This window comes from Panthera pardus, unplaced genomic scaffold (assembly GCF_024362965.1).
Source record: "Panthera pardus isolate Hobbes unplaced genomic scaffold, ASM2436296v1 HiC_scaffold_18, whole genome shotgun sequence".
In the NCBI taxonomy this organism is placed as follows: domain Eukaryota; kingdom Metazoa; phylum Chordata; class Mammalia; order Carnivora; family Felidae; genus Panthera; species Panthera pardus.
Window position 1 is genome coordinate 26,280,571 of NW_026526743.1, and position 576,716 is coordinate 26,857,286.

General features: G+C 41.7%; 4 protein-coding genes and 3 long non-coding RNA genes across 14 annotated transcripts; 4 read left to right on the forward strand and 3 right to left on the reverse strand.

Annotated features, from left to right (window-relative positions):
* Positions 1-17,587: 17,587 nt before the first annotated feature.
* LOC109270976 (ATP-binding cassette sub-family C member 12) lies at positions 17,588-198,561 on the reverse strand. 4 transcript variants are annotated; one of them, XM_019456023.2, is made up of 30 exons: positions 119,077-119,241; positions 99,957-100,125; positions 89,974-90,129; positions 85,880-86,027; positions 85,357-85,590; positions 83,923-84,096; positions 83,320-83,467; positions 79,970-80,118; positions 77,442-77,549; positions 75,144-75,419; positions 64,943-65,014; positions 62,432-62,556; positions 50,463-50,535; positions 48,546-48,749; positions 44,984-45,118; positions 44,800-44,875; positions 44,645-44,716; positions 41,724-41,813; positions 40,918-41,021; positions 38,770-38,967; positions 37,768-37,994; positions 33,813-33,950; positions 29,469-29,655; positions 25,083-25,172; positions 23,028-23,217; positions 22,434-22,593; positions 21,330-21,408; positions 20,147-20,332; positions 18,467-18,631; positions 17,588-18,366 (listed from the first exon to the last, which is right to left on the reverse strand). In XM_019456023.2, the coding sequence occupies exons 2-30, from the start codon at positions 100,073-100,075 to the stop codon at positions 18,274-18,276; spliced, it is 4,176 nt and encodes a 1,391-aa protein (XP_019311568.2). In that variant the 5' UTR covers positions 100,076-100,125; positions 119,077-119,241; the 3' UTR covers positions 17,588-18,273. The 4 variants fall into 4 exon arrangements, with proteins under 4 accessions (XP_019311568.2, XP_053762046.1, XP_053762045.1 ...); XM_053906071.1 differs by lacking the exons at positions 17,588-18,366; positions 18,467-18,631; positions 20,147-20,332; ... (25 more) ...; positions 99,957-100,125; positions 119,077-119,241 and adding exons at positions 127,863-128,311; positions 128,439-128,603; positions 131,518-131,631; ... (25 more) ...; positions 189,277-189,419; positions 198,395-198,561; XM_053906070.1 differs by lacking the exons at positions 17,588-18,366; positions 18,467-18,631; positions 20,147-20,332; ... (25 more) ...; positions 99,957-100,125; positions 119,077-119,241 and adding exons at positions 127,863-128,311; positions 128,439-128,603; positions 131,518-131,631; ... (25 more) ...; positions 189,277-189,419; positions 198,395-198,561.
* Positions 195,737-298,390, forward strand: LONP2 (lon peptidase 2, peroxisomal). The gene is made up of 15 exons (XM_019456016.2): positions 195,737-196,078; positions 202,565-202,799; positions 206,635-206,766; positions 208,119-208,241; positions 213,434-213,597; positions 214,909-215,003; positions 220,201-220,459; positions 229,319-229,460; positions 250,599-250,749; positions 252,844-252,970; positions 262,228-262,361; positions 283,983-284,125; positions 294,048-294,255; positions 294,687-294,877; positions 297,978-298,390. Exons 1-15 carry the CDS (start codon positions 195,846-195,848, stop codon positions 298,197-298,199), a joined length of 2,559 nt encoding a protein of 852 aa, XP_019311561.1. The 5' UTR covers positions 195,737-195,845; the 3' UTR covers positions 298,200-298,390.
* On the forward strand, positions 294,884-296,807 carry LOC128778040 (uncharacterized). Its single transcript, XR_008423366.1, has 2 exons — positions 294,884-295,310; positions 295,531-296,807. It is a non-coding gene; the product is annotated as an uncharacterized LOC128778040 (long non-coding RNA).
* Positions 298,391-303,412: 5,022 nt separating the features above from the next.
* On the reverse strand, positions 303,413-334,699 carry SIAH1 (siah E3 ubiquitin protein ligase 1). 4 transcript variants are annotated; one of them, XM_019456018.2, is made up of 3 exons: positions 334,587-334,699; positions 305,909-305,986; positions 303,413-305,359 (listed from the first exon to the last, which is right to left on the reverse strand). In XM_019456018.2, exons 2-3 carry the CDS (start codon positions 305,919-305,921, stop codon positions 304,509-304,511), a joined length of 864 nt encoding a protein of 287 aa, XP_019311563.1. In that variant the 5' UTR covers positions 305,922-305,986; positions 334,587-334,699; the 3' UTR covers positions 303,413-304,508. The 4 variants fall into 4 exon arrangements, with proteins under 4 accessions (XP_019311563.1, XP_019311564.1, XP_019311565.1 ...); XM_019456019.2 differs by lacking the exon at positions 305,909-305,986 and having other exon boundaries at positions 334,587-334,695; XM_019456020.2 differs by lacking the exons at positions 305,909-305,986; positions 334,587-334,699 and adding an exon at positions 309,890-309,912.
* A 40,904-nt stretch (positions 334,700-375,603) lies between these two features.
* LOC109270970 (uncharacterized) lies at positions 375,604-386,249 on the forward strand. Its single transcript, XR_002081771.2, has 2 exons — positions 375,604-375,994; positions 384,902-386,249. It is a non-coding gene; the product is annotated as an uncharacterized LOC109270970 (long non-coding RNA).
* Positions 386,250-460,096: 73,847 nt separating this feature from the next.
* On the reverse strand, positions 460,097-509,793 carry N4BP1 (NEDD4 binding protein 1). 2 transcript variants are annotated; one of them, XM_019456014.2, is made up of 7 exons: positions 509,531-509,793; positions 480,624-482,314; positions 473,292-473,422; positions 471,666-471,762; positions 468,604-468,711; positions 466,502-466,609; positions 460,097-464,847 (listed from the first exon to the last, which is right to left on the reverse strand). In XM_019456014.2, the coding sequence occupies exons 1-7, from the start codon at positions 509,726-509,728 to the stop codon at positions 464,490-464,492; spliced, it is 2,691 nt and encodes an 896-aa protein (XP_019311559.2). In that variant the 5' UTR covers positions 509,729-509,793; the 3' UTR covers positions 460,097-464,489. The 2 variants fall into 2 exon arrangements, with proteins under 2 accessions (XP_019311559.2, XP_019311560.2); XM_019456015.2 differs by lacking the exon at positions 468,604-468,711.
* A 184-nt stretch (positions 509,794-509,977) lies between these two features.
* LOC109270969 (uncharacterized) lies at positions 509,978-512,440 on the forward strand. The gene is made up of 2 exons (XR_008423367.1): positions 509,978-510,971; positions 512,261-512,440. It is a non-coding gene; the product is annotated as an uncharacterized LOC109270969 (long non-coding RNA).
* The last annotated feature ends 64,276 nt before the right edge of the window (positions 512,441-576,716 follow it).

Consider the following 576,716-nt stretch of genomic DNA (forward strand, 5'->3'; position numbering starts at 1 on the left):
ATATAAAAAATGCATATATATAATGTGTACAATTTGATGAGTTTGAACATATGCATACACACAAGAAATCATCACCACAATCAAGGTAATAGATGTACCCATCACTTCTAATTGTTTCCTTGTGTTCTTTTTGTGTGTGTGGTAAAAATGTTTAGCATGAGATCTATCTTCTTAACATTTTTAAGTGCACAAACAGTATTGTTAACTGTAGGTACTATGTTCAATTCATACAAAATGTCAGTTATGCATGATGAAGAAGTTCTAGAAATCTGCTGTGCAGCTTAGTCAAGGCTGACTTCAATCCAGCTGGTGACCTACCTTTTTAATCTTCTCTCGTAGTAACCCACCATTTAATGTATTCTTGATCTAGCCACTGCTTCCAGAATATAACACATTTAATCTCCTTTTCTAGGACTATTGGGCCACTTCAGCTTGGAATAACCCAACCGCTATCTGACTGTCCTTAAGTCCCTTCTCAATTTCCAATTCTTCCACAAAGCTCTCACAAATTCTCAAAACCACTCTTCCCTCCACATCTTCCTAACTTGTTTGTCCCTTTGAGTTGTTGTCTTATTTCATTAGTTAACACATACATTGTTATTTAGCTGCACACATTTCCCTAACTGGGCAGTAAGTGCCCAGAGGTCAGGTGTTTTGTTTTGTTTCTTTGTTTTGTTTTATCTTTTCATAGTTCCTAGCACAATTCTTCTCAACTTTAGTTGCACGTTAGAGTCTCCAGGGGCACTTTTTAAAAAATCCAGGGGTGCCTGGGTGGCTCAGTTGGTTAAGCGTCCAACTCAATTTTGGCTCAGGTCATGATCTCATGGTTCATGAGTTCAAGCTCCACGTCAGGCTCTGCACTTTTAGTTTGGGATTCTCTCTTTCTCTCCCTCTCTCTCTCTCAAAATAAATAAGTAAATGTTAAAAAAAATACAAATGCTAGGTCCCACAACCAGAGATTTAGATTTTATTGGTCTATTGGGAGGGCCAGGCTCAGGTGATTCTAATGTGCAGACAGGCTGGGGAACTAGTGGTCCAGCACAACACAAATAGTAGGAAAATGGTTGACAGATATTTGACTGAGTGGCTTGAGACTAGATGTGGACCCAAATTTCATAATTATCCCAAGTTTATTTGGCTGCAGTAATAACTGACTCAATAAGTAATGTTTGGGGTTGAGGATGATAATGTCATTGATGGGGACAATGACGATAGTGATGATGACACAAACCTGAAACATATTCCCTCTTGCATTCTACTTGCAGCACCAGGCAAACAGCTCCCCAACAAGAAACCAGGTCAGCCCCAGTTCAGTCTCTGAAAATTATTTTCTCCCCTAATAGGTGCCTTGTTCCTTCACAGTCACTCCATTCAAGGGCTCTTTGCAAGACAACAGGCTTCCTGCATCAGTGGAGCAGACTCTCTGGGAATAACCCAGTTCCTCCTCATCCCCAAGGCCACAGTTTATAAAAAGCTTAGTTAATTTGTCTTTCTGAAGAACTTTTGGACACAACTAAGTTCGTTTCTTAATGAGGCCTGGCTCCCAGGGAATGGGTAGGTGCACAGCCTTTTAGTGTATGGCCTGAAACACTCTTGGAAGAAAAAGAAGTTTACATCAATGGTTGTCACCAGTTTAGAGAAATTTGCTAATGAGGCTGGTGTCATGGTTCTGCCCCCTCATAGAGTAATGAGCTTTGTCCATTCTGTGAGTGGAGCCTACCCCTAACTTCACTCAGCATCTTGAAAATGCCCTCAGATGTTCCTATAGATGGTAAGAGAGTGTGGAGGATGGTTTGTTACTGCTGTATTGGAAAGAGTGTGGGTATCTATGAAGTGGTTCCCATAGTTACAGCCTTAGCATCAGGACCTAGGGGCTGTTTCTACCATTTTATAGCAGAGTTGATTAAAGACTTATCTTGGTTAGAAGTCAAATGAGAGCTAAGGTGCAAAAATCAGACATGTTTTTATTTCTTCTTCAGCCCAACTTCTATTTAAAGCCAAAAGAAACCAAGACAGGTCTGAGAAGATCAGAAACAGAGGGCCTTGGGCAGTGCTTATTTTGGGGACCATGTGGAGAATACATCAGGGCATCAGAGTAGGGATCAGGAGTACAAGCTCCGGAGTCACACTTCCTGTGTTCAAACCCCATGCTGACCTTTCATGTTACCCTTCAATTTACATACTTGTAAAATAGGATAATAATAATAAGTAATAGTAACAATCCTAGAATGTTCTGGGTCAGGGCAGAGGGAACTAATTGTGGGAAATACAGCATTGAGAGGCCTCTATGACTATTATGTGATAGTAATGTTGACCCACATCCTTGTTCTCTGTAGCCTAGCTTCTGTTTAGCACACTCCTCAATTAGGAGAATCATCTTCTCATATCATTGGCCAATGGAGGGTAATAGGGAATTTTTGTCCCCCACCCACAGCACAGACCACTATAATAATGACGGTCTAATCAGAAAAGCAAAAGTCAATCCAGGTCTTCCAAACCAGAGGCAATTTGATTTGGGGAAACTGTGGCACAGATAATGCCAGAACCAAGATGCCAAGCAGAGGACAGTATGGTGAGCCAGAAATTAGCAACAGTGGCAAGTCACCATCACCTAAGGGCTGGAAGGACAATGGGAAGAGATAGGTCTACAGAGTCCAGAAGCCAGGCCTCCTGGCAGGAATTAAAACCTTGACAGGGGCTGCTGGGAAGTATCTGGGAGGGACTGCCTGGTGGAAGCTGAAACAGTGGAGGTGACACAGCCACTACCAGAGACACCAAAATAAGCAAAGGGAGATGGGAAGAAATACCCTGGCTTTTCTTTTTCTCTCACCCCACACAGGGAGCAAGGGAGTCTGGGAAATGTAGTTTCCAATGACAGCAAATGGGATAGAGAATGCAGGAAGTGGATCTGGGAGCAAACAGATAGTTGACAAGCATAGCCTCCTTCCCCAGTTCCTAATGCACATGTTTCCCCTGGGGCCAGCACAGAACTTTGTTTTATTGGGTAAATTAAAATACAAAAGGGCATCTCTTACCTGGGAGGTATCAGAAGGCACTGGGTAAACTGAATTAGAAGGGTCCTGGAAACACACTGTATACCCAGGACTGCTCTGTTAGAATACAGAATACTACAGAGAGCAGAAAGGCAATCGCTCCTGGGATTTGGGGAATTAGATTTTCTTGTTTTCTTTAATTTTTTTTTTTCTGACAAGTGCCTCAGCTCTTTTTTATTATTAATCTGGGATTTTTCTTTCATGTTCTCCATACATCTTTGGAAGATTAATTTAAACCAAATCTGTATATTCCCAAGGGGCTAATCCATTTTTCTGACTCTTTGAACAAAAGACAACTATTATTTCTTATCAATAGACAAGCACAACTTTCTGAATTAAAAATGCAAAAAGTTCCCCACCTCCTCAGCAATCTGGAAGCTTGAGATGTGGTTAAGAATCTCAGCACAGGCTGAGTTTCTTGTGGTACTTCTAACATGGTGGTAAGGGAAGAGAGATAATGGCCTTTGCCACAGCAGGCCATGACTTTAGGACTTCAGGTCATTACCCTCCCTGACCCACCTTCTACCCTAGTTCTGTAAAAAGCAAAGATTTCCCCACAGACAATGTGTAATGGGGAGCAGGTAAATGTGTAATGGGGAGCAGAATTGAGTCTTCCATCTTTTGTCTGAAGTTCAGAAGTTAGAGCCTTCCAGTAAAAACCAAATAATGGCTGAGGCTGCCTAAGGGACACTGAGAGACACAGCTAATGCTAGAGATTCCAAGTAAGCAAAGATATAGGGGGTAAATGTCCTGGTTTCTCTCTCTCTCTCTCTCTCTCTCTCTCTCTCTCTCCCTGCCCTTCAATCCTGGAGGAAGAATCAAAATGAAGACTTTAAAACAACACAAACTCAAGAGTCTGAATGTCTGGCCTTCTAACAAACATCCCCACACTTAATATCCCCTCCTCCCCATCACACACACAGAGAATCCTTAAACTGTTAGACTATGTCCAGGATTAGGAAGTTCACTGTTCATCCATCCTTTGGGTGGCTGGTCCAACCGCTACACTTCTTCCTTTCACTGAGCCAAATCTGTCCACTGGCTTCCAGAAAAGAAGGGCTTCCAAAGATGTGTGGAGAACATGTAAGAAAAATCCAAGATTAATAATAAAAAAGAGCTGAGGCACTTGTCAGGAAAAAAAATAGACCTACCCCCACCTCTCCAGTATCTTCTTTCCCCCTGGTTGAAAAGCCTGCTATTCTCATAACAGAAGCACCACATTCAGCTCCAGTTTTATATGTCTACCTAAGTGTTTGAGCTAGGTTTATCAAAAATTTGTCACAGTGTATGGATTGACAATCTTCGGCAGACGCCATCAGCATCCGCCCATATCCTTCCCTCTCCCTCCTTCAGTGCTTACCAGCCCTACTTCCATGGTCAGTGCACACATTTCTGTTCCTGAAGCCCTTGTTTAATCCTTGGAGCCCACTTTCCTCAGCCAAAGCAAGTAAGAAATGCCAAGGAACGAACACTCCTGAGGAAGAGCCCTCAAATAAAGAGGGATGGAGGTGGTGTGGAGCCACCGCAGCTCTCCCGCACCACCCTCAGGTGAGATGACAGATCCGGGTTCTGTCTGGCTGCAAAGGTCCCCAGTGGATTTAACTTCAGTTCACAGTGGTAGCTGACTCTCTAACTCACCCTTACTGCTTTTCCTATTCTGTTCTGCATCTTCCAGGAATCGGGAATCTTTACCTTAGTAAATGCTCTTGGCAAGCTCAAACTAAGACACAGTCAATCTGCACTGTAAATCTCCATAGCCTGAGGTCTTTCCCAAATGTATTGAATTGAGGAACCTTTCTGCACAGTTCATCTTAGAGACCAGGGTTCCAGAGAATACTCTTTGGAAAGCCCTGTTCTAATTCCTGGGCAGCACACACAACTGTCACAGTGTTGTTGCAAGGAGAGAAGTTGATATGCAAGCATGAGGCAGGAAAGATGCTGGCTAAGAAATAGTATTTGGCTACCTAGAAATATCTGAGATTAGGACTCCTCAGGGACAGAGCCCTCTCAAAGGCCCAGTCTGCTGGAAAGTGGCTGATGTGGTCGTTAAACAGGTTCATCTGTTGTTACAGGACCTGCTTTGAATTCCTGTTCTCATACTTTAAGTGCATTTTGTGGATTAGGCTAATTCCTAGAAAATTCACTATTCATGAAAAAATTATATTTTCACTGTCTGTGAGGGAACTAACCCTCCTGCTCTGCTTCTATCTGCAAGGAAATGGTACCAATCTCCTCCAGCTGTGAGACGAAGAGGCAGAGACACTCCAGGATTGGGCAATTATGTCAGGAAATTCAACGTTTGAGATGAATGGAAAATGGCTGGGGAGTTTTTTTTTCAACAACTTGGCTTGAGCAGGATTGATTCCAGGACTGAGAAGCATTCAAGCAATGCAGTGCCTGCAGTGTTATAAAATAGGATCATTTTATAGTTGGAAAATCTAAGGTGTGCCCTACCATCAAAGCACAGGCATTTAATAATGTTTGTTGAGAATGTGGAAGCAATGAGGGGGGAAATCAAGCATGAAATGCTGGGTCAAACCTACATCTAGAATCTGGACCATCACAGAGGCACAAGGAGACTTCCTCTAAATTTTAGCATGAACTGGGAGATCTAATTTTTCCCTAGAAGGACTGGAATGTTCTCCCTGGGACACTTCACAGTGCTCTCCCAGGAAATCTCCACGATGTTCCACAGAAGACTTAGGAATGCTATCTGAGCCTGCACATAGATCCTTAGGCCTCCACCAAGCATTGCTTCACATTTGGTATTTGGCGGTCTGTTACATATATGATGGGATATAACTTTTAAAAGATGAATGTTCCCAGTCTTCCCTGACCCTCTACCTACTAATGAGCATTCTGGCTGAGCCCACTCTCTATCATCTGAGAAGGGCACCTCTCAGCAGGCCAGGTCTTTAGACTCAGTAGTGCAGAATTTGTAGAAAGGGAGAAGAAGGGAAATACAAGAGGTCTTGGGGAGCCAGGACTGAGGCTGAAAATTTTCAGGGTGGTTTGGAAAATAATAACTTTGGAGTGCTATAGCACATGAGCAAAGTGGATGAGAGAAAAAAACCAGAAAAGTGTTAAAGGTCAATAATGCCCTCCTTTGCATCTGAAAAATATAAATCAAAGATGGGAGTACTTGCTTTGAAATTGCTCTTTTTTATTTTAATTTTAATTTTGGGGGGAGAAAGAAAGAGTGAGAAAGAGAGAGAGAGGGAGAGAGAGAGACTGAACAGGAGGTGAAGGACAGAGAGAGAGAGAAAAAATCTTAAGCAGGCTCCAAGCTCAGAGCAGAGCCTGATGCGGGGCTCAATCCTATGACCCTGCAACCATGACCTGAGCTGAAATCAAGACTCAGATGCCCAACCAACTGAGCCATGCATGTGTCCCTGAAAGTTACTCTTAATTGTGGTTTCTCTTGACCTCTAACTCACCCTGGGACTGGGTTTTGTGGATCCTGGCTTAAAACACTACATAGATGTACATCCAGACACTGAGTCTACAAATAAATCCATCCACCCACAAAAGTTATGGCTAAAGACCAATAAAAATGGACATTGGGATCTTCAGCCTAGTTCACAGCTAAGTGTCTTGGATCTTCTTTCTCCTCTCATCCTGTTCCTCTAGTCTTTTACTGTTTAATCTTTTCTTGACTTCTGACTTTCAATAATTCTTCCATTTTTGGCCCTGCCTTTCTTTCTTGAACTTGAGCACAGAAGTTGACTTCCCTGGTATTGATTATTGCTATCCATAGGAAACAGCTTTTTCCCCCTTCTGGTCTCTCCTATCCTAAGCCTCCAGCATGAGCACCAGCCCAGCCTGGCTCTAATCCCTGGACCACTATGATACCTGATGTTAGCTGGGGGTGTTCTGCACCCCACCCTCACCCTGAGGAGTCAATTGACAGGGTAGAACATGTCTCTTTCCCCAGAAGACTGTAACTACTCCAGAACTCAGGTCCAGTGTGTCATGGTGTCTTCCCCACTCCTATCCCTGCACCTCATCCAGAGCAAGGGCTTATCAAATATCTGTTGATTCCCAGATGCAGGATTATCTTTAGACCTCAGCCTGCCAATAACATCTGTGACACTTGGAATTTACCATTGAGATGCTTACATGTGCTAACAGAAACTCCAGAAAGCCAAAGAGGCTCCTGTAGAAATTGTAGGAAACAGAGATGCTATTGTTTGGTCAACAGTCAATGCACACTAATGACTGAACAAAGTCAATAGCTCATGACACCTCCATGACCTCACCTCACTGAAGTGCTGCCCCCACCTTTTGCTTTTAAAGGTTGGCCCTTTCCTGGCCCAGATGATTTTTCCCAGCTGGACCATACTTTCTCTGGGTCCCTAGACTCCTGTCTTGTGCAGCCTCTCCCTTCCAATCTCCTTCTCCTCATTATACCTAGAGCTTGTAGCCAGAGAGAAGCCAGATTTCCTTAGGCCTGTGATGAAACCTTGAGTTGTTTCTAATTGGATTGTTCACTTTTCCTGTTTTTATTTACTTTTCAAAAAAAAAGCCCTTTTTTGAGTATGATGAGTAAGCTCTCTGTTGGGCTCTGGGAATACAGTGACAGAACCTGACATCAAGGTTCCAACACACTGGAGAAGAATACAAGATGGTGGTGTATTACAAAATGCTGTTTTGTAATTCCAGGAGCTGGAATGTTAGTGAAACAGAGAGAAGGGCTATGCAACCTAGCCTAGGGTTGAGGTTCTGTGTGTGGTGGTGGGTGATGAGGGAGGGGGAGCAGAGGTGAGAAAGGCTGTCAAGAAGGAGAAATGCCTGAGAAGATTTTAAAGGTAAGTTGGTCCAAAAGAGAAGCAAAAGGAAAGTGTTCTAATCTTCCTAAATTCTCTGACTTGAGTGTTCTTTGAGCCTTCTTTACCTGATACATCCGGATATATGCTTCCTCCAAAGCTCAGCTCAGACACTACCTCTGTAGGATATTCCTGATACCCTGACCCCACCTCAGCTTCTGGGACTTCACTTGCTGGTTTCCTCATGGTACTTTTGAACACAATGCAGTAAAACTTCACCCACTACATCATAATTATGTGCCCATGAGTTTGTCTCCCCAGGCAAATGGAAAAACCCTGGGTCTTCCACATCTCAGTAGTCACAGGGCCTACCACAATGCCTGGAACTTAGTAGGTACTCAATGAATGCTTGTCGAATTGAAATAATAGAATCCTATGACAGCTTACTAATGTCACAGTGCTTTGGCAAGTATCAATTTGGATAGCGATTGGTGCCCAGTAGGCAGTGTATTAGTCAGAGTATGCTAGGCCATAATACTCTAACAGAATCTCAAGCCAACAAAGGTTTATCTTTTGCTTAACATTGCAGAAATTTATTTCTCACTCATACCACCTGATCTATTCAGGTCTATGGTAGGAAAGGAAGAGAAAGGGGAAATTCTTCACATACTTACCCGAGGATCCAAGATAGTGGAGGCTTCACCATCTGGAATACCATCTTAAATGTGGCAAAAACAGTGAAAGAGATATCTAGAGGGTTTCTGCACTTGCTCTTCCATGTATTAGTTTATGTTGACATGTGTCACTTCCATTTAACCTGTTAACCAAAATTGTAAGAGAATTGCAAAAATCTCTCCCAGATAGCAAGGGGGCCAGGAATGGGGGGGGGGGGTGGCACGATGGAATGTTGGTGAGCCCACTGACTCTGCTACAGGTAGAAACTAAAATCCCCACCATCGTTTTTTCTTCACCAGATGAAGAAAATAGGCATCTTCGAGGGAAAGTCACAAACCCACACTCCCCAGCCTGAGATTCCATCGTCTTGGCTACAATAAATTCACAGGAAATTACGAGGCCTGAAGTCTTAGGAAATGCTCATGTTATATCCATCTTTCCTTGGAAATGTTAACCACTGCTCAGATCTGACAGATCCCTGACCTTCTCCAGTACAGTCACCATCCCTATTAGAAGAGCTCCATCCTAATGCAGGTGGCAGAGGCTCAATGAACAGTGCTTCTTTGTCACTTCATCCATCAATGTCCGGTGGAACTCTGCCCCCATGGACTCCACTTTGCATACAATTGCAGATGTACTTTTGGGGAGTCATGCTCATTACTTTCTTGATTTTCAAATTTTCCTCTGCTCATCCTCATTCTCCTCTTTGGTGTCAATACCTTGAATACTGCCATGTTTTCATGTTGTAGCTTAATCAAACGGTTCATCTCTTGAGTTGCTGCCACCAAGGGCTTCCAATAAATAAATTCTGGTAATCATTTTCAAAGTCTTCCCACCCCTTCTTGAGACCCATCCCCTACCTTCTATTGTCCTCTGCATCTTCTTTCTGTTCCTAGCTTGGATTCATTTATGAAAGTCATTTGAATCTGTTTTCTGCTTGGGTATATTAATACAATGCATTTCCATGCCATTGCCTTCATTAATTCTACTTGTGCTGCTGACTTTGACTTAGGAGATATCCATCAACCCGCACATGTCAGCTTTTTGGAAGGGAAAGGGAAGAGGCTAGGCTAGCAGTGGGAATTTGCTTTGCCTCTGCTGATCTGCTTTCTTCATTATTGCTCAAGTGCAGTTGATAGTTTTCATTTGTGTGGGTTTTTCTTTCTGACTATGGACTCCCCTTGACTGTTTCCTTCATGTCTTCTCTGTGCTGTGATAGCACACAGGGCCTGCTGGCTGTGGCTGCTCCACTTCCATCCTCCTCTTGTTTGGCTCTCCAAGACCAGATTCTCAGTCTGCGGGGGCAGAAGAAGACCAGAATCTTCTTAGCAGCCATGTCGCATGGGAGCCCCTACCATCACTAAACAATGCTGGTCCCTTCATTATGTACTTACCTCCCCCCTCAACTTATTTTCCCCTAAAAATTGAGGGAAACTTGGAAGTCCCTTGGACACTGAGGACACATACTGAGGGAAATAATGCCATTTGGGTTTGAGCTGAAATACTGTCTAGCTTATCAGAGGGACCAGGACTAGCACAGACCCTCTGCTCCTTCTGAATTTAGAGAGAAGACATCCTGGGTAGGGCGTGCGGGGTGAGGGTAGAAGGGAGTATTTTCTGAGAGGGGGAGTTGGTACGGTGTGTGTGTGTATGTGTGAGAGAAACATACAGGCAGAGAAACAGAGATATAGAGAGATACAGAGACAAAGGCAGAGAGAAAGAGAGAGAGAGAGAGAGAGAGAGAGAGAGAGAGAGAGAGAGAGTCACACACTCTCCAAGGAACAGAGTATAATACAAGAACTGGGAGATTAAGAGTCCAGACCCCAATTTGGGTTTAGGCAAACCTCTCTCTCCTTTGAGCCTCTTCCCCCCTCCATTAGATGAGCAGTCAGAATTGGATGTCCTTAGTAGTCTTTGCCAACTCTGAGCTTCTGGGATTTTGTGAATAAACTCTGACTTAAGACTCATAGTTTGACCATCAGCAATTTATTGCAATTTTTTGTGCTTTGTAAAAAAATTCTGGGGGTGTTTGGGTGGCTCAGTCAGTTGAATGTCTGGCTCTTGATTTTGGCTCAGATCATGACCCCAGGGTCATGAGATTGAGCCCCACATCTAAAATAATAATAATAATAATTCTAAATGAGGGATAATAATTCTAATTCAGGAAACTGTTGTGGTAATAAAAATAGATTAAAGATGTAAAATCATTTTAAAGACTTAAATGGCACTTAAAAAATGCAAGATCCTTGGGCAAGTAACTAAGCCTTCCTGTGACTCAGTAAAATGTGGATAATAAGCACATGTGCTCATCGAGCTCTTATGAGAAGTAAATGAGGTCATCAGGCAAAACTCGTGAAACAGTGGCACATGGCAAGTACTAAATAAGTGCCTTATTATTTATGTGCTTCAGGATGCTTGTAGGATAGGGTAGCAGAAGGACTTCCCTCTGTGAGACCATGATTCAGGGACTGATCTGCAGGAGGAGGTGTGTCCAGGAGAGGCCTGGGTCTGGAAGAGCATCTAGTTCCCAGCCTTCCCCCATAGGCTTGGTGGGGCCATCTGGTGAGGGCCTTCTTCCCATTTAGGGCACAACACAGCATGGTCCTGACACAGCGAGGACATTTGGGTACTCTGGGGGTTAAGAAGCTCTGGGGTCAGCACCCCAGGCAGACCATCAGCAGCAAGTCCACCAAGAGGGACTGTGCTACCTCACAGGAGATGAGAAATGCCCAGAACACACGGTAACATCTTCTCCATGTGTCAGCTATGCTTTCTTCTATGTTGGCTTCATTCTCAGGCAGGCCCTCTCCTTGTGATATCAAAAATGGCACCTGGAAGCTTGAAGCTAAAGAGATCTGTTGTCCAAGAAAGAGAACTCCTCATTTTCCAGGGTTTGATCTTGACTGGCCCAGCTTGGGTTATGTGCCCACCCCAAAGCTCTCAGAGCACCATGGAGATGTGACTCGTATCAGCCTGGCCTGGGTCCCAGCCTCACTCTAGAGGTAATTTGTGGTGTCAGCCTCATCTGAACTGCCTAGGTCCTGGGCTAAGAATAGAGTGGGTGATGGTCTCCCAAGAGATTTGGGAGTCCTGGAAACTTGAAATGATGGGTTCGCTTCTAGGCTTTTCTGGTTTTGCTCATGAATGGCTCCAGTAGCCCAAGGCAGTCTTGAGAAGAAGAGTTAAAGGTATAAACCAAAAGCATGCTCAAACAAGTGAGAGGAGGGACCTGGGCAGAGTACCGACAGCATTTCCTAGAACCCTAGAGCCCAGCCTTGTTTCTCTGTACCATGAGCCCCTGTCCTCAGTTTGTCATTTTAGATATTAACATGTTGCCTTTGCTTGAAGACACTTGGCTCTAAAATCCCCACATCAGAGGAAACTGAGGAATTTGATTAGTGTTGTAGCACCATTATGACCATTTCCCAAAGAATCCTTTTGGTTGCCAAGACAAATGTGCTCTCTGCACAGAGTGGCCTCATCATTTCCTAAATGATCCTGCTATGCAGATGATCTCTGATTTACCAATTGCAGAAGCAAAGAGGCATGCCGTTGAAATGGAGGCAGCAGAAAGAACTTGGCTTTCCTGTCTCTTTCCCTGCGTACCTGGAAGAGAGCGTCCTACTAATGGGGGCAGGGTACATGTGACCAACTGGCAAATTTCTTCTACTGGCTATTTCTTCTTGAGATGCCTATCCTGCCATGGGAAAGGGAGTGATGTGTCAGAACCAACCCATTTCTGTCCCCCATAGCTTATTGGCTCTGCTGCATTGGGATTGTGGAAGCCCTGCTTTTCCTTGGCCAGACTCCCATGATTGCTAATGGCCTCTTCCCAGTGCTGCCCTAATTGTTTCTACAACAAACTGTTCTCCCATCACCAATTGTATCCAAGCCGTTGGTGGTCTCCAACTGTGTTTGGAGATTCAGACAGTGAAGTACCTGACAATTTTCCAAACAGTTGTCAGCCCTAGTTAGACAGTTGCCTGCTGTCTCCCTCAATGAGGCTAATCCTTATCTCCAGGTCTCTGGATGATTTCCCCAACCAGGAACACCATCCCCAGTCCCCATCACCTTCATGGCCCATACTTGTCCTACAAGGGCCGTTGGTGGTTTCCAGAATCATCTTCATTTCTGCCAACCTTCATTCACCTCTTTTTTTTTTTTTTTGATGGAAGGATGGATCAAAGGAGTGAAGAATCAGGTAAATGAATGAGTGAATGAAAGAAAGAATGAATGAGCTCACATCTAACCTTACACTCCATGCTGCTGCATTTTATGGTATTCTCTTTGGCACTTTTAAGTCATATCCCCAGTAATATTATAAGCTTCCTGGAGAAAAGAGCTGTCGTTTTCTATTTTTTTATGACTCAGGTCACAGAACTGGGCCACTGTTGGCCTTTTTGAGAACAGTCTGTGCATTAATCAATGTGGTGCCATAGACATGGCACTAAGTTGGAATTTAGGATACTAATCCTTCCTCGCCACTCTCTGGATGGTGTTAGACCAGTTTTAGGCTTTGTGGGCCTCAGTTTTTCCTAATCTGTGAAGTGAAGGGATTGGACTGAGAGAGTCGGCTCTGGGCTTTCCTCTACCTACCATCTGGGTAACCTGGGGCAGGTGGCATGATTTCCCTGAGCAAACAGGAAGAACCATTTCTACCTCATGAGCTGTTTTAAAGATGTAATGATATGATATACATAAGGTGCTTAGCCCAAAGTTAATAATTACATTCTCAAAGTTCCTGTCCAGATTCTGACACAGTTTGAATATCCATTCAAGATGCTGTATTAGAGAAGGAACTTTGCAAGGTGGTAGAATACTATGTCTTCTGTTAAGGGTTTTACATGCTACTATAATAGATAATAAGCACATGAAAAGATGTTTTGTGTCACTAAACATTAGGGACAAATCAAAACCACAAAGAGATAAAAGAGATACAACTAGGCACTTACTAGGATGGCCTTAAAAAGGAATGAACATCCGACATATGCCTTTGAGGACATTATGATAAAAGAAATCATCCAGTGACAAAGACGACAAATACTATAGGATTACACTTATATTACATGCCTAGAGTAGTCAAATTCACAGAGACAGTAAAATGGTGGTTACCAGAGGCTTGGGGGAGGGTGGAATAGGAGGTTATTGTTCAATGGGCAGAGTTTCAGTTTGGGGAGATGAAAAAGTCCTGGAGATGGGTGGTGTTGAAGTCCGCACAACAATGTGAGTGTGCTGGGGTGCCTAGATGGCTCAGTCAGTTAGGCGACTGACTTCAGCTCAGGTCATAATCTCACAGTTCCTGGGTTTGGGCCCCACATCTTGCTCTGTGCTGACAGCTCAAAGCCTGGAGCCTGCTTCAGATTCTGTGTCTCCCTCTCTTTCTCTGCCCCTCACCCGGTAGCTCGCGTGCTCCCTCTCTCTCAAAAAGAAACATTAAAAGAACCAAACAATGTGAGTGTGCTTAACGCCACAGAGTCTTACACTTGAAAATAGTTAGAATGGTAAACTTTATATGTATTTTGACATCATTTAAAAATGTTTTAAAGAAATGTAAAACCAAATTCAGGTTTCTTTGGGTGTAATTTTTGCTAGGTGAAGGGAGCCTAGAGTTCCACGGGCTCCTGGGGGTAAAGATCAGCCTGTTTACCACCATGCTTCATGCAAAAACCCTGGAAACAGACTCAGCCTGGCCCTTTAATGCTGGTCCCACCAGAGGGAAAGCTTTTCAGCAGGAACCATGAACTTGCACATTGTAAAGCCAGGCAGACCTTCTCTATGGAAATCAGTATTTATTTGAAGGCTTTAGTGCCCGATTTAGCCTCACCCAGAGGTGACCTTCTACACAGGGCCAAAAGAAAAGTGATTTCTTTGATCGTCCATTTCACCCTAAACTGACCTCCTGAGCTTTTCAATTCATTTTAAATCATGCTGTTCTTGCTAAAGAGATTCCAATTCTTACCAGAGAATATTTCACATTTTTACCGACAATTCTGGGCCATTTTCAGATCTGTTCACTCGAATAGCAAGAACAAAATCTGTGAGTTCTGAGTCCTTCTGATCTTAAGCAGCAGGGAGGAAAGTTGAGGGAAATATTCATATACGGCATGAATCTTCAGGGAGAGATGCGAATTGCAAACTCCTCCTTGCTTGGATGTGACCTAATGCTCCTTTGGGCCACATCTTAAAGTAGGAGAAGACAGGTGAGAATCAGGGATCCAGATTCTCTTTCTGGTCAGAATCAACAATGTCCTAGGAAAAAAGACATCTCTGTCTCCTGCATTGTTTATGTTTTTGGTTGCAACTAACAGCAAGCCAACTCAAGTTGGCTTGAACAATAAGTAAAATGCATTCTCTGGCATGACAAGAGGTAGAGTGAGGTTGGGGTTGGTAAATCAGCAGATTAATGTTGTAAGCAAGGATATGTCTATGCTTTGTCCATCTCTCCTCTTCCTCCATGGTCATAACACAGCTGCCACAGCTTCAGACACCACATACACACCAGGCAATGGGAAAGAATGCTTTCCAGAACCTGCTCCCCCAACCTCCAGCTGACTTCCTCTCACATCTCATTAACCTGAATTGTATCACACACAAATGCCTAAACAAGAAAGATCAAAATTTTTCTGTAAAGGGCCAAGTTTAGTAAATATTTCTGGCTTGGGAGACATGCGTTTGGTTGCAAATACTCAGCTCTACCACTGGAATGTGAAAGCAGTCTTGGTAATGCATTAACAAATGAGAATGTCCATGTTCCAATAAAACTTTATTTATAAAGACAGGTGGCAGGCTGGGATTGGCCTATGGGCTATTGTTTGTCCACCACTGTTCCAGATCAGCCATTTCACAATTGGCTTCAGGACACAACTGACTGTGAAACATGTCACAGGCAATTTGTTATTAATTTATAATAATGTTTGTAAGTGATTTTATTCTCTGCTGGCATCTAATAAAAAATATTCAAGGGCTTCTAATTCATAGAAGATCACTAAATAGGCAGGCAGATAGAATTGGGCCACCAAAATAATACAAGAATGACATTTCAAAGAAGTTCTTATGTCCAAAGAGCATCAAAGGAGGCACTAAGGAAGACTCAGAACTTGGTTAAACTTTGTTCAACTTACAAATATAACCTTTCCCAAAAATATTTACAGCTAGGGTTCACTATAATTCCCCTGAAAGTCTAAATTCTACTCTTTAGGAAGTGTTTTCATATCCACCTTTTTTTCCCCTCCTGTAGTTAAAGTCAAGACTGAAAAGAACCTTAACACCCAGTCTAAACCCCAAATTTAACAGATGAGAGAATGGAGTCTCAGAGAGGGCAAGCTACTTTCTCCAGATCACATAGCCACTTAGGAGCAAAACCAAGACCCATACTCAGGCTGTGGTAGGTTGTAGTGTTATTCAGAATATCTGCTACCTCTCCCAAGAGATAGATTATATAACTTCCTGCAGGGACAAGTTCCCCATGTGCTTATCGTGCCCCTCCTTGCAGGCAGACTATATACCCTCCTTACCACTGAACTCAGAAGTGGCCATGTGATTTGTTTATGGAACATGGGTGAAGTGGCATGTGTCACTTCTGATTGTCATGTCTCTCTGCCCTCTACCAGCAGAAGTAGGTGCTAGGCAGAGACTGCTCTACCAGCCTGGGCCACAGAGTAAAGAGGATAAAAAGCAAAGACACAGCTGACACATGATGGGTATGTAAATGAATAGGAAATAAACCACTGAGATCTGGGGCTCTTTGTTACACAACATAACTGAGTCTATGCTGACCAATGCTGAGGTTTTACAACACTAAATACTGGGTTCCTTCTCACCTGGAGAACCTCAGGTTTCCAACAGTATTATGTAGAACTGAAGAACCCACATTTTAGAGTCAGCCTGCCTGGGTTGAGTTGGTCATTCTACTCTCTCAGAGCCTCAGTTTCCTCATCAGTAATATGACACTAGTATGTACCCCACAGGGATACAGCAAGGATTCAGTAACTAAGCCTGTGTTTTGAGGACTACTGGCTAAATGTTGGTAACTATTATTCAACATAGTCTTTCCCTGGTGACAGTTCGGTAACAGTAAGGTGTGGGTGGTGGTGGTGGGGGTGCTCACTAAGACTATTCCATGTCATTACACATGCAAACAACAGCCATCTTTCCAAGAGTCAGTCTCCCCTGTGTGTAATGCTGAAAATCATCACTGTCCCTGTTATAGGTCCCTCTTGCAGGGGGGTTAGGAACAGTGCCCCTGGGGTCAGCCTGGCTAGGGTTCAAATACAATCTCTGTTCCTCCTTTTTGTAGCTAAGTAATTAACTTCATGTACTCATGCCACTCATTCTTTTTTTTTAAATTTTTTTTTAACGTTTATTTATTTTTGAGACAGAGAGAGACAGAGCATGAACGGGGGAGGGGCAGAGAGAGAGAGAGGGAGACACAGAATCGGAAGCAGGCTCCAGGCTCTGAGCCATCAGCCCAGAGCCCGACGTGGGGCTTGAACTCACGGACCGTGAGATCGTGACCTGAGCTGAAGTCGGACGCTTAACCGACTGAGCCACCCAGGCGCCCCAGTCATGCCACTCATTCTTGAGTGCTCATATATGCCAGGCACTGCCTTCTTCCATGTTTGTAAAGATGGGGAAAGGTATGTGACCAAGACTAAGAAGGGGAGGCAATTGGGAGATGTCAAATAGGAGCTTTGCTGGCCACTGCTGCCCTGTGCCACATTTAGAGTTCAGCCTAGGAGTTGGGAGGTGAGTCCAGAAAACCTCACTAAAACATCATTGGGGCCTTCAGTCCTAAGGGAAGAGAAACAGACTGTGAGTGTGCCCTTGGCAAAGAAGAGCCCTTTGGAATTTCTTTTTTTTTTTTCCTTTCAGTCTTGCTGTGAATTAACAGTACTCAGTCTCCTGGGCTACTGGGAACATATCTTTCCTGCCTCTGACATAGCAAACCTGAGGTTGGAAAGCAAGCCTTTTATTTGGGAGATGCCATGAGGCTTTATCACTGAGTCAATGGAGAAAGCAAAGAGGGTCTGTGAGAGGAAACAGTACAGAAAATGGAAGATCTTCAGTATAATAATTGCAAGGCAACATTTCAGGGTAGTTTAATCTCCTATTGCATTTTAATGACCAATATAGAAGATATAAAAATGTCATTTACAGAGAAACTCCAACCTTTTGTTTCCCTTGTTATTCTAATAGAGCAAATAGAACATATAATATGATTTAAAAAAATTTTTTTTCACCAAACAATGTAATCAATCTTGCATGCTACAGACCTTGTAGTTACTGCTTATCACACACACAAAATAGATGCAAAGAGGAGTTCAATGGGGAGAAAACTCTGCACTTTTCCTTTTTGATGAGAAGGCAGGAAACCTTTTACAAATTCCATCTTTAGGCATTTTCCCATTCTGTTTGATTAGATTTAACTGAAAGTTACACTTACACTGAAAGTTTCCATTCTCCGGCACTGAGGTGGTATTGATGGGGACACATTCATTGATGGGCACCTTGGAGTTTTAGGAGGTGGGGGCAGTTTTTTAATCCATTAGCTTCTTCTGCCTCTGTTTACCACCCAGAACCAGCTCCAAGCCAACCAGTGAGGTTGGGAGGCATGGGTTGGGTAAGGCAGGAAACCACCCTCCGCCCCAGCTCAGCCTGTGTGTCAGGGGTGGGACGGATTATGATGCCTGCAGAGATAGCTGGCCCTCCTCTTGCAGGCTCATCCAACTCAACTGAAGCATCCTCCTCCTCCTCCTCTAAAATCAGCTGATGTGAGACCTTTACAATCGGACTTTGTTTTCTGCTGCTAGTAACATTGCAAATGCAGAATCTGGCTTCTCGGCAAGGACTTCAGGCTTGTCAAACTCGACCACCTGAAAGAGAAAAAGAGCTGAAATTGGCAGAAAATAGCCACTCACCTAGAGCCCAAACCGTTGAAGCCTCTGTGGAGGGGATGCCAACAACTTCCTGCACCTTCCCATTTTCCATGACCAGGACGAGGTCACAGTTGAGAACTGTGTTGAGGCGGTGGGCGATGGTCAATACCGTACAGCCTTTGAAGGCATCTTTGATGGTGCTCTGAACAAGGCTGTCAGTCTTGGAGTCCATGGAGGCGGTGGCTTCATCAAGGAGAATGATCTGTTGAGGAAGGCACATGGTAAAAGCCATACTAGACCAAAGCTGCACCTGAGGGAAACTCACAATCTTAGCTCTATTTATTACAAAAGAAGAAGGAGAAGAAGAAGAAGAAGAGGAAGAAGAAGGAGGAGGAGAAGGGCTAAAAAGTCATGAGCTAAGGGCCCGTCTCAAAAGATCAGAACAACAACAGCAAAATAAAAGTTCACACCACCTCCATCTCCTTCTGAGGGACGGGCTGGAAGAATAAGGTGGTATGTTCTTTATTTCTGTTTTCTAAGTGGTTTATTCTAATCTTGCAAAGTGGTAGGAGGCTTTCTCTACTGTGCTAACCAGAGTCAGTGTGAGCTATAATAACAGTGATCGTATTAGTTTGCCATCACTGCTATTAACAAATCAGCACAAACTCAGAGGCTTAAAACAACAAAAATTTATTGCCTTTGCTGTTCTGGAAGCCAGAAGTCCTAAAGTCAAGGTATTGCCAGGGCTGTATCCCTTTTGCCAGCTCGAGGGAGAAACTGTTCCCTTGCCTGTTGCAGCTGTTTGGGGCTGCCTGTGTTCCTTGGCTTGTGCCTCCTTCCTGGTATTGCTCTAATACCTACTCCCATTGTCACATTGCTTCTCCTATTTCTGACTCTCCTGCCTCCCTCTTATACAGACTTGCATGATTACACTAGGCCCACACAGGTAATCCAGGATAATCTCCCCATCTCAAAATCCTTGACATAATCACATCTGCAAAGCCCCTTTTCCGTAGGTATGGTGGTATATTCTCCTGTTCCAGCTATCAGGACTCAGACATCTTTGGAGGGGGAGAGCATTATTCTGCCTACCACCATACTGATTTGGAAATAAGAGGGCTTAAGCTCACCTCTGCTTCACCTTGACTAAATTACTTGACCCCTGCCCTCAAAGGTTCTGTGCCCTCCTCTATAAAGGGAGGTTATACTTTCTTATGAGCATGAAATGCAAAAATAACCCACAAAGTACTTAGCAGCGTATAGTGCCTCAGTCAGCACAGAATGCATCATGGTGTCAGCTCCCTCTCCTACCATTAGCATGTCTACACAACACACAGGCTAGGTTACACTTTGGTCAGGGTTCAGAGAATGGGATTTCTAAAGCAACAGCAATCCCTTCCTTGAAATCAGTAACCAAGGATGACTAAGTCACTAAGAAAAATGAATATAAACATTACAATTCTCATATCTTAGCATTCTGAAGGCCTTCTTTAGCATCCTGGGCATTGTTTATCAGGCTTCAGAATTGTTCAGGGACAAGGCAAAAAAAAAAAAAAAGTCAAGAGAAAGATTTCTCATACTCAGAGCACTTAGGAGACAAAGAGAATACCTAAGCAAGTCTTCCCAGGGGGAGGCCCAGAGGAGGCAGGTGCTCTTGCTGTAAATGACTGTTATTTTTCAATTTTTACCCCTTACAACTTTGTCTTAAAAGAAACTGATCGGTTTTTAAATGGCTCAATTGTTCTCTCTTTGCTGAAAGACAAACGCATAGCTCTACCTCCTGGATTGAGTGGCGCTGCGGGAAATATCCAAAATTTGACCAATCCATTTTTCCGTGCTGTTTCCTTACTTTTGAATTACGGAGAAGTGCTCGGGCCATACAAAGCAGCTGACGTTCCCCTACTGAGAAGTTTTCTCCATTTTCTGTGACTTCTGCCTGTAATTTTTCTGGGAGTTTCATTATCTATAAAACACAGAAAATGCCATCATTTATGCTGATGATCTATAAAATTGTCCTGCATCATCTCTATTGATTGCCCCACTCATGCATTCATCAGCTGGCTTTATTTTACTGAGGAAGAGAAAGTACAAAACAACAATCATTTCAACATTGCAAACAGGCACCAGGGAAGGACCAGGGAGTAGGCGGACATTAATAATTTAAAATCACAGTATGATTCATAGAACCCTGTAGACACCTCATGAAAATAGGACAAATGGTACACATGTGGGTCCAGAGAAACACAAATGAAGTGTAAATGGCTTCCAGGGTTCCTATTTCTGTGGACAAAATACACATGGGATGGGAGTTTTCTAGTCAAGGAAAGGTACAACAGCATCTGATTTATCCAGTCACAGTGATATTGGGACATGCTCACCTTGGTACCAAGTCTTGGGGGAGAAAATCCCCTCCATGCTGCCGAGGTGGCCATACTCACCCACAGCTCTTCTAGGACAGGACCCTGTCTCACAGAAACTGGCCATACTGGCCATTCCTCGAGCCTGCCATACCCCCTCTCACCTTCCTGTGCCTTATATGTACCCATAAGCAAAGGAGGCTATTGGCAGAGCAACAGGATGCCCCATCTGCTCTAGAGTCAGATGCATTTGGGTTCAAGTCTCCATTCTGCCACTTACTAGCTTCACATGTTTCTTCCCTGAGTCTTAATTGCTACACCTCTAAAAATCAGGATAGGAGTTCCAAACTCAGAAGGCTGCAGTCAAGACAGGACCAGGTGAGGTGAGATCATACATGCAGAGCTCTTGTCCAGATCATTTCAGAGGCCTAAAAATATTATCTATTGTTGCTTTTAACAAAGGGGAAAAAAAGATCACATTCTCCTGACACATGTGACATCAGCAAATAAGCCGGACCAAATGATGGCCCGGGTCTTGTCAAATCCAAATCTGGGCCCTGGTGCTGGGAAACGGACTCATCCTGGTCAACCCCAGAGACCTACTGTGTCTCTCATGAATGTCCTCTCCAGAACCTGCCAGAGCATCTCATCTGAGTGACTCTCAAATGGATCCAAGTTGTACCTGCAATAAAGGAAAGAGCAGGGAGCCAGATTTCTGAGGAGGACAGGATGGGGGAGTATGTTTTCTGCAGCATGTGGGAGAGAGCAAGGGGTGGTGTGTGTGATGACTTTCATGGCCCCAAAAGCAGTGCTTAGCCCAGGACAATGGCCCATAAAATTACCAATCTCAGGCCAAGTGAGCAAAGCCCCACAGCTCTGTGATGGGGCAGAGACTACCAAGGCAGGAGAGACAGCACTGAACAAGGCACCCAGGAAGACACATTTGGTCCTTACAGTGGCCATGGACAGCAGAAGACCTTTGACCCTATGCAAATTATAGGCAGAGAGGGTGTGGTGGGGGGATTCACTTTGCCTTCAGAAGCAAGAGGTACAGCTGTGGCTCCCAGGACTTCACCCAGGGTGCCCCATGTAGGTCTGGTATCTCAAGACATGGAATGCATTTTTCTTATAATTCTAAATGGCACTTAATATGAGAAATGTCCTTCTCATTGGAGGAGGAACCATTGCCCTGGACTAAATGAGAAAATGGTTTTCTCCTTATCCCTTGACATCAGATCTTGAGCCCCATGGAAGTTGCAACCCTACTGTTCTTGTACTTGAACAACTTCTGTTCATTCTTCAATGGGAATAAATTGGTGCACTTCCCTATGGAATGCTACATACATAGGGTAACCACTTATTTTATTTCACTAACTGGGTACTTTTGAGGGTGGCCAGTGTTAAACCTTATAGGATGCTGAGACACAGGCATAAACCAGGGCTCTCCAGGGCCAACTGGGCTATATGCTCACCCTATGTGTAAGCATCTTGCTTATTTGTGATGTGGCACATAAAATACAGACAATGTTCAGGGCTCTAGTCCTTGGTTCTTCCTAAGGCTTCAGCAGGAACAGGTACTAAAAGTGCTTCTGAGCACCTCAGGATGGCTGCTTCCTTTAGGCCCACTGTGGGCACTTCACAAAGTTCCTGGCTGGTCTGATTTTACTACCTAAAAAATAGGAATGGACGATGATCAAAAACAGCTACCTTACTGTACCTACAAACAGGACAGGATCCTGGGGGATCACAGTCAGCTTGGTTCTGAGGTCTTCCAAACCTATAGTGCAGATATCCACCTCATCAATGAAAATCGTACCGCCAGCTGGCTCCACCAGACGAAACAAGGCCATTCCCAAGGATGACTTTCCTGGGAATAATAAAAGCAAGAACAGCAAATCAAACATCAGTTTGTACTTCTATCATATCCAAGTATCTAATCAGGGGAATTTGTAATGCAGTTAAATGGCTCAGTGCAGATGACTGTGCAGACAGAAAGGCCTCACTCTGTGGAGGCAATCAGCTGCCCTGACATGGTTAACCTGCCCGTTCCTGCAGGGGCTGTTAACACACGACTCATCCTCTGGGCCTCGTTTCACCAGAATGATTCTCATTTAATTAATTCAAAAACTGGTGTGTGTTTGTTTCCAACTCCACACACCCATTCAACCTGAAATCCCAATTTACAGTAAAGAGATTAGAGGGAGAAAAAAACAGCCAACCCACCACACATACACACAGCCCTCTGGTGTGGCTCAACCAGCATCCCCGGTGGAAATGCAAAGAAGACAACCCTGTCCTCACCAGAACCTGTTCTTCCAACAATCCCAACTGTCTGCCCGCTTTGAATGCTCAAGTTCAGCCCATCAAGAACAAGGGGAGTGTTGTCTCTGTATCTCATCTGATAGTCTCTGAATGTTATCTCCCCATGCCTGGGCCAGTCACGGGGACAAGTCTCCACTTTGAGGGGGTGAGTGCATTCAGGAACACAGGTCTGGAAAACAGAATAACCAATGACAGGTTAACAATCATTCACTTTTCCATTCATTTAATTAATTCACGCATTCCCACAATTCTAGGTACTAGTGTTCGTGGTGGTGTGCTAGATCAAGAAACCCACTAAAGAAGTCACATTCCAATGGGGAAGTCAGATAATAAATAAGAAACAAAATCAGAAATAAAGACAATAAATCATAAAATAACATAAACATAAAACATAAAAAAAAATAAAAATGAAGACAATGTGTGTAGTGAAAGGGGTAGGCAGAGTAAAAGTAACTTAAGGGTTTAAGAAGGCATCTATGAGGATGTGCGATTCAAGCTGAGACGTAGAATGCTGATATAAGAAAGTTTGAGTTCAGAACCTTCCAGGCAGAGTAGACAGCTAGTGCAAAGGCCCTGGGGCCAGAACAAGCTTGGGCACTTTGAGGAATAGAAAGAAAAGTTAGGTGTCTGGAGCTTAGTGAATAGAGAGATGGACAACTATAAGGGACAGCTCATACGGGGCCATGTGGGCCTGGGCGTCAGCATTGTGACCTTGAAGCTGTGTGGCAAATCCAGACCAAATCTTGAGATTTGCAGAGTTCAGTCAGATACAATTTCAATATCTGCAAGTGTCTAAGAAATGCAAAGTCTAAACCAAGTTGCTCTATTCAACTTGGCTGTGTTAGAACACCACCTCCTCTAAAGTTTTGAAGTCCCTGTGAGCCATGAGAAGTAAGGCCCCCATGTGCCCTGGGGGTGGCTGGCGAGTCCAAATCTGTGATAAGCAACTACAATTAACTGATAAAATATCTGTATTCCTACACAGTGAATATTTGTAACCCCCGGGAGATCTAGAATTAATAACGAGAATATTTAAGAGAAGCAAAATTGTAACAGTATTTTCAGTTGAAGGAATCTGCATATTTTGTGTTTCAAGTATAATATTAGTAACATAAGGGCCTGTGATTCTAATTTAAAATGTATAATTGAATAATTTATTTAGACATGATTTTAAGTTAAAAGCTTACTGTTCATCCACAGCATTGGGATGGTTATGCAAATTTAAAGCTTACTATATTTATAAGTGCAATTTATTAGATTTATATAACCTCTGGAAGGTTTGTTTGTTAAATCAGATAATCGAGATACTTAAGAAGGAAATGGAATGTGCTAAATTTTAAAATGCAGTTTAATGTTTTAAAGAGTTTAATTAAGTTTGTAAATGAGGCCAAATGCTATTCAAAGGCCCTTAAAAGTGATTGCTTGACTTGTCTAGACTTTTCAAAGAATAGCAGGATTTGTAAGTTGAACATAAAAGCTTTTAAAGAAGAGTTCGGCCATTGTTTTTTTTCAATTTACAATTTTAGTCAATCAAATAGTAATCTTTAGAAACTAAAGTTAGCCACTGATTTCTATTTTTGTATGCAGAAACTGCCTTTGAGAAAATTTTTTTTTAAAAAAAGAATCTCTTCCTCAACTTAAAGTACTTTAGACTGTATGGTAAATATGGGCTTTAAGAAGAGGGTTGTGGTTCATTTTCAGTTTTTATTTTATTTGTTTGTCTGTTTGCTTGTTTGTTTTTATTAGAGAAAGCATGTGTGTGCATGACACAACGAGGGGCACAGGGAGGGAGAGAGAGAACCCCAAGCATGCTCCACATTCAGCTTGAAGCCCAATGCAAGTCTCAGTCTCACAACTGTGAGTTCATGACTTGAGCCAAAATCAACAGTCTACCACCTAACCGACTGAACCACCCAGGCACCCCAACAAATTTCAGTTTTTAAAAAGACCCCTTTCACATGTCAAAAAATCAATGCCTGCATAAATTCCGCCAGAGTTAACTAGCCCTTCCTCTGGCATGCACTAATTTCTTACCAAAATATACTCCCTGAGCAGCTCCACGGGGGTGAATTTGGCCTGGGTCTCTGTCCCTGTTCGCACACATACTTGGAGTAGTCCGCTTAGCTATTGTAGAGAGGCAAAAGCTGAGTTAGATCCATTTCCTCCCTTGGGTTCTGCTGCCCCACCCTCAGGGGCAGCCCTTGTGAATTACCCTTCACCAGCCTCACTCAGAGCCACACAAAAATATGCCTGCATTCCCAGCCAAGTGCCCAGAAGTAAAGACACTGCAGTGTTTTGCCTTTAAATATTCCTCTGCATTCGGAACCAAATGGGTAATGACATTTTCCCTGACACTCCAGATGGCATGAACCATCCCACCACAGTACCACTTGATCACTCTTGTTCTAAGCTGGAATCTCCCAGGGCCACAGAGCTGCTGGGTATCCACCCCTTGCTGCCATCTGGCATGGTCCTGCACTTCCATGCCCTCCCTGATTTACCCAACAGGCAGCCAAGCAGCCACTGAAATCCCATTGTCACAGACCATCATGGGTAGAAGGAAATCATTTAGCCCATCTGTTTGCTTCAGACATGAGAATATCTAGGCTCAGAGTGGGGAATGTGGCTTGCTAAGGTCACCTATCTTAAGCCAGAATCCCCCAGAAGCCAACCCTGAAATTTGAGTGTAAGCAGGTTGAATGGAGCTCCCCCAAAAAGATAATGTATGCATCCAAATCCCTGAGACCTGTGAATGTTACCTCATTTGAAAGAAAAAGACCTTTAGGTGTAAGTAAGGATCTTGAGATCATCCTGTATTACCTGGATGGACCTTAAATCCAATGACAAGTATCCTTATAAGAGACAGAGGAAGAGAAGACACAAAAGAGAAGAAGATGTGAAGACAGAGGCAAAAGTTGGAGTGATGCTGCTACAATACAAGAAATGCCAAAGAATGCCAGCAGCCACCAGAAGCTGGAAGAGACAAGGAATGGTGTGTCCCCTAGAGCATGCAGAGGGAACAAGGTCCTGCCTACACCTTGATTTGGGACTTCTGACCTCCAAAACTGTAAGAGAATAAATTTCTCTGATTTTAAGCCACTAGCTTATGGTGACTGGTTACAGCAGCCCTAGGAAATTAATCCAGGAGGTGGACCGCAAAAGTACCAGTGGGAGCTGGGAGAAGTGACATACAGAACAGAAAGTAAGTCATGAGAGGTTCACTTGTAAATACCCAAAATTTGATCCTACTGGAAGCTCTGGGACACTGCATGGAACACACTTGAGTTGTCCTGAGGAAGCTGGGCTACATCCCCACTGATGCCCTTCAACAATTTTTGGGGCCACTTCTGGCTTAGGGAATTCCCCACACTTGCAGGCTGCCCTGGGCTTGGACTGGGCACCTTCCCGTAGCAGCAGGAGGCCAAGGCTGCCCTGGAGGGTTGGTGCACCAACAGCACCTGCTTCAGTCACAAGGTGGGCTTGTGGGCTCAAGGCAGGACCAGGTCTTCTTTCACTGGGTGAGCAGTGACTGTGGGCCAGGCCCTGTCACAGAAGGGCTGGTTTTCCAGGGCTGAATGTGATGGACAAAACCCCTACAGTCACATGGCTTATGTTCTAGCAGGCTGGCAGGATAAGACACATGTCATTTCAAGAAAAGGTAAGATGCCAATAAAACAGGATGTGAAAGAATGGTCAGAATGGAGGTGGGGGGGAGAGGTTTGCCTCTGTTAGGGCAGTTAAGGAACTGTGTGAGCAGAGGCATTTATAAAAAGAAGTCCGCCAGGCTAACTCAGGATTTGGATAGTTCTGAGTAGCAGCAAGTGACCTTAACAAGGAGGCAGTGTGGCCCAAGCAGGTAAATGGCAGGGGGCAGTGGTGTAGGTCCACACCCTTTGCATGGCTCCCTTGTTGCCTGCCTGCTTAACACACACCACTGGCTTTCTATTTCTCTTAGAGCAGTGGCTCTTGACCTGGGTGATTATGCCCTTCAGGAGACATTTAGCAATGTCTAAAGAAACTTGTGGTTGTCACAACCTTAGAGGTGGGAGGTTCTACTGGGATTTCCTAGTTAGAGATCATGGAGGCTAACATCCTATAACATATAGCACAGCCTCTCACAAAGAGGATCATCCAGCCCTTATATAAAAGCAACCTTATATTCCATGGCTGACAAAGCCTTACATAGTCTCTCCCCGCCAACACCTCAGACCTTATTTTCTACTCTGCTCAAGCTACATGACCTTCTGAATGCCTCAAATGCACCCAGCTCCTACCTACCCCAAGCCTTGCTCTGGCCTCTCAGCCTGAAGCATCCTCCCTTCCATCTTATTTGGCTGGTTCTTTGTCATTCATGGACCAGCTTGGAAGTCACCTCCTAGCAGAGTTCTCCTCTGACTATAGAATCTCATGTTGCTTCCCCATTGACAGTCACATTACCCTGTTTTATTATCTTCATAACAAACAATTTCTGAAACCTTCTCACTTATTTGCTTGTGCACTTATTTATTCCATCCCATGTTATATCTCTTTTTATCCCATAAACTCTATGAGAACAAGACCTGTCCAGATTGTTTGCTGCTGAATCCACAGCACCTAGCAGAATTCCTGGCTCACAGTAGATTCTCAGTGGCTATCTGGTGAATGAATGAATGAACCTTGCCCTTAAAAAGGGCTTATGTGCGTTTTATTAAATTCAAGGGTATCATCCCTTTAAGTCCCTGGGAAGTCCTCCAGAAGTTAAGAACTCCCCCGCAGCACAGTGCTGGCCCAGTAAGTGCTCATTCTCCTCCATGATGTTATGTGATGTCAATTTACATTCACTTTCTGCTCTGTGGGACTTTACACCAATTTCTCATCCATCTAGGGAGTCTCCTCTGTTCTCAATGGAAGCTCTGTCATTCGGATTCTGTGTTCTCCAAAGGGGGCTAATGTTCAGCAAAACCCCAAAGTCAGCTAGAGAAGTGTACCCTTAGATCTAGTGTGCGCAAATTCTCCAGTCTTACAGGAATATTTGAAAACAATCTCACGGAAAGCTGATGATATCCCCCAAAAGCATGCCCTCAGTTGAGGAAAGCTGTTTCACTTGGACCAAGTAAGGGAATCTATTCAATATCATCTGCTTTATATCTTACTAGACAACAACAAATAAAAACATCCATCAATGAGGGAAACTGGCTACCCAAGAAAAATTCATTTTTTCCCACTTAAGATAAAGATCTGAGAATATATTTTTGTTCTTCCCCCTTCCTAAAATGCCATTAAAATGATATCAGAGAGATTTTAAAAAAGGAATAGAACTTTAAGGGCAAGAGGGTTGGGAAGAGATAGCACTGAACGAAGAAGTCACAGATTTATGGAAGATGGAAAGGGGAAGAAGAGCCTTTTAATAGAAAGGAGGCAGAATGTGTTGTCAGGGCTTACAGAGATTTCTATCTAGCAGAACTCAGACAGGCTCCAGGTGTGAGAAGGAGCCACAGAAATACTGATCAGTAGTCTGTCTATAGACCCATCTGTTTACCAGTCCTCATCTTTCTCCCAACCAGATGTAGCTGGACACTTTATCCTTAGGCCAACACATACACACACATACACTCAAGATTCACACTCAGATAGGTATCAGACCCAGATGACCTAGGTTCAAACCCTAGCTCTAACACATGACAAGTGTGTGATGTTGGACAAATCTCTCTAAGCCTAAGTTTTATCATGTATAAGGTGAGGACTATGGCAGAAACTATCTCATCAATTGTTGTGGGAATAAATGAATTAATTCACATACATGACTTACAATAGTACCCCAAATGGCATGTATTTCCTGATAATTATTATTATTATTATTATTCTGTATTACTATTATTTTCCTATTACTGTTATTTTCTTCAAAAGAAAAATACCAAAGCAAACAAAAAGAGAAGTCAGTATTATTTGTCATAGACATCATGGCTGCCTCTCCAGCATCCTTTTCCTGATCTCTTTTATGGGACAGTTCTGTGACTTGGGGATAGGATGGTGTGTGACTCCATCCCTTGACCTAAGCCAATCATCCCAATTCTATCCAGGCACTAATTTGTTCCGGGATGCCTAAACTAATCCAGTAAGAATAAAGCTCAGGGCTTTTGCTCCGTGACTAGGGTACAAAAAGCTTTCTTCCTCCTTCCTTCCTGTTGCAGCTCTCAGAGAATGCCAGTCACCATTGTACAACCATGAAGGAAGTCATCACAGAACAAGGACAAAGCCAGGGGCTATGATCCAACTATTCCTGAAGCCCACACAACTGTCATGCCTTTTAGTGATGTGAACCAGTAAGCTCTCTCTGTTTGTTGCATCCATTTGAGTTGGATCTTCTCTTACATCCATCCTCCCTAGTAATACCCTATGCCAGAGCCTCCAGGCCAAACCTAACTTTATACGAGGTGTTACCTGGATGATGTAAGACAAAGACAAGCCTTTGGATGAAGCACTAATTGAGGAGAAGCTCAGAGTCACCAACAAGGCCACGATGAAGGTGACAATGTTCATGAAGACATCCATTCTTAGAGCAAACCACCTGAGAGCACAGTTAAAGTACAGGAGGTGGCTGGAATTTTCATCATTTAGCATCTTAAACCTAAAATTAAAAAATCATACAAAACAGGAGTCAGTTGTACTTCCACAGAGCTAGGGTTAGGGTTACCAGAAAATTAAGACAAGGGGATTTTTTTTCTTTTTCTTTTTCTTTATTTTAGAAAGAGTGAGAGAGAGTGTGCATATGCAAGTGGGGGAGAAGGGCAGAGGGAGAGAGAGGGAGAATCTTAAGTGGGATACATGCTGAGCACAGAGACTGACATGGGGCTCAATCCCATAACACTGGGATCATGATCTGAGCCAGAATCAAGAGTCAAATGCTCAACTGACTGAGCCACCCAGGCTCCACAAAGAGGAATTTTTAATCAAGAGCTAATGCACTCTTACATAAGACTCTTACAAAGACACGCATATATCCATCAATACTCTTTAAAATCTGCCACCATAGGCATCTTTGATATGCACATTTTTTGAGAAATCCTATGTAGCAGCATTGTGCTGAGTGGGCTTTTTCTCTCTTTCCCAGAACTGACAACTAGAACCCACAGCTGAGAAAAAAAGGCGCTCAGTATCTCATACTCTACCTTCAAAAGACTTCTATTTTGGATTCAGCCACTCCCTTAAAGGCCATGTGGAATTGACAGTTAGCCCCTTGATCTATAAAAGGGTAAGGGCTGATTTTGGCAGAGGATGCCTTTAGGGAGAATCAGTGTGTGTGATGGTTGAGAAGGGAAAGAAGGATGCTTGGTTCCCCTCATCAAATCAGAGAGAGAAGATTCAAGGCCGTTGCTGGGGGTCTCCTCCAGAAGAAAAAAACTGACAACTTGTAACCCCTGTTGTGTATCCACTGAGCCAAAAAGAAAAAGGACACTGGGCAGAGGGATGGAGAAATGACACTGCTAAGGATGAGGGCAAGACCCCCCTGGAGTTGCTCATTCCCTAGATGCATGGAAGGCAGATCCTGCCCAATCCTGCAGTTCCTAGAGTTGAGGGTACAGAGAGAAGATGACTTTCGGTGCTGTAGTCTTAATGCAGTATCCATCAGCATGAGGCAGAGAGGCCCCAGATCAGGGGAATGCAGTGGAAGGCTTCACAGGAAGAGCTCTCTGGAAGACCCACGCAGATCTTGCCCATGAGCAATGCCTAGCAGAACTGCCATGGACTTGGTCCTGTTGGAGCCTCCACCTTGCCACACCACATCTGCACAATTTGCTGGAATGGCAGAAATGAGCATCAGGAAGGAGAGAATAACCTGATAATGTGTCCTCCCTCACTTCATTCCTCTGCACCAGCCTCAGGGAACCAGGCTCAGAGAAAAAGGAGAAAATGTTTAAAAGAATAGACCAAAGGCTTCCCAGTAGCACACCTGCCCTCCCCCTCCACCTGACACATACACACAGCACAGTATTACTACTCCAAGCCTCTGGGTGTGTAGGGAGGGAATACAGTTGGCCCTTGAATAACGTGGGTTTGAACTACACAGGTCTACTTACACATGGATGTTTTTCAATAAATACAATGCAATATTGTAAATGTATTTTCTCTTCCTTATGATTTTATTAATAACATTTTCTTTCTCTAGTGTTCTTTATTGTAAAGATATAGTATATAATACATATGACATACAAAATATGTGTTAACCAACTGTTTATATCATTGGTATAGTAAGCTATTAGTAGTTAAGTATGAGGGGAGTCAAAAGTTATATGTATATTTTCAACTGTGTGGGGGGGTTGATGCCACTAAACCTGCATGGCTCAAGGGTCAACTTGACCCAGACTGAAATTTTGAGTGGGCTGAACTAACAACTAACCATGAGAGATATCAGATTCAACTGCCACTGAAGGTTCCCTTGACCTATTGGGAAAGGGGTTTCAATGTTTAAACCCCTCACTGGCACAGTCATGAACATCTCTGGTCATTGCTGCTTCATCCTGTTCCAATGATCCTCCAAAGACTCTGTCTAGAAGCACCTCTGACCAACCATGCTGGGCCTGTAGCACCCTCCCCCTTCTGTTTCTCTCAAAGTTATTTTCCCCAGAGCTTAGTTAAAATATTCTTCCAAATACCATGGTGTTTCTATCCTACAGCTATAAAGCTTACAAATTCAGATGATGGTTTAAGTGACTTAGAAGTCATCTGAGGTCTTATCTGTGTGGTTGGTCAGATTGCACAGGAACAAAAGAAACAGAAGGCTGGGATCAAATTGGAATTTGACCCCAAGGCTTTGTTTAAAAAGCAATACATGTCAGGGGTGCCTGGGTGGCTCAGTTGGTTAAGCGTCCGACTTTGGCTTAGGTCATGATCTCGCAGTTCATGGGTTTGAGCCCTGCATTGGGCTCTGTGCTGACAGCTCAGAGCCTGGAGCCTGCTTTGGATTCTGTGTCTCCCTCTCTCTCTGCCCCTCCCCAACTCGTACCCTGTCTCTCTGTCTCTCAAAAATAAATAAAACATTTAAAAAAAAAATTTTTAAGCAATACATGTCAGAAGCCCAAGCCCTCTGGAAAGTCCATGACAGGAAAGAAAGTATTAAAAAGAAGCGGACCCCATCAATCATGTAGGACTCAGCTGCCCTGTAGGATTCCCTTGGAAACCTTGGACAAAAATCTGCAAGAAGACAAACCTTGTATCTGTTTTGTTTGTCATGAGTAAGTTGATGAGTAATTCTATGGACAGGAGCCTTTCCTCATGATCAGGACACTGGAAGTGTCAATGTGTGATGCAGGACTCTCTACAGATGACACATAGGTTAAACTAGGAAGAGCACAGCCACTGATTGAACTAAAGGCAAGTTGAGATGCCAAGTTTACACTGAGACCCTGGGTGGCAAAGTGTGGGAAAAGAGAGAAAAAGAATTAGACCCAAACTTGAAGTTTGTGTTAGGTTTTTAAGGCAGAAAAATATGGAAAAAAATAAAACAAAACAAAGTGGAACACCTATGTGTCATACACTGCTATAGCTTCACCAAACTCCATTTTTTTCCCTCCCATGGACACAACTGGACTACATTTCTCAGCCTCCCTTGCAGTTTGGTGAGTACATGTGAATGAAATCTGGTCAATGAATGTGCAGAAATGATAAGTATCTTCATTGGAATTAACCCATAAAAATTTCCCATGGGATCCTGCACCCACCTCTCCTACCTTATCCTCCAGTTAGACACAGAGGATCATAGAGAAGACCCCCCCCCCCCCACAGCCCTCAGGATGGAAAAGCCCTAGGTGGAACAAAATCCCTTTCCCCTACCCTATGGATGCTCTTTAAATTGTGACTTGAAGAAGAATAAATATGTATTGTGTTAAGTCCCTAAAACTTGGAAGTCTTTGCTACTACAGTGAGCCTACATGGTCGATACAATTTATACTGTGTTTTAGAACTTTGGAGCTGGAAGACTCCAGAGAAATTTACTCATCTAGTCCCCACACTTTAAAAAGAAGAAAAGAGGTGTGTATCCATTAAGTGAAATATAATATGGCCTTTAAATTTTATTTTTACTGGGTGCTTGGATGCCTCAGTTGGTTGAGTGTCCACCTCTTGATTTCAGCTCAGGTCATGATCCCAGAGTCATGGAATCCCAGAGTCAAGCCCCACGTCAGCCTCCACACTGAGTGTGAAGTCTGCTTAGGATTCTCTCTCTCTCCTTCTGCCTTTCTCCCCTGCTCTCTGTCTCTCTCTCTCTGTGTCTCAAAAATAGAAAAAAAAATAAAAATAAAAAAATTTTATAAGATATATAATGTTTAAAATGTTATTTAAAAATAAAATGAAACGAACATGATTATAAATACTTAAGAAATTTAAAAAAAAGACTGGAAGGAAATATATAAAAATATTAATAGGATGTAGTTAGGGACCTTTGAGTGATTTTTTTCTTTTTTTTTTTTTTTTTTTTTTTCTGCTTTCTCCTACTTTCCTGAATTGTGCACATTTTACTTCTACTGCATAAAGTAAAACATGTAAAATCACACATTGAGGTTGTCATTGAATGAACTCACCACTTTTGGGGCCCCAGATACTAGGAAGAAAGGCTTAGTACCCTAAAGTACTCCTTCTGGATTCTGACAGCAATTCACTTATGGTGAGTCCCCAACAGCCCAGACTTCCCTTCTCAGAGTCAAAGAGGCCATCTGTTCCTAGGACCTCCCATTCAGGGTTAGATGTGAAGTGGGGAGACCTGGAGCAGGGGCCCAGTGCAGTACTTACTTGCTAATGCAGTCCTCTTTCTTGTCATAGGCATGGATGATGCCCAGGCCCTGCATGGATGAAGTGATATGGGAGAACCAGGGAGTCCGGCTGATATTCTCCAGCTTCTTGAGCTCCTGGGCTCCTCCATGGAAAATGCTGTAGGGAAATCAAGAAGACTACAAAGTGGGGTCTCTGAGGGCTTGCCCTTAGCACTTGCAGGTCCGACTATGCACTCAAGACAAAGTTTAAGTCAGACGGTGCCATCTAACTAAGATGAAGGGGTTGGCCTGCCACTGTCCCCTAGGAGAAACCATCCTAGGGACAGATGGGGTCTCAGAAATGTGTCTCAGACATGAATAGAAATTTTCCCCACAAAGACATACAGATGGCCAACAGACGCATGAAAAGATGCTCATCAGTCATCATCAGGGAAATACAAATCAAAACTACAATGAGATATCACCTCACACCTGTCATAATGGCTAAAATTAACAACACAGGAAACAGATGTTGGCAAGGTTTTGGAGAAAGGGGAACCCTCTTACACTGCAAACTGGTGCAGCCACTCTGGAAAACAGTATGGAGGTTCCTCAAAAAGTTAAAAGTAGAACTACCCTATGATCCATCAATCGAACTACTAGGTATTTACCCAAAGAATACAAAAATACTAAATCAAAGGGATATATGCACCTCAATGTTTATAGTAGCATTATCTACAATAGCCAAACTGTGGAAACAGCTCAAGTGTCCATCAACTGATGAATGGATAAAGATGTGGTATATATATATATATATATATATATATATATATATATATACACAATGGATAATTACTCAGCCATAAAAAAGAATGAGATTTTGCCATTTGCAATGACATGGATGGAGCTAGACAGTATAATGCTAAGCAAAATGAGTCAGTCAGAGAAAGACAAATACCATATGATTTCACTCATATGTGGAATTTAGGAAGCAAGGCAGATGAATATAGAGGGGTAAAAAAAAAGGAGTCAAACCATAAAGCTGACTGTTAACTATGGAGAACAAACTGAGGGTTGTCGGAGGGGAGGTAGATGGGGGATTGGTTAAATGGGTGATGGGTACTAAGAAGTGCACTTGTTGTAATGAGCACTGGGCATTGTATGTAAGTGATGAATCACTTACATATTTCACACTTACATAGTAGTTTCACTACTACTGAAACTAATATTACACTATACATTAACTAAATACATAAAATAATTTAAATAAAAACTTGAAATAAAAACTTAAAAAATTAAATAAAAACTTGAAACTACAAAAAAAAGTAAGAAAAAGAAAAATGTCTCTCAGAAATGTAAGCCATTCCTTGCTATGGTCTCAGTTTTGAGTGCATCTTGTAGCATGGTCTTGCTGCAGGAGATGTGGGTCCAGTCTTTGAAGACAAGGAATTTTCATACAGTGTAGCTTCTAATACAAGCCAACCACTTTCTGGGACCCAACCAAAGAAAAAATGATCTGTTCCAATTCTGGTGGAAAATCTGGTGTGTCAACTCCAGTGCATGGTCTTCTGAAGGCATTTTCAAAGGTAATTTTGAATCATAGCCTCAGGAGCTGACTTTAGAACCAAACTCTTCCACAGGGTGATCCTCTCCTGGGTGTTGAAGCTCCAGGACCCTGCAGAGTTCCAGACTACTGCCCACAGGCATGCACATTGGCAGGCTGGCCCATGACAGTGAGTCTAATCTGCCCTCCAGACTCTCATCTAAAACCCAGGGAAGAGGAAAGAAAACTTCATTAGCTCAGAGTTCAAGTGAGTTAGTTGGAAATATTTGGGTGATTCAGTCACAGCCAGCCCTGGTCTGGCCTATCTTTGTAGCAAGAAGTAGGGGTGCAAAGCAGAGAAAAACCTTTTGCTAAGTAAATCAACAGTATAAAACAGGAGAACAGACAGGAACAACGGTCAGACAAACACAGGGATTACAAAAATGAACGCCAAATCAAGGAGTCCATTTTAAGAAGCGGTGTCCAAGACATGCTTTATCTTTGCAAAGGACTTGCAGAAAGTATTTTACTTGGTCACCACAATAAATCCTTGAGGCTGGACAGTGAGGCCATGTGACCTTTCCTGGAGTCACCAAGGGGACAGTGGGAGAACAAAGAGAGAGCCCAGGGCTCCAGTTCCCAAGGTCACACCAGCTCCTGCACAGAAGCCAAGGATGCGGAATCCACCTCTCCAGCCCCGATGCACCCCTGTACCCTCCTTTCCCACTATCTGTTGGCACCATCTATGGACTTGACCCACGAACTTGAAATATCCAACAGTGAGCCCACAATCTTGATTACCCAAATCACTCCCTTCCCAGATCACCTTCACATCGCTCTTCACATCGCTCCCCATCTTGGACCCATCCTTGGCATTTCCCATTCCCCAACCCCAAAGACCATCTCAGAAATGATTCATAAATCTTTTCTGTCCCCACTGCTGCCACTTGTCTCAACTCTCATTCAGACCCTACATTTCAAGAGTCTCTCATCCCATAGCTCTGTCCTGATCTTTCCATAGCTCCATCCATCCTCCACACTGGCCAAAATGATATTTCTAAAAACTCAGCTCTGAGCATGGTGTCCCTGGATGAAAACAACCTTGCTTATGGGTAGAGGCAGGTCTAGGATTTGGGAGCTGAATCCCTTACAACTAGGGACCCTCTTTAAGACCCTCAGCATCCAACCCAAGACTTTGTGCATCTAGGAGTGGAATAAACATATTGCTGAATTTTATGGAAACATTTCTATAACACTGTGTAGTTGACTCTTGAACAATGCAAGGGATGGGGCATCAACCCCCACCCCACCCCATGCAATTGAAAATCTGCTTATAACAATTTTGATTCCCCCAAAACTTAACTACTAATAGTCTACTGTTGACTAGATGCCTTACTGATAACATAAACAGTTGATTAACACATATTTTATATGTATTATATACTATATTCTTACTATAAAGTAAGATAAAGAAGAGAAAGGGTTATTTAAAAAATCATTAGGAAGAGAAAATACATTTATAATAAGGTACTGTATATATATATATATATATATATATATATATATATATATGTATATATAAGAATCCACATATAAGTGGACCTGTGTGGTTCAAACCCATGTTGTTCAAGGGTCAACTGTATTCCCTTTATAATTTGTAAGCCACTTATAGCTCTACAGTCTCATTTGATCCTCACAAGACTCCCCTGGCACAGGTGAGATGTATATTTTAATGGTTACCTTTAGGGATGAAGACACAAGCTTGCAGTATTTCTCTGGCTTCCCCAGGGTCTTCCAGCTAGTTTTGCAGGAGGGCTGGGGCTCTGGTGCAAATTTCTCTGATTTCCAAGCCTTTGGCCCTACACAATACCCACCACACTGCCTGCTGAGAACTCCAACTCTCTCCAGGAACAGGGAGGAGCTGGGTTCCTTGAAGGCTGGGGTCAATCCACCCTCCTGCTTCCCTCCAACGTGGGTGAGGAAGTGGAAATGAAGCACAGCCTCAGTAGGACTCCCCAGTGCCTAGCTGCCTGAGGCCTTCCTCTATCCATATCAGTGATTAGGGTGGGGGCTAGTTCCCAAAGCTCAGAGTGACTAAGGACTGGTCTTACCTCTCTTCTCCAGCAGCAGGATGCCAGAGAGAGCCCCATGGTCAAGAGCATAACAGCAGACAACAAGCATGGTTACTAGTTTCCTCGCCTAGGACCACAGACTTAACCTCCCCATTCATGCCCACCTCTCAGAGTTGCTCTGAGACTAAAATGTCAGATGTATGCAAGACCACTGAGCATAGCACCTGGCATTTCATCACCACTAAAAATCAATATGATCCTCCCCATTCAGAGAAGATAGCAGGGACTCAGCATCACCTGACACTACCCAGTCATTGTGCAGAGTTAACCAAATATGTCAAGATTTCATGTGCTCCTTTTTAAATAGTGCATTGACCTACCATAAAAGAATGAAGAAGCCAACAGCAAGGCCAGCCAGGACTAAAAGGACAGCAGGAAACACAGCAGCCAATATCACAAGAATAAACAGCACCATAAAAAATTGCTGCAGAAAGTTCTCCGCGTGAAATGGAAGTCTGACATCCAGCTCATCCATATCCTTGGAAAAACGGTTCATTAGCCTGCCAGTGGGAGTCGTGTCAAAGAAGCTCATTGGGCTCTTTAAGATCTGTGGATAAAGTCAGAGAGTCCACGTTGAGGTGTGAGTTTAGTAAAGCCTGGCCACTCTGCTGGGGCTGGGATATTTTGAGCAGCCTGAGCATTTTTCCAGGGCCCAACCTAGTGTACCAGGCCATCCTGGGAAGGTGAGGATGCTCCCCATTCTTGTGGCCCCCATGAATGAGAGGGATTGTGGGAAAGATTCAGCCTCAGTGTGGAACCCCAGGGAAAGCCCCTGAAGATTGGGCCTCCCTCCAAGCCTGGGATGCAGCCTGGGGTACCTCTGGAGGAGGGTGGGATTTTGTGCTCTGGAGCAATAAAAAGTCAAGTGCCCCTGTGTCTGTCTGCCCTCAAATTATGAGCCACACCTCTGGGCTCTGTCCAGGGCCCTGGCAATAGTGGCTGATGCCTACTGCTGCAGTGGAATGAGAAGGCAGCCAGAAGGACTTCTTAAGGCCCTCAGTGTACTCAGGGGTCTTTGGAGCTAGAGATGTCCTGTTGGCCTGTACATGTCTGTTCCAATGCAGTGCTCTCAGGAAAACCTTCCTGACCACATTTGCCTCCACCCCTAGTTTAGCCTGAGGGCTCATGACACATTCCCTCAGTCCCTGGAGTTGCCTTCACCATTGATAGTACATATTAGGAAGCTTCCCAGACATCACTGTAAGCATCTTGAGCATCATGTCTGTCCCCAGAGCCCAGCTCAGTACCTGATGTATCATAGGTGCTCAATAAAAGCTATTGACTGAAAAACTGGATTCGTTTGCAGGCCCTGAGAGCAGTACCTTGTCAAACACTTGGTCGTGTAATGAACAGGATGCCATCAGTGTGGTCTTGGTGAAGGTGAAGCCTTTGATGATACTAAACATCAGTACAGACACCATACTCCCTGCGTATACCCACTGGTACACATGCTGCCCAGTGTCTGCCAGGACTGCGCCAATCTCACATGCACTCTTGTTGCCCTGGGGTCCACAGGTCATCTTTGGAGAAAAACAGAAGAAGCACCAAGAATTGGTAAACTGTCAGGAAAATGGGAATTTCCCAGAGGATCCTTCCAGAGAGAAGAAATTAAAAAGGGGTACATAATTGCTAAGAAATCAGGTCACTTCCCTCTGAGGGCCTCGGAACTTTGCATGGGTCCTCCTGTTGGGTGGTCAGCCCCCAAGGGGTACCTGATTTATAAGTCTCAGCACAGTCAGTGGGAAAAGCAAAACAGACAAACCAGGCAGGCACAGCAGACAGATAGTTTCTGTCCCAGAAGCTAGCTACACCTCAGGAGACAAGAGGTGATATTGGGCCAGGAAGATTACAGAAGCACAGGAACTCTGGATGCCAAGAGGCTAGCTGAACAGCCCTCAGGCAGCCCATACAAGACAGGGTATCAGGAACCTGCCTGGCAGAAGCCACCAGACCTTTAGGGATTTGTGGGGGGTCTCTCTGTAGGGTGGACCAGCTCCACAACCCCCTCCCTTTCCTTTCCTTAAGGGGCACCTTGGAAGGCATTGGTCCACTGCCCTGAAGTCTCTGGTGGGGAGGAGGGAGACTGGTGAACCACAGGACTCTAGGAAAATTCAAGAAGACCACATGCAGCTCCATCCTGCTGGGGGTGGGGGGCGTAGAACACACATTTTTGCTAACATTTCTGGGGAGAAGCCATCTCTTCCTCCCTAGAAACTGGCAGTTCCATTTTTCTCTGAGCCATGTGCTGAAAGTCAAGACTGTCTTTGGGGAGCAAACAAGCATCTTTCTTCTAAATGCCATTTTGCTGATTACAGCAATAGCGGAAATGTAAACCAGAGGTGACAGCTGATGGATGAACACCCATAAAAGCAAAAGCATCCCTAGGGAGCTAATTGATGAAAGGCCCAGCTTGAACTGAGGAGTCTTCACTATGCATCAGGTTGTGCCCACAGTGTCTGGGGGGGCCAGGCAAACACCTGGGTCTGCCATCACTGCTGCATGCTCAATTAGCCAATGGTGCTGGCTCACTGAGGAAGCACCACACCTAGGAGGAGGTTCCATCCAGACCAGAAACCTTGAGCTCTTCATGAGCCAGTGAGGATCTGGGGGAATATTCCAGAGATGGCTCTCTTCCTGCACAGTGCAGGGCACCCACTGGCTTCTCCCCTTGGGAATGACCCCAGGAAGCTGTGCCAACCTCCAGGAGAGCTGTAGTGACTTCTCCCCTGCCTATGTCTCCCCAAAGCCTTCTCACTTTGGTTGTCATAGCAACAGCACTATACCAAAATGTAAACTTGGAGGATGCACCCACAGCATTCCCAGGGGCTCCAGGAAAGCTTAGAAGCCATCGGCCAAAAGCTAGGAGAGTTTTTAGCAAGCTCCAGCAAGAGCAGACTTATCAGTCCTTCCCAGGTGGGGCTGCAGTCTAGAGAAGAGTCTTGGGTGGCAGATACCCAGTGTCTCAGAAAGATACACGGTGCTTCTGCAGCACAACCAGGGACTAAATCTGGCTTTTGCATATCCCATTCCTGTAGAGGGACTTTGGAGAGCAGAAAGAGAAGGAACACTCAGACACCCACAGTGTCAACAATAAGATGCCAGTATATGTTCAGAGGCAGGAAGGTTAAAGTCCATGTTAGGTTTCCCTGGGCCCCTCCAGGGCCTCCTGAGAGGTGCCTCACAGTGGAGGCTGCAAGACTGACTCTGTCCTACACAGGCATGACTCCACAGACATGCTGAGTTTGCCTGGCACAACCACAATCTTCTTAGCTAATCCTTTAAAATCTGAAGGTGGCACAGAGAAATCCAGATGCCCTGCTTGTCTTGAAAAATCAAAGGGGATTTCAGGACTTGAATTGTGTAGGCAGCTGATCTCAACTTCATGGAAAGGGGCAGTGGCAGGCTCATTGTGTGTGTTCCTACTATCCATCAACTGACTCAACATTCCCCAAGGCCAAAGGGAAACTCACCTGTGAGCCCTTGTCTAGCCAGAGACCCAGCCACCAATTGCTGAAGACAGAGCTACCGATCATCAGGAGGAAGAGGGACACCACAAAGAGAGAGAGAAGGTACCCTACAAGAGGAGGGGAGAGGTCCAGAGAGTTACAGAGGAGGAGTCTGCTGTGGGTCCAACCCTGATGGGAAATTCAAAGCTTGCAGGAACAGGGTCCCCGCCCCTGGGAACCACCTTCCAGGCTACTACCACAAGTCTGGGTGTTGAGACCCTGAACCCCAATGGGGACATGTGTTCTACCTGGTTGGAAAATGGGTCCAAATTGCCAATATATTGACAAAAACCACCAAATGCACCTTAATAGAAGCAACTTGATATTCTTCAAACAAACAAACAAATAAAAAAACCGTCTTGCTGGGGAGAGACAAGAAATAAAAGTTTAAGGTATTTGCACACTGAGATGGGAATCTTTCACCGAAGGCAGGCTATGAGCGGATGGCTGCTGTACTCGGTCATGAGGCAGCGAGGTGCGGAAGAACCATGGCTGGTTCATGCTGCTGTTCATTCAGTTTCAATAAATAGCATCTGGCAGCTTTAATGGAGATAAAGGGTGATTCCATTTAAAAGGCTGTATTATCAGACTTCAGATTTTTAGGCCCGGGGAGGAGGAGATGGGGGGAAGTGGGGAATAAAAGCATTGACAAATGGGTCCAGCATAAAAGGAGTAATTGTCAAGGAAATTATAAAATGTGAACCCAACAGTTTGAGGACGGATTTTTTTAATGCAAATTAAATCAAGAAACCCGTTGTTTTATATCAAACCTCCAGAAGCCTTAATGTACGTGTGATACGTTTTCCAGGTCACGGTTCCTTCCTGAGGGGATTCAGTCTGGACGAGCTGGTGCAGAGGAACTACAGAGACAGACACAAGTCCTGTGTCATCTGCTGGTAGGGCAGGAGCCCAGAGGAGCAGGCACACCTCTCCTGCATACCCCACACCACCATCAGAAGGGGCGGCAGTTCCACCCCCTCCTTCCATTTATCCTATGCTTTGAAATTCCCAACACACTTTTTCTCGTGTTATTTTCTCATCACAGCCCTGTAAGACAAGTGGCTTTCAATCTTTCAAGAAATGTTTATTAAGCACCTACTATGTGCTCAGCCTTGGGATATGGATTGCTGTGGTCTAGTTCTCCAGAAGCTGTTTCTAAGAAGAGGGTATGAGTGCATGCAGCTTATTCAGGAGCTTGAGGGAGTAGGAAAGGGAAGGAAAGGCAGCAACAAAAAGGCATCTCACCAAGGGATCACCAAGCCAGAGATCCCTGTGGACAACTGGAGCTTAATCTCATGTAGAGAAATGTCAGAGCCAGTGTGGAGCAGGCTTTTCACCTGACCAGAGGGATCTGGGATATTTCTACACTCCCATTGGCCACTGGATGAGGGCTCCTCCCTGCAGGGGAGTTAATTTGCCAGCACTTCTAGCTTGACCTGAGGCTGGCAGTTTCCAGAGAGAGCCCCTGGGCAAAGGAATACAGCTGGGAGTCAGGCTACATGCGCTGAAGTGCTAAAGGCACCCACAGCAGTTACTGCAGGGTGACCAGGAACCAGGTGGCTCTTGTCTTCTCAAAGCTCACGCCTCAAAGAAGAAACCCAGGGCATCTCCTTGGTCAGCCACTGCATGGGCTCCTGATTCCATCCAAGTGGCTGCCCCAAGTCCTCTCCACTTTCCAAAGGGAAAGGAAAATGACCATCAAATTCTCATGGAAACCACATCCAGAGGTATAGGGATGTTTGGCTAAACATCCAGCAGTCAGAACCGAGTACTCATCCCATTCTTCTTCTTCATAGAGAAGCATGAAAATGCCAGCTCCAAAGCAGAATCCTACACCATACGTAGCTTTTATAAACAGAGATAAATAGAGCTAGACCCGAGGCTGCCCCTGCACACAGACCCACTGCATCTTGTTCTGAGAGGGATAGCTGTCACACCTCAAATGTGCCTCCATGAATAAAGCTACTATTGTACCCTCTGCCTGGGAACCTTTGTGCTTCTTTGAAATGTTCAGCCTGACTTTCGTTGTGTTTCTCCCCGGGCCTGTAAAATGAGATGCCCAGGTGGGTTGGCAGAGCATAACGAACAGCATCCTGGAGCACAAAAGGAACTGGTCAAATCCCCTTGCAGCCTGCCAGCCCAGCCTGGAATGTTGCTGATTCTCTGTTCACCTTGCTGTGCTTTAAAAAATGCCCTGATGCCAGGCATGCTGGGCACTGCCACCTTTAACTGGCTCCTTTCCTATAACTTTCAGAGCATTTCACATGTTCGATTTCCCCTCCAGAGAAGGGGGATGAGAAAGAAAAGAGGAACAGGATTTACTCTGGTCACAGGAGCTCACATCCTGGGCAGCCTGGAGCTTTCCTGAGAAGGCACGAAAGAGATGGCAAGTACCTCACGAAAGAGATGGCAAGTACCTCACTTCAGCCTTGGCAGCCTCCAGAGCGATAAAAATATGCTGTCTTTCCAAACATGCATGCATTTGTCACAAGCACCATTAATGGTGCCAAATTTCAATTCAAAGACTCACATTTTTTTTCACATTTTAACATCTCTGAAATCAGGATGTGCCTTCCATTCTGTAGTATGCCATATCGTCTAATTGGCAAAGATTTTTCTTTCTAAGTGGTACATAAAATGATGGTGATCTTAAAATGGATGGTATCTTAAACTTGATTAAATACACTGAGGGGTTTTTTTCCAGCTACACATTATTGAGGAACAGAGCTCTAACTTGGAAAGCCACCTCATTATGGGCACTTTGAGGAAAGAAGTGGTGGATCTAGACCCCTGTCTGCTTGGTGCCCAGCCCTGGGCAGCGCACCCGGTAGATGCTCAACAAGTGTTGAATGGATGCAGGGTGGGGATGAGAAGAGGCAGCCTGACGATACCCTCACCATGCTTATCTCCCACATCTCTCCTCTCTTCCTTCCCAGAATTCCATCCTGCCCTCAACTCCAAATCCCCCCAGCCCCCACCTTCTTATGACAGTGACCCCGGAAAACTCTGGGGACCAGTCCCCAGGTTTTCCCCTCTGTAAGGCCCTCCCTGACTTGTTATGTCCACCCCAAATCCCCATTACCCTGAGTCCAGTTCCTCTGATTATCCCCTTTCCTGTGACCCCCACCAGACCATAAGGTCTTGAGACAAGGGGCATATTTTTGTCCACACAGACTAACATGGTGCCCAGCACAGAGAAGAATACTTAGTCCTAATCTTTTCACGGCTGCAAAATCCTTTCTCAACGCTTCCCATAAAGAGTGTGAAACAGCTCCTATGTGTGTTTTGCCTTTAATCAATCTATGTGCTGTGCTTTGACCTTTCTAACTAATAACAGTAATAACTACTCTTGAGGGTTACTGTATGTCAGGCACTGGGCTAATCATTTTATCTGCAGTTTCTCATGTAATCTTTGTAAGAACCAGGAGTTGGTAGTATTATTTTCCCATTCTATGGATTAAGAAACTAAGGTTCAGAGTGGCCAAGTGTCTTGCACAAACTCATAAAACTAGTAATTGGTTGAGTCAGAGTTTGGACTCAGGCAGTTGAACCCCTAGGCTCACATGATGGTAAACTGTATAATCCTAGCTGCCCAAAAGGACATACACTGTGCCCACATTTCTCTATCAAGAATGGTGGATGCTCACCCAATATTTACGACTATGTAACTGAGGGAACGAATAGCAAATACCTTTTATGTCTACAAATTCTGAGTCCGTTTCAGGTTCTTTTTCTTCATCTTTCCCATCTCCTGGATCCAAAACTAGGGTGAGAAATAAAGAGAGATCTGTGTCTGCTCATGAGCCACGGGCAATAAGAGAAGAGCGTTTCGAACTCAGATTGTACCAGCATCTCCATCTCTCTCAGTGGGGCTCTCCTTAAGGGCTTCCACCATGGCTGTATTGTAAATGTGCTCAGGATCCTGGAGACAAAATGACATACCTTCTGAAAGCTAAATGACAGGACTTCTCCCAGGCTGGAGACTGCAAAGGAGGGACCCCATCTCTTGCACCCCAGTACAAAGAGTTACCTTGAATTGCAACCCTCGGAGGTTGTGAATCAGCTTTGCATAGCACCCTCTCTCCTCCATTAACTCCTTGTGGGTTCCCTTTTCACAAATCTCTCCATCTTCTAACAAAATGACTTCATCACAAGACTCCAAGAACTGCAGAGATATTAAAGTGACCTATAGTGAACTTCTGCCTGGTAAGAGAAGAGTGTGGTGCCAAACTCCCATCCAGTGGTGTTCCAAGTTCCTCTAGTGCAGAGGTTATCAACCTTGGCACTATTGGCACTGAGGGCCAGATGATTCTTTGTTGTTGGGGCAAAACGGGGGGGCTGTCTTGTGCATAGTAAGATATTTAGCAGCCTCCCTGCTCTCTAACCCACTAGATGCCAATAGCACCCCCATCCCAGTTGTGACAAGCAAAAATGTTTCCAGATATTGACAAATGCCCTCTAAATGGCAAAATGACCCCCAGTTGAGAAGCACTGATCTAGTGAACACTGGTGTCACAAGTACAAAGGGAGCCTCTGGTTGTCACTATGATGCACATTGACTCTTCCTTTCCTACTGTTCCCTAAATGAGCTGCCTTGCTAAGAAATCAGATCAGGAGCAGGGGAAATTGGAATATAAAATTGACAAGTTACTGCAAGACGAAGTTTGGTGGAAAGGGGAAATGTGACCCCAGCAACAGCCTTACTCTGCTGCTATAAAGTTACAAGCCCACCTCATCATCCTCATCTAGCCCACGAGAAGCAGAACATGGAGCAGTTCCCGGCCACCAAGCCATACCCCCTGGCCTCAGGAATTTACACCAGATTTATCTGTACAATAAAAATATAAATACATTTAATATGGCATCCCACATTTTTTGCCCAAAGCACTTCTATTTTCCTGGTTTGAGTTCCCTTCATTTGCATATCACTCTTGAAATCAAAGAGTTCTGCTAAAAGGGGTTTCCTCCCATTTGGAGTGAGGGTCAGGTCAATCCATCTAAGATCAGAAAGTCCCTCATACAGGGGCAAGATGCTATGAGATTTAAGACAGTTTTGCCCAAAGAAGCCTTTGCAATACAGGCCAGAAGTCTTTCCCTGTACCCAGGGTCTACCCATGGTCAAATCAGCTTTTCATGTACTTGATTAGAAGCTTGAGAGAAGTGGCTACATTTGGTCATTGCTCTCCCCATTGGGTGTTGGGGAAATGGGGAAGGTGCTCAAAAGGCCAAATGACAGCCATTCTGACAGCTTGCACAGCTCCAGCCTTTCTGCCTCCCTTGGACTAATGACTCAGCTTCTTGTCCACTTTCCCAGACAGCCAAAGCAGGAACAGACAGGCTTTTAATGTCCAGTTGAGACTCTCTCTGAGAGGTTCTTTTTCCTGAAAATAACATCTAGCCTTTATACAGCATCTTCTTACCTTTCAAAGCCTGATCTTGTTTTGTCTCTTATCTCTCAATCTCCCACAAGCCAGTAAGGAAGTGGCAGCTTTGTTACCAGTCCATTCTCCAGATATGGAAATTGAGACATTGGTATGGGGCCTGCAACAGCCCCAAAGCCTTTTCTACCTGTGAGGGCCCACATTGCAGCCAAGGGAGCTCCTGGTGAAGGTCCTCTGGCTAGTGAGCACCCTCCCTCCCCAGTTCACACCAGTGAGATCCTGCATGATTTGAGCAGCTTTGTTCTGCAAACTCACAAAATCTGACCCTGGGTTAGATTTCAGTGGCAACCGCAGCTCTTATTTCATTTGTTTCCTCAAGTAGAAGAACAATTGTCCAGCCCAAGCCCTGGGAAGCGTCCAGATTGGCTATGGGCCCAAAAGTAAAAGCAGCAGAGAAATGTTCTAGAAAACCCAGGGGCTCTGGTTCAGGGGCTCTGAGCCCCCTCTTCCCTAACAATGGACAGCTGGACTGAGACTCCAGTGCCATCTTGTGGATGCTTGCATTTTTCAACACTCAAAAAGTGAGGGACAATGACCTTGGAGAAAGGTAGACTCTTTGAGGAGACTAAGGCCTGGGGAAAAGATATTTCTTGCCTGGGGTCATGCTATTAGTCATCAAGGTTCAAAGACTCCAACAGTCTGATGTGATGACTCCCCAGTCAGAACTCCTACAAGGACAGCCATGGCCCACATTTGTCAGGGGCCACAAGTCCCCCTCCAGATACCCAGAACCCCTCAGGAAGACAGCCCTCCCCACTACAGGTGGTCTCCAAGAATTGGACCTTCACAGTGCAGAGCTGTGGTTACAACATTTAGTGCCCTGGCTGGGTGAGACCCCATTTCCACTGGCCTCATGGGGGTCCAGAAGAAATCCAACCTTCTCCTCCACTCTGATGACTGGCCAGCTGAGGAACTTGTCTGTACCAGCTCCACTGGATGCTTCCCAGAGGTGATCGAGCCCACTCAGAGGGAACCCAAAATTCAGATGCTTGGAGTTTATTCTGAGAACTCCAATCCTCAGCAAAGAGGCTGGAAGCAGAGCTACAGCAATGGGAAGAAACAGTTTTCCTAGGTCTTTAAAAAATTTCCCTCTTCTCAAGCTGGCCCTTCTAGACACTGATAGAAGATCTTAGAAAATTTGGCCAGAACATCCTGTAGCCATGGAAACCTCATTTGCCTCCCCCTTCCCTAGGTTGACTTACCCATGCAAAGGCCATGAGGTCTGCTTCTTACCCCCAGACCAGGCCCCTGTTGAACATTTTCCCCATAGGTGGTAGGAGAGGAAAGAACAGGATTTCTGCTCCAACAGTCCTCTCAATGTAGGTCACTCCTGTGGGATCTCTCCTCCAGCAGGAGATGTACACATGTATATACACACAGATATACACGAACATACCACACACCTCTAGGGGCTCACTGTGGAGAGGAAGAGTCAGGGGGAAATCTGGTTTGTCTCAGAGTGGAGGGGAGTTTTGGATTCCTTTGATTCATCAAGACATTCATAACCCTCGATGAAGTTGACATTGTGAGAACTTTCCCCAACCTGCCAAGCCATTCAAGGCAAGCTCAGTAACCCCTCAGCAAGATTCATGTTCCTAAGCCTGAGAGAGTGGCTCTGAGCAAGGAGAAGAGTCTTGCCTTAGCCCGAAAGTCCTGGTCTCCAGCCTTTCCCCCTGGTTAGTGATACCAGGGACATCTGGGCCCCCTATCCCACTCCCAGGACCTCCTGGCCTCTGGCCCACCCAGCCCTTGCTGGAGGAAGGGTGAGTCTGAATTGTTTCCACCTGGCTTTCCATCTCCCTACCATCAGTAGTCCAGAGCTGGAAGAGGTGCCCTATGTCCACCCCATATATAGGGGTCCACTGCTCCTGGAGAATCTACCTTCTAGTAAAGAAAGGTCTCAGCCCCACTGAATCCAAAGTTAGGACCAATAGGAGCCATGCACAGAGAGGATCAGGCAGGGCTATATGAAAGATGGGATGGCTTGGGAGAATCATGAATGTAACCTACACACCTTGCTCCCTCCCTGACCCTGTCCAGGTGAAGACAACCTCGGATGGGAGAGGCAGGTTTAGGTAGAAGAGAAGACTCTGTGAGCATTAGGTGCCACACCCATCCTATGGCCTCATGGATCCTGCCAGTCCCAGTCACCTGCAGCTGGTGGGTCACCAGAACGATGGTCTTCCCGCTGAGCGTCTTCTTGATGCACTTCTCAAAGACATACTTCCCCACGTGGGCATCCACTGCTGACAGGGGGTCATCCAGCAAGTAGATTTCATGGTTCGAGTAGACAGCACGGGCCAGACTGATCCTCTGCCTCTGTCCCCCAGAGAGGTTGAGGCCCCGCTCCCCAATCTGTAGACAGGAGCAATACTACTGCCCATCTCTAGGCTCCAACCCCACCCTGCAGTCCTCAGGGAGCAAGAACTTCTTGAAGCTTCGCAAGACTCTTCTGATCATTACTATGTCCCAGCTCATCCACCCCTTATAAGGACCCTGGACTGCATCATATGCCTTGGGAAGTAGAATATTTGCTTCTGCAGAAAGCCTGGTGGACGGTGGCAACTAGGGGAAAAACTCATTCCAATGTTGAGTGGGGGGGACCTAGCTTACAACAGCCCCATTCCGGTGCATATACCATAGGGAGGGGCTATGTCTTGACCACTAACACCAAAGGGAACTGTTGAGCAGAAAGATCTGGAAGAGTGGACAGGTGAACAGGAGGGAGAAGAGGTTGGGAGCAGATGGACAAGGGGGGTCTCTATTTGCTTGCTTGTGGATCAACTCCCAACCCCCACTAGGATTTCTAAGCTCTACAAAGGCAGAAGGCATGTCTACCTTGTTCATCACTATATCTGTAAGGCCTGGCACCACACCTGACCCAGAGCAGGCACTCATTGAGTATTTGTAGAAGAGATGAAAAGGTAGATAGCCTACTATAGGTTATTCTGTCCAACTGACCCCAAAGTGAACCCCCATTATATTCAGCCAGGCATTGGGTTGGGCACTGGGGAAAGACATATGAAGCTGGACCAAAAAAGTCTCCCATCTACTGTGAGCTCACATATTAGCAGAAAGTGGAGGCCTGGTCAGTTACACACATAATAATGGTGCAAAGCAGGATTTAACAAATGCCAACTGAGAAGCATAAGCCAAGTATTCTGGGGCAAATTACATCAGTCCACAAGATTCAAGAAAGGGAAGTCTCCCCCTCCAGGGGGTGGATTTGGGGTTAGAACTCAAAGGGTGGTAACAATAGCAAAAACAGAGGTCTGAAAGCTGGAAGGCAAGTGCACACTTAGGTGGGCAGGTAGGGATGAGTAGAAGCAAACCCTGGGAAGGTGGGCCAGGACTGCAGCAAGAGAGGTCCTGAATGCCAGGCCAGGATGGCTGTGGTGACCATTTCCTTGACACAGGCACATTAAGGGCACCAGCAGAGAAAGGCAATGTGTTCCAAACTGGTCTTTCTTCAAGATGCTTTAGCTCTCTGGTATCCTTTAGGGGGTTGGCAAAGTGTGGAGACTAAGCAGAGGACACACTGGGATCGGGAGACAGGAAGATGGCACAGTGACTTCTCCCCACCCAAGTCACCCGAGTTGGCAGACTCCACCAAGGACCCAGGCAGCTCTTGGGACAAGCAGCTTGGAGTAATGTTTGGAGGGCAGAGAAAATGAGGCAAGAAGGGGCCCTTGAGACTCCAGCCACAATGCAGCACCCCTGGACCTCTGTCTTTAGAGGACAGAGCCAGCCCATGAGATAAGGAAGCAGCTTCCAACAGAAACATTTTCTAAGATAATAGGCAGACTGGGAATGGCCCCAGGAGTTACAATGCTGAACCCAACACAGGTGGAGTTGGTACCACATCCATTGTAATAATCCCCCAAGAATAAAACAAGATGGAGAATTCAGGATGGTAGAACCTGGCTGGTCCCACATTTCTTGGGACCTTTCTGTCCTCCAGGGCATCTAAATGTGGATGGAACTGGGGCCTGTCAGCCTCCCCCTTTCCACCTGGGCAGCCGTGCTGCCATGCCACTGCAGTGGAGCTGAGCTCCCAGCTCTGCTCACCTCAGTCAGGTCTCCATAAGGAAGGTTGCTCAGGTCCTTCTGGAGGGCACAGACACGAACCGTGTGCTGATACCTGTGGACAGAAATTTCAGTGTGATAACAAAAGACACAATTTCTTCCCTGGGTTGCCTGGAAAGGCATTGCTGGTGTCAATGGGGTAAGGCAGGGAGGTGGCCAGTTGCTTCATCTTTGATGTCCCAAGGACAGTTTCCCCTTGACTCATAGGCATCCCCACACTCTTTATGTGGAGTTGAGTCAGGGATGGCCCTTCCCCTCACAGGCTTCCTGCCTTGAGGGGAAGATGACATCAATGCACATGGAACCTCTGAAAAACAAAACTGGGGGCACCAACTGCTAGCACTGCTCTTGGGAGTCAGAGAAGGGAGTGACAAGTGTGGGCGAAGGTCACTGTGGGAGGCTTCCCAAAGGATACAAGACCGTGAATGGAAGAGATGTGTGTTGGTGGAGGGTATAATAGCAGGATGTTGGGGTGATTACTAATGATGATTCTGACATCTGCGCCAAGATGGTCCTCTATCCACCAGTAACTCCTACAAGGTTGGAGAAAGCAACCTTTCTCCACCTGAGACACTTTTGGACACTGGGCACAGAGAATGCTGCCTGAGGAGCAGAGAGGCCAAGCAGGAATAAGATCTCAGTTCCTTAGACCTCCCAGCCCTTTGGAATATCCTTCAGCATTGTGCACTTTCTAGCCCTGGTCCAGCCTGTAGGGACTCTAATGGGCAAGACCCTAGCCAACTCTCAGTAGCCATGATGCTCAGATCAGCCACTCATCCTGCAAAGGACAGGATCCCCCATCATGCTGGGGATCCCATGACCTACTGGGCATGACCCCAGTCCCTCTCCTTGGGGGACTGAGAGCAAGGGATCCAGGAAAGTCAATAAGTTAGTAGGCAGGAACTCAGAGATGTCCAGATCCCAAGCTATGAGAAAATTTCACACCCTCCTCCCTGGGTTTTCTCTGTACCTCATTCCCACTCAGACTGCCCCCACTCTAGATAGAATCTCTCCCAGGGAACCAGAGTACACCACATAGCTTCTTCAGGAACTGGTTCCTGCTCTGAATTCCCTGGAGTTCAAGCTCATGCCCTATCCAAGGAGCAGCCAGTTCCAGCCACTGGACCCTAGGTTTCTGTACCACTTGAAAGGCCTCCTGCCTCCACAAAGGTTAATTAGTTGACTAATTGATTTATTGGTTAATTGATATCATTACCATCATCACCATCATTGGGATCCTCTTTCTCAATGCATGACAATGGGAAAGTCTCACAACTCAGACTTTGCAAGACACACCTTCCCAATAAAGGTTACCAGCAAGAGAGTGAGCAGGCAGATCATGAGTAGTTACCCTTCAGCTGGCACACTGGCCCCTGGCAGCACTCAATACCCTGGAGCAGAAGCTGGGCATAGCCCTGAGCATCATGCCCACATGCCACCTTTAGGAGTGGTATACATGGTGGTTAATATCAGGGGCTTTGGCAAGGTAGTAATATTTACATTAGACAAAATAGACTTTAAAGCAAATACTGTAGTAAGAGACAAAGTATTACATAATGATAAATTATGTCAGAATTATAATGGCAAAATATTACATAATGATAAAGGGATCAATCTAACTAGAGGATATAACAATTGTAAATATCTATGTATCCAACATTGGAGCACCTAAATACATAAAGCAAATATTAATGAATATAAAGAGACAAATTGATGGTAATACAATAATAGTAGAAGACTTTAACATCCCATGTACATCAGTGGATAGACCATTCAGGCTGAAAATGAGTAAGAAAACAGTGTCTTTGAATGACACATTAAACCAGATGACCCTCAGAGATATATAAAGAACATTCTATCCAAAAACAACAGAATATACATTCTTTTTGAGTGCACATGAAACATTCTCCAGAATAGATCACATATTAGGCCACAAAACAAGCCTCAATAAATTTTAGAAGACTGAAATCATAGCACACATCTTTTCTAATTACAGCAGGTATAAAACTACCAATCACAAGAAAAAATTCTGGAAAAACACAAATCCGTGGAGTCTAAACAACATGATACTTAACAATCAATGGGTCAATGAAGCAATCAAAGAAGAAATAAAAAAAGCCATGGAGACGAATGAAAATGAAAACACAATGGTTCAAAATCCTTGGGACACAGCAAAAGCAGTTCTAACAGAGAAGTATATAGTGATACAGGCCTTCCTAAAAAGCAATAAAAAACTCAAATGATCTAAACTTATACTTAAAGGAATTAGAAAAAGAAGAACAAAGCCCAAGATGAGTAGAAGGAAGAAAATAATAAAGCTCAGAGGAGAAATAAATGATGTAAAGACTAAAACAAACCAGGAAAAAATATCAATTAAACCAAAAGCTGATTCTTTGAAGAGATAAACAAAATTGATAAACACTCATCAAGAAAAAGAAATGACCCAAATAATTAAAATCAGAAATGAAAGACGAGAAGTAAAAATGGACACCACAGAAATACAAAAGATTCTAAGAGAATACTATAAAAAATTATATGACAACAAATTGGGCAACCTAGAAGAAATGGATAAATTCCTAGAATTAATTACACAATCTTCCAAACCTGAATCAGGGAGAAATAGAAATTTTTGACAGACCAATTACTAGTAATAAAATTAAATCAGCAATAATATATTTTTTAAAAACTACCAAAACTTAAAGTCCAGGGCCACATGGATTCACAGGTGAATTCTACCAAATATTTAAAGAAGAGTTGATACCTATTCTCCTCAAATTATTCCAAAAAATAGAAGATGAAGGAAAGCTTCCAAATACATTCTATGAAGCTAGCATTACCCTGATACCAAGACCATACAAAGAACACAAAAAAGAGAGGGAGGGAAGGAAGGAGGGAGGTATGGAGGGGGAGAGACGGGGGAAGGAAGGAAGGAAGGAAGGAAGGAAGGAAGGAAGGAAGGAAGGAAGGAAGGAGAAAGAAAGAAAGAAAGAAAGAAGAAAGGCCAATATCCCTGATGAACATAGATGCAAAAATCCTCAAAATATTAGCAAACCCCATTTAACAATACATTAAAACGATCATTCACCACAATCAAGTGGGTTTTATTCTGGGGACAAAAGAATGGTTCATTATTTGCAAATCAATAAACATAATACACCACCTCAACAAAATGAAGGCTGAAAATCATATGATCATCTCAATAGATGCAGAAAAAGCATTTGACAAAATCCAGCATCCTTCAGATAAAAACTCCCAAAAAAAGTGGGTTTAGAGGAAATATATATCAACATAATAAAGGCCATATATGAAAAAGTCACACACCAAATATCATACTCAATGGTGAAAAACTGAGAGCTTTTGCTCTAAAATCAGGAACAAGACCAGGATATTTACTTTTGCCACTTTTATTTTACATGGTACTGGAAGTTCTAGCCATAGCAATCAAACAAGGAAAAGAAATAAGAGGCATTCATATTGGCAAAGAAGTTAAACTGTCACTATTTGCAGATGACATGAAACTATACCTGAGAAACTTAACAGGAGACCATGGGGGAGGGGAAGGAAACAAAAAAGTTAGAGAGGGAGGGAGACAAACCATAAGAGACTCTTAAAAACTGAGGGTTGATGGGGGCTGGGAGGGAAGGGAGGGTGGGTGATGGGTATTGAGGAGGGCACCTGTTGGGATGAGCACTGGGTGTTGTATGGAAACCAGTCTGACAATAAATTTTATATTTAAAAAAGAAACTATACATAGAAAATCCTAAAGACCCCACCAAAAAACTACAAGTAACAAATGAATTCCATAAAGTTACAGGATACAAAATTAATACCCAGAAATCAGTAGCATTTCTATAAGCTAATAATGAAGTAGCAGAAAGAGAAATTAAGAAAATAATTCCATTTACAATTGTATGAAAAAATAATAAACTACCTAAGAATAAACTTAACCAAGGAAATGAAAGTTCTGTACTCTGAAAATTATAAAATTCTGATGAAAGAAATTGAAGATGACACAAATAAATGGAAATATACACTGTGCTCATGGATTGGAAGAATTTGAAATGTCCACACTATCCAAACCAATCTAGAGATTCAATGCAATCCCTATCAAAATACCAATAGCATTTTTCACAGAACTAGAACAAATAATACTAAAATTTATATGGGACCACAAAAGACCCCAAGTAGCCAAAGCAACCTTGAGAAAGAAAAAAAAAAAGCTGGAGGTATCACAATTCCAGATTTTAAGACATAATACAAAGCTGTAGTAATCAAAACAGTATGGTATTGGCATAACAGTAGACACATAGATAGATCAAAGGAAGAAAATAGAGAGCCCAGAAATAAACACTTGCTTACATGGTCATTAATCAATGACAAAGGAGACAAGAATATTCAACAGGTAAAAGACTGTCTCTTCAATAAATGGTGCTGAATAAACTGGACAGCAACATGTAAAAGAATGAAACTGGACTTTATAACACCATACACAAAAATAAACTCCAAAAGGATTAAAGACCTAAACCTGAGACCTGAAACCATAAAAATCCTAGAAAAGAACACAGGCCATAATTTCTCTGACATTGGCTGTAGCAATATTTTTCTAGGTATGTCTCCTAAGGCAAGGGAAACAAAAGAAAAAATAAATTATTGGGACTCCATCAAAATAAAAGCCTTTTGCACAGTAAAGGAAACCATCAACAAAACAAAAAATGCAGCCTTCTGAATGGGAGAAAGTACTTGCAAATGATATACCCAATAAGGCATTGATATCCAAAATATATAAAAGAACTTCTACAACTCAACACCAAAAAGACCAATCTGATTTTAAAAAAGAGGCAAAGGACCTGAGTAGACATTTTTCCAGAAAAGACATACAGATGACCAAAAGACACATGAAAAGATGCTCAACATCATTATTCATCAGGCAAATCAAAACCACTGAGATATCACCTTAAACCTGTCAGAATGGCTAAAATCAAAAAGGCAAGAAGTAACAAGTGTTGGAAAGGATGTGAAGAAAAAGGAACCCTCATACACTGTTGTTCGGAATTTAAATTGGTACAGTCACTGTGAAAAATAATGTGGAGGCCTCTCAAACATTAAAGATAGAATTACCATGTGATCCAGGGATTCCACTACTGGGTATTTACCCATAGAAAACAAGTACACTAATTTGAAAGATATATGCACACCTATTTTTATTGCATCATTATTTAAAGTAGCCAAAATATCAAAGCAACATACGTATCCATTGATAGATGAATGGAAAAGGAAGATGTGATGGGTGTGATGGGTGTGTGTGTGTGTGTGATGAAATATTACACAGTCTTTAAAAAGGATGACATCATGCCATTTGCAACAACATGGATGGACCTAGAGGTCCATCCTCTAGGTTGGACCTCTAGGTCCATTAAATAAGTCAGACTGAGAAAGACAAACACCATATGATTTCACTCACATGTGCAATTAAAAAAAAAACACAAATGATTAGGTTTATTCCTAGGTATTTTATGGTTCTTGGTGCAATTGTAAATGGTGCAGTTTCTTTATTTCTCTTTCTGTTGCTTCATTACTGGTGTATAAAACTGCAACCGATTTATGTACATTGATTTTGTACCCTGTGACTTTGATGAATTAATGTATCAGTTCTAGCAGTCTTTTGGTGGAGTCTTTCGGATTTTCCATGTAGAGTATCATGTCGTCTGCGAAAAGTGAAAGTTTGACTTCTTTGCCAATTCTGACGCCTTTTATTTCATTGTGTTGTCTGATTGCTGATACTAGGACTTCCAACACTATGTTAAACAACAGTGCTGAGAGTGGACATCCCTGTCATGTTCCTGATCTCAGGAGAGAAGCTCTCAGTTTTTCCCCATTGAGGATTGTATTAGCTGTGAGCTTTTCATATATGGCTTTTATGATGTTTAAGTATGTTCTTTCTATCCCAACTTTCTTTAAGGTTTTTATTAAGAAAGGATGCTGTGTTTTGTCAAATGCTTTTTTTTAATTTAATTTTTTTTTAATTTACATCCAAATTAGTTAGCATATAGTGCAACAATGATTTCAGGAGTAGATTCCTTAGTGCCCCTTACCCATTTAGCGCATACCCCCTCCCACAACCCCTCCAGTAACCCTTGTTTTGTTCTCCATATTTATGAGTCTCTTCTGTTTTGCCCTCCTCCTTGTTTTTATATTATTTTTGTTTCCCTTCCCTTATGTTCATCTGTTATGTCAAATACTTTTTCTGCATCTATTGACAAGATCATATGGATCTTATCCTTTCTTTTATTAATGTGATGTATCACATTGATTGATTTGTGAATATTGAACAGCCCTGCAGCCCAGGAATGAATCCTACTTGATCATAGTGAATAATTCTTTTAATACACTGTTGAATTCGATTTGCTAGTATCTTGTTGAGAATTTTTGCATCCATGTTCATCAGTGATATTGGCCTGTAATTCTCCTTTTTTGTGGGCTCTCTGTCTGGTTTGGGATTCAAGGTAATGCTGGCTTCATAGAATAAGTCCAGAAGTTTTCCTTCCATTTCTATTTTTTTGGAACAGCTAGAGAAGGATAGGTATTAACTCTGCTTTAAATGTCTGGTAGAATTCCCCAGGGAAGCCATCTGGCCCAGGACTCTTATTTGTTGGGAGATTTTTAATAACTGATTCAATTTCTTCACTTCTTATGGGTCTGTTCAAATTTTCTATTTCTTCCCATTTGAGTTTTAAGTGTGTAGGTGTCTACGAATTTGTCCATTTCTTCCAGGTTGTCCAGTTTGTTAGCATATAATTTTTCATAGTATTATCTGAAAATTGCTTATATTTCTGAGGGATTGGTTGTGATAAATCCATTTTCATTCGTGATTTTATCTATTTGGGTCCTCTCTCTTTTCTTTTTGAGAAGTCTGGCTATGGGTTTACCAATTTTGTTTATTTTTTCACAAAACCAACTCTTAGTTTCATTGATTTGTTCTACTGGGGTTTTTTTATTCTATATTATTTATTTCCACTCTGATCTTTATGATTTCACTTCTTATTCTGGCTTTGGGATTTCTTTATTGTTTTGCTTCTAGTTCCTTTTTTTTCAATATATGAAGTTTATTGTCAAATTGGTTTCCATACAACACCCAGTGCTCATCCCAAAAGATGCCCTCCTCAATACCCATCACCCACCCTCCCTTGCCTCTCACCCCCCATCAACCCTCAGCTTGTTCTCAGTTTTTAAGAGTCTCTTATGCTTTGGCTCTCTTCCACTCTAACCTCTTTTTTTTTTTCCTTCCCCTCCCCCATGGGTTTCTGTTAAGTTTCTCAGGATCCACATATGAGTGAAACCATATGGTATCTGTCTTTCTCTGTATGGCTTATCTCACTTAGCATCACACTCTCCAGTTCCATCCATGTTGCTACAAAGGGCCATATTTCATTCTTTCTCATTGCCACGTAGTACTCCATTGTGTATATAAACCACAATTTCTTTATCCATTCATCAGTTGATGGACATTTAGGCTCTTTCCATCATTTGGCTATTGTTGAGAGTGCTGCTATAAACATTGGGGTACAAGTGACCCTATGCATCAGTACTCCTGTATCCCTTGGGTAAATTCCTAGCAGTGCTATTGCTGGATCATAGAGTAGGTCTATTTTTAATTTTTTGAGGAACCTCCACACTGTTTTCCAGAGCGGCTGCACCAATTTGCATTCCCACCAACAGTGCAAGAGGGTTCCCGTTTCTCCACATCCTCTCCAGCATCTATAGTCTCCTGATTTGTTCATTTTGGCCACTCTGACTGGCGTGAGGTGATATCTGAGTGTGGTTTTGATTTGTATTTCCCTGATGAGGAGCGATGTTGAGCATCTTTTCATGTGCCTGTTGGCCATCCGGATGTCATCTTCAGAGAAGTGTCTATTCATGTTTTCTGCCCATTTCTTCACTGGGTTATTTGTTTTTCGGGTGTGGAGTTTGGTGAGCTCTTTATAGATTTTGGATACTAGCCCTTTGTCCGATATGCCATTTGCAAATATCTTTTCCCATCCGTTGGTTGCCTTTTAGTTTTGTTGGTTGTTTCCCTTACTGTGCAGAAGCTTTTTGTCTTCATAAGGTCCCAGTAGTTCATTTTTGCTTTTAATTCCCTTGCCTTTGGGGATGTGTCAAGTAAGAAATTGCTACAGCTGAGGTCAGAGAGGTCTTTTCCTGCTTTCTCCTCTAGGGTTTTGATGGTTTCCTGTCTCACATTCAGGTCCTTTATCCATTTTGAGTTTATTTTTGTGAATGGTGTGAGAAAGTGGTCTAGTTTCAATCTTCTGCATGGTGCTGCCCAGTTCTACTAGCACCCTTTGTTAAAGAGACTGTCTTTTTTCCATTGGATATTCTTTCCTGCTTTGTCAAAGATTAGTTGGCCATACGTTTGTGAGTCTAGTTCTGGGATGGAACTGGAGAGTGTTATGCTAAGTGAAATAAGCCATACAGAGAAAGACAGATACCATATGGTTTCACTCTTATGTGGATCCTGAGAAACTTAACAGAAACCCATGGGGGAGGGGAAGGAAAAAAAAGAGGTTAGAGTGGAAGAGAGCCAAAGCATAAGAGACTCTTAAAAACTGAGAACAAGCTGAGGGTTGATGGGGGGTGAGAGGCAAGGGAGGGTGGGTGATGGGTATTGAGGAGGGCACCTTTTGGGATGAGCACTGGGTGTTGTATGGAAACCAATTTGACAATAAACTTCATATATTGAAAAAAAAACAAAAAAAACAAAAACAAAAAAAATAGAACTACCCTATGACCCAGCAATAGCACTGGTAGGAATTACAAGTAGATACTAATTACAAGTAGATACTACAAGGAATACAGGAGTGCTGATTTATGGGAGCACATGTACCCCAATGTTTATATCAGCACCTTCAATAGCGAATTTATGGAAAAAGCCTAAATGCTCATTAGGTGATGAATGGATACAGAAGATGTGGTTTATATATACAATGGAATAGTTCTTGGCAATGAGAAAGAATGAAATCGTGCCACTTGCAACAGTGTGGATGGAACTGGAAAGTATTACGCTGAGTGAAATAAGTCAATCAGAAATCATATGTTTTCACTCATATGTGGATCTTGAGAAACTTAACAGAAGACCATGTGGGAAGGGAAGGGGGAAAAAATAGTTACAAACAGAGGGAGGGAGGCAAACCATAAGACACTCCTAGAACAGAGAACAAACTGAGGGTGGATGGGGGGGTGGGTAGGGAAGAGGGGAAAATGAGTGATCAGCTTTGAGTAGGGCACTTGTTGGGATGAGCACTGGGTGTTGTATGTAAGTGATGAACCATGGGAATCTACCCCAAAAACCAAGAGCACACTTTACACACTGTATGTTAGCCAATTTGACAATAATTTATATTTAAAAAGAAAGAAGAAAGAAAAAGAAAGAAAGAAAGAAAGAAAGAAAGAAAGAAAGAAAGAAAGAAACAGACTGGTGTTGGTGCATGAATAGACAAAGACAATAATAAATAAATAAATAAATAAATAAATAAATAAATAAATAAAACAACTGAATAAACAAACAAAAAGCAGAATCTGACACATAACTACAGAGAACAAATTAATGGTTGCTGGAGGGGGAGGGAATGGGCAAAATGGCTGAAGGGAGAGTGGGAGATACAGCCTTCCAGTTACAGAATAAATAAGCCATGGGGATGAAAGGTGCAGCACAGGGTATCTACTCAATGATATTGTAATAGAGTTACATGGTATCTGATGGTAGCTACACCTCAGGTGAGCATAGCATAACATACAGAGAAGTTGAATCACTATGTTGTACACCTGAAATGAATGTAACATTGTGTGTCAACTATACTCACAAAATTTTTTTTTTAAAAACCAGGGGCTTTAAAATCAGAACAATCTGCATTTGGTGGGTTTTTTGTTTTTTGTTTGTTGTTTAATGTTTTATTTATTTTTGAAGGAAAGAGAGAGAGACAGAAAGTAAGCAGGGGGAGGGGCAGAGAGAGAGGGAGACACAGAATCCGAAGTGGGCTTCAGGCTCTGAGCTGTCAGCACAGAGCCCAATGCAGAGCTCGAACTCACAAGCCATGAGATCATTACCTGAGCCAAAGTCCGACACTTAACAGACTGAGCCACCCAGGCACCCCCAGAACAATCTGCATTTGAATCCAGCTGGGTAACCTTGGAGAAGTGACTGTACCTCCCTGATCTTCACTCTCCACTCTATAAAATTGTGCTAATAATTCTGATTGTGTTGTAAGAAGGAAACAAGAACACATATGTAAATCCATTAACACAATTTCTGGTGCATAGCAAATTCTCCATCATTGATGGTTACTATTAATATTATTACCCTTGCCAATCTTTAACTATGAGATTCAGAGTGCTCAGCACATCTTCATCCCTTTGACACCCCCACCCCCATCTTAAGCTTCCCTTAACCTTCCTTCCTTCCTGGGGCCTGAGAGCCACTATGTTTGCCCTAGGAGCAAAGCCTCTGCTAGAGATGCCACATACAAAGGATGCTTAATCCACCCTACCAGGCCCAATTCAAGCACTACCCTCTCTTCCCTCTCATGATTTCTGCTGTCACTGAACAATCCAGCACAGCCTCCTGCCACTTGGCACATTCCTTCTTGGTGCACTGTTATTTCTATACATCTCTTACAGCCCCTTCCCGGACTTGAACATCTGAGGGGTAATGACGCATCTGAGCCACCCTTCTGTCCCCCATAATCCTTCATGGCCCTGCATATTGCAGGTATTTTGTAAATATTTGCCCTGACATTCTAAGTGATAAGGATAGGAATACCTCCTACTAGCCTGCTACTGAAGAAAGAAAAGCAATTCCAGGTGGAGCAGGGAAGAGGCACAGGTAAAGTCAGGCCAGGAAATGCTGAGCAGAGCAGTGCAACTGGTGCCAAGGACTCCTGCACTGATCAGAACTTCCTGCCACTCTTGAGCCTCCTGGCAGCAGGATGCCATGGCCAGGGAAGATGAGAGGAAGTAATAGACCTCTTGCTGGGAACTCACACATGCTGGCCAATGTCAGTCAGCAAGGACAGTTTGTGCATTCAAAAAATAAGATATGAAAGTCCAGACCATAACTGGAAAGCTGACAGCAGATTTTGAAAGCCAACTCCACTAGTCTTTACTTCAGCATCATGGAGCTTAGGGAGGTTTCAGGGGGACCCAGATGTCAGGAAACACCAGTGAGAATAAATGATGTTACCCTGGCATTCAGGACTCAATCACTGCCATTTAATAGCCTTGACCTTGGGCAGGTCAACTCTCCTTCTAAGCTTCAGCTTCGTCATCTGTAAAATGGGGATATGATGCCAGGATCTCCCTAAATGGGTGTTTGTAGAATTCTCATTAGAGAGAGAATGTACACAGCAGCATACCAAACCCAGCAGAGAACCATAGAAAGCTATTATTTTCCAGAGCTTAAAGATAATGGCACAAAGTGTATACAAAAATTATGACATGAACTTTGTTTTTATTCCATTAGATAATTTTGAGGACATTAACAGCAATATATTCTTGTGGTTGACTGATGTCAATTAATAATTTCAGAGCTGATTAATTGTGTACTTGCTGCTCACAATTTTGAGCAGTTTTGGTTACTTGGCCTAAAGCAAATTTCCAGATATATCTTTCTCCAGTCAGACAACATATGCACTCTCACAGAGAACCTCAGAACATATGCTACTGTGTGCTGGGAATGAAGTGCCGATTCCATCCATTTCTTAGAGTGTGATCACAAGTCTGCAGAAGGCACCTCTCCTGAACTCTTGGGTTAAGAAGAGAAAAACCAACACCCACTTGGCTCTGATGAGTGTTTAATCAGAATTCATTAAAGGAATTAGCAATCATTACCAATGGCATAGGCATCTGTAGCAGAAGGAATCAAATACTGAAGGGCCTCATGCTTTCAAAGTTAATATTACCTTTGGTGATCATACTTTTCTCCAAATAGTATGTTTTCTCTCACATTTCCATGAAAGATCCATGCTTGCTGGGAAACATAGGCCACAGTCCCATTGAGTGCCACGATCCCTTGTTGTAACTGCATCTGGAGTAACAAGACCAGAATGCCTTCAGAAGCCAAACCTCACAGACTTCTCTTCAGGGACCCACTGCACACTTGCCACCCACTTATTCTATGAACATTAATTATGATGGCGCAAGAGGGTCAACAAGATGTCTTGTCCACATACTGCAAAGCCCAGATGTGTAGAATGATGGTCTCAAAGTCAAAAACCTACAAGGGGCCAGGGAGGAATGTCACAGAAGAGGCAGTGGTGAGTCCTGCTGTAGGCCAGAGAGGCCACATGGCACCTTGGTGCAGCCAGAATAAGATGCCTTCTGAAAGGACTCAACATCACAAAGGCTTCCTTTTGCAGGTACACTGGCTATATCCCACCCCCCTCAGCCAGGCCCCAGGGGCAGGGCATAGCCTACATGGCTATGGATGGTGGTCCTGGTGTGTTCTGTCTCAAGGAAGCAGCCTCAATTCAGCCTGCACATTTGGTGCAGGGCCTGGTACCAAGGATGCAGGCCTGGTGCAGCCAGAATTTCTCATTCTTCAAGAGGAGTGGAAATCCAATTTCATGTAGCAGATTGAACAATCCAATTAAAAACTTGCATGTGCTCTAGTTTGTGACCCCAAGTACATAAGTGCACTTAAGATGATACCACACTGTGGGCATCTGACAGCTGGTGGTGAAGCCATGTTCAAAGCTGTCAGGAGAGGACATATGCAAGAGAGGACATATGCAAGAGATGGCTCTAAAAGGTGCTCAGGGCTGATGCAGCAGCAGCTGTGTATTGTGGACAGGAAAGGAAGATAGCCAAGGTCAAGGGATGGGGCACAATTTCACCTCAGGAATGTCCCAAGAGACAGAGAACATTAGACTTGGAGAAGAGAAAAAGATAATGACAATAATGGTAATAATAATAGGCAAAATAAGGTTAAGTGCATACAAAATGCTGGTCACCATGATTGGCCCTGGGAATTATCCTATAACTATTATATACATTATCTTATTTAATCCTCACCACAACCCTCCTAAGCCCCATTTTACGGACAAGGAAACTGAGGTTCAGAGAGCCTCAGTTACTTACCCAAGATTAAATAATGAGCATGAGGCTGAGGCAGGTGTTGAACATAGGCAGTCTAGAGTCCACTCATCAGCCACCCTGCCACCCCCTATCCCAGTGACTATGGTGAGGCATCTAATCTCACCACTGTTACATGGGAGATAGATTCTCTTTTCTCTGAGAGATTCCAAAGGAGCGGAACAAAGGGTAGAAGTTAAAAGGAGGCAAACTCCACTTCCATATATCAAAACTCTCCAAAGAGGGAACTGGCTGTGAAATAATTAGTTCTCCATTGCTGGAGATATCTGAGCAGAAGTTGGCTCATCTTTTATGGGATTCTGTGGAGAGCCTCATGTTATTCAATAGACAATTGGGATGGGTCACCTGTAACACACCTGCTGACTCTAGGGCTATTTATGACAGGCACACACAACAGAATCCCAGGGCATAAGTAACCTTAGGAGCTCATGGGATTCTGCCCCAACTTCCTCCTTCGGACAGGGAAGGAGTTGTCACTCTTTCTGGAAATGAGTCAGCTGAGGCCAAAAGAAGTCACCCTATTCTAGCAGATTCTTCTGAGCCTGGTGTCCTCATTTCTTCAGAGGTTCCTCCTCTCCCAACTACAGGCACCCAAGCTTCTCTCTAGGAACAGCAGGGTGGGAAGAAAGAGGACTTAATATTCATTCATTTGGGATGAGAAACTATATCAATTTAGAGCCTTGTGAATACAATAAATGGCCTGGCATTTTGCTGGGGTCACACAGCTAGAAGTAGCAGACAAAGGACAAGACCCCTGGGCTCCTCCCTGTTCCTACCATGAGGTCTGCAGAGAAGTTGAGGGCACATTGCTGTGTTAGTTGATGCATGCATTCAGCCACTCCATCAAAGAAGGCTTGACTGAGCTGCTGCTGTGGGCAGACACTGGGGATATGGATATGGACAAAGGGAAAAACAGACCTAGAGTCATGGTGAGTCTTAGGTTTCTTGGTCCTTCCCTACCAAGTTGACTTACTGGCCTTTCTAATCAGGATGGCCCAAGTCATGGGAAAAAACATGGATTTAATGACTTTCCTCTTCCTTTGACAAAGGTGGTGTTCTAGGCAAGGAAGCAGTCAGTGTTTAACACAGGTCCTTAGGAGACAAACCCAAGAGTGTATGAAAAGCTCAGCCATACATGGACAAGAGGCATGGAGCCAATGAGAACATTAACCCCCTGAAAATCACTATCAACTGTCTTCACAGTGTCCAGTGCAGCTGAGCCCAGCCACTGGGTCCACTGTTCTCAGAGGATCCCAAACACGGCAGGTAGGGAACCTGACATTTCAGTGTCATGTCAATGTTCTGTCTTCACAGTTTACCTGTCCTAGGAGAGCTGCAATGAGGGAGCTCTTTCCACTTCCAACATTCCCACATATTCCCAAGATCTTCCCCTATCAGAGAAACAGAAAAAAAAAGACACAGTCATTTCCCCAGTTTTTAGAGGGTCTTGGTATGAAAGTGTTGCCCCCAAACTCTGCTGGCCAAAGGGTCACTGTTGGCTCTAAAAGGTGGCAGTTACAGTCTCACACCCCAAACCCAATATACAGCCTGGACAATACAGGAACCTACGTCTTAAGTGTTCTCCTTGGCACAGCACAGCAGAGTGCCCAGAGGACTTCTAGAAATCACATACAAGCACTGATGCAAAACAGCCTTGTGCTGGTCTGGGACACACAGGACTTTACAGGAGTATTGTCCCATGCTTACACTCCAGGAAAGCAAATCTAATAGAACTTAAAGGCTGCACAACCCGGAGGGACATTGGTAGCCTTTGAAGTACAGAGAGTTGAATGCTTTTCAAAAGTAATTTTTTTTTTATTTATTTTTTTTATTTATTTATTTATTTATTTTTTTAATATATGAAATTTACTGTCAAATTGGCTTCCATACAACACCCAGTGCTCATCCCAAAAGGTGCCCTCCTCAATACCCATCACCCACCCTGCCCTCCCTCCCACCCTGCCCTCCCTCCCACCCCCCATCAACCCTCAGTTTGTTCTCAGTTTTTAACAGTCTCTAATGCTTTGGCTCTCTCCCACTCTAACCTCTTTTTTTTTTTTTTTTTTTCTTTTTCCTTCCCCTCCCCCATGGGTTTCTGTTATGTTTCTCAGGATCCACATAAGAGTGAAACCATATGGTATCTGTCTTTCTCTGTATGGCTTATCTCACTTAGCATCACACTCTCCAGTTCCATCCATGTTGCTACAAAAGGCCATATTTCATTTTTTCTCATTGCCACGTAGTATTCCATTGTGTATATAAACCACAATTTCTTTATCCATTCATCAGTTGATGGACATTTAGGCTCTTTCCATAATTTGGCTATTGTTGAGAGTGCCGCTATAAACATTGGGGTACAGGTGCCCCTATGCATCAGTACTCCTGTATCCCTTGGATAAATTCCTAGCAGTGCTATTGCTGGGTCATAAGGTAGGTCTATTTTTAATTTTCTGAGGAACCTCCACACTGCTTTCCAGAGCGGCTGCACCAATTTGCATTCCCACCAACAGTGCAAGAGGGTTCCTGTTTCTCCACATCCTCTCCAGCATCTATAGTCTCCTGATTTCTTCATTTTGGCCACTCTGACTGGCGTGAGGTTATATCTGAGTGTGGTTTTGATTTGTATTTCCCTGATAAGGAGCGACGTTGAACATCTTTTCATGTGCCTGTTGGCCATCCGGATGTCTTCTTTAGAGAAGTGTCTATTCATGTTTTCTGCCCATTTCTTCACTGGGTTATTTGTTTTTCGGGTGTGGAGTTTGATGAGCTCTTTATAGATTTTGGATACTAGCCCTTTGTCCGATGTGTCCTTTGCAAATATCTTTTCCCATTCCGTTGGTTGCCTTTTAGTTTTGTTGGTTGTTTCCTTTGCTGTGCAGAAGCTTTTTATCTTCATAAGGTCCCAGTAATTCACTTTTGCTTTTAATTCCCTTGCCTTTGGGGATGTGCCGAGTAAGAGATTGCTACGGCTGAGGTCAGAGAGGTCTTTTCCTGCTTTCTCCTCTAAGGTTTTGATGGTTTCCTGTCTCACATTCAGGTCCTTTATCCATTTTGAGTTTATTTTTGTGAATGGTGTGAGAAAGTGGTCTAGTTTCAACCTTCTGCATGTTGCTGTCCAGTTCTCCCAGCACCATTTGTTAAAGAGACTGTCTTTTTTCCATTGGATGTTCTTTCCTGCTTTGTCAAAGATGAGTTGGCCATACGTTTGTGGGTCTAGTTCTGGGGTTTCTATTCTATTCCATTGGTCTATGTGTCTGTTTTTATGCCAATACCATGCTGTCTTGATGATGACAGCTTTGTAGTAGAGGCTAAAGTCTGGGATTGTGATGCCTCCTGCTTTGGTCTTCTTCTTCAAAATTACTTTGGCTATTCGGGGCCTTTTGTGGTTCCATATGAATTTTAGGATTGCTTGTTCTAGTTTCGAGAAGAATGCTGGTGCAATTTTGATTGGGATTGCATTGAATGTGTAGATAGCTTTGGGTAGTATTGACATTTTGACAATATTTATTCTTCCAATCCATGAGCAGGGAATGTCTTTCCATCTCTTTATATCTTCTTCAATTACCTGCATAAGCTTTCTATAGTTTTCAGCATACAGATCTTTTACATCTTTGGTTAGATTTATTCCTAGGTATTTTATGCTTCTTGGTGCAATTGTGAATGGGATCAGTTTCTTCATTTGTCTTTCTGTTGCTTCATTGTTAGTGTATAAGAATGCAACTGATTTCTGCACATTGATTTTGTATCCTGCAACTTTGCTGAATTCATGTATCAGTTCTAGCAGACTTTTGGTGGAGTCTATCGGATTTTCCATGTATAATATCATGTCATCTGCAAAAAGCGAAAGCTTGACTTCATCTTTGCCAATTTGGATGCCTTTGATTTCCTTCTGTTGTCTGATTGCTGATGCTAGAACTTCCAGCACTATATTAAACAGCAGCGGTGACAGTGGGCATCCCTGTCGTGTTCCTGATCTCAGGGAAAAAGCTCTCAGTTTTTCCCCGTTGAGGATGATGTTAGCTGTGGGCTTTTCATAAATGGCCTTTATGATCTTTAAGTATGTTCCTTCTATCCCGACTTTCTCAAGGGTTTTTATTAAGAAAGGGTGCTGGATTTTGTCAAAGGCCTTTTCTGCATCGATTGACAGGATCATATGGTTCTTCTCTTTTTTTTTTGTTAATGTGATGTATCACGTTGATCGATTTGCGAATGTTGAACCAGCCCTGCATCCCAGGAATGAATCCCACTTGATCATGGTGAATAATTCTTTTTATATGCTGTTGAATTCGATTTGCTAGCATCTTATTAAGAATTTTTGCATCCATATTCATCAGGGATATTGGCCTGTAGTTCTCTTTTTTTACTGGGTCTCTGTCTGGTTTAGGAATCAAAGTAATACTGGCTTCATAGAATGAGTCTGGAAGTTTTCCTTCCCTTTCTATTTCTTGGAATAGCTTGAGAAGGATAGGTATTATCTCTGCTTTAAATGTCTGGTAGAACTCCCCTGGGAAGCCATCTGGTCCTGGACTCTTATTTGTTGGGAGATTCTTGATAACCGATTCAATTTCTTCGCTGGTTATGGGTCTGTTCAAGCTTTCTATTTCCTCCTGATTGAGTTTTGGAAGAGTGTGGGTGTTTAGAAATTTGTCCATTTCTTCCAGGTTGTCCAATTTGCTGGCATATAATTTTTCATAGTATTCCCTGATAATTGTTTGTATCTCTGAGGGATTGGTTGTAATCATTCCATTTTCATTCATGATTTTATCTATTTGGGTCATCTCCCTTTTCTTTTTGAGAAGCCTGGCTAGAGGTTTGTCAATTTTGTTTATTTTTTCAAAAAACCAACTCTTGGTTTCGTTGATCTGCTCTACAGTTTTTTTAGATTCTATATTGTTTATTTCTGCTCTGATCTTTATGATTTCTCTTCTTCTGCTGGGTTTAGGCTGCCTTTGCTGTTCTGCTTCTATTTCCTTTAGGTGTGCTGTTAGATTTTGTATTTGGGATTTTTCTTGTTTCTTGAGATAGGCCTGGATTGCAATGTATTTTCCTCTCACGACTGCCTTCGCTGCATCCCAAAGCGTTTGGATTGTTGTATTTTCATTTTCGTTTGTTTCCATATATGTTTTAATTTCTTCTCTAATTGCCTGGTTGACCCACTCATTCGTTAGTAGGGTGTTCTTTAACCTCCATGCTTTTGGAGGTTTTCCAGACTTTTTCCTGTGGTTGATTTCAAGCTTCATAGCATTGTGGTCTGAAAGTATGCATGGTATAATTTCAATTCTTGTAAACTTATGAAGGGCTGTTTTGTGACCCAGTATATGATCTATCTTGGAGAATGTTCCATGTGCACTCGAGAAGAAAGTATATTCTGTTGCTTTGGGATGCAGAGTTCTAAATATATCTGTCAAGTCCATCTGATCCAATGTATCATTCAGGGCCCTTGTTTCTTTATTGACTGTGTGTCTAGATGATCTATCCATTTCTGTAAGTGGGGTGTTAAAGTCCCCTGCAATGACCACATTCTTATCAATAAGGTTGCTTATGTTTATGAGTAATTGTTTTATATATCTGGGGGCTCGGGTATTTGGCGCATAGACATTTATAATAGTTAGCTCTTCCTGGTGGATAGACCCTGTGATTATTATATAATGCCCTTCTTCATCTCTTGTTACAGCCTTTAATTTAAAGTCTAGTTTGTCTGATAGAAGTATGGCTACTCCAGCTTTCTTTTGGCTTCCAGGAGCATGATAAATAGTTCTCCATCCCCTCACTCTCAATCTAAAGGTGTCCTCAGATCTAAAATGAGTCTCTTGTAGACAGCAAATAGATGGGTCTTGTTTTTTTATCCATTCTGATACCCTATGTCTTTTGGTTGGCGCATTTAATCCATTTACATTCAGTGTTATTATAGAAAGATATGGGTTTAGAGTCATTGTGATGTCTGTATGTTTTATGCTTGTAGTGATGTCTCTGGTACTTTGTCTCACAGGATCCCCCTTAGGATCTCTTGTAGGGCTGGTTTCGTGGTGACAAATTCCTTCAGTTTTTGTTTGTTTGGGAAGACCTTTATCTCTCCTTCTATTCTAAATGACAGACTTGCTGGATAAAGGATTCTCGGCTGCATATTTTTTCTGTTTAGCACACTGTAGATATCGTGCCAAGCCTTTCTGGCCTGCCAAGTTTCAAAGGAGAGATCAGTCACGAGTCTTATAGGTCTCCCTTTATATGTGAGGGCACGTTTATCCCTTGCTGCTTTCAGAATTTTCTCTTTATCCTTGTATTTTGCCAGTTTCACTATGATATGTCGTGCAGAAGATCGATTCAAGTTACGTCTGAAGGGAGTTCTCTGTGCCTCTTGGATTTCAATGCCTTTTTCCTTCCCCAGTTCAGGGAAGTTCTCAGCTATAATTTGTTCAAGTACCCCTTCAGCACCCTTCCTCCTCTGGGATACCAATTATGCGTATATTATTTTTTTTTAGTGTATCACTTAGTTCTCTAATTTTCCCCTCATACTCCTGGATTTTTTTATCTCTCTTTCTTTCAGCTTCCTCTTTCTCCATAACTTTATCTTCTAGTTCACCTATTCTCTCCTCTGCCTCTTCAAGCCGAGCCATCGTGGATTCCATTTTGTTTTGCAATTCGTTTAAAGCGTTTTTCAACTCCTCGTGACTGTTCCTTAGTCCCTCGATCTTTGTGGCAAGAGATTCTCTGCTGTCCTGTATACTGTTTTCAAGCCCAGCGATTAATTTTATGACTATTATTCTAAATTCACTTTCTGTTATATTATTTAAATCCTTTTTGATCAGTTCATTAGCTGTTGTTATTTCCTGGAGATTCTTCTGAGGGGAATTCTTCCGTTTGGTCATTTTGGAGAGTCCCTGGCGTGGTGAGGACCTGCAGTGCACTTCCCCTGTGCTGTGGTGTATAACTGGAGTTAGTGGGCGGGGCCGCAGTCCGACCCGATGTCTGCCCCCAGCCCACTGCTGGGGCCACAGTCAGACTGGTGTGTGCCTTCTCTTCCCCTCTCCTAGGGGCGGGATTCACTGTGGGGTGGCGTGTCCCATCTGGGCTACTTGCACACTGCCAGGCTTGTGTTGCTGGGGATCTGGCGTATTAGCTGGGGTGGGTGGGCAAGGTGCACGGGGGCTGGAGGGGCAGGCTTAGCTCGCTTCTCCTTAGGTGATCCACTTCAGGAGGAGCCCTGTGGCAGCGGGAGGGAGTCAGATCCACTGCCGGAGGTTTGGCTCCGCAGAAGCACAGAGTTGGGTGTTTGCGCGGAGCGAGCAAGTTCCCTGGCAGGAACTGGTTCCCTTTGGGATTTTGGCTGGGGGATGGGCGGGGGAGATGGCGCTGGCGCCTTTGTTCCCCGCCAAGCTGTGCTCTGCCGTCCGGGGGCTCAGCAGCTCTCCCTCCCTTTGTCCTCCAGCCTTCCCGCTTTCCGAGCAGAGCTGTTAACTTATGACCTCCCAGACGCTAAGTCGCGCTTGCTGTCGGAACACAGTCCGTCCGGCCCCTCCACTTTTGCCAGCCAGACTCGGGGGCTCTGCTTGGCCGGCGAGCCGCCCCTCCGCCCCGGCTCCCTCCCGCCAGTCCGTGGAGCGCGCACCGCCTCACCGCCCTTCCTACCCTCTTCCGTGGGCCTCTAGTCTGCGCTTGACTCCGGAGACTCCCTTCTGCTAATCCTCTGGCGGTTTTCTGGTTTCTTTAGGCAGGTGTAGGTGGAATCTAAGTGATCGGCAGGACGCGCTGTGAGCCCCGCGTCCTCCTACGCCGCCATCTTGTGATGATCCCCAAAAGTAATTTTTAAAGTATCCTCCACTTGGGTGGCTCAGTAGGTTGAGCATCCAACTTCAGCTAAGGTCATGATCTTGTGGTTTGTGAGTTCGAGCCCTGCGTCAGGCTCTGTGCTGACAGCTTAGAGCCTGGAGCCTACTTTGGATTCTGTGTCTCCCTTTCTCTCTCTGCTCCTCCCCCAGCCTACTCTCTGTGTCTCTGTCTCTGTCTCTCAAGAATAAACATTAAAAAATAATTTAAAGTATCCTTCCACCACACTGAAGCATAACCTGAAATTGCTAAGCAGTTATTCTATTCCAACACTTTGGGTTCATGGATTATTCTACAGCTGCAGATTTATTAATTCTGCCACAAATCATTGTAAGTGCCAGGTGCTGTTCTGGACAGTAGCAACAGCACAACAGAGTAATGAATATGACAGACAACCATTTCGGTCTGCCCTCATGAAGCTTATGTTTTAGTTGAGGGGACCAGTAGTCAACCAAATAAGTAAGTAAAATATGGAGTATGTCAGGTACCTGCCATGGAAACTCATAAAGTAGGGAGGAGGTAGGGAGGAGATGAGGATGGGGGGAACGTTACTAGAAAGGTAAATGTCTTGGCTTGAGTTCTCCCAGAAACAGACCCTGAATCAAAGATTTGAATTAAGGTAGTTCGTTTGCTAGGTGTCATGGGAGGGGGAAGGTGACCCATCAAGGGTGTACAATTATGTTAGCTCCCATGGGAGGCAAATGAAGTTCAATCCTGCTAACAAATTCTGGGAAACTTAGAGTGGTTCTATCCCTCCCACTCCAACGGCTGAGGGAGTAAAGTATAAATAGCCAACAGTGTTTGAGAGCTGCTCCCCTGGCTGTCAATGTCCTGGTGCTTTTTGGATGATGGGGAGGGCTCTCTGGCATAGATACAGATTTGGCAGTTGGAAGGTGGCCAGGACACACAGATGGGTCACTTACAGTATTTGCTACAGGTGACATTTTAGTAGACCTGAAGGAGGTGAAGTAGTAAACCATGTAGATCTCTGGAGGGAAACCAGGGCAGGCAGAGCAAGAATCCATGTGGAGACTTTTGGCGGACATGTGCCCACTCTTGTGTTCAAGCAAATACTGCAGTGCTGCAGATGGAACAACTAAGAACATTCTCATTAAGACCTGCTCTCCGTGATCTCTTAGAGCAAAGATGCCCATGATGGAGCCAGATACAGCTCCTTTCCCATCGCCTGTCTGCCACCTTCAGCACATGAGATAGCTTCCTGTCATCATGAATTTCTTTGACAAGACTTTATGGAACAGCAGGCATCATGCTAGGCACTGAGGATAAAGTAGTGATCAAGACAGATGTGATCCCTGCCTTATGCAGTCCACATTATCATTGATGCTGCAGATAAGTGAAGCTGATCCATTTATATTTATCTTTGGGAGAGCACAAGCAAGGAAAGGGCAGAGAGAGGGGGACAGAGGATCCCAAGTGGGCTTTCCGCTGACAGGCTGACAGCAGCAAGCCCGATGTGGGGCTTGGGGCTTGAACTCACAAACCGCAAGATCATGACCTGAGCCAAAGTTGGATGCTCAGCTGACTGAGCCAACCAAGTGTCCCAAGTGTCCCAAAGCTGATCCATTTTAATTCCACTAAAAGGTCTTTAAGGAATTGGTGCATTACAAAGAGTTTGGGACAAAGAGATCATGGGTCTGGATCCAGATTCTAGGCATTTGACTCTCTTTTGAATTCTATCCACCACCTGGGGCCAGGTCTCTAGCCTTCTAGATTCAACCTTGTCTTCAGGAGAAAACCCATGAGACTTGCAGCCCCTGGGTTTCTGATTATTCATCTGTCCATTCACAAAACACCTTTGGGTGCCTAATGCATGCCAGGCATTTGCCTTGGTATAAGGTCACAACCTGTGAACAAGACAGATACACACCCTGACCTCAAGGAGGCTATAGTCCAATGGAATCCTAGAACTAAATTTGGAAAAAACATGGGTGCTCTGAATTTAGAATATTTAAGGGCAACACTTAAGCTGGATTTTTGGCTGTGAGAGGAAAAAGGCAACAATAGCTAACATAAGTTGAGACTTACTATGGGCTTAGCATTTTTGTACAGTATCTCTTTCAGTCCTCACACTGACCTTGTGAAGTGGTGCTATTTTTAAAATATCCATTGAGCCCATAAAGGAAGAGAGGCTCCAAGAGGTTAGGCAATATACTCAAGGTCACACAGCTGGCAAGTGGCTGGGACTGGACACCAGGTACATCAGGTTCTGGAGGCATAACCTTAATCCACACAACACTGTGTTGCTCCCACTGTCTTCAACTTGTTTCAGAAAACATTGACCATGTCCTTGATGCACAAGCCCAAGCAAGAGTCATTGACATAATGAGAAGGAATGCCACTAGGGGGCTAAAAGGCAGCTTCTTTAAAACACAAGAGTAGTTCACTGAAGCCACTCTGGAGCAATTCCAAAGGCCTGGTTGGAACAATCCAGGTGCTGCACATCATAAGCAGGGGGAAGGGCATGAGAAAGCAAAGTGGGCTGCACCCAGTAGGACTTAACAGAGAACCTAGATCAATTACACCTAGCCAACTGAATACTACTCTACACCAGCTATTGAGCTTAGCGTTGCATAATAAGTAGGAACCTCTCCTTCCATAGTGCTCACACCAGAAAGGGTGAGTCAACAAGATGGGAAATTAAAATACTAGGCACAGAATTAATGTTGAGCCCTCGGCAGCAAAATCGGCAAACACTGCCATCCCAGGAGCACTGCTGCTGAGTTCCCAGTGCAAGAGAATCACATGCAGGAGAAGCCAAACATTCCCTAAATGTAGAGCCTTGTCTAAAGACTCTATTCCCCATTCTTGAGGGGAGCAGCCAACGGACTCTGGCTGGCTTCCTTTGCTGGGTTGCTTGTTGATCTTATTTGCTTTTAACAAGCATGGTGCTTAAGAGCACAGACTCTGGGGCCAGGTGCCCTGAATGTGAAGCTGTCTTCTGCCACTTGCTAGCAGTATGAACTTGGGTGATTTATTTAACCTCCCTTTGTGTCAGTTTTCTCAATCATAAAGTGGGAATAGATATAGTACCTACCTCTTAGGGTTATTGGGGTGGTTAAATGAGTTAGTTGTATACCTGGTAAATAATAAGTATTCATAATTGTCAGTTATTATCTATCATAGTACTCCAATGTGAAATTAAGAACAAATCCAAAAAGATTTACAAAAGATAGTCAATTTGAGCCTAGCCACCTGAAATAGATTGTCCATTCAAAATTGCAACTGGCTCCTTTGGAGTTTAAATATCAGTACCGTTACAACTACCATGTTTTGTCAGCTTGAAGAGAATGTCTCCATTACCCATGTACATAGTTTTAAAATTGGGAGGGGTGCCTGGGAGGCTCAGTTGGTTACGCATCCAACTTTGGCTCAGGTCATGATCTCACAGCTTATGAATTTGAGCTCTGCACTGGGCTATGTGCTGACAGCTCAGAGACTGAAGCCTGCTTCAGATTCTGTCTCCATCTCTCTCTGCCCCTCCCCTGCTCTCTCTCTCTCTCAAATATAAATAAACATTTTAAAAAATTTTTAAGTTTAAAATTGGGGAAAGAAAACAGTCTAGAGACATCCCCACACCACCTCCAGCTCAAACAAATCATGTTAGGTCTTGATAAAGTATAGTTGTGTGATACAAGGAGGAAAGATAGAAGGCATACCTATAGAACACATACCCACCTTTCTCACCACAAAGCTTATATTGTGCAGAACCGATGTGGGGCTACCACTTTGCTCCTCTGGGCCAGCAACTTCCTGGGCTGATGATCTCACACTGTATGTCTCTAGCCTCTGTTTCTTAAGAAAACACTTTTTCTGGTTCTGCACTTTCTTTGGATCACTTTTTCTGCTGGTTTCTTGATCCCATGTCAAGGTGGCATTTGCTAAAAGCAAGACAGTATCTGGGTCTTCTGGTTGGGTGATGTAAGATGGGGGGTTTTTATCTATGAGAATTTTCTAAGATTAAAGAGACAAAATTAACTGGGCAGACATTATGCATTTACAAGAATCATCCCAATATATCTTCTAATGACCCAAAACCATAATCTTGGCAATTCTACTTAGGATATTTAGGGAAGATATTCCCCTAGGAGAAGCTGCAGCAGAAATAGTGTACTAGCTCATGCTATCTAGGACAGATGCCTCTTTATCCACAAAGTCTATGTGGGTCACCCACATTGGAGAATGCTGATCTCAGCTACATTTTTTCCTCATTCCCAAGGTAATCAGCTTTTTCTAGTCTTTGGGTGGTGGCTTCATTGCCTGGCATTAATGCTTATTAAACCAAGGTCACATGCTCAGCCTCTGCCATGCCTTCTTCTTAGTAACCACTCAGCTCAGTTCAACAAAACATTTGCCAAGTGTCTACCCTGTGCCAAATTCTGTGGTAAACATAAGAAATGAAATTATGAATAAGGCATGATTCTTGTCCTTAAATACATTACAGCCTAGGGGAAGATGGGAACATACACAATAATTTCAGTGAAATGTGACAAGAACAAAACACTGTAACTGCCAAAGAAGGGACACTTGGCTCCCCATCCTGAAGTCTATGTATTGGTGCCTGAGCTGAGTCTGTACAGGTGCTGACAGGAAAAAATGAGGAAAAGAAGAGGAGATGAGAGCCTTATAACAAAAGGTATGGCATTAGCAAAGGCAAGGAAACATTCAACAGCATGGTTTATTAGGGTGAGGACATGAAACAAGCAATTCAGGATTACCATAGAGCTCAAGGTAGGAAGGGGATAGGAAATCAGGTGGAGACATAACTGAGGACCTGCTGATGGAAGGCTCAGGTTCAGTCCTGGAGGGAACAAGGACTCAAGGGTTTCAAGCAGGTGAATATCAGTGGTCAGGCCAAAATTTCAACAGCTCTCTGGGGGCTGAGTGCAATGAGGATTTAAGAAGAACAACAACAGAAAAGGGAAATTGGTTCATAAGTCACCGTGATAATTCAGTGATGGCAGCAGGGACAAAGAAGTTGAGGAGTCAAGAAATAGCATTGTTTCTCTAGTCTAAGTTTTCTGATATCATAATATATACAGCTAATATGATGATGTTCATTCTTGGGTTTTGTTCAGAAAGTGATGACTTGATAATACCACTTTACAACTCAATCTTACAAACAGTGCCTCTTAAAATTGAGGAAACACAGTGAGCAGGAGGTGACTCAAAAGGGCCCTTGATTAGTTGAATGTGAATAGTAAGGGATACAAGCATCTCTGATGCCTAAGGTGACTTCCAGAATGCTGGCCTGAGTGAATAAAATCATTCAATTAATTCACACATGTCTAAACATGCTGTTCTCTGAAACACCCTCCTCCTTTTCCTTCCCTTGCCTGAACTTCAAAACCACTTTATGCCTTCTTGCATGTTACATTTCCTTACTGTGTATAGCAATGACTGGGATACCTGGTTCTACACGAGACTGGAGGCTCTTGAGAGTAAAAACTCTCTCTTCCTTTTATTTGCATTTCCTACAATACCTTAAATATAGGAAGCACACAGTACATCTCTGATGAATGAATGAGTGAATGAATGGATGAATGAATGAATAAAGCAACTGAGTGCATAACTGTGGTGTCCCACTACCCTCTTCATCATTACCATCACCACATGCATCATAGGGCAAACCAGGTAGGTAAAGGGGTGGGGAATAGCTCATTGCAAACTCAACCCTACTCCTGGAACAACTTAAGATTTATGACTTGGAAAAAGAGTAGGGGATCAGGAACATCATCTCCATGCATGGAGACTCTGTTTCATTTTTAATAAAAGGGCAGACCACCTTATAAAGTTTTGCTTGTACCTCCTTGATGCACATTTATTGATCCAACTCTGAATGCAGGGCCTTATCCCAATGTTCTCCAAACCAATGACCCAGCCCTCCAATGGGTTGACACAGCTTTCCCATATCTGAGAATTTTCCCACCCCAAAAACAAGATCTCTCTTCCCTACTCACCCAGCATTAGTTATACCTTCATTCTCCTCAGAGAGACATTGGCTTCGGCCATTGCTTTGACCGAGAAAGGCAAGATTGCAATTGAAAACTTCATTACATTAAACATGGCAATCACACTAAATGCCTAAAGAACAAAAGAGAGGTAGAAGGTTTAGGATGAGGTGTTGGCTCTGAACCATTCTATCCATGGGAATTATAATTGCTGAGATGAGAAACGGTGGCATAATTGGAATTCTGACTGGAACATTTTTTTCATTTCATGACTCCCAAATCATGGTCTAGAAAAGTAGGGATAGCAACATCTTAATCTATTTTGCTTTGGAATTTCATCAAAACGGTGGGAGATTTATACCCTTGCCTCTGTAAGTCCAGAGAATATAACGTGATAATGTCTGAGTAAGGTCTCTAACTGAATGTCTAGAATTTTCCATCCACGTCCTTACTTGGCCTAGACTTTTCACTCAAAACCCCATGGATTGTCCTAAATTATCCTCTTTCCCCAGTTGCTTCAGGGTCCTCTGACCCTTCAGAGCTAGAGCCTCCTTTTCCATACCATATTTAGCCCCAGGAATGAAGGAAGAAATTTCTTGGAAGGACCTGCTTGGTCCATGCTAGCTACTGGAGAGTGACCTCTGACTCTCCCACCCCCGAGGTCTGGCCTCAACACCCTGCCTCCCCACACACTTGGGACAAGTGTAAAAATCTCTGTTCAACTGGTATTCCCAAAAACCATCTTCCCTCTTCACTGGGGCCTTTCTCACTGAGTCCTGCCTGGTAGGTGGTTAACATCATACAGCCTCAATGAAGACAAGTTTCCTCGCTCCATTGGTGCCCCAGGGGTGCATGATCTCATCTCCAAGATTTCATCTTCTCATCTGCCTGACTTGTAATTAGCAGCTTCTCCCTAACCACCCATTTAAGAAATTAATAACACAACTTCCATCAACAAATACAGAGTGATCCTGCCTGCTGCTGAATGGGCCCCATGGACAGAGCCCTGGGCTTCAACTAATCCTCATTAGTTCTGTAAGGGGACAATGAATAATGCTCCCTTCATCACATCTGGTCCCAAACCCATCCCCAAAGAGAACTCAGCTCCCCCAAGTCCCAGAGTACTATCTTGGCTCAGAAAACCCAGGCCTTGGTCGACAGAACACTCAGGTTGCCTGATGTGAGCCAGCACCTGGGGGGCTGACCTCCTACTGATGTGGCCCTGACAGAGGAGGTGAGGCCTCAAATTCTTCTGAATTTGAAGAAGTATGAGCCTTGCATTCAGGGGAATCTTGTTCCTCCTCTAGATTTCTTCTAAATCATAATTTTTGAAAATATTAACCATGTGCAATCAGTTTGGTTTTAAATTTTCTTCAGTGCATTCCTGAGGAAAGAATTGTTTCTGTTTGGGATCATAGAACATAGTCACAATAATTGAGAAGCATTCTGTTGAGACTTTGTTATGTCATTGCCATTTATTCTAGCTTTGGGTTCGTGACTGAATTCAAGCCCCGGAGTGTGTGACTAAACTCTGTGTAAAGAACCTGAAAAAATAAAAGCACCTCACAAAGAAAAACAGGGCAGTAACAGGACTGACAGCCTCACAACAGATGCCCTAGCAAAAGCATTTGCCTTCTCAAACATCCCCCTTCCCCTCAAGATCCATGATTTTTGGTGCAACTATTGCTCTGTGAGCACACTTGCTTATTTCATTCTCTCTGGGTTTTGTTCTTTTTTTGTCTTGTTTTTATTGACTTTCATCCATTCACTTACCCTTCAGACACTGGATTTAATATCTCAGCTGTTTGTTTATTTCAGCCAGGGGCTGTTTCCCATCTAGCCCAGTTTCTTTACCTTTGAATGCACAGACCCCCTTATAAAAAACCTGAGTATCTCACATTTATCCTAACTCTCCCTCTGAGGCTTTCAGCCCAAATTATCCTGGGCTGGGTGAGCATCAGGCTAATAAGAACAACAAACACTTACATGGCATTTACAATGTACCAGGCGCTGTTCCACGTGCCTTACATAAAAGAGCTCCTTCAGTCCTCACAACCACAGGGACTATTATAACCCCATTTACAGATAATAAAACCAAGCAAGAGAGGTTGAATGAATTGCCCTCTGTCATAGTAGCAGAGTTGGGATTTAAACAAGGGGAATTCTGACCCTAACACCACACTATGTCTCCCAGTACCTATGACTGCTCCCACCCAGAAAATTCCCACAAAGTTTCCTTATTGTAATATGTATGAATAATTATGAATAAAATAGCCCAGTGATCATTTGATTTCAGTTTTGTTTTCCAAATGTAAAATTGTGTTCCAATATTAACTACTGCCCCTGCACTTAGACTGGATGAGAGTCACTGTTAGGCTCTCCTGGGCTCCTTGTCAGTCCAAGCACTTGTTTTTAAAAGTCATGGTAGAATTCTGGCCCTTCTGTGATTGAGTATTCTGATGCCAGTGCTGGGCAAAGGCAAGGAGGAGCTTCCCAGCTGGCACTGTCCAGTGTTGGAATGTGAAGGAGGCCAGCTCTAGAAATGGTTCTTACCACTGGGGCGGTGAGCCTGCGTCTCAAGAGGATGTGGCAGGTGAATGTCAATACAATGGCTATGGTAGATTCAATGGAGGCCAGGGCTGAGTTTCCACTTTGAACAAATCCAGCTTTTTCCAGTAATTTCCTTTCCCTCTTCCTTATATCTGTAAATAGAAAATGGTCCATGATGGACTTATTTTGCGGCACTAAGAAATGCATCTATCCTTGGGGCACCTGGGTGGCTCAGTCAGTTAAGCATCCGACTCTTGATTTGGGCTCAAAACATGATCTCACGGTTTGTGGGCTTGAGTCCTATGTCAAACTCTGCTGACAGCGTGGAGCCTGCTTGGGATTCTCTCTCTCCTTCTCTCTTTGCCCCTCCCCACTAGTGCTATCTCTTTCTCTTCTCCTTCTCTCTTCTCTCTCTCTCTCTCTCTCTCTCTCTCTCTCTCAAATAAATAAATAAACTTTAAAAAAAAGAAGGAGAAGAAATGTATTTACCTTTGCCTGATCCTCCTGCAAGTGAGTGTTAAGGACTCTGGTAGTGAAGTTTAAATTAGAGTAAGCACAGAAAGCTCTGGGAACAAACTGGAAGCTTAGTGTCTGTCAGCTGCCATATTGGATGGTTTCTGAGGTCTCTTGCAGTCCTGAATCTGTGTCAGGATTCATACACTTGGATGCCTACAGACGCCAGGCAAGTAATGTAAATGAAGGGAGTGGACAGAGAGTAAGACCAGAAGGAGGGTGTGGAATGTGGCAAAATGGGGACCACATGCCTCAGTGAAAGGGGCAGCCACCTCTCAGTGCAGAGCATCCAGGGTCACCAGATCTTCAACTGTTCTCAAGTCTGGGATCTGGAATTTTGTGGGACACGTTTCCACCTATAAATGTTGGGAACTAATTGAAAGTTTTAAATAAAAAGCACATGTGCCAGCCTGAAGGCTGCCAGATTGGGGCTCCTGTCCTGTATCCCAGGAACATCTACAAAAGCCCAAGAGCATTTCTCCCTTTCATAAGTCCAGTTGGGGTCCATGCCTCTGCACTGCTCACAAATTAAATTCGAGCCTCCTTCTCCTGGTGTTTAAAGTTCTTTACTCTAATTCCAGACTCTTCTGCAAAAACCCTTTCACACTAGCAACATGGCACCATTGCCATTCTTGCTGAGTGCTCTTCTGAACACTGCACAGTGTTCTCATAGATCACGCTCATCACCATGTGAAAAAAAGAGGCTATTATTATGCTCTCTGGCAGGACAGGAAAGTCATAGCAGGTTAAGTAACTTGCCTTTTAAGTAGTCAAGGCAGAGTTGGAAACCAGTTCTACTGCAATCCAAAACTCTGGTGTCCATATGCCCTTTGCCTCTAGAATACACAGCCACCTCCTTTTCCCCAAGCACACCCTTGCATATCCTTCTCTAGGCCTTTGCTCCTACTGGGGGTCTTCCCCACCTCTGTTTGTGTCTGAATCCTTGCTATTCTTCAAGGCCTTTCTAAAATGCCACTTCCACCATGACACTTTTCCTGATCTCTCCAACCTGATATGGTCACCCCTTCACCCCCTGGAGCTTCTCTCCATTTCCCTTATGGCATTTTCCCGATTTTAACCTATAGTTAATCCATGCTAATTCAACAAATTTTAACCTGATGTCTACTGTAGGACAGGTGCTGTGCTTGGTGTTGGAAAGTATAGGAGTAAACAGGGTTTTAGCTCTCTTTCAGTAGGGAGACAGACAATAAAGAAATAAACAAATTCTATCATTACAAATTTGTTGGGTGATATGAAATAAATGAACAGGGTAAAGTGAATTAAAGGAACTGGTAGGGAATGGACTTGCTTAGGACTGTGGTCAAGAAGGTATCTTTGATCAGTGACATCGAGAGAAGGGACAAAGTCAACATGAACATCCATCAAGAGAGCATTTCAGGCAGAGGAAACAGTAACTGCAAAGATCATGAGGCATGAATGAAGATAGACAGGAGGTTCACAGGGCTCACACGAGTTATCAAGGGTTAGGATAAGATGTGATGAGCTCATAGAGGTCATCAGGGGCCAGATCACATTGGATCTAATAGGCCATTTAAAGGAATTTGATTTAAATCAAAAGTCCTAAATTGGAATAATCTAAGTGTAATAAGAAGCCACTAAATATTTTTAGCAGGGAAGGGCAGGATCTGATTGACATTTTTAAAAGGTCACACTGGCTTCTGAGAACATAATGGATTTCAGGGGGAAGGAGAAAAGAAAGTGTTGCATCTAAAACTTCTTTCCATAGTCCAGAAGGGAGAGAATATTGGTTTGCACTAGAGTGACAGTGGAATGAAGAGAAGCAGACAGATTCCAGATATAGTCTAAAGGTAGAGCCAACAAACTTATAGCTATTATTGAGCGTAGTTAGCTCAAACTCCCATAATCTTAAAAGCAGGGACTCTTTCTAATCCTTTTGTGCATCTCCCATGACCTTGTACATAGTAGGAAGTTCGTGAATATTTATTGAATTAAACGGACTCAGGTTAAATTGAGTCAAATTAAATTGAACGAAGTCAAATGGAATCAAATGGAATCAAATCATTGTACTAAAGTGAGTTTAATGTGTGAGGAAGTGTGTCTGGGTCTTCAAGGAAGGTCGCATAGGGCTGCAAGCATCCCAACCTGCGACACTTCCTTTGGCAAGCTCAGAAGCAAGTTTTCTAAAGCCACTCCTTAAAACACGGATATACAGCTTCAGGCCCAATTACATGCTGGTCTAAAAGTGTAATTGTAGATCCAGAGAGTCAATTGTAACAGTGGTTCAGATCATTAACCGGCCAACCACCTGAGTCTATGTCAGCAATTATGTAAATGTCCCTGCAATTAGATTTGCATTTATATTTGATTGAAATGGTTTTAATATCATCTTTTTAAAAAAAGCTATATATGTATCCTCTTATCTGTGCAAAGAATATCGAGTCAGGAGGTCATTCAATCATGATGAAGTTGCTGCAAGCAAGGAGCTATATATGTAAGTGTGAGTATATGTGTGTGTGTGTGTAGACATCTTCTAAGTTGAGGAAATAGCTTGAGGTAGCTCTTCCTCTCTTCATAATGTTTTAGTGTATTATTTTTGTAAAAGGTAACTGGTCAGTATCAGCATCCACATGCCTTTTTAAAGGCTAAACCATATGTCATTCACCTGCTACGTCCTTGGGCTCACCAGAACAGATGCCTGGGTCTATTAAAATCTTTGTAATCCCTTAAAAAGCCTGAAAAGGAGCTTAGAGGGGCCCCACATCCCCCCTTCTGGAATTCCTGGCCCCCAGAACCTTAAGAACCCCTTAGAAGAGTACATTCTACAGGGTAAGTGGTTCTTCAAGACCTGTGCATCCTACCTTGAATGGTATTGGTAAAAGATTTCTCCCAGGCATACATTTTAATCAGCTTGATGCAAGTCAGAAACTCATTCATTGTCTGAACTCGCTTGTCTGTCACTGAAATTGCTGATCTTCGAAAAGCTGAATTGAGCTTAGCCATAAACATCTGAAATCAAGGTACAAAGTGTTCAGAGAGAATTGCTGAGTTGCAGTTGGCCTAAAAATCCAGAGATTGGAGTATAAGTGCCAGGGAAAGTTCTAAGGGAAACTGGACTGAGATTCTCAGTCATCCTTGCCTTGAGTTGTGGTAGCTGATGTGGACCAGGGGACACCACTGGGGATCAGGAAAGTGATATAAACACAGGAATTGCTAGTATGCAAAGAGAGTGCTGGAGACTATGACAAACTGAAAGCCATGCCTCCTTCCCCCAGCACATTCAAATTCAAGTTCTTAAAAAAAATACAATATGCCAACAAAAGAAAGCACATCTGTAGGCACAAAGTGGGGACACAGGCTTCAGGTCCACACCCTGGAAATAAAGCCTTCTATCCAATTGAGTGAGAACATGTGTGCACAATACAAGCATACAACAGTTTATAGTTGCAAAGACCTGCCATTACCTGGATGGGGATGAATATGATGTACACAGATATCCCGATGAGAGCTGTGGGCCCCAGAATGAAAAAGGCATACACTGCACAAACAGCCATTAGGATCGGGATGGTGGCTGGCAAGGGACAAAAGAAGGCAGCTTCAAACAAGGAATAACTATCACTTGATAGTATATTGAGCACCTGGAAAGAAAGCACAAAGGTTCAGCTTTGGAAGTGTCACCCAAACATTTCCTCAACTGAAGGCTTTCAGAATGGTTGAGGGGTCTGAGTAGAGAAGAAAAACTGCCTTAAATGGAGAGGGGTGCTGCCAGGGGACCAACATGATAAGTTTTGTGGTTCCATTCTGATCTGATCTTGGAGAGGCTGATCTTTAGGACAGAGAGTCCCAGTGAAGAGTAATATTGCCCTCTAAAAGCATACTGGAGAGATGGCTACCTGCCTAACCTTTATCTATCTCTCCTTCTTCCTGCTTTATTCAGAGCTGTAGCATGCCCAGCTAAAAGACTACATTTTTCAGCTTCTTTTGTGGAAAGAATGTGGCCATGTGACTGTGTAACACATGTCAAACGGGAGTTTGGGAATTAATTCTTAAAGGGAAGCAATTCAACTTAGAGGACATATATCTTTGCTCTTCTCTCCCTCCTCTTACCAGCTATCTGAAACATGGTTGGGATGACTGGACCTCCAAAATCCATCCTGAACCATTATGAGAGCCATGTGCTAGGATAGTGACAAAGAAAGATAGGAAGATACAGAAGTCCCCATACCAGCCCTGAATTGGTCTGGTCCAGACTCCTTTTGAGAGTGAAATAAATTCATCTTGCTTAATCTACTGTTATTTTGGAATTTCTTTTTCTATGCAGCTGAGTTCATCATAAGATGCTTTAGGCATACTGAAAGAGCAACTGTAAGAAAGAAGCAAGTCCCTTACCTCATGCCACCTGGGATTCCCTTGACTAAGAAAATTTTATTGTGTAAATGCTAAGAATCTTATTACTAAGATTCAAGGGCTTAAGAATATATAAGTTCTGAAATCCAGTAAGTGTAGTCTTTATTATGGCTTTGGCACCCTAAATACTATAAAATCAGAATTATTGGATCCATTGTTCATTCATTTTCTTTAAATGCCTGTGATGTGTTCCTTACTGCCTCAGTGTCCTCACTAACAATCAAAGGGATTGGATAAGGTCATCCCAAAACCCTACCTCAACTCGAACAGGGAAAAATTTCCAAATTCTCCAGCTTGAATAGAGCCCTCCCTTCATTGAATTCCTCTCATGTTTTGAGTCTTCCTCACTTCACTTAGCAGGGAGATGGGATATAATGGGCAGGACATTGGAAAAATAGAAGGAAGTCATATGCATTATCCAGGAAGTACATCTCACTCAGAGTCAGGATTTAGGATTTCGTTTTCTAAAATTAAACTCTGGACCAGCTTACCTCTCCAACAGAGATGTGTGCCAGCGTCTTGAAGGACACCAGGTTTTCAAAAACCAGGGTGGAGACGGCCACCTTCAACCGGATTGCTGTGCGGTAATTTATGGCCCAGGCAAGGGCCCAAAAGAGCACTTTGGTAAACTCAGTAGCAAAAAGGGCTATGCACAGGCCAATGCCAACCCAGACATTCCTAGAAATGCTCTCAGTCTGTTGGAGGATTTGGTGAATGAGAACCGTCTGTAAAATAGCACAATGGAGAGAGGAGAGGGCCGCTGGAGGTTGAGGTTGGTATAGGAAGCCTCAGATAATGTCAGCAAACTGATTTTATGAGGCAAACTTTTTAATTAATTTCAGTGGTTGCTGCTGTGCTTGACAAGGATTAGCTTTATGAAAATTTGCCCCCAAGGAGCTCAAAGATAATGACAATGTGCTAAACCCACCAGCTCGTAGAGAAAGTAGCTAATGACATTCTTTGTCAGTCTGGGGACCTGTTTGACAAGGCAGAAGAAGGGCCACCCTCACTCACCGGCCCTATGGCTGCCATGATAATGCACAGGATGTTGGCCACAATATCCATCAAAACACGCGTCCTCTGGAATTTCCAGACCACTCGGCCCAGAGAGGCTTTCTCAGGACCCACCCTTTCCACCTCTTCATCCCAAAGGATTCGAAATCTGTGATGAAAGAACAGGAAGAAGGAAAGGGACTTACATTTCCACTTGCTGTTTGAAGCTACTTCAATGGACAAACCTCGCAAAGGTGCTCAGCACAACCCTCATCCCTGGCAGTGGTGGCTCCACACAAGCAACAGTGACTCTCCTTTCTTCTTTTCCAGGGCAGATGGGATACAGGAGGGGCAGGGGGCAAAGCCTTGGCACAAGCACAGGCTGGTATCTAACACTTGGGCACTTTCCAGACCTTCATTTCCTGCTCCTAGTGCCCATCTCTGGCACAACACCAGTTCCAATAAAAGAAAGAAAGAAAGAAAGAAAGAGACACAGAGGAAGGACCAGAATAATCTTCCCTAGGACAGGGAGGAGTTTGTCCATCGCAGAGATCTGAAAGAAGGGTAATGAGACAGGAGTGTGCTGAAGGAGAAGGACTGACATGATACTGGGAGGTGAGCCAGAACAAAACCCCATGGGACCCATAGTTCTGAGGAAGGAGTTTAGGTTTCTTTTCAAGAGCAAAGGAAGGCTTTGCAGGTTTTTAAGCCCTAGTGATAAGATATTTTACATATCTAAAAGAGCATTCTGGTAGCTGTGAGACTAGTGGATTATTATAGGGAGGAACAAAGGCTAAAGCAGGGGACCACAGCAGGAGACTGTGACATCTGGGAGAAGTGGCCTGGATTTAAGAAAGTGAATTTTGGGAAAGATGAACAGAGACAACATAATGCACTGATGAACCAGATGTGGAAGAAAAGGGAAGGAGGATTAAGGATCCCAACTTTCTGACTTGATCAACTGTGTGAATGGAGTTTGTTGAGAAGAGGAAAAGAGGAAGAAGAGAAGAGCATCATCAGGTTGGGGCCCTGGATCAAGAACACAGCTTTAGACTGTAATCATCAAGACAGTATGGTACTGGCACAAGAACAGACACTCAGATCAATAGAACAGAATAGAGAACCCAGAAATGGACCCACAAACATATGGCCAACTAATCTTTGACAAAGCAGGAAATATCCAATGGAATAAACACAATCTCTTCAGCAAGTGGTGCTGGGAAAACTGAACAGCGACATGCAGAAGAACAAACCTGGACCACTTTCTTACACCATACACAGAAATAAACTCAAGTGGACGAAAGACCTCAATGTAAGACAGGAAGCCATCAAAATTCTCGAGGAGAAAGCAGGCTAAAACCTCTTCGATCTTGGCCGCAGCAACTTCTTACTCAACACATCTCTGGGAGCAAGGGAAACAAAAGCAAAAATGAACTATTGGGACCTCATCAAAATAAAAAGCTTCCACAGGGAAGGAAACAATCAGCAAAACTAAAAGGCAACTGATGGAATGGGAGAAGATATTTGCAAATGACATATCAGATAAAGGGTTAGTATCCAAAATCTATAAAGAACTTGCCAAACTCAACACCCCCCCCCAAAAAAATAATCCAGTGAAGCAATGGGCAAAAGACATGAATAGACACTTCTCCAAAGAAGACATCCAGATGACCAACCGACACATGAAAAAATGCTCCACATCACTCATCATCAGGGAAATACAAATCCAAACCACAATGAGATACCACCTTACACCTATCAGAATGGCTAACATTAACAACTCAGGCAACAACAGATGTTGGCGAGGATGCAGAGAAAGAGGATCTCTTTTGCATTGCTGGTGGGAATGCAAGCTGGTGTAGCCATTCTGGAAAACAGTATGGAGTGTTCCTCAAAAAGTTAAAAATAGAACTACCCTATGACCCAGCAATTGGATAAATACTAGGTATTTATCCAAGGGATACAGGTGTGCTGTTTCGAAGGGGCCCATGCACCCCAATGTTTATAGCAGCACTATCAACAATAGCCAAAGTATGGAAAGAGTCCAAATGTCCATCGATGGATTAATGGATAAAGAAGATGTGGTACATATATACAATGGAGTATTACTCAGCAATCAAAAAGAATGAAACCTTGCCATTTACAACTACGTAAATGGAACTACAGGGTATTATGCTAAGCAAAATTAGTCAGACAAGAGAAAGACTTCACTCACATGATGACTTTAAGACACAGAACAGATGAACATAAGGGAAGGGAAGCAAAAATAATATAAAAACAGGGAGGGGGACAAAACATAAGAGACCCTTAAATATGGAGAACAAGCTGAGGGTTATTGGGGGGGGAGATGGGAGGGGCGATGGGCTAAATGGGTAAGAGCATTAAGAAATCTACTCCTGAAATCATTGTTGCACTATATGCTAACGAATTTGGATGTAAATTAAAAAACAAAATTAAAAAAAATAAAAATAAATTTTAAAAAAGAACACAGCTTTAGATATAAGATGCTTGTGAGTCATCCAAGTGCAGCTGTCCAATTGGATGCAGGGCATATGAATTCAGAGTCTGGAAGCGATGCATGGATTGAAGTAGCCTGTTGTTAAGGTTGCATATGGTGTTGTCTTTGAAGTGGGTAAGTTCACCAAGGAACAGGCATAGAATGGAAGAGAAGAGGATCCAAACTGATGCTGGGTAGATGGAAGGAAACATTAAAAACAGACAGGAAGTACTGGCCAGAGAAATAGAAGGAAAATCCAATACTACACAGGCACTGGTCCAGTCCAGCCCCTTCTCTCTGAGCTCACTAGCAACTTGCTCTGGACTGTAGATTTTGGGAAACTTCCATTGAATTAAATGTATACAGCACACAGATGAGGGAAAGCACAATTGTAGAAACAATTGCAAGACCATGATTAAAGCTCCTATCCCTTTGAGCACACACTTCAGGCAATGCCTTGCACTTCACCCCATGTGGCCAAAGATAAGAAGACTCCCAGAAGAAACAAGTGCAGAAGAAGGCTTTGAGAATTTTTCCACTAAGACATTATGATTCATAGCAACATTAAAGGTCAATGCAGATGGTAGAAAGAATTAATGTCTTTATACTTATGCTGACATAGAAAAGTGTTTGTAAATGCTTACTAAAAACAGCAAAACTGTTAAATATTATATAGTGTGCTTCACTGTGTTTAAAGAAAAAACCCATGACATGTAAGTAGGGGGAATAAGAAGAGGTACTGATCAGCAGATCAGCGCACAGAGTGTGTTTAATCAGAGTAGAAAAAATTCTGGATACATCAACACCAACATTTAACAATGCTGACCTCTGGGGAGCAGAGTTGGAATATGGTGAGGATACTCCCACTTCTTAAATGTTTGTTGCTTTAACATTTTTAGAATGAATATTAATTAGGTAGAATCAGTGAAAGTTACATTTTTTGCAAGTCAATACTGTCAAATATTGGTGGCTTCATTTGGTTCAACCTAAACATATTTTGCAATATAAAAGCTCAATAATGATTTTTTAATGTTTATTTATTTTTGAGATAGAGAGAGACAGAGCATGAGCAGGGGAGGAGCAAAGAGTGAGGGAGACAGACTCCAAAGCAGGCTCCAGGCTACAATGTCAGCACAGAGCCTGATGTAGGGCTTGAACTCACAAACTGTGAGATCATGACCTGAGCTGAAATTGGACGCTCAACTGACTGAGACACCCAAGTGCCCCAAAATCCCAAAAATGATTTTTAAAGCAAAATGCAATGCCTAGAGCTGCCTGCAGCAGCAGCCCAGGTGGGTCTGGCCAGCCTAGTGTGAAGTGAAATTCTGGTTACCCTCATCCTGATGTAGTGCTCCTACAATTCATCAACAACCCAGCCAGCATGGTCCTGAGCCTCAGGCTGTAACTCTCAATCAATCCTTTTTACACACCAAATCTCCCCAATTCTTGCCTCCCCAAATAAGTTGAGTCAGCCCAATCCTGCTTTACAGAGCAGCCACTAAGGAGGGCCACCAGTGACCTGGAGGTGTCCATTTCCACACCCAGGAAATGGGTGCACACAAAGGGCTCTTCATAGGGTGAGCTCCTCTCCTGAGGTGACCCAAGTGAATCCTCGTACCTTTTGGCATTGGTGTCCGATGAGTCATATGGTGACATCGGGGGCAGGGTGTCCACAGTCAGTGTATGCTTATAGCCCCTAACCATCACTGGTGTAAGCCAGGAAAATGTAGCAAAGGAGAGCAGTCCTGCATCATCCACAGGGTTGGGTGCCAGCCTAAGACAAATGAGACACTCTGCATTCAAGGACATAGTTACCATTTTCCTGAGTCCCTGACTTGAGTTCTTAACTATAGTAATAACCACAGCCACACTTAGAATCCATGATTACCACCCATTATCCCTTTGAGCAGTGGTATATACTGGAACCAGCTCATAGCACCTGTGAGAGTTGATTGTAAGACTTCCAGGAGTTTTGCAAGTTAGTTGCTAAACACAGCCAATATTAAAAATCACATAATTTTAAATAAATTATCTTAAGGACAAAGGTAATAACTATTTGAAACTCATAATTTCCTAATTATTTTATTAGATTTTACTAGTATCTATGCTGTTTAGATCATGTAAATCTATTTTATCTGTATGGTAGAAACACCATATAACAGGGTGATACTGCACATCCCTTCCCAACTTTGCATTCAGTGGCATCACATTGGCTTGAAATTGCCAATGGTAGGAGTATTCACACCATAAAAATCAATAAATGCTACAAACCCAGGGAATTTTTTTAGTGAGCCAGTGTTGAACATTTACCAATTTTCAAGAGCCTCATGACCATGGGAAAGAGGGTACCTGATCCATTTGTCATGAGGAAATTAAGGCCTATAAGCTGATTATTAGAAGTCAGGTGCATGTCTTGTGCTCTCAGGAAGATGGGGAAGGTGCAGAGCAGGACATGCCACCATGTCGGGGGGAGGCTACCTAAACAGGCAAATGCTGGATGCAAACTCATGATTTATTGTGATGATGGAATGAATTAATACATTTAAAATGTTATGGCTACATAAATATTAGCTAGTAGGTAAAAAAGGATGAGAGAGAGGAAAGAGAGGAGGAGAAAAAAGAAATGGAAACGAACAGGAGGAAAAGGAGAGCAAAGAAAAAGAAAGAGAAGGAGGAGAAAGAGCAAACATTAGAGGAAAAGAAAAGAAAAGAAAGAAGAGGAAGAGGAAATAAAGGAGGAAAAAACTCGTGTTTGCCCTTGAGAAGTTAGCCATCTAAGACAGAACAAAGTCAGAGACATAGAGTAATATCTACTGGTTACTGAATGTTTAGTATATTCTGGACCTTGCAACAGCTTTATATTTGTAGCAGATGCTGTCAGGATGCCCTGGGTCACAGCCTCTTGTCACATGTACCCCTGATCTCAGCTATAGGGGACAATGTCATGCAAGCTAAGGCTCAAGCTGACAGTGTCCCATCTCAAATGCAAGCTGTGTCTCTTTTCACCACCTGTTTCAGTGCCTTCTCAGAAGCATACGTGCAGCTCAAAATTGCAGGGGTTGATGCCCCCAGGGACAAATCTTAACTAATGGAGTATAGGAAACCCTGGATAAATGCACTCCCTCATCCTTCGGGTGGAAAATTGTGCACTTTCTCAGGAGGACGTAGTAGAATCCAGTCTCCATTCCTACAGCAGTGATACTGATGACACCTGTTGTCATTCCCTGCCTCACTTCCCCTAAATATTCCCTCCTGTTCCCAGGATCACCTCCTAAATGAGCTACCTGCATCCAAATTCTTGACTCAGGCTCTGCTTTTGGAGAACCCAAGCTAAGATATTATTAACAAGGTAATATGTACCCAGCATGTAGTTAAATTTCCTAAAATATGGCTTTTATGATACAGTCTTGCATTACCTTGTATAATTTTACAACAAATAAGTGGGAGTGCAGAAGGTTAGTATAACTATCCCATTTCATAGACAAGAACATCATGGCATAAAGAAGTTAAAGTGCTTGGAGGAGAGGAGTCAAGATGGCAGAACAACTGAAAGTTTTTTGTGCATCTTGCATCCATGAAATACAGCCAAACCAACACTAAACCTCCTGCACACCTAGAAAACTGATCTGAAGATTAACACAACAATCTGTGCAACCTGAACCACAGAACTCAGTAGGTACTCATGCAGAGAGGTAAACTAGGGGAGAGAGAAGCTGTGGAGGGCAGGGAGCCACTTCTGCATGCAGAGAGAGGATGGAGATGGGGGAGAGTATAGGAAAAGCAACCCCCCCCCAAAGCAGCTGGAGAGAAAGTGAAAAAGTGTAAACATCCGCAGGGACTGAACCAAAAAGGGAGAAAGGAGAAAGGAGAGGGTTTAAATTCCATTAAGACTCTATAAACAGGGGGAGCACAGAGTCTGAAACTCCACAGCTCAATATCTGGCAGTGCTCTGGTGGGAAGGGTGAATCTCCAGGAACAGAGTGGAGTCCAGAGGTCTTAGGGCCACACGGGGATAGTTGGTTCCCCTGCTGAGAGGACACCTGGTAGAGGCTGTGTTGGTCCCCCAAAGGCAAGGTCCCAGTGAACCTGGGAGAACAACCACATTTGCTGGTGCTGGAACAAGGTCGTTAAGGGTGAAGGCTGGTGCCAGATGTGTGTTGTGATTTTCCATAATCCCTGAAACGCTGCTGCTAAACTATCTCGTGATTTTCTGGGGCAGTCTGGCAACCGGCCACAGTCTCTGGGCATCAGCAGCAGCACGGTCCCACAAACATTCCTGGGTGTGGCCAGCACCTGGCCATTGCTCGGTGAGACCCTTCCACAGAGGGGCAGAACGGGTCAAATCTGCAGTCCCTCAGAAGTAAGGGGTCTGGAAAAACAGCCACATCTGAGACAAAACTCAGGAGGGAGGTGCTGCCTGGGGCTTGGTCACAGACTGTGTAAAAGCAGGGAGTGGATGGAAGCCAAAGACAAAGGACAGGTGCATGATTGCTGATCGGGGAGAACAGAGTTCTGATACGAGAGACTGGGTAGCTGGGTGATGCCATTTTCACCACTTCCGTGCATGTGCTTACACACCTACAAGCGCCACAACAATCCACCCCAGTAAGCTAAACAGCACTGTCTGGTGGAGAATGGAGCCGTTACACCAAGCCCCGCCCAACTGGGCCAACCTTGCTCTTCAGGAACACAAGTCTCTCCACATGCTTAGTTTATGGATTATAAAGCGCTTCATAGTTTGACTTCCAGGGGAAAATGAAGTAATTTCAGTCACATTTCAGTTTGTTCACTGGTACATCTATTCAGTATTCTTTCTTTTTTTTTCCTTTTTTCTCTTTTTTTGTCTCGTTTCTTTTTCTTGAATACAGAGAGAGAAAAACTCATTTTTATTTTCAATTTTTATTAAAAATGCTTTTCAACTTTTTTACTATTTTTTTACTTTTGTGTGATTTTTTTCAAATTCTATTTTACTTCCATCATTTCATTTTAGTCTACTTCCGTGTATTCATTTTTTTCAGATTTTCAAATGATTTCCTTTTTGTTCTTTCTTTCCCCTTTTTTTCTCTAATCTATCAAGCCACTTTGAACACTCAGACCAAAACACACCTAGTATCTAGCATCATTTATTCGATTTGTGTGTGTGTGAGTTTGTTTATTTGTTTTTAATTTAATTTTAATATTTTTTAAATTTTAATTTTTTTACCTCATTAATTCCTTTTCTCCCTTCAAAATGATGAAACGAAGGTATTCACCCCAAAAGAAAGAGCACAAAGAAATGACACCTAGGGACTTAACCAACACAGATACAAGCAAGATGTCTGAACCAGAATTTAGAATCATGATAATAAGAATACTAGCTGGAGTCAAAAGTGGATTAGAATCCCTTTCTGCAGAGATAAAAGAAGTAAAAAATAGCCAGAATTAAATTAAAAATGCTATAACTGAGCTACAATCTCAAATGGATGCCACGATGGCAAGGATGGATGAGGCAGAACAGAGAATCAGCGATATAGAAGACAAACTTATGAAGAATAATAAAGCAGGAAAAAAGAGAGATTAAGGCAAGAGCATGATTTAAGAGTTAGAGAAATCAGTGACTCATTAAAAAGGAACATCAGAATCATAGAGGCCCCAGAAGAAGAAGAGAGAGAAACAGGGGTAGAAGGGTTGTGTGAGAAAAATCATGGCAGAAAATTTTCCTAACCTGGGAAAAGACACAGACATCAAAATCCAGGAAGCACAGAGGACTTCCATTAGATTCAACAAAAGCCGACCATGAACAAGCCATATCATAGTCAAATTCACAAAATACTCAGGCAAGGAGAGAATCATGAAAGCATCAAGGGACAAAAAGTCCTTAACCTACAAGGGAAGACAGATCAGGTTTGCAGCAGACCTATCCACAGAAACCTGGCGGGCCAGAAAGGAGTGGCAGGATATATTCAATGTGCTGACTCAGAAAAATATGCAGCCAAGAATTCTTTATCCAGAAAGGCTGTCATTCAAAATAGAAGGAGAGATAAAATTTCCCAAACAAAAATTAAAGGAGTTTGTGACCACTTAACCAGCCCTGCAAGAAATTTTAAGGGGGACTCTCTGAAAGGAGAAAAGTAGGAAAAAAATACAACAAATAAATAAAGACCAAAAGCAACAAAGACTAGCAAGGACCAGAGAACACCACCAGAAACTCCAACTCTACAAGCAACATAATGGCAATAAATTCATATCTTTCAGTACTCACTCTAAATGTCAATGGACTAAATGCTCCAAGCAAAAGACATAGGGTAACAGAATGGATAAGAAAACAAGATCCATCTATATGCTGTTTGCAAGAGACCCACTTTAGACCTAAAGTCACCTTCAGATTGAAAGTAAGGAGATGGAGAACCATCTATCATGCTAATGGTCAACAAAAGAAAGCTGGAGTAGCCATACTTATATCAGACAATCTAGACATTAAAATAAAGTCTGCATCAAGAGATGAAGAAGGGCATTATATCATAATTAAGGGGTCTATCCACCAAGAAGACCTAACAGCTGTAAACATTTATGCACCAAATGTGAAAGCACCCAAATATATAAATCAATTAATCACAAACATAAAGAAACTCATTGATAGTAACACCATAATAGTAGAGGACTTCAACACCCCACTCACAGCAATGGACAGATCATCTAATCAAAAAATCAACAAGGAAACAATGGCTTTGAATGACACACTGGACCAAATGGACTTAACAGATACATTCAGAACATTTCATCCTAAAGCAGCAGAATATACATTCTTCTCCAGTGCACATGGAACATTCTTCAGAATAGACCACATACTGGGACATAAATCAGCCCTCAAGTACAAAAAGATCGAGATCATACCATGCATATTTTCAGACCACAATGCTATAAAACGCAAAATCAACCACAAGAAAAAGTTTAGAAAGATAACAAATACTTGGGAGACTAAAGAACATCCTACTCAAGAATGAATGGGCTAACCAAGAAGTTAAAGAGGAAATTATAAAGTACATGGAAGCCAATGAAAATGATAACACCACAAGCCACAACCTCTGGGATGCAGCAAAGGCAGTCGTAAGAGGAAAGTATATAGCAATCCAGGCCTTCCTAAAAAAGGAAGAAAGGTCTCAGATAAACAACCTAACCTTATGCCTTAAGGAGCTGGAAACAGCAGCAAATAAAACCCAAAACCAGAAAAAGACAGGAAATAATAAAGATTAGAGAAGAAATTTATGCTATCAAAACCAAAAAAAACGGTAAAACAGATCAATGAAACCAGAAGCTTGTTCTTTGAAAGAATTAACAAAATTGATAAACTACTAGCCAGTTTTATCAAAAAGAAAAAGAAAAGGACCCAAATAAATAAAATCAAGAATGAAACAGGAGAGATCACAACCAACACAGCAGAAATAAAAACAATAATAAGAGAATATTATGAGCAATTATACACCAATAAAATGGGCAATCTGGAAGAAATGGACAAATTCCTAGAAACATATACACTACTAAAACTGAAACAGGAAGAAATAGAAATTTTGAACAGTCCCATAACCAGTAAAGAAATCGAATTAGTAATAAACAATCTCCCCCAAAACAAGAGTCCAGGGCCAGATGGCTTTCCAGGGGAATTCTACCAAACATTTAAGGAAGAGTTAACACCTATTCTCTTGAAGCTGTTCCTAAAATAGAAATGGAAGGAAACTTCCAAACTTTCTATGAAGCCAGCATTACCTTGATTCCAAAACCAGACACAGACCCCACTAAAAGGGAGAACTATAGACCAATTTCCCTGATGAACATGGATGCAAAAATCCTCAACAAGATATTAGCCAACCAGATCTAACATTACATTAAAAAAATTATTCACCACGACCAAGTAGGATTTATACCTGGGATGCAGGGCTTGTTCAATATCCACAAAACAACCAATGTGATTCATCACATCAATAAAAGAAAGGACAAGAACCATATGATCCTCTCAATAGATGCAGAGAAAGCATTTGACAAAATATAACATCCTTCCTTGATAAAAACCCTCAAGAATGTAGGGATAGAAGGAGCATACTTCAAGATCATAAAAGCCATATATGAAAGACCCACTGCTAATATCATCCTCAAAGGGGAAAAACTGACAGCTTTCCCCTTAAGGTCAGGAAAAGACAGAGATGTCCACTCTCACCACTGTTATTCAACATAGTATTGGAAGTCTTAGCCTCTGCAATCAGTCAACACAAAGAAATAAAAGGGATCCAGATCGGCCAGGAGGAGGTCAAACTTTCACTCTTCATAGATGACATGATAATCTACATAGAAAACCCAAAAGATTCCACCAAAAAACTGCAAGAACTGATTCATGAATTCAGCAAGGTGGCAGGATATAAAATCAATGCACAGAAATCGGTTGCATTTCTATACACCAACAAAGAAGCAACAGAAAGAAAAATAAAGGAATCAATCCCATTTACAATGGCACCAAAAACCATGAAATACCTAGGGATAAATCTAACCAAAGAGGTGAAAAATCTGTACACTGAAAACTATACAAGGTTATGAAAGAAATTGAAGAAGACACACAAAAATGGAAAAAGATTCCATGTTCCTGGATAGGAAGAGCAAATATTGTTAAAATGTTGACACTACCCAAAGCAATCTACATATTCAATGCAATCCCTATCAAAATAACACCAGCCTTCTTCATGGAGCTAGAACAAATAATCCTAAAATTTGTATGGAACCAGAAAAGACCCTGAAGAGCCAAAGCAATCTTGAAAAAGAAAACCAAAGCAGGAGGCATCACAATCCTGGACTTCAGGCTATACTACAAAGCTGTAATCATCAAGACAGTATGGTACTGGCACAAGAACAGACACTCAGATCAATAGAACAGAATAGAGAACCCAGAAATGGACCCACAAACATATGGCCAACTAATCTTTGACAAAGCAGGAAATATCCAATGGAATAAACACAATCTCTTCAGCAAGTGGTGCTGGGAAAACTGAACAGCGACATGCAGAAGAACAAACCTGGACCACTTTCTTACACCATACACAGAAATAAACTCAAGTGGACGAAAGACCTCAATGTAAGACAGGAAGCCATCAAAATTCTCGAGGAGAAAGCAGGCTAAAACCTCTTCGATCTTGGCCGCAGCAACTTCTTACTCAACACATCTCTGGGAGCAAGGGAAACAAAAGCAAAAATGAACTATTGGGACCTCATCAAAATAAAAAGCTTCCACAGGGAAGGAAACAATCAGCAAAACTAAAAGGCAACTGATGGAATGGGAGAAGATATTTGCAAATGACATATCAGATAAAGGGTTAGTATCCAAAATCTATAAAGAACTTGCCAAACTCAACACCCCCCCCCAAAAAAATAATCCAGTGAAGCAATGGGCAAAAGACATGAATAGACACTTCTCCAAAGAAGACATCCAGATGACCAACCGACACATGAAAAAATGCTCCACATCACTCATCATCAGGGAAATACAAATCCAAACCACAATGAGATACCACCTTACACCTATCAGAATGGCTAACATTAACAACTCAGGCAACAACAGATGTTGGCGAGGATGCAGAGAAAGAGGATCTCTTTTGCATTGCTGGTGGGAATGCAAGCTGGTGTAGCCATTCTGGAAAACAGTATGGAGTGTTCCTCAAAAAGTTAAAAATAGAACTACCCTATGACCCAGCAATTGGATAAATACTAGGTATTTATCCAAGGGATACAGGTGTGCTGTTTCGAAGGGGCCCATGCACCCCAATGTTTATAGCAGCACTATCAACAATAGCCAAAGTATGGAAAGAGTCCAAATGTCCATCGATGGATTAATGGATAAAGAAGATGTGGTACATATATACAATGGAGTATTACTCAGCAATCAAAAAGAATGAAACCTTGCCATTTACAACTACGTAAATGGAACTACAGGGTATTATGCTAAGCAAAATTAGTCAGACAAGAGAAAGACTTCACTCACATGATGACTTTAAGACACAGAACAGATGAACATAAGGGAAGGGAAGCAAAAATAATATAAAAACAGGGAGGGGGACAAAACATAAGAGACCCTTAAATATGGAGAACAAACAGAGGGTTGCTGGAGGAGATGTGGGAGGGGGGATGGGCTAAATGGGTAGGGGACATTAGGGAATCTACTCCTGAAATCATTGTTGCACTATATTAACTAATTTGGATGCAAATTAAAAAAAATAAAATTAAAAAAAAGCTAAAGTGCTCATCCAAACTTTTACAATGGTACAGCATGAATTCAAACCCACTGCTTGCTAACTCCAAGGTCCTATCACTCTCTTAAGCAGCAGCCCACATTGCCTGTTCACAAAGCAATTATAAACTTAACCAGAACAGTGGGTAGTTAGCACTTTCCTGCCTGGGACTAATTATGGTAACCTATTCCCTCAGCTTTCAACATTTACCTCTCCTTTTAGATGGCTCTAGGTGATTCCTTGGTCCAGAGATTCTAGGAGAGAGCAGTGCTGTGTCACCTCACTATAGAGATGCCACTTGGCCTTCTACTGTTCAGAGAACAGGACACAGGGCCCTTTCTATGTAGAAGAGGCAGCATTTAAAATATTATGATTAATATAATAATAGCATATCATATCATATAATGTTATAGTTATGAGTGTGAGCTTAAAAGTCAGCCTGCATATGTTACTATCCTGCAGTTCAAAATGGACCCAATTCTCTCTCCCCATCTGTATAACAGCCCCTTGTAATGTGAACTTGCAGCTGCTTCCACCAGTAAGTTTAGTCTATTTATCCACACCTTGAATCTGAGCGACTTGTGACTTAATTTGGCCAATAGAATGCTATGAAAAAAATGGTATGCCAATTCTGAGCCTGAGTCCCAAGAAATCCTATACTTTTCAACTCATCCTTTTGGCAGGCTACTGTACTATTAAGTGATCAAGCCCAGGTTACCCTGCTGGAGGTTGATAGCCCATGTGACCCACTTGCCCCAATTGCCCCATTGTCAGCCAACTGACCCTGTGAAGCACACCCACCTTGCAGTTCAGGATATTTATAAGTAAGTTTAATCAAAACAAGATGAATCACCCAGCCAAGCTCAGCCTAGGTTGCTGGCCCACCCATAAAATTGTAAGCTAATTAAATGGCAATTGTTTTAGACTTCTAAGTGTTAGCAGTCAGAAAGTTTGTGTGTTACAAAGAAAAAGCTAACTGATGAACTTTCTGCAAATTACTTAACTTCTCTGTGCCTCACTTTTTCACCAATCAGATAAAATAATACGTCCATGGTGGTTTTGAAGAGTGAAAGAGGCCATGTTTATAAAGTACTTGAACATGTCCCAGCACATTGAAAGCTCTCCTTAAACATTGGCTATTGTCTCCCTCTCATCAAAGGACAAAAGGAGTAAAGAAGTAGTGGATGGATGGATGGATGCATGGATGCATGGATGCATGGATGCGTGGATGCATGGATGGATAACAAAAGGACAAGCATATAGAGCAGCAGCATGGGGGAACAGGACCAGTGCCTACTTTCCTGATGGGCTAGAAAATACCCTGGCCCTCCCTCCAAACCTTCTCCTGGCTTACCTTGCATAGGGTCTCACTGGGATCATGGTCTTTAGGCTGGGATCATATCTTTCTATAAAGGATCTTCGCTGGCCTCGCCGATCCAGATCTGAGATAAAGTAGGGGCCTTCACCCACCATCCTGATGGAAGCCTGGAGCCCTGAGATGTTGGCCTAGGGACACTTTCACTCTGCAACAAAGAGATGAGGAAAGTCACTGAGAAATGAGAACACTTTGGAATGGGACTAGGCAGTCCCTGTGCCACTCATACTCTACCCAGAAAAGCTTCTTTTCTCTAAACCCTCAGACTTATTTTCACCAGTTAGATTTCTATATTTATGGGGTAGATGAGGGTGGGGGGTATTAACGTGTGGCCAGAAACCCTGCCACATCCCTCAACTCCACTCTGAGATTTCCTTATTAGCAAGGACATTCATTGCCTCTTCTTTCCCATTTTAGATTGACTGGGAGCAGAAAGCCTATTGTGGATTGTCTGTTGGGAGCCAGTCTGTGGCCAACCTTGAATCCCAGACCAGCAAAAAAGCTCCAGGAAGGTGGTTTTGCTGTCACACAAATTTTGTTTCACACAAACTAAAGTTTGTCACACACACCTCTTTTTCTTTCTGCTTCTCTCCGATACCTAGGAGCTTATGTATCCACATTGCCGCATACCCAAGGGCTAGAGACTTTCAATGAGATCACCCCTCAGGACCAGGCACATCTGGATAAGCCCACATTCCCCCCACTTCTGGAAACACTGCCTCTAAAAAACCCAACAATGTAGGTGGAGAGAACACCTTTTGGAGTGTCTGCCCAGGCCATAAACCAACCACCCTATTTACCAATCACCTAAACCTAATGGGTAGAGAACAATCCCTGAAGGTTTTCCTATTCCTAGTTTCAGTTCTTTCCTGAGACCCAGCTCTATTCTTTCCCTAGGGTTCCATAACTTCTCCCTCCCTATATGTTGGGGATGAATTCTCCCTTTTTACCCAAACTATCTTGAGTTGGTTTCTGTCACTTGCAACCAGAGGCCTCACTATTATATATACATGGGGGTCCTAGTCCCATGAATTTTCTCGGGAAGTTTTCATCGCTAGAAACATCAAATAAACCAATTCCCATCAAGGTTTTAATGGCTGATAAACCAATGACAAAGTTGGAAGTGTTCTTGGATTCAATCTTTTACAAACTTTTCATTGTACAGAAGAAGAAACAGAGGCCCAAAGAAGGGAAGGGACTTCCTCAGGAGTATATGTAGTAGTGACACTAGTATCATGGCTGAATAAGATATCCTTTGTTCGTGTCTCCCCTGCTCCTAACAACAATTTGGTGTCTATCTACAAGCAAAAGTGCCCTTCTGGGAGCTGTGGGATCCAGCACCATATGCCAAGAAACACAGGAGTATTGCCCTGCCATGTATCAGATAATGGAAGTACAGACCTTGGTCCTGGCTGTGTGCTCTGAAGTGTCCCCTGACCTGGCTCCAAACCCTCTTGGCCATGGTCCAGGAGTCCCTGGAAGATATCACTTGAGACAATCACTATTGACAAGAGAACCTTTGGGGAAGTTCAGGTTCCCAGTGGAGAATTTCCAACATACTATCGGAGCAAATAGTTTGGATGAATTGGAGAGGGGAAGAGGAATAGTTTGACTTTATTCACATCACCCATCCCCAAGGCAGCACAGCTTAGGGCCAAAAGACATCTTTTCAGCCCATGATTTCTCTCGCATGGTAAAGTGAGAGCTGGCTTCCAAAGCTGGCATCCAGCTGTGCAGGATACTGACAAAGAACCCCATTTCTCTCTGACCGCATTCAGAGGACTAAATTTTGATCTACATGATAAGGGCAAGAAAAGGCTAAGAGAGAGGCAAGTAGGACTCTTGGAGGGAATTAAAGGAACATGAATCCTATTAACTGCATTAGAGACTAAATTAAGAAGCCTGTCATGAGTTGCTGGGGATACGTCACTCACACATGCCTCCAACTGGTTCACAGGCACCCTCAGCATTCTACATGCCTCACCTACACACACACCCATCCTGTGGCCAGGTCCCTGTGCATGCTGCCAATGGCAGCAGTGAAAGGAAGCTTTGACAGACAACTAGTGAGCATGCACAGAAAACCACACCAAATGTATGGGCTAGGGAGAGACCACAAACTTGCGCTTTTGGGAAAACAAAAGGGGAGGCTGTCAGCACCCAACCTGATGCTTTGCAAGATTGAAAGAAAGCATATAGGCTTAAGAATTCTGCCACAAGAAAGAGCAAGAAGATGGATCAGGTGTACCCACAGAAGGTCTGAGAAAGCCCTAGATTCCCTAGCAAGGATCATGGAAGGTATTTATCTCCCAACAGCAGTAAGTAAAGATTGGAGGAGGTAATTGATATTTCAAATGTGAAAACAGCAATGCAAAACTTCAAGGAACATAAAAAATCACGGAAACATGACACCACTAAAGGACAACAATAATCTTTCAGTAACTGATCCCAAAGAGATGTATATCTGCAATTAACCCAATAAAGAATTGACAACAGCTGTTTTAAGGAATTTCAATGAGTTATAAGAAAACACAGAAAAACAATTGAGATGAATCAGGAAAACAATACATGAACAAAATGGGAAGTTTAAAAAAAAGAGGGAAATTATTTTTTTCATGTTTATTTTTGAAAGAGAGACAGACGGAGTGCAAGCTGGGGAGGGACAGAGAGAGAGAGGGAGACACAGAATCTGAAGCAGGCTCCAGGCTCCAAGCTGTCAGCACAGAGTCTGACATGGGACTCAAACTCACAAACCCTGAGATCATGACCTGAGCCAAAGTCAGATGCTTAACTGACTGAGCCACAAAGGCACCCCAAAAGGAGACAGAAATTATTAAAAGAACCAAACAGAAATTATGAAAGTGAATACAGTAAATAAAATGAAAAGTGTAATAGAGAGTATCAACAACAGAAAGAATCTATAAGTTAGAAGACAAGAACTTTGAAATTTTCCAGTCAGAGGAGAACAAAGAAAGAAGAATTTAAAAAGAGTGAAGAAAGCTTATGTGATCTATGGAATACCATCGAAAGAAATAATTTCAAGTTGTTGGAGTTTCAGGAAAAAAAGAGGGAGAATGAGGCAGAAGACTTATTTAAAGAAATAATGGCTTAGAACTTCCCAAATCTAGGTAGAGATTTGAATAGCCAAGTTCATGAAGCTCATAGGTCACCAAAGAAACTCAAACTCAAAAAGATAATTTCTAACACACATTAGAATAAAATTTTCACAGATCAAACAGCAGCAAGAGAAAAGAAACTTCTAACTTACGAGGGAATCCCATGAAGGCTATTAGTGATTTCTCAGCAGAAACCTTACAGGCCAAGAGAGTGGGATGATGTATTCAAAGTTCCGGGGGAAAAAAAACAAAAACAAAAACATAAAACTACCAACTAAGAATATTCTAACCAGCAAACTATCATTCAGAAATGAAAGTGAGATAAAGACTTTCCCAGGCAAACAAAAGCTGAGGGAGTTTATCACCACTAGACCTGCCTTAACAAGAAATACTGAAAGAAATTCTTCAAGCTGAAGTTAAAGGACACTAATTAGTAACATTAAAATATGTAACACACTGACACTAATTAGTAACATGAAAATATGCAACAATGTAAGTATACAGTCAAATTCAGAATACTCTAATACTGTATTATGGTAGTGTGTTAACAATTCTAATATAAAGGTTAAAAATATAAATAATTTTTAATAAGTAAACAATATAAAAAGACAAGTTGTAACACCAGAAGCATAAAAGGGGGAGAGTAAAAGGGTAGAGTTTTTGTATGCAATCAAAATTAAGTTGTTGTTAACCTAAAATAGACCATCATATCTATAAATTTCTTTATGTAAGCCTTAAGGTAACCACAAAACCTACAGCAGATTCAATAAAGAGAAGGGAATCAAAGCATACCACTATGAAAATCGTCAATTCACAATGGAAAGCAGCAAAAGAAGAAGAAAGGAATGGGGGACCTACAAAACAGCCAGAAAACAATAAGATGGCATTAATAAATCCTTACGTATCAATAAACATGTGAAATGCAAAGGGATTAAATCCTTCAATAAAAAGGCATAGAGTGGCTGGCTGAATGAAAAAAATAAGACCCAACTACATGCTGCCTACAACAGACTCACTTCAGCTTTAAAGATACACATAGGCTCAAAGTGAAGGGATGAAAACATGCAAGTGGAAACCAAAAGACAGCAGGGGTAGCTATACTTATATCAAACAAAATGGATTCTAAGAAAAAGAAACCATAACAAGAGACAAAATCACTACACAATGATAAAAGGATCAAGTAATCAAGAATATATAACAATCATAGATGATAGATAAATAGATTGATAAATTATAGACATCTTTTAATGGTGGAGAACCTAAATATATTAAATAAACACTAATAATAAAATATTAGTAGGTGACTTTAATACTCCATTTTCAACATTAGCTATATCATCCAGGCATAAAATCAATAAGGAAACACTAGAGTTGAGCTACACTTTAGACCAAGTGGGCCTAACAAAAATATACAGAAAATTCTATCCAGCAACAGTAGAACATGTGTTCTTCTTCTCAAGAACACGTGCAACATTCCCCAGGATAGACCGTGATAAGTTACAAAACAAATCTTAGCAAATTTAAGAATATTGAAATCATACCAAGTATTTTTTCTGACCACAATGGTATGAAACTAGAAATCAATAACAAAAAAAGATGGAAAGTTCACAAATATGTGTGTATTACACAACATATTTCTGACCAGACAATGAGTCAAAGAAGAAATCAAAAGGAAAATTTTAAAAATATCTTGAAATAAATAAAAGTGGAAACATGACATACCAAATTTGTGGGATGCAGTAAAAATAGTCCTCAAATGGAAGTTTATAATGATAAATGCCTACATTAAGAAAAATAAAAGGTTTCAAATAAATAACCTAAATTTACACTTCAGTGAACCAAAAAATGAAGAACAAACTAAGCCCAAAGTTAGCAGAGGGAAATAAAACAAAGAACAGAAATAAATGAACTAGAGACTAGAAAAACAGTAGAAAAGATCAATGAAACTACAACTGGTTTTTTTTGAAAAAATAAACAACTGGCAAATCTTTAGCTAGACTAAGAGAAAAAAGAGAAGACTCATAAAATTAGAAAGAGTAGACATTGCAACGGATACCACAGAGATATAAATGATCATAAGAGACTATTAGAACAAATGTACATCGACAAATTGGATAACCTAGAAGAAATTGATAAATTCCTAGAAACACACAACTTACCAAGACTTAATAATGAAGAAATAGAAAATCTGAACAGACCAATACAATAAGAAGATTGAACTAGTAATCAAAACTATCCCCCAAAAAGAAAATCCCAGACCAAATTGTTTCCCCAGCGAATTCTACAAAACATTTACAGAAGAATTAATGCCAAAGCTTCTCAAACTCTTCTAAAAAAATTGAAGAGGAGGAAACATCCCCAAACTCATTTTATGAGACAAGCATAATCCTGATAGAAAAGCCAGATAAAGACATAACAAGAAAACTACAGGCCAATACCCTAATGAATATAGATGCAAGTATTGTCAACAAAATATTAGCAAACTAAATCCAACAACACATTAAGAAATCATATACCATGATCAAGTAGAATTTATCCCTGAGATGCAAGGATGCTTCAACATATGCAAATCAACAAATATGATACACTTCATTAATAGAATAAAAGATAAAAATCATATGATCATCTCAATAAATACAGAGAAATAATGCATCTAATACATTAAGGTACATCTTAAGAGATACAGAAAAATCAGTTGATAAAATACAACATGTGTTCATGATTAAAAAACACTCTCAACCAATTGGATATAGAAAGAATATACTGTCACATAATAAAAGGCATATATGACAAGCCTACACCTAACATTATACTCAATGATGAAAGTTTGAAAAGTTTTCATCTAGAATCAGGACCAAAACAAAGATGTTCACTCTTACCACTTTTATTCAACATAGTACTGCAAGTCCTAGCCGTAGCAATTAGGTAAGAAAAGGAAATAAAGGATATACAAATTGGAAAGAAAGGTGTAAAACTGTCTTTGCTTGCAGATGGTATTATCTTATATATAGAAAATCCTAAAGACTAAATGAAAAACTTAGAACTAAACAAATTCAGTAAAGTTTCAGGATACAAAATCAATATATAGAAATCAGTTGTGTTTCTATATACTAAAATAAAATATCTGAAAAGAAATAAAGAAAACAATCTCATTCACAACAGCTTCAAAAAAAATAAAATACTCATGGCTAAACTTAACAAAGGAAGTGAAAGAACTGTACACTGAAAACTACAACACTTTGAGGAAAGAAATTGAAGAGAAAAACAAATGGAAAGATACCCTGTGTTCATGGATCAGAAAAATTAATATCATTAAAATGTCCATACTACTTAAAGCTATCTATAGATTTGGCACAATTCCCATCAAAATTCTAATGATATTTTTTTACAGAAATAGAAAAAACAATTCTAAAATTTGTATGAAATCACAAAACACCTTGAATAGTCAAAGCAATCCTAAGAAAGAAGAACAGAGCTGGTGGCATGACAGTTCCTGATTTCAAACTATACTACAAAGCTACAGTAATCAATGGTGCTGGCATAAAAATAGACACATAAACCAATAGAACAAAATTGAGAGATTACAAATAAACCCTTGAAAATACAGTCAACTAATATTTGACAATGGATCCAAGAATACTCAACGGGAAAAGGATATTCTCTTTAATAAATGGTGTTGGGAAAACTGGATAATCACATGCAAAAGAATAAAATTGGACTCCTGTTTTAATGCCACTCACAAAAATTAACCTGAAATGGATTAAAGACTTTAACATAAGAACTAAAAATATAAAGTCCCTATAAGTAAACAGGGGGATAATTTCCTTCTCTTGGCAATTATCTTTTGGATGTGACACCAGAAGCACAAGCAAAATAAAAAGCAAAAATAAGTGGAACTACATAAAACTAAAAATATTCTATACAGCAAAATAAACAATCAACAAAATGAAAATACAACCTACAGAATGGGAAAAATATTTGCAAATCATATCTGATAAAGGGTTAACTTCAGTCCCTTTTTTTTAAGTTTATTTTTTTTTTCAGTAATCTCTACATCTAATGTGAGGCTTGAACTCACAACCCCAAGATCAAGACTCTCATTCTCTTCTGACTGAGCCAGCCAGGCACCCCTTGATAAAGAGTTAATATACAAAACATATAAGGAAGTCATACAACTCAAAATCAAAATAACCCAAACAGAAAAATCTGATTAAAAATGAGAAAAGGAACTGAATAGAAACTTCTGCAAAGAAGATATACAAATGGCCTAAAAGTACATGAAAAGGTGCTCAATATCACTAATCATTAGGGAAATGCAGGTCAAAACCACAAAAAGATATTACTTCATACCTGTTAGAACAGCTATTATCAAAAAGATGACTGGGTGGCTCAGTCGGTTAAGCGGCTGCCTTTGGCTCAGGTCATGATCTCACGGTCTGTGAGTTCGAGCCCCGCATCTGGCTCTGTACTGATAGCCTGGAGCCTGCTTGTGTTTCTGTGTCTCCCTCTCTCTGGGCCCCTTTCCCATACACACTCTGTCTCTCTCTGCTTTTCAAAAATGAATAAATGTCAAAAAAAATTTTTTTAAAAACAAAAAGATGAGGATTTTAGCACTCCACTTGCAGAAATGGATAGATCATCTAGACACATGGTCAATAAAGAAACAAGGGCTCTGAATGATACATTGGATCAGATGGACTTGACAGATATATTTAGAACTCTGCATCCCAAAGCAACAGAATATACTTTCTTCTCGAGTGCACATGGAATATTCTCCAAGATAGATCACATACTGGGTCACAAAACAGCCCTTCATAAGTATACAAGAATTGAAATCATACCATGCATACTTTCAGACCACAATGCTATGAAGCTTGAAATCAACCACAGGAAAAAGTCTGGAAAGCCTCCAAAAGCATGGCGGTTAAAGAACACCCTACTAAAGAATGAATGGGTCAACCAGACAATTAGAGAAGAAATTGAAAAATATATGGAAACAAATGAAAATGAAAATACAACAATCCAAATGCTTTGGGATGCAGCGAAGGCAGTCCTGAGAGGAAAACACATTGCAATCCAGGCCTATCTCAAGAAACAAGAAAAATCCCAAATACAAAATCTAACAGCACACCTAAAGGAAATAGAAGCAGAACAGCAAACACAGCCTAAACCCAGCAGAAGAAGAGAAATAATAAAGATCAGAGCAGAAATAAATAATACAGAATCTAAAAAAACTGTAGAGCAGATCAACGAAACCAAGAGTTGGTATCTTGAAAAAATAAACAAAATTGATAAACCTCTAGCCAGCCTTCTCAAAAATAAAAGGGAGATGACCCAAATAGATAAAATTATGAATGACAATGGAATTATTACAACCAATCCCTCAGAGATACAAGCAATTATCAGGGAATACTATGAAAAATTATATGCCAACAAACGGGACAACCTGGAAGAAATGGACAAATTCCTAAACACCCACAAGCTTCCAAAACTCAATCAGGAGGAAATAGAAAGCTTGAACAGACCCATAACCAGCGAAGAAATTGAATCAGTCATCAAAAATCTCCCGACAAATAAGAGTCCAGGACCACATGGCTTCCCAGGGGAGTTCTACCAGATGTTTAAAGCAGAGATAATACCTATCCTTCTCAAGCTATTCCAAAAAATAGAAAGGGAAGGAAAAGTTCCAGACTCATTCTATGAAGCCAGTATTACTTTGATTCCTAATCCAAACAGAGGCCCATTAAAAAAAGAGAAGTACAGGCCAATATCCCTGATGAATATGGATGCAAAAATTCTCAATAAGATACTAGCAAATCGAATTCAACAGTTTTTCATATAAAAAGAATTATTCACCATGATCAAGTGGGATTCATTCCTGGGATGCAGGGCTGGTTCAACATTCGCAAATCTATCAACGTGATACATCACATTAATAAAAGAAAAGATAAGAACCATATGACCCTGTCAATCGATGCAGAAAATGTCTTTGACAAAATTCAGCATCGTTTCTTAATAAACACCCTCGAGAAAGTTGGGATAGAAGGAACATACTTAAACATCATAAAAGCCATTTATTAAAAGCCCACAGCTAACATCATCCTCAATGGGGAAAAACTGAGAGCTTTCTCCCTGAGATCAGGAACATGACAGGGATGTCCACTCTCACAGCTGTTGTTTAACATAGTGTTGGAAGTTCTAGCATCAGCAATCAGACAACAAAAGGAAATCAAAGGCATCAAAATTGGCAAAGATGAAGTTAAGCTTTCGCTTTTTGCAAATGACATGATATTATACATGGAAAATCCGATAGACTCCACCAGAAGTCTGCTAGAACTGATACATGTATTTAGCAAAGTTGCAGGATACAAAATCAATGTACAGAAATCAGTTGCATTCTTATACACTAACAATGAAGCAACAGAAAGACAAATAAAGAAACTGATCCCATTCACAATTGCACCAAGAAGCATAAAATACCTAGGGATAAATCTAACCAAAGATGTAAAAGATCTGTATGCTGAAAACTGTAGAAAGCTTATGAAGGTAATTGAAGAAGATATAAAGAAATGGAAAGACATTCCCTGCTCATGGATTGGACGAATAAATATTGTCAAAATGTCAATACTACCCAAAGCTATCTACCCAATCCAATCTACCCAATGCAATCCCAATCAAAATTGCACCAGCATTCTTCTCGAAACTAGAACAAGCAGTCTTAAAATTCATATGGAACCACAAAAGGCCCGAATAGCCAAAGTAATTTTGAAGAAGAAGACCAAAGCAGGAGGCATCACAATCCCAGACTTTAGCCTCTACTACAAAGCTGTCATCATCAAGACAGCATGGTATTGGCACAAAAACAGACACATAGACCAATGGAATAGAATAGAAACCCCAGAACTAGACCCACAAACGTATGGCCAACTCATCTTTGACAAAGCAGGAAAGAACATCCAATGGAAAAAAGACAGTCTCTTTAACAAATGGTGCTGGGAGAACTGGACAACAACATGCAGAAGATTGAAACTAGACCACTTTCTCACACCATTCACAAAAATAAACTCAAAATGGATAAAGGACCTGAAGGTGAGACAGGAAACCATCAAAATCCTAGAGGAGAAAGCAGGAAAAGACCTCTCTGACCTCAGCCGTAGCAATTTCTTACTTGACACATCCCCAAAGGCAAGGGAATTAAAAGCAAAAATGAACTACTGGGACTTTATGAAGATAAAAAGCTTCTGCACAGCAAAGGAAACCACCAACAAAACTAAAAGGCAACCAACGGAATGGGAAAAGATATTTGCAAATGACATATCGGACAAAGGGCTAGTATCCAAAATCTATAAAGAGCTCACCAAACTCCACACCCAAAAAACAAATAACCCAGTGAAGAAATGGGCAGAAAACATGAATAGACACTTCTCTAAAGAAGACATCCGGATGGCCAACAGACACATGAAAAGATGTTCAACGTCGCTCCTCATCAGGGAAATACAAATCAAAACCACACTCAGATATCACCTCACGCCAGTCAGAGTGGCCAAAATGAACAAATCAGGAGACTATAGATGCTGGAGAGGATGTGGAGAAACGGGAACCCTCTTGCACTGTTGATGGGAATGCAAATTGGTGCAGCCACTCTGGAAAACAGTGTGGAGGTTCATCAAAAAATTAAAAATAGACCTACCCTATGATCCAGCAATAGCACTGCTAGGAATTTACCCAAGGGATACAGGAGTACTGATGCATAGGAGCACTTGTACTCCAATGTTTATAGCAGCACTCTCAACAATAGCCAAATTATGGAAAGAGCCTAAATGTCCATCAACTGATGAATGGATAAAGAAATTGTGGTTTATATTCACAATGGAATACTACGTGGCAATGAGAAAGAATGAAATATGGCCCTTTGTAGCAACATGGATGGAACTGGAGAGTGTGATGCTAAGTGAAATAAGCCATACAGAAAAAGACAGATACCATATGGTTTCACTCTTATGTGGATCCTGAGAAACTTAACAGAAACCCATGGGGGAGGGGAAGGAAAAAAAAAAGAGGTTAGAGTGGAAGAGAGCCAAAGCATAAGAGACTCTTAAAAACTGAGAACAAACTGAGGGTTGATGGGGGGTGAGAGGGAGGGGAGGGTGGGTGATGGGTATTGAGAAGGGCACCTTTTGGGATGAGCACTGGGTGTTGTATGGAAACCAATTTGACAATAAACTTCATATACTGAAAAAAAATAAAAATAAAGTAAAAATAAAAATAAAAAAACAAAAAGACTAGAGACAACAAGTGTTGGCAAAAACATAGAGAAAAGAAAAAGACGAGACATAACAAGTATTGGCAAAAACATAGAGAAAAGAAAATTCTTCCACACTGTTGGTGAGAATGTAAATTGGTATAGCCACTGTGGAATACAGTATGGAGGCTCCTCAAAAAAAAAATGTACAATAAAATTGACATATGATTCAGCAATCCCACTTCTGAGTAGATATCCAAAGGAAATGAAATCAAGATCCTGAAAAGATATCTGTACCTTCACATCCATTGCAACATCATTCTCAATAGTCAAGATATGGAAACAACCCAAGTGTCCATTTATGGATGAATGGATTAAGAAGATGTAGTGTACATATACAGTGGAACATTATTCAGCTTTGAGGAAGAAGGACATCCTGCCAACTGGGACAACAAAGATGGACCTAGAAGGAATTACGCTAAGTGAAGGAAGTCAGACAGAGAAAGAAAAATACTGTATGATATCCACTTATATGAAGAATCTAGAAAAGATGAACTCATAGTAATAGAGAGTAGAATGGTGGTTGCTAGGGGTTGGGTGGTAGAGGAAATAGAGACATGTCATTCAAAGGGTTAAAATTTCTAGTTATGAGTAAATTCTGGGGATATAATGTACAGCATGGTGATTATAGTTAACAATACTGTATTATATACTTGAAAATTGCTAAGAGAGTACATTTTAAACATTTTCACTTCAAAAGAGAAATGGTAAGCATGTGATGTGATGGAGGTGTTAACTAATGCTACTGTGGTGGTCATTTCACAATAAAGTCTATCAAATCCACGTGTTGTACACATCTACATGTATAATACAGCAAGTAGTATTATATGTCAGTTATATCTCAACAAAGCCATGGGGAAAGTAAGGTTAAAATGAGTGGCACTGTCTCATCTGGGGCACTCTGGATATAGAGAAACTAACACGCCTTTTTTTTTCCAATAAGCCTAGAAAACCCTTGCTTATATTACAAAAATCCCTCCTCTGGAATAATATATTCTTTCTTACAATAGAATTTGAAAATTAAAGTGCCTTCACCTCAAGAAGACAATCTTCCAAAGTGGAAACTGGAATTATAAACAACCGGAGGGGGTAGATGTCTTGGAGCCAGTAATTCTGCTCAAAATCTCTTCTATCATTCAATTAATGAATATTGATGACATGAAAACAATGTATCCAACTCTAAATTCCTAATTCAAATAGGAACTCCCTGAATGTTTGTCAATCTGCACTGTACTCCACAGTCCACCTTCCATTTGCACCACCTAACACTACGTTCCAGCAATGTTGCATGTCTTACTGCTGTCTGAACAAATTGCCAATTACTTTTGCCTCTGGGTCTTTGCATACACCACTGCCACAACCTGGAACAATCTAATATCCCTTCCTTAACTTGACCAATTCCTGCTCAGCCTTCAAGGCTCAATTCAGATATTTTCTCCTCTGGGAAAACTCCCCTACTTACTTATCTATTTCCCCAAATAGACTGTGGGCTTCACATTTGTCTTGTTTACAGCTGCATTTCTAACACTTAGACAGTCCCTGGTATATAGTAGGTGTTTAACACAAATTTATGGAATGAAAAATGAAATGAATAAATGCATGAATAATGATAAGAATGAAAGAAGCCTGAGGTACAACTCCTCTCCCCAGAAAGGGAGAAATAAGCACACAATAACACACATAAAATGTAAACCACAGCATAGTGTCAGCCATAGGGAAAAACATACACACACAAAAAGAAAACCAAGACTTAAAGCTAAGAATTCAATCAAAGAAATAAAATGGAGCATTGAATAGTAGATTAACCCAAAAAGATAGGCAAAGAGAAACGGAAGAATATAAAACAGAGGGATAAGTGGAAGACAAATAGCAAGCTGATAGACTTAAATCCAATCACATCAATATTTACATTAAATATAAATGGAGTAAACACTTCAGTTAAAAACTAGAGATTGTCAAACTGGAGGTAAAAGCAAGACCCAATGATATGCTCCCTACAAGAGATGGTTTTTAAGTATAAAGACATAAATAAGCAATTCACAAATGAGCCAAATAAACAGGCACAGAAATGCTCAATCTCTGAGTATCAGGGAGGTATGTATTGAAGCCACAATCACAATAAAAGCTACTTCTCATTCTTCAGATAAGTAATATTTAAAAGTCTGAAAATTTTAACTCTTGGCATATATATGGATCACAGTAGCTCTTAAACCCTGCTGACAGGAGTATAAACTGTATAATTAATTTGCAGAGCAATTTGGCATTATCTGATCAAGTTCAAGATTATTTTACTAACACAGCCAGCAATTCTCCTCCTTAGGTATATAAATGGTCAGAACCAATTCTGTCTATTCAAGGAATCCCATACAGAGTAGCCACAAACTTTGTATGCTTCTTTTTATTGTACTTACAAATTCTCCTACCTCTGCTAGCCTCTTTTCAGTCATATTCACTAATGTCAACATTGAATTTCAATCTAGAAAAACACAAGCAAACAATCCACAGAAGACAGAACCTCATGCAAAAATATCTCAGTGGCCCCTCTATAGAAATATTTGTAGCATCTCTGTAATATTTTGAATATTCATCAATAGGAAAATGGGTGTGTTGTTTAATATGAATACTGTATATTACTATTAAAAAATAAAAATGAATGTCAATCCACACATCAGTCCATGTGAATATTCCATGTGATAAATTGAAAGGGGAAAAAGCATTGCAATAAAATACATACTTCTGATAACCATTTGTGAAAAGTTCACATACTTGCAAAACAATATATTCATTTACTGATAATTATATTTGTAGGAAAATTCCACTCTTCCAAGTAACTCTGATTGCATTTATTGGAGAATAGTATTAGAAACTAAGATACAGGTACTAGGTGTATTCTTTGCTACTGGGATGTTGATATGATGGGATGAGGAGGGCACTTTACCTCTGTTGTCTTCCTCCCCAAAACCCATAATTCCAGTCTAATCATAGGAAAAATATTAGACAAATCCTAACTGAGGGACATTTTACAAAATACCTGACCAGTACTACTTAAAACGGTCAAGCTCATCAAAAAACAAGGAAAAGCTGAGACAATGTCATAGCCAAGAGCCTAAGAAAATGTGATAACTAGGATCATGGGGGGGGGGGAAGGAACGTTAGGAAAAAACTAAGGAAAGCTACATAAAGTATGGATATTAGTCAATAATGGTATGTCAATATTTGTTCATTAATCTTAACACATATGTAAGGTATTAACATTAATGTAAGATGCAAAAACAGGGGAATGCTCCATATTATTTTCACAACTTTTCTGTAACCTAAAGTTGTCCTTAAAAAATAGTTTACTTTTTTAAAATTAGTGAGAAAATATACACCAATTTCAAGATGTTGGCTACATCTGGTGGCAATGAGATCTGGAAGTTATACAGGGATTGCCCTATGACATTGTAATATTTAATTGTATATTTAAGAGTGTAAACCCTGGAGGGTCACCTGGGTGACTCAGTTGATTAAGAGGCCCAACTCTTGATTTTGTTTCAGGTCATGATCTCACAGTCATGAGATTGATCCCCACATCAAGCTCTACACTCAGCTTGGGATTCTCTCTCTCTCTCTCTCTCTCTCTCTCTCCCCCAGCCCCTCCCCCATGCTCTCTTTCTCTGTCTCTCAAAATAAATAAATAAACATTATTAAAAAAAGAATGTAAACCCTGGAATCAGGCTGTCTGTGTTCAGTGTCACTGAGTAATGCAGACCACCTGTGCTACCCAAGTTCTGAGGAAGGAGAGATCAGTACAGTGTGGGAGGAGGCTGAAGTTAGGGAGAACCTCTTACAGGAGGTGACACTGGAGCTTGGTGGCTAGACAAGAGAGGAGAGGCAAGGAAGAGAGTTTGAGAGAAAGCCCAGGTGAGGCATCCAGCTGATATGGGGTGTGTGGCACCTGCACAGTAGGGCTCTTAAGGGCACCATTGGGCAAGGGCTCTGGCAAGAGTCAAGAGAGACAAGGGTGGGAACAGCAGTGAAGTGCTCTAGATCTCTTCCTAGACATCAGTCTCCTGGCCCCTGCATAGACCCAACCCAGGGCAAAGTCCCCCCTCCCACCCTAAGGGCCTTCCCTTTGTCAGTGTACTGGAAAGTCTTTCACAGCTTCCACTACCCAAAGCATCATGCCCCGCCCCCACCCCTCAGCTTTTCCAGATTTGCTTCAGGAAGACAATGGAAGGGGATGCTCAGGGATGATCAAACTGAGAAAAGTAAAGAAAACTGGCCTCTCATCCTTGGATAGGCCCTTGGCTCCTTGAATAAATGTAATCCAGCTCTGGCCAGAGAGACAGGAGGAGGGAAATCTGGTCATGGGCATAGTCTTGCATGCAGAGTCTTTCTAGCGCCTTCCTATCCTTCCTGTTGCTGTCACAATATGGGCATGACAGCTAAGCTGGGTCACTGACCAGTTGTATGTGGCTTCCCACTGCCTCTGGGCCACTTCCCCTGCCTGCAGTCCCCTGAGGGCTGCACAGAAGGTTAGTCTGAGCAAAGCAGAGGTAGAAAGCAGAGTAGCTGATAGAGAAGAAAGAGCCCACTACAAGTTCTGAAACCCAATTGAAATTATTTGGGGGAGAGAGAATCATAGAATCCAAGAATTAAAAGAATCCAAGAAGACATTAGCTGTAGAAAACTCAGTGTCTTGAGTGAGAATTTCCTTCCAGCCAACCAGACCATGACTCAGCAAGCTTTGGCAACAGACCCTAGTCACTTCTCAAGAAGGCCCTCGTGTGTAGTTCAGCAAACAGCCTGAATCTAGTCATGAGGAAATTATCAGACAAACCCAAAGGAACATTCTACAAAACCCCTGGCCTGCACTCTTTAAAACTGTTCATATTATCAAAGACAAAGACAGGCGAGGAAACATTCCAGACTAATGGCAACTGAAGAGACATGACAGCTAAAAGCAATACACAACCCTGCATTGGATCCTGGACCAAAAAGAAAAAATTAAGGACACTATTTTGGGACAATTTGGGAAAGTAGAATATGGACTGTAGGGTACATAGCAGTATTATATCAAAGTAAAATTTTCTGATGTTGATAATTGTACAATTTGACAATTAATAATTGTGATAATTATGGTTATGCAAGAGAACATCCTTATTCTTAGGAAGTATATACTAAAGCACTTAGAGATAATGGAGCAAAATGTCTGCAATTTACTCTCAAATGTGTCAGAAAAATAATAATTATGCACAGAGAATGTTAAAGCAAATGTGGCAAAATGTTAATTTGCAATTCGGAGTGAAGGGTATTTAGAATTTCTTAGTGTTATTATTGTTATTTTTATGTAGTTTAAAATCATTTCAAACCAAAAGTTAAACCTTTTTTAAAGAAATAGCCCTAAAGGGAATGAATTGTTTTCTTTCTGTGGAACTGAAAGTGATTTTCCTGCCAACAGTCGCTCTGCACTCAGGTGCCGCACAGGCTACATTTATGTCTCTTTATGCGCCCTCAGATGCGTGAGGACAATCACTGTTTCTCTCTGCTCACCCCCAGAAACCCATCTGCAATTTCTCTCTTGTCCAAACTAAATGGCCCCAGTCCCTATGATCAGGATCCTCTCCCTAAGAGTGTGGGCTTCACCATCCATGGAGAATGCTTACTATGACCTTTATAATTTTTCTCACTTTCCTAAAGGCAAAGAATCCTGACAGCAAGCTGTCATCAGCTTGTCTTAAGGGTTCCGGACTCCAAGATGCCGAACACAGGAGACCAGGCCTCCCTGGCCTTGTTCAAGTAATCAGAGTGCGTAGGAAACTGGTGCTGGGAGGTAATTTCCTTGAGCACTCCACAGGGAATGTGGAGTTATGATTACCTAAGACGGCTTGGAAGCATTGCAGCAAGAATGGCACCTTGCTAAATTTGGCAGCCCCAGAGGGAAAATGAGACTTTTTAAATCAGGAAGTCTGCTTTGGCTAACGTCTCTATCCCCGTCTGTCATGCTATCCTCTGCCAGGAGCGAGGAGCTGCCTGGAGTGGCAAATCTGCTTGCTGGCAGCCAGAAGGTGGGGGTGGGCCCTGATAGGAGCTGACAGGAGCAGAGACCGGGCCGAGCCAGGGCCCCTGCAGCCACCATGACTCTGTTCCTGGCAGCTTTTCTCCACTCAGAGCATCTGAGGGTTGGCAGGGGATGGGAAAAGGTCCCTGGTGCATCCCTCTGCTTTCTGGCAGGACATCCCCAACCTGACCTCAATGGGCCTGACAAGGCAGAAGCAGGAAGGTCTCCATTTAGAGCAGGGGACACAAACTGGTGGGTTATGGACCACATACAACTTCAGGTCCGCTTTATTTGGTCTGCACAGTTTAATTTTTCTGAATTTGAATTAGCAGGTACCATTATAAAAAAAAAAAAAAAAGGCCCTGGCTTTTGACAAAATATCAGAGAGCTCTGTATGCTTGTGTGGCCACAATCACCTCACACTGAGCAGCAGCAACCATTTTCTGGCAGGGCAGACATGCTCTAGTTTGCTGCAATCCCTACCTCTCCTTATTGCCTCCCTGACTCCAGGGATCTGGGGAACTTTGCCTTTATCCTCACATTGGCACTGCAATTTCCTTATAGTGGATTCATTTTTCCTTATCCTTGCTCTCCAAAGGGGGAGAGCGAAAGATAGCTACAGGGCATTTCAAGTAGCAATATTTTCCACACCTACTCACTTTGCTCAATTAAATTCCATTTCTGCCTCTCTAACCCAGAAAATTAACAAGTAATTATTCTTGTTTGAGAACTGGATTCTGTTTTCCTTGGTGCCCATAATGGAAGTCTTTCCTTAGGACTCCCTGCATCAATCAAATGCAGATACCCTGTTAATCATAAAATCCTTCCAAGATAAGAGATTGTGCCCCCTGTGGCTTTCTTGATAAATCCATTCTTAATTTCAAGCCACCAAAATTACCAAGATCCAATGGTCCCATGCCCTCTCCCCAGCTCCCATAGCCCCTTCCTCCAGGCCCTGACCAGCCTCCAGCTCAGAGGAGAAACTCTGTCCAGTTGTCCCAGCACCCAAGTGGGTAGCCAAACCCCCGAGAAGGGACTGCTATTGGGAGAAGGAGGAAGGAAATTGAGAGGGAGCAGAAGAGAGCACACAAGGGTGAGAGGATACAAAGCCTGGGGTGCAGAAATGAGGGCAGGGGCTTTGCCCAAGGCTTCTCATTTCCAGAAAGCCCCATACAGTGGCCTGTGATAATGTTTCCAAGTGAGGTCTCCCATTCAGTCACAGAGATATTCTGACAACATGGAAGGACAATGATAACTCCCATTTTGGATCTGTTTGAACCACACAGGAATGCACCATGAATTTAAGTTTCTTTAAAACAATAAATTCTGTAATAAAATTGTGAATACTACACACTATATAGTGTGTATATGGGTGCGTTAAAAGACTTCATTTATTCAGTGTAGGCTCTTGTGTATCACAGATTTGGATACCCTGGCTTGGCATTTCTTTTTCTTTTACATACCAGGGGGGTCCAAAAATGGAAGAGCCCTAAGCCTCCCCTCTGCTCTGGGATGCCCTCGGTCCCTGCTTATTCTTGCGTGGGCAGCCACAGTTTGATGTGGTGTCACTCACCACAGCCAGTCCTGGGGATGGAGACAAGGGCACCCAGGGCTGATTGCTAGAGAGAGAAGTTTTACCTGGGCAGGAAACACTAGCGTCCTGAGGAGGAATGGATGAGGAGGAAGGGTCCAAAGTCATGAGGCTCAGCAGGTACTGCCTGCTGCCTGTTGTCTGAGTCTTCTTCTTTCCACAGACTTTAGATTTGGCTTCCCTGTCCCACCTGTCTGGAGCCCTCCTCTCCAACTGCCCCATTCAACTGTCGCTCCCACCATGCCTATGGAGGGAACTCTGAGGGGCCAACATTCCCTCTGTCACGTTAAAGGGCACTGCCCCCTCCCCAGATGGACTTGTAGCCCCATCTTACTCTTTCACTGATGGCCAAGTTCATGCAGTGTGCTTGCAAGGCCACCCTTCCAAGCCTGTCATATCACAGCTTTGTATCAATAAAAGAAAAAATGCCCCCCACCAGCCCCATTCTACAAGTGAGGAGAATAAGGAATAGAGGCCTTCCATGACTGGCCTAGAGCAAGGATGAGACCAGAGGCCAAGTCTCCTGACTCCTAGTCAGGACCTCTCTCCCAAAAGGCATGCATTTCCCTCTCTGAGCTCCTGCAAAGGTGAAGCAACTCTGAGGTCAAGAGATGGGGGGGTGCGGGGGGCGTGGATCTGACCTTCAAAACAAAGAAAATCTCATTCATGTATTCTCCATTCAGTTAACCAAACATAAAAGGTGTTTTGACCTCTTTTTTTTTTTCTTGAATTACAAGAAAAGTAAGTCAGAAACTGACACTGACTGCTGATTCTTACATATGAAATTTCCTGTTTATCTCACTCGTGGCTTTGCAAACTCTGGAGTGCAGGTCTTTTCCAGCATCTTGAGATCCTTCAAGTGCCTGGCCATGGGGCCTTGCTCAGAGCTGGCTGAAGGATTCCATGGTGGCCAGGGAATGGCTGGGAGCAGGCAAATCTCTGAATTCAGAAATAACAAATCTTGATTCATTTTTAAGAATCATTTAGACACCTTAGAAGACTTCCTCCACCTAACTCCCACGGATTTTATGTCACATTCTACTATAGTATTCCAACCCTGCCAGAAGCCTCTTCCTACTCTTATCCTGGTCAATCCCTCCCCCTGCTGGCTGTTTCTGGCTCCTCCACCTCCTGGGATATAGTTCTCAGAGGAGGCTGCCGCCCCCCAACAGGGTACTTCACTTCATGCCCAAAAGGGAGGTGGGAAGTGGGGAGGGTCTGTACACAGGTTGCCCTGTAGAAAAATAGATCCCCAAGGAAGGTTCCCTGGCCTCGGGGTTGGGCTGCCTTGCAGAGGCTCCCTTTGTGCAGGTCTATGTTCCCTTTTGTTTGTCTCCATTCCTTCCTCCATAAATGCAAATCACTGCTAATAATATCACTTGACATTTGTAGAGCCCTTTGTGTGTCATGAAGTTCTTCTTCCTTTTTATCACTTGATCTTCACAACCACCCCGGGAGGTCTCCGAAACACAGCCTAGACTTACTTTCACAATTTCCAAACAGATTTGAATGCTGTCAAGTTCATTGCAGATTGATGAGTGGTTTTTCTCCAAGTTCGTAGAAGGTCTGGCAGAGATGGATCTCTACTGGGACACAGCATTTTGGTACTACATAAAGACGATTGTTTGGCCTGTCAGGCAACAGAGTGAAATGATGGAGGGGGGTGTGCAGTCTCTGCCCAAGGGGGCCTGAAGAAACGAGCAGACAAGCCCCTGTGCCAGGCAGTGCATACACCCTAGAAGGCCAGCCACTGAGCAGGGCATAGACACCCCCGCCCAGGGATGAGGGGGGCAGGAGAACCCTTTGAAGTACAGGAAGGAAATATTAGAAATCCTTTCTATATTTTTCTGCATCATTATACATTTTTATTTTTAGTGTTTATTCATCTTAGAGAGAGAGAGCAGGGGAGGGGAGGGGCAGAGAAAGAGGGAGACACAGAATCTGAAGCAGTTTCCAGGCTCTGTGCTGACAGCTCAGTGGGGCTTGAACCCATAAGCCGTGAAATCATGACCTGAGCTGAAGTCAGATGCTTAACCTACTGAGCTACCCAGGTGGCTCCCTGCGTCATTATTAAAATGGTACTTTTGTGTATGAATATAGTGGGACAGTGATATACACGCATATGCTGCACATCATTTATAAATAAATATATATGCATGTATCAGGAGTCTGTGTGCCCAAATACCAATGGTGGTGCTGGATGGAAAACTTCAGAAACACTCCTCTTGAGAATTTCCCCAGCTCTTTATTCCAAAGCAAATCTCTGTCTGAAATTCTCCCTATTCTACCTTTATCAACATGTCTTCAATAAACAATAAAAGACATAAGCTCAATCAACCTCAAAAACATTTTTGTAAATAATTTTTTACAATATATACATACATATAGGTGTATATACAGATATAGGTAGATAATAGATAGATGATAGATGATTGATAGATTGATAGATATACACACAGAAATCAATGCATGGTGTTACAGAGTCAGTATAGTGTTATAGTGTTATATAGTCAGTAGAGTGGTTAAGAATAGAAACTCTGGAATCAGATCTGAGTTCAAACCTCTAAATTTCAATTTCTCCAACTACAAAATGAGAACACTAACTTCAAAGCATTGTAAGTTAATTGAAGATTAGGTAATGTAAGGAAAGTGCTGAATACAGTGTCTTACCCATTGTAAACACTCAATACATGGTAACTATTATTTGTGAATAATAATTTTTTTTAGTTAGCAGGATCTCAGGAGAAATAAGCATCCTATCTTCTGGGTCACTGTTGGAATCTGTCCAGTGGAAGTACACAACAAAGGAAGGGGTTTGGGTTTTTTATTTTTGTTTGTTTGCCTTATGAACTAAGGAAAGAGTTATAGGAGGAAGACCAGACAAGGTTGATGTCAAATGAATCTGGGAAGTAATTTAGAATTTGAATGGACATTTCAAACAAACATAGGTTAGTGAAGCAGAAACGCATGAACACGCTCCCCAAGAAAGGATGAAACATGCTCTTGGGCAGAAAACGGGAGTTCTGGCCTCCGCTTCATCACTTAGATCTTAAAGCCCTGAGCAAGCCCCTTGGCTCAGAGCTGAGCCTGTGAACACAAAAGCCCACACACGGGAAAGGTGGCCCTTCCTTCTCCGGACCAGGAAAACTTGGCTTTATTGTGAACAACTTAATTTTTTTTCTTTAAATGATTGAATTGTGAAGATCTTGTACTACATCTTTCCTTCCTCTCACTAACCATTAAGGAGATCAGAGTGAAAACTTTCAGCTATCTCTAATGGTATACAGCTTTATGGCATGCATTAGTGGGAAATGATGTCCGTGGAATGCTCTGTAATGCTCTGTAACCTCTAAATCATGAACCAGGCACAACCCCAGGATCATGAGGTGAAGAGGTGGGGAGCATTTCAATGAGTGCCAAATGGGACTGGGGCCCTCATATTGGAACAGAAGCTTCTGGATCGGTACAATCATTGCTAGAATTCAGCTCAGATTACAAAGCTCTCAGGAACCAAGGATCTGGCAAGAAATATCATTATTAAGACAGAAAATTGGGGCGCCTGGGTGGCTCAGTCAGTTGAGCATCTGACTTCCGCTCAGGTTATGATCTCACAGTCTGTGAGTTCAAGCCCCGTGTCAGGCTCTGTGCTGACAGCTCAGAGCCTGGAGCCTGCTTCAGATTCCGTGTCTCCCTCACTCTCTGCCCCTCCCCTACTCATGCTCTGTCTCTCTCTCAAAAATAAATAAACATTTGAAACAGAAAATTGTACTTTTCTTCTCTGTAATGAGAAATGGTTTTGCCATGATACTGCACACACTTGCTGCAATGGTGGCCAGAACTCGGTAAGGGTAGACCAGCTATCAGAACTAGGACTTCTGCAAAGGGACCAGTGCATCCATCCTCTGCCCACGCTATTATCTCTTAACTACAGAGAACAAACTGATGGTTACCAAAGGGGAGGTGGGTGAGGGTACGGGGGAAATAGGTGATGGGGATCAAGGAGTACACTTGTCATGATGAACATGGGGTAATGTATGAGAGTGTTGCATCACTATATTATACACCTAAAACTAATATTACACTGTATGCTAACTGGAATTAAAATAAAAACTTAAAACAACAACAATCAATTAATTTAATTAGGGACTCAAATTTAAAGAAAAAAAAACCTGGGCACCAAAAATACTCTGGTCTCCTCTCCACCGGGATGTAATTGAAAATACATATAACAGCAAACCATTAAATAAATATAAGGAAGTGGAACCAAGTTCTACATTCTCTCATGACAATTATTTTTGCATTGTTTCTGAAATATCAAATAGCAATTTGTAAAATTTTATTAAATTTATATATATATATATAAATAAATATATATTTATAAAATTTATTAAAATTTTATTACAAAATAGCTCAGATGCCCAAAAATATGTATTTAAGAATTAAAGAAAACAAAGTCATATACTTTTTTAAATATAATTTATTATCAAATTGGCTTACCCAGTGCTCATCCCAACAAGTGCCCTCCTCAATGCCCATCACCTATTTTCCCTCTCCCCCACCCCCATCCACCTTCAGTTTGTTCTCTGTTTTTAAGAATCTCTTGTGGTTTGCTTCCCTCCCTCTCTGTTTGTATCTATTTTTCCCCCTCCCTTCCCCCATGGACTTCTGCTAAGTTTCTCAAGATCCACGTATGAGTGAAAACAGATGATATCTGTCTTTCTCTGGTTGACTTATTTCACTGAGCATAATACCTTCCAGTTCCATCTATGTTGTTGCAAATGGCAGGATTTCATTCTTTCTCATTGCCAAGTACTATTCCACTGTATATATAAGCCGCATCTTCTTTACCCATTCATGAGTCGATGGGCATTTAGGCTCTCTCCATGATTTGGCTGCTATAAACATTGGGGTACATGTGCCCCTATGCATCAGCACTCCTGTATCCCTTGGGTAAATTCCTAGTAGCGCTATTGCTGGGTTGTAAGATAGTTCTATTTTTAATTTTTTGGGGAGCTCCACACTGTTTTCCACAGCAGCTGCACCAGTTTGCATTCCCACCAACAGTGGAGGAGGGTTCCCGTTTCTCCACATCCTTGCCAGCATCTGTAGTTTCCTGAGTTGTTCATTTTAGCCACTCTGACCAGTGTGAGGTGGTATCTCAGTGTGGCTTTGATTTGTATTTCCCTGATGATGAGTGACGTTGAGCATCTTTTCATGTGTCTTTTAGCTGTCTGGATGTCTTCTTTGGAAAAGGGTCTATTCATGTATTTTGCCTATTTCTTCACTGGATTATTTGTGTTTTGGGTGTTGAGGTTAGTAAGTTCTTTATAAATGTTGGATACTAACACTTTATCCAATATGTCATTTGCAAATATCTGTCCCCATTCTGTTGGTTGCCTTTCAGTCTTGTTGATTGTTTCCTTTGCAGTACAGAAGTTTTTATCTTGATGAGGTCCCAATAGTTCATTTTTGCTTTTAATTACCTTGCCTTTGGAGATGTGTTGAGCAAGAAATTGCTGCAGCTGAGGTCAAACAGGTTGTTGCCCAATTTCTCCTCTAGGGTTTTGATGGTTTCCCATCTCACATTTAGGTCTTTCAACCATTTTGAGTTTATTGTTGTGTATGGTGTAAGGAAGTGGTCTAGTTTCATTCTTCTGCATATTGCTGTCCAGTTCTCCCAGCACTATTTGCTAAAGAGACTTTTTTCCATTGGATACTCTTTCCTGTTTTGTCAAAGATTAGTTAGCCATACATTTGTGGGTCCAATTCTGAGTTCTCTATACTATTCCATTGGTCTATGTGTCTGTTTTGTGCCAGTACCATACTACCATACTGTCTTAATGATTACGGCTTTGCAGTAGAGGCTAATGTCTGGGATTATGATGCCTCCTGCTTTGGTTTTCTTCTTCAATATTTCTTTGGCTTTTTGGGGTCTTTATGGTTCCATACAAATTTTAGGATTGTTTTTTCTAGTTTTGAGAAGAATGCCAGTACAATTTTGATTGGGATTGCATTGAATGTGTAGATTGCTTTGGGTAGTATTGACATTTTGACAATATTTATTCTTCCAATCCATAAGCATGGAATGTTTTTCCATTTCTTTGTGTCTTCTTCAATTTCCTTCATAAGTTTTCTATAATTTTCAGCATACAGATCTTTTACATCTTTGGTTAGGTTTGTTCTTAGGTATTTTATGGTTCTTGGTGCAATTGTAAATGGGATCAGTTTCTTCATTTCTCTTTCTGTTGCATCATTATTGGTGTATAAAAATGCAACAAATTTCTGTACATTGATTTTGTACCCTGACTTTGCTGAATTCATGTATCAGTTCTAGCAGTAACAAAGTCATATACTTAACCACTCAGCTTAGAAAATAAAATATTACCAATATTGTTAAAATACACATATAATTTTTCAAAAAGCTCTGTTTTATTGCTGCTTTGAGCCAGTGGTTCTCAAGTTTTGTGGCACGTTAAATTCCTAAAGCTTTACAAATCCCCAGTCTCAGTCTCCATTCTAAATCAATGAATCAAAACCTCAAGTGGACATCAGTGTTTTAAAATTTTTTTTAATGTTTATTTATTTTTGAGACAGAGAGAAACAGGGCATGAACGGGGGGAGGGGCAGAGAGAGAGGGAGACACAGAATCGGAAGCAGGCTCCAGGCTCTAAGCCATCAGCCCAGAGCCCGACGCCGGGCTTGAACTCACGGACCGCGAGATCGTGACCTGAGCTGAAGTCGGACGCTTAACCAACTGAGCCACCCAGGCGCCCCATGTGTTTTAAAGATTCCTTAGGTCATTCCAATGTTCAGCCAAGGTTGAGAACCATTCCAGGAAGAGAGGCTGTTTCAGGGGAAGGTAAGATGGGGCCCTGAAGACAGAGTGGAAATGGGCTCTTGCTTCTGTGCTCTACCTCAGGGGTCCACACTTCCCCTGGTGGACTTCAGTAGATCTAGATCTGAAACCTGCAGTCTCTCCTCTCATTTTTGGGAAGAGTCTGCCATCTGCTGGCCAACTTGAGGAAAATATGGTTGCTAAATCTGGCGTTAGGGAAGTAGCATGGCAGAGTGGCACTCAGGTTATGGAGTTCCCTCTCACAAGTGGTGCATGCAGTTGTCCCATAGCAGTTCTGGGAGGGGGCAGAGCAGGGTGAATAGAGTCACTTTCAACTTGCAGATGAGCAGCTCTGTGACCCCAGCACTGCAATGGAGGGGAGCAGGAGGGGCTCCCAGGCACTCTTCAGAGCCTAAGAAGATAAAGGCAAGGGCAGAGACGAAAGGGATAAACTGGGCAAAGGGATTTTTAAGAGAGAAAAGACACTCACCTGGGAATGGCCTTAAAAAGAGAAGCAGGGGCTACCTAAAAACCCCAGGAAGGGAATAGAAGGTGATGCGTATGTGTCACTAACTCTGGGACTCAAGCTTTGTCCTCTGGTCCAAAGATTGCATCACCTTGTCACAGTTCTTTCTCATGGGGATTTGTTTGCTGTCCTCTCCGCCTAGAACACTGTTTCTTGCCCCAGCAAATGTTTGTTCAGTTTTCAGGTCTCAGCAAACCACAATCTTGCTTCTACCCGAAAGCCTGCTCTAATTCTGCACATCTCCTGAACCTTGTCCTCGCCTCCTGCCACTCAGTTCTGGAACCATCTGTTTACTGTTCACTCTCATAAGATTCCAAATTCCATGAGCAAAGGGACATCATTACACCCGCACTACCTACCCCAGGGCAAGAAACAGAGCAGGATATAATTGCTTACTGAGTCAACCTTTCTTTTTCTTTTTTAATGTTTATTTATTTTTGATAGAGAGACAGAGTGTGAGCAGGGGAGGGGCAGAGAGAGAGAGGTAGACACAGAATCTGAAGCAGGCTCCAGGCTCTAAGTTGTCAACACAGAGCCCAATGCGGTGCTCAAACCCACGAACTGCAAGATGATGACCTGAGCCAAAGTTGGACATTTAACCTACTGAGCCACCCAGGTGCCCCTACTGAGTCAATTTTTCTTTTGACAAAATCAAACACTATAATCTGAAAACAAAAAGGAAATACTTTGAAACATTTTGCTCCCACCAATGAGCTCCTCTTAGAGGTAAGTTGAAAATAATTACCTTTGCTATTGGAGGAGTGGGGAGATAAGTAATCTTTTTTCCAGTTGGCACATATTATAAACTAACCCTTTTTCCACCCATTTATGCTCTAATCAGTAAATAAACATGGTAGACAAATACTATTTGGGGCCTGCCCAGCTTCTATATCCATTTCTCCTTCATGTAGTAAGAACACCCCAAATTTATTTTGGAGAAATAACCCCCTCCATTCTCAGTCCATATGATTCAGGGCAGCTGACCCCATCCCCAGGTCCAGGTGTGGACATGTGACTTGGGCCTGAGGAGTCACTGTATCTAGCAGCCTAGCATGTGACTTGTTCAGGATGAGCACATGGCCCAAGTCGGCCCAATGAAATTTAGCCGTGAAACTTTTCCTGGTATCATCTGGGGAAACTTCTTTCCAGGGTGCTAAGCTGGTAGGACGTGAGGCTAGCGCTGTTGGCAGCCTTGCTACCACCGTGAGGAGAGAGAAGGTCAAAGAGTAAGGCCATAAAAGGAGAGTATCGCTGAGAGAAGAAGAGGCAGAGTTCACAGGGCAGATGTCTTTTAGGTACTGGCTCCCAACCTAGAACTTTCTCTGGACCTTTCCATTACATTAACCAATGAAGTCCCTTTTCCAGAAGTCAGTTTGAGGGAATCTCTCTTCCCTGCAGCTGAATGGAGTACTAGCTTAACAAAAAAGCAGAATAGACAATGTAACTTTTTCTTTTTTTTTTTCTTTTTTTTTTTTTACAAAATCAATACAGCATTTGCAATACTTTTCACACAGATCCAGAAACCATAATAAAGTTTCACATTACTATGAAATTACTCAACATATCAGTTAAAAAGAGGCACATGATGATTTGTCCACATGGTCTCAAATGGTGTATGGGGGTTCTCAGGTCTGGGGAGCCACAGAGTGGCCTATTCCAGGTTTTGCTCCCCTCAATCTTCTTTTCTGTCCCATTACCAGCACCCCTGAGCATGTTTCAGCCCTGCTTTCAAGAGAAGTAGCCATCTCTACACAAGAAGGTCATAGACAGCAGGCCTCACAGCTGCACTTGGCTGTGCCATCAGCCTCCACGCAGTCACCGGTCCCCTTTAGCTCAGTGAAGAATTGGCTGTTGCCAACAGGGAAGCAAACACAGACCCAGGCTTCTGCTGCAGGACCTCAGGCCTGTCAAACTCTACAACCTGGGAGAGTGAGAAAGGAGGAGAGGGGAGGGACACCACTGAGCTCAGCCTTGAAGGATCCAAAGGCCTCCTTGGGGTGCTAGCCTGAGCACCCATCCTCCCACTGCCCCAGGGACTCAAGTCTCACCTTCCCATTGCTCATGACCAGGATGCGGTCACAATTGAGCACAGTGGTGATGCGGTGTGCAATGACCAGCACTGTGCAGCCCTGGAAGGCTTCCCGGATTGTGTGCTGGATCAGGGTATCGGTTTCCACATCAATGGAGGCTGTGGCTTCATCAATAAGGATGATCTGGTAGACACAAAACAGGGGTGAAGGCAGCTTCCTCTGGCCCTGAGCCCTGGATCTAGACTTGGGTCTACCACTAATCCACTGAGTCCCTTAGCTGAAAGATGGAGAGATTTGGATTGAGTTTAAAACCTACTCTGAGCTCTAATTGTCCATTATGTTGAAGAGAATGTTAGGTCTTGACCAAGAGCTTTTTTTTTTGTAACCAGAGAATTAAGTTCTTGAAAATGAAAATGTCCCAGTCACAACTTCTTGTTTTATGAACTGCCTTCCTATTTGCCTGAATTAACACAGACCAGCATTTCCCAATGTGAGCCATATGCACATCCTTGGATGGCACATGAGAAGGTGTGGCTAGTATATGGATAAACATTCTCTTTACTGTAACATTTTTATTTTATTTTATTAACCATATGCATTAGAAAAATATAACTAGCACAGAAATATGATTTAACAACTGTTACTGTATAGAATGAGGCTTTTTTGGTTTTATTATTTTTTTTAGAGAGAGAGCACATGCAAGTGGGCAAGAGAGGCAGAGAGAGAGACAGAAAGAGAGAATCCTAAGCAGGCTCCCACTCATCACAGAGCTGGACACAGGGCTTGATCTCACAACCCTCAGATCATGACCTGAGTTTAAATCAAGAGTTGGGACACAACTGATTGAGCCACCCAGGAGCCCCTAGAATAAGGCTGTTTAAAAAAAAAATGGGGGGGGGGGGAGCATCGCAGATAAGTCAAAGGAGAGACTGTATGTAGATATGACAAAAGTCATAAAGTGATGACTCAAATTTGGGAAACAATATAGAGAAAGCAACTTTGGCACCAGTAGCCTAGTAACCATAAAATTAGAAACTAAGTGGTTAAGAAATTGCTACATGCATATTGCAAATTCTGTCTTTCATCTCTGCTAGAAAGAGGGGAATAGTTCTTCCTGTGAAACCTTCCCCCAAGCTTCCAACCCCACTGAGCTCTGCCTGCTTTTCTTCTTAATTGTTATTTAAGTTCTAGTTAGTTAACATACAGTGCAATATTGATTTCAGGAGTAGAATTTAGTGATTCATCACTTACATACAACACTCAATGCTCATCACAAGTGCCCTCCTTAATACCTTATGCCCCATCTAGCCCATCCCCCATCCACATCCCTCCATCAGCCCTCAGTTTGTTCTCCATCATTAAGAGTCTCTTATTGTTTGTTTCCCTCTCTCTTTACCCCTCCCCTTCCCATGTGTTCATCTGTTTTGTTTCTTAAATTCCACATGAGTGAGGTCATGTGGTATTTGTATTTCTCTGACTGACTTACTTCGCTTAGCGTAATACACTCTAGCTCCATCTACATCATTATAAATAGCAAGATTTCATTCTTTTCGATTGCTGAGTAATACTCCAATGTGTGTGTGTATGTATGTATATATATATATATATATATATATATATATATATATATATATATATCAAATCTTTATCCATTCATCAGTTGATGGATGTCTGGGCTCTTTTCATAGTGTGGCTAGTGTTGATAAAGCTGCTATAAACATGGGATACATTTACGCTTTCAAATCTATATTTTTGTATCCTTTGGATATATGTGTACATATGAGTACCTGTGTGTGACATAATTTGAGAAAATTTGCTCCTGACTAGCACAGGTAGGTTCCTCAAAAAGTTAAAAATAGAACTACCTTATGATCCAGCATTTGCACTACTAGGTATTTATCCAAAGGATACAGAAGTGCTGATTTGAAGGGGCACATGTACCCCAATGTTTATAGCAGTGCTATCAACAATAGCCAAACTATGGAAAGAGCTCAGATATCCATCAACCAATGAATGGATAAAAAAAGATTTGGCATATATATATATATATATATATATATATATATATATATATATTATTATATTATATATTTATATATATTTATATTTACATAAATATTAGTCATCAAAAAGAATGAAATCTTGCATTTATAGTGATATGGATGGAGCTACAGAGTATTATGCGAAGTGAAATAAATCAATCAGAAAAAGACAAATACCATATAATTTCATTCATATGTGGAATTTAAGAAACAAACAGGTGAACATAGGGAGAAAAAAAGAAAGAGAGGCAAACCAGAAAATAGAATCTCAACTATAGAGAGCAAACTTGAGGGTTGCTGGAGGGGAGGTTGGTAAGAGGATGGGTTAAATGGGTGATGGGTATTAAGGAGGGCACTTGTCACTTGTGGTGAGAACTGGGTGTTGTATGTAAGTGACGAATCACTAAATTCTACATCTGAAACTTTAATTAATTAATTAACTCTGGAACAGCTATCATCTGATTTCCAGCTCTAATAAAGACAAGGGAGGGCGTCTGGGTGGCTCTGTTGGTTAAGCATCTTTGACTCAGGTCATGATCTCACGGTTCATGAGTTCAAGTCTGCATCAAGTGAGCTCAAGCCCCACTTTAGGTGAGTGTGGGCCCCACTTCTCTCTCTCTCTCTCTCTCTCTCTCTCTCTCTCTCTCTCTCTCTCTCTCTGCCCCTTGCTTACTTGTGCCCTCTCTCTCTCTCAAAAAAAAAAAAAAAAAAAAAAAAGACAAGGGAATGTCTTATACGCCAGTTTTAAAAAGAATATATGATAGAAAACTGTTAAATTAATAAGCTTCTCAACTTTAACTTTTTTAAGGGAAATGCATCATGATTTAGTTCCAGTGGTGGATCATTCAGCTTAGCTGCAGGGTATCAGAGTTTTGAGAGAGCCCAGCGTGAGTGCCCCCCACACTCAAGATATGGGCAGATTAGCAATCGGTGACATGAAGAAGCCTGTTGTGTATTTGTGGGAAAATGTATAGCATAGCATCCACTGTCCCGTGGAGATGGAGGGAGAAATAGCCAGTGTGGTTACCCAAACTGGGCGCCATCTGTGGTCTCACCTTGGAGTTGCGAAGGAGTGCTCTTGCAATGCAGAGCAGCTGCCTCTCCCCCACAGAGAAGTTTCTGCCACTTTCCACAACTTCTGCTTGCAGTCCTTGGGGTAACTTTGAGATCTGTAATATCAGGGAAAATGAGATATAGACTACATAGGCATGTGGGCATGCAGGCCACTGTGGGGTGAGACCTAACTTGACCCCATCAGACCTCCCCTATCACACTTTGTAACACTCCTCATCTCTCTATACTCCAATCACTGATATTTCTCTTCCTTATCTGTGCTTCTCTCACTCCCATCTCAGGATCTTTGTATATGCTAGTTCCTGTGCTGGAATGTTCTCTTGAAGATCTGCACCCTACTGCCCCCTCAACATTTGATCTCAGGTCAAATGCCCCATCTTTAAAGGGGCCTAGCTTGGCCATTCCACATAAAAGAGCTGCTCCCTGACTGAAGTAACTATTGTTACTACCTGAAAGTATCTCATGTGTCCATTTATTTGTTGCATTTATCTCCCATTGAATGTAAGCACCAGGAGGGCAAACACCTTACCTACCTTCCCTTTGCTGTGTCCCCTGAGCCTAGAACATGCCTGGTTCACTGTTAGTGTCTGAGTGCCATCAGACTTTATTTAGGAATCCAAAATCATCTCATCTCCATGAGATTATTTTATCTATGCCCCAAAATGGCAGCATCTGGAATATCATGCGAGATGAGCCCCAAAGGACCAACAGGCACCGCTGTTGAAGAGGCAGGCTAAAACTAAAAATCGGGTCTTGGAGCTACTTACTGTCATGCTCAGGAATGTCTTCTCCAAGACATCCCAGATCTGCTCATCTGTGTAGCAGTCAAAGGGGTCTAGGTTGAATCTGCCATATAAGAAGAGAAGTGTTCCATAACCACATGCAACCATTGAACAGTCTGTATAACACTGATATACAAATATTTGCTCAAGTCCCACTTTTACCTCTTTTAAGTATCTACCTAGAAGAAGAATTGCTGGATCATATGGTAATTTTATTTTTAACTTTTGAGGAAATGTCAAATTGTTTTCCACAGAGGCTATACCATTTTATATTCCCACCAGCAGTGAACGTGAGTTCCAGTTTCTCAACATCCTTGCCAACACTCATTATGTTCCTTTTTCTTTTTTCATTATAGCCATCCCAGTAGGAGTGAAGTGGTATCTCACTGTGGTGGGGTTGATTTTTCTGTCGTTTGCAGTGAAAAAAATCCTAATCGATCATCCAAGCAACATCAGGTTGGGATCTATCTGGACTTTATACCCATTAAGGTTCTCACTTTCATTTGGCATAGGCAACATTATTAATTCTCCTGCGTTATGCAACCACTCAGTCCTGATTAAAACCTATTCTTTTTCTCCAAAATATTTTTTAATGTTTTATTTATTTTTGAGAGAGAGAGAGAGCACAAGTAGGTGAGGGGTAGAGAGAGGGAGAGAGAGAGAGACAGAGAGAGAATCTGAAGCAGGCTCCAGGCTCTGAACTGTCAGCCTGATGCAGGGTTCAAACTCATAAACTCTCAAACTGCAAGATCATGACATGAGCTGAAGTCAGATGCTTACCAACTGAGCCAGCCAGGCACCTCTGATTAAAACCTATTCTTAATCTCTGCTTTATCTGTCCCCAGTTTTGGCAGACACACACATTTTATGTGTAGGGCTAGATTGTATTAAAGCAGGAGGTAGAATGTCTTATCTGCATGATATTTGATAGTCTCCAAAACATTTTCATAGACAGACTCATTGACACCCTTTCCCCTCAAGGGATGGGTATACCCCTTTGGTTGATGGGGAAATTATGGCTTATCAGTGTTAAATGCTTGTTCAAGGTCACACCACAAGTCAGTCTGAGAGATAGGCTAGAATCAGAGACACTCAGAGATAGATGAAACTGCAATGGATAGAGAACCCAGGTCTCCTCTATTCTAGTTCACACTTCTCCCTGCTGCAAGGGGGGAATAGCACTGGCTAAGGCATGAGACTACCTGGAGTTATACCTCATCTTTACCATTTACTTGTGTGTTTCCTGAAACAAGTCACTTTTCCTGTCTAAGTTCAGTGTCTTCCCCTATAAAGTAAGGTAACAGTAGTGCCTACCTCATAGGGTTGGGGTGACAGTTAAATGAGACAGAACATTAAAGCATGGGCTAGCACATATAAATGCTCAAAAAATGTTAATTCATATTTTTATTACGCCTATACCAAGGCATTTGTCCTTGGTTCTAGCTTAACACAGAGATCTATCACTAAATATTACCTCATTCCCCTAACACAACCATTTTAAAGTCCCCTGTTTGTGCACATACTATGCACTCTTCCTAAAAAGTCTTTCTCCCCTTTTTCTTCCAGACAAGCTCCTACTTATCCTTCAAGGCTCTGCTCAAATATCTTTTCCTCTATGGAGCCTTTCTGGATTCACCCAAGTATGGCTATTTGACCTACTTCTGGGCTCCTTTCACACTTTGTTCATATCTCTGATCTGGTAAATATCCCCTTGTATTATAATCTGTTGGTTCTTATGTCTCTATACCCACCCACCCACCCCATGACTACATTCTGAACTTCTCAGGAGGAGTACAGGCAGTGATCATTCATCCAAGTGTCCTCAGGCCTTAGTACAATGTCTGGACCTAGGAAAGCCTCAGAAAAGGTAAATTAAATGAATGAAAGAAGGGAGGGGGGAGAGAGGGAGAGAGGAAGGAAGGAAGCAGGAAAGGGAGGGAGGAAAGGAATGAGAGGGAAGAAAGAAAGGAATGGGAGGGAGGAAGGAAGGAAGGAAGGAAGGAAGGAAGGAAGGAAGGAAGGGGACAGAGGAAGGAAGGGGAGGGAGGGAGAGAAGGAAGAAATGAAAGGGAGGGAGAGAAGGAAGGAGGCAGAAGGGAGGAAGAAAGCAAGCAGGGGAAGTAAGGGAGGAAGTAATAATGAGTAAATGAATAAATGATTGAACGGAGCTCTAGGGGTCAGTTTATCCTCTTGCCTCCGATAATGCCCCTTAAACATCCCTAAAACATGAGGAATCTAGCTTCATTTTTAATGCATTAGACTTCCTCAATCTCCATGCCTTAATGTTCCAACATAGCTTTAATGTGCACTGTTAAGTAGGAGTATGAATCTGGATAAAGTTTAGTCCCAGAGTCGACATCTGAGGAAATAGAAAGGTGAAGAGGCTGAAAGATCCAGTTCCATCTGCTTTGCTGACTGAACTGCCTGGATTCTTGTTCACTTCTCCTCTGCCTGGAATGTGCATCCTGTGAAGAAATGTTCCCTAACATCTAGCCTAAATGCCTCCTTCAGCTTTATCCAGTGGGAGGAGAGAAGAGAATAAACCACATCTAGACATAAAAGAATAAAGTGGCAGCCAAAATGCAAATGCTTAAGGGTGAACTAAAATCTGACCAATACCATCAGGTTTTAAAAAACTAAAAATTATGCCTTTCTTTTGTTTACCACATTATAGTTTACAAAGTGCTCTTGTGTATATCAGGGCTTCATTCAATCTTCAGGGACATTTCAGTGAGTCCCAGTGAGTGGCCCAGCTTGCCAAGAGATCAGAGGCCCCAAAACTGGAGCACTGGGCACCAGCTAACCAAAGACAGCCCAGCCCTGGCATCCTGGTCCTGCCACCCCTCCCAGGACCCCATCCTCTGCTTTACCTGATGGTTCCTGAAAGCAGGACAGGATCTTGAGGGATAACTGAGAACCTGGACCGCAGGTCCTCCAGGGCAATACTGCTGATGTCCACACCATCTATGAGAATCCGGCCTGCTGCAGGCTCCACCAGGCGGAAGAGAGCCACTCCCAAGGAGGACTTCCCTGTTGGGCAAGAAATATGCAGGGGTACTAAAGGCAGTTTCCTGATCTGCACTAGAAGCAGCACAGGCCACACCTGGAGTTCACACCTGACCTGCTTCCCTCCATGGTCCATCCTTTGTCATCCTGAGCCCTGAGAGAGCAGAAGAGGAGTGGAGTCTCTGCTCCAACTAGTGCCCCAAACCATGAGCAGATTTCTTACAGCCTAGATCAGAGGGCACAACTGGAGCCCCTGGGTATATCCGGCCATTCATATATTTCTGTTTCACATATATTTCACACACACAGTGCTACTGTTATTTTCTAAATTTTTGCCAGCATTTAAAAAATCCAAAGATCCTATGTACAAAATTTCTTTTTTTTTTTCCTATATACAAAATTTCAAATAGCATGCTTTTCTTGAATCCTAGAACTGGCAACACTAGTCCCACATCCTCCCACATAACAAGCAGCAGGAGCTGAGTGCGGCTGCTTCCTTGAGAGAGAACAGTGCTCTCCAGTTCAACATTCTGCCCTCCTCACCTTTCTTCATCACATCCTAGACCCATAGTAGCTTCTCTACGTCAGACTGTAGCCCTCTCAGGCCAATTGCAGGCAAGAAGTAGAAAGGGAAGGACACACTAAAGAACACAGGTAGAAACTCTTCACCTAGCAGGAGTGCAAGGCCTGCAGGGGGCCTGAGGAAGTGGAGACCCATGAAGGTTCTTGTCTTCCTAGAGGTCTACCTGGAGGAAGCAGCTCCTAGGCACACAAGAGTGGGGCAAGAATCAAGTCTGAGGATCGTCTTTGAACAATGTAAAAAAGGAGGGAGCTACACTTAGACCAGACCTCCCAAAAGTAATAAGAGAGGAAGGGAGGGAAAGAAGTCATAACGGAGAGGACAAAGAAGGAGGCTGATAAGAGAGGTCTAGGAATGGTAAGAAGGAAGGAGAAGCAGGACCCAGACTTCACTCCTGGACCTGCTCTTCACCCTAGCAGAGCCCTGTAATGCCCCTTGCTTGAAACACTCCTCCCCTGCACCCTATCCATCCTTCCTGGCTCAGCTCAAATGCTGGCCTCAGAGCCCAGGCCACTGTAGCTCGCCAGAGCTCAGCCCCATTACTCTGTTAATGGCACCCTTTTACTTCCTCCATGACATTCGTCACAATCTGTAATTACCTTATTTATTTCCTAATTTGATGACTTAACACCTATCTTTTCCAGTGGAAAAGCAGGACTTTTTCCATGATAGCAGGACCTTGGGTTCTGTTTACTAGTGCACAGTATAAAGTGAGGGCCCAATAAACATCTGTGGGGTCACTGAGTAAACACATGCCTGGAAATAGGTCCAACACCCACAGGTCAAAGTTGAGGACAGGGGGTGCCCCAGGACATGCCACTCACCAGAGCCTGTCCTTCCCACGATGCCCACCACTTCTTGGCCATGAATTGTCAGGTTGATGCCATTAAGGATAATGGGTGTGTTGTCTCTGTATTTCATCTGATAATCCTGGAATGTGATTTCTCCATGCTGTGGCCACCCAGGGGGACAGCTCATGCCTTCTATGTGCAAAGGAGCCTCAGGGACACACATCTCATTTTTGAAGAAAGAAAAAGAAATAAATAGTTATCATTAATCTCTGCCTATCTCCTGCTGACCCACTGGCTTCCAGCTGTTGGGTGTGTAACCCACCCCAGCCTGTCTCACACTGGGCTCAAGCCACCAGCTGTGTAATTGCAGGAGCACCCCAAGAGGAACATCCTGCTCCACTTACCTGATGTGCACATAATTTTATCCCCAAAGAGTGAGAGACTATTTGGCTAGCCCCCCTGTTATTAACATAGAGAACTTCTTCTAATTTATTATGTGAGGCTCTAAAGAAATAGAATCCAGAACAGTGACAATAAAGGCAGCAGAGCTAACTGACCCCTTTGGGGCATGTTTTATAGCACAGCGGCCTTGTGCAGACTTATGCTCCCTCTATCCTTATCAATGAGGTAGGTAATTTTAAATGCATTTCACACACAAGGAAATAGAGGCTCAAATGGGTTAAATGACTTATTTAAGATCATAGAGCTTATGAACTCAGACCAGGACTGCCTGACTTCAAGCTCATAACTGAATCAAGCACAGCTGGGTATGTCCTGAGGCCTGAATGATGGAAAAGAAGCACAATCCACAATTCACAGCCCTTCACCACAGGTGCTATGTACAATAGCATCTCTTCATGTTAAATCAAAGTTCTATGATTCACAAATTATGCTCCTATTAACAGGGGCTGGAAAACTGGTTTTAAAGGCTCTGCCAGTCCCCGGCTGTGCAATCTTAAGCAAGATGCTGAGCCTGGCCAAGCCTCAGTTTCCTCTTCCAGGGGGATGATAATTCAATCAACCTTATAAAAGTGTTTTGTGGTTCCATGAGATAATCTATATATAAAAATATTGAGCCTTTACTGTGAGCCAGGCACTGTACTAAGTGCTTTACATATTGTGTTATTTAATCTTTGTAATAACCCAATGAAGTAGATACAGTGACCTGTCCCAGTTTACACGGCTGACTCAAGTGGCAAAGCTTGGACTTGAACCCAGGTGATCTGGCTCTAAAACCTGTGTTCTTTTTTTTTTTTATGTAACATTTTAGGTTTTATTATTTTTTTTCAATATATGAAATTTATTGTCAAATTGGTTTCCATACAACACCCAGTGCTCATCCTAAAAGGTGTCCTCCTCAATACCCATCACCCACCCTACCCTCCCTCCCACCCCCCATCAACCCTCAGTTTGTTCTCAGTTTTTAACAGTCTCTTGTGCTTTGGTTCTCTCCCACTCTAACCTCTTTTTTTTTTTTTTCCTTCCCCTCCTCCATGGGTTTCTGTTAAGTTTCTCAGGATCCACATAAGAGTGAAAACATATGGTATCTGTCTTTCTCTGTATGGCTTATTTCACTTAGCATCACACTCTCCAGTTCCATCCACATTGCTACAAAGGGCCATATTTCATTCTTTCTCATTGCCATGTAGTACTCCATTGTGTATATAAACCACACTGTCTTTATCCATTCATCAGTTGATGGACATTTAGGCTCTTTCCATAATTTGGCTATTGTTGAGAGTGCTGCTATAAACATTGGGGTACAAGTGCCCCTATGCATCAGTACTCCTGCATCCCTTGGGTAAATTCCTAGCAGTGCTATTGCTGGGTCATAGAGTAGGTCTATTTTTAATTTTCTGAGGAACCTCCACACTGCTTTCCAGAGCGGCTGCACCAATTTGCATTCCCACCAACAGTGCAAGAGGGTTCCCGTTTCTCCACATCCTCTCCAGCATCTATAGTTTCCTGATTTGTTCATTTTGGCCACTCTGACTGGCGTGAGGTGATATCTGAGTGTGGTTTTGATTTGTATTTCCCTGATGAGGAGCGACGTTGAGCATCTTATCATGTGCCTGTTGGCCATCCGGATGTCTTCTTTAGAGAAGTGTCTATTCATGTTTTCTGCCCATTTCTTCACTGGGTTATTTGTTTTTTGGGTGTGGAGTTTGGTGAGCTCTTTATAGATTTTGGATACTAGCCCTTTGTCCGATATGTCATTTGCAAATATCTTTTCCCATTCCGTTGGTTGCCTTTTAGTTTTGTTGGTGGTTTCCTTTGCTGTGCAGAAGCTTTTTATCTTCATAAGGTCCCAGTAATTCATTTTTGCTTTTAATTCCCTTGCCTTTGGGGATGTGTCGAGTAAGAGATTGCTACGGCTGAGGTCAGAGAGGTCTTTTCCTGCTTTCTCCTCTAGGGTTTTGATGGTTTCCTGTCTCACATTCAGGTCCTTTATCCATTTTGAGTTTATTTTTGTGAATAGTGTGAGAAAGTGGTCTAGTTTCAATCTTCTGCATGTTGTTGTCCAGTTCTCCCAGCACCATTTGTTAAAGAGACTGTCTTTTTTCCATTGGATGTTCTTTCCTGCTTTGTCAAAGATGAGTTGGCCATACGTTTGCGGGTCTAGTTCTGGGGTTTCTATTCTATTCCATTGGTCTATGTGTCTGTTTTTGTGCCAATACCATGCTGTCTTGATGATGACAGCTTTGTAGTAGAGGCTAAAGTCTGGGATTGTGATGCCTCCTGCTTTGGTCTTCTTCTTCAAAATTACTTTGGCTATTCGGGCCTTTTGTGGTTCCATATGAATTTTAAGACTGCTTGTTCTAGTTTCGAGAAGAATGCTGGTGCAATTTTGATTGGGATTGCATTGAATGGGTAGATAGCTTTGGGTAGTATTGACATTTTGACAATATTTATTCGTCCAATCCATGAGCAGGGAATGTCTTTCCATTTCTTTATATCTTCTTCAATTACCTTCATAAGCTTTCTATAGTTTTCAGCATACAGATCTTTTACATCTTTGGTTAGATTTATCCCTAGGTATTTTATGCTTCTTGGTGCAATTGTGAATGGGATCAGTTTCTTTATTTGTCTTTCTGTTGCTTCATTGTTAGTGTATAAGAATGCAACTGATTTCTGTACATTGATTTTGTATCCTGCAACTTTGCTGAATTCATGTATCAGTTCTAGCAGACTTTTGGTGGAGTCTATCGGATTTTCCATTTATAATATCATGTCATCTGCAAAAAGCGAAAGCTTGACTTCATCTTTGCCAATTTGGATGCCTTTTATTTCCTTTTGTTGTCTGATTGCTGATGCTAGAACTTCTAAAACCTGTGTTCTTAACTACTCTAACACAAATAGAAGCAATAATATTAATAATACCTACTATTATTGACATTATTATTGTTTTTATACTTGGGCAAAACTCTCATTTCTAAAAAGGGCAGATTATTCTCTCTACATCCAGGAAAGCTGTGGGGGATGTGATGAAAATGGGCCATAGAGTATGGAAGGGTTTCTAAGAAATGACATCCACAGGTCCAGGGAAGATGGGGAGGCGCTGCAATTGCCTCTTGAAAAAATCTTAGGACCCCTGGGGTGCTGGAGCTTGCAGAGGCCATGGAAGCTGAGCCCCAGACATGGGTGTGAAAACTTCCTGAGCTCCCCACACCGAACCCAGACCTGCATCCCACCTTCATGTACTGCAGCATCCTCTCTGCGGAAGTGAAGTACGCCTCTGTCTCTGAACCAACCCGGGCAGTGGCCTGGAAGTTGGATGCCAGCTGGAGTGAAGGAGAAGCATCAGATCAAGAGACTGACAGGGTTGTGCTTAGGATTTCAATGCCCCTAAAAAACACTCATCACCACCCCTCCTGAGTGACTTCTCAAACTAAGACAATTTCCTTACAAGAGTGGAGCAGATACCTTTGGTGCCCCCCAAGCCCACTTCTGAGGTTAGCTGCGTGATGGCATGCAGTTCTGGGCAAGACACCACTGACACTATCCCACCTCAAGTACCCTTTGTGTGTATTTCTGCTTTCTGCTCAAAACGTTCACTCACACCACAGGAGCCCCTTCTGTCCATGCACAGTTGCAGCCCCAAAACACAGGGGAGTGAAAGTGCTGTGGGCAAACCCTCAACTAATGGGGAAAGGAGCCAGTAAATGAAGGCTCCTGTCCCTCAGTCTCTGGGGGACAATCCAGGGAGCATCCTATATGCTTCTCAGAAGGTGCCAGTAGAGTTGAGAGGTGGTGACCCAGAAACAGCAATCTCAATGACACTTGCCCATAACAGAGTTTCTCCTTCCCTGCCTCTCTCTCTCCTGCTCCCTCAGTCATGTTTCTTAGGAGCACATCTCAAATAATCTGCCTACACCCAAGTCCTTGTTTCTGGCCTTGCCTTTAAGGAGTCTCAGGGATGCTCAGGAATTGGAGGCACCAGAGATGAGGACAACTGAGGCCCAAAAGGGGAAATAACATACACAGAATCACCTGGAACCTGGAGGTAGAGCTGAGATGGGGAACCCAATCTTCATACTCCCCATCCCCCTGGTCCAAGATGTGGGCTAACAGGCCATGAAGAAAGTTCTGGACAATAAGTTCACTATGAATTCATTCAGCACACTCCTTGAGGGCTCTATGCCATGTGCCAAGCCAGGATCTGTGCCCTAAACTGCAACAGACCCAGGCCTTGCCCTCAAGGAGCTCCCAGTCAGGTGGGGAGACAGATAGGTCAACAGAGAATGCCAGCACAAGGGGATGTACTTCACCCTGGGAGGCACTATGGAGAGCCATTAAGGACCCCCCAGACAAGGTCCCCCCAGACAAGGGCCACAGGGAAGTCTTCCTGCAGCAGTTGGCACAGGAGTTTCATTTTAAGGAGAGGTGGGATTTAGCAGGTTAAAAATGGGTGGAGAAGGGCACTCCATAGAGAGGGGACAAAGCCCTGAAAATAGTAAGTAGCAGGATATATTCAAGGCCTTGCATGCCATTCGGCTATGACTGGAACAAAGAGTATGGGAAGGGGAAGGAAAGCCCTTTAGAAGTCAGAGAAGGTGGATGCCATAATGAAATGACACTGACAGTTGGAAAGGAGCCCAAGGAGACTGCCTTTCCTCCAGTCAGTGTATCAGACATGGCTGGTTGCCTTGGTAGTAGCCGGTCGCTTTTTTCTTTCTTGCTAGCACAACCTCCATTATGCTCAGGCATCTGGCACCCTGGTGCTCCAGGGAGACTTGGTTAACTCCATTCCTCTTGTCATTGATAGGTTTAAGGTGTGAGCCATGCTACAATTCTGGCCAATGAAGCATGAGGAAGAGTCAGATGGGAGTATTCTGGGAAGCTGCTCCTTGTTCTTAAAACAGAGCACATGAAAAAAGTTCTCTCCTTTCTAACTTTTGGTGGTTATTTGGTGAGGATATGTTGCTTGGGGCTGCAGCAGCCATTTTGTGACCTTGAATAGACAATCCTGAGGATGAAGCCAGGATGTGGATGCCAGGGCAAAAAGATAGAATGCTCATGGATTCATGCTAGGTCACTAAATTAACAAAGAAGAGCTTACCCCAGCCTTCTGGATACATCACATAATAAGCCTCCAAACTGCCAAGGCCATTTTGAACTGGTTCTAGCATTTGCTGGCTGGAGGCCAGGAGCATCTCAATTATTTACAGTTCTTAAGGTTGCAAAGCAACATGGTGTGCGATTCCTGCTACCCAAAGCTTGAACATAATTTCATCGAGAGTGCATGCAGATGTCAGCAAGGCACCAGTGTGGCCAGAGGAAAGATGTATGCTGGGGTCACAGGGCCAGATTTGAGGGGCCTGAGGGCACGGCCCATAGCTTAGGGTTAGCATAAGGAGACGGGGAATCTCTGAGGGCTCTAAACAAGACAGTGACATCAGGAAAACTGTAACTAAAGGTCACTCCGGTGAGATGTAGGAGGTAGACAGGAGGGGCTTCAAGGGGAGGAGAGGAGGCTTCGAGGTTGCTACCTAGGATAGAGATGAGACACTTGAACAGGACAGCAGACATGGAGAAGAAAAAATAAATCCAGGGCCATTTTGAAGCAGTCAGGCCTCCAGCAGAACTCCTAACTAGTTTCCTGTGATGGAACAAGCTGGGGAGACCTTTGAGAGGTGCCTCATGTGCACAGTGCACCCTGGGAGAGATGAGACCCTGCCCCTCTTGCCTGGGCCAGCACACGATAACATTGCCCCAAGCTTTGCCCCCCTGGCCCATGTCATATAGGAACCAGGAGGGATATCTGGCCTTGGTGACTCCAGATCCCCTTTGACACCAGTGTGGTACCTCTCCCCAAGTTTTGGAAGGTTTGGGGGCAACTCTGCACTGGCACATGCATGTGTGTGTGTGTGTGTGTGTGTGTGTGTGTGTGCACATGCGCATATGTATGTTTGTCAGAGAGAGGAAGACAGAGAGGAGAGGAGTGTGACCCACTAGGGACAAACCTATCTCTCACCAGCTGTGGGAACCAGGGCAAGTTACAGAACTCTGAAGTTCTGACTTCCTACCTGTAAGTGAGGAACAATAACAGCTAACATTTACTGAGCATTTATTCTGGGCCAAGCACTGTTCTAGGTGTTCAACATGCATTAATCCTCATGTTTATACATGTCTCACAAATCTGTAATTTTGGAACTTGTATTATCTCCTTTTTACAAAATGAAGAACCCCAGGTACAAGGAGGGTAAGAGGCTTCCCCAAAGTCACACAGCTAATAATGGGCAGAGCCTGGCTTGAACCCACATTCCAAAGCACACAATCTTAACCATTTTGCTATAGCTCGTGGAATGTAGTAAGAATTCAATGCAAGAAAGTACAACAAGCACCTAGCAAAGTGCTAGCTCAGTGCAAGTGTCCAGTACATTCCATGTTGTTGCACTGGTAAGCTGTCTGCAAGTGTGAGCACAGCACAGCCACCTGCATGGCCTGGGTGCCTGCAGAAGGCTCCACACACACAGGCATGGCTGTGCATGTACAGGACTGCATATTTATGCAAATATATACCTGCTGCAGGGGCTCAACAAGGAGCAAGATGGAGCCCCTTGGCATACTCAAAAGATGCCTCACCATTGGGACACATGAGACCCAAAGCCAGTTAGAAAGAAAGCCACATGACCATAGAGAAGGCAGTTAATGAGCACCCCCTCAGGGAGCTGGAACTGTGTAACCAGTGTTCCCCCAGGCGGCTGCAAAGCCAGCCTCTGGCCTCACAGCCCTTGTGGCTAGCCCTTCCACTGGACTGACCCTGCAGACATGAACTTGGCCAGCTAGACCCTCTCATGCCCCAGTGTAGTGGACGTGGAGGAACTCAGGCCAGGAGCTTTGCAGGATGCTACATCAGAATCCCTTAGAGAATCTGCTTTTAAAATTAGATTCCGAGACCCCACCCACCCAGGACCTGACTCTGAAAACCCAAGGCTGTGCTCTAGAGCATGGTCCTCCTGTCAGTTGTACCAGTGCCCAGGCCGAACATTCCTGCAAGGCTGGGACAAAGTGTTCTGCTTCAAGTCCTGTGCACTTTAAAGTCTGAGAAGATCTGTTTCAGGGGAGGGACTGGATGACTCCTTAGATAACTCAAGGAAGCCTGATAGCTGACTCAACAAATGACAGTAAAGTGAAAACATACCAGACAGCAAATAACAGGTCTTGGTTCTTACCCTGGCTCTACTTCTTTATTTTTTAATGTTTATTTATTTTTGAGAGAGAGAAAGAGAAACAGAGAGACAGAGAGACAGAGACAGAACACAAGCAGGGGAGGGGCAGAAAGAGAGAGAGGGAGACACAGAATCTGAAGCAGGCTCCAGGCTTTGAGCTGTCAGCACAGAGCCCGACGCAGGGCTTGAACACAGGAACCATGAGATCATGAACTGAGCCAAAGTCAGATGTTCAACTCCCTGAGCCATCCAGGTGCCCCATTCTGGCTCTACTTCTAGTGCTCTATACATTCAGACAAATATTTCCCTTTCTGGGCTTCAATGTCCCCATCTGCACAATAAGAGGGTTGGACTGGACTGCCTGCGGGCTCCATTCAATCCCAATACTCTAAGATTCTATTAAATAGCTTTAAATATAGACTTCCCAGTTCAGAGGTGACAGGAAAACAGGAAAGCAGACGATTCAGAAGGCCAAGCACACAACTCATAAAGCCACAAATGGCCAAAACCCAAGGTGTTATCAAAGTCCCATGAACCCCTAAGTCTGTCCACAGGCCACAAGCCAAAACCCCACTGTCTGAGAGTCCCTCCCTCACCTGCAGGATGAGGCTGATAGCCATAGCTTTATAGGAATATGGGGCAGAGGAAATGCCAAAAGCCACAAACAAGGCCACAGTCAAGGTCAGCAGGTTGGTCATGATCTCCAGCCTCAGTGCTATCCATCTCGAGGAAGACAGGAACATCAGCATGTAGTTATTCTGTATATCACTCAGCCTCTTAAACCTGAGAAAGAAAGGACAACCTGAAAACAACATGTGTTTGTCTAACCCAGAGTTTCCTGGGAGTGGACACTGGTTGCTTCCTCCAGCATCCGGCTCCCCACTCCACCCAAGGAACCTGAATTATCTTTGGGGGCCTTCTCCCTGCCCCTTTCTTGGTCATGGAGTTGACCTGACCCCAGATCTAGGAGTAAGCTCTGACTGACTTATTAGCCCAGGCTCTTCCCTAGGCCTTGATCATCAGTTAGGGGAAGTTCCCTACCCAGGCCAATAAGAGTGAATAAATGTCAGGATCTACTCATGAGTGAGGGGAAGTATCTATCCTTCCAAGTATCTATCCTTCCAAGTATCTATCCACCTTGGAGAAGGGGCTGTGTCTGTCTTATTCACTGCCATCTTCCCTGTGGCTCTGAGCACCCAGTAGGTGAATGAATGCATCATTAGAAGATGCCCTCAATCCCAGCACCTGCACAGTCCTTGAGTGCTCTCTAGTCCCACTGAGAGACTTGGTTCCATGGTTCATCCATTATTCCAATTAACCAGATATACACTGTCTCCCACACTCAAATCTTACCAGGCTTCAAACCCATTTCAGATGGCTCAATGCCACCTCTTTCCCCCTTGAACTCTTTTTTTTTTCCTAAGTTTATTTATTTATTTTGAGAGAGAGAGGCAGAGAGAGAGAGGGAGAGAGAGAATCCCAAGCAGGCTCCACACTGTCAGTGCAGAGACTGACGTGGGGCTCAGTCCCACAGACATGAGATCATGACCTGAATTGAGATCAAGAGTCAGAAGCTTAACCAACTGAACCACCCAGACATTCCCCCTTTTTTTAAAGTTCCCCCTGAACACTTATGGCCTTTTATCTGCTTTTCTCCTATGTTATTAGTCATTTTTAACCCTGTATTATTACAAAAATGTGTGTATGTGTCTCCTGTCTTCCACCAGACCGTGAGCCTCTTATAGTTCAAGGCAGATCATGTGTGATTGATCTTTACAAATGGGTAAGTTCATATGATACAATTAAGGCTCAACATCAATCATGGGGTGTTTTTGTTTGTATCAACAAGCATTTAGAATACAAACCTATAGTTATGAATAGTGAAGGAAATTCTGTTATTTAGAAAGCTATTGCTTCGTGTATTTAATTAAAATTAGATACCTGTTTGGAAGTCAAAGAAAAAGAACAATGCAAGAAGTGCTGACCCAGCAACACTTCTTACTATTAATTATATTAATATGTGTATGCAATATCTACAGGTCTTTAAGGTTTACAAATATTTCCTGCATCACTTATATTTCTTATTCCTATATGCATCATCTTATAGATGAGGTCCTGGAAGCTCAGAAATAAATGAATAAAATAATGTGAAGAGAACACTATTTCCAGATCCTCTGTTCGCCACCTTCCTGCTTCCCACAGTCCCCACTGCCCCATCATCCTCAGATGACAGCACAGGACTCACTTGCTGATGAAGTCTTCAGTTTTTCCATAGACATGGATGGAGCTCAGGCCCTGCAGAGCAGTGAGGATATGGGAGAGCAGAGGGGAACGGCTATAGTTCTCCAGTCTCTTGAACACGTTGATGGCCATCTTAAACTTCCTGCATCAAGAATGAGAGTGAGTGACCTGGGCAGTCCTCCTCAGGGACCAACCAGTTCTACATACCAGCCTGGTATCCCAAGTCACAGACCCAGCTCACAAGCACAAAGAACCCACTTACATATAATAAATAAGGCAAACAGTAACTAATATGATTCCCATCAGCAGGATATATGGAGACAGCACACTGACAACCAACAAGATGGCGACCACCATCAAAAACAGGACTAAGAATTCTTCAGCAACAATGGGCAATAACTGGTCCAGCTGATCCAAGTCCCCTGCAAAGCAGTTCAGGAGTCGGCCTGTTGGGGTTGTGTCAAAGAAGCTCATGGGGCAGCAGAAAACCTGTAGTGACAAAAACAACCCAGATCAAGAGATAGTTCTGGAACTTGATGAAGATGTCAGTTACACTCAGCCCTGAAGAGATGCAGGATACAGCCTAAAGGGTGTGCAAGGGAGGCAGTTTAGAGCAATGGCTAAAAGCATAAGCTCCATAGTCAATCTTCCTGGGTTCCAGTGTTAGCAAACTCCTCCACCTACTGCTGTGTGACTTTGGGCAAGTTACTTAACCCCTCTGAGTCTCAATGTCCTCATTTGTAAAATGGGGATGATAACAACACTTTACTGAGTTATGGTGAAGATTGCACAAGTCTGCAAATAGACTAAAAACCTCTGAGATATGCAGCTTAAAAGGGTGAGCTTTATGATTACATGAATTATATATTAATAAACCTGTTATGAAAGGAAGGATAGGATTGAAGGAAGGGAGGAGGGGGGGAGAGGGAGGAAGAAGTAACACACTGAAAGTCTCAGAACAGTTCCTGCATCCTAATTAGAATTCCATTAATACCAGCACTTATTATTTTCTACAAATGGGACCATTTTCATCAGGATTACCGGAGATTAGTAGCAGCAATACTACTGCGATTGCACATGACTTGGTGTCTTGGGTAGAATTTAAGCGTGACTGCCCTTTCTTGAAGATGGTGTCCTAACTTGGTCTCTAAAAGCAGTGGACATGAGGGCCTTTGGAGATCAAAGAACATTTCGTACTGGAAGGGCTCTAGCAAAAGCATCTAGTTCATGTCCTCATTTTATGGATGAGAAAACTGAAGCCCAGAGAAGGGAAGGTTGCTCAGCAATTTGCTCAAGGTCACCCAAGTAGTTAATGGCAAAACCATGACCAGACCTCCCAAGGCTCCCCAACCACCCTGCCCCAGCACAGCCACACTCTTTACAGAAGGCATTTCTTAAAGGTTTGTGGCACTGAGCAACTGACCAACTGACCACTTCATTTCCCCATGTATTTCTCAAGCTGTAACACAAGAACAAAACATAAATAGAAGTTAATCCTATCTATTAAGGCCAAAAGTTAAGGAAGGAATAAAAGGAGGAGGGAGGGAGAAGGAAAGTGCATTTTGACTATTAATAAATAATAATTATTTGCATCATAAAATTTCCCAGAAATGCTCTGCTTCTCTTCAACCCCTAATTTAAGCTGGCTGAATGTGACTCACCCTTCAGGTCACAGCAGAGAGGTCCCTTCCTCCAAGAAGGCTGCTTGGACTCCATCCTTCCCTCCATCACCTACATGCTGAGGTTAGGTTCTTATGATTCCATGGGCTCCCATCCAGTAGGTAATTTTACATACTATGTTACAACAAGCCTATTTTCTCATCAGTCTCCCTCAGTAGACTATAAGGCCATGATGGTCTGAACCATACCTGAATTGTTCATTCACCACTGTAAGCCCAATGCCCACCATAGAACCTGCACATAGTAACATCTGGTGAGGGGGAGAGCAATGATATTTCCAAGAGGCAGTTTGGTATTTTAACCATAATACATTCTCATCAGGACACACAAGGATATCAGACTTCTTGTATGTAAAATAAGGATAATAGTACCACTTGAAAAGGAACTTGGGACAATTATAAGCAACACTATATGTGACAGTATTCAGCCAACAGAGGCCCACGTTGGTGTGCCCGGCCCTCCAGCAAGGGACACTAAGCTTTTAGAATCACACTGCTGACAGCAGGATAGTTTCCAGGCACCCAGCTCATTCTGTGGCTTGCTCCCACCCACCCAGTGGCCCAGCGTGCACTTGCAACTATATTCTGCAAAGGGAAAAACTATGGAGACAGTAAAAAAGATCAGTGGTTGTTAGGATTTGAGGGGAAAGGAGGGATGAGTGGTACAGCACAGAAGATTTTTACAGCATGAAACTGTTCTGTATGATACTTCATGGCAGATATATGTCAGTATATATTTGTCCAAGTCCATAGAATGTACAGAATAAAGAAGACTTTAGATAAACCATGGACTGATGATGATGACCATGATGATGATAATGTATTGATAGTAGCTCATCAATTGTAACAAACATCCCGCTCTAATGCAAGATGTTAATAACAGAAGAAACTGGGAGATTAGTAAGGAGCATATGAGAACTCTGTACTTTCCACTTAATTTTTCTTAAACCAAAAGCTGCTCCAAAAAATGAAGTCTAGTAATTAAAAAAAGAAAGAAAAGCAGGAAAGGCTAGGGCTCAGCCTGCAACAGCAGCCAATACCCAAGCCCATACCTTGCTAAGGAGTTTGCTGTGCAGGGCGGTGGATGCTTTCCTCGTGAGTTTGGTGAAGGCCTTCGAGAAGCAGAGGCCCATGCAGATTAGCAACAGCACACTGAGGCCATACACCAGTTGGTAAATTGGCAGCTGAGGGTTGTCCAGTATGTCACCTGGGTCTGCTGTTGTTCCATTGCTCTCTTGGCTGCTATTGGTCTTCAAGAGAGAACAGAGTGTGGTTTGATAAGACATATAGTTGGTCTTGTGCCCAGTTCCTGGCACAGAGCTCCTAAAATCCCTGTAATTCCCTAAGTGATAGGGGTGCTGGGAGCATCCTTTGTTCTAATATTTGGACGTTGACTCTGATTCCTGACATAAAATCTTCTAAGACCCTTGGAGTCTCTGGAGCAATCTCTAATTGCTTTTTGTAGCTAGTGTGTCTTTTCGTAGTCAGTGAGATGTCTGGTGTGAGGAGGGGGCTAGATAGCGTCAGGATGGAGAACTGGTCACCAGAAAGACCAAGCCATTACTAGAAGTTTAGAACTTTCAACCCCACCCCACCCCACCCTCTGTCTGGCTGGGGAGAGGAGCTGGAGGTTGAATTAATAATTGATCATGCCTATAAGATGAAGCCACCATAAAAATCCCTAAAGTACAGGGTCTAGAGAGCTTCTGGGTTGGTGAATACATTCACATGACATGAGGGTTGTGCACCCCTACTCCACAGGAACAGAAGCTCCTGTACCTGGTGCCTTTCTAGATCTCACCCTATGTACTGCTTCATCTGGCCAATCATCTCTATCCTTTATTATGTCCCTTATAATAAACTGGTAAAGTATTCCCTGAGTTCTGTCAGCCATTCTAGCAGATGATCAAATCCAAAAAGGAGGTCATGAGAACCCCCAGTTGACACCTGGTCTGCCAGAACTATAGGAGGTCTAGACTCGTGATTGGCATCTGAAGTAGGGACAAACTTGTGGGACTGAGTGCTTAACCTGGGGAGTCTGCACTAACTCCAGGTGGTGTCAGACTGACTTGAATTGTAGGACACACAGATGTTGTCCAGAGCATTAGAGAGTTGGTTGCTTTCAGAAAAAAACTGCACAATAGACATCAGAAGCATTGTGTGGGAATAGAGCAAAATAGTGAGTTTTCTTTCTTTGGGGAGGCAGATCATCTGAATCAGGCACCCGCAAGGCTGCCAGGGTAGAAAAGGCTTGATAAATTCACTCTATGGTGATTAGGAATTTGTGCTATATTGGGGCGCCTGGGTGGCTCAGTCGGTTGAGCAGCAGACTCTTGATTTCAGCTCAGGTCATGATCTCCTGGCTCATGAGTTCTAGCCCCACATTGGCTCACTGCTGTCAGCCTGTCAACGCAGAGCCTACTTCTGATCCTCTGCCCCCCACCTCTCTCTCTGCCCCTCTACTGCTCCCACTCAAATATAAATAAATCTCCTTCTCAAAAATAAACATTTCAAAAAGAATATTTTTAAAAAGTTAACCAAGTACTCCTTTGGGTAAACATGGCTTGGAATTAGAGAACCAAGTTCAAGTACCAGCAGGGGACTTCACATCCCAGGGAAGGTTCTTTTTCACACTATCCTCTATAAAATGGAGACAGAACCCACCTCCGAATGTGGTTGGGAAGATGAATGAATTAAGCAGGCACATAATGGCTGAGAACTGCAGGTCTCTCAACACAAAATAATTCCAACCAAACCCCTGTGCTAAGAGACTTGACCAAACTTCAGCATGGCTTCTAGCAGCTTAAAGCATGTCCCTAGGAGGACCCCAGCCCCCGCCCCCCATCAAAATGCCTGCCTGCGGAATCTCAACCACCACCAGGAAAAGTTACCATTTGTTCTAGCCCACACCTGACAGCATGCCCCTGACCTCCCTTTCTCGGAGCCCTCACTAAAAAGTGCTTACAGCTGTGAATACATAGCTCTTACAACTCAGAGCATCTCTCCCAAGGACCTGGAAACCATGTCTTTAAAATGTAATCACCATGAAGGATAGGGCCTCTGTCTCCCAGTCCCTGTGGAAGATTAGTCCTAACTTTGATAACTGCCAGCTAATGGACACAGCTGACCTCATCACATTCACACTCACCAACCCTGGATAAATTTCACTCCTCTGCCTCTATTCAGTCCCCACATTCATTCTCCCTTTAAAACACCCAAATCACCTGTGCACAAATCATATGACTTTCAGCTCTTTCCCCTGCCATCAGTAGTGACTGAGTAAAATGTGTTTTCCCTGCTTTCACTAACATCAGCTGTGTTTAACTGTGATGTGTCCTCCCAGCCCCCAACAAGGAGTCCAGAGGCACATTTTAAATAAAGCAGAATGAGAAGACAAAAGGGCTACCAAAGGAAAGATCACTACATGGAATGTAAAGCATTCTTGAGGACCTGTCTGGGGACATAAACCTCTTGGTTTTGTCCTGACGAGACTGCACTGGTGACCACTCATTCTATGAACACTGGGGGTCAGAGCTGGGAGGGAAGCCCCATGTCTGGCTCTCAGAGGTCCTCTCTAGAGCTTTTTCATTTGTCAACTTGGAAATGGCAGGCTTCAGGCTTGCCATGGGGTTCCCTAACCCATGCTCTGACCCTCATGGGGCCCAAGGAGTGGTGCCCCACTCCATATCAGCCCACAGAAACACACCCCACTCCCACCATGACACTTACCCCTGAGCCCTGCTGCAACCAATAGCTCAGCCACCAGAAGTTGAAGACTGTGAAGAAGACAATCCCCATCATGAGAAAGACAACAATGGCAGAGGCCATGTAACCTGGAAAGACAGGAAAGGGGTAACACACAGGTGCCATAAAAAGGTGAAGGATAATGGTTGACAAAGTTGCTCAGCCATTCCAATCCCTTGGATCTCCTTGACCCCCATCCACCTTGGACACCTTGGAGGACTTCCAAGGTTAGGAAGCCCAGTAGTCAAGTCCTGACTCTACTACTTACAGGCTATGTTAGCCTGAGCAAAGTACCAAAAGTCATTCCACTGTTTTACCTATGAAATTGTGATGGTAGTCATACTAGCCACATGGGATCACTCTGAAGAGGATATGTGATAATGTGTGCCAAACACCTAACCCAGTGCCTGGCACAAAAGCAATATTCTAGAGTAGTCTCCCTTATGCAGGTCCTGAGGATTCAGTCTTAAAAATGACATCAGCTATCTTTTATGTGGTATGTACTACTATGGACTATGTGCCAGGCATAGTACTAAACACAGACATTATCTCTGAATTTGGAATTCATGCACCCATTTACTGAGTATCCAAGAAGGGAAGAAACTTGCCCAAGGTCATAGAGCTGGCAAGTGGTAGAGCTTGGATTCAAAAAAGCCAAGGATGCGGGGCACCCAGGTGACTCTGTCGGTTAAGCGTCTAACTTCAGCTGAGGTCATGATCTCAGGGTTTGTGAGTTCAAGTCCTGCATCAAGCTCTGTGCAGATCGTCAGAGCCTGGAGGATGCTTCAGATTCTGTGTCTCCCCCTCTCCCTCTCTGTTCCTCCCCCACTCATGCTCTGTCTCTTAAAAATACATAAATGTTAAAAAAAAAAAATTTTTAAGCCAAGGATGGGAAAACCCAGGGTGCATCCCTTCCTTCTGTAGATGTCCCTGCCCCCAGCACTCTCCCCACCTGTTCAGTCTGTGCCCCGTTCCCATATTTGTGGGTGTTGTTAAGGTTTTAATTTTTAAGTAATCTCTACACCCAACATGGGGCTCGACCTTACAACCCTGAGATCAAGAGTCTCATGCTCCACCGAATGAGCCAGCCACGGAACCCCTTGCCCATATTTCTTCTTTTGAATTCAACCCTTCCTTAAGCTCCACTCAAGGGTCACCCCTTCTTTGATGACATCTGAGACTGTGCCTAGCCACAGAGATCTTTCTTACTACCTGGGTAATGCAGATGTCATAATTCTCCAGCTAGATTCCATGACTGGCCCTTGGAGGCCTTTATGCCCCCTCTCCTCTGGAGCTTGGCACAGTGCCTGGCCCATAATAAGTACTTTGTAAATACAGATCAATTGGTTGCTGGATTCATTCATGCATTTACAGGCATCTGCTGCTCCCCTCTCTGGATAGGCACTATGTTATGCCCTGCAGGGCTACCCATGGTAGAAGGAATAGGGATGGTGATCTATGCACAGCCTACCTCTTCCTCCTTTAGACAAGTAGAAAGAAGATACACCTTACATGGGGTTAGGTTCCAAATTCAATCAAAAGTAAAAAGTTGGCATGGAGTCCCAGTTACTCTCACAAATATCTTAAATTACTTAAAAAGGACAGTATTATATACTTGGTTTTGTGTTTATAAAATTGTACAGTTATATTTATATGAATTTGGTAATGTATACCCTTTAATAAAGCAGTAGCTTTGAAACTTCTAGCTGCCTGCCACCCACCATCAGAAATGTATTTTGAATGCACACCAGGATAAAGGCTTCACCAATGTCACTGTATGAAATGGAAGCAGAAAATTTCTATTCTCTTCTATCGGATTTCTTTCAGTGCTGCTTAAAATCCACTCAACTGGGGGCGCCTGGGTGGCTCGGTCGGTTAAGCGTCCGACTTCGGCTCAGGTCATGATCTCACGGTCCGTGAGTTCGAGCCCCGCGTCGGGCTCTGTGCTGACAGCTCAGAGCCTGGAGCCTGCTTCCGATTCTGTGTCTCCCTCTCTCTCTGACCCTACCCCCTTCATGCTCTGTCTCTCTCTGTCTCAAAAATAAATAAACGTTAAAAAAAAATTTAAAAAAAAAAAAAAAAAAAAAAAATCCACTCAACTGATTTCAGAACCCAATGTGGGTCAGGACATAAAGTTTGAAAAACACTCAAAGAGTACTGTATGAACTACATTTTCTTATTTTCTCTGTTCTTGGTGCTATGGCAGCTGGGGCCTTGATCTTGAGGAGACTGCTCTTCCCAGGGCTAATTCCTAGAAACAGCAAATGACCCCCTGTGAGCACACTTGGGATGTACAAATCAACCAACCCACAGCCACACTCCCAACCTCATCCTGCATCAAACTCACACACCAAACCAACATTCCTGCCCTAAATCACCCCAGGCCCAGGTTCCAAATAACTAGGGACCAGTCCTATAGCCCAGAGCCCCCCCACCCCCAATTATTCATTATAATCCTAAACTTACTCAGCATACCCACCCTGTCACACCCACTCCTTCCCACAAAAACCCCAATAAGGCCTTGGGGCCTTCCCTCTGCCTCCTGACCAATGTGGCCCTGCATGGCATGCCCTGTCTCCTGTTCCTAGGGTCCTGTGAACATAAACTTCTCCCTTTGTGTCAATAATTTCCATGCATGCCTGCATGTCTTACCATACCTGATTAAAATAAATCTCAGGTACATTTTAACACAATACGAAACCTAACTTCCAGCACTGACTATGGTGGTAGTTGAGTGTGGCTGAGATTGGAATTTTGCAGGTCAAACCAGTGAATGGCATGACTCCTCTGTGCCTCTCTACTTTGCATGACTGCACACATTCCGGTCTGACCCAGTTTCAGTGGCAGGTCCAGTCAGAGAGAGCGTCCCAGGCCTGGCATGGCAGCTGACATACTGTACCTCCAGTTGCCTGGATATAGTGGTGGTAGACACTCCATCTCAGGGACCCTTCTTTCATCTTCTCCTTCCTTGTGAGCTGATTTTCCAGCACTGGGTCAGAGTAAGAAAACAAGGAAATGATGTGTCTTTCAATCACTTGCATGGCCTTCCAACGTCAAGACTTTTTATGAAGCCTTCCACCCCTGACTTCCACCCTTTTCCAGAGACCTCATCTTCCAACTGCAGTGCCCCATCCAAGTCTGATTCTAACCAGCATGTTTTCCTTGGAAAACTCTGCCAAAGGTAACTTTGACCTGAATTCCACAGCCTGCAAAGGGGTTTCAACCCCAGCCATTCAATAATCCTTGGGGTCCGGGGGTTCCCAAGATCTTGATGGGTTGGGAGAGGCAGCAGGAGAGAATGAAGAAAGCAATGATATGGAACCAGAAAACTGGGTTCCAGAATGGTCATTACAATACTTTGCAAGCTTAGGCAAATCATTTAACTTCTCTGTTTCCTCGTCTGACAACTGGCAAGCCTATAGATAGTTGCTAAGATGCTTTGCAGGAATATTCTTCTAAGAAGTCCTCAAAAAAAAAAAAAAAGCTGTCTAGACTCTTGTCCTAGAGCAGGGAAGAGAGACGAGTTCCTGAAGTCTCAGTAGATGCTACTGATGACAGTAGCAACAAAAGGAAGCAGCACTGTGGGGGTATCTGTCATTTCTGCCTAAGGCTCTCCTTTCTTCTAATAATGCCCTAATTTCCCCTGGGGAAAGGGCTCTCTTCCTGGAATTTGAATTTTGAGGGAAATCACACTATTATGGAAAATATTTAGAGTAGATTTTCTTCAAAAAGATCCTGCACCTGTTCCTGCCACTTATGGCTCAAAATTGCTGAAGAGTGATTCTTCAACTTTTCATTTTGTGATCTTCCAATTATTCTTCTGCCCAAATCGAGCTGCTTCATTGCTAAAGATGATTTTGGTGACAAGAGCCTCTAATAGGCCAAGCACTATCCTGGGGCTTCCCTACACATGACCTCATCTTATTTCCACTACAACACTACAAAGTAAGCACTAGTTACCTTCAATTTTGCAAATGAGGGTTCAGAGAGGTTATGTTGCTTTGCCAAGGTCACCCAGCTTTGTAAGCAGCAGAGTTGGAATTCAAATTGAGAACTGTCTTACTTTAAAAATGAAGGTCTTGGGGCGCCTGGGTGGCTCAGTCGGTTAAGCGTCCGACTTCGGCTCAGGTCATGATCTCACGGTCTGTGAGTTCGAGCCCCGCGTCAGGCTCTGTGCTGACAGCTCAGAGCCTGGAGCCTGTTTCAGATTCTGTGTCTCCCTCTCTCTCTGCCCCTCCCCTGTTCACTCTCTGTCTCTCTGTCTCAAAAATAAATAAACGTTAAAATTAAAAAAAAAAAAAAAAAATGAAGGTCTTTCTGCCCTGCTGCCCTGTTTCAGAAAAGAGCTAGACTGTGAGCTTCTGGATATCCAAGACTGGGCCAAATTCATATCTGTTTTTTTTTTTTAAGTTTATTTACTCTGAGAGCATGCACAGGCAATGAATGGGCAGAAAGAGAGGAGAGAGAGAGAATTCCAAGCAGGCTCCGCACTGTCATCATGGAGCCTGACATGGAGCTTGAACTCACCAACGTGAGATCATTGACCTGAGCCGAAATCAAGAGCTGGACACTTCACTGACTGAGCCACCTAGGTGTCCCTCATTTCTGATTTCTAATACCTTTGTTTTCAACATTTGCTTTCAACAAATATGTAATGATTGAAAGTCTAAATGCCTTACAGTTAAATTTATGCCACTCCAGGCCAAAGCTACCCACACTCTGTGTCTGCCTCTGCACACTCTCAACTCTGCCCCCCACAACACTTACTTCCTAGATCTTCAGGCCTCCTGACCAGCACAGTCCGAACCCCACCACCCTCAACTACTTGGATCATGTGGTCTAGGATCCTGGCCAGTGAAAGACATGGCCCTGTCTGGGGTCCAGGAGGAAATGCTAGGTCATCTAGAGGACCCAGGTAGACGCACAGGTGTTCTTGCCCTGTTGCCCAGCACCATTACCAGCATTTTCATAGACAGACTCTTCCTGGAAGGTGGTCTGGGCTTGCCCTTGCACCTGAGAGTCTTCTGCTGTCTTTGCTGTGTCCTGCAGTGGGTCCTGGGAAGAAAGAACATGTCATGAATGCAGGGGTCAGGGGGTGCTCCTCTACATGGGCAGTGTGGGGCGGGTTGGAAATCACCTGTGTGGCTTCTCCCTGCATGTTCTGGATGAGTTGGGCGTATTGTCCCTTTTTCTGTATTAATTCACTATGAATTCCTTTTTCACAGATTTTCCCATCTTCTAGCAAAATGATCTGGTCACAAAACGCTAAATACTAAAGAGTCAGAAGAAATAGAGCCTTCAGTAAGCATACAAAAAGATATCCCACTTCACCACTCATAAGGAAAATATAAATTTAAATCATAATAAAATATTATTTTATTCCCTCAGGTTGGCAAAAATCTTAAAGCATTGCATAAGTGCAAGCATTGGTGATGACTGCAGGTATAGGGAATCTCGTACAAGGTAGGGGGTTGCAAATTAGTCCAAATACTGTGGAAGACAACATGATAATATCTAGTGAAATTAAATATTTAAGCATTATGACCCAACAATTGGATGCCTAAAACTCTAATCCCAATAAATTCTCAAACATACATAAAGACACATATGAAATGACGTACGCCAAAGCATTTTTTTTGTGAAAATGAAAAATGAGAAACAACCTAGATGTCGATCCCAGAGAAATAAATTCTGCTGTACCCAGATATTGGACTGCTACACCAGTGAGAATTTTAAAAAGCTGCATGTATCAACATGGGACATCTCAAAAATACAATATTGGGTGAAACATGCAAATTACCAAATGACGCAGGAAGTAAAATATCAATTACATAAAGCTTTAAAATATTCAAAAGGGCACTTTACCATGTCTAGAGGTGCTTACATGTGTTGTAAGAGTGTGGAGGCCTGCACAGGAATGACAAACAGGAAAGAGAGGAGAACAAGAGGCAGGAGACAGAATGCAATCAGAGAGGGGATCTATGTTCAATTGTGTCTTCTGGGTGGTAGAAACATGGGTTTTCATTAGACTATTTAATAAACTGTTCTTATGTCTTAAATATTTTGTACCAAAAAAAATAGGCCAAAACAGAAGTAGAGGGAGAAATAATAATAATGACTTGAGGCCAGAACCAAGTATGGGAGTATCTAGGGCAAAGGCATTATGAGAGGCAGCACCTAGCATGGTCACTGTACTTCATCCAAGAACATGAGACTTGGGGAATTCTTCTCTGAAAGATTTCTTTGTAACTTCAAAAGCAGAAGTCAATCCATCAAATCTGAAGGAGAACTTAAAATTTGGTTTCAATTTTTACCAGCCACAGAAACCATTTACCAGCCTACCCTCTCCATGGGGAAAGCAGAAGACATCCAAGTTTTTTACAATGCTCCTCAAGTTTTGAGGTCTAGTCTGAGAGGAAGAGGTAGCTGCTGTGAGGTTGTTACTGAATCAATGGCAGAATCAATGGCAGAAACGTGAGCATCGGGCACCTGGGTGGCTCAGTGGGTTAAGCGTCTGACTTCAACTCAGGTCATGATCTCATGATTGGTGAGTTCAAGCCCCCCCCGCCGTGTCAGGCTCTCTGGTGTCAGCACAGAGCTCACTTTGGATCCTTTGTCTCCCCCTCTCTCTGCCCCTCCCCTGCTTGCTTCCTGGCTCTCTCGAAAGAAAGAAAGAAAGAAAAGAAAAGAAAGAAAGAAAATGTGCAGATCTACATTAGTCATCAATCATGGCCAGAGCCCTGAAAGGGTGATCACCTGCAGCTGGTGGGTCACCAGAATGACAGTCTTCCCCCTAAGCATCTTTTTAATGCACTCCTCAAAGATGTGCTTCCCCACGTGGGTGTCCACAGCAGATAGAGGGTCGTCCAGCAGATAAAGCTCGTGGTCAGAGTAGACAGCGCGGGCCAGGCTGATCCTCTGCTTCTGCCCCCCAGAGAGGTTGAGGCCATGCTCCCCAATCTGCAAATAGACAGCCAAAGGCACTGTGTCCAGAGAACAAGCCCAGCCAGGTATGCTCAAAGTTAGCCAGGTAGGCACATATGACACAATGAACCTCTTTGGTGCACGCTCCTGGACACCTAGTGATTTGGCACCCCTGGTATTTTTTTTAATATTTTTCAAAATTTGCTTAATAGGGAATGAAGAAACTGATTTTTCAGTTAATTAAAATTTTATTACTCATAACTAGATACAATGTTTCTAAACCTGTCAACTTCTAAGGTGGCATTTTAAAACTCTATTTAATAAAACAAATTATTCCTAAGGAAGAGCACCTCCTTATGTCTTATTTGGCTTTTAAATTTCTGTTGACAGCGACTGTCGACTTGCAGCATCATCAGCCCTCTCTAAGATTGTTTGCATGGTGTACAGCTGCTCAACAGGACAGAGCTGCAATGGCTAGAAGGAGGCTCTGTTGTTGCTGTCAAGAGAAGGAGTACCTTATACACCTTATGTCAGGAGTTGCTAACAGTAACAGGCAACCAGAGTTACTGGACAGCATGTTTTGGGTCCCCTTGCAGACTAGCATGCCAGCACCTGCTGGCTGGCCAGTCCCTCAGTCATCTCTGCAGACAAGGGTGCCAGGGCCTAAGTCCCCATCCCTGCTCTACCATGAACTCTTATGGTCTCTGTAGAAAAGAAGCAGAGTTTAAAGAGCAGCAGGGCAACCTCCTGTCATTGCTCTGCCTCTAGTTCACCACTGTGTGCCCTGGGACAGGCTGCTTCACCCAGTCAAAGGCTTAGTTTTGCATTGAGTCATCACTCAACAAATGCTTACTAAGTGCCTACTGTGCTGTGATGATAAACCAACGCCTGCTCTAGCTGGGCACTGTTCACGGCATTTCGTACATATCAGCTCATCTAGACCTCAAGCTGGACCAGGTCCATACTCTTATTGACGCCATTCTACAAACCAGAACTTGTTCTTTCTACTGAAGAGATAGCCCTGAATAAGACAACTGAGCTCTATGCTCTCAAGGGTTTACAGGGTAAAGGGTATCCATCTCTAAAAGAAGGATAATAAAAGCACTGACCTCCTAGAGCTACCTGAGGTTCACTTAAGACAATTCATTCAGGTTGCTACAATTTTGCATCTGGTGATCAGCAGACTGAGCTATTAATATATCATAAGATCAAGACAATAATAGTCCTTTTATCTTATAAAGGTTTTATGCAGATTAAAAGTGGCTACAGATGTGAAAGACGTCAATTATCACAAAAATGTGAATCATATCGCCATTGGGAAGCCATGGCTGCTATTTCCACTGGCAAAGGAAGAGCTGGCCAGAGGGGGCAGAGAGGGAGGGAGCGGAGGGAAAGGAAAGAGGAATGGATGGGAGGTTTCTTATCTTCACAGAGTCTCCACTGTTCTTGCTCCAAAGGTGGAGTTTGAGGTCAGCTCCCCATCCTTGTGGGGTAAGGTAGACTTGTTGCCAGCTCTCACTATAGGATGAGCCGCAATTCCCTCCCTGGGTGGGGAAGGCTTTGAGGCAGCAGCTACAGGGCCGTGAGCTGCTTTGGGAAGGAAGGGCTGGAATCCCTCCTCTACATACCCAGGGAGGCAGCACGAGGACCCCAGAAAAACCATTACAAAGGCACCATCACAGCAGAGGCAGGGGGTGCTCACCTCCCACTCACCTCTGTCATGTCTCCAAAGGGCAGAATTTCCAGGTCCCGGTTGAGGGAGCAGCAATGGAGCACCTGGAGGTACCTGCGAAGGACAGAGAACTGAAGGGACAGGTGGCCCAGCCACAGGCCCTGCAGCCTTTCCAAGTCAGGAAGGGAAAGGTCTCTCACTCCATGTTAAGAAATTTGGACTTGATCCAGCATTTAACAGTAAAGCATGGGAGGCCTTTTGCATTTCCTTCCTCCCTTCATTTCTTTTAATCTGATATGTGCATTTAGTAAATATTTGAACAGAACAACATCAACAACAAAAGATATCATGAAAAGCAAGCCTCTCCCATCTTTGACTCTCAGTTGTTTACCTCGGAAACAGCCACTATTATAGTTTTTTACATATTCATTCAGAAATAATGTGGTCAAATATGTTCGTGTGCAGCATATATAGGTTTGTGTTGTTTTAATGGCACCATAATATTTCATTATATGGCTGCACCATAAATTATTTAACCACTGTCCCTGTGATGGACATTGGGGTTCTTTATAGTCTTTTGGTACTATTAACAATGTGTAATATGAACATTCTGGTATATGGGCCTTTGTGTTCATGGGTGATACTACCTATACATTAAACACCTAGCAGTGCTGAGTCTAAGAATTGGTGCATTTCTTTTGGACCAGATACTTGAAAACTGCCCTGTGAGGGGGGGGGTGATGGGTATTGAAGAGGGCATCTTTTAGGATGAGCGCTGGGTGTTGTATGGAAACCAATTTGACAATAAATTTCATATATTTAAAAAAAACTGCCCTGTGAGCTATATCAGTCTGAAAGCAGAGCAATGACAAGATGAGAGTTGTGTTTGGGGATGGCTGCCCTGCAGGCAGGACACAAGGTGGAAAGAGCAGAAGACTGGAGACAAGGAGCCAAGGGCAGGGGCAGCGGGAACAATCCAAGCAAGAGATAGCAGGCAAGAACTGGCAGTGAGATGAAGAAGAAGAGAGAAATACAAGAGATATATAGGAGACAGAATTGTCCAATGTGAGTGACAAATTAGATGTGCAGCATCAAAAGACGAGGCGTCAGTCTTGCTGGGGTACACAGTTCACTGATGTCATTAAACCAAATTGGACAACTTGGGAAGAGAAGCAGGCAGGATGAGGGTTGGGCAAGCAGGGCGCTCATGAGCTGGTGTTGGACTCGACACTGAGGAGCCCACAGGACAGCCAGCTGGAGGTGACCAGTTCGTACACCTGTACGTCCATCCCCCTCAACATTGCTACTGTGGGCAGATTATAAAATCAAGCAAATGGTCAAAGGAGGCCAAGGTCCACCAGAGTTGGAAGCACAGCTATAGCATTCAGGGCTGTTTTGGTGAATAGACTTCACTCCTAACTTCCAAGTGCATGTCTGAAGCAGGTAAACCCCAGACCGGGAGATAGAGACCACAAAGGGCAAGGATGGTGGTGGTGGCTCACCAGTACTGGTTTCTTCTACATCCCACAACGTCATCACCCTATTTGCTTTACCTTTTGACTTAGAGGTGGGGAATTCATTAATACAAATGAAGTTTTAAAGTACCGTTGTTGGAGGGAGAGGGTTATTTTGACTCCTATAATATAATAGGTAAGCATGGAATTTCTGATAGCAACTGGGTTCAGATCCTGATTCTATCATATCCTCCACGGTCTGTGATTTTAGGCAAATCATTTAACCTCTTGAGGCCTCAACTGACTCATCTAGAAAATGATATGATAATAATCTTTCTTTCACAGCGAGGAGGAAATATGTTGACGCATAGAAGTGAGCACATAGCAAGTGTTGGCAGTTGTCAAATTACTATTCACAGCTGGGGATCCCTCCCCCAACCAGCCCCACGCACCTGTGTCCCTCCTGGGCCCTCCCAGAAGCTTACCGGGCCTTGTCGTACTGGCCTCCCATGAGGATGTTCTCCCTGACGCTAGCCCTGATGATCCAGGCCTGCTGGGGGACATAAGCCAGGCTTCCATGCACCCCTACTGAGCCCTCCAGCAAGTGCATCTGCAGCAAAGGGAGTCAGCCTCAGGACCGGGTGGAACAGGGGAGGACCCTGTCTGGCTCAGCAGCCACAGTGTCCAGTGACCCACCACCCCCTGGGACCCTCGGGGCTCTCCAATGTAAAGGGAATTTTAACATGGTCCTGCCAGGCCCACCAGTGAGTCTGAGGGAAGGTCCTGGGAATGTGGGACAGGAGCCAGAGCTAAACCAGGCCAGTTCCTGCTGTGACTAAATCCAAGGTCTGCCTTGAAGCCGCCCCATACTTTTTCTTATTTCTCCAGTCCCATTCTCTAGCAAGTGGTGCTTCCATGGTCTTCATGGTGAGATGGAATGTTCTAGGTCATCTCTGACCATCCCTGGATATCAACAGAATTATTTCTGATGTCATTAGATGGGATAATGTCATCCTGTGTAGATGGGAAAAAGTCCTTTTTGGGGGGACATCACGATGAAGTATTAAGTGGGAAAAGTCTCACAATCTCTGTAATTTAAAATAGTTCCACAAAATGTGTTTCTACATAAATGTGGCAAAAATGCAAATGCTATCAACTGTTGAATCTAGATGGTAGTTATATGGGTGTTTAGTGTCTTTCTGTTTTTCTGTTTGGTAAATTTAAAAGCCCTTTTAAAAAAGAGCTGGGGGGAGGGGTGTCTGGGTGGCTCAGTCAGTTAAATGTCTGACTCTTGATCTCAGCTCAAGTCATGATCTCACAGTTCGTGGGATCAAGACCTGAGTCAGGCTTGTGCTGGCAGCATGGAGCCTGCTTAGGATTCACTCGCTCCCTCTCTCTCTCTGCTCCTCCACCACTTGTGAATGCATTTTCTCTCTCAAAATAAATAAACTTAAAAAAAAGACTGTAACCCCCATCCCTACCACCCCAGCATAAGATATCATCATCCTGTGTTCCTTTCTCTTTATTAACCTGTGCTTCCTACTTCTGATTTGGAGCCAGGCTTTAATTAATTAGAACAAAACTTTAAAATGACATCTTTTGTCTCCCTTTATTAGATGGGAAGTGACTGGTTCATTTCAAGAGGAAACTGACAAACCACTGGCCACACAGAAAGGTGGCCTTGGATGGAGGCTGCAAGGAAATGTTGCCATTGTGAAAAGCGAAGCTCTGACATCAAGTGGACCTGGGTTTCAACCCTGGCTCCTCCCTCACCTGTGGTGTGACCTTGGGCCAGTCACCTCTCTGAACCTCATCTGCTCACCTATAAACTGGCCATAATGGCTGCCTTCCTCATGAGGTTATTTCCAAGTTAAAGGAGAAAATAGGAAGCTCTTAGCACAGGGCCTGGCATGAAAGTACTATTCAAACTATTTTTACTATTTTTTATTTAAGTACAATCTTATTTCCAAGAAGTTGGGGCAAGGCCATCACATGTGGAGCATGAACAGATGAGCTGTCAGGAGAGAGTTCCATGGACAATATGACCACATTCCAAGGAAGTGATGAGGTCGACTATAACATTTGGGAAAAGCTGAGGGAAGAGCTAGATAAAGGAAGAAACTGCGAGTCCTCCCAACAACCTGGAAGGAGGGCAAAGAAAGGAGGGGAGAGAGAGAGCAGCCCAGGGCTGGGTGCGGCTGGGGCTGAGCGGGGAAGTACTGAAGAGAACCCCCTTGGGGAGATGGCCATAAATTCACACCAGATGCCATGGCTGTTTTAAAGTGTTGTTCAGTGAAAAGTGTGCAATGTGATCTCAATTGTTTTAGGGCAACAGGTTAGGGCTTTTTGGAAACTGGAAGAAGGGTAGGCTGAGGCACATGTCTGCCTGGCTGCAGACTAAGCAGACTTCAAGAATATCTGCAGACTGGACTTGGAGGGTTTGGATCTCAGGGGCAGGGGCACCCATCAGGCATGTAAATTCCACTGCTGGAGTGTAAGTGTAAGACTGTCCTGTCCCATCCCATGAAGGAGGGCCTCCTCTCCCTTGCCCCTCCTTCCTTCTTCCTCCTCCTCCCTCCCTCCACATTGCTCTCCTGATGTCCTCTCACAAAGGACACCTGTCTCACTCTGAGTTTGGCTTCATGAGATGATTTTTATTATCATATTAAATTTTGGGACACCCTGTATCATCACCCTGAGAGCTGATTGATTACAAACAGGGTGGGGAAAGCACAGAGAACTGGTGAGGGCAGATCTCTGGGTGACCTAAGAGGCAGCACTCCTGGAGGGTGAGAAGGAGGCACATTTATAACACACCTCCCCCTCGGTGCATGCCCAACTGCTCTCAATTTATAAAAATTGCATTGGCTCAGATCCCATCAAGCAAGAAAGTGATGGTGAGGTGGACTGGGGGAACTCAAGCTTGGGAGTCCCTGGGCTGCCTGTGGATGGGCATGCATGCAGTCACAAGTCACTTACCTCCCCCAGGATGGCTGACAAAAGGCTGCTCTTGCCACTTCCAGTGTTGCCACAGACCCCCAACAAGGTCCCCTGCAAAGCCAAGGAGGAACATTGGGACAGCACACCCCTCCTACTCACCCAGGGTGGGTCTGTTGTTTGAACACAAAATGACAAATAGAAAACAAAATAACCACATCCACCCCAAGGCCTCTCAGACTAGCAAAGCTCAAAAGGGTAGGATGTCACAATCTCAAAGGAAGGAAGTCACATGCAAGTGACAGAGAGGAATTCATGGATAGGTGGTCCTATCAGGCAAGAAACCCAAATTCCAGATCTGTACCTTTCTGCTCTATTATCTTGGGCAAGTCATTTATCCTCTCTGTGCCTCAGTTTCTTCATGTATAAAATGGGCACAGAGAAGTCAGCCTCACAGAATTCATGCATACATACACTTATTCATTCATCCATCCATTAAATGGTATTTAAGTTTCTCCTAGGTACCAAGTAATGAATAAAAGAACTCTCATTCCATATTCTGATGGGGGAGGGGGAGATAAACCATGAAATAAATAAGCAAACAAACAAATAATATCAGATGAAGATAAGTGATTTAAGTAAAATGAAATTTGCTGCTGTGACCGAAGCAAATTATAGATGGGTTGGCCAGCAAAGGCTTCTTAAGGCAGTTGTCATTGCAGCTGAGACCTGAATGACAAGAAAGAGCCAGACACAGGAAGATCTGGTGGTTCCAAACCATGGAACATCAGGGGCAAAGGTCGTGAGACAGGAAAAAGGTCTGCTGCCAAAGTGCTATGAGAGGGCTAGTGTAGCTGGTGTGGAAGGAATGAGTGGGAGAAGAGGTCAGAGATGTGGGTGGGGCCTCACCTAGTTTCACTTCCAGGAGGAAGGTACAGAGGCGAAATTTGGACAAGAAGGGAAGCTAGCCCTTGCAAATATTAGTCAGAGAAGAAACCAGATAAGGTGAGTTCACAGAGCAACCAAATGGAAAAGTGTAGGGTAGTTCCCAGCTCATACTAGCAACTTAATAAATGTTGGTCTCTTTCCCCTTCTCTCCCAGCATATAGCATAGTATTCTGGATCTTGTTATCAGAAAACAAATTGTAGATGATCAATTGGTTCCCACTAAAGCATGAAAGACTTCCTGTGCTTGCCCTCCAGGAATAATTGGTATTTAAAAGAGGGGTTTAGAGAGGGCAGTTTTTAGCCAAGGAAATGGTGGCAGGAAGCTCGGGCCTTAGGCCCCAAAAGTCTGGCAGCCGGCCTGCCTGCGTGGCCTCGATAAGGCTACCTTTGACACCACGAGGTTTAACTTGTGCAACTCTGGGGCTAGGCTGCCCTTTGTGTCCTCTGGCCTGAGGGCTCCTAGAGGTGGCTGAGCCCTGGTCACCCCCTCGGGAATGTGCCCCTTCTTCTCCAGCTCCAAGGCTCCATTGACAATCCCAGGGCAGGTGTCTCGCCATGACAAGGTGGCCTCCTCCAAAACCAGTGCATTGCTGGGGTCTTTCAATGGCTGGACATATAAAACAGGGCTCTCCAGGAGGAAAAATTTCTGTAGAGACAAAAGAAAAAAGGAAGGATGAATTCAGTTCTTTAGTCTAATAGGAATGTGTGCCCATTTTGCCGGCCTGCCTGTTGGTCTGGTTTATAAACTTCTAGTAAACGGTAAAAGTTTAAAGAACCACCACCAGTTAAGAGGAAGCTGGGCCCTACCTGTGAGAGTTCTAGATCAGGGTTTTCCAAATTTCAGACCACTGAGCCACTCTTTCATACCTGCAAACTGCCAGCACTCTTAGTTCTTTTCTGTTTCATTTTGGACGGGTGAGAACAGCTGTTGAATCATCATACAGATGTGCCATTTTTCTAATTAAATTTCATTTATAACTATTAAAAGTAAGAAGGTCTGCCCACATAGCACACTGTGGGAAACTGTTCAGGGCCATCCATTTCAAAGTGTGGCCATGAGCAGGTCACTTCTCCCTGTGTCTCCAGCTCCCTGACTGTGAAATATGAGTCGAACTACATGAATTCTAGCATTAAAAGAGGTGGGTGGGAAGTATAATCTTATTGCAGTCAAATTATATTCACACGTCTCTCCCTGGATATTTGCTTAGAAAGAGATGGAGAGAGATTTCTTGACATTTTGGACAATGGTTTTATCTCTAGGTAGTGGAGATTGAGCGGTTTTTATTCTCTGCAACTTTTGCATTGTCTGAATCTTTTACAATGAGTATTTTACAAAGACAAACAAAAAGCTATTTTCACAAGAAAAAAAGGTGGTCTCTTTTTATAATTGAACCTTAGGTATATTGAATTGGATTAATTATAACATTTGGGTTAAGACATACAGTCATCATTGGGAATTGCATGCACCTCTTTGTTAGTCAGCTGGGCACTTACTTGTTTAGGTATTTTTAATAACTTAATGAATATTCATAAGCAAATCCATAACTTTTACCTATCCATGGGGTTCTTCTTCATCTTATTCTCCTGCTTGGTGTGGACAAACCCTCTATGCCCTCCCCACCGGATAACCACTGTCCCAAATTTAGTGGTTTTCATTCCCTTGCTTACAAAAAAAATTGTTATTACATATATTGTAATTTTGTTAAATAAATTTTGAGTGATATACTGGCTTAATGAGTCAATATGACAACAACACATCTAGATATGAACAAATGCGAACAGAAACATGGGATCCTCTTACCCCCAAATGTTCTAAGTGTATTCTCAGTCTCTAATTTTGTTTATGCCATTCAGTGCTTTTCAGTTCTCAGTTTTTGTTGTTGTTGTTTTGTTTTGTTTTTTGTTTGTTTGTTTGTTTGTTTGTTTGTTTTTCACAAACAGCACAGAGAAAAAATGGTCTGGAGACCCCTACCACAGTGCCCACTGGGGCACCCTCTCTAGAGCCTCAGGATACAGGTCTCCACAGCTGCAGCAGCTGGCTCACCTCCTACCTGTGTCCACCTGCAAGGAGGGGTCCTCCCTGAGGGCTCACCGCTGTCTTCTCCCTGCCCTGGAAAGCTGGCATCCCGTATTTCAAAAGCCAAAGGGCATAGCAGGCTGGGAGGTGGGTTATAGCACCAGGGGGCACAAAGGAAGAAGGGATCATTCCTCCCCCTTCCAGCTTAGGGGTCTCAAAGTCAAATGCCTACATGGCCAGATAGAAAACTTCAGTGACTGAAGAAGGAATTGAAGATGCCCTGATGAGTGAAGGGACCTGGAGAGCTAGTGCCCATCCAAGGGGCAGCCCTATGCAACTCCAGCCCCTAAATGTCTCCAGGAGGAGCAGCCCAGGGTTCAAGAGCTTTGCCCTGACCCTCACCCTTTCTGCACCCTTCTCCCACCATAACTACACCCATCCTTGGCCAAAAACTCTGACCTCCAAGCTGTCTCTCCTGGCATTCTTTCCTCAAACATTCCTGCCCACCCTTCAGAGTCCAGACTGTAGCTTCTTCATTTCTGCCCACCCTACAAGTGAAAATGGGCATAAAGAGGAAGATGGGAGAGCCTAGCATGCCAGTAGGGAGAAGGCAGCAGGGGGCCCTGATCAGCAGCAGAGAAGTCAGGGTGTTGGGGTGGGGGTGGAGCTCCTGGGGCAGTAAAGGACTGTCTTGTCCTTACTCAGACAAGCCAAGTTCATTCCAACCTCAGGGCTTTTGTACTTGCTGTTCCTGAAGCTGAGTCATCATTACTGAGAGCAAAAGTCACCTTAGCAGAGGGGCATTCCGGGGCCCAGCCCACCCAAAGTTGCCCCAGCCCTCCCTCACGTACTCTCTAGAACATCACACTGTTTTACTGGCATCATAGCTCTTCTGATGTTATCTCCTTTGACCATTAATTCACGTGCTAGTTGTCTTGTTTTAATACCAGATTGTAACTCCCTGAGAGCAGGGACCCTGTCAGTCACGCTAACCATAGTATTCTTAGTCTTAGTACTTGGCAGGTAGTAGGGGTTCAATAACTACTTTTTTGAATAAATGAATAAATGTGTGAGTCAATGATATAGGCTTGGAACTACATGCATTTAAATGAGATGACTAGGGGTGCCTGGGTGGTTCAACCAGCTGAGCGTCAGACTCTTGATTTCAACTCAGGTCATGATTTCGCGGTTCATGGGTTTGGGCCCCATGTGGGGCTCTGGGCTGACAGTGTGGAGCCTGCTTGGGATTCTCTCTCTCTCTCTCTCTCTCTCTCTCTCTCTCTCTCTCTCTCCCTGTCTCTCCCTCCCTCTCTCAAAATTAAAAATAAAATAAAATAAATGAGATGACTACAAAAAAGCTTTTTAAAATTAGTTTGGATGAGGGTTTTTAAACTAAGATGCTGTAGGTGCAAGACCAACTATGTAAAGAAGTCACATAGACCATTGCTAAGATGATAAATAGTAGGAAAAACAGCCCCAGTGTTGGAGATACAATAGGACACAGTGGAGGCTGTGGCAAACTGTATCTGAGGGCCTCATCTCAATAGGGCAGCTATCACTTCAGCTCCAGCCATTTGTGGCCACAGGAGAGTGTGGGTCTGGTGTTCCCAGATCTTCTGATTGTTCAGGGGAATCCAGAAATCTGATTTTTACATAAAATTTCCAGTTTTTAAATGCAAACAACAAATATGATTTTTTTTAACCAAAACCATCAGGGTAACCCTATACAAAACTGTACAGGGTCTGCAGACCTCCTGTCTGAGACCTGGTTTATGTATACTATCCTAAGATCTCCCCGGAGCCTGATTCATCAGTCTCCCCAGCCCCCACACCAGCCTCCGTACGGGAGGTCACTGAGTTAGCCAATCCCTCTCCACTGACACTGGACTCTGCCTTGGCTTCGGGTCATGCTCAGGAGGAACATCGTGGTGACTGAAGGCAAATGAGCACCCAAGCAGAGAGCCGTGCAAACAGTCCTCTGACAACTCACCTTGAATCTCTCTGCTGCAGACTTGGAATTTGTGAGACCTTTTATTGCAAAGGACACAAAGAACACTGAGAGCCGCATGGGATTCATGGTGGCTATCACTGTGAAGGCCTGTATGAAGAGGGGAGTAGGCGGTGAGCGTCACATCCCTGTTCTGCTCTCTCTGCTCCCTAAAGCCTCATCCCTGAGCCAGAAACCACAGAGCCAGACACTACAGCTTCTGACAGGCAGATCCTTCACTTGGCAGGGGCCAAGCCAGTATTTTGGGGATACTGGAAAAAGTGGAGAAGGAGCACTCATCTTAAGATCTCCATGTCTGTAGGCCTGGATCCTGTGTAGCTTGGTACTGGGTGATTCTGCAAACTTTGGTCAGGTCCCCTCCCCCAACAAGCTCAGTGTTCTGATTGGCATAGTACCAAAATCATGAAGTGAGCACAGGAACAAAGTTGAGGAAACACTAAGAAAGTATATGTGAGTTTGTCTACTGTCAATGAGGTTTGATACTATTATTGCTATTACAATCATATTTATTCTTCCTTGCCTTAGATATTGTATTCTTCTCTAATATTCAAAATCTCCCTGCACTTCAAGCCTAATCCATGTCTCACTCTGTCCTGGAGACTTTTCCTGACTACAGCAGACCATCTTCAGCTCTCAGGATCCCAGAATGTGACCTCTAGTACCTTGGGGACCTTCCAATCTGTGCCCCACCTCTACTCCTTTCTTCATCCTTCACTGTGTGAGTGCAGTGTGGCCCTAAACTCCTGCTGAGAGTTTTCCTTATAAAAGCCCCTGCATCCACCCTCAGACCTTCAGGGGTGCTTCTCTGGTGTGCCTGGGCCAAGTAGGGGTGCCTGCTGTCTGGAGCACAAATAAGTCCTTGGCTGCAGACTCTCAAATGCTCCCTATCTTGTTTTGGATGCAGTGTCCTGCCCCAAGCCCCATCTGGATTCCCACTCTCCCAAAGCAGCACCCTGACTTTTCTCCTCAGAGAACTGGGATTCCACCCCTAAAAGGCAACTGCTACTTTTCTGGGCCAGGGTCAGACCACAAAGACAAGGCAGAATAAGCTCTAGCTTTCCTTTTAAAGCATATTTTCAGGGCTCCATTTTGGATTTGAAGAAACTCCTTAATTTAGGATTCTCAAGGTATGTAAGCAGAATCATTGGGGCTTTTACAGCACCTTCCACCTCCCTTGCATCCCCGGATGACTTTATCATCCCTCCCTCCCACAGTTGCTACTGAAGGTATGTCAGTTTCTCAGACAGGTTGAGATGGAAGAAAGTTTGAGCATCCTAAAAGTCTAAAAAGTCAAAATCAACACCAATTATCTATTTGCAAAACCTTCAGATCTTTGAAGGGCATGGTCTATGAAACAACACCCAAGAAAATTCCCTATCAGTGTGGGAGGAAAACAAAGCATCCCAAGCACTTACTAGTGAAATTGTGAGTTTCCTTTGTAAACACGTGTGAATGAGGAACATCACTGTTGTGGCCGCTGTAGGGGCTATATACAAGGCTGCAGTGGTCAAGCTCTGGATGACCCCAGACTTCTCCAATAGTTTCCTTTCCTTCCTTCTGAGGTCTGAGAGATTAAAAACCCAAATGCACTGGAATTAACCATAACAACATTCTCTAGAGCTTTGAACAGCCCCCAGAGCATGAAAGAACTCCCCAAAAGGTGAGACGCTTGGCCCACCATGACATCCCAAGGCTCAGAATAGAAAACCAGATTTTCTGTACCTTTAATTATTTTTTCAAATGGTTTCTCCCATGCATACATTTTAATCAGCTTGATACAGGTGAGAACTTCACTGGTCACACAGATGCGCTGGTCACTGACCTCAGATGTGTGATTGTGTATCTTGACAATCTTTCTGTTCAGGAACACCTGCAGTCAGAACGCAGCAAGAGCTTCTTTCGACAAGGGCAGGAGAGTTCAGCCCAGCAGAAGTATGGCAACCAGGAGTATGCCCAAAGGTAAAATCCAGATGTGGATTGAATACCTGAGTTTGATTCTGCACTGTTTGAATCCATTGTGACTCTACAGATTCCAGGGCCCTGCTGAAGATTTTCCAATGGAAACCTCTCCATCGTGCCTGAGAGCACCTGCCTCCCACATCCTAGGGGTGTTTCTCTCCTGTGTCCCAAGCCAGACTGTGGCTAACTAAACAAATCCTTTGCCTTTGGAAACCCTAAACCTGCCAACAGTTACAATCACCTTTTGGTCAGAATATCTACACTGAGGGAGGAAAACACTTGATTTCAATAATTCAGAGCACACATAACACGAGTCACTTCCTGTTTTGCCCAATTTTATTTCAGCTCAATCTTTGTCAGCAAATTTGCTTCCCTTCCCCCATTATACTGTGCTCAGACAAATGTTCAATGCTATCCAGGCTAGTCCATTACCACATTCTAGGTAGAAGAGAAGGAACAAAAACCTTACATGGAGGATATCTACTAAGGAAAGTCTGTGAGGCAGATAAACCCTCCCAGAAGCCTACAAGATGGACTTGGCATGTCGTATTCACCTCTTATTTCTTTGGCCAACCTTGTGGTCAGAGAATGGTTTGAGGCAGAAATTGAAGCTGAAACTTAACCACAATGGAATGAATAGTCAGTAAGAGTCAATACTTCCCCTCAGGAGTACCCCAGCTTCCAGAGCCCTGGGAGTTCTGCGGGGATATCCAACATCAAATGGATGTCAAAGAAAGACATTACCTCCACTAGGCAAATCAGGAGGTAGAAAACAGTGGCGAAGAGCGTAGTGGGTCCAAGAATGAGGTAGGAGGTGACAGTGCAGGCAATCAGCAACGAGCAGACGAGACAGATCAGGGGGCCATAGTACACCCCTTCAAACAGGTAGTTTACATCGCTGGCGAAGAAGCCGATGGCCTGTAAGACAGCAAGCCCGTGAGCATAGGTATCACCATGCCAGGTGCTACACTGCCCATGCAAGGGGCTACACTGCCCGTGACAGCAAGGCTTGAGAGGCAAGGTGGTAAAGGCAGAAACACCAATCTCCCCTGTTACTTTCTGTGTAACCCTGGACCAGTAACTATACCACTCTGAGCCTTAGCCTCTTCACCTGTGAAGCTGGAATAATTATACCCACTTCATATGGTTGTTGTGAGAACGTCAATGAAATATAAAGGATCTGCACACATAGACTGTGCTCAATAAAAGTTATATTTTACCATACTATTGCTACTATTTCTAATATCCAGATTCCCCAGAGATTTGCTTCTAGTCTCCTAGCCTATTTTATTCATTCTAATAAACGAATTATTACTAATTCATTATGAATTATTATGAATCATTACTAATAATAATAATGGCTGAATTTTTTTTAACGTTTATTTATTTTTGAGACAGAGAGAGGCAGAGCATGAATGGGGGAGGGTCAGAGAGAGGGAGTCACAGAATCCGAAACAGGCTCCAGGCTCCGAGCTGTCAGCACAGAGCCCGACGCGGGGCTCGAACTCACGGACCGCGAGATCATGACCTGAGACGAAGTCGGCCCCTCAATCGACTGAGCCACCCAGGTGCCCCAATGGCTGAATTTTTTAAGGCAGGAACTAATTCTTTTTATCTTCTTTTTTTATTTTTTGCTATAGAATCTTCTGTCCACTTCCCTGCTCCCCAATATATACTGCCCAGTCCAGCTGTAACATAAAAGCTGACATTCCAAATCAAGAAATATCTAAGGACCCAAATCATGAATCACTTTCAGAATGAGCAATCTGAATGTCTTAAAATGTGATTTCCTTTTAACTTTAAACTGATCTCCTTCCAGTTCCCAGGATGTGCCCCAGGCTGAATCTTTAAAAAAAGATGAAAGTATATGAGAAGCATAGCCCCTAGTATAGCCACTTTAGAAAGGAGTTTCACAGTATCTTTTAAAGTTAATAATTGCACAAACCCCATGACTTGGCTATTTTATTTCTCTGTTGAGAAACACTTGCATGTGCTAGAGGAAACGCACACAAGAATATCCAATACAGCTGTGCTTATAGCAGCAAAACCCTGGACACACCTTAAATGTCCATTGGTGGGGAAAAGCTAAAGCATCCACTCAAGGTGTATCAGATAATATTGGGTCTTGGAGCAAACTGGTCAGAGTTTATGTCCCAGATCTGTCATTTACTAGCTGTGGAGCCAAAGACACATTACCCAGTCTCTCTAAGCCTTGTTGCCTATCAGTAAAATGGGGATAATAATACAACCTACTCCATAGCATTGATGTGACAACTGATGAGATAGTGCATATAAAACACTTAATTTTGGCATATTGAAAATGCTATATTAATGCTATATTAAATCATTACCTTGTATACCTTGGACTAATACAATGTTATGTGTCAGTTGTATCTCAATAAAAATGGGGAAAAAAGAAAGTGCCACAATTCTAAGTAAGCATCACTGAAAGAGAATGAGGACGATCTATATGTGTGAACATGGAAAGCTAAGACATAATGAGGAGGGAAGAAAAGCTACAAAACAGCACAATGTAGTGTCCCTGACATAAAAGCTCACCCAAGGGGCACCTGGGTGCCTCAGTCCGTTAAGCATCTGACTCTTGATCTTGGCTCAGGTCATGATCTCACAGTTCGTGAGTTGGAGCCCTGCCTTGGGCTCTTCACTGACCGTATGGAACATGCTTGGGACTCTCTCTCCCTCTCTCTCTGCCCCTCCCCCACTCATGCACTCATTCTCTCTCTCTCTCTCTCTCTCTCTCTCTCTCTCAAAATAAATAAATGAACTTAAAAAAAAACTCACCCAAAAAAATGTATCATACATTTTCTATTGGTAAAACCAAGTGGCAGAACCCTGTGTAAAATATAGTATCCTTTATATAAAAAGGACACACACACACAGGGGCGCCTACATGGCTCAGTCAGTTGAACACCCAACTCTTGATCTGGGCTCAGGTTTGTGAATTCAAGTCCCACATCAGGCTCTGTGCTGATGGTGCAGAGCCTGCTTGGAATTCTCCCCCTCTCTCTGCCCCTCCCCTGCTTGTGTAATCACGCTCTCTCTCACTCTCTCTCGCTCTCTCAAAATACATAAATAAATAAACTTAAAACACACACACCCAAGATACAGTATGTTTTCCATAGGTAACTTGCATGTGTACCTAAATGTACTTTAAAAAGTCTAGAAGGACACAAGCCAAATTGATAATGGTGGTCACCTCCAGGCATAAGGGAAGTGACGGGGCCCAGGGAGTCATCTATTCTATTTTGTGCCCAAGGAGAACATATGCAGGTGTTTTTAAAGTTATTTTTAAAGTAAAATTTATGGAAACAACTCTAGGATTCCTCAGGTGAGCAGCTACATCCATCTCCACTTCTGAGTGGGCTGTCTTATGTTCTGTGAGGCTGTTTGGGGAAATCGGCCTTGCACACAGCAGGTGCTCGGAACAGAGGCACATGGAAAAGGAAAGAGAGCTGGCCTCAGTGTGGAAGGTCTCCTTGGCAAGGCAGGTAGGTGCCCTGGTTCAGAGCCTGGACCCTGCAGCCAGGCTCTGCTGCTTACCAATCACGTGACCTTGCACAAGTTTCCTACTCCCTCCTTGCCTCAGTTTCTACCTCTGTGACAATGGGAACAATAACAGAAACTACCACATAAGAGTGTTGTCAGAGGACTGACTGAGCTAATGAGGTAAAGCCCTGGGGTCAACGTCTGGCTTAGTAGAAGTTAGCAATTACTATGATGAGTCTCCCAAGATCAGTAGGGAGAAGGGCTGCCATGGATTTCAACTCCAGTCAAATGCAGGACAACAAGGAGCCCCCATGCTCAAGGCCTAATAGAAATCAGTAATACAATCTAACACTTCTAAAACACTGTCCCCTTCCTACATGTACTAACTCATTTAATCCTATGAGACAACAATCCTGTAAGGCTGGTCTTATTATTATTCTACAGCTTCAGAGAGATGGCATGGAAACTTGCCTAAGGTTCCAAGACTAAAAAAATGGTGAAGAATAATGGTAACAATGATAACAAATACCTTATGTTTGCTATTGAGTTTAGAAAAAGATCCACCTGGCAGTGGTCAATTTAGCAGACATTGTTTTGGACATCTGTCCTGTGTAATTCAAACATTGGCATTTTGAGGGATAGAGCAGTGAATCTGAAAGGGTTTATGTCTTTGAAGGAGGCTCATATGGGGCAGCCAGATTTGTGCTTGGTGGGAGTAGACAGTGGGGTTTAGCAATTTTGTCGTGAAGGAGAGGACACCTTAATGGGGCTTTGAAGGATGAATGGGATTATAGAATGGCAGGGGTGATGTGAAAAACGTTGCCTGGAGGTAGAAATGCCTGGTGTGTTTGAGAACTGGAGGTTAAGCCAGGCCTGGCCAAAGGGAAGAAACCAACCTGGGGATGGAGGAGTGGAGACAAAAGTAGGTGAGGTTAGACAGTTGCTGATGCCAGATGGCAAAAGGAAGAAGTCAAAGAAGCACTGCCTGTTCCAAAAATTCAAATGTTTGTTCATTTTCCTTTTTTTTTTTTTTTTTAAAGTTGGCTTCACACCCAGTGCGGAGCCCAACGTGGGGCTTGAACTCACGACCCTGAAATCAAGACCCGAGATCAAGAGTCAAACGCTTAACTGACGGAGCCACCCAGGTGTCCCATCAAATGTCTGTTTGAATATAAAAGCAATCCATGCTCCTCGAGGCAACCGGTAAGCAACTGAAAAATAGGGAACATGAAATTAATATGTAAAGTTCCAATACTCCCATGACTGAAGGTCATAAGTTGGAGCATCTTTTTCTAATTTCTGTCATTTGTTTGTTTGTTTGTTTGTTTGTAAGGAGAGCAAGAGCAGGGAACTGGTAACCAGGCAGCTCTAAGTACTCCTCTTTCACAGACAAGAATTAACACGCTGAGAGATAATCTACAATCGCTCCTCCCTTGGTTTCCCTGAGCATGTCCCTCCCTTACCCTCCTCCCCAGGCTGGGTGAGGGGGTACACTTTCCAATGTGCTTAAACTGAGGATTGGTGTCTTTCTGTTCACTGCTGTATCCTCAGGGCCTAGAACAGAGTAGACCTCAGTAACTATGGGTTCAATAAATCTCTTTCAAGTCCTCTAAATGGAAGTGGCATCCCCCTGGGTTACCGTTGACCTGTTCTTGTCTCCAGAGGTAGTTCTTGGTGATTATCGACACTCATCCTAGGAATTATTTCTTTTCTCTTTATTCCTCATTTTCTAACTCCTTTTCCTCCCTCTCCCCGCCCCCAGAGCAGGGATGTCTGGAGGAAGGCTAGGCAAGCATGGCCTCCAGTATCCAGTCCCAGACACTCACCTCTCCTGTGGTGACGTGTGTTAGAGACTTAAATTGCATTAGTTTCTGAAAGGCAAAGGAGAAAACAGCAGAACGAAACCTGATGCCTGTGCGCTGGTTGAAGACCCAGCAGGAACACAGACACAGGGACTTCATGCACTCAATGAGAAAGAGGGCAAAGCAGAGGCCTACTCCATAGGCAATACTCCCCGACTGCTTTTCAGAATATTCCAGGATCTTTGGTATAACCAGCATCTAGAAGGAAACAGGAGTTTGAATTACTCAGACTTCTCCATCCTTTCAGGCATAATAAACATGGGCTGTGTGTGAGGTCCTCAGGTCAAGACTGGGAGCTTATTAAATGACCCAAACTGTGGCACCTGGGTAGCTCAGTCAGTTAAGCATCTGACTTCGGTTCAGGCCATGATCTTGCAGTTCGTGAGTTTGAATCCTGCATTGGGCTCCTGTGCTGACAACTCAGAGCCTAGAGCCTGTTTCAGATTCTGGGTCTCCCTCTTTCTCTCTCTCTGCTCCTCTCCTGCTGTGCTCTCTTGGTATCTCTCTCTTTCTCTCTCAAAAATAAAATAAAATAAAAACATTTTTAAAATGATCAAAACTAACTGAAACATAACCTTGCTCTCAAGCTCACAGTCCCCTTGGAGGAGACAGGAGTTGAACAGACCCAGATCTGAATCCTGGCTCTGCCACCTCATAGCTTGGCCTGACAGGAAACAGAACACACACCCAAAAGGGGTAACTCAGGAGCTGATGAACTGACTATTTATGAAGGTGTGGGCAGAATTTGGGAAATCCAACAAGGAATGGCAGAACACATGAAGCTAGTGACAGCAGGGAACTGTTACCTTCCAGACCTGGAGGGACAGGGTAGAGTTAGGTCACTGGAATCCAGAAGGAGAAAGTCATACAGAAAGGGCTCCTCCCAGAAGTCTGGTCCCCAACCTCCAGTGTCAGGGAAGGAGGCAGTCAGAGAAATAAATATCCTGCCTTCACTTTCTCCTTCCCTGCAGTCTCCTATTGTAGTCTTCCATTGGTCCAACCCAACCAGAAGCCAGAGGGCAGGGGGACCCCATTAATGTGCTCCATACAGGCCATGCATTAGGGGCACAGGGCAGCATGGGGAATGGTGGAAGATGGAACTAGAGGGACAAATGGAGAATATCCAGCACACTGTCACCTAGTCACATATCTCTGTGTGTCATCAGCTGTTGTTCCTTCCTGACCTACATCCGTTCTCCTCTTAGCTGGTAATAGCACTCCCATTTTCATCTGGAAAGACTTGCACCTGTCCCATGGCATGCAGTCTAGGCCAGATTGTCAAAGAGCCCTATGCTCTGCTGGCTAACTGGTGAGCATGTGACCCCAGCTGGGACAATGGGACTTACTCTCTGCACTTAGAATCTTGGCCTGAAGACCTGGAGGACAGGAAATAAAGCTAGTTCATCCCAACCATGGTACATTGGTCCTCCATTAGTTCCTGCCACCTACATTCCCAGAGCTGCTCAGCCATTTCTCAAAGCAGCTAGCTCATACTGAGTCAGGCTGTGTTCTATCTCATTTAAATTTACCCTGAGAGGCAGGTAATGTTATCCCATCCAATTTATACATGGAGGTTTCCATGAGGTCAACCACTAAGAGTGTCTTGGGGTTCCTTGAAGAAACTAAGACACAGAGAAGATAAACACATTGCCTAAAGTCACCCAGCAATTAAGTGGCAGGGCCAAGGTTCGAACCCAAGCGATGGCTGCAGAACTCACACTGCTGAGTGCCTGGGTGGCTCAGTCAGTTAAACTTTGGCTCAAGTCAAGATCTCATGGTATTCATGAGTTCTAGCCCCACATCAGGCTCTCTGCTGTCAATGCAGAGCCCATTTCAGATCCTCTGTCTCCCTCTCTCTCTGCCCCTCCCCAGCTTGCATGCATGTGCACTCTCTCCCTCTCTCAAAAATAAACTTTAAAACAAACAAACAAACAAACAAAAAGAATTCACATTCCTAACTACTAGCTCTACTGCCTCCAAAAGTTCTTTATCTTCTGAGTAGCAGTTGAGAGGCAAACAGTCCCCAACTCCCGGTGTGCACTTGAAATTGCCAATTTCTTTTTTTTCCCTTTTATGTTTATTTATTTTGGAGAGAGACAGAGACAAAGTGTGAGTAGGGGAAGGACAGAGAGAGAGGGGAACACAGAATCGAAGTAGGCTCCTGGCTCTGAGCTGTCAGCACAGAGCCAGACACGGGGCTCAAACTCACAAACCGTGAGATCATGACCCGAGCTGAAGTCAGACGCTTAACCAACTGAGCCACCCAGGCACCCCTAATGTGCTAATTTCTAAAGCCTGGAGTCCCCAAACCTCATGAAGTCAGCCACTTACCGGCCCTAGCACGCTCATGGCAGAGAAGCAGCAACACAGAAATACATCCAAAATAGCCCTTGTTCTTTGAAACCTCATCATCACTCGGAGCACTGAAGCTTTTTCAATCCCATGCTTTGAGACTTCTTCTTCCCAAAGGAGGCAGAGCCTTGACAAGAGGAAAAGTGAACCAAGTGAAGTCTCTTTGCATATGTCACCCACATGTCATATGTCTTGCAAGCCTGCGAGCTTTGTTACAGAAGTTTTCAAACCTCACAAAAGTAGAAAGGACGTAGGGAATCTCCCTAAATACCCATTCCCATTTCAAGAATGATTGATATATGACTTTAGTGTTTCCTCTCTCTTCCTGTTTGTCTTTTTTTTTTTTTTTTGGCTGGAGAATTTCAAGCAAATCCCAGACATATCATTTCATCTACAAATGCTTCAGGATGTATCTGTTCCAGATAAGGCCTTTAAAAAACCCTACAGCGACCTTATAATAGTTATTAATTAAAGATTATTAATTATTATAGCAATTGATTATTATATATGAATATAATATATTAATTACATATATTAATAAAATCCTTAATGGCATTTAATACACAGTCTTTTTCAAATTTCTCTAATTACATCAAAAACACATTTTTATAGTCAGTCTGCCTAAGATCCAAACAAGGTCCACACATTGCATTTAATTATTTTTTTAAAAGCAGGCTCCACACCCAGCATGGAGCAAAACATGGAGCTTGAACTCACAACCTTGAAATCAAGACCTGAGGGGAGATCAAGAGTTAGATGCCTAGCTGACTGAGCCACCCAGGCATTCCACACACATTGCATTTAAAAGACAAATCTGATAGATTTCTTGCATCTCATTTTAACCTGTAGCAGTTTCCCCTTCTCTGCACGTTCTGCCATTTGTTTGTTGAAGAAATTGCGTCATTTATCCCATAGAATTTCCCACATTCTGGGTTTGACTGATTACATCCCTGTCTTGTCTAATATAACCTTCTATGCTCTGTATCTATTAAATTCTTAGTTAGATCTAGAGGCTTAATGAAATTCAGAATTCAGGTCAGCTGGCAAAAATATTTAATAGGTGATGTAGTGTACCTCTTTTGCATAACATTAGAAGACACAAGGTCAGCTGTCCCATTATTAGTAATGTTCAGGGTATCGGTGGATTAAGGTGTATCAGCCTGACTCATTCACCGCCATTCATTCCTCATCATTGATGACCATTGCCTAGATCCACTTCCATTAGTGCTGGCAAAATTATGATTTCTAATTCTGGCATTCCTTCTGTATGTAGTAGTTTGAATTTTTCTATAAAAAATAACTTTATCTCATCAACTATTTTGTTATCCTAGAATACATTTAGTTGAGGAAATAGCCTAAGACTTCGAATAATATCACTCTTTTTTTTATACACAGATTAAGATTCATAAAACCCAAAACTATGACCTCCAAAAAGTCCCTCCACTTATTTCAAAGCCCCCTAAAGGGCGACCCAATGTTGGACCACCTAATTGAAAGTGCCCTTAGGGGCACCTAGGTGGCTCACTCAGTTAAGTGTCTGACTTCTGCTTAGGTCATAATCTCATGATTCGTAATTTCGAGCCCTGCATCGGGCTGTCTGTTGTCAGCATGGAGCCTGCTTCAGATCCTCAGTCCCCCTCTCTGTTTGCCTCTCCCCCCACAAAACTAAATAAACATTTTAATTAATTAATTAACTCAAGTTTAAGAGAAACTTAAAAAAATAGATAAATAAATATAAAAATGTGCCCTTATTTTGCCAATCTGAGTGAATGATGTCTAGGCTGTTTGTGTGACACCAGCAACACAAGAACACCAAAAACATTTCTTTGGAGGAAAAAATTGAAAAGCAATATTTCAAGAAAGCATCAAAGAAGTTATCATGACAGAAATTAAGAATTTTGTTGACTCTCTCATACTTCTCTTTTATTTTGTATTATATTTGATACAGGAGCTGGTGACTGGAAAATAGCCATTGTGGTGCTTACAGCTTCCAGAGTTTTAATGTGGCCCAGGATGCCTCCCACACATCCACAATCCAGCCTCTCAGCTGCAATCATCATGTTGGCACGTGCCCTTTTACTTCCTGGCTCCTGCTCCACCATGTTCCACTCTCTGGAAGGCAATGACCACTGCCCATAGTGAGAACATCAAGGACGATGCCCAGGGGCTCCAGGACTACTTACAGAGCAGGAGCATAGAGAGCCAACTTTTGTGCTCAGGGCCTGAGAGCAGCACTGCTTATGCATGTTATGTCACTAAGGCTCTCATGGCAGGCATTTCTAGTACTTTCTACCCTTCACTCCTATAGCCAGGGACACTTGTGCCCAGCCTAAAGCCAGAAGGAAACAAACATCATGAGAATTTTCCTGTCCTACCTTCCCTCACCTGCTATCAAAACTCCAGGCTGCTTTTTCCTCCCTGAATTTATAAAACAACTGTCCTATCCCATGCCCATCTGTGTGGGCCAGATAACTTGGGGGGTCTGGGCCCTAGGTAAGTAAAGCAAAAATGACACCCATATGTGTTAGAGGATTTCATTATTCATGGGCCAAACTTTGGGGCCACCTCCCTTCATTCCAGCTCTATCCCCACATGTAACCCAATCCACAGAGATAAAAAGCTCTGGAGTTTGTTCCACTTTGACTAAACAAATCCAAGTTTCCCCATAGCCTGCTCTCAACTCTCTTAGCAACTGTATCAATTTCTCACCATGATTACCAGATTCAAAAGACTTGGTTTCAGGGGCATCTGGGTGGCTCAGTCGGTTAAGCGTCCGACTTTGACTCAGGTAATGATCTCATGGTTCATGGGTTCAATCCCCGTGTCGGGCTCTATGCTGACAGCTCGGAGCCTGGAGTCTGCTTCCAGTTCTGTGTCTCCCTCTCTCTCTCTGCCTCTCCCCCCCCCTCAAAAATAAACAAACATTAAGATAAATTAAGAAAAAATTCTTCAAAAGACATGGTTTCAAACTTCACCTCCTCCATTCATTAACTATGATTCAAGGAACATAATTTTGCTTCTCTGAGTTTTCAGTTTCTTCAAGTGTAAATGGGGGAAATCGCATCTTTCCTATTTACTTCATAACCCTTTTGTAATGGTCATGGGAGGTGCTGGATGGGCAAATGAGAAATACGAATTGTGATAGTAATAATGAAGGTGATGGTGGTGACAATGGTGGCTCTGCTGCTGTGGCTGATGTGAGTGGTAGTGACGATTGATGGCTGGCAGTTTGTCAGCAAATCCTCACAGAAGTCAAAGTAGTTCTCCTGAAGGACTAGGGAAGATGCACCCCAGAACCCTGCTGGTTCAGTGGTGAACACAGAGAAAGAAGCCTCTGTAAAGGTGTGAATGCATGGATAATTATTTAAAAAAAAAAAAAAAACATCCCAAAGTGGAGTGATTTGTAAAAAAGTATTGGTGGACACTTTCATGTGAGTTATAGAACAAAAACGGCAGAATCAGTGAGCCCTAAGTGAATAGACGTAGATCAGGAGATCCTGTGCTCATAATGGTCACAGAAGGACAAACAAACACTTTGGTTGTCTATTATGCACTAGGCATTTTTCCAGGGTCTTCATATTGAATTTACCATCTCTTTTGATTCTTACATCAATTCTGTGAAGGACCATGAGATAAATTTTATAATCCTTTATTTTATACATAAAGACACAGGGTCTTGGAAAGGGTAAATGACTTGCCTGACATCATAGCGGGTAGCCAGTGAGATTCTGATCAACATCTGGCATTATGCAAGAGGTTGGTGTTCCTTGAAAACTTTTTTTTTTCTTTACTGAATAATTCCAAGAAGCAATGGGTCAAAGTTAAACCAGTTTCTGTTTTCCCAGTGACTTAAGTACATTAATTTGCTTTGTAAACAAATCTCTGAGACCTGGCAAATAAGTATGCCACATTTCACAGACTCTCTTGACCGCAGAATGCTCTCTTCTGGGAAGCTCTCCAGAGACTACCATTTCCTGGAGCATATTTGGATAATGTGATTCTCTACCTGGTGTCTCTCATGAAGTAGCTAGAGGTAAGAACATGAGTATAGAACATTTGAAGTCGTTTATTCATCCCCCCCCCCCTTTAATCCTCATATTACCTTGTGAAGTAGGTTGTGTAGGAACCTTAACCACACACCTAGTTAGTGATGACTTAAGGATTCGGAGACTAGTCACTAACCCAGAATTTAATGATGAGTGACATAGGTAAACATCTGATCCAGAAGAAAAAGCAAAAGGGACAATAGGCAGTAATTTCTAACTTTCTTGGGGTCTTGGGCCCTTAGGCAAATCAGGTAAAAGATGTGAATCCTTGCTCCAGACAAAGGTCTCTAGCCGATACATATAAAGTGAGTACCATTTCAGGGGGTTCATGAAGTATAGTGAGGCCTCTTGCTAGAGTCAATATTCTTTGGTTGTCTGAAGACAGACCCTACCTGCTACTCTTAAGCATCCTTGGTCACCAATCCCACAAGACATGGTCTTTAACCAACCCAGTGGTTTGTCCAATAAGACTTTACCTTTTAGCATTTTTGTCTGAGGCATCATGGACCGACAGCTGGGGGATGGTGTTCTCATCTAAGCGTCTCTGCAAACCTCGGACCATGAGTGGGGTGAGCCATGACAACGTGAAGTAGGAGAAGAGGCCAGCATCATCCATGGGCTGAGGGGCAGGAAACCTAGCAGAGAGGTCACAGGTCATATAGTTGCCCTTATGATAAGGGCTGTAAAGACATAAAATTAAGCCAAGGGCAAGATTTTGCAGGAATGAATTATATACTATGTAAAAAGCACAGTGTGGTCATCTGGATGTACAAAAAAAAAAAAAAGCGTGTTTTTTTTTTCTTTTATTACTCTATTATGTGTGATAGTTAAAAACCAGAAATAACAAGGGTGCCTGGGTGGTGCAGTTGGTTGAGCATCCAACTCCTGATCTCGGTTCAAGTCATGATCTCACAGTTTTTGAGTTTGAGCCCTGGCATAGAGCCTGCTTGGGATTCTGTCTCTCTTTTTCTCTGCCCACCCCTGCTGTGTGCACTCTCTCTCTCTCAAAATAAATAAATAAACTTAAAATAATTAAAAAAAAACAGAAACAACAAAAACACCTATTATTAGGGGAATGACTTAAAAGAAAGAAAACAAATAGGGTATACCCATATGTGGAAAACAATGCACAAGCGTCCACAAACGGAGTTGACCTATATGTAGAACATGAAATGAGCTCTGAGCATAGTAAGAAAGGAAAAAAAGGCCACTTGTGGGTCAAGAAATTTATCATATTTTTACGTACATAATAAAAGTAAAAAGTATTTTTACTTACATAAAAAAACCAACTGGGTGGCTCAGTCAGTTAAGTGTCTGACTTCAGTTTAGGTCATGATCTCACGGTTTGTGAGTCTGAGCCCTGCATCAGGCTCTGTGCTGCTAGCACAGAGCCTGCTCTGGATCCTCTGTCCCCCTCTCTGTCTCTGCTCCTGCCCCACTTACACGCACATGCTCACTGTCTCAAAAATAAATAAACATTAAAAAAGAAGAGGAAGGGGTAGCCTGGGTGTCTCAGTCACTTAAATATTTGAATCTTGATTTTGGCTCAGGTCATGATCTCAGGGTTTGTGGGATCAAGCCCCACATCAGGCTCTGCACTGACAGCACAGAGCCTGTTTGGGATTCTCTCTCTCCCTCTCTCTCTGCCCCTACCCAACACGCATGTGCTCTCTCTCTCTCTCTCAAAATAAATAAATAAACTTTTAAAAAAGGAAGAAATGAGAGAAAGCAGACAAAACTATATATATAAAGTCAACCACTATTAACAATTGTATATACACATTTATATATTTATGTACATGCACATTTATATATTTATGTATATGCACATTTACATATTTATGTATTATACGTACATGTGCATTTGCATTTTTATATATACACATTTATACATGTATACATACATTTATTTCAAATTATTAATAGTGGTTGACTTTGACAAAGGGATTAGAATTGGTAAAGATAAAAGAAAAGAGATTCTTACTGTTTCATGTTTTCTATATTTTGCTTATGTAATTTTCACAAAAATAAAAAATGGAATAAAAAGTAAATAAACTAGAATGACAAGGTCATATTCCTGGAAATGATTCACAAATACAGAAATAATGATTGGACTAGGGTGTTGGGATTGTATATAATTTCTACTTCTTTTTTTCCAAAGTTGACTTTAATGCTGTATGTTTCAATATGAAGAAAATTCAGTTAAAAAAAAAGACTTGGGGTGAGAGATGAGAATACAAAATGCCAAATGCATGGGATGCTTTTGTTTTGTTTTGGGCTACACCCTCTTCTCCACTCACTGGCCCTTCCCAGCCTCACCGCCCACCAGCCCCGGACTGTGCATTCTGGGCAAGGCTAGCCACACCTTTGTCTACATGCTGGAGAGAGAAGGGACTAAGGAAGGTGGGAGTCTGTACCAGGTATCACTAGATATGTGGGGCCATGTATGATTGCAGAGAAAGGGCAAGAATCTGTGAGCTGGTGCCACTATGCCCAAGGTCTGGTAGAAGCAGAATGTTTCTCTCAATGAGGCTGCCTGGGCGCACTTAAGCACCCACATTCTTTATTCTTGGTGGAGATAAGAGCAATTCAGTGGGAGTGATGTGGTGATGGGAGCTCAGGTTTTCAAAAAAATAGGAAAACAACTCCAGTTCGTTGATAAAATCTTAGCAAACGTGAGAGAGAAGATGGGATTGTTAATACAAAACAGAGTCCTTGTGGCAATTCTAGGATGATTCTAGAATCATTCTAGAAGAATGTTAAGGTCCTGTCCATAGACGATAAATAAATGAATATGTACCTGATTCTGTGCAGGACCCTGAAAGCAAGATTGTAGAAGTCAGAAAGACATTTGGGAATGGTTATTTTAAACTTTGATTTACTGGAGAAGGATACATTGAATTTCTTTAACTCATAAGTTTAAGGGTACCATCATAGGGCATTTAATAGCTCCTCATTTCTCTTAGAATGAAGACTAACATATTTAATGTGCCCTGTGGAGACTTATGTCCCTCTGCAATCTCATCTCATGCCATGCCCATCATCACACATGATTCCAGTGATGCTGACCTCCTTCTCAGTTCCTGGACACATCATGTTGTATTCCTTTCACCTCAAGGCCAGGCCTTTGCACATGCTGTTCCCTCTGCTCAGATCATCCTTCTTTTACTTTGGCCTGGTAAAATCATGTTTATCCTCCAGAGCACAGCTTAAGTACCAAGCACCTACCAAGTTGTCACTGTTTCAATGTCCCTCAGCACCGCCCACCTCCCCCCTCCCCCAAACTTCATAGCACTGTCTTCAAGCAGCTTGTAACCACATGTTTATTTATGAGTTTACTTGCTATTGTCTTTTTCCCCAGTGCGTGGTCCATGATGGGCAAGAATCATGTCTGCCTTGCTTAGTACTTTTCCTCTGAGGTCTAGCACAGTGTCTGGTAGGTTCTCAGTGAATCTTTGTTGGATGAATAAATAGATGAATGAAAGAATAAATGAATGAATGATCTGACTCTGCCTTCTGATGTGCCTCAGGCTGCTCTAGACTTATTTGGCTGTGCTGGTGACATGAATGTTCAGACATCTTTGGGAGGGATGTATGTGTTTGTGTCTGAGGAACATTGTCATAATGGGTACTGCCCCTCACTCCCCCTCAGAACTCACTGTGGCTTGGGACGGAAGGGAATCATGGTTCTCCAGGCAGCATCATACTTCCCCCAATGGAGCTCTGTTGCTGTCCCTCGTGTCTCAGGCTTCCTCACCTGCTGGCTCCAGGGGCTGTCTTCTAGGGTGTAAGTTTTCTTGGGAAAGAAAAACCAAAAGAGCATCAGTTTCCTGACCTCATACTGTCCTGGAGTGTTGGCCACCCAAGGATGATGGATCTTTCCACATCCAGCTGCTAGAGTCAGAGAAAGACAAACACTGTATGATCTCACTTACATGTGGAACTTAAAAACAACACCAACAAAGAGCTCAGAGAACAGATCAGTGGTTGCCAGATGCAGGGGTGGGGTGTGGGCAGAATGGGTGATGGGGATGAAAAGACACAAACTTTCAGTTATAAAATAAATAAGTCATGGGGTTATAATGTATGGCATGGTTGATACAGTTAATAATACTGCCTTGTATGTTTTAAAGCTGGTAAGGAGTAGATCTTAAAATTTCCCATCACAAGAAAAAAGTTTGTAATTATATGTGATGATGGAAGTAATATTGTAGTGACCTTTTTGCACTATATGTAAATATTGAATAAATGTTGTACACTTGAAACTAGTAAGTTTCACATCAATTATACCTCAATTTAAAGAAAAAAATAAAAGAGGGGTGCCTGGGTGGCTCAGTCATTAAGCATCCAACTTTGGCTCATGTCATGATCTCACAGTTCATGAGTTCGAGCCCTGCGTCAGGCTCTGTGCTAACAGCTCAGAGCCTGAAGCCTGCTTCAGATTCTGTGTCTCCCTCTCTCTCTTCCCTCCCCTGCTCACACTCTATCTGTCTCTCTCAAAAATAAATAAAGATTTAAAAAATTTTTTAAATAAAAAAAAAGGTTGCTGGGTAGGGAATAAGCAGTGGGCCAGGAGTTAGGACAACTGAGTCCCAGGCTTGGGTATGCCCTACATTCACTGGGTGCCTCTGGACAGGTCACTCTACCTCCCCATTTTTTTTTTATCTGTGGTACACAGTGTAGACAAGAATAAAGGGAGCTATAGTTAGTTACCCACACAATGTGAGACCAAGTTGCCCTCTGAGAGTAAACCTACCAAAAAGAAATCAATAAGTAAGAAAGTAAGCCCCAAACATTACATGTGACCCTTTTGATAAAGTGGGAAACAGGGGCATCTGGGTAGCTCAGTCAGTTAAGTGGCTGACTTCGGCTTAGGTCATGATCTCCAAGTTCTTGGATTCGAGCCCCACATCGTGCTCTGTGCTGACAGCTCAGAACCTGGAGCCTGCTTCGGACTCCGTATCTCTCGCTCTCTGCCCCTCTCCCGCCTGTGCTCAGTCTCTCTCTCTCTCTCTCTCTCTCTCTCCCTCTCAAAAATAAAGATTTTTAGAAATTGATAAAGTGGGAAACAACTAAAATAAAAAAGAATATTGTCTTTAGGGCTTCATATAGGATAAATAATAGTATCTTAGAAGCATAGTAAGGGATTGATGAGAAAAGATCTGGGACAGTGTTTACTTCAGGTAGGGAAAGCTGGGGAATGAAGTCGGGGAGAAGATCAATAGCTGGATGTGATTGTTAAGGTCCAAGGTGGTGAGTTGTTGATGGGTTTACCGGTGCTTATTGTATTATTATAAGTAAATATATAGATAAATAGGCAATAGATAGATAGATAGATAGATAGATAGATAGATAGATTATAGGTAGATAGACAGACCAAGAGGGTGTGTCATGACCAGAGAGTACAATTCATCTAATTGTGAAGCCTGAGATCCATTAAAAGAAGTCAAGGTGGTTGAATAAATATGGGACAAAATTTTCTAACCTAATTCGTGACCATTGAGAATACCCTGTCAATTCAGTTTCCTGGTATTTTGATGCAAAGGAGACCTACTTACATAGCTGAGTCCTGAAACCATGTCATCGCTCATGTCCATGCCAAGATTCACGAGGCCACCAGAAGACCTGGGGACCCAGTATATCCTCTTCCTGGTCATTTTCAGCTCTTCTGCCAATCCTTCTTTTCCAAGAATCAGAGAATCTGAAAAGGCAGCAGGTAAGAGCAGCTTAGATTCAGCCCTGAGCAGTCAGGAGAGGGGGACATCCCCCTGCAGGGAGTGTGCCAGGGTCATGCAGAAGGTTGGGCCACTGACACAGCACCTGCTCTTCCCTCTTCCTGGAATGGCTCCCTCTTTTTAAACATCTACTGAGGCTTAAGATCACTTAGGGAAACCTTTTCTAACCACCCACTCCCAACCCTACAACCTAGGGCCAAGCTTGCTCATAGAACCATGCTTCTTCTCTTACCCCAGTTTGTAATTAAATATTTGTGTGAATCGTTATTTGTTCAGAGTTCATTTCCCGCTCTAAATAGAGAGCCTCACAAGGACAGGGACATGTCTGTTTAGCTCACTATTGAACCCTTGGAGCCTGGGAGAGTGCTAAAAGGATCACAGGTACTCAGTAAATAAAGGATAAATGGATGAGTAAATAAATTTAAAAAATGCAATTTTGCCATTTTCTGACTCTCAGTTTTCACAGAATCAGGGGATTGGAGCTGGACATAATTTAGGAATCTTAAATTACCCAAGGTATTTTAAAAATATATTAAAATGCAGGGGCACCTGGGTGGCTCGGTGGGTTAAGCATCCGACTTCAGCTCAGGTCATGATCTCGCGGTTCGTGAGTTTGAGCCCTGCGTCAGGCTCTGTGCTGACAGCTTGGAGCCTGCTTCGGATTCTGTCTCCTCTCTCTGCCCCTCCCCCGCTCATGCTCTGTCTCTCTTTCTCTCCCAAAAATAAACATTAAAAAGCAAAAAAAATTATAAAATATATTAAAATGCTTTCCATTTTACCTTTCTGAGTATGTGACTCACTTCCAGAACACCCATGTGCCTGGGTTGGGGGAGGGGATGGCAATTAAGAATATTTTTGAAGGAATGGAAAAAGAGAGTATATAACAGGGTATGACCAGGGTATGACCAACAGGGCCAGCATCATGGGGTATGACCAGTGCCTTACAGAGCCTTATATTCAGAAAGGCCCAGGCTTAGCTAAGGCTCTACTGTCACTATCTTGAAATCCTTAATAATTTGGAACAAGGAGCCCCACATTTTCATTTGGCACTGGATCCTGCAAATTATGGAGCCTGTCTTAGGGTTCAGATACAGCTCTTGACATTGAAATATTGGATTGTGCTTCGAGTAAGTAGACTTGCACACTACCCAGTCTTGGGAGAAGAATTTTCCAAATGCCTTTATTCCATTCCCTCCCATCCCACTTCCTTTCAGCAAATCACAACCAGAACTGGTGGATTCCATTTCTGGAATTCTGCTATAGACCATGCAAGACAGGGTCCCCAGACGGGGGGCATCAGGGTATGAGATATACTTGCCATGTGACGCTATAAGTGAATCTCTCAGGGATGATGGAAATGAACAAAGAGAGAGAAGGACATGTTTTGGGTAAGAGAGAGTGTCACACAATTTGTTTAAGACTCTGGGAAGAAACAAGATTTCTGGCTGCCGTGAACCAGCCTGGAACACAGACACATTACAGTAAAATTGGTATAATTCAATAGAAGTCCCTGGGGATCGGACCACAGTGTATTGCAGTACAGTTCATTCACTACCTAAAGATTTCCAGGGGAGGGAATGGCAGGAGGCAGGGAGTGGAGGCAACAAATTCTAGATTGCAAGTCATGAGCTGGCAAGGGGCTGCATCATTGGCGTGCCAATAAATGTTTGTGTCTGTACCAAGCTACCATTGCAATTGGTGAATGAGTGTAGTTCCAACATGAATGCACCTCGACATTTTGCTTTATGTTAATAAGTAAGAGGAAAATGAAATATCAAGATGTATGAAAAGGGTCACACCTAATTTCTTTGTTTGGTCTCTAAGAACCATGTTCTCAAATAAATAAATCAGATTTTCTGTCACCTTTCTGCTTAGTATGATCTGTCAATCTGTTTTATTTTTAAACACCTGCAGAGAGATACACTGAGGATTTCAAAGGTGTGACCCTTTTCTATACAGCATTTGTCCAGGAAACTAAAAACAGGGAAAAGTAAACCAAATGGAAATTAATGAAATGCAAACGTGTACAATGAATATATGTTTGCAGAACACAAATTGTTCATCTTAACGTACCTGGACCTCTGCCACACATTAGCATGGGCCACCCTCCAATGTGATGAGGGCCACCTCTGCTTCCTTGACTGGCCAGGGGGAATTCCCTCCAGAACTTTCTTTGGCAGTCCTTGAGAAGTCATTGGCCTCCCAATTTCCTCTTGGAAAGAACCAGAGTGGAAGCATATTCAATCTGATTAGTGGCGAGACCACCACTGTGGTCAGGGTAAGGACCAGGATGTGATGGGAATAAAAACAGAGAGGAAACAGATGTTTCCATCCCTGTATTCTCCCCATTTTTGGGGGGGATGGGAGAGTCATGATTATGAACTTGGTTTAGACATGGGCCATTTGTATATGATGAAACAGTTTGGGAACAAGGCAGTGGGGGGGGGGGGTGGTGCACAGCAGCAAGGTAACCTGTGGCAAGAGCTTTCTGGAGGAACTGACTTACTTCCTCATTGTGCTTCCCACGTACCCAGCAGGATGTAGTGTCTAAGGCCAGAGGATACACCAGTGGGTAAGGAAAGTGCCCAAGGCAAGGAGCAGAGGCACCTGCAAGCCAGGCCCCAAAGAGGTGTAGATGATTAGACCTTCCTCCTATACCTCTCTTTTCCAGTCCATTCACACCCTGTGCTAGTCAACTTTCTCTGCCCCAAGGTTTATTCCCTTTTGCTAGTTCCAATAGCTTCCGGAGGAAATCTTCCCAGCTGCTGAGTCCCCACATCCCAGTACCTGGCCTTCTCCTCTGTTCCAGCAACTAGGAAGCTCTTCCCCACCTTGATGTTTGCACTAGTCCTAATCTCTACCATGAACATTCTCCTTCCAGCTCCTCGCAGAGCTGGTCCATTCTCACCATTCCAGTCTCAGGTCAAACACCACCTCCTGGGAGTAACCTTGCCAGACCTCCCTACTGAACACTGAAGTCCTCCTCCTATCACCTTCTACATAGTTTCCTATTACATTTCCCTTACTTATCAATTTCTGAAATGGCCATTTCTTTCTTTGTTGGCTTATTTATTTTCTGCCTACCTCACTAGAATGTAAGCTCTTTGAAACCAGGGACCGTGTTTGTCTGTTCATTGATGTATCTGTGAATCTAGTGTACAGTGCTCAGCATACAGTGGATGCTTAATAAATATTTGATGGAGGAGTGCCTGGGTGGCTCAGTAGGTTAAGCATCCAACTTCAGCTCAGGTCATGATCTCATGGTTCATGGGTTTGAGACCTGTGTCATGCTCTGTGCTGACAGCTCAGAGAGTGGAGCCTGCTTCAGATTCTGTGTCTCCCTCTCTCTCTGCCCCTTTCCCCACTCATGCTCTTCTGTCTCACTCAAAAATAAATAAACATTAAAACATTTAAAAATAATAAATAAATGTTTTGATAGATAAATAAACGATGTAGATGTAGAGTCTTTCAAAGAAGGAGCCAGGAAAGCCACAAAGTCACTAAAGACCTCACATTTAGAGTCCTGATGCTTTCCCAGGTGGGGTGACACATCCATCACAGGAATATAATCATAGGATTAAAAGAAAGTATTCATCAAACAAGCAATTTAAACATGGACCTATTCCCACTGCAGTTTCTATAGTGCAGTGTGAATTTGTTTAAAAAGAAAAATCCGTGGGGCACCTGGATGGCTCAGTCGGTTAAGTGTCCAATTCTTGATTTTGGCTCAGGGCCATGATCTCTTGGTTTGTGAGTTCAAGCCCCAAGATGGGCTCTGCAACAACAGCGCAGAGCCTGCTTGGGATTCTCTTTCCCTCTCCCTCTGCCCCTACCCTGCTCACACATGCTCTCTCTCTTTCTCAGAATAAATAAACTTTTTTTAAAAAGATAAATTCAGTGATTATGTGAATAGAATACCAATTTTGTGTGTTATTCTTGTTATGGGGGCAGGAGTATATGTGTGCAAGTTAAAAGCATTAAACATAAGTGTCTGAGATATTTATCACAAAGTTTATCAGAAGGTTTTTAAATTTCTTTGTTAAAACACTAAGAGCCTCAAAAAATCTAACCCAGCCATTCAGGGTCTCTGCAAACTGCCTAATTTCAGTTTAAAACTGCCAGGGTTCTCTGTCCGATGATTCAAAAAAATCCTGAGCATATTCTAATAGAGTGGGATAAACCTCACAACCATCTTCATAGGATTCTGTATAATTAGGAGTATAACTTGATGGGTAAAATTCGGAGCGTTCACAGACAGCATACAGCAGCCAAATGGTCTCTCGAAAACATAAACTGGAAAAGTTATTCTGCAACTTGGAACTGCCAGTGGCTTATGTCAGGCTTAGAGTAAGACCTTGACTTCTTTCTAGACTCCCTAATGAATCTTTTTCCTCTTACATTGCCCTCCTGACCCTGCCCACTTCTGTTATCCATACCACAAACCCTCACTCTCAATGAATTTCAGGAGAAGGTTCTGCAAATATCCAAAATTCATTCCAGCCACAAAGTCTTTGTGTTGCTTCTTTGGCCTTGAAACAGCACCCCCTGGACCCTCACCCCCTGAGGTTTGCATTGCTACGTCTCCAAGCATGGGGCCCAGTTGAAATGTCATCTGTCCAGAAAGCCCTTCTCTAACCATCTAAAGGATTTATCACCATCCGAAATTATTCTCCTTGCTTATTGTTTGTTTCCCTCACTAGAAGTTCAACTCCATGAAAACAGTAACCTTGTCTGTCTTATTCACTGATGTATCCCCAGCACCTAAAGTAGCATCTAGTACCTGGTAGGTATTCTAATATTGCTTAGTGAGTGTATGAAAGAAGGTAGGATAATGTCAAAGAAAGAGCTGTGGGCAGGAGTGTTCAAGTTCCTGCATTTCTGTCTCCACCATAGCAGCCTGTACACCTGCCTTCTCCTTTCCCTTATCTGCGGCATACACAGAAACATACAGTTCCACCTGCCCTGTATCACACTCAGCCTTCTATGGGGCTGTCCCCTGGCCAAGAGATGCGTGAGGGTATAAACTTGTCTTATGTCATACTCTCCACAGTTAGCCCAGGGCCTTGCACTTAGCAGTTCCTCTGTGAATGTTTGTTGATTTGAATGAAATTTCAATTCTCTCTTGGATTCTAAGAGCAGTGCTGGACTTCATAGTCAGGGAAAATTTTCCATCTGCAACCTACAGCCAAACCCAAGTAAAATCCCAACATGAAGAGGCTCCTAATGGCCAAATTTGAAACAATTCAAGCAATGAAACACATGATACTACTGGGTTATAACCCATTAAAAAAATCCATGAACTCCTACTAACATAAAAAAATTGAATAGGTAAATAATGAGGGAGATGTGCAGCTTTTTCTTACAGAATTCCAATTAATACACATAATATTAACTCCCCACAACATATTTATTACTTATAAAGAGAAAAATGCTAACTTACAACAGGGAAACCTGGCAGATATCACCATTACCAGGTAATCAAAGTTAAAATCACCATTAATAATACATTTCAATCATCATGTATCACCAAGAAGGCCACATCTCTTCTGTAGTCTTTCTGCAAAAACAAGTATAATGTTGATCCCAAGAAAACATCAGATAAACCCCAATTGAGGGACATTCTATAAAATAATGGACCAATGCTGTTTAAAAGTATCACGGTTTTAAAAGAAAAAAGAAATATATATAGATAGATAGATATAGATATCTATCTATCTATCTATATATATATGTGTATATATATACATATATATATGTGTATATATATATGTGTATATATATAGATAGATAGATAGATGGATATATCTATCTATATATACACACACATTTAAGGAGACATCACAACTAAATGAAAAGTGATTTTTCTGGGATCCTGGACCAGAAAAAGGACATAAGTGATAAAACTAGCAAAATTTGGATAAGCTTTACTCATTAGATAACAGTGATGTTAATTTTCTGATTATTATAATTGAACGGTGGGAACTTTTTATTGCAACGTTTAAAAAAATCTAATATCAATTCGAATGAAACATTAAAAACATTTCAAGTAGGTACAATTTAAACACGATCTTCTCTCTAGCTTCAACACCGGGGACAGCCCTGTGGCTGAGCCTCAGGAGAGACTGTTAGAGCAAGCCTGGAGAACGAGGGTCTCACGCGGCTGGAGTGCGCCTCTCTTTGTACACTTACAGCGCGCACCCGCCGAGCGACTCCGGGAGGGGGCGGTGCGATGCTGCGGGGTTTGAGCCCGGGGGCGGGCCGTAGGGCGGAGCCGGAAGCAGCGGCGCGCAGGCGCGCCGACGGCTGGGAGCTTTGGTTGGGGTGGTGGGGCTAGTGCCGGTTGCCGTGTCCTGCTCCCTTTGACGCCCCCCCTAGCGCGAATAGCCGTCGCCATGTCGTCGGTGAGCCCTATCCAGATCCCCAGCCGCCTCCCGCTGCTGCTCACCCACGAGGGCGTGCTGCTGCCCGGCTCCACCATGCGCACCAGCGTGGACTCGGCCCGCAACCTGCAGCTGGTGCGGAGCCGCCTGCTCAAGGGCACGTCCTTGCAGAGTACTATCCTGGGGGTCATCCCCAACACGCCCGACCCGGCCAGCGACGCGCAGGACCTGCCGCCGCTGCACAGGTAGGCCCGGCTGCCTCCCGCGGTGGCGGCAGCGGGCGGCGTGGCCTCCTCTCTGGACTCCGGCTCAGGCCCGGTCCGGCCTCGGGGCGCAGGGGCAGCCTTCGCGGTTTAGTCTATCTCTTCAGTCACCTCCCATGTGAAATGGGGATGACAGATGTCTGACCCATGAAGTAGTGAAAACTATGCAATTAGCTGCCACTGTTAATTTAGGTTCTCCCCTTCGCCCCCCAGATCCTCAGACTCCTAAGCCTCTTAAAGACTCTTAACTCCTAAGACTCTTAACTTTCCGGGCCCCCTCCTCTTATCCTTCCCTCCCTTACTCCCCGTCGTTTTTGTTGGTGGTGGTGGTGGGTTTTTTGTTTTTTTGTTGTTGTTTTTTTGCCCTCTTAAGTGAGACACTTGGTACTCCACACGCTTTCTCTTTTTCCTGTGCTATCGTAAATTGCACTACCCTTTTCATTGATTTTGGGGTACCTCTCTTCCACACTATTTGTCTGCCTCTTGTCTTTTCCCCTCAATTCCTACCCACGTTTTCCCTTGTCTGCCTTTCTGAAACTTTCTCATATTCTCATAGCTTCTCATTTCGGACACCCCAGCCTTGCCACTAGATTGCCCTACACCATGGCCTTAGTTGTGTGACTTTGTGTTTTTGTTTTTTTAATTGTGTGACTATGACACACAACCTGTGCCTATTTCTTCCTCTGTATTTTGGAAACTAACAGCATTCATTTCTTGGGTGTGTTATGAATACTAAATGAAATAACCTTTGTGCCATGCTTGATAGTAGTCCAGTACTATAGCCACTAAACACATGTGACTAGAGAGCACTTGAAATGTGGCTCGTCCAAATTGAGATACTAGAGTGACCAATTGTCCCGGTTTGTTGAGGACTGAACTAGTTCCAGCAGTGAAAGTCCTGTCTCCCAGGAAACACCTTGAGTCCCAGATAAACCAGTATGATTGTGTGATTAGTCACCACAGATGTGCTTTAAATATACAGTACACACTAGAGTTTGAAAACTTAGTATGGAAAATGTTTCGCTGACTAATACATTTTACATCAATTAAATGTTAGAATGGTAGCATTTTAGCTGTTTGGGGTTAAATAAAATTTAGTATTTCACCCATTTCTTTTTACTTTTTAATGTGGCTACTAAAATTACATATGTGGCTCATACTATATTTCTATTGGATAATGCTGGGATATAGTATATGCTCAACAAATGCTATTCTCTTTAAACATACCTCCCCAGCCCCTGCCTCCTATCCTTAACTCTGCTTGAGATGTTTTTAATTTAGAGCCCTTGTTTACCTACTTGCAGTTACTCCTTTTTAAAGTTAGGGATTGCAGACTGAACGATTTTGAGAGTGTTAGGAATGCCTTATTTTTATCTAAAACCTTTTGACTATATATATTTTTAAAAGGAGAGTCCATAACTGTCTGCATCTCTGAAAGGAGACTGCTATCTCTCCCCTCCCAAAACAAAGCAAAACAAATGAACAAAAAACCTGTAAACAGTCTCTTATTAGCCCATATTGTAAAAACCTTGCATTTCTCAAGCACCAAAAACATTTTGGCTTCCATCTGATCTGCTGCTTTGGTTATTGCTTGCACGGAGTTGGATACTTTTCAAGTTTCATTAAACTCTGATAAATTGTGTTGGATTCTATTTTCCCTACATATGACCCCATCCTTAAACCTGTGGTTATACCACAATTTTTGCTTTCTCTGCCCAGGCAATTTGATTGCTTGTTGAGGCAAGTGTGCTCATGATTAGATTTTTTTGTTTTATTTCTGTACATATGTATGGTGATTACCCATGGGTACACTGAATTTCAAAAGTAGATTTAGTCATATTTTAGGTTGTTGGTATATTCTGGGAAGATTTTGGATGTTTTTAAATTTCTTTTATGTAAATCCCTCCAAAACATCAATAACTAAATTTTCCTGCTTGGAAGTAATCATTAACATATTCAGATGATATGTAATATGATCCTTGATGTTCAAATTGCTGCCTTTGTTTTAAATTAATAGCAGTATTGTTTTATTTACATTATAAAACATACACTGAAGATTCTTCCTAGAATTCTAGCATTATAAGGACCATCTTGTTATCCTAAAAATACTGTTTGCTACTTGAAAAATCTATCTAGAAAGATTGTACTGCATTCCTTAGCATTAGCCTCCAAGGTCTTTTTTCTCTAATATGACTTTTCAACACTCTTTAAAAATTTTTAAAAGCCTCACTAGTGCAAATAATTGAGTTACCCATAACATTACTGTTTCAATACATAAATCTGTCCTTCCTCAGTTACCTGCTTTTCCAGATGTTAGTAGTACTCAAAGGGGAGGCCAGGTGCTCTACTCCTGTCTCTTGTTTCCTTGAGACCATCCAGGTGACATTGCCTCAGTCTTCAAGGAGCAGCAGAAATAATTTGTTCCCCTGTGTTCCTTGTCACACAAAGTAGCAGAGCCAGATGTTGACTTACCTGAACAACTTCCTTTACTGTTTTGAACAGGACAGTCCCTTTCTATATGTTAGTATGTGGGCATGTTACCTGACACAGGAGCCTTTTTAAAGGAGGAGCTTTGGATTATCCATACAGCTTAGAATTTGGCTCTTACGCCACCTCAGGGCACCCTGCTTGACTGAACTTGAGTGAGCCATTGTTTCCTTAGTGAAGATGGATTATAACTTAGCACTACCTATACGCTGTCCTTTCATGCATTTCAAGATGGTCATCCAGTTTTCTTCCAGCCTTACATTCTTCAGGATATGTGACTTCACTTCCTCAGAGTGCTGATTTCTCAGTCCCTCTTCATTTTTTGGCTTCTTCCTCTGAGACTGCAAATTAGTTTCACTGGCATTTGTCTCACAAGAAATAAATTCTTTTATATATAGCAGATGTACATTTTCTTATTTTGGGTCAACTCTTTGTCCAGGCATTACTCCTATTTTTATCTGTTAGCATTCTTAGGTATTTAGGAAATATTACCTGATGATCCTAACATTTTAAAATTTAATCTTTTATGTTAGCAAGTATGTAATGGATAGCTCCACTTAGATTTTCCTAATCTGCAGTTATTCTTTTTAAGGAAAGTGTCTATAAGTGGCGTTTCTTAAATTCAGAAATGAAGTTCTTAATTTACCTTTTTTAAGTAATCTCTGTGCCCAGTGTGGGGACTTGAACTCACAACCCTGAGATCAAGAGTCACATGCTCTGTTGACTAAGCCAGCCAGGCACCCCCCAGAAACGAAGTTTTAATAAAGGAGTGAAAACCAAAAGTCCTGTAGCAACAGAAGTCTCATCTGTTGTAGAACTTGGAGCTATCCTAATAGACTTCTTGTTTTTAAATTATTAATCATGATGATGAGTTTTGCCCAAAATTAACAAATATTCAAGATTATAAGTAGGGTGAAGACAAGCGAAAACTAGAAAGATGTCCCAGTTGTTCTTTCCCAAAGAAGTATAACTTTTGATTCCAGAGTTTTGGTAGAAATGCTTACCTTGATGAATCAAGGGTAATTAAGATGTAAACAGGAGATATTAAATAATAGCTGTGCTTTCCAGTATCTTACCTACTTAGAAGCTATGTTAATAAATATTTATTTGTGCTTATAATTGGTACAAATTTACATTGTCCATTGTGGTGCTTAAAGTAAAATTTGTCTTAAAACCTAATTCAGGCCCCCTATGCAGTGTTGCCTATGCAGTATCTTTGTAATCATGGATAATTAATCTGTTTACCCTTTTGAATCTCCGTTACTAATTTATAATAAGGAAATAATGCTACCTTCTTCACAATAGTGAAAGGCAGTATATAATGAGATAATACTTATGAAAGGCTACAGAGCAATAAAGCTGTATGTTGGAGGTATTATTTTTCCCCAAATAGGTGTAGTTTTATATGTAAATTTCACAAATGGAGATTGGGGGAGAAGGGAGAGGAGGCCCCATATTCTTTCAACATGGCCAGAACTAAACAAGTGTCATTACAGAAAAAGATTTGGAAGATTGAAGATTCCAATAAAGATGGAGAGCTTTAAAGTAAAAAAAAAAAAGAAAAAAGAAAAGAAAGTGGTTGGCATATAAACCAGAGTTTGGGTATTTACACAGTATACTCATCTTAGAAAACTGTAGTGCTGCTTTTAGGTTTTCCCACCACTACAGTTGATAGTTCTCAAATATTTTTGGAACTCTTAAATTATCTAAGTCCGTTTTCAAAGTACATAAATCATACCCATCCTAATCAGACTTTGTTTGGATGAAAACAATATTTTACAACTCTGAAAGGAGGTCCCAGTTAGGACTTTCAAAAATTCTTTGAACTATAAAATATCACAGTAATTAAAGTGTGGATTTACAGAGCTACTACCTAAAGGGAAGGAACACTACTCATTTGAATGTATGAAAATCAGAATGTTGCCTTTTGGTCAAGCCTAATAAAGCAAATATTAATAGAAGAACTAGAATATTTAGAAAGATGACTGACTTAATTCAAAGCCTGTTATCATAGTAGGAAAATATTAGATTAAATATTTTATTTACTTATTACCTATATATGATTAAACTATTGCCCGAATACAATAAAACTTGTCTAAAATAACATTAAACATGGTCCTTTTTCACAAGAGCTTTCCACCCAAAATGTCTTTCACCAGGTACTCTTTCTAGCCACCTATCATTTCACAGATCATGTTTTTTCTTTAAAAAGGGTACATTCTAGTCAGCTATAAGTGATTTAAAGTAAAACCCAATTAACGAATGTAAAACCTTTATATATTTTATCTCATTAGGAGGAGAGGCATTGTATAAATCCAACTCGATCTCTTTTCAGTTTGAAACATCTTCCTTTCACAGTTAATAAAAGTATTCTGCTTGCTTTGTAAGAAAACTCATTTTTAGTCTCACTTTAACCAAGGACATGGCTCAAATAATGAAAATTTATCTCCTAATCTGAACGTTTGGACTTGTCTCATATCACTTTGGGTTCTCCTTGGTTTCCAGTTTGCAAAGTCCTTAGGCCAGGGATCCAGTTTGTTTGTTGTCTGTTAATGTTGCTGGCAGACAGAACTGTGACCTCTCTGCATTGCGCAAGCATTGATGGTCGACATCCGAAGGGAATTGTAGTTTTGGTCTCTGATCAGTTCAGGTATTGCTAACTTTCTCAGGCAATCTGAGTTGGTTTTCAGGAAGTGGGAGGTATAGCCTACTACCATTAATGACTGAAGAAAAGCAGCCACAACACAAATAAAACAATAGGGACTTGCCAGATTATCTCAGGTTTTTTTAAAGTATATCATATTTTTTCTTCCCACCAAATTATCTTCCTGATTTTTTGGCTTTGGATACCATTTGAATCAGTTTTTATCCATGTACACATGATATGACTGAAAGGGTGAAGGAAAGTTGGACATCACTCAAAATAAACTGAATGGCAGAGGGAAGCCAAAAGTTCCACATAGTCTATGGAATGAATAATTTATAAGGAAGTAGTCAAGAATAAATAGTGTATAGAAGTAAGCAAATTCACTGAAATATTCACACTGTATTTGTGTGTGATTCAGTGTGTTTGAGATGGGCAGTTGCGATATTCCAGGATTACCATTTCCCCAGGGTGTTGGGAGTTCTAGTCACCTTACTTCGTTTCTTTTCTGAAATTGCAACCCTTCCTGTGGCTGAGGGGAGAAGATATAATTTTAGTTTGGGATTTAGATGTGTCTTCTGAATGTGGAGCTTTGTATTTTGTATAATTTTGGCTTAGTTTGGGTGAGACTTCCTTCCATGAATTAAGGTTATATGTGACTTGGTCAGAATTCTATGTTCTGATAAGGAGCTAAGACTTAAATAGAACTTTTTTAGTTAGTATTAGATGGGGTGTTTACCACTTAGGTTTAGGTTTATAACTTTAATCATTCATGACAGTGTGTGCCCTCTAATATTTAGTCCCCACGTTTAGAAATTTCATATTCATGGGCATAGATGTGAATTCTCAGATTTGGTGACAGTTTGTGATAAGGTAGATAAGTGGAAGTTTCAGTAATTGATTCTGTAAAAAAACCTGGCTTGATGTTGTTAGCAAAACTGGTTATTAGAACAGATTTCTTAGGTTGGTTTAACATCATGCTGTTTACATTTCAGTCTGTTTAAAATGCTAGTATTCTGGTATAATATTGCCTCATTCCTAGCAAAATGAATTTAAGCTATGTAATTGTCAACTACTTTTACATTTTTATTTTTAGGAATTTCTACCTAATCTTAAAGGAGGTAGTAATTAGAATGAGATGGCCTGCTTTGCCCCCCCTGCTCATGGTAATGACTTCATAGACCATGTACTGGATGCTAAATTAGAGAAATAATTCATTTCCACTTCAGATGTTCTTTGTTCTTTAAAGGATTTCTCAACAAAGGCAACCTTTTGAGGCAAGTGTCAGTTTTACCACACTGAACATTTGTAATGCTGCTGTTTTGTGTGTTTTTCAGGATTGGGACGGCTGCCCTGGTGGTTCAGGTTGTAGGCAGCAACTGGCCCAAGCCCCACTATACTTTGCTGATTACAGGCCTGTGCCGTTTCCAGATTGTGCAGGTCTTGAAGGAGAAGCCATATCCTGTTGCTGAAGTGGAACAGTTGGACCGGCTTGAGGAATTTCCCAACACCTGTAAAACTAGGGAGGAGCTAGGAGAACTATCAGAACAGTTTTACAAATATGCAGTACAGGTGAGTTGCTTTTAGTTTTTTCCTTAAAACTCCATTTTCTTCAATTCCTTTGCTGCCCTAAGACATGATGAATCTGTTGAGTGGTTGCAGTTTTAGGGCAGCATATGTTTAAATGCTTTAGTAATATAATATATTGATTTCAATTTGCTTGTGTCTGTGATTGTACCTAAATCATTCTAGGAAATACTAGCCAACCCTGTCTATTTTTTCAAAGAGTATTTCTAGAGCTTTCCTTATAACTTGAAGTATCTCCAAACCAGATGGTTCTTAAATCTAAATAATGCTAAAAATTAAAATATTGCACAAAAGCTATTTGTCACAAGAACATCTAGGTAGCAAATTATATAAGTGTTGGCTCAGAAGTCAAGGCCACACTGAGATTGGCAGTAACTATGGAAGATGAAGTCTATGGTAGACTGATTTCTAAAATGGTTCAAGCCTTGATTAACTAGAATGCTGGAAGGCAAGCACATATTAGGGGTGCATTAAATATTTGACTTTTTAATTCTAGGTTTGAGTGTTTTGGTTAACTTTCAGTTGAACAGAAAGCTCCTCCCCTCACCCCATTTTATTTGGAACCTTACTGAAATATATCATAAAATGTAGTCTTCTACTTTCTGTTGATGTCATCTAGTGGCTGTTACTGGCTCTGTGAGGATCAGGCAGAGTCTAAAGGTCTTAGTCATTGAAAAGACTGTGCTCACAGTGTCTGGCATTTGTACCTGAAGTGGCATTTGAAGCAACACACTTTTAGTATGGTGCACAATAGGAAGATAAAAAACTTGAAGCTATAATTTCTATGAGGACTGAAAGGTAGAACCTACTCTGAACAAAGAAACTTCATTTTGAAGACTGGAATAAGTGATTATGCCAGCTAAGAAGGAGATGGAGGGAGAAAAGAGTGTGGAAATTCCTCAAAAAATTAAAAATAGAACTACCCTGTGACCCAGCAATTATACTACTAGGAATTTATCCAAAGGATACAAAAATGCTGATTCAAAGGGGCACATGCACCCCAATGTTTATAGCAGCGCTATCAACAATAGGCAAATTATGGAAAGAGCCCAAATGTCCATCAACTGATGAATGGATTAAGATGTGGTATACATACACAATGGAATACTACTTGGCAATGAAAAACAATGAAATCTTGCCATTTGTAACAAAGTGGATGGAACTGGAGGGTATTATACTAAGCAAAATAAGTCAGAGAAAGACGTATGATTTCAGTCCTGTGTGGAATCTGAGAAACTTAACAGATGAACATTGGGAAGGGAAAGAAAAATAAGATAAAAACAAAGAGGGAGGCAAACCATAAGAGACTCTTAAATACAGAAATAAACTGAGGGTTGATGGAAGGAGGTGGGTTAAATGGGTGATGGGCATTAAGGAGGGCACTTTTTGGGATGAGCACTGGGTGTCATATATAAGAGATGAGTCACTGGGTTCTATTCCTGAAAGACTATACTGAATGTTAACTAACCTGATAATGAAAAAAAAGGAAGGAGGTAGAGGGAGAAACAATTTTTTTTTTTTTTCTGGGTTATACTCCCTGAGTCTTCGTTCTTCTGTTAGACACAGCTTCATAGAGATTGTATTTTGCTTTTTACTTCTCCTCACTTTGAATCAACAGAAAAAATTTAGACAGGTTAAGATTTATAATGACATTAAAGGAATTTTTAGAGAGAAACATCATAATTTTACTGCTATCCTGCATCTAGTTTAATTTTTGGCTTGTCTTCTGATCTCAGTCCAAATTAAGTCATGTTGTGTTTTCCTGTCCATGTCTAATTTTCATATTAAGTATGTTTATAAATTTCATTGAGTTAGGGTATCATAATTTTATCCTTCCTCTTTTTAGACATTGAGGTTGCTTCCAATTAATACTTTTCTTTCATCTCCTACATTTCCTTTTATAGCCGTCCTTGGTAGACTTCTTCAATAACTTCCTGACCAGTCTCGTTCTGGTTTTTTTTTTTTTTTCTCTGACCCATCAGTTCTACGAAGTTTTGGACCTACCTTTCCCCTGAAAAAAAAAGACTTTAATGAGTATGGGATAAAGTTTAAATTTCTTAGGATAACATTAAAGGTCTTCCTAATTCTATTTAATCCCATTTTAACCATCTTCTAGTCACACTGTTCATCAGAGAGCTTCACAGTTTTTTGTTTCATGTCCCTTCTGTTCTCTCTGCTGGGAGTGCTCTTCCTTTACTGAATTTTCAGATTTTATGCTTTCCCAACTCCTGTGGGCTCTTAGTGTTCCTTTGCCTGTGCTTCCACAGTCCTTTATATGATGCTTATCACATTGTATTGAAATTTATCTTCTAGGTCTGTTTCCCCTACCAAACTCGAATTCATCCCTGCTGTAGCCATCCCATACTGAGCAGTACATTGTGTCTAACAAGTAGTTTGTGCTCAGTAAGTGCTTGCAAAATAAGTTTTAACTTTTATTTTCTTAAGATGAATTCTTAGGAGAAAGGGTCTTTAAATTTTATTATCTACTTCTCCCACCTGAATAACTTCATCATAACTGTGCTTTCATTCCCTTGATTCTAGGCAGGTTCTTAAATTACGGTGCCTTTAGAAAGATTTGATTCTACTGGCCTAAGAAATCTTACCAGAGTTATTACTAAATGAGGATTTGGCATGTCATCTGTGAATTAGCCACTATGGGCTAAGTTTTGCTGCATAAAGTACTCGAAAATCTCAGCATACAATATTACAAAGGTATATTTCTCACTCATGCTTTATGCCTAAAACTAGAGCATGTGGTGATCTACCTGTTAGAGTCACTGAGGGACTCAAGAGGGGTAGACATTCATCTCAAAACATGCTGAGGCTGGAAAAGGAAATGTGGCAGATCTCTCAATGGTTTTAAATGCTTCTGCCCAGAAGGAGCTGTCACTCCCTCCCCCCCCCCCCCCCCATTTCATGGATCAAGGCAAGACTCATAGCCTCATTTGTATTCAGAGGAGGTGAGAGAGTAGTCCTGCCACGTACCCAGAAGAAAAGTGGAATTTTTGTCAGTAACCTAATGATTTCTTTCAAGGATATACCCTGGAAGTTGTTTTTATAAAAACCATTCACAGTCAGTGCTCAGATTCTGCTTAATCCAAGTGTTCTACTAAAAAACAGTATTTCAGCTGGTTAGCATAATAGCATCAGCTATGTTAAATTTCCGGAATTTGATAATTACACTGTGATTATGTAAGAGAATGCCCTTGTTCTTAAGAACAAGGGTCATGATGTCTGCCACTTACTTTAAAATGTTCAGTGGAGCGCCTGTGTGGCTCAATTGGTTGGATGTCTGGCTTTGGCTCAGGTCATGATCTCAGTTCAAGCTGGGCTCTGTGCTGACAGCTCAGAACCTGGAACCTGTTTCGGATTCTGTGTCTCTCTCTCTATCCCTCCTTTGCTTGTGCATACATACCCTCTCAAAAACAAATAAATGTTTAAAACAAGTAAATAAAATGTTCAGCAAAAATGTGTGTGTGTGCATACGCTTAGAGAGAAAAAGGATAGTTTATTGTACTATTGTAAATTTTCTGTAGATTTTTATTTTTTTCAAAATAAAAATAAAATCACAAATTTGCAAAACCTTTTAAACATTTGTATTATACACATTTGAGGGCCATTTTTGCTTTTCAGTTCTGATTGATATTTTGAATGTACTTCTCTCTTTTCCTCTGAGGCCAGTAAAATGCCTAGATTTCTAGTAATCAGTTTTCAAAAACAAAGACTCTGAGGCCTGAACATTAAACCTATATAGCAACTTGACATTTTAAATTCACAAATAATACCAAATTTCATTAAAAAGACTTCTTTTTCCTTGTAGTTGGTGGAAATGTTGGATATGTCTGTCCCTGCAGTTGCTAAATTGAGACGCCTTTTAGATAGTCTTCCAAGGGAAGCATTACCAGACATTCTGACCTCAATTATTCGAACAAGCAACAAAGAGAAGCTCCAGGTACAGTATTCCCTTCTTTAATACTAAGTTGTTTTGTCCCTTTTTATTCAAGACAATAAAATTTGACCTTCAGTAAGAGATACTGGAGATTCACAGTAGTTGAAATGTTCTTATCCTAAAATTGACTTTTACTGATTGCTTTATATTTTTATATACTCAAGCAAGTCTTTTATTCACATTGTCAGTACTAGTAGTTTGTTAATTTATGGAAGAAGTTAAAGTGAAGAATAATTTTTAAAAATGGTAAATATATATTTTGTCTGTTTTTAAACATGTGGAGCTGTGACCTTTTCTTTGTGAATTGCCTGCTTTATTAGAATTCTTCATGATGTTTCTTACACAAAGCATCCCTGTGATGCAGTATCTATGATTTTCAGTTTCTATTTCTTTAGAGTGAAATAAGTTGTAAAGACACTCATTCTGCACTCACTAGATTCTGCATTTCCCCCCAAAATTGTAAGTTTTCTTGCATACTTACTTTTATAGTATTTTTAAGCAGTCTGTTTTATTGAATCTTCCTAGAACATTTAAGTTAGTTTTATTGAAACGTCCTTTATTTTATCAATTTATGCATTTATGTCTTAACAGTTATATAGCAAATCTAGCAAATTATAATAGTGAGTGCACCAAACAAAAGTGTATACACACCTACTCTAAACACAAAAATTCAGTTCAACTGATAGGAGCAGAAGAGTGCTGGGGTACCAGAGAGTAAGCTGGCTGTGGACATCAGCAAGGATGTTTGGGGGAATGGAGAGTGTTAGTTACTCAGAGCATTAGCAGAGGTTGATTAAGAGTACTCGTGTTCTTTCATGAATGTAAAAATTTAATATTTTCAACCTAGAATCTGTTTAAACCTAATATGTAGACAACTATCTGGGTTTTAAGAGAATAATGCCAGAAAGAGTTCACATTAAATGTGTGTTTTGGGGTGCCCGGTGCCTTAGTTGGTTAAGTGTCTGAATCTTGATTTCAGCTCAGGTCATGATCTTAAAGTTTGTGAGTTTGAGCCACACATCAAACTCTGTGCTGATAGTGCGGAGTCTGCTTGGGATTCTCTCTCTCCCTTTTTGCCCCTCCCCACCTCAAAACAAATGAATAAACTTAAAAAATGTATGTCCTTGCTGTTGGAACAATACACATGGCCTCATTTTTAAATGAAAAGTCAAGATTCCTTTTTTTTTAGGATTCTAGTGATTTAATAGAATTAATCTTGGTGTGTTGGCCCTAACTTAGCTGTGAGTATTGATATTTGTCTTTCTTACTTAATAATTTAAGTCATGACTCTGACTGCCTTGTTTTGGGAGCTTGTGTTTCTGAGAGATTCTGCTAATCGACTCATGTCCCCTTAGATTTTAGATGCTGTGAGTCTAGAGGAGCGGTTCAAGATGACCATACCGCTGCTTGTCAGACAAATTGAAGGCCTGAAATTGCTTCAGAAAACCAGAAAACACAAGCAAGATGATGATAAGAGGGTAAATATGTCCTTTAATTGTTTCTTTGTGTTTCCGGTTGTTTTTATGTGATGTGAGATTCAGTTTTTTTGAAGTAAAAAAAAAAAAAATGGAATAAAGAAAGGAACAAAGAAAAAATTTCATTGTTTCTTAGCATCCAAGTTACGGATAGCATTTTGAATTTGGTGTGTGTTTCTAGTCCTCTTCCATGTCTGGATTTTGTTTTTAACATATTTTCTCATTTTCTGTTCTTGGTAAATTTGGGTAATCATTGAAAGGTATACTTTACTAAGCCATTTCTCTTTGCCAAACATTGTGTGTTGTTTCCAATGTTTTCTATATTTTAAAAGCTAAATAACTGATGAGTGTCTTTGAAAATAATTGGAGGGGGGAGTTGTACATCTTACATTTCTTTTTTTTTTTTTTAAAGTTTTTGTTTTAACTCCAGTTAATGTACAGTGTAATGGTAGCTTCAGGTGTACAATACAGTGATTCGCCGCCACTCCCATACAGTCCCCTGGGGCTCGTCACAACAAGTGCCCTCCTTAATCCCCATCACCTATTTCCCTCATCCCTCCCACCACCTCCCCCTTTTAACCATCATTTCAGAGTCTGTTTCTTGGTTTGCCTCTCTTTTTTCCCCTCCCTTTGTTTGTTTGTTTTGTTTCTTAAAGTCCACATATGAGTGAAATCGTATGGTATTTGTCTTTCTACGACTGATGTATTTCACTAAGCGTTGTACTCCCTAGGTCCATCCATGTCATTGCCAATGGCAAGATTTCATTCTTTGTTATGGCTGAGTAATACTCCATTGTGTGTGCGCGCATGTGTGTGTATACATATATATGTGTATACATGTATGTGCCTATGTATATATGTGTATGCATACACAAATTCTTGATCCATTCATTTGTGGATGGATACTTGGGCTGCTTCCATAATTTGGCTATTTTAAATAGTGATGCTTTAAACATCAGGGTGCATGTATCCCTTTGAATTATCCCTTTGAGTTAGTATTTTTGTATTCTTTGGGTAGATGCCTAGTAATATAGTTGCTGGATCTCAGGGTAGTTCTATGTTTAACTTTTTGCAGTACCTCCATACTGTTTCCACAGTGGCTGCACTGCACCAGTTTGCATTCCCACCAACAGTGCCTGAGGGTTCCTTTCTCTCCACATTCTCACCAATGGCTTGTTGTTTTTTGAGTTTTTGATTTTAGCTATTCTGATAGGTGTAGGGTGTTATCTCATTGGAGGTTTTTTGTTTTTGTTTTTGTTTTTGATTTTGTTTTTTTGTGTTCTCACACTTCACCTCCCTGGTGCGGCAGGCGAGATGGGCTGGTGGTATGCCCTCAGTGGACTGCAGAGTCCTCGGGATCCTACCTCAGCCAGGGAGCAGCACCGGCCATCACCTTCATTGCACTCTCATATAGTTTTGACTTGCGTTTACCTGTTGATCAGTGATGTTGAGCATCTTTCCATGTGTCTGTTGACCATCTGTATGTGTTTGTAGAAATGTCTATTCATGTTTCTGCCCATGTTTTAAGTGGATTATGTGTTTTGGGGGTTTTATAAGTTATTTTGGATAATAACCCTTTTTATTTATTTTTTATTACTATTTTTTTTAATGTTTATTTATTTTCAAGAGAGGGAGAGACAGAGAGTGAGCAGGGGATGGGCAGAGAGAGGAGTCACAGAATCCAAAGCAAGCTTCAGGCTCTGAGCTGTCAACAGAGCCTGATGCAGGGCTTGAACTCACGAGCTGTGAGGTTATGACCTGAGCTTAAGTTGGACACTTAACCAGCTGAGCCACCTATATGCCCCTGGGTAATAACCCTTTATCAGATATGTCATTTGCAAATACCTTCTCCCATTCCATAGGTTGCCTTTTAGTTTTGTTGATTGTTTCTTTCACTGTGCAGATTTTTATTTTGATGTAGTCCTAGTAGTTTATTTTTGCTTTTGTTTCTCTTGACTCAGGAAACATATCTAGAAAGAAGTTGCTACAGCAGATGTCAAAGAAGTTACTGCTGATTTTTATGATTTCAGGGTTCACATTTAGCTCTTTAATCCATTTTTAATTAATTTTTATATATGGTATAAGAAAGTGATCCAGTTTCATTCTTTCATATGTTGCTGTCCAGTTTTCTCAGTACCATTTTTTGAAGAGACTGTGTTTTTTTTCTATTATATAGCTTTTTCTGCTTTTTTGAAGATTAATTGACCATATGGTTATGGGTTCATGTCTGGTTTTGTGTTCTGTTCTATTGATCTATGTGTCTGTTTTTGTTCCAGTACCATAGTGTTTTGATTACTACTGCTTTGTAATATAACTTGAAGTCTGGAATTGTGATGCCTCCAGCTTCACTTTTCTTTTTCAAGATTGCTCTGGCTACTTAGAGTCTTTTGTGGTTCCATACAAATTTAAAATTGTTCTAGCTATGTGAAAACATGCTGTTGGTATTTTGATAGGGATTGTGTTAAATGTGTAGGTTGCTTTAGGTGGTATAGACATTTTAGCAATATTTGTTCTTCCAGTCCATGAGAATGGAATGTCTTTACATTTCTTTGTGTCATCTTCAATTTCTTTCATCAGTGTTTTATAGTTTTCAGAGTATAGGTCTTTTTACCTTTTTGGTTAGGTCTGTTTCTAGGTGTCTTACGGTTTTTGGTACAATTGTAAATGGAATTAATTCCTTAATTTCTCTTTCTGCTGCTTTATTTTTGGTGTATAGAAATGCAGCAGGTTTCTGTACATTGATTTTGTATCCTATGACTTCACCAAATTCATTCATGGTTCTAGTGGCTTTTTGGTAGAGTCTTTCAGTTTTTCTATGTATAATATCATGTCATCTGCAGATAGTGCAAGTTTTACTTCCTCCTTGCCAATTTAGATTCCTTTTATTTCTTTTTGTTGTCTGATTGCTGTGGCTAGGACTTCCAGTACTATATTGAATAAAAGTGGTGAGAGTGGACATCCCTGTCTTGTTCCTGACTGTAGAGGAAGAGCTCTCAGTTTTTCCCCATTGAGGATGATACTAGCTATTGGTTTTTCATGTATGGACTTAATTATGTTGAGGTATGTTCACTCCAGACCTACTTTGTTAAAAGATTTTATCACTAGTGGATGTTGTACTTTGACAAATGCCTTTTCTGCATCCACTGAAATGATCTATAACTTAAAAAAAATAGTATTAAGAATACTACAAAATTGTTTCCTAGGAGGACTGTATCACTATGTTTTACCATAATTTAGCTGACTTTTTTGCTTTTAACTTATAAAAATTTTTGTTTTCATTTAGTCCAACTATGTAAGTCTTTTTCTGTCTTCTAAGCTTAGAGTCCTCTATCCTCCAGTGATTTGACAAATACCCACTTTTAGTTTACCTTTTACTGATTTTTAACTCAACAGTATTATAAATAATTCTTCACTTCTCCATTGATTTGTGATACATTCATTATCATACATTACATTTATATGAGGTCTGTCTGAAGTCTACCTTGAGCTATCAGTTTTACTTTTGTTATGTGTGGGCAGAGTTAAGATCAAGAAAATATATTTGATGTGGACAAGAGTGGAAATGATGGTTCTCTGAAGGCTGTTGGAAAGTAAGTGAAAGGTTGAGAATAATGTTAGATTTGATGGTCATCAGCGCAGAAGTGTTCCTTCATCAGAAAGAATACATTATTGAGAAAGAAGGATTCCTCACCAATGGGACTAAGGAAAGGAGCAGAAAATAGGCTGGAGGAGAACGATGACAGAAACAGGAGTAGCCTGTCTGGTGTTTGTGTTTCAGGACATAATGGCATAATGCCGTTTAAAACAAAAAGCAGAAATGTGAATTATTTCTGGTTTGAGATCAGATCATTAATTTAGTTATCCATTTTGTGTAGAAAGACAAACCAGTGCACACTCTGTCTTGGCAGACACAGAGAACTGCAGCTTCTTATCAATTAAGTGTTACCGTTGCTTAAGGAGACAAGTGTTCAGAATTGCTCCAGAAAATGATCACACAGGTGACAGTTACTTGAAAATGTAGGAATCAGAGGGTGATATTTGGAGTTAAGCCTAAAACTTTCTCTGCCTATTCCCTTAAGAGTTGAAAGGCACTTTCTTGTAGCTGGGAAAAAAAACTGCACAAAAAAGTACTTTTGTTTCAATGATGAAAAAATTAATGTGCTTTTTAAAACTCTCATTTAAAATTTTTTTTATTTTCATTTAAAATTTCATTAAAAATATTTTGTCTATTATGTAGGCTAAAAGTATATATTTAATATTTTTGTTTTTATAAAGTTGTATTTTTATTTGTGTTTTTAATGTTTTATATTTGAATGTATTAAATAAGTAATAGTTTAAAAAATAAATTCCCAGGCTTTTAAATTAAATACCAGTGTATCATTTTGCTCCAGTGATGGCTGGTGTTTATTCATGATATTATTGAGTTGAGAATTTCAAAAGAGCATTTTAGAAGTTTTAAAATATGATATAGATCATGGAGAAAGAGAACACAAAATAAAACCATTTGACTTGGCACAGAAGATGGTTGTTGGATTTCAAAGCACAATTTCTCAACATAGTGGAGATAAAGGCCAAAGTACAAAATAGAGATTATGGAAGTAATTCATGAGGATGGGGAAGTAGTGGTCAAAGCCACTTGTTGGAAAAGCAGAACTTCTCAAGAAGGGATGTAAATAGTGTGTAGTTAACTGAAAGGGATATAGGTAAGATAAAGTATTTGAAAGGAGGAAGACTTTTCTGTGTATTGGAGACAAAGAGAACAGAGCCAATGGTGGAAACATTAAAGATGTTAGAAAGAAATTTTGTAATCTAGGAGGAAAAATGGAATTTATTCTGTTGCTGATTGGTAAGTAGTAATATAATCAAGAAAGTAGTGGCTATAATAGTAGCTCAAAGAAAAATAATTCCTAGATGTTTTCATTATTTCTAGTAGCCAGCTCTTGAATTTTTTCTTATATTGTAATATAAGCATATACTAAAGAATCACGTCCATTTTATGTTGATCCACTTTTTAAATTCTGCTGCTTCCATATGTGCTTGTGTCTCTTAGTTATCATTCTGAACTTAGTTCCTAAAGATGTAGACCCTAACCATAAAAATGTTATTCGGCACCAGTTATAATCTTGTGTGTAACTAGGTACCTCGTTTCCAATTTATTTTAACACACAGTTTTACTCTTCTACTTTCTACTTTAGGTTATAGCAATACGTCCTATTAGAAGGATTACACACATTCCAGGTGCCTTAGAAGATGAGGATGAGGATGAAGATCATGATGACATTGTCATGCTAGAGAAAAAAATACGAACATCCAGTATGCCAGAGCAGGCCCACAAAGTCTGTGTCAAAGAGATAAAAAGGTAAATTGAAGCTAAAAAGAAGCTATTCATTCATTGGCACTTTCATTTTGCTTATTAATAAATATTAAAAATTATTGGTCATGGAAACTTGAAACTGCTTCTTTGGATCACAAACTGAAAGCTGAGTTATTTGTTTTATATTCTTTGATCTTTCTCCTTTTCTTATATTTAGTATAGTCATAAACCACCACTCATTTTATCTTTCCTTTGTCAATTCTTATCTTTCATGGTTTTCCAAATTGTCAGATTAGAGCTGTGATCTGTAAAATCTTCAGGTTATCTCTCTTCATTCCTCAACTGGAAACTGTTTTTAAAGGATTCTTAATACTCCTGAATTAACATCAACTTCCCTAATCTTTTTCTCAGTGGCTGAGTGTTAAGTGGTACATCGCTTCCACCTCATATGCTGTCAATATGATCACTATTGTTAACCGCTTTTTCATTGTCTTAATATGGGCTGTGCTTTGTTCAGACACAGTGTTCAGTTGGCACTGTGCTCTTCACATGTCACTTTTTTCTTCTTTAGAAAGAAGATTGTAAACCCTAGAGGGCAGGGACTGTCAGTTTCTCTTTGCATAAGAAAGTACACAGAAACCTTGAGGACAGTATAGGGTACATGAATAATCTCAGGGGTAAATAGAAAACCAACTTTTTCCTTATGTACTTGAAACATAATTGTGTTGCATTTTCTTTTATTAGTGAATTATAATGAACCTAATTGAATGCTCAGTAACAAAAGATTGGACTCTGGGTTCACAGATAAGGAGATTAGTTGTAGTTGAAGGATATTTTATATTCACTGGCATTGGTTAATAAATGAGGAACATCTTTTGTGGGCAAAATACTTTGTTAAATACTGCATATATTATGGAAGTTGTATTTTTAGTTAAATATCTGATGTTAGCTTGTTTTTACAAGATAATTTTATCTCTGATTCCAAAAAAAGTAAATAATTATTGTGTTATGCATGATTAGGCACTTAACTCTTACTGTGAGAAGTAAATCAGGTAAGTGTGACTTGAGACTCCCCCTGCGAGATACTGATACTGATAAGGTTGAATTTCCAGGATAGAATCAGCTACAGTGTTCCCTCCCCCACTTCCCCAGTTTGCAGGGATCTGTTTAATTTGTTCCATAAGTACTTCACAAAACAAAATAACTAGTTTTTTTTTTTAATGTTGCCAGATTTCTTAAATCAATTATTCATGATATATCTGACCCAGAAACGGAGATATATATGCTGGATTTTTGTGTTTTTTATGGAATTCTTCTATGTTGTGTAACATTTTGCTATGTATTCTTTCCCCACAGACTCAAAAAAATGCCTCAGTCGATGCCAGAATATGCTCTGACTAGAAATTATTTAGAACTTATGGTGGAACTTCCTTGGAACAAAAGTACAACTGGTAAGCCAACAAAGTAACAGCCTTTTGCAGTCTGATTGTCATTCAGAAAGCTCATGTAGATTCTATTGAAATATCATTGATTATCTTACTGTTACTGTAGTTCTAGATGTATTTAGGCAGTGAACTTGTGTCATCTAGGTCTTGGGATCAAACAGGAAAAGAAGGTGCTACATGAAAGTGCCTTTTGCCTGATTTTAGAGAAAATAGGATTTTCTGTAAGAGTGATATAAGTGTTTCTCAATACCAATAGCCAATCAGAAGATAAACTTTTACATCTAAAGAAATAGTTACATATAGTTACGTACTAGAACAGTTGTACCATTTGGAATCTTATTTTTCTCATATAAAAACCTATTAAATTTAAACTCTTTTTATCCTTCTGTCCTTCGTTAGAACTGTTCTCTTTCCTGTGTATTCGCTATTTTATCTTGGGATGAGAAATACACTGTATTTAGATGCTCTATTGTTAAGTTTACATACAAGGTCTGCTGAATTCAACAGTGGATTGATTACCTGAACTGCTGTTGGCATAGGAGTAGCTGTATGATTGACTTGTGAAAATTTAAAGATTTATTATCCTAGTTAGTAAAATTCTTACATTTAAAAAAGACGCTAGAGATTTTTTTAAATGTTAGCTCTAAAACACACATTTGTGCCCCCACATAAGATATGCTATACATGCCAGATTACAGGATGTTGAATTTTTAATATTAAAAAATACTTGCTTATTAACCTACAGAGGACCATACTTTCTGGTATTGATAACTTAAAAAAAAATTTTCCCCTCAAAGAGGGCCCAGAATAAAGCACCTTTGTGTTAGATTAACTATGCCGGGACAATGTTAAGGTTAAAGTAGTTCCTTTCTTAATCATTTTTTTGGAAAGGATCATCTAACACATTTTTAATGTGTATGGCTAGGTACTAAGATGAAATTGACCTAATCATCTTCCTTTTATTTTGACTACCCTTAGATTTCAATCATATTACAGTTCTTAGGTTCTTGTTGTAGAAAGCAGTTACATTCTGGGTTATGCTAATTATTCCTTCATGAATACTCCGTAACTTTGTGTTTATCCCATTCTCTAGATTTTGGGTTTTTTCCTAAGTTTTTCTCTCTGTTTGAATGTTTGTCTATAAAATTAAAAAGCTAATTCATATTTGTTCTCTCTTAAATTCTGAGAATCTGTAAATTTTCACTAGATTAAATCAGGTTGCACTAGTGAACTATAGAAGAAATTTTTTAGAAGCAATTTTGCTTTACTTTCCAGTTTTATTGTGGTATAATTGATAAACAGTAAACTGTACATCTATAATATGTGCATTCTGATAAGTTTTCACATATGTATGTATCTGTAATACCATCACTGTAATTAAGATAGTGAACGTACCCATCGCCTCCTAAATTTTCTCATGCTTCCCTAATTCCTCCCTCCCTCCCTCCCTCCTTTTCGTCCTCATCCCCAAACAACCACTATAGATCAGTTCATATTTCAAAACTGTTACACACATGGAATGATATAGCATGTACTCGCTTTTTCTGATTCTTTCAGCATAGAGGTTCATCCATGTTGCTGCATAGATTAATAATTTGTGTATGCGTTTACCTGTCAGGAACATTGAGGTTGTTTCCAGTTTTTTGGCTCCTATATATAGAGCTGTTATGTTACCATACTAGTAAATTTATTTCTTATATCATATTTGCATAACAACATTGCCTTCTAGTTGAAAGTGCTTTACCAAACTGCAGCTGAATTTCTTGGTTTAATTCTTAATTCAAAAATATTTTTTGTAATTTTTGGAAACTCCATAGTGAGATGAATGCCGGAGAGCATGGGGTCCCATTGAATCAGCCTCTCTTTGTGCCACATGATCAATTTGAGATCAGCTGTTGGTCTGGATCTAGCTGGGCTGTGGGGAGGTCCATTTTATTTCTGGTAGGCTTCTGTTCACTCGGTGCCTATTTTTTAAGTGAAGTGGTCCTATTCTGTGAGATTTGGAGAGGGCTCTGCTGCCTGTTAGTTTAGACCTGGGAAAGAAAGTCACATTTCAACTTTGTGTTTTTTAACTGCTGCCGTTTTGTTTCACCTGCCAAGCTTCCATGTTGATATATATTTGATAGGTATTTGTCATTGATGCAGTCGTGACAATTTTCAAACCCTGCTATTTTTTCTTGACAGTAGGACGAATGCACAGTGTGAAGAGCATCTAGATAACTTGGTAATCCTAGGGGCCTTATTTTGAAATTTTGGTATTCTCTCAGTAACATTTTTCTATGCTTCAGGATTTATTTTAACTAATGACTTAGGAGAAATGCAGGGTGCATATAGTAGATATAGTATAATGGCCTGAATATTAAAATTGCAGATTTGATTATTTGCCATTAGTAGCTTAGTGAGTTGCTTTCAGCTTCCTCCCCTCTCCACTTGTCCTATTTAAAAACTGAACTTAATTAATAATCAGGAATTTTTACCAAGCTTATACAGTATAATTGTATAGGTTTCGGAGCAAAATGTTTATTTGAATACAAGAGTGCTGACTCCTTTACTGAAATAAACAAAATATAAAAATGGGACAAAGCTGTTATTATTTTCACAACTAGGGATGGAGGCCACCCACATGCCAGAAACTCAAGAGAGTTTCTGCTGGATGTGTATTAGCATTAGAGATGCATAGCACTCATGTACCCCCACGTGAAAATACTTTTCATTGTTTAGTATTCCAGCAGAGAACTGAAGATGCATAAATTGTGGTATAAAAGGAAGTGTGTTGAACTTTTAAACCATTTCTGTATGGAATTAGATTTAAATAATTATTATGAGTGTGGTTATAAAACCGTGAAAATGTCTTTCATAATTTTTGAAAGAGAAGCTTACCTAAGTAGCAATCCTCAAAAGCAGAAAGGAAAGATTTGAAGGAAAGAAGTTTCCTAATTTTCCCATCTTTATAAATAGAAAGAGCCAGTAGATACTATTTAAGTCTTTCAGTTGTAAATAGAGAAATATATGTTCAGGTAAGTTTTAAATTTTTTACATGTATTATTACAAGTATTATTTTACATGTATTATTCAAAATAGGAAGCATGTATTCTGAGCCATTAAAAAGAATAATCAGAAAAAAACGTATCCTATATAGAAAAGACACAATAATTTATATAGCATAGAAATTGTCTTCCTTAAAAGTTTGAGGAACTTTTAAAAATTGTCTTCACTTGGCATGTTTCTTAGAAAAACTTCCTTCAGAGTATCATCATTTTTTTCTAAATTGCATGGAATTCTGTTCTTAAACTAGTAAATGTTAATTAGGGGTGAGTGTTACATTATAACAAGTGACAAAATGGTACAAAATGACATTTTGATGGAAAGTTTTTCTTATGCATGGTGATGTAATAAATATATTGATAACATAATGTTAAACTTTTTTGCATAACTAAAATAAATCCCACTGGGACTTAGTAGATTATTCTTAATAGATCTGATTTATTAGCATTTTAATATTTAGAACTATACAAAATGGAATTGGTCTGAAGTTTTCTTTTGTGTTTGCTGTGGTAGGTTTTTAGAGTCTGGGTTAGCAGTGCCTAACAGTTGGAAAACTTCCTGTCATTTATTCATGTGTTCGTTAGTTGGGAGTCTGAAGCTAGGAAAGGGGGAAGAAATTTTGTCTTTCCCTTTCCAAATCACTCAGCCTGAAGTAAAAGCAACAGTACTGTAATTAAAATACATATATTACTGCTTAGCTAGGTTTTTTCAGACTAACTTGGGAACCAAACCACCATTAAAGGCTTTTTTTTTTTTTTTTTTCTCTCTGCAGGAAAAATGCAGAGCAAGTTCCAAATAATGGATTGAAAGAGTGGCTTGTGTGTATTTTCTCTTTCCCAGCCTCTCCTCTCACCATCAGTATGATTATGCAGCCATGTATTACCCCTGGGTGTCATGCAGATGATGAATTCATGCTGGCATCCATGAGTATTTAATGATTCAATCTATAAGTATTTTAAGTAGTAAAGCACATCAATAAACCTGATGAAAGCTTGGCTATAGAAACAAACCTAATTCATACCTTCCTAGTGAGACCGTGACAGTTCTTTACATCTCAGTGTTTTTTTTTGATCCAGCATTTCTGTCTATAGAAGGTTAGTTGAAGGAAATAATTAGGGATATATGTGGGGATTGAATTACAAGGATGCACTGCAAAGCCTGTTTTATAACTGTAAACATTTGTAGATAACCTAAATGCTTAGCAATAGGGAATTATTTAAATGAGTATGGATAATTAAATAATAGAATATTATGTAACCACTAAAGTATTACTCAAAAATACATTTGACACTGAAAGGTGTCTGTAATATATATTAAGTGAAAAAACAAAACTTGAAGGCATCATATACTCTCAGTTTGAAAAATCGGTCTGAAAGCACATATATACACATACACACACATACACATACAACCTGCAAGAATACATACCAAAGTGAAGGTAGAGATGCTCTCTTGAAGACATGAGATTATGGGTAACTGTATTCATTTTTTTTTTTTTTTAATTCGTGTCATTGGGTTTTCTAGAATGAGCATACATTACTTCTCTAATAAAAAAAAAAAAACAAAACTTTAAAAAAGAAGGAACAAATGCCGGCACAAATAGAATATGTAGTAATTATGTCTCCATATAAATAATGTGTATCTAGAAAATTAAATGAGTATTAATTCCTTGAATTTTTAATTATGTAGTGCTTACTAGTTCTGTTGATACTAAATTCTCTTGAGCAAAAAAGCCAGGTCTCCCTGCAGACTCATGTAGAAAGATCCACTTCTGTTCTTGTCATGTTTATTTTCTAAAACATATTTTGACTCTTGTCAGCCTTGAAAGGAGTTCTTGCATTTAAAAATTCTATGTGCTGGGTGCCTGGGTGGCTCGTTTGGTTAAACCTCTGACTCTTGATTTCGTCTCAGGTCATGACCTCCTGGTTTGTGAGATTGAGCTCCTGGTTTGTGAGATTGAGCTCCGTGTCAGGTTCTGTGCTGACAGCGTGGAGGCTGCTTGGGATTCTCTCTCTCTGTCTCTCTGCTCCTCCCCTACTAGTGCATGTGTGCGTGCTCTCTTTCTCTCAAAATTAATAAATAAATATTGTAAAAATAAATAAAAATTTTTAAGTATCTCAAGCATCTCAAAAAGTGCTTCTGTTGGGTTATTTGACAGACCGTCTGGACATTCGAGCAGCCCGGATTCTTCTGGATAATGATCACTATGCTATGGAAAAATTGAAGAAAAGAGTGCTGGAATACCTGGCTGTCAGACAGCTGAAAAACAACCTGAAGGGCCCCATTCTTTGCTTTGTTGGCCCTCCTGGAGTTGGTAAAACAAGTGTGGGAAGATCAGTGGCCAAGACTCTTGGTCGAGAGTTCCACAGGATTGCACTTGGAGGAGTGTGTGATCAGTCCGACATTCGAGGACACAGGTAAGATATTTCTCTCAGTTCAATCTCTGGTTCTCTGTTTTAATTGACTAGAGCCCCTCAAAAGCCAAGGCATAATATATGTATGTATATTTTTTTTCTCAAAGGGATATTTGTAATACCGTGGATCGAAAGGATATTTACAGTACTTACTTATGGTACATCTGTAGGACATTTATAGCTAACCTAGAGCCTCTACCATAATAGTATACCCAAACTAACCTTGGTAATGGTATGACAATGGATAGTGAGTCTCTGCCTCGGCTTTTCTGGAATCTCATTTGAGTGCAATTATAAATTAGTTATGGTTAGATAATACAGTGTTTTTACATGCACTTTGGCCCAGTAGCATTTCATAATGACCCTTAACTCTTAGAGTTTAAAAAATAAGTACAACAGCTGGGGGAGGTAGGAGAAGGTACGAAATCTTTGGTAACAAATTTATGTTTGCGGTTTAAACTCTTTAAGGAGGCTGGTTTTCAGTATACATATGAATAATGAGAAAGTTCAGGGTAATTATTAAGATGTGTCCTTGCATTTTTGGCCCTCTTTCTATAAAAATACATTAAACTGTGAGAACTGTGTCTGTGTTTATCTGACATTACTAGAATCAGATTTGCATGTTACGTTAATTGTTTTATGTTCTCTGTGGTCTCTGTTGCTCAGATTAGAAGATGCTTTGGGAAAGCGTGAACTTCTGTTTCAAGGTTTAAGGGTTTCCTAAGAGTTGCAAGTTGTGAGAAAACATACATACCGATAGTGTATGCAATTTAAAATGTAGAATATTTAAAAATGTAGAAATCACGAATGCTTATAAAAGAATATAAGGTTGTATGCCTGAAACTAACATCAGTGATACCTCAATTTAAAAAAAAAGTTTTTTAAATTTTTTATTTATTTTTGAGAGACAGAGTGCAAGCAGGGGAGGGGCAGAGAGAGAGGGAGATACAGAATCTGAAGCAGGCTCCAGGCTCCGAGCTCTTGGTACAGAGCCCATTGTGGGGCTCAAACTCACAAACTGCAAGATCATGATCTGAGCCAAAGTTGGACGCTTAACCGACTGAGCCACCCAGGTGCCCCCCTCCCCAAATTTTTTTTGAAGAATCTGCTCAACTTCCAATAGAAAGTTATTAAACTGAAGATAAAACTTCTCTCCTCAAGGTCATACCATCAGTCTTGAAGTTGTTAAAGCAATCTAAATTATAAATGAAGGCTTTGAAAAGCATGCCAGTGCAGGCAGTGAACAACTGCCAATGGCCAAGGGTAATTTAAATGCATATTTACAGTTTGGTGAATATGGATTAAACTTGGATTGTAGGGGAAAAAGAATATGATGCTTTTTATAATGTCTTGTTTTCCATTTGTCTTATTTACGAGATCATTGGCATTAGGCGAGGGTGGAAAACACTTTTAGAAACTTTTCCATGAAAAGTGATTCTTTTTCTCTGACTTACAATTTTTATGCATTAAAGAAAAATCATTCCAAGATTTTAATAAATAAGCAATGAGGGCTGCAGATTAGATCAGGGAATTGATCTGGGTCATTCTTTCTGGCAATTTCAAACAATACTTTTGTCACCTAGACTTGCTTATTCTCACATGTGCCACTAGAGGCTGTAGTTTGCTTTTGTAAAGACATTGGTGGCACCTTCTACCAATCTTGGAGAAACTGAATCTAGGACTTGAATTTTTTTATTTTAACTAGAGAGGTTTGGGGAGATATTTCCCACTCAAGTGACTTGATTCATGCATTCAAAGTTTTTTTAGTTTCTTTCCTTTTTTTTAGTATCTGTAGCACTGTATTGTGTAAGCATTTGATGGAATTTAGAGAGGAATTTATGGAATTAATGTCATGAGCACATGACCTGTGGGCAATTTGTCCTGTTTCTTGCCACATTAGTATTGCTTATTCAGTAAGGCTTAGAAAGCACTTACTCAGTGCCTGACACACAGTGAGCATTCAATAAAAAATAGCTTTAATTATTATTTACTTTTAAATTCTCAGGAGGACAAGTTTACATTTAATAGCTTCAATGAGTTTTTATAAAATTCAATCTGATTTTTTAAAAGTTTATTTATTTTTGAGAGAGAGAGAGCATAAGTAGGGGAGGAGGAGAAAGAGAAAGAGAGAGAGAGAGAGAGAGAGAGAGAGAGAGAATTCCAAGCAGGCTCCACGCTGTCAGCTCCATGCTGAGCCCAATGTGGAGCTCTATACCACGAATTAGCCGAAATCAAGAGTCGGACACTTAACCAACTGAGCCACCCAGGTACCCCAATTTGATTTTTAAATAGTACTTAAAATATCCTATTCTTAGCATTATTATTTAATTTTTTTTTTTAATTTTTTTTTTTTAACGTTTATTTATTTTTGAGACAGAGAGAGGCAGAGCATGAACGGGGGAGGGGCAGAGAGAGAGGGAGACACAGAACCGGAAGCAGGCTCCAGGCCATCAGCCCAGAGCCTGACGCGGGGCTCGAACTCACTGACCGCGAGATCGTGACCTGAGCTGAAGTCGGACGCTTAACCGACTGAGCCACCCAGGCGCCCCTATTATTTAATTTATGTAGCAGAATTGTGGGAAAATGTATTTCTGTGATGTGTGTTAGTGGGCAGTATATAAAGTCACAGTTCTCACCATTTTGTGTGAACATTGTTGGTTTTAAGCAGAACTCTGTTTTCAGTCTTTACTGATATTGATAGATACAAAATTTGTTCAATGAGTATACTTTCACATGTGTAGCTATCATTAAGAAAACTGAACTTACTGTGAGTCTTTTGTAAAATGAGGTTATGTATTTGCCTAAAAAAAATATGTGTAAATAAAGCTTTCTAGAAATGTATCGTATGCACAGAGGCTGTGATCATTGCCAAATAAAAGGGATGTGGTTTAGTCTATGAATCATTCTACTATGGCTGCTACTAAGTACTCCCTAGCCATCACTGTACCAGATGTTTCATTAAACACTACAGCAACCTGTCCTTGTGCTACTGGGGCCTTATTACCCATTTACCTTCCCAAATTATCAAAGCCTGGAGAAAATATTTATTTGAAAACCCATTTGGAAGTAGGTGGAGAGTGGGGTTAAGGTGAGCAGAGATTGAGAGCAGAGTATGGGCTTAGTTCAGAGCTATGAATTGGAGGTGAATAGGAGAGGAGGAAGAACAGTAGCTAATAGCACAACCATGGGGTGGAGTTCGTGGGAACAAGTGGTTCCATGTAACAGTTGAAGCATTTTGGAAACACCCAGGTCTTGCCATTTAAGTATTGGTCACATGCTCACAATTAGAGTTCATGCAAAGTTTTGTTTTTCCTCAGCCTCTGAGTAGGCACCACTGTTCTGCAGTCTTAAAATAGCCAAGGAAAAACAGAGCTGCTTTATATTATCTTCCTTGCTGTGCTCTTGATTTTGTCACTCACTTTTTCTATTTTCCCATGCTTGGAACTCCATCCTTTTACTAGAAATACCTGTTTATGTGAAGGAAGGTGCTAGTAAGTTAGGAATTGATCTTAAAAAACAAAGATGTGTTTTTTAGAGTTCAATGGTAATGAAGTGAGAGATGGGAAGAAAGACTTGATTCACATTTAAATCTTAAACTTGAAAAATAGTGATCTGATTTTACATTGACGCATTGTTTTTGTTCCTGTTAATTTTGAGTGCCTTAAAGAAAGAAGAGTCAGGTTTATTAATGCAGCTTTTCAGTCTTCTCTACATTTCTCATTTGGGTCTGTCTCTATTGGGACTTTTCTGTCCACTTTTAGGAAGCTCTGTTCCTATCAGTTTTTACAACTTAATATTTTTAAATATTACATTTTTAAAGAATTTAAATCAGTTCATAGAAATTAAATAAAACAACTTCTTTTAGGATGAAGTTTTATGAAATCATGTTTCCATAATCATTTTTCATAAGTTGTTTCTTGGTGAAATATGCTTATTGCTGTGTCACAAGTTATTGTTGATAGTAACTCTTTGGAAGTAGTATGCCAGCTGTTTGTTCAGATAATAAAATTATATCACTGCAAGGAATCTTTGGCTCAAACAGGATGAGAACAAAATAATCTTTTGCTTTCCACATCGATACATTTTTGTATGTATAAACATTTTTTTTAAGTTTATTTAGAGAGAGAGAAAGAGAAAAAGAGAGAGCGGGGGAGGGGCAAAGAGACAGGGAGAGAGAATCCCAAGCAGGCTCCACTCTGTCAGCATGGAGCCCAGTGTGGGCTCCAACTCACAAATCCATGAGATAATGACCTGAGCCAAAATCAAGAGTCAGATGCTTAACTGACTGAACCACCCAGGCGCCTCAGAAATGGTGATGTTTTAAATAAATTAGCTATTTCATTGTTAGTCTCCACAAGGGGAAAATAACCAAAGCAGCAAGCCTTTAATGTATTTTTAGCATAGTATGCCAGACATGTATGGTTTGCTCACCATACTCTTTATAACCTGTATTTGCATGTAGCTCTTCTTTGCCTCTTTAAAATTTAGTTTCATTTTCAGGCCCCAATTCAAGGATTTCTCCATTAATATAGGTGCAGTCAGTTATGATCTTACTCTTCTCTAAACTGACCACTTACTGTCTATTGTTTTCTTTTATGATTAAATAATATAGGCCTCTGGCATATGCAGTATGTTGCTGTAGAGATAAGACATAAATATGGAACAAGTATAAGCTCTTTACAGTAGGGTTTTTAGCATATCTTATTCTCCTTTTTATCACTCTATGCTGTATAGCACAGTGCCAAACATGGCTCTCTAAATGCTTTGTGAATTCAGGTAAGATTAAAACATAATTATATTTTGTAAGTCTTGTGGTCCTTTAAGTGAGTGCATCCATACAAATGAGTGCACGAAAAGATTTAGGAACGACTGCTGGAAGAATAACAATTTGATTTGTTTAGATATGCTATATTAAAGACTGTTCTTCTTTTGAAATCATTAGGATCTCTTTTAAGGCTTATTACTCCCAGTTGGAGAGATATATATATATACACCCTTGGTAGAAAATTTAGAAATAGTTTTTAAAAAGGAAAAAAATTCTCATGTATTTTTGTTTTTTTGTTTTTTTACCATACAAAGATTATCACTGTTAACATTTTATTTCCTGCCAGACTTTTCAATGGGCAGCTTTTGCCATGTTTCTAAAAAGCAATTCTAATCCTACTCTTTTGACTTAAAATTACAATATACAATTTTTATATTACAGATTCTTTGTAAATGTCACTTCAGTAGTTTGCATCGTAACCCATTAGAACTCTTTAATTGAGTAGGTGTGAAAAGGTGATGGTAAAATGACTGTTTTCCCCCCCTTCTTTAAGTATCAGGAAAGAGGTGAGTAATGTTTTAATGTTTATTTATTTTTGAGAGAGACAGAGACACAGAATCCAAAGCAGGCTCATAGAGCCCGACGCAGGGCTCGAACTCACGAGCTTTGACATCATGACCTGAGCTGAAGTTGGATGCTCAACCAAGCCATCCAGGCACTCCTATTCCTGATGTTTAGAAACTGTTACTGGCAGTGACAGGCTGACCAGCCTTTTGGCTTAAGATTTGAAGATGTCCAGGCACAGAGTAGTAAAGTAATTGATTTACCATGGAGCTCCTATAAATAGAGGATATTGTCTGTAGTTTTTTGAAGCATTAACCAGACTATATTTTGGAACATGACAAATGCTGATCTTGCAACTTAAATTTTTGAACCATGTAGATACTTGGTTTTGTGTATTTCATATGCTAATCCTTATAAACCTGTGAACTGCCTATACCAATCACAAGAAAAATATAATTCATGTATTTTTAAAATTAACTCATGTACTTCAATTAAAAAAAAAAAAACAACTTCTACATAATCATGTATTTAGGCTGAATAGTAAGTAATTGAAGAGATACATTCTTTGCAAACTTACCTGTATTGTGCTATGTTGCTTCCTAGATGTTGTTTCATGAGGAAGGACATGGCAAAGTATGTATTTTGCCCTCAAAAAAGTTAATAGTTTGTAAAAGAGTATTAATTTCATTAATCTCCTACTTATGTGGTTTCTCAGGAGGATATTTTGGTATGCTAATTTGTTTTTTAAAAGTGGTTATAGGGGCACCTGGGTGGTTCAGTCGGTTAGGCATCCAACTTCAGCTTAGGTTATAATCTTACAGTTCGTGAACTTGAGCCCCGTTTCAGGTGAGCTTGAGCCCTGCTTCAGGCTCTGCACTAATAATGTGGAGCCTGCTTGGGATTCTCTCTCCCTCTCTCTGTGTCCCTTGCTCACTCATGTCTCTCTCTCTCTCTCTCTCTCTCTCTCTCTCTCTCTCTCAAAAATAAATAAATAACAAAAAATTGTAAAAAAAAAAAAAAAAAAGTAGTGATTTATATTGGGTGATGTTGAAAGAGAACATTTTTGTTTTGTGTATTGCTGCACTTTCCACCATCTGATTCATACTCCAGAGGTTTATTCAAAGTATATTCTGTATCTTTAGTCAGTGAATTGCATGCTATCATACCTTCTGGTAAAGGATGTAGCACATTATAGATATTTTCCACAGCTGATCGGCCCTCTGTAATGGTTCTCTTCTTTGTTTGACCTGTAGACTAGTGTTACATATTCGGGGGATGTCGTCACCTGTGATTGAGGAACACTAAGGGGATTGAGTATGCTTGGTGCTATGAAAGATGTGAACAACAATGAACATCTTTTGAAAGCTTACTGTGTGCCAGGCACTACACTGTGTGCTTTACCTGTTATGCTTTCATAATCATATAATCTATGAGGTTGGCAGTTACTATGTCCATTTTCCAGATGAGGAAACTGAGACTTAGATCAAGTTATTTGTTCAAAGCAGTATTCAAAGACTTGTATGGCCTTCGCAGTGGTGATACTTCGGGTGCTGGCATGGTTGACCTGATGTCATCAAATAAATAGGAAAAACAAGCTTCTGTTTAGGGAACAGTCTGATAGCTCTATATCCAGGGGATCTACTCTGTAGTAAGACCCACTCTCTGTATCAGAGTGCTCACTGGCTCTCTAGAGGAGGTACCCAGAAACTAAGTTGTAACTGCATCAGATGAATTGTAGGGCCAGTAAATGCTGTAGATGTTGCATTATTGGAAAGATCACTTTGTGAGAGGTGGTCAGGAAAAGTTTTTTTAGAATTCCTGGATTTACATAGGAAGAAAGAGTATTCAGGGCAGGAAGGTACCATATTAACAAAAGTTAAAAAACGTAAGGAGTATAATAGGATTGTAATTGTGGATAATGCAAGAGCATTATGGCAGCAAGTTAGGAAGGCTGGTGGGGACTGCGTTGTGAAGAGCCTTGAATTCCAGACAGAGGAGTTTGGCTTTATGCTGTAGGCTCTGGAAAGCAATGGAAGGTTTAGGAGAAGTTGTTTATGGACTAGTGTCCATATTTCCGCTTCTTTAGAAAGGTCCCTGCTTAGAATATTATTTTTCTCTCCATGACTTTAGGTCATTAGTACCTGTTTTTGAAATCTACCTGTCAAAAACATTACGGGAAAGAAAGACATTGATGCAGTAAAATTGACCCTTAGAGGCTTTGTGTTTTGTTTTGTTTTAATTTTCCTTACCTACTTATTCACAGGATACTGGCAAATTCATAAGTTCTCTAAAGAAATAATTTGAGAGGCTTTTATTAATTTTGAGTCTTGTCCTTCCTGTATCCCATTCTGAAATCTTGAATGTGCCAACTCCTTATTGTAACAGGACAGTGTTTATTGTATTTGGTTCCAGGGCCTTGGTCACCCTCCCTCCATGTAAGGCATTCCCACGATATGTTTAAGGCTTTCTTGTCTTTTCAAAGGTCACTGTATTTATTCTGTCCTGCTTTATACCAGTCATGTGGTAAAACTTAGGCCTGCTCCAGGAATCGGCTTTGTGCAGATCATAAGATAACTGTTGCTGTTACACTTACCGTTGATTAGTTTCTTGTAGGCAGTCACCCTTTTATGCCTTTTCACAAACAGCATCTGCTTTGCACATGGCCTAGGCAACAGGGTTATAATTAAAATTGGTAAATTGCTACTTAAAGTTTTGCTGGCTTTGTAAACAAGGCACATTTTTCAGTTTGACAAACATATTTGTTTTTATTCATGCCACCCTCTACATCTGTCACAATTATGTAGATGATTCTTGTTCAAATATAATAAAGGAGCCTCTAATACTTTAATGGATAACAAAATATCTGGCTGAACTTGGGCATAACAGTGTATATAGGATGAACACAGTTTTATTCAAAAGGCCAGAATTAATGGAATTTTGATATACATACTATTGACCCCATATCTTACTATAATTACAGACTATTGCTTCTGAAAATAAAAGAATTGGGAATTTTTCTTTCTTCTTTTTGGTCTACGTTTTGAGTGGCCATTTGAACCAATTCTGATTTCCTTCATGAAGATGATGATGTTTTCACTAGCCCTGGGGCAACCATTTCAATGTGTAAAAAGATGCTTGTGTTGAGGGAGTGTGGGAGGCTCCTTTGGACATTTTGAAATCCTGAAAAGTAAGAATCACAATCATATGCTTAAGTATAATGTTTTTCAGTTTCACTAAATGGCAGAAACAAGCTACAATTCTTCCAGTATTATGGGTAACTTACAGCCAGCATTGGCTGTATCTTGAATTCAATTCAAGAATTGAATGAACCTAGCTGTCTTGTTCAGATCACCCTTCACTTCCCGCCATGTTGAATTTCCTGGTTGTATCAAAGAACTTTTTAAATATATAGTACCTCTTTGCTGTGTTACTGTGATAACTAAATGACTTTTTCCCAGGCCTGAGTTTTGATTTCTAAATGATACTCCTCTTGCCTCCTGATGTCTTGTTAACTTGCTGTCTGCTTTCTATAGGCGTACCTACGTTGGCAGTATGCCTGGTCGTATAATCAATGGCTTGAAGACTGTTGGGGTTAACAATCCAGTGTTCCTATTAGATGAGGTGGACAAACTAGGAAAAAGTCTGCAGGGTGATCCTGCAGCAGCTCTGCTTGAGGTAAGATACAGAAACTTCCTGGTCTGTGATCACCACAGTTATCTGAGAGCAGATAATTGTATTCAGTAGCATATACATTGATATGAGTGTAGTCATGGGAAAAAATGTTATATGGACTAAAATCTGAAAGCAAATTAATATCTAAATTGAAGTGTCTTAGAGATTTCTTCTTTTTCTAATAATTGTCATTTCTTTTTTCTCTTTTCTTTTTACCAAATATTTTAAATTTTATACATGCTTTTTGTTTAGAGACCAGTAATTCTATAAGATTATTACATAACACAGCAAGCAAGTTGTCTTCTCCCTGGGGATCCCCCATTTCCGCTTCTACACTTTGACCTCTTTAACTTTTAGTTAATTAGACCATATACAGTTTCTGACATCATTTGTTGATTACCCTCTATAGGAGATGAGGGTTTTTCTTGCTTTCTTCCCTCCACCCCTACTATATCATTTTTATACTCCCAGTCTCCCAATCTAAATTGTATCCTGATTTTGTTATGTCACTGTCAAATACTTAACATTATTACAAGTATGTAAGTGCTTTTCACAGCTGAGCCATGTGATAAATGGTAAACTGATCACTTTTCTTCTCCTGCCCCTCCTTTTTGTTTTCCTGTACATTTTTTAAAAAATCTTTGTAGGTTAATAATTGTCTTGTTTATTCTGTTTACTTCCAGCAGTTGTGTTAAGTCTCCTTTCAAGACTTGGAGACACTTTCCAAGTGTTATGTCTGTTTTATCTTCTTCACTCCTCCAGTCTGAGCTAGTCGTTGTCCACATCTGGAACCTAGCTGTCTTGTTCAGATCGCCCTTCACTTCCCACCATGTTGAATTTCTTGTTTCCTATATTCCATGCCTTCTGCTTTCTTGCTTTATTCTCTCACTTTCTTGGTGTTAATCTCCCAGAAGTTTCCTGAGAAAGCTTGCATGGGTGGGAGATGTTTTTAGACTTTGTATATCTGAAAATATGTTTCCCTCATCCTTGATTGGTAGTTTGCATTCTAGTTAGACATAATTTTCCTGCAATATTTTGAAGACATTTCTCCATTGTATTCCAGTTTCCTGTGTTGCAGTTGATAAGACCAAAGCCTTCTGGTCTTGTCTTTTGTGACTTGTTTTACTCTGAAAATTTTTAAGATCTACTTTTTATCCCATTTTTCTGAAATTTTACAGTAATCTGCCTTGGCATCAGTCTCTTTTTCTCCATTTTTGCTGATGCTTTGAAGATTCTTTGAATTGGAAAATCCTGTCCTTTATTTCTGTAAAATTTTCTTGAATTCTCTTGATGATTTTTTTCTTCATTTTTTGGGGGGAACGCCTATCAATTGGGTTTGAGATCTTTAATCTTCTTATCTTTTCTGTTAGTCATCTTTTTTGTTTTTTGCTGTATTTTTTTATGAAGACTTTCTTAGCTTTATCTAGTAATCCTTCTATGAGGTTATTATTTCAAAGATCTTTTTCTTAACTTCTCTGCTTGTTCTTTTTATAGTATCTTGCTCTCATTACATGGATGTAATATGTCCTCTTATCTCTGTGAGAAATACCCTACTAGATTTTTTTCTTTTTCTTTTTCTATAAGCCGCTTTTATCTATTTGTTATATATGTTGTTTTGTTTTGTTTTGTTTTGTTTTGTTTTTTGGTCTCTGTCTTTTATATTAGAGTCTTCTGTTAGATGTCTGGCAATTTGTGTTTGTTTGTATTTAGTAGTGAGGAACAGAATGCTGATTGGAATCTGAGGACGGTTTATTGACTCAGTTTCACAATAGGGTCGGCTGGGCCATTTGGTTGAAGAATCTCTTATGTCAGTAACTTTAGGTCGAATTTCTCAGAGAGGGCTCCCTAAGTCTCTTGCCTTTAGAATTAAGGCTTGGCTGCCAGCTTCCTGGGAAATAAGCAGTGGGGAGAAAGTGGGGACTGTCACTGCATTCAGCATCCTGGATGTATGCATTCACCTAAACTGTTATTTTCAGTAGAGTACATACTCCGCTCAGCTGTGCCCAGGGTCACCTGGGCAGGGAACAGCTGTTTTATGTTCTTAAGAAAATAAACTTCCAGGTTTTCCTGGGATGGGGGAAGGGATCTGGGACCTGACTGCTTCATAAATGTAATTTAACCAGTCCTCCTTAGTTTACTACCTCTGCTCCCCCAGTCCTTACCCTGGTTTAAGTAAAATATTACTATTCGAACTGATTTGTAGAATTGAGGAAAAACTTGCTTTGTGAGTTTGGTTTTTTTGTTTATTTCCTTGCTTTGAATTCCTTCTGGCTTCCTGTTTCCTTTTTTGGTTTTTGTTTTTGTAATCTTCTTAGAACAGGATGACCCTGGGAGATGTTTCTTGTAAGCAGGGAGACCATACATTCTGGTTTGCCTGGGACAATCCCATTTTATGCCTAGTTATCAATTGCACTCTCTTCTGGTCTCAGAAGTGGGTCCTGTTTGGACCATAAAAAGTACAGTTGCCATATTTAAAAGCCACAGAACTTGGAGATAAGAGTTTCACTTGGTTTGGTTTTGCCTATTTTTATTGTAGAACAGTTCTGACTCAATGACTGGTTTACCCCTTAGTACTACAAACAATAAAATAGTGAACATTATTGGGGCGCCTGGGTGGCTCAGTCAGTTAAGCGGCCAACTTCAGCTCAGGTCACGATCTCGCGGTCCGTGAGTTCGAGCCCCGCGTCGGGCTCTGGGCTGATGGCTCAGAGCCTGGAGCCTGCTTCCGATTCTGTGTCTCCCTCTCTCTCTGCCCCTCCCCCGTTCATGCTCTGTCTCTCTCTGTCTCAAAAATAAATAAAACGTTAAAAAAAATTAAAAAAAAAAATAGTGAACATTATTGAAGGTTTTAGTGGCTTCTTAGATGATTACTTTAGACTTTCAGTTTAATTTATATTGGCACGTTTTTCAGGTAATCTGACCGACTCTCTCATTAGACAGTTATAGTTACCCTTTTGAAAAGAATTTGAGAGTATTTCTCTGATACTTGGGTTTCTCAGTATACTGTTTGTGGGAGTCCTAAAACAAATCCACCAAAAGACAGCTTCACAAGTAGTAGGAGATAATTAATCCCTGTCTATTTATTACACAGCGTGTTTTAGTTCTTCACCGTAGTGCTTTGTAATGATTTAGTAACATTTGTTGGATTGAGATGACCTTTGATAAGAAGCTGGCATAGTGATATTTCTTTGTCTGATATAGAAGTTGGTATTCACTTTTTTGGCAATTGCTTTATTAATATTCCAAATAAAAATGTTAAAGCCTCAAATGATACCTCAAAGTAAATGATACCTGGGATCACATACTTATACTGTAGTTTAGTTATGAGTAACATCAGTTCCTTACAGACTGGGGTTCTTTTTTGTTGTTTTTTTTTTATTTATTTTGAGAGAGACCGAATACAAGCAGAGGAGGGGCAGAGAGAGGAAGAGAGAGAAAATCCCAAGCAGGCTTCATGCTGAGCATGGAGCCCAACTGGGGGCTTGATATCACATGACCACGAGATCATGACCTGAGCTGAGATCAAGAATGGGACATTTAGACGACTGAGCCACCCAGGCACCCCGAGACTAGGATTCCATAGGGTGAAGCAAGATACATATACAGAAGAAATGAGTATATTGGTACCTGATGTCCTTCTCCCTCCCACGTGCCCCAGTCCTTGGTGGAAACATCTTCTATCACAGAGGTGGTTGAAACAATTAAATGAGTTATATGTAAAAGTGCTCTGGAAACCGTAAAGTACTCTATACATGTTATTTTAATTTGATGTCCACTCAGTTTCATCTATGTCCAGTTTGAAAACGACTTTCTGTTTCCATCACCTTTAGACCCACCTAAATGAAAAAAAGAAACACCTTGTATTTAAAGTAGAATGTTACTGAGAAACCGGAAATACCAGGAGTATGATTTATCTTCCCACATAGAAAGCCTACTCTTTAATGAAATGATTTCTAGATATTATTTATAAGATATAGTCATATGAGATTATTTTATAGCTAATTTATGTTCTGCCTGTATATATTAGATATAAAGAACATAAGTATAGAGTGGTTACTCTAAATAAATTAAAGAATATACTTTTTCTATCTATAGATTCTTCTCAGCTTCATATTTATTCATGGTGGAGATGCCTATTTCCAGTTACTGTTGTCAACAAAGGAATATTTACTCAAAATTTAGATAGCCTCTTGAAAATTTATTGGAAGAATAAAAAACAGATGTAACTAATTGTTGATAAGCAAATGTTGGTAGACAGAATTTGGACAGGTCTGTTGTTGAATAGTATTAAAATGTCAGATACAAGGAAAGTCCTTTTATGTAATTACTAGACTCAAAAGAAAATTATAGAATTCTTATCAGGTAGGTACAATCATATTTATAATTGATGCAAGATCCAGACTTTGTTATAAAATATATGTGTATTTCCGAAATACACTTTTAATGTGAATGGGCTAACAAAATGCATGGATACTTTACCAGTTTTCTATATAAACAGTATTTACAGTTCTGAATAGATAGATAGATAGATTGATAGATAGATAGATAGAATCCCCAAAGTGGAAAAGTCCCTAATCTAGACATAATAAACTTTTTTTTAAAACTGACATTCTTAATTAGAATTAGATCCATTTAGTAATTAGAGTGAGTTTAGTAGATTTACTACTTGGATACAGCAGACCTAGGGTCTTCTAATCTAAGCTCTACAACTATTGTCAAAGAATTTCAAGGAGAGGGACTTTCCTTTTATTAAGGAAAATTTTGAGGTTCTGGATGTTACCTTAATTTTTTATCTCATCACATGCTGTATTTACAATGTAAATTCTAAGACCCACCAGAGTAAAAGATGTCTTAAATACTGATGTTATCAGAGAGGTGTGGCTGAAGACACCTTTTTCAGCTTTCATTTCCTCTTTACTGTCTCTGATTAAGAGGGATACTGCCATTTAATGATTAAACTAAGCTACATTAGGGAAACCTACTAATCATTTCTTTTTAGTGCTGGCAAACCCTGTCACCAGCGCCCAAGGCATACTTGCAAGTTACACAAAAATGTCTTGATGTCTATGTTAGCATTTTTCTTTTTATACCCTGCTCCCATTTTTTGTCTTGTTACCCACCCACTCTCCCCCAAGCACATACACATGTACAAGCTGCCACCTGACTGTCCACAGCCCTCCAGCCCTTAGCTATATTTGCAACCAAAATTACTGTTTCTCATTTCTACCCTATTTAACACTCTTGTTAGTAGAGTTTGGTGGTGATTAGATTGTGTAGTCAAGTTTACCTGAAAATTAATTTTGGAGTGGGTTGAGGGAATTATTGTTATGAATTTGTGACTTGATAATCACCAAGACTTTCTTTTCCTCTCTTGGCCATCCTCAGGGATGCTCTATGAGGGGATCATTAGACAAACCTGTGGCCCAAATCCTGGCTATGTGTCTTGGCAAGGACCCTACTACTGGATTCAGTAGTAAACTAAGAAAAGGAAAAAACCACCTGAGAGAAGTATAGGCAGCAAATTGTTGAGAAATAGTAATTTGACTAATAAATTAAGAAATAATGATGAGTTGGGTTTAGTTTTTATATACCAGGTTTTCAGGAGCAAGTACTTTTCAAAATATCCTGTTCATTTGGGGAAACATTTTACCAGTATTAAATCGATTATATATTCTTATTTTTTATATGAATAGGCAATATTTACAAATTTAGAGATCTCTCTTTTATATTAATGATCCTCTTTTGCCAAAAAAGAAATAAATGAAATTTGAATGTTCTAAAAATGTTTGATCAGCTTTGGGCAATTTTAAGACAGAAGTAGAAATAGGCATTCATAGTGAGATGTAAGCTGTTTGCCTCTGATTAAACTAAAGCAGCTGACCCTATTTAAAAATTATTATTTAAATATATTTTATTAATTTTTTACAGTGTCAATGAGGTATAATTACATACAGTAAAGTGGGTGTATTTAAAATGTATAGCTTAATTTTGATATGTGTATTAATCATGAAACCATAATTATAATCAAGGTATTAGACATAGAAGTTCTACTTCTGAAACAAAAAATTCACTAGAGGGCATCAACAGTAGATTAGAACTCGTAGATCTTTGAATTTGAAGATCAGTTGCTAGAAATTATGCAGTCTGAAGAACAGGAAAACAAAGTGACTAAAATGAACAGGGAAATGTGGGATACTGTTAAGCACAACAATGTACGCCTAATTGAACAGGACAGGGAAGATAGGAGCAGAAAAAGTTTTTGAGGGAATAATGGATGAAAACTTCCCAAATGTGATGAAAAACATAAATCTACACATTTGTGAAGCTTGATAAATTTCCATGTAAAATAAGCACAAAGAAATCCATAGATAGATATCATAATAACAATCCTGAAAGACAAAATAGAAAACTTTGAAAACACCAAGAGAAAAACAGTTGGTATACCCATAAACCTTTTTGATCAGCATTTGGATTTTTCAAGTTTTCTCTATTACAAATAAAGCTATTGTGAATACTTATGTACAAGTCTTTCTATGGATGTATACTTATGTTTTTCTTTGATAAATACCTATTGAGTGGATAGCTTGGTCAAATGGTAGGTGTCTGCTTAACTTTTTAAGAAACTGCCAAATTGTTTTCCAAAATGATGGTTGTACCATTTTACATTTCTCCTACTAGTGTATAAGAGTTCCAGTTCCACATTTTTGTCAGTATTTGACATGCAGTAAGTTTTTTAATTTTAATCATTCTGGTAGGTGTATTGTATTATCTCATTGTGGTTTTAATCTGCATTTCCTTAATGATTAATAATATGTTGAGCAACTTTGTATGTGATATTTGCCTGTATCCTGTATTTTTTTGTAAAATGTCTAGCTTTTTTTTTTTCTTTTGAGTTGTCTTTTTATTATTGAGTTGTAAGAATTCCTTATATGTTCTAGACAGATTTCGTTTGTCAGTTACATATTTTTCAGATATTTTCTCCAAATATTTTATTTTATTAATGTTTATTTATTTTTGAGAGAGAGAGAGAGGGAGGGGCAGAGAGAGAAGGAGACATAGAATCCAAAGCAGGCTCCAGTCTCTGAGCTGTCAGCACAGAGCCTGATGCAAGGCTCAAACTCACAAACCACAAGATCGTGACCTGAGCCAAAGGTCATGCTTAACTGACTGAGCCACCCAGGGGCCCCTCTTCAAATATTTTAGTAACAATGTCTTTGGAAGAGAGCCCAAAAAGCTTTTTGTTTGTTTTTCAAAGTTCAGTTCATTGATTCTTGTGTGTGTGTTTTCTTTTGCATTGTAATTAATAAATCTTTACTAAACCAAGGTCACACAGATTTTCTTGTGTTTTCTTCTAGAAGTTTTATATTTTTGGCTCTAACATTTGGGTCTGTGGCCCATGCTCAGTGAGTTTTTGTATTCAGTGTGTGGTGTAAAGGTCAAATTTCCATTTCTTTTCTTAGGTTTGTTTTTTGTTTTTTGTTTTTTTGTCCCATTTCACATATGGGTACTTAATTGTTCCAGTATTATTTGTTGAAAGAAGTATCTTTTTCTCATTTGAATTGCCCTAGATACCTTTGTCAAATATTAGTTGATAGATTGTCTGGCTGTGTTTTATATTTCTGAGTTCTCTATGCTGTCCCATCAATGTATGCTTATGCTAGTACCCTCCATACCAAGTTGATTACTGTTGCTTTATAATAGGTCTTGAAATTCTATAGTGTTAGTTCTCCAACTTTGCTTTTCTTTTCCAGAAAAACTTTGGCTATTCTAGATGCTTTGCATTTCCATATAAATTTTAGAATCTTTGCTATAAACAGTGCTCATATTTTACTGGGATTTTAATTGACATTTCATTTCAATTTGTACTTCATTTGGGGAGAATTGTCATCTTAAAAATATCATGCCTTCTCGTCCATTGCATATCTCTCCATTTTTTTTAGGTCTCCCTTACTTTCCAGCAGCGTTTTAGCACTTTCAGCACATGCATATTGTACTTTGTCATATTTATCCCAAATTATTTCATAATTCTTGCTTATTTTTTTATTTCAATTTCTGATTATTGCTAGTATTAATAAAAAGTACAATTTATATTTTGTGTGTTGACATCATATCCTACATTCATTTATTCTAGTCCCTTTCTCTTTCAGCCTTTAATTTTGTTTGTTTGGTCCCTGTATTTTATGTTAGGGCTTTCCTCCAATCTTTGATGATTCTTGGTTGTCCTTTTGTATATATAATGTATAACATTAAGATTATTAAAAGTTTTGTGTGCACATGCAAGGTGACACCTTGTAAGCTTTACCACATGGTGAGAAGTTTGGAATGGGTTCCTCAAATTTCAGGACCTATAGATCATATTTCTTCGAACAGTTGGTATTTTCAGAGAAAGGTCCATTATTATTTCTGCTGGAGGGAGTCAGGCTCTCTGTATTGTAAAACCTACTATTCTAAACAGCCTGTAGTTAGAATGTTGACTTTCACTTTGACTCAAGAGTTTAAAAGATTTGGGGCACCTGGGTGGCTCAGTCAGTTAAGTGTCCAATTTCAACTCAGGGCAATGATTTCATGGCTTGTGAGTTCAAGCCCCGCGTTGGGCTCTTTGCTGACAGCCCAGAGCCTGGAGCCTCTCCCACTCATGCTGTCTCTCTCTCTGTCTCAAACATAAATAAAAACATTAAAAAAATTTTTTTAAGAGTTTAAAAGATTATTGTTTTAACATTTCTAAATTTTTATGTTTTTATTATAATTTTGATGTATAATATATTGCCCAAGTATGCAACTTCATTTTTTCAAATTTTAGAGTTTATTGAGGATCCATTTTCATAAATATTCTGTAGATTTTAGGAAAGACAGTTTATTTGTAACATACTGACCTTTGAAATGTATATATGTATATCCATGATGAAGTGTATATTTGTATAAGCATGCATATGTGTTTGCACATACTATACATACACCTAAAGAACAGCAATGTTAAAACAGTTATATGTGTGTAAGTGTTATAAGATTGCTATTCTCTAGGTTTAGGTCTTTTTTCTGCACATTAAGATATACATTAAACTTACCCACTATAGTTTTTGTCGGTTTCATTTTGTAATTTCTAATGAATTTTTTAAATTACATTTTAAGAGTATTCATTTGTTTATATCATCATTATGGATATTTTCTGCTATCTAGGCACAGCCCTTTGTTCCATTCATGGTTCCTAACTTCAGTTTCTACTTGGGTTACTAATATTTGTACAGTTCTTCCTTCCTTTTTTGTTAATATATATCAGGCATAGCTTTTTCTGTCTTTTAACTTTTAACCTTGTAGTATTATGTTTTATTAGTATTTCATATAATCAAATTTTAGATTACCTTTTGATACTATCTGGAAGTCTCTAATATTCAGTAGGCTTTTTTTGTATTATTATCTAACTCAGGTTTGGAGCCTTTTGTCATCTCATTGTTTAGTTGTTTTCTGTACCCTTTTTAAGGAGTCCTAGTTACTTTCTTTGAATTATGTTATTAACTATATGGACACTTTGTTCAGAAGGCATTTATTCTGTTTTTTATACTACGTGTGATACTTTTAAGTTAAAAAAAATCACACATCTCGGGTTCTCTATCAGTATCATACATGAAATAGGATATATTGTTCCTCCCTTTAGTAAATCAAAATGAAATAATACACAGTAATCCACCACATCCTTATCTCACTCCCTGGTTACTTTAAGTGATTTCATTTTTTACATTATTTTGATCAGAAACCATTTTTGACTTTTATATTATTTCTTTTTTTTAAATTAATAGCCTTCCCCTCTTCTTTTCTTTTTCTTTCTTTCTTTTTTTTATAACAGTTTTAGGTTTATAGCACAATTGAGTGAAAAGTTTCGAGAGTCTCATATAACCTTTTACCCTCCCTACCCCAGTTTTCTCTTTTTTAACATCTTGCCTTAGCATGGTACATTTTACATATTCAGCAGTCAATAGACATTTGGGTTGTTCCTACCTTTGGTTGTTATGTATAATGCTGCTGTAATCATTTATGTGCAAGTTTGTGTGTATAATAGGTTTTCAGTTCTCTTGTTATCTGGGAGTGGAGTTGCTGGGTCATATGGAAATTCTGTATTTAACACTTTGAGAAACTTACCAACTATTTTCCAAAGTGACCATACCATGTTAGTTTTTCACTGTGTTTGAAAGTTCTAATTTCTCTGCATCTACATCAATACTTGTTATTATCCATTGTTTTTATTTTAGCCATCCATTTGTTTAGTAGGTGTGAAGCTATAGTTAATTGTGATTTTTATTATTTCCCTAATTACTAATAAAGTTGAGCATCTTTTCATGTATTTATTGGCCATTTGTATATCTTCTTTATAGAAATATCTATTCAAATCCTTTGCCCATTTTTAACTGGGTTATTTGTCTTTTTCTGTTAAATTCTTTACATATTCTAGATACAAGTTCCTTCTCAGGTACAGGATTTGCAGATATTTTCACCAGTTTTGGGGGCTTTCTTACCACTTTTTTGATGGTGTTCATTGAAGCACAAAATTTTTTAATTTTGATAATGTCTAAATTATCTATATTTTTCTTTCATTGTTTGTGGTTTTGATGGTATATCTAAGAAGCCATTTAATCCAAGGTCATAAGAATTTTTTTTTATGAGAATTTATTCTTAACATTTTCTCTTAAGAGTTTCACAGTTTTAGTTCTTGCATTTAGATCTACAGTTGATTTTGACCTAATGTTTATATATGGTGTAAAACACAGAGATTCAGCTTCCTTCTTTTGCATGTGGATATCCAGTTGTCCCAAGCACCACTTATTGAACACTTTTCTTTTTCCATAGAATGGTATTCTCACCCTTACTGAAAATCAATTGATTGTAAATGCAGGTGTTTATTTCTGGTCTTCCAAATCTATTCCATTGATCTATATTTCTGTCCTTATGCCAGTATCACATAATCTTGCTTACTTTAATTTTGTAGAAGCTGTTAAAATCAGGAAGTGTGAATCTTCCAGATTTGTTGTTTTTCAAGATTGCTTAGCCATAGTGGGTCCTTTGTATTTCCATATGAGTTTTCAAATCAGGTTATCACTTTCTACAAAAAAGGCAACTAGAATTTTGATAGGGATTGCATTGGATGTATAGATCCCTTTAGGGAGTATTGCCATATTAATAGTAATTCTTCTAATCCACAAACATAGGAGTCTTCCTATTTACTTAGGTCTTCTTTAATTTATTTTAACAATGTTTTGGGGTTTTGAGTATATAAGTCTTACAGTTCTTTTGTTAAACTTATTCTTAAATGTTTTATTCTTTTTGATACTATTGGAAATTGAACTTTTTTTCATTTCTTTTTCAAATTGTTCATTGCTTATATAAAGAAATACAGTTGATTTTTGTATATTAGTCTTTTATCCTGTAACCTTTCAGAACTTCTTTATTAGTTCTAATATTTTTTTCTGTGGATTCCTTAGGTTTTTCCATATACAGATCATATAATGTGCAAGTAGAGATATTTTTACTTCTTTCCAGTTTGAATGCCTAGAGATACATTTTTCCCCCGAATTGCCCTGGCTAGAACCTCTAGTATAATATTTAATAGAAATGTCAAGATCTGTTCAGATTTTCTATTAATTCTTGATACAAATTACTTTCAATAGTTTGTATCTTCCTAGGAATTTTTCCATTTCACTTATGTTACCAAATTTGTTGGTGTACTGTTGTTCATAGTATACACATATATTTTTCATTTCTGTAAGGGTGATAGCAGTGTGAACTGAGTCATTCCTGATTTTAGTAATTTGAGTGTTCTCCCTGTAGTCAATATGGTTTCCATAGTCACTATGGCTACATGTTTGTCAATTCTGTTGAACTATTCAAAGAACAAAGTTTTGATGTTTTGATTTTCTTGTTTTTGTCTTTACTGTTTAGTTTATTTGCTTTAATTTTATTATATTCTTCCTTCTGCTTGCTTTGGGTTCAGTTTGCAATTCTTTTTCTACTTTCTTAAGGTGGAATGTTAGGTTATTGATTTGAATTTTTTAAACATAGCTTTACAGCTGTGAATATTTTTATAAGCAACACTTTATCTGCATCTCAAGTTTTAGTAGTAAGTTACATTTTTGTTTTTATTTATCCCAAAATATTTTCCAACTCTTCTTGTGATTTCTTTTTGACCTTTTGGTTATTTAGGGTTTAATTTCATATTTTTGTGAATTTCCAAATTTTTTTCTTACTCATTTCTGATTTCATCACATTGTGGTCAGAGATTATACTTTGTATGATTTCAATCCTTGAAATTTAGATGTTTATTTAATAGCCTTGCTTATGGTCTGTCCTGGAGAATGTTCCATGTGCACTTGAGAAGAATATGTATACTGCTGCTGCTGTTGGATGGATTGTTCTCTAGATGTTTATTATGTCTAATTGATTATAGTATTGTCAAGTCTTCTATGTTTTTGTTGATCTTTTCCTAGTTTTACCTGCTATTGGATATATAGAGATAAGACTTAGATATAGATTGTCTATATCTGTGTGTATGTGTATATATAGATATCTAGATATATCCATGTAAAGAGATTTACTATAAAGAATCAGCCTATGTAGTTATGGAGTCTGGGAATTCCAAAATCTGTGGTATGGACTGGCAGGCCCAAGACCCAGGAGAAATGATGGGCAGATGAAGTTCAAAAGCAGTTTGCTGGAGAATTTTCTCTTGCTTAAGGATGCCAGTCTTTTTGTTCTATTCAGACCTTCAAATGATTGGATGAAGCCCATCCACAAGGTGGAGGGCAGTCTAGCCAAAGTTCACTGATGTATGGGGCACCTGGGTGGCTCAGTCGGTTAAGCACCTGACTTTGGCTCAGGTCATGATCTCATGGTTTGTGAGTTTGAGCCCTCTATTGGGCTCTGTGCTCATAGCGCAGATTCTGTGTTTCCCTCTCTCTTGCCCCTTCCCCTGTCACTCTCTGTCTCTCTGTCTCTCTCTCTCAAAAATAAATAAACAAAAAAAATTTTTTAAAAAGTTCACTGATTTAAATGTTCATCCAAAAACACTCCCCAAGTTGACATATAAATAACATATAAAAACTTAGCTTTAGTAGGTCCCCCTTCCTTCTGCCCTCCTTTGGGAAGTTATTGTCATATAAAATATATCTATATATACTGTAAGCCTATCCCATAGAGTTGATTCTCATTCTTGCCATAGTTATGTTGTGTAAAATTGTAGCAAACACTGAATTAGTGAATACTGAATTATTGCTCCTGGGAGAAATAGGCTTCTTTGAGAGTCAGTTTGTCAGTTAATCAATACATAACTTTGTTTTAGCTGTGTTTCTATTTAAAGTTGCCTTATATAATATATATTGTTCATTAATTAACATTGAACTCATGACCATCAACACTATAACTCATGCCTAAATGAAGCTTATCTAACACATGTATTTTGTCCATAAGGCTTGTCACAGCCTTTCACTTACTAAACAGTACTTCAATACTTCCTTTTGGGAGTCTTTTAAACAGCAAAATCACTAACAAAAAACATAGAGGTGCAAAAAACATGGCACTAAATAGACTGCAAGAATGATACTTATTTAGAGTATGAGAACTGAAACAAGAAGGCAGGGCATCACTTTGTTTGACCTCAGTTGGAAACATATGCCTTGGACCATGAGTTGTCGTATGTCTGCAAATGACTACAGAAGTACCACAAAGTATTAATTTTGGAGTTATAAGTAAATTCTAGGTATTAGGTGAATTTGCAAATGCAGAAACCATGAATAATGAGAAACAACTGTAATTATTGTTTGGAAGTCCTTTGAATCAAATAAGAGGTCAGAAATACAAAGAAAAAATATGTTTATACCGTCTCTTATATTTACCAATGTAATTATTTTCACTGGTGTTCTTTGTTTCTGTGGTTACAGCTTAGTGTCCTTTTACTTTATTTAGCCTTTAGCATTTCTTATAGTCTGGTCTGCTGGCTATAAATTCTCTCAGTGTTTTTTATCTGGGAATGCCTTAATTTCTCCATTTTTTTTTTTTTTTTTAAGTTTATTCTGAGAGAGAGAAAGTGAGCAGGGGAGGGGGAGAGAGAGAGTGCCAAGCAGACTCTGTGCTGACTGATGCCAGGACTCAATCTCACAAGTTGTGAGATCATAGCCTGAGCTGAAACCAAGATTTGGGAGCTTAACTGACTGAGCCACTCAAACACCCCTTCTACTTCATTTTTGGAGGGTAGTTTTAATGCTTTCCTTCCTTCATGGTTTCTAATGCAAAGTCAGCTGTTAATCTTATGGAGGATCCCTTATACTTCATGAAAGAAGTATTTTCTTTTATTGCTTTAAATGATTAACCTTTGGCTTTGGCTTTTGACAGTTTGTGATGGATGTAGGATCTGAGTCTACTTAGTATCTGTTTTATATATATATACGTATACATATGTATATATATATGTATATATGTACACATACATATATATACATACATATACATTATATATATATATATATATACACACACACATATATAGTGTGTGTATATATATACACACACACTATAAGCCTATCTAGATGTGGTAGATTAACGGTTTTCATCAGATTTGGTAAAGTGGTGGCTTTTATTTTTTCAGATATGCTTTATGCCCCTTTCCCTTTCTTCTCTTTGTCTCAGACTACCATTATGAGTATGTTGGTAGTCTGTATAGCATCCAATACATCTTTGAGGCAATGTTCATTTCTTTGCATTCCTTTTTCTTTCCGTACCTCAGACTGGATAAACTCAGTTGACCTATCTTCATTGATTCTAATTTCTGCAGTTGAAATTGCTATTTACATTTAACCCCCATAGTGAATTTTTTGTTTGTTACTATGTTTTTCAACTCCCATATTTCTATTTGCTCCTTTTTTTAATATAATTCCTGTCTTTTTATTGATATTTTCTCTTTATTAAGGCATCATCCTCATAGTTTCCTATAATTCTTTTGGCATGATTTCCTTTAGCTTTTTAGTTTTGGTAAAATTTGCCATCTTCACCATTTTTAAGTGTACATTTCAGTAGTGTTAGGTATATTCACATTATTGTGCAACCAATATCTAGAGCTTTATCATCTTGAGAAACTGAAACTCTGTGCTTATTAAATAGCTATTCTGCATTTCTCCCTTAGCCGCTGGCAACTACCATTCTCCTCTCTGTTTCTGTAACTTTGTCTAATCTATATACCTTATAAGGAGAATCCTTTAGTATTTATCTTTTCATAATTGGTCTTTTGCATTGCATATGGTCTTCAGTGTTCATCCATGCTGTGGGGGCGCCTGGGTGGCTCAGTCGGTTAAGCGTCCGACTTCAACTCAGGTCATGATCTCATGGTTTGTGAGTTTGAGCCCTGCGTCGGGCTCTGTGCTGACAGCTCAGAGCCTGGAGCCTGCTTCAGATTCTGTGTCTTGCTCTCTCTCTGCCCGTCCCCTGCTCATGCTCTGTCTCTCTCTGTCTCAAAAATAAATAAAATATTAAAAATTTTTTAAAAAATATTCATCCATGCTGTTGCATTAGTTTTTGTTAACATATTTACAATAGCTGATTTATAATCTTTGCCTAAGAAGTCCAACATCTGGGCTTGTTGAGGGACAGTTTTATTCACTGTTCTTTTTTTCTTTTTCTTTTTTTAAGTCATACTTTAGTGTTTCTTTATGTGTCTCATAATTTCTTTGTTGAAATTGAACATATAAAGTGTTGCAATTATATTTAAATAATATAAGACCCTGCCCCCCTCCCACACACACATACCAAAGAATTGTTGTTACTGTTGCTATTTGTTTAGTGATTTTCCTGATCTCATTCTTTTAAAGTCTATTCTTTCTTGTATGTGGCCGCTGAAGTTGTGCAGTTTCTTTAGTGGTCAGCTAATGATTTTGGGCAGAGATATCCTTAAGTGCTTAAACCCAAAGGTCTTCCACTCTTTGTCAAAGGCTCTGTGTGTGTTTGTTGAGGCATGCCTTTAACTTTGGGCAGATACTTTATAACTCTGTCTTAGCTAGCACTTCCTGCTTGTACACAGCCTCAGTGTCTGCCATAGGTGAACTTTTAGAACCATTTCTCTTGTCATACTTACAGTCCTGTATATTTGCATGACCTTCAGGATTCCCTGGAAAACTTCAGAGCTTTTCAAAGGCCCCCATGGTATCTCATTCCCAAGTTTTTCCTTTTAAATTTTTGATCAGCCTCTTGTTAGCCCCAACTGGTATTGCTGCCTGAGGCAGCTGCAGTGTTGAACAATTGCTACTGGTTGTTTTTGACAGATGCCCGAGGGATAGGGCAGTTCACACATTGTGTTTTCTGAGTCAGATCAAATAAAGATAAATCCTGAGAATAGAGCTCTTCCAAGGAACTGCCCAACATGCCAAATATTGACAATTCTTTTGGGAAAGGGCTTTTGGGAAGTTCTAATCCTAGTCTGCCCCCTACAGCGGTTGCTAGGTTACTGTATTTCACAGCTATTGTGGTTGTGAGGCTGTTGGTTTTCAAGGCTACCATTAATTTGGGAGAAGAGGATGAGAGTAAAAGCAAGTTAAAATACCACAGAGCTGGCCTTATTTGCTGAGATTCATCAGTTTTTCGTGAATAAACACTCCACAGATTGTTGCAAATTAATTTCTAGAGTTCAAAAACCTGTTTTGACAATTGTTACTACTGTTTTCATTGCTTTTAAGGAGGAGCAGATCTTCATAATTCCTTACACTGCCATTCTAGAAGTGCTTCTTCAGACATTTAGTTTTAACTCTGTGCTTAAATGATTTCATCACTTCTGATCCTTTTATTATGATTAATCTATTGTTTAGTTGGAATACTTTTTTCAAGGATTTGTTTGTAGGTAATGTTTTGAGGCCTTTTATATTTACTAATGTGTCTTTGTTGTCTGCACCAATAATCTCCATATGCTTTGTTCTCAAAATTTTGAAAATATATCCCACTATATACAAATATATGTGACAAGCAAATGTTTATGATAATAAAATACCATAGACTGGGTGGTTTTTAAAAAAAACAGTAACAAAAACAAAAACCCACATATTTATTTTCTTAGCAGCTCTGGACGCTGGAAGTCCAGGATCAAAGTGTTGGCAGTTTTGATTTCTCCTCAGGTCTCTTTCTCTTTGGTTTACAGACTATTGCCGTCTCACTGTTCCTTACATGGTCTTTTCTCTGTGCCTCTGCTTCCCTGGTCTTTTTGTCTCTCTCTTTTCTTATAAAGGATTCCAGTCATAATGGATTAGGGCCCCACCCTTATGACCTCATTTAATCCTAATTACCTCCTTTAAGACCCTACTTCCAAATATAGTCACATTAAGGGACACAATTCAATGCATAACAAAGAATATACATATAATATAACATGTAAGTACCACTGTACTAATATTATGTACATACATATGTAACAGAATAAATTTTAAAAGATAATTACATTTTCATTGAAAACAACATATTCTAGTTATATAATTGTTTTTATTTCATGATGTGACTATCAAAGCTTATTCAGGAAATAAAAGTGTCTCTGTCATTTTCTTGTTCACATCTTTGCCTCTATTTAATGATACTTTGCAAAAATCTTTTAAAACTACTCCTTTTACTCCTCATTTTTAATCTGTAAAAACACTTAATCAGGCTTACATGGACTACAGTCCTCTGTAACTACAGTGCAAGCAGGTAGTGAGTGCAACACAACCAGCCCTTGCACACTGTGGAGTTTCCACTCTTCTGGAATATCCCAAAATGTGATATTTGTGCCATGTGAGGGCATTACTTCCATTCTGTACATTAAGTATTTTAAAAAGTTATTTCCTGGGTAGCTCAGTCGGTTAAGCATACCATTATCTTTGGCCCATATCATTATTTTACGGTCCGTGAGTTTGGGTCCGTGAGTTCGAGCCCTGCATCAGGCTCTGTGCTGACAGCTCAGAGCCTGGAGCCTGCTTCGAGTTCTGTGTCTCTCTCTCTCAGCCCCTACTCTGCTTGTGCGCTCCCTTTCTCTCTCTCTCTCAGAAATAAACATTAAAAAAATAATTTCTTTCTGGTGTTTATGGATAAAGATGTATAGTGCATAAAGATTATATAGGCTAATATTTTCTACTTGCACTTTAGTAGGTCATTATAAACCATCCACTTTTGTGGACATTAGTCTAAACATAAAATGTCATCAATAGTTGGGTAGTGAGTTCATTCATGGGTGTTCATTTGCTATGCTTCATATCTTATATGTGTTACATATATTCTGTATTTTAAAGATTTTAAAAAGATTTTAAGCTAGTCATAATTTTGCTTGAAAATTCTGTAGGTGGTATTTCAATAATAATAGCCTGTCATTTATTATTGTACAAGAGGAGTCTATGGCTTTTTGATGTGTAGTGTTGCGTCTTCCAGAATATTTTCATGATTATTTCTTTAATTATTCTGTATTTTACATTTGTTGAGACCTTTTCTTTAGCTATGCCAATTAGCTATGAATTAGATGTCTTTATTTTTTACATACCTGTCCCCTATATAGTTTTAGTGCCTTTTTCTCCAATATTCTGGACATTTTTTTCAAGTTTGTCCTTACCACTTAATTTCTATAGTATTAATTACGTATAGCTTCCAGGGTTGATTTTAGCTATTTTATTTTACTTTATTTATTTTTACTTTTTGTTGTGGAAAATTTCAACCATAAGAAAATTAAAGTAGTATAATGAATTATGTAAACTCATCATTCATCTTTAACAATTATCTCATGGCCAATCTTGTTTTATCTATTCCTACCCATTCTCCTCCACCGTTTCTATTTGTTTTAAATCAAATTTCAGACGTCATGTCTTTTCATAAGTATTTAGTCTTTATCTCTAAAACATACAGATTTTTTAAAAATATAATTATACTGAAGGTGACAGTTACCTTGTCATCTCTAATGAGTGGAGTGTATTCCTGGATTGCCTGCAAACATCTGTAGTTCTTCTCTTGCCAGAAATTATGGCTGAAGAACAATTCTTAGCATACACCCCTCCCCATAGTTTATTCCACCTCTGATTTCATGATCCTAAGAATAAGGTGTCATATCATGGCTATTTCCATTACCAGTCATACTGTGTAGGTAGGAATTGTAGTCCTAGGATGGATGTAGAAGAACCTTTTAAAGAGAGAAAAAACAGCTCTAGCTGTTCTTGAAAGCAGCTCCTGTGTGTGGATGAGTTGGTCCATGGAAGCCCTGGCTCTAAAGTTGAGGAAAACAAGAGATTTGATGCTAAAAAGTTCTTTTGTTTTGTTTTTTTTTTTTTAATTTATTTATGTTTGAGAGAGAGAGAGAGACAGCATTGAGTGGGGGAGGGGCAGAGAGAGGGTGAGAGAGAATCCCAAGCAGGCTCCACACTGTCTTCACAGAGCCCGTTGCAGGGCCTGAACTCATGAAACTGTGAGATCATGACCTGAGCCAAAACCAAGAGTCAGACTCTGAACTGACTGAGCCACCTGGGCGCCCCTAGTGGCTAAAAAGTTCTGACTGTGATTTTTATCTCTCCATGGACTCACCAATTTACCTGAAGATTTCATCTAAATAGTGATTACTAGAAATTCTTTTTAGCTGGCTGTTCATCAGTATTTCTGACACTATTTAAACTCGACATTCTTTTGTGTTTTCCTAAATAAAAGATGGAGGCAAGCAAATTGGGCATTACTGGTTTTCTCTTCTCATAACTATTGCTTTACTAATTTTCCTACTTTCTTTAAACCCCATTGTCTTTAAATTTTAAGTGAAAAAAATCACTTGGTCAGGTCCCACAGCCATTTCTAAAATTTATCCAGCATGTATGTATTAGATTTAATTAGAGGCATTAAAGAAGAGATTTTATTTATCTATATATAATGGATTTAACTAAGACTACCTTATTTTCCATACCTTGATTAACAGTTTTCAGATAATTGATAGTAAGATTACTCTGAACCAATTTTATACTGATCACAATTAGTATGATCTTGGAAAAAAGACCTTTTTTAAATAATGTTAAACATTATTAAATCTTGTGAAAACATGAAGAGTAGAACTTTCTGAAAATTGTATTCTAGGTAAACAGTGAGTTTCCAATAATGAGTGTTTACCAAATTCACGATTCTCTGTAAAGGGCTTTGAATTACGACTAACTTATAGATATGTTTAAAAATAAGTAAAGCCTACAAAGGGAATCAGAACCAAGAAAAAGCAGCTTCTGTGGTAAAATTGTGATTGGTAAACATTTTAGTCCATTTACTTCCTTTTTGAATATGTTGTATGTCAACCCTGTTTATATTTATACTAGTCTAGTGTAAATGAAACTAATAACATACTAAAGGTTTACAACAGGTAGAAGGCACAAAGTCCTATGTAGACCTCTCCACAGTGAGTGCCTGTGACTGGGAGCATTTGAACAGTAACCTAAAGAAGATGTTCTCTCATACCCAGTAGTTCAATGTTTTAAGAATCTAATTGATAAATTACATAATTTTCCAATTAAAATATTCTAAGAGATACTGATATTTTGCTCATTTAAAACAAGTTTTGCTTTAAGGCATTTTTAAAAAGTGAATTTTTCCTTGTGCTGTATCAGAATATAGTAGCATGGTAATTTTTACTAGTTTTCTCTTCTTTAGAATTCTCCTTTCAGTTAGAGACTTTATAACCAGATTTTCTGATAATGTTTGAGAAGTATACTAATTATTTTACCTATTCCTGAGAATTTCAAAATACTCTACACATTTTCTTCATATGCCCAAAGCAGTTAAGAGGGGATGTGTTACCAAATGAAACTGGTTCTGTAGGATTGGTAACTTATTTATGGCCACAGAGTCACTCATTAATAAGTAGATTTAAGAACAGAGCTTGAAAGGGTAATTTTTGCTTCCTTGTACATTTATATATATTCAAAAATTTTGACATTGAACACATTTCTTTTTTCTTTCTTTTTTTTTTTAAACTATTTAGAATGTGGGGAATGTAAGAATGGTGCTCAGGTTTTAGTGCTATACCCATGTTTTTCAAACTAACTATATTGAGCAGAAATATTGAACTTGCTAATACATCATATGTGTTTTAATTTATACAGCTTTCTGTTGGAACTTTGTATTTAAATGTTTATTGTTCTCTCACAGGTGTTGGATCCTGAACAAAACCATAACTTCACAGATCATTATCTAAATGTGGCCTTTGACCTTTCCCAAGTTCTTTTTATAGCTACTGCCAACACAACTGCTACTATTCCACCTGCCTTGTTGGACAGAATGGAGATCATTCAGGTCCCAGGTACTTGATTCATAAATAAAATCATTATTTGATATTTTTTGCCTTTCTGAACATAACCCTTGAAGTTGTGCTGTGGAGTTTTGAACAAAAAGTTGATTTGCCAGTGGATGATCTTCAGAGTTGTAAGTCTGATATAAACCAGCTTTTATACAGAGGCTCCTGGCTGGCTCAGCTTGTAGAGCACGTGACACATAATCTCAGGGTCGTGAGTTCAAGCCCCACATTGGGCGTGGAGCCTAGTTAAAAATAAGAAAATGAAAAAATAAAAATTAAACCAGCTTTTATGTAGATTCAAAGTCTGGAACAGCAAAACTTTGTTTTAATCATGACATAAGATTACATGTATGTTCTGTAAGATGTCAAGAATAAATTTTGTGTAACAGTTTTAGACTTAGCATTAAAGAACGTTTTCCAGTGTCTTGGAAAACAAGACATTCTTCTTTAAAAGTATTTCTAAACTCATACATAAAAATAATTTTAAATATGGTGGAGTAAAAAATTGTGTGCATATTTATAAGACTAAAATAAATAAGTAATGAGATCCAATTGCCTGGAAACTCCCAATTAAGGCAGAGAATCCATAAGATACATGATCTGAAGTGAAATCATCAGGACAGCTGCTGCACAGGTAGACACATACGATGCCATTCTTTTCCTGTAGGTTCAGTTATCCTATCTCTTACTTTTTTGGCATTTTTTACTACCTTTTTCTACTCAAAAACTGTCTTATCAGTTCTTTTTTATTTTGCTTATTAAATGGAAAGGGGGCAATTAGTTCAGGGAGAATTTTGTCTTACAGGATTTAAAGGCAAAGTCTATGCTCATAAGGCCTTTAAATAAATAAGAACATAAAGTCTTTTAACTATATCAATTATATGTATAATTCCAAATGTACAGAGAAAAAAATTTTAGGGAAATGTCTTACTTTTTGTTTTGTTGTTAATATTTATAGCCAGGGTTCTGAAAATAGCTCCTTTGCATCTCTTCCCTTGGAACCTATCACTTACTTAATTGAAGTCTTTGTTGTTGTTGCTGTGGTAAATTTTTCCATTTACGTATCAAATTATGCTAAAGAAAAGAGACGTATTATTTGCCTTTTAAATAATAAAAATTTGCATTTGAGTTAAGGAGATAATTACCTCATAAGATTTGACTGAGATTTTTCCTCTTCTTTGAGAGATGTATTATTTTTTTTTAATTTTATTTTTTATTTTTTAAAACTTACATCCAAATTAGTTAGCATATAGTGAAACAATAATTTCAGGAGTAGATTCCTTAGTGCCCCTTACCCATTTATCCCATCCCACCTCCCATAACCCCTCCCATAACCCTCAGTTTGTTCTCCGTATTTATGAGTCTCTTCTGTTTTGTGCCCCTCCCTGTTTTTATATTATTTTTGTTTCCCTTTCCTTATGTTCATCTGTTTTGTCTCTTAAAGTCCTCATATGAGTGAAGTCATATGATATTTGTCTTTCTCTGACTAATTCTGCTTAGCATAATACCCTCTAGTTCCATCCACGTAGTTGCAAATGGCAAGATTTCATTCCTTTTGATTGCCGAGTAATACTCCATTGTATATATATACCACATCTTCTTTATCCATTCATCCATCGATGGACATTTGGGCACTTTCCATACTTTGGCTATTGTTGATAGTGCTGCTATAAACATGGGGGTGCATGTGTCCCTTCGAAACAGCACACCTGTATCCTGTGGATAAATGCCTAGTAGTGGAACTGCTGAATCATAGGGTAGTTCTATTTTTAGTTTTTTGAGGAACCTCCATACAGTTTTCCAGAGTGGCCGCACCAGCTTGCATTCCCACAGAGAGGTATTATTAATCAAGAGACTTTCAAACCGTGCTCAGTAAATGTTTTTTTTTATTTGTTTGTGGACAGAGTTGGAAATATTAACAGTTATTAGCTGGAGATTAAATTTCTTTATTCTGATTATAATTTTAGTTGAAGTAACACTTAAATTCAGTCTGAATTGAAGATCCATTGAGTCTGCATTTGATTCATTAAAAAAAAATGTGGCACCGTGGAAGCTGTGTGAATAATTACATTTTGTAATCAAAGGTCACTTTTTTCCCAGGGTATACACAAGAAGAGAAGGTCGAGATTGCCCACAGGCACTTGATCCCAAAGCAGCTGGAACAGCATGGGCTGACTCCTCAGCAGATTCAGATCCCACAGGTTACTACTCTTGACATCATCACCAGGTTAGTCAGCCATCCTGAGGCCTCTGTAATGTTGGAGTCTCAAAAGAAGATTATTTTACTGGCAACTCATAGCATCCATTTCTCTCTCCCCATCAGATTCCCAGCAAGCATTACCACAACTTGATTTACATAGAGCTCTGTATTAGGCAGAAATTCATAGGGAAAGCATTTAGAGTATCTTCATAGCTGAGGACTTTAGTTGAGCCAGAATTTCAACTTGTTCACAATAGCAGTGTAAGGGATTAATTTGATAAATTAAGAACCAAAAACAAGGAAAATATTGAGACACCTTATATGCCCAGGACCTTAAAAGTTAAATTCTCTTAAGAGGTGGGATGCTACTTTTAGATACCTATTTTAAGTTATTCAGATTTTCTTTTCTTCTCTTTGAGAGATTTTAAACATCCTTAGAATTTTCATCTTGGGAATTAACACCAGAACAATAGAGAGGGTGCTTTCCCAAGTTAGCTACCAAGTGCTTAAGCCTGTAGCCAGCACTACGTAAATTATCTGAATAGAGTATTGCTTCATCTGATTTATAGATTGCATGTTTGAATGGAAAATATACCCTGTTGAGAATTTATATCTGCAACAGCCTCTTACAGCTTTCCTGGCTCAGTGTTACAGATCCATTGCATCATCTGGCAAATTGTGTTGAGCTGCCAAACACTCCTCACGCGGCCCTCTCGCAGTAACTGCTTTTTTTTAGGAGAAGCAAAGTTATCTCTCCATTTTAAACTTTGACTTAGAGTTTGGCCAGTCAGACTGTTTTTTTTTTGATCTAAGCCAGCCTTCTTATGGAAGTCTGTTTGGAAGTCTGTTTAAATTTATACACAAAACAGTAAGACTAGATATGACCTGGGAGTTCCTTTTCATAACTTGTGATTCATGGTGTGGATAATGCCAGGGGAAATAAAATAGGTGATTTATATGCCGAAGTCTTCCAACAGTATTATTCCAGATAACACCCCTGATGCCTTTGCGTAACTTTCAACAAGTCACTTAAACTTTTTCCTAGCTTCCCCATCTGTAAAATATGAGTGAAAGAAAAAAAAAATCTGGATCAAAATAATAATGACTTTGAAGAGTAATCATTATTTGTATTTCCCAATTGTTGCTTCGAGAACTATTTCTTTTTTATAAACTTGTTTGCCCAAAACATCAAATATTAAAAGCTATGGACATTAGGAAATGTCTCTGAGCAGTTTTAATATATTTAAAAACAGCATAGGTATTTGCCACTCCAAGCAAGTTTTGGCTATTTTTTAGTGACCTACCAAGCTTAGGATATAGTTTTTCATCTTTTGATGTATTTTTCATCTTTGTGTGTGTCCTAGTCTGAGACCCATAATGTTCAGGAGGAGGGGAGGGGATCTCAGGTCTCATCTAGTCCTACCTCCCTCATGGTATAACTAGCCTACTTTAGCTCCTCCAGTGCTAGAGGGCTCACTGCTGTCTACTCTTTGGTAAGTAAATAAATGGTTATAAAATAATCTTTATGTTCTCCTCCCTATATTTTTCTAGTTCTGCCTTAAACAAGCACCTGGAATCTAAGGATAAATTCCTCCCTTGTACAGCCCCTCTGGCATTAAAAAAAAAAAAAAAAAAAAAAAAAAAAAGTCAGGTCCACTTCCCATAAATGTTCTCTTTTTCAAGTTAAACATTCCTATTCTCTTTACGCTTCCTCTTGACCCACTTTCAAGACTTTTCACCTTTCTGATTAGTCATCTTCTGGATGATGTCTGTGAAATCAATGTCCCTTTTAAAATTAAACACCCAGAGTGGAACTCAGTATTTCAGATGTAGCCCAAACAATTTGTGGTATAAGACTACTGGTTTTCTTATTTTGATTATATTATTTTATGACTGTATCTGAAGATACAGCTTTCTTAGGTTATTCTCTTGCATATTGCACTTACAGTTACCAAACATCTTCACTTGTTTTTCATACGAATTTCTGAGTTCAGTCTGTCTCATTCTGTATTCATAGGGTTGAATTTTTTAAAGCCCAAAGGGAGAGGAGTTTGTAGTTATGTATATTTTGTTGTCGGTCCCAGCTACCATTGCAGCAAATTGATTTTTTTTTATCTTGATTATCTTTAGTTTTATGTCTTCTGGAAATTGGCATAGGTAGCATCTTCATACTCATATCATAGATAAGAAACATCAGCTACTTCTCATTTGATAATGGCCATTCTTCCCTTTTTGGTTTAAAAATAGTAAATAGAGATGGTGTGTCTAGTTTCTTTCAATCAGTTGTTAATGTTATATTGTCTCCATTAGCTCCTAGCCCGTTATTATTCTGACCACCTTAAAAAAAAAAAAAAAAGGCAGTATTTCATTTGTATTGCTATGGTTGTCATTATTTCTGGCAGTTTATTCTGAACTTCCTGGTACCAATTCTACGTGTTCGTGCCATTCCCCGGTAAGCTTCCGCAATCCCTGTTCTTTCATCTTTTGTCCAGACCCTTTAATCTGAGCTCATCAGCTAGTTGTCTAGGAAGCTACATTGGGTTTTTGTTTTTGTTTTTGTTTTTACATGTTGGTTTGTTTAGTTTTAACATGCCTCTCTTTTTTCTTCCTTACTGAAATTATATGCAGTTGTATAATAATGGACTTTATGCTTACCTCTTCCTATCCCTTTGATTCAAATGAGTTTTATTTTAGAGTGTTTGGCCAAGAGTTTTTGTCTTTTCTCAGAACTTTTGAATTTAAAAAAATTTTTAGTGTTTATTTTATTTATTTATTTTTTAATTTTTTAAAAAAATTTTTTATGTTTATTTTTGAGAGAAAGAGACCAAGTGCAAGCAGGGGAAGGGCAGAGAGAGAGACGGAGACACAGAATCTGAAGCAAGCTCCAGGCTCTGTGCTCTCAGCACAGAGCCAGATGCAGGGCTTGAATGCACGAAACCGTGAGATCATGACCTGAGCCAAAGTCAGACACTTAACCGACTGAGCCACCCAGGTGCCCCTATTGTTTTTTATCTTTAATTTTTTTTTTTTTAATATTTATTTATTTTTCAGAGACAGATAGAGTCAGAGTGCAAGTAGAGGAAGGACAGAGAGAGAAGGAGACACAGAATTCAAAGTAAGCTCCAGGCTCTGAGCAAGCTGTCAGCACAGAGCTCAACACAGGGCTCAAACCCACAAACCATGAGATCCTGACCTGAGCTGAAGTCGGATGCTCAACGACTGAGCCACCCAGGCACCCCAATGTTTATTTATTTTTGAGAGAGGGAGAGAGAGAGAGAGCAAGCGCGTGAGCAGTGGAAGGGCAGAGAGAGAGGGAGGAGACACAGAATCTGAAGCAGGCTCCAGGCGCTGAGCTGTCAGCGCAGAGCCCAACACTGAGCTCAAACATGAACCGTGAGATCATGACCTGAGCCAAAGTTGGATGCTCAACCAGCTGAGCCACCCAGGTGCCCCTAAACTTTTGAAATTTGCTTCCCTAAAGTTTAGAATATATGTGTGACTGCCTAATCAAATCCAGTTTTTCAGATAAATCTATATTCTCTACCTGATGCTATTCAAATCTATCCAGAGTTGGGAGGCCAAAAATGGTTGTGCCAAATAATGTTTTATGCAGTAGCTTATAGAATTTAAATCTAACATAAGTTTTTTAAGACGGCTCTGCTTAACCACATTTAGAATCTTCTTCGCAAATTCACGGTGCTTGTATCAGCATACTTTCTTTCTTTAGAAGTCTCTGAAAATACACTGAATAGAGGTGACTAGTTCAGTTCCTAGTAAACTCTAGATTTCTGTTGGGGCACCTGGATGACTCAGTCGGTTAAGCGTCTGACTCTTGATTTCGGCTCAGGTCATGATCTCCCAGTTCATGAGATCGAGCCCCCCAGTAGGGCTCTGCACTGACAGGGCAGAGCCTGCTTAGGATTCTCTCTCCCTTTCTCTCTGCCCTTCCACTACACGCGTGCTCTGTCTCTCTCTCTCTCTCTCTCTGTCTCTGTCTCTGTCTCTCCCTCTCTAAAAATAAATAAATAAACATTAAAAAAAAAAACAGATTTTTATTTATGATTATTTTTTGCTTTAGTTGGAAAAAAGTTTTATTTTTCTGATTCTTCCAGCAATTTTTCAAGTATGATAAATTCATCTTAAATTTTCTTAAATTGACAAATTTTGGTTTAGAAAGCTCTTAACATATCATCAAGGAGTAAATGATGTCTTATCTGCTGCCAGATTTACTTTGGCAATATAAATTGAAGAACCAAGGATTCATTTTTAAGTATAGGATAATTATTCAAGATAAAATCCATATAAAGGGGAAAGTTATAGCTGAAAATACATCTGAATATTTAAGAAATAACAATAATGAGGAATTTTTAAATGTGAGGAAGTTTAGCACTTAAGAAAATGTGATGAACATTTGGGGCACCTGAGTGGCTCAGTGAAACATCTCCAACTCTTGAATTCAGCTCAGGTTATGATCCCAGGTTGTGGGATTGAGTCCTTTGTTGGACTCCATGCTGAGTGTGGAGCTTGCTGGGGGTTCTCTCTCTTCCTCCTTCATTCCCTCCCTCCCTCTGTCTATTCCCTCCCACCCCCCTCCCCTGCTCACCTACACGCTCTCTCTCTAAAATAAAACAAGTAGTTCTCTCTCTTTTTTTTTTTTTTTTTTTTGCTGAGTCTCTGTCTGGTTTGGGAATCAAAGTAATGCTGGCTTCATAGAATGAGTCTGGAAATTTTCCTTCCCTTTCTATTTTTTGGAAAAGCTTGAGAAGGATAGGTATTATCTCTGCTTTAAATGTCTGGTAGAGTTCCCCTGGGAAGCCATCTGGTCCTGGACTGTTCTTTGTTGGGAGATTTTTGGTAACTGATTTCAATTTCTTCACTGGTTATGGGTCTGTTCAAGTTTTCTATTTCTTCCTGTTTGAGTTTTGGAAATGTGTGGGTGCTTAGGAATTTGTCCATTTCTTCCAGGTTGTCCAGTTTGGTGGCATATAATTTTTCATAGTATTCCCTGATAATTGCTTGTATCTCTGAGGGATTGGTTGTAATAATTCCATTTTCATTCATGATTTTATCTATTTGAGTGTTCCCCTTTTCTTTTTGAGAAGCCTGGCCAGAGGTTTATCAATTTTGTTTATTTTTTCAAAAAACCAACTCTTGGTTTCGTTGATCTGCTCTACAGTTTTTTTAGATCCTATATTGTTTATTTCTGCTCTGATCTTTATTATTTCTGTTCTTCTGCTGGGTTTGGGGTGTCTTTGCTGTTTTGCTGTTAGATTTTGTATTTGGGATTTTTCTTGTTTCTTGAGATAGGCCTGGACTGCAATGTATTTTCCTCTCAGGACTGCCTTCGCTGCATTCCAAAGCATTTGGATTGCTGTATTTTCATTTTCATTTGTTTCCATATATTTCTTAATTTCTTCTCTAATTGCCTGGTTGACCCATTCATTCTTTAGTAGGTGTTCTTTAACCTCCATGCTTTTGAAGGTTTTCCAGACTTTTTCCTGTGGTTGATTTCAAGTTTCATAGCATTGTGGTCTGAAAGTGTGCATGGTATGATCTCAATTCTTGTATACTTATGAAGGGCTGTTTTGTGACCCAGTATGTGATCTATCTTGGAGAATGTTCCGTGTGCACTTGAGAAGAAAGTATATTCTGTTGCTGTGGGTTGCAGAGTTCTAAATATATCTGTCAAGTCCATCTAATACAATGTATCATTCAGGGCCCTTGTTTCTTTATTGATCCTGTGTCTAGATGATCTATCCATTGCTGTAAGTAGAGTATTAAAGTCCCCTGCAGTTACCACATTCTTATCAATAAGGTTGCTTATGTTTGTGATTGTTTTATATATTTGGGGGCTCCCGTATATGGCACATAGACATTTATAATTGTTAGCTCTTCCTGATGGATAGACCCTGTAATTATTATATAATGCCCTTCTTCATCTCTTGTTACAGCCTTTAATTTAAAGTCTGGTTTGTCTGATATAAGTATGGCTTTCTTTTGACTTCCATTAGCATGATAAATAGTCCTCCATCCCCTCACTTTCAATCTGAAGGTGTCCTCAGGTCTAAAATGAGTCTCTTGTCGACAGCAAATAGATGGGTCTTGTTGGTTTTTTTTATCCATTCTGATACCCTATGTCTTTTGGTTGGAGCAATTAGTCCATTTATATTCAGTGTTATTATTGAAAGATATGGGTTTAGAGTCATTGTGGTGTCTTTAGGTTTTATGCCTGTAGTGATGTCTCTAGTCCTTTGTGGTCCTTGCAACATTTCACTCGCAGAATCCCCCTTAGGATCTCTTGTAGGGCTGGTTTAGTGGTGATGAATTCCTTCAATTTTTGTTTGTTTGGGAAGACCTTTATCTCTCCTTCTATTCTGAATGACAGACTTGCTGGATAAGGATTCTCAGGTGCATATTTTTTCTGTTCGTCGCATTGAATATTTCCCGCCATTCCTTTCTGGCCTGCCAAGTTATAGATGCAAAAATTCTGAATAAGATATTAGCAAATCGAATTCAACAGCATATAAAAAGAATTATTTGCCATGATCAAGTGGGATTCATTCCTGGGCTGCAGGGCTGGTTCAACATTCGCAAATCAATCAATGTGATACATCACATTAATAAAAGAAAAGATAAGAACCATATGATCATATCAATCGATGCAGAAAAAGCATTTGACAAAATTCAGCATCCTTTCTTAATAAAAACCCTCGAGAAAGTTGGGATAGAAGGAACATACTTAAACATCATAAAAGCCATTTATGAAAAGCCCACAGCTAATATCATCCTCAGTGGGGAAAAACTGAGAGCTTTCCCCGAGATCAGGAACACAACAGGGATGTCCACTCTTTTTTTTTTTTAATTTTTTTTTTTTTTTTCAACGTGTTTTATTTATTTTTGGGACAGAGAGAGACAGAGCATGAACGGGGGAGGGGCAGAGAGAGAGGGAGACACAGAATCAGAAACAGGCTCCAGGCTCTGAGCCATCAGCCCAGAGCCTGACGCGGGGCTCGAACTCACGGACCGCGAGATCGTGACCTGGCTGAAGTCGGACGCTTAACCGACTGCGCCACCCAGGCGCCCCAGGGATGTCCACTCTTACCGCTGTTGTTTAACATAGTGTTGGAAGTGCTAGCATCAGCAATCAGACAACAAAAGGAAATCAAAGGCATCAAAATTGGCAAAGATGAAGTCGAGCTTTCACTTTTTGCAGATGACATGATATTATACATGGAAAATCTGATAGACTCCACCAAAAGTCTATTAGAACTGATATGTGAATTCAGCAAAGTCACAGGATACAAAATCAATGTACAGAAATCAGTTGCATTTTTATACACTAATAATGAAGCAAAAGAAAGAAATAAACTGATCCCATTCACAGTTGCACCAAGAAGCATAAAATACCTAGGAATAAAGCTAACCAAAGATGTAAAACATCTGTATGCTGAGAACTATAGAAAGCTTATGAAGGAAATTGAAGAAGATATAAAAAAATGGAAAAACATTCCATGTTCATGGATTGGAAGAATAAATATTGTTAAAATGTCAATACTACCCAAAGCTATCTACACATTCAATGCAATTCCAATCAAAATTGCACCAGCATTCTTCTCGAAGCTAGAACAAGCAATCCTAAAATTTGTAAGGAACCACAAAAGACCCCCAATAGCCAAAGTAATATTGAAGAAGACAACCAAAGCGGGAGGCATCACAATCCCAGACTTTAGCCTCTACTACAAAGCTGTCATCATCAAGACAGCATGGTATTGGCACAAACACAGACACATAGACCAATGGAATAGAACAGAGACTCCAGAATTGGACCCACAAAAGTATGGCCAACTAATCTTTAACAAAGCAGGAAAGAATATCCAGTGGAAAAAAGACAGTCTCTTTAACAAATGGTGCTGGGAGAACTGGACAGCAACATGCAGAAGAATGAAACTGGGCCACTTTATTACACCATTCACAAAAATAAACTTAAAATGGATGAAGGACCTGAATGTGAGACAGGAAACCATCAAAACCTTAGGGGAGAAAGCAGGAAAAAACCTCTGTGACCTCAGCCACAGCAATTTCTTACTTGACATATCTCCAAAGGAAAGGGAATTAAAAGCAAAAACGAACTATTGGGACCTCATGAAGATAAAAAGCTTCTGCACTGCAAAGGAAACAATCAACAAAACTAAAAGGCAACTGACAGAATGGGAAAAGATATTTGCAAATGACATATCAGACAAAGGGCTAGTATCCAAAATCTATAAAGAACTCACCAAACTCCACACCCGAAAAACAAATAATCCAGTGAAGAAATGCACAGAAAACATGAATAGACACTTCTCTAAAGACATCCAGATGGCCAACACGCACATGAAAAGATGCTCAACTTCTCTCCTCATCAGAGAAATACAAATCAAAGCCACACTCAGATACCACCCCACGCCAGTCAGAGTGGCTAAAATGAACAAATCAGGAGACTATAGATGCTGGAGAGGAGGTGGAGAAACGGAACCCTCTTGCACTGTTGGTGGGAATGCAAACTGGTGCAGCCGCTCTGGAAAACAGTGTGGAGTTTCCTCAAAAAATTAAAAATAGATCTACCCTATGACCCAGCAATAGCACTGCTAGGAATTGACCCAAGGGATACAGGAGTGCTGATGCATAGGGGCACTTGTACCCCAATGTTTATAGCAGCACTTTCAACAATAGCCAAATTATGGAAAGAGCCTAAATGCCTATCAGCTGGTGAACGGATAAAGAAATTGTGGTTTACATACACAATGGAATACTACATGGCATTGAGAAAGAATGAAATCTGGCCTTTTGTAGCAACGTGGATGGAACTGGAGAGTGTTATGCTAAGTGAAATAAGTCATACAGAGAAAGACAAATACCCTATGTTTTCACTCTTATGTGGATCCTTAGAAACTTAACGAAAGACAATGGGGGAAGGGAAGGGGAAAAAAAAAAGTTAGGGAGGGAGCCAAACCATAAGATAAGAGCCTCTTAAAAACTGAGAACAAACTGAGGGTTGATGGGGGTGGAAGGGAGGGTAGGGTGGGTGATGGATATTGAGGAGGGCACCTGTTGGGATGAGCACTGGGTGTTGTATGGAAACCAACTTGACAATAAATTTCATATTAAAAATAAATTAAATAAAAAGACTTAAAAAAATGTAATGAACTTTTAAATGTACACTCTTTCGTATAAATGTTAATCATATTATTTCTATTTTTACAGGTGGTGCTTAGCCAAAATAAAATATTTTTCTTTGATGACAGGTATACCAGAGAGGCAGGCGTTCGCTCTCTGGATAGGAAGTTTGGAGCCATTTGCCGAGCTGTTGCTGTGAAGGTGGCAGAAGGACAACATAAAGAAGCCAAGTTGGACCATTCTGATGTGGCTGAGGGAGAAGGTCTGTGACTTTGATTTGGTACTCTCAGGCTTGGTGGGAGGAGGCCATGGCAAAAAAGAGTTGGATGTGGAGGGGTGGTGTAGGATAGTCCTTGGAGCAGTGGCACATAATACTCCACCGGTAAAGACGTCCAGTGAATAAGTAATAACTTAACATTGATGTATTTTATTAAGAGGATTCTCTTTTACAAATAGTACAGAGTTTAGGCTGGAATAATACTCAGTATTAATGCTTTAAGGATATCATAAATTTCTCCAGATTTATGATGGTAAGCTTACGTATGGGTTCTGGTGTTTTCTTTTTTTCCCTCTGATCCACACCGTTGTTGAGTCTTTCAGTATTTATACCATAGAAAATTATTACAGCAGTTAAAAAAATCCAAGCTGTCCAAATACCTCACGGGTAGATCTTTGTACTCTGGAAGAGCTTTATATATAATAATTTGTTTGTCTTACACATTTTCTTTGATAGGCATACAATTAAAATGTAATTTAAATTATTTTTTTCTTAAATAATTGTGGAGGTGGTGATGGGAAAAAAAAAGAAGCGTTCTATTACTAAATCAAATGTGGACATTTCCATTGGTACCCGGTTTGCAAGTTTTAATTTGTTGCCCCAGACCTGTACAGGGTCTCAGTTCATCATCCCATGCTGCTTGCCAAAACTTGCTTTAACAAAACATGACTTGGGCAGAAGGGAATTGGAATTTTCTTTTATAGTAAAAAGATTTGTTAGATGTCCTACCATTTCCATAGCTCTTCCTAGAAAGGAGTTTGATGAATGTTGTTGGAGAACTGTAATTTGTGAGACACACAGTGGAACAGATGTAAAAATCTTCCCTGTTTTTCCTTGTGTTGCTAAGCACAGTACGTTTTACATGTTATCATCAAAAGAGTAGACTTTCATATAATAATCCTCTTTCCAGTATGATGCTTCCACCCCTGCTCCTACTGTGCCAGAACCTTCCTGGTTTGCTTTCTCCAGGGCGTCAACTTCCCATTTCTGTTCAACTAGAGAGGATAGTGCCCTGGTTCTGTGGAGTAGGGGTAGGGATCTTGAGCTCTAATTGTTTCTTACACAGACTTTAACATTTTTATGTTTAGTACTGTACATTACCCATCAGTATTTTCAGGGGTACTTCGAATTCCCTAGCTTTTGTAGGATTGTATGGACAACTCCCCTTCCCCCACAGACGTTAAGGCTTCTCATTTCTCTAGGTTAAATGTTTGTTACTTCCTGTTCACCTGCTGTTTTCCATAATACTGTCAGCATCTCTTATTAGCTGTTGTCTTCTGTCTTAATTCTTTTTGTCCTTAAGGGTTTATACTTTCTTAATTTCTTAATTGTCATTTTAGTAGGACTTGGAGAGGAAGTTTAAAGATAAACACTTGTTCAGACCATTATTTTCAAAAATCTGAATTTTCTTTTAAAATTTTTTAACGTTTATTTATTTTTGAGAGAGACAGAGTGCAAGCAGGGGAGGGACAGAGAGACGGGAGACACATAATCTGAAGCAGGCTCCAGGCTCTGAGCTGTCAGCACAGAGCCGGATGCGGGGCTCGAACCTACGAACTGTGAGATCATGACCTGAGCCAAAGTCAGATCTTAACTGACTGAGCCACCCAGGTGCCCCTCAAAAATCTGAATTTTTAAATAATGCCCTAAATGAGTGGTAACCTATCAAGAATGGAATGAATGAATCACTGGTGTAGCTGACAGTGACAGTGGAGAACTGAGGTGTTTTTCCCCTTTTTCTCTTTCTAAATGTAAGACCTACATCCTCCTGCATTTCCTCCTTTTTATTCTTGGAATACTCCCTTTGTGCTGTGGCCTGCAGGCCAAAGGAAGCTTAACGTAGTCATGCAGTGCTTAACGTTTATACATATGTCCATTAGCATATTTCTAACAATGTCTGTGATCATATTAGCTATTTAAAGATGGCCCTGAAATATTCAAGAACTTGTTCAAACAGCTTGTGAACTGTATGGGAAAATGCATTTTTTCATGGCAACATTTATTTGGTTACTTTTTCTTAATCCATGATTCACAGAACAAACCCTAAATGATAACATAACTAAGCAGATTTGAGTAGTTAAGATACTACCTAGGTCATCTAGATAAATAATTAGGATAAATACTTGTCTCTTGATGGTGATTTTGGTTGTGGTTCTCATTAGATGCCTGTGGACTCTACAGTGATTCAAATATTGTAAGATACCCTTGAGTTTACAATAAATGACTCTCCTCCAGATTTTAGTAAGATAATTATAAGGTGTCTTGAAATTAGTGTTTATCAACTCAACCAATCCAAAAGGAACATTTCTACAAAAGAGTTAATACTAGGTTTTTATGCCAGAAAGTTCAAATGGTGCAAGCTTAATAACTGAAAGTTCCTCATTAAGAAATGAATTATTTAACATCAGAGTATAAAATAGAACAGTTGTTTTAGAAACTTCAAGGAATGCAGTGAGGGAGTTATTTTTAATGTTAAAATACTGCTGGACTTGGAGTTACTGCCAGGAAGAAAAGTAATTTCAGGCCACAAGCTTCAAAACAGGCAGAAACCTCCAGTGTATCGAACACACTTTCTGGAGTAGGCCCAGAAACACTGGTCTGTGAACAGTTGTCTTTGTATTTGTGGGGTCTGAACTGGCAGTTAAACGGAACAAATAATAACGGAATTTAAAAGCCTGGTAAGATTTATAGTTGATCCGCGTTAGAGGAGGAATATTTATGGTTTCGGTCACTTACCCATGAAGTATGGGAATTATTTCATAAAAGCAGTACTGCCTGTGTTTTTCGCATGTTACTGTAGTATTCTGAATTGTACTTTTTTCCTTCTGGGATGTTGGTTGGGTTGGGAGATTAAAAAAAAATAGGTGGCTAAAGTTTTATTCTCCTTTTTGCCTGCCTTTAGCTATGGACACACATGTCTGATTTACTCAATTTTGCATACTTGGATGTTTCTCTGTAAAGAGTTAGGCAAACGTCCATTTGTTCCAGTACTTATGTATCATATGTGTCCATTTAATATCTAGTAAGATTTTCCCTTCAAAAATGATCCTCAGGAAATGATTGGTGTTCTAATCAATCCTTATAGTTTTTCAGAATATGGAACGTTCTCAATTATTTTTGAAAAATAATAGTATTTATTGGTGAAGCTACATTAAACTTAACCTCAAGATGCTAGTTTCTTACTTTCATAGAAAGAATTGAAAAATTAGCTAGAAAAAAAAGAAATAACACAGATTTAATGGTTATTCATGAGGTATATAAGACGCCATTATAAATAAGCTTTTAAAATATCACTTAAAGGAATACTGTGTTTATGTTATAGAACTCACAGATAAACACTTCTAGGAACGTGTAAGGAGTGAATGGGTACTTTGGGCCTGGGATGAAATTTCCAGTGGCGGCATCATACACAGGTTCAAGAACGACTGTGTCCTAGACAGTCTTGATAGCTAGTTTAGGGTAAGTCCTCCAGCTTTGTTCTTCAGGATTGCCTGGGCTATTGTAGGTCCTTTATTATTTTTTTAATGATTATTTATTTTTGAGAGAGAGAGACAGCAAGCAGTGGAAGGGCAGAGAGAGAGGGAGACAAAGAATCCCAAGCTGCCTCTGTGCTGTCAGCAAAGCAGGGGAAGGGCAGAGAGAGGCTGACAGAATCCCAAGCTGGCTCCAAGCCATCAGTGCAGAGTCTAGTGCAGGGCTCGAACCCAGACACTACAGGATCATGACCTGAGCCAAAATCAAGATTCAGGTGCTCAACTGACTGAGCCATCCAGGTGTCACTGTAGGTCCTTTAGCCATATAAATTTTAGAATCAGCTTGTCAATTTCCACAAATAAGTAAATAAAACCTCCTGATACTTTGATTGCATTGAATCTGTAAATCAGTTTGGGGAGAATTGACAATTTGATATTATCATGTCTCCTAATTTATGACTAGCTTGATTTAAGTCTTAATAAATGTTTTAAGTGTTTTAACAGTTTTCAGTGATGAGGTTTTGCATATTCTTTCTTTAGATATATTCCTAGTTGCTGGATCTTTGTGTATGTATATAATTGTAAATGGTATTTTTAATTTTTTATTTTCTAACTTTTTTCTGCTACTACCATGTGGGCATACTACATTGACCTCTATTCAGCAAACTTGCCAAACTGACTTACTAATTCTAACTATAGATTCTTCTGGATTTTCTGTGTACACCATCAGTTATCAAAATTGGAAATAATGTCAGTTTCTACTTCTTCCTTTGCTGTTATTACACCTTTTATTTCATGTCTTCCCTGATGTACTAGCTGAGACCTTCAGGAGGATGTTGAATAGATATAGTGGTAATACCCAAAGTAGGCAGGAAAAAAAAAACGTGAAGAAATTACCAGCCTTATATAACCTTTGTTTTGTGCCCTCAGGCGACCACTCTTCACCTAATTGATGATAAAATCTCATTTGTACAGGATTCTCAGTAGCTGTCTAGTTTGATTCAATTCATATCCCTTCACAACATTCCCCGATAAACACTGTGCCTTGCCTATTTGATTCTGTTAGCTGATGCATCTTTATGAACTTGGCTATTTCCCAGTCCCCAAGAAAATAGAAGCTATAAGTTGGGGGAGAAAAAGCTGAGTGGTTGGGTGGTATGAGTCATAAGCAGTAGGATTTGATGTCCGTGAAAACATGCCTGTCCTCCCATTATAGATTCCCTGAGGACCCTGCTGACCACAGGTCAGACTCTGACAATTTCTGTAGTTCGGTTTGGATCTCTGTTTGACTGGGTTGTATTTTGACACATATTGTTTCTCTGGTACCTTTGCCTTGGGTACGATAGTAAAATCGACCTAATATTAAGTGGAAGAAGGTAGACATAATATGCTTAATTTTTTGGTATGTCCCTTCCAGACAACTTCACAGTTAAAAATGCGTCAAGATAAAATATTTGAATTTCACGGCACCAGTTCTCCTCATCCGTTAACTTTAATTCTCCCAGTGCACCCACGACTGACTGGGGGAGGACAGGTACCCTGCTGCATTAGCACATCTGCTTAGTATTGCCAGGAGCCAGTGGGTCAGAGGCCGTGGGAAGAACCATGTGCTGAGGGAGTTTGGATGCCTGCTCCTTGCTTATTGTGCTTTTGCCACTGTACATGCCATTCATTCTCTAGGCTAGCTCTTCTCCTAGCCTTTCTCGGGTCCATTTCCGGGAGGAATCCTCTTCTGTTGGGCCACCTTCAGTGTTCTTTGTTGTGGCTTCCTGCCATTGACTTCTCAGGCCCTGAGTATCCTTTATGATAGTTATTTTAAGTGTGGCTCCTTTGTAACCAAAACAGGAAGCTGTTCCTGCAAGAGAATCAAGTGTTTTGATTCTTTCAGCTGTTTTTTTTTTTTTTTAATCAGTCCTCTGTAAATCTGAATCCTACCAATTCTCTCGTCACTCGTCTGCTGTCATGAATGTCATGAATACATTTCTTGTATCAGTGGAGAATACTGTAATTGAAGTAGTACAATGGAGAAAACATTGTAATGTTTTTAGGAAGTGACCTCTGAGCTTTATGTAACTTTTTGGTAAGTTCTTTTGTCTTTGACTTCTTGGAGCAGTCTTGTACTTGTTGCAAGAACTGTCCCTATCTTTTGGATTTTACATTAGTTATCTAGTCCTGTGTAACAAATTACACCAAAATTTAGTAGATTAAAACATTTAACAAACATTTATCATCTCACAGTATCTGTGGGTCAGGAATCCAGGAACAGCTTAAACTTTGCTGGGGGAGTTATGGCTCAAGACCTCCCATGAGGTTAGACTCAAGCTGTCAGCCAACTTGAAGGCTTAACTCAGGGAAGATGTGCTTCCACCGTCACCTCCATGGTGGTTAGCAGATTTCAGTTCCTTGCTGACTATTGGCCAGATCTTCAGTCTGTCACCATATAAGGCTCTCCCTACTCTCACGACATGGCCACTGGCTTTCCCCCATAAGAGTGATATGTGAAAGGGAAAGACAGAGAGAGTCTAGAACAGAAGCTATAATCTGATGTAGTCATCACTTCTCCCACATTCTGTTGGTCACACAGACCAACTCTGGTACAATGAGAGACGGCACCACACAGGCATGTGAAACCTAGGAAGTGGGGATTGCTGGGGGTCATCTTGAAGACTAGCTCTCACAGATTCTTTTTTTTCTTTATTTTAAAGAAGGCTTTTATACATCTCATGTCTGTTAATACAGCCCCCATTTCTGAGAGTTGAGATAGTTTGTTCAGAGTTCTAAAGAAAACCTGTGGTTTGGTTGTTAATAGAGAGTGGGAATTTCTGTGCTGCAGAAACAGTTAAGAGTAGCTGTGTTACTCTGCTAGGTGGGCCTTTGGGGGGAGAAGAGCTTAATAAGACTCGCAGGCAAATGAGTGGTTCTTTAGCAACAATTGAAACAGCCTGTTTTGTCAGCTTTCAGTGTGGATTTTGTTGATGTTCTTATTTGTTTTCTTTGGGGACATAAAAACATTGTTAGCTGTTTTTAGTGAAGCAAGGATAATTGAGTAGTTTGCTGTCACTTGGTTCCAGTCACATGTAAACGTCCTCAAATGTCTGAACCTGAATCCCGTATCTTCTTTTCTGGCTGGTGTTAGAACAAAAAAGAGAGAATAGTTTGGGTGTGTGCCTCTGAACCTGAAAACTGTGCACCAGACGCTTTGGCTGTTTATTTTAGATTGTTGTAATACTGAGAAGTCAGATTTTTCATTTCTGAGGAGATGCCTGTGTCTGATGGGTAAGAGGTCTTTGAGCACCTTGTAACAGGTCCCAGTTTTAGTATTTATGGACACTGGATTTAAATTGGCCCTACCTTTTCCTAATCCTGAAGTTACACAACTTTGAATATTTCTTCTTATTACAGAATTTACCAATTTAAACAGCTATAGCAATTTAGCAGCCATCACAGTCTAAGAAACTTCTCTGTCAGAAGGATTTTTCCAAGCCAACAGTGAAGTCTGTGCCATTGAATCATGGCACATGCCATGCCGTTGATCATGATCCATGCATCATACTTGAGCTGATTTCTTATCTGAGATCCAGGTCGCATAAACAGGGCTTAGAAGTTTTAATTCAGCTTTGCATTTCAGTATGTAAAGCCTTTCTTCACCTGTTCTTGCTTATCTTTCCTTTGATTGTGTTAGGGCTCAGGACAAATAAAATTTTTTAATAGTCAAAGGAACTAAGGTTAACTGTGGAGGAAGATGGACTAAAGAGAGAGTATTAGTCCCAAGGCACCTGGCTTGCTGGTTCTAAAGCTTTGGAGATTTGTAGGGTTCTGTTACAGCTAACTGGGTTTTACAAACCAAGATTACAAAAAAAAAAAAAAAGAAAAAGAAAAATGAAATCTAGAGAATAAGAGTTTGTATGCTTAATACTTTGCATTTGTAGGGATATTAGGCAGCACGTTGTGTCCCAACATGTAAAATCAAGTGATATTTTAATGCTGAAATGAAAATATCATGTTGGCATGTAGTGCCAGTGTCATGATGATATATTAATATTTTTTTGACATTTACGCTAATTTATTCATTGTTCCCTCATCAATATTGGCCTGGTTTAAGAAAGATTTGTTTGCCTATGTAGACTGGAAGGAAGTGGCAATGAAGGAAAAACCCTACTTACGTATGATAGGAGACAAAATATTTGTTATTTAAACTCTATTTTGGGACAGGAAAATCAAATATTGTCAACAAATTAAAAAGCCATTGTTTCATTTAATGAATCATATAGGAAGATGTCATGGCCTTTAAGTGTCATTGTCTCATGTGATCAAAACCACCCTTTTAAGTTGCAAGATATTAATAACAATAGCATTTTTTTTTTAATATTACACATGGCCTCTGCATTTTAACTGATAATCTAAAGTTTCCCAAGACTATTTTTTGAATCTCTAATACAGGAAATGAGATTTATTCATGCACAAAACCTTCTTGGAGACAGTGGTCTGTGCTTCTTTGTCTGGTACAAAGTTAAGACCCTGTGTCTTGGACCCTTGTATAGTATCTCATTCAGTCAGTGATTCAGCTAGCATTTACTGTATGCCAGGTTCTAGATTGGTTCCTGGGAAGCAGATGAAGGAAAACTCCTCTAATGAATATATTTAATCCATTGGAGGAAGTAGATATATAAAAAATAATTTTTAGATGTGAGATGTTTCAAGCATTGTGCCAGTGTTTAAAGTGCTAATAGGGGCGGTGCCTGGGCGGCTCAGTCGATTAAGCATCTGACACTGGCTCAGGTCATGATATCGCAGTTCATGAGTTTGATACCCACGTTGGGCTCTGTGCTGATAGCTCAGAGCCTAGAGTCTGCTTCAGAATCTGACTCCCTCTCTCTCTGCCCCTCACCCACTCATGCTCTGTCTCTCAAAAATAAATAAGTGTTAAAAAAAAGTTTTTAAAAAAGTGCTATGAGGCACTGAATTGATCATTGAAAGCTTTGTTATAGATATTGTAGCTTTTTGAAATTGCTTTTAGTAAGTTGAGACAAAATGGTCGTTTGCTCACATCTCAGAATTAATTGGAATGGATAAATAGATGGGAAAATATGTTTTCCAGATATTCTATTTTAATATTCTTTGTTTTCATGAACAGATAACTACTTCTAAAATTGAGAAATGGTTCACAATCATAATTTCCATCAATATCTCAGTATTTACTATGTAGAAATGTTTAGTAGGTGAATTTGAAAGAAAATGTATTTGGTCATGTTAAGGTTGTGATCATCATCCCCAAAGTAATGAATTAAATACTGGCAGAAAGGATGTTAAAGATTTTGTTGCTAGCATAAGGGTTTTTCTGGGCATTTGAACCACGGATTTCTCCATTAGAACTAATTCCTTTAAAAAAAAAAAAAAAAAAAAAAAAAAGATTGAAAATATGCAGGCACAAATGCCTTGGCAGCCCCAGTCAGTAACTTGAATCTCAGTTGCATTTAGCACACTTCCTCTGGCTGGGAGCATGGTTTTCTGGAAAAGATTAACCTGAAACTGACAGCACAAATTATACAGTTGGAAATATTCAGGTTTTTCTGATTTGTTTTTAAGATACTTTGTTTTCCCCTTTCTGCCTTCCCAAGAGAAAGCTCTCAGAAGCATTGTGTCCATGGTCAGTTTAGCTATGAGGCACATACTTGTACTGTCTTGTAAGAAATGACAAAGCCGGTTATAATCTCAGCATCTCATCTCACTTTTTAAAGCAGACTCAGTTAAAAAAACAAAACAAAACTTAGTTGTTTTTATAACTGCAACCATACAAATCTTTCTCTTTAGGCCTAAATGCAGTCTGGATCCATATATACATACCCATACTAAAGAGTTGAGATATAAACAGTATTCCCCTTCATTGGTTCGTGGGCAACCTGTCTGCTAACTAGCTGTTGACACACCTAGTAACACACCTCCTGCACCCATGCACACAAATAACAGTTCAAATGAATTTCATTTTGCTCCTGCTTCAGAATTCAGGAGCCCAGCATGATTGTAATAATATTATTTATTACATAATTAATCTTCACTAATTAAAAATGTTTATGTTTACCCCAGAAAGTCAGCATTAAGAACAGTAATCTTTTGGCAGATCAAAGTAATCATTGTTTTGGTGATTTGTCATTCGTCCAGAGATTTTACAAAGATTTATTTCAACAGGCATAACTAAAGAGCTGTATTGTGTAAGGCTCTGTGATGAGTTGGTATGGCAAGATTAGAGCTCATCTAGGCTGACTCTCCTTCTGCAGATAAAGAACATAGGGCCCAGTTTCTTAGACAAGGTTTTGCTCCATAACTGTCAAATTATGGTCTGGGTGCTGTTCACTCCCTTCAGCCTAAAAGGTGTTCCAGAATAGTGGGAACTACAATGAGAAAGGTGATTTGGGGGGTACCTGGGTGGCTTAGTCGGTTGAGCGTCCAACTTCAGCTCAGGTCATGATCTCACAGTTTGTTAGTTTGAGCCCTACGTCAGGCTCTGTGCTGACAGCTCAGAGCCTGGAGTCGGCTTCAAATTCTGTGTCTCACTCTCTCTCTGCCCCTCCCCCACTTGTGCTCTGCCTCTCTCTCTCAAAAAATAAATACATGTAAAAAAAAAATTTTTTTTAAGTGGTTTGGCATCTATTGTGGTTGATCTTGAACACAACTTCTAGAAGTTAGGAATTTGCTTAATTTGTGATGTAGGCCAGTAAAGATGAGGAAACGTGGAAGTGATGTAATCACAGCAATGATTTAGAAAGATTCATTTGCAAGTAGTGAAGAACATGAATACAGGCATACATTGGAGATATTGAGGGCTTAGGTCCAGAACACCACATAAAGTGAATCAAGTGAATTTTTTTGGTTTCCCAGTACTTATAAAAGTTATATTTACACTATCCTGTAGTCTGTTAAGTATGCATTATGTCAAAAAAAATAATATACATACCTTAATTTAAAAATATTTTATTACTAAAAATGTTAATCATCATCCGAGCTTTCAGTGAATCTTAATCATAATTTTTGCTGGTGAAAGATCTTACCTCGATGATGATGGCTGCTGACTGTTCAGGGTGGTGGCTGCTGAAGGTTTAGGGTAGCTGTGGCAATTTCTTAAGACAGCAATGAAATTTGCCACATCGACTGTTCCTTTCACTAATGATTTCTCTGCAGCATGTGGTGCTGTTTGGTAGCATTTACCCACAGTAGAACTTCTTTCAAAATTGGGAGCCTGTCCTCTCAAACCCTGCTGCTGCTTTATCAACTAAATTCATGTAATATTCTGAATCCTCTGTTGTCATTCAAGAATCTTCACCACATCTTCATCAGGAGTAGATTCCATTTGAAGAAACTCCTTTCTTTGCTCATCCTTAAGAAGCAACTTCTCATCCCTTAAAGTTTTATCATGAGATTGCACCAATTCAGTCCCATTTCTAGGCTCCACTTCTAATTCTAGTTCTCTTACCCTTTACACATCTGCAGATACTTCCACTAATGAAATCTTGAACCCCTCAAAGTCACTTGTGAGGATTGGAATCAACTTCTTCCAAACTCCTATACATGTTGATATTTTGACCTCTTCCCATGAATCACAAATGTTCTTAATACCATCCATAATGGATTTTCAGTTTTTCCAGATTTTCAGTTTACTTTTCTCAGATCCATCAGAGGAATCTCTATCTATGGCAGCTATAATCTCACAAAAATGTATTTCTTAAATAAGACTCAGAAATCAAAATTATTCCTTGATCCATGAGCTGCAGAATGAATATTGTTTTAGCATACATGAGAACAACATTAATCTCCTACATCTTCATCAGAGGTCTTGTGTGACCAGGTGCATTGTCAATGAGCAGCAGTATTTGGAGAGGAATCTTTTTTTTCTGAGCAGTGGATCTTAACAGGGGCCTTAATATGTTCAGTAAGCCATGTTGTAAATAGATGTGCTGTCATCCAGGCTTTGTGGTTCTATTTGTAGAACACAGTCAAAGTAGATTTAGCATAATTCTTAAGGGCCCTAGGATTTTTGGAGTGGTAGCTGAGCATTGACTTCAACTTAAAGTTACCAGCTGCAGAGAGTCATCTGTCCTTTGAAGCTCTGAAGGTATGGACTTTTCCTCTCTAGCAGTAAAAGTCCTAGATGGCATCTTCTTCCAATAGAAAGCTGTTTCATCTGCATTGAAAATCTGTTTTTACTGTAGCCATCTTCATTAATTATCTTAGTTAGATCTTCTGGATAACCTGCTATAGCTTCTCCATCAGCACTGCTGCTTCTCCTTTTACTGTTATGTTATAAAGATGGCTTTGTTCCTTAAACCTCATGAACCAACTTCTCCCTGCTTCAGACTTTTCTTCTGAAGCTTCCTCCCCTCTCTCAGCCTGCACAGAATTAAAGAGACTTAGAGCCTTGGCTCTGGGGGAATGTGCGCTTCAGGGAATTGGGTGCCTGGTTTGATCTTCTCTCCAGACCACTCAAACATTCTCCATATCAGCAGTAAGGCTGTTTAACTTTCTTATCATTCATGTGTTCCCTGGAGTATCACTTTAAATTTCCTTCAGGAACTGTTCCTTGGCATTTACAACTTGGCTGTTTGGCCAAGAGGGCCGACTTTCAGCCTTTCTTGGCTTTAGACATGCCTCCCTCACTAAGCCTAATCATTGTTACCTTTTGACTTAAAGTGTATGTGTGTCTCTTCCTTTCACTTGAACACTTAGAGGCCATTGTAAGGTTATTGATTAGCTTAATTTCAGTATTGCTGTGTCTCAGGGAACAGGAAGGTCCAAGGAGAGGGAGAAAGATGGGAATGGCTGTCAGTAGAGCAGTCGGAACACACATAACATTTACCGATTAAATTTGCCCTCTTATATGGATGTGATTTGTGGTGCCTCAAAACAATTACAATAGTAACAGCAAAGATCACTGATCACAGACCACCATATAATAATGATGAAAAAGTTTAAAATGCTGTGAGAATTGCTGAAAGGTGGCACAGAGACAAAGTGCTCAAATGCTTTAGGGAAAATGGTGCTAACAGACTTGCTCTAGGCAGGGTTTACAGGCCAGTAAGTGTCAGAGTCAAGATTCTAACCTAGGCTAAACTTAGTGGCTACACTGTGCTTTCATTATTCCTATATATTCTATGTCCATTGTCCCTATAACAACTATTTGAAGTGTAGATACGATTTCTCTCATTTCAGATGGGGAAGTGGAAGCTTAAGATGATAAGGGAAATGAACAATCTGAACAGGAAATTAAGAAAGCAGTTCTGTTTACGGTAGCAAATGGAAATGAAAACTACGATGAAATATCACCTCACACCTGTCAGAATGACTGAAATCAAAAACACAGAAGCAACAGTGTTGGCAAGGATGTGGATGGAGAAAAAGGAACCCTCTTGCACTGTTGGTGGGAATGCAAGCTGCTATAGAGGAAAATAGTATGAAAGTTCCTCAAAAAGTTAAAAATAGAACTACCCTACAATCCAGTAATTGCACTATTGGGTATTTACCCAGAAAATACAAAAACAGTAATTCAAAGGGGTACATGTACCCCTTTGTTTATTGCAGCATTATTTACAGTAGCCAAACTATGAAAGCAGCCCAAATGTCCATTGATTCATGATTGGATACAGATGTTGCGGTGTATACGCGCGTGCGCACGCACACACACACACACACACACAATGGAGTATTATTCGGCCATAAAAAGAATGAGATTTTGTGATTTACAACAACATGTTTGCTAGGTGAAATAAGAGAAAGATAAATACCATATGATTTCACTCATAGGCAGAATTTAAGAAATAAAACAAGCAAAGGAAGAAAACAAAAGACAAACCAAGAAACAGACTTTTAACTATAGAGAACAAACTGTTGGTTGTACTAGAGGGGAGGTATGGGCAGAGATGGGAGAAATAGGGGATGGGTATTAAAGATTATACTTACCTGATGAGAAAAAACAAAATGAAAAAGCAAATTCCATTTACAATGGCATCTAATAGAATTAAACGCTTAAGAATAAATCTCATCAAGGAGGTAAAAGATACCAAACATTGCTGGAAAGAAATTTTAAAAGGCCTAAGTAAATGGAAGTATGGATAGAAAGACTTAACATTGTTAAGATCTACCGTTTCAATGCCGTCTACAGATTCAGTACAGTCTCTTCTGGAACTTCAAGTCTTTTTCAGAGAAATGGGAAAATCGATCTTCAGTTCATTAGGAATTGCCGTGGGCCCCAGCTACCCAAAGCAATCTTGAAAAAGATCAAAATGGAGGACTCACACCTCCTGACTTTGAATCTTCTATTAAGCCACATTAATTAAGACAGTATGGTACTGGCATAAGGACAGACATATAGATCAGTAGAATAGAATAGAGAGCACAGAAATAAAGGCTCACATATATGGTCAATTGATTTTTATCAGGGATACCGAGACCATTCAATAAGGAAAGTCTTTTTAACAAATAGTGCTGGGAAAATGATATCCACAAGCAAAAGAATGAAGTTGGGCCCTTACAAAACAAATACATAAATACAAAATTAATACAAAATTAAAATAAATATGGAAATTAACTAAAATTTGATCGATGACCTAAATTTAAGAGCTTAAGTTATAAAACTCTTAAATGAAACATTGGGGAAAATCTTCATGACATTAGATTTTGCAGTGATATGGATAGGACACTAAAAGACACAATAAAATAAAAAAAGAAAACGGAAGAAAATATTTGCAAATCATATATCTGATTACGGATTGATATCCAGAAATGTATAAAGAACTCCTACAACTTTAACCAACAAAAGCAACCCAATTCAAAAATGACCAAAGGACTTGAATAGACATTTCAAAGAAGATAGGCAGATGGCCAATAAGCACATGGAAAGATGTTCAACATCACTAGTCAGTAGATCAGTGCAGATGAAAACCATAATGAAATACTGCTTCCTGCCTATAAGAAAAAAAAGGAAAATAAAAAGCATTGGTAAAGATGTGGAGAAATTAGAACCTTCATGCATTGTTGGAAGGAGCATAAAATGGTGTAGTTGCTGTGGAAAACCGTTCATCAGTCCCTCAAAAAGTTAAACATGGAACCACCATATATCCCAGAAATTCCACTTCTAGGTGTATATCCAAAAGGGTGTGGTACACAGGGACTCAGACAGATACCAGTGTTCTTGGCAGCATTATTCACAATAGCCAAAAGACGCAAACAACTCAGTTGTCCATCAGCAGATGACTGGATAAGCAAAATGTGGTGGATACATACAGTGGGAAAAAAGGATGAAAATTTGATGCTACAACATAACTAGGCCTGGAAAACCTTGTGCTAAATGAAATAAGCCAGACACAGAATGGCAGATATTCTATGATTCCATGTAATGAGCTACCTACGATAGGCACATTCATAGAGACAGAAAAGTAGAATAGAAGGGAGGGAGAATGGGGAGATATTATTTAATGGCCACAGAGTTTATACAGAGATGATGAAGTAGTTTTGGGTATACATGGTGGTGACGGTTATATCAGCATTGCAAATGTATTTAGTTCCACTGAATTGTATACTTGTGGATGGTTAAAATCCATATTATGTGATACACATTTTACCATAATAAAAAGTTTTGAAAAGGTTAAGGGAATTTCCCAAAGTCCTAGAGCTTACCAGGTGGAAAGACCTGGACCACAAACCCAGGCTTTCTTGACTCCAAGGCGTCTTGGAGGTAAGGAAAGTGGGTTGTACCTCTACTGTATATTTCCAAGGATCTACCCAAAGGGAAGAATACTGAAAATGGGATGTTTCATGTTTTTGTACCTAAAGCGATTTGGTGTATCTGTATATCTGTCTGAGGCCCTAAGATCTTTTTAATCGAAAAATATTAGCTACTCAAAATGGGTAAGAGTTGTCTGCTGGGAAGATCTGTTACTCTTTTCTTAATAACAAAATCATCACTATCATATAAATATAAAATGATGCATCAAAAGATTTTCATTAACTTATTAATTAGACATGTTACAGTTGGTTCAGTGGAGATCCAGAAAGTACACACGTATGTACATAGGCAGTCAGGAATGCTGAAATGTGCAAAACTAGCGCCTTGAGAAAGGGCGAGGATCCACTGTACCTGTACATGACAAAGTTCACTTCCGTTTCTATGGACGAGCATCATTTGCATTACTTTCTGGTTACTATAGCATACAGAATTGAAAAATAGCTTAAAAGCAGTAAAACACAGACCAGCTGGAAGAATACACTGGACAGGATACACAGCAATCTCTTTCCACTAATTTCCAAGTCTTTCATAGGTTGTTGTTTTTTTTTTCTTTTATGAAACTCATAAAAGAGAATCCTTGTCTGTAATACCACTTAGGTTGATTATTTCCAGTTAGGAAAAAAATAATCTAATCTCTAAATTTACCACCAGGTTGCCTTGTTTTGTCAAGGAGCTCTTGAACTTTAGGTGGTTTTTCTAGACTGGACCAAAAAGGTGACCTTGGCCAGGAGCCAGGAATCCTGGTACTGTCTGTGATTTGCTATGCACTTAAGGTCTCAGTTTCCTTGAGTATAAAATGGAGAGCTGAGCCAGATCTTTGACTTTCTGCCTGGCCTTTGAAATTTTATATATCATGGTTTTATCCTATGCTTCTTGAATTCCTGATTCTTCCTGAATTCTGCTAATCTTCAGAGTGAGACCCACACATTTTCAGGAAACTATTTCCCATGGACATTGTATTAATATGACAGAAACAGGTAATATTCATTTCTTTGAAGAAGTAACCCTGTGTTTTGGGTCCTGGGGATTCTGCTACATGCCATTCTTCCCTCCTCCAACCCTACCCCACCAGCATTAAAAACCCACTCTTTGTGAAAATGAACACTTCTTCCATAATCGAGATGAAACGGTTCCTACTATCACTGTGCCAGAAAATGTAGCTTTTGAACTCATGAGCTGGCACTTGAGATTGTAGTACATACTTGAAGTTAAGCAGGATATAGAGAATAAGTGATAACTAAAATGTTCTGTCTGCAATAGAGATGATTGTAGAAAACCTACGGCTGTCTGTGGTTTGTTCGATTTTCATTTCCCCCACATTCTGGGGAACTGTTGATGTTAGTAGCCTGTTTTGTGTTCCTGGTCTCTGCTACTTTCCATTGGTTGGATCACCTTTCAAGAGACACTATTTGCCACAAGATTTATTCAGAAAATAAGAAACTTTTTTTTTTTAACACAAAGCTACTGGTGTTTCCAGAGGTATGATAGCCCTCTACTCTTCCTCCTTACCTCCCCTCTTAATGTCTTCCTCTCTCCTTCCTTCCCACAGTGATTCTTGGGCTCTTGGGCCTGCTTTCATTGAAGTCATGCTCCTCTGAGAGAGGAAAAGTGGGTGGAAAGAAACACTCAATCGTGTCCCAGGGACAGCTGCTCAGGAAAGCCTAATCCTTTCTCATGAGACATTTGTAGCTATAGAATATCCTTTCCTAATAACCGTGTGACATCAACTCCAGAGCCCGGCTTAGCCCCCACTGCACTCTTGCTTTGCCAGCAGCCATCACCACAGCACATGTCTGTTTGTTGTACTGCACGGGGGCCGCTGTTGAGCAGAGCGAGTGCATTTCCCGCCATGCCCCAGAGTGCTCCTCCCTTATCTCTTGCCTTCATGCTGTGAAACTCTTGGTTATTCCCTGACCATCCTGGCTGTGTCCTAAATTAGACTGTTAAAACAGGCTGATAACATGGATGAAAGAAGAGCTTGGAGACATCTCTGAGCAGAGTAGATCAACAAGAAGAACTTCAGGTCCCTCCCACTTTTAGAACAACTTTATTTAGTAATAGTCATATATGTTATAGCACAGAGAAGAATCTTGAGTTTTGATATCTTTTTCTTTTTTCTTACATATGTTAAATTTATGTGATTCCCAGCTGTCCTGTGACTGTGGTCAAAGCCCTATCTCTGGGGCCCTGGGTGGAATTAGGTTGCATTTTGTCTTCTGCTAACAAAAGTGGCTGGAGTAAGACCTGCGAGTCTTAGCAGAGTCTGTGTAAAATATTTCTCCCAACTATATAATTCACTTCCTCCCATTTATACATATTTGGCTTTAAACATTGCTATATTCTCCCAGCGACTCTGTGAGGGTTACTATAATTATTAGGGTTTTACAGATTAGAGAAACCAGATACAAAGAGGTAAAGTAACGTTTTTCAAGGCCAACTAGGAAGTCAGAGCCAGGATTGGAGATTTTTATTGACCATTTCATCATGTAATCTTAATCTCATAACTCAGGGAATAAATTTAACATTTTGGACTGAATCATGTCATTTGTTCTCATGTATATTATTTTATTTTATTTTTTAGTGTTTATTTTTGAGAGAGAGAGACAGAGACAGCGTGAGCAGGGGGAAGGCAGAGAGAGAGGTAGACACAGAATCCAAAGCAGGCTCCAGGCTCTGAGCTGTCAGGACATAGCCTGACATGGGGCTCAAACCCACGAACCATGAGATCATGACCTGAGCCGAAGTCAGATGCTTAACTTACTGAGCCACGCTGGTGCCCCAATTTTTTTATTTTAATGTTTATTTTTGAGAGAGTGAGTGAGTGAGCAGGGGACGGCAGAGAGAGAGATACAGAATCTGAAGTAGGCTCCAGGCTCTGAACTGTCAGCACAGAGCCTGACAGGTATATTTATATTATGTTACATTGGTAAAAAATTGTGCCTTGTGAAAGTGGATACCCTCCTCTTTCCTCAAATTGACATTGTTTCAAAACAATTTTCTCATGTTACTTAAAAACACTTGGGATACAATTTTAATGACTGTATAGTATTTTATTGGATAGATGTTCCACAGTTTACTTAACCATGTTCCCAATTTGAGTATTTATATTGGATCTAATTATAGCCAGTGCTGCCACAGGTAGGTTTGTTGTCTAAACTGTTGCCTACACAACACTTGTCTGCACCTCTGATTATGACCTTAAGGATAGGTTTCTGCAAAATTGGACCACTAGGTCTGAGAGTAGGGATGTCTGGGAGGCTTTCAGTGTATTGATAAATGGCTTTTCTGAAAGATTGAATCACTTTTTATATTTCCATAAGCTCGGTGTTTGGGAAGACCTCTTCACTTTCTTTAACACTGATCTTTGTCATTTTTTAAACTTCTGTGCTCATTAGTTTAATTTGGTAGCCAGCAAATGGTATCTTGCTTTTATAATTTACATTTCTTTGCTGCTTGGCGAAACCGTCCTCTTTCATGTGACTGTTGGCCATTTGTTAGGAAGCGCTCATGGGACAGGGCACGCAACAGAGGTTAAACTTTTTTTTATTGTTGCTGTTTGCCTTGCCTTAAAAAGCCCACCTTGCTTGGGGCAAGGCTGGTAGTGAACTGTTGGGACCCTGCCACAGTCTTCTCTTGGTACTAATCCCCCTGGCGGGAGCAGGGAAGGGGACATGACACTAGAGCTGAGTGCTTGAAAGCTCATGCATAGGACACAGGGCTTTCATCTATAACCCAGGCTTCATGCCTTCAATGGCGTCTTTGTTGAGATGATGTTTTGCCTGTTTGTTTTAATGAGGAATAGAAGTGTGAGTTCTCTGAATTTTCAGTAGTTCCTTACTCTCACTTTGCAGTACATGTAGATCCTAGTGGATGACTCTTAAAATCCAGTGCTGGCCTATCATTCCTGATTAGCCAGTACCATCTTTTTGGTTTGAGTTTTAGTTCTCTAGGCTTGCGTTCTAATGGTGGAGCATTTTCAAGCACAGATTAGTTCTAAGTGTATTGAATGCTTCATAACACAGTTGCTGTTCCTAAAGCCTGAAATAAATTGTCATCTTTTATCTTACGAGGCCTAGTTGTGTTAGAAATATCTCTCCCCATCGCCACTCCCTCCATGCTCCAAGCCCTGAGTTCACTACCCCACTTGGAAAGGGATTGGATGTCCTGAAGCATTGGTTACGTAATTGTGGATTGGCTTTCACCCATCCAGTATGACTTCCTCTTGTGATCGTGAATTCCAGGCTGGCAGCAGTAATTAGATCTCAGGAAAGCCCATCCAGCGGCACACCAGGCAAGAGGGCCTCGCAGCCTCTTTCTGTGTGTCGGCTGAAGTTTCAGAACCCTTCATTTTTAGGGTACAGCAGTAACCTTACACAGGTGATGCTTTTCTTTCTGTGCATTAATTTTAAGCAGCAACACCTGCTTTCTGTGCTGCTTTGAGATCTAATGGAGCTCATCTGGCCATTGGAGTACCTTCCCGCCCTCGTCACTGATACTGCTCAGACAGGCTGCACACGGAGCAGCAGGCAGAAAACCTCCCATTTCCACAAGCTGCTGAGTAACCCAGTGATCACTGCAGTTAGTGAGACAGAAAAGTGCTGTGAGAAGTTGTGAAGACCAGGGAAGACTTCCTAGAATCCAAACTTTGAAAGATGAAATGACATTATGAAGAAATGACTATAAGAATAGATGTAACTCCAGACTTGGTGTAAGGTACAACACGTGCACTTCACTTTGTGATCTACAGAGGATTTTCTCCTAAATTCTGTAGAGATAGGTAGCTCAAGGTTTAATGCTGGGCCTACGGTCTGACAGCCAGCAAGTGGCAGAAAAGCTGAGCTCTTGTCTGCTTTCTGTCCTGTATCTCTCGTGACTCAGTCTTGAAGAGGAGCCCTCGTAGGGCCCTGCAGAAGAGCAGACCGAGAGAGCCATTCACCGTGAAGGTCATAGCAAGGTTGTTCTGCACGGGACTCATTTAGGAACATCCTAGGATGTCTCCAGTTATCATTAGAGTCTAAAATTAGGGTCTAATATTGTTAAACATACTCAGGAATCACTTTTGGAAGGAAAGGAGACAGTTCTTTTAACTTCATGAGATATGAGAGTGGAAGAATCATAACAAAAATAAAATAGACAGTGGTGACTTTATAATGACTGTTTGTTGTGTGTTACTACATACAGTAATCATTTCCAGAAAGATGCCTTAAAACATTTCATGAGATAGTACAAGAACTGGAAGAATTATGTATGGCAAAGCTAAAAGAAAAGCAAAACTAGAAATGAGGATGAATACAGTCAAATATTATATACACTTTTTTAATGTTTTATTTATTTTTGAGAGAGAGGGAGAGAGTGCCGGCTGGGAGGGGCAGAGAGGCGAGTGGACAGAGGATCCAAAGCCGGCTCCACACTGACAGCAGCAAGCCCAATGCGGGGTTCAAACTCCAGAGCTGTGAGATCATGACCTGAGCCGAAGTTGGACACTTAACCAACTGATCTACCCAGGCGCCCCTCATACATTTTTTAAACATCTATTCATTTTAGGTTTCTGGCTACAGACTTAAGTAACATTTTTCTTCCCTCAAACTGGAATTACAGAGACCAGTAGAAAGTGGTCTGATAGGTCAGTTGGCTCTTGCTCCTTGTTTGTCTAGGCTCACACCAAAATGAGTCTGTACTCTGACAAGTTGTTAGCAACCAAGGCTCTTAGGCAGGTAAAGGAAATAGTCCTTCATTATAGGGATTTCAGACCAGACTTCATATTTTCTTACCCTAGCACTGCCATGATGTTTGTTTTATTGGAAAATGATAATCTTGGAGTTGAACTATGTGTTTACAAAAAGAAGCATTGCTTATACTGGGATCTGTCATTTCCAAGTTCATGCTGCCTATCAGGAAATGGGACACCTGATGGAACTCCTCTGAAGAGGGAATTGGAAACTTTGTGTCCCATTGATCTAACGAAATTATACAAAATAATCTATTGCATTTGGCCTTTCAGTGTTTGTTTTCTAAAGTTGAACAGAGCCAGGCATTGTTCCTGGCTTAAGAATATAATGGTTAAAAAGAAGACAGGCGGGGTTGTGCCCTCCTGGAGCTTACATGGAGTGCGAGGGGTAGAGGACAAACAGGTTTGAATAAATGAACAAGACAGCACATTACATCACCTTCAAGGGGCTCTTGAAAGACTGATTCTCTGCCTGAGTTCTACAGATCACAAGGTGAATTTTTGTGCCTGAATAAATACATAAAGGTGACTGATCTGTTAAAGTCTACTTTGCTTCTGTTTGATACATACTGCTAATGAATTTGCAAAGCTGCCAATCTCTGAGAATTTCTAAATACATTTTTCTCTCTTAGGTTGTAAAGAACACATCTTAGAAGATGCAAAACCTGAATCTATCAATGACACTACGGACTTAGCCCTACCACCCGAAATGCCGATTTTGATTGATTTCCATGCTCTGAAAGACATCCTTGGGCCCCCAATGTATGAAATGGAGGTGATCATTCTCATTTCCTTTGTTGATACCCACCAATTTATTCTGATAGTTGCTTCATGGATTGGGAGAGAGGTAGAACCGGGTGGTTTGGGAGGCTGAATTTTGTCCACAGATTGGAAACTTATTTTCTCTATGGTAGTGAATTTTAGTGCTTTATGTGATAATAAGGCTTTTTTAGAGAGCCAGGGACCTTGTCCATATGCTCTTCTGGAAACTCGATCTGAGCTCATTCTCTGCCCTCTAGTTCCATTTTATGAACAGTGTCTGACTTTCCTCCTTAGAAATTCTATATTCCTATTAATTCCTAATTAAGGATTTTTTTGTGTGTGCTATCAAAGGCTTGGGAGACAAAGGTAGGCAAACAGACTAGTACAGAATATCTGAAAACATGAGCCTAACGTTAGCTTCAGACCCAGATGGTATCTTTGTCCAGACCCAGATGGTATCTTTCAAATATCTGTCATTTCATTGTTAATAAGTTTTAAGTTTCTTTTAGGTCAGAGCCACGAGCCCTATTTCCATCTTTCTTCCTAACTGTCCCTCACAGCGGAGTGTCCAGTCAGAAAGGCCTGAGCCCTAAGACTGAGTTGAGGCAGCTGGATGGAGAGGTATTGAATCTATGCCTACTGAGGGATTTTAATACATTTCAGAGGATTCTTATGTGAGCTTAATTTATGGGTCAGTTACTAGAAAAGAATTTTATTATACTACTGAACATAGCATCTTTCTTCAGAAGCTTTACCATCACCTCCTCCTTTCAGTTTAAGGAAAAACAAGATTTTCAGGAGAATAAATCTGATAAATTATGCAGAAGATAATCTCTTCATCTGATTTTTAAAATCACGAGTAGATAAGGTTTTCCTCAAGTCTTAAAACTGAGGAAAGGAAAAATAGTCCCCAAACCCATCTTGTTTATCTGTTTAAACTCTGAGCTGCATTAAAGCTAATGAGCCTCTCTGTAAAACTCTGTTACAAGAATAGAAATTTGTACTCTCAACAGTAAATCTGGTCTTGAACAGTTGAATCAGAGGCAAATTGGGTATTTGAATTCTTCAGTTATCATGGATTTAAATTTTGAAATGTTTTAAGAAATGGAGCAAAACTTTCTTTGGTGGAGAAAGTGAACAAAACCTGCTTTTCTGTTCTGAGAGAATGCAGTTGCCTTGAGAGTAAAGATGCAAACAGGTTCTGACTCCTGCATTTCCAGTGGGCTTTTTTCTCTAAGCTTTCTGGAACAGTACGTTCCAGCAGTCCTTTGGGAATTTAAACTAGAGCAACAGATAAAAACAAAATATCAATATGTGTTTCTGTTGCATATACCCTTCTCTCCTGGCCATTTCTGCTATTAGGTTTGGAAGCATTGTTGACATTCTTGGAGCTTTGACCAAAAAAAAGAGGAAAAGAACAGAAATGAGAAATGTCACAAATACTGTTCAGCAGCTCTAGAGAAACTCATTTTATTTCCCCTTGGGCATCTGAGCACTTTCACCACATGAATCTGAAAGGTAGAGTCCAGTGGCCATTTTGCCTTTATAAATAGCATCTTAGAATGGTAGGTCTGGTACTTGGGAGTTTGGGACATTTCGTTCATCTTTTCCACACTTGAGAGACTTCACCCTGTAGCCTGGGGTTTCTGTCTGCTTCTAGTGGTCTGATGACCTTCAGCTCCAAACTTCTTAATCAGCCTTGCCTGAGCTTTTGCATCTCCAAGATTAAGATTTATGAAACATCTCTTTGTTGTCCCTGAGGGCCATGACTGTGCTGGGAGTCTTCCATTTTACACCAGGGAAGAAGTCTGAAGAGATCAAATGAGATTAAATCCATAAGGTACAAATGGCAAAGTCAGTATTCAGACTCCGACCAGCTGATGGCAAGTCTAGTATTCTTTCTGCTCTTCTTCAATACTGTGTCAGACCAAGCTAATTCCTGCCCTTCTCTGCTAAAAGAGAATGGCTTGAAGTATGGCAGTTCCAAAAAAAAACGCCATCTGCTCTACGTCAGATTTTTGTTTATATTCTTACCAAATGTAGTGCTGTGTTTTGGAATGGGAGAGGTTGGGATGGGTTTCTTGGCTACTTTTTGTGTATATCTGTTAGGTATCAGGCACCACAGAAGACCCTCTCACAAGTAAGACATCTTTGAATCCTCAGTTATGGCCTCTTTCCAAGAACAGATGAGGAAACAGGCTTAGAGTGTTTAAATAACTTGCAAGAAGACACATCTTTTGCCAGAACTGAGATTTGGTTCAGGCCTGACTCCAGAGGTGTGATCTGTCTCTCACGTGAGAGAGATGGAGCACCAGCACCTGGGCAGGCCTTGGTTCTCACAGGGGATTCACAGTGGCCAGTCTTTGTCGCTCTTCATGCACTCCCAGGTAAAAAGTCTGCAGAGACATTACACTAAGAATGTTGGAGTATGTGTAGAGGTGATCCCACAGTGTTATAAGGCACCTTTTTTGGTTTAAATGCCTATGTTTTCCATAAAGATAAAAGTCTAGGGTCTGTCATTTTCTTCTAGAGTTTCATTCGTTCAGTGAATAGTCATTAAGGCGCTGCTGGCAAATACGGTAGTGAACAGGCAGGATTCAGTCTCTCCTTTCATGATACTTTCATAGCAAAAATGAACAGGTTAACACATAATTCCAGGGTGAGGGTGGTGCTGTAAGGAAGGCACACAGGCAGGACTGACGTCAGGGCCACTGCTCCAGCACCATTGGAGGCTCATTTTATAGGTAGACTCGGGCTTGCTGGTGGATGATGGACAGGGAACAAAGGAAACAGTCATCAGGTGGGAGCAACAGGATCTTCGGATGGTGGTGCCATCTACTGAGGCGGGAAAGACAGGCATGGAGGGCAAGGGCTGGTGCTCCGTTGTGAACATGTTAAGTGTGAAATGTCCGAGGCACAGGAAAGGCGACGTGTGGACATGCAGGCCTGTCCCTCAGAGGAGAGGTCTAAGGTGGAGGTATAAATTAAAGAACTGTCAGAAAAGAGAGGATATTTAAAGTCCCAGAAATGTTGAGGTCACCAGAGGGAAAAGTGTACCTAGAAAAAAGCAAGTAGCCTCGGGGCAGGCCCTAAAGATGCCAACAGTTAGGGTCATGGAGAAGAAGAGGAGCCCTGGGGGGAAAGAAAAGTTTGGAAGTAACAGGCAGGTAAGAGGGAAATAGGTTTTATGCTGCCATGAAAACAAAGGAGCATGGCAAACAAACAAACCCTCATGAAGGAGGGGACATCCAAATGTGTTTGCTGTTTGTGTATTAGCTTTGACATGGAAGTCCATGACCTCGAAAGAGGCGGTCCACAGGGAGTGGTGGGCATGGTCGATTTGGGAGTGTGTTGGACAAAGAGTGGGAGGTGACAGGAAAGTGGATTAGTGTGTGGGCAACTCTTTTCAGAAGCTGTGAATGATTGCAGAGAAATGAGGTGGCTCAAAGGGAGTGTGGAGGCCACAAGAAGAATGTTTCCAAATGGAGCCCTGTTTGCTGATAACAGCGATCCCGTAGAGAGAGTAGGATGGATGTTGCTAGAGGGTTAGCAGGTACAGAGTCTTTGGGAAGGTGAGCTGGGGGTGGGACCGAGAGTGAAGGGCAGGAAATGGCATGTGTGTGATGAGGATCCCTTTGTGGGGGTAATGAGGAAAGGGGCACAAATAGTGAGTCCCTCACAAGAAAATGGTTATAATGTTGGAACACAGGTTCATTTGTCACACAAGGAGAGAACTGAAGCTAGGACAGAGCAAGTGTATGATGTGAAGGTGGCAGAAGCAATGGTCTCGAGGACAAGCGAACTAGAAGGAGAAGAAAACGATCAGGGATGGCAGGGTTAAAATTCAGATTTCAGAGGTGGTGTGGTATCTGTTAGTGATAAGGGCCCAGAGGAGAGTGGCTGAGTTACAGTGAGGAAACCGTTGTTGGAACTGGGGAGGTGTTCAGAGAACACAGAATCCAGGAAGCAGAAGAGCATCAGCTGTTTTCTGAGGACACCGTAGGTGATAGCCAGAGGTGGATGCTAGCACGACATAGATGATGGCAGGATGCGGGGTGGTGAGGAAGGAGAATAGTGTTTGAAAGCAGAAAATGGGGAGAAGGGAATGAATGTGGGAAAGCCAGCTGCAGTAAACAGGGGTTTAGGAGAAGGAAGGAGGAAGAAGGTCTGAGAGGAGCAGGGAGGCCTGTCCCTCACCTGGTGATGAGCCCAGCCTCCCCGAGTGTGATGTGTTCATCTGACACAGGGGGTAATTGTATGTATGTGTTTGGGTGGATTTTAGAATTTGGTGAGGTAATGTATATAAAACACCCACATAGTGCCTGGTACATGCTAAAAAAAACAATGCTAGTTCCTGCAACCACTGCACTCTGTAAAAACTAACAGGACCATCCCCAATCACCAAAAAAACACATATATTTTAAAAAGAAGGTTGTTTTTACTGTTTTTGTAGTCCTGATTTTATACCTGCAATTAATAGTCTTATACCGCCCCTAACTACTTACTCTCATCAAAGAGAATCTGCAAAAATATGTTACTACCAAAGGTGTGACCAACCTAAGAAACGAACAGTGAGGGAGAAAGTAAGATGGCACATTTTAACTAACAGTTAACATTCCTTTAGAATTCCCTACACAGGTGGGAAAATGAGTTCTGGGAACTTAGTCTAGATTTCAAACTTAGGGACAGTATCATAGTCACCTTTTCCAATACAAGGAAATTTCCTAGAGAAACAAGTTCAATTAAACGCACTTTTAAAAAGGAAAGGAAAGATCTCCCTGCACTGGAAGAAAAGGTGCGAAGGAGCAGGCATGGGTGCAGGTGTCGGCAGCAGCCTAGGCGGCCTGCATGCCATTGTGCTGACACGGGGCACGCTACTTTAGAGTCCTTCCTCAGAAGCACGGGCTGGGCCACATCGAGGTACAGAATCAAATCACAGCTATTTAATCTTATTTAATCTGGTCAGTTAGGAGATTGCCATTAATAACAGCTCAGTTGTAATTACTCTTACTGGTTACATGAATACCCTAGGGACGGGACAGGGAATGAGAATCCTACAATTTTCATTTGCACCCCAGTGAAAGCAGGAGAGGCCTCCACATCACTGGGTACATATCCTACCTGGCCAGTCTTGCAGTTGACTAAATATCTCTGGGGGGTGACAGTCTTAAACTCTCAGATTGTAAATGTAGTGACACAGAAGAACAGGTAAGCTCTAGTCTTTATGGTAAATTTAATTTTCAGCCTCAGAAAACTAGTCATCTGTGCCTTAAGTGTCTACGTTCTGTCCATCCTGCTAGTCCTGAGATTGTGTTAGATATCTGAATATTACTGACTCTGTTCATATTTTGTATTAAAGCCTCAGTATTGGCTTCCTGCAGTGGTGTACAAAAAGTCCGTATCTGAAGGTCATTTAAAAAATAATATTAAAGGAAAGAAGATAGACATGCAGATTTTTTAAAACATCTTGAATAGAATGCATCCAAAGGTGAATTCCAGGAGATTCCATCAGCTTATCTTTCAAACAGACAAAATCAGGTGCTAGAAATGGGCAGAGTGTAAACACTAATGAAATGCCCAAAAGAATCGCGGTGGTAAATTACTTCTCGGTTCCACAACATTTAAACATGCTGTTTACTACAGCACCAATGCTGCACACGCGGCCTGGCCCAGCGCCCACCACGGATGGGTTATGCCGAGAAAAGGCTATACTGACGGGCTCTGAAAGCAGCCAGCTCTCTGCAGTGTGGCATCAGGCCAGACGGGGGCTATTTAACATGGCTTTGAGAGCGGACAGTCATGGACCCCAGCCACTCTCCAAAGCAAACGGGATCTGACCTTCCCTTTTGTAAACGCAACGGAAACCAATTTACAAGGAGAAAAATCAAATATTCATGAACTGCAGGCTTAGGATCTCAATACAAAGACTTTAAAGAAGTTGGCAGATGGGTAGCTGCTGCGGTGACGGCCCTGCGGGAGCAGAAACGCTCTCTGAGTTCTGAGAGAAACCAGTCGACAGTGTGTCACTGCTTAACCATCCTGCACGTGGACCACCACCCTCTGGGGGCTCGGGTTGTGCATTCAGTGTGGTACTGAGTTTGCCCCTGGAAAGGAGGCCCCTGGAATTATCCAGTCGTTGACACCTGTTGGCCTCTCTGTTATGATAGCTTCCTGGCCCTTCTCTGCCCAGCAAACTCTTACTCATATTTTAAGACTCTGCTCAGCCTCTTCCATAACCTTGTCCCAGCTCCCAGACAGGGATTCCTGCCTCTTCAAGGCTCTGTAGATGAAAGCACTCGCTAGGTCTTCTGTCATCCTCTCTCGGTGCTGGAGTAGAATTGTGCCTTCATCTAATGTCCTCAAGTAGTCTGTCAGTTCTAAGAGGTATTCACTTTGATATCCTGCCCCTTCAGTCTGTAATGGAGCCTAGCTCAGGATGCTCTGTAAAGCACTGTTGAATGAATGTAAAACTCTTGATCCCTCTCATGAGGCTGCAGTAGTAAATAAGGTAATAAAGCTGTGAGCGTTTATCTGGGCTTGGAACAGTCACAAAGAATTGTACATATTTACTGTTTCAATCAATTATCACTCTTTCTGGTTAATCAAGGGGGATTAACAGTGGGAAATTGGCCATGATTAGTACTCAAGTGCTCCTTAAACACTCCTGTCCATTGAGCTGTTAAGACTGCAACCATTCATTAGGTTTTTCATTAAATATTTTCAATACTTCTTCAATCTGCATATTTAGATGATTGATTTACATGATTGCACAATTATTACAGAAGAAATTGATCATTTTTGTTGAACAAGATGTAGTTAACAGATCAGGATAATGGAAGCACAAAAATATACAGGTGGGAAATTGAATGACAGAAGTGAACTTGAGATGCTCGTGTTCCACTTTGACATCTGGGGGGGGGGGAAGCATTCTCCACTTCAAGCAGAGGCTCGTCTTGGCTAATATAACTGATGATTCCACAGACTACTAATGGAGTTAGAAAGTAATAGAAAAGTACTGATAAACATAGTTTTGAAATTATTGTGTCAAATCACTTTTTTTTTTTAATGTTTGTTTTTGAGGGAGAGAGAGAGAGAGCGTGAATGGGGGAGAGGCAGAGGGAGAGGGAGACACAGAACTCGAAGCAGGCTCCAGGCTCCAAGCTGCCAGCACAGAGCCCAGTGCGGGGCCCAAACTCAAGCCAGATTGTTAACCTGAGCCTAAGTTGGATGCTTAACCGACTGAGCCACCCAGGCGCCCCCATATCAATTCACTTTTTAAGGAGTGCTGTGAAATACAAATTATTGGGGTGCCTGGGTGGCTCAGTTGGTTAAGCGTCTGACTTCGGTTCAGGTCATGACTTCACGGTTGGAGCCCCATGTAGGGTTCTTTGCTGACAGCTCAGAGCCTGGGGCCTGCTTTGGATTCTGTGTCTCCTTCTCCCTCTGCTTCTCCCCTGCTCTCGCGCATGTGCTCTCTCGCTCTCTCTCTGTCTCAAAAATAAACATTTAAAAAATGTTCTTAATTAAAAAAATGAAAACAAATTGTTGTGTAAGAAGGGGTTAATAAAAGGAGCAGAAAAGGAGCACGTGTCTTACATTCACATTTACTTGCACTCCCATCATCTCTGAGGGAAAAATAGAAACCTGATGCTTGATTGTTACAGTTTCAGAACACATGCCCTCAAAAAGTGTGACTCCAGGTGCTCCTGCCTGGTTCAGTTGGTAGAGCATGCAATTTTTGATCTCGGGGTTGTTCGAGCCCAGTGTTGGGTGTAAAGAGTACTTAAAAAATAAAATCTTTAAAAAAAAAAAAAAAAGTATGATTCCAAGTCTAAGAATTAAAGATTCTTTACCTCTTCGATAACTGCTATTAGCTTTAAATCACAGAGGTGCTAGGTTTGCTGGTAATCAAGCCCGTCAGTTCTCCCGCCTGTGTTTTGTTAAGTCACAGATTTGTCATTTTCCCATCTTCAGGTTAACATGAGAACACTTACCATCAAGTCAGAATACAGTGCTTGTGGGCCTGTGTGATTCTGGTTTGGCCTTCTGTACTTACCTGCCCCCCATGCTTTCAATTAGCAATGCATCAGTTCCTCAACCCCAAGTACCAGGCCTCCCAGCAGATGGAGGGTATTGGAAAACTGGCTTGGTTTCTCAAAGTGACATAGTAATCAACAAGCACCTTACTCCTGACCCTTTGGGGACATTTTTGGTATTATTCTGACAAATGAGTTTTGAGGATTGAACTGTAAGAAAGGGATGGTTCTTGTTATGGCTAACAGAATTCTGCCAGATGGCTTTTTCTGTTAAATTAACACATGATTCAGTGCACTGAGGATAATTCTCTAGGATAAGTTCACTCTGCTCTAGAAAAGAGCCATGTGGTAAGACAGGAACCATGGGCAAATTCCCACCCAAGGTAGATTTCATGAAGGTATAGAGAAGTGGTTTGTATTAGAAAGAAAGCAAGCCTTGTGAACACTTTTCTAAATAGTTGCTTCTACATTTTTCTTAAATAGCACTGATCTTGGGGCGCGTGGGTGGCTCAGTCAGTTAAGCGTCCACCTTCAGCTCAGGTCATGATCTCCTGGTTTGTGGGTTTGAGTCCCACATCGGGCTCTGTGCTGACAGCTCGGAGCCTGGAGCCTGCTTCAGATTCTGTGTCTCCCTCTCTCTCTTCCCCTCCCCTGCTCGTGCTCTGTCTCAGTCTCTCAAAAATAAACAAACGTTAAACTTTTTTTAAATAACACTGATCTTTTGCATATTGATCTTTTTGTCTTTCTCCTCAAGTAAATCTAGAACAGGTTTACACAAATGCAAAGCGGAGAGAAGTGAAACCCAGTACACAGTATCGGCTCAACTAATACTATAGTTTGGACTTCCAAATCTCTCTAACTTATCAAATATGAAGTTAATTAGAATTAAATTTGTAAATATGAAACAAACTTTTAAAATAATGCTATACGGCTTACCACTAAATATAAGTGCCCAATAGCTTTCGTGAATGCCTCACATGATTTTGAAGTATTCTAAAGTCAAGATTTTCACCATCTAAGCCCCTTGGAAAAGGAATAAGATCATCAACCCAGCCCTTTAACCAGAAACTCAGATCATTGATCCTGCTGCTCTCAGTGAGGATGTTCCCTCTGGTGGAAGAATTTCATATCTGCATTAGCAGTGGGTTGACATGTGCCCCGTTCCTGATACGGATAACTTCTGTAGTATAAGAAATGTGGAGGCTCAGAGGGTGATTGTGTTTCAGCTGTACTGTTAGGTTTTATGTGCTTTCATAACTTGGATGAACTGTTTGGCTTCATCACCTGGCTCGTGGTTTCGGGCAAGTGGACACGTTCAGTTTACAGTGGCAGTGAGGGCACACAGTAGGCCTCTAAGCGCATGCAAAAGGATCTGGGGCATCATGAAGTAATATTTTATAGTGTTTCTGCAGCAGTAACAGAGAAAGGAAAGTGGCAGAGAAGATCTAAGGGTTTTAATATCTACCTTCACACTCGTCTTCTGGAGCTAATGGTTCTTAAACGTATATTTGAGAAAGGGCTTCTGCTTTCTGAAACAAATGAAGGTAGGTTCTGGAGTATTTATAAATATGTAGCCTAATAAAAATATTCATAGATAAAACAGTTGGGTTTGTTCCTTCAAAATTAGGGCAGGAACTAGATGTGGCTCTTAAAGTTATTCAACATATTCTAAGGTAAAATTGTTTCTGATAAATGCCAAACAGGAAGTTTAGTTTTTCTTCTGGCGGAAAGCCACACATCCTAAGTGGTGACTTCAAATCATGTGAAGTAATAAGTACTTTGAGTTGAAGCTTTGAGTTCAGTTTAAACTGAAGAAGTAGGCTCTGGTAACGTGATTAGCCAGCCGGGAAGTAATGGCTGTTGTTGACTGAACTGATCATTTTTCTCCTTTCTCTCAAGGTGTCTGAGCGGTTGAGTCAACCAGGAGTGGCAATAGGTTTGGCCTGGACCCCCTTAGGTGGGGAAATCATGTTTGTGGAGGCAAGCCGAATGGATGGCGAAGGTCAGCTGACTCTGACTGGCCAGCTAGGGGATGTCATGAAGGAGTCTGCCCATCTCGCGATTAGCTGGCTCCGCAGCAATGCGAAGAAATACCATCTGACCAATGGTGAGTGGCCTAGCCCCGGCAGAGGTACAGCCGTAGCAAGGAAGAGCCGTTGGATCGTGATTCGGGAGGCATCTCACAGTTCTGTGGCAAGGATTAAGATGAGCTTTAAATTAACAGTTACACCTCCAGTAAAGTATAAACCTTTGCTTAAACACCCTTAGAAAATTCTAGTTCCCATTTTAGGACTATCTGGCTAGTGCCTAAACTAGGAACTAATTCCAAGGGTTTGTTTTCAGCTCCACTCAGAGTAGAATGAAATTCTTCTTCCAGACCCCCACTCTGATTATATGCCCATATATGCCCAGTATGCCCATTAATATTTTGAGGGATTCATTTAACCACAACAGTCGTTTTTATCTTTTTTATTTTTTAAGAGGGAAAAAAAACAGGTTTAATTTTTCTACATTAAAATCCTTATTTCCTTTTTTAAGCTTCTGGAAGTTTTGATCTTCTTGACAACACAGACATCCATCTGCACTTCCCAGCTGGTGCTGTCACAAAAGATGGACCATCTGCTGGAGTTACCATAGTAACTTGTCTCGCCTCACTTTTTAGTGGGCGGCTGGTGCGTTCGGATGTAGCCATGACTGGAGAAATCACATTGCGGGGTCTCGTTCTTCCAGTAAGTCTTAAGAAAGTGATTTATATGGTTTTCAATTTTTTTAATTTTAAGTTTAAATTCATAGTAGTTTGCCTTCTTCCTAAAAATACCTTCGTTTAAGAAAACACGAAGTTTTTATACTTTGTAACTAGCTCCTATTTTTCAATATTGATGAAATAAAAGAAAAACTGACAATTTTCCCCATATTTTCCCTTCTAAGAAAGAAGACTCGTGAGGGGAAAAAAAGTATCAGTCTGGTCATCGGTGATGTCAGCCACTGAGGTGAAGAATTGAGACTGTTGTAGTTAGCAAATTGTTAACTAGATAGCTTTTGTGTAAAACAGGATAGCAGCTATTTTTAAACTTTAAGCGAATTTTTCAACCTTTTAAGTTCCTGTGAGACCTCCTGTAGATAATTTAGATTACTGTAGTTGATAGATTTATAGAAAAATAAGTATAAAATGGAAACTATAACAAAGACTAGCCCTGTCTAATGGCTAAATTCTCAAAATATCTTTATATATATGGAGCTTTGGGGCTCCCCGCCATACCCTAAACTACTTCTAAAAAAACACATAAAATGCAGAGAACTTGAGTGAACATTTAGGGTTCTAAGTCATTAATTACCAGTGCCAGTCTATAACAGAATTTGGGCAGGTTCATAGCACAATGAGGAAAGAAACTTATGTTCTTTATTCTGAGAGCACCTTTATTTTATAAAGTAATGGTGAAAGTAGATCATAATCACCAATTAAGATCACCAAAACTGGGGCACCCGGGTGGCTCAGTCAGTTAAGCATCTGATTTGATTTCAGCTTAGGTCATGATCTCTTGAGCCCCACATCAGGTTCTGCAATGACAACTCCGAGCCTGCTTGGGATTCTCCCTCTCCCTTTCCCTGCCCCTCCCCTTCTTACATGCACCCTCTGTCTCTCACACTCTCTCAAAATAAACTTAAATCAGTTTTTAAAATTCAACCAGGAATTCAACCATATTCTAAACCCTATTCTTATGATACATTAGTAGGTCTACTCAAAAAGAATGTCTGATCCCTTACCCAGGAATTAACTGCATTCCAAGAGACAGTAACGGTGGTTAATAGTGGTTAATACTAGCTGTGCTAGTAATAGGAAATGTAAATACTTTACAGACCATGAACTCTTCAACCTCCTAGTTCAAGATGGTAGACTAAGCAGAGTGAAGGCAATACAAGCACTCAGAAATGAGCGGGGAGTCAGCAGCTGAGTTCAGCCACCTTCTGGAAGAAAGTATCCTGGCTGATGAAACAATTGGAGATAGAGACAGTCTTCCCAGCAGGAATCTGGGAAAAGCAAAGGCTCATAACCAGAAAGCACAGACCAGGAGAGCAGGAAAGAAATGGGAAACAAAATGAGGGGATTCATAGAAATCTCCATAGAATAAGTGGTTCTTCCACTTGCACTCAACCAGGTCCAGGCTTTCCCAAGCCCCACAGGGAAAGTTTGAGTAAGCCTCCAGTTTTAAACCTGTCCCATGAGACAGAAGAAAAGCAGCAGCATTTAAGAGAAAGACTTGCTAACGCTGGCAAAGACGATTCAAGAACAGAGAATAAGACAGAACTTGGATTTAAAACTGTTTTAGAAATAGTTAAAGAACTGTTCAGAAAAAAATAATAGAAAAAGCAGGCAGATCCAACATTGAGCTATCAGGCATTCTAGTAGACAGAAAATGGAATTGAATGTTTCCTAGAATTGAAGGTTATCTTCAGATTGAAAGGGTCCACACCAGCTGGGAGAAGGAGGTCGTCCCCAAAGCCTTTCAGGTAACCAAGGAGAAAGTTCTGTCATCATTCTCCTCAGTGACACCAGATGTATGGTCCCTTCAAAATTCTGATGGAAAATGACTTGAAGTCCAGTCTCATATACACCTTCAATAAAATGTGAAAGTAAAATGGTTATTTTCATACATGCAAGGAGCCTGTTTGTCTTAGATTCTTTGTGAAGAAGGTACTTGGAAAGTGTACGTCAGCAGCATACCGAAGAGCCTAGAAAGAGGAGGATAGCTGTGCAGGAGGGCCTGGAGCAGCCAGTGTCAGTGCAGGTGGTTGGAGGGCTCTGAGAGCTGTCTCCAGGGCTTATGTGTTCTGGGTGGTATGACTGAGAGCTGCATTTGGAGTCTATTGCTGTATAACACACCACCCAAAACAATGGTGTTTGTTATTCTTACGGTTTCTGTGGGTCAGGAATTCAGGAGAGGCTTAGCTGAGCTCTTCTGCTTCCGGATCCCATCATACAGTCAAGACAGCAACCCAGTCACAGTCATCTTAAGGTTGACTGGGGCTGGGGATCTGCTGCTTCCAACATGGTTCACTCACATGACTAGCAGATTGGTCCTGGTTGGCAGGAAGCCCCAGTTCCTCACCTTAGGGCTTCTCTGGGGGGCTATTGGGTGGTCTCAAACATGGCAGCTGGCTACCTCCAGGGCAAGAGATCCAAGAGAGACAGATCTAGCAGCAGCAGCAGCAACTCTCATTTTCTATGGGTTAACTTTGAAAGTCATACAGCATCACTTCCCCCACATTCCATTTATGAGTCACTCAGCCTGACCTACATTCAGGGGGAGGGGAATTAGACTCCACCTTTTATGAAGGGACCATTGTGGACATACTTTAAAACCACCTAAGTGCCTAGATCATTTGGGATAGATTTTCTTCATCAAGTGGCACAAAGGTTATGGCTTTAAACCTGTACAGAAGGAGAGATCCTGGCACCCAACTAAGCTCTATAGAAATGGTATTTGTGGTCAAGATAATGTAATGCTTTTTCAGAATGAACCTATAGATAAGATTTTGATTACAGAATGGAATATAAATATTAACCTTGACAGTGCAAAAAGGGATCATGGACATAAAAGGTGCTCATTACTGAAAATTTGGAATTTTCCCCCATTAAAAGGACTGAACACGAAATGTAAAACAATTTACTGTTTATTAACCTTTTTAATGGCTTTCCTAGCTCATGCTGTAACAAAATGGAAGATGATTTAGACGTTTTAAAATAGCTGTGAAAAAAAGTTGGGTCAGGGATCTTTTCACAGCCGGAGGATGTCCAGAAATCTGAGTAACTTTCTTCTCTCCTCCTAGGTGGGTGGGATTAAAGACAAAGTGCTGGCGGCACACAGAGCAGGATTGAAGCAAGTCATTATTCCTCAGAGGAACGAAAAAGACCTTGAAGAAATCCCGGGCAATGTACGACAGGATTTAAGTTTTGTTACAGCAAGCTGCCTGGATGAAGTTCTTAATGCAGCTTTTGATGGTGGCTTTATTGTCAAGACCAGACCTGGTCTCTTAAATAGCAAACTGTAGGCCCAAATCCCGACTTTTCAGAATTGCAAGTTATGAAGTGCCAAAGGGCACAGAAAAGGTTTTTGTTCATACCAGTAGAGGTAGGCTAAGTGTCCCTAATCTTTGAACATGATCACGACAGTAACCTCACTCAAATGGCTGGTGTTGATTATAGAAATGTTAATTGAATAAACGGATTGATAAAAATTGAATTCTTGTCTTCAGTGGAATCATTACTGCCCCTGGAGAGGTACAGAGCATCAGTTCTCGGTGTGATGCCTGAACGGGAGCATCTGTACTGAGAACTTGATAGCAATGTAAGTTCTCAAGGCCCACCAGCAGACCTGAATCAAACTCTGGGTGGTGAAGGCCCAGAAATCTGCTTTGGGAAGCCCTGCAGGGGATTCTGATGCACAGTCAACATCGGGAACCATTGGTATAGACCTTAGCAGAGTCACCGGGAGACATTATCAAATCCCAAAAACAACATAGAAGGGGTACTGGGCAAAGATGAAAATATCACCATTAGTCTTTGTGGAAACTATTCAAGGAGGTGAAGCTGTGGTGAGGTCTACACACCCTGGTACTGGTGCCACTAATGCTGAAGGAAGGGGCAGTCAGAAAGTGATCGTTTACACCAGGCTGGTGGCTCATGTTAGTACACATCATGTTAAAAAGAAGTCTGGTTCCCAGAGAGAGGCAGCCATCCACCCTGGGAGGGTCCCCAAACTTGGTATCCTGACTCTTGTCACTTCCCGTCTGTTCCCGGTCTGCTGTGCCAGTTCCCAGATCCAGTACTTTCCATGGTCCCTTCTCCTGTGACTTAATCCGGGCTCTGGGGAAGGAAGTCGGGCTCTTCCAATTACTTAGCTTTTCCTTACCTGTAAAATGCAAGCAATAGTACTGAAGTCCGTGTTCCCGTGAAGATTGAGGAGAATGCAAGGTTCAAACAATGCTGACGTTCACAGTCCTGTGTTAACAGAATGCTGGAACACATGTAGATACTGGGGAATGCCTCAGAAGAGCATGGGGTCTGCAAATTACCTAAATACCTGCCAGTAATGTGTTCTGGAATCCCACATCCAGATCTAGGGTTCTTTATGGCTGGTGCGAGAGCAAGCATCAGGGCATTTAAAAACATTTCACGGACTATCCTCTCACTGTTAGGACTTCACACTTCTCAGCCATCTTTACGGGGGAGGAAAATACAATGTTCATTGTCAGCAACCAGAGGGAGCTGATCCATACCCAGATCGCTCTGACTCATTACACCCAGAAGTAGCAAAAGAACACAAAGTGGGACTTAACCCATGTTCTTCAAGAGTCCTGAACACGCAGCTTTGTACGCATCTGAGCAGCAGTAGGGCATCCCCACGCCCCCTGCTTCGGTGGGACTTAACCCATGTTCTTCAAGAGTCCTGAACACGCAGCTTTGTACGCATCTGAGCAGCAGTAGGGCATCCCCACGCCCCCTGCTTCGGCACGCACCTTTCTAAAGAGCCAATGGCAAAAACCCAGGTGTGTAGGACATTATTCAACAGTATGACCTTTGTTTCTCTGGGATTGGTTTTGGTTTCTCATTTCATTCACTTGTTTTTATGGTGACAAATGAATATACCATTTTAGCCAGTTTTAAGTGTGTAATTCAGGGAAATTATATTCACAATGGTGTGTAACCATCACCACTATCTATATCCAGAGCTTTTTCAGTATATGTGCTGCCGAAGCGAGCACTATCCAGAGCTTTTTCATGATCCTAAACTCTACCCTCTGAACCATGACTCCCGTCTTCCAGCCACCCCCTTTTCTCCATGAATTTGCCAATTATGTAACCTTTCGTATGTGACCTACTTCACTTAGTGTGTTGTCAGGGTTCATCCATGCTGACCACATGCATCAGAGTTTCATTTCTTCAAATAACATGACACTGTGTGCACGAGCCCCATCTTACCCATTCATCTGTTGAAACTTTGGGTTGTTTCCACCTCTTGGCTATTGTGAAGAGTTCTGCTAATAATGAGTGTACGACTAGCCATGTCCTCTGCTGGCCAATTCTTTGGGGTATATGCCCAGTAGTAGACTTGCTGTTCTTAGGAGGAGTCCATGCTTAACTGTGAAGAGCCACCAAACTGTTCTCCTCCGTAGCTGCACCATCTGCCGTTCCTGCCAGCAATACACACAGATCCCAGTCTCTCCACTCCTGGCCACCACTTTTCCACCTTGGGAATAGCCATCCCCATGGTGTGAGGTAGCATCTCTTGGTTTTGATTTGCATTTCCCTAATGACTAATGATGTTGAGTATTTTTTCCTAGCATTATGTTTAAAGTGTTATCTAAACACCCTTTTTATCACAACCAGCTGGGGAATTTTATTGGAAATGTTGACTCAGAAATTCTAATTCAGTAGGACTAGAGAGGCCTTGGGATGTATTTAACCAGTACTCTGCATGCCTTTTACGTATGAGCTTTTAAAACTCTTCAAGTATGAAAACTAAATAAAGCTTTAGGTGTCTTGGTAATCAAGAAATTCTATATGGTCTACTTAAGGAATACACATTTTTTACTTGATTCTGCCTCTTTTGTTTGAACCTGACCACTAACCATATTATCAGGGGCAGAGGTTTTTAGTGCTTTAGATTACAGTGAAAAATGGCATCTGATCATAAAGTATTTAACAGCAGTTTATAAATCTGTGATTACAAATAAGATCTCCTGGTTATATGAGTGGTATTTAAAGGCTACTAAACCTACCTGAATTTTTTTAGTGTAAGAGAAAGGGCAAAAATGTGTGTGCGTTGAGTGAAACACAAAGATTTCCTTCTTTCCTTCTCTTCCTTGACATCAGTCAAGACTTGCTTTCTGCTCATAGCACAAATTCTCTTCGTAAGAGTGGGATGCAAATGGGTTTCATTTCCAGTGCCATCTCTGGTAGTGGCTGCTTGAAATGCACAGGATTTGGACACCCATCTTTGGACACCGTGCCTAGTGATGTCTACGCCACCAGGAGCTCACTGGACTAGATGCCATCCATGTTGTGGGGTAATCAAGTGCTGAGGGTATAATAGGCAGACTTCGTATTTTCCAGTTAGGAACCACTAAAATGAAGTCAACTTTCCCATAATTAAGTGCAGGAGGACACGATGATTTTTCTATAGCCACTCCCATACATGTAGTTTGCAGAAAGAAATGTGGGCCTTAAAAAACTAATCATTATAATAAAAATCAGCAAAACAAAAAACTGTTCTCCAACAATCAACATATAAAACTGGCCCATGATTCAACCCAACAGAACAAATTCAAGTTTAAGAATGTAAGCGCAAAAGAGGAGCACCTGGGTGGCTCGGTAGGTTGAGTGTCAGACTTCAGCTCAGGTCATGATGTCAGGTTCATGGAGTTCGAGCCCCACATTGGACTCACTGTCAGTGCAGAGCCCACTTTGGAATCCTCTGTCCCCCGGTCTCTCCCAAAAATAAACATTAAAAAATACATGTATGTATAAACGCAAAAGAACAAAGTTTAAGAAGATCACCTATCCCACCCTATACAATTCCCTGAAAGAAAACACCAAGACACCAAATGACAGGGCAGGGCATTAATAGGAGAAAGAACACTCATTATAACAAAGATGATTAAAATCTCAAGTGGACCAAGAAATGGCTATAGATCTCATCATCCCTCTAGACCAAGAATATGAAGATGACTTAAAATATAGTTAAGATTAAGATGTCAACCTTATAGCTGTCAAATTACATTTTGTTTACTATAGTAGACAAAATTTACTATCTTAATTTGCATTAAATAGCAAAACATGAGGTTACAATGAAAGAGAAAATCCTACACACTGCTACTGTGTCCACTGAAACCTCTCCAGAAAGTGATAAAAAAAGTAACAAGACCTTAAAAAAAAGGATCCCAAGGATAGAATCAGGAAACATATAGAAATGTTCACAGGTTATTTATAAATAGCCAGAAAAGATTTACATGGATAAATTGGACAAAGCAGTATCTAACATCAGGAAACTGGATAAAATTATAATTAATCCTCACAAACATTTCCCAAAATGGTGTCTAAAATTATGCACTGGCTGTGTTATGTGTGAGGGCATGAAGGGGTTATAAACGATCAAAACACACGTAAATACACAAAGGACTAGAAAAATAAAAATGTTCCCAGTCATCTCTGAATGGATGCCTACATCTCTCTCTTGAATGTGCCATTTTCTAACCCCTAAACCCTACACTGAGGACACACTACTTTCATAATCCGAGAAACACTTCAAAATATTTTAAAAACAAAATGATACACTTCCACCAAAGTATTCAATACATCAAATGAGGAGGGAAAACTGCTTTTCTAAAAACACATGCTAACAGGAATAGACCAAGATACACCTTTGTGGTTGACCTTTTACCACAAAAATGGCTATACAAGCAGATGTTACAACCAATTCAAAAAATAATGCTTATGTCAGGGAAGACTACACAAATCTCATTTCCTGGAAATGGTTACCAGAAGTAAATTCTGGTATCCAGAATTGGTGGTGGGATAAGAGGGTAGTCCAAATTAATTTTAACTGACTTTCTAAGTTCAGTGCACCTGTAAAAGCCACACAAAATAAAATGATCTTTGGCCATTCAGAAGGCAATTTCAGAATCCTGTCAGGTGCCTCAGGGTAATTAGCAAGTTAAAAATACAGTTCTGGTTAAAGGCATAATAACAGCAGCTAACATTTGCTGGGTACTTATTGTGTGCAAAGCACTGTTCTAGGTTAACTTACAGGTATCACATCTCGCCCTCTGGGGTAGCTACCATAATTAACCCTATCATACACATTAGGAAACTGGGGCCCAAGGTCCCATGGCTGATAAGTACAGTAGAACTAGAACGGCATGTAGGTCCTTGGAAGTCAGCTGTAGAGCCCAGGCTCATAACCATTTTGCTATGAAACACTAACTCATCTTTATTGTGTTTCTTTTTCTTAAGGGGGAAAAAGTGATCAGCATTTTAACTAATTACAATTAGTCTCCTAACAGAATTGTGAGAATACAAATGTAAGCGAGAGGGAAGAAAAACAAGACTGTGTAACGGAGGCCATATACTTATTCTTTTGCTTAGAATAATTCTATCACACTTCAAAATGCAGCACACTGTTTTCAGTTATGAAGTACAGAATTGAATGGGAAAACTATTTGGATTTTAATCAAACTTAGAGCTAAAGCAGACACGTTAAGAGTTTTTAATTTGCCAGATATTCTTTTAATGAGAATTATAAAAGACCAAAAACATTTTTTGCAAACTGCCTTTTTTTAAACAAATGATTTGCTTTTGATTACAAATACTGTCTAAGACGATGCCTTCTTTTGCAAAACCAATAAATACAAGAACAAATTTTAAACAAGTGATTTGTCCAAGATACTTGGAAGAAAAAAGCCTGATTTTTTTTCCAGAATTAAAAAAAAAAAAAAAAAAAATCAGTATTCCCTAACCTTTTAAAGAATAAGTTCAAAGATATGACTCAAGTGGAGAAAAAGAGACAGAGACAGAGACCATCTTATAACTGCTTTAAATACCTCCTGATAATTCTGATGTTACCTTTCCTTTCTGGAATTCATATCTTCACAAAAGAGTTGAATTGAAAATATTTCTAATGAACTGATTAATGAGGGAAAGGAAAATACGTACTGAACACATATGTATAAACTTTACCATAAACAATTATGCATATCAAAAAGACACTAACTTTAAAAAGGTACAAAATAAAGTGAGGAAAAACCTGAATTACAGAAAAGAAAGTCAAATTTATTTAATGAAAAACTAGAATTAATAAAAATTAGCAAATACACACAAAAAAATATACACACACAGCAGCACTATGTATTGACTCACAAAGGGAAAAGCAGTGGTCCAAGACCACTCAACATGGCTTGTCGGTTAAAGAAAAACACACACACACACACGCACACGCGCACACACGCACACAAACTTGCAGGCACACAAACAAAAACCCGATATTTTTCAACAGTACACTCAATCTACAACACAAATTGAGAATTATTTTACAATGCTTCCTTTCTTAATACAAAAGATGCCCATCTTGGGTGTATATATATATTTTTTTCAGTGGTTTACTGTTGACTTATTTTTAAATATATTAGTGTTACTACATGCAACTGTTTCCTGTATTTAACAGCCTTTCCTCTTATTTACCTTCATGTGTCTAGCTTCCACCTACCAAAAGTTTCAGGTTGGCAGGCAGATGGGTGCCTTATTCTCTGTGAAACTGAATGCAATGGTTTTAAACACTGGCCAGAAAATGTTTGATTGCCATTTCAACACATGGAAATAGTTACATTGATGCCTAAATTGCCATTTTCTGCAAAAAGCTGTGCAATGCTGGTGTCAAAGACTAGGCAGTCGCTATTCATAATGGCTGTTGCAATTCCCTCATGAATAGATCGCGGAGTCGCTTCCCAAGTCAATCGCCGCCTATGACCATTTAGCTCAAGTCGATAAGCAAAATTTTCAGCTTGCTTGCGTGTTCCTATCAGCTGTACAATTGCAAAGAACTGCTGGTGACCGTCGTACTTTTCCTGTTTCTCCAGGACTAACATGAAGTGAAAGCCAAAACAGGACTGCATCATCACCCAGTCAACAGCACCTGGAAGATTAATGTCTGTAGCAAGGAAAACTATATCCTCTCCCTGTAGGGTTGTAATGGACTTATGCTGATGCATCAGATGGGGCATTACAGCATCCAAAGAGCCTTGCCATTTACAGGAAGCACCGGGGCACGGACACGAATAAGGCCTAAACTCACAGAGCTCTTCATGGTCTGCTTTTTCTGTGTGTGGCAGAGTTATTTCACATCCAGAAGAGGCATATTTACAAGGGAAAAGTACGGAATTGGCCACTTTCTCCATAGCCAAGTTGCGAATGGATCCCAACGGGCCCCGGCAGGTTGGACAACATGTGAGCTTTGGGCGACAGTTGCTACAAACAAGATGGCCACTCTGACACTGAAGAATGGGTGGTAACACATAGTCAAAGCAGACCGGACACTCAAAAAGACTCGCCAAGTCATTATTGGATGCGGTTGTGCCAGTCAGGGCAGGCACCCTCTGGGACGGCGTACACTTTGAGGTTCCAGTGGGTAATGCTGTTGCAGTCTGGCGGCTCATTTCTGTAACAAAAACCATAAATAAAAATAAAAAGAGGCAGGAGAAAAATAACTACAACTATCATTTGTTTCATAAATAATGTTTACATGCCAGAAATACTTAAGTTTCATGCAAAACGTACTGTGAGCAAAAGGATAAAAGGAACACAGACACCGGATTTAAAAACCATAAATTACACTAATTACACATTTTGATTATCAGGAGTTGTATACCAGACAAAGCTCTTTATCGAAACGTTCCAGAACACATGCAGAATTCCTTTTTTAAGAACTATTAAAAATCTCCTTGGATGGACTAGACGACATGGAATAAATGCTGAAACAGAAACTGGGCCATAAACTACTAAGAAACACCATTTAGGTAGCTTAAGCCCAATCAGATCAGTTTTGACTGGACTTTCTCCTCCCTCTGTCTCTGTGTTCAATTCCCCTGCTCAGTCTATTTCTTTCCCATTCTGAGTCAGCCACCAGCAGCTACAGGGAACTACAAGTGATCCAAAGGGTCACCAGGGCACTAGCTTTGGTTAACACCGCCTAATGGTAAACAGTTACCTGCTTTAGACATAGATTTGGGGAATGGAGGGGGTCTGCTGCCATCCCATTATCCATCTTCCTCTAGTAAGTCTTCCCCTAGAACATTAACATCAGCTAGGTATTAACCTTATTTCCCACTGATCAGTGCCCCACACCTCAAAAAGTGGGGGGAAGAGAAGAGAAATGGAGGGCCATCTTCAAAAGTTCTAAGTCTGGTACTTAGAGAAAGTACATCTTTCCAGTCTAATTCCATTCCCCAATATGAATCAGATATAGTATGCAAAGGGGAAGAAGAGTCAAAAAAGAAAAAGAAGGTAAATAAAGATAAAAGCACCAGAGAGAGACACAACATTGGGGACAGTATAGTCAACAGATTAAGAATTCCTTGTACCCTACCAGTGTTGTGGAAGCATTTATCAGCACAGCAGTAATTATTCAAGATATAAACGTCGGGGAGCCTGGGTGGCTCAGTCGGTTGAGCTTCCAACTTCGGCTCAGGCCATGATCTCATGGTTCGTGGGTTCGAGTCCTGCATTGGGCTCTGTGCTGACAGCCCAGAGCCTGGAGCCTGCTTTGGATTCTGTCTCTCTCTCTCTCTCTTTGCCCTTCCTTTGCTAGTTCTCTGTCTCTCTCTCTGTCACTCAAAAATAAACATTAAAAAATTTTTTTAAAAAAGAGATAAATGTCATCTTGAAGAAATGACAACAATATAACTAACTTGTCAGACTAAATGAAAGATAAAGCAAACACCTTTTCCATGAATCTACCTTTGCTGGGATACCAGGTCTTATTTATCTCAGGGGTAACAAAAGATGTCTACTGATGTCCTAAGAGTATATTCCTAGTAACTGTATAAGCCTTACTTCTACAAAATGAAAACTGTCTAAAATTTAATGTTTTCCCAATTATAATCATTATTCTGTTGCAAAGAATTAAACTTTGAAAACCAATGCTGGTTACCAATGTGACCATATAAATGCAATTGGGGTTCCAGATTACTCAAGGATAGACACCTCAATGGAGGGCTCAGAGTGGCAAAAAAAAAAAAAAAAAAAAAAAAAAAAAAGATTAATCCCACAGTCACTAAAGTTAATATTCTAAAATTCAAGAGTTTATAAAACTGCAGAATTCCATCATAATGTGTCTTATCACATGCACTTAGGGACAACAGAAATCAATTCTCATCTGAAACACTGTATAACCCAGGTGTAAGATTCTTTGTGCATATGATGATCTGTGTGCATTTTCCATCACTTGTGAAACAATGGGCTTAGCATTGCCAAAACACCCCGTATATATGCTGTATGCTTGTTTTCATGGCCTATTTTATACTGCTCACTTAAGTGAGCAACATTGTAATTGGAAAGTGGTTCCCTGAGCACAAAACAGTCTAATCTACCAATGCCTTTTCAAATCCCTAAACCAAAACAGCTAATTACATCAAGGGACTATAAACTCAATTTGTATTCAACATTAATACAACTAGGAAAATATAAGCAAGAAAAATATTTGCTTGATTTCTTGACCTAGCAAAATAGCTATACACTGACCATCAATCATTCAGGCTTATGTTACAATGTATCTTTATTATTCTCCCAAACACCATAGAAAGCTGGATTTAAATCCATATCTAAAGCATGAAAACAAGTGAAGTGAGGCCAGTATTTCTCGTGAATGGAGATATTACAGGACAGCAGCTGCTAAAACCTCCCCAAACTCCAAAGGTAGAACCCAATTCCAACAAAAAGAATCCTGACCCTACAGCAGCCCTGCAGTTGGAATCAAGGACTAAAGGGACTTTGGACAACCCTGCAGGAGTGATGACGTAACCTGAAGCTTGGTTTAAACAGAGAAAAGTACAGCAGATCAAAAGAAACATCACTGCAAACTCCAGCTCAATTATGCTGCAGCCACTCCCTGATCCAGATTCCACTGGCTTACAACTTTCCCATTTCATAGTTTAAGCAAACCCAGTCAGTCTCTTAATGTCAATACCTTTTCTTTTCCTTATCCCAGCTGCAGGTAAACATGTGAGCAAGATGCCTCTCCAGGAGTACAGAAAAGGTGAGGTAGACTTCCCGGTCATGAGAACCCAGGCAGCTCAGAGCCTTTCCCCCAGAAGCAAATACGATTTGTAACAGAGGCTCCTCCTGGACACCTTCTGTTCCTAACCATGTCCGATGTCAAGTTTTCAAGAAGCGAAGGTAAGTGCCCTGCTCTGTAACACTCCATTCACTCTTCAGAAGCACAGGCTACCGCAGCAGCCGAGAAATGAAGCCTCTCCCGTCCCAACAGGAATCGACCACACCTCCATGCGAGCTCAAATTCGCCTGTGTTTCCAAAAATGGGCGCCATCACCGAGCCGTCTTCTACTGGGCCCTAAACTGTCGGTCCTGGAAGTCTGTCTTCCCCTGATTCATTAGCTAACCAGCTCTGGGGAAGGACAGGGCCTTAGGATGCGAGGAGGCTGGAGCAAGCGTGCTCTTGGAGCCAGCTCTGGAGTCACTGCAGGGTCCGGCCCGCGGGGAGATCCACGCGGAGCCTGGGGCTGGGGCCTGCCCACTGCTGGGAAAGCCTGCTCCAGTCCACAGTGCCAACGGGCCTTAGGCTCGCAGCGCCCAGCCGCAGCTAGCATGGGGCGGGGCTGGTGGGGCGGGGCGGACGCGGTGGGTACGCCCACAAGCTCCGCCCTCCCAGCTCAGGACTTCTCCGGGACTGCTCCAGGGCACTGCGCTGTGCAACTCAGACCCAGCCCTGGACCCCCAAAAACAATGTGCACACCTCAGCATATTTCCACCAGCTTACATTTAGGCGGAAACATGCCTTTTTGTAGAACAAAACAGATACTAACAATTTGGTATGATTTCAAACTAAGACCTACAGAGAGTATATGGGAAATATATGGCCACCACGGTGGCTGGTTAACCGTGAACACTTAAGTGTTTATAGAATGAAAGCACTCTCCTCTCTTCATTAACTATTTACCAGATGTCAACTACCATATTTCCTCAATTTCTAACTCACTTCACTTCTACCCCTGTGGGCACCATACTTTAAAACACCCTCTCTCCCTTTGAAAAAACTACAGTGAGAGTAGTAAACACACATAACCATATTAAATTCCTTCTTCAACCTCCAAACGGAGATTATCTTCTCTTCCCACTCTGGGAAAAGCATCTTAAATGGCCTCATTAAACAGAGAAGCTTGTTTTGTTTTTAAAGAAGCATTACCCGTGCCCCAATAAAGTCCTGGGCCTCAGATTTGCACTGCGTCAGGTAGTACACTCAGGGGTTTAACCTGTCATTACATCATGCTTATAGAGCAGCCTTTAAACACGGCCGGAGCTGGTAGTGGGAAGAGAACCCTGTGCAGTAAATTGTAGCTTACCCACTTTCCACATCAAATTTTAATTCTAATCACTTCCCCACCCTATTAAGAGTACATTCGATCACTTCAAACTTATTTTAACATTAAGCTACACAAAACATCATTAGGAATAGAAAGATCACTGAAAACAGATACAGTCTGTGTGCTAACAAATATAAATTACTATTACTTACATTTTTATTTTCTGATACATATTCATTCTAGATAGGTCTCAGGTTTCTAGGGAAGGAAGCTTCAAATGTTTTAGGCAGAGCAACTCTTTCCAAACCCAAATATAAAAAACAAGTCAAAGGGAAGGATTGATTCAAGAAAAAAAAAAAAAAAAATCATTTTTTCCCAAACTTCCAAGGATCTGTACAGAGCCTTATGGCACCATCTGAAAACCATTAATCTACAGACAAACCACTCAACAAGTGAGTCAGGACAATAAAAGAGGAAGCATTCTGGAGTCATCTACACACACTTGGGATTCAAACCTAGTCTTCACCACCTGCTCAGCTGTAAAACTGGGACAGTATTTCCAGCCTCACATAGCTTTTGTCTGGACCAAGGGAGATGGGTATTTATGTATATCATAGATGGTACATAGTCCAAAATACGTAAGTATTCACCTGACACCTCCCAAAGTTGCTTGCCTCGCCTGAGTTCATCAACAAGAAACCTAGAAAGTGTGGGTTCCAAAAGATACGTTTACTTTGTAAAGATGATCAACCATGTCTGCCAAAGATCAACTGCAATTTAATTTTTAGCACAATAAACCTTAATAGAATTGCTCGACCAGGTAGAATATTTACACTGGTTTTACAGAGCTGAAAATTTCACAAAAACTACATTACACTAAGACAAACCCACAGAATACAAAGTTAAAAAGTCACAAAATTTAGCAAGAGTGACCTATTACCTACACCTTCTTTTGTTTTTAATTTTTAATTTACATCCAAGTTAGTTAGCATATAGTGCAATAATGATTTCAGGAGTAGATTCCAGTGATTCACCCCCTGTATTACCTATACTTTCTAAAGCCTACATCTCAAGCCCAGTTTGGTATAAAGTTTAAATAAATTTTAATCCACATTGAAATATTTTATAATCAGCCTTTAATGCTATCTCAGTAATTTCAGAGCATTTAACCATTACTTTGTCACATTAACATACTATAAAAAGTAGATGGATGTAAACTTTTTTTTAAGTTTACTTATTTCAGAGAGAGAGAGAGAGAGAGAGAGAGAGAGAGAGAGAGAGAGAACGTGCGCACACAAGTGGGGGAGGGGCAGAGAGAAAATCCCAAGCAGGCTCTGCATCATCAGTGCAGAGCCCAATCCATGTGGGGCTCAAACTCAGGAACTGCAAAATCATGACCTGAGCCCAAGTGGGGCACTTTACTGACTGAGCTACCCAGGCTCCCCTGGACTTAAACTTTTATCATCAATTTCATGCGGGAACCTTGGTTTCCTTTTATCAAGGGCTGATGAACAATTTCTCTGATTAGTCATACCTCATGCTTAGTAATTAATATATAACAACCTTTTGCAGTTTACAAAATGTTACTACAGCAGGCAAATAATGCCCCTCTCAACTATGTCTGCATCCTAACACTTGTGGAAATGTTGTTACAGCAGTAACAGGAAGCTAATACAGTTACTTTTTTCAAAGGAAACATTTAAAATGGAGAAATGTAGTCACACAGGGAAAAACGACTAGTGTATTATTGTAAAGCAAGTTTCAAACACAACATGCATGGGAGGTACTGGCTGGGTCATGATATGGATGTGTGATTTTTGGCATTTTTTTCTTCAGAGGGGGCAATAAATAAACCGCTTTATCAAGATTAGCCTGATTGAGAGTGGTGAAGTGAAAACAATTGTCAAAATAAGAAGTAAAATTTGCATTCTTAATTTAGTAAAAAAGACAGGATGCAAATATCACCAGACCTCCTTTACTTCTCCAAAAACTATTCCTAGAACTGATATAATTAATAATAAATATAATAATACTCACTGTAAAAATAAAGTACAGGTTCAGATTATGTATTTGCTCTGTTAGGAATCAATGAGTTAAATAAAACTCTTCCATTGAAACATTAGAGTGTTTTCCTTTCTTTATAATTACAACTCCTTTTTGAAAAAGAGGTACTTTCTGTATTTTGACATTGTAAAGGGTATATGCAGAAAATGTTATGTTAAAAATCATTTTTTAAGATTTACTTCTCACATATTGACAAAATTAAACCTAACACAAGTCTCCTTAAAAATTTAACAGCTTAAAATGCCAAAAATTAAAAAAAAAATCAAACACTGTTATAAAACAATGATGCTAAGAAAAAAATTAAACAACCTATTTTAATTTCCAAAACTGTAGCAAAGTAATAACAGGAACTTAAATTGTATGTATTTTCCTAAAAGCTCTATTTTCCTGAAGATAACTCTGAAAACTCTGTTGCTACAAAAGAAGAGTTATTTATATGTCTAGTAAGACTGGTGATTTGAAATGGGGAAAGCCCAGGACAAAGACCTGGTAAAAGGCTGCTGGAAAAACAAAGTCTGAACAAAGGTGATACAGCCCAATAAATGGAGAGGAAAGTGCAAACCCTAATTCAAATGTGTAAAGCAAAGTACACATTTGTCTTTTTACACATCTGTCTTTTCACTGTTGAAATCACTCTATTTTGAGACTTCCACCCCAGTAAAAAGCATCACATACTGAATCAGAACCCATTAGGCACTGTGCTAGATACTGAAATGCAGTAACAGAAGACATGCAAAGTGGGAGTGAGATGTTTAAGCAGAAAAGCAGTTGACAGAAGAGCTCAAGGTGCAGATGAGGAGGATTAACATACAATGTCATCTAAAGTCACAGAATGAGGAGCCTGCCTAAAACAAGACAAATGCCAAGATTTAAAGATTGAAGGGTTCCTTAAAGAGAGGCAGTGGCCCTTAGCCTGCAGCAGTTCTCAAACTTTATCGTGCCCACTAATCATCTAGGGATCTTATTAAAATGCAGGTTCTGATTCAGAATCAGAATTATGCCAAGGCTGGGCCTGAGACTCTAAATTTTTAACCGTAGGTGTGGCCAATTGCTGGCTGAGGCTAACATGAGTAGCAAAAGCCTAAAAGAACTGAGGAGGAAAGGGCAGTAACTCAGAAGTCAAGGGAAGGTACAGACTTAAGAAGAAGATCTATTGATACATGTACAAATATTAGAATAAATTATGCTTTATTATATACTTATAGGGAGCTTGTACTATTTCTGTAATCAGAAAAAAAAATAAAGGTAGCAAGCACACATGCTTAAACATTCAAGAACTCATGGAATATAGCACCCATGAACCTTTGTTACTTTATTTAAAATAAGCAATGAATCAAAATAAGCAATTTAGAAATGGTGATCTTTTAAAAGGATTAAAGTTAGTTAATGACTCCATTTAAACATGGAAATAAGCCCACCAACCATAGGCATTAGAATTACAAATTAGAATGCAAACAGTATAAACTTTGGCAAAGTGCAATTACATAAACAATAAAAAATCTACAGTGAGAAGTAGTAAAAATAATGGCACAGTCAACCATGTGGAATCTGCTGAGAGGTCAAATATGATCAGACCAAACAGGTGTTCGTGGATTGGCGATATGGAAGTTACTGGTGACCTCTGCAAAAGCAACCTTGGAAATAAGGTCGGTGTGTAAATCAGACCAAAAGAGACTGAACAGGATGCTGTGTAAATTTAAAAAGCATGGCTATAGAAAGAGGCAAGTTAAGAAGTAGCTGAAAGGTCCAGGGTAGTTGTCGGCTTGGGTTTTGTTTTTGTTTTGTTTTTCTTTTTTCTTTTTTTTGAAATGGGAGGGACCAGAATATAGTGAATGCTGATATAGTGAATGATGAGTCCAGAAAAGAGGATAATCCCAAGAAATGGAACAATAAAGTTTTTGGTGACGAGGGATTCAAAACTCAAGACAAGACAGAGTGACTAGACTTCGTTAGAAGAAATACTTTCTCCATGGTAAGAACAGAGAAGATAGAAGATGTCTAGTTCAGGAAGTTGAAAGTTAAGAAAGTTTCAATCTGAGAGTTTCCATTTTCTCAACAAGGTCTCTGCATCCTCTTTTAGTGGGAGCGTCGGGGAGGTCACAGTACAACCATGTCTTCACTGCAGAAAGTTGTCGGACACCTGGTTCTACATCCTAATTCTATTTTACTAGCAATTATCATATTTTCATTTTATATCAAACCTACAATTTATGAACATCAAGAATGAAAGTACTAACATCTTGCAAAACAAGGGAAGCCCGCTTTTAACAGGCTTAATAGTAAAACTTCCCCTTTCCCACCTGCCAAGGTAAAGATTGTATGAAACTTCAAAACTGTGTCAAAACAATCATTTAAACCTAACTGCAACAATTCTGGTTTCATTTCTCACAATTATATCACAAAACAAACGCCCATCCTTGGGAATTAAGGACTGTGCTTGTGATGTGCACCAGGGGACACATGGAAGTTTTGAATCACTATCCTGTACATCTGAAATATAACACTGCATGTTAACTAACTGGAATTAAAATAAAAACTTAAAAAAAAAAAAGGCAAATGCCTATCTTTTTTTCCCCCTGAATCCTTAATTATGGTTCATTTTTTGATACAGCCAACACACCTCAAGAAAGTTTGCAGAAACCGCCTCAGGGCCTGGCAATCTGAAGCTCTTATAGAAACTGCACAAGTTTACCATTCTTGTCACACACCCGTTTCCCCTAAGAACTATAAAAATTCTTAAATTCTGTTCACAGTCTTATGACATATAATGATGTAGAAGAAAAATTTATGCCATTTTTCTTATTCCTTTGCAGGTAACATGTCCCCCGACAGGTGGCTCTGGTCTCTGAAAGAAATTATCACCAAAACATCTAAATATGTGCCATCAGCACTTGCTGAACAAAACGCTAGGTGAGTCTTCAATCCAAATGCTCAAATCTTTCACCTTTGTGGATTTCTAATTATTCTTTAATCCTTTCCATCTACTCGGTTCTTTTCTGCACATAATTCTGATATTGACTCTCTCTGCTGGATCTATCTTCCAATCACATATTTTTCCCCTCATAATTCCAATCTTTGTTTTTGCACTGCGTTCCAAAAGAACTCATTAAGTTCTAATTCATGAATTTGATTTTGCTAAAATTACCTTATGTCTTGGGTGCCTGGGTGGTTCAGTCAGTTAAGCATCTGACTTCATTCAGCTCAGGTCATGATTTCACAGTTAGTAGTTCGAGCCCCATATCGGGCTCTGTGCTGACAGCTGGGAACCTGGAGCCTGCTTTAGATTCTGTGTCTCCCTTTCTCTCTCTGTTCCTCCCCTGCTCACACTCTGTCTCTCTCAGAAAATAAACATTAATTTTTTAAATAAATAAATAAATAAATAAATAAATAAAATTACTTATGTCTTGATATGGTAAAGCATTTTTCAACAAGGGAACAGAGATTTTGATGGCAGGAATAGCTGTTTCCATGTCCTTTCCCTAAAGTTGGAATGGATACATAAATCTGGATTATACTGCTCTTGTACTTCCTTAACCCCTCTACAGGAGTTTTCATTTTTAATTTTCATGCCTCTCACTGGAGCTTGCCAGTCTCAGTGGAGCCCTAGGGTCAGCAAGCTAAATAAGGAAAAGTAGAGACTTTCCTCCATTTTCTTTCAAACAGCTGCCCCAAACATTTATTAAACACCTAGTATGTTCCAGGTATTGTTCTCAAAGGTTTACATACAACCGTGACTTAACCATTTCAATGAACTTCCAAATTCAGCATCTATCCCCTACCTCAAGAATAAGAAAATAAATTTACAAATTAAAGGTTTCAGATCATAGAATTAATTAGTAAATGATGGAAGCTGGAGCTTATCTGATCAGGGAAGATTTAGAAGGGATGGGGGAGGGAGACAAATGGCAATGTAGGGCAAGGCAAACAAACAAACCAGAAAATTTTAAACTTGGAAGAAATTTAACCAACTCTCAATTTCAGAAAAGAAGAATTATAAAGAAAGAACGTGCTTAATGTCACATAACTTAGGTCAATTTTCTAAGTTAGGCTGTATAATTTCCTCAATCCTTTTAAAGCAAATATGCTTTAGATATTTTATAATTCAACTTGAAAAATTAATCTTTAAGTCTAATAACATTCAATATAAAAATATATATACTTAAACTATCTTTTCCTTTGCCTCCCAATGCAAAAGGGATCCCTAATTAGCAAGGAGAGATCAAAAAAGAGAGATGAGGGGCACCCAGGTGGCTCAGGTCAGCTAAGCATCAAACTCTTGATTTGAGCCCAACATTGAGCTCTGCGCTGACAGTCCAGACAGAGCCTGATTGGGATTCTCTCTCCCCCCTCTCTCTGTTCATCCCTTGCTTGTGCTCTCTCTCAAAATAAATTAAACTTAGAGGAGAAGGAGGAGGCAGGAGGTGGAGGAAAAGGAGAAGAGATGATACCTAGTCAAGTCCTGAACAAGTAACCAGTTAACTAAAGTCAGCTCCTTAAGGCACCTTTCCTGATCGATTTATCTAAAGGCCAAATGACCCTTCTCATTGTCTTCACAATATCTATTTCCATTTGAAATTCCAACTACTGGGTGCCTGGGTGGCTCAGTCAATTAAGCATCTGACTCTTGATTTCGACAGTTTGTGGGTTGGAGCCATGCTGAAAGCATGGAGCCAACTTGGGGTTCTCTCTCCCCCTTTCTCTGCCCCTCCTCTGCCCACATGCACACATGTGTTCTCTCAAAATAAACTTTAAAACAGTGAGGAAAAAAATGAAATTCTAACTACTTATTGTCTATTCTCTCCCCTATTCCCTCCCAACTACACCACCAACTTTTTACTCACAACTGTAATTCTCAAGGTTTTTGGTATCAGGAACACTTTATACCAATGGTTGGCAAACTACAACTGCAAGCCAGTTGCCAGTTTTTGTAAGCAGTTTTACTGGACCATAGTCACACCCTTCATTTACATATTGCCAATAATTGCTTTAGAATGGAAAGCAATTAGCTGACCCTGTGACTTCTAAGCCCTTTAAGCCTACCTGGCCATTTAAAAAAAAACTTAGTCTTCACTGCTTTTAAAAAATTATTACTTAGTACTTTCAGTACTTTTTAAAAATTATTAAGGCCCCCAAAAGAGCTTTTCGTCTATGTGGTTTATACGTATGATATTTACATATTTCTAATATATTATTATATTAGAATATATTATTCTGCTATATTAGAAATTCAATCCAATAAATTTTTAAGTAGTTCTTTATTTTAATATCATTATAAAGTACATGTAAAAATCCATTACACGTTAAGTGTTTATGAAAAATATTTTCATAGGGAGAATGTCTATGTTTCACATTTTTGCACTTCTTAATGTCTGATGCAATAAAATGCAATTGGATATTCATTATCTGCTTCTGCATTTAATCTGTTAAGATGCCACATGCCATGTACCCTCTGGGAAACTCCACTGTACTCTCATGTCTCATTATTGTGAAAAAAAAGTTTTGACCCTGAAAGGACCTTGAGAACTCCCAGGATCCCTGAACCATTCATTTTTGGTTCAGAACTTCTGCACTGAGAAACTTCATGAGAATAGACCTTGTTTGTTTTGTTCACTCTCATGTCTCCAGCACCTAGGACAGTACCAAGCCCAGACTAGGTAATTTAAATATTTCTTGAAGGAATGACTAAATCAAGTAAAACAGCAAGAAGGATTCCAAGGAGAAGGAATGGCATATGTATACAACCAGAATTCACTTATCCCTGGTGTCCCTACAAGTAGAATGCATTTACTTAAATGAATTCACAAAGAGAATTCACACCTGAGATTAAAAATTCACTTTAAAATAAGTGTGCTGATCTGTGCTGATCTTTGACAAAGGAGCAAAGGCAATGGAGAAAAGACAGATTTTTCAACAAATGATGCTAGAACAATTCAATATCCACACACCAAAATATGAATCTAGACACAGATCCCACACCCTTCACAAAAATTAGCTCAAAATGGATCACTGACCTAAATGTAAACTCCTAGAAAGGGAGAAAATCTAGATGACCTTGGGTTTAGCAAAGACTTTTCAAGAACAACACCAAACACATTAACTTGATTAAAATTAAAAATTTCTGCTCTGTAAAAGGCACTGTCAAGAGAATGAGAAATATTTGTAAAAGATTTCTCTGATAAAGGACTGTTACCCAAAATACACAAAGAACTCTTGAAACTCAACAATAAAACTAACAACCCCAACTAAAAACGGGCCAAATACCTTAAGAGACACCTAACCAAAGATATACAGATGGCAAATGGGCATATGAAAAGGTGCTCCACATCACTGGTCATCAGGAAAATGCAAATCAGAACAAGATGATACCACTACACATCTAGGAGAATAGCCAAATTGCAGAACACCAACACCGCCAAATGCTGGTGGGCATGTGGAGCAACAGGAACTCTCATTCACTGCTGGTGGAAATGCAACTATAAAAGGCACTTTGGAGGTTTCTTACAAAACTAAACATACTCTTACCATAAGATTCAGCAATCCTGTGGCTTACTATTTACCCAAAGGAGTTGACAGGGTGTTTATAGCAGCTTTATTCATAAATGCCAAAATCTGCAATCAACCAAGATGTTGTCCTCTGGTAGGTGAATGGATAAAGTGGTACAACCAGACGGTGAATATTATTTAGTGCTAAAAAGAACTGAGCTATCAAGCCATGAAAAGACATGGAAGAACCTTCAATGCATCCTACCAAGTGAAAGAAGCCAATCTGAAAAGGCTACATGCTGTATGATTCCAATTATACAACATTCTGGAAAAGGCAAAACTATGGAGACAGTAAAAAGATCAGCCTGGGGGAGGGATGAATGAGTGGGTGGAGCAGAGAGGATTTTTAGGGCAAAGAAACTGTTCTTCTGTACACTACAGTGGTGAATACACAGCACTCAGTATACATCTGTCAAAACTCCTAATACAGAACACCAAGACTGAACCATGGACTTTGGGTGATAATGATGTGCCAATGTAGGTAGATCATATTGTAACAAATATACCATTCTGGTGGTGGATGTTGATAATGGGGAAGGATATCACTGGGGCTGGGTGAATATGGGAAATCTCTGTACCTTCTATTCAGTTTTGCTACTGAATCTAAAACTGCCCTAAAGAAATAAAGCCTACTTTAAAAAAGAAACACTGTATGAAATAATTTTATTTATAAACAGAATCTAAAAAAGAAAAAAGAAATGGATGTACTTCCATACCACTTCTCTAACTTTTCAAAATGTTTATGTTCATAACATCAGAGTTCCATAAACCCATCAATTCCTAGACAGTAACCTCAATTCTTAGTAATGCCCTAATGATAACATACCTCAAGAAGGTTGCCTATGTATAGTGAAAAGAACCATAACTTTGATTGGAATCAGAAGCTCAAACCTGAACTCCTACTTTAGCTTTTACTAATTATTTTGACATTGAGCAAAATTACAATATTCTGAGTCTCATACTTCTCATTTGTACAATGATAAAACCAACAACAACAGATTTTTGGACATTAACAGATTAAATACACGGTAATGTTTGATATATTGTTAACAATACAACCACTGGTAATGTTTATAGAGTCATACCATGAACCCTGCAATTAATCACTAAATAAAAAACACCTGGATTATACAGGATTTTGCTGGAAACTGTTGTTTCAAACTACTGTGTTCATTTTCATAACCTCAATTTGGGATGGTATCTGAAATCTGATAAAGATTACAGAGTTTGCTGTGAACAAAGCTGCATAAACTGGGCACCTATCAACTTTTCAGGCACTGTGTCAGCTTCATACACACCATTTATTTAAGCTTCATAATGTAGGTTATAACTTCATATTGTAGATGAGGAAACTGAAGATCAAAAAAAAATAAGAATAAGCACAGAACCACATTGTCTGCTTTGTCCCTAAGTCTCATTTCTTTCAAATAACCCTCAAAACTCGACAACCTCATACTGGGACAGAATATTTAATTTAGCATCCAACACACCTTTTCAATATTTACAAAATTGGCCAAAAAATTAAAATTTCCCTAAGTTATTTAAACCTTTAGCCCTAACAAGTAGTTGCTTTTGTAATTTTTTTGTATCAAAGTGGTAGAATCTGATAATCTGAGTTTGTCATTAACAATTAGACATTAAATCCAAGTATCGAGAAGTGAGGCAAGAGCACAAAAATATGAGTAAGCAGAAAGAGGGTCAAAAGAGGGTCAAACAGGCTTTCTCAACATTTTTATTTCATACCACATATTGCTAACAAAATTTTTCGTAACACACCTGAACTTATCAAAACTGTATCAGTCATGATTACAACACAATCACTACTGTAATACAACCAAACCTTACAGCATCCAGAAAAAACTGTCCAATATTCACTTAGTTGTGTCCAAGTTTGACTACAACTGTTGTTTACTACCATGATTATGTTTTATATTCTTTCAGGATGTAAAACTATCACACATTCCAATAGATGTTTCCTCTTTTGCTCTGTCTTGGCATTAAGCTATGTTAGCCAGTTCTACACTAGAACATACAACCCATTCAACTCCACATTCCACCTGAAAAATATGGTAGGGTAACCGCCCCCCCCCCCCCCCCACGCACACACACACTGGCCAAAAATTTTAAAGCAGATCAAAATTAGCAGTAATCTATAAAGAGTTGGTGATATTGAGCTAAACACAAAACTATACACTGCTTGGGAGACAGAAGATATTAAAGAAATGAGGCAAAATCATAATTACAGAGTCTTTTTTTTTCAATATATGAAATTTATTGTCAAATTGGTTTCCATACAACACTCAGTGCTCATCCCAAAAGGTGCCCTCCTCAATACCCATCACCCACCCTCCCCTCCCTCCCACCCTCCATCAACCCTCAGTTTGTTCTTAGTTTTTAAGAGTCTCTTATGCTTTGGCTCTCTCCCACTCTAACCTCTTTTTTTTTTTTTTTTTTCCTTCCCCTCCTCCATGGGTTTCTGTTAAGTTTCTCAGGATCCACGTAAGAGTGAAAACATATGGTATCTGTCTTTCTCTGTATGGCTTATTTCACTTAGCATCACACTCTCCAGTTCCATCCACGTTGCTACAAAGGGCCATATTTCGTTCTTTCTCATTGCCATGTAGTACTCCATTGTGTATATAAACCACAATTTCTTTATCCATTCATCAGTTGATGGACATTTAGGCTCTTTCCATCATTTGGCTATTGTTGAGAGTGCTGCTATAAACATTGGGGTACAAGTGCCCCTATGCATCAGTACTCCTGTATCCCTGTAATTACAGAGTCTTAACATGAGATATGATAGGTAGCGCTTTACTAGTAAAAGAGTAGAAAAACAATGGAATTTATGGGAAAGAAATGCCATATCAAAAAATTCATGGAGCCTTTTCAAATTAAATCATATTTCACTGAAATCGTTATAATTTGTTATCTTCATAAGCATTGTACTTGAAACTCCAACCAAATAATTTGTTATTTCAAATAAGGATAGAATACATGAATTAACATACTCAAATTTTCCTCAAACTTAAAATAAAAAATAAAATAAATTTCCTCAAGGGGCGCCGGGTGGCTCAGTCAGTTAAGCGTCTGACTCTTGGTTCCGGCTCAGGACATATCACAGTTTGTGAGTTCAAGCCCCATATGGGGCTGGGCATTGACAGCAGGGAGCCTGCTTATGATCCTCTCCCTCTCTCTCTGCCCCTCCCCTGCTTGCTCTTTCTCTCAAAATAAACAAACTTAGAAAAAATTTCCTCAACCTAAGATTCTATTCTTGGAAGAGGGGGAGATCTACATTTCTCTACAAAAATTGAATGTTTTATTTTCCTGTTTTTAATAATCTAAAAAGCAGTAGTAGCACATTCCGAATCATCTGACTCCATATGGTAGCCAAATAATTGAATGCTCCCATTCACATTTATGGTCGCTGGCTCCAAGTCAGTACTACGGTACTCTAATAATGACAGGCTAAAGACAAAAGCAGAAGGGGACCTCAAATGCAATGGATGCATTTGTGTGAAGCAAAGCCCAGTGGCATCATGGTTTTTCCCTGAAGCATTTATATGCTGGTAAGAAAATGCAAAACATGGTGACCACACCATGCAGGTCAATCTTGGTATGTTTAACTCAAAAAGAACCTACAGCATAACCATAGTCAATTCTATAAGCCATTTTGTTTCAAGATCTCAATTTAGCAGACAGGATCCAATGCTTTAGTAAAATGAGTATAATTTGAATTTCACTGGTTTTGCAGTTTTGTTTGTATTTAATTTGCAAGTTTTGATCTGTCACCAGCATCTGACAGAACTGATCAATCACTGGTTCCTGCCTGATAAACTCTGTTCACTGACCCTGCACACATAGTTTTCCTAGCTCACCAGCAGCTCAGCTGCCTTTACTGATTCCTGCTCTTCTCCCCACTCTTCAAATTGGGAGTTGTCCATGGTCCACTGTTCCTGGCTTTGTTGATCTCATTCAGTCTTGCAGTTTTCAAATTCCACCAACATTCCTAGGACTTAAAAATGTGTATGCCCAGCCCAGACTAAAAAAGCAAACAAAAAACCCCTCCAGATTTCTCTTAAACCCAAGATTTGTACATCCAACTGCTTCCTAGATATCCCTGGGGGCAGGGGTGGGGAAAGTGCTGAACAGAACTGAACTCCCTATCTTCCAAACTATTCCACCCACCACCTTCCCCTCCCTTGATGACAATTCCATCCTTCCAGTTACCAGGTTCAAAAGCCTTGAAGTCATCCTTGATTCTTTTTTTCATGCTATATACCTAAAACCACCAGGGGGCACCTGGGTGGCTCAGTTAAGCATCTGACTTCAGCTGGTGTCATGATCTTGTGGTTTGTGAGTTTGAGCCCTGCATCAGGCTCCCTGCTGTCAGCAGAGTCTGCTTCAGATCCTCTGTCTCCCTCTCTCTCTGCCCCTCCCCCACTCAACTTCTTTCCCTCTCTTTTTCTCTCAAAATAAACTTAAAAAATAAAAAAAAAATAATAAAACCACCAGGAAATCTTAGTGTATCTTCTTTAAAAATATATCCAGAACCCAGCCACTCCTCACCACCTCTACCACTACCATATCATATATTCCAAGTGACCATTATCACTCATCTGAATTACCACAGTATCCTTCTAAACAGTCTCCCCACTCCCATCCTTGTCTCCCACATCCATCCCAGTATGTTCTAAGCATAGCAACCAGAAAAATCCTGTTAAAATTTATATCAGGTTATGTCACTCCTCTGCTCACTACCTTCCCCATTGGCAACCCTTATCCAAGTAACAGAAAAATCTTGAACAGCCTGTAAGGCCCTAAATAATATGATGATCACTCTTTGACTCCTTCTCCCACTTCTTTCGCCCTCACTCACTGCATTAGCCTCCTGGTTCCATAAAACTAAGCTGTTCCTTGGGGCCTCTGCTTTAACATACTTTCCTCCTAGATGTACATAATAACGGATTCTTTCACCTCCTTATTTTTGCTTGTTTGCTATCTTGTCAATGAGGCCTACCTTGTCCCCTCTATTGCAAACAGTGATCAGCACTCTGCCCACTGACCCTCCACTATGCACTCCTAATCCTCACCCATTCCACCAGCCTCTTCCTCTTCTCTCCTTTTCCCTCCTCCCTTTCTACTCTATTTTTTTCCACAGAATGTATTACCCTCTATCAGGCTATACAATTGAATTATTATGCTCGTTGTAGTAGCCCCCCCCCCCCCCCAACTCTGGAAGGTAGGAAGGTAGGGTCAGTGATGTATCTCAAAACACTTAAAACAGTGCCTAGCACACAGACTCAAAAAATTATTTGTTGACTGAACAAATAAATCAGAAAGCAAAAGAACTCTGGACTTTGAGTAGTAACATCCAAAGCTGGATGCAATAGAACCATGTTTTTTAAAATCCTCAAAGAGAATGATTACTGTTCTAGAATTCTATGCACAACCAAATTATCCTAAAAGTGTTGAGGGCAGAATAATGATGCAAAGTTTCAAAACTGAACTTCCCCTGGAAATGTTCTCAGGAGGCTCCTGGAGGACAAGCCCTTCATAGATAAGGAATGAACCAAGAAAAAGGACAACATGGCTACAGTTAAGTAAGACTTAACCCAGAAGAAAGGTACAGGGAACACAGACAAAGACAACTTTACGTTAGCGGAAGAAGGCAACATGAGGCAGCAAGCAACCTGAACACTTAAGACAAGTAGTAAGGAATGTGGGGCGGTATTAGCAGTAAGCACAGAGAAAACAAAGAAAAAAGGACAAATATTAGTGACATATACAAATTCCAATTAAACGGTACAAGGAAAAAAGTCACAACAGCTTACTATATAGCTCAATTTGCGAATAACTTTCATAATAATAATGCAAGTACAAAATTATGATGTCACTAAATTAAAGGAGTATGTAAATGGGAAGGTCTGTACATGTGACAGAGGCAGGAAGCCAAGTTAAATCTACAACAAGAACTGAATAGATAACGCCTAAAATTGAAATCTGGATTTAACAATAGAAGCATGTTAGGGGTACCTGGGTGGCTCTGTCAGTTAAGCAGCCGCCTTTAGCTCAGGTCATGATCTCACGGTTGGGGAGTTTGAGCCCCACGTCGGGCTCTGTTCTGACAGCTTGGAGCCTGGAGCCTGCTTCAGATTCTGTGTCTCCCTCTCTCTCTGCCCCTCCCCCGCTCGCACTCTCTGTCTCTCTCAAAAATAAATTTTAAAAAAACTTAACAATAGAAGCATGTTAGAGACAAAGATGGTAAATACAAAAATAATCAGCTCATTAAAATAGTTGCCTCTGGCAAAGGACACCTGGAGAGAAGTACGGCCAGGGAATTTTTCTTCAAAAAAAAAAAAAAAAAAAACACACAAACCTAGAGGCGCCTGGGTGGCTCAGTGGTTAAGCCTCTGGCATCAGCTTAGGTCATGATTCGCTCTCTGTGAGTTCAAGTCCCACTCAGGCTCTGTGCTGACAGCTCAGAGCCTGGAGCCTGCTTCAGATTCTGTGTCTCCCTGTCTCTCTGCCCCTTCCCTCCTCATGTCTCTCTCAAAAATAAACATTAAAAAAATAAATTTTAAAAAAACCACAAAGCTAATGGAATATTTTATTTTGAATTATAGGTGCATGTAAAAGTCTAGAAAAAAGGAAAAAGAAGTTCAAAGACTTGATATAAGAAATGTCACAAATTGCATGTGTTACTTAAGAAAGGACAGAAATTTATTTTCAAAGATTTGACTCCAAGTATTGGCAAAGATGTCGGGAAAGAGACTTAACTACACTGTTGGAAATGTCCACCGTGGAAGCTTCTAATAAGATCTGACAGCTTGTTTCAAAATGTAAGTGTATACTCTTCATCCAGAAATTTCTTCCAAGTCCCTCTTCTAATTTACATGTTGGCAAAGGTGTATGTATCTGGATGCCTATAGCAATCCTGTTTGTAACAGCAAATAAACTGAAAATTCAAGCCCTATCTTAAGAGAGTGACTAAAATATAGTCCACACAACAGAACACTATGCTGTCTTTTTTTTAAGAAGATGGACTCATCTAGTAATATAAGAATCAACCTGTTTAAATGAGTGGGTTAAAAAAAAAAAAAAGCCACATAGCATAATCCTATTTATGTTACAAGAAGTAAATATATACACTTATAAGGCTGTTGTCTCTATGCATGTATTTCCATGTAATGAGACAGAAAAGAAACTGGAGGGGCATCCAAACTGCAGAATGTGGTTTAAAGACTTAAAGTGAGGGAGGAGAGAAGACAGGCAAGTCAAGTTTAGAACCAGAAACCAGAGATCAGACATGGGACCACTGAACTCTAGGTACACAAAATATCAAAAACTGCAGGGTACAGACTATAAGCACAAACATCATCATTTGGAATTACACAGTTCAAACATGTAGTTACTGACAAGTGGTAATCATTCAAAAAAATATCTACAAGGATTTACATCAGATCAAAGAAATTAACTTTAAAATATCTCCTGCTGACTTAAAAAAAGTGTAGCACACACAGAGACTAGAAACTATGCCAAAACGTCTAATACGTGATTATGAATGATCATAGGGAAGATTAGGGTTACATTTCTGTATATATTCCTCAAATTAAAGCACATACATTATTTTGGTAATAAAAAGGGAAATTTTAGTGCATATTTTGTGTCCCCACACTTAACCTGCTAAAGAAATTGCTGGTGACTTCATATATAAATTGAAACAATGAGAGGGGCACCTGGGTGGCTCAGTCAGTTAAGCACCCAACTCTTGATTTCAGCTCAGGTCACAATCTCACAGTTTCATGAGTTTGAGCCCTGGCTGGGCTCTGCCCTGGCAGCAAGGAGCCTGCTTGAGATTCTCTCTCTGCCTCTCTCTCTGCCCCTCGCCCACTCGCACTCCCTCTGTCTCTCTCAAAACAAATAAACTTAAATAAAAAAAGTTTAAAAAAAAATTGAAACACTGAGAAACCAAGAGCTAATTTTGTCTACTTGCCTTGATGGCTTTTTTTCTTTGATTTCTTTCTTTCTTAAAATGACTCAAATATATGGGTACTAACAGGGAACAAATTTTTGAAACAGCCCATTCACATAAAAATCCACATATTTCAGGGGTGCCAGGTAAAGCATCCGACTTTGGATTTCGGCTCAGGTCATGATCTCACAGTTTGTGAGATCAAGCCACGGAGCTGGGCTCTGTGCTGACAGCTCAGACTCTCTCTCTCTCTCTCTCTCTCTCTCTCTCTCTCTCTCTGTCCCTCCCCTGCATGAGCACACACGTGCACACACTCTCTCTCAAAGTAAGTATTTTTTTTTAAAATCCACATATTTCATATACATATATACATATTTTAGTTTATAGTTATAAAAATTTACCATTTTAAAATTATAAGACAAAATAACATGTTCGATCATCTCTCCTAACAAAGCCAAAAGAATACAGTCTGCAGAAATTAATTCACAACTATATAAACATCTGAAGCTGTCCCTGACAAAGGGTCCTTGACACACACACACACACACACACACAAAGCCTGAGCTTTAACCAAACTCAAAAGAGCAAAAGGTAAAACGCAAAGAAGAAAAAAGCAAGTTTTGAACAATGAGATTATTCAATTTATTTAAACCAACTACTAAAGCAATCTTTCCAAGGCAGATTGTTTGCAAAGAAGCCAATGTACATTAAATTTCACTGTATCAACCATCACTAGCTACGCTTGTCAACATGACAATAATAAATAACTATAACAAGGACAGTATAATGCTTCCTATAAAATTCAAGACTGGCATTAAATTCCTCTAACTTTTTAAGAAAATACTTCTCACTGCCAATATCTACTTCAAAAATACAGATTAGTTGTCCAAAGGTTTTCCCTCCAACCTTCTCTTTCTAGTTCCTCCCATGTGCTCCCCACAACCTCTGTAATTAAAAACAAAACCCACAAATAAGTTCAATGCCACTGGGCAAGCTCAGACCTAATGAAAGGTCTTTGTCAATATCGTTCTGCTCATTGTGGCTCAAGCTTAAAGAATAAATTGAACCAAAACAGACTATTTTATCTGTATTATTCAGCCTAGAGTCCCTGAAGATTTTAAAAAGTACTTTTTGGGGGGCACCTGGGTTATGCATCTGACTTCAGCTCACGTCATGATGTCACGCTTTGTGAGTTCAAGCCCCGCATCAGGCTTCTGTGCTGACAGCTCAAAGCCTGGAGCCTGCTTTGGATTCTGTGTCTCCCTCTCTCTCTGCCCCTCCTCTCCTCATACTCTATCAAAAACAAATAAACATTAAGAAAAAAAAAAGGTACTTAAAAAAAGTAAAAGTAATTGGGACACATGAGAGCTGGTCCCAACAGGGTGCTCTCTTTGTGAAAATGCATCAAACTATAGGTATAGTTTGAGCACTTTGCTTTATCTATTTATGCTATACTTCAACAAAAAAGTTTACATTTAGAAACCAAAATACTGGGGCGCCTGGGTGGCTCAGTTGGTTAAGCACTGACTTCAGCTCAGGTCATGATCTCACAGTTCATGAGCGCAAGCCTCATGTCAGGCTCTGTGCTGACAGCTCGGAGCCTGGAACCTGATTTGGATTCTGTGTCACCCTCTCTCTCTGCCCCTCCTCCGCTCATGCTGTCTGTCTCTCTCTCTCAAAAAAATAAACATTTAAAAAAATTAAAAAAGAAACAAAAATACTATTGCTCTAGATAGTCTCCTAGAATCTACTGAAACAGCATCAGGCATTCTCACTAGCTAATAGATCACAGCATCTCTCCTCTCTTTCCCTCTGCTCAGTTTCTCAATATGTCTTTCTCTATTACACCTTTAACCTACCACCATCTGGTATTCACTAACTACAAATACTCTCAACTGATGGCTTCACCCATGTTTCCTTCAGAAAATACCAGAGAAGCCATCAAATAATGATTTACCACCTCCTTCTCTCACATTAGAATAAAGTGACCCTGCACTTGGGTCTGTCCTCTCACGTACTCAAGACTTCACACCCTATTATCCCTTCACCTACTCAGACTTCACACCCCTTCTATTATCCCTTCCTCTTACATCAATTCCTCCCTCTTTTGCTACCAGACCATCCCCCTAACACCTAAACATGCTCTAATATTTCCCATCTGGCTTCTGTAAGACCACATCCCCCTGATATCCCTTCCACCGCACCGAATCATTCTAGATGTCTCATAGAGAACCTCAAATCCAACGTATCACAACTTTGAATTTTATTGCTATCCTTCTGTCCCATCCCCTCCTTTAGTCTTTCCCATATTGGTAAACAGCACCATGTTCCACACAGCAGCTCAAGCCAGAAACCACCTAATTCCTTCCTTCCCTCACCTCTCACATCTAATCCATCAACAAATCCTGTTAATTCTGTCTCCCAAATAGATCTCAAATCCATCCACTTCTCTTCATCTTCACTGCCATCACCTTAATCCAGGTCATAAAGAAAGGGTCTGTCTGACCAATCAATTCTCCAAACAACAGCTAAAGCTATCTTAAAAGTTAGAAGTGAATTATACTACTCCTTTACTTAAATCCTTCTGATGGCTTCCCAGTACCCCTAAAATAAAACTCACATTCCTTGCTTTGACTCTGCAGGATCTGATCCCTGGCCATCTCTCCCCATCATCTGTTTGCTCCGTGAACACTCTTTTCCCTCAACTTCTAGAACAGTAAGTACATGCTCATTCCAGCATCTGGGCCTTTACCTCTGCTTCTCCTTCATTCTGAGAGGTTCTCCCTTCCCTCCTTCAAAGAGCTAGCTTGTATCATAGCTTAAATGTCACCACTTTTGACAGCAGGTGTCCCTCCTACCGCCATTATTTTTTACTTCAGCACTTTTAACTCCTTTATAGTACAGATGGACCCCAACTTACAATGGTTTTCCTTATGATTTTTCACTTTATGATGGTGGAAAAGCGATATGCTATACTTTGAATTTTGAATTGTGATCTTTTCCCAGGCTATCAATGTGCAGTATGATACCCTCTCATGATGCTAAGCAGCAGCAGCAAGCCATAGCACCCAGTCAGCAGGCAATTGGGAGGATAAACAATCAATACACCTATAACTACTGTTTTTCACTTTCAGTACAGTATTCAATAAACTACATGAAATATTCAACACCTTATTATAAAATAAGCTTTGTGTTAGATGATTTTGCCCAACAGCAGGCTAATGTAAGTGTTCTCAGCATGTTCAAGGTAGGCTAGGCTAAACTATGATGTTCAGTAGATTAGCTGTATTAAATGTGTTTTCAACTTAACAACAATTTCAATTTGCAAAGAGTTTATCAGGACATAACCCCATAGTAAGTGGAGGAAGATCTTTACATATCACAATCTGTAATTCTGTTTATTCCCTCACTAGAATGTAAATGGTAATATTTAGAGAAATTAAGTAACTTACTCAAAAACTTTTTTTCTTTTTTTTAATTATTTAAGCACTTTCTATGGATAGGCAATGTGCTTTTAAGGTACAAAAGTAGGCAGTGTCCCTGCTCTCATGGAGGTTAGAGTCACAAACACAACTAGTAAGTGACAGAGTCTAGAGACATATCCAGGTCTGATTCTTCAGAGCCCTATCTCCTTAACCCTTCAACTATACTGCCACTCTAGTACTAGGATATCTGGGATGGGGGAAGCAGCAATGTGCTTAATTGGCTGTTCACATGCTAATGAAAACTAAGGCTTGGAGAGTTTAAATCATCTGTCCAAAGCTGCACAGGTAGACATTCGAGAGATTAAGTACAATCATCAGCTAAGGCACAGAGCTTTAAAGTACAGAAAGCGTTCAAGAAACAAAAAGAATCCAGCTTGACCAGGTAGGGCAAGAGGAAATGTTGGAGGATATGGCTCTAGCACATTTTAAGAACAGTGTGAGGTATTAGTTTATCAGTCATTCGATAAATATTTACTGAGCACCAACTACATGTCAGAGACAATGCTAAACTCTAGACAAACAAGGGTGATGAAGACCAAGTCCTCACAGAGATTACAGTCTATTGGGGAGCAAAGTAGTACAGAACACTTACAGTTCAGAGGGATACTTGTTAGAGTGGAGCAAAGCAGAGAGTGCTATGGGAACACAAAGAAAGGACACCCAACTCAGGGGGGGAAGTCCAGGAACAGTGTCTCAGCTAAGGGATGTCTAGGCTGAGATTACACACTTTAGCAGGGAGAGAGTATATAATTGCAAATGGCAGGAAAGTACCCAGAGCAAACTCAGGAAAGGCTGTGTACTGACTATCATCCATCAAGGAATTTTGGACTTTATACTGAAGTTCTTGTAAGTCACCTACATTAGAAAGCTCTCTTAAACTACAATAGGAAGAACTGAAGGGAAGAGGCAAAGACCAAATGCAGACAGAACACGTGGAAGGTAGAAGACTTGAATGCAAATGTGAAAATGAGTGAGAGAAGCAATGCCATATTTGAGATAACCAGATGGCAGAAAAGTCAGGACCTTAAGACTAACTGAATATATGGGGTAAGAGCCTTGGACAGTTGGAAATAATAAAGGTTTTACTTTTCGACATGTAAATTTTAAGTATACCTTGGTACATAAAAGTGGAAAATGACCTGAAGGGAAAGACACTGTCAAGAGAATAGGAAGAAAAACCGCAGATTAGGAGAAAATATTTGTAAAAGATTTCTCTGATAAAGGACTGTTACCCAAAATACACAAAGAACTCTTGAAACTCAACAATAAAACTAACAACCCCAACTAAAAACGGGCCAAATACCTTAAGAGACACCTAACCAAAGATATACAGATGGCAAATGGGCATATGAAAAGGTGCTCCACATCACTGGTCATCAGGAAAATGCAAATCAGAACAAGATGATACCACTACACATCTAGGAGAATAGCCAAAATGCAGAACACCAACACCGCCAAATGCTGGTGGGCATGTGGAGCAACAGGAACTCTCATTCACTGCTGGTGGAAATGCAACTATAAAAGGCACTTTGGAGGTTTCTTACAAAACTAAACATACTCTTACCATAAGATTCAGCAATCCTGTGGCTTACTATTTACCCAAAGGAGTTGACAGGGTGTTTATAGCAGCTTTATTCATAAATGCCAAAATCTGCAATCAACCAAGATGTTGTCCTCTGGTAGGTGAATGGATAAAGTGGTACAACCAGACGGTGAATATTATTTAGTGCTAAAAAGAACTGAGCTATCAAGCCATGAAAAGACATGGAAGAACCTTCAATGCATCCTACCAAGTGAAAGAAGCCAATCTGAAAAGGCTACATGCTGTATGATTCCAATTATACAACATTCTGGAAAAGGCAAAACTATGGAGACAGTAAAAAGATCAGCCTGGGGGAGGGATGAATGAGTGGGTGGAGCAGAGAGGATTTTTAGGGCAAAGAAACTGTTCTTCTGTACACTACAGTGGTGAATACACAGCACTCAGTATACATCTGTCAAAACTCCTAATACAGAACACCAAGACTGAACCATGGACTTTGGGTGATAATGATGTGCCAATGTAGGTAGATCATATTGTAACAAATATACCATTCTGGTGGTGGATGTTGATAATGGGGAAGGATATCACTGGGGCTGGGTGAATATGGGAAATCTCTGTACCTTCTATTCAATTTTGCTCTGAAAGCAAAACTGCTCTAAAAAAAATTCATTAAAAAAAATTACCTGCAGGCAAGAGGATAATACATGGGTTATCAGCATTATAGATAGGAGTAAGTCAGGAAACAAATAAGTATTGAGTGTTAGGCACTGAGGAGATAGGAATACAAAACACAATTTTGCCCTTATGCATCAGGTGCTCTAATAACTATAGCCACAGCCATGGAAAACCAAATAATTTAAAGGGCATTAGAAAAAACACTATTTAAAAGAAATGGTTAAGGATCATACTATTATAAAGTGAAAAAATTAACTCCAGTTGGTTTTGGGGGGAAGAAGGGAGGCAGGGTGGGATGGGAAGTCTTAGGCTTTCATATATTGATTTTATTTGTAAGGTGGTGTATATCAAAAATATTCAGAATTTACACATTTACAACATGTGTACAGAAATTCCATAATCATAACCAAAAGTCCGTAACATCTCTTTAAGCAAAAAAAGAAAAACCTCCAATCTTTTGGAAACTGAATAAATCAAAGCTTTAAAACACAATTTAAGGGGTCACTTTGCAGGGTTATGGAAGACTTGTTTTCAGAACACCGTATATACTGAAAATAAAATCCTAGTCTTCACATTATGTCACTGCTGTCTTGGCTAAATATTTCCTTTGTAATACCAATTAACTTTAGCCTAATTATAATATAATTACAGAAATTAAAGAATATTGCTCTACATCAGGTTTGTAAGAGCTTCCCAAAGCTCAGAAAGAACAAAGTGAATTAAGTTTGTTTCTGAATTTGTAGTCTGTGTACTACTTATCCTGAAAAGTTCAACATCTATTAATTAGACTGTACTTCAGTTTGAAATATTAATAAATGTTACTAAATTATGCTGAAAAGATCCCAACAGGGAGCACCTGAACCAATTCTATAATATATCTAAGAAAAGATTTTGGCAAAACTAACTTTAGGGTTGACACTTAACCATTCCAAATCACAAGTTTCTGTAATTTCCAGAATGAAAAATTACACAATTTGTATAATCCACTTTAAGTCTCAAAATGTACTTATCATAAAGTTCTCCCAACAGCTACCAATATCCTCTCCTCCACAATTTGAACCAATATTTCCCTGATAAAATTACCAGACCATTACATTTTTTAAAAAAATTTTTTTAAATTTTATTTATTTTTGAGAGAGACAGAGTGAGTAGGGGAGGGGCAGAGAGAGAGGGAGACACTGAATCTGAAGCAGGCTGAGCTGTCGGCACAGAGCCCGACACGGGGCTGGAACTCATGAACCTTGAGATCATGACCTGAGCCAAAGTCGGACACTTAACTGACTGAGCCACCCAGGCGCCCCCAGACCATTACATTTATAACTATACTACCCTTTGCTCTTCCCTTATGTCTAAAAGGGGTGGTAACACCACAGACACCTAACATTGAAAAGGATTCGTTATTCCACTCTTCCAAGTTAGTTAACACAAGTCCCTGGAAGTGAACTGATCCATAAATGTGAAAGTGCTAAAAGGAAACCTCACTTAAGCACTTTGTTTTTTTTTATAATTCCAGACCACACAAGACCTATCCAAATTCCTTACTATATAAATTTCCAAATGCCACTATCTCAGAGTGCCTGTCAACTTACTATCTAAACCTCTTTTCATTTTCTGCAACTAAAAAAATGCAGTAAAATAAAAACCAAAGCACTAACAACATACAATGTGAGCTCACATACTTTGGTCTGTGTACTTCCAACATATCCATCATGCCAAAATGAACTCATTAATTATTAAAGAACAAGAACCCAAGCAGCAAACATTTATTAACCACTAACCCCACTGCTCTAAGCCCTTCACCTATTATCATCTCATCAACTCTCCCAACAATCCTACTGGACGTAAGTACTGTCATTACACCCATTTTGCAGATAAGGAAAATCAAGCACAGAGAGGTTAAGCATCTTGCCCAAGGTCACAAACGGGTGGGACAGGATGGAACCAAAGCTGGCAGTACGACTTCCGAGTCTGTGCTCCCAACATTCAACTGCTTTAAAGAGTTAACAATTTACCCTTGACAGCCGCTTATCTGGAAATGGTAAATGTTCAACTGCTAGAACAGGCAGTCTGATCGCTGCCCTATATCCAGACTCACAGCTTCTGTGACTTTGACAAATCAGCTACACAATCTGATTTTCTGAACACACAAACTGGGACTTCTCTGGATGTCAGAGCAAACAAATTCTGAATCTTTCCAGGAATGGAGAAAAGAAAAACCTACGCAACACTGTGGCCCAGGTTTCCCACATTCCTAAGTTATAATCTCAGAGACTCAAGAAAGGCCCCCAAACTACCCGAAAAATGAAGCCTAGGAAAACCAAGGTTTACAATAAAAACTAGGGCTTCCCTGGCAAGCCGTTCACGCGATCTCCTCTCTAAAGACATAAACAAGGGAGGAGGCTGCATTCTTCCCACCGCACAATGAAGGCTCAGGCCGGGAGCGGGAGCAAGAACGCAGCGCCATTGGGGACGACCGCTCCCGGGGTCGCGGGCAGGCAGAGGAGGCCAAGGACGGCCAAGTCGCCCCGGCCGGCCCCCGGGCCCAGAGAGGCACGGGGAGGGGCCGGAGCGAAGGACCGGCCACTGCCCGCACTCAGCTGACCTCCGCCATGTTGGCCGCACACCCCGGGACCCTTGACAACAAAGGCCGGCACCGGGGCGCGGGGAGCGCCCGGCGCCTCCCCCCGCAGGCCCGCCTCCCGGGAGCAGGGGGGCCGGGCCGGGCGGCCAGGAGGCCCTTCCCCGCCCTCGCCCGACCGCGCGGGGCCGACCCCCACCGCGGGCCTGCCGGGCCCGGGGCGCCGGGGGCGGGGGCGAGCCGGCTCGCGACGGCGGGCTGGGCCGAGCAGGGGAGGGGAGGGGCGGGGGGCGGCGCTCGGCCGAGCGACCGGGCTCTGGCCGAGACAAAGGCGCCCGGCGCCAGGGGCTACCCGCGCCCCCGCCCGAGTGGCGCGACCCGGCCCCGCCGCCCTTCCCGCCCGCCGCCATTACCGGGCCTGGGCGTCCTCCTCCCGGAGAGCCCCTCGCGGCCGGCTCCTCCCTCCAGGCCGGGCCCCACTTACCTGTGGGCGGAGAGCGCGCCTCGGACCCCGGTCCTGGCTCAAACGCGCTCCGTCGCCGCCGCGAACTCCCGCCACCGCGGGCAGTGCCACCGCCTCTTCCCCGTGCCGGCACCGACGGGACACCCTGGGCCGCCGCCGCCGCTCGAGAGCGCGCCCCGCAACGGCTGTCCCGGCTCCCCCCTGGCCGCCGCCGCCGCCGCCGTCGTTTCGCGCGTCCTCGAGCCCGCCGCGCGCCCCCGCTAAATACCACACACTGCGGCGGCCGCCATGAGGAGGCGCGGCCCCGCGCGCCGGCAGCCCGGAGGGGGCGGGGCTTCCCGCGGGCGCGCAGGCGCAGAGGCACTCGTCCGGCCGGCGGCGAGCTGCGTGGGCATCGTGGTGCGGGTCTCCGAGCGTGGCGGTTGGCGCTCTGGCTGCTCGGTTACCGTTGCTGCTACTAACAGCTCGCGCCCGACAAACGCGGGCACGTCACGCTCTCGCCCGCAACCGTCTCCGCCCGGAGGAAGCTAGCGCTTGCCTGCCGCGTGGTCGAGCGTCCCCCGCGGGGCTTTGTTTCGCGCGCGGCCCAAGGGGTAGTCCCGCACCCTCGCCCCTATTTACCGCCCCTCCTGTCGGGTTTGCTGGTTTCACGCAGTGCCTCCACCGACCCTTCCCAACTCCACTCTTTGCCAAAGGAAAAGAAGCCGGCTGCGGCGCCCACCGACCGGGACCCCACCCCTAAACACGAAGTCCAAGCCCCTCCCTTTGGTTTGAGCAGCTCTTCAGCAAAACCCGGATGAGTTTCAAAGGCTTATTTTAGCTGAAAAGTGGGTAGTGTGGAAAGCACGCCTTTCCCCATGTGTCTGCTCATCTGGAAGTCCCACTCATGGGACTGCATTTCTTTTTAAATAAAAAATGAAAAGTCATTAACAGTTCTTTGATGGGTACAATGCATATATCTGAGCAAACACTAGTGTCTGAGACATTTACAAACTGGGTTTCCATGTAAGATGCTCCATAAAAATACTGTTCTATACGAAAACTAAGAAGGTACTTTTTACATGGGGTATTAGAAAATATCCAGGGAGTAGTCTCCCCATTATCTCCAAACTCCTCACCAATAGGAAAGCTTTGGGAATGGTAAGTTTTTATGCAATCACTTTACTGAGAACAAACAAAGTTTCAGATCGAAAGCCAAAGACACAGTTATTTTAGGTACTGATGCAAGCTGCTAATTTCTGGCATCCCTCAACAAATTTGTAGACTGTTGTGTGTTGATACCTCTACTTCTGTTTTCAACCTAATACTTATGGCTGCTCTCTTTCTATGGAACCATTATCACATCCAGTGTTTCTTGAGGTTGGGAAAGTAAAAGACCGCATGTTCTTAGCTGCAAGCTATAATACTAATATACTTCTGTTATGCTTGTCCCCAAAGCCCAAAAGTCAGATGAAGAACTCTGGTTGAGTTATGTGCAGTTATTGATATGTTATATCATTCATTTATTCAACAATAAGTATTTACATAGTGATTCTAATATGTTCTGTCATACACTGTGCTTGGACATGCATGGAGCTTACCTAGTCAGGAAGACATTAACTCATTTATTCTTCAATCATTCATTCCATCAATGACATGCAGTGGAATAGTTCTGAGAATAGAGACACTAGCCCTGCATTCATGGAGTGCATACAATCTAATGAGGTACACAAATATTAATCTCACAAATATATCACTAGGACTGTGGAAAATGTTACAAAAGAAATAAAAAGGTATCTGATGCCAAGAAGATACATAACAGGCCAGATAGATAATATAGGATAGGTGATTGAGTTAGAACAGAAGTTTTAGAAGGAATTAACCACATTGTGGGGTAACTGGAAGACTTGAAAAGGAGAAAAGCATTTCAGCAGAAAGCCTTGCATGCTAAGAAGCCTGCCCAGTTGCAGGAACTGAAAAACAATCTCCACTGTGGGGTTTTTTTTCCTTGGAGGGATGGAGAAGGGACTGAGAGGGCACAAGTCATGGGTATGTGGTATAGACAATGCTGAAGTCAATGAGATCAGGACAGATCTTGGCTTTGTGGGCCAAGGTATCCAAATTATGTAATAGACAATACTTCTCAGACTGGTGAGGCCAAGAAAGGATTTACTGAGGGATAAAGTTGGAACTGGGCTTTGGCTAAAGGGTAAGAGTTGTCCAGAGGAAGATGGAAAAGGCCTTCCAATCTAGGGTAACATATGGGAAGCCATAATCACAAAAAAGAATGGTATGTCCAGAACTGAACATGATAGGGATGTAGGGCTCAACTAAGGAGATTGGCCAAAATGAGTGAAGGCTGACCAGGGAGAACACATCTGTCTAAGAAAGAAATGAAGGCCTGAACCAAAAGATGGCAAAGAACATGTTCAGGAGGGTGTTCAAGAGACAGTTGGATCTGGAGTGAAATCAGTTGGATTTAGGGGAGGATAGGATGTGAGGAAGAGCCAAGAGCCAAGGTGTCATTTCTTATTGGGATTAGGTTCTAAATTCCACCCATAAAGAAGAATATATGTAATCAAAATAACCCTTAAAAATCCTTTCAATTGCCCATAAATTAGCCTACATTGTCTGTTAATACAATCCCATACCAGATATGTACGTATAGAAGCCCAACATTACTTCTACAAAATATAATTTTACATTATTTAAACTGCAGTTTCCTCTCACATTTTTTTGGAGGTGGGGAGTTATTATAAGGTCAACAGAGTTCAGTTTCACTGCAGCTTGGAGGCAAGTTTTTCATTTTCACAGGTGATGTGTTGGGAATAGTCACGTGGCTTCATACTGGTTTGTAAAGGATGCAAGCAGTCACTTTCTGGCCCTAAGGGGGAGGAGCAACACTGGGGAATTGCTCCTCAGGACCTCTTGGCCTGTGCTAACAGTGCAATGGGCATTAACCAAAGAAAACTTGCCAATATGAAACTTGCCAAAGTTCCAAACACCCGGCTTTGCCAAAATCAAATTTTGGCCCCCTTATGTCCCTGACCAGTCTCCTATCCAACAGCATTTTGTCCATCTGAAAATAGCAGTCTCACCTGGCCCACTGCTGACAGGAGGGAAGTCACCTTATTAGCTGGTGGACTCTTTTAAGCCACAGGGGTTCCCAGGACAAAGCGTTCCCTGGAGACACCACACAGCAATCTCAAAGTGTTGGAACTTTTACCTCAGCTACTCAGAAGCAACTCTGCCCCTGGAATTCTAGCACTTGCTTTCCTTGGCTTTGATCGTGTCTGCTCTCAGCTAGAAGAGCCAAAATTACTTCTTCCTTCTCCAGCTTCCTGGTTATGCAAAACTAATCTCATTTGATTAATTTCATCTGTACTAATCTTAACCAGATCTAGGAGGGGCTCCATCTGATTTAGTTCATTCCTATTGGAGGTATGAATAGCTGATAGGTGAGACACAAACATCTCTACTATCAATGTTAAACATTTGAAGGAAAATAGCTCAATTGTGAAGTAATTAGGCATCCTTTTCTGAATAAAAAGACAACTGTAGGGGTGCCTGGATGCCTCAGTTGGTCAAGCTTCCAACTCTTGATCTCAGCTCAGGTCTTGATCTTGGGTCATGCGTTCAAATCCCGTGTTGGGCCCCCGCAATGGACGTGAAGTCTACTTACAGTATCAAAATTTTTAAAAAATAAATAAAAAATAAAAAAAAGACAACTCTCCTTCCAGGACATCTAATCTGTAGAAAATCATTTTGTAAACTGTAAAGCCAACCCCACTAGTGCTCTACTTGATGGTATTTCAGGATGAGTACTAAATATTTTCAGGCCATGCAGGGAAAATATTTCAAGGCAGGGAGACATCCTGTTCCCCTCAAATCACATCAAATGGTAATTCCATCTACTCCAATGAAACATACAGTGCTAGGCCTGTAGCTGACCCCTAGTAACTGCTCTGGTGATACTAAGCAACTTGACTTTCCTCTTTCCTACTTATGGATAAAGAAGACACTGATGACACATCTACACTTTGGGATCTTAAATGAACTCATAATAACCTGATATTTAATATGGGTCAGATACCAACTCACTGGCATCTTCTCAAAGACAATTGTTCTTTTCATGATGCCTGGTGAGATTCTACCCAAGAGATGAAGTAGGAGCAAGTAGAATAGGTAGAAAGTGTTTTACTACATTGGTCCATGATTTTTAACAACTGAATCGTGTTCACCATTAGCTATCATTATTTCTTTCACGTGGGAATTCTCCAAAAATACACACATACACACACATTCTTCCTCACCCCACATTCCCTTACATGACTATTTTTAAACGGTTCTATTAATTAAAAGCACTTGCACACATCTGTCTAGCCAGATCTTTGGGCATACCAGTGTACTTAATTTAAGAAACATGAGTTCAAATTATATATAGTCAAATTACAAATATTTTGTGTTATATTATATGTTATATATTTATCAGATATACTCCATATCGTCCCTCCAATACAATACAATGCTATAGTAGCTTTCCAAATGCTCCCAAAAGCTCAAAGCCTTAGTCTCTCTTAGCATAGCTCTCCCTCCCCCCAGTCACCACTGCCCTTTTCCCAAAGCACAAATCCTGCTTTTGTTTAGTCCTTGCGTGGTGCTGCTCTAATTAGTGGATTTCTGAATAGGTCTCTGCAATCCCTGAATTTTTAGAAGGCCCATATTTCAAATTTCTCTTCCATCAAGCCTCTACTAGTTCACTGACTAATTTGGTGAATGCATTAATATCAAGGCATACAGACTGTCCTGTAGTCAAAGCAAATTGTCCTTTGCATGGATTATACACAATCTCAGATAATGTCAAAGTTGTCAATACAGTTGTTTTACTATGGACCAGTTCACACGACCAAACCCATCACTCCGTAATCACTGATGGCCTGTTTGCTTCCAGGCAGTCATAGAGAACTCCTGCCCAGGAAATGACTGCTAACTCCTCTTATGTTAGACCATCAATACCCATTTATCATTCAGCTTAGCTCCTTCAGGATAGCTCTGAAGACATGTTAGCATTTCCTTCCAAGCTTAACTCTGCTGCTAGCCAAACGGAGAGGCTTTCTGGCCTGAAACTGGGAGGCACTCCTCCCTCCCAAATAGATTCCTATCAGCGTTGCAAAGGAAAGCAGGTCCCCAACATGTCAGACATGCCTGAAGCAGAGCAGAAACAATGTTTTCTTTATCAGACACACCTGTTGCAAGTCATTCTCTGTCTGGGGTTAGTGACTGTATTAAAACAGCATCCAAAACGAATTCTGCCAAACATGGTAGAGAAGAAATTGGAGATACACCATGAATGTCTAAAAAGGTGACTGGGACTAACTGTAGAAACTTCGAGAAAGCCCAAATGATCAGAAAACGCATTAGCCCACAACTTCTTTCTCCTTGCATTTAATCTATTTCTTCAGGAAAAAGATTACAAGCTAGTCAATAAATTTTGCAAGAAGCTAGAAAATCTTGCGGGCCTGTATGCACCTGGTGGTCTGTGGGAGAACATGATATTAACAATTATTTTCCAAAGGTCAGTCTTTAAATCATTGAAATGCAACTAGTATACGTCCTGAGGCTTTTGCTATAAATCCTGCCCACCCTCACTGCTCCCCCCACCCCCAGTACACACATAGTCATTTCCAACGATCCAAATCTTTTCTTTATAATCAGGATTTAGCCCTTTTAAAAAATTATATGTTGATTTCCTGTTATGTGCTAAGGAGTAAAGGCAGGGACAGGACACATTCACCACTGTGTCCCCATTAAGAACGCAGTGCCTAGCACAGGGCCCTCAAAGTTTTCGTTAAGCAAATGAAGACTATTAGACAAGAACCATGTGATTAAAAACTGGTTGTAGATGGAATCTATTTACTGTTTTTCTTGTCCATGCTTTCACTCATTATTAGCAGATATCTTTTCCTTCTTTCTTAGAAGAACTAGCATTTGTTGAACTCGTAACATGCTTAAATTTACACACTACTTAATTTAAAATTAGGAATATGTAGGAATATTTCCTCATCATTTCAGGATGAGGAAACTGAAACTCAAGAAAGGGTGATTTTTCCAAGGACACATACTAGTAAGTGGTGGAGTGAAAGTTAACATTCAAGTCCACTGGACTCCAAAGGCTTTGCTCTTTGCTCCGTGCCTGTGTGTTCCAACTAAGTTGTGCTGATCTGTAAGGGTTTACACATGAATTATTTTCAAGTTCAGGATTTGCCATTTTAATAATTTTAGAATTAATAAAAGTTTATGGTATATTATCTGGACAACTGCCTACAACTATCTATATTAATTAAAAAATTAAGGTGTAAAGAGAGAATTGGGTGGCTCAGTCGGTTAAGGATCCGATTTTGGCTCAGGTCATGATCTCAAGGTTTGTGAGTTCAAGTCCTGCGTTGGGCTTTCTGCTCTCATTGTGGAGCCTGCTTCAGATCCTCAATCTCTCTCTCTCTCTCTCTCTCTCTCTGCCCCTTCCCCACATGCTCGCTCTCTCTCTCTCTCTCTCAAAAATAAACTTAAAAAAATTAAGGAATGTGTGTAACTGGAAGGAATGACTGTGTAAGGAATGTGTGAAACACTGAAGTTGCAGATGGCCACTAGGAAAGGGGGTTCCAGATAAAGACCCAGTGAAGGAGAGGGACAATGACTTTCAATTGAATTATTTTTAATCACCTGTATTGTGTTGCTTTTATAATTAAAGACAATAAAGACAACAACAAGCCTTTAAAGACAAAGTCTGTGAGTTTAGTTTTTTGTTTGTTTTTGAGAGAGAGCATGAGCCTGAGCAGGGGAGGGGCAAAAGGGGTGGGGGTAAGAGAGAAAGAGAGAGAGGGAGGGACAGAGAGAGAGAGAGAGAGAGAGAGAGAGAGAGAGAGAATCCCAAGCGGGCTTCATGCCCAGCATGGAGCCCAATGTGGGTCCAAAGTCTGTGAGTTCTAGACTTGAGTACTAAATTAGTGACCCTAGACAAGTAATTTAACCTTGTTGCCTTCGTTTCCTCATCTATAGTTAGAGACCTCTGTTCCAGGGTAGTTGTGAATATTAGATGAGTTAATCCATGTAAAACATTTAAGGCAAGGCCTGGCTGGGGTAGAGAGAACACAACAGAAGGGGGCAAGGGGATGGGCATTGTGGCAGACAGAATAATGGCCCCCCAAACACCCACAAGTAATCTCCAGCACTGTGACTATGTCCCCTTACAGGGCAAAAAGGACTCTGCAGATGGGGTTAAGGATCTTGAGATGAGGAAATCATCCTGGACTGTCCCATGTAATCACAAGGGTCTTTAATCAGGAAAGATGGGAGGAAGAGAGTCAGAGAGAAGGACATGTGAGGACAGAAGCAGAGATCAGAGTGGTGGCAGGAAAGAGCCTTGAGCAGGAAAAGCAGGTGGAGTCCAGAAAGCTGAAAAGGCAAGGAAACAGACTCTCCCCAGGAGTCTCCAGAAGAAACCAGCCCTGCAGACACCTTGGCATTAGCCCAGTGAGACTGATTTTAGACTTCTTGACCTCCAGAACCGTAAGAAGATACATTTGTGTTGTTTTAAGCCACTGAGTTTATAGTAATTTGCTCCAGCAGCACTAGGAAGCTAGCACAGACACAAAAGGAAGTATAAGCCCTCAGTCAACAAAGATGGAAACAGAAGTGACAGCCCACTAGGATGGCACCCTTTCAAATATCACAGAACATCTGGATACAAAGCAAAAACCGTCCCTGGGCAAATCAGCCAACAAAGTGAAGGCAGAAGGATGTCTTCCTGGTTTAGTCAGGACGTTAGGACTGAAGAGGCCATCAAAGCTCATTGAGCTGCATGTTTACATGCATGGAATCTCATAGCCTTTTAGTCCCTCAAGAGAAAGCAAATGCCTGCCTGCTAATATTTTAGTGCGACTGTCCCTACACATTTGAATAATTGATTCTTCATAACTGTCTCTTTGGTAGTCAGTAAGAAACAGCGTCTTGCTGTTCACCCCTTAATCAACAGAAACATTGATAAACCCGGCTGACTTTCCAGGTGTATATGTGTATTCATAGACATTTCTTTTCTTCTTTATTTCTTTTAATAAAAATGTAGCTCTCAAAGATATCCTGAGAAAAGCACTCAGGCTTACAACATTACAGCTTTAATGAGCCAAGAATTCTATTTTTTCCCTATTACACAGAACAATAATTCTTAACAGCTTAAACTTTCAAAGCACTTCACAAGCATTTAATTAATCCTCTCCACTGCCAAAGAGAAGGAAACTGATATTCATAGTATCTCATCCTGACATCCTTTAATTTGGCAAGACTTCCGCTGGCTTTGAAAAAGTGTCTGTACCCCTAAGGTTATTTGGGCCACTGTTGCTTAATCGGTCCTTCTTACCTAATGAAACCTGGTAATCGGAGCGGTTTAAATTGCCATCTCATCAGGCCTAGATGGGGCAGGGAGAACTGCTCTGAGCCTGGAAGAGAAATGGCAGTGATTCCCTCAGAGAAATGACAAAGCTCGTCTGTACCGAACCTGCGAGATGTGGCTCGTGATTAAGGCTGATTGCCAATTGCTTCAGAGACTGATTCACTCCGCGGAACTGGGGCACGATGTGTATCATGAGGCCTTCTCAGACCTCAGCTCTCTTGAGGCCCAGAGGGAGCCAGCCCCTGAATTTCACTGTGCTCTTTGCTTAGCCTCTCAGATGCGTGGGAAGCTCTAGGAAGCCCTACTTTTCTCTCTGTTCAGACCCGTTTCCTGCCTAAGGTCTCAATAACATAGACCAGCCATGCCATCTTGCAGAGCGAGCCAGACTCTCTGTTAGCCCCATGTTCCAAAGGCCTTTCCCCTCCTCAGCCTCCCACCAGGCCTGCTCTATTTACTATATTTTTGACTAGCTAATCTCTTTCACTCCATTATGTCAGTTACACAGGGGCCACAATAACGTCAAAGCCCATTTTCAATTCAAGGAAACAAAACTCAAGAAATGCTTTCTGAGTGCGTGTTGTGTGCCAGGCACTGTGGGATCCTAGCTAGACAAGGTCCCAGACTGCAAGAACCTTGATTTTAAGTAAGATAAATAGCCAAATAACTATAATACAATAATGGAGGTGCCAACAAGCTGTTGCTGAGAGAAAAGGGCGTGAAGAGAAGGGAACATAGCATTTGTAGGGGGTAGGAAGGAATCACTGGCAGGTTTTTGACAGAGGTGGCATTTAATATAGCCTTTAAAGGATGTGATTTTAGTGAGCATAATGGGAAGGTGTGACATCATGATATACAAATAAATATATAAAAAGAAATATGAAAGATTTGTATTTGGTCCTTGTCCCTGACAGAAGCACCTGTGTTCCAGACCCTTCCATCCCTCACTCTGTGTACCTCTCCATCTGTCTGTTCTTTTGTATCCTTTATAATATCCTTTATAGTAAACTGGGAATGGTGAGCACAACACTTCCCTGACTTTTGTGAACCATCTGAGCAGATTACTGAACCTGAAAGGAGGGGTTGTGGGAAGCCATGACTTCTCAGCCGAGTCAGACAGAAGTGTGGGTACCTTGGTACCCATTCCTTGCAACTGGTATCTGAATTGGGGGCATCCTTGTGGAACTGAGCCCTTAAACCTATGAAATCTGATGCTGGCTCCAGGGAGTTAGTGTCAGAATTGAATTGAGTTGTGGGACATCCATTTGGTATCAGACAAGCTCAGCATCACTGGTCTCACAGTATGTGAGGTTATGGTGCTTTGATGTTTAACCTGCAAGGGGCTTGAAATCCCAAGATCTGAGGTGAAATCCTACATGTGTCACTTACTCCTGATGTGACCCTGGGCAAGTTGCTTCACTTGAATAAGCCTGTGTTTTCTTGTCTCCTAAAGCCAGGAATGGTTTTTCCAGTGGAAAAATCCCACACATTTGGTGTCAGAAGTATTGTGAGTAAAACCAACTCAGAGAGGGTATTCCACCAAGAGACTGGGACGTGTGCAACGTGTGCTTGGGCAAATAGAAGCCCAGTTTGGCTGGGCCCTCAAAGAAGTACAGATGGACGGCTTTGAACCAGATTGTTCAGCTTTATGGGCTGAACACTTGTTGATGTGTTGCCACAACTTAGATTATTCCTGTACCACTGTCTGAATATTCTCCAGATCCACATATCATCTGTACTCCACTTCACATCATTCCTTATCAGCTCACTGCGTTATGTAAATTTTTTTAAGATTTTATCTTTAAGTAATGTTTACACCCAATGTGGGGCTCGAACCGACAACCCCAAGGTCAAGAGTCACATGCTTTACCAACTGAGCCAGCCAGGCACCCCTATGTAAATATAATGAACACTGTATCAGGGGTCAAAAATGGCCCCACAGACCAACTACCCCACCGTCTGTTTTTGTATAGCCCACCAGCTAAGAATAGTTTTTATATTTCTAAATGGTTGAGAAAAAAATCAAAAGAAGAATAATATTACATGACCTGTGAAAACTGTATGAAATCCGGATTTTAGTGCCCAATGATAAAGGGTTTTTTTGGGACACAGCCGTGCCCATTTATTTACACATGGTCTATGGCTGCTTTTGTGCTGTGACAGTGGAGTTGAATAGTTGTGACATAGACCATACATGACCTAGTCTAAAATGTTTACTCTCTGGCCCTATACAGAAATAAAAAGTTTGCCAATCTCGGATATAAAGTAAATGCATTAACATATACATCTGGAAGTCCTGTCACTTGTTATAAATGAAAAGAAACTGGAACAAATCATTTTAAAATAAAAGTAACACCAGCAGGACACACTCAAGTAACGCCTTGGGAAAGCACTGATTTGTTGAGCACTTACTTTGTGCCACGCACTTTTTGCTAAGCGCCTTTATATGGGATAATAATGATAGCAGCTACAGTGTAGCTTATGATTTAATGTGAACAAATACTTCATATATATTATTTAATTTAATAATCAAGATACTTGATTGGAAATAATGCTGTTTTGCTTTAGGAGACAAGAAAACACAGGCTTATTCAAGTGAAGCAACTTGCTCAGGGTCACATCAGGAGTAAGTGACACATGTAGGATTTCACCTCAGATCTTGGGATTTCAAGCCCCTTGCAGGTTAAACATCAAAGCACCATAACCTCACATACTGTGAGACTAGTGATGCTGAGCTGAAAAGTCCATTCCTATGTCTGAAACCAAGGGGAGCTCTTAAAAGTTTCTGAGCAGGGAGAGTAACATACTCAGAGCCCTGGTGTACTAGCATGGGTCTGGGCATGCTGAGCAGGAAAGATGGGACTGGGTACCCTGGAAACAGGTCAATTTAAAACAAAAGGGTATCAGGGAATGCCCATGTTCAGAGAGGAAGGCAGGAGGAGCAAGACCAAAAGAGCAGGGGGCTGGGGCACCTGGGTGGCTCAGTTGGTTAAGCATCTGACTCTTGGTTTCAGCTTGGGTTATGATCTCAAGGTTTGTGGGTTTGAGCCCCATGCCAGGCTCCAGGCTGACAGTGTGGAGCCTGCTTGGGATTTTTTTTCTCTCTCTCTCTGTGTCCCTCCTCCACTCATGCATGTGTGCTCTCTTTCAAAACAAATAGATATACTTTAAAAAAAAAGAGGGGGGATGCCTGGGTGGATCAATTGGTTGAGCGTCCAACCCTTGATGTGGGCTCAGGTCATGATCTCGCATTTCATGGGTTGAAGCCCCGCGTCAGGCTCTGAAGCTGACAGCGCAAATCCTGCTTGGGATTCTCTCTCTCCCTCTGCCCCATCCTCACTTACGAGCTCTCTCTCCTTCTCTCTCAAAAACAAATAAACTTTAAAAGAAAGAGAGAGAGAGAGAGCAGGAGGAGGAGGGACCCTCTTGGGAGATGCATCCTAGAACGTAGGGATAACAACTAGGAATGAAAGGGACTTCTGAGAATGCCAGCAATCTGTGTACTTCTGTGGCCAGAGAAAATAGGAGAAGCAACGTAAAGAGAAAATAGGGAAAGATTCAAAGGCCCAAGACAAACAAGAGGTGATGATGAAAAGAGCAGAGAGGAAGGTTAGACCTGGAAGTAAGACATACCTGTCTCGGCCAGTACGATGGTTTAAAACATATTGGCTCAGGGGTGCCTGGGTGGCTCAGTCGGTTGGGCAGCCGACTTCGGCTCAGGTCATGATCTCGCGGTCCGTGAGTTCGAGCCCCGCGTCGGGCTCTGTGCTGACAGCTCAGAGCCTGGAGCCTGTTTCAGATTCTGTGTCTCCCTCTCGCTGACCCTCCCCTGTTCATGCTCTGTCTCTCTCTGTCTCAAAAAAAAAAAAAAAAATTAAAAAAAAATAAAACATATCGGCTCAATGAGGACTTTAAGAGACAAAACAGATGAACATAAGGGAAGGGAAACAAAAGTAAGATAAAATCTGGGAGGGGGACAAAACAGAAGAGACTCATAACTATGGAGAACAAACTGAGGGTTACGGGAGGGGTTGTGGGATGGGGGATGGGCTAAATGAGTAAGGGGCACTAAGGAATCTACTCCTGAAATCATTGTTGCACTATATGCTAACTAATTTGGATGTAAATTTTAAAAAATAAAAAATAAAATTAAAAAAAACCATATTGGCTCAGTTGTTTAAGCGTCTGACCCTCGATTTTGGCTCAGGTCATGATCTCACAGTTTGTGGGTTAGAGCCCCATATCAGGCCCCAGGCTGACAGATCAGAGTCTGCTTGGGATTCTCTCTCTCCCTCTCTCTTCCTCTTCCCTGCTCATGCTCACGCACATTCTCTCAAAAAATAAACTTTTTTTTAAAGTAAAAAAATTAAAAATAAAAACATATCTACAAATACACCTTCTTTCAAAAAGTAGAGCTTAATCCCCCAGTCCTTCAGCATGGGTTGTACTTGGTGATTCATTTCCCGCAAATAAGACAAAAGCGATGGTGTGTCACTTCCAACACAGGGGGAAAAAAAAAGTGTTTGTTTTCCTCTTGTTCTCCCTTTTTTGGATCACTTGCTCTAGGGGGTCCAGTCACTTTGTCATGAAAACACTAAAGTGACCTTCTGGAGAAGTCCACATGGTCAGCAACCAAGGCCTGTTACCAAGAGCCAGCAAGGAACCCACGCCTCCAGCAATGGCCTTGTGGGTGAGCCCTCGGGTAATGGCAGCCCAGGCCCATGAAACCACAACTTCATGAAAGATCCTGAATCAGAATCACCCAGCTAAGCCACTCCCAGATTCCTGACCCACAAAAGCTGTTTAATAATCTATGCATGTTGTTCGAAGCTGCTAAGTTTGGGGTAATTTGATAGACATCAATAGATAATTAATAAAGTTAGCAATAGGAGCCTCTTGGCCAGGAACCACTAGGGTTTCCCCCTTTCCTGGAATATCTTAGAAACATAAAACCTAAAGAGGCCACAGGGACTCTTATTCCAATTCTCCAGAGTGGGGAAGGGTTGGTGGCAGAGCTTACACAAAGACCCACATTTCCAAATTCCCCACACACAGTGAAACACCTCTGCCCCCCTGCAAGTCTCCTTCTCCTCAGTGCATTTGCCCATCCACTCATCCCACAAATATTAAGCACCTACTTCATCTGAGTACTGGCTAAACAGCATTGAGTAAGACAGACCTGTTCTCTGGAGTTTACATTTTAATGGGGAAAGGCAGTGGTGATGACACAAGTAGGCACATAAATAATTTCAGACAGCATTAGGTGTTCTGGAGAAAATAAAACAAGGTAATGGGGAGATTCCTGAGATGGGAGGCAGGGTATGGGTATGGGGTAGACAATAGGCCTGCCGCTATCATTACAGGGACAGACCAAGGGCACAGATGGAGGCCCCAGACATATGTCTAAGTATTTAGAAGTATAAATCAAGCTAACAGACTATGAAGATATGTTCTACTATCCTATGTGGGAAATATGTCCCCATAAAGACCTGGAATACATGATCTGAATTTAAAATCTGCAGCCTTCCCAGAGTCCCACACCAGAACACAGCAGCATAGAGAGAGCCAGCTCAACCTTTAGCCCTCTTCCTGACCCCTTTTTCTCCCCACATGTCCCCCACCCTCACTCTGCCTCACATCAAGGGGACTCACCTGTGCTTGAGTGGACATTGTAGCCCAGTATCCCAGCTCTGGCCTCACCCCACTCCCAAACACAGGCCTAAGCAGGTGTTCTCTTAAGGTTCTGTCCATCCCCTGGAGGAGAGAAAGTAGGGGGAGGTGCCCAAAGCCTAAGGAGTTGAACAGGGCTGTTGAACAGAGATTCCAAGACCCCACTCACTGAAGCATGGTCCAGAAGGGAGCTTCAGGTGGGCACCTCTCTCTGGTCTCTTAGACTCCTCACACCTGAGGGGCATGGCCAGAGGAGGACCAAAACTAGTCTGTTACAGGTAGTGCATCATTTTCCTGCTGCTGTTGCAATAACCACAAACTTTAGTGGCTGAAAACAACACAAATTCATTGTCTTGCAGTTCTGTAGGTCAGAAGTCAGGTAGGATCTCAGGATTAAAACCAAGATGTTGGCAGCCTGTGTACCTTTCTGGAGGTTCTAGGGGAAAATCCATTTCCTTGCTCATTCAGGTTGTTGGCAGAATTCACTCCCTTGCAATTACAGGACTGAGATCCCTGTTTGTTTGCTGGCTGACAGCTGAGGTTCATTCCTACCTTCTTGTATTCCTGACCCATCACAGAATCATAGCCTAATCAGAGATTGTTAGCATTGGAAAATGGTGTTGAGGACACTGAGCCACCCCACCCCCTCCAATAGATCCCACATCAAGAGACCTTGGACAAACCCCAAGTTCTCCTAACTCCCAATTGATTATTCCTTCCCTTACATTTCATTGCATTCCCTATCAGGAAGGCCACCTCTCTGACAATCCACCTCCTCATGTCTTGCAAGAGCCAATCCAAAGGGTGCCCTTTCTGGAAAATCTTCCCTGCTGTGTTGTGACTAACCTTATGCTCTATCCCCTTTTGGTAGGCAGACAAAATTTGGCCAGCATCTCCTCATTTTTGTTCTCTGTTAGCTGTTTGTATGTGTTGTCTCCGTCACTAAATCACACATGCATTGTGACTTCTCTAGTTTTCCCATAACAGACAGCAAAGTGATAGAAATGTTTTCAGTGGAGAAAGCAGGGAAGTAAGTATGATGCAAAATGGAAGGAGACAGGACTTAACTCTAGAGTCCTGATGGCAGTTTCAGGCTGGTGATGTGTACAACTTCTCTGAGTGGTCTGTGTTGTTGTTGGAATCAAAGCAGGGATGTTAAAGAGGTCATCTATGCAATCAAGGCTATGCCGGAACACAGACTCTCTGGTACCCTCACCCACACCTTTAACAAACATTTCCTTCCTCATTCTGTCTTGGGCACCTTCCTTAGAATATGTGTCCATTTTTTGTTCCCTTGGAGTTCACGCTTTCTTAGACTCCCTGAAGGGAAGTTACAGGATGAAAACAGACTAGAAATATAAAAACAGAGACCACTGTGTCAGGGTTATCTTTAAGAGATTCCAGAATTTAAAAGCCTCCAATTTGCAGATAATTCCCGGAGCGCCTCTTGCTGGCTAAACATGCCAACCAAAATGATTTTGTAAACATAAAAAGAACAAAAAAATTGGGTTCCACTACCCAGTTTGGTTTCCTCCTGTAAGTAATGATGCAACTTTTCCTGCCCACGCCCACCTGATAGAATCAGAGTTAGTGGAAAGGCACTGAATATTTATGTGAAAATGCATTTAGGGTGTTGAATCCCCAGTAAGTTGTTAAATTTTGGGCCCAGGAAAGTGAAGTTATTCGTATAATGAAGAATTGAGCTCTTGCCATTGAACTTGGACCCTTGGTACAGGGATGACAGGGAGAATTGTCAGATTTCCAGGCGTCCTTTGCCAGCTTGATAAGTATTACAAGACCTGAAGGCCATGGTAGAGAGCAGCCAAGGATGAGACATGAAGCAAACGGCCAGGGTAGATAAGTACCTTGCTCAGCAGCTTCCAAATAATTTGGTCGGGGGGGTGGGGGGTGGATTTTTTAAATGATTTTATTTTTTTTTAAGTAATCTCTATAGTCAGTGTGGGGCTCAAACTTAAAACCCCGAGATCAAGAGTTACACATTCCACTGACTGAGCCAGCCAAGTGCCCCAATTTTTTTTTTTTTTTGATATTTTAAAACTATGTTAACAACAGAGGGGGCTTTTTCTCCCCCTTGGAAAAAGTATAAGATCTGAGAGTGGTCACATTTTTTTTTCCTGGGTATTAAAGAACAAGGTAGGACATTATGCATCTGGCACCATTAGGGGCCTCGTTGTTACGGTAACAGGGATGGGTAAGCATAGATTTCCAAATGCTGAAGGCCTCTAAGTCAATATAAGGATGAGCATTGGTGAAGCCCAGGTAGTGAAAGGAAAAAGCAAATAAATACTGTCCCCTCTTGCCCCCTGGCCAGGGCTGCACAAAAGAGTCCATTAAACTAATTGACGCAGGCCCTGCTGGAGAGCTGACAAAAGTCCCAGCTGGGTTAGGTTTCCCCACCTCGTTTCCTAGTTGGGGATCTCAGATAGCCTCCCTTCACTCGGGGAAGCTGGGTCACACGGGCAAAGCAATGGCCAGGAAGCTGAACAAGAACCCTAAGACCAGCCTACTGAGACCTTGTTCTTCCCCATCTGTGAAGTGAAGGTGTTGTTCTAGAAACTTTTCAGCTTTAATTCTGTGTGGAGAGGCAAATCTTTATTTAAAAAAAAAAAAAAAGCTCTCAGAAGACTTACTATTTACTGGATAGCTACCATGTGTCAGCTGCTTCTTATTAACACTTAATCCTCAAAACTCAAGTAGGATTTGTCCGTTTTGTCAATTGTTTCTCCCATTTTATAAATGAGGAAATTAGGTTTGGGAAATATAATAACTGAGGTCATTAAAGTCAGGCAGGCATACACCAGCCTGCACCCTGAAGTCTGTCTGGGTCCAAAGTCCATTTCTTTATACCACTCTGCTCCCTATCACCTTATATGTCTTTACCACTTTCTATTATAAGTCACCAGCCCTGGAAAACCTGATAGAAATCACAGATGAAGCCATTCTGTAATCCTGGGAGACCTTCAGAGTCTGGCTTTGTGTTTACATCTTGCAGACTTTGTTCTCCGGCAACCTTGATCTTTGGGCCACTGCATTCTCTTGACTTGACTGAAAATATGAGTTGAACCCTACTTTGTGCCAGGCACTGTGCTGAGCTGTTCACATTACTCCTCTGACACTCATTACAACCCTCTGATATAGGTTCTGTCGTTATCTCACGTCTCAGAGGACAGAACAGGCTCAGAGAGGTTAAGTAACTGGTCAGGAACGGCACAGCTAGGTTGAGATAGGAGTCCAGAGGGTCTGATCTGTTAGGCTATAGAACTTCCCTTTGATGAGACAAAAGGGTCATTCCCCTAGCACTGTGCATGGTCCATAACCCAGACAAGATCAACTATTAAAAAGCCAATGGTTCAGGACTTGCAAATTGGATGTCAGTTCAATTCCTTCTGTCCCACAGTTATTCTCTGGGTGCCCATTCTGCAAATACAGGGGCACCACCTGCTTCCAGGCAGAGGCCACATCTTTCTGCCTTTCCATGAGGACTCACTGGAAACTGTTGAGCAGAGGAGGGGCAGAGAGAGAGGGAGACACAGAATCCGAAGCAGGCTCCAGGCTCCGAGCTGTCAGCACAGAGCCTGATGTGGGGCTAGAACCCATGAACTGTGAGATCATGACCTGAGCCAAAGTCTGATGCTTAACCGACTAAGCCACCCAGCACCCCTGGAAACTGGGTTTTTAACTGACTTTGGCTGAATGTTCCCATTATTCACATGGATGAACCAAAGCCTTGGATGCCAGCATAAGGAGATGCCCCTTTGAACAGCTATACTTCCAAATGGCTTCTCACCACACTGGAATAAAATCCAAACTCCTGCTCTACATGATCTGACCCTCGCCTACCTCTCTTACCCTTGGTCACATGACTGAATAAATCTGACTTCAGCCTTTGTCATGTCTTTAAAGAGCCCTTTTAATTTGTTTCTTAATTTGTTTTATGACCACCCTAGCCTCCCCTACTAAGGAGCACACGGTAAATACTTGATTTGTTTGAATTTTCTGCCATTTGTTGTTTCTGATCCTTGTTGATTAACCCAAAGCATCATCAGGAATGGAAGCCTACTTTTTGGAGGCAATTTTCCATGGATCTCTTAAACAGAACAGAGGCACAACTGCCTTTGTTCTCACTCGTTTTCAAGGGTGTTTGTGTAGTGAATAGCCTTTGGAGATAGAGATAGTACCCTCCCTCCAGAGCAAGGAGCGGATTTGCTGGAAGATAATGGCTTGATCTGGAGATGGAGGAAATGGGCTCGCTGCCCATTATAAAAGATGTGAATGTCCAAATACATGCAGCAATGCAACCCACTGTGAGTTGCAAGTGCCACCTGGTCCTCTCCACATCACCCCTGGGAACAGGACTTGGGGAACTGACACAAGACATTGCTGACACAAGAGCTACTGCTGTTGCTATGAGTAATAAAGTCCTTTGCCTCTGACCCAGGAGTCTCATGTTTTCTTCCAACATCCATGAAATTGTGGAAGGCTAACCAGTTGACTTGCAAGTAAGGTAAAGGCCCACACCTTTCATATTCTTGACGCCCACAGCCAAACTTTGCTCCAGGTGACACACTTTTGCTTCACTCATGCTCCAGCCGTCAGTGACAGCACAGAGTTACAGCAACCCTGAAGTCTGTGCTCTTCCCGGGGTAGAAAATTGCCAGGGAGTTTATTTAGAAACTTATTTATAATACTGTAAGGGAATCTCATTAGTACTGAGATATTTATAAGTATCAAGATGTTACCAGTTTGCAACATCACCAAACACAAGAGGAGAAAGCATGAAGCTCATTGTACACCTTGCTTGATCCTTTTGTGACTTTGTGTCAGCTGACTGCTCTCTGTTCAAGGCACTGGATGGCACCATGGGGTTTCCCTTCCATGATTCTGAATAACATGGTTTGGGAGAGGGGTAACTCTGTGTACTTGCATATTGTTATACTGTTTTACAATTAGCTATATGACTTTACAATTAAAAAAGATTTGAAATACTAAAAAATACAATTCATTATAATGACAAAAGTAAGTTCCAATATCAAATAAAAGGAAAGAAAATTTCAGAGCCTGTTAAACATTTGGAGTCTTAGTCCTCTCTCCTCCTTTATTTTATAAAGAGATTAGTTTCTTTGTTCTGTTGGGGGAGAGCAATGACTGGACCTAAATAGAGCAAAGAGAAGTTCTTCAAACCTTAATTCACTCATTTAAATATATATATATATATATATATATATATATATATATAGTTTTCCTATCTGTAGTAAGTTCAGTGGGAAATAGAAAAATGTACCAGCTCCCATTCCCTATACTAAAGGCATTTACCGTGTTATGAGGGAGCTACCTTGTGCACAAATAATTTAAATAAAAGCAAAGGTGAGGCATGCCCCGGAAGTTGCAGGAATGCAGGGTAGGGGGCACATCTTGATGGAAACAGCAGCATTTAACCTGGATCATGTGGCTGGAAGCAGCTGGGCGTGGAGACAAGCCCCCTCCCCCCCCCCCCCCCCCCCCCACCTCCAGGGGCCATGCATGCTGGAGGGGCACAGAGGTCTGAGTGCTGGGCAAGAGTCCCAGCTGGTGAGGAGGGGAGCTGCCTCTTGACACATACATTTGAGTCAGACTGGGCTTGAATACCTAAGAAATGTGGACTGCATTAGTTTATTGGCGTGCTTTTGTGAATGTGTGGACTCAAGCTGCCAAACAGAAGGCCATCCAAGGGTGACAAATGGAAGAATGGGGACTTGCTGGAAGGTTGAAAGTCACGGTGAAGGAAAAGGCAAATATAGAAGAAAGGGAACAGGGCAGATCGGACGCCAGGGCATCTACGAAATGCCTCCACCTCAGGAAACCTGCTCTTCTTTCCCTAGTCACAGACAGCTGGTTTACTGAAGGCAGGATTAACAGAAGTCCTTCACCTGGATTCTTACTTCAGGGCATCAGTTCAATTAAGTTACAGATTCTTTTAATTTGAGTGAATTCTTAAGTCCTACATTTTGGTATGTCAACTTCATTCAAGTTTGCTGAACAGGTTTGAGTGGCACAAATCTCTGGGATTCATGGCATTTTAAAAAGTTAGAGTTGGAGAAACTTCTATGGCTATCGGATCTCATTTCCACAGACCCTTATTTATTATATAGTTTTTGTTTTTTAAGCCCAATGTGGGGCTTGTACTCATGACCCTGAGGTCAAGACCTGAGCTGAAATTAAGAGTCAGATGCTTAGCCAGCCGAGCTACCCAGGCGCCCTATTATGTAATTTTTAAAAATTGAATTTGTGGTCCTTTAAGGTTGGGCAATGATTCTTACAATGCTAGAAGGTAAAAATAAGACCTTTTTTTCCCCATTTTTTTTTTAACAAAACAAAATAGACAAATGTGTTTATTAGGTGGAACGTAGGAGGATCTTCTCAGAAGAGACATTCCACATGGCCTGAAATACTCTAAACTGACTTCACATACCTTTCTTCCCAAAGTAGATTCAAATCTTCACCTTACTGCAAAGAGAGAGGGTTTATCAGTCACTTTGGTGAGTCAACTGGGCTGCTCCACATACTAATTACCTAACGTGTAACAACAGATCAGAAATAGGCCAGGGGTCATGGTGCAAACATTAACTTGAAAAAAGGCCGCAAAGTAGCTGAGTGCATTCCCCTCTCCTGAACCCCCCTTCCGTCTTGTCTGGGAGCTCCTGTTTTGTGGAGACTGAAGAGTCAGCGAGGTGGTTTCCATGAGGCCCTTCAGAGCTTGAGGATGGACAACACGGGTGAGCCATTGGAGCTCCCAGGTCAGCCCAGAAGTCTCCTCTATCTGACCTGCCCCCTCCTGGCACTCATACAAGAAGTTCGTGACATGGCTCTGCTCCTCTAAACACCCATTATGGGCGTATGTCTGCACACAACTGCTCAGCAAGGTCCATGGCAGCCTCTGCTGATGGAAATGAACTTACTAAAAATGTAGGCAGTCAGGGCGAGGACACAATTGCACAAGCCTCACCTCGCCCAATTTTGCCACTAAAAACAAATTGTTATTTAGCGATCAAAGCAATTTGGCCTCCTTCAGAAAATTACCTACCTCAAGCTGTATACCAAAACCATCTGTGACCCCAGTCTTGTCAAGGGGTCTTCAAATGTGGAGTCATTAGAATGTAGCAATGTGTGTCTTTGTTGGAAACAAGTATGTAAGCGTTGGGTTAGAGAATAAACAGCTGAAAAATATATTTGTGGTCGAAGAAGTTAGTCTGCTCAGAGAAGGTGGGTGGTAGATGTGATATTCTGGGGGTTAGTTAACTAGCATTACTATACAAGGGCCCTACACCAGATGAGTAGATGACTCAGGGGGAAAACCTCCCGCACTGCTCAACACCAGCCCTCACGGTAGTGGTTGTGTGACCATGACGTCAGAGAGTGCAGGTCAGGCTGCTGTTGCCTTCCTGAAGTGTGCTTCAGCACTAAGACACCCTCTCCGCACGCATGGCACCCTTTCTCAAATCCCTCCTAGGAGCTGTCACATGATATCTCCCAATTTGAATTCTGAGCTTAACTTGCTTTAATTTTTTAAAAAAGTCAGCCAGGTCGATCAAAAAGAATGAAATCTTGCCATTTGCCACAATGTGGATGGGACAAGAGTGTATTATGCTAAGTGAAATAAATCAGAGAAAAATAAATAATTTCACTCATATGTGGAATTTAAGAAACAAAACAGAGGGACATAGGGGAAGGGAAGGAAAAATAAGATAAAAAAAGAGAAGGAGGCAAACCATAAGAAATTCTTAAATACAGAGAACAAACTGAGGGTTGCTGGAAGAGAGGTGGGAAGGGGGATGGGCTAAATGGGTGATGGGCATTAAGGAGGGCACTTGCTGGGATGAGCACTGGGTGTTGTATGTAAGTGATGAATCACTGGGTTCTGTTCCTGAAACCAATGCTTTTAAATATTTAAAATTTAAAAATTAAAAAAAAAGTCAGCCAGGTGATTTATCAAGTTTAAGTGGGCCTAATCGATTGATCAAGGAGAAGGGGAGGGTTTGATGCGGAAATCAAATATTGACTTTTTGTTGTTGTTGTTGTTAGTAAGTATAGATAGGATCAAGTGGATATAATTTTGGGAGAGGGTTGGGGAGAGCAAAGGAACAGATTACTGTGAAGAAATCCAGATCCTAGGAGAATAAGCACATGCAAAGACATGAAATTGCATGAAAATCCATCCACAAAATTGCCAATAAATGTCCATGTGGAGGGTGGAATGCATGTGGGGGAAAGAGCAGGCAGTGAGTTCTGGGACAATGCTGGGATGTCCTGCAAAGAGTTTCTATTTTATTTTATGTGTGTTGGGGAGCCATCAGAGAGTTGAGACAAGAGAGTAACTGGATCTGAGGAAGAACACTCTGGCAGCTAAGTTTGAGAGGGATGGAGAGGTGCAGAGGGGCAAGAGTGGAGTCAGGGGACCAGTGAGAGGCTGTAGCAGTGATGGGAGAGGGGAGTGGTCTGGGCTTGAGTGTAGAGAGCAGAGGCTGAACTGGAAATACTTTCTGGAGAGGAAATCCAAAGGACTAGTCATTGGGAGGGGAGAGAAAAGGATAAATACACCTATGTGTCCTGCTTGAGCATCCAGTGAATTCATTTATTTATTGGGATGATAAAGACAGGGAGGGTGGGAGGTGGCACTCAGCATGGAATGGGAAAAATCAAAGTCTGGAATGCTTATAAGAAATTTAAAGAAGCTTACCACGAGCAGACCACGAACGGTACTCTCCTGCCTCACTTAAAACTCACCGTGGTCAGTGGTCCCTCTTGCCTAAGGCACTGGTTCTAACCCGGCTGTGCTTCTGCATCAAAAGCAAGCCCTCTGGATGCAGGCAGCTCCCTAGTCATCTTTAGGGCCAGGGCCTCTCCCACAGGACACAGGATTGGTCCTCAGCAGACTGGTTGCAACGGGGACTGGTTGCAACAACGAGTTCACCACACACTGTTTATGCCTTCAAATGTTTCTCTTTGCAAAAGTTAACACGTACACATTGTACACATTCAAATAATACAGAAAGTTTTAAAAACAATAAAAAAGAAAGGAAAAAAAGAAGAAGGTCTAGAAAGCAAGAGTCCCTCCTAATCCCCATGTTTCCATTTGGGCTCTTACCAAGGTGGTCTAAACTGGCCAGACCTGGGACCTGAAAGTGGTGTATCCTTCCCTAAAATGCCTGGGGTTGCCAGCAAACAACCAGGGCCTGGGAAACACCCTCTGTGAGTCACTGGGGAGAAAGTTGAGAGAGTCTGCCATTCTAAGAAGGTGCAGGAACTGCAGTGTCAGGAGTGGGGAGGCTGTAAGGCTGAGCTGCCCAGTTAGCCAAACCCGCTGAATGTGCTCAGGGCCAGCAGCCAGGGCCGCCTCCTCGCAGTCTCCGAGGGCAGGATCCCTGAGTTAGGAACTTTGCGAGTATTATGACTACATACTTTTATTGTAAAAATCAACACTCTGGTTATTTTTAAACAGACAACACATGCCCATGGTAAAAAAACTAAGTGAAATTCCAACATTTCAAAGGGATTTTTTTTTTCCCATGTCAAAGGAAAAAGGAATACTTTCACTCCTGTCCTGCAGTCTCCCAGGGCATGTTTGTTTCTGGGAACCAAGGCATGTGGAGGCCCCTCCTTTTTACACAAGTGATGCCATGTGGCCCCACTGTCCTTACCTCACTCCTCACCTGAAGTTGAGTCAAAAGCCCTTGCTCCACCTGCTGCAAGGTGGCGTGACCGCCAGTGCGTCCCTGGGCTGCTTATTGGCTCTGGCCTGGATGGAACGACTCTTGGAATGGCTGCATTGTTGAAGGTGAGGGCCAGTGGTTTTGATCAGGGCTGAAAACATATAAATTTAATACAACTAATTCTTGGTGATTTATGGAGGTGAAGGAAAGCAGGTCTGTGAATGCCGCCAGCAATAGGCTGACTCCAGCTCTCTGTCTCTTTCTTTCTCCTTCCTCTGCCCGCCACCCCACCCCCCAACATGTAGATCGTACAAGTAGCCTGAAAATGTGATTTGAGTTTTACCTTCAGGCTGACCCACAGTAAAGGTTTTGCTGAGAAGTTCACTGCTAAATTTGTTCATCCAACAAATACATATGAAGTGCCTAGTTTGGGTCACTGTTCACACAACAAACATGCTCCCTGGCTTCATAGAGCCTACAGTTTGGGTGGGGGAGGCAGGCCTATAAACAGCTATGTCAGTTAAGGACATGGAGGAGATCAGAGGGTGCTATGGGATAGCACCAACCAGCTGGGCAGCAAACCAACCAGGGAATCAGGGAAGGCTTCCCAGAGGAGGTGGTATTTTAGCTGAGATCTGAAGAGTGAGTAGAGTTAGGCAAGGTGGAGGGTACATTAGGAAAAGGGAAATGCAAGTGTAAAGATAGGGAGGCAGACAAAGGATAGCCCACTGAAACACTTGAACAGAAACGGCATCTGCAAGAGATGACAAACATACTGGTTAGGCCCTTAAGATTTCTCAAGTTACATTGAGTTCTAATTCCAACTCTACTTCCTACAGGCTGTGTGACCCTAGGCAAGTTATTTAACCTCTCTGTGCTCAATTCCTTCATCTATAAAACAGGACTGATGACTGCACCCAGTTCATGGGATATGAATGAGACAGTGTACATGGTAAGCACACGGTAAATCTTAGCTATTATTTTACAGTTCTGTTGGGCTGGCTGCAGACATGTGGTGAGGGATCGTACTTGTACGATCTACATGTTGGGAGGGTAGGACTCTTCAGGCAGCTAAAGAGAAACTGAGAGTAACAAAGGAAGGCCTGTGGAAGGCCTTCACTGAAGGCAGGGACTTGGTGATTTCCTGGAGCCTACAGGAAACAGAGAGGCACAGGCTGGGCGGTGCTGAGGCCTGGGCCGGCCAGATGCAAGCGCGATGATGAACAAGCGGCCTCTCCTCTCTGGGGCTGTGCCCTCAGAAATCGGTTTTCTCAGGGACCGAATGAGACAAGGGAGGCCAGAGGCCATCTCTCCAAGGTACACAGCACAAAAGCATGGGCTGGCGCCTTTCCCCTGCATTCCACAAATAGTTTGTGAGTGTAGCAACTTAGGGCTCTTACTCTACCGCCCAGGCCTCCTCTTCACCCAGATCTCTGTGATTTCGCCAGGCAAACATCCCGACCTTAACCTACCCTAGTTGGAACCATGTTCCAGTGGCTTGACTCTCAACTCTGTGCGGCCTGGGCTATCTCCAGCCAGATAGGGGTGCTGTAGCCTCTCCAACACCCCAGCATCAACACCAACCATATATTCGATTCAATGAAATGTATTTCGATTCAATGAAATACACCAGGCAGTGCTTCTCCAGGAGACAAGAGGCTCAACTCACACAGTGTGCTGGTGTGTGAATGTTTTTAAAAGTCAGAAACAATGCAGCTAGAGTTTTGCCAGCATGCTACTATCATTTAAAATAATTTTTATTATTATTTTTTAACATTTATTCTTTTTTGAGACACAGAGAGAGAGTGCGAAGGGGGAGGGGCAGAGAGAGAGGGAAACACAGAATCTGAAGCAGGCTCCAGGCTCCAAGCTGTCAGCACAGAGCCCAATGCCGTGCTCCAACCCACGAACCGTGAGATCATGACCTGAACCAAAGTCTGACGCTGAACCGACCTGAGCCACCCAGGCGCCTCGCTGCTATTATTTTTATGAGTTACATTAATCCTGAACCATTCAGTGTTTTATTAGTTCACCTTCAGTGTCTGGGAAAGCTTTAATGCAATGCAGTGGCACAGACACTGATGGAGGTCCTTCTCTGTGCCAGACCCTGGCTACACTCAGGGGATACAAAGGTGAAAGACTCAGAGAGCCAGACTCAGTTTTTGGAGCACAGCGTCTACAGGAGAAGAAAACAAAGTATTACACCATGTGATAGATATTAGGGTGGAGGTATAAAGACAGTTGCAGGGAAGCCTGCGCGCAGGGCTATTGGAGCACATCCACACAGGTTGCACACTGCCTAACTCTGGGGTGCCATTCACACAGACTAGGGTTTGGCAAACTTTTTCTGTAAAGGGCCAGATAGTAAATGTATAAATATAATATTTATATTTTATAATATATATAATATATAAAAGATAATATATATATTATATATATATAAATATATATATTTATAAAATATATAAATATTTTATACTTTGTGGGCCACACAGTCTCTGATGCAATTACTCAACTCTGCTGTTGTAGCACAAATGCAGCAATAGACAATATGTAAACAAATAAGCATGGCTGCATTCTAGTCAAACTTTATTTATGAGCACTGAAATCGAGTCATGAAATATTCTACTTTTCAATTATTTTCAACCACTAAAAAGCATCAAACATCATTCTTAGTTCACGCACTATACAAAAACAGGTGGTGGGCTGGATTTGACCCCAGGGCTCTACTTGGCTGACCCCTGACACAGATTACAATGAGAACGGCATCCCTTTGAGTTGTGCAGCAACCTGCGGGTCCTGTCAGGATCCATGCAGAAGTTGATATTTGAGCCAAGTTTTAAAGGATAAGTAAGCAAGTAGGTGCTGACCAGGTGGACATTTCAGGAAAGGGATGACAAGCACAGGGAACAGCATGGGCAAAGGCATAGCACAGTTTCCCAGGAGGAAACAGAGAGGGATGGGACATAGAAAGATAGGTTGGAAATAGTGTGGAGGGCCTTGAATGCCACACTCAGCAGTGTGGGTTCTGTTCTGTGGACAATCGGGAGTCATTCATGATTTTAGGCAGAAAGTGATAGGGTCGGGGAGCCTGGGTGGCTCAGTCGGTTAAGTGTCTGACTTCAGCTCAGGTCATGATCTCACGGTTTGTGGGTTTGAGCCCCTCATCAGGCTCTGTGCTGACAGGTCAGAGCCTAGAGCCTGCTTCGGATTCTGTGTCTCTCTCTCTCTCCGTTTCTCCCCCACTCACATTCTGTCTCTGTCTCTCTCTCTCTCTCTCAAAAATAAATAAAACTTAAAAAAATTAAAAGAAAAAGTGATAGGGTCTATGACTGCATTTTAAGGAGTGGAATGAGAGATGGAAAGACCAGTTAGGAGGCATGCAAACCAGGCAGGGAAGAGATGACAAGTGTCTAAACAAGCCAAGGAAGGGCACAGGAATCAAGAGAGAGAATTCAAATGTCAACTGAACACACAAAAAGATGCTCAGCATTGTTAGCCATCAGGGAAACATACATCAAAACCATCATGAGATACCACTTCGAACCCACTGGATGGCTTTCACAGAAAAAAAAAAGAGAGATAATAAGTGTTGACAGGGGTGCCTCACTGGCTCAGTTGGTAGAGCATGTGACTCTTGATCTTGGGGTTATGAGTTTAAGCCCCACATTGGGTGTAGAGAATCTGTAAAAATAAAATCTTAAAAAGAAAATAACAAGTGTTGGGCAGGATGTAGAGAAATTGGAGCCCTCCCACACTGCTGGTAGGGGTGTGAAATGGTATAGCCACTTTGGAAAACAGTCTCGTAGTGCCTCAAAAGGGGAGTACCTATGACCAGGAATTCCAGTCCTACATATATACAATAAATAAATAAATAAATAAATAAATAAATAAATAAATAAACAAACCTATGTCCACACAAAAATTTGTACACTAATGTTCAGAGCAGCCTTATTCATCCTAGCCCAAAAGTGAAAACAACCCAGATGTCCATCAACTGATACATGGATAAATAAAATGTGGTATATCTGTACAGTGGGGTATTATTCATCAATACAAAGAAACAAATTACTATACACACATGATGAACCTTGAAAACATCATGCTAAGCAAAGAAGCCAATCACACAAGACCAGGTATTATATGATTCCACTGAATGCAGAATGTTCAGACTAGGCAAATATACACAGACCGAAAGATTGGTGCTGACCTAGGGCTGGGGGAAGGTAAGGAGACTGAGGCGTGATTGCCAAAGAGTATAGGGTTTCTTTTGGGAGGTAAATAAGATATTCTAAAATGGATTGTGGTGATGGTTGCACCTGTCTAAATGGGGGATATGTACAGCATGTGAATTGTATCTCAATAAAACTCTAATCATTGGTTTTAAACTACATGCAGTTTTTGTAATTTAGGTTTTTGATTCTGTTTAATTCAATGCATATGTTTTCATCTTAGGAATGATATGCTAATAACAACTTTTTAAAAACTAGGACATTGTATAACCCATAGGGAATTATATGTGAAGTTGAATAGACTCAGAAATACCCATGGACCTCTTCCTTTCCCTTAGTCCTCATGGCCAGTCAGCCAAGATCACTTCTGTTTGTTTGTCTGTGTGTTTGTTTAACAGTCTTGTTGAGATATTATTGACATACCATATAACTCACCTATTTCAAGAGTACAGTTCAATGGTTTTCAGTCTACTCACAGAATTGTGCAATGATCTTTGCAATCCATTTGTCAAAACAATTTTATTATCACCAAAAGAAACTCCATACCCAGTAGTAGTCACTGCCTTACTCCCCCATCCGTCTAACTCCAGGCAACCATGAATTTATTTTTTGTCTCTCTGGATATGCCTGTTCTGGACATTTCACATGAATGGAATCCTACAATATATGCTATTTTGTGTTTGACTTCATTCACTAGCATAGTGTTTTGGTTCATAAAAAGTGTAGCATGTATCAGTACCTCATTCCTTTTTATTGTTGAGCAAGATTCCATAGTGTGGCTATGCCACATTTTATTTACCCATTCATTAGTTGATGGATATTTGGTTGTTTCCACTTTCTGGTTACTATGAATAATGCTGCTATGAATGTATATAAGTTTTTGTACAGATGTACATTTTCATTTCTCTTTGGTACATAACTAGGATTGGAATTGCTGGGTCAAACTTAATCATTTTATAAGAACATAGTAATGGTATCTTCAACATTCAGCAGACATGAATCTCATTGTCTATCAACTCTAGTTGTCATACGGTGAGTTTCCTTCCATCCAGGGAATTCAACCACCCAAACATAATGTATACGTCCTTAGATGTGGACATACACATTAGCTGGTATACCTGGATGCAGCTCTCATTTTCAACCAAAGATAAACAAAAAATAGCATCCACATGTCTTAAAGGAGAACACTGCCATGCATTAACCCCACTCGCCATATCTTTCAATGATATGTCATGGTAATTACAGTATGATATGTCCCCATTCCAATTAAGATGAGAGAGGGTACAGATAACAATGTCCCTTTTTCCTTCTCCTTACATTTTTTTCTTCTTTTTTTCTCACAAAGGAAGCAAACAGAGTTAATGGTACAGTCATGCCAGCAGACCTGGCTCCCATGTTTAGGGGTTCAAGGCAGTTCTGCACAAAATAGTGCTGAGAATTCTCATCCATCATCCTCATGACTTTTCTTGTGTGTATGGTGAAAAATATACAAGATAAAAGATGTCATTTTAACCATTTTTAAGTGGCATTAATTCCATTCACAACATTGTGCAGCCATCACCACTATCTGTTTCCAAAAACTTCTGCATTACCACAAACAGAAACTCTGTAAACACTGAGGAAAAAACCATTCTCCTCATCCTCATGACTTCATTTTTTTAAAAAGAATTCTTAAATTTTTATTTATTTGAGAGAGAGAGAGAGAGAGAGAGAGAGAGAGAGAGAGTGAGAGAGTGAGCAGGAGAGGGAGACACAATCTGAAGCAGGTTCCAGGCTCTGAGCTGTCAGCACAGATCCTGACATTGGGCTCAAACCCACAAACCATGATATCATGACCTGAGCTGAAGTTGGATGCTTAACCAACTGAGCCACCCAGGTGCCCCACATCCTCATAACTTCTAATGTACTTTCTGTCCCTATGAATTTGCCTATTCTAGATATTTCATGTGAGTGGAATCATATAATATTTGTCCTTTTGCATCTGCCTTGTTTCACTTAGCATGTTTTCAAGGTTCACCCATGATGAAGCAGGTGTGAGAATTTTGGACACAATCCTTTTGATGGCTAAATAATATCCCACTGTATGGATATGCCACTTTTATGTATCCATTTATCTGTTTATGGACACTTGGGTTATTTCCACCTTTTGACTATTGCAAATAAGGCTGTAATGAACATTGGGTATAAGTATCTTTTTGAGTCCCTCTTTCCATTTTTCTTTTCTTTTTTTGAGTACCTACCTAAGACTAGAATTTCTGGGTCATATGGTGATTCAGTTTAACTTTTTGAGGCAATATTAAACTGTTTTCCACAGTGAGTGCACCATTTTACTTTCCCACCAACAATGCACAAGGGCTCTAATTTCTCCATATTCTCACCAATACTTATTTTCAGTTTTTGTTTTTTAATTATAGCCATTCTGGTAGGTGTGAAGTGGTAACTCATAGTGGTTTTGATTTGCATTTTCCTAATAATTAATGATGTTGAGCATCCTTTCATGTGCTTTTTTTGGCCATTTGTATATCTTTCTTTGGAGAAATATCTATTCAAGTCCTTTGCTCACTTTTTGAGTTGGGTTGTTTGTCTCTTTGTTGTTAAGTTTCTGGAGGGTTTTTTTTTGTTTTTACATGTTGTGGATATTAAACCCTTATCAGATATATAATTTGCAAATATTTTCTTCCATTCTTTAGGTTGTGTTTTCCCTTTCTTGATAATGTCCTTTGATGTACAAAGATTTATATTTTTAATGAAGCTCAATTTATTTGTGTCATTGCTTGTGTTTTTAGTGTCATACTTAAGAATCACTATCACCTTATGACTCGTGTGCAAGAGAGGCAGAACATATAAATGTCCCACAAAAGAATTAACATGGAAGAGATGGCAGGTCAATTTATCTTCCTATGAAGAAAATATTTGGAAAGCACATATTTGTACTGAATATTGGCTACAAACACAACACATCTTTTTTTAGACAATTCTGTTACTTAATGAGGTGTTGCTCTGAGAACAACTCTAAGTTCCTTTTCATCAGTTATTTGGGTCTGCATCACAGTAGTCAATTTGAGAGGTGTCTGCCACACCCATAAACAATTTCTCCTTCTAGAAAAACTATTCCCCCACAGTGTCCTCTGCCATATAGGTAGTCCCCTAGAAGCCATGTATGTACCTGGTCAGGACTTAAGTTGGGCGATCAGTTTCTGTCTTGAGCTTCTGTATTTGACACTGAGAAATGTGTTAATTACTGTAAGGGATGGTGAAACAGTCATATCCTGCCATTTCTGCTTCACTCCTTGCCTTGGGGTCCACGTGAGATCCCTATATATTTATATTAAATATTCCCCTCTGCAAATTTATGTGGATCAGTTTTGTATCAGTGTGATGTTTAAAAATAATATTTATGTTCCCATATTTGTGGGCTGGCTTCTCTCCCTGCAGAAACCACGTCTGCAATTGGAGTTAAACTATTTTAAGTCCCTTAAGTGAGGAGGTAAGAGTTTTAGGCTCATCCAGTTGGGGATGGGGGACCCTTAGAACACAGGTCATGATCTCCTTCCTGGAACATAGTCTAGGGATGCCTGCCAGCCCTGAGGAGAACCCTATCCTCTGGCACCATTTTAAACATGACATTGGTGAGATGGTGAGGCTGTGGTGTCAAAGGCAACCGCAACTATTAGCTTATGGCAGAATACCTTGGCTCTCCAAGGTGTGGCATTCAGGAACCTATGTCCCATTGAGGGACGCAAAGAGCCTGAGAAAAGCTGTGAACCCTCAGAGGTCTGTGTCTGACGAAGAGGCCGCCGTGGCCAAAGCCATGGGTATTAGTAGTGGAGGCCAGGTGGACAGTCATACTTCAAGGACTGCCAGTCCTGAGGGCAGGGAAAGGAGATACCCAGCCTTATAGACCAGTGAGCACCCACAGGTGACTCTTCTTCTATCTTCAGGACTCAGTGGTCCTCTATACCAAGGCACATCTTGGGGAGGAGAAGGGACATGGGCCTCAAAGGTGTGAAATTACTGCTCTCAACTCATTTGCTAGACTAGCCTGGACACAACTCTTACTCTTCGGTAGGATATGGGTTCATCAGACACTGACAACCCAAAGAGGCCATGTGTTCTTTGCATATCTGAGATTCTATGAAGTTCAATTTAGATCATCTTCTACTAAAATCTCTAGAACCCCAAATCTATGGACATTGTCATCAGGAGCCAGAAGAAGAATACAAAGGCTACTGATTTCTGTCTTGCTTCCTCTTCCCTTTTCCCATTCTCCTTCTTCTCTCCCTCCCTCCTTTCCTTCATCAATATGTATCAAAGGCCCTATTCTGGATCAGGCTTTTTGCAGGCTCTAGGAAATCCCAAGATGACCAGATGCAATTCCTCCTGCATGGTGCTCACAGTCCTGAGGGAAAACAGTGACTACGCAGTTTCCAGACCAGTGAATTAATGCCAACAACAGGGGCCACAGGAGCAGAGAGGAAAGCCTCTCAACTCTGCTTGAGCAGGTGTTGCAGGAAGGTGTATGATTCTCAGAGGAGTGTGTGCACTTCTGGTATAGGTGTGGATGTCCATGGTAGACACAACTCATTATCTACCCCAAAACTATTCTACCCCTTCTTCCTTCCTCATCAAACCCCAATTCTGTTTGGGGCTGCCTGTGTGCCCATCCTCAGCACAGATATATGATTGCTCCTGTTTCCATTGTCAGACACTATTTCCCAGGGCCCCCCTCCCTTGTAGCTGTGGCTTGTGGCCCAGATCTGGGCAAAGGGAAACACTGTTAGCTTCTGCCATGCTCTGCTTCCCTAATAACTTGGATAGCCCTGGTGGTGCCAGCCCCTCCCCACTCTTCCTGTCCTGAGTGCATATGGGACACCAGGAGCTGTGGACCATCTTGCAATCATGATGACAAAAAAGCCAAAATGCTGAAATAGCAAAGAACAAAGATGAAAGAGCCTGGATTCTCAAAGACTTTGCTCAGCTGCTGCAGCAGCACTTGACTATCTATCTCCAGATTTCTTACCTGGAAAAATAAAACCCCTGCTAATTGAGTGTTTTTAAAAGCATTACTGAAAACATTCCTAACTGACACAGCAGTGTCTCAGAGGAAATACCTGCTCATTCAACATTTGGGGCCCAACTGCCTGAGAGCTGATTTTCTTCCTGTTAGCCCTGAAGCAAAATCTGACAGTCTGCAGCAGCATGTATGCCCAACTTTTATGGACTGAATTGTGCCTCCCCCACCTCAGTTCATATGTTGGAGCCCTAACCTCTAATATGACTATCTTTGGAGATAGGGCCTTTAAGGGGGTAATTAGAGTTAAGTGAATTCCTAGGAGTGGGGCCCTGTCCCATTAGGACTGAGGGGTGTCCTTGGAAGAGGAAGAAGAGATACCAGGAGTACGTACACATGGAGAAAAGGCTATGTGAAATCACTGAGAAGATGGTCATCTGCAAGTTTGGGAGAGAGACCTCCGGAGAAACCAATCCTGCTGACACCTTGATCTCAGACTTCCAGCCGAACTATGAGAAAAGAAATTTGTTGTTTAAGCCACCCAGTCTGTGGCATTTTGTTATGGTGGCCCTAGGAAACTAATACACCCAACTACCTCCTAAAGAGGTTCTCTCTGGAGAGGATATAGCCCATCACTCCCACCAACAGCAGAATCCACCACTGCTGACCTTTCTTTCTTAAATACGAAGGGAAAGTCATGGGTTATTAGGCTTCTGAGGCAAGCAGCAGCATGAGAGGGAATAGCCAAAGATTAAAAACCCAAGCAAACCAACAAAAAAAGACAACTCAAAGATTAGAAAGAAACCCTATTTTTAAAACCATCTAATGCATACTCTCAGAGAGATTCAAAACAATATTACATCAATAAAACAAGAAGAGGATGTCAAGAAGAAAGAGCAATTGGAGAATAAGGATGCTTTTAAGGATTGAGAAATTACTGCCAAAATGAGATGAATTATTGAAGGATAAAAAGTAAACTTTGATAAAGAGTCAAACTATGAGAGCGAGCGAGAGAGAGAGAGAACTAAATAGAAAGAAGAAAACAAGGGAAAAATGGAGAGAAAGAAATAATAAAGGAAGGGAATTTCCAAGAGTTGAATAAGGACCCAAATTTTGATTGAAACAGCCCACAGTGAATGAAAAATATATCCTAGTGGAATGCAACAATATGAAGGGAATAGAAAGTCCCAAAAGTTTCCAAAGAGTCAAAGCTAGTCAGCTGGAATGGAACAGGAATTGGTCTGGTTTCAGACTGCTGCTTAGCAGCAACTCCGGACATAATAAATACTTTCACAGTTATGAGGAAAAAGATCATTTTGAACCTGGAATTCTATACCCAGCCAAACATCTATCCAGTAAGAGAGTGAAGCAAAAAACTTTTTCCAAACAGGCAAGGTCTCAGAAAATGTAACTCCCATGTGCTCCCTCTCATAGAAAACTATTTGAGGTTGTGTAAATAAATAAGTAGGGAAAAATGGGATCCCAGAAAGCAGTGTATCTTTAACTCAGGAAAGCAATGAATGCAAGACCCAGTATTGCCAAAAAGGAAACCATTTCAGCTCAGAGCAGAAAGATGGAGGGGTTCAGGACAGAGGCTTCTGGAAAAATGGAGGATTTTAGTTGAGATATTTTTTTTAATGTAAGAATATGATAAAGACATATCATGCAAGGAAAAAACCCCAAGCCAGTCAGAAACTCTGAGAGGGAGAGGAGAGAAATGGTTGTATGGGAAAATTATAGTCCAAACTGGAAGCAAACCAAAATGAATTTAGGGTAACCATGTTCCATTCCATGGCAAATCCCAGTGATTTTTTAAATTCTAGAACCCTATTGTTTATCTAATTTTATGCTAGTTCTCATAATTCCTCTGTATTCCTCATACCTCATAGTTAGTTCCTACATATGCTGATGGATATAAACTGGTTTTAAAAACATGTATGAAACCATAAGAGACTCTTAAAAACTGAGAATAAACTGAGGGTTGATGGGGAGTAGGACGGAGGGGAAAGTGGGTGATAAGGATTGAGAAGGGCACCTGTTGGGATGAGCACTGGGTGTTGTATGGAAACCAATTTGACAATAAATTTCATATTAAAAAAATAAATAAAAACATGTATGAAAACTTGATTTGTTTGGGGCACCTTTAGACTCTTCTGGTACCACAAAGAATATTTGTGGTGTCTGATTGGGTTCTGGTTACACATTACTTGGTTTATGAAAAATCACCCCACTGTACTCATAATGTGTGTGCTTACCTCACATGTGATTTTTTTTTCTTCCTGTTTAAGTGTACCAGACAAAAGAAGAAGTATGGAAGGTAGGAGAAGGAGAATGGAAAAAATGGTGAAGAGTGCTGATATCTTTATCTTAAGAAGTAATTTTTTAAAAAGTAATAAATAAAAAAAGTCCTGAATATTTAAATTTACCAAGGTAACTGCGGAGACTTGGTGGCTCAGCCGATTGAACATCCAACTCTTGATCTAGGCTCAGGACATGATCTCATGATTCATGAGATCAAGCCCTGCGTCAGGCTCTTCTGACAGTGCAGAGCCTGCTAGGGATTCTCTTTCTTTCTCTCTGCTCCTCCCCTACTTGTGATCTATAAATAAATAAATAAATAGATAGATAGATAAACAACCATTAAAAATAAGTGTACCAAGGTAACCAATAGACAGAATAAAAGTAACACTGGAACAGTTTAACACCGAGAAGCCCAGTGGAGGGGAGGTAGAGGGAGTGAGGGACAGTCATGTGTTTCACGGCATGAGTCAGTAGATGTCCCCTAAGGTGGTGCTAACCACCTGAAAACTGAAGTCACTAGTAGTTAAGGGCATTGCTTCTGATGTAGGCAGGAGTGGGAATGGAGACTGTTGTTATCAGTGATTCTGAGCTATTCAACTTATTACCACATGAGAAATACTATCTTAATAATATAAAACTTAAAAAAACCCTATTCAATAAAGAAGTACTAAATTGTATGATGCAATCAATCCATAAAGGCTGAAGTGGAGCTGAGTAGAGAATTTTGATGTTTCATGGCTAGAGCGATTCTTTGCCCTTTCTTCTAAAGTCACCCAGACCCACTAAAGTTCTAAAGGATCTTTTGGTTTTGGAAAGGTCCTGGCTGTAAGATCTTGACACAGGCTCTAAAAAGCATAAACAGCTTTTAAGAGTTCTAGGAGAGTCTCAAAGATGCTCCAAACAAAACTAATTTTATTACTTTGTGTTTTATTTTTTAAGTTTGTTTTTTTTAGTAACCTTTATACCCACCCAATGTGGGGTTTGAACTCACAACCCTGAGATCAAGAGTTGCATGCTCTTTCTACTGAGCCTACTGTTTTTGTTTTGTTTTGTTTTTGTTTTTTTGAGAGGGGATGTGAGCAGGAGATGGGTAGAGAGAGAGGGAGAGAGAGAATCTTAAGCAGGTTCCACATCCAGCTTGGAGCCTGACTCCAGGCTCACTCTCACAACAGTGAGATCATGACCTGTGCCAAAATCATGAGTCAGACACTTAACTGAGTGAGCCACCCAGACACCCCAACTTTATTTATTTATTTATTTATTTATTTATTTATTTATTTATCTGTTAACTTACTTATTTTGAGAGAGAAAGAGAAAGAACACAAGTGCAAGCGGGGGGGGGGGGAGGGCAGAGAGGGAGAGAAAGAATCCCAAACAGGCTCTACGCTGTCAAGGCGGAGCCAGACATGGGCTCGATCCTATGAACAACGACATCATGACCCAAATAAAGATCGAGGGTTGGTTGTTCAACTGACTGCACCACCCAGGCATCTCCCAACCTTATATTTTAAAAAGCAGTTTATACCCACCAGCCTTTGTAGGGACTATGCTCCAGGGAAGTATGGGGGGGGGGGAGTATGGGAATTCGCATAAAACTCAATAAACAATAGGATGTTGTAATCTCAAAATTATTGGGTGTTTGCCATGAAGTTGAATAGTTACTTTAATTTGCTTCACAACCTGGACAAAACACACAGCTAGGTGATGATATCAATTCACAAATGTTCATACATTTCGCTCTATAAAATCTACATTGTGCTGAGTAGTGGAAGCTCAGTCCAATCCTCAGGGATGCTTTTGAATTGTAGACTGATTTGTGAATTAACAAGGCATTTTATATGGAACTTCCTCCTAGAAAATATACTCTTAAAGCATTTTGTACTGAAATTAAGAGGCTCCTGCGTTGCCCTTGAGGCCCCTCCATGGAAGGATCCATGAAATCTTGCTCCAGGTCTTAGAGTTGAAGAACTGAAGTCCACTATGTTTCTAGCATTTCCATAGGTCCTAGGGCAAGAGAATTACTTGGGAGGCTCATAGCGAGCAGATTCCTCTTGTGGAGAGCCCTGTGTGGGGATAAGCTTAGAAATTCCCTGGACTTGCACCAAGGGGTTAACAAGGTATAAACAATTACAAAGTCATAGGATGCTCACACCCAAGTTTGGGTAAACAAGATTAGGCGAATAAGGATAGAGAAGGGGGGCTAAGTCCCCCAGAATAGAGGGGTGGGCAAAGGCCCCCAATACAAACATATATGAGGTAAGTAAGATTAGGTATTCAGGGCAAAAGTGTCCGCCAATTTAGTACTATAGCAGAAAGCTGCTTTCATAGGAAGGAGGGACCAAATTAGGTAAACAGGTAAATAGGGGTATAGACCCCTGTGCTGCAGGTGACACTGCCCAGAGCAGAGCTGATTAGCAAAAGAAAAGTTGCCTTATTAACTCTGAGGTTACAAGCTCTATCTGTCCTATCCCCCAGGCTAGCTAAGATAAACAGACATGGCACTTCCTGTCTGCTGTTAACAACCATCTGCCCATCCGCCTGGCACCAGGACTTTGTTTTGTATTAACCCAAACCCCTAAACCCGAATACTTCAAGACCCTCTTTCCCTCACGTCCATGAGTTAATGTTTACAGTTTCATTGTTTCTTTGTGCACGTCTGTCACCATGTTTGTAAGCCTTCTGATCCTAATAAAAATGGAGCAAAGACCCTTAATTGGGGCTCTTGTCTTTTCCTGGACATTAGCCATCTCTTGCTTTTAATCCTGCATCTGCTCTCTTGCTGGTCAAGAGAGAACCTTAGACTTAGAGTCTACGACAGCCTTGGTCACTGAGATGTTCCAAGCAGAAGCAAGCAGAACTAGTTGAGTGGCTCTGTTTACAGGTGAAGAAACCAAGGGCCAGAGTGAGGAAGTATCTTACTTCCTCATCCATTCAAGATCACAGCAGCAATAATCTCCATGGAGGGCCTAAGAGTGGGAGTCCCTTCACAGATGCACCCTTGATAATCTTTTCAATAATAATTGGTCCTGGTCTGGCATGATCTTGCCTAGTCTTCAGAGTCAGAGAGGGTGAGTGGCTTGTCAAAGTCACCCGAAAGGAAGTAGCTCAGATGGCTTGGAACCCTTTATGGGTAACTTCAAAGCAGGCAGCCAAAGGTTGTGGGGACTATAAAAGATAGCAAAGATACTGTTTTACCCTCATAAAGCTGTCAAGCCTTATTGGTGGGGATAATGCATATACACAAAATAAAATATTTATTGGATGTTTACTACATGCCTGGCCTAGAGGAGTGGGCCCTGGGAGATGGCCTTGAGTCCTGAATTCATCCTGCCCGAATTTTCATTCTCTTTGGCTCAGATAACAGTTTTAATGTTGTGTGCACTCAGGCTGCAGCTTGGGAGAATGTGTGTCCTCATTTCCTTCACCCTTCGTTTATTGAGGCCCTCTGTAATTTCCACAGAAAGGAGGAAGCCCTGTTGTCCTTTTTGATGTCCCAAGTAGGAAGCAGTCTGTGGTGAGTCACCGCTGCCTGATCACTTATGAGGAGGTGAGGACCCCAGGGGAGGGCAGGGGGCCTGTTTAGGGATCTACATGGATCCACTTTGGGCATCAGTCAGCCTCCACCAGACACTGACCAGAGTAACGGTTCCAGCAGGCAGCCCTAAGCAAGCCACTCCTTCCCTGGTCCTGAGGCCCTGCTGAGCCCTCCAGCCAGCCCCACATCTCTCTCCTGGGCCCTCCTCACTCTGCTCCCTCTTCACTGCTGTGCTTGTCTGGATGCCACACACTGTCACCTACCTCCCTGCTTTTGTCCACACATTGTCTCCTGCTTGCTAGGCCCTTGCTGTCCTGTCCAGCTGGCAGAACATACCCATCCTTCACATGGCTGCACAAGCTATGGTTCTTTCGTGATGCTCTCCTGGACACTTGCAAGTCTAACCTTGAGCCCAGCAGTTTCCAGGGCTGACAGTTGCCTGCTGCTCTCAATACCTCTGCCCCCTGCATCTCACTTGTTTTTCTCCATCACTGGATGTCAGGGACCTGAATTTACGCACTTTATATCCACATCCTTGGCGTAAGGCATGCTGCCTAGTCAACACTCAAAAACAAAACAAAGCGAAAGCAAAAGCAAAAACAAAAAAAAACAACAACCTAAAATTATCGACCAAGAAAATTAGGAGAAACTAAAAAGGAACAAAGGCCTTTATTTGGGATCCCAGAATTGCTGTTTGAGAGGCACAGTTTCTAGGATAACCAGGAAAGTGTCTGGTTCACATAGGGCATTTTATGAGAGAGAAGGAAGGAGTCATTATATGATTCAGATAAAGAAATGGAAAAACAACAACAAAAAAAACCCTATGAATTTGGTGTTGAGCGGCTGAGCCACTTCTGATTAATCTTTTGATTATTTTACCAGTGCTATCAAATGAAACTGTCCCTGGTATGTATTAATTAACTTTACTGTCCCCTTATGGTTCGATTGCCAGTTGCCCTGTTGAAATTTTATGAGCAACTGCCTTGCAAGACAATTGCTACTTGTGGCCCATTTCGAGAGTTCATCAGTTGGGAAAGAAAACGGAGCTTCAAATGGAGTCTCTTATGTTCAGACATTTCCTACAATTCCACAGAATGAATGCATGCCCCTTCCCTCTGTGTCCCTGGGCCGCAGGTAACTACTCAAGGATGCCAAGAGTTGCTAAGTCTTTAGTCCAGTTCCTCACTTTAGATATAAGGAAACCAAGACCCAGAGGGAGGCGGTGACTTGCCCAAGGTCACACTGCTGGTGACAGAGTTCAGACTAGAGCCCAAGGTCACACAGTTGGTGACAAGAGTTTACACTGGAGTCCAAGGTCACACAGTCGGTGACAGAGTTCACACTGGAATCCAGATATCCTGTCTCCCTATCTGGTACCCCTTTCCCTTTACCATGTTTCATGGAGTGGCTTCTCCCTTGGGGACATGGCAATTTTATGCTTAGTCATCAGACCTTGTGGATGGCATAGGTTGACCTCAAGGGGACAGAGGGGCTCTCTGAGGAAGACCTCCTGCTAATGATGGAGGAGGAAGGAAGTATGAAGTCATAAGAATTGCCACAATCCCTGGTTTCCACAAGTGAAACCTGGGGAGGCTGAGCCCTGCCCTAGAGCAGTGTTTTGAGGGTAGGCAATGGGCATGTGGGAGGTGTAGGCAAGACCTTTCCTAACCTACCACATGACCTTTCCAGGCTCATCTTCCCTGCACCAGCCCTGACAGCTCATGCTCCAGCCACATCTGGCGCCTCACCTGTCCTGGCCATTCCCATCCCCTTTACTCAGAGCACCTTTGCATTCAGGCTATTTCCTCAGCCTGAGCTAGCTTTTCCTCTCAATCCAACAATTGCAAGCCCAGCCCACCTTCTGGGTCCACCTCAAAGACCACTTGCTCTAAGTCCTCCCTGATTCCCCTCCTTTCTGTGTCTCACACAGTTTGCGCACTCTCGTTAGGCATGGCTTGGTAATTTCTATCTGGATACATGTCCCTCTTCTCTTTACCCTGTGGGCTTGAGGACAGAGATCCTACTTGTTGATATTGTGTCCCCCATAGCACTCAGTAAGCCTCAGGGGGATAGCAGGCGCTTCATCTTCATCAGGTCCGGGTCCGTGGTAAACAAGAAGTGAGGTTTCCTGGGACAGCCTCCAGGTCAAAGGTCCAGATGAAAGGGGAACACTGCTGTTGCTTCCAAAAGCAGCAATCATCTGTTTTGCAGAGCTCACACCCGGTCAGTTGCCCCCTCTCCTCGATTCTCATCTGACTATTTTGGCCTCTCTCCTTGGCACACTTCCACCGTCCCCAGGCTGGGGCCCACCCTCTGCCTCTCTAGCAGCTGACCTGGCCTCTCCAGATGTTTGTTTTGCCTGCAGGATTGAGGAGTCTGAACATTGCTTTTGCAACACAAGCCCCAGGTGGCTGTGTGACCTTGGCAGGCTACTTTACCCCTCTGAGCCTTGCAGTTCTTCACTGGTGAGGGTCACCTGACTCCCGGGGCTGCTGTGAAGTTCAGATGAATGAAGGCATGCGATGGGCCAAGCACTGTGGTCTGATACACAGTAAGTATTCAATGAACGCTTACAGAAATAGAAAGAGGGAAGAAACCCAGCCTTAGTCCCTTGTTTCTTCATGTTCCCCAAACTTACTCCTGGACCTATATTTGCCATTTCTCTTTTGTTAAGTCCTTCCTGGGGCAATACTGCAGCTGTTCCTCACCGCCATCCCTCATCTGACCAGCCATGCCCTTCAGAAAGCCAAGACCCAGGGAGGGTGGGCTGCTGGTGGGATCCCTGTCCAATGTCATCTGGTTGGTTTTGCCCAATTGGGGGTGAAATCCATAGACAGTGACAAACCTACACAGTGTTATTTTTTCTTTTTAAAGATATGTCACAAATGGGAAGACTCTGAGGGCATGGAACAGGTCCTGCTTTCTGGAGCCCTTCGTGTGTGCCAGGCTTGGAGGGTCCCTGTCAATAAGGGAGACGGTGAAGCCAAAGATGCCCAAAGCAAAAGGGTGTTCACAGCACCCATGGCTGCTTCAGCACCAGGCTGCTGTGTTCTTCGGCTTCCCTCCCCGAACTCCTTTCTGGCCCTCTTGCTAATCATGCCATTTCTAAGGGGAAAATGGCAAGAGTTGAGGGGGCAAAGCACAGGGGTCCAGTCTGGGCCTTAATCCCTAAGACACATCATCTCCATCCCTGACTCTCCCACCTGGAGGGTAATTCCCCCTACGTCTGTTAAGTAAGAGCCACGCGCAAGCCTCCACATCCCTAGTGGCACCATTTGGAAATAACAGAGGGAATCAGGTCTCTTAAAACCATCTGTTTATGTGGCTCTAAATTAAGTCCCACTGTGTGATCTCTGTTTCTTTATACCGTGGTTGTTAACGAGAGGCCCCACTGGGCAGATAAAAATGTTTTTGAAGAGCCAGCAGAAAGGAGTTAGTCCTGATAAACAGGGAAGCCAGGAAGGGCTAGCGCTAAGCTGAGAGGAAGAAGTAAGGGATGGAGGAAGGTCAAGGCCAGGACTTTTTACACACAGGGAATTTCTGGAGGCTTGTGAACAGTGGATTGTGCCTCTTCCTCCTTCTCCCTTTATATTCTGAGTTTTCAAAGGGATGAAACTGGGGCCTTAACTTTGGGCAACTTTCATAGCCAAATGATCCTGACAGCCTATTTGTGCAGAACTTATCATTGGTAACTTTGTAAATACTTGGTTGGCTCACTGCTGTCTTGCTGCTTCTCCCTATCAGTCAGGGTCCATAAACTGCTCTAGATCTTTCAACAGAGGGAATTTAATACCAGGAATTGGTTACACAGAAAATGGAAGAAGAAAAAAAAAAGAGAGAGAAAATGGAAGACGTGAAAAGGTAAAGGAAAGCATTAGCAACAACAGGAAGCCTCTTCCTCCCCCCGCCCACTGAGGAGGGAAAGTTCAGAGTCAGTGCTAGTCCTGGCAGGCAGAAGCCGGACGGGAGCAGGGGCTGCCTGTGGGAGCTGGCCACATGCAGGGGAAGGCTTGCCTGCAGGAACTGGAGCCACGTAAGGGCTGTCCTCTTGAGAGGTGGAAACAGAGCAGAGACACAGCCACTGCTGAAAGTGCCCCCTAATGCAGAAGAGGAGGGGAGAAATGCCACTATTCTCCCCTCCTGCAAGCCTCAAGTCTTCCACTAACTTCTCCTGTTGGGCAAAATTATCTGGAAGCCAGTCAGCAAGGGAACCTGGGAGATGCAGTTTCCTGTAACATTGAGAACAATAGAAAGGCAGGGAGCGAATAATGAGTAGCCTCTCCAACAAACCAAGGTTACTAGATGACCCAGCTAGGAAACAGGGAAGCACTGAGTAGGAGCAAGGGAGCTAAGCAGGCAGAATGGGGGCTAGACCCCCATTTGAAGCCATACAGCAGTGTGTCCCAAAATGTGTGACAGACACCATGTGGGATACAGGAGCTGAGGAAGGTGGCAAGGGGACCAGGCAGGGCATCAAGCGACAGTTTATTAGGGACTGAGAAAGATTGTCTTTTTTTTTTTTCTTTTCTTTTTAATGTTTATTTTTTGAGAGAGACTATGCATGAGAAAGAGTGGGGAGTGGCAGAGAGTGGGGGAGGGGCAGAGAGAGGGGGACAGAGGATCTGAAGTGGGCTCTGCGCTGACAGCAGAGAGCCCCATTTTGGGCTCAAACTCACAAACTGCGAGATTATGACCCGAGCTGAAGTCAGACGCTTAAGCGACTGAGCCACTCAGGTGCCCCAAGCTTGTCTCTTTTCAATTCACTTTCCAATCATCTGATTGCATTATGGAGAAGGTCTCTTTTTGGTGCCAATGGGTCTTTAACCTCTAAAGACCTCAGGTCTAAGCTTTTGGCTGGTATAATAGATGCTGTTGGCCTGCTCAGACCTCTCTATCCAGTTGACACACTCACTTCTCAGCTGTTGTGAGTGTTGGCTGTTAAGACTTCACAGCTACAGCCATCTCTTGGGCATGGCCTCACCTGGAAATAGGTAGGAGATTCTACTACCGCCCCCTGCCCCAGGACACTCTGCAGGCAATGACTGACTAACGCAGGAGACAAAAGCGTTCATATGTCAAGATGGTTCAAGTGCGAGGTACCATTCATGTTCCAGACCTCACCACAGGAGCAGGCTGAGGCTAGCCTTCAGCTGAACCCACACCTTTGCTTAGCTTCTGTTTCCCTCCCCCTTCATCAAGATTCCTCCCTCAATAAATCACTTGTGAAAAAAAGTCCTTATTTCTCACTTTAATTGTAGAGAATCTAACATTGCAGGCAACAGGATCTAGCTAGAATTTACTGACTTTGTATCCTATTTTTATCTGGTTGGTTTATGGTAGACTATAAAGGTTTTCCATTTATGGTAGTGATAGGAAGTTTCACTTTAAAATGCTGTTCGGGCTCCTGGGTGGCTCAGTTGGTTGATTGTCCGACTCTTGATTTTGGTTCAGGTCATGATCCTAATCTGTGAGATCAAGCCCCACTGGGCTCTGCACTGAGCATGGAGCCTACCTAAGGTCCTCTCTCTCTCCCTCTGCCCCTCACCCACACACATTCTCTCTCTCTCTCTAAAAATTTTTTTAAATAATTTTCATTTGACAAATGTAATTTAAATTACATTTAAAGAAACATTCTTTCTTTAAAGAAAGATGCAAAATAAAAAAAATACAGGTTGTACCCAATGTTCATAGTGGCTTCATTCATAGCCCCGGACTAGAAGCCACTCAAATGTCCTCAGCTGGTGAAGAAATAAGCAAATTAAAATGAATCCATATTCAGCAATAAAAAAGAAAGACTATTGATACATAAAACATTATGGATGAACCTCAAAAGCATTAGGTTAAGAAACTGCCACAAAACTCTAGGTGCTGCATGATTCCTCTTATCAGAAACTTTGAAAAGGCAGAACGATGGGGACTGAAAGCAGGTCAGCAGTCGCCAGGGCCCAGGAGTGAGGGCATGGCAGGACCACAAGGGACAGGAGGGGACTTTGGGGTGATGAAACATTCTATACAACGTGATTGCAGTGGTGGTTACATACTGTGTGTATTTGTCAAATCTGATCTCTAGTTGTAAATGAATAAAACATGGGAATGAAAGGTATAGCATGGGGAACATAGTCAGTGGTATTGTAATAGCGTCATATGTGACAGATGGCAGCTAGGCTTGTGGTGAGCATAGTGTAACACGTAGACTTGTCCAATCCCATGTTGTACACCTTAAACTAATGTAACGTATGTCAGCTATACTCCAGTTTAAAAAAAAAAAAAACACTTAAGAGAAACTCAAAGGCATAGTAAGGTTGGAGTTGCTCTTTTTAAAAAATATTCTGAGAGAGTGCGCATGTGCACGTGCACATGAGCAGGGGAGGAGCAGAGAGAGAGGGAGAGAAAGAATCCCAAACAGGCTCCGTACTGTCAGTGCAGAGCCTGATGTGGGGCTCGATCCCATGACCATGAGGTCATGACCTGAGCAGAAACCAAGAGTCAGACGCTTCACTGACTGAGCCACCCAGGCACTCCAGGAGTTGCTATTTTTGACAGCAAATTGTATGAATCAGGAGTAAGCTAAATAGAGAAGAAAATAATATAAGTAAAATTAAATTGAAAAACAAACAGGCTATATGCTTCAAAAGGGTGAATTCTAATATAAACTGTAAACCTGATTTTTTTTTTTAAGTAGGCTTCATGCTCAGTGTGGAGCCCAGCATGGGGTTTGAACTCATGACCCTGAGATCAAGAGCTGAGCTGAGATCAAGAGTCAGACACTTAACCAACTGAGCCACCTACACCCCCCCTTAATAAAGCTGATTTTTAAGAAATAGTATAGACTGCACGTGGGCACAGGAGAAACTGACAACAGTGGAGGGGGGCAGAGAGGCGAGAGAATGACCATTTGTCAGGGGAGCATTCAGGTCTTCACTGAGTCACTCCTGGGAGGCGAACAAGCTGGGAAGTTCTGTTGGGTTGGGACAGAGTAGAGGAGGTGGGTGGGAGCCACTCAGACTTGGTTCCATGAGTATCCAAATGATGCTCCCTGACCTGTGGCCTCAGGCTTGATGCTGGTGCCAGATGCAGACAGCTGGGGGGGAGTGGTGAGCAGCAGCATTGTACCCCTCTTTCTCCTTCCCCTGAACAGGTGGAGTAGGAAGCAAGGACCCCTTTCTCTGCACATCCACACCTTTCCTGATGTTTTTGCGTTGTGTTTTTCTTTAAAGCAAATATCCCTACCCACAGAGGAAGGAGGAGGAGGAAGGAAGAGTTTCCTGAGGAGGGTGGCAAAGGAATATCTCCCCCTGCTCAGCCTTCACATGAGGTGGAGAGCAAGAAGAGGGATTGATCATGAACATGAACTCTTGAGCAACCACTATGGAGAGCCGGATGGGTGACGGTTTACTGGGGCAGGGAGTGTCTGCTCTCAGCCTTGGTTTTTCAACTCCAACCTGCTTATGGATGGGCCTTTCTCTGTTTCCCCATTCTGTCTCTGACTCTCTTTGACGGAGGTTCAAGCTAAGCAGAGGCAGGATGGCTTTATTTAGCAGAGGAAGCTGCTTTGAGTCTCATAAATGTTGACTTTGTAGAAGTTGGCTTGTCCAAACATCATGCATCACCGTGAACCATATTTCATCAAATTAAATGACTACTTTTTGCAAAGAAGTACTAATATTTACCTTGCATCTTGTAAAATCGTATGGAAATCGAATAATGATGTTGCAAAAAGTCAATCCCCAGAGAGAATATGGCTGAGATGGCTATGCTGTGCATTCTGGCCTAGTGGACCATCTCCTTCACCTTGGTCCCCCTCCTCTCCCTGTGACAGTCCCAGCCCCAGCAGGAGGCAACTGAAAGACTTCCTAGTCTACTTGGATGCTCACATAGAGAATTTTTTAGATTTAGACTTAGCCCCCTTTTCCTCTCCATGGGTTCAGTTTTGTTGCTTTTTTTTTTTTTTTTTTTTTACCTTGCTAAGAAATTCCAAAAAAGTGAGTAAACAGTTGTGTAGTTACTGCTTCGGATTCTGCGTCTCCCTCCCTCTCTGTCCCTCCCCCTGCCCCCCCCCCCCCACCCGTGCTCTGTCTCTCTCACTCTCAAATAAACATAAATAAACATTAAAAAAAAAAAGAAAATCTGTTACCAGTAAACATTAATAGAAGATGCTGAGAAAAATTACTTTGGTCGTTTCCTAAGTGGTATGCCTATTGTTAATAATTTCATTAATTTATCTGTCAAATATTTAGAGAGTACATACACTCTATATGTACATAGTATATATACAGTGTATAACTATACACTATACTGTATACTGTGACAGATATACCTGTCTAGATATGTATCCATGTCTTCACTGTACAAATATTATTGAGCGCTTACCATGAGCCAAACACTGAAGCAGTCACCAGACAGGGAAGAATGGCAAATAGCTCCAGTCCCCTAAAATGTCATTTTACAGGAGGCAGTGGTGAAGCCTTCATCCACTCCGTTGTTCCTTCCTGTGTTAATTCACATCCACATTTATTCCTTTTTTATTTCATCATTTCATGGTGTTTTTTTCTTTGAGGTGTAATTGACATATAACATTTTAAGAATTTCAGGTATATAACATAATGATTCAATCATTGTATACATTGCAAAATGATCAATCACCCCAATAACTCAAGTTAACACCCATCACCATACGTAGCTACAAAGTTGTTTTTTCTTATCATGAGAATTTTTAACGTCTACTCCCTTAGTAACTCTTCAATATGCAATGCAGTATTATCAACTGTAGTTACCAGCTGTACATTATATCCCCACAACTTTTTTATTTTCTGATTGGCAGTTTGTACCTGTTGATGACCTTCACCCATTTTGCCCACACCCCAACCCTGCATGTGGCAACTACTAATCTGTTCTCTGTTACCTGTATGAGTTTTGTTTTGTTTTGTTTTGTTTTGTTTTGTTTATAGATTCTACATATAAGTGAGATCATACAGTATTTGTCCTTCTCTGTCTGGCTTATTTCACTTAACATAATGCTCTCAAGATAAATTGTGACAAATAGTAAGTTTTCATTCTTTTTTATGATTGAATAATACTTTGTTATATATAATTATATATTATATTATTTCATTATATACATATAAAATGAAGTATTATTCAGTCACTAAAAAATGAAAACTTACCATTTGTCACCACATGAATGGAATTATATATAGAATTTTATATTTTTAAATTTTTTAGTGTTTATTTTTGAGAGACAGAGACAGAGCATGAGTGGGGGGAGGGATAGAGAGCAAGGGAGACACAGAATCCAAAGCAGGTTCCATGCTCTGAGCTGTCAGCACAGAGCCCGATGTGGGGCTCGAACCCATGAACCATGAGATCATGACCTGAGCTGAAGTCGGATGCTTAACCGACTGAGCCACCAAGGCGCCCCTATACTTTTCTTTATCTATTCATCTATCCATCGACACTTAGGTTGTTCCCATGTCTTGGCTATTATAAATAATTCTGCAGTGTGCATGGGGTGCAGATATCTTTTTGAGTAGTGTCTTGTTTTCTTTGGATAACTACCCAGAAATGGAATTGCTGGATGGTATGGTTTTTCTATTTTTAATTTTTTGAGGAATCTCCATAGTGGCTTCAGCAATTTACATTCCCACCAGCGGTGCACAAGGGTTCCCTTTTCTCTACATCCTTGCCAACACTTCTTTCTTGTCTTTTCGATAATAGCCATTTTAACAGATGCAAAGGGATACCTCACCATGGTCTTGATTTGCATTGCCCTGATGATTAGTAATGTTGAGGATCTTTTCATGTACTTGTTGGCCATCTGGATGTCTTCTTTGGAAAAATGTCTATTGAAATCTTCTGCCCATTTTTAATTGATTGCTTTTTGTTATTGAGTTATAGGAGTTCTCTATATATTTTGGATATTAACCCCTTATTGAATATATGATTTGAAAATATTTTCTTTCAATCAGTAGGCTGCCTTTTCATTTTGTTAATGGTTTCGTTTCCTGAATGTCCTCTACTGGGCACTAAAGTGCTAGTATGAGATATTTCCCTGCCCTTGAGGAGCTCACAGTCTGGACACACACCAGAATCCATTCCCAACTCTCTCACCATGAAGTTGCTCAACCATCTACCCACCAGAGGAAAGGGCACACATGGTGATGTGAAACAGTGGCCAAGAAGATGGAGCAATTGACCAGACAGTTGCTCAGTGACTGGCCTGGGCTCTGGTGCTGGGGACGTTGGAGGAGGTTAACTCTTCCCAGCGGCATCCTGTACTTCCCCTTTGTCCACCTTCATCCATTTGAAGTTAGTTGTCTAAAGGCAGCAATGCAACACTGTGTCTTTTTCAGAACAGGGTCTGATACACAATAAGTGCTCAACAGATATTTGTGGCCTGATCTCTTCTGCCAGCTTCACAGAGAGCAATGGATTCTTCCTGTAGGGCCTCTGGGACAGGGTTTTGGAGGAAGTCTCAGGGACCTTGTTGTGTTGGTATGAGGAGTGACTAGTATTCAGAAAAAAAGTGCCACACGTGTGATAAATGCTCAAAAGAAACATGAATGATGATGATTAGTCATGGGTGGCTAAGAAGCCGGGCTGTCTGATCAAGGCAGAGAGAGGTTGGAGGCATTGGACTCCAGAGGATGCGTCCAGCCTTGGAATGCCAAGGGATGCTTCTGCAATCCATGGACAAAGGTGTTTCTCTGTTTCTCCCTTGTCCAAGTACCCCATCCTGGCAGTCCACACTGCAGGATTATCCATGAGCCTGCCAAAGTGGGGACTCAGAAGCCCGTGGTGGGGACTCCAGCCCCCGAGTTGCCGAAGGCAGGCTGGGGGGCAATTGCAAACACAGGTGGGGTAGAGCAGTAGGCACCCACCTGGGTGCTCCCTCTCCGTTGGTACAAACTTGGTTCTCCAGTTGCTTCCCTTTGCCTCTGTTGGGGGAAGGGGTGGGGCTCTATTTATCCTTCAAGTGACATAAAGGAAGGGGCACCTTGTTTTACAGGATGAGGGGATTTGTTAGCTCCGCTGCTGTTTATAGTTGAGATGATGTCATGTGGCCTGACATCTTGAGCATTTCCCTTTCTCACTTCCTCCATGAGCATTGTCTTTAGTTTAAAATCTTGAATCCCTGATGTCAGTTTCCTCATCAGTTCCAAGAGCCAGAGGGAAGTAATAATTTTGTCACATGACTATTTAGGCCGAATTGCACTGAGGCCTGGCTGTGCCACAGACAGAGGGCTAAGCACTTCTCATTATTCACTCATCTAATCCTCACAGCAGTTCCTTGAGGCAGGTGCTGTTAGCACTCTCAGTGTACAGATGAGGAAACTGAGGCTCAGGGTATGCAAGGCACCTCTCCAAAGCTATCAGGTGTTAAGTGGTGAAAACAGAACCCAATCTCTTAACCACAAAATCTTTTTTTTATTTTTTGTATTTATTTATTTTTTTTATATAGAGAGAACACGAGTGGAGGAGAAGGGGAGAGGGAGAGAGACAGAATCCTAAGCAAGTTCCATGCTGTCAGCTCGATCCCACCACCCCTGGATCATGAGCTGAGATGAAACTGAGAGTCAGATGCTCAACTGACTGAGCCACCCATGTGCCCCAACCACAAACTCTTACATCTCCAAGAAAGGCAACTTCTGTTTCTGGAATTTGGATTGAAAGAAAAACCAGGAGGACAAAAAAGCTGTTACTTTGGAGGTGACAGCTTATTGGAGGATAAGAGGTTGGTTGGTGGTTGGAGGAAACATTTCTTAAGTGAAAAATGGCCCTGAAACATCCCTTCATTTTTAGCAATAACTATAAGCAAAACAGCCTTTCCCCATTAGTAATCTATTATCCAAGGCACAGAAACCAGATAGTGGCCAAGAAAACAACATCTCTGAGCCCTGGACTGAGAGAGCCAGAGGGACGAGTGAGGGACCGGCAAGTTTCCCAGTTCCCAGTTGCCCCAACACACTCACCGTGCACACACCTGTGGTCCATCTCCCGTGCCCCATGCCCATGGCAGAGCAGCGTGGGGGCAGCAAGGCCTCTGGCAGAGAACACCAATGGCTTTCCAGAGACCGTGCTGGGCGAGGACTGCTGCAGAGCCAGAGAGCTTGTGGCTGTTTTGTTTTGTTTTGCTTTAATAATTGGGGAGGGAACCAAATGAAGAAGCAAATATCTGGCACAGAACAATCCAAAGGATCCCAGGGCCTCAACAGAGAAGAATCCAGACCCACCCGTGGCTGCTGTTGCCATATTCAGGCAGCGAAGCCCAGACTTGCTGGATGCCTCCGGGAAAGGATGTGATGAAAGCGGAGGAATAAATATTCTTTTCCTGACTGTTGAGATCCAAAAGCCTGTGCCTTTGGACACACAGAAAGGAGAAGCTGACTAAAGGTGGAAGGGGCACAGGAAGAGTAAGACCAACACCCCTCCCCCAGGGGTGGGGGGGAGGGGAGAGAGCAGAGGGGAAGCCCTGAAGCCGCCATCGGTGGTCTGTAGAGGGACTCTTCCCAGGAAGGACTCTGGGGCCATGGCAAAGCACCAAGAAAACGCCAGGGCCCCAGGCAGCTTCCAAGAGTGAGGAGCAGTGAAATGATCACACCACAAAGAGAGACCCTACACTGAGAGCACTGAGGAGGGCTGGCCCCCAGACAGACGGGATTCTGGGTCCTCAATAATAAGTCCTGGGTAAACCCCCCAGAAATTAGGGGCAACCTATGAAAAAGGGTGAGTGCTCCCAGTTGGCCTGACATTTCTGCTACCTAGCATAATAGAGGCTCGGAACAAAATTAAATTTGTATATATATGTATGTATGTGTATATAAATTTGACTGGCTACATGGTGCGTAGAGGGCACGTTTCTCTCCAGACAGAGTGTGGGCACCATCATCCTCAGCAAAACTTGCTGTTTTGTCTCTGGGAAGTAGCCTGCATAACAGATCTCTTGTCGCTTTGGGGAATCCAGTGGCTCAGGCCCCCCCAACCCCTCTGCCGGTGGTCTGGGGAAGGCCTGTTTACGTCCCACACAAGGAGTTTCTGGAAGGAGATTCCTTGTTCCCCTGGAATGGTGTCTGTCCCACCGGCAGGTTGCCCCCTGACTCACCCTCCTGCCTATGTTCAATATGGAATTTCAAATCTTAGACAGTAACTGTTTGGTGCTGAGGACATCAATTCAGAGACTGGAATCCATGGGTCTTAGCTTGCCCCTCAAGGCCTGCTGTTACCTGGCTTCCCATGACTGCTCTGGCTTCATGGCCTGACATGGCCCCTCTTGGACAAGACACTCTGATGGCAACATCTCAAACAGGTGGCTCTCCGGGGTAACCTCCGGGCATGTCTCCACTCCCAACCATCACCCCACCCCCAACCATCCATCTATTCCCTGGCAAGCAGCCCCTGAATTTTCAAGACTAAGCTCAGACATCACCTCCTTTGTGAAGTTTCCCCAGGTGAAAGTAACCACGCCCTTGTGTGTGACCTCACTGTGCCACTGGCGATGGCTCTTGTGCCATTTTACTGAACCTGTCAGTTATCATGTCGTTTCCTTCTATTCCAAGACTTTTGGGTTTCAGAAGGAGAGAGAGACAGAGAGAGGGAGAGGGAGAGTAGGGGAGAGATCAAGTAAGTGAAGGAGTCATCGAAGGGGCCGCTAACTCTTTGGCCTTATAAAGGGTGTTTATGAAAATGTCCGACCTCCTTTACCATCACCATTATTTCATAAAACAAGGTAATGTTAATCCAACAATAGAAAGTCATGACTTCAGATTTAACGATGGTGCTTTGAAGAAGACTCTTGACACCTTCTACATTGATATACACATGTTGCCCTTTATTTCTTATTGGTCCTTAGGCCACAAGGTGAGGACCAACTTTTTTTTTTTAAGAATGCTGTTCTTTTTTGTTCGTTTTGTTTATTTATTTTTGAGATACAGAGAGAGTGCAAGCAAGGGAGGGGCAGAGACAGAGGGGGACAGAGGATCCAAAGTAGTCTCTAGGCTGTGAGCACAGAGCCTGATGTGGGGCTTGAACTCATAAACCGCGAGAGCATGATCTGAGCCCAAGTTGGATGTTTAACTGACTGAGCCACAAGATGCCCCAAGGACCAACTATTGAAACCTTTTGTCCTAGAGTGTGAGCCCTCACAGCCCTAGGCCTGTGAGCTCCCAGCTCCAGCTGCTGGGTTTTCCCTGGCAACCAGAACGTTATGGACTGCCCTTCAATGATGCTTGAGGCACCTGCCTCCCATCATGCTTCAGTTCTGGTTGATGGATACAACCGACTGGAAGCCATCAACACTGAGAATATCATCAGGATACTCCCAGTCTTGTGAGTTCAGTTTAACAAGGGATTTTCTCAGCTGGTAAATCCCATTTGGATTGGGAGCCTCAGACAGAGAGCAGCTCCAGGACGGGGCCATTGGTTCTGACTCCAGCTGCCCCAGCCCATCTCGAAGGAAGGCTTTGGAATTCCTCCCACCAACCAGTAAAGCATCTGTGATGTTATTACCTGCACTGGCTCTCAGCTCTCATCCCCACACCTCTGTGCCTTCTCTGAGCTTCCTCCCACAATTTGATATAGTTCTCAAAGTACCCCCCCCCCCGCCGCTTTAATAACAAATATATTGGAAAAATATTGTAAAAACCCTTTTTATTGATCTGAAACGTACACATACATAACTGACCCTATGTGCATTCCGTATATGAAAGAAAAGTACTTGGGGCACCTGCATGGCTCAGTTGATTAAGTGTTTGACTTTGGCTCAGGTCATGATCTCGTGGTCTATGAGTTCAAGCCCCATGTCAGGCTCTGTACTGACCGCTCAGAGCCTGAAGACTGCTTTGGATTCTGTGTCTCCCTTTCGCTCTGCCTCTCCCCTGCTCATGCTCTGTCTCTCTCCCAAAAGTAAATAAACATTAAAAAAAAAAGAAAAATACTTTATAACTTCAAATAGTGGGCTTTTGAACATATAAATGCCCTGGCCCAACTGCACGAGCAAAATTAATGAACTAGATGCTTGCGCTTGTGCATGGAACCATCATAAATGCATTGTTTCGTGATGTGATGTTTTGGTAAGTCAAATACCACAAGCTGTGCTGCCCAAAGTGTTTGATTTTCTGAAATCTCTTGGCAAAGTAATGTACAAAACAATACACCTTTCCTTGATTTACAAAGGGGTTGCAATCCCAGAAAACACGGTATTGGTTAAAACTGCAAAAATACTCGGTGTTTATACATAAACATATAAAATGTTTATAAAAACAGATTATTAAGCAGAATCATTAACAACTATTTCATCTATGAGGCTGTTTGGAGGGGCCATTGAAAGTTTGGCCACAGGACAGAGGAGGGACTGTTCAACAATCATTGTAATAAATCAAAACCAAACCCCTCCCCCTAACAAAAGTTTTCTCACCTCGTTGAGAACCATTCATGTATAGTTTGCAGAAGAAACAGGGCACAGAGAGATAAAATGATTTACTAACTTGCTAGCAGCCCAGTCTGGACTGAGCATGCTACCTCCTGACCCACCTCGCACCCCCTGGCTCAGTGAACCTACTTCTACAGAGGGTTTCAGACTCTGGCCTTTGGCTCAGACTTCCCTGGAGATCCCTTCAGAAATACTGCAGAGGATCAAGGAGGCTCCACACCATTTTAACCAGAGCGTTCTGCCTTTATTTTTGTTTTAAAATATTTTTGTTTAATTAATATTTTAGTATTAATAAATTTAATGTCAATAAATAATATTTTGTTTAATTAATTAAAAAATATTTTTTGTTTAATAATTGCTAACAAATTTTGGGGCACCTGGGTGGCTCAGTTGGTTAAGCGTCTGACTTTGGCTCAGGTCATGATCTCGTGGTTTGTGAGTTCAAGCCCTGTGTCGGGCTCTGTGGTGAGAGCTAGGAGCCTGGAGCCTGCTCCAGATTCTGTGTCTCCCTCTCTCTCTGTCCTTCCCCTACTTGCACTCTGTCTTGCTCTCTCTCAAAAATAAATAAAAACATTAAAAACTAATTTAAAAAATAACAATTGCTAGTAAATTTTTGTCTCTTTGCTGTGTGCCAGGCACTGCTCACAAAGACAGCCTGTGGGCAAGTGTTAAAGAGCTGAAGTCTGGGGGCTTGTCTAAAGCTGTACAGTGCAGGCTCTCTGATCTGAGTCTGAGCCCCTTCCACAGCACACAATGCCTCCCTTTCCCGTGGGCACACTGGGCTTCTGTGGGAGATTTCCTTGAAAACAGGATCTGACTGTGAAACAGCAGCCCCAGAGAAGCCTGGGTTCCCCACTGGAGAAGTCTGAACAATTGGTCTTCCAGTTTGAAGTAGCCCCCTCTCCAGAGTGGCAGTCCAGAACCCCCCTTTGTCTTCTTGATGATAAAAAGCACTCAGGCAATCAATCATTGCAGAAATTATAGAAAATACAGATAAGCAAAAAGAATACAATAAAAACCACCTACAATCTCCTCTTACTGAGATAGTTATTAACAGATTGTGAATAACTTCCCCTAGACCATATGTGAGATGACACCTTTATTCACAGATTTTATTTGTAATTTGAGGAATTATATTTAATAAAATGTATCACTTAAAATACTGTTTTGTCATTTTTGCAGATCATTGGATAACGTATACATTTATATATTTATAACAGAATGGGATCACCCTGGACATGATTTGGTAAAGCTTGTTTGGCCAAGTGGAGGATGGGTGTGTCTTCCTTCACAAGGAGCCATAAGTCCAGTTCTTTATTTTTTGATGACGGTGGCTGGCATTGAACCCTACCTTATAACTCACTGAGCCTCTCCAGCCATTGTCTCTTTTAATTCTAACAATCCCTTTGGAAGATCACTTGACGTTGTCTAATTATCCTCATTTTATTGAGAAGAAAACTCAGGTTCAAAGAAGTTATGTGATTTGCCAGGTAGGGAGGCACCAAGATCCCACAGCTTAGTGTCCAGATCTGATGTCCTCTCCGCCATCCTGGCCTCCTCTCCGAGGTTTGCCAGGCTTAGCCTGCATACTCCCAAGTAAGTGATTTCTCAGCAAAGTCCCCGGCTTCTGGCTGCGACCTCTGGCTCTGGCAGAAGGCTGAGGCTGTGGGCAGAACCCAGGCAGCTGCCAGGAGCCAGGCATTGCACAGAGCTCTGGGGATCCCCTCTTGCCAGCACCTGTGATGCCCGCTGTCTCCTAGCAACTGTTGGTGGCATCAACACTAAAGGGGTGTAAGCTGGATTCCATTTCAGAGATTCTGAGGTCTTCAGAAGGGGTCTGCATTTTCCCTTGCCATTTGGGTGTCCCTGAGTCCAAGGTCAGCCTTGCAGGGCACAGGCAGGGTCTTGGCAACTCACAACCTCCCCACTGCCTCAGCCTTGGGGGGGGGGGGCCCTGCCCCTGAAACAGGGCATGGGCTCTGAGAAGCAGAGGGCAGCCTGCTCCTCCCAGGCCTTGTTGCCAGGCGCCAGGGTGTGAGGTGTCAGATCCGGGGCACTCCTGGCATTCTAATCCACCAAGGGTTCCAGCAGGCGCCAAGTCTCTGGTATCAGGGGAAATGACCTCAGAGCTTTGGATGTGGCTGGCAGGCCACTGCCTGGACTTAAAGGTCTCCTGGCAGGCACCTGTCACCCTGTCTTGTCCTTCCTCTGCCCCAGACCTTCCACAGGGAGCCAAGGGTCTGGGAAAGAAAACAGGCTTCTAGCATAGAGTGAGGACCCATAATTTCAAAGCCCCTGTTGTGAGTATTTGGTTCCTAGAAGTCTGAAAACAGCTTTCCTCTTGGGTCAGTGGAGGAAAAGGAGAGCTGCTGGGTGGGCGTGGGTAGCTTGGGTTGGAGAGGCCTGAACAAGATGCTGTCTCACCTCATGGTGGATGAGAAACCAAAATAAGAGTGCTTTTCACACTGAGCACACTTTCCAGGACCTCCACCTCCTTCCTTGGCTCGATTCCACTGAGGCTGGTGCTGGGAACAGAGCCCCTGGTGCCCAGAGATGTGTGAAGTCAGGCTGTGGAGAAAGCTGCAGCGTGCACATGCCTAGCCTGGCAGGAGTGATGGGCTGTTCCAGGTGTCCCTAGATTGGCTGTGAAGAGCCTAGCATGGTGGGTCCCTGGTCAGGACCCCTGGCCAAGCCGGCAGGTGAAGGGCAACCCAGGAGCCCTTTCCTTCCCTGTGGTCATGTGTGGGTATGCTACTGAGGAAGCTGGTTGGATCCTCCAAATGCCTGCCTGGCTAGGCCTTCTTTGATGCCCCAGTGTCTTCCCAAATAATGTACTTTGTATCAGAGGCAGAGAGAGAGAGAGAGAGAAGGAGAGAAAGATCACTCACCAGGAAGGGCAGAGCAGACATACCTCTCTCCTTTGAAGATAATCCTTCCAATGACTACTTCAAACTCAGCAGAGCTCAGGTCTCAGAGAACCCTGAGGAGAAACAGCACAGTGGAATCAGTAGAATGCAGTGGGAGTCAAGCCACCTCTGGACATGCTGACCCTCCCACTTACTACCTTTGGGGATTTGGGCCAAGTCACCTACCTTTAGTTTCCTTCTCTGTAAGATGGGGATACAGTTGTGTCTGTCTTAAGGAGAGAGAAAGAGTGTGTGTGTGTGTGTGTGTGTGTGTGTGTGTGTGTGTGAAAGAGAGAGAGAGAGAGAGAGTTTTCATGAGATAATGTCCCTTAAGTGACTAACGCACAGTCTATCCTCATATATGGCAGCAGTTACCTAGCCAGATAGATCACACCCAACAGGCACTCAGGAAATGTCTGAAGAATGAATTCTTCACTTTTCCTTTTTCTTTTTGTCCTCCAAATATTTGTTCTTTACCTAAAAAGCTTGCTAGGATCAGAAAGTTCTGATGCTTGGAAAAAAGATAGGGGCCATGGCTGGGGGCAGGGAGTATGGCTGTTGTGTCCTCTTGGGGGCTTGATCTGACCAAGCTGAGTGTGAGGCCTGGGCAGTGAGTAGCTTGTCCTGGAATCCCAGGACAGCCATCCAGGGAACTGGGCTAATGGGCTTTTCAGTTCCTTGCCCTAATAACAGCAGATTCTCATTTTAAAAATAACCTTAGTTTTTATTATATAAGTGGCATGCGTTCACTAAAACAAAAGCTTATATTGAATTTATGACATACCAGGCACTGCTCTAACACATCTAAATCCATTTAATTTGAACAAAATTTCACAAGGTAGGTACTATCATTTCCCCCATTTTATGAGTAAATCCAGAAACAGAGGTAAGTTTCCTGGAGCCATGAGGCTCAGAAGTAACAGAGCTGTCTGTCTTGAGTCCCTGCTCTTAACTAGTATATAATCATGCTTTATTGTACAGATGTGTGAAAATACAGGTAAGTAAAAATAAGTTAAAGATAACCTATATTCTTAACACCCAGAGATACTTGCTGTTACTCCTAGCAGTATAATTAGGAGTTAACACACACATACACACACACACACACACACACACACACACACACACGGTATTAGGTAAGACGAACTTACCAAATTCTGGCTTTATTGTTTATGGGCAGTGTGACCTTGGCTTGGAAAACAGATGAAAATACTTTTATGGACTTTGGGGTGTGGAAAACATTTCTTGGCATTGATACCAAAGACAGAAATCAAAAGAAGGGGCGCCTGGGTGGCTCGGTTGTTAAGCGTCCGACTTCAGCTCAGGTCATGATCTCATGGTTCATGAGTCTGAGCCCTGTGTCAGGCTCTGTGCTGACAGCTCAGAGCCTGGAGCCTGCTTGGGATTCTGTGTCTCCCTGTCTTTCTTCCCCTCCCATGCTTGTACTCTGTTTCTCTCTCTCTCTCTCTCAAAACTAAACATTAAAAAAATTAAAAAAAAAAAAAAGAAATCAAGGGGAAACATGGACAGACTTTACCTATGACAATTAAGAATTTCTGTGTGACATGACAGAGCACAAAATAAAGCGTAAGGTCAAATATCAAACTGAGAAATAATAGTTGCTTCATATGTGATAGAAATATGGTTAATCTCTGTCAAATATGGACAACTCTTTCAAAATTTGTAAGAAGTAGGGGCGCCTGGATAGCTCGGTTGGTGGGGCATCTGCCTCTAGATTGTGGCTCAGGTCATGATCTCCCGGTTCGTGAGTTTGAGCCCTGCATTGGGCTCTGTGCTGGCAGTGTGGAGCCTGCTTGGGATTCTCTCTTTCTCCATCTCTCTCTGCTCCTCCCCAGCTCACTTTCTCTCTCTCTTAAAGTAAAACAAACAAGCAAACAAAACAAAACAAAACAAAACAAACAAAAGCCCCCAAAATTAAAAATTCCTAAGAAGTAGACCTCACTAAAAATGGGAGATTCCACAACAGAACTGTAAGTGACCACTAAATCTATGTTCAATCTTGCTGATAGTAACAGAAATGGTGATTAAACTGACAAGATGTTATTTTCATGCATCAGATTTGGCAAAGATTAAAAAGACTGACAGTAGACAGTGTTGGCCAGGGTGGTGGGGTAAATGCTGACAGCCTTTCTACAGACAAGCTGGTGACATGTATCCAAACTCTTAGGCACCTGTGCACTCTTTGACTTAATATTGTAACTTCAAATAATTTCTTCTAATGAAAAAGGAGTAGTCAAATGGAAAGGATGTATGTGCTAGAATATTCACTGGGAGATTTTTTACAAACGCCAAGAGTTGAAAATAACTTAAATGCCCTTTAAAGGTGATTTGTTATAAGAAACTCTGTAAAGCTATAGAAGAGATTATTATACAACTGCTCAAGGGGATAAGGTGGATTTATATAAAGGAAAAAACTATGGTAAATTTGGAAAACTAATTGCAGTACGTGGTCTTATTTTTGACAGCAGGTTCTCCCAACTGAGCCCTAACTTGGATTTTGATTTTGACTCTTTACACAACTGGTTTTCTGGTATTTGCAAAATTCGAAATGTTTGACAGACTATTTTGTAAATACTGGGAAGTTTTCCTTTGGAGCCTCTACGAAAGAGCTGGGAAGTGGTAGGGGGTTTCAAGCAAGGTTAGAGTTGCAGTCTGCATAAGCAAAGGTCAGCAACAAGATGTGGGGTTTTTTCGTGCATCTGTATTTACAGACTTACTGAAGCTTGGTGTGTGTAAGCTACATCCACTTAAAAATAAGCAAATGTATTAAACATAAACATAGATAGAAAATGTGCACCTTGATGAATCTCCACAAAGTGAGCACACTCCTATAGCTGCCGTTCGGACAAATTAATGGAAGAGAACCCTGAACACCCTTGTGCCCCCTGCCAGCCATTTTCCATTCCTCACTGGACCATTGTTCTGACTTCTAATATCAGAAATGAGTTTGATCTGTGTCCGAACTTTACATCAGTGGAATTATAAAGTATATACTCTTTTATGCTCAGCTTCTTTCCCTTAACATTATGAGACCATCTGGGTGTACCCATAGTTCATTTGTATTCGTCTGGGTAGTAATCCACTGAACGAATATGCACATATTACATCCATTCTCCTATTTATGAATATTTGGATTGTTCCCATTTTTTGTCTTTTTAGAAAATGTTTATTGTTATTATTATTTAATGTATATTATTTTTGAGAGAGAGACAGAGAGACAGAGTGTGAGCAGGGGAGGGGCAGAGAGAGAAGGAGACACAGAATGGAAGCAGTCTCCAGGCTCTGAGCTATCAACACAGAGCCTGACGCAGGGCTCAAACTCATGAACTGTGAGATCAGGATCTGAGCCGAAGACAGAAGCTTTAACTGATTGAGTCACCCAGGTGCCCCCGAATGTTTATTATTTTTAAAAGAGAGAGAGGGACAGAGAGAGGGGGGGACAGAAAATCTGAAGTGGGTTCTGTGCTGACAGCAGAGCCTGATGTGGGGCTCAAACCCACAAACCATGAGATCATGACCTGAGCTGAAGTTGGACGCTCACCTGACTGAGCCACCCAGGCATCCCATCCCATTTTTTGTCTTTTAAAAGCAATGCCACTATACATATTCTCATACATGACCTTGGGTGCCTATGTGCACATTTCATTGTATATATACCTAGCTAGTTATTGGATGTCCTTATATTCACTTTTTATACATAGTACCAAAGCATTTTCCAAAGTGGTTGTACCAGTTTACACCCTCACCAACAGTGCCTGAGAGTCTCAGTTCCACCACAGAGCTGCCAAGCTGAGACATGGTATGGCATTTGGGGTATTCTGGTGGGTGTGCAGTAAATTACTGTAGTTTTGTGTTTCCCTGATGACTATTGAGAATAAACACTTTTTTTTTTTTACAAGTTTCCTGCCCATTTGGAGATCCTCTTTTAAGGTCTAGACATTTGCTTTTTTTTTTTTTTTTTTTCTGTTTTCTGTTGAATTCTTAATCATTTCGAACAAATTTTCAGTTCTTTGTGTATTTTGGATACTAGACCTGTGTCAATTATATGTATTGCAAAAATCTTTTCTTATTCCATAACTCTCTTAATGGTGTTGTTTGATAAACAGAAGTTATGAAATTTAATATAGTCCAATTTGTCTGTTATTATTTTGTGGTTAGTGTCCTGTTTAAGAAATTTTGCCTGGGAGCAGCTGGGTGGGTTGGTCAGTTAAGTGTCCAACTCTTTTTTTTTTTTTTTCATAATTTAAATCCAATTTAGCTAACATACAGTGTCGTCTTGGTTTCAGGAGTAGAACCCAGTGATTCATCTCTTACATATGACACCAAGTGCTCATCCCGAAAAGAGCCCTTCCTAATGTCCATCACCCATTTAGCCTGTTCCCTCCCTCACTCCCCTCTCCAGCAACCCTCAATTTGTTCTCTGTATTTAAGAGTCTTTTATGGTTTGCCTCCCTCTCTGTTTTTATCTTATTTTTCCTTCCCTTCCCCTATGTTCATGTGTTCAGTTTCTCTAATTCCACATATGAGTGACATCATATGATATTTGTCTTTCTCTGACTGACTTATTTCGCTTAGCATAATACACTCTAGTTCCATCCACATTGTTGCAAATGGCAAGATTTAATTCTTTTTCATCACTGAGTAATATTCAATTGTGTATATATACACATCTTTATTCATTCATCAGTCAATGGACATTTGGGCTCTTCCCATAATTTGCCTATTGTTGATAGTGCTGCTATAAACAGCACTCCTGTATCCTTTGGATAAGTACCTAGTAGTGCAATTGCTGGGTCATAGGGTAGTTCTACTTTTAATTTTTTGAGTAAACTTCATACTATTTTCCAGAGTGGCTGCACCAGTTTGCATTCCCACCAACAGTGCAAAAGGGTTCCCTTTTCTCCATATCCTCACCAACATCTGTTGTTGCCTGACTTGTTCATGTTAGCCATTCTGACAGGTGTGAGGTGGTATCTCAGTGTGGTTTTGATTTATATTTCTCTGATGATGAGTGATGTTGAGCATCTTTTCATGTGTCTGTTAGCCATCTGGATGTCTTCTGTGGAAAAGTGTCTATTCATGTCTTCTGCCCATTTCTTCACTGGATTATTTGTTTTCTGGGTGTTGAGTTTGGTAAGTTCTTTATAGATTTTGTATACTAACCCTTCATCTGATATGTTATTTGAAATTCCTTCTCCCATTCTGTTAGTTGCCTTTGATTTTAGCTCAGCTCATGATCCCACAGATTGTGAGATCAAGCCCCATGTGGGGCTCTGTGCTGACAGCATGGAGTCTGCTTGAGATTCTCTCTCTCCCTCTCTCTCTGCCCCCCCCCCGTCTCAAAACAAACAAACAAACAAACAAACAAACATTATAAAAAAAGAAATTTTGCCTGATATAAGGACATGGATATATTTTCTTATTCCAATTTCTAGAAGCTGTATTGTTTCATCTTTCAGATTTAGATCTACAATCTATGTGGATTTTATTTTTATGCATGGTATTAAGTTAGGAGCCAAGATGCATTTTTTTTTCCTGAATGGATATTCAGTTGACCCAGCTCCATTTATTGAAAAGGCTCCTCTTTCCCCGACTATACTGCAGTGTCACCTTGTTCTAATCATCTATAAATGTGTGGCCTGTTTCTGGACATTCCTTTCACATCTTGTATCAGTACAATGCTATCTTCTTATATATAGTCTGAGTCTTCCAGCTGCATTCTTATGGTCTTAGCTATTTCTGGCCTTTTGTATTTTCTATAAATTCTAGAATTGGTTTGCCAACTTCACCCTCTGACCCTAAAATACAAAACAAAGAACCAACCCAAAAACCAAAAACTGCTGGTGTTAAAAAAAAATTTTATTTAACGTTTATTTATTATTGAGAGACAGAGAGAGACTGAGCATGGGAAGGGCATAGAGAGGAGGAGACGTGGAATCTGAAGCAGGCTCCGGACTCTGAGATACCAATACAGAGCCCAATGTGGGGCTTGAACTCACAAACATGAGATCATGACCTGTGCTGAAGTCAGATGCTTAACCGACTGAGCCACCCAGGTGCCCCAAAAACTGCTGGGATTTTTAATTGTGATTGCACTAAATCTATAGATCAAGTTAGGGAGAAATGATCTCTTAAAAATAATGAGTATTTCAATTCATGAACCTAAGATATCCTTTCATTTTTGTAAACCTTCTTTAATATTCCTTAATAAAGTTTTGTAATTTTTTGTGTAAAGGTTCTGCACAGTTTTGTTATCTTTATTCCTTTACTTTTACATCCTTGATGGTATTTGACTTTTTCTTCAATTTCTAATTAGAAATGCAATGGATTTGGGGCGCCTGGGTGGCTCAGTAGGTTAAGCGGCCAACTTTGGCTCAGGTCATGATCTCGCGGTCCGTGAGTTCAAGCCCCGCGTCGGGCTCTGTGCTGACAGCTCAGAGCCTGGAGCCTGTTTCAGATTCTGTGTCTCCCTCTCTCTGACCCTCCCCCATTCATGCTCTCTCTCTCTCTGTCTCAAAAATAAACATTAAAAAAAAATTAATAAAAAAAAAGAAATGCAATGGATCTAAAAATTTTTTGACCTTGTATCTAAATTCACTCGTAGATTGTAATAGTTTATCTGTAAATTAGTTTAGATCTTCTAGGTATATAATAATGCTGTCTATGCATTATGACAATTTTTACTTCTCCCTTACTGATCCTTTACATTTTATTTCTCCCTTCCTTCTCGCCACCAGCTCCTTGACCCCTTCTTTTTCTTCTTCTTCCCCTTCCTTTTCTTATTTATAACTATTGCACTGGCTAAGACCTCTACTACAGTGTTAAATAGAAGTGGTGATAATGGGCATCTTTCTTCTCAATGGAACATTTTTAACATTTCACCATTAACTATGATGTTTGCCATAGAATTTTAAAATTTGAGATGAAATTCACATAACATAAAATTAACTACTTTCAACAGAACAATTTAGTGGCATTTAGTAACTCACAATGTTTTGCAACCACCTCTTCTATCTACTTCTAAAACATTTCCAAGACTACAAAATAAAGTCTTGTCCCCATTAAGCAATTACTCCCAATTCCCCCCAAACCCTTGTTTCTGGCAATTATCAATCTACTTTCTGTTTCTATGGATTTATCTTTTTTTTTTTAAGTTTATTTATTTTGAAAGAGATAATGTATGAGCAGGGGAGAGGCACAGAGAGAGGGAGAAAGAGAATCCCAAGCAGGCTCCGCACTGTCAGTGCAGAGCCCGAAGTGGGGTTCAAACTCACAAACTGTGAGATCATGACCTGACTTTAGATCAGGAGCCAGAAGTTTAACCAACTGAGCCACCAGGCGCCCCTGGATTTACCTGTTCTAAATATTTCATATACTAAATAAAATCATACAATGTTATCTTTTGTTTTTGACTTCTTTCTCTTAGTGTGACATTTTCAAGATATAGCTATGTAGTGTGTCTTGGTCCTTCATTTCTTTTTATGTGAAATAATGTTCCATTGGGTACCTATACCACAATGTTGATGGACAGTCATCTGTTGATGGACATTTGAGTTGTCTTCAATTTTTTGGCTATTATGAACAGCACTGCTATGGACATTCATTCAAAGGATTTGTTTGAAAAAAAAAAAAAAACAAAGGATTTGTTTGAGTCCCTGTTTTCAATTCTTTTTGGTATATACATAGGAGTGGAATTACTGGGCCACATACTAATTCTGTGTTTAACCACCAAACTGGTGTGTATGTGTTTGGGGAATCACCAATCTACTTTCCACTGTGGTTGAAACATTTTACATCCCACCAGCAAATATATGAGGGTTCCAATTTCTCCATGTCTTTATCAACACTTATTTCCCACATTTTTGATTATAACCGTCCTCTTGGGTGTAAGTGTGCTATAGATTTAAAACACATATATTCTTTGTCAGATTAGGAAAGTTACCTTCTGGCATAACATCATTTTGTAATACTCTTTGGAAGTGTTAAGGTCAGGAAAAATAACAATCAAGGAATTTTCTCAAATTGGAGTAAACTCAGAGGACATGACAAGTAAAGAAAAAGCAGGATCTTGGATTGGATCCTGAATCAGAAAAGGACATTAATGGGAAAACTAGCAAAATGTTAATAAGGTCTATAAATTAATTAATCATATTGTATTAACATTAATTTCCTGATTTGCACTATGGTTATGTAAGGTTACCATAACATACAGGTAGTTAACTTAAGAGTATATGGGAACTCTGCACTATTTTTGCAACTTTTCTTGAAGTCTAAAATTATTTTTAAGATGTAAAAAAATAAAGTTTGCTGTTTATTGTGAATGGGATTGAATTTTGCAAATGCTTTCTCTGTATCTATTGATGTTTTATGCACTTTTCTTCTTAATTTTACTGATATACTGAGTTACAGTGATTTTATTGATTTTATTTAAGATTTTTTTTAATGTTTATTTTTGGGAGAGAGAGAGAAAAAGAGAGAGAGTGCACATGGTGGAGAGGCAGAGAATGAGGGAGACAGAGAATCTGAAGCAGTCTCTGTGCTGCCATCACAAAGCCTGACTTGGGACTCAAACCCACCAACCATGAGACCATGACATGAGCCGAAGTTGGACATTCAACTGACTGAGCCACCCAAGTGCCATGACAATGACTGATTTTTAGCTGTTAGCCCTACCTTTTGTTCCTGGTATAAACCCAACTTTGCTTTGGTATGTTACCCTTTTCATATGTTACTGAATTTGATTTGCTATTTTCTTTTTTTAGGTTTTTTTTTTTTTCCATCTATGTTTCTGAGAAAGTTCTGTGGGTAATTAATTTTCCTTTGCTGTAATGTCCTTGTTAGATTTTGGGATTAAGTTTACATAATCTCATAATACAAGATGGAAAATGTGTCTCCAACTATTTTCTGAAAGAGTTTATGATTGGTGTTGTTTCTTCTTTAAATGCTTGGTATATTCACCAAGGAAGCCACCTGGGCTTAACAATTTTTATTGTAGGAAGGTTTTTAACTACAGATTTGATTTCTTCAATATAGTTAAGATACTTTATATATATGTTTGTTTACCTCATGTCAATTTTTGTAAATTGTGTTTTTCTAGAAATTTGTCTATTTTATTTAAATTTTCAAATTCATTGCCATATATTGTTTATAATGTTCTTCTACTATCTTTCTAATAGGTGAGAGCTATAATAATGCTCCAATTTGTTCCTGGTATCAGTATTTTGTGTCTTTCCTATTTTTATTCTAAATCAGCTTTGCTAGGGGACTTGTAAATGTAATTTAAAAATGTTTTCTTATGTAAACTCTACCCCCAGTGTGGGGCTTGAACTCACAACCCCGGGATCAAGAGCCACATGCTCTAATGACTCAGATGCCAGGCATCCCAAATGTAAATTATTTGATGTTCTTTATTGCAGATTTGTTTTCAACTTTATTAATCTCTGTTGTTACTTTTATCATTACTTCCCTCCACTTTCCTTGCATCTAGTTTGCTATTTTCTAACTACTTGCTCTGGAATACTTAGATAGTTGATTTTAAGCTTTTTTTTCTAATACATACATTTGGGGCTACACTGTTTTCTCTAACCATGGCCTAAACAGCAGCCCAGAAGTATTAATATGTTGTTTTTATAATTTCCTTCAAAATATTTTCCAGAGGCGCCTGGGTGGCTCAGTTGGTTAAGTGTCTGACTCTTGATTTCAGCTCAGGTCATCATCTCATGGTTCGGTTCGTGAGTTCAAGCCCGGCATGGGGCTGTGCACTGACAGTGCGGAGGCTACTTGGGATTCTCTCTCTCTCTCTCTCTCTCTCTGTTCCTTCCATTTGTGCCCTCTTTCTCTCTCTCTCAATAAATAAACCTAAAAAATATTTTCTAATTTCTCTTGTAATTTCTTTTCTGATCCATGGGTTATTGATAAGTATGCTGCTTAAATTGTAAACTCTTAGGGACCTTTCTTGTTTTCCTTCTGTAATTAACATCTAGCTTATTTTCAGTGTAGTCAGAGATACACACCCCATGTGATTTTAATTCTCTGAAATTTATTGAGACTTGATTTATGGCCAAACATACTTTCACTTAAAATTTTTTTCCATGTATACTTGAAAAGAATGTATATTATGCAGTTGTTGAGTGTAATGTTCCATATGTGTTCATTGAGTGAGATGCATTAATCATGTTGTTTGAGTTGTTATATCTATTGATTTTTAGTCTGTTTATTAGTTAGGAGAAAATTGTGTTAAAATCTCCTGGTATGATGTGAATTTATTTCTCCTTTTAATTCTATGGCTTTTACTTTGTATTATTAGAGAAGATGTTGTTAGGTGCTTTTGGATTTAGAGTTTTTATAGTGCTAGTGGATAGACTCTTTTATTACCATGAAACATCTCTCTTTATTTCTGATAATGCTCCTGGCTTATAGTCTACTTTGTCTGATATTAGAATAGCCTCTCCAGTTTCCTTTCGGTTAATGTTTCTTTTTGGTTAATGTTAATGTTTGTATTTTTTCTCATTCTCTTATATCTAACTTTTCTGTATCTTTACATAAAATAATCTCTTATAAACAACATACAGTTTTAAAAATCCCAACGAACAATTTTTATCTTTTAATTATTTTTTTAGCCTATTTGCACTATATTAAGTGTAATATATTGAAATTTTAACTCTACCATTCAATCTGCAACTGACTGGTTTAATGTTCATTCTTCTTTTTCTTCTCTTCTCCTGAATTGTTTGTTTTCTTTCCCAACAATTTTCCATTTCTATTACTTTGTTAGTTATATTTTCTTTTATTCGTTAAAGAGTTACCCTAGAGACTACAATATGCATCCTTGACTATTAGAATCTAACATAAATTAGTACTTTTATATTTCTTGGTGGTGGAAGGTCCTTAGAAGATTTTAACTCCATTTACCTTGCCCCTCTCTTTATGCTATTTTATGTATTTTCTCCTGTATTTTATGTATTTGTGAGCTCTGTTGTCACATATATTCATGCTTACAATTGTTAGATCTTCCTGATGGATTGATTCTTTCATCATTACAAGATGCCTTTCTTAGTCTATGGTAAAAATTTTGGTCTTAATGTTTATTTTGTCTGATATTAGTATAGCCACTTTAGCAGTCTTTGGTTAATATTTAAATGGTATATCTTTTTCCATTCTTTTATTTTTTAACCTATTGCATCTTTGAGTCTAAAATGTGTCTCTTGTATACAGCACAGTGTTGGATCATTGAAAAATCCATTTTTCCAATCTGTTCCTTTTGGTTAAAGTGTCTAACCTGCTTATATTTTATGTAACTATTAATAAGGTAGGATTTATGCCCACCATTTTGCTATTTGTTTTCTACATATCTTAGATATTTTTTGTTCTGCTACTTTGGGATTACTGTTTCCTTTTACATTAAATTGATATTTTATAGTATACTAGCTTAATTCTCTTCCCCTTCCTCTTCCTTCTCTTCCTCCTTTTCCTCCCCTTCTTCTTCCTCTTCTTTGTCTTCATCTTCTTCCCCTTCTTCTTCTTCTTCTTCTTCTTCTTCTTCTCCTCCTCCTCCTCCTCCTCCTCCTCTTTCTTCTTCTTCTTCTTCTTCTTCTTCTTCCTCTTCCTCTTCTTCCTCTCCTCCTCCTCCTCCTTTTTCTCCATCACCTTCTCATCCTTCTACTTCTCCCTCTCCCCTACCCCTTCTTCTTCTTCTTCTGGTTCCCTGAGGATTGCAATTAACATCTTAATTTAAAGCAATCTAGTTTAGGGGTACCTGGGTGGTTCAATCAGTTGAACGTTGGACCCTTGACTTTGGCTTAGATTGGGTCATGATCTTAGTCTGTGAGTTCAAGCACTATGTCAGGCTTTGCACTGACAGTGCAGGGTCTGTTTGGGATTCTCTCTCTCCCTCCCTCTCTGCACCCTTCCCCCCCCCCCCCCACTGGCTGTCTCTCTCTCTCTCTCTCTCAAAATAAATAAACTTAAAAAATAAAATAATCTAGTTTGTATTAATATCAACTTCATTTCAATTTTGTATAAAAACTTAGCTCCAATATAGCCTCATCCCTTTGCTCTGGCTTTGTGCTTTTATTATCGTACAAATTACATCTTTGTACATTATAAGCCCATTAACAGAGTTTTATAATTATTGTTTTATATTGTTGCCTTTTTAAAAACAGAACAGAGCAGAAAAGAATTACAAACAAAAATGCATTTATACTGTCTTGTATTTATTTACGTAGTTACTTTCACAGATACTCTTTCTTTTTAAAAACAATTTTTTAAGTTTATTTTTGAGAGAAAGAAAGAGAGAGAGCATGAAAAAGGGAGGAGCAGAGAGATATGGAGACACAGAATCAGAAGCAGACTCCAGGCTCTGAGCTGTCAGCACAGAGCTGACACAGGGCTGGAACTCACAAACTGCAAGATCATGACCTGAGCCGAAGTTGGATGCTTAACCAACTGAGCCACTCGAGTGCCCCTTTAAAAATTTTTTAAAAACGTTTATTTTTGAGAGAGAGAGAGAGAGAGAGAGAGAGACAGAGTGTGAGCGGGAAGAAGGGGCAGAGAGAGAGAGAGGCAGAGAGAAAAGGAGACACAGAATCTGAAGCAGGCTCCAGGCTCTGAGCCGTCAACACATAGCCTGATGTGGGGCTTAACCCATGAACCCCGAGATCATGACCTGAGCCAAAGTCAACATGAGCCGAAGTTGGACGCTTAACCAACTGAGCCACCCAGCTCCTCTCAATGGTACTCTTTCTTTGGGTGTGTCCAAGTTATTGTCTAATGTTCTTTCATTTCAGCTTGAAACATTCTTATTAGTATTTCTTAAAGATCAGGTCTCCTAGAGATTAATTTTCTGTGAATGTCTAAATTTTTGAAGCATACTTTTGCTGGATATAGAATTCTTGGTTGATAATCTCCCTCAACCCCCAGCATATTGAATATATCATTACACTGTATTCTAGTCTTTGTGGTTTCTTCTTTTTTTTAATATTTTTTTAATGTTTATTTTTGAAGAAGTGAGAGACAGAGCATGAGCCTGGGAGGGACAGAGAGAGAGGGAGACACAGAATCCGAAATGGGCTCCAGGCTTTGAGCTGTCAGCACAGAACCCGACGCGGGCCTCAAACTCACTCATGACCTGAGCTGAAGTCGGACACTTAATGGACTGAGTCATCCAGATATCCCTAGCCTTCGTGGTTTCTGATGAGAAGTCAGCTGTTAATCTTAATGTAGCTCTCATTAACATTTCTTTCATTCCCATCTGCTAGAAATGCATTCTCAGTTTTTGTTTGACTGGAAATATTTTTATTTTACCTTCATTTTGGAAGGATATATTCATTGAGAATAGAAGACTAGGTTGGGAATTATTTTGTTTGAGCTCCGTAAAGATTCTGTTGAATTGTCCTCCAGGCTTCCATAATTTCTGTTGAAAAACTGCCAATCTTATCATTGTGCTTTTGAAAGTAGGTGTCTTTTTCCCTCTGGTTGCTTTTCAAGAGTGTTCTTTGTCTTTGAGTTTCAGCAGTTTTAGTATGGTATAACCAGATGTGTTTTTCTTTATATTTATTCTTCTTGACACTCAAAAAGCTTTTTGAATCTAAGATATCAAAGACGTGATATTTAAAAAAATTTTTTTTTACATTTATTTATTTTTGATAGAGACAGAGCACAAGTTGGGGAGGGGCAGAGAGAGAAGAGAACAGAATCCAAAGCAGGTTCCAGGCTCTGAGCTGTCATCACAGAGCCCGACATAGGGCTCGAACTCACAAACCGCAAGATCATGACCTGAGCCGCAGACGCTTAACTGACTGAGCCACCCAGGCGCCCCAAGATTTGATATCTTTTACCACTCAGCCATATTCTCTTCAAATAGAACTGCTTTTCCATTCTCTCTTTTTCTCTCATTCTGAAATTCCAATTCTGTATATGTTTAGCCTTTTCACCATATCCCACATCACTTAGATCTTTTTACTGAATGCCAGTCTTTGTGTATAAAAAATTGTAGAAATAATTTGAAACTCTCATGATGTTATTTCCTCCAGAGAGGATTTACTTCTGCCTCTTGAAGCAGTTTGAATAAGAGCAGATCACCTTAGTCCAGTCTGAGCCTGAGTTGGTTTGAAACCAAGTTTTAGTCTATAGAAGGATCAGACTATTTCCATTTCACCTTCATTCCTCAGGAGTAGCTCTTATGGGATACTAGTTGGAGTTCTGAGGTCCTTGCAACTCTTTGGTGAGCCCTGGACTTCAGCTTTGTTATTCCCAGTCATGTGGGACTGCTGAGAACCTGCTCAGTTCCCAAGACTTCAGGCTCAACACTGCTTATGAATCATCAAAGACCCAGTGGGAAGGCTTCTGAGCTTCTCAGCCCTATGGCACTTATTAGCCCTATGGCTAATGCTTCAAAGGGAAACTGGGCATAAGGCCAAGCTCACTTCAATGCACTTTTCTCAGAGATCTTGGCTTTTTAAGTCCCAGCTATCTTCAAATAACAAAGATGTTTAAATAAATTTTGGGGGGAATGATTTTTTAATTACAGAAAGTTGCAAAATAGTATAGCCTTTATCCAGTTTCCCCTGATGTTAATGTCTTACCTAACCTTTTTAGGTCTGTCAAAAATAATACATTAACATCAATACAATGCTATTAAGTAATCAACATACTTTATTCAGATTTCACCAGGTTTTTCATGATGTCCTTTTTCTGTTCCTATAATCCAGGTACCACCTTTAGTTGCCAGGTCTATAACATGGTCTGTAACAATTTTATCAATCTTTATTATTTGTTCTTCATGACCTTGATACTTTTGAGGAGTACTGGTCAGAGATTTTGTAGCCTGTCTCTCAATTTGGGTTTGTCTGATGTTTTCTCATAGATTAGATAGGATTATTGATTTGGGGAAAGAATGCCATAGATAAAAAGTACCCTTCTCATTACATAATACATACATATCAAGGGGTACATATTATGGACTGGAGTCTTGTGTTGGACAAAATTTGAAGCCCTACCCCCAATGTGATGGTATATGGAGGTAAGGCCTTTGGGAGGTAATTAGGTTTAGATGAGATCATGAGAGTGGGGCCCTCAAAATGGGATTAATGCCTATTTAAGATTAGACAACAGAAATCTTGCTTCTTCTCCCTCTCTTTGCCATGTGAACACACAGTGAGAAGAGAAGGTGGTTATCTGGAAGAACCAGGAAGACAGCTCTCACCAGAAACTGAATTTCTCATCCCTTTGATCTCATACTTCCAGCCTCCAGAACTGTGAGAAATAAATGTCTATTGCTTAATTCACACAGTGTGGTGCATTCCGATTGGATAGGGGCTGGAGGTGAAAGAATTCACCTGAGGCAGAACAAAGGAGATAGAAGTTTATTGAATACACTGCAAGGAAGCAGAGAACAAGATAGCAAAGGAGAGACTGTCTGGATGAAGCAGTGGTGAGAGGCTATAGTTGTAGGGTGGAGTGAGGAAGTCTGGGATTGTATGGAATTTCCCCTTTTTTGGTAACTCGTTGTAAGTAGCCCATTGGTCAGTTGGGGCCTACTGCCAATTTGAGGTGGGTCGCTTAATGAGCCTGCTTGTACTTGGCTGGGTGGTTGCTGTGGGCCCTTTTGCCTTGCTCAAGTTCCCATTGCTTAAGCCATTGCCTCAAAGCAGCCTATAAATCCCCCACCTGGCAAGCCAACAATAACAAATCCTTGGCATTTGGGTGGAGGTCTCATCTTCAGTAGCTTCTTCCTGCTGAATGAGGGGTGTGGAGATGTTCTTACCTGTGGGTCAACATTAATCAGTGGGAATTTATATGTAGAAACTGTGAAAGGCAGAGCACTGAATCCAAGGTAGACAACAAATATGAATTTCCCTGAATAGAAAGGATCATCTGTTGGCTTGAAGTTAATAGCAGTGAAGGAATCGCGGCATCAGGCAGAGAGACATCAGATAAAACAACAAAATAAAATTATTATTATTATGAGAAAGAGCAACCTGAATAAAAGAGCTTTTTTTAAAAAATGTATTTTTTTAAATTTATTTTTGAGAGATCACACACAGGGGAAGAGCAGAGAGAGAGGGACAGAGGATCTGAAGCAGGCTCTGCACTGACAGCAACAATCCCAATGTGGGGCTCAAACTCACAAGCCATGAGATCATGACCTAAGCCAAAGTTGAATACTCACTCGACTGAGCCACCCAGACACCAATAAAAGATATTTTTTTAAAATTTAATTTTTTTTTAAAGTTTATTTATTTGGAGAGAGAGGTAGAACAAGAGCATGGGAGGGGCAGAGAGAGAGAGAAAGAGAGAGAGAGAGAGAGAGAATCCCAAGCAGGCTCAGTGCTGTCAGCACACAGCCTGACATAGGGCTCAATCCCATGAACCATGAGATCATGACCTGAGCTGAAGTCAAGAGCTGGACCCTTAGCAGACTAAGCCACCCAGGAGTCCCAAAAGATCTTTGATAGTTGTCCAAAATTCTCCTCCAGTCCAGGAGTTTAACCAATCATTAAAGGAGAGGAAAGGATCCTTTAAAGTGTCAATTTGAGTATTCATTTCTTCTGGTAACCCTGTCACATTTTTGTGGTAATCTGGAATATATACATAACATTCTGTTTTAATAAAGTATAAGTTTCTCCTTGAGCTGCAGTCAGGATATCAAAGGCTGGTTTTGGAGGGCCACCTTTTGAATTTGTGGGTGACTACGTGTTGGGCTTAAAGGTGTCTGCTGTATGCTTGACTAAAGCCTCTACTTGCAATTTTACATCAATAGATGTGGCTTTTAGGACAAATACAGCTAAGGGATAAAGCCATCAAGAAGCCTCTTTGATGTCTAGTCTTAACAATATTCCAGTTATGAGGAATCATTGGCAAGTGGGAGATGACCTGTCCCAGGAGATAAGGATATCCCCAAGTGTATCAACCAATCCAATAAGAAAGAAAGTGGGGCCATCCAGTATTTCCATTAAGTCCCTAGTTAATCCCACAGAATGGGGTATGCTCCAGCTTTTAAGGATTGATTTTGTCATCCCAGCCACCCAGAATTGGTCAAGGTGATAATTGAGTTACACAATTGTTGGGGAATCCATCCCGTTTTCCAGCTGTCTAAAGAATCATATGCTTATGGGGTCCTGTTATTATCCCCACAGAGTAACAAGCATGAAGATAGTCCATACATGAGCTATTGTGGCAATTTCTCTGAAGTATACCTCAAGTTGTCTAGCTTGACAACAAGCATTCAAAGATAATCAAAACTGGAATTTAAATCCACAAATTATGAAACATAATTTTTTTCTCTAAAATCACCCTAATTTCCAATGATAGCCAAATCAAGACTAATTCATTGAAAAACAAGTCCATTTTTAACAAATTTGGCCTAATTGTTTACATAAGCTCAGCAAGAATAGTGATTGACCATATAGATTCTTTTTAAAAAAAAATTTTTTTTTAACGTTTATTTATTTTTGAGACAGAGAGCATGAACGGGGGATGGGCAGAGAGAGAGGGAGACACAGAATCCAAAGCAGGCTCCAGGCTCTGAGCCATCAGCCCAGAGCCTGACGCGGGGCTCGAACTCACGGACCGTGAGATCGTGACCTGAGTTGAAGTCGGACGCTTAACCGACTAAGCCACCCAGGCGCCCCCCATATAGATTCTTTAAAACTTGTTTTGTTGAAACTTTTCATAAGGAATCTCTAGATTGAACTTTTAATACATTCTCGAGGCCAAAAGGCAAGCCAAATACTTGGCATCAGACTTGCCTGCAATACCTGTAGATTTGGGTGAATTCCTCCTCTAAAGGTCCCCAAAATATCTTGAGATTTCCTGCACCTTCCGGTAAGTGACATTATTTATTCACCTGGTAAGATTGCTTGGAACTCTGTAAGCAAGGTATCAGGCTAACATTTTCAAGGTGCTTCGTTGGCTCCATTAAGTCAACCTTAGTTTCTTAAAGCTGTTTGGTCATATCTGAGTCGATGCATGTCTTTCTCAAATAGGACATTCCAGTCAAAGCCTTGGTAAAATAATCGTTTCTGGTGATGTTCTGTTATAAGAACAGATTCTCATTGAACTTATGCAAATAATTATAAGAATACTCACTGAAGGTTTCTGAATTTCAGAGGGTTCAGATAGGGAGAAAAGTTGAATGTTTAACTTTGTTCAGAAAGGAATACTTTGTCACATTTCTGTAAGTCATAGATATTTTAAGAGAAAACTTTCTCAATCTAGAAGAGCAAACATTAGAGAACCGGCAATATTTTAAATAAGAGTCACAAAAATTATAATCATCGTCCTCAATTCATTCAGTGCCAAATTACTAATTCTAGTTGTTTGGATGCAGCCTTTTCTGTTAGTCCTGGAAATTCTTACTTTAGTTTCATGATTTTAAAGATATCAAAAAACTGTATTTGCCAAAAGTCCTTTTCATGAATCTTCTTGTGGGCAAAACTCATTCTGCAAGAGCATCAGGATGATAACTATAAATGACAAAAGACTCAAAAATAGTCATGGTTAAAGATGTGATATGAGAGTTCATTATAATGTATCTGACAAGGGAATCCGGTTGTTTCTGTGGTTCATAACACTTCAATAATCAGATTATCAAGTGATGAATTTATATCAACAATTAAAACTACATACATATACATTTTCTATATTTTTTGGAACAGTTATAACATTTACTCACACAATACAGCCTAAGGCTTATCATTATTTATTTGACAGAACTTCCCAAGTAACTTAACATATCAAGTATATAAGCCTAGGGGTGCCTGGGTGGCTCAGGCAGTTGAACATCCGACTTCGGCTCAGGTCATGATCTCATAGTTCATGAATTTAAGCCCCAGTCGGGCTCTGTGCTGACAGTCCAGAGCCTGGAGCCTGCTTCAGATTCTGTATCTCCTTGTCTCTCTGCCCTTCCTCCACTCATTCTCTCTTTCAAAAATAAATAAGTAAACTTTTATGTATATATATATATATATATATATATATATATATCATAGAAACTGGTTTTCTGGGAAGATAAATAAAAGAAAAAAAGAAACTTTGTTTACACTTTCTTATCAAGAGCAGACCAATAGCCCAAGAAAACTTTGTCCTTTTTAAGAGAGTAGAGCAGAATTCTATCTAATATCATTGTACTTTTAGTACCCATTCATTTCAAATGAATTTCAAATTCATTTCAAATGCATGGTCCTAACTATACACAAAATTATTTTCTAAAGCTTTCCCTTCATAAATTTCTACAAGTTTCTTTTGTATTCATATTTTGTCTTAAGCCTTTTCTCTCTAAATAAATAGTTTCATTTTAGGATAAAATTTCTTTGTACTACCTCAACAAAAATGTATTCTCATTTCTTATTCTGTTTCTTGCACATCTCTTACTTTCCTACAGAGTTGCTTTCCTTATTTCTATCAGTCTTAATTACATTTAGCAGAATTTTAACTCTTAGAAACCTTAGTCTCCAGTGAAAACTACATACTAACACCGAAATTCTTTTTCTTTCTTCTTTCTTCCTTTCTTTCTTTTTCTTTCTTTCTTTCTTTTTCTTTTTCTCTTTCTTTCTCTTTCTTTCTTTCTTTCTTTCTTTCTTTCTTTCTTTCTTTCCTCACCAGGATTCTTTATATGGCAAATTTATGAATACATTTCATAAGTTTTAGGAACATGCATTTTCATACTACAAACTTTTAGTAAGACACAAAGCATGTTTTCCATCAGACCCAAGTATCTTTAGTGTCTCGGCAGTAAGAAGTCAAAAGCAGATCAATTATGATGAATTATATTTAGTAATTCATGTTTCAGTATTTTATTTGGAAAAGACTTAGATAGTCAATGAATTCAACATGATTTATCATTTAACTTAGGGAAACTTCAAAGTTTCAGGTTACCAAAGATTTTTAAAGCTATCTTAACAATTACCCGTGAGAACTTAATGAGACAGACAAAATAAATCATCATTTTAAGCCTTCTTTTGCTGACAAATTGCAGCAGAAATAACACAAGTTTTTTTGTCCTTTAGTAAACCTTGGTAGAATAAACGTTTTATATTTGATGTGGATAACTCTAAAAACATGTCTATTTTAATTACCTCAACAAACTTAAATTATATATTTTTATTTTATTTTTTATTATTTTATTTTATTTTTATTTTTTTTAATGTTTATTTTTGAGAGAGAGAGAGCACAAGCAGGGGAGAGGCAGAGAGAGAAGGAGACACAGAATATGAAGCAGGATCCAGGCTCTGAGCTATAAGCATGGAACCCAACATGCGGCTTGAACTCACAAACGGTGAGATCATGACCTGAGCCGAAGTTGGATGCTTAACCAACTGAGCCACCCAGGCACCCCTTTATTTTATTTTTTAATGTTTATTCATTTATTTTGAAAGAGAGAGAGAGGGAGAGGGAGAAGAGCACGTGTATGCAAGCAGGGAAAGAGAAAGAATCCCAAGCAGGCTCCATACTCAGCACAGAGCCCAACTCGGGGATCGATCCTCCAACTGTGAGATCATGACCTGAGCTGAAATCAAGAGTTGGACACTCAGCTGACTGAGCTACCCTGGTGCCCCAACAAACTTAAATTATCTTTAACATTGAATATGTTGCATCTGTGTCCACTAAGAGTCAATCAATTTGTTCCCCACCTGTGGGAAAATCTAAAGTGGGCAGTTTAAGCCCAAGGGAGCCCCTGAGCCTTCAGGGGGAGGGGAAAGTTAATAAGGTGGATAAAAGGGCAATTATCTAGAGTGTCTGTGGTGTCAGATGGGCTGTGAAACTGAGCAAAACACATTCTACAACTTTTGTGGAGGCTGGGATTTTGGAGACAATGCCATGAAGGCTTGCATACGTGGGATCTCTGACCATTTGGAGGAGTCCTGGCAAAAGAGGTCAAGCTGGAAAATAGTATTATAAGAAAGGATTCTGGGGAGGGGCCATACCTCTTGATCTGGGAGTTTGTACTGAGGCCAGGAAACACTACATAAAAAGAGGCATTTTTCCTCAGGACTTGGGAGTCAAATTTGTTCCAGTTTTTTAAGAATACAGCCCAATGGTGAGTCAAAGGAATAGAGGAGGTTTGTCCCATAGTGGGAAAGACCAACTGCCAGTTCCCAAAGGGGCGTCCAACCAAGGGGAATGGAGCTTTGACTAGTGGTCACAATTTCAGTCAGGTTGTCCGACAGATCTCAAAAAGGCCAGACCTTATGTGGGGTGACTGACTCTACCGGGGTGTCCCACCAAAGAGAAGAGAAAGCCCAACACTGGGTGGTCAAACCAGGTGACAGAAAGCAGAGGGGAAGACTTACCACTCAGATGTCTGTAGATCAAGGTGGTGGCTGGATCTAGGGGAACAAAGGAACAAAGGCGAGGCCTAAAAGAAGCAAGGTGACTGAGAGTCAGCCAGTGTCAGGAAAGGGTCTCAACTGAGTCCAAAATGTGTACAGATTCTCCCTGGACTAGCTGCTGCTGCCAACTGCCACAATGGGAACAGAGACCTCAGAGGAGATAGATTGGGAGAGGCGAGGAAAGGAGGCCATCACACTCACAGGTATGGACAGTCCAACCTGTTCACCCTCAGACTTTCAGACCACACCTGGAAGCTGCCCTGGCCAGGGACCTTCATTGTGAGGAGTACTAAAGTGAGGCCACCAAGGGCCTAAAAGAGAAAGGAGAGGGAGGGAAGCTCCCTCCAAAGGGCAAGGGGGGAAATCCCCACTCTTTCAGGCAACTGTCTGGATGAAGCAATGGTGAGGGGCTATAGTTATAGGCTGGAGTGAGGAAGTCTGGAATTGTATGGAATTTCCCCTTTTTTTGGTAACTGCCTGGTTGTAAGTAGCCCATTGGTCAGTTGGGGCCTATGGCCAATTTGAGATGGGTCACTTAATGAGTCTGCTTGCACTCAGCTGGGTGGTCACTGTGGGCCCTTTTGCCTTGCTCAAGTTTCCATTGCTGAAGCATGTTACTAAAAGCAGCCTCTACACACAGTCTGTGGTATTTTGTTATAGCAACCCAAACAGACAGACTGTGCACAATGTCAACATGACTTACACCAGCGATGTTACCCTTGATCACTTCAAGCAGTGTCTGTCAGAACTATGTTAAAAGTTACTGTTTTTCTCTTGCAGCACTATATTTTTTGGAAGTGAGTCTCTGAGAACAGCCCACACTCATGGAGAATTAAGCTCCACCCACAGCAGGGGAGACAAGTATCTACTTATCTAATTTGAGATTCTCTTGTATGGATGATTTGTCTCTCAAATGGTTTTGTTTTTAAAATTAATTAATTAATTAATTAGGTTTATTTATTTATTTTGACAGAGTAGGGGAGGGGCAGAGACAGAGGGAGAGAGGGAATCCCAAGCAGGCTCCTCGCTGTCAGCATAGGGCCTGATGTGGGGTTCGAACCCACCAACCATGAGACCATGACCTGAGCTGAAACCAAGAGTCGGAAGCTTAACTGACTGAATCACTCAGGTGCCTGCCACCCCCAAACGTGTTTTTACTTTTGTTTTTCATAAACCGTGTGTCTACTTGTTCTCATTGCAAGCTAGTTTGTTGTGGCTGGAAACAGAAGTCTGTAGTATTTATTCTTGAAATATCCATGTTCAGAAAAAAATATTAATAGTGATTATCTCTGCCATCTGTGGCAAATGGGATTATATATGGCTATGTGTATGGGGGGGGTTCACTTTCTACAGTCCTATATCATTTGCGTATTTTCCAATAAGCATGTATTTTATTTTACAGCCGGTAAAAACAATGATGCTTTATCTGTTTTGTAAAAATAACAGAATGAAACAGGGGCCTTCATCTCTGCTCCAGTGATCTATGATTATGTCTCTCAGTGAAGGAAAAAACTGAGTTCACCCTAGATTATTTAGCCTCCCAAATACATCTTTTCCTGTGAACTGCATTGTTTGGATGTTTGAGGCACAAGGAACTGCACTCTGCAGTCAGTATGCGTGATGGGTAAAACCCAAGGGTCTGGAGTTCAAATTCTGATATTGCCCCATACTGGCTGAATGACTTTGTCTGATACTCATCTCTCTATTCCTTTGTTTTCTTGTGAGGAAAAGGAAGCAATTCTTATATCTACCTCTAGGGTTGCTGTGAGGAATAAATGTGAGAGTGAAAGTATATAACACTTTGCATAGTGCCTTGCTCACAAAGTGCTCAATTCCTGTTAACTGTGATTATCATTAAGGACCCAGTACAGGTTCAGAGGGGAGTCAGCCTTGAGCTTAGTCATTCTGGACACTTCTCTTTACTGAATCTCCCTTTAGAATCTTGCTTATTGTCATGAATCTTTCAGATCTAATTTTCTCTATAATTTAGGTTGCTAAGCAGTAGAGCAATGTTCCATATTGACTAAGCATTATAAAACATGTAAGTAAAATAATGGAGTCAGGAACAGGTCCAGGCCCAGGGGCTTGCTTTTGACTCTTTGTTTTGTAACAGTGGAGCTTTTTCTTTTTTAAATTAAATAAACAAGCCAGCCGGCATTCTTTAGGCCCACCGTGATCTCTCCTAGTCTGGAAACAGGTCTGACCTCCTCCACCTCCCGGCCCCACTTTAAGGGCCTGGAGCTGAGCCCAGTACCTGGAGGGTGTCAGGCTGTGGTGACTGAGGATGCTGACGCATCTGAAATCAGCAGGTGCTGGGACAGATGACGCCCCACGTGGCATTAGCACAAGGCATCAGGGGACCAACTGAACACCACATTTGTTGTGGAAAAGCACTGAACACCCTCTGCAACGTGATTAGCTGATTAGTTCACTGGGAGCCTGTTTCGTTCCTATTATGGAGACTAATCATGTGTTGTTTGGATGTGTTAGACGTTCCAGCTCCAATAAAGACATCAGTGGCCGTGAATAAATGAAATGTGTTTGCATTTCCAAGTAGTGGGTTGAAATTTGATAATTTTCGATTTCCTCAGCAGCATCTCATTATCATGAAACATCTTTTTCCCTTTTTGCTGGATTCTAGACCCAGGGTTTTATCCAAACAAACAAGTTTTCAGGCTACAAAATTTAAGGAAAACTGAATGTTGACTGGAAGTCAGGAAGCCTGGGTTTTTTCTTTCTGCCTGTGATGACTGTAGACAAATCTGTTGTGTTCTAGGCATTGTGCTAAGAGTTTTATATCCACGACCTCATTTCCTTCCCCTCCAAATCGGCAAGGTCACCATTATTTTGTACCAGTCCTCAGCCTGGCTGCTCAGTGATTGTGACATGTATCCAATTATAGACTCCTCCTGAAGGCATGGGTTTGCTTTTTCTCTTGTGACGTTATAGAAAGTAAAAGTAGTAATCAACAACATCTGTCCCTTAAATATGAGGTTTTTAAACCAAAAGATTTCTTGTTGAGCATGAACACACTGCTAGCCCACAACATGGATCCTGCTCCTCCCCTCCTCTCCCCCCTCCTCTCCTCCCCTTGCTGCAGCGCTCTGTGGTTGGTGAGGCTGTTTTTACTCACAACGACGCTTCTGATGCCAAATGCGCAGTGTCTTGTCCAACATCACTTCTCCACCTGTGTGTCCTACGATTCAGTTCAGCTCTGATACTATCTACCTGGAGTCAGTGTCAGATCCAACAAGTTAAGGGGTCAGCCCCACGAGAGTGCCCCCACTTCAGATGTCACTTGTAAATCCTAGGTTGTCGCCAGTACTTCTGACTGATAGGCTGTAAATTCAGGGGGTTCCCACACCCTCCTCCCCAGTTTAATAATTCACTAAAACAACTCACGGAACTTAGGAAAGCACTTTACTTATGGTTACCAGTTTGTTATAAAGGATTCAACTCAGAAACAGCCACTTGGAAGAGATGCACAGGGCAAGGTATGGTGCACAGTTAGCTAGGATGCAAGAGAGAGTTATTCAAATAAGAGAGCAGAAAGCTATCCGCATAAGGGAGGAGGGGAAGGGGCAAAAGCAGGGAAGGAATGGGTTTTGTTTTGCAGAACCAACAGTTCCATCCAAGGAGACACTCAACTAGGTGTTTCACCTGATGGTTCCTGACGTGAGCCAGTTTGAGCTGGATTGGAGCTAAGGACCTATGCTGAAGCGCCCCTGAATGGACCTGAAGTTATCTTTAGCTCATTATAATACTAAGGTCTCCTTTTATGGATGGAGTCTTCTGCTGTTTTTGGAATACACAATGTACACACTAGCATGTTGATATGCTAGGCCTGTGCCATTGAATCAAAAGTGCCTGTGTAACCTCCCTGTGCCTGTCCTCTAATACACTAAAGAAAAGATTCCTGTATGCCCCCCACAAGGAGACAGTGCTTTGAGAGATATCTCCCTGTCTCCTTTCTTGTAACAAATAAACGTTTTTTGCTTTTAACACTTCCTTGGGTTGTGTTTATCTGATGCATTCCAAGTGGCAAACCCCTTGAATGTGGTTACGGCGTCACCCTCCCAGCACCTCAGGGTGCTCACCAACCTGGCAGCTTTCCAAACTGATGGAAGTTCCATTACAGAGGCACAATTATTTAAATCATTGACTTTTGGTGATATCCAACCCATCCCCCTTCCCAGAGGACTGGGTTTGGGGCTGAAAATTCCATACCTCTAATCATGCCTTGGTCTTTCTGGTGACCAGCCCCATGCCCTCAGCCACTAGTCATGTCGTTATCATACAAAAGGCTCTTATCACTCTGGAAATTCCAAGGGTTTTAGGAGCTGAAAGCCAGGAAACAGGAACAGAAATCAAATATGTAGTTTTTTGATTACTGGTTCTCCCAGTCAGCCAGAAAGGGTGGCAGAGATTGGGGCTCTGAAGGTGAGGAAACCTAGGCAGTTTAGGTCCCTGATTTTATGCTTCCTTATTTGTGCCCATTTTCTAGTTTCTCCAGAAATGTTCCCTGAGTTGTTGTTGTTGTTGTTGTTGTTTTTAAATAGGCTCCATGCCCAACATTGGGCTTGAACTCATGACTCTGAGATCGCAGAGCCAAGTGTCTCAAGCCCCTGGATACTTACTGGTGGGTCAGTCCAAGTGTGAGGGTGATTGTCCCTTTAACTGCAGCGAGTGTGAAGTGGGTGGTAGCAGATTTTGGTGGAATTCAGACAGCAGGAAGAGCTTCTTTAACTTCGTGAGGCCAGAAGCGGCCACAGGGAGCAGGTGATAAAATGAAAGTTTCAAATAAAAAACACAAGCCGGTCAGGAGAACAATGCATTTCTGTCCTTGATCTTTGCTTAAAATATTTCCCCAATATTTCTTTAGACTAAGAACAAGGTCTGTCTTCCTCATGACAAAGGCAGACACACACGTCATTCTGGCGATTTATACTGGCAAGTGTGGACATTAAGGGTTTAAAACAGTTCTTTCAGACTATCAACAATACCTTTGTTTTAACACATTGATCAACACTACATTCCAATCAAAACTACCTGGGAAAGACAGAAGCTTTGGAAATTTTGAGTGTCTAATCAAACAACCTGAACAGATCTGAAGGCTTGTAGGGTGTTCGTATCTTCCCAAAATTCATGTGTTGAAACCTGATTCCAATATGATGGTATTAGGAAGTGAGACCTTTGGGGGTGATTAGGTCATGAGGGTAGAACTCTCATGAACAGGTTAGTGCCCTTAAAAAAGGGACCTCAGAGGACCTGCTCACCCCTGCTACCATATGAGGACACAGGGAGAAGACTACTATCCTTAAAAACCATGAAGCAGGCCTTACCAGACATTGAATCAGCTGGCACCTTGATCTCAGACTTCTCAGCTTCCAGAACTGGGAGAAATAAATTTCTATTGTTTACAAGCCACCCTGTCTGTGGTATTCTTGTTATAACAACCTAAACTGCTGAAGACATAGGGCAAATAAATACATACATTTGTCATTTTGCTTGCTGAACAACATCTTAATAGAATACTCTCATACTTTGGTTTAATTAATATATCGCATTTTCTCTAGAAAACAACACTGAAAATTCACATAAACATTGTAACAAACTTATAGCATATACCATCTTAACATTCCCTTTTCAGGACTTAAGAATTTTTACAGATTCAGCTTTTTCAAAAAGGCTGAGACTGTAGATTTTCCTTCTCAACTCCTCATTTATTGGCCACCCTTCCAAGTGGGAGTCTTCTCTACGGCTGGCCTCCTACCCCAGCTCCACAGAGCCTTCAAGTCTTTGACGGCATCTTTGCTTCTTCTCCACTAGGTATCTCAGGCCTTTGCTGCTGTCTTGACTCCCCCAGTCTCCCAGTCCCTTGGCTCCATCAGGGAAGCTCTGGGTCCTTTTTGGGAAAGATGGCAGCAGAAGCCTGAACTCAGGGGCATGTGTGTGCCCAACGTGTTATGCTTACTGCTGTCACCGGGTGACCCCAGAGAGACCACTCAGTTTCATCCCATTGACAGTCTAAGAGCCTCACTAAAGCCCATCATACTTTATATAAGAATTTTTCAATTTTTACCTCTTCCTTTTGAGTTACCAGTTTTCTTCTTCTCTTCTTGATACTACATTCTGTATCACACCAAACTACACATATGTGTTCAGTTTACAAGGCTCACTGATGCTTCTGTAACATCAGCTATTAGACACCAATAACCCATATTATTAGGCCCTTGAGTTAACTTGACTCACCATATTGTAAATGGCTTCCAACCTCATGGAGCAGTAGGATCTAGGACAATTACAATTTCTCCTAGAGTGCTATACCACTCTTTGATAAGACTACCTTACTCAAAAGTCCGGTAAAGGAACACTTTGAACACATGTGCAAATCACTGTAAATATGTGGAAATAAAGCCCATCTTATAAAAATAAAGATGGGGTGCCTGTGTGGCTCATTTAAGTGACTGACTTGATTTTGGCTCAGGTTATGATCTCACGGTTGTGAGATCAAGCCCATGTCAGGCTCTGTGCTGAGCATGGATCCTCTTGGGACTCTCTTGCTTCCTCTCTGTCAGCCCCTTCCCCTCTCTCTCTATCAAAAATAATAAAATAAAATAAAATAAAATAAAATAAAATAAATAAAATAAAATAAATAAAATAAAATAAAATTAAAAAGACAAACAAGAAAATGCCCTTGACCTCATATTCTCTTCTCTCTCTCCTTTTTTTGTCCTTCTTTATAGAAATAAATTCAAAAGTGATGCCTGTACTTTATGGAAATGAAGAATTCATGCCCTCCTATTATCTTTGAAACATACCCCAAAATGACATTTGCCTCCTCCATTCCCCAAGACTGCTGCAAGTGATCTTCCTGTGGCCACATTCAACCACCACTTCTCAGTCACTTGACTGATCAGGGTCATTAGACTGTGGACCTTCCCTTTGTTTTGGAAAACTTTCTTCACTCAGCCTCTAAGACTCCATACCCTTCAAGTTGTCCTCCCACCTCTCTGGCAGCCCCTTCCTTGTCTCCTTTGCGTATTCCTGCTCAGATCACAACTCTTAAATGTTGGGGTGACCCAGGGCTCAGGCCTTGGGATGTTTCTTTTCTTCACACTCACTCTCTTGGTGACATCAGTTAGTTTCACGACTTTAATTAACTACTAACCATATGCCAGTTAGCCCCAGATTTACATCCCCACTCAGACCTGTCCTTTGACCTCCAGACTTGTGTCTCTGAGCTCCTGATCAAGGATCTTCCCTGGAGTGTTTAACAGACATCTCAGAGTTAACATGCATCCAAAAGAAACTCCTGATCTTCTCCCCAGATGTGCTTCTCATTCAAACTCTCCCCAAATAATAATAGCTATCACATACACAGTACATACTCTGTGATTTGCCCTGTTCTGTTTTATGAGATTAGCTCATAAACAATCCAATTAAATTAAAAATGGGCAGAGGAGCTAAGCAGACACTTTTTCCAAAGAAGGCACACAGGTGGTCAACAGGTACATGAAAGATGCTCAACATCACTAATCACCAGGAACATGTAGATTAAAACCACAATGAAATATCACCTCCTAATCACTGAAATGATGATTATCAAAAAGGCAAGAAATAAAGTGTTGGCAAGGATGTGGAAAAAGGAAACTCTTGTGCACTGGTGGTGGAAATGTAAATTGGTGCATTATGGAACACAATGTGAAGCTTCCTTTAAAAATTAAAAATAACATTACCATATGATTCCAAAATTTCACCTCAGGGAAATTAGCCAAGAAAATGAAAACACTGATTCAAAAAGATAAATGCACTCCTGTGTTTATTGCAGTATTATTTACAATAGCCAAGATATGGAAACAACCTAAGTGTCCATTGATGGATATATATATATATATATAGAGAGAGAGAGAGAGAGTATTATTCAGCCATAGAAAAGAAGGAAATCTTGTCATTTGCAACAACATGAATGGACCCTGAGAACATTATGTTAAATGAAATAAGTCAGAAGAAGAGAAATATTTTATGATCTCACTTCTATGTGGAATCTAAACCATAAAAACAACAAAACACCCACACTCATCATTGCCAGATGCAGAGGTGGGGGTGGGCACAATGGGAGAAGGGGGTCAAAAGGTACAAAATTCCAGTTATAAAATAAATAAGCTATGGGGATGTAATGTATGGCATGGTGATGATAGCTAATAGTACCATACTGCATATTTGAAAGTTGTTAACAGAGCAGATCTTAAAAGTTCTTACCACAAGAAAAAATGTATAACTATGGATGGTGATGATGTTAACTAGACCTATTGTGGTCATTTCACAATGTACACAAATATCGAATCATTGTGTTGGGCACCTGGAACAAATACAATATTATGTCATGTATACCTCAATAAAAACAAAAACCGGGGCACCTGGATGGCTCAGTTCGTTGAGCACCAGACTCTTGATTCTGGCTCAGGTCATGATTTTGCAGTTTATGAGTGCGGTTCATGAATTCAAGCCCTGCATGGAGCTCTGTGTTGACAGTATGGAGCCTGCTTAGGAGTCTCTCTCTCTCCCTCCCTCTCTCTGCCCCTCCCCTGCTCATGCTCTGTTTCTCAAAAATAAATAAATAAATAAACTTTAAAAAATTAAAACAAAAAACCCCCAAAAAAGCATGACAACTTTATGAGAAAGGTATTATTATCTCCATTTTATAGATTAGAAAATTGAGGCATAGAGAGGTTCAGTAGCAGGAGGTTAAGGACATAGGCATTATGTGGCATAATGCCTCCAGAACAAAAGTTCCATGAGAGCATAAATGCTTATCAGCCCTATTTGTTGCTCTATTCCCAGGTTCTAGAACAGTGGCTGGCACAGAGTAAGTAATCAATAATTATTGAATGAATGATTGTATTAGATACATTTTTGTATATTCAAATTTTTAAAAATTTTAAAAATTTAAACTTTTTTTATATTTAAATTTTTGTATATTTACCACAGAATTAGTACAATCAAAAGGCCTTTTTTTTGTATTATGTCTACCCACAACAAGGGGCTTGAACTCATGACCCCAAGATCAAGAGTCACATGCTCTACCAACTGAGCCAGCCAGATACCCCAACAATGGGAAAGCATTTAATCAGCTGAAACACTTACCCAGGCTGAACCATAGGGACTTTTCAGGACAGGCCATAGATGTACAGCTAGGAGCTAAGGTACAGAGACTGGCTTCTCTTGGTAGTGATCCCTGATATTTGGGGAACTGGATACATGGTTCCTTCTCACCACCTCTCTCCATCTGTGGGCCCTTAGTGGTCACTCAGGTGCCCAGGCAGTTAATGCCACGTCGGTAGTCCTGCTGTGCTCTCCTCACTCTTTCAGCAAAACAGTAATTACACTGACACTCACACTGAGTGCTTTTTACAGAGAAACTCAGTGCTCTTGTTAACCCTAAGTGGTAAGCCATTTATTCACACCATTTTACAGTCAAGGAAACTAAAGCTGAGGTGTGTTAAATAACTTGTCCAAGATCATATAGCTAGTTGCAGAGTGTAAAGGAATTGGTCTATCCCCAGGCAGTGGCAGATAGGTGAAGACAGACTGTTTCTGGTGAGCTGAGTGTTCAGGAGGGAAGGAAATACCTGGCCACGTCTGTAACCACATTCCCAGGCCCTTCAACCTTGGGAACACTGGGCTCAAATGCTCCTGCTCCTCAATTAATCCCAGGCTGAAGTTCGTATTGGCCAAACAGGGACATTACACTTCCTGAGTTGTAGAATTGCTTGGATTCCAAGGGTGGGCAGTCACTTTGGGGGGGAAGTCACGGGGAGGGCAGTGGCAACTATGTGGCATTCTCAAGGCTCGCTGGGTAATACAATTACTGGTGGGTCAAGTTTTCATTGTAACCCTCTGTTCTTCCTTCCGTTCAGGGTTAGCCATTGCCAGAACTGCTTGCTGAATAACTATCACTTTTACCATTTTCACATACCTCAACCTGGTTTGCAACTAGTCACTAAGAAGCCACTGTGGGTTAAACAACAGTCTGCTTTGGATATAGACAGGAATCCAACCCTTTCACACAAAACGCTAGAAAAGCTTGTGATTTTGCTAACTAAAAACATACCAGGGGCACTGGGTGGTTCATTGGGTTAAGCGTCTGACTCTTGGTTTCAGCTCAGGTCATGATCTCATAGTTCGTGGGTTCAAGCCCCATGTAGGGCTCTGTGTTGACAGCGAGCATCCTGCTTGGAATTCTCTCTCTCTCTCTCTCTCTCTGCCCCTCCTACTCTCTCTGTCTCTTTCTCTCTCTCTCTCTCTCTCAAAATAAATAAACTTAAAATAAAAAACCAACATATCAGTGCCTCCTTTCTATTCTCCATTTCTGTGATTTTCACATGCCTGCACACTGGCTAAGGGTGTTGTCAAAAATGATGCAAAACAGCATCACCATTGCTGACTTTTTCTTCTTTGGTGGTTTCACCACGGACTTGCTTGTCTTTCTTTAGTTTCTTTTGTTTTAGAATAAGTAAGAGGCAGCAAGGAAACAAAATAGCAGGTCCCAAAGCAACTCTTATTTTGAAGACACAATGATCAGATTTGGACTACTTGGGTGCCAAATTTAAAAATATCTTTTTTGGAATCGAAAACAAATGTTCAAACAAAACTTGTACATGAATGTCCGTAGCAGCACCATTCATGGTAGCCAAAAGGTGGAAACAGCCCAAATGTCCATCAAGAGATGGATGGATAAACACAGCATGGTAGATACATACAATGGAATATTATTCAGGAATAAACAGAAATGAAGTGCTGATACTTGTTACAAAATGGGTGAACCTTGAAACCACTATGCTAAGGAAAAAAAAAAAAAAGGCCAGACACAAAAAGCCACATGCTGTGTGATTTTATGAAATATCCAGAATAAGTAAATCTATAGGGACAGAAAGCAGATTACTGGTTGCTAGGGGCTGGGGGTGCAGGGTGGGTGGAGAATAGGAAGTGACTACTTAATGGGTACAGAGTTTCCATTTGAGAAACTGTTGAAAAGTTTGATGAAAATGTTTTATTTCTAGGTAGCAGTGATGGTTGCACAACACTGTGAATGGACTAAATGTCACTAATAGTAAATTTTATGTTGCATGTATTCTACCACAATTAAAAAAAGCTTTCTTAGAAAGGAAAAAACAAAAAAATATTTTTCAGATATCTTTGGGCATTATCTCAAATAAATATGTACCCTAAATTCCTCAAAGAGAAAGTTAACCAATGAAGATGCTGGTTACATGGGTGTATGCATTTGTCAAAACTCCTTGAATTGTTTTTAACATCGGTAAATTTTACCCTAATAAAAATTAGCCAAGCAAGAGTAACAGAAAATACAACTACACTACATACAAAAATAATCTATGGAAACGTGATATTGTACTACCTATAGGATAGGTTGAATTACAAAACTCCTGGGAATTCTTACAGTCATCTATACTGCTGTGTAGAGCTCTAGGAAGCATAGCATAAAGTTACTTGAATTACCACTGAGGTCTTAGAAGGGATTCATGTGTGGAATTGCAATCAGGGCAGGTGTTCAGCAGCCTGAAGGTCACAGCATGTTGCTGTTACAGATGTTCGCAACAGTGGGGAACTTGCTTCTTGGTCATGGGAAGTCTGAATATAATTTCACATTAAAGTTAGTTGGCTGTAGAGCAGTCAATAATGACAAATATCCATTGCAGGTAAAAATGTTTAGAATCATTACATGATTGGCTAATCTATCACTATATCTTTACATCACCATTGCCTGGCATATAAAATTATATATTATCATGTGTATCTGACAAACACATCAATGAAATATTTTTCTCCTATTTAAATTAAAAGCATCCAATAAGACTATTCTTTTTTTAAAAAAAAAACTTTATTTAAAAAAAATTTTTTTTCAATTCTTATCCATTTTTGAGACAGAGACAGAGCATGAACGAGGGATGGTCAGAGAGAGAGGGAGACACAGAATCTGTAGCAGGCTCCAGGCTCTGAGCTATCAGCACAGAGCCCGACATGGGGCTAGAACCCACGGACCGTGACATCATGACCTGAGCCAAAGTTGGATGCCCAACCAACTGAGCCACCCAGGCACCCCCAATAAGACTATTCTTAAACAGGTGCAGGTATTTAACAACATTCACCAAATATTTATTGAACATAAGATACATAGGATTGAAATATTGGCACTTAATTCTGCATTCCCAACTTTACATTAATTAGATTCCTCAGTTTTTTAAAAATCAGGTTTTTAAAGTCAGATTTTTAAAAATCACCTCTTTAGAAAGGTGATTGTGAAAGTTTCTGGTTCACAAGGAACTTGGTCAGGCTTAGTACTTATCTCTTCCTTGTTCATTCTTTCATACCAGATAGAAATGGGATTATATGAACAACTCTTTAAAATGATCTAAGTTAAATAGTGCGAGGGCAAAAAATGAAATTACAAATTCCAGGAAAAATAAAAAGCTGATAAAAAAGTAATTAAAAGATGTTTCTTGGCTCTGCAGTAAACATTTTTGTGGTCAAAATATAAATCCTGTTTATTAAATTCCAAATTTTAAAATGTATAGTTAGACAATATACAGATATAACTTTGATTATGTGACAGAAAATAAATGCTATTAACTTTGTCAATGTAAACATTCAAATTATAGAAGTTGAAAGGTAGAAGGGAGAAAAAGAATTCAAAGTGAGGGGACTAATTTCATCTCATAAAGGGAAAGCCAAAAAGTACTGAACAATTAATGGAATTAGAAGTAAAAGTATCAGTGTATGGCAGTTACTGGGACAGACATACTTCCTAACTGATATCCACTATGCTGTATGTCCTAGTGACAGAACCCCAGTTGTGTTCAAGGTATCAATGTGTCTAACCACAAGCAATGGATCATTCATTAAACCAGTGCTTCTCAACACTGGTTGCACATTGGAAATACCTGGTGAAGATTATGATTTAATTGGTCTAGGGCATAGTTTCTGTCTTGACACTATTCTTTTGGACTGGATAAGTCTTTGTTGTGGGGGGCTGTCCTGTGCATTGTAGGATGTTTGGCAGTTTCCCAGCCTGTACCCAGTGGATGCCAGGAACATCCCACCACATTCACTATAAATAATGTCTCCAGATATTGTCAAATGTCCCATGGGGGAACAGAACTACCCCTGGTTGAGAACCACTAAATTAGGGTAAGACCATGTACACATCAGTACGTTTTAATATCTCCAGAAGATTCTAACATGTACCCAAGGATGAGAACCACCAGTCTAAACCAATGATGTCAATCCTATTCTTGTAGGTTTCTCCAGCTCCCTGGTAGTTAGGAGTGGCCATGTGACTTAGTTCTGGCCAATGAGATTTAAGTAGAAGTTTGTTGGTAGAAGTTTAAGAAAGCTATGCTTTTTTTTTTTTTTTGATGAAAGACAACCAACATAGTTCCAGTTTCTTGCCATTACAACATGGATGCACCTTAAAAACACTTTGCTAAGAGAAAAAAGCCAGATAACAAAAGGTCGCATATTGTGTGTGATTCCATTTATATGAAATGTCCAGAATGGACAAATCCACAGAAACATAAAGTAGATTAGTTGCCAAGAGTCAGGGAGAGGAGCAATGGAGAATAATGGCTATTGACTATGGGGTTTCCTTTTGGGGTGATGGCAATATTCTTGAAGTGGATAGTGGTGATGGTCACACAACTTTATGAATATACAAAAAACCACTGAGTTGCACTTTAAAAGGATGAATTTTGTTCCATTGAATTATACCTCAATAAAAAGCAAAACAACAGAAAACAGCTATGTATCCAGAGTATTAGAGATATAGAAGGATCCACCAAAGGGCAGAGTTGAAAGTGATTCCTTCTTAGGAGCAGCAGTAAGAAAAAGAAATAATTGCTTTTCATTATTAGTCCTTCTGTATCCCTTGATTTTCTTAACATATTTGTATTACTTACAATGGTGAATTTTTAAAGAAAACTTAAAGTGGAAAAAAAAAGTGACATAAGAGTATTTCTTTCTTTGTGGCTTTGGCTAAGCTAGCAGCTCTAGTAAGGAAGAACTTATTCTCTCTCATTTCCAGGCAGGTTGCCAATTTAAATCCCCTTCCTTTCCTGCTGGCCTCTGCCAATGTGGTGTCAGACACTGAGAACTGGCTTCTAAGTAAGAAAGACTCTAAGAAAAATAAAAAAGCACATTCTTAACTAAAATCACACATTTATAATTATTTGGGCCCATGACTAGCACAATGTTTTTCATGAGAGAGAAAAAATGAGGAGTATCCTAAGTCAAAATAAACCCCCAGTACCTTTAAAAGCTTTTTTTTCTTTTTCTCTTTCTTTCTTTCTTTCTTTTTTTTTTCTTTTTTTTTTTTTTAGTTTATTTATTTTAAGAGAGAGAGCAGAAGGGGCATAGTGAGACAGAACCCCAAGCAGACTCTTCACTGTCAGCACCGAGCCCGATGTGGAGCTGGAACTCATGAACTGTGAGATCATGACCTGAGCCAAAACCAAGAGTTGGACGCTTAACTAACTGAAACACCCAGGTGCCCCAAGAGCTTTTCAACAAGAATGTGAAAGGAGCATGTTCAATAGCAATAACCTGTCACATCAATCTAGATCTCAGTTCCAAGCTAGTGGGACCCATGTAGTGGTCATTACAGACAGAACTCTGCACATATCAAAGCAGAAGTTTATGGCCCCAGGTAGGCAATCTTTTTCTGGGAAAGGCACTTTCCCCTGCAAAAGACTATAAAAAGACTGTAATTCCAGACTTAACCAACAGATCTTTAATGGACATACAACTCCAACTTCTTATAAGATGGAACTCTTTCTTGGAAGACCCGTTTTCATTAGTCGCCCTATGATTTCAGCACCTGGTTGAATGTCTGATGGCTGAGGGTGAATATGGAGGTGGGTGGGAACCTGTTTCTCTCCAAGCCTGCACTTGCCTTCAATCCCCCTGTGATTGCCACCAGATTCATTAGCAGAATTTAAAACAAATGGAATAAGAAGTGCAGTTAACTTCTCCTGGCTACTTTTGGGAGTTGACCAACCCCCCAAAATGTTCTTTTTGATGTCCTGTTATATTGCACAAAGACTCCTTTGAATCAATTAGTGCATTTTTCAGTCTTCAGATCTTCTCTCATTCAACCTGCCTTTTATAGACCACCAACTCACATTTTCTGTCTACTTTCTTAAAGTGTCCTGATCCATAGGTACCTTAAACCACCCCACCCACCCACCCACGTAAAATTTGCATATGCTCAAGGAGTTACTGGGAGGGACAGAAGCACTTGGATGCTGTCCATTGGTGCCTGATCTTGCCAACCTCACTGGATTTTTAACTCCTACCTCAATGTTATTTTCATCAAGCCCCACAGTAAGTGGGCCCAAATGGGAGGATTGGAATTGATTTTAACCATTAACTCATACAATGCATCCCAAAGGGCATTGCCATGTCGAGTGTGGAAGGCCTACATGGGCCAAAGGAACAATCATTGTGGAATTTCAGATGCCGTGGTTGAGGGGCAGGGGGACTTCAGCTCCCACCTCACACAGCATCCCCCATAATGAGGAAGGGTGCACCCCATCCCACCCCCGAGTTGAGGGGCAGGATGGCTGCCAATAAGCTCACCTCCTGGTAGCTTCACAACATCCCCGGAAGAGAGTTCTCAATAGTTCCAATAAAAGTCTTAGAACTGAATCCCATTGGCCTGGTTCGATTCATATGCTCATCCCCAGAACCAATCACTGTGGCTGGGTAGGAGGATTCTGATTGGCCAGGTCTCTGTCACATGTTCACTCTGCCTGGAATAGGTGGATTGATTGTTGGGGAGGAGTACTGGTGTTGTAGTTATCAAAAGGAAGGAAATGAATATCATAGAGACATGGTCGAGGGCTCAGCACAGACGTTTGTACAGTAAGAGTAGGTCAAAAATGTAAACACATTTGAAAAACTCTTAATATAAATGACCAAGCCATCCCCAGGAGGATTTCATCTATGTGCCCCACGCACGGTGCTGTGAGCCCTGCTTCCCTATGCCCTACCCAGAAAACTGTCCTCCCACACAAAAGGGGTCTCTTCCCAGGAGGGCATTTTCAGGGGGCTTCAACCTCCAACTCTGGCTTGGAGGCTGACAATTTGGAAAGGCTGGAAAATGTTTCCCTCGTACCCTTTCATCTCCTTGTGGGAGACCCCACACCTCCTTCTGGTGTCTTTCCCTCTTGCTTCCCTCAGTTGTTGGTTGGGGAAGGTTTAAGGCAAGACCTTACCAAAGCCATCTACATTTTTAATGACCGGGCCTGGGATGGCTGAGCCCACCTGCAGTGGATGAAATCCTATCGTTTGATACCAGGCCAACCTGAGTATGATTCCCAGCTTTGCTGCATGTTGAGTATGTGGCTTTGGGCAAAATACTTCACCTTGCCAAGCCTCCACTTATATTGACCACTAATTTCAAGGAACAACTGTATATCAAATACCCATTAGAAGAATCTGGTTTAAATTAGGCACCAGTAGACATGATATTGCTACTATTATCATTAATAAGGTTTATTTGTTTGCAGTGAAATGCACTGGGATCAGAAACTTGCTTTGCTGGCTGACCTCTTTGCCAAGTCCCTGCCCCTCTGGACAAGGAGGGTTGGATTCGATATTCTACTTGCTCTAAGAGCCTGTGATTTCCAAGCAGAAGGCATGATGGAAGTCTGATGCCAGAGAGTGGCATGGTGTGTGGGCACACACCTGTGTGTGTGTGTGTGTGTGTGTGTGTGTGTGTGTGTGTGTGTGTTTGGGGGGCGGGGAGCCTGAATATGTATACACGTGTCCCTTTGCATTAAATGAAATGGAAATGTTACCCCAGAACCCAAATATCCCTGCTGGCAGAGAGGCTTCAGCCTCCTGCCACCAGGCCCCTGTGGCAATCACTTAATGTTTGGGAGAACCTGAGAGGCAGGCAGAGAGACCAGTCTGCAAGGAACAAAGGTTGGGTTGCCGATGAGTGCTGGTCACTTCCTCTCTCTCCCCAGCTGCTCAGAAGGCACTAGGGGGCTCAAAGAGCCCAGGGAGTCCTTAGCAACTCTATCTCCGTGGAAAAGGGAATGGCAGGCTCAGAGCCTCCTGAGGGGTGCTGGCTGGTGGCCAGAGCTTGCTGTCAATGCTCCACAGCTAAATTGGATCCAGCTGTTGCTGTGGAATCTGATATTAACAAATGTGTTCCTGGGGCAGCCGGTCCTTCCTACTGCGGGAAGCCTCAGACCCCCATCGCTGCCCAGTCGGAGGTTTTGGAGGGGTCCTAGGCTGATGGGATCCCCAATCGTTTCTTCTGTTGGGGGATAAGGGATGTTCCCTAATAAGGCTAAATTATGGCCAGGCTATCCTATTCATGAAGTGTCTGGTCAAGAGGATGGGCTGGATCTCTTACCAAGGTGCTTGAATCTCGCCTCTCCATCTTGGGAGCCAGCTACATGAATGTTCATGTATTAAATGTGCTTTCATCTGCACGAGGTTCTCTTTTCACCAAGCTTGGGAGGATGAGACTGCTTAGAGCCAGGGAGCCAGGAGAGTCTAGGAACTCAGGGACGGTGCTCCGTTGCCCTCCTCCCTTTTGAGCTCTGCTGGACATCACAATTCTTCCTCTCCCCTGCTCCCTTCCTCCTTCCAGGCATACTGTGTGCCAGGCATTCAAAAACAGTACCTAAGCAGATTCTTATGGTAGTCCTGTAAGGTAGGTTGTATTATCTGCGCAGAGCAACAGTGAAATAAGCTGAGGAAGTCCCAACAGCAGAGGCTAGTGGAGCCACAAGTTGAATCCAGGTCTAGCTGACTCTGGCTGAGTGTCTTCTCCACATGGTGGACTCACCATGCCCTGGGCCAGGCACAGAGGGTAAAGAGATGGACCAGAGTCTCTGCTGCAGAGGAGCTGGCAGTTCAGGGAAGAGGAAATAACCACAAGAAGGGGACAAATCAGGGCCGGAAATGGTGGTGCAGCCGCAAATGCCCTAGCCATCCACAGAGAGGTGATGGCCTGAGGTCAGGGGCCCTTGGAAAAGATACCTCCCTGAAGGAGGGGATAATGGCAAGTAAATGCAGTGTGAGATCCCAGGTTGGCTCTTGGATCAGGAAAAAAAAAAAAAAAAAAAAACAATGTTTCAAAGGACATTAACTAGGGCAATTGATGAAATTTGAATATGGACTGTATTTTACATAATAGTAGTAGTAGTGTATCAGTGTAAAATTTCCTGAATATTTAAACTAGTCATGTAAGAGAATGTTCTGCTCTTGGGAGATACAGCTGAAATATTTCAGGGCGATGGATCATGATGGCTCCAGCTTCCTATCTGATGGGTCAGCAACTAATAATAGTCAGTATATACACACGGAGAAAGCAACATGGCAAAATGTTAACAATTGGTGAATTTAGATGAAAGATATGAGAATGTTCATTGCACTGTTCTTGCATTTGTTCTGTAGGCTTGAAATTCTTTCCAGTGAAAGGTTGAAGAAAATACGTGGGAGCAAGGGGAGGAGGCAGCAAAGGAGAAGAGGAGGGGAGAGGGCAGGGTCCTGCCAGCCGAGAGGGGACATGAGTCCAGGAAGAAAGCAGAGACTGCAGGAAGGTGAGGGTTGGCAAGGAAATAGGGGTGGCTGAAGAGCAGTTTAGGGGGCGCTGGGGAGGACACTGCTAGTCTCTGAGGTTAGGGGGTACAGGAGAGCTGAGGAAGGGAAGGGTGGTGGGAAGTCTTTCAAAGGTTTCTCAGGTGATAAAATGGAGGACAGGTGGACAGATAGGGAGAGCACAGCAGGGCTGGACAAAGACCTTTTTAGGACAGCGGCCTCAGCCCTTTGTCTAGGAAGATGGGGGAGGGCTGATGGGGACAGAGAATTGTGGAAGAGTCAAAGGAATCCATGTCTGTTTTCTTCTGAGCTCTTACAACAGTGTGGAGTTCTCTTACCATCAGGTGTTCATTATTTGCCTTTCTCCCCACAAGTATAAGCCCCAGGAAGGTTCAGTATTTTTGAATGAATGGATGAAGGAGGATGTATTCATTTGCTAGGGCTGCAAGCAAGAGACTGGGTGGCTTACATGACAGAAATGTTTTGTCTCACGGTTCTGGAAGCTGAAAGTCCAAGGTCATGCTGTCAGCAGGACTGGTCCCTTCTAAAGTCTGGGAGAAAGGATCAAGCCTCTCTCCTTGGTTTCCAGATGGCCATGTTCTCCCTCTGTCTTTATACTGTCTTCCGTCTGTGCGCGTCTACTTCTGTGTCCAAATTTCCCCTTTTTGATAAGGACACCAGCCATACTCCAGTATACTCCTAATCCATTAGGACCCACCCTACTGACCTCTCCTTAACTCATTAAATCTGTGATCACCCTATTTCCAAACAAGGTCGCATTCTGAGGTAGGGGGGTTAGGACTTCTACATAAGAACCTGGGGATGGGACATAATTCAACCCATCACAGGGGGAACAGGAGGGGAAAGAGGGAGGTTGGGAGGGCAGCTGGGATGAGACGGTAGGGCAAGGGCAGGGCCTGGGGGAAGGGGCTGCAGATGTAGCTGCGGTTGTTTGGGGTGTGGTGGGGCACCCAGTTGAACATCAGAAGAAGTGAAGAAAGTCCTTCTGTTCTGCGTGTCCCAGAAAGTTGAACTAGAGCCAAAGGGAGGAGGTTAGGGTTCAGTTGAAGGGAAACTTGAATGTTAAGAGATAGGACCATCCAAAAGCAGAAGTGAGGTGCTCCCGGAGTGGGAAGTGAGTGTCCCAGCTCTGGGAGAAAGGCTAGCACATGTCAGACGGCCACACTGGTAGCCCCCCAGGGCCAGTGCAGATGGCATTTCAGCCCCAGGGATGGGGGCGTTGCTCTGGACTAACTTCTTCATTCCTTCACTATCATGTGAGCAACTGCCTTAGGCCAGGCTCAGAGATACACTGAGGGACGGCTGTGGCCTGAAGCCCTCAGGCTGTCCAGTGTCTGGTAAGTGGCCACCCTGGAAGTCCCTTCTGGTGCCTGTCCTCCTGCTAAGGTCTGGGGGTGGGGAGTTGAGGCACTGGATGCCAACCCAGCAGGGCCCCTTCCCTCTGAAATGCCACCTGGCTGGGCTGCTTGCAAAGTGCTCCTCAGGCTGCACCCCAGGGCCCCAACACCAGCCCTGTCCCCAGGCTGGCCCTGGGCAGATAAGGACACGTGGGTCTATCAGCAACAATGGGCTGGGCCTCTGAGCACAGAGACACTGCTCCTCTATGACCCTCAGTTTCTTCACCTGTGTAAGGAAGAGCAGGGCCATGCATCAATGCAAGTGGACTGCGGGGTAATAGAGGAACACTAGAACTGAGTCAGGACAGATCGGGGTTACATCTCTATTTTCTCACTTCTCAACCTTTCGATGGGGCCAGTCACTTAACCTCAGTGAACCTGTTTCCCATCTGTGAAATGGGCACGATATCTCCCCCTCCGCAGACTACTAACAATAACTTGGCACTGGGGCAGCTATTCTAGTGATTCATTTTGTTTTTAATAATAGTCTTTTGTAAACTCTGAAGGGCTGCAGACATGCAAGTCATAGTTTGTTAATAATCAACTTCAGGCTCTTAGCTGGAGTCTTTAGGAAGGAAGTCTGGGGGTGGACATTACCTCGGGGGACTCCCAGTCTGGCTGCATCCTCTTTCTTCATCTTTGCCGGCCTGGGAATCAGTCGCAGGCCAGGGGGGCCCGTAAGGATCAGACCAGCCCCTCCTAGATGCCACCTCTTCCAGAGGGGACCAACCCTACCTCATAACCTCAGTCTAATCATGAGGAAAGCATCAGACAAATCCCAATTGAGGGACATTGTATAAAATATATAACCAGTTTTCAAACCTTTCAAGGTCGTCAAAAACAGGGGAACTGATATAGCCAAGAGGAGCCTAAGTAGACATGACAACCAAATGTAAAGCGATATCCTGGGTGGGGTCCTGGAACAGGAACAGGACATTAGGTAAAACTAAGGAAATCTGAGTGGATATAGGCTGCAGCTAACAATAATGTTTCAGTATTGGTTCATTAGCAGTAACGAATGTATCCTACATACCTAAGATGTTAATAACAGGAGAAATTGCTTGTGGGGGTGTTAGAAACTGAATGTTTGTGTCCCATTCCCAAATTCCTATGTTGAAATGCTAACCCCCCTTGTGAGGCATTAAGAGGTGGGGCCTTTGGGGGGCAAGCAGGTCATGAAGGGAGGGCCCTCCCAAATGGGGTTAGTGCCCTTACAAGAGGAGACAAAGCTCTTACATGCTGCCTTACATCTCTGCCTTCTTACATGTGAGGCTACACGGAGAAGGTGGCCATTTGCAAACCAGGAAGCAGATTGTCAGTGGTCATTGGATCTTCTGACCCCTTGATCTGAGACTTCCTAGCCCCCTACACTGTCAGAAGTAAAAGTCTGTTGTTTATGCCCCCAAGGCTGTGGTATTTTTGTTTATAGCAATCCAAACTGACTAAGACAGGGGAGTATATGGGGACTCTCTGTACTTCCTTTGTACATATTGTGCAAATGCAAATCTATTCTAAAATAAAGAGTTTGCTTTAAAAAATGCCTGTTTCAAAAGAAGAAAATTGTCACTAAAACAGTATCTCAGGGAGTGTGGGAGTTTAGATGTTTTTATTTTCTTCCTTATTCTTTTGGGTAGTTTTTGTATTTATTATGATAAAACTTTAAAATATTTTTAAGTTTATTTATTTATTTTGAGAAAGACAGAGACAGCACAAGTGAGGGAGGGGCATAGAGAGAAGGAGAGAGAGAGAGAATCCCAAGCAGGCTCCACACTGTCAGCGCAGAGCCTAACATGGGGCTTGAACCCACGAAACCATGAGATCATGACCAGAGCTGAAACCAAGAGTCAGACGCTTAACTGACTAAGCCACCCAGCTGCCCTATGATAAAACTTCTAAATTGAAAGAGAAAAAGAGGGAGAGAGAGAGAAAGAGTGGGAGGGAACAAAGGAAGCAGAATAAGGAGAGAGAGACAGAGAGGAAGAACAGAAGAAAGGAAGGAAATGAAAAAAGACAAAGAAGAAAAGGTGAAGAGAAAAGACGGAAGGAAAAAAGTCTAACACACATTGGACAAACAAACACCCAGCAGGGCCGCCATCGGTTGGTTAAGGGTGGGATGCAGGAAGGCCTGCGGCCCTTCTTGCTAAATGAGTCTTCCGGAGGTCAGGGGTGCGTCAGCCTTCCCCCTGTTGCCTGGGTTCTTCTCAGACCCAGTGCAGGTTTGCCCAAGGGCATGATGAGGGGCCTGAACTCCCATTTGCGGTACCATCCTGGACCTCTATGTCACCTGGGAATGCTACAGCCCCGATAGCCAGAGGGGGTGGTCTGGCTAGTGGCAGGTGGATGACAGAGGCACTGAAAGGGCCAAACACATCCCATTGCCTTGGCCCGGGACTTTTCAAGTTTCTCCTGAGCCCTCTCCCAACCAGTGACTCACCTCTAATCTCTCAAAGCTATGTCACCTACTGTGGGGATGGGGCATCTGGTCTCTGAAGTCCAGACAAGGACAAGTTCTTCCCAAGGTTTGGGCCGATTCCCAGAGACCTCACTTTCTCATGGTTGGTCTTGGCCTTGACTCTTTCTTCCTTGTCTGCTGTTTATTCTGTATTTTGGGGATCCCTGGAGAAGCTCAGCACCTTGGTCAGTTTCTTTCTTTCTTTCTTTTTTGTTTTTAAGATTTTATTTTTTTAAGTAATCTTTGCACCTAATGTGGGCTTGAACTCACAACCCTGAGGTCAAGAGTCATATGCTTTACCAGCTGAGACTGCCAGGCTCCCTGGGTTTCTTTTTTTAAGCCATTCTCAGGTTCACAAGTGAGGGCTTATCTGCATCATGAAAAAAGGTCACACTGTGGACTGCACACCAGATTTTTCACCAAGCCTGTAAAATAACCAATGGCCTTCCCAGGTCTCCCAGGCCTCCTTGCTCCTCCCCTGCGCTGCCTCCACATCCCTCCTTTCCTTGCCCTGAAACCTGCCATTTCAGAGCTCCCCACCTGCTCCCTTACTCCGCTGGCCAGAGGGCTCTCCTATTTGCCATCTAAACCTCTTGAAATGCTTCACAGCAAACAGCCCAGCTGCTGGTTCAACCAGAGCCACTTTCTGATGGAGGCACCTGCATTTTATTTAACCATTTGTATTGAATGTGACATACAGAGTGAACAAGGCACATGTCATATGTGTATACTTTGATGAATTTATAATTTATAATGAATGTATAATATGATGAATTTATGTTACTAGCACACTGACCAAAACAATAGAGGTCAGCCAGTACCCAGAAACCCTGCTCCTGACTTCAATCCCCAAGGATAGTCACCATCCCGACCTCTCACGGCATAGATTGAATTTGCCTGGTTCTGTCTTCCCATCAGCGGGCTCACAGCAAATGTGCTCCTTTGTGTCTGGCCTCTTCACCTCACTGTGTTGTGCAGCTCATCGTGTTGTGTGCAGCTGCATATCTTTGTTCTTGTTGCTCTGTGGCCTTCCATTATATGCCTCTATCCTAGTTTATCCATTCTACTCCTAATGGGCATTGGGGTTGTTCCCAGTTTAGGGCTGTTATTTACATATTGTGCATATGTCTTTTGGTCTTTTGGTGGCCACATGCATGGATTTCTACTGGGAGTGGAGGAGCCGGGTCAGGGGATCTGGAATAGAGAACTTCTTTCCAGTCTTCCCAAGTGGTTGCAACCATCTATACTCCTGCCATCAGTTTACAGTGGAGAGTTCCAGTTGCTCCACATCCTCACCAACACTTGGTATTTTCTTTTTCATTTTAGCCCCTCTGTTAGATATAGCTGTGGTGTGTTTGAAAAAAATGTTTTCCTTTTAACACCTTTTCACCTTCACTCATGTCACCCACCACCCCCTGCCTTTGGCAACCAATAATCTGTTTTCTGTGCCTATGAGTTTGGTTTTTCTTTTTTTAGATTCCATATATAAGTGATATCATGCAATATTTCTCCTTCCCTGACTTATTTCACTTAGCATAATGTCCTCAACATCCATCCATGTTGTCATATATATGAGCCACATTTTCTTTATCCATCCATCCAAAAGTGGGCACTTAGGTTGTTTCCATGTTTTGGCTTTTATGGAAATGCTGATATCTGGGGCTTTAAGCAGCAAATACAATTTTTGGTTTTAAACAACACAATGACAAGAACCTCAGAGTGAGCACTAATCATGAGCAGGCACTGTGCTTGGCACTTTCCATGCATTAGTGTCTCTATATGGACAAGAAGAGCAAGACTGAACTCACCGTAGCCCACATGCTTTGGCCCTGTCTCACCTCCCTGTCCCATGCTGTCCCAGCTCATCCTTCCTGCTTCTCTTCTACTATTCCTTTCTGCCACCATCCCTCCTGTCACAGGCTCTTTCCTTATCCTGGAACAGGCTTCACTTGTCCACATTCTTGAAAATCTGCTCATCCTTCAGACTGATGCTCACACATGGCTTCCTTGGGACTCTTCCATGCCCTGAAGAGATCAAGTCCCTGTATTGTCTACCTTCCTGGCATATTTGTAACTTTTCAATCCTGCACATGCTTTTCTAATTGTCTCTTGTCTCCACCAGACCAGAAGCTTTAGGAGGGCAGAGGCTGCCTCTGGTTTTGCTATTTTATCTAGTCTAGAGCCTGGCACAGAAACAGTTCTTGTATCAACTAGGATTTGGTATAGGAGTGAGTGACACAAAATAACAATGACTAATCAGCCCTCAACAAGTACAAAAAGATTGAGATCATACCTTGCATATTTTCATACCACAACACTATGAAATTCTAAATCCACCACAAGAAAAAATTTGGAAAGGCCATGAATACTTGGAGGTTAAAGAACACCCTACTAAAGAATGAATGGGTTAACCAAGAAATTAAAGAGGAAGTTAAAAAGTACATGGAAGCCAATAAAAGTGAAAACATGACAGCCCAAAACCTCTGGGATGCAGCAAAGGTGGTCATAAGAGGGAAGTATATAGCAATCCAGGTGTTCCTAAAGAGGGAAGAAAGGTCTCACATACACAACTTAACCTTACACCTAAAAGAGCTGGAAAAAGAATAGCAACTAGACTCCAAACCAGTAGAAGAAGAAAATACTAAAGATTAGAGCAGAAATCAATGATATCTAAATAAAAAAAAAATAGTAAAACACACCAATGAAACCATAAGCTGGTTCTTTGAAGGAATTAACAAAATTGATAAACCACTAGCTATATTGATCAAAAATAAAAAGGAAAGGACCCAAATAAATAAAATCATGAATGAAAGAGGAGAGATCACAACCAATACCACAGAAATAAACAATAATAAGAGAATATTATAAGCAATTATATGCCAACAAATTGGGCAATCTGGAATAAATGGACAAATTCCTAGAAACATATAAACTACCAACACTGAAACAGGAAAAAATAGAAAATATAAACAGACCCATAACCAGTAAAGAAATTAAATCAGTAATCAAAAACTTCCCAACAAACTAGAGTCCAGGGCTGGATGGCTTTCCAGAGGAATTCTACCAAACATGTAAAGAAAAGTTAACACGTATTATTTTAAACCTGTTCCCAAAAATTCAAATGGAAGGAAAACTTCCAAACTCATTCTACCAGGCCAGCATTACCTTGATTCCAAACCAGACAAAGAACCCACTGAAAAGGAGAACTACAGACCAGTTTTCCTAATGAACATGGATGCAAAAATTTTCAACAAGATACTAGCAAACTGGATCCAACAATACATTAAAAGAATTATTCATCACCGTCAAGTGGGATTTATTCCTGGGATGCAGGGCTCATTCAATATCTACAAATCAATCAATGTAATACATCACATTAATAAAAGAAAGGAGAACCACATGATACTTTCAATAGATGCAGAGAAAGCATTTGACAAAACACAGTCTCCTTTCTTGTTAAAAACCCTGAAGAAAGAGATAGAAAGATCATACCTCAAAATCATAAAGATCATATATAAAAGACCCACTGCTAATATCATCCTCAATGGAGAAAAACTGAGAGCTTTCCAACTAAGGTCAGGAACGGGACAAAGACATCCATTCTCAGCACTGTTATTCAACATGGTGTTGGAAGTCTTACCTCAGCAATCAGACAAGACAGTGAAATAAAAGGTATCCAAATCAAGGAGGAAGTCAAACTTTCACTCTTCACAGAGTACATGAAACTCTATGTGGAAAACCCAAAAGACTCCACCAAAAAACTGCTAGAACTGACAGGATACAAAATCATTGTAAAGAAATCTCTTGCATTTCTATACACCAAAAATGAAGCAGAAGAAAGAGAAATCAAGGGATTGATCCATTTACAATTGCACCAAAACCCATAAAATACCTAGGAATAAACCTAACCAAAGAGGTTTCAGTTTCTATACACTGAAAACTATAGAAAGCTTATGAAATAAAATGAAGAAGATACAAAAAATGGAAAAACATTCCCTGCTCATGGATTGAAAGAACAAATATTGTTAACATGTCAATACTACCCAAAGCAATCTACATATTCAATGCAATCCGTATCAAAATAACACCAGCATTCTTCACAGAGCTAGAACATACAATTCTAAAGTTTGTATGGAAACATAAAAGACCCTGAATAGCCAAAGCAATCCTGAAAAAGAAAACCAAAGCAGGAGGCATCACAATTCCAGGCTTTAAGCTGTATTACAAAGCTGTAATCATCAAGACAATACGATACTGGCACAAAAACAGACACATAGATCAGTGGAACAGAATAGAGGACCCAGAATTGGACCCACAAATGTATGGGCAACTAATCTTTGACAAAGCAGGAAAGAATATTCAATGGAAAAAAGACACTCTCTTCAGCAAATGCTGTTGGGAAAACTGACCGCAACATGTAGAAGAATGAACCTGGACCACTTTCTTAAACTATACATAAATATAAACTCAAAATGGATGAAAGACCTAAATGTAAGACAGAAAGCCATCAAAATCCTGGAGGAGAAAACAGGCAACAACCTCTTTGACCTTGCTCCCAGCAACTTCTTACTTGACATGTCTCCAGAGGCAAGGGAAACAAAAGCAAAAATGAACTATTGGGACATCAATATAAAAAGCTTCTGCATAGTGAAGGAAACAATCAACACAACTAAAAAGCAACCAACAGAATGGGAGAACATATTTGCAAATGACATATCAGATAAGGGTTAGTATCTAAAATCTATAAAAAACTTAGCAAACTCAACACCCAGAAAACAAATAATCCAGTGAAGAAATGGGAAAAAGACACAAATAGACAATTTTCCAAAGAAGACATCCAGATGGCTAGCAGACATATGAAAAAATGCTCCACATCACTCATCATCAGGGAAATACAAATCAAAACCACAAAGAGATACCACCTCACACCTGTCAGAATGGCTAACATTAACAACTTAGGTAACAACAGATGTTGGCGAGGATGCAGAGAAAGAGGAACTCTTGCACTGCTGGTGGGAATGCAAACTGGTGCAGCCACTCTGGAAAACAGTATGGAGGTTCCTTGAAAAATTAAAAATAGAACTACCCTATGACCCAGCAATTACACTACTAGGTATTTATCCAAAGGATACAGGAATGCTGATTCAAAGCGGCACATACACCCTAACATTTATAGCAGCATTATTGACAATAATCAAAGTATGAAAAGAGCCCAAATCTCCATCGACTGATGAATGAATAAAGAGGATGTGGTATATATGGAATATTACTTGGTAATCAAAAAGAATGAAATTTTGCCATTTGTAACAATGTGGATGGAACGAGAGTGTATTTTGCTAAGTGAAGTCAGTCAGAGAAAGACAAATATCATATGATTTCACTTATATGTGGAAATTAAGATACAAAAAGATGAACATAGGGAATGGAAGCAAAGATAATATAAAAACAGAGAGGGAGGCAACCCATAAGAAGCTCTTAAGTACAGAGAACAAACTGAGGGTTGCTGGTGGGGTGTTGGGTCAGGGGATGGGCTAAATGGGCAAAGGGCATTCATCCCAACACTTGTTGGGATGAGCAATGGGTGATACGTGTGAGTGATGAATCACTAAATTCTATTCCTGAAATTATTATTACACTATATGTGAACTAACTTGGATTTAAATTAAAATAAATAAAATAATAATAAAATATAAAATAAAATAAAATAAAATAAAATAAAATAAAATAAAATAAAATAACAATGACTTACAGAGGTACACATTTATGTTTGTCTCATATAAACAAGGTTCAGAGGTAAGGAAAACAATTGGTTAGCCCATGATTATGGAATGGGGGCCCCATAATGATCAAGATCCCAGGTGTCTTTTACTTTGTTGCTCTGTATGGTCTAGCTTTGGTTTCAATGTCATGGTCCATGATGAGTATTCTAGCCATCACTGCCAAATTCCACAGAACAAGAGGGAGGGAATGCCCACCCTGCTTCCTCATTGTAAGGATGCTTCCCAGGAGATGCATATACCAGTTTACCTTATATTCCCAAGTCCCATCATCACGTATGCAAAGGAAATGGGGGAAATGTACTCTATTCTAGGAGTACTCTATTCTGGGTATTCCTAGAATAAAAGTTGGGGTTCTGTTTCCAGAAAAGAGAGAATGACTAGCAGTATCTGCCATAACCCTCAATAAATATTTATTGAATAGAGGAAAGGTCCTATTTAATCCTCATGACACCACTCTGAGGTAGGTGTTATTATCCCCATTTTATAGATGGGGCTCAGAGGTGAAAGCCACCTATTAAAGATAGTAAATGAGTGGCCCTGGAGCCCTGGGACATCTGGCCCCAGGTTTAGATTACCTATTGGCCTCCTATGGCACCTGGACATTGTCTCACCCACTCTGGGCCCTTTTTCCCATCTGTACAGTAAGCCTGTAGGTCCTTTCAGCTCTGACCTTCTGGCTTCCCATGGCAAATCTGAGGTCCCATGACTGGGAAGAGCCAGAGCCTTCCAGTTGCCAGCATGGGGCTCCATCCAGGGAATAGTGGAAGTCTAAGGTTAGCTCTGTAAGGGCCTGTCCTCCATCCCTCCTACTGAGGGCTCTGACCACCCAGGGAGGACCTGCTCCTGACATCCCCTGCGAGGATCCCATCCTCACCTCACTTAGAGCCCCAGGAGCTTCCATCATCCTGCTTAGCTTCCTACAGGCTGCTCTCTAGGATTCCGCCCTGCCCCATACTCTGGGTTAGAGGGGCTGTTTCTGCCCCCTGCCCAGAGGCTGTTGCATGAGTCAGGAGCTACCAGAAATGCTGACTGGTTTCTGGGTGTCTGGTCCCAACAAGCTGGTCAGGACAAGCTGGGCGTCTGGTCCTCCCACTGGGCCTGCCCACTGTCTTCTTGCTTACTTTTGACATGAGCTGCAGACTGCAGCAAAAGCCTCCTTTCCCTGCCACCCCAGTGCACCCACCAAAAAACATGCCTTTGCATAATCCACAAGGAATTTGGCCTCCAGGTGCAAGATTGTTTTGCTGACAGTCTCCCTGGAAGCCCAGTGAGTTCATCCTTCTCGGTCAGTTTTTTCCCACCACGACTGCCACATATGTGACGTGGCTTCCTGCACACATCTAAATCCTCTGCTGGCTGAGAGCCCACTCACCCCTCATCATTCTTTCAGTCATCCACTAAACATTTATTGTGCTCCTACTGTATGCCACATTGTGCTAAATGTAGGGGATAGTTATGAAAATACAGGTTCTTGTGACTTAGAAGGTGGGCGAGGAGATGGACATTATATACAGCATCCCAGTGAATATTGGATTACAGCAGGAACTACACACTAAAGGAAGAAGACATGGTTCCATGCACTCATTTCTGCCATGAACATTTATTGAAGACTTTCGATGTGCCAGGCTCTGTTCCATGACAGTGTTTCAGAAAATCCCAAACTAGATTGGGGGTCAGGTTGCTGGAGGCATTCTGGAGAATGGGTCAGAATTAACCAGGAAAGTTAGGAGGGAGCCCGGGAGAGGTGGTGGGGCAGGAGAGTGCTTTAGACTGAGCATGTACACATCCTGGAACCTCTAAGTGGTGCCTCTAACAAGAAGGCAGTAGAGCCAAAGGCCAGGGAGTAGAGAGAAGTGGGGGTAGCCGTGGCTCCCTATGCCACCTGCTAGTCCATTTCCCCAGTCAAATGTAACCTCCCAGTGGATACGCCTCACTTCCTGCCTTTGGGGCTCCAGACAGTCACGTGCGTGGACCTGTCTGTGAGTGGGGAGAAATTGCTGGTTAGTGGGCATTGGAAGGCAGGGGAAGGGGCTTCTTGTCTTGGGTCCAGCATGTAAGGAGCTTATAAGTCACCACTCCATCAACAACAAACAAACCGTTGAACAAACTAAAAATCAACTCTTCTTACATCTGTCAGAGAGGTAAGGTCACAAAGCAAATTGCTGCCCCCAAACTGGGGAGACAGGTGGGCTGAATACAGGGGAGAGTGAACTGGAGCAGAAACCCAGAGCAGGAGCCAGTGCCAGGGCACTTGAGGAACCACTGGAGGCCTCATGAGCACAAGTCTGGGAATTAAAAACTCAAGGGGGGGCATCACTATGGGGGTTCCCAATGTTTTTCTGAGTCTTACTTCCAGAAGCTCTACCAGGTTCTCACAGTGACTATCAGGGAAAAAAATCCCCTCATGCTCCCGGCAGATGAATGGGAAAAGGAACCATTTTGAAATCTGCCAGAACACTGTGTTCTCAAAAGGCCAGCAGAAACTCTTACCAGAGCCTAAACGATTGGGATTTTATCAGAGCCTAACCAACCCGGGGGAAGAGACAAACTCCAATGCCTCCCACCCATCCTGTCCTACCTAGGAGGGGACAAATGAGAAGCCCTGAGGAAGTTCACAATTCAGTGGTGGAGATGGACGTTAGGGGTGTGGTAGAGAGAGTGTGTAGGCTTTGGGTTCAGACAGGCTTGAGTTGAATCCTGACTGTGTATCCTTGGGTAAAATGCTCCACACCCTGAGCCTGGGTTTTGGCCTTGGTGAAATGGGAAATCTGTGAGACATATGTGGCCATTATCTTATTGATCATCAGACACATGTAGGAGCTTGATAAGTGGGGAGCTGTTATTTGGTTCCAAGACAGAGTCTGAGCCTGCAGGCTCCGGAAAGGCCTCAGAGCCCCACAACCTCACAGCCCAGTCCCAGCCACAGGCAACCATGCTAAGGGGAGTGTGTGACCTTTGTGTGAAGGATGGAGTAGGAGCACATATAGGAGAAAGCGGTTGACTAGAAGGGGCTACAGTGATGGATGGGAGGTCAGGAGGAGAGAGACGCCTCAGGCTCTAAAGGTAGAGGCCACTCAGAACCTCAGAGCAGGCTCAGGGCCCCATGAATCAGTCCCAGCAACAAGGCTTGGCTGGAAGTCAGGAGCAGAATTCTAACTGGGAAGCCCCTACTCCTGCCACCAAAATTCACCCAGCTTTGGTGAAGTCATATGCTGTCCTGGCTCCCACCATGTCAGAGCCAGGTGACATAGAGCACCTAGGGTGTTAAACCCACCCCCTGCACATTCCAGAGCCAAGCAGACCTAAGGTCTGGGATCCTTAAGGTTTCCAGGGAAGACACCCTCATCTGGTGTCTATCAGGTGATTTGCAGCAGTGACCAGGTAACTGTGAAGAGCATGTTGGGTTTTATTTTAGAGGCACATGTGGGGAGGCAAGAAAAGGTGGACTCTGTGGTCTCCCTGGGCCATGGCTGTCTGCTGTTTTGGGAGTAGCTGGTGGGGCTGTCTGTCAGGCCCTGCCAGGCAGGCCTGGGGAAGAGGGGCTCCCTTGATGCTGATGTGATTGCTGCTGAATTTGGCTTTGTTCACCTGGAATCTTGGAGTAGTGGGGCTGCAGGGGCCCTCAGAGGCAAGTTGGGCTGACCCTTCCCTCCACTGGTGGGGAAACCAGGCCTTGATGCACTATTACCTGAGGACAGCACAGCAGACTTGCTTAAACACGTACCTGGGGTCTGCTTTGCATGGCTGTCAACACCGCAGAATGTCCCAACATGCCCCAGAATGTGCAAGTCAGACTTACACCCAGGAGATCTCCTAGCGGCTTTACTTATGAAGACAGGGGCCCGTGGGCAGGACTTCACTTGATAGCTCAGACGGGCAGAGGATGGGCTATGGGCCTTGAGGAAGAGGGAGTGGCCCAACACAAGAAGCTGGGCTCTGGGAAAATAGCAGTTTTGCACATGGTGGGGACTGAGTGCCAAGAAGTGACTGGTCTTTGAGTACCAGGCATGTTGGGATGTCCTGGTTTTGGCAACACCAACCACACTCCTGTGGCGGCTCTGGGCCTAGAGATATCTGTCTTCAAATGGGCCTCTCCATTGTGAACCAGGATCCCCAGCATAGGACACCCCACCTGAAAAGTGGGCCTTGCCTGCTAGATCCTGGGTAGCTGAGTCCTAGAGTCCTCGGGTGACCCCAGGCAGGGGAAGAAGCCATGAAACACAGCTGGTATTGGATCTTTGCAATCTTGGCAAACAGGGTTTCCAAATGGATTGCATTTTATTTAGAAGGATTGAGACATGCCATTTAGAAGTGCCAAGAAACATGACATTTACCTTGAGGGCTTCAGGAGGATTGGTACCTGTTAGAGACAATTTATAAGGTTCCAGCAGCAGGTCAAAAGACTTCTCAAGGCCAGCTTTTTGCTCACTTTGGCTTGCGTCCCCCTCTGGGACACCTCTCTCTCTTTGCCAGTTCACTCTGCCTTCTCCCACCTTGCCTTTTTCATGCCCCCAGAGGCGATCATCCTCTCTTCTTTGTTCCCAGGCACTTGGCTTCTCAGACCCATCTCTCTTCATTCATCCACTCTTACTCCTTCCAACCCATTCTCCACATGGCAGCACATTAAGTGTTTTAGAATATCCACTTGATCAAGTCACTTTGCCGTTTCACAAAGGCTCAAAACTTAAACTCACTCATGGCCCTGGGCCTGCCTACCTTTCCAACCTCACTTTCTAGTCCTGGGAACCCTCATTCTAGGAGCACAGGTTTTCTCTCTGGTGCTCAAATATGCACTTCCTTCCCACCTCAGAGCTGACTCCTGTGCTCTTCTCTCTGCCTGGAATGCTCCTTCCCATAACCTGGCTAAGTCCAGTTCATCCTTCAAGACTTAAATAAATTTTGCTTGCTTCTGGGAGGTAGTCGCTATTTTCCAAAGATGGTTGCACCGATATCTATATTCCATCTCCTATGCTTTCGCAAGATGGCATCAATGTTCCTCTTCTGAGAGGTAGAGGCTTATGTTTCCTATATGTGGACCTGCTCAATCTTTATAACTGCCTCGACCAACAGACAATGGCTGAAGTGACTCTGTGATGTCTGAAGCCTAAAGAAAGCAATATGGTTTCCTCCTTGCTCTTTCCTTCTTGGGTTGCTTGTCATTAGAACTCAGCTACCAAGTTGTGAGGAAGCCCAGGCCACACAGAGAGGCCACGTGAGACTGTCCTGGAGGACCGTCCCAGCTAGACCCCATGGGAGTCAGTGAGCTTCCAGTTGGTTCCAGCATCCAGCCTTCCAGTTTCCCAGCTGAGTTCCCATACATCATGGAACAGAGATCGGTCATCCCCGATGGGTCCTTTCTAAATTTGTGACCCTAAGAAACAGAAAGATGGTAAAATATTATTGTTGCTTATGCCACTATTTTGGGGAGTAATTGGTTATTTTACAATAGATGCCCTGACCAACACCCCCACTCTTGCCTTCCCCTGTTATGTTCACAACACCCTATACATTTCTTCTTTGCATTTATTGCCATCACCATTACGTCTGTCTGTATGTTTATTTGAGTAATGTCTTATTCACTACTGGTAAGAAAGCTCCATGAGGGCCGGGACCCTGTCTGTTGTGTCCACTGTTTTGTCCCTAGTAGTGACTAGAGTACCTGGCTCTGTGTTCAAAACACAAGCCGTGAATGAACCCAATGAGTGGCAGGCGCCTGCCCCAGCAATTTCAAGGCAGAATTCTGACTCTTGCAGGAATATCTCATTTGCTCCTGCTGGGGCAAGTCCTCCTGCCGGGTGTGCAGCTGGGCACTGGCAGGTGACATGGAGGGAGGTGGTGCACTGGGATGGCAGGGGGCAGGGTGGGTGGCAGCTGAGAGCAGATACCGATGGTCACTGGAGCAGGATGAACTTCAGACTCTGGTTCTCTGCCTGACTCTGGGCCACTCAGCAACTCTCTCAGCTAGCTGGAGGATCCTTCAGTTTCTTCCCCTTCCATTGGACACGGCCTGCTAATTGCTGCAGGGGCCTTGGTCCCACCACATCAGGAGTGCTCAGTCCTGCCTCACACCCCATGATCTATGGTCGCTGCATCCTTTCAGACCCCTTCCCATATGTTTCTCCCCTAGGGAGCCTCCCAGGATGAAGCCCCCTCTATCTTGGGTCACCTTTGTCACCTGTCGCACTAGGACTCAGCCATCTGGTGGCCCCTGGTCAGCACTAGGGTGAGGCAGCATGACATCCTCAAACCACCTCAAATGAATATACATTGACAAAAGCTTGTGGGGTGCACAACAGAACAAGGAAATAGCCCCTCGCAACTTTTTCCTCTCCAAGACATTTTCATGGTCTGCTCAGCTGGATCCTCCCTCCCCATGGTGGCAGCACCTACTTCTGGTGACAAGCAACAGAGGCGCCACAGAGGCACAGGACCTCCTTCTGTCCTGGGAGGTTTTCACCCTGTCCCTTGCCGCTGCGATCTGCTCCACTTGTGGGCACAAACTGGTCAGGTGCCTGGCACAGCCCTCCTTCTCTTCACAGACCCAGTTTCCTTTACTTTACTTTTCTAGCTTGCTGAAGACCTTGGCATGTTTATAGGATGCAGGACAAAAAGGAACTGAGATTTACATTTCGCAATTCTTGAAACAGCTTTGATGTCCTTTGGACATTCCACAGTCACAGTCCCCACCCTGCCCTGCCCCCACCCACAGTCCCTGGTGGCTCTGTGCACAGATGAAAGAACGCAGGAGGGGGTGCTGGGGGCTGTGCCAAGGACTGATCTGGGGGTCAGCCAAGGCAGCGTAAAACTCAGCTGTCCTTTAATTTGGGGGCCCAACACACTCCATTGAGCTCCGGTTTCGAAGGACCCCTTTGCACCTTCCCCCACAGAGGCTGCTAGTGAGCTCTGCTGACACGTGCTTGGATCACGAGCCATCCTGTTTGTTTACTTGAAAGTCTTCCTGTCTCCTGGTCCCTGCGTTGCTCTGGCATACATAAGTGCCTGTGAATTTCCGCCACCCAGAGGCCCCTTGGCGCCAGTTGTCAGTGGTGACTAAGAGCTGCCTATTTCCCTGGAGGCCCTTCTTAAAAAGGGTCGGGCCCTGCACTTCCCAGGTAGCTTTCTGCACCCACCCCACACCTGTCTTTGCAGGGCTGCTTTCCGGCCTCCCCAGCTGGGGCTTCAGGGCATCTGCAGCTGGCTTGGGCTTGTGGCCCCAGCAGTCCGGCAGGAGCTGGTGGAGGCAGTGAAAGCATGGGAGGCATCAGGGGGCCACAGGGAACCGTGCAGTGTGGGCATGGAAGCGGCTGGGCCCTTGCGGGCAGTATAGGACATGGAGGCCCAGAGAGACCAACTTTCAGATGTGTCCATCACTGCACCTATATGGTGTCCCTCCCATAGCCCCTCCAGGAGGTGGTGACAGCTGACCATGCACAGGAGTCGGAACTAATGAGACTTGGGGTGGGTACTGACCCAGGACTGGGCACCCATAAGCTGTTCAGCCGCCTACAAAAGGGCTTGGGGCAAAGGACTCTAATCCATGGGGGTGGCATTAGCTAAACAAGTCAGGTTTGGACCAGACTAGAGAAAACAGAGTGACTGGGCTATCAGGAACAAGAGACCAGAGGGGACAGAGAGGCCACCAGAGATCCTGGAGCTGAGGCTGTCCCCCTGCTACTTTAGGCTGCTCTGACCTCAGGTCATAGTGGACCTCAACTGTTCTCTCTCTCCATCACTGTTCCCACCTACCCCATGGCTCCCATCTTGGTCACTCCCTGTCCAAATAGACCCATACTGAGTGGTGTTTTTTTCTTCATAAGTTTTATGGTTTTACATTTAGACCTATGACAATTTTTTATTAAATTTTTAAGTGTTTATTTGTTTTTGAGAGAGAGACAGAGACAGAGACAGAGTGTGAGCAGGGGAGGGGCAGAGAGAAAGGGAGACACAGAATCCCAAGCAGGTTCTAGGCTTTAAGCAGTCAGTGCAGAGCTCAACACGGGGCTCGGACTCATGAACCGTGAGATCATGACCTGAGCTGAAGCCATATGCTTAGACTGAGCCACCAAGGCACCCCAAGGCCTATGATCATTTTGAGTTAAATGTTGTGTATGGTGTGTGAGGTATAGGTGGCAGCTCATTTTTGGTTTATGGATTTTATTACTTTTCAATGTTGCATCATAAGTTGCCCCAAACATAGTGGCTTAAAACAACACACATTTTATTATCTTATAGTTTCTGTCAGGAGTCTGGGCACAGCTAAGCTGGGCTGTCTTTTTAGGGTCTTCCTGGTCTGCAATCTGGGTGTTGGTTGGGCTGTGTTTTCATCTGAAGGCTCGACCAGAAAGAATCTGCTTCCAAGTTCATTCAAGTTGTTGGTAGGATTCAATTCCTTGCAGCTGGAGTACTGAGGGACCTGGCTTTTTGCTGACCACCTTCAGCAAATAGAGGCCACCCAAAGATCCTTGTCACATGGATTTTCCAAATACAACTGCTTATTCCATCAAGTCAGCAGGGAGAGTCTCTGGAGCAGGTGGCTAGCAGTGCGGAGTCTTATACAACCTAACAGTCACAGGAGAAACATCCCATCACTTTGCCATATTCTGTTGGTTAGAAGCAGGTCATATGTCCCACCCACACTCAGGGAGAGAGAGTTATGTGACCAGGAGGTGAAGGTCGTAGGGGCCTATCACACAGACATAACATTTCTGAAAAGAATATCCTTTCTTCATTGAATTGTCTTTGCACTTTTGCAAAAAATCAATGGATTATACATATGTGAAGCCTATTTCTGCACACTCTTTTCTATTGCATTGATCTGTATTCTGTCCTTTTCCCAGTACTGTAATGTCCTAATTCTGTATTTTTTATACTAAATCTGGAAATCAGGTAGTGTGAGTCCTTTTTTTTTTTTAAGTTTATTTATTTTGAGAGAGACAGACAGAGACACAGAGATGTGCACATGCATAGGGTACAGGCAGAAGAGAGAGAGGGAGGGAGAGAATCCCAAGCGGGCTCCACAATGTCAGCACAGAGCCCAATGTGGGGGTTGAACTCACGAACTGTGAGATCATAACCTGAGCTGAAATCAAGAGTCAGATGTCAGGAGCGCTTGGGTGGCTTAGTTGGTTAAGTGTCTGATTTCAGCTCAGGTCATGATCTCATGGTCCGTGGATTTGAGCCCCATGGGTTTGAGCCCTATGTCAGCCTCTGTGCTGACAGCTCAGAGCCTGGAGCCTGCTTCAGATTCTGTGTCTCCCTCTCTTTCTGACCTACCCCCACTCAAGCTCTGTCTCTATCTCAAAAATAAATAAATATTAAAAAAAAAAGAGTCAGATACCTAACTAACTGAGCCATCCAGGCACCCTGGTACTGTGAGTCTTCTAACTTTATTGTTCTTTTTCAAAATTGCTTTTGGATATTCTAGGTCCTTTGCTTTTCTGTATGAATATTATAACCAGGTTGCAAAATTTAAAGCTCCTTCTGGGATTTTGAATTTAAATTGCTTTGAATCTATAGAAGTGATAAAAAAAAAATTGAATCAGGATTTAAAAACTGATTTGAGTTTGTATTTTAAAAACCCCAGATTTCTAGGTTTTCTTGAAAAGCAAGACGACAGGGCAACACTAGGCCGACAGTCATGCAGGGAGCAATCACCTCCCCTCCCTACACATGGGCCCTGTGCGCTCAGTGTACCTGAGGTCCCCACCCCCACCATGACTTGGGTGCCCAATGTTGTTCTTTTCCACCATTGCTGTTGCTCACCTGGCTTTTCCTAGACACTTGATTTTGTGATTCCTGTGTCAACTTCTCTCTGCTCTGGCTTTTGGGGCAGGAGGTTCCCATTTCTACCCTTCACCTGGTTAATATCTTCTGATCATTCAGAGCTCAGTTCTGTACTCAGGCCTTCCTGGACCCAAGTGAAGGAGAACATCAGGCGTATGATCTTGACACTCCCTGTGCTTCTCCTTCTCAGACCTCAGCCCAGGAGTGAGGTGCCTGTTGGTGTGATTAATTGTTCAACGTCTGCCAGAGAGCTCCATGAGTGCAGGGACCACATCTCTTGGTCATTGCTGTAACTCCAGTGTCTACCACAGTATCAGGGACATAGTAGACGCTCAGTGAATGCTCAAAGAATAAATGAGCCCTTCTCCCAGTCTGTAGCTGATGAACCTGTAACCTGCTTCTCATGTCCTCCCTCCCACCTCTTCTCGACCCCACGATCTCCTCCTTTGATGACAGGCTTGTGCAAGTGGCCAAGTAGAACACTAACAAGACAACGGCCTTGGTGGGAAACCCAGGACCAGCTTCCCCGTATGGCCCTTGGGGCTTTGGCTATTTTTTGTTTTCTTTTTTAGTTTAAATTAACTTTTTAAAATTAAGGTATTATTTACATGCATTAAAAAGATCAGATGCTAATTGTTCAGTCAGTGTTTTGACAACTGTATACCCCTATATAACCAGCACTCAAATAAGATGTAGGGCATTTTCATCAACCCAGAAAGTTCCCACAAGCCTCTCCCCTTACCCACTGCTTTCTGATTGCTATTCCCATAGAGCAGTTTTGCCTGTTCTAGACCTTCATAGAAATGGAATCATACAGTGTGTACTCATGTCTGGCTCTTTTCACTCATCTGTCTGTGCTGTTGTGTCTGTCTGCACAGTTGGAATAGTGTGGTTTGAGTATCTGCTGAGTAATCCCATTGTGTGAACGCTCCACATTAGTGTATCCATTCACTCTTGGGCACTTGGGTTCGTTCCAGTTTGCTGTTAGGAATAAAGCTGCTGTAAACATTCTTCTACAAGCCTTTTTGTGGGCATATGTGTTCATCTTCTTTGGTAATTACCTAGGAGTGGAATTGCTGGATCATAGAGTAGATATGTGTCTCACTTTGTAAGAAACTTCTGCTTTGTTTTCTAAGGAAGACTCAGCTTGTTCTCTCTGCTCTTGGCCTCCTCTGCTCTTCATGAGAAAAAGAGGTTCCAGGAATCAGGAGAGGTTGGAGCCAGAAGAGTTTTCAGAGGTCAGCTCTCCACCCCTCATCCTGATATGAGGCTCCAGCCCGGGCCCAGGGAGGGTGGGGTTCAATGCAAGGAAACTCTATGGGACCTGAAAGAGCCAGAACTGGGCCTGGTGTCTAGACTCTGGCCTAGTGCTTGGAAGGCAGAGGCACCGTGTTTTCCCAAGAGGAAAAAGTTGCCGCATTTACTTGGGATACAACCTGGTCCTGGCCCCGTTGGTTTGAACTGTATTCCCAAATATGTGTAGCAGAATACCTTATCAGAGGCTAAACCTGGCTTTATTCTTCCTTTCCCCCATTTAAGACATCAAAAAGACTCTCTTCAGGTGGTGTGAGGGGGATCAGACACGGAGAGATTGATGGTCTCAGGTGTCCGCTCCCACGCAGACTGTGCTATGGGAGGTGAGGGTCTGCCTTCCTGCCCACAGGGCCTCAGCTAGCACCACCATCCCAGGGTCAGAGATCTCTCAATAAAGACTTCCTACAGACCAAGGGACTCACTCGGCAGCAAAGAAGGAGCAGCAGTGGGCACGTGACCATGGCTGCCACTGTCCTGCCACTTCTGCTTGACCAGAAGCTCCATCGACTCGTAAAAGCACAGGTCAGGTGCCAGCTTGACAATGTCACCCTGTCAGGACGGGGAGCTGTCCTGTAGGATGCAGTATGCTTCTTAAACCAACAGCTGCTCCACAGGTGGAGGAGACGGGTCTGGGAGCCAAGGGATGGAGGTAGTTACATCCCCGTTTCTTCCAATGAGCCACCTGAGGACTTGGTGCTTCCTGTCCCCACAACTTTCTACTCTTGTACCTGGAGATACTGGCTCCCATGGGAGTGGTGCTGCCATCAGGGACGCAGTAAGAGTGCCACCAACTTCAAGCTAGGGCCTCCATCTTGTCACTTTGGGCTGGGTTACCCCAGCAGATGAGCCACCTAGGCCAGCAGAGGGATGAGATAGTCGGCATGGGTCATGCAAGAGTGAGGTGATGAGAACCAGTTATGGCCTCTGGAGGAACTGCAGCAGTTTGTCCCACCGACCTCCCTTGTAGCACCCACCTCCCCCACTCCGACATCAGGACCGCAGGGTTCTGGAGGTGTTGCGCCCACTGGAGTGAACTCAATGCCAGAGCAGTGGGTGCTGAGAGCCGCTGGAGCTACATTCAAGGGGATGTGGTGGTGCCACAGCCTCGTTCCTGGGCTGGAGTGTCCACCCGTTGATGCAAGTGCTGGCTGATGACCACAGGGGGGATGCCTGTGTGGATGGCTACACTGCATGACTGACTCTTCATGGTGCATGGCTGTCCTCCTATCTCAAGGTGGGACTAACTACGGCATCTCATGCCCCACGGCTTCCTGTGGAGTCAGGTGAAGCCACCTCTGCTGAAACCGTGTCCTTGCTGAGCTTTGTCCCCTGGCCTATCCCACCTCCCCCCCTCTCCTCCTTCTGAGAACCTCCTTCAATAAACCACTGTCCCAAATATCCTTGTGAAGCTTGCTATTAGGAACCTCCTTGGGTTGTCTTGGCCTCACCTGACTCTTGCTCTGGGAGCACTTAGCTGTCACCCCTTGTCATCTCAGTGTCTCACCTCCCTGGGGCCTTGTCATTGCTTGTGGTGCATCCATCGTGCTCAGAGCAGGGACAGCTCCAGTCTCGTGTGGCCCCAGCCAGGTGTGGGACTTGGTTCTGGACTCGGAGCTGGGGTAACCTTTGTAACATAGGAGCGTAGTTACTTTGGTTCAGAGAGTCCACTGGTGCGTACTGGGTTTCCCACAGTGCTGGGCACATAGCAGGAGCTCAAGGAAGGTGAGTTGTGATTGTTATAATTCTGTGGTTGCCCCACAGGGCAATGGACTGCTTGATGCAAGCTGGCTCCTCAGGTTCTACCTCCTGTAGGGAGGAAGTGGTGATTTTACTTAGTCCTGGTGCAGAGTTTGGAAGTGTGAGTGAGGCCTGAGTGGTTTGGCACAGACATTTTTGCTGCAAGCACAGAGAAGCAGGGAAGCTGGGTCTGCTGTGGAAAGAGGCAAATAAACAAACCCACTGGGGGAAGGAGACAGGAGAGAGGGAGGGGGGCTTGTGGTCCACAGTGACAAAAGTCCACCTCCTGGTTCCAGACCCCACTCCTGAGAAATCTGCTTCTGTTTCAGCAGATTGAGAGGGCGTCTGTTCTTGCAACCAAGTTTCTGGATAGAAACATATAGGAGAAGTGCAACATTTGGCCCTGCTTACTACCCACGCCCCTCGCCCCCAAGGGAGTAATGGGAGATGCTGGCCAGGAAGGGACCCAGGCTGCCCAGGTGACCAGGGCCACAAACTCTATGAGGATGGAGACCGTGCTGCCTTGTTCACACTGTGCTCCCTGTGCCCGCCCGTGCAAGCCATCCAGGGCTGTTGAGCTGGGGGCAGGGGCTCTCCGGGAGGCTTCCTGGAGGAGTGGGCTGGGAGCTGATGCCTGGACAACCATCTCTCCCAAATCTCAGTATTCATACTTCCATGGGTCTCACGGCCGACCAGTCATCACCAGTGCAATCACTGACCTTGGTGACCTTGCTGCGGCCACAGCAGAGCTGGGACCAAAACAGGGGTGCCTTTGACTTGAGATGAGTTGGGCTTGGGGTGGCAGGGGCGAGGACTTCCACCTTCGTCCCCAATAACAGGCATCCAGAGAGCAGCTGCACGAATCTGGAAGTCAGTTTCTGCTCAGACAGTTGGATGCAATAACTGGGAGAGCACAGGACAGGAGTGCCCCCCCTGCACAGAGGGGGCGAGGGAAGGCAGGCACCGAGAAAGACCCCGGAGCCCAGGCCAGCTGGACGTCTAGTCTCACGTGTTCCAACTTTAAAAATATGAAACAGCCTTCCTTTTGCTACCTTTCTCTGGCCCACCAAATGGGCATGTTATCCTGAAAACTGCACACAATTTTTAAAGAAAAGAAAAAAAATTTTCTTGAAAAGCCATGCACAAGTGGTTTTTGTAGATTTGCTTTCCAGGGGTCCCACCTGGGTCCCCTTGGCAGGGGCCAGCTGGTGAAGCCCTGGGGGACATTCTGGAAACGCCAATGGCCATGGGCTCCCTAAATCAGGTATCACCCACAGGGGGCCTGCAACCTGGCCTCTCTGCTCTTTCTCTTTTTATGTCCTGGTCTGCCCCGCACAGGAGGAAGAAGGTGAGTGGAACCTTCCTACAGCCTGTTCAAAGTCAAGGCTGTGGTTACCTTGGTGGTGGTGGGGAGGTCTCTGGAGGGCTGAAAAGTTCTGTTTCTCCAGGTAGGTACTGGTGATGTGGTGCACTCGGTTCAGTGAGCTGCCTATTTATGATTTGCATATTGTTCTGTACGTCAGCTAGCCCACACTAATTAATACAGGCCTTACCAGATGGAAGCTGATGACAGGTATTGTCTTACAAAATCCAGTTACGATAGGGGAAACTGAGGCTCAGAAGAGTTAAGGAACTCTCTTGAGCGGAGGTAATACATTAAGTCATGATTATGGATAAATCTTTGCTTCCCCAAACCCAACCTGACTTTTCCCCAAAGAGGAACAAATGTGTTTTCCTGATACTGGGGAAGTGCATGGAATTCTGGTCCCAGGTGATAGGGCTGACTGGTCCCTTGGGTCCTGGCTCAAGTCCAGACCACCACGTCTACAGGGGCCATCTCTGTCGTGGAGGAGAACCTCTTCCTACCAGCTATCCCCAGTGCCTTCTCAGGGCCAGGAATCTGGGATCAAGGAACCACGTGACTCCAGCAGTCACTCTCCACCATCCCTGCCTCAATGGAACTTTCCTGGGTACATGGTGCTCAGGCCGGTCCTCCATGCCAACGCTCCTGGTCTGGGGCTGCACCTGCACATGTCAGACAACTAGAAAGCACTCTTCCCGGGAGGCAGTAGAGAGAACCAGCGCTGGAATAAGATCTAATACTATCTTGCCTCACCTAATGGCTGATGTTTGTGGGAACCCAGGCCAGCGGCCTCTGTACACACTGTGAATAGTTCTCCCGCGGTGGACAAGTCCTGTCCTTGACAGTGTGTGCTGACCCCTCTGGACTGCCAGGCCCTGTCTGGGCTGTGTTGGACAGTGACTGGGGTATTTGGGGGTATGTGTGATGGGCATCGTGAAGGCACTGTGTGTGGGGTATTTGGGGGTATGTGTGATGGGCATCGTGAAGGCACTGTTTGGTGGAAAGAAACCCACGCTCAATGGGTGCCAGGTGCACCCCTCCCTTCGTTCTCCTTCAAAACTGTCCTGGGATGTAATCAGAGCCAACTTCTGCCAGCAAGTGGACATACAGCTGGGCTGAGGGTGGGGGAAAATCAAGGTCAGACCCAGAAACAGGAGGGCACTGCCTTTGTGGTGTCTTGGGTTTGAAAAACACCAAAGGTAAGATGAGGCCTTGAGGAGGAAGAATTACGGGACCTGTGTACAGTGTAAGGGGCACTGACAGGCCTTCAGCACACGTTCATAACATTGGAGGGGGTGGTGTCAGGAAAGGGAAGAACTCTCCCAGGGGTCAGGCTGTTACTTAGGATTTCATCCTGGTTGCAACAACTCTCTGGTGAGGTGTTGGTTCGCAACGAGGGCACACGGGGGCACTTGGGGAATTATGGAACTTCTTATCTCGGTAGTCTGGGGTGTGGCCTGGGCACAAGACTTTTAGAAGCTCTCCCTACAGGTGATTCGAATGTGCAGCCAGGGCTGCAAACCACCGGCTCCAGGCATCATCACTTCTATTCAGGTTGAGTAGCCTTGAGGTTGAGTAGCCTTGTCAAGGTCACACAGTAGGAAGTTCCAGAGCAGGCCCCTCACCCTCAAGGCCAGGGCTGGATTAGAAAGGGGGCCATCTGGGGGTGCGTGGGTGACTCAGTTGGTTAAGCATCTGACTTTGGCTCAGGTCAGTGAGTTTGAGCCCTGAGTCGGGGTCTGTGCTGACAGCTCAGAGCCTGGAGCCTGCTTTGGATTCTGTGCCTCTCTCTCTGCTCCTCCCTCATTCATGCTCTCTCTCAAAAATAGACATTAAAAAACAAATAAACAAAAAAACAAAAGAAAAGGGGCCATCTGGCCGTTCCCTTCCCCCCAGCACTGTGCCCTGCACACAGCAGCCACTCAAGGACTGCTGGTGAACAGGGCAGATGGAGGAATCACACAGGGGTGGGAAGCAGAAGCAGGCAGAGAAGGATGTGGGTGTCAGGGGCTCCTGCTCCACCCCCACCCCTTACTGGCTGGGCGGCAGGTCCCTTAGCCCTAGGGGACCTGCGGGGAGGAAGCATGGCTCCCCGCCCATCCTGGAGAGACAGTGGCATGTGCAGGGTTGGCAAGGGGAGGGGCTGGCTAGTGTGGAGAGACTCTGGTCTGGGGAAGGCATGGGAGCCCAGCAGCATCCACAGCTCCTTGCTGGTGACTGAGGGAGGGCCTCTCCTTCCTGCGGCCTGTTTTGGTGGATGAAACCCTAGAAGGACACCACAGCCAGGCCGGCAGACAAACGCATTCTCTTCAGGGCGGCCTCCTCTCTGGGAAGGGACTGGGAAGGGCAGGGCCTGCTCAGGCTGACCCCAGACTGGGTTTCAAGCTGAGGCCCAGCAGGGCTCTCTGGGGCCCTGGTGGGGATGAGAAGGAAAGCCCAGTGGGAGGGGACAGAATCCAGTGGGAGGGGCCAATTCAAGATCTCCCGAGGCCCCTGGGCCAGCACTGGCTGTGGGCACCTTTGCCCTGATCCTGGAAAACCCAGCTTGCCGATGACCATCACCCATCTGGAGCCACAGACGTCAGAGGACAGGAACTGGAGCTGTGAAAAATGCTGCTGCTTTCAAAAACTATCACAGGTCCTTTTACTGACCTGCATCCCCTAAATGAAATGGAAGGTGGGTAGGACGCACACATGAGCTCACTCTGGACAGTGCTGGTCAGCTTTTCCTTTTTAAAACTCTACTCTCGGCACCCTCCCTCAGGACCAGCGCTGGACATGGGCCCACCGTGCAGGAAAGTGGGAGGCAGAAGCTTCCTTCCACAGCCTCTCTGCTCGGCAGACGGACAACCTTGGCCCAGGTCACAGCCTGATTCTATTCACTGGGTGGGGGCAGGGGGTCCATCTCAAGAGCCATTCTGGCTGCCACATCACCTCTGGGGAAGGTGCAATGGCCTGTTGTTCAAATCCTGAATCCCGGACACGCTGACCTGGAGAACTGTGAAATCTCTTGTTAGCCCTGTGCTCCAGCTGCCCCCCTCCCCCAGAGGCCCCAGAGGGTCGTGAGGGCCACAAGACAGAACGAGGCATGGTGAGCGCAGGGTCTGCCTTCTCATGCACTCTGTGGCCAGACACAGTTCTGCCCACTTCCCTCTCTTCCCTACTCGTGGGGACAGTGGAAGGGTCCTTCCTCCTGGGTGCCTTTTAGCAGCAGTGCCCTCTCTAGGTCACAGCTGGGTGTCCATGGCCCTGTGGAGGCTCCAAGGAAGTCCGGTCCACACTCCTAGTGAGTCCACACTCCTAATGAGTTGGCAGGGACAGGAGAGCATTCAGAATCTGGAAGATGGGCTCTCTGAGCAACTGGAGACAAGCTCTTGGACCTCTGGTTAGGAGATGTGGGACAAACTGTAAGGGTGTGAACACTATGGGTGCCCTAGAGGGGTTGCTGCCCATCAGAGCCACAGTCTTAGCAGTCACTGAATGGGGCCACGTCAGGCACTATCCTGGACGCTTCCCGGGTCTGAATACACCTATTCTGCACAATGCCCCTGGAGTAGGAAGCATGATTCCATCACGCCTGTTTTACCCAGGGGACATGGAAGGGTACAGGAGGGCCTAACTCTGGACATGCCTGGTCTCTGCCCAGCTGGGGAACTGAGCAAAGAAATTCACGTCAGGGAATTTTTCAGACAGCCTCAAGAGGAAGTGGGGATGCTGAAGAGGAAAAGCAGCAGCAGGAAACAGTCTGCTTGAAGGTGGGGGTGGAGCTCTCCTCAAGGTTGAAGGAAGGGAAAGTTTCAAGTAAGTCAGGACCTGTCAGTCTCTTACCATTTTCTGATGGGGGTGAACACTCCCAAAGTTCACTTTGTACCAGTCTTCGGGATCTTTCTAAAGGTATGAGAAGCCTCTCCCATTTAATCTGCTGAGTGTAGGGGCAGTGGTAACTATTTTACTCAAGACTCTGGACTTCAAGGGCCATAAATCCAACTTGAATTAGCTTAAGCAAAGGGAGGTGCGTTAGAATAATGGGGCATCTCGACATCTGAGGAAGGGCATGGGTGCCACCAGGCTCCTATGACAACAGGAACCTGGCACTCCCGCCCCAGGAATCTTGGGTCTACGAGAGACAGATTCCCCCACGGCAGGAAATGGCCTCTAACAGATCTGGGCGTGAAATTCCTTGGTTCCACCAGCAGAGGGGAGAAGACCAAGGAGTGGCTTTGACTGGACTCGCTTGGGCCAGGTGTCTGCCCCTGGCCAGGCTGCGGGCAGGAAGTCAGAGCACACTGCTTGGCTTGGCTTGTCCACAGCTCAGCCCTGGACTGCATGGTGTGTTGGGGCCTTGAAGAGAAGGGGAAAGCCAGGCAGACACCCCATCTGCAGTAGACCGCAGCATAGTGGTGGGTTCCCAGGTGCAAACGTGGACAATGTGACTTCTTAAGGTTTTATCGGCTGCCAGACACCACAGTCAAGAAGGCAATGTCGTCCAGTTCAGTTGAGCAGACGTTTATTGAGCACCTATTAAGTGCAAGGCACTGTGCTAGGTGCCATGGGAAATACAAAGAGTGAACATAGACGGTCCCTGCCCGCGAGGAGCTCACAGTCTAGAAAGGGAGGTGAGACACAGTACACAATCAGCTGCAATGATACCGGCCAGTGCGGCAGGTGCCAAAAGCGAGACACAAGCGCTGTGGGTCACAGAGTGCCACAGGGTTGTTTCTGGCCAGAAGCACAGGCAAGGGCACAAAGAGAAGGCAGGAGACTGGGTCATTGAGGGGGAAGCCATTTGGGAGAAAGGGCATCTCTAGCAGAGAAAAAGAGGTGCACACAGAGGCAGGAGCCCACAGGAAACTGAGGAAACGTGTGTGGGCTGCAGTGAGCATCTGGGGAAGGGCTATTCAAAGTGGGCAGTCACACGTGGCCACGAGGACAGCACGGATACTATGCTCAGGGAGGGCTGAGCTCGGTGCTCTGGCCAAGAGGCACTGAAGATCACTGAATAGGATGGTTTGTGACCAGCAATGCATTCCTGGAAGATAAATCTGGGAGCACGCTGGGGTCTGGGAGGGTGGGGTGGGCTGACTGATCAGGGGCTGCCTGAGAGCATGAGAGAATGACTAGTGGGCACTGGCAGGACAAGGACAAGGTGGATGAGGGAACGCTGTGGCAGGGTGGGGTGGGAAAGGACAGCAAGGAACGGAAGCAGGCTGAGGGTCTGGGGAGTGAGTCTGAGGATGTCACAGGGTTTCCAGTCATGCTAGAAACGCATTTCTGAATGGCAGGCCTAGAGGTGGGACTGGAAGTCACTGCCCAGAGGGGACATGTGGAAGCAGGGAAGTTAGGGAGGGAGGAAGGAAGCTGGAGTTAATGACCATTAAGGGTGAGTAGTTTCTCACAACGTGGTCCCTGGACAGCCTGTGTGGGAAACACCCAAGGAGCTTGCTGATGTCTCCAATTTCTGGGCTTTACTCCAGGGCCACTGAATAAAGAGCCCTGGGGGTTGTGCTTAGTAATCCGCATTTTTAGCAAGAACCACCCTCCCCATCACAAGTCCATGGCTGGTCTGAAGTTTGACCACCTGTCAAGAAAGAAAAGGGTCTCAAGGACTGGCCTTTAGGTAAAAGAATAGAAAAGAATGAGGAACATTTGGGAGGGAAATCTCAGAAAAGGAGGAAAGTAAGAGCCACAATGTCAAGTATTCTGGTCACTGAGGGTGGACACGAAGATTAAGTATTGAGAAAAGGCCTCTGATTTGGCAATTACTGGTCCCTGATGACTTCTCCTAGACTATTTCAGGCAGTGGGTGGGATGAAGGTCAAGTTTGCAAATAAGGAAGTGAAGAGTGGGAAGGTGAGGGAGAGCAGCAATGCATGGAGAGGATTCTTAGGGGAAATCGGGTGATTTTACCACAGGAGCCAAGCTGTAATAATGGAGAATGATGGGGAGGTAGGTAATGAAGTAACAAATGGCAGGAGTCAGTGACTGACCAAACAGACCACAGTGAGGAGAGGAGAGGGACATGGGAAGGAAGGACAGGGGAGGACCTGGGAGTGCTGGTGGACAGCTGGAAGCTGAGGGAGAATGGTGCCAAGGCCCAAATTCAAGGGGCCCTGTGCCTGGGGCATCTCCTGTGGTGGGGGAGGGTGCTAGGAGCAATCACAGAGAGCACAGCTTTCTCTGTGACTCATACTCCACATGTGCCACGACAAACCTAAGCAAGACCCCATCCCTCCTCTCAGAGACCAAAAGCTGCAACAGGCCTGAGTCCCCAGCAACACCTCCACACCATAGCTGAGTCTGCCAGACAAAGCTGACCTGTCATCCGGGATGGCTGAGACGCCTTCCCACTGTTTTCTAGCCAGCAGCCTACTGGGTCTCAAACACAGGGTACTTGACAGAAAGGTCAAACAAGGCTTTCTTCTCCCAGAGCGGGGAGTCGGGGCCTGGGAAGAATGCAGGCCTGGGAATCATCCCGCATCACCATCTACTTATTCTCTGACCCCGGACAACCTCTCTGAGCACCAGATGCCAGTGTACCAAATAAGGTGCATCCTTGCCAGGCCACCTCCTTCACGGGAATGCCGGGAAATACAGGACGCAGAGGCACCACACTCTGTAACCCGCTGAGGAGTTACAAAATGATGATGCATTGCTGACACTGCCAAGGTGGCTCAAAAATCCACTGCTGGGGGCAGACCATCAAGAAACATTTCAGTAGCATCAACACTGAGCTTAATAGTAAGAGAAGGCTGAAGGACTTTTTTTAATGGTCTGAAAATTGAGTTTTTAAGTACTAAGTTTAACTAAAGCTGATGATTTTCAGAAAGAACTGTGACTTATGTTTGATGTTGTAATTTATCAAAGGAAGTAATTAACCCACTTAGTCTCCTGCATCCTTCCTTCCCACGCCCAGAAAGAGGAAAGGGGCAGGTAGACCCCTCAGAAACAATACTAAGAATACAGAGGCTTACATGATACAAAGCTCAAAGGTCAAGTCACGTCTAGAGCCTAGGAAACTCTGGAACCCCAGGCCTAGCCAGCCCCACCCGGCATCAGTGGAGGCTTAGTCCCCTTTCAGGAAGACCTGTGTGGCTAAGCCTCAGCCATCAAGGCTTACCCCCGGGTCCTTTTCTGAACATTAGAGAAATACTGGATTGGCAACACTGTCAGACCAAACCTCAACCCAGAAGGTCAGAGTAACTCCAAGACAGCCCTAGCCCTCACACGTCTGCCACACTTTTACAAACCACCAGTTCTGAAGATGAGGCACAAGGGCTGTGACTGAGTCACTTCCTGGCCACCTCAAGTCTCCATCCACAACTGGGTGGGTGACTCTGGCAACCTGCCCCCAAAAGGCAGTGGACAACCAGTTCCTTGTCAGGAAGCATCTTAAAGGCATCAGGGAGAAAACATGATTGAAGTGTAAGTCCAGCCACCTGGAGGACCCTGGATTCATCCCTGGAGGGGTACAGAGGTCAAACACACCTGCAGGGAGCCTCCTGGGGAGTCACCAGCTCTGCTCATGGCCAAAAAAGTCCCTTCACTATGAAAAACAAACCAGGACTGAGTCCTCAGCAGCTGTTTCTGGGGGCTGGGAGAGACGTGACCCACAGGGCAGATAAAAAACTGACCGTGAGCAGCCTGGGAAGGGAACAGGTATAAAATACAAAGCCCTTTGAAAGTCCAGAGAACAGTAAAGATGTTAAGAATAATTATCCAGGAAAAGAACTTCACTGACACAGAATTTGAACAACACTGAAAACACAATACTAAGATACCAATTCTGAGATAGACTCACTCACAGGAAGGGCAGCTTAGGAGAACACTAAAAAGACAAACACAGGAAAAATAAATAAGGGGCTCTGAGCCCTCATGGCAGCTACTAATGCTATTTATTGGCTTAGGGTCATTCTTGAGAATAGAAAACCACTTTTGGCAAAGCTGTATAAACTTCACATGGGTTGTACCTCCCATGATATGGACACAAAATTACTGTAACGATGGGGCTCTTTGTTAAATTTCTTCACATCCCACTATTATTTTCAGAGGCTAAGACATGACTTCTAGAGTCAGGTCAGGTATAGCGAGGCCTCAGCCTGGTGAGCATGTCAGAGCACTGGACAAGGAGTCTGGTCCCTGCCCAGCTGCTCTACGGCTGTGGACCTGGGCATGTGCAGACATGAGCACACTGAGCCTCAGTTCCCTCTTCTTCAGGGTGGGAGGGGAAGTAGGGTGGGACTACATGAGTTCTGAAGTTTCTTCTTGCCCTGACATTCTGGGAGTCTAACTGTGCCCTGGTCATTAACAATGGCTAGGCACAGGTGCCATCTAGTGGCACCACCTGCCCACTCTCACAAATGGCTCCAACAAAAGACCCACAGGAGCAAACCCAACTCCTACGACTCTAATTCCAGGGGTGAGGGCAGAGGAGACCGGGAGGGATGAGCACACTTCATGTTAGTGGACGTTACATAGTCATCTCAAGAAAATATACTTTAAGAGGTCTTGCTTTCCCTAAGAAAGCAACTCTTTTTTTTTTTTTATTTTATTTAGAAAGGCTACTCATATCCATTTGTCAATATTTTCAGCTTTAAGGAAAATAGTTTAAAAAACATAAAAATGTAAATACACTCAAGAGTAACTGCTATTAAACAGTTCTGAACAGGCAGAAAATGTACTTTCCTTTTACAGAAAATGTTAAATCTGTAATAGCAGCATAATTTATATATAGAAAAAGCTGGTTTTGAAAACCCAGATTTTTTTATACACAAAACATCTGTTTTCTTTTCTATATACTACAATAGCATTTCCACTGGGAAATCGGTCTCTTCACATTATGTCACTTCCTGCTGCCACGTGCAGACACTAGCTCGAGTGTGGCCTTCAGTCCAACACCATGGCAGACAGTGCGTTCAGGTCTTTCATGTATGGGTGGGCCACCAATATCTGGTCGATTTTCAGTCTCTGCTCGGAGTCAGGGAAGATCTTCAGAAGGGCTTCCCTCAGCTCGCTGGTTTCTGCAGGAGACCTCTGTGCTGGCATGGGCACGTTCTGCTGCATACTGGGAAGGTTCGACAGAACTGGGAAGCGGGGCTGCTGAGGGAGCCAGTGGCTAGGTGGGGCACCCTGAATCCGGGCTGGAGGCTGGTGGCTGGTGCTGGCTGCCTGGGCCCCAGGGACTCTGAAGCTGGCGTCAAATATGCCCACATTTGGCAAGGCATTGAGCAGGGGCTGCATATCTCTGTGAATGGAATGAGTCTGGTGAGTCAGGCTGTAAGATAAATGAGAAACCTGCTGCTGACCTTGAGGCCGTGCTGCTCCATGACTTCTGAAGGCAAGCTGCCTACAGAGGGGTCCACAGGGATGACAACTACACCATCTCCAGACCAGTCATGATGGGAAATGACAGCTCATCATGAGCTACACCACCCTCCTAGGTTTGCAGCTGCAAGAATGGACCCCAGCCAACTGTTGGCTCTAAGCCAGGATGTGCCAGAATCACCTGAGAGCTTTCAAAAGACACAGACAACAGGGTCTTACTCTTCTGGAGACTAATTCTGTGTGGGGCCCTGGTTGATAGGGATTAGAAAAAGGGACTCCTTTGGGCAGAGGCAGCCACTACGGATACCTGTTGCCCCCCCTCTCCACCCTCACCAGTCTGGACGAGGTGTTGGTGCCCACAACCTATACACTCATGGGTAGGTGTGAGTGTGTGTAAAGGGCATCTGTCTTTTTAAAGAAGTTTCCCAGGTGACTTGGGCTTGCAGCTGAGAAATGGGGCTGGCCGAACACTTTTTCCAATTTCAAAAGCTCAACTAACTTCAAAAGTTAGTTCCTTGGTGAGTGGAGTTATTATTAACTTCTCACTCAATTTGTTAACACATTGTAAAGAGTGATTAAGTGCACGGGCAGGGCAGACCCTGCTGCCAGGCTGCTGAGGTGAAGAAGGAGCCAGAGAACTCTCTTTCCCATTAAGCCTGACCCGCAGGCCTTGATGCTTGCACACAGGCGCCAGATCTTAAATGCCCAGTGGAGATGCACTGACACCCAGCAGATGTTAAAATGGCTGCCATTCTCTGAGCGTAGGCAGAGAAGCAGAACCTTTGGGAACTAAGCCCTCATTCTATGTAATAAAACCCAAAGGCTCAGAAGAGAAATGATTCCTAAGACCCAGGGAGCCGAAACTGCACTTGTCTCCTCTGTGGAAGATACCTCTGTGTGAACTACCCCAAATCCAAATCTAGAATCCCCAAGGGATCTGGTTATAAATAAAGATCAGCTGTCTGTCACCAGGTTATACTATCTGTCAGTTAGGCACATACGATACTTTAGTTAACAGTGTCCATTACCCAAGAATTCTGAAAACGGATATAACCACCAGCAACTTATCTTTAAAAACCCAACTAAAACAAAGAAAATGTCAACTATCAAATCAATTTCAGATCAATATGAAATACTGGCTTCTCCATTTAGTGGAGACAGAAAGTTCCCCGGGTAGTGATTCCTGAATAGTAAATAAATTAACAGGAACATCACTAATTTAAAGCAAATAACCTTGGAAAGTGAATGTAAGAGGATATTCACGTATACATAATGAACCTAAGTGGCGTTTGCTCATAAGTGGCAGTCAGCAAAACCTGCTTTGTCTTTTTAGACCTATACAAAGCTTGGCTCCCCACCCTCTCCTAGGATTAAAACCAAAGGACCATAAATGAAGACATGGTCTTTGGGGTGTGTGCTTGATTACCTTTCAAATATATTATACCAGCAATAAATCTAAGGCTAATACAAAATTTAAAAGTGTTGTCTTTAGTTATTCAGAGACATCACTTACACAAAAGCACAAAGAACTGAAACAAGTTTGTAAACAGAAAACAATGTGAAAAAGCAAATACCTAAGGAAGACTTCTTTCCTAAGAAAGTCTTCTAATCGAGGTCCGCTTCTTCCCAGAGGGTCATCAGGAACCATAAATATATCCCCGACGAAGGTATACTGAAGCAATCTATAACACAGAGAACGATTACAATGCTGGAGAAAACGTGAAGCTTTTATTGTTGCAGGAGCTGAGAAGAAAGTAGAAGTGTCCACCTAATTCCAAAGCAAGAGTCACCTATAAAATTGTAAGGCTGCTTACATGCCTAATGGAAAAAACAAACACATCCAAGTTAAGCCATCTGAATTTCTCTTTTGGATACAAATACAGTAAAGTAATAAACTTTTATCATTGGCCCTCACAATTCTTATCGAGACTTTCAGATTTTTATCTGGGCTTTGGAGGCAGCTTCTTCTCCTAACTTTGAAAACAAGATTTAAGACTGACTGCTTAGGACACACTGCTTAGGTGCTCAAAAAAGGTTTTACTTTTGAATAGTTGTATCTATAGGCAAACCACTGAAGATAACCTCTTAAAAAAACAAAACAGTACAGGGCGCCTGGGTGGCTCAGTTGGTTAAAGCATCTGACTCTTGATTTCGGCTCAGGTCACGATCTCGCAGTTCGTGGGATTGAGCCCTGCATTGGGCTCTGCACTGACAGCTCAGGGCCTGCTTGGGATTCTCTCTCTCCCTCTTTTTCTGCCCCTCCCCCCACTCACTCACTTTCTCTTAAAATAAATAAACTAAAAAAAAAAAAAAAAAGAGAGAGAAAAGAAAAAAAACCCAAAACAATAGGATATCTGAACAAAGAAAATCTGAGATCTCATCATGATTTATCAAGTCTGGGGAAGATGTGATAAAGAAAAAAGGCCAAGTGCTTGTGTTTGCTGTCCAGACCTCGGTTTCTGCCTTGTTTTGTGAGTTTTGAAAGCAATGGGCTGGTTTCAAACATTGAGTCCTGACTGCATTTAGACCTTCTACACACAGAGGAGTGTCCAATAAATACTGACAATGAGTCTAGGGCAAAGGTCCAACAGAAACATGTCCTAGAAGATTAATAGCGTGTTAACTGTGCCTAGAAGGTCAAAGACCAATTCTCAGTTCAGCTCTCAACAACAGCTTTCCAACACCATGTGGGTCAAAATACATACAGTAATTAACTCACACCTGGGTATTTATAGCAAAGGATTATTTTCTAAAATCCTCTAACGAGTTAGCAAAATAACAAATATCAGACAAGGGGCAACTATGAAACCCCAACAGAAATAAATATCTAATTGTACCTGTTATGTACTAGTTATAACACAGCCTGAGGTATGTTGATTTATGCTTTTAGATTTGTGGCATATAGGACTCATCCCTGGCACCATCACAGACTACTGCCTTTTACAGAACTCAGTCAGACGATGCTTGTTAACAAGAAGTCCTGGAAGCCAGTGTTCACTGATCTTAAGGCAGGTGGACACATTCAGAACATCATCACAACTAAAAAACTTGTATCAGTGAATGCTCAACTCTTGACTTTGTTATTTTGGATGATATTCACACATGTTTTCAATATAGATGATTAAACTATGATGGTAAATGCTCAAGGAAAGCATCAGATATTGAAAAGCAGAAATACTCTTCCCACTCCTAAGAAGTGAAAACTCATCAGTATGTGGATTTTGGTCTCATCCTCTTACTTGAATCATAGCTGTCATTAAATCCAACCTTTGTATTTCATGGTTGAATCAAGTAGGGACACCCACTGAGTTGCCAAAGTCTCCCTTGGCATCAGGGCAAGACCAAGTTAGGAGGCCATTTCTGCTCGATTACACTGTTAACAAGAGTTAACTGTGCCATAATCATGTGCCTCTTGCCTTCTGCCAGGGAACACCGATCTTTCAAAGACACTCTGCAGCCACCACAGCATGCCCATTATGTCACCCACTGGTTTTGCTGCTTTGTACTGGGAGCCCCACTTACCTAGAGGGGCCAGCCATGGTCTTGGACAGGGAGCACAGTCTTATGATACTTTGGTTTCCTGTACTGCCTTCTGCAGGGCCAAGGTGTACACAAAACCAAAGCAAACAATAAACAACAAAAAACACTTAACCAAAGACAAAGAAAATATTATTACCTTTTTGTAATAATTTCTCTCCAAGAGACTGACTCAGTCACAAATTCTCTGAAGTTATCATTTGTTACAATTATGCCACCAGTTTTGTCCGCTAAGTGTAGTAGAAACCTATAGTAATATAAGAGGTTAAAATGGGCAAGCAGGCATTCCTGGCTTATAGAAGCTACGCTATAAGAAAACAAAAGGATTTCCTCTTCATATGAAAATCACCAAAGAGTTTAACTACGGCTAGGAAGTAGAAAAGTTAAGCCCTTGTCAGCTGAAGATCAGTCTGAAATATCAAATACCTCTGAAATTATTAGTGTGATTATAAATGAAGGTTTGATTTTCATACATTAGTATCTCTTTTTAAAAATGTTCTCAACCAGGGATGCCTGGCTGGCTCAGTCAGAAGAGCATGCAACTCTTTTTTGTTTTGTTTTTTTTAAGTTTATTTATTTTGAGAGAGAGTGAGTACAAGCGGGGAAGGAGGGAAGGAGGGAGGGAGGGAGGGAGGGAGGGAGGGAGAGGGAGAGAGAGAAAGAGAGAAGAGAGAGAGAGAGAGAGAGAGAGAGAGAGAAAGAGAGAGAAAGAGAGAGAGAAAGAGAGAAAGAGAGAGAGAGAGAGAGAGAGAGAGAGAGAGAATCCCAAGCAGGCTCTGTGCTATCTGCACAGAGACTGATGTGGGGCTCGATCCCATGAACTGTGAGATCATGACCTGCGGCAAAATCAAGAGTTGGACACTTAACCAACTGAGCCATCCAGGTGCCCCAAGGCATGCAACTCTTGATCTCGGTGTGTGGAGATTACTTAAAATCTTAAAAAAAAAAAAAAAAAAGATCAACCACAATTCACACATTTTTCTGGAAAAGTTGTATTATCAGAAGACAGTGGTTATCAGATGATGCACGAGGACTAGAGTCGAGAATGAATTTGAGTTGACAAGCCTGTGAAATCACTAAATCACAATTTAAGTTTTAGTTGCTAGGCTAGAGTGCTCTGGTTCTAAGATTAGCTGCTTGGTACAGTCAGCCTTGCATTTTTAAAAAATAAATCCATAGGTTCACACTTGCTGCTTGGACTTTAGATGTCTAGAAGCACCATTCTGTTTAGTTCAAGTTATAGATTCACTCAGATGCCATTTATAAGTTGAAATTGTGATAACAAAGGGTAAGAAATCAGTATTGAGAATTCTATTTCACTGCTGGAGATTATTCGTGGTCAAATCTCTTAATGAGAGATTTGTGAGGACACTAATGATGAGTTTTATTCCTTAGGGTGATCACATTTGTTTAAGGCAATGCAGACAAAGACAATGCAACAATAAATTAAGAGAATCACTAGAATTGAAGGTGCAAACAAATGCTTTTATTAGTGATAGTGAATACTTAAAAGGAATGAAAAAACAAGTCTTGTTAGTTTCAGAGGCTTAGGACATCTTGGAAAGTAGGACTTAAAATCTTGAATTTATTAATGAATATCTTATCAATTATTCCTAGTGGGCATGAATGGTAAATGGTGACGTTTGCCCAGAGATATTAATATCAAGAGTAAGGCTTCGGAGGGCATGTACTAAATATATGCTATATATAGACTCATGTCCACTAAAAACCCAGAATCATACAAATTAAGCAAAGGCTTATCGAGTCTGCATACTTGCATATGCCTTCAAATTCTGCAAGCGTGCAGCTGCAGAGTGTGAGAGAGGTGAAGGTTCTTCAGAAGCCCAGCAGCCTACGTGCCCCTCCACCCGAGCACTACAGGGTCTGAGCCCAGTATAACGGAGCCGGAGCAGAACATGGTCTCCCAGCACTTCCTCACCCCTACCCTGCCTCAATATGCTATTCTCCTTTCGCTTCCTCTCACGCTGTTCCTTCACATCACCTCTGATTCTCCCCATCTGATCTGGTCTCTCATCCCAGCTTGGAGAAGGGCAAGGGGCTGTCAATGAGAAGGTCCTCTAGACCTTTTCCTGAATGAACATGTGCTGTCTTCTCAAGTCCCCTTCCCCCCTGCCGAGCCCCTCTTTTCATCTCTCACCCACCTGACTGTCATTCACTAGTTGGCATTACAAGCCAAACACTGTCTTCAATGTGAGGAGCTATTCTGGTAGAATTCTGAGGCAAAACCACCAGGGCATTCTAAGTGCTTCAGGCCAGAAGAAAATAAAGGGGGTGTATGCAGGTGAGGAAAGAACAAGCGGCCACTACTTAGGTTTCCAGATACTGGTAGGGTTAATAGTACTGACTTCACTCCATAAGAGGACAGTTTGAAAAACTGTTTTTAATGCCACTGGTCATATTTAGGACCTTCTCTTATTCAACCACAACAAAACTCCCCTCTATTACTTATTTGTGTGCCTTCTCTTTAGATCACAAACTCCTTACAGCAGGAAATGTGTCTGAATCACGTGTGTTCCCAAAGCCCCGCTCTGTGCATTGCACTTGGTTGGTGCTCAGTAAGGCTTTTAGAAAAAAATATAAAAGGTGCAGATTAAAGCCTGTTGTCTCCAATGCATTAACACCTGCTTTCTGAGTGATACGCCAACCGAAGAAATGCAACATACTCCTGTCACACTTAGGGTCAGCTGAGACCATCTTTCTTTATGTGGAAGAAATGCTGAGGGCTCAGGCATAATGACAAAGTAAGTCACTGGCCAAAATTAACCAGGAGGAGATGGATAATGTTTGAAAAGCATCCTTGGGGTCACCACATAAGACAAGACAAACATTACTTTCAGTATGCACCGAAAAAGAGAACTCAATGTCTGCTCGCTCTTATGATTCTCGGTCGTGTTTTATTTAAGAAACATACAAACAAAAAACATTCTAACCTAACAGATTTTATGTAATGCTCTTAAACCCGTATAGCAGAAAAAACAAACAAAAAAAACAAAACCAAAAAAACCCCACTGAGTATATAACCTTAATGACCATAAATACTAAAATCCTCAAACCCCTTAATCTAGTGAGTCCTCTATGCATGTGGATCCAGGGGCACCATGAATGGTTGGTTCAGTGGAGCAGGTGGTGGGCTCCTCGCCATCCCACACCCACCTCAGTAAGGAAAACAGCCTTTCGTACCTGTCATCATGAGAAGCAATTCTTTCTCCAAAGACCATCCGGGCAGGAGTTAAAGATAATATTCCAAGCTCCTGGAGCTGGGTTAAGAAGTGCTGTTCTGTTCATGGAATAAGTTGAATACACATTCAGAAAAAGGCTATCTTCCCATATGTTTAAATAAATGAAAGCACCCTCAAATGTTTCACTTGGAGAATTATGGAAAACCTTTTTTCTGCTGACTCAACAAGACTCAATTATACTACCTCATTGGGAAAAAAAAAAATTAAGCAACACACATACTAAGGCAAATACAACATAAAAACTGACCTTAGCTATTTTTTAAATATAAAAAAGTTCAACTCATTTGCTCCTAGAATTGAGTAAATCATAATCCTACCATCAAGAACTTTTTCACAGCCATATCACAAGCAGTAGGACAGGGACTGATGACATAAGTCCCAGAGAGAGGGTGGGGTAGAGCAGGGAACATTGCTGGAAGCAGAGGCAGGGACACACGGCTCTGCCCTATCCCAAGGTAGGCCTATGTGGCCCCCCTTCCAAGAGGCTGTCAAAATATCTTTCTAGCTGGCATCTTACCCAACCTCTCTCAGTTATCTGCACATTTACTGATATTTCATGGGAGTGGGTCGCGACACAGAAGAAAAGAGGGTCAAAGCCAAATTACAGAAAATCAGTCAATGGGCAAAGAGCAGCTAAAAGCTCAGGGTCTAAGATTCCCACACCCGCATCCCCTACGATGATTACTCACCACTGGCTTAAACTGCAACATGCACACACCGTGTTTTATTGTCCTAGAAATGCACAGCACAGGAAGGCTTGCAAGACCCTTTCAAGGATCCTATTGCAAAAATTAGTGGCTCTGCCTCATTCCTCAAGCACTCTCTGTTAAGACAAATACGCTCTCCAAATGAGGGAAGTTGGGATACTTGAGAAATGTGTGGTCTTACCATTTCCATCTCAACAGTGACTAAGTTTCACTTCCTGTTTAAATGCTGGGTGAGCTCTGTTCCCCCTCCCTTCTCCCATCCACCTCTTGTGTCTAGGCACACCAGTGGGCTAAGCTGCCTGACACCGTGCCACCACTCCCCTATCATGAACTATAAGAATAGGTTTCTCTAGAATACTGCATGATTCACGGTAAGTTTAAACATCCCGTGTGTGGCCTGCAGTCAGCCATGCAGTATCACACAATTAACAGACATAATTTATATTAAACTATTAAAAACAGACTGTTCAGAAAACATTGTCTTTGAGGGTTTCCAAATTTATCAAGTGACCATTTTAGAAAAGACTATTTAATGAGGCAAAAGTCCAGACTAATGGAAAGACATATTTAAACTACTCTTTAGAAAGTCAGGAAAATTTTTGTGATGTATAAGGAACTCTAATATAACTTTCCACATAAACAACTATGTTAAAACTTTCCATCCTTCCCCTAAGCACTTCTTATGCTGTAACACTCTCTTCAACTGATGTTTCACAGGGTCCAAAAGATTTACAATTTTGTTTTTCAAGCTGCTGCCACTGCAGCATGTGGCTCTGCTCTAAGGAGTATGAGTTGCCATTGTAAGCAAACTCATTAAACATCTAGAAAAGGAGAAATCTGGAAGGATCAGTTTGCCTCACCTGTGACATTAGGATCACGTCTTGTTCTCCACTGTGGGACAAATACAGTGATGTTTCTGTTGCCAAGCTTCCAAAAATATTCAACCGCAATTGCAATTCCACGACAAGAAAAGAACTTTTTCAGACCGTGGCTATAAGAAAACAAAATTTATTTCAGCTTAACGTATGAGAAATTTCACCATGAAAATGTGAAAAGGTAAACTCTATACATAACAAAAACAATGGCAATGAAATTCCCTTTACATTTTACATTCCCTTTTACATTTTTTGGCATTAAGTTCCATAGTCTGTGACCTTGCAAAGCCAAGAAAGAACCTATTGCATGAAATGTGATTCTTAATAGCTTTATGATTTTTCTTGTATTTTGTTTGGTTCATTTAATTGAATGTGCTATTGAGATAGAAGGCAGCTTAAGTTTCATGGTAATACTTGTTTATTGCACTTTCTATTTTTTACTTTATTATTATTTTTAGATAAAGAGCCCATTCTAGAGAGCCCTGCCTGGTCAATGGCCTCTAAGAATATTCTACGAATTTTATTAAGAAATTTGTTGCTAAAGCAGAAGTAGACATGATGACTCTTCCAGGACATGGTCCTTACAACTTCCAAAGGCTGTGGGGTAACCCTGGCTCTGGGGCTCCATACCCTTTCTAGGGAACCGTGGAACCTACTCAGTTTGCAGCTTCTAGGAAATAAGATGAGGGCAGGATTCCAGTGAAACTAACTAGGGGCCACGGCAGATGATTTTGCTGAAGGAAGCAGAAAGTGCTGGGAGTAGATGCAAACGAACAAGGAACTGTACAGAATATGAGTCAGTATACAATTTTCTGTAAAGGGCCAGATAAGCTTTGTAGGCCATATGGTCTCTGCTGAACTACTCAACTCTGCCAACTGCAAATGAATGAGGGTGGCTGTGTTCCCTATTTGCAAAAAACAGGTGGTGGCCAGATTTGGCCCACAGGGCACAACCCCACATTATAGTGGATTAAAAAGTGACCCCACCCAAAAATGTGGTAACAAATTTCAAAAGAAACCAGAAAAAATATTTAGTTGTGACCTGCAGTACCTAAGTAAAAGTGGACATTTTTTTAAAAGTGTATTTTAAAGTCTGAAATTTTGTAGGTGGTAATCCATTTGTCTAGCCATGAATATTAGAAAAAAAATCAAAACCCCTGTGAAGCTGCAGTTTATGAAATGAGCATAACCTATGTTCACTAATCTTAACGGACACTTATATTCCAGTGACAGGAAATCCGGCATCTTCAGTCCTGGCTTCTCTTCATGTCAAGTGTTTCCACGTCAAAACCACTTGGTGGATTAATTCCTTCATTTAGAAGTCCTGCCACCTCAGGTACAATGTGTTCCAAGTCAACTCCAGACTCCTAATTCCAATCCCTCCTCAAACTCCATTTAGACCCTGAAATGCAGCCACGAGGTCTTTGATCCTGCTCAGGGTTTTCAATGGCACTATCCCTCCAGAAAAACCCAGAGCATGGCTTCAAGATCCCCTCTATACCTGATCAGTCGGAAGGGATCTAGAAACCATCATGCATCACCACACTCGTTTCTGGCTGGGTAGGCTTGCTATCTCCCTCTTCCTGGGCAGTGAGGGTTTTTTTTGTTTGTTTGTTTTTTTGCTGCTTTCTTTGTAGACCAACTCTTAGACCTTTGCCCATTCCTTTCCTCCAATGCCCTTGGGACTCCATTCCAGACCCTCTTCTAGGAGGCCATCTCTAGAGATAGGTCCTCAATCATCCCTCTTCTTTCCTGTCTTGCTTTCCTGTACTGTGCACTGGAATGACAGAATTAGGAGATACAACAGAGTTAGATTCCTGTTAGAAAAAAGAATGAAACCCCTGAAAGACAGAGCAACTTCCCCAGGCTGCACTGCCCTGTGGTAATTGTGCTGGGACTACTCAGGCTTCCTTACTCCTGGGCCAGTGCCTTCCTACCACCCCACAGTGGTACTGTCTCCAACTAAATCTGTATTCTCACAAAAGCAGGAATAGGCTAGACACACAATAAACTTCTAACACCCAGAAGAGCAGCTCAGAAACTCCTTTTAGAGGCTAACACCCACTCTCTTCTCAGTGAACCATAAATAAGAGACTACAATGACATCAGCTTTACCCAAGAAAACATAAGCAAGTAAACAAACCCATTCTTGATGAAATAATTCAGTATAGTTTATCTAAAAGCATTCAAAATATGGCAAGAATGTAGCAACAGGACATCTGTTACTGGAGAAAGGCTGGAGGCAATTTTTATAGATGTGATCTTTTAAAAAAATCTTTAAAAATCACTTGAGGGGGACAAAACATAAGAGACTCTTAAATACAGAGAACAAACTGAAGGTTGCTGGAGAGATTTGGGGTAGGGGGATGGGCTAAATGGGCAAGAGGCATTGTTGAGATGAGCACTGGGTATTATATGTAGGGGATAAATCACTGGATTCCACTCCTGAAATCATTATTGCACTATATGCTAACTAACTTGGATGTAAATTAAAGGTTTTTTTTTAAATATTAAAAAAAATTCAAAGCCCAAAAATAATTATGCATGACAAAAAAAAGAAAAGAAAAGAAAAAAATCATTCTAATTGCTTAACAGTAAGAACAGATATAGAGTTCATGTCAACCACAGCCTGACTATGAAAATCCAAAATACAACACAGCCTACTGGTTCTTAGAAAAACCAAGGGATATGTACGTTAAGTCTTGAAAAAAACAATCCTCGAGAGAAATGCATTAAAAAAGCTTGTAAAGTTTGGCTTATTCATCAGATACAAACATGTACTAATTTTTTCTCTTCCTGAAAAGCTTTTTAAAATTTTTTTTAATGTTTATTCATTTTTGAGACAAAGCCTGGGGGGAGGGGAGGGGCAGAGAGAGAGGGAGACCCAGAATCCAAAGCAGGCTCCAGGCTCTGAGCTGTCAGCACAGAGCCCGATGCAGGGCTCAAACTCACAGAATATGAGATCATGACCTGAGCTGAAGTTGGATGCTTAACTGAGCCATCCAGGCACCCCAAAAGCTTCTTTAGATGGCAATAGTAGAAAGCAGGTGGACCCCAGTTCTGTTCCACTGTGTCACTGAGGAAATGAATGAAGGGATATGCAAGTAGATGTAATGTTGTGGCCCTGTAGTGGGCCCAAGCTTAGAGAAGAAGAAATGGAATTTCCAGAAACATGAGCTCTATAGTAATTCCCAAAGTGTTATCCTCAGTGATAAGATCAAATCACTTTGGATACCCTGAAAAATCTCCGGAGTAGTTTTAGGAATAAAAACAGCAGTTCGAAATTCTGGTGGAAACAGATAGATTCAGCCAGAAAACAGAACTACAGAAGAAAATTAAGTGGAGTCAAATTAGTGTCTTCAAAATAATATGGAAGATCCCTACCACTTCCCACTTCAAATCCTACAGCCCTAGGCAGAAACCACGGAGTCTCCTCACATCCCTGCGGTCAAGCCACAGGTGCTTGCTGACATGGAGACCCAGATCAACTGTCTGTTTTGACTCAAAGGGTTTATATACCATTAACTCCTCCTTTACTTCTGAAAAGGTCAAGCTCTGGGGCTCCCAGCTCCAAATGCAGAATGAGCAGATATTAGGGCCAAGAGGCCAGGGTGTGCAAGGGGGATGTAAACTCCTGTTCCTTGTAATTGGAAACAAGTCACATCATCCGGTTGTTTTCCCTGTTATAGGAGGCAGTAAACTGGAAGGAAGAGTGTCTCAAGAAGAGAGGAGATGGGTGACAGACACCTGGTAAAAACTCATGGCAGTGATGGAACCAGACCCAGCAGTGTGGGGGAAATAGTAAAAAAACAAAAAACAAAACAAAACAAAAAATCAAAAAAATCCCAAAACACCCTTTTGGAGTTACCCAGGGAAGAATAATTTCCTTCTATAGTTTCCACTTAATAAAAATAGCCATGAGACCCGGGTATAGAAGACTACCACATGAAAAAAATGTTTAAAATATATAGCTCTGGCAAGTGAAGGGGCAAACCTCACCTACATGGAAAATTAGCTGCCAAGTTAAGTCAGGTGTCCTAATGCCGAAGTTTCAGACTGACCAAGCCCGAGTGTTATCTAGCCACCACTGTGATGTCTAGCTGTGCACCGCAAACAATTTCCATTTACTCATCACATTTGACTCATTGTGACAAAGGGGAAAAACCAAGTAGAGATACGCGTAATTAGCAGCATGAAGTCGGTATTTTGGAATTTCTCACAGAGTGTATGAACTGCAGACAGCACGCTGGATAAACTAATAAACAAAGGCTTTGCAGAAACCCAGGGACAGCTAGGCCTGAGCTGCCTCAGAGTGGGGATCACACCAACAAATGCTATTAAGGGCTCAAATTTCTTTTTTAACTACTTCCCCAACTAGGTGGGTCAAATAAGTAAGGTTTAGTCAGCACTGCTTAAAGCAACTCAAGACTTAAGTATCCTATGTTGCCAAGGCCTGAAAATTCCAACCTCACTCTCTATGGGAGAAGACAAGGTACACAATGGCTCTGGGAGCCTATGGGCTCACATCTCCAGTATAATCTTGGACAAAATTTTTAAGCCATTTCATGTTATATAAAGAATAGATCATTTTTACCTCACAAAATTGGTGTGAATATTATGTTTTAAAAGATATAGTACCTGACACATAACAGGTGTTTCAGCCTGAAGATTCCAAATATTTGTTGAAAAATGTCTCAGTTAAAATTTAATCTAAACTGATCACTATAATAACAATCGAATAACAAGTTATAAAAGGATGGTGAAAAATCATTTAAAAAATTCTAATCTTTCCTAAGTCATTAATTCTTTCATTCAACAAAACATTACTGAGTGCTTACCATGTACTAGCACCATGGACCTGGGAATATTTTAGTGAACAGGACATACAAATCACTTCCTTCATGGAATGTACAATCTATAATTCACATTTAATACTGAAGCGACTGATTATAAACAAGGGTTTTTTCCCAACTTTTAGAAAAACCTGAGTTGAATTTCACATAACATTTAAAATAATCATTTTAAAGTGAACAATTCAGTGGCATTTAGTACATTCACAATGTTGCACAATTACCACTTATACTTTGCTCTAAAACATTTCTGTGATTCCAAAATAAAATCCTGTGCGCACTAAGCAATCTACCCCCAGAATAAGAGTTAATTTTAGTTACTGATATTTTCAGATCAATCTTTATCAAATTAAGTCTGACTTTTTAAGATAATACATCCTTACAAAAATGTTGCTTTTAAACTGAGACATCTGTGAATTCAAAGAAAACTGGAATCCTCCCCAAATAATCAGCTTTCAAAAGAAAAATTAATGAAAGTCTACTCATGGTTTCCCTTAGTGCACTAATTCAGTGGTTTTCAAAAGAGATGGCACTGTACCCAAGGGTGTTAGGAAATATGTGGGAGTGTTTCGGGGTGTCACAATGACGGCGGGGGTGGGGGAGCAGTACTATGGGCAAAGTAGGAGGGACTAGATATGCAAAACATCCTATCATGGATGGACTATACACAACTCCAATAGTGACCCCTCTGAGAAATACACTGGTTACTACTCCAAAAAGGTTTTAAAATAATGTCATTATCACTGCTCATTCTACATTAATTTGCATTTCTTAAGTCTCTGAACACCTATTTGGGAAATCTTTCCACTCATAAAAAGTGAAAAAGGATTAATATTAATTCACAATCATGACCTAAATTTCATATCATAATTTGGCTCAAGAAATCATCACAATGAGGAACTGGACTGTGGGTGACTGAAATTGCACTTTACAATTTTACTTAGATAATGCTATGCAGCTGTGGGCCATTTGCTGGGTTTCCCCCAAAAGAACTGGCAAAAGCAAAGTGAAATAACAACAAACAGCATTATTTAGAAATGAAGACAAGTATATTACGTATTTTTCCAGCCCACCTTCAAACTTTAACATGTGAAATTCTGGGATTTTTTTTTTTTTTCTTTTGACAGCAAAATACATCAACAATTCATTCAAAAAATAAAAAGAATCCTTATTTTAAAAAGATATTAAAGTACTTATAGATAAAATAACATATCTGACATTTACTTCAAAATTACACGGGTGAAAGGTAGTAGGTGGGGGTACAGACGAAGGGAGCCTGGCCAAGAGCTGAGAACTACCGAAGGTGGGGGAAGGACACATGGGAATCCCAAACATATCCAAAAAGGGAATCATTCTATTACCTTTTTATGTATTTGTTTGAAAATTCTAATAAAAAATTAACAAAACAAAAAATAAATACATAACAAACATAGAACTCCTAGGAAAGAGGCCACACACACATTCGCTAAAATTCAGTATTTCAACATCTTCATTCCAGTCCAGGTGCCCCTTTTCGTGAATGATAGCTACTTAAAGTGCCAAACCTTTGCAGGCTTCTTCAAAATCAATGGAGTGACTGACTTTGAAAACTGGAGAGTCTTTACCTAGCAGTTGTTGAAATGGCATGATAAAGATGACCTCAGGACAGGGCAAAAGGCAATAGATTGCAGCAAGTGAAACTCAGCAGGCAGAAACCTGCACAAGGTCAAGCAGCAGATCCACAGTGGGGCAGAGACTCTTACTCGACCTCCCTCCTCTTCTTAGTCACTGTATCAAACTGCCTCTTAGAGAAGAAGCCCAATCCTGTACCGGACATACATATAAAATCAGACTCTTCAAAGCGTTCCAAGACAGGTGAGATAGAAATGATCATTTAACTCTTTTTACTAAAAACAAATACACAAGCTTTTAGTAAGAACAGAAGACCAAAATGAAGCTCAAACTGATGAACTTCCTTAGAAAGGAAGTTGCCATCACTCTATCAACAAATTATAACAGAAGTACATTGCATCCATTATCACTGCATCTTGGCTAGAGCCCTAGCATACTGTAGTACATAAAGTCAGAAAAATCTTTTTGGATTTAAGCTTCATCCTTGTACTCAAAAACTAATGATATTCATGGTGTTAAGAACCTAATGATTAAAAGAGAGAAAAAAAGACACCTAATGATTTAAAAGTCACTATGTTGTTTATCACTGACTAGGCAATGCAAAGTGAAAAGACAAATTTCCTATCTCCTGTCCTCAGAAATACAGGTTCAGCAGGGTGAAGCAAAGTTTACAACTCTAGAAGATGGAATAACCCAGCCTTCCAAACAGCTGTTTCGTGGTTTTTGCTTTTTTCCAGTAAGACTACAGATCAACTAGAAAGATGCACAGGGTAGTGCCTGTAACTGCATGTAATTGTGAGACACTGCATAGGGCCCTATTTACAACTATAACAGGACTTGCAGAGAGTGGACTTACGTAATTGCGACATTGCTCCCATCTATAACAATGTGCTTCAAATCCGTTCTCCCTGGCTCATTTTTTAATTCGAGCTTGTAGGGTATTTTCAGAGTATCTCGAAACCTTTGAACGCCCGTAACTGAGGAATCAATATGATCAGACGGTCCCGCCAACCTTGCGTCAGTAACTGAAGGTAGGAGCTGGGGCAGTGGCATTGGTGGAGAAAGGGGTGGACAATTTGACTTAGACTGTGGAGAGCTACAACACCCGGAACGGTTTTCACAGGCAGACTTCACATTACTTGGAAGCAAGGGCTCTGCTTGCTGCTGCAAACCATTTTCAGGAAAAACTGGAATTCTGGGCTGGTGACTTGAAGCGCCTCTGGAAACAAAACTGACAACTTCTTTGGGACTTGAAGGGACCACAGAGGGTGAAAGGCCATCAGTTTCAAGGTCCATGTTACACATATAATTCTGGTTTGAACTCCAGATTTCTTGTTTCTGTTCTATCGGCACTGTTTTGAAAGTGTTAATTTTGCAATTTGAGGTACATGGTTTTGATTCTTTGAATGGCAACTGAGAAAATTTTTCTACCATATTTTGCTGTGTGTGAGTTTGTATTTTCTTTGGAGTAGAATCTGTTGTAAGCTCATTTATGCTGCTACAAACACCTTTATTTTTGGTTCTGTTGGTCTCCGGACACATAGTACCAGGTGAAGATTCTCTGTCTTCTTGGAATCTCTTATTTTCTTTTTCAATTTCTTCTAAGAGCAATAATGGTTCAGTAGATGGCCCATACTCCCTAATGACCTTTTCAACAATTTCTTGGGAATAGCCCATGGTTTTAAAAAAGTTCACAAGGATATTGTATTCCATTTCCTCAGTGGTGTCCTTTACATCTGGACTTAAATTTTCAGGATCAGCCGAAGAATCAGATAGGTCAATGATTACATTTCCAGCTAATGTCTTACCATCATGTAAAAGCTCCCCCTCTTGAACATTTTCCAAAGAAAACTGTTTCTTCGTATGCCTTTCTTCAGAATCAGAAAATCTCCTTTTATGACAAATTCTGTCTTTGGAAAGTGCCTCTTCATCTGGGGTTAGACCATTTATTGGAACAAAAAGTACATCTTGTGAACTAGAAAAGATTGTGTCCATTTGTTTTGTAAGCTCAGAAACAGGAGTGCCAGCTTTATTTCTTGCATCTTCCTGCAAAACAATTTCATCTCTGGAAAAATTCAGCCCTGTGGCAGCATTCTGTGTAAACTCTGTTCGTTTAGAACCTCCAATTTCAATAACATCATCATTTCCTGTTTCAAATAAATTCTCCTCACCTTGTGTAAGTGTCAAAAGCTCTTTTTTCAAGGAAGTGGGCAAAATTAACAAGTCCATTGTATAATTGTCTGCACGAGCTTCAACAAATTGTTTAAATTCCCTTTTTACCTCGGATTCTTTCTGACTGTTGGGTAGGTTCTCATTATTCTCAAAGAGCTTTACGAACTGCTGAATGTGACTCCTAGCCATGACCACAGCTTCAGCACTTCCTCTGATGCCAAGAAGACCAATGTCCAGAATGCAGAGATCAGCACATGTGTCCTGAATCAAGCTCTTCAGAAACAGGCTCTGTGCCCCAACAAAAATACAGTGCATGGCCTTGGGATAACATTCTCTTTCTTCTAGTTCAGGTTCACAGATTCCTTTAATATATTCCTGTAAACAGAAGATGAGATCAATTTACAAAAGCTCTTTATAGCACATATCATGTTACACAGGTAATTACAAATGTCAAGCTGTACAAAAATCAAAAGCATGGTAATAATGTGGGGAAAATGCCATGTTCTAAAAAAAGATTTAAGATAACAGATATAAGTTGCTTACTCGTTTTCATTGGACTTGAAAACTTTGCTACTCTAAAAGGCAGGTTATCTGTAACATTTTCAATAATGTATCTTGCAATAGGATCTTTGGGGTCTGCCCAGCTGCACAGTGGACAAGACTGGACTTATTTACATCTGTAAGTAACAAACATTTTTGCTTGCTACTAGGCATTTATTGGTACTATGACCTAATTAAGAGATAAGAAAATAAAGTCAAACAATTTACTCTAGAACAAACTTTCACTTTTGCTTTGCTACTACTGCCCCTTAGTTTCCAGATAAATTGATTTTTTTGAAGGCATCAAAAAAAAAAAAACCAAAACAAACAAAAAAAACCAACATGTTCCAGCCAGCTGGAACAATGCATACCCTACATAATTTTATGCCCCCCCCCTTTTTTTTTTTAAATAGAAAAGCCAAACTGTTTAGTTTTTCAAAAATAAAGAACCAGGGGCACCTGGGTGGCTCAGTCGGTTAAGTGTCTGATTTCGACTCAGGTCACGATCTCGCGGTTTGTGAGTTTGAGCCCTGCGTTAGGCTCAGAACCTGGAGCCTGCTTCGGATTCTGTGTCTCCCTCTCTCTGTGTCCCTCCCCTGCTTGCACTCTCTCTCTCTCAAAAATAAAAACGTTAAAAAAATTAAAAATAAATAAAAATAAATACATAAATAAAAATAAAGAACCAGAGAATGTTGGACAGTATTGCCACTCTCAGAAAACTGAGTTTTTCTAGAGTTTCTAGTAAAGTTGCTATTAAACAAGGCCTCAGTAAAGTAAGAAAGGGACTGGGTTCTCTAGCAATTAGGTTGCTACTGGAGGCCTTAAGAACGAAGCAAACTCGCATGCGCATGCACAGGAATGGTGGATACACTTGTTAAGAATGTGGGCACTGGAGCCTGTTTCTGGGCTCAAATCCCAGCCATGAGACTGGGGGTCTTCTCTAGTTACACAGCCCCTCTACCTCATGTCCTCAACTGTCAGAGAGGATAGTGCAATCCCAGGTGTTTTCAGGAAATCTGATTCGATAATAAAGCTCCAACAACACTGTCTTGCATCTAGTTAGTGCTTACTAAATAGTAACAACACTTTAATTATCAGTGAAAATTTTCTGGAAAGACATTTGTAAGAAATGAGCCTGGCAATACCTGACCCGTACTTTATACTAAAATTACAGTAGTGTTATTGAAATGGTGCTATTGAAAAGCTCAGCCTGCGCCACACTGGGGACAATGAGGCTTTGCAAACATGTACCTACTACATACATGTTTTTCTAGTGACCACGGGGCTTCAGTTAAAATTTATATACCAATGGACACACATTCCTTGTTTACATATTTAGAACTACAACATCCCAGAGGCACCTGGGTGGCTCAGTCAGTTAAGTGTCCAACTTTGGCTCAGGTCATGATCTCATGGTTCATGAGTTCAAGCCCCATGTTGGGCTCTGTGCTGACAGCTCAGAGCCTGGAGCCTGCTTAGGATTCTGCGTCTCCCTCTCTCTCTGCCCCTCCCCTGCTTGTGCTGTCTCTCTCTCAAAAATAAGTAAACATTAAAAAAAAAAGAACTATGACATCCATGTGAATAGATGAAACTCCAGAAATATGAGGAGAATGTCACAGGAAAAATCTGACCGAAGCAGTATAATGTTCAATCATGAGACCTATGTCCTCTGTACAAACCTGGACTGTCTGTGGACTTAGTGGTAAAGATTAGAGGTAACTGGTGCTGGATAGAGGAGCGCTGTTTATTAGAGCAGTTTGCTAATTTTGTAACACTGTAATTGCGTTAAAACACAAAGCACAGCAACTGAACATCCTTTCTTCCTAGATATGCAAGCAGAGTGCTAAATATTGAAGTCCGCATCCCTGAACCCCTCCAAATGGACATTTTGCTACCACTTGTTTGAACTTATGCTGCATTTAGGTTGTGGCTCAAGGTTGTGTTTTTTAGTATTTTAATTTGAAATAATTATAGGTTTCCAGGAAGCTGCAAAGATAGGACAGAGTTCTGTGTGCTCTCCCAGTTCTCTCCAATCACTTATACTTTACCTAATTACAGCACAGTATAAAAACCAGGGCACTCACACTGATACAGTGTGTATATAGTTCTATGCCATTTTATCACATGTATAGACTCAAGAAAATACCACTTCAATCAAGATACAGAATTATTCCATCACCACAAAGATTACCTTCATGCTACCCTTTCGTCATATTTACCCCTACTTCCACCCACACCATCCCTAAGCTGCTGACAACTGCTGTTTTTGTCTCTCACAATGTTGTAACTTCAAGAATGTTATATAAATAGGATTAGACAGTTTGTGCCTCTTGAGATTGACCTTTTTCACTCAACAAGATGCTCTTGAAACCCATCCAAGGTGTGAGTGTATCAATAGTTCATTCCTTTTTATTGCTGAGTACTATTCCATGATATGGACAAACTACACATTTTTAATCACCTATCTACTGAATGACATTTTGGTTGTTCCTATTTGGAGCTATTACAAATGAAGCTATGGACAATTACGTACAGGTTTTCATGTGAACTTGTCATTTCTCTGGGATAAATGCCCAGCAGTGTGCAATGTGGGCCATATGGTAAGTGAACGTTTAGATTTCAAGGAACAGCCCAACTGTGTTCCAGAATAGCTGTACCACTTTACATTCCCACCTGCAACACATGAGATCCAGAAGATCCAGTTTCTCCTCATCCTTGTCAGCACTTGACACTGCTACTATTTTTTATTGGAGCTGTTATATTAAGAGTAGAGTGTGGGGCTCCTGGGTGGCTTAGTCGGTTAAGCTTCCGACTCTTGATTTCGGCTCAGGTCATGATCTTGTGGTTCATGAGACTGAGCCCCACATTGGGCTCCACACTGACAGCTCAGAGCCTGCTTGGGATTTCTCTCTGCCCACCCCCCTTAGAAAAAAAAAGAAAAAAAATAAGAACGTAGTGTATCTCCTCATGGTCTTAGTTTACATTTCCCTAATGGCAAGTGATGTTGAACATCTTTTGCATGTGCTGCTTGCCATCTACACTCCCTCTTGGATGAACTGTTCAATTTTTTGGTCCATTTTCTAACTGGATTGTTTGAGTTTTACTGTTGAGTTTTGGGAGCTCTTGACACATTCTAGATAGAAGTCCATTCTCAGATATGTGGCTTATAAGTATTTTTTCCTATAGTTTTTTTCATTCTTGTCTTTTGTGACAGAAGTTTGTAATTTTAAGGTTTATTGGCTTTTTTCTTCATCAAGCCACAGGAACCAGAGACTTCTCCTATGTTATCTTCCAAAAGTTTTATGTCTAAATCTACAACCTATTGTGAGTTGGTTTTTATATAAGATGTGAGGTTCAGGTTGAGGTTCATGTTTTTGCTTATGGATATCTAATTGCTCTAACACTGCTTCTTGAAAAGACTGTCTTTTCTCTATTTAATTCCTTTTGCAGATGTCAAAAATCAGTTGGCCATACTTATGTGGGGCTATATTTATGAATTCCCTATTTTGTTGCATTGATTTAGGTATCCAGCCCTTCACCAATGCCACACAGCCTTAACTACATAATGTCTTATAGTAATTGCTCCTATTAAAAATTGCTCTTAGCCATTCTAGTTCCTTTGCCTTTCCATATAAATTTTAGAATAATTTTGTTTAGCAATCTTGTTGAACTTGCACACTGACTTGAAGCGAACAGACATCTGCTGAGTCTCCTGCAAGAACAAATTCTGTTTGTCTAGATCTTTGCTTTTTTTCATGAGTGTTTTACAGTTTTGAGCATACAAATCCTGTACACCCAAATATTCTATTTTTTGAGTGACTGAACGGGGCACTCTATTTAAAATTTTACTTCTATGTGTTCACTGCTAAATAAACAGAAATAAATTGATTTTGATCATGTGTCCTGAAACCCTGCTGAGCCTATTTTCAGTTCCAGGATTTTTTTCTCATAGACTCTTTCAGATTTTCTATGCAGACAAGTATGTCATCTACAAACACCTTTTATGCCTTCTATTTTCTTGCTGTATTGAACTAGCTATAACTCCCAGCACTGTGATGAGCAGTGGTGACAGCTGACACTCTTGCCTTGTTCACAATCACAGGCAGAAAACAGTCTTACCTTTGAATATGATGTTAGATTTTTTAATATACTTTTTTTTTTTATCACATTGAGGAAGTTATCCTGCATTCCATTCATCTAGGAACATGAACAGGTATTAAAACTTGTGAAATGCTGGGGCGCCTGGGTGGCTCAGTCGGTTGGGCTTCCGACTTCGGCTCAGGTCACGATCTCACCGTCCGTGAGGTCGAGCCCCGCGTCGGGCTCTGGGCTGATGGCTCAGAGCCTGGAGCCTGCTTCCGATTCTGTGTCTCCCTCTCTCTCTGCTCCTCCCCCGTTCATGCTGTGTCTCTCTCTGTCTCAAAAATAAATAAAACGTTAAAAAAAAAAAAAAATTAAAAAAACTTGTGAAATGCTTTACTGTATCAACTACTTCTTCAGCCTGTTAATATGGTAGGTTGCACTGACTGATTTTTGAATACTGAACAAGCCTTGTATCCCTGGAATAATTGCCTCTTGCTCGTGATGTATACATCTTTTATAATTGATTAATTCTACTTGCTAATGTTTTATTAACATTTTTTGCATCTTTTGTAACCATATTCATGAGAGACTTCAGTCTGTAGTTTTCCATTTTTGTACTACCTTTGCCTGGTTTTAGCAAGATAGTAATGAATGAGTGAACAAAGTGTTCTCTTGCATTTCCCTTCAAGAGACATATTGAACTATTTTTTTTTTTTTATTAGAGCACGTGCGCGCACACGTGCGCACACATATGGCAGGGAGCCAGAGGGAGAGAATTTTAAGCAGGCTCCAAGCTCAATGCAGAGTCCAGTGTGGGGCTCCAAATCCACAACCCTGGGATCATGACCTGAACCAAAATCAAGAGTCGGGCACTCAACCAACTGATCTACCTAGGGGCCCCAGATGTTCTTTCCCTTTTTTTATTTTTTTAAATGTTTTATTTTTGGGGGAGGGGGAGGGGGAGAGAGAGAGAGAGAGAGAAAGAGAAAGAGAAAGAGAAAGAGAAAGGGAAAGGGAAAGGGAAAGAGAAAAGAGGGGGAAGGGCAGAAAGAAAGGGAGACACAAAATCTGAAGCAGGCTCCAGGCTCTGAGTTCAGTCAGCACAGAGCCCAATGTGGGACTGGAACTCATGAACGGTGAGATCATGACCTGCGCTAAAGTCAGATGCTTAGCCGACTGAACCACCTAGGTGCCTCAATTCTTTTTAAAACATTTTGTAGACCTTCCCAGTTAAGCAGTCTGGGCCTGGAGAGTTCTTCTACAAGAATTTTCAAGTCATTAATTTAATTTCCTTAAGAGCTGTTAGGTCCATACAAATTATCTATTTCATGTTGGGTACATTAGGGTAGTTTGTACTTTTTGAGGAATTGACCAATTTCATATAAGTTGTCAAGTTTATATGTGTAAAGCTGTTTTTGATGTCTGCAGGGTCTACAGTTGATACCCTGTTTCATTCCTGATATTAGTAATTTATGTCTTCTCTCTTCAGGGTTGATAAGAGGGTAATTTTATTGATTTTTTTTCAAAGAACAAGCTTGTTATTTCCTTGATTTTTCTCTATCGTTCTGTGTTTTCAAATTTGTGGACTTCTACTATGCCTCCTGTTGTTTTGCACTTATTTTGCTCTTCTCTGTCGAGTTCCAAGAGGTGGAAGCCTACTGATTAAGACTTTATTCTTTTCTAAAATAACATGTTATAAATTTCTCTTTCAGGGGGTGCCTGGGTGGCTAGGTTGGTTAAGTGTCCAACTTGGGCTCAGCTCATGATCTCATAGTTTATGGGTTCAAGCCCCACGTCCGGCTCTGCACTCACACTGTGGAGCCTGCTTGGGATTCTCTCTGCCACTCCCCTGTTTGCGCTTTCTAATAAACATACTTTAAGAAAAAAAAGTTCTCTTTCAGCTCTACATTAAGCTACATCCCACAAATGCTGATGTGTTGTATATTCACTTTTATTTTCATTTTATTATTTTTTTTAATGTTTATTTTTGAGAGAGAGAGAGAGAGTGAGACAGAGCAGGAGCAGGGGAGAAGCAGAGAGAGAGGGAGACACAGAATTGGAAGCAGGCTCTAGGCTGAGCTGTCAGCACAGAGCCCGATGTGGGGCTCGAACTCACGAACCGCAATATCATGACTTGAGCTGAAGTCAGACACTTAACCAACAGCCACCCAGGCGCCCCAAGTTATTTTATTTTTGAAATTTCTCTTGAAATTATTCAATATCCAAGAGTGTTGTTTACTTTTCAAATATGTGAAGACTTTCTGGTTATCTTTGTTACTGATTTCTATCTAGTTTGATTCCTTTGTAATCAGAGAACACACTTCAAGTTTTTAAAAAATGTTTATTTTTGAGAGCGAGTGAGCGAGCGCATGTGCGTGCGAGAGTGGGGTAGGGGCAGAGTGAGAGGGGGACAGAGGATCCAAAGCGAACTCTGTGCTGACAGCAGGGAGCCCGACGCAGGGCTTGAACCCATGAATTGTAAGATCATAATCTGAGCAGAGTTGGACACTTAACCGACTGTGCAACCCAGGTGCCCCTGACTTCAATTCTTTTAAATTTGTTGAGATTTGTTTTATCGCCTGGGATATGGTCTATCTTGATAGATGTTCTGTGGACACTTGAACATGTATTCTGCTGCTGCTGGGCAGAGTGTTAAAAAAAACATCTATTTGAGCCCAGTTGATGATGCTGTTGAGTTTTTCTATATTCTTGATGGTTCTATCAATTGTTGAGAGAGAATGCTGAAGTTTCCAATTATAACTGTGTCCATTTCTTCTGTCAGTTCTCCCAGGTTTTGCTTCACATATATTGCAGCTCCACTGTTAGGAATATACACAGTTAAGCACTCTTATGTCTTCTTGGTGAATGGATCCTCTTATCATTATGTACATATTCCTCTCTGCTCTGAAGGTTTTGTCTGACAGTAATATTACCACTCCAGCTTTGTTCTGATTAGTAACTGCACAGTATGTTTTACCCTCCTTTTTACTTACCTGTATCATTATATATAAAATAACTTTCATGAAGATATCATATAGTTTGGTTATATATTTTTTAAATCCATTCTGACAATCTGACTTTTAATTGGTGTGTTTACACTATTCACATTTCTGTTGTTGTTGTTAAACGTTTGGGACTTTACCTTTTTTAAGTTTATTTATTTTGAGAGAGAGACAGAGACACAAAGAGAATCCTGAACAGGCTCTACACTGTCAGCACAAAGCCTTATGTAGGACTTGATCCCATAAACAGTGATATCATAACTTGAGCCAAAAACCAAGAGTCAGATGCTCAACCGCTACCCAGGGGCCCTGCACAATTCACTTTTAATGAAATTATTGTTGCTTGGATTTAAGTCCACCATTTACTTGTTTTCTGTTTGTTCCCTATTTTTAATTCCTTTTCCCCCAATCTGGCCTTCTTTTGCATTATACAAACATTTTTTAGTATTACAATTTATTGATTGAACATTTTTAATGTTTATCTATTTTGAGAGCAAGCACATGTGAATGGGGGAGGGCCAGAGAGGGAGGGAGAGAAAGAATCCCAACCAGGTTCCTTGCTGTCAGCACAGAGCCTGATGTGGGCCTCGATCTAACAAACTGTGAGATCATGACCTGAGCCAAAATTAAGAGTCAGATGCTTAATGACTGAGCCACCCAGGCACCCCTATTTATTGAAATTTTTTTACTGTATCTCTTTATATAGTTTTTAAAGTAGTTATGCTATCAATTATAACATAACTGATCCACTTCAAAGTCAAAAAATATTTTGAGAATGTATAAACCTTACCATCTGCACTATTCATGTTTTTTATTTTTTTATATCTTATAATGTTTTGACATCGTAGGAGGACTTTCAGACCTGAATAGAGACTTCATCTCCCGGCGTTCTGTGTTTTCAGTGTTCTGTGTTTTCTAGCAGTGGTGGACCACTTGCTTGGAGCATGCCTTTCCTTTGCAGACTGTCTGATCCAGTGTTGTGCCCCCATGCCCATCTCCTTATCTAACTCACATACTAAGCCAATTTTTCCTCTACCTTGTATCAAGCCTGGGCCAGGAACCAGACAACTAAGAGCAGACCCTATGTCTGAAAGCCCACTGAAATTATCCAAACAAGCCAATCTTAAACTGTTTATCCTGTCCCGCCTTGCCTTTCTTTCCCCCTTGCTCCTGTTTCTGTCTCCTGACCAAACTCTGATGCTTTACCTGTAGCCCAGTGTGGTGATGTATGCCCCCTTCTCTTGGGAAATGTAAATCATCAAAATCTTCTTTCAGTTGCATTGACTTCTCTGGGCCATCAGTCACTTCCCTAACTTAAAATCCTGCGGGTACAAATTTTAGAATACCACCATCATCCTTTACCCTTGGTCTCTAGTCTCTCTGCCTTCCCTTGTATGTTATAGCTATCTCACAAATTATATGAATATACGTTTGAAATCCCATCAGACAATACTATAAATTGTTTTCAGCCCTATAAATTGTTTTCAATACTATAAACTGTTTTTAACTCATTTTAAAGAACTCAAGAGGAGAAAGTAATCTATTATATTTACCCAGATAGTTATCATTTCTGTCTGAAGAACTTCCTTTACCAATTCTTTTGGTGAAGGCTACTGGCAATGATTTCACAACTTTAGTTTTTCTTCAACCAAGAATTTTTATTATGTTTTATTTCACTTTCATTCTCGAAGGATAACTTCACTGGATAGGGAATTTTTGGTTCTTTTTTTCACCACTTGAAAAATAAGGTGCCACTTTTCTGGCCTCTATCGTTTTTTATGAGAAACCTATACTCATTCTAATTGCTGCTACCCTACATGTGTTTTTCTCTAGATGCTTTCATAGTTTTTGTCTTCAGTTTCAGCACTGTGGTTATCATGTCTAGGTGTGAAATTCTTTGAGCTTATTCTGTTTGTGTTCACTGAGCTTCTTAAGTTTTATGTTTAAAATAAAATTTTGGAAGTCTTCAGCCATTGTTTCTCCAAATTTTTTTTTAGTGCCACACTCTTTTGTCTCCTCTCATTCAAATTAGATAACTTCTGTCTTCTATCTTCAAGTTCACTGACTCTTCTGTCACCTCCATTTTAAAATCAAGCCTATCCAGTGAAATTTTATTTAGGTTATTGTATTTTTCAGCGCTAACCTTTCCAATTTGGTTCTTCTATTTGTATCTTCTATTTCTCTGCTGAATCTATTTTTTAATTAGTTTTAAAAGTATTTGTGATTGTTGGAGCATTTTTATAATAGATGTTTTAAAGTGTTTGTTAGATAATTCTAACATCTTTGCTATCTTGGCATTGGTGTCTGTGGTCTTTTCTCATGCGAGCTGATATTTTCCTTTCTCATGACAGTTGATATTTTCCTTGTTCTTCACATGCCAAGTAATTTTGTGCTGTATCCATTTTGAATATTATGAGATTCTGAGTCTTATTTAAATCCTATGATGAGTGTTGATACTTCTGTTCTAGCAGGTAACTGATCTAGTTAGATTTAGGCTGCAAGCTGTAACCAGTGCTCAGTAAGTTATGATTGTAGCATCAATTCAGTTTGTAAAGTCTTTGCAGTGTTACCTGTATCAGCCCACTTGAGTGCTACCAGAGGCCAGTCAGGGGCCTAGAAGGTGGTTTTTCTGTTAGTTCAGTTATCAAAAGTCTTTGTTATGCTGATAAAAAGTAGATCCACATGCGCTGTTTAGGGATTAAACCCAGGAGGTCATCAACAAATTTTATGGAGTCACTTATCTGAGCTCCTCCCTCTCTGCTCCCTCTTCCCTCTTTCTAGTGCTTTCTGGTTCCCTGAGGTTCTTTTTTCAATCCTCCAGTTAGAAAGCTGGGACTTTGATTACCCCCCTTTGCCCTGTAGTTTTGCAGCTGTGCCTGGGTCATCTGAAGGACACAGAAAGTAAAAGTATTAAGGCTGGCTCCATCCTCTTAGGACCACAACACCACCAACTGAAGAGGAAAGTTCTCCCTTAGAACTTTGGTTCCTACCAGCTCCCACTGCCACCATCACTGGATTGTTTGGAAGCTGGTGTGCCTTAGAATGAAAAAAATGGCCTTTGCTTTCTATTAGGCGCTCCCTCTTTTGCCCCTGGAGTCCAAGCTAGCCAGCTTCTCCTACTGCTCTCTCTAGGCCCTGGTGCTTATTTCCATTTGCAGACTGAGCTGCACTGAATTCAGGCTGGGGGACAAAAGACAGGAAAAAATGGCAACCTCACCACCGATTTTGTGGTGCTCCGAGTTATGGTTTTCTTCCTTAGTCTATTTTTTACTTTTCAGCGTCCTCATATAGCTACTCCATGCATTCTGTCCAGGTTTTATAACTAATTTAGTAGGAGTGACAGGGTAGAGTACACTTGCTCTATCTTACTCAGAATCAGAACCTCCTTGTTGTCTGTTAATATTTAAGTAATGCTGCTTGTTTAGCATAAGTGAGCACATGGCTAAATTCACAAGTCAAATACCGTTTAGACTTCTGCGCAGCCACTGGTTGAGAAAATGTTGATCATACCCACTCAGTGGAATGCCAGCAACTATTAGCCAACCTGGAAAGAAGAGGTTTCTCCAGGCTTCTAGAACAAATATCCTCTCAAACAAGGGCTAACTCCTGAATTGATCCAAGGTAAAGCCCACCTATCAACAACAAATCCTGCCCACACATAAGGCCTCCAACTGGTTTTTCAGATTCCATATGAAACAAAAAAACACCCACATCAGGATAAAATCTCAAATATGAAAGAAACCAATAAAGTAGAACATAAAATAGAGGAAAACTGGAGGAAACTAGATAACGCAGGGTAGGAAAGAAAACTTCAACAAAATTTTAATTAGTGGTTTCAAAAAGATATGAGATGATAATGAATTCATGTAACAGGAATCAAGATGCTAAAAAAGGAGACAAATAATCAAAATAAGGGTACTAGTAAATTAAGGATATCATGACCAAATTAAAAGTCAACAGAAGAAGTGAAAGACAAAGTGGAAGAAATCTCTTCAAAAGTACCACAAATCAAGGAAGTGAAAACTGTGAGGGAAAAGAAACTTTAAGGGTCCATCCAGGATATCAGAAATCCAAATAAATGACATTCCAAAAAAATCAGAATGGCATTTAATAAAGAAACAACAAAAAATAACTTCTTGGAGCTAAAATACACAAGACCTTATGTATAATTAGTGAAAAGATTACATCAAATCTTGTTTGGGAACTAAAGCACACAGATCCCACCTTGAAGGGTCCACAGAATATCCAAGCATGATTACTTTTTCTGAACAGTTTATTTATCTATTTAGAGAGATTGGGGGGCGGGGAGACAGTGGGAGAGGGAGAGAGAGAATCCCAAGCAGGTTCCATGTGGTCAGCACAGAGCCCAACACAGGGCTTGACTTCATGAACTGTGAGATCATAACCTGAACCAAAATTGAGAGTCGGATGCTCAACCAACTAAGCCACCAAGGCTCCTCAAGCATGATTACTTTTTAAAGGCCCATAAGAAAAAAATCCTGGGGGCAGGATGAGAACAGGGCATGTATAAAAGAATGACAATCAAAATGTGAGAAATTCTCAACAGGAAATCTGGATGACTGGGGGGAAAAGGATAGCAGTGCATTCAAATTATAAGGGAAAATGATTTTCAATCTATAATTCTGTACCATCCACATTAAAGACATTTCTAGACATGCTAAAAGCTGAGAAAATTAGTCCCATGCATTGCTTTCTTAAAAAATATTTGAAGATGAAGGCCACCAGAAATAAGGGAGATGAAGTAATTAGTAAATTCAATCCAAGACTGGCAAATAGAAGTCCAAAGACTATAGTTGTGCAGCAAACAAACTGAGAAACTAGCTGAGTGGAGGAAGAAAAGTGGCTCAAGTGGCGTTCTCCCAGAAAAGGAGGTTCAATGAATAGCAGATATAAAGGAGTATTTGTATAATATTAGGGATGTATTTATTTCACAAGTAGATGAAAAACAGGGCAGATAAATTACAGGAAAAATTATAAGCTGTATCAGAAGGAAAACATAATGTAATACAGTACTGGGCTTTGCAGTAATATTTACATAAGTCATAATTATATGAACGCCATTTCTTGGTTTAGCTAAAAACAAGATGATTATATTGGTGTCTTAGTCCATTCAGGCTGCTATAACAAAATACCAGACTGGGTGGCTTAGAAACAATAGAAATTTATTTCTCACAGTTCTGGAGGCTAGGAGTCTAAGATCAGAGTGCCAGTGTGGTCCCGTGAGGGCTCTCTTCTAGGGTGCAGACTCCTCGTATTTTCACGTGGTGTAAGAAGCAAAGGAGTTCTCTTGGGCCTCTTTTACAAGGGCATTAATGTCATCATGAGGGCTCTGCCTTCACGACCTAATCATCTCCCAAAGGCCCCACCTCCTAATACCATTATATTGGGCACTGGGATTTCACTACCCAAATTTTGATAGAACACAAATATTCAGACCATAGCAAATGGGAAAATGGGGGTAGTTTCAGCTCATCTATCTTAAAGAAAGTGAATAGTGTCTAAAATAAGAAATAGCCATATTTTATAATTATTTACATAACCATCAAAACAAACAGCTAAAACAGTAAAAAGTAATTGCTTTTAGGAAGTTGGGAAGGGACAGAAGCAAGGGACTGCTATTCTTTCTTATAAAAACCCTCAGTACTTCTTGATTTTTTGTTTTAATCATGTGCATGTATTATTTTGGTATACTCCTTACTTCCTAATTTTAATAAAAAATTTTAAAGTAGATGCATACCATCCTGTGATGCCATTAGTGAGAGCTTTGGTCCTAATTTTTATTTTTTAAATGTTTATGTATTTTTGAGAAAGAGAGAGGGTGTGCACAAGCCACAGAAGGGCAGATAGAGAGGGGGACAGAAGATCCAAAGTGGGCTCTGTGCTGACAGCAGAGAACCTGACGCGGGGCTGGAACTCATGAAATGCAAGATCCTGCATGTCCTGAAGCCAAAGTCTGACGCTTAACAGACTGAGCCCCCCAGGTGCCCTGGCCCTAATTTGTAGCTTGATTCTTTTCTGACATATAAGAATGTTAGCAGTTATGAAATATTATGAGTGATTTATCTTTGAAACAAACATTTTCCATTATTTCTGTTACTTTTCTGGAGTGGTATAATCTGCAAGAAGAGCTATAACTAATTAACTGTATGATATAGGATGTTCTCAAACCTATGCAACTAAAAAATTTAAATTAAACTGGATGCTGAGACAGACAGGTAGCTGCAAGACTAGTGATAATCCTGATTTCAATTTTTTATTTTTTTTATGAAATTTATTGTCAAATTGGTTTCCATACAACACTCAGTGCTCATCCCAAAAAATGCCCTCCCACTCCCCACTGATTTCAATTTTTTAAAACAGACTTTATTTTTTCAAGCAGTTATAGGTTCACAGCAAAATTGAGACGGTAGATTTCCAATATGTAATTTGTTTAATGATAATCATAAAAGCCCATGTTATTATAAATTTAATTTTATACATTTGAACCTACACAAAATAAAATTGTGAACCTGATGTGTTATTTACAAACAAATCAATATACTTTTTCATTGCTTACACAATCGTTTCACAGCAAGCGATATACTCAGGGATACACCCAGATATTATTTGGATTACTATTTTTCAGAGAAAAAAAAATCAAGTAAAAATTGGATCTTCTGAGATCATAGAGGGCCTCAGGAGCGTTCCTGTGGCTTTCAGTTTGTAAGCACCAGGAAGACTGGCAGAGAAATGCCCAATACAAGCAGAGCTGACATTATCCCCCAAGTAACTAAAACTACTATTGCAAGACTAACTGCACTGTTTTGGGGGAGAATTGTACTAACAGGCACAAAACTTCACAAGCACAAAACTTTGTGCATGTGTGTACTCCCAAAAGAAATGAATAATTATCCCGAGATCCAGACTCATTTTTTCATTAATAATTTACTCTTGTGAATTACTAAGTAGCAACAATTGATTTTTATTTTCAAGTTCAGAAGTGAACAATGAAGTATACAAGTGTACAGTATTACTACATTCTAGATGTCTGGCCATCAGTTGCACTGATAAGCATCTGTGGACCCAAATACCCATCCTTTGCATTTGGCTGTATTCGGTATTGGAACATTTAAATGTTAATCAAAAACTGTCTCTCCTATCCTGCAATGTTCATATTCTGTTTTACTTTATTCAGGCTTTTCAGGGAAAAAAAGGGTGGGGGAAGCATATAATACATACAATAATAACTTCCCTTTCATATAGCAAAATGCTTTCTATTATTCTACCTTCTACAAACTCAGCTCTTCTCAACTCTACTGTAATGTTTCAAGAATCCACACAGAAGCTCCTGGCAACCTGTGCCATTGAGAACGTAGATTAAAAAACAAACAAAAAAAACCACAAAAAAGATCAAAGTAGCTATTCAAGAGTCCGCAGGTTTGGGGAAAGGTTTCTCGACACCACAGTTCACCACCTACTATCTCTTATTACAGGCACACATGTAAGGGGCTTTGTCAGCTTGTCTCCTGGTCACATATGGTTTGAAGCAGCTGATTCAAAGTGTAGAAGGAATAACATACCTGTAGAGCACGTAACAGCAAATGACAACTGACAGCACAGGTGCAAAAACAAATTTAAGGAAGACATAATGGCTAAAAGCCATAGCAACTCAAGATCAGCTAGGATGAGCATGGCTCTAACACATTCTGGCAGCTGCCAGGAGCATAACTGCACCCTGGCACAACATAACAGAAGATACTCAAGTGGACCACAAATCATGGAAGAAAAAGAAACCATACAGGCAAGGAAGCTCTTGATACATTATAGAGAGAGTTCCAAAACGGTTCAGACTAGTAGTTCTCATCTCTAGTTGCATACTTCTGGATTCTAAAGATTTCTTATATTTAGGAGACTCTTGAATAAATGGTGCTGTATATCATCTCTAAGAGAAAAGAAAGTAGGAGTAATATGATTTTTAGACAATGATACTTGAGTCCTACAGACTATGTATAAGTTAGAAACACCTTACAAGCCTTAGAAAAAACAAGCTTTCTTTTTAAAGCATTTTAAATATTTATTTATTTTTGAGAGAGAGAGAGAGAGAATCTGAAACAGGCTCCAAGCTGTCAGCAGAGCCTGACACGGGGCCCAAACCCACAGACCATGAGATCATGACCTGAGTCAAAGTTGGACACTTAACCGACTGAGCCACCCAGGCACCCCGAAAAAACAAGCGTTTTTAATATCATTAATCTACAAATCTGTAACAAGTCCATTTAGGTCTCTATCTGGCTATCTATATTAACAATATTGCTATAAAATTATTAATAACCATATTAACCATTTTCCCAATGCACTTCTAACATCTGCTTTTTGTTCCATCTTTCTCTTCAATCTCATTTCTAAAATGTCTACCAAGTTCTTTCCCAGGAGGGGTGCCCTAACAACCCCGAAGGGAAGGACTTCCTGCACACTCACTCTGAGTATACTTCTGGAAACAGGACCAGAGGCCACACTCAGTCTCTACCCTAGACTTCATCCCCATTACACCTGTAAATCTCTGAAATTCTACAGCTTCCAAACTTTCAGCATTCCTGATGAATTTATTCTTCATTCTTACCCAAATAATGTCTTCAGGTCCCAAAACTTCATTTCTGTCACTCTTTTCACTCTCAGTAAAAGAAATTATTTCATCAGAGCTCAAAGGCCAACATTTGTGAAGCCCTTCAACTGCTTCTCCTTTTTCATCTAAAAAATTCTACCTTTCATGAATTCATTCTCCTTCCTTCTGTTTCAAAGCTATGCCCCTTTCCTAGGTCTTCATTCATCACTCCCTTTTTACTCATCCCTGCCCACCTACAAACCTGTGTTGGTTTCCCTGACCCCACAGAACACTTCCTGTAGCCCCACTGCCTATGCTTGGGACTGCTTCATCTCTGTCTTCATCTTCACACTTTTTTGAAAAAAGTAGCTTAAACTCCATTTCACTGCCAACCCCTTGAAATCTGGATTCTGCTCCCATTCAAACTGAAATCATTTTCTCAAATGCCAACAATAACAATTAATGTCAAATGCAAAGGGCCCTTCTCTGCAATCTCCTACTAGGAATCTCTGTAGCACCATATCATTGACCAGCTTCTCCTTGACAAGTTATTTCCTCTCCAAGCTTTGAAGATACCACTAGCTGTCTACTTCTTATCTTTCACTACTTCCCTAAATCCTTTGCTATCTCCTACTGCACCTTAAATGTATGCCTTCCCCAAGGTTCCATCCTGGTACACTCCCCTCAATTATACTCACACACTCTTTAGGTTCCAACCGTAACTTTTACATCTATGGTGATAATTCCAAATTTCCATCTCTAGCCCTTAATACTGGAAAGGCTGCAGACAATCCATCCCCTCCTGGGCACTTCTACTGGACTATCCCACAAGTGTCTCAAACTTAATTATCTGAATCAGAGCCCACTTGTCTTTGGTCCAAGGTCCCTTGAAATTGAAACACAGTTGCCTAGATTCAAAACGTTCTTTTCTTCTCATCACATGCAATTTTTGACAAATCTTGTCTCATATGAATATTACTGCAACCAACTCTAAACCCTTCTTTCTGTTGCCAGTCTTACTTATCACACTACACTCCTTAGGACACCCTCTATCACATAACACCCCAGTGACGTGTGAAAGCACACCGGTTTCACTTCCTTACTCAAAAACTTTCTAAAGGTCCTCACTGAATACAACTAATCATTCAAGATCCTCATAACCATATCCAAAGTCCTCTGTAGCTTGGATTTTGGTACATTTTCTAATTTTTGCAGCCTAATTTAACATTTCCTTCCTTACACTCATCCAAAAATCACATTCCAAAAATGGGGTGGGGGAGATGTTAGTGTTTCCTACACACAACAGTTATCTCATTATTTGAACTACATCATTTATCACAATTCTACTAGACGGTGCGGGGACTGGCCTTGGTTATTTAACATAGCAGTTCTCAACCAGGGATGATTTTGCTCTTCCTGGGGGCACTGGCAATGTCAGGAGACATTCTGGTTTTTAGAACTGATGGGGTGCTCCTGGCATCTTGGGGGCAGAGGTCAGGGATGCTGCTAAACATCCTACAATGCAGAGTACAACCCCCCACAACAAAATATTCTCTGCCCAAAATACCAATAGTGCCACTGTTGAGAAACCCAGAACTAATCAATAAATGTCAAAACAAATACACGTTCAAACAAATTACGAAGTTTGAGAACACAGGTTGACATCCAGCCTAGTATCAACGATGTGGGTAACACTGTAAGAGAAAAGTGGCCAAAATGACCAAAAGCGGGGGTAAGGTTCCATTTTAATAGTCTGCATAATGTTAAGAAAAGTTTTAAATACTTAAAAAAAAAAAATGCTTATTTACTTATTTTGAGAGAGAGAGAGCACGCACGCCAGCCAGCATGGAAGAGGCAGAGAGAAAATCCCAAGCAGGCTCTGAGCCATCAGTGCAGAGCCTGACGTGGGACTCGCAGAAATCAAGAGTCAGATGCTGAACTGATTGAGCCACCAAGCACCCAGTTTAAATACTTCTAAATAAGGCAAAAAGGATGGCCTTTTAATCATAATGGAGCACTCTCTTTGGCCCTCCCAAAGAGTATTTAATCTTCTGGGAAATTCACCTTTGTCTGGCACATTATTCATTATTCATTAAGGCCCGAACCAGGATGTTACATGTTAAAATGTAGATTTTTGTGGTCTACCAGAGATGTCAATTACCTTCATTTGGTAGAAAAAATGTGATTATACTATTCTGAAACATACAAGCCAATTTGTATCTAATCAAACAATTTTACTCCACTATTCTGTTTTTAATGTAGATAAATACTCAGATCTTCAAATGCTCTCTGAACCAGTTTTACATTCCTGCTGGTTCCTTCATTTCATGAGTTACCTGTCTGAAAGTCACATTTATAGTTGTTTTTTTTGTTTGTTTGTTTGTTTTGTTAATTTACACTTTGCCAGCTTATAGGACCCATGGAGATATCCAAGTGGACTCACCTGCTTGGAGCTGTGAGTGGCTCAAAAAGAGGACCACCTAAGTTGTGTAAAACCAACCATGTCTCATTTTGGGTTCCAGCATGAATCCCAAGCAGGAAGAGAATTTTACCAGTGGTATTTCTTTGTTCTTTAGTCTTCTGATTTTGTTTTTGCTTTACAGTTCTTGGCCACATGTCCCTTTTTACACCTGCACCGGTGGGTACACACTACCAGGTCAGTTTCAACTATACCCTTAGTATATATGTACCTAGACTACAGGAATCTGATTTTACACTGTGACCATGTGGTGATCTGTCAGTAGATAATAGATCTATTTTCTGTTGGATGAGGCTAGAAAAAAATCTGGTTTTAGTCTTCTGTTTTTCTGTTTGTGTCAGTACACGTCTCTGCACCACTGAAAGAACAGCCTTTTTGAAATCTGGACCAGTTTTGTGTTTTTGGATTACTTTTGACCTGTAGCTAAGATTACGGAACATAAATGAAAGCTCTCTGAATGTTTGTATCTAGAAAATGAAAAAAGCCTTTATTTCTCATGGTGTGAGTGTGAAATATATTCCTACCTCCAGGGGTAGATAATTAGATTTTAAAGTTTCTTTTTTTAGTTTATTTATTTTGAGAGAGAGAAAGAGTGCATGTGTGCAAGGGGAGGGGCAGAGAGAGGGGAAGAGAATCCCAAGCAGGTTCTGTGCTGTCAGGGCAGAGCCCTATGCAGAGCTCGAACTCATGAATCATGAGATCATGACTTGAGCCCAGATCAAGCAAGAGTCGGGAATTTAACCAACCCACCTAGGCACCCCTAGATGAAAAAGTTTCTTAAAGAACCTCTGTTCTAATTATAGAGAATTATAATTATAGAGAATAACAAACTTTTACATAAATCTGTATTCCTAGAATTCCAAGAATGTAATAAAAATAATCCTTAGGTCAGTTTGATTTGATAATTTTAATGCTAACTTAAAAACAAGTGTCCCTTTCCTATTTCATCAGTGTAGTGTACAATGCATGCATATGTTTTTTAAAAATAAGATTTTTTTTCTATGAAGAGACACATCTGAACTTCCTAAACTTTGCTGGTCAGATAAAGTAATATTACTAATGATTAGTCATATTTATGATTATGAAAAATACAAGCTTACATATTCAACTTGTAATATCAGAAGTTATATGCTGTTCAGCTGTCAGATTAAGCATAATTTCCAATAGCCTTAGTTAACTTTAAGACCTTGATTGAACTAATAGTAAATGGTTAACTAAGGGATACTCCTTAGATACATCATTAATTTCCAAATGAGTCAGACACCAAGTGCAGTTTAAACACATACACATATAGGCTTTCTAATATAACCAAGATGTCATTATGGCACCCAACAAAATGAACAGAAATTCCTTAGTATCACTAATTCTCAATCTATGTTTAATGTCCCCTTCCAGTTGTTCTGTTCTAATTATCCTGATTTTTTACCATAATTATAAAAATGTTTTACCTTGTCTAGTATTTCACTTGTATAGAATCATACAATATATATACTCTTATGGAAGTCTTCTTTCAGCATATCTTTGAGATTCATCCATGGTAGTACATGTATCAATTATGTGTTCTTTTCTATTGCTGTGCAGTACACCACTCTGAAAGCATTTTACCCATAAACTATCACTGGGGTTTCCCGAAGATCCCTGGGCAATCAGTCACAAAGATTTGTCTTTTATCTTCTAACAAGAAGGATGCTAAAATTAGCTCACTTCTTTGGGGGTACTGTATATCTTAAGTAGTTTAACACCATTAAGTTGTGTCAAATCATGATCTCAAGGTTTGTGAGATCCAGCCCCGCATCAGGCTCTGTGCTGACAAGACAATGCAGAGCCTGCTTGGGACTCTCTCTCCCCCTCTCTGCCCCCTCCCCACTTGTGCTTTCTCTCATCTCTCACAATAAATAAACTTAAAAATAAAAAAGTAAACCTTGGAAGTTATTTAAGATTACAAAGGACACAACAAAAATTATAGAAACTGAGGAAATAAGGTAAAAGAATGGCTGCATATTTTTTCATTGTCATACCAGAGAATTGTTTAGGAGACCCAATCAAGGATTATTTCACATCTAGGGCAGTGATGTCCAATATAACTTTTAGACAAAATGAAGAAATGTTCTGTAACTGCACTGTCCATGCTGGCAGACACTAGATATATGTGGCCAACAAGTACCTGAAATGCAACTGAGGAAGTGAATATTTAATTTCATTGAACTTTGACTAATCTAAACAGCCACATGTGGTAGTGGCTACATTCTGGACAATGTAAACCCGGCTTCCAAACTATTTTTGTACAGCCTGTAGGGTGAGAATTGTTTTCATCTTCAAAAAGGTTGTAAAAAAGGCAAAAAAAAAAAAAGTATAAGACAGATTCCCTGTATAGTCCACAAGGTCTAAAATATTTACTATGTATCTCCTTATTCATCAACTAAAGCAAATTACTAATTCTCTCAGCACTAAGACTGAACAAAACACCTTCTCTAAGTTGAACCTCTTAAAATAACAAATACAAATAATTCAGTTTCTTTAAACAAAGAAGTTTCCTTCGTTGTTTCCAAATAACATAACTTATTTTTTAAAAAACAGTTCTTTAATCAATTACTGTAAGGATTCCCCTCCCCCATAATTTTGTTTTTCAAATGCAAGCCTGCATACTTTATGCAATTATACATTAATTTAGTAAAAAGCCAACACAGAACATGATGTTGTCCTTGATTTAATTAAAACCCTACAATACTACTGGTAGAGAGGGAAGAGGAAACTACGGTCATAAGCAGTCACTTTGACCCCAGTATAACCAGTGTGAGTATCCCTTATTTCGACATTCTGGTATAACCCCAAAATATTAACCATAAAAAGAAACTGAACAAACCACCGTTTCTTAAGATGATTTTCACAACCATAGTGAAAAACACCATTAAAAAAAAATCATTCTAGGAAATGCAAAGAGGCCACCAACCTCTCCTTTCTGGTAAAATCAAAACAAAAACTCCAAGTCACTACCCAGTATTATTACATCTACAAATTATTTCCTCCATGAACAAATCAACTGTTCAAGAATTCATTCATGAAACCAGGTACCAATCTCTCTTAACAGAAAAGGAAATGAAACCATACAGTGTCCATTTTAACCCTATGAGTCAATGTAGGAAGTAATAGGCCACTTCTACTGGATTTCCATTTTCTTTACCCTTTCTCCTCTCTTATGCTACAAATACATTAAGTTAAAACTCAAAGTGGGATAAAGGATAATCACCAACTTTTCATATGACACTCTTACCCCTTCTTTTTCTCTCTCTCACAAATTAAAATGGGTCAGATGTTAGTCTACCTTAGCATAGTTTCTTGGGTGTACTGTAATTTCAATGTATAAGATTTATCAGTCCTCCAAATTATTCTTCTTAGAAGTCCATCAGATTGGTGTTCTGGCAACGGCTTGTGGTGGCCACTAACTGCTATGAGGTAATGCCTGAAATACCACCAACTGATGGGCAGTTGTGGTTAGCAAATTTGCCACCCTAAATGTTCATGGAGAAACTGTATAAGTAGCCATGCCATTGTCTGCATTACTCTTCTTTTGTTTATTAACCTCCAGGACAGGCTCCTGAATCAACCAACTAACTTTAGCACTCAAATCCCTGCTATGGACCTTGCTGACCGCATCAATGTATTATCTCCCGATGCTTCACACTTCCATCCCCTTTATCTTCTCACTTTTCCAAGCTGAAGGGAATACTTCTACTTCATACACAGACCACTGAGGCACTTCTTGGTTTCTCGGAATTCCTCCGTATCCAAGATTCTGATCTCTGCAATTCCTCCCTAATGACAACTTTTAAAATTTTCCAATACTCCCTGAACTTGCCCTATTTACATGATTCCATGAGTCTAGGAGAGGACAGGGCCTAAGGTCTTATTCCTTACACTGTTTACACAGTTCATTACGCCCCTTCTACCTTCACCTGCCAGAACCTCTCTGGCTGGCAGTTCACTAAAAGTAGAAGGTAAGTCTTGTATTATGTCTGGATTGTCGTAGCTAATGCTGACCATTCAGAAACATTTCGGGGGTCCTATCCTGCCTTGTTCAATTACACCTTAGATTACTTTAGTGCTTGGTGTGTTGGCTTCACCAACACCCAGAGTGGGGAAATCATCACCTGCTGGAGAATTCCTGGACCAAGTGATACTATAAATTCAGGCCATCTAACTTTCCCTGACTCTTACTTCAGTTCCAATCCTTTTTTGTTCTTTTCCAATGCACTTCCGAAAATTCTGCTGCGTCCACCCTAACATACACCACTGTCTTCAAGCTCTCACCCTCCCTCTCGAGGCAGGAATTGGTATTCTACTTTACTGAGACAATTATTAAAGGCCATTAAGGTGTTCAACTACCCTCTTCCCCAAATTGCGGGGGGGGGGGGGGGGGGGGGAGTGGACAAAGCGTATCTTCACTCATCCCGTCTCTTGTATCTAAACAAGAGGTCCTAAAAAACTGAATTTGGTCCACTGACATGTTTTGTTTAGCACACATGGTTGCCTTTTAGAATACATACTTTTCAAAGAATATATTAATGCAAGATTTTTATTGAGATATAATTCACAGCATGCATGGTTTTTAAAACATAAATTAGTTGCCTCATAAAAAACCAAAACAGATTTCACATTATAAAACCCAGACCCCTGGCTTTTCTTGGATAATGAGCTCAGACATCATTGGGCCCATACTATGTAAGTGGCTAATACTAAGCACTGGCAGTTACCCTCTCCCACAGGGTACAAGCACCTTATTCACCAGTTCCTCCCTACCAACCAGCCACTTCCATGTACAGTCTCCCTGCCTGGACTCAGGGAGCATGGAATTTGTAGCTCCTAGAGCTAAAGGAATGTTCTAATTTCTCACTTTCTGGGCTGAGATCTCTTCGGCCTCCATTGCCTGACTCCAAGGATCTCACCAGGCATTGCATCCTTGATCTGTGAATGAGGCAGCATCTAGTCAGTACTTCCACTATCTCTCTGAAATTCAGTCCTCAGCCTTCTTTGATTCTGTAACTCCTGCCACCACTTACCTCAATCCCGTCCTGTTGGGCCCCTGTGTACAATGACCTCTACTGGTTTTTGTCTCTTTCAGACAATCTGGCCCTACTGGTAATATCACATTGCTACAAAAGTTGCTAACCACCCCCAATCTATCCTTGTATCATCACAAACCAGCAATGGACCACACTGAGGAGAACAAACCTGGGGGTATAAACACTCTCAGTGAAGACATTTCTTAGAAATGTAAATCTGATGGCATCACTCATGTTCTCACAACCCTTCCAGGAGTCTCTACTACCCGCCTGCTTGGTAAAATTCATGTTCTTCAACAGTTCCCCAAGTGCCTTGTGACTTGGCCCCTTTCCACCTCTGCCCATCTCCCTCCAATTGCCTCCTACACTTGGGAAATCAGTGATAAACTGGCACTATTTCATATCCCTGTGATTTTATACATGCTCTTCCCTCTGGAAAACTCTTGTTCATCCTTTACACACAATTTAGCAGAGCAACCCTTTCTCTCCTGTATTACTGTTAACACCTGGCACATACTTCAATAGTTAACATGTATCATACTATACTATTTGTTTCCATGTTTGTGTTCCCTACTAGGCTGTGAATTACTTGAGGTCTAGAGGCAACTGTTACTGTACTTCTTGGCACATAAGTTTTCTTCAAATGTTGGCTACCTGGCCTCACCAACAGGTCAAACTTTATCCACCATCCTTCCTAACATCAAGGCTTAAAACCTCTCTCTTAATCCCTACATACACTCAGTTGCCAAATCCCAGGGAAAACTTTTGTCACCCATCCATGTCCAGCTTGAAACAAAGTCTCTTCCACAAGTGGGTCTTCCTGCCTCCAAGTAGAGTTTCAGACAAGTCCTTCTCTCAAAAATCCTCACTGACTCTAAGGCCCAATGCCTTAACCTGGCATTTGGGTCCCTTGAGGCTCTGACACTTCCTACCAAGACACTCCACATGTTTTGGGGCTTCTAGCCTTTGCTCACAATTACCTCCATCTGGGAATCTTGATGACGCCTCAAAGCCCAGCTCAGGTGCTGCTTCTGCCAACAAATTTCTCCTCTCACAAAAGTGGCCACTTTTACAGAGGATGTGCCTTTTTTTTTTTTTTTTTAACCTCCCAGGATGTTGTCAGTTTCTACCTGTAGCCCCTTTCTCTCTAGCCAATAGACCCCTAACTAAACCTCATTTTCTCCCCTACTCTCACATGAGCTAAATGTAGTGATTTAACATTTTAAAATATTTATTTTTGAGAGAGAGTGCACATGCAGGAAGAGGCAGAGAGAAGGGGGGAGAGAGAATCCCAAACAGGCTCCAGGCCCAGCATGGAACCCAATGTGGGGCTCAATCTCACGACCATGAAATTGTGACCTGTGCAGAAACTGAGAGTCGGTCGCTTAACCAACTGAGCCACCCATGAGCCCCATGATTTAACATTTTAAAAGCAGGAAAACAAAGTAACCTGCCTGAAGAGACCCAGAATAGTTGTCCTCACCTTAATCAGAAGCTCTACCAGCTAGTTAAAAAAAATTCTTATTTACTCTTAATCTTCCTGGGGCGCCTGGCTAGTCAGCCAGTAGAGCCTCCTAGACTTTTGATTTCTGCTCAGGTCATGATCTCAGAGTAGTGGGATAAAGTCCCTTGTCAGGCTCTGTGCTTAGTGTGGAGCCTGCTTAAGATTCTTTCTCCCTCTGCCCCTCTCCCCTGCTTGCACTCTCTCTTTAAAAAAAAAAAAAAAAAAAAAAAAAAAAAATCTTCCTTCCCCCAAACCTTCTCCTCCACAACTTAAAATATTGATGTTGAAGTCTGCTTTCCTATTCTTAAGTTAATGGTTTCCTCTTACTCAAAAGAATGTAACTGTGGCATTCATCTCTTACCCATGAGTCTCAAGGGAAAAGAAAAAGAATTTCTTACAAGTGGGAGGATTGGATTATGAGTAACACACCTAGCAAACATAAAATGGGTGGGTGACACCTACTACCGAGATACTGTAAGACACACCTTTTCCAAATAGCTTATCCTAAACTGTGTCGCAGGACAGGCAACAGAACTGGAGTTGGGAGGGTCTAGCATAACATGCCAGGTTTTTCTGTACAGCAAAATAAGTACTTTCTACACTTGGGGTGAGTCTTGAGTAAAGCTGAACTGGGAGCAGGTGAAGCACACAGTAAAAGCAGTGAGACTAGTCAGACAACAGTAGTGGTTTAAGCTTGAGGGTTGCTATGGCAGAGAATTGGGAAAATAAGGTGGGACTGGATTAGTAAATGTTTTGTAAATCTCCAGGAGTTTGGAGTGAATGAGATAGGCAACAGGAGGCCCTAGCAGGTCCCAGGGCAAGAAAAGGATTTTCCCTGGACAGTTCAGTCTAATGCAAGGAGGGAGGGGGGAGGAGGGACTGGAGTGAGGGCAATGAAGTAAGGGAGGAGCACATACCTAGAATGAAGGTCTTAATAGCAGCAAAGGCAATGAAGAGGAATGAGTGCATGTAAGAGATTTCACAGAAGCATTAATAAGACTTAGTTATGTCACACCTTTTAGCCCTGGGGAGTGTGAAGAAATTTGGCAGCTGGGAGAAAAACAAGAGGGGACTCAGAAGTTAAAAATTACAAGTTAGGAAAAAAATTAAGCACAGGAAAGCAAACTTGATTCAACATCTAGAATGTAGTAAGTTATGCTATGGAGAAAGATCACACAGTTAAGTGTCCCCTCTCCTCCAAAGATATTAAAACAAAAAGCATTTAGGCGCTTTTTTTTTTTTTTTACATCTAAGAGGGAGTCAGGAGTCACAGCAGATCCAATTCTGAGAGCACTGTGAAATTCCTGAAGTAGGATGCCAGAAAAAGGATCATTTTGTTCCCAGCCAGAGGGCTCATCATTTGGGAGACAGGTAGCAAGAACAAGGGCCCTAAGTCTGAATCCTGGCTCCCGCACCTACTGGACAGAAAGACCTGGAGAAACTTGGATACGTGAGAAGGGGGATTGCGCTTTGCTAGTTTCCTGGCTCGGGGAGGAAGGGGAGTAGTTGAAGGTGTTGCGTAGGTATAAGTCTGAAGTGCTGATTTTGAGAGAAGGTGAGTCACCACTTGCAGAGTTTCAGTTTCTCCAGCTGTTAATTTAGAGAGAGGAAGATAATAAAATCGACCTCACTGGATTTTTTAAGGGCTGCATTAGGTAATCCTTATGAAGTGTTCAGCTTATGCTCGTCCTACGACCTATAACCATTAAATGTGTTCCTCAATACAAGAAACAATACTTTTTAACACTATTATTAAATATCCCTATCTCTTCTTGATCTTCTGCGTATTTTACTACTATTATAGTTTTGTCAGATTCTCAAAAGGGGCTGAAATCCCAAAAAGTTCAGAACCCCTGTACTGGAGGCCTGGGAAGAGAGAGGTGGCTGAAGTGGTGGACAAGGAGGCTGCGGGCCTAGCTACCAGGCCCTGCGCGCACCATCCCGAGGGCCGGGGGGCGGATAACAACAGGCAACATTCGCAGCGCGCTCACTCCGGGCCAGCCACTGCGCTCTGCGCTTTGCAATAACACCTACTCCAAACCTCGCGACAGCCCTCCGAGAGAGGTACTTTCGCCCTCGCCACTTTACAAATGGGGAAACTGAGGCGCTCCGGGATTGAACCGCTAGCCCAAGGTCACATGGATCGAGAGCTGAGAACGCGGGTCCATGGACTCTGGAGACTGCGCTCTTAACCACGGCGCTTCACTGCGTACCCACACGGAGCAGGGAGAAAAGGGGTGGGGGCGCCCAGGGAGCCCGGCCGAGACGAGGCCCCAGGGGCTGGGCCGCGGAAGGAGGGCGGGGGCGGCAGCGGGACTCACCTTGGCGCTGTGCACCGCCTCCTGCGCCCCGCGGAGCTGCAGCCAGATGCGCGCGGGCAGCGGTTCCTCGGCCCCGAGCGCGCCGAGCACCGCCAGGCTCACGCCGAACAGGCCCTCGATGCGGCCGCGGCTCCGCTCCAGCAGCGCCGCCTTCTCCGCGGGCGCCGTGAATTCGTCCAGCACCGCCCGGGCCGCCATGGCGGGCGCGGCCTCCCGCGGCGGCGCCGGGGGCCGGCGGCGGCGACGCCCCCTCAGCGTGCTGCCGCTACACCCGAGCCAGTCAGGCGGCGTCGGCCCTTGCGGCCGCCTCGCCCCCGCCCGCGGCCCGCCGCCTGCCCGCGGGCCAAGCTACACCATACCGACGCAGCCGCCGCAGCTTGGCTACTGCGGGTAGTGAACCCCTCCGCCCCTTCGCCACCGCCGCCGCGGGCCGGGCCCCGCTGCCGCGCATGCGCCCTGCCCACCTCCGTCATTGATGGTCGCCGCCCCCCAGTAGAGGGAGGGAAGGCGAAGGCGACGGAACTCTACGTCACGCAGGGTCGCCATGATTATTGAGGGCAGAGCGACGGCTGCGGAGAAGGGCATGGGCGGCCTTCTTTGTTGAGGCCCAACGCTTTCGGGGACTAGGTGGATAGTGAATCTTTGGTTTTATAGATGGTGAAATTGAGGCTCTGAACTAGTTGTTGGTATTGAATCAGTGTCACAAGGGATTTGGTTTGTCTTTAGACATCTTGAACCCCAAACTAAGGCTCTAGCAATTGAGTTTTCAAGCTTCTCAGTAATTAATAGGCAGATGGTTTTCCTTCTTTAGCTTCCTTCCTCCCTCCCTCCCTTCCTTCCTTTTTTCTTTTCTTCCTTCCTTCCATCCTTCATTCCTTCCTTTCTTCCTTCATCCTTCTCCCCATTTGTCCCACCCGCCCTTCTTTCTATCTTAATCTTCCTACCCATCTTCTCTCTTCCTTTACATTGCCTTCCATCTTTTCTTTCCTATTTATTGTTCTTTCAGTAAAAATGGTAACAATAAAAAGTATGGAGAATTGAAGAACAAAGAAATGATTTTAGAATTTCAGGAGAGTGGTTTCTTCTGGGAGTGAAGGAGGAGAGTGTGTTATAGTAGAGGGGATTAGGGGTTCATCCATTTTACTGTGGGACTTGAACAAACACCCCTAACCCCTCTCCAGCTCTGTTTTCTCATATCATCAGGGGTTGCGCTCAGTTATCTTCAAAGGCTTTTCCAGATCTTACATTCTCTGAGTCCATAAAAACAGATTGTGTAAGATAAAACTTTGGTTTCCTTGCTCTGGGCTAGATGTCCTGAATATAGTAGATAGATAAGGGTCATGGGAATATTACTTAACTTCTCTGTGTCTTAATTCCTTATCTGTGAAATGTGGACAACAATAGTATCTCGTTGTGAAAATTACTACAGTACATGGACATGGTAAGTGATCACTAAGTATTAGCTATTACTATTGATAAATTAGCAACACATTTAAGGTTCCATTTTCATGGAAAAGCTTTGTATGGATTATACAGCCATGTTGAACCTGTGGGCCTGGGAGCCCCCTCCATCTTTGTAGATTTCCCCTTGAGAAAGAAGGGGATCTAAAGATGTTACTGTTGGAAATGCCAAAGGTGAACGGCCTTGGTAAGAGGGATTACCCAAGGTAAAACCTCTTAGGGATCCAGGCTGCTGGGGTTTTCCATCTGTCTCAGAAATTTAGGCAGGTGTGGTTCCCTGGTGCCCTGATAAGAGATGACTCAGCACAGGGAAGAGAACCACTAGGCTCACAGACCAACAACTTCCTTCTTTCCTGGGCTTTTCCCTTGGTGTCTACACAACCTGCAGCCTTCCTGCATCAGATAGGTGACCTGAGATTGGCTGAGGCAGATCAGGTGGTGAGGATGGCCTTGCTGATGGACTGCACCCAGAGCTAGAGTCAACACGTGTTATTTCCTGTCTTTTTGTTGCACTCACCTTAAATGGAATTGCTATTGTTCATTGATTGGACAAGGCTTTCCCCAGGGTTGTTCCTGTTTGCTCCCAGTGACTTCCTGGCCAGTGATTCTTAATTGCTTAATTATAAGTGGTGAGGAGAGGCTGCCTGGAGAAGCACACAAAGCTCCTTTTCCTCCCCCAACAAAAACTCGTCCTACACTAGCAAAAGTAGTGCACACGCACACAACCATAAAAGAAAGCTAGGCCATTATACTGTGTTCATAAGTCACTGGATTGGTGTATTACCAGAGATACAGCTGTTGGGTTTTTCCCCCTGTTCAAAAGACTTGCCAGTTCATATCTGGTCAGCATTTCCCTTTAGGGAACTCTCAAGGTTTCCTGAGTGTAGGGAACTAGGAGAGAGGGAGAGAGAGAAATCCCCTTTTTAAGAAACTCCCTTGCTTCCTGCAATTTCTGAACCACAACTTTCCTCAGTTGGTCAGCCTTGCCTATCTTGGCTAGTCTGACCAGCTCAGGACAATTGATGCCAAGGATGAGACCTTTATGGAGTCTATATTCTGAACACTTTACCTATTGTTTTTCTTTAATATCCATAACAATCCCATGAATCCCTCAATAAGTGATTGAGGGAATCACTTATTTCCCCTTCACCTATTTTCTTGGAGGTGGGGGGGGGGGGTGGTGAATTCCTACTCTATTCCCTCCCCAGCAGGGCCAAGCATGTAGGAACACATCCAGCTTCCATCTAATTCTCCCTTACTCTTCCCCAGGGCAGGAGGAGGACTTATCTGATGCCACAGACCAGTGGCTTTCAGAGAGGGTACACGTAATTGTCTGCTGTCTGCCGTCTGCGGTTGCTCACTGTGTCAGTGACTGGGTAAAGTGTTTCCACTTCAGCCACATCCTCCAGTCCAGCTTTGTCAGTAATAAAGATGACATTTTGATCTCTACCTGTCTGACGCCTGCTTTTATTTCTCAGTTCTGAATGCAGGAGGGGCAGAAAGTAATTATTGACCTTCTAAAATGCCACCGGTGGTTGCTATTATTATCACTCCTATTTTAAATTTTTGTTTAAAGTTTATTTATTTTTGAGACAGAGAGAGACAGAGCATGAATGGGGGAGGGCCAGAGAGAGAGGGAGACACAGAATCTGAAGCAGGCTCCAGGCTCTGAGCTGCCAGCACAGAGCCCAACGCTGGGCTCGAACTCACGGACCGTGAGATCATGACCTGAGCCAAAGTCGGACGCTTAACCGACTGAGCCATCCAGGCGCCCCTATCACTCCTTTTTTAAAAGTGAGGACATAGAAGCAAGGTAGAAATCTCAAAATGTTTCACAGAGCTGGTAAGTGAGGTGGTGGGAATAGGAATTTGAATCCAGGCAGTCTGACTCTGTGCTGGGGTGCTCATACGTGCTATGCCATAATGACAACAAGCCTTTATCTGCAACCAACACCCGTTTCTGCCCTCCTGCAAAAGTAAGCAAGGGGAGATGATATGTTCTCATGACCAACCTCCTAATGCTTAGGTCCTACTTGCCTTGGGATGCTTTCAAAAACAGACTTGCATATGTAATGTTGCTTAGCATAGCCAACCAGCCAACTAGCCAACCAAGCTGATGCTCAAAATGCCCTCCAACTGGAGGTCTCTGGGTGGTGAGTCTTCCTGGGTTGGTTGGTTGGTTGGTTGGTTGGTTATTTATTTATTTATTTATTTATTTATTTATTTATTTATGGTATAATGACATCTAGGGCTACAGAGTAAGAAACAGGAATACAATTGTGTTTCAGACACACGCATTTTAATATATTTTCAAACTGGACAGTTTTTCCTCTCCCTCATCAATAGTCCAAACTACCATCATCTCTGCCTTTGACAGCTGTTGGGGTGTCCCCCACATTCTTCCTGACCTCTCTTCAAATTTCAGGAGCTACAACTGCTATAAGGTTGGGAGAAATTATTTACAAATATCGATGCTGCAGCCAGAGTAATATTCTCAAATTGCAAATTTCATCAGTCAGTCTCTTAAGATCCCTCAAGAGCTTCCCCTTAGGCTCAGAATAAAATTCAAACTCCATATTATAGGTTTCAGGCTTTGTAAGATCTGTCTCCTGCTTACTCCACCTCTACTCCACTCTCCACTTAGCCTAACAGACACTGCCTCAGGGCATTTGCACAAGGATGTTTTCCCCTCCAGCTTTCTTTTCAGTTAGTTAACTCCTGCTCTTCCATCAGATCTCAGCTCAAGATCCACTTGTTCAAGAATTCATTCACTAGCTTTTCTGGTGGGTCAAATCCTCTTGTCACAAGCTCTTGAGGGCACTGTGGCTCTTTTGCTCATAACACTGGGATCAGTTTTACATATGCTTGTGTGATTTTTTTTTTTTTTGAGAGAGGGCACAAATGAGCGAGGGGGAGAGAAAGAGAGAGAGGGAGAGAATCCCACAAGAGGCAGAGAGAGAGAGAGAGAGAAGCGGGGCCCACCCAGGGCTCATGTTTTACCAAAGTGAGGCTTGAGTTCATCCGATGTGAGACTCGAACTCAGGAACTGTCAGATGCTTAATGACTGAGCCACCAAGGTGCCCGTGATATGAATGATTCATGTCTATCTTCAGATGTCATCAGACTGTCAGCTCCATGGGGGCTGTCACCTGAGGCTGGAATGAGCTCAAAGTATTTCTGAAATGGAAAACAGGCCAGCACGTGGCCCTTTATGGCTGCAGAATGCTGAGGCAGGTGGGAGGGGAGGGCACCCACAAGTAGAATAAGGCTTTATCCTCCAGAACATGGTGGACCAGTTAGATTTTGTGTTTTAAGTATACTGGGAAGCTTTCCTAGGTTTTTAAGCAGCAAATGCACCATTTAACGTGTGCTCTGAGATCTCCCTCTGTCCCTTGGTGGAGAAAGCCTGGAGGCCTAGAGTGGACCTGGAAAGAGCGCTTAAGAGAGAGAGTGGTGGATTGGACCAGGGAGGTTGGAGTGGACACAGAGAGGAGGAATCTGAGAGGTATTTTGGTGGTAAATCCTCAACATTAAAGTGCAGGGGGCTTGTTCTCCTTAGCTGTGGAAAAGCCCTGGTGCTTCTGCTGCTTCCAGTCTTGTGTTTCTTTCCCTTTATAATCCTTCTGTGTCATTATTACTCACGTTACTGGAACTCCTCTGACATTAATTCACACTGCTAGGCTGCTACAGCATTGAGAGTTGTTTATAAAACTCAGTCGTCTCAGGTGGGAACACAGTTTCTGGGCCAAGTGTTACTACATGACTGCGTGCAATCTACCAGCTCCCAGATGCCCTGAATCCACAGTATTTTCCCATCACCCTTTATAGCAGGGTTTCTCAATAATAACACAATTGACATTTGGGGCCAGATAATTCTTTGTTGTGGTGGCCTACCCTATGAATTATAGGATGTTGGACAGCATTCCTGGCCTCCCTCTCTAGATGCCAGTAGCACCCTCCTACCCCAGGTGTGACAACACCCAAAATTCCCCAGAGAGTGTGTAATGTCTGGTGGGGGGAGGGAGGTGTAAAATACCCACCCGTATTTAGAACCACTGATCTACACAGCAGTTCGGGGAAAGCCCTATCTCTGGGGCTGAGCTTGTGGGAATTCTGTCTCCTCCTCTCTTCTGCATGAAACACACACACACACACACACACACACACACACACACACATACACACACACACACTCAGAACAAATCTAATGAGAGTTCTCTAGGTTCCCTCTGATATGCTGTCCTGTCTAAATTGAGAATGTAACAACATGGATTAACAGGGTCCTGGTCAGAGTCAGATATGTGTCCACCAAGCAAGTGACTGGGTAACTGACCACCCATTACCCATTGCTGCTTCTCATCAGCTTATCTATAGAATATGTTCTTGCCAGGCTACCTACCTGTATTTAAAGCCTAGCTTAAGTCTCACTTTTTCCAAGAAAATGTACTGGCCTGTTCAACTTCCTGTGACTGGTTAGGGCAATTGAATGACTGGTTGTTTAATTCATTCATTCATTCAACAAATATTTACAGAATACTTACTATGTGCCAAGCAGTGTGAGTAAGTCCTGAAAACATATCAATGAACAAAGCAAAGTGTCTGCTTTCACGATCTTACTAGAAGGGAAGACACAATGAATGAGTGAATGATATAGGCCAGGGAATGGTGGTGGAAATTTAGAGGCCTCAATATTCTACTCCCACCTGTGGTAGGTAGTCTCCAAAAATGGCCCTCAATAATGCTTTTCCTCCTTGTGTGGACATACTGCTCTTTGCATCAGGAATCTGGGCTGCTCTGTGACTGTACACTGATAGCATCTGTAGAAATGATATTCCAGGATTTCCAAGATCAATTCTTAAGAAGACTGTTAGCTTCTACTTCCTTCCTCTTGGAATACTTGCTTGTGCAACAGTCCTACTTGGAACCTAATTCCCCTGCCAAGAGGAAGCCCAAACAACTATGTGGAGGCGGGCCAAGGTCCCCATGTTCCCAGCTGACAGCCCCAGATGAGCTCCCAGCAAGAATACCAAATACCAGTCACGTGAGTGAGGCCATTTGGACTTCCAGCTGGTTCAGCATTCCAGACAACAGACAACCTGTGAAACAAAAGTACCATCTAGTCAACCCACAAATGTATGTGAAATAATAAATTGTTAATTCAACAACTGAGTTTTGGGTGATTTGTGATGCAACACTACATAAAAGAAACACATCTAAATTCATAACTGACAGACCAACATAAGAGCTAGACAGATATGCAAACTTATAACTGATAATGTTGAATGGAGGATATGGCTGGTTATTGCCCTACTCATGAACTGGACAGAGTCCAGTGACTGGCACAGCTGGACACTCTCTGGGCTTCTCTTCTTCCCGTACCTGCTGGGCTGGTGGGGAGGCCCGTTTCTGTGAGACAGAGAGCAGACACAAACGTGCTGTCTCTGCAGATAGGCTGGCTCTCCAAGAGAAGAGAGCTGGGATGCACATGCTCAGTATATTCTCCAAAACTCATCAATCAGACAACTCAATCCTCCCATAGAGAGGAGGAGTGATAGGTAGGGACATAGGCCAAGAAACGTGGTCTGCCTTGTTTCCTTCACATGGAAATATGAAGAATAGAGAAAAAGGGTACGCCAACAGTGATGAGGATTCTGAAATGGAGAAGATGCATTTGTAATCTTTTAGGTGGGCTGGACAAGGAAAGCCTCTCTGAGGAACTGACATTTGAATGGAGTTGAGGAGCCATGGGGATATGTGGAGAAGAGCTTCTAGGCAGACGGTGGTTAGTGTGTTTGCAGAGCAGCAGGGGGACTGTGTGCCTGGAGCATGGAGAGGAGGAGAAGGGGTTGAGGTTGAGACTTGGCCAGAGCATGGAGCCTTATGGTCCTGGGAAAATGTTAGAACTTATTTTACATGTGATGGGAAGTCATTAGAAGGTGATTAATGCTCCTTGATCAATAGATTCTCCAACTCAGGGCTGCAAGGGCTTCAGCACTCTTGCCATCAAGTTTCTTGTTGGTGAAACCATGTTGGACTCAGTGTGGAAGGGCTGTAGGGTTCCCATACTTGGATGAGGTCACCACCCTGGGCATGAGACTCCAGGTGCTCAGCTGCATGTACTGCAATCAGGTCTAAGACCCGGCTGCTTACCGATGCTTCTCGGGCTATCTGGGCAGTAGAACTTCAGACAAACTTGATATGAGTGCCCATAATGTACGGGACATTCTTATTAATTTATTAATTTATTTATTTTTAAATGTTCGTTTTTGAGAGAGAGAGATAGAGCACATAAGAGTTGGGGGGGGGGGGCGGGCAGAGAGAGAGGAAGACATAGGATCTGAAGCAGGCTCCAGGCTCTGCACTGACAGCAGCAAGCCTGACGTGGGGCTCAAACTCACGAGCCATGAGATCATGACCTGAGCCTAAGTCAGACGCTCAACCAACTGAGCCACCCAGGTGCCCCTGTGTGGGGCATTCTAAAGTCACTGGTGGTGGTGGGAGGTAGGGGTAACAGTGACTAAGGTAGTATGCTTATTTTCCTGGAAGAGCAGGAGAAGGAAAGTAATGGCTACATAATGACAGATAGAATGCTGTCACCACCACATGGGACAGAAATCAAGTGGTGAGGGGCAGTCAGAAGATGCAGAGACCACAAATGAGGAAGGAATTGGATGGCATGGCATGGAACACATGCTATCTAAACATATGTATGTGTGAGTGTGTGTGTCTGTGTGTGTGTGTATTGCTTTTCCGGATGCCCCTTACATGCTTGACCCAATACAAGGAACTGGGCTATGTACCCAGCATTTAGAACAGTATGTGTTCCTCAAATTATTGATTGGCTGATTCTACACAAATGATCTCATTTGTCCACCCCCACAGACAGCTCCGTGAAGTAGGTATTATGCCCATCTTATTTTTTATTTTTTTTAAGTTTATTTGTTTTGAGAGAGAGAGAGAGAGAAGGGAAGGGGCAGAGAGAGAGGGAGACAGAATGTCCTAAGCAGGCTCTGCACTGTCAGTGCAGAGCTCGACATGGGGTTTGATCTCACAAACCGTGAGATCATGACCTGAGCCCAAATCAAGAGTCAGATGCTTAACCGACTGGGCTACCCAGGCACCCCTATTATGCTCATTTTAAAGATGAGGAAAATGAGACTTAGGAAGGTCAAGTAACTTTTCTGAAGTCTCTACCACTAGGAAGGGGTAGAGACAGAACTGGCATGACAGATCTGTAGTATTGAAGACTTCTCCAGAAGGGTGGAGACGTGCCCTGGTTCCCCTTGTACTCTCCCACACCCAAACAAGTACCAGGCTAGTTCAGTGACTGCCCAGGACCGGTAATTGAGTTTTATTGACCTAAAGATCTCCAGGACAAGAGGGTACAAATGACTTTTGCACATTCCAGGACTGCAGGACACAGACAGCAGGAAGATCTTTCTCTTAACTTGACCAGTCTCTCGCAGACATGGAAGACACTTCTGGATGTCCTGTTATAAAACTTCTGCATGCTCTGGGAGTCAGATTTGGCCAGGAGGCATCTCCTCCTCCCAACAGTCCCAAACTGCAGCCTGGAGTGGTGCTTGGAGCTGGCCCTAACTTAAGGCCCCATCTAATCCACCCTCTTTATTGTACAGATGAGGAAACCAAGATTCAGAGAGGGGAAGTGAATTATCCATACCAATGACTGTCTTTCCCCACAACTCAATCCAGAGTGGACAAACCTCTTCAACAACAAGGCTCACCCTTGTCTATAGGATGGTCTCCTCTTCCTCCAACCCCATCTGCAGATCGCAGTCATCTTTCCAGTGGTCCTTGCCCTTGCCCCACCCATAGGCTGCCTCCACAGCAGGCAATATGCTGGGGCAGAGGCCAGAGGACCCCTGCCCCCCAGGGTGAGGGAGAGGAGATCAGTCCAGCTACAGGGGGCTGGCTGGAAGACCTCTAAGGACCTCCTCACCCTGAGATGCTATTTTATGCATTCTGTAAGAGGTCCAAGGTGGGACAGGCTCACAGGAAGCCAGGTCTCCACCCTTCCCCTCCAGCTTTCCAGTGTAAAAAGAACGTACAGTTTCCGGAAGTTTGTATGTACTGCAGGAAGGTCATGGAGTATGTCAGGGTTCCCTTTGTTCTGCAACGGAGTCAGCAGTGTGGCTGCCTCTCTCTCTGGCTCTCCATCACCACCTCTTGCTACATCTCATTCCGCATTCCCGCCAGAGGTAGTACTGGAATCCCAGTTTTTCCTAAAGTGTGGAAAACACACCACTGACGGAATGGCAGATGAGTTTCATTGGTAAACAGCCAGACTTCTAAGAAACTGTAATTGTTACATATTTATTTTTACAGTCCTGTTTTTGGCAAGAAATACTGGACTTGCAGCTGTAGCAATGAAACATTTCTCTTTTAATTATATTTAACTTTAGAAGGTGAGTTGATTTCAAAAAATGTATTAACCAGATTTTTAACTGTGGTGGTGTGTAGAAATGGTCAGAATCACGAAAGGGGATGTAAGGGACCCACGTGTGGGAAATACTCATGGGAGTTGGGGCTTTAGGACCGTGTATTCTGTCTCTTTATGCAGGGACATGTGCTAAGAGTGGCAACCCTTTCGGAAGACCCACGTCTGAGGGTGTAAGAGCTGGCACTAGGCCGACCAAAGAACCGTCAGGGCAGGAGTTTTGACTCTGCCCTTTTCCGTGGTGCCTGGGCAAGCCTCTCTGCTCTGGGCCATTTCCCATTTCTGCAATGAGAAGGTTGCAGCCCCGCCAGCTACATATTCTCATTCCTTCCCCCTCCTACCAGCGTGGGAGCTTAGACCAGCGGACACCGTCAGGGGAAACGATTTCACGTTTTAGGCTCGCACTCGCTCGCTTATTACATATTTACTGCGCCCCTCCGCGCAAGGGACATCTAACTCCCAGAAAGCCTGTTTGCCACAGGCTCCCGGCCTCGACCACCGAAGCCCGGAGCGCCACCTGCTGTCCTGAGTGCAGCTTCCGAGAATGAAGGAGAAGGCTTGAATTGAAGTCTCCCTCACCGCGAAGCAATCCCCTGAAGAAATCGGGGAGGCAGCTCTTTTGGGAACAGGTGGCAAGGCCAAATGGGGATGCAAGGTGAATGGATCTGTGTGATTGGCAGAAATGCCTCCCACAGATGGAAAGGCCTCAGGGGGAACCCAAAGAAAGTGGGCAAGCAGCAACAACTGCATTTAGCCATGCTTTTCTCGGACATAAAGGCTTACAACCAGCACCTCCAGGCAACCAAAAGGGACTGGGTCTGCTCCCCATTGAGATCCTGGGTGTGGAGAGAGCAGCTGAGGAGCTGCATCAGAGGCGCAATAAAATGGATTGATAAATTAATTTTGGGGGGACTTTTCACTCTGTGTTTGTTTTGAGTGGAGAAGAAGGTGTTGCAAGGTGTCTGTGTGCAGAGGGCAACATCCTCCATCCAGTCCCACATGTGGGGAAATTGCTCCGCAAAGCTCTCTTTCTCAGCAGTGTCAGTGATGGGGCTGGAACTCCTCTGTGTCCAGAATGCAACTCTGCATGCGGGTCTGCCTGGGATGCTACCTCTCCAGCGCCCAGCTCTTCCACAAAGTCTATTTAGGTTTTCAGTTGGAGGCCAGGAGGTGTGGTCCAGGAGCATGGAAGCTTTCCACCTCAGTTGTTCCCTAGCTTTGGTCTATCTGTGGAGGGGTGTTTTAGAATAGGAGTGCTCAGGCCCCACTCTAGCAGACTGTGGTGGGGTGGGTTTGATATGTGGGGTGAGATGTGAGATATATAGATATAGATATAGATATAGATATAGATATAGATATAGATATATAGATATATAGATACACACACACACACACACACACACACACACACACATATATCACATTTTCTTTATCCATTCATCCATTGGTGGACACTTAGGTTGTTTCCACATCTCAGCTATTGTAAATAATGCTGCACCTCCTTCCTTTCTTTAACTGCTGTAGCAGCTCATTGCGCAAGACTATAATTGCTTCCACCACTTCCCAGCTGGTGGGTGCTGAGCTTGTTTCCAGTCTCTTGAAGACACGCTGTGAATTCCCACCGAGGAGCCAGCTCACCTTACCCAGAGAGTAAACTGTAACTGCAAAGCAAAATGTGTTATTTAGACTCGTCCCCGAGAATAGACAGGCCCACATTCAAGACTGGCCACCTTCTCTCTGTAAACGCCGTGCTGTTTTTCCTCCAGCATTGGGATGGATCACAGTGCCATATGAAGTAGTAGGTGTGCATTTCAGGGCCCTGTGGTACAAATCAAGTGTCTTCACACATTGCAGTCACCCACGTTGTGGTCAGCTCACACTGTGAGAGGCTTTTGGAACAGAGGGCCCAGCAGGTCTACAGTCCCCCATCTCATGCCCTTTTTGGACTTGTTGGGTGGGATGGTGGGTGGCGTCACTCAAGATACTAAGCTTTTTGCTGACAGGGAGGTGCATACAGGTGAATTAATGTGAGTTGCATGTGGAGGGCTGCCTCTTGCTGTACTACATGGTGATAATTACCCCCCCATGGGTGCTCTGATGGCCTTCCCATTAGCGTTTTCTCTCCCTCTCCCTCATTAAACTGTGAGTTGCTTAAAGCCCAAAGCAGGGACTCATTTGTCCCTGCAGTTCTCACAGCCTTGGAAGTCTGACCTGGGTGCAGGCAATGCCTGAGTATTTACCACCTACCAGGTGCCCGTAGAGCACTATATTCAATTACCTCACTTAATCCTCCTAACAACTCCCAGAATGAGGTGCTATCGTTATTCCCAGTTTTGAGATGAAGAAAAGGAGGCACAGAGAGGTCGAACCACCCATCAAAGTCACACAGCTCCTAATTGGCAACGCTGAGATTGTGAATCTGGGCAGTTTGGCTCCAGAATCTGCCTTCTTCACTGCTCTGCTATGCTGCTTCAGTGATCTTTTCTCTCTGTCTTGGAAAGTTTGGGAGGAAAGGGGATGGTGTTTACTTTAATTCAACCTAAAACAGTAACATTCGGTTTAGCAAAAGTGTATTGTGAGTCCTGGTTCTGTTACTAATTAGCTGTTACAATTTTGGAACAGTTAATGTTTTTGTTTCTCACCCATAACACAGGGACAATAGTACTGATTGCAAGGGGCTATTGTGAGGCTGAGATGAATAAGTCTACAGAGGGGGCTTATGCTAGTCGGTAGTCAGCATGCAGCATGCTGCTTCCATGTACCAGGCCACAGGCCAGATCCTCCATGTTCATGGTGCGTGGATCAGCAGCGTGGGCATCATCTGAACACTTGTGAGAAAAGCAGAATCTCAGGCCTCACCGCAGACCAGCTGAATCAGAATCTGCATTTTAGCGAGGTGCCCAGGTGGTTTATGTATGCTGTAAAGTCCTAGAAAGCCCTGCTCTACAGCAGTGGCTTCCAATCACCTGCTTCCATCAGACTCCCAGGTGCAACTTCTGACCCCGAGGATGGTGTGTGTGTTGGTAGCAGACAACACACTTTTGCTAGCTCATTTAGCCTCTTCTGAAGGTTGGCGATAAGCCAGGCTTGGAGACCCAGCTGTGAGAGGCAGTAGAGATGCCTCTCTGAATGAAGCAGTTTCTGCACTTTTGATGTGACAGAGAGGACATCTTTTTGGTTGGAGTGCCCAACGTTTGGCATCTTTTTCTGGGTCCTCCTTCCATCCTTGCCCAACTTAACATTTTGAGAAACAGAGCTTTAGTGACTCAGGAAGGGTGGTCAGAGACAAGAGTGCCACCCTGTGGCAAGATCCTGGCATTACCACTCAGAATACTGTTGGTAAAGTTAAGGACACAGTGACTTCCATCTGTGATAATAGGGACAGTACTAGCTAAATTGTATTGAGCTTTTGTTATGTGCCAGATACCATGCCTGGATCCCCCCCACGGATTCATTTATGTAAAACTCACAATGAGAGAATGAAGTAAGTACGATTTTCTCCATATTGCAGGGCCGGGGGAGCAGAGGTTGGGATAAATGTACCGACTTGCTCAGGGGCTCTGGGTACTCAACACTGGAGCTGGGAGGGTACTCAGGGCAGCCTGGCTCCAGAGCCCACCATTCTACATTAGTTTTGATATATTTCCTCGGTGCCAAGAGCAGGAGCCTTTTCTGGCGTAGACCCTTTGGGTTTAGACTATATTTAAGCGTGTGCTATTTTGTTTCCCGGAGCAGGCAGCGAGTGCTGGGCCAGGTGTCGGAGACCTGGTGCTAGCATGAGCTCCCCTCCCTCCCAAGAAGTCTCAGGCTCATTGGCGTACTTTTTTCTGAGTTTGTAGGAGAGGGGATAATAATATTTGAGCGGTTTACCTTATAGTGTCTTTGCAACAATGCAAGGAAGCCCCTGGGAAACAGAAAATTGGACTGAAAATTACATGGCAGTGGGAAAGGCAAGGTGGTGTCTGATATTCTCAGGGAATAAAAAGTTAAAAATGTATGATTTTTCCCCCCAGTACTTCAAACCAGCTGCATTAGTCAGAACAGACAATTATGCTGGGTTAATAATAAACCCTAACATCTCAGCAGTTGAAAAGAACAGAGTGTCTCTCTCATCAATGATGTAAGCACACAGGGCTCCACTCCTCTTAGTCCCTCAGGACCCAGGCTGGCAGAGGCTGCATCTCAACAGGCAGCAAAAAGAGCCTGGAGACCACCAACTGCCCCTTCAGATCACATGGCCATGCATGAACTCTAGGGCTCAGAAGACAGGTGAATATTTGTGACCCAGTGATTTCCTTCCTTCCTTCTTTCCTCCTTCCCTTTCTTCCTGCCTTCCCTCCCTTCTTATTTACTGAGTGCCTGCTACCTGTGGTGTTGTTCTTCACAGGGGGGTTATGGATAAGACAACATTCCAGCTCAAGGCCCACGTGGTCTCATGGTGAAGTCAGAAAGCTGACGGATAATTATGGGGGGATATGTGAGCACAGAGAAGGGGCAGCTCGGTCAGCCTGAGGAGTAGTTAGGGAAGGCTTCCTGGATGAGGCGGTACAAAAGTTCCAAAGGACGAGCCAGAATAAGTCTGGTGAAAGAGGCAGGGAAGAGCATTTTCAACAGAAGATAGGCAGAGGATATTTGGTGCACAGGAGGGCTCTTTGGGCTCAGTGAGGGGTTCTCTAGGTCTGAGGTATGTCGGAGGTGGATGAGTGGATAAGGAGGCATGGTACGAGTTGGGGCCAGATTGTATAGGTCTGTGGACAGTTGCAGAGTTTGCACTTTACGTAAGGCAATGGAGCCATAAAAAGGTTTTAAGCATGGCAGTGATGTGGGAAGTCCTCTTCAGGGTGGGTGGGAGGAGGAAGAGTTGGGAGTAGAAAGATGGTTAGGGTGCTATTGTAATACATAGAAGGAGGTGATGGGGAGTCCGGGCAGAGGGAGGATGGGCACATCTGAGAGGTTATACACAGGTATAGTCTACAGGACTTGGTTTAAACTGAAAGGGGGGTAATGCCAAACCTTTAAAAATGCCTGAGTTTCAAATTGCATGAAATGGATACGATTTATTCATTCAAGATATGTATTAATGTCTGTCACAGGCCTGTTCTAGGTGCTTCAGATACCCCGTGGGGGAAAAAAATCACAATTTCCTGCCCCTCATGAGGCTTATAGTCTAATGGAAGAGCAGGCAATAAATATGTTTATAAACTAGATAGTATATTAAAAAGTACGTGCCATGTGAGGAAAGGATAGGGAAAGGGTGGTCGGGAGTGTTGGAAGGGAGAGGGCTCAATATTTTAAATAGAATGGTTAGAGAAGTTCTCACTTAGAGGTGGCATTCTCGAAGGGATGTGGAGGTGAGAGAGGACACATTCCATGTTCTACAGGCTGGACCGAGGGAGGAGGAAAGGTTGGCAGTGCACACGTTTCTGGTGGAGACATTTTCCTTTAAACAGCCTTCCTGGAAGCCCACAACATATTTCTACTTTCATCTCATTTTCCAGGACTTGTGTTTCTGGAACACACATTCTCTTTGGACAAGGACCATTTGATCTGTTGTTTATGCCTTCCTCGTTCCAGGCATTGGACTAACTATTGGGTAGTTTTGACTGCATTTGGAATGTTCTAGGAACTCATCGGTCCTTTGGTATATAAACACTTTTTGGGCATGAATAATGTCTTCACATGTTTGGATCTGTTTTTTGTTTTGTTTGTTTTTGTTGTTGTTTGAACCTTTTTTTTATTTGTTGCTGTTTTTTTTTTCTTTCTCATTTCATTTTCAAAGTTTAACTTTCTTTTTGAAATCCCCTGCAGTATGACTCCCCCTGCCATATTCCTCAGATCTAAGTCATGATTCTTACCCATCCTACATAAGCCTTGTTATGGGCTGAATTTTATCCCCCCAAATTCATACATTGAAGCCCTAACTCCCAGTACTTCAAAATGTGACTATATTTGGAAATTGGGCCTTTAAAGAGGTAATAAAAGTTACACCACTTACAATCAGGGACATAAAAATCAAAACCTCACGCCTGTCAGAATGGTTAAAATCAACAACACAAGAGACAACAGGTGTTGGTGAGAATGTGGAGAAAAAGGAACCCTTGTGCCCTATTGGTAGGAATGCAAACTGGTGCAGCCACTTTAGAAAACAGTGTGGCATTTCCTCAAAAAGTTAAAAATAGGACTACCCTATGATCCAGCAATTGAACTACTCGGTATTTACCCAAAGAATACAAAAACACTAATTCAAAGGGATACACACATCCCTATGTTTAGAGCAGCTTTATTTACAATAGCCAAGGGGCACCTGGGTGGCTCAGTCAGTTAAGGTCTGACTTCAGCTCAGGTCATGATCTCACAGTTTGTGGATTTGGGTCCTGCGTTGGGTTCTATGCTGACAGCTCAGAGACTGGAGCCTGCATCGAATTCTGTGTCTCCCTCTCTCTCTGCCCCTTCCTTGCTTATACTCTTGTCTGTCTCTAAAAAATAAATAAACATTAAAAAATTACAATAGCCAATATATGGTAGCAGTCCAAGTGTCCATCAAGTGATGAATGGATAAAGAAGATGTGGTATATACAATGGAATATTATTTAGCCATAAAAAGAATGAAATCTCACCATTTGCAATGATGTGGATGGAGCTAGACAGTATAATGTTAAGCGAGATAAGTCAGAGAAAAACAAGGACCACATGATTTCACTCATATGTAGAATTTCAGAAACAAAACAAACAAACAAAGGGAAAAAGTAAGAGAGAGAGAGAAACCAAGAAACAGACTCTTATCTATAGAGAACAAACTGATGGTTACAAGAAAGGAGGTGGGTAGGTAATGGGTTCAATTGGTGATGGGGATTAAGTAGTGCACTTGTGATGAACACCAGGTAATGAATGGAAATGTTGAGTCACTGTGAAGGAGTTTACACCTGAAACTAATATTACACTATATGTTACCTAACTGGAATTAAAATAAAAACTTAAAAAACTAATAAAGAGGTAATACAAGTTAATTCAGGTCATATGGGTGGGCCCTAATCCAGTATGACTGGTGTCCTTATAACAAGAGATTAGGACACAGACTTGCACAGAGGAGAAACCTTAGGAGGACACAGTAACAAAGCAGATTTACAAATTAAGGAGATGAGGCCGCAGAAGAAACTAACACTGCTGACACCTTGATCTTGGACTTCCAGCCAACAGAACCATGAAGAAATAAGTTCCTATTCTTTAAGCCAACCAGTCTGTGGTACTTGGTTATGGCAGTCCTAGGAAACTAAGATAGCCGCCCCCTCAACCCCCTGCAACCTCAATCTAGACTGAACATACACAGCTGAAACTCTGTTTTATTTTATTATTTTATTATTTCATTATTTATTTATTTACGCATTTTATTTTTTATTTTAGAGAGGGAGGACAAGAAGGGGAGAGGGGCAGAGGGAGAGAGAGAGAGAGAGAGAGAGAGAGAGAATCCCAAGCAAGCGTCACGCTCAGCGTGGACCCTGGGATCCTGACCTGAGTGGAAGTCAGAAACTCAACCAACTGAGCCACTCAGGTGCCCCATGAAGCTTTGCTTTATGTATGTATGTATGTATGTATGTATGTATGTATGTATGTATGTATGTATATATGTATTTATAAATGTTTGTTTATTTTTGAGACAGAGGGAGACAGAGTGCGAGTGGGGGAGGGACATAGAGAGAGGGAGACACAGAATCTGAAACAGGCTCTGGGCTCTGAGGTGTCAGCACAGAGCCCTATGCAGGGCTCGAACCCGCGAACCGTGAGATCATGACCTGAGCCAAAGTCCGACGCTTAACCGACTGAGACACCCAAGTGCCCCTCCATGAAGCTTTATTTTAAAAATGGGGTCTGGGGGCACCTGGGGGATCAGTTGGTGGAGCATCCCACTCTTGATTTTGGTTCAGGTCACGATACCAGGGTTGTGGGATGGAGCCCTGTGTCAGGCTCTGCACTGAGCATGGAGCCCCGCTTGAGGTTCCCTCTCTCTCTCCTTCTACCTCTCTCCCCTGCTTGTATGTGCTCTCTCTCTCTCTCTCTCTCTCAAAATATACAATAGAAAAGGATAAGATAGGATAGAATAGAATAGAATAGAATAGAATAGAATAGAATGGGTCTCGATTGATGAGTGTTATTGCAATGTTGAGGTGTAGACTTGGATTGCAGTGGTGACTTCAGGAGGTGTTACCCAAAGTGATATGTGGAACCCCGGTAGGATGTGAAAGGTTAAGGGATATATGGGTGAACTATACATATGTATATATATATATATATAGTTTAATTATAAAAATGTATTGTTAGCACTCACACCCATTATTTCACAGTTATCATCATTTAGAATGGGCTAAGTTAAAGAATAACAAACTGATTTGAAGTTGATTTAAAGAAAATTAGTTGGGTGATAATAAATACAGCAACCTATTCTGCCAAAATATATTCAAATGACGGCCACTGGGGAAGTGCTAAGCAGGGGACATTTGTCTGGGAAATGGGGGTGTGCTGAGGTGGGTCCCTGGCATGTACCCCCACCCCCCACAGAGGGCTATAGTCCTGTTTATGGGAACGAAATCGAATTTGAAAATAATTTGAAACAATGTGGTTGTAGCTGCAGCAAAAAGTTCTTGACATCATACCGGAAAGAGGGAGCAGGCCTGGAAGAAAGGAATGGACTTGAAGAAGGCAAATTACTACTTAATGAAACAGCCCTTGGGCCCTATCTGGTGTGCAGCACAGATACGGGGAGAGAACTGTCTTGTCAAGATCAGGTGAGGAAATGGGAGAAGGGAGAAAATATAGGAGGGGGACACAGTGTCAATCCTTTACAAGTGCTCTGCCCTTAACAATTAATTGTCAATGGGCTCACATGCCTGTTTTCTTAGGTCAAACCACATCCTGTAAGTTAAGGGCTCCAGTCAAGCTGGATGAAACATCAGAAACATTAAGCACTTTATTTTTCAGAAACCCCCTTCAAAATCCCCTTTGGCGTGGCTCCTGCTTCATCATTCCAGCATGCTTCCCTCTCAAAAGTCACCAGGGCTCTTGATGGTTACCCCAGTTTTGTGGATAAGGAGTCCAAGGGTCACCGATGTGAAGACACTTCCTTGACTAAGGCTGCCTGCCTGGTCAGGGGCAACACTGAGGGGCTTTTATTCCTCAGTGTAGGCCTTTTTACAACATATATTTCCCTTTCTTTACATATTTTAAAGACTGTTGTACAAAAGTACCATAATTTTGTGTAGGCAGCTAAAGAAAATAAATCAGGGCCTCACTGGGAGAAGATGCTCACAGAGGGTGGGCTTTGGAGTAGATAGTAGGCAATTTTTAGCTCTATTATCTCACTGAGAAAATTATCCTGACTTCCATATTCCAGCAGTGTCATGCATGCCTTAAGTCACCAGACCTAGGATTAAAAACATTTTTTTTTAATGTTTATTAATTTTTGAGAGACAGAGAGAGAACATGAGCAGAGGAGGGGCAGAGAGACAGAGGGAGACACAGAATCTGAAGCAGACTCCAGGCTCAGAGCTGTCAGCACAGAGCCTGACGTGGGGCTCGAACCCACAAACCCTGAGATCATGACCTGCGCCAAAGTCGGACACTTAACTGAGCCACCCAGGCACCCCAAGAGATTTTTTTCCAAACAACTTTTTTGAAGTATAATATGCATAGAGTGAAATGCATGTTTCTTTCTTTGCAGGTCCATGAGTGTTGACAAATATTTACACCCAGGTGTACATTGCTACCACATTCAAACATAGACAGACCACTTCCATTCCAGATGTTTCCTTGTGCCCACTGATCTCCTTTCTGCCGCTACCGATGAGATCTGCCATTTCCAAAGCTTCCTGCAAGTAGAATCACGCACTAAGTGTTCTTTTACGTCTGGCTTTTCTCTCTTAGCATAATGTTTTTGAGATTTGTCCAGGTCACGTGTATTAATTTATCTTTCCTGACTAGTTTCCATTGTATGTATATACCCCAACTTGCTTATTCATTTATCTGTTGGTGGACATTTGGGTTGTTTGGCTAAGGTGAGTAAAGCTGTCATGAACATTTCTTATGGCAGATTTTGTGTGGACCTATACCTTCATTTCTCTTAGCTAGAAACCTAAGAGTGTGACTGCTGAGTCATATTATAATAAGTAACCTTTAAAGAAAAGGCCAAATAAGTTTTCAAAGTAGTTTTGCCATTTTATATCCCCATTAGCAATTTTTGAGAGTTCCAGTTCCTCCTCATCCATACCAATGCTTGATATTGTCAGTCTTCTTAATATGAGCTATGCTATTGGCTGTGTAATGATACCTCCTCATTTTGATTTCAATTCACACTTTCCTAATGACTAGTGATGATGGCTATCTTTCCATGTACTTATTGTCCATTTTATAAATCTTCTGTGGAGTGTCCACACTTTTTTTTTTTTTGCTCATTATTAGATTGTGCATTGTCTGAGTTGTAAGAGTTTTTTTTCTTTAAAAAAATCTATCCATACAAAAGTTCTTTTTCAAATATATTATTGTAAATATTTTCTCCCATTTTGTGACTTGCCCTTTCATTTTCTTAATGATATTTTTAGAAGAATAGGAGTTTAATTTTCTTTTCTTTGCTAAGTGAAAGTTTAAGATTTTATTTTCACATGTTCTTTTGGTGATGAGAAGTTTATATAACATGCCCTAGACCCAATCTTCCTCTGACCAAATCCTTTTTACTGTAAGTATTTTGCCACACTGTGTGGGAGGGATCCATCTGTCCCCCTGTCTCAGTTAGTGATGGAAGCTAGGAGATGCCTTGGCCCCAAGTTCCAGCTGAGGGGGCTGCCAGAGGGAGGGTGCAGAGCTCAATCATAGGTGGGTAAGCAGGATAGGCTTGTGTCCCTCCTGGGGCTCTGTGTTGGCTACATCTGATACTGTGAATCTAAATTAGAAACATCCTTTTTTTTTTTTTTTTTTTTCTCTGTGGCACTTATGATGCTGGTTTGTAATTTTATCTTGGTGGGTTTATATATGGCTTTCCACCTGCCTGTCTCTGAGGGCAGGACCATGTCTGTTTTAATGTTTGGGTATTTGATGAATTTGACTTTCAGAGCCTTACTTGTCCAGCACTGTGGGAAGAGGGCAGACAGTTCCTAATCCCAGGGTCCACAAGGATCCCTGACTCTTGGCAGAGAAGACTCCCTCATGGTGCTCACTCCCTGGACCAGGGCAAGCCCAGTAGTTCTTTTCTGGCATGGGGTAGGGAGAGCACTACCTCTTGGCCATGAGCCTGGAGTCCTGGCCTTAGAAAACACTAGTTTTTGTCTTTATCCTCTTCCCTCTTTGGATCCCCTACTGATCTGTCAGGTGATGCCACGAGGGGCTGCATGGTACCCATTTGCCCCTCTCTCCTGTCCTTTGTCCCCTTTCTTTTGTCCATCTTTCCCATACTCTGCCTCCTTCCTGCTTTCTTCTTTCTAGCTATAAGATGTGGGACAAGACCTCAAAGACTCTCCAGGAGACAAGTTCAACTGTTAGGACAATAAATATAAGCCTGGAGACCTACACATATTCCAAAAGAAATCTTCATTCTTTTCAAAGCAATCCCATTAAATAGTAGTTCTTGTAGTACATTATACACTTCCTTAGAATGTACTGCTGTGTATTGTAGTGTGTGTGTCAGCCTCAAGTTTCACCTTAAGTGACTGGGGCTGATGCTGAGGCTTTCTGGGCTGGTTAACCTCAAGTAACCCAAAAGAGCTTAGGGTGTGGGACTGGAAGGCACATCTAGTTTTTACAGACTCTTGAAGAGTTTTTAAAATTTTGATAAGGTTCAATTTATCAATTTTTTTCTTTTATGATTTTTACTTTTGTGTCCTATTAAAAACATTTTTGGCCAACTCCAAAATCTTTTGTTTTCTTTTAGAGCTAACTTTTACATTTAGACCTATGATCCATTTCTTAATTTTTGTGAATGGCATAAGATTGCCTTTTTATTTATTATTATTATTATTATTATTATTATTATTATTTTTGTCTTTCTATTTTGATTGTTTCCTTTGCTTCTTAGTTTGATATAATCCCACTTGCTTGGTTTTGCTTGGGTTGGCTGTGTTTTTGGTGCTGTATCTAAGAAATCAGTGCCAGAATCAACAACAAGGGGCTTTTCTCTTATGTTTTCTTCTAGGAGTTTTATTGTCTCAGGTTTTACATGTAAATCTTTAATTCATTTTGAGTTAACTTTTGTGTATGGTGTAATACAAAGGTCCAATTTCCTTCTTTTGCATGTGGATATGCAGTTTCCCCAGCACCACTTATTGAAGAGATTATCCTTCCCTCATTGTATATTCTTGGTGTCCTTGTCAAAGGTGATGACCGTATATGCATGGCCTTATTTCTGGACTCCTCATTCTGTTCCATTAGTCTATGTGCTTGCTTTCATGACAGTACCATACCGTTTTGACTAGAATAGTTTTGCAATATAGTTTGAAATCAGAAAGTGTGATGCCTCTAGCTTTGTTCTTCTTTCTCAACATTGCTTTGGCTATTCAGGGTCTTTTCTGATTCAGTAAAAATCTTAGAATTGTTTTTCCATTTCTGTGAAAAATGCTGTTGGAATTTTGATAGGGATTGCACTGAATCTGTCAGTGGCTTTGGGTGCTTATTATTTCTTTTCTTATGCTTACTTTGTTTTTTAAATTAAATTATTATTATTATTATTATTATTATTATTATTATTATTATGAGAGGGGAGAAGGAGAGGGAGAGAATCATAAGCAGGCTTCACACTCAGTGTGGAGCCCAACACAGGGCTTGATCCCACAACCATGGGATCATGATCTGAGCCTAAATCAAGAGTCAGATGCTCAACCAACTGAGCCACCCAGGTGTCCCCTCATATGCTTACTTTGAATTTACTTCGTTCTTCTTTTTTTAGGTTCCTAAGGCAGAAACTTAGATTATTGATTTTAGATCTTTCTCCTTTTCTAGTACACACATTCATTGCTGCAAATTTTCCTCTAATCACTGCTTTTACTTGATTCCACAAATATAGATAAGTGTGTTTTCATTTTCATTTAGTTCAAAATGCTTGAAAATGTCTCTTGAGTTTCTTCTTTAGCTATGAATTATTTTACAAATGTTTTGTTTAATCTCCATGTACTTTGGGGTTTTCTAGTTATCCTTCTTTTTTAGATTTCTAATTTAATTCCATTGTGGCCTGAGAGTAGATAGGCATTGTATGATTTATATTCTTTTACATTTCTTAAGGTATGTTTCACAGTCCAGAAGGTGGTCTACCTTGGTGAATGTTCCATGTGAGCTTAGGAGAAACATATTTTCTGCTGTTGTTGGATGAAATAGTTTATAGATGTAAATTATAGTAGTTGATTGACGATGTTGTTGAGTTCAACTATGTCCTTACTGAATCTCTGCCTTTTGGATCTGTCCATTCCTGATAGAGGGGTGTTGAAGTCTCAAAGTATGATAGTGGATTATCTGTTTCTCCTTGTAGTTCTCAGTTTTTGCCTCAGGTAGTTTGATGGTCTGTTATTAGGTGCATACACAGTAAGGATTGCTTGCCTTCTTGGAAAATTGATGCCCTTATTGCTTCATAATGACCATCTTTATCCCTGATAACTTCCCTTGCTCTGAAGTCTGCTCTATCTGAAATTAATATAGCTACTTTTGCTTTCTTTTGATTAATGTTGGCATGGTATATTTTTCTCCATCCATTTAGTTTTTCATCTATAAGTGTCTTTATATTTAAAGTAGGTTTCTTCAGCAGAATACATATTCTTTTCAAGTGCACATGGAACATTCTCCAGAACAGATCAGTTATTAGGTCACAAATCAGGCCTCAACAAATACAAAAAGATTGAGACCATGCCATGCATCTTTTTTGGCCACAACACTATGAAACTTGAAGTCAACCACACACACACACACACACACACACACACACACACACACAGTTGAAAAAACCACAAATACATGGAGGTTAAACAACATGCTACTAAACAATGAATGGGTCAACCAGGAAGTCAAAGAAGATGTAAAAAAGATACATGGAAACAAATGAAAGTGAAAACACAGTGGTCCAAAACCTTTGAGATGCAGCAAAAGCAGTCCTAAGAGAGAAGTGTATAGCAATACAGGCCTTCCTTAAGAATCAGGAAAAACCTCAAATAAACAACCTAATCTTACATCTAAAGGAGCTAGAAAAAAAAAAAAAAACAAACAAAATCTAAAACCAGCAGAAGGAAGGAAATAATAAAGATTAGAGCAGAAATAAATGATACAGAAACTAAAAAAAAAAAAAAAAGAACAGATTAGTGAAACCATGAGCTGGTTTAATAAAATTGATAATACCTTAGCCAGATTTATCACAAAGAAAAGAGAAAGAACCCAAATAAAAAAATCACAAATGAGAGAGGAGAAATAACAACCAACACCACAGAAATACAAACAATTATAGGAGAATATTATGAAACATGATATTCCAACAAATTGGACAACCTAGAAGAAGTGGATAAATTCTTAGAAACACATAAACTATTAAAACTGAGGTATGAAGAAATAGAAAAGTTCACCAGACTGATAACCAGCAAAATAATTGAATTAATAATTTAAAAAATCTTCAAACAAACAACAGTCCAGGTAGCCCAGTGATAGATGGCTTCATAGGCAAATTCTACCAAACATTTAAAGAAGAGTTAATACCTATTCTTCTCAAACTATTACCAAAAATAGAGAAGGAAGGAAAACTTCCAAATTCACTATGGGGCCAACATTACCCTGATACCAAAACCAGATAAAGATCCACTAAAAAAAAAAAGAGAACTACAAGCCAACATCCCTGATGAACATGGATGTAAAAATTCTCAGTAAAATACTAGCAAACTGGATCCAACAATACATTAAAAGAATCATTCACCATGATCAAGTAGTATTTAATTTTACCCTGGGTTGCCAGGGACATTCAATATTTGCAAATCAATTGGGGTGCCTGGGTGGCTCAGTGGGTTAAGCGTCAGACTTCAGCTCAGGTCATGATCTCGCGGTTTGGGAGTTCGAGCCCTGTGTCGGGCTCTGTGTTGACAGCTTAGAGCCTGGAGCCTGCTTTGGATTCTGTGTCTCCCCCTCTCTCTGCCCTTTACATGTTCATGCTCTGTCTCCCTCTGTCTCTCAATAATAAATAAGCATTAAAAACACTTAAAAATATTTGCAAATCAATGTGATACACCACATTAATAAAAGGAAGGGGGAGAACCATATGATCACTTCAATAGATGCAGAAAAAGCATTACACAAAGTACAACATCCATTCATGATAAAACCCTCAACAAAGTAGGTTTAGAGGGAACATACCTCAACACCATAAAGACCATATACAAAAACCCGTAGCTAATATCATGCTCAATGGGGAAAAATTGAGAGCTTTTCCTCTAAGGTCAGGAACAAGACAAGGATGTCCACTCTCACCACTGTTATTTAACGTAGTACTGGAATTGCTAGCCACAGCAACAGGACAAAAAGAAATAAAAGACATCCAAATTGGCAATGAAGAAGTAAAACTTTCACTATTTGCAGATGACATGATGCTCTATATAGAAAACCTGAAATACTCCACCAAGAAGCTTCCAGAACTGAAACATGAGTTTAATAAAATTATAGGATACAAAATCAATGTACAGATATCTGTTGCATTTCTATACACCAATAATGAAGCAGCAGAAAGAGAAATTAAGGAATCAATTCCATTTACAATTTCATCAAAAACCATAAGATACCTAGAAATAAACCTACTCAAAGAGGTGAAAGACCTGTACTCTGAAAACTATAAAAACTGATGAAAGAAATTGAAGAGGACACAAAGAATGGAACGACATTCCATGCTCATAGATTGAAAGAACAAATATTGTTAAAATGTCTATACTACCCAAAGAAATCCCTATCAAAATTTAATTAAATCTGTATCAAAATACCAATAGCATTTTTCATAGAGTTAGAACAAACAATCCTAAAATGTTATGAACCGCAAAAGACTCTGAGTAGCCAAAGCAACCTTGAAAAAGAAAAGTAGAACTGGTGGCATCACAATTCTGGTCTTCAAGTTATATTAGAAAGCTGTACTGATCAAAACAATATGGTCCTGGTACAAAAACAGACACATAGATCAATGGAACAGAATATAAAACCCAGAAATTAACCAACAACTATATGGTCAATTAATCTTCGACAAAGCAGGAAAGCATATCCAATGGGAAAAAGACAGTCTCTTCAAATAATGCTGGGAAAACTGGACAGCAACATGCAAAAGATCACTTTCTTACACCATACATGAAAATCAATTCAAAATGGATTAAAGACCTAAATGTGATACACAAAACCATTCAAATCCTAGAGGAGAACACAGGCAGTAATCTTTTTGACACTGGTCATAGCAACTTCTTACTAGGTATATCTCCTGATGCAAGGGAAATGAGCAAAAATAAGCTATTGGGACGTCATCAAAATAAAAAGCTTCTGGGGCACCTGCGTGGCTCAGTTGGTTAGGCGTCTGACTGTGGCTCAGGTCATGATCTTGTGGTCTGTGGGTTCAAGCCCTGCGTTGGGTTCTGTGCTAACAGCTCAGAGCCTGGAGCCTGCTTCAGATTCTGTGTCTCCCTCGTTCTCGGCTCCTCCCTGGCTCACACTCTGTCTGTCTGTCTCTCTTCCTCAAAAATAAATAAACACCAAAAAAAAAAAAAAAAAGCTTCTGCACAGTGAAGGAAACAACCAACACAACTAAAAGGCAACCCATAGAATTGGAGAAGATACTTGCAAATAACATATTTGATAAAGTGTTAGTATTCAAAATATATAAAGAACTTATAAAACTCAACACTCAAAAAAATGAGCAGAAGACAAGAATAGACATTTTCCCAAGGAAGACATATAGATGGACAACCAAGAAAAGATGCTTAACCTCACTCATCATCAGAGAAATACAAATCAAAACTACAGTGAGATATCACCTCACAACTGTCAGAATGGCTAAAATCAACAACACAAGAAGCAACAGGTGTTGGCAAGGATGTGGAGAAAGGGAAACACTCCTGCCCTACTGATGGGAGTGCAAACTGGTGCAGCCACTCTGGGAAACAATATTAAGGTGCCTCAAAAAAGTTAAAAATAGGGGGGCCTGGGTGGCATACAACTCTTGATTTTGGCTCAGGTCATGATCTCATGGTTTGTGAGATGGAGCCCTGGACTGAGGGCTGACAGCACGTAGCCTGATTGGGATTCTCTCTCTCTGTCTCTCTCTCTTTCTCTCAAAATAAATAAATAAATAAATAAACATTAAAAAAAGTTAAAAGTAGAACTACACTATGATTCATCAATTGCACTACTAGGTATTTACCCAAAGAATACAAATATCCAAAGGAATACATGCACACCAATGTTTATAGCAGCATTATCTACAATAATCTAACTATGGAAACAGCCCGTGTCCATCAACTGATGAATGGATGAAAAAGAGGTGGTATATATATACAATGGAATATTAATCAACCATAAAAAGAATGATATCTTGCCATTTGCAATGACATGGATAGAACTGGAGAGTGAAATAAGTCAGTCAGAGAACGTAAATATCGTATGATTTCACTCATATGTGGACTTTAACAAATAAAACAATGATCATAGGGGGAAAAAGAGAGAGGCAAACCAAGAAACAGACTCTTCCTATAGAGAGTGAACTGATGGTTATCAGAGGATAGGTGACGTGGCCTGTCTGGGCTACTTGCACACTGCCAGGCTTGTGGTGCTGGGGATCTGGCGTATTAGCTGGGGTGCTCAATCTTCTTAAACTTAAAAGAGTTGTTTTGTGGCCTAACATATGATGCAGCCAGGAGAATATTCCATGTGCACTTGAGAAGAATATGTATGCTGTTGGATGGAATGTTCTGCACATGTCTGGTAGGTCTGTCTGGTTGAACATGTCATTTATTTTATTTTTTATTTTCTTTATTTATACTTCATTAATGAGCATGTCATTTAAATACATTCTTTTCTTCTTGACTTTCTGTGTGGATGATCAATCCGTTGGTGAAAGTGGGGTGTTAAAGTTCCCTACTCTTATTGTATTGCTGTCTATTTTTCCCCTTAGGTCTGTTAATATTTGCTATATATATTCATTTGTTCTTAGGTTGGGTGCACAAATATTTTCAAATGTAATATCTTCTTGTTGGATTGGTCCTTTTATCGTTATATAATAATATTTGTCTCTTATTACAGTCTTTGTCTTAAATTTTTTGATATAAGTATAGTTACCCCAGCTTTTTTGTTTGTTTCCATTTGCATGGAATATCTTTTTCCATCCCCTCACTTTGAGTTTATGTGTGTCTTTATATATGAAGTACATCTCTTGTAGGCAGCATATAGATGGGTCTTGTGTGTGTGTGTGTGTGTGTGTGTGTGTGTGTATGTGTGTGTGTGTTCCCATTCAGCCACTGAGTCTTTTGATATGAGAATAGTCCATTTACATTTAAAGTAATTATTGATAGGTGTGTACTTGTCACCATTTTATTGTTTTCTGTAGGTTTTGTAATTCCTCTGTTTCATCCTCCCTTGTTCTGTTCCTTTTATGATTTAATGATTTTTTTTGTAGTGATATGCTTACATTCCTTTATCTATATTTTTTGTGTAGCTTTGATCGATTTTTGCTTTACCATGAGGCCTACATAAAATAATTTATATTTTTAGCAGTCTATTATAGGTTGATAACAAATGAAGCTTGAATGCATTTGAAAACTACATTTTTACTCCCTGCCCCTATGTTTTGTTTTTTATGTCATAGTTTACAACTTTTTATCTGGTGTATACCGTAACAAATCGTTGTAGTTATAGTGATATTGACTACTTTTTTTTTCTTTATTTCTGAGAGACAGAGAGAGACAGAGTGAAAGTGGGGGAGGGAAAGAGAGAGAGGGAGACACAGAATCTGAAGCAGGCTCCAGGCTCTGAGCTGTCCGCACAGAGCACAATGCAGGGCCCGAACTCACAAACGGTGAGATCATGACCTGAGCCGAAGTTGGATGCTCAACCGACTGAGCCACCCAGGTACCCCTGACTACTTCTGTTTTTTTTTAGCCTTAATGCTAGCTTTATATGTAATTAACCCACAACCTTTATATTAGATTATTATAAATATATATTTTTATAGTTTTACCTTTACCATTGAGATTTACTGTTTAATATATTTTCTTGCTACTAATTAGCACTTTCATTTCAGCTTAAAGAAGTCCCTTTAACATTTCTTGTAAGGATAGTCTAGTGGTGATAAGCTTAGCTTTGTTTGTCTTGGAAACTATCTCTCCATTAATTCTGAAGAACAACTTTGGCAGTGAAGTATTCTTGGTTGGAAGGCGTTTTTTCTCTCAGCACTTTGATTATGTCATGTCACTTCTTTCTGGTCTGTAAGTTTCTACTGAAAAATTTGCTGATAGTCTTATGGGGGTTGTCTTGTATGTGGCAAATTTTCTGTTGCTGCTTTTAAGATTCTCTTATCTTTAAAATCTGTCACTTTAATTATAATATGTCTTAGTGTTGGTCTCTTTGGGTTAATCTTATTTGGAACTTTCTGGGTGTCCTGGGTCTGGATGTCTGTTTCCTTTTCTAGGTGAGGGAAGTTTTCAACCATTATTTCTTCAAATAATTTTCTGCCCTTGTTCTCTCTCTCTCATCTCGTTCTGAGATCCCTATAATATGAATGTTGGTCTGCTTGATGTTGTCCTACATGTCCCTCAAACTAGTTTACCTCTTTTCCATTCTTTTTTCTTTTTGCTGATGATTGGATGAATTCCATTGCCCTGTATTCGAGTTCACTGATGCCTTCTTCTGCTTCATGTAATCTGGTGTTGAACTTCTCTGCTGTATTTCTTAGTTCAGTTACTGTATTCTTCATCTCTGTGACTTTATCTGGTACTTTAAAATATTTTCCTATCTCTTTGTTGAAATTCTCACTTTTTTCATCCATTCTTCTTGTGAGCTTGGTGAGAATCTTTATGACTGTTATTTTGAAATCTTTGTCAGGTAAATCACTTATTTTTGTTTCATTGAGGTATTTTTCTAATGTTTTATCTTGTCCTCTAGTTTAGAACATGTTCCTTTGTTTCTTAATTTTCCTAGACCCTTGGTTTCCATGCATTACATAAAACAGCCACTTCTCCCACTCTTGATAGAGTGGCCTTATATGGGAGAAGAGCCTTATCATTCAACTCTGCCATAGCTCTTGGTTGTCTCTCAATCCTCTGTGATTGCCTAAGTAGCTTACTTTAATTTTTGTGGTTCCCTATAGTTGAGGGTGCGCCAAAACCTGTCAGTGTTCCAAAGGGGAGGATTTCAGTCAGCACCTGTTTAAAGCTGATTGGAGGCCAAACCCTCAGGTAACAGCTTTTAAAATATGTTAAATATGCCTCTTTCAGTAAAATACTAGGAAATGGGTGTTTCTGTTATTCCCTATGTGCTGAGCTCTGCAGTGATAGCCAGTTGAGAACTTTTTTTATTTTTATATTTCTACTATCCCATTAAGCTCACGAACACAAATGCCACTGGCGACCATAGCCAGGTGATCAAGGGACATTCCCTGGTTGGCAGTAACAAAAACCAAGGCACTGGACATAAAAACCAGGCACCAGGTACATGTACAAGCCTCCCTCTGGGATATACAAGCACTCTGGAGTGTGGTAGAAAAGAGTGCAAAGATAGTGTTGGTCCTCTGAGGTCTCAGGGAAAGAATCACAGTTGGCTCTTAGATCTGTGTTTAGTTAGATGTCTGTCCCTCAGGCCAAAGCTCCAGGACAAACAAATAGGCTACTTTCATAGAAAGACTGAGGGAGTGTTTCAGTCTGCTGTCTGTGCTGTATCTTGTGTCATGAACTATCTTCACATTTGTTTCAGTTCCTTGGCACCCATGAACACAAAATCCACTGGCCACCAGAACCAGGAAATCAAAGGGTTCTGGGCCACAGGTACAAGAACTGGGCATCAGATGTAAAAACTGGGGTACCAGATGCATGTACAAGCTCCTGTTTGGGATATACTAGTGTCCTATAGTGTTCAGGGGAAGGGTGTAAAGATAGTGCCCACCTTCTGAGGTCTCTGGAGAGGATTATAGTCATCACTTAGATGTGTTTTTTAAATGTGTGTTTATTTGAGAGAGAGAGAGAGAGAGAGAGAGAGAGACACTATGAGCATGAGGGGCAGAAAGAGGGAGACACAGAAGCTGAAGCAGGCTCCAGGCTCTGAGCTGTCAGCACAGAGCCTGATGTGGGGCTCAAACTCACAAACTATGAGATATGACCTGAGCTGAAGTCAGATGCTTAACTGACTGAACAACCCAGGTGCTCCTTAGATGTGTGTTTAATGAGAAGACTGCTCCTCAGGCTGCAGTTATGAAGATAAGGCAATAGGCCTCACTCAGAGAAAGACTGGCACTTCAGTCTCTTGTCTCTCTGCTGTGTCCTGGGGATGGTAGTTGGTTATGAACTCTCTTTTACAGTTCTGCATGCTCCACAAACAAAAACCTATTGGCTATCATAGCTAGGAAATCTAGAGTTGTCCTTTAAGCAGGAGCCACAAAAATTGTACTTTAGGCAGAAGCCACAAAATCCAGACAAGTGTACAAGTACTTTCTGGAGATACCAGTGAGCTGGAATGAGGCAGAGGGAGAGCACAAAGATGGCACCTGCCAGCCTACATTTATGAGAATATGTTAGTATGCCTCTAGATATGTGTTAAATTGGATGCCTGCCTCTTAGGCTGGTGCTTTTAGGTAAGGAAATAATTCTCTTTCCCCAAAAGTCTGGGCACTTTTTGGTCAACCTATGTGCTGGGCCCTGAGGTAGATGAGTGTGCATGCATGAACCCTTTAAGAACTGTTTTTCAGTCCTCTGTAGTCTTGTAGGTCTCATGGACACAAGCCCCATTGGCCTTTATTTATTTATTTATTTATTTATTTATTTATTTATTTATTTATTTTTAAATATGAAATTTATTGTCAAATTGGTTTCCATACAACACCCAGTGCTCATCCCAACAGGTGCCCTTCTCAATACCCATCACCCACCCTCCCCTCCCTCGCACCCCCCATCAACCCTCAGTTTGTTCTCAGTTCTTAGGAGTCTCTTATGTTTTGGCTCCCTCCCTCTCTAACCTCTTTTTTTTTTCCTTCCCCTCCCCCATGGTCTTCTGTTGAGTTTCTCAGGATCCACATAAGAGTGAAAACATATGGTATCTGTCTTTCTCTGTATGACTTATTTCACTTAGCATAACACTCTCCATTTCCATCCACATTGCTACAAAAGGCTATATTTCGTTCTTTCTCATTGCCATGTAGTATTCCATTGTGTATATAAACCACACTTTCTTTATCCATTCATCAGTTGATGGACATTTAGGCTCTTTCCATAATTTGGCTATTGTTGAAAGTGCTGCTATAAACATTGGGGTACAAGTGCCCCTATGCATCAGCACTCCTGTATCCCTTGGGTAAATTCCTAGCAGTGCTATTGCTGGGCCCATTGGCCTTTAAAGTTAAATGTTTTGCACGCTCATCTCACAGGCGCAGGTTTTAGAAGTTGGTGTATCAGATGTAGAGTTCAAGCCCTTCACCTCTCAGGGAGAAGAAGGTCAGGTTTGTGAGTTCCCTCCTGATAGTGGGTCACCACACTGAGGGTGGCAAAATTATGTCTCAGCCTTTTCTATCCACTTCAATGTGTTTTTTCCTCATTTGCCCAATGTGTAGGAATTGCTGAGATAGTTTTGGGTTTTATTAAGAAGAAGTTGTTCCATATATACCTGTAGATTCAGTGTGTCCATGAGAGGAGGTGGGTTCAGGATTCTCCTATATTACTATCTTGAACGAGAAACTGCTAGGCCTTTTTACTGACTAATTTTTCTTCCTGTTATGGATCAGGTTTTCATGCATCTACATAGTCTACTAATTTTTTATTGAATGCCTGACATTGTAAATTTTGCATCATTGTGTGTTGCAATGCTGTTATCTGTTAAAGAGTGTTGGACTTTGTTCTGGAAGGCAATTAAGTTACTTGCAAGCCAGCTTGATTCTTTTAAGGCTTGTTTTTAAACTTTTTAAGGGTGACTCTAAATTAGCCTTTCCTCTAGGATTAGTTTAGAGCCACTACTAAGACCCTATCCTTTTGGCCTTCTTCTAAAGACCCTGTGAATTTGGTGAGGACTCTCTACTCTCAGTGGTGGGAACTTGGATGATGACAGGTCCAGGGTGAACTCTGGGAATTATTGAGTTTACAGCTCTTCAGTAATTGTTTTCTTTTTCCCCAGAGTTTTTCCTTTGCCCAACTTTATAAACTTCCACCATGCACAGTTTAGTATCTAGCCTAAGGAATTCCCTGCACAGGGAATGCCTGTGCAGATTTAGAACTTATTTTATAATTCTTCCTTTTTGATATTCTGACCCACAAATTTTAGCTATTTCAGTTCCCCCAAACTCTGATCTCTATCTTCTTGATTTAGCAGTACTGTGATCTAGTCAGGTTTCCCTTTCCTGTACCACAATCCAGAAATTGCCTCCAGGCAGAAAACTGGGATAATCATGGAATTCGCTTTGCTTATTTCCCTTCTCTCAGGGATCACAATCTTTTGTTTCTGTTGTAAAATATTTGAAAATATATTTTGTACACTTTTTCAATTGTTTATGGTGGAAAGTCAAGTCTAAACACTTTTGCTCTCTCATGGTTGGAAGTGGAAATGGGGCGAGTACTTTTGACCCCTCCCTTCTTTGTTGTGTACTACTATCCCTCAGGTTAAGACCTTCATCACTCTCCTCTTAATTATTCTAAAAGTTGCTTCTTTTCCCCATCAACCCATCTTCCCAGTGCTCTATGTTTATTTTTATCTTGTTTCTCCCTTGTTTCACTACATTTCATCTTGTTACTCCCTTACTCAAAAATATTTAGTGACTTCTGGAGTAATTTATGTTGTTTCTCCTGTTCTTCTCTCCTTTGGAAACTATCCTTCCCTCATTTTATTGTAGTAGTAATGCCGATCTCTACCCCCTGACCTAATTTTACACACTCAACCTGTTCTACCTAATCTTGGCACTTTGTTTCATAACAATACTGATTGTTCCAGGGGTATATAGTGCCAATAGTAGACTTCTCTGGAACTGATATATAGACACTGAGAAAAAGGGATGCTCTTCTGGTTGAGTGTGTAAGGCTGGGAGAATGTGAATTTGGGACTGTCAAAGACCATATTCCTCTTCCTCATGGAAAAAGATTTTCCTGCTATAGGAGAGAATGATGTCATCACACTGAGTGAAGAAGGGCAAATATATATATATATATATATATATATATATATATACACACACATATATATACACACACACACACACATATATATATAGCAGCTTTTAAAGATGTTAAATATATATGTTTATAAATATATATATATTTATGTAAATATATATTTGAGAGAGGGGTATGGAGAGAGAGAGATATGAAAGGAAATGAAAGGTAATACTCTTAGCTCCCTGGATCCATACGTGCATGAAGCCAGCAAATCCCCCATACATCTCAGTTCTCTGAACCAATTAATTTCCTTTTTGATTAATCTAGTTTGGGTTGAGATTCTTACTTGCTTCTGAATAAAATTGAGTTAAAAGAGTTTTCTCTGTTTATGGAATAAGATGTAGCTGTAGGAAAGCTACTCACTAACACGAAAAGATTTCCCTACTTTTGGTGATTTGTGCTGGCATTCCTATCAGGCGTGCCACTCTAATGCTTATCATAATGCTAGTCCCAGCAGCTCTGTGGTACTGTGGGAAGACCTCAAGTTTCAGAGTCAGAGAGACCTGGTTTGGAACTTTTTTGCTGCCTATTAGCTGTGTGATCTGAAAGGTCAATGCATATATTTTACTTCCTTCCCCAGTAAAGAGTGGAGGAAGTAGGAAGTCCCATGATACTAGTAAGAATTGGATTTAACCACATACAACTGAAAACCCAAGGTAAGAAAATACTTTGAACATATAGAAACTTCTTTCTCATATAAATTAAATCTGGAAGTAAACACTCAGGCTTCACAAAGTCATCAGGCAGCCACTTTTTCTACATTTTTGCTCTATCATCCTAACATATGGCTCAATTCAAAGGGTATTTCTCTTTGTTGAAGTCAACAGGACCTACGATACATAATTAATATGTTCTTTCCACTCAGGTACATGAAGAGTTAATTAGGGGACCTGGATGGTCATTTTTCTGTGTTGGAAATTTTGTCTTCAGACAAATTTTGTCTTCATTTTCTCCTATTGTTCACTGTAGTTAGTAGAATCTGCCTAAACAGAGTTGGATACTCTTTGAGTTTCCAATAAACAGGAAGAGATATGATTAAAGACTATGTGACAGTAGCAGCTATGATGAGTTGCAAATTTCTTATCAGCTAGTAAAGATGGTGCTTTACTTAAAACGATTAGGCTTAGTTAGGGTTGTGGGGATGACAAGGAAAGGACAGATACAGAAAAGCTAAACGATTTGGGGACTCTAGAAATATGGGCAAATATAAGGTCAAGGTTCTCATAGATGCCTGGAGTCTCCAGGGCCCCCCTCCCACCATCTACCATGATTCTCAGTATGAATCTAGCATCATTTTGTGGCCTCTCCTTTTCTGTATCTTTATCCTTTCTAGCCTCTGAATTGTTGTCTACCTTTCTAGTCCCTATATCCTCCAATATATCTTCATATCAGAACAAGAAGGATCTTCCAAATATGTGGTTTTCATAGCGTTGCTTTTCTGTTTTGGTAGCTTACAGGGTTGTATACTTAATTACTTTTGCAATATAGCTGCTGTGTTTTGATTATTAGGACCTGTCTATTTAGGAGCTATGACCCTTAGGATCCCGAAATAATGTAATATAAGAGGTTAAATCAGAGACTAAGTAGCTAGATTCTCATGAGATTTTATTGATATTCAACATACAGCATGTCTTTAGAACTAAGTCATTTCGTAGCTAGAACACAGAGTCAAATAGCCAAATTATGGAAAGAGCCTAAATGTCCATCAACTGATGAATGGATAAAGAAATTGTGGTTTATATACACAATGGAATACTACGTGGCAATGAGAAAGAATGAAATATGGCCTTTTGTAGCAACGTGGATGGAACTGGAGAGTGTGATGCTAAGTGAAATAAGCCATACAGAGAAAGACAGATACCATATCTTTTCACTCTTATGTGGATCCCGAGAAACTTAACAGAAGATCATGGGGGAGGGGAAGGGGGAAAAAAAAGAGGTTAGAGTGGGAGAGAGCCAAAGCATAGGAGATTGTTAAAAACTGAGAACAAACTGAGGGTTGATGGGGGGTGGGAGGGAGGGGAGGGTGGGTGATGGGTATTGAGGAGGGCACCTGTTGGGATGAGCACTGGGTGTTGTATGGAAACCAATTTGACAATAAATTTCATATATTGAAAAAAAATAAAAATAAAAATAAAAGCCACAAAAAAAAGTCATACAGAGAAAGACAGATACCATATGTTTTCACTCTTATGTGGATCCCGAGAAACTTAACAGAAGATCATGGGGGAGGGGAAGGGGGAAAAAAAAAAGTTACAGAGAGGGAAGGAGGCAAACCATAAGAGACTCTTAAATACTGAGAACGAGCTGAGGGTTTATGGGGGAGGGGAGGGAGGGGAAAGTGGGTGATGGGAATTGAGGAGGGCACCTGTTGGGATGAGCACTGGGTGTTGTATGGAAACCAATTTGACAATAAATTTCATATTAAAAAAATAAATAATCAGAGCATCTTAGAAAAAAAAAAAAAGAACACAGAGTCAAGATGGTCTGGGTCATGCTGTATTAACAAAGGATCCTGAAATCTAGGTGGCTCAACAAAACAAAAGTATTTCTGTTGTTTGTTTGTTTGTTTGTTTTTTGCTTATTTTAAGTGGGCAACTTGGGTGTGCATACAGACACTCAGGGAACCAGTCATTCCCATTTTGTAGCTGCACCAAATGGACCATGTGGTCTTCTCAATCTCTAAGGCAAAACAGGTCACTACCTAGGAGCTAGATCTGCTCCCCTAATCAGAGTGTAAGTTCCCTGAGGACAGGGACTGTGTATTGTATTTATCTATTTGTTCATTTTGTCAGAAATCTGTGTGAAGATGGTATTGAAGTGAAGTTTGGCCAAGAATACAGAAAGACCCAAATTCTGCTTGTTGTTTCTTACCAGAACCCTGAGGGCAATGAGGAATGGCAAATGGGAAACGGGTGCTTACATCTAAGTGCAGAGAACTCTGGCAAGCTGGACTGGGCAACATGGACCAACTTTTTCACTTAGACTACCATGAAAAGGTAGTACAGTATGGGTCCTGCTCTGCCTATGTGGTCCTTCACTGTCAATACTCAAGGCTCTATTCTTATTATCAAGAGGAAAGGCTGGTCCATTACACTCCTCCCAGAGCCAGAAAATTCTAATCAGGGACTGAGGTTATATAAAGCTCTAATCTCCAGTGCCTGGTACTGGGCTGACCCAGGCCTGTTTCATGGCTGGTGCCATGTGGGACAGGAAGCAAGAGATGAGAAGGGGTGGCTCAGCTCTGGTCTCCTTACCTCCTCACCCCATGTGCACAGATCTGATGATATAAGGTGTCTCCATTCTTCAACCCAATCCATGTTCACAAATCTTTTTTTTAATATGAAATTTATTGTCAAGTTGGTTTCCATACAACACCCAGTGCTCATCCCAACAGGTGCCCTCCTCAATACCCATCACCCACTTTCCCCTCCCTCCCACCCCCCATCAACCCTCATTTTATTCTCACTTCTTAAGAGTCTCTTATGGTTTGTTTCCTTCCTTCTCTAACTTTTTTTTTCCCTTTTCCCTCCCCCATGGTCTTCTGTTAAGTTTCTCAGGATCCACATAAGAGTGAAAACATATGGTATCTGTCTTTCTCTGTATGACTTATTTCACTTAGCATAACACTCTCCAGTTCCATCCACGTTGCTATAAAAGGCCATATTTCATTCTTTCTCATTGCCAAGTAGTATTCCATTGAATTAATTAACATTCAAGACTCCTTTCCTCCTTTCCAAGAAGTCTTGAATGTTAATTAATTCAAGGCAACATATTAATTACATTAAAAAATTGTTATTGCACATTTCCTATGGGTCAAACATGCCCATATCAGGACTGGGGGCAAATAGTATATATCTAACGATATAACAGGGAGTAATTTTTATTTTCCTAATAAAATCAGCATATTTGCAAAATTAAATCTGCTTGGATGCCACCTAGTAGAGTTTGCAGAAGACAACAATGATGATGATGACTAGGACAGCAGTAGGTATTGTTTATTCAGTGTATGTACCAGTCTCAGTATTAAATGCAATGCACCACTCAATTCTCACAACAAACCAGAGGATGTGGATGTTATTATGTTCTATTTTGTAGGTAAGTTGACTGGAGTTCAGAGAAGCAAATAGGCTGATCTAAAGACACACAGCAAGTGACAGCCAGGGCCAGATTTGAATTAAATTCTTCCTGGGATAACAGTTTCAGTTTTTTCTCTTGCCCCCTTGAGAAAAATATTATTATTATTATTATTTATTTTTTAGTGAGAAAGAGAGACAGAGTGTGAGTGGGGGAGGAACAAAGAGAAAGGGAGACACAGAATTGAAGCAGGCTCCAGGCTCTGGGCTGTCACCACAGAGCCCAACACAGGGCATGAACCCATCAACCGCAAGATTATGACCTGAGCCGAAGTTGGATGCTTAACTGACTGAGCCACCCAGTCGCCCACAAAAAACATTATTTTGAGGAATAGCAGTAAGAGTTCAAATTTATGTAAAAGAGGGTAGCATTTTAAGTTTCAATAATAAAATTTTAATAATCATTATCCCAATCATACTAATTCCACTGCTAATAAAATATATACTTGTCATGTGTCAGGTGCTGTCCTGGGCACTTTACACGTTCCTTTCATTGAATCTCTATAACAGCACTCTAAGGCAGGCACCATTACTATCCTTATTCTTCAGATGAGGTAACTGAAGCTTGAAGTTTTATATCTAGTAAGTGGATCCTGGTTTGAATTGTACAGGCTGTCTGGATAATAATAATGGCATACTCACAATTATAGCACTTAACGTGCATAAATAAATAAAACGGTGTGTGTGTGTGTGTGTGTGTGTGTGTGTGTTTAATAATCATATACATACCCTGAAGTGCTGAAGTTGCAGAATAATGGGCACACTTCATAATGGGCTTCTAGGATTCACCTTATACCTGTGGTTTTCCTCCCATGAATACACACATGAAGGGAAGCTCTGTGAGGCAGGCATCTTTCTTTTATTCCCTGCTGTTTCTGAGCTGCCAGCAAGGTGCTTTTCACATGGAGGGTACTCAGTGGCTCAGAGTCTCCCCCACTGTTCTTCTGTGTATACAATATACAGTATAGTAGTAGTTACATGATGACAAGGGGAAGAGCACTGGGCTGGGAAGGAGAACTGGATGTGGTAAGTCTGCCTTGACTTACCTTGCTAGTTGGGTGAACTTGGCCATTTCCTTTCATCTCTACTGCCCCTTCCTCTCTGGTGCCTTATTTGCACTTTAGAGTTACTTGCATTATTTGTATTGTTACAAGCCCTAGCTCCTTTGGTTGCTTTATTTGTAAGAAACAGAACCTTGTAAAGATTACTGCAGCAGTGAGGTTTTTCTAAGAGGATACATAAGCCAAACAGGGAGATGAAACTCAGACTTGCCCCAGGAGCTATCAGAAAGTCAGAATGATGTGTAGTTCAGGGACTAGAAGAGTTTCAAGATCTTTCTACTGATGGGGCTATTTTGGTCCTTACGCTGGAATTTCCAGATATGCCATCTTAGGTAATATAACATTTCCTCATATTTGCCTTTACCATTCCTGCTATTACTGATATTCTTCCTCTGTCTGTTTCCTGAGTGCCACTACCCACCCTCATGTCTTTCTTGTACTGATGGCTCTTGTTTCTGAAAACTTCAACTCATTGATAGTCCCTGCTACATCAGGGAACCCCTCTGTGTGTATGCTTAGGACTTAGGCTTTGGCCACAAAAGATACCAGATCAAATTTCTGAGGGCTAGAATCTGACAGGCTTCTTTATCTTTATTCTCTCTCTCTCTCTCTCTCTCTCTCTCTCTCTCTCCCTCCCTCCCTCCCTCCCCACCTCTCTTTTCTTAGCAGAGCATTTCCCCTCAGGATACCTCATGGGTCAGTGTCTATCCATGGTCCAATCACCTGTACATAGCTAGGGGATGGTGCTGTGGCTTCATTGAACTCTGTCTTGGACCACTCATGCTTGGAAAAGCCAGCCACCATGTTGTGAGGACACTCAAGCAGCCTTGTGGAGAGGTCCATGTGATGAGGAACAGAGGCCTCCTGCCAACAGCCAGCACTAATTTGCCAGCCATGAGGGTGCACCTTCTTAGAAGATCTGCCAATGCATAGTCAAGCCTTCAGTTGATTTACCCTTAGTTAACATCTTGACTGTGATTTCATAAGAATTGCTCAGTTAAGCTGCTCCTGAATTTCTGACTCACAGAAACTGTGAGACGTGATAAGTTTATTATTTCCTTAGGCCAGTAAGTTTCATAGAAATTTATTGTGCTGCAATAGTTAGCTAATACTGAGTGAGTCTTGAGGAAAATAGGCACACCGTTGCAGCACAGCAGGTGAAATTATTGCAAGGTCTTCAAGCAAGGAATATTAGTCTTCTAGATACAGGAGGAGGTGCTGGCCCTTATATGAAAAAGAGCTTCAGAAATACCTTAGGCTTAGTATCCTCTGCTTCATCTAGATCCACCCATATAGCCCTATTTTAACTCCAGGGTCCCACTCCTTCCCAATAAGTGCCTTAACTTTTATGTGAGACTTGGTGAAACTGAGAATTAAACCTAAGTTGTAATTCTGCAATTCACATAGTTAAGTTTTGGGTTTGTTTTTTTGTTGAGGTGGGACCTGCAGTACAAGAAGTAAGAATTAATTTTAGGGTTACCATCAAAGCACTCTGGTTCTCTGACCACGACTTAAGGTCAGCATTTAAAGCCCTTAGTTTGTCATTTTCTTTCTTAATCTCTTCAGGGCAGTTAGAAGCAACCATCTCACAATATGATCTTTGAAGTGATTGTCACTTCTCTAAGAGGCAAGTGCAGCAACCACTTGGTCCCCAAGGCACTTGCTTCAGTAGGCACCCCATCGCAATTAATTACAGGTTATAATTTGATTCATCATGATGTCACTGCCTACTATAGATTACTATTATTAACATCTCATTTTTCAGTGGGACCTCAGGATGGCATTTAAGCCCAAGGACATGACAACCAATCCCAGAATCCCATTGCTGAGTATCAGTTTCCTAGGATCAGTCCTGATATCAAATATTGGATCAGTCAAAGTCAAGTCAGGGAAAAAAGCTCACTAGTTTTCTTTACATTAAATTATCTCTTTAAAAGGACTTACAAGACAAAAGGGGAACACTGAGGTGTCAAACGGTAGTAACTGCAGAAAGCATAGATTACTCTTAGGGCTTCAGAAACAAAGTGAAGATAATGGGGTCATTGAAACCTAGATTCTTGGAGGAGGGGCCCTCTAGGACTGGGACTCTGAGAGGGGTGTGCTGCTAGCTGGTGCTGGTACATCTGGAAGATGCAGTGCGGTTATTTCTGGGAGTGCTGGGAGAAGCAGGAAGATGGGACCAACTGTTCCCGTTGGGACGAGGGCCATGGCTGGGGTGATGCCAACAGGAAACAGCTAAACAGGAAAGAGTCAGTCTCTTTTCCCTTCTCCAGCTTTTCAGTCCCTCTCTCATGCCCTGTCTCAGCAGCACCAAGCAGGAAGCCAGCTGGCAAAGGAGAGGCTAGGTTGGAGAGTCCTAGCCCCACATCACAGAGAAGAGTATAGAAGGGTGGGTATGTGGTTGAGAATAATAGCGTAATAACCTGAATACTGGCTCCCAGAGACTGTGGCATCTGTGAGGCCTGATTGGGATGCTGAAGTCCTAGGATAACCCCCCAACTAGGGGAATTTTACTTAAGACTAGGGCTCCCCTAAAACAGTGCCTGAAACCCAAAGACAAGAGTATAGGAGAGATTCCATACTATTTTGTCTCCTTCCTCCTGCTCCCAACTCTGCCCCTGCAGACAGTGTGAGCTCAGTTAAGGGCGGGGGGACTCATTTGTGGTTACTCCAACCACTGTGCCCCCCAATTAGAGCTCTGAAGAGTGTACTGCGGGGGAACATTTTTGTGCTTTTGAGTAGCATAAGCAGGCTTCCTTTCTTTTTTTAGCACGTAATCTTTCTTTTCTCATTAGCACAGTCTTCTGGAGGGAGAGAAAGGGGCAGAAGAGCTAATTAGTGAACCTGGGTGACTGCCTCATACCTCCAACCTTTCCCAAACATCTGCCCCCTACCCCTCCCCGCTAGAGGAAGCCAGAACCTGCTGCTAGCCGACTTTCTCTTTTGAGAAACTATCAAAAAACATTTGCAAATAACTATGATTGCCTTAAAATGGAGGAAAGAAGCACATTTTCCAATTACAGCCTGGGTGATTGCTCCGGCTTGTTTAATTAATGGAGTGTGCATCTGTTTGCTGAGGCCCTTTTGAATGTGTTTTCTGGAGTTCCTTAATTAGTTACAAAAAGCTGCAGGTGTACTGGCAGGGGAGAACAGTAGATCTGGGATGTCTTCCAGAAGAGAGAATCTTTTTTAATGTAAATATTTAGTCGTATGATGATGAGGTTCATTTTAAAGTTCTCTTCCCTATTTGGTCTGCGTGCACTGGTGTTGGAAGATATATTCGGGCTCCATTTGGATTGTTGACAAAATAAATTGAAATGGAAGACACCAATTTTCATTATGACAGACACTTATATGCAGTTAGACCATTACCAGGATGACAAGTTATTCTCGTGCTGTCACTATGAGGCTGCCGCCTGGTTTTTCAGGCAAAGATGCTTGCAAGGGGAGATGAGATGTTGCATACTAATTCTGTGGATTGAGTTGCAACGTTATATATGTTATATAGGGGGGACAGGAGGGACCTTTGTCTTCTTTGTAACTAAGGATTGTCTTGGCAATGTAAACATGGCTTTCTGCCTGCTATTGTTCATGAAAAACTGGGGACGTTGCCTCCTACCCTGGATCTGACAGATGATGTTACTGTTTGAAAAGTGTTCAAGGCCGAGTTTAAAGAGTCTGTGATGATAGAATGTGTGTGTGTTGGAGGCTGCACTCTGATCAACTATAGCGGTGGTCTGCAAACTATGGCTCATGGGCCAAACTTTGCCCAGTGTTTTTTAAAGTGTTTATGTATTTATTTTGAGAGAGAGGGAGAGAAAGGGTGAGTGGGGGAGGAGCAGAGAGAGAGAGAGAGAGAGAGAGAGAGAGAATCCCAAGCATCTGTCAGTGCAGAGTCTGACACAGGGCTCGATCAATCTCATGAACTGAACTGTGAGATCATGAACTGAGCTGAAATGAAGGGTTGGACACTTAACTGACTGAGTCACTCAGGTGCCCCAGGCCTACTCTTTTTTAAATAAAGTTTTTATTGGAACACATCCATTCCCATGTGTTCACATTTGTGGCTGTTTTTGTCACATTGGCAGAGTTGAATAGTTGTGACTGTATGGCCTGCACAGCCTAAAATATTTACCCTCTGGCCCTTTATAGAAAAAGTTTGCTGACCTCTGAATCATAGGGACATTGTGGTCTACTGGATAAAGCTCAGGGAGAGGGACTGTGCCTTCTGTAGTCTTCTTTTCAGGCCTCTGTTTCCAGATGTCTAAATTGGGGCCAAAGTTCCTACCCTTTGTGTCTTAGATGCTGTATGAGATAAATAGTTCAAAAATTTCCCAATGAATTTTTGTATTTTATCACTGAGAAGCACGTACTCAGTAATGGAGAAAATGGAAGATACCTTTTTATTCTTTCCTTGATGTTCTCTATTCTGTGAACCAAGATTAAGACAAGTGAGACACTGAAACAAAACATTACTTGCATCAGCCCCTCTGTTTGCCATTACTGCTCCTCTCCCACATCTTTTGTAGCATTTACAGGACAAAGAGAATCTTCTATCTTAGGAGAAAAGATGCACACACACGACTGTCCCAAGGGCAGTTGTTCATTGCTTCTTCCAGGTACCTCCAATTCTACCTTCAGGGTCCTTATTGTTATATTACAGGAAATACCAGTGGAGGCATCTTTATACTGTAAGTCTTAATTTTTAATTTTTTTTATGTAAGCTTCATGCCCAGCGCAGAACCCAATGTGAGGCTTGAACTCATGACCTTGAGATCAAGACCTGAGTTGAGATCAAGAGTTGGATGTTCAACTGACTGAACCACCCAGGCACCCCTGTAAATCTTAATTTTTTAATGTTCAAAACATCTCACAACATTGTGCTTAAGACTTCATAAATCAGAGTTCTGCTTCTGGGCCAGGATTAAAGTTTGAAGGCAAATTGATTTTAGCAAAGCATCTTCTGAGCGTTTAGGCACAGTGTGGTGAGCAGAATTGATGCCCTTCTTTGTTCAACTCCAGCCACATCATGGTGCCCACATAAATAATTCAATTAAGCAGCTGAGACAGAGAGGCTTATAGAAACTGCTCTTAACTAGCTAGGTGACCTTCATCTACTCACCTGCCTCCTCTGGATTTTGCCTGCCAAATGAAGGGCTTGGGATAGATGCTAACATGCCTGTCTGTTTAAAAAATTCACTATATGGGGGCGCCTGGGTGGCTCAGTCGGTTAAGCGTCCGACTTCAGCTCAGGTCACGATCTTGCGGTCCGTGAGTTCGAGCCCCGCATAGGGCTCTGGGCTGATGGCTCAGAGCCTGGAACCTGCTTCCGATTCTGTGTCTCCCTCTCTCTCTGACCCTCCCCCGTTCATGTTCTCTCTCTGTCTCAAAAATAAATAAACTTAAAAAAAAATAAAAAAAATTCACTATATGGACACTGATTCTTATTATCTGGGTAGTAGAAAAATAGTCTCTTCCAACATGTTTTTTCCTTTCTAATTCTGCATACCCTTGTAAGTCTGGCCTTTGCCAGTGGCCCTTATGTGACAAAGCAAGGTGGGATAAGCTGGCAAGAAGGGGTGTGTGGTCAGGGCTCTGCTGGACAGACACAGATGTGCAAACAACAGAAACTGACTCCTTCAAACTTAAGCAGAAAAATGACACTTTGAGAGGTAAGGAGCCCACAGCATTGACGAGAAGGCTGGAGAACAGGGACAGAGAGAGGCTGGATAGCTGAGGACACAGCCAGCATCATGCCCTGGAATAGATGGCTGGTGCCCCTACCTGAATCCCCACTAAGGACAACCGCTATTAATTTGTGTGGATTAGAAAAAGGGTCATGCTTTGCCAATGCATGCTTGGAGGATCACCTTGGTGAGTAGAGTGGACTGGACTCAGCCCTCCACATGTCCTTACCCAGGCACCTTAGAGCAGTGGTCAGTGGCGCCCTGTCCTGCCCCAACACTCCCTGACCCTCAACCCCACTACTGCTGTTTCTGATGATCTCCACTTAGCCTGCATTTTCATGTCACTGTATTTAGATATAGAGTTCTGGGCGAGAGCACTGGTTCGGTTTACTTTGACTAAGCCTTGTCCACATCCAAGCTGTGGGGAAGGGGAAATACGCATCTCCTTTGGCGACCATCGTGAGAATTGGGGTCTGTCTTCCTGTAGTGTGGGTTCCCCTCAAATTGGGGGGTATTTCCACATCAGGTAGCCAAACAAAAGGCAATATGTGACTACAAACTGTTCCAAAGGCAGGTGTGCAGGTTGTTCACTGCAGCACTCTAGGGGGCGCCATTCACACGGTGTTTAAGTGAAGGGTGCCCACCAGGGTTCTGCAGTGCACAGCAGCTTTGTGCAATAATCAAAACCAGCTCACACATTCACCTTCTCTTTTCAGCATTCTGTGAATGCTGACCCAGCAGCCCCTGGTTCTCTTTGTCTTCAGAGAACATCACATCAAATTCGGAATTACACGAACATTTTGAATACATTGAACAGGAGCAGGATTTAATTGCTGGCTCCTTGATGTGACTTGGGTGGAAAATATGCCCATCGTCATTCAAATGTTTTCACAAATACAAAATGACAAATTGATCATTTGCCGTCTTCAGAGAGTTTGCTTCACGGAGGTGATCTTTCTCAGACCTTTACAAAATTCAGTTTCTTTTGTTCAAAAGAATTTGCTCTGGAAACACCATATGGATATTATGAAAGAAGTTAATATTTAAACTTGCAGCAGACGTGCTTATATTTAATGTTCAATTTTGAATGCCAAAGGAGGGAAAGAGATTTCTAATGATTTTATCAGCAAATGTGCCTTCAACAGTTTTTAAGGGTTTGAAAATAGAGTTTAAAAGGAGATTGTTTTTCCTCCAACCACCCTAAAAAATCATATACTTTGCTCTCCTTGGTTGAGCTGTTTATGTTCATTTTCCTGAGTTTAATAACAGAAAATTCTCTTTCCATTATTTAATGTAGAAGCCTATATATTTTGACATAAAACCAAGAAGCATTTCCACTTCTTACATTTTAGTTCCCCCACTTCTGAAAGCAAAAGTAGTTCAATTAAATATCATCTGAGGGCTCCTTCGAGGCAGAGACCTTTGGAAATTGCTCTAACCCTTTAACATTTAGAAAAGCATATTTATAGAAGCAGAATGTCTTTGCAGTATGTGCTCGCTGTTCAGAGAGGGAAAAACTGCCCGACTCTACTCTGAAGAATGAAGTAATTCCATCTCAAGGCTAGCCATTAGGAGTAATGGAGAGGCTGCCCAGACGGAGCCTCAAGTGACACAGGCCCATCAAACCAGATTCATGTTTAGGTTTTAAATTAACTACAAGAAGAGTGCCCACTTCTGTTTCCACTGGATTGGGGAGGGGAGCATTAGGATGGAGATTTGGGGGGGGGGTCTTTGAAATCACAAGAAATTTCCTCCATGCTAAGAGGGAGGGAGTACCACATCCATCCTTTCATTTACTCAGTTGGATGATCCGTCCATTGGTCCATTGATCCATCCACTCTTCCAGCCTTCGTAGCATTTATTCAACATATATTTATTGAGTGCTTACTATGAACCAGATGCCATATGTGAATGGTACACAGAGTAGTGAAACAGGATGCCAGAGAGCTAGATTCAGGAGTAGAAAGGGATAAAGGTAAATAAGGGAAGGCAGAATGGCAGAATGGGACTAGGGAGGTTGGGTCAGTAGCAAGAGGAAGAAGGCCAAATTTATTTTTACATTAGCATTTTAAGATTTTTCAGATTCACTGTCTAATTGCTTCATGTGGATTCTCTAATGGGTAGAATTTCCATGACCAAGTGCATTATCATTGGATGAATTCATTTATTCATTCAACAAACATATATTGATAAAGGGACTGTTCCAGGTCTTGGGTATACAGCAGTAGACAAAAAAAAAGACATGCTGTCTGGGCTTATGGAATCTGCAGTCTAGTGGGAAACAAATATACATACATAAATACTATTTATATTGTAAAACAAGCCACAAAGGAAAAGGAAAAGGTACGATGATGATTTATTGAACACTTATTAAAGCCAGGCACTATTTCAGGTGCTTACATGTGTTATATGTCATTTGCTCCTCAAGACAACCCCATGTTAATAACTATTTATACTATCCTTCCAGTTTTATTGAGAAATAATTGACATACATTACTGTAAAAGTTTGAGACATGAAGCATGATGGTTTGACTTACATGTGTTGTGAAATGCTTACCACAACAGGTTCAGCCAATGTCCATCTTCTCATATAGATACAATAAAAAGAAAATAAATTTTTTAAAAAAGGGAAAACATTTCCTATAATGAGAAGTCTTAGGACCTACTCCCTTGATAACATTTCCATATACCACACAACAGTGGTAGCTATTGTCTTCATGTAAAACAACCTTATTTTTATTTCCATTTTTTACAAATGAGGAACCAAATGTGAAACAACAAGTATGGAGTCACATTATTTTGATTAGGGGGTCAGAGAAGGCATTCTGAGGGATGGATGAATGTGTAGGAGTTAGCTGGGTAAGAATATACTGGACAGAGGTAACAAATAGCTAGTGTGGAGGTCCTGGGGCAAGAAAGAGCTTGGGGCAGTAGAGTAAGTCAAAGTTGGCTGGTGCTGGTGGTACATGGAGAGGACTAGATATTGAGGACAGCGGTAGGGTGGGGAACGCAGGGCCTTGTCATCTGCAGTGGGAAGAAAAATAGGGTAGCAATGAGGAGTTTCAGAAGGGGCTGCTATGAGAGCACAGCTCCAGGAGGAAGCCCTGATATTAACAGACCACAGATACAACCTAGCATGATATTTCTGTTCTTTGTGGCTGATGACTGTCTCAGTGGTGTCATAGCTAACCACAGGGTGACCGTTTCAACATCAATTCATATATCTTCTGTGTTTTGCAGATTGGTGTTTCATCACTTTTAAAATACTCAATATGAGGGGTGCCTGGGTGGCTCAGTTAAGCCTCTGACTTCAGCTCAGGTCATGGTTTCCCAGTTCGTGAGTTCCAGCCCAGCATCGGGCTCTGTGCTGACAGTTCAAAGCCTGGAGCCTGCTTCAGATTCTGTCTCTTTCTCTGCCACTCCCCTGTTCACGCTCTGTCTCTGTCTCTCAAAAATAAAATGTTAAAAAAGAAATTAAAAAACCCTTTAAAATATTCAATATGAAATGGTTGACTTGAATTAAAAAACATTTGCATTATTTCAAGAAATTCCAAAATTCAAAAGAGCCATTAGTTTCTTTAAGTATAATTTTTGACAACTTTAGAATTGTAAAGACAATTTTAAAATTTCATCACCACCCATGCATACAAGTTTTCTTATGGGTTGTGACTATCAAGAATTTGAAGAGATTATTATTAACAAGACTTTTTAAAAAAAGTTTATTTACTTACTTTGAGAGAGAGAGAGAGAGAGAGCGAGCGCAGGTTAAGCAAGCAGGGGAGGGACAGAGAGAGAGGGAGAGAGAGAATCCCAAGTGGGCTCCATGCTGTCAGCACAGAGCAGCCACAGGGTTCGATCCGATCCCATGAACCATGAGACCATGCTCTGAGTGGAAACAAAGAGTCAGATGCTTCACTGACTGAACCCTGCAGGTGCGCCTCATTAACAAGTCTTTATCATGAATTGTGTGTGATCATTTCAAGCATAAAATGTAATGCAAAAAAGTTCTATGTACCAAAGTAAGCCCACGTTTTGTGGTGAAAACATTACAAAGATTTTAAAGGGAGGGTTTGTCAAATTCAAAAGTTAGTATGTTCCCTGAAACATTGTGGGTTTTTTTTTTTGCATATTATAATTATATGATGTTAAGAAAATAAAATAAAATTTTCATCAAATCCTATATGGATATCCCCCAATTTCTCTTCAGCCTACCTCTGGGATGCCATGCACATACTGACATCTTCTACATGTGCCATGATGTGACAACAGCAGGGATGTGCCCTACTGGACCAAGCCTGACTGCAGTTCTCAATTCAAGAAGCAGCTAAGCCCTGACTTACCTGATGTAGATTCACAAATCCTCTTTGGGTTTCAACATTCTTCTGAGTGGAAGGTTCTTCACCCTGTGAGATTGGATGATAAGTCAGTAATGAACTACATTATGCTGCATAATGAACAACCCCCAAATCTCAAGTTTTATTTTTCTACTATGGTATGTATCACACACACACACACACACACACACACACACACACACACACTGTTTATATAAGCCCGTTGGGGGCTGGGGAACTCTGCTGACTGTAGAAAAAAGAACCCTGGAAGGTCTCATATCCATGACTACTGCCCAAAAAGCATTGCCTAGAACTATTCACATGGCCCCATCCAACATCAAGGGGGCAGAAATAGTAATCCCAGTGTGTATTCAGGCAGTAGAGAGCACAACTATTTGGCAAACAGCACTATGGACTACCACAGGTCGTTTCTTTGAATGGCTCTAGTGATGATTACTGTCAGCTTTGTCCACTCCGTCTGCTCCAGATGGCTTTTCCACAGTTGTTCAGACACTGGTTCATCACAACACAGATTTCACCTTCTGTAAGAAGGCACTTTAAGGGATGATGTGTCCCTCTCAATTGTCGATGAAGAAACTCATTATAGTGGATCTGCAACTGGGACCTCAATCCTCCAAGCTGGAAAGTGTATGGGCTTTGAGATCAGGAGTGGCCAACTAGTAAGGCAAGGGGATGGGGAGTGTTAGCACTACCCACAGCCCAACAGCCTTGGCAGGCCACAGAATTGCAGGTGGAGGTGCCTCTCTGTCCCTAAGGAGACTGCTCTGGGGCTTCACACCTAGGGCCAAAACATTCCCTCTCAGTCTCTCTGTTTCACAAATACAAATGCAGCTGTACATGGGAAAATCCAATCCTTTGCTCCTCACAGAGATTCTCCTGCTCAGTGTGGGCCTCAGTATGAAAACAAGCTCCTGTGGGAACTCCTGGGTCCTCAGCTCTCTGGATGCCCAGGGCAGGGTGGCTGTTTCAGTTCTGACCAGTAGGGGTCATCATTTCCCTTTTGTAATTCTTTAGAGACTAAAGCTGGTACATACCTTCACAGGCCTAACTATATTTTTCCTTTTTTGTTTATGGCATTAATTCTGAGGTTAGGGTCAGCCTGTGGCGAGCAATAATACGTTTAACCTTTGACTTTGTGCACTAAGAAGTAATTGATCACTTGTGGTCTCCCTTCCAAGAACTGGGAGCCTCTGTTGAGTTTAAGATAAATGGATACAGGCAGACCCTTGGTTGCAGTGATGTGTTGAAGAGAGCAAAGTACAGATCTGACTGACTTATTTTATGAACTCCACTATCCCTCTCATCTTTATTTAAAGAGGTACAAACTTCCAGTTATAAAACAAAAAAAAATTTTTTTTCACTAAGTGATTTGTTATTTAATGTTTTACAACCACAGTTGGATCCTGGGGAGGGTAATTTCCCTTAGAATGCACATTAGTGTCTAGTTGGTAAATAAACTTGAGGCATTTCTGCATTGAGCATAAAATAAAGATGAAAATGTTGGATTCTAAACCAATGGTAGCACAGAATTAGAGGTTCTATGCAGTGCATGCTGTGTTGTTGTTCTTTTGCTTACAATCTCATTGCTGTATGTTTGGATTGTGAAACAATTATTGAATGTGTTTTTATGAAAAAATAAAGAACTATTTATCATGAATTAACAGTCACTGTTACTGTTTACTGAAAGCCCCTAGTACTCCTGAAGCTACTGACATTCTCTACTCTCTAATGGTCACAGTGTTAAAGAGTAGAAAGTAGGTATCATTAGATTTGATCCAGATACCTAGAGTAGGTATCACTAGGTTTGATAGGCAACAAGAGGTTAAACAGGGAAAGCAAGGGGGCAAAACTAAAGGGGAACAGAACCAAGATTTGAACCCAGGTCTCAGAGGCTCAAAAGGCCACAATACCACTTTGGGCTCTGAATACTTGCATGAATGTCTAGCCTTTTCATCTTTTTTTTCTTTTGGTTTGTTTTTCTTGTTTTCTAGCTTGAGGCTCTGGATGTATGAACTTTTCAAGTCCCTAATGTGTGTCTGGACTTTAATTTGGCCTGAAACTTAAGGAACATCCCTGGGGTAGTCTAGTTAGTAGTTTGCTTCCTCATAAGAGGGAAACAATATGGGCTGGTATATTTTTAATCTTCTAAATGGATGCAGCAGCCAATTGAATTCTGTAGGGATTTGGTTTCTCCCCTCATCTTTGAACAATAAAACTGGCTATTGAAAGGGAACTTGGTCCTGCAGGGTCTGGATGAGTGAAGAGTCCCAAGTAGGGAAGTTTATGCCTTGAATTACCAGCCTGCATCAGGCTACTGGTGGGTCCCCAGTTAGTGCCCTTCACTGGATCAACCTTGTTCTGAAGAATCTGGGGGAAGTTTCTATAGATTTAATGACTGCGTGGGGCTTTCTGCAGGGCCATCCATGGTATCCCAGGATGATCTTGCCTTTGGCCAGGAAGACGCTACTCCATTAACTCCTGCTTTTCTGCTTAGTGGGGAGAGTGGGTCAGAGGCCTCCCATCCTCCCATGGTCAATGCTTTCCCCATGTCAGAAAGCAGCCAGCCTAGCTGTCCTCCTTTTGGTGCCAATTTTAGGTACAGACATCTAGGTTTGTATCCAACTATACCCTCGGAAGGATGCAAGATGCCATCTCTTCTGTTCGCCTGCCCCTTACACTTTGATGTCATGAGAGCTTCTCTATTTTTTTAAATTTTTAAAAATGTTTATTTTTGAGAGAAAGAAAGAGAGATAGAACGAGTGGGGGAAGGGCAGAGATAGAGAGGGAGACACAGAAACTGAAGCAGACTCCAGGCTCCAAGCTGTCAGCAAAAAGCCAGATATGGGGCTTGAGCTCACGAACCATGAGATCATGACCTGGGCCAAAGTCGGATGCTTAACTGACTGAGCCACCCAGGTGCCCCTGAGCTTCTCTGTTTTTAATGAAACTCCAAGATATAAGATTCTACTATCTTCTATAAAGCCATTTGGTTACTTAAATTTGTTAAATATATGTCTTCCCTTACAGTTAAATAGTTCATGCTATAATGTCAGCCCATTTCTCATTGCTTCTTTGGATAGACATCTAAAGAAACTCACTGATGTTCCTTATGGAATGTATGTACCTGATACTTATAAGTAAAAAAAAAAATACTTATATAATAAAAAATAAGGTCCTCAAATGTACAAGGTACCTTCCTGGACCCTATGAAATAGGCTTTTAGCAAGGAATAAACTGAGGTTCAGAGAAATTAGAGGATTTACTTAGGTCACACAGCTGGGTGCTTGAACTACACAATAGGCTCAAAAGGCCTGGGAAAAAGAGAAGATTCAAGAAAAGACCAGGTAAAAATCCATACAACCACTAAGGTAATGGATAGAGTGAACAGGATCCCATTGAGTGATGTTTGGGAGATCTTTTCTTGTCTCTTAACAGAAACTAGCCTCCAGGGCACCACTCCAATATTCAAAGTCTTTCTTTATACTCCTTCAGTTGAAGCCATCACTATTAGAAGTCCATAAGAATAATTCTTAAATCATCCAAATCACTATTGTACTATTGCTCCCTGCATTAGTCAGAGTTCTCCAGAGAAATGTATATATGTATTTTAAGGAATTGCTTCACATGACTGTGGAGGCTTTTCAAGTCCAAAATCTGATGAGGCAGTCAGATGAGCTAGAGACTTAGGGAAAAGTTGTGGTTTGAGTCTGAGGGTCCTCTGCTGGCAGAATTCCCTTTTGATCAAGAGAGACCGGTCTTTATTCTATTCAGGCCTTCAACTGATTGGATGAGGTCCCCCCAGTGACAGAGGGCAATCTGCTTTACTCAAAGTCCACTGATTTAATCTCATCCAAGAAACATCCAGAATAGTGTTTGACCAAGTAGCCAAGCACCATGGCCCAGCCACACTGACACACAAAATTAGCCATCACATCCCCATTCCAGAGTCTATCTTAATTGCTAGATTGTGAAATCCCCAGGCTAGGCACTGTCTTTTATGTGTCTCTCCAGCATTCTCTTAGTGATGGATATATAGTAGGTACTCAATAAATGCATATTGATTTGAAAAAACAAACAATACAACAAAATAAAAACCCCAAATATTTTTAAAAATAGTGTCCCATTTTATTCCTACTATACCTCTTTGAGATGGGCATTCCATCCCCACTTTCCGTAGTAAAAAACAGATACTTATGAAAATATGCTTAGGATCACAAACCTGGTAGTGTTAGAACCAGGGCCTCACCTCAGGTCCTTATGCTTTTTGTTTTTGTGCTATAATACAATGTCCTTTTATTTGATCTGCATATTAGAGGACGTGTTCTGGGAATACTCCGAATCAGTATTTTAAAGAAACTGTTATTCAAAGTCTAGACCACTACCACCAGCAACAATGAGTATTTTATTGAGGTCTACCATCTGCTTGTCAATGTCAATCAGTTATTTACTGAATGGCTGTAAGTACCTTGCCCTGATTGGAGGTGGACAGTTGATCTATTTCTCCATCCATTCTTCTATTTTCTCTTCCTCCTTCTGGTCGGTATTTATGGAGCATGTGCTATGCATCAGACCCCAGGGGAGGTGCTAGGGACACAGGTTGGTTAAGACCTGGTTCTGCCCTCAAGAGACTCACAGTCAAGGGGCAGCCCAGACCTGTTATCCACCTGCCATGAGGGTTGATTGTAGTGTATGTTTCCAGCAATGGGGAAGCCTGTGAGCTCCATGATGTCTGGGGTCCCACCAGGGACTTGGAACCAGCAGGAATGCCTTCACTGGTGAGGGACAGACTGGCTGTGGGCAGTGAGGCTTCTCAGGCATGTGACAGGGAGGAGAAAGAATGAAGAATTCTGCTCTCTCCTTGTCCCTTTTTGAAGCTGAAAAAGACCACATACTTTTTCCAGAAGCAGCATTGCCTCCTGACTGCCTTGTCTCTTTCTTATTTTTATCATTATTATATCAATACACATTACCAAGTATTCAGAGTCATCCAGTCATAGCAGGTCATTTGGAGCTTCTGTTCCTTTCATCTTCCCTCTTAATACCATAGCCACACAGGAGACAGCTGCCTACTTGCTTTCTATCAGTCCTCTTTGTGGTGCTTCTTTCCTGTGGGCAGCTCCATCCGCAAAGCCTGCAGGCCGGAAGAGAGCTTTCATCCACGTGGGCCTTGAGGGACCTTGGAGTCTTCTCATGTACTCTTCCAGCTGTTTGGACAATCTTTTTACATGGCTCCTCCTCACCCTTTTCTGTCCTAATTCGCATGTCACTTCTTTGGGAAGACTGTCCCAGACTTCTTCCTCAACATCTGAATTAGCTCCTTTCTCATTTGCCTCTCACTATCTCTAATTTTCTAGCTTATTTAGTTGTTGGCTGCCTCTCCCACTAGAATGCAAGCTCCCTGAGACTTTGCCTGTTCTGTTCCATGTGTGTAGCACTGTGCCTTGCATGCTATAAGGGTTCAATTACCATTTATTAAATGCATGCAAGAATCTTTGGAGTCACATATACTGTCTCTGCATAACACGGCACCTCTGACCCTTGTCCCTGCTAGAACAGCCTCAGTGACAGGGAACTTATACCTCCCATTCCTCAGGCATTATGATTCAAGGATGAATGCACATCCATGGTGGAAAGCAGAATCTTGAGTTGAAGTTGCTTAGTTCTGTTGAACCATTTATTCTGAGCCCTTCCAGCATCTTCCTTAGGGCTGACTGGTGATGTCCCTCGGCTGTTTACTGCCCATGTTCCCAGGGAGACTGTGAGCTTCTCAAGGACTTGATATGCTCTTTCATATCTCTGACAGCACTAGGTGCTCAGAAAATACCTGTGGTTATTGAGACACAATTATTTTAAAACTCATAAACATCTAGATTTGGATAGACCCAAGCAGCTCTCTGATCATCCCAGCTAGGGTGACAAACTCTCACTAGTAGTATAGTATATCCTGAGGGTGGATAGGGATTAGATTTTGGGAACTGGTCAGTCTGGGTTTCAGTTCTGGCTCCAGTATTGTGACTTTAGGTAAGTTGTTTAACCTGAGACTCAATTCCTCATCTGTAAAATGGGTGTAATCATAGTACTCATAGCCCAGAGTTAATGGATGGAGGACAATATGCAGGGAATATCTGGAGAGCCAGAGGGTGAGGAAGAATTCCTGTCAAGCAGTTGCTCCATTACGTGTGCTTGCTGAACATGGTGGTTTGTTAAGAGCAGGCAGAATCTTGCTGCAGGTGGGTAGAAGAGGACAGTGACAGAGAAAGGAACAATAAGAACGAGTGTGGAGGGTCACCCTGCAACACAGAGCCACACAGCATCTGGAGCTCTCAGTCATAGCCTTAGAGCTGTAGGCAAAAGGTAGACTTTGCCTACCTGTTTCAAAGACACAGTGACATCTATAATCTTAAAAAGGCTTCCAATCACTGAGAATGATTTAAAAAATAAATATATAAACTCATTGTCACATTTTGGCGTGAAAACAGTGAGATCTCTAAATATACTAGATTTTGAATCTTTGAAGGCAAGATTAATGGAGCATTCATCCTGGAAACCTGGTGTCTGCAAGGCACCAGACAAGGCATAGGCATTTAGGAGATATTGCTTGGTTGAGTGAATGGATCTGGAATTTTGTATTTGGGAGGAATGTCATTCCTATCGTTTCCATGGGCATGGCAGCAGTAACCCATAGTTGGGGCTGGGGTGGGGATCAACTCTGTAGAAGAATCAGTTGAAACAGGGGTAAGATAGGAAGATGGACTGGGTGCCTGAATGGGCTGGATGACTAGAAGCATGGTTTAGCCCATGCACAAAGCCTGAGGGAAGCAGGGTGGTTGGAGAGAAGCTGCTCAGAACCTCGGAAGTGGGAAGACTCTGCATAGATCAGTGGTACCAGTTCTAGCTTTGAGCACGTGGACATCTAACACTGCTCAATTTTTAAAGGTCTCCAAAGAACCACAGTTTTCTCCTTTTCTTTCTAAAAGTTACATTTCCCTGATGACTCTTCCTTATGACTGACCACAGTCTTTTGTTTTATTAGGAGCCTATGTCTCATTCTCTAGGCTGTTAGGAGGATGTAAAGAAGAGTTCAGCATCCTCAAATGCTTTATTGAACTGATTTCCTGGACCTGGATATAATGGCCAATGCAGGTCTTACTAATGAAAAAGGTTCAACTGGTCATAGTATTCACCCACCAATCTTTCATATTCTGACTCAGTTGAAGTTGTCAGTCTAGGTGGCCAAGATGAAATAACCAAATGCTCCAAAGTTGAGTGGAACATATCCATGAGGCTCCATACCCAGCCAGGCCTATTAGGTTTCGAAGGTGAACTGGTATCTTGACATCTGGGAAGCCCTGGAATAGCTAGCAATTAAGAGGAGGGCTCCAGGTCTAGGGAATGCAGTGTGAATAGTAAGGCCTTTTGGGAAAACTATGTGGGTGATTGAATTGAACTCAGTAGAGTAATTAAAGGAAGGCTTTCATACAATAGCAATAATTGCAACCAAACATTGAACTTTAATGATAAAAATAGCTTTTTGTTCTATTTTTTTAATAGGAAACAGCATGCTTTTGTTTTTTGTTTCCCCAGCTTTATTGAGGTATTATGGACAAATAAACATTGTATATATTTAGGTTGTACAATGGGATTTATAAAAAGCATATAATGTGGTAATTTAACACATATATACATTGTGAAATGATTATCACAATCAAGTTGATTAACACATCCCTCACCTCCCATGGTAGCCTTTTGTTTTAAAAGCTCTAGCATGTGCAAGGTATTCTGCTAAGCCCTCTATATGTATTATCTTATTTACTCCTTTGTATTATTTCACCCATTTCCATCCTTTATGTTATCTCATGTACTTCTCACACCAATCTATGAATTAGGCACAATTCTTATGCCTATCTTACAGGTAAGGAAACTGAGGTACATAATGCAATAAACTTGCCAGACACTGTGTTAAAGACTCCATACCAGTGGCTATCAGCCAGCAGGGATTTTGTGTCCCTTTTCTCCTGGGCAACATTTGATAATATCGGGAGACACTTTTCAGTTGTCACACGATGTTGGGAGGGTTGTTACCGACATCTAGTGGTTAGAGACCAAGGATGCTGCTAAACATTCCATGATGTACAGGATAGCACCCTGGTTCTGCCCTTGGCAGAGAATTACTGAGCTTAAAATGTCAGCAGTGCCCAGGTTGAAAAACCCTGCTGTATACAAATGATCTACCTTAATCCTTACAACAACCCTGGTGAGAAAATTGAGGTTCACAGGGATGAACTTGTCTGCCCAAGTTCTCAACTGGTCAGGGGCAGGGCTGGGGTTTGAAGCTGTGTGTATCTAATTCCTAAGCCAGTGTTCTATGCCACACAGATAGATTTCTCCAAAGACATTGGCATACTACATTTCAGGGATGGAGAAGATACTTAGGCTTAGGAAGTCAGATGCTGGAGCACTGTTATCAAGATGTGGCTATCACAATGGGTGAGTTGCAACTTGGAGTCTCACATGGGAGAACAATGCTGAGTGTGGGGAACTGTGCTCCTGCTTGACACCAAGGGGAGGGCCCGTCAGCACGAAACACCTTCTGACAGGGGGAGGACAGCCCATAAGGAAGTTGAAATGAATTTGATTGCAAATTCTTTCATTCATTCATCCATCCATCCTGTATTTTTATTGTTTTTTAATTTTTAATGTTTATTTATTTTTGAAAGAGAGATAGAGCATGAGTGGGGAGGAGCAGAGAGAGATGGAGACACAGAATCCAAAGCATGCTCCAGGCTCTGAGCTGTCAGCACAGAGCCTGATGCGGGGCTCAAACCCATGACCTGTGAGATCATGACCTGAGCTGAAGTCAGACACTTAACTGACTGAGCCATCTAGGTGCTTCCATTCTGTGTTTTTCAAGCATTGACCTTGTGCTGGTGATATGATGGCAAAAGAGACAGGACCGTTTCCTGCCCTCATTGCATATATTTTCAAGTGAGGAGATTGACAATATTCTGACCAACAAACATATAGATTCAACAGATAGTAATTAGCACCTTGAAGAAGATAAACAGGGTGGTGTGACAAAGGATAACAGGTTGGTGAATATTTTACAAGGGGAGTCAGGGAGGCCTTCCTGAGGTGGGGCCATGTAAACCACATGAAGGTTGGGAAGGAGTCAGGAGAAAATAACAGGCAGTGGAAATAGTGAGGATAGAGATCATATGGTAGGAATAAACCCAAGTATTCTAGCAACACACAAAGGATAATATACAAGGCTATTTAAAATGCCAGATTGTGACTCTGTGTTGGGATATGGTGTGGTAGGGAGTTATACCAGAGTATGAGGTAATGTACTGCTTCATTCATTGAGAAAGTCTGACTATGAATAAAATGTCAGTAGAATCTAGCAGTATGTTTTAATGATGTAGTTGATTAACATTCTGGCCCAAGCTTCTCATCTCATCACAGACTGTTTACATTTTGTGGATGGTAGCTGGTCTGCGGACCACACACTGAATAGTTCTGAAGTACCAGATACTGGTAGTATTCCAATCAGATCCCCTTAGTCTACCCAGGCAGTCATGGCTTCCTGTGTCTTCCTGTCTAAGAGTAGTCTCCAGTCTTCGGTGAGCACCTGACAGAACACTGGGAGATTATGTCCCCAGAATGATACCCAACAGTAAGGGATGGACCATGGTTGATAAACTCTCCACCTTCCTCACTCTGAGCTGGGATGACCCTGAGGCATGTCCACGCAGAGGGCTCCTGGCAGAGCTGAGCCCCAGTTGTTCACAGAGGTAATCGACTCATTAATGTACCCTATTATACTTTTCTACTCCTTCACCATGCTTCCTGGGATCTTCTCTCAAATTATCTACTTGAAACAGAATCCTTATTTCAAGGACTGCTTCTGGGAAAACCTGAGTAGAGAGCAAGGCTGAACTATAATGCACAAAAGGCAAATGATGGCATTGGAGGTCAGATAGCTGTGCAGGGAAGATCAGGCAGGACTTAGTTGACCATGGTAAGAAACTTGACTTTAGTCTAAGTCCAAGAGGACTTAAGGAGTTACTGAAGAGCTTAAGCAGGGAAGAGATATTACAGGATCCTTTTATAATTCAAAAAGTTCTTCAGGTTGCAAATTGTGTAATGGATCATATAGGAGCAGGTGTAGAAGCAGGGGACCAGTTATAAAGCTGTTTGCAGCATTCCAGGGAGGAGCTGATGGTAGCTTAGGGGTGGTGGTACAAATGAAGGCACATGGATAGGTATGAGGTCTTGATGGTAGATGGACTATGGGGGGAGCAAAGGAGAATCAAGGGTGACACAGTGATTACTTGATTCCCAGTGTGGATTGAGGGAGCTGGGTTGTTTTGCCACAAAAGGCACTCAGGAAGCCAATGATTAGAAAGAGCTTTCCTGCCTTCATAGTTCCCCAAATTTAACTAAGTCATGCTAGCTGATCCAGGAATCTACAGCATGCGGTAAATAAATATAAAATGTATGTATCTGGGTAGAATCTCTGAGAGAAGATTAAAACCACCATTATAGCCACAAGGAGAAGCTGTTCCCTCTACTTCACCAAGCACAGGGGCATTAAACTTAACAGGCTAAAAAATGAAGTGCAAGACCAGCCCAGTGACCGCAACAGCTGCTGACAAGCTCACACTGAGAGAATGCCCTCAAAGTGAAATGGGAGACACAGGTGAGGTAGAGAAGGGACCTGGGACAAGGCCTCAAGCTGAAATCGCCAGGGGCTGCCAAACCACCATCCTCAAGGCTTTCTGAAAATGTACATGTATATTTTCCAAGATCTGACTGCAATGGGAGGGAATAGAGACCTGAGACCATACTCTATTCAGAGTGTGACCTCTGCTGGGCAGGACATCTTGAACAAACACAAACCAATGGTACCCTTGTTTCAACAAACAAACCAAGACTTATGTTCCCCAAATGAGGATTTCTTTAGGAAGCAGTCTCCTTGGGAGACCCCAAAATAATAGGTTTTCACAGTCAAGAGATGTCCAGAGTTAGCGTGGGCTGCCCCAAAGTGCAATGAGCATCTGGCCACTGGATGGGATAAGTATTTGGCAGCATTTTTAGAGGGGTTCTGTTGGGAATGTCTGATTACGGTTCTGAAATTCAAACTGCTTTCATATTCCCAGTTGATGAAACTCATGAAACAACCACTTTTCATATACCCTATGACACTTGGATTTTGCCACAATTATAGTAACTGGATTTATACCTTGCTTTGTTCACCAGATTCATGTCTATATATCTACCTATAATCCATCTATCACTAAATACATAACATAGCTTTTGAGTAATGCTTGATTCTTACCAAAAACAAAATCATTTTCATTATAAAACCTGACCATCAATGAACAGTATTCAAAGGAGAGCATAGACATTATGAACTCATGCTCTAGAGTTAGATTAGTGGAGTTCAAATGCCAGTTCTGTTGTATGTAAGCAATGAATCATGGGAATCTACCCCCAAAACCAAGAGCACACTGTATACACTAAATGTTAGCCAACTTGACAATAAATTTTATTAAAAATAAGTAAATAAACAAAAACAAAAACAAACAAACAAACAAATGCCAGCTCTGTTCCTTTCTTGCTGTGCAGTCTCGGGCAAGTAAGTTAGCTACTGTGTACTTTTAGTTTTTTCTCAATACTGTATTTCAAATAATGCTGTAAAGAATAAAATGACAAATGAGTCATTTTTTACGTTTTGAAGACTGCACAGCATTCCTGCTGAGTTTCATGAGACAATTCCCTTAACCATTTCACTATGGATGGGTGTTTAAGTTGCTTCTGGGCTTCCCTTTGATAAATAAGGTCTCTTTAATGGGGAGCAGCCTCTATTCAGATCCATCAACTATGTCTGTGCCAGAATGTGGGTTCTGAGTTACCAGATCTGTTTATTTTCAAAAGAATCTAAAACTCCAGATTTTATTTGGTGAAACAGACATTTAAAAATGTTGCCAATTAGTTACAAATTAAAGAAAACCACTGTCCAGGTAAAACAAAATATAGCTGGTGGTGTTTTAGGCCTGTAGCCTCAATTTAAAGACTTTGGGCGAACAGAATGAGCCTTGGAGCCAAGTGAAACTAAGTCCAAATCCCAGCTCCTTTTCTTACCCACTTGTGACATTGGGAAGAGAATCTGAGCTTTCTGATCCTCAATTTCCTCCTTTATTAATGGGGACAATGATAGAACACGCTACACAGGGTTGTAGTAAGGTGTCATTAGGATATAGTAAACAATCAATAAGTGGTAGATATCATTATCATTGCTGCTGCTGATTACAATTACCTCCTACCTGTCAGCTTGGAGCATGGATCTGTGCATAGAACTGGTCATGTGGAGCTCTGAGACTAGCAGCTGGTGGTTGTGATCAAGTTGGTTTGAAAAGCTCTAAAGATTTTGCTGAGAGGATAAATGTCATCTGTTATGGACATCTTTGAGACCAACAGAGAATAAGAGAAGGACACTTGGGCAGGTGAATAAATTGACCTGCCTTATCTGGAAGATCCAGGCAGCTGCTGAACAGATGTTCTGGATATTCATTCATTCATTCATTCAGTATTTCCCAAGTCCCTGCTGGACACCACCTTCTAAGGAATCTGGTGTGGTGCCAAAAGGAGTTTCTGCCCTGAATAGTTCACATATAGGCAAGAAGTAGATGAAGAGAATGGCAGAAAAAGAGATAATGTCAATAAATGGCTGGGCTACTCTTCAGTTGTGTGACGTTGGGCAAGGTACTCAACCATTTTTTATATCAAGTTTCTTTATCTGCAGAACGGGGATTATTGTTGCCGTGGGGATCAATGTGGGCACATTGTGAAGCATTGCTAGGTTAATACATGTAAAAGTGCTTAGAGGGCCAGGGACACTATCACAGAGGTCCTGAGGGTTGAGCTGATGTCTTGGTGGGGTTTTCCAGAAAAGACTCTGAGATGAGGACCTGTGTGCAAGGGATTTACCAAGGAAGTGCACCCAAGAAGAACAGGTAAATGTTGGGGGAGGTAGGTCTGGGTAGGAGAAGCTGCCAACAAGAGTGTGATTGTAGACAAAGTCTTACGATGGGTGGCTTCAGCCTGATCCCACAGGAGAGCCCAGGGGTTTAAGTTATATCTCAAAGTTGTCTTGCCACAGGGGAGTAGGACCCCAGAAACTCACACCTGCATGCCTGAGCGCACAAAACGCCTCCAGTAGCCCAAGGACAGGCCTTCAAAGAGAAGGTGCAGGTGAGGGCAATTAAAAGCAGAGAGGGGTATGCAGAAATGGCTTGAGGGGATTTGGACAGAGATGCAATACAGTTGGCCTCAGCTGAAGAGCACAAGTATGGCTCGGAAGAGTTTCAGAGTGTTTTCTGGAAGTTAGTCAGCAATCCAGAAAATTTTGTGGGGAGAATACTGAAATGACAGACTTAAGACGTCAGTTTGATCCCAGCACCAGGGCAATAATAATAAGTATTGTTATTGCAGCAACTAAAATTTATTGAGTACATACTGCTACGGACTGAATCGTGCCCTGTCCTTCCCCCTATGTTTATATGTTGAAACTCTAACCCCTGTTGAGACTACATCTGGACATAGGGTCTTAAGGAGGTAATTAAGGTGAACTGAATTCATTAGAGTGGGTCCCTGATCTTTACAGGTTAATATACTTAGAAGAAGAGACATCAGAGCGTTCAATCTCTCTCTCTTCATCAAGTGAGGAAATAGCAAGAAAGCAGTCACCTGCAAGCCAGGAGATGGGCTTTCACTAGAAATTAAACTACTGTAACCTCAATCTTGGACTTCCCAGCCTCGAGAACTGTGAGAAATACATTTCTGTACCAATCTTGGCATTTTGTGATGGTGACTTGAGCTAAGACACCTATCATGCCAGGCACTGTTTAAATCACCCTGTATGTTATCTCATTTAAACCTTACAACAAACACCAAGTGGCAGATTCTATTAATACCCCATTTTACATATTAGGAATATAACAAAAGTAGCTACCATGTTTGAGCATTTATCATATTCCTGGCACTTCACTTAACACTTTAAGTTTCTTTTCTTTTATAATTAAAAAAACATTTAGTTTAGAAAGAGAGAGAGAGAGAGATCACAGGGTGAGTGGCAGAAGGAGAGAGAGAGAGAGAAAGAGAGAGAGAGAGAGACAGAGAGAGAGAGACAGAGAACCCCAAGCAGTCTCCATGGTCAGTATGGAGTCTGATGCCTGGCTTGATCCCATGACCCTGGGATCATGACCTGAGCCAAAATCAGGAGTCAGATAGATGCTCAGCTGACTGAACCACACAGGTGCCCCTACATTTATTTTCTAACTGAATGCTCTGAACACACCCAAACAGTATTATTTTTTTAATATGAAATTTATTGTCAAATTGGTTTCCATACAACACCCAGTGTTCATCCCAACAGGTGCCCTCCTCAATACCCATCACCCACTCTCCCTCCCACCCCCCCATCGACCTTCAGATTGTTCTTAGTTTTTAAGAGTTTTTTATGGTTACCCAAACAGTATTATTATCATCATCCCCATTTTACAGATGAGGGCACTGAGGTTTACAGAATAGGGAAATTGTTCAAGGCTACAGAGCTGTAAGTGGTAGAGCCAGGATTCAAATCCAGGATGTTTCAAATCCCTGCTCCACATATTGGCAAGACTGGTCACACAGATAGGAAAAGGTGATTTCAGAGCTATTGCACTAGCATGTCTTTCCAAGACTTCTCACCTATAAAAAGGATGATTTTCCCTCCTTCCTTCCCTCTCAAGGGAATCGTGACAGTGACTCATAATTGAGAAGGGTTACAACCAGTGATTTACAATTGTCTTTCCAAGCCACATGCAGAGCCCTCTAAAACCTCCGTGGGAAGAGCATCATTACATCTGTCCTTCGTGCTTATAGAGTCTCAAGGAGAAAACCTGTTTCCTTATGTGCTCTTCCTTGCTGTGTGTCTCTCTCTCTTTCAAAGAAGAAAAGAATTTCCTCTCCAATAGTCAAACTAGATGAGCATGTTAAGCCCTGAATAGATTATTAACACAGTCCACAGTCAGCCTTCCAGCTCACAATCTAATTAGCTAGAAGAGGCCCCTTAGAGTCTGCATTAGAGAAATCTTCTAAGGCACCAGAATGTCATCTAATGAGAGAAGATGGAACCATAGAAGGAGAGGGAGAAGCTTGTGTTTCTGTGTCTGTGGGAGGGAGGAGAGGCTCCAGCTCCTGTGTATACCTCAATAATCACTTCCATGGGTACCTCCAGCAAGAAAACTAAAAAATGTAATCACACAGCTCTCAGCTAGCACAGCCTGGATGGTTGTCACCCCAGAGCCTGGTATAGAGGACACCCCCTAGGGTTTTCCAGAGAGAAGAAGATTGGTTTTCTTTAGAGCTAGTGCAAACCCCAGGTAGTCAGTCTTTTCTTACCACCATAATAACAGAGAGGAAGAAACTGACTAAAAATAGCCTGTGATTGTGTTAGGGAGGTCTCTCACATTTGGAGAGTCATAAGTGACCTGTGAGAGGGGAAAGGTGGATCAATCAAGTATTCTCTGAGTCACTGCTCTGTGCTCTGAGAACAGCAGGGAGCAGAGCCCTCCCTTGAAGACTTTACAACTATGTTCAGTTTAATCTCTCAACCATTCATTCAGCAATACTGAGTGAGCATCTTCTCTGAGACAGGCACTGTGTTAGGCACTGGGATATGGAATTGAATAAGCCCTTATATACTAGAACTAGGGACAGAAAACATATAAGAAATACTACTGAGATAATTGCAGAACACGGGAAGTGCACCATGTGGGAAAATGAAGCAGGGTTTCGTGGCACAGAGAGTGTGGTGGGTTTACTGGTGTGCTATCCAGATCATTCCTTTCAGGGCTAAGCATCTAGCACCTCTGGGCTCTGTGGTTCCCAGGTGGTTGGGGTGGTAGTGCTAACAGAGGGCCCCAGCAAGAGGCACATATACCTAAGCTATGGCACCACCTGGTCACTGCAGGCTCCTGGCAATTGCCTCTGATCATCAGCAGGAAGTAAGCTGCTATTGAACAATGGGAGCAGGGAAGAATATATTTGTCACCCAAATGATCCATAGAGGCATTTCTTGCCCAATTTGTAAGCAAATGGGTAAATGCAGCAGCCGTGGCCTGAGAAAAGCATGGTGACCATAGCTTGGGCCCCTCCTCTGGCAAGCCATGAACCAGCATGCTTATCTTGAGGGGTGGGGAATCCAGAATGGGTAGGAGAGGAGGGTGATCATGAGGGCAGCCCTGGTGGTGGGGGCTGGATTTATTCCACTAATTTTCTTCCTGTAAATTTGCCCAGAAAAAGATCTCAAGAATTCCCAAAGAGCTTTTCACAGAACTGAGCAAATGAGGAAGAAGATCTCAGTAGCACAAGGGGCAGAATGTAGCACATGGCATGATGGTCCAGCAAAATATCCCCCTTTAGGATACTGGCACTCATATTTCCCATTACTTGGACTGTTGGTGGCTGACAGCTCTGAAGTGAATCACTCTCTGAAAACTTCACTCCATGAGCAGTTGTCTTTCCAAAGGCAGGGTCCTCTTCACATAAGCAGCCTATACTCAAAGAGTAGTCGGTACAAGGGTATAAGGCCCAGCCCCCTTGGCTCAAACTAGGGCAGATCTAAAGGGCCACCACCACTCAAGGCTCCCAGTGGGATCAATTCAGGTTTTAGTTGTGAACATATGTCGGCTTAACCCTTTCTTCTGCTTACTGTTGCTTCCTTCACCTCCTACTCCCAAAAGTGTGGGTCCTAAGGGCAGACCCTCTAAACTTTCTGCAAACGGGTCTCTTTCCTGGAGAATCCAACTCAAGACAGTAAGTGACTGATGGAAGAATTAATTTATGTAGTGTTGCCAAGAGAAGACCTCTCTAAAAGGGTAATGTTTGAGCTGAGTCCTGAATGAGGGGAGGACCCAGCTGTGAGAATACACTTGGGGAAAGTATCTCAGGACTAGGGGACGATTAGCATAAAGTCTGTTGAGGTGGGAACAATCTTGGTGTATTAAAGACCTGTGGGGCTCAAGGGTAGTGATGGGGAAGGAAAGTGGAATAAATGGAGACAGAAGATGACAGGGCCAGGCCTTATAGGCCACAGTTATGAGTTTGGGTTTTATTCTAAGGGTGATGAGAAGTCATTGGAGGGGGTCAAGCAGGAGAATTAAAGGATCCAATTTACATTTTAAAAAGATCACTCTGGCTACCGTGAATTCAATTTCATCAGGAAGACAAGACTAACTGACACGGAAAATTAGAGAATAACCTCAAAGCAATATGATTCTGTGCCAATAGAGAACAGGCATCAGGCTCTTTGACATGAATGTATCTCATGTTCACTGAATATTCATTAACTACTAATAATAGTTAGTAGCACCTATCCTATGCCAGACATTGTACTAGGTTCTGGGACACAGCAAAACGAACAAAATAAATAATAGTCTGGACCTCATGGAGCTTATATTCATATTGGGCAAACTTTAATAAAGAGCCTAATTGGTGGGCATTTGGGTGGCTCGGTTAAGCGTCCACCTTTTGATTTTGGCTCAGGTCATGATCTCATGGTTCCTGGGATCAAGCCCCATATGGGGCTCTGTGCTGACAGTGTGAAGTCTGCTTGGGAT

Bases quoted from the DNA above. Each gene is read 5' to 3' on its own strand.
- LOC109270976 (XM_019456023.2), bottom strand. From the start codon at position 100,075: ATGGTGGGTGAAGGCCCCTACTTTATCTCAGATCTGGATCGGCGAGGC. The intron at 44,717-44,799 runs GTACAATCTGAG...TTCTCACCCTAG, and splicing joins TGAGAGAGATGGAGATGCTG to TTTTGGATCCAGGAGATGGG. The intron at 21,409-22,433 runs GTAGCTGTTTTT...CCTTTATTGCAG, and splicing joins CTGTTTGTAGGTACAGTAAG to GTACAACTTGGATCCATTTG.
- LONP2 (XM_019456016.2), top strand. From the start codon at position 195,846: ATGTCGTCGGTGAGCCCTATCCAGATCCCCAGCCGCCTCCCGCTGCTG. The intron at 250,750-252,843 runs GTACTTGATTCA...CTTTTTTCCCAG, and splicing joins GGAGATCATTCAGGTCCCAG to GGTATACACAAGAAGAGAAG. The intron at 284,126-294,047 runs GTGATCATTCTC...CTTTCTCTCAAG, and splicing joins CCCCAATGTATGAAATGGAG to GTGTCTGAGCGGTTGAGTCA.
- SIAH1 (XM_019456017.2), bottom strand. From the start codon at position 307,976: ATGACCGGGAAGTCTACCTCACCTTTTCTGTACTCCTGGAGAGGCATC. The intron at 305,360-307,885 runs GTATTGACATTA...TTTTTGTTACAG, and splicing joins TGGGATAAGGAAAAGAAAAG to AAATGAGCCGCCAGACTGCA.
- N4BP1 (XM_019456014.2), bottom strand. From the start codon at position 509,728: ATGGCGGCCCGGGCGGTGCTGGACGAATTCACGGCGCCCGCGGAGAAG. The intron at 473,423-480,623 runs GTAAGTCCACTC...GTTTTCTTATAG, and splicing joins GGGAGCAATGTCGCAATTAC to CCACGGTCTGAAAAAGTTCT. The intron at 471,763-473,291 runs GTGAGGCAAACT...TTCCATGAACAG, and splicing joins ACGTGATCCTAATGTCACAG to AACAGCACTTCTTAACCCAG.